General features: G+C 48.8%; 2 protein-coding genes and 1 long non-coding RNA gene across 28 annotated transcripts; 1 reads left to right on the forward strand and 2 right to left on the reverse strand.

Moving 5' to 3' along the window:
- The first annotated feature begins 12047 nt into the window (after positions 1–12047).
- TTLL11 (tubulin tyrosine ligase like 11) lies at positions 12048–252207 on the forward strand. 10 transcript variants are annotated; one of them, XM_081311494.1, is made up of 12 exons: positions 12084–12686; positions 55268–55364; positions 61748–61881; positions 101102–101677; positions 113759–113854; positions 114621–114736; positions 183614–183712; positions 203171–203410; positions 213519–213625; positions 243723–243980; positions 249917–250018; positions 251407–252207. In XM_081311494.1, exons 1-12 carry the CDS (start codon positions 12243–12245, stop codon positions 251529–251531), a joined length of 2394 nt encoding a protein of 797 aa, XP_081167620.1. In that variant the 5' UTR covers positions 12084–12242; the 3' UTR covers positions 251532–252207. The 10 variants fall into 10 exon arrangements, with proteins under 10 accessions (XP_081167617.1, XP_081167619.1, XP_081167620.1 ...); XM_081311491.1 differs by lacking the exon at positions 183614–183712 and having other exon boundaries at positions 12048–12686; XM_081311493.1 differs by lacking the exons at positions 183614–183712; positions 249917–250018 and having other exon boundaries at positions 12049–12686.
- On the reverse strand, positions 98668–123477 carry LOC308658750. Of its 2 annotated transcripts, none has more exons than XR_014024234.1 (5): positions 123342–123477; positions 122677–122726; positions 119625–119805; positions 114612–114713; positions 98668–98907 (listed from the first exon to the last, which is right to left on the reverse strand). It is a non-coding gene; the product is annotated as an uncharacterized lncRNA (long non-coding RNA). The 2 variants fall into 2 exon arrangements; XR_014024235.1 differs by having other exon boundaries at positions 123306–123477.
- On the reverse strand, positions 203838–454440 carry DAB2IP (DAB2 interacting protein). 16 transcript variants are annotated; one of them, XM_081311391.1, is made up of 17 exons: positions 388466–388730; positions 365799–365902; positions 347486–347631; positions 294201–294354; positions 292490–292588; positions 291147–291701; positions 288630–288774; positions 288397–288541; positions 285663–285899; positions 283881–284082; positions 281885–282063; positions 279090–279978; positions 278235–278387; positions 276427–276620; positions 271376–271463; positions 270513–270583; positions 203838–203856 (listed from the first exon to the last, which is right to left on the reverse strand). In XM_081311391.1, the coding sequence occupies exons 1-17, from the start codon at positions 388587–388589 to the stop codon at positions 203853–203855; spliced, it is 3489 nt and encodes a 1162-aa protein (XP_081167517.1). In that variant the 5' UTR covers positions 388590–388730; the 3' UTR covers positions 203838–203852. The 16 variants fall into 16 exon arrangements, with proteins under 16 accessions (XP_081167517.1, XP_081167514.1, XP_081167511.1 ...); XM_081311388.1 differs by lacking the exon at positions 203838–203856 and adding an exon at positions 252351–252384; XM_081311385.1 differs by lacking the exon at positions 203838–203856 and adding an exon at positions 267439–267864.
- Positions 454441–535043: the final 80603 nt, after the last annotated feature.

The following is a 535043-nucleotide window of genomic DNA, read 5'->3' on the forward strand; positions in this document are numbered from 1 at the left end:
GGACTTGTGATAAATGACCTTTAAGATTCCCTGAGTCCTAGGGCTCCCTTCCCCCTCCCCTTCTCCCTCCTCCCCCCTCGTCTCCTTCCTCTTCTTCCTCTTCTTCTCCTCCTCCTGCTTCTTCTTCTTGGGATCAACCCAGGGCTTCCTGTGCACTAAGCTCTCCCTTTATCTCTGAGCAACACCCGCTGCCCCCAAGTCTCTTTTCTTTTTTTTTTCAAAAATTTTCCTTTTTATTGTTTCTTTTTAGTTACACAGAACATTAGGATCATTGTGATGTAATTATAAAAGCTTGAAATATCATTTGCTCTAATTGAGTCCCGGGCACTTTCCGTTTCCCTCCCTCCTCCCACCCCTTCTTCCCTGTTCCCGTCCCTCTGCTGATCTCTCTGCTGTTTACTTTTTTTTTTTTTTTTTAGTTTGCATCTTGTACATGGAGGTGAGACTCACTGTGGTTATTCACATAGGAAAGTTCTGTCCGATTCATTCCACTGTCTTCCCTTCTCCCTCCCACTCAATCCCCTTCATCTAGTCCATAGATTTTCTTCTATTTTGATGGAATCCTCCCACCACATTCCTCTTGCTCCTTCCTCATTTTTTTTCTTATTTTGTATTAGCTTCCCTATATCAGGGAAAACATTTACCTTTTGATTTGGGGGGGATTGGCTTATTTCACTTAGCATGATAGTCTCCACTTCCATCCATTCGACAGCAAATGCCATGATTTTATTCTTCTTAATGGCTGAGTAATACTCCATTGTGTATATACACCACATTTTCTTTATCCATTTATCTGTTGAAGGGCACCTAGGTTGGTTTCATAGCTTAGTTATTGTGAATTGTGCTGCTATAAACATTGATGTGTCTGTGTCCCTGTAGTAGGCTAATATTTTGGATATACACCAAGGAGTTAATTGTTTTATATGGTGGTTTTTATTCCTAGTTTTTTTTTAATGGAAACTCCATACTGCTTTCTAGAGTGGTTGCACTAATTTGAAGTTCCACCAACAATGTACGATTGTACCTTTCCCCCGCATCCTTGCCAACACTTATTGTTGTTTGTATTCTTGATGGTTGCCATTTCGACTGGAGTGAGGTGAAATCTCAACGTAGTTTTGATTTTCATTTTCCTAATTGCTAGAGATGTTGGTCATTTGTATTTCTTCTTTTGAGAGTGTCCCATGTCTCTTTTTGTCATTGTCCTTTTGCAACACTGCCATGCTCTGCTCATTACACATTACAGGCACACACTGGCCGCTTGCCCCACCCTCGCTCTAGTTGTGAGTGGACGCTGCTCAGCTCTCTGAGTCCCGAGTTTGCTCCACATTTTAGGCTCGTCTCCTTCATCACATGGCAGGGTTGCCTGGCCTCTCTAACCGCGAGGTTCAGCTTGCTCTGGCCCTTCTAGTCATCACAACAGTTGTGCAGTGTTTCTGAATGAAGTTTGAAAAAGCCAGTATGTGGGGCTGGGCTGTGGCTCAGTGGTAGAGTGTTTGCTTAGCGTGCGAGAGGCCCTGGGTTCCATCCCCAGCAACACACACACACACACACAAAAAAAAAAAAAAAAAAAGAAAGAAAGAAAGAAAGAAAAGGAAAAAAGCCAGTGTGTGACTTGCCTTGATCCCTTTCTTAACACCCACCATGGTCAGGTTGAAATGGAGTCTCCATTAACCTCTTCTGACCCCAAGGGACTATTGTGTGCAGAGCCCCTGTCCTGAATGTGTAATGTAATGAGAAATACATGTCTGTTAATTCACTGAGATTTGGGAATGTTTGTCATTGCAGCTTAACGTTTTCCTGACTGACTCATTGAAGCTCAACAGAAGAGACTACAGGGCTGCTGGAACCACCCCATAGCAAGCCTTCCTGGGCTATTGAAAGACATTCTTCAAACTATCTCCAAATCCACTTGGTAAGTCCCAGTGGAAGCCAATAGAGGTTGTTATGGTTTAGATATGGTGTTCCCCAGAAGCTCTTGTGTGAGACAATGCAAGAAGATTTGGAGAAGAAATGATTGGGTTACAGCCTGAACCTAATCAGTGAATTAATCCCTGATGGAATTAACTGGAGGCAGGTAGAATGTGGCTAGAGGAAGTAGTTCATTAGGGGTGAGGCTTTTGGGTATATATATATATATATATATTTGGTCTGGCAAGTGGAGACCTTTTTCTCTGCTTACTGATCATCATGTGAGCTAGTTCCCTCTGCCACACTCTTCCACCATGATGTCCTGCCTCACCTTGAGCCCCGAGAAATGGAGCCTGCTGTCTATGGATTGAGACCTCTGAAACTGTGAGTCCCTAAATAAATCTTTCCTCCTCTATAATTGTTCTGGTTGGGTCTTATAATCATAGCAGCAAAAAATATGACTAAAACAGAGGTTTTGTGGCTAATTGGCTGTGGAAGGGTGTAGGGAAGGGTGTGGGGGATAAAAAAGGCAGGTGTCCAAAAGTAGAAAGAAATCCCCTCCTTCAATTCACCCCTTACACCAACAGGGGAGAGGATTTCTTCTCAAATTAGGCCACTTGGGAATACTTGGGATTTATTTTTCTTTATTTTTTTAAAACTTGATTTTCTCAAAGTTAGGCTAAAATTGAGCTCTCCATGTTTTCCTGTCCCCCCTTAGCACAACACCACTGATACATTTCAACAGCCCCCGCTTCTTGGCCTGGGGGGGCATCTCTCTTGATTGCCTACAGATGATTGCTTTGTAAAATATTTTTAAACCCTGACAGCTCTCCAAGAGAGAAACCAGTTGTTAGGAGAGTGCAGTGGCTTTCAATTTCTCTTGACCTTTTCGGAAAAGTAATTTGAAATTTGGTGTTTATTCTTTGCCTTCCCAGAGTGCTGGAGGAATCCAGGGTGGTATCATGTTGTCAGTTATTTTATTTCCGGCCCACTGCTCCCCAAGCCTGGCTGTTATTCTATTACCTGTAAGCGGAGTCTCCTGCATCTCCTCTCCTGTGTGCTGGCCCGCCAGTCTACAAAGGAAGGCTGGCAGTCAGTCCATCCTCTATGCTGAGGGCCATCGGAGCAAGGATGCACAGTCCTCAGGAACTGGCCAAAGGCCCAGCATTTCCATACCATGTCCTTCACTGATTTGTAAAATTTCAAAGCTGAAAGAGCTCTTAAGGGGCATTCAGAACAAACTCTCCACTTGACACAGGGGGAATGGGATTCCAGAGGGTGCAGGGATTCCTTTGTGTTAGGACAGTGAGGTAGAACGGTGGAATGCAAGAAATCCACGTGGCAAGATGGAACTTTGAACTTCAATTGTCACTCTGCACAACTCTGGACAAAAATTGTGCTTTCTCTCAGCCTCCGTTTCCTCATCTTAAAGTGAATATCATAGCAGTAACCAGCATTTAGAGAGCACTCATGTGCAGGCACGTTACATCGTTTAATTCATAGCGCTCTTGGATAGAATTCATATCCTCCACTCTTCAGATGAAAGTATCGACAGAGAAGTTCTTTTTTGTGCCCGGAGGTCACAAGAAACAGTGCAGATTTCAGCCCAGGACGTCTGACTACTCTAGTTCAGCAAACTATGGCCCACTGACTTTTTTGTTTAAACAGCTTTATTGGGATGTCACTCACATAACCTACATACCCTTCATATCTTTAGAGTATACAGTTTGTTGGGTTTTAGTATATTCAGAGTTCTGTGTATCCACCATCAAAATCAATTTTCATCGACCTACAAATAAAACCTGGTACCTCTTAGTTATCACCTTTCCCTCTCCTTGCTCCTCCCAGTCCTAGAAGGCCACAAACCAACTTTCTCCATATAGATTTGTCTATTGTGGACATTTTGTATGAACGGTTTTATGTGATTTGCAGTCTTGTATGTCTGACTTCTTTTGGTCTTCACTTAGTATAATGTTTCCAAGGCTCAGTTACAGTAGTTCATTTTTTTAAAACTAATTTCTGTGTTTGCTATAAACCTTAATTTCTGAATCTCATTTCTTTTTGTTCCTTATTTTGCTTCCTCAGTTAGGTAGAGCATATTATCAGTGGTTCTTCATGATGAAAATTTAGAATGCCTGAAAATATTCTAGCATCATACTAGATAGTTTAGTTGGGTATAGAATTCTCCATTACTTTGATTCATAACTTTGAAGGCAAGTTGCCTTTTAAGTGTTGTTATGGAGAAATCTTATACCATTCTTTTCCCCATTTCTTGTATTTTCCTACTTTCTTTCCAGAAATATTTAGGACCTTCTGTTTCTCAGTTTACTATAATTTAAAATGATGTGATTGGTATGCACATTTTTTGTTCATTAGGCTGGCTCTAAAATGGGCCCATTTAATCTAGAGATTAATGTCATTCTACATTGAGAAATTTTCTGTTTTGTCTATTATTTCATTTTTCTTATGGTTAAATAATAGTTTGTTGATTGGATATACTACATTTTTTTTTTACCTGTTTTTCAGTTTATATGTTTTGGGGTTGTTTTCACTTAGTGCTATTATGCACATCCCTGTACAAGTTTTTATGTGGAGATGTTTTCATTTCTGTTGGGTTTTATTCCATGTGGGAATAGAATTCCTGGTTCATGCAGTTAACCATGTGAGGAACTGCCAGACTATTTAACAAAGCAGTGCACCATTTTACATTTCCACTGGTAATGTATGAGCATTCCGATTTCTCCCCATCCTCCTTAATGCTTACCGTCTTTTTAATCATAGCCATGAGTCTTAGTCTGTATTATGTTGCTATTAGGTTGCTAACGCTGGGTAATTTATATTAAAAAAAGAGAGATTTATTTCTCCCAGTTCTGGATGCTGGGAAGTCCATGGCATCTTCTTGCTGTGTCATAGCCTGGCAGAAGGTATCCCGTGTGAGATAGAGCAAGAGCTAGCTCAGGTCTCTTCTTATAAAACCACCAATCTCATAATGAGTTTCCACCTCCATGACTTCATCTAGCCCTAATTTCTTTCCACAGGCTCACCCCAAAATACCATCACATATGAACTTGGGACTTGACAGTGAACTTTGGGGGATACAGTCTAACCATTGCACCATCCTAGTGATCATGAAGGAGTACCTCGTTGTGGTTTTGATATGCATTTCCCTAATGGCTAGTGACTTCATTATCTTTTTCTGCTTTTTTGTAATCAAGGTTTGGAGGCAGCATGCTATCTCGTTCATTTATATTGTCACCAATGACTGTTGTTATGGTTTGGATGTGAGGTGTCCCCTAAAAGCTCATGTGTGAAACAATGCAAGAACATTCAGAGGTAAAATAATTGGGTTGTGAGAGTCTTAACCCAGTCGGTGAAGTGATCCCCTGATAGGGTTAACTGAGTGGTAACTGAAGAGGGGTAGGGTGAGGCTGGAGGAGGTGGGACATTGGGGGCACACATTTGGGGTATATATTTGTATCTGGTGAGTGGGGTCTCTCTGCTTCTGATCATCATGTGAGCTGCTTCCCTCTGCCACACTCTTCTGCGGTGATGTTCTGCCTCATCTTGAGCCCTGAGAAATGGAGCCGGCCTTCTATGGACTGAGACTTCTGAAATCGTGAGCCCCCAAATAAGCTTTTCCTCCTCTAAAATTGTTCTTTTCAGGTCTTTTAATCACAGCAGTGAAAAAGCTGACTAAAACAGCTGTTTTCTCCCAATAATGGGAGAGTTGGGTGACTGTAACAGAACTTGCAAAGCTTAAAATCTTTACTATGTGGCTCTTGACAGGAAGCTTGCTGGCTCCTGCTGTAGATGATGGAGCCTTGTCACTTTGCTATGAACATCTGTTTAGGTCAGATTTCTAACATATTGGAAGTACTACGAAAATCTTACCTCCCTCCTTATTTCTCTACCACCATTCCCTCCTCCCTCTCTTCCCTCGCTGGAGCTCTTTCTTGGAGCAGACAAGATAAGGCTCCTTCTGCAGCTCAGCTTTCTCCTTAAGTGTCTTCACCTCTCTTCGCCTCTCTCAGCCATCCTCCTCCATTCTCCCACCCAGTGAAGCTGCCTACCTGGCACCTCTGTCTTCCAACAGCCTTCTCCAAGAGACTTCCTAGGACAGGAGTCAGGGGATCTGTGGGAGGGCCCTGCTGGTCTGGAGGTCTCTTGGTGGTCTCCTGAGACGATGAGGTGCCAGCTTCTAGGTGGATGGCAGCTTCATGCTCATCTCCCAGGCAGAGGGAGCCGTGGAGGAAGAGAAAGCTGCAGATGTCTAGGGATGATAACTAGAAGGAACCAGGGTCCAAGTAGCTTGCAGAGACCTTCTTACAGAGGGTCAGGAGTCTTAGGGCAGAGACCAGGTTTGTGGGACCCCAGACTCCCTGTGCTCTCCTCAGTGTCTTCCTTGGATGAGTGAAAGCATGAAAAAGACTTGTGTTTTGGGGACAGTAGGAAATGAGGAGGCTGGGAGCGTTGACTCAGGCTCATGAGAGGGGTGCCCAGGCTGAATCCCTGCTTCCAGGGAAAGGATAACACTGAGCCCAGGGGGCCAGATGCAGCCTGAGTATCAGGAAAGACCCTAGATCCCTCACACCTCACTCCCTCTCACAGCCCTCACCCCTGCCCCCCACTTTTCTGCCACTTAACTACAGAAGACTCCTCTCTGGTCTCCCTGCCCGTATCCTGCCCACCCCCCTCCTTCTAAAGCAGAATAAACCTAAAGCTCAGGCTCTGGCCCAGGGCTGCCACCTCAGCTCCACCCCTTCCTGCTGTGTGACCGTGGGCACACTCTCCTTGACTCTTTCCCAATCCATCAGAAGGGGAGTACCGACCGATGCTACCTACGTCCATGGCTGCTGCGAGCACTAAACTAGATGATCCACATACAGGGCTTAAGTAGTGTCCAGCTCAAGAAACAGTGACTTTCATTTCGTTTTTTCTTTTTTTCAGTGCTGGGGATTGAATGTTAACTTTCATTCCTCAGGGCTCGGAGCATTCTTTCTGAAATAGAAACCTGACCACATCAGTCCTCTGTTTAAAACCTTCCTGGGTTCTAAGCCCCTGGAAAGGGGCTTGCTTTAACACTGACCCTGCCAGCCTCACGTGTCCTGCCACCCACACCCCACCTACACCCCAACATTCTTACACTCCCCAGTTCAATACTCTGGGCCTTCCCTTAGCTTACTTCTCTGCCAGGCTCCTTGCTCTTGTCTCTGTCCCCTCCTCCAGGACTTGGTCCCCAACCCTACTCTCAGCATGTATAGATGGTGGGCAGGGGTGGGAAGGACACTCATTTTACAGCCATCACATGGCATTTTACAAGCTCCTTCCAACTGGCCCCTGAGGACTTTGTTGTGGGTCCCACTGTCCCTTGTGTGGGAAGCATCCCCATTCTGATGGCTCGTTACACCAGGCAGGTAATGTGCAGCAGCGTGGGTTCTTAAAAATTATTTTATCTTCGACAAAACCCATCCTGGAGGCTGGGAGCTCTGCCCTACTCTAAGAGAAGGAGACCTTGCATCTGGGTCTTGAAGGACAAACTGAGTAGACAGGGGGTCAAGTGGGGTATGGGGACAGTGCGCTAGGCAGAAGGAGCAACAATGGCAAAAAGCCCAGAGGAGCACAGGGGGCCAGGGGGGAGCTGTTGGGGCCAGACATTTACTGCAGCGGGAGCTTTGCGGCACCTCAGCCACCTTCAACTCTTCAAAACTGTTCTTTGGGCGCCACCTGGTGGCAGGTTTTGATCTGAACAGCGCAGAAACGACCTGCTAGAGTCAAGGGTGCCCATCCCTCTCCCTGGAACAGACCCTTCCTTCTTCGCGCCCCGCCCCAGAAATGGATTTGCTGTAAAAGTGACATAATAAGAGCCAAGGTGAATTTTTTACTTAAAATCTGATTTTCCAGTTAGCAAATCAGTGTCTTCTCACTGTAGAAAATGTCATACCTGAATGTTAGTGTGTGTGTGCATTTTTGTTCATATACATGTATGAGGGCTCCATTGTATTTAAACATACGTTGAGTCTTTTGTGGACAAAGGGTTGGTATGGGGTTGTGCAGTGCTTGGGAGCCGGGTGCTAATGTCAGATCATCCTGAGTTAGAATCCTGATGTTTCCTTTCCAGCTGTGTGCCTTGGGCGAGTGACTTGTCTTCTCTGAGTAGGAAGTTCCTTCATCTGTAAAATACGGGTCTTAATGGAACACATCCCAGAGCTGTAGTGGAGATATAAGACACAGTATATGCAAAAGGCTCAGGCCAGAGCCGGGCACAGAGGTGACTTGCCAATAGTAGGCCACTGCAAACCTTGTCTTTTTGATTCTTACCAAAAATCTGTAGAAAGGAGATGGATTCCTGGGTTCAAGGACATGAAGAACCTCAAGGCTGCTACAATTTCCTAAAATTGAGAGGAAAATTTCAAGCAAGAGCTGGAGTCTCCGGCGCCACAGCTGTTCTCATTTGTCTCTGTATTCTTCCAGGCCTTCCTCGTGCAGAGCAGTTTTTAGGCATTGTAATTACAATGCCTGCACCCGTTCCCTTCGTGCTATGACACTGACATTTTCCTTGGTGGCTGAAGCTGTCATTGACAGCCTTTGCCACAATTTCCTTAACCATTTCCTCAGTGTTGATTATCTAAGTAGTTTAATTTTTCATTCATTCATTTGAGAAATATTTCTTGAGTGCCTGCTCTCTGCCAGGCACTAGACTAGGCGTTGGGATATCGTGGCCCACAGAACAGTGAGCTCCTTACTTGTGGTTGGTGGGACACACAGGAAAGAGCCCACTGTAAGCCGCAGTGAGCTGTGAGGGACAGGGCACATCTGGAGAGACACTTCACACAGTTGCATATCTCGGGATGGTAATTCAGTCCTGCATCCTAACCTTCTCAGCAGCCACAGCTGATGCTTCTCTTGGAGTAATTGCATATGGGGTTGGATTTCCTGCCAACACATTTTGGGGGTTCCCGAGAAGTCACAGGGTACCACGGCGTCTAAAGCTCTGACAATCGAGCTCAAGTTGGCCTTGCTTCCTGTACCCCTTCCTCCAAGGCATGTGTTTCAACCAGTCCAGTCTGCTCCCTGTATCCCTGAAGAGGCTGCATCTTCCTCTCACATCTACTCCCTGTGCCCCCCCCCCCCCCCCCAGTACAGGAACTCCCTTAGCCCTGGAGCCTTTGAACCAATGGGCAAAATCACCCCACCTGGTGGACACAACCTGGATGGGCGAGCTGGTGGGCAGAGCCTTGGCAGATGCCCACCCCCAGACTGGAGCAGCCCTTCCCACAGCCTCTGCAATGCCCACCCCACCCCAGCCCGCCTAACTCCTATCTGCTTCATTCTTACTCCATCCTGAAGACTCAGCTTATGCCCAGTGTCTTATGTGGAGCCTGGTCTGGCAAATTCACAGTAAATTCTCTATTCCTTGAACTCCTAAATAACTTTTGCTTTTTGCTCTTTGCCTTGTTTGGCACTTAATTATATGCTGCATTGAGGTTCATTTGTTTATTTGTTTTTCTGTCTTATGTCATTATTTCATCAGAAGAGGTCTGATTTATATAGAGTAGAGGTATCTCTGCAGATATATAATATACACTGATCACGGAAGAAGAAGTGGGCAGAGTTGTAGGCAGGAATGTTCTGGGCAGAGGGAAGGACCATCTGCCAAAGGTCCCATGCAGAAGAGGTCTTGGGACATAGGCCAAAATATCTCTATGTGGGAGGCTTTTTCCAGAGTTGACAAGTAAAGTTGAAAGCAACTCATTAATTGGTACATTTATCCTTCTGAGGACCACTGTGTTGTAGCTCCAAGAGAGGGGGAATATAGAGATGAACCAGACCAGATTGGTCCCTGCCCAGACTAATGGAGGAGGCTGAGATGGTTTCTCTAGAGACCATGTGGAGGGTTACCAGCTATGTTGGCAGGGGAAAGAACTATTTTTGCCTGTGGGATTTGAGAAAAGCTTATGAAGAGGAAGGCATTCAAGCTGAGTCTGAATTTCCAGGTAGAGATAAAAGAAAGAGAGGTCCAGGCAGAGGCAACAGTTACATGAAGGCATGGAGGCAAAGAGAAGGGGGTTATTGCAGAAGTGGTAATTAGGAAGGGTCTTTTAGGGCAATTAGCATGATTGGGTTTTATTCCCCAAAGATGGGGCAGTTTCTTTGCAGGCAAGTTTCAGGTCTAGCTGAAGTGTGGAGGACACATCAGGGTTTGATGGAGACTGGAGACAAGGAGGCCCATGAGGAGGCTGGTGCAATGGTTCACCTAGTGACAGAAACCTGAATTGGGGCAGTGGTCAAAGGGAAGGGTAAGAGGAGAAAGATGGGAGTAAGATCTCAATACAAAACCTATGGGATTTGGTGACAGCCTGCTTCTAGGAAGTCAGGAGAGGGATGTTAAGATTCAGCAATATTCAAGGATGCCTGAATGAAGGTGGTACCATTTGCTGAAACCAGGGACACCAGGAGGAGGGTCAGGATTTGGGGGAATAGGGTGTGGATGCAGATAGGAGATTGTGAGGGCTCTTCCTTGGTACCACGGACAGCTCCAAGGGTCTCCAGAGGTCTTGAAGTAGACTCTATCCATGGCTCTTGACCTTGGCTGCCTTAGAATCAGCAAAGAAACTAATTTAACCTTCAGACTCACAGGCTCATCCAGATGCTCTGCATCAAAATCTCTGGGGGTGGGTTCAGAAGACTGAATTCTAAATAAGGACCCCAGGTCACTCAGTGCGGGTGGTCAGAGGAGAAAGCCATCGAGGCCTCCACAGGAAGAGAGAGGAGCACCTCCACAGGGGGGCTTGGGCCTTTTAAGGTTCTGATTGTACATTTCAAGGCATTTTATTCACCAAGTAAAATGCTAGACCAAAGTAAAAAAGGCTCCTGGAGAGATCAGCGAGGAAGAGGGCCTCCTTCCTCCACGACTTCTGTGTTCTTTCCATCCCAGTGCAGAATGTGGCAAAGTTCACTCCTGGATAGTCGTGGTCCTTCTGTTGTCATCCTGGTGTGTCGTTGCACCTTTCCAACCCCATTTCCTAAAAACCAAACCAAACTAAAGCAAATGTGGCTCTTTTCTTGGATTGGCTTTAAAAGTACATGCCAACCCAGGGACTCAAACCAAATTGTCCACCAATGATAATGACAGTATAATTCCCAATCGCTAACTAGTGGAAACAACACAAATGTCCATGTACAGATGAATGGATAAAAATAATATGGAATATGCATACAGTGGAATATTAGCCTTAAAATAGAATGAAATTCTGATGCATGCCACTACAAGAATAAATCTGGAGGACATTATGCTAAATGAAACAAGGCAATGTTTCTGCTTGGGTGAAGTACCTAGGGTAGTCAATTTGATCAAGAAAGAAAGTAGAATGGTGGTTGCCAGGGGCTGGGGTTGGGCGGAATGAGGAGTTATTATTTCATAGAGAAGGAGTTTCCCCCTGGGAAGAAGTAGTACTTCTAGTTGATTGATGGTGGTGATGGCTGTACAACCCTGGGAATCAACTGAAAGCCAACGAATTGCATATTTGAAATGGTTAAGAGGTAACTTTTGTTATCTATCTTTTACTACAATAAAAAGGGACATCACAAGTAAAAGGAGTTGTTAATGTCCTCAAGTGGGCTGAGGATCTGTAGGACTTTTCCACTCTGTTGGAAACTCCCTGAGAACAGAGCAAGGTATTTCTGCTGTCAGTCTGGGGGTGCTCACAGGACCAGAAAAGTGGAACTCTTGTGCTATATAACTTGATATACAAGTCCCTGGGGTCTGGACTTGTTATATCCATCACTAGATGAGATGTTCCCATGCTGGATTTCCCCCAGGACGGGCGGGAGGAGAAGGGGACCAGGAGTTACCCCAGTGAGTGTGAGTGTGCATGAGCGGGTGGGAAACTGAGGCTCTTGTTGGAATTAGATGTCTCTCCTTCCTAGTCCCGGGAGCCCCACGTGAGCTCGACGTTTTTCCACCCTCAGTTTCATTTCCAGCCTGTGCTCCGAACGCTCAAAAACCTAGAGAGTTTCCTGGGTGTGCCGGCCAGGGCAGCTAGTTGCCCTTTTCCAAGATGGCCGCCAGTGCCTCTGTGACAGGCCTGGTCACGTGTGCAACCTCGCCTATGAGGTCGCCGGGGCCTGGTCGGCGATTGTCCCTTCCCGGGTCCCGTCTGGAGGCGGTAAGTGCCCTTGTCAACCTGAGCCTGAGCGATCATGGCAACGGGCTTGGGCGGGGAGCGGTTGGCAGTGGCGGCAGCAGAGGCAGTGGCGGCAGCTGGGTCGCGGGCCGGGGCGGCAGAGCGGCGGCGGCGGCGGTGGCACTGGCACCGGCACCGACCCTGAGCGCCATGCGGCGAGGCAGTTCCAAGAGGGAGCTGGCGGCTCAGTCGGAGGTGGAGGCGGTAGCCGCGGCCAAAGCAGAGACAGAGGCCAACGCGGGGGTGACTGCCGGACAGACCGGCGTGGACTCGGGCGCGGCCGGGGAGCCCGAGAGCAAGGCCGGGGAGGAGCAGTCCCAGGCCCCGGCCCCGGTCCCGGAGCAACCCTGCGCGGAGGAGGGGGATGCCCGCGTCGCCCCGCGGCGGCCGCCCACGCTGCACGCGCACAAGCCGAAGCCGGCGCGGGACCTCTGCGCACACGGGAAGCCCAGGGTCAAGGGCTCAAGCTGCAGGCGGAGTGTCCGCCGTCCAGAGGAGCAGAGCTCACAGCGGCCAGTCACCGTGGACAGCTCCAAGGCCAGGACCTCCCTGGACGCCTTGAAGATCAGCATCCGCCAGCTCAAGTGGAAGGAGGTGAGGCCCGGCCCCGCTGCGTGGGCACAGGGGGGTGGACAGGACAACTGCAGAGGACCCGGCTTGGCCCAGGCCCGGTCGGCAGCCCAGGGCAGAGCGCCTGCCGTGTGCCACGCTGGGAACCCGCTTGTCAGCTGCAAAATGCTCATCCTCCAGGTCAAGTTAGCCACTCCCTCCTTTGGCTCCCCTACACCTCTTTATGTCTCCAGATCTCAGCCTTGGCCTCCTCATGCTTGTTTAGAAGTCTGGGACCAGGGCCTTCTCTGTTTCATTTGTTTAGTGCTCACTATGCAAGTATTGGGGATGGTAAACAGTTTGTAGTCTCCAGGCAGAAAGACCTAGGGTCTCACTACACCCTGCTACTTAGTTGTGCAATTGTGAGCAAGTGGACGCTCCTCTTTAGACCATTACCTTCTCTGTTAAGTGAGGACAATGCCAGCAATACCAATCTCATTGTTTTGTTAATATTAGAAGACTTAATATCTACTGTATAGCACATAAGTATCTTATAAATGATAACTTCTAACACCTTTTCTCTTCCTCTGCCACCATCATGATTATCACCACTGTCATCAGAGCAGGCCCTGTGTTTTATGATTCAGAACTTGCCATATGGCAGTTGTCAGTAAGTGGTGGATGAAAGGATGACTAAAGAGATGACTTACTCATCCTTGAACTCATTTTAGACCTGTTGGGGTCTGGGGTAAAGCACCACGACTTTCAGAGTATTCTATTGCAGTTGGCTGATTGAATTAAGCCATTTGCCTTTATTTGAGTCATATGGGCTATTTAATGTGTTTTCAGGAGTGTTAGTATTTTGGTTTAGGACAGTTGAGCCAGGAGACTTATACCAATCTATTTAACAGGTTAACAGGTTTGTAGTGGGCAACACAAAGTCTTATGTACTTAGCTTTGTGCCTTGGCTGTGGTAGACTTTCAGTAATGGTTTCATGAAGTTGGAGCCTGCAGAGAGATGGCCACAGAGAGGATCAATGTGATCCGAGGGTGGATGTCTCAGTAGGAAAGACTCATTTAATTTGGAAGAAAGTCAATTATCAGGCAGGGAAGTCTTTCAGGTAGGTAGGGGTCATCACTGGGCAGGTCTGGCTGCAGGTGTCTGGGCCCTAAACCTTGGGACATGCAATTTAGGAGAGGACTTTTATGCCCAGGACATCTAGGGGAAAGTAAGGACAGGCTCCTAGTTTGAGAATATCTGGGTTTCTAGACAAGGACCCAGGTCCAGGCCAGAGATAGGAGGGTCAGAAATGTAAAACTGAACTTGTCAGGATCACGGACCTACTAAAATCCAGGGACAGAAACCCAGCCACAGAATCAGGTTAGGCAGACTGGTCCTCGCAGGGCCTTTGCTTAGCTTAGCCCTGTGGGAGGGAGACACACAAAATGGGCTAGATCTGTTCATTAGGCCAGATGGGCTCAGCCAACCAGCCCGGGTTTATTTGTTCATTCTGTAAATGCCCACAACGCAGTGCTAAGCTCTGTGCTGGATCCTGGGAGTCACGCTTAACATAAAAACCTTGCCCTCAAGGACCCTAGAGTTCAGTGGGGATATAAAACACAAATAAGACATAATTGTAGTAACCACAGGGCCATTGTTGCTACTTCCTGAAATGCTGGTTTCCCGTTATTTGCACAGCTTACTCTGTCACTCTTTCAGACTTCTATCAAATTCCACCTCCTCCAGCCCTTGCTCTTGTTTATTTTTTCATAGCACCAAACCCTGCCTAACATTGTCTTATGTATTATTTGTTGATTGTCTTCCCTCACCAGAATGTAAGCTCCACGAGGGCAGGGGCTTTGTTTTGTTTGCTGCTGTACATGGAGGTGCTTGGCACATGGAAGTTGCTCAATAAATTTTTGTTGAATGGATGAATACATTATGTGACGAGTGTTTCTCTCTCTCTGTGTGTGAAGGTGTCAGTACTGTGAGAGGCAGAGGAGGCCACCTGTGAAAGGGCTTCCTGGACAAGGTTAACTGCCGCTGAGTCCTGAGAGCTGGAAACGAGCCAGAGTTATTTAGGGCAGTGGACTTGGGGTCCCTAGTAGAGAGAGTGGTACAGGCGAAGCAGAGGCACATTTGGGGCTTGGCATGTAGTTCCGTCTGGCTGGATCACCAGGTGGGAATTGGAATGGTGAAGATGAGACTGCAGAAGTAAGCAGGGGCCAGATGTATGGGATTTGGACTTTTTTCTTGGAAGGAAGCCGTGTAAACCACTGTAGGATTTTATTCCATCCACCAGCTTTGCTACTTCAGGCAAGTGAGTTAAACTCTTAAGGCCTCAATCTGTTTATTCTGTTCAATGCCGGTGGGGAGAGCAAGTTTAGTGGTTCCCAGCCTCTCCAGTGCTGAGGCTTCATAATGATAGTGTTACCCTACATGAGCTTGGTGAGCCCAGTAGGGGGCTGGTGGTTTCCAGAGCCTTAACTGTAACTGCCCCCTCCACCCAGGTCTATCTTCTCCCACTTGGAAAGATATTTTACATAGGTGGAGAAGCTCATTCTAGCACATTTGAACATGATTCACTCGCAGAAATGAATAGATTTGTGATTGCACACTTAAATGTCTCTCTTTCCCATTAATCTGTGAGGTCCTGAGGGGAGGGGAGGTGTCTGACTTGTGTCCCTAAAGCACAGCACATTGTAGGTGTTCAAAATGTTCATCAAATGAATGTGGAATACTTGCAGCAGAGCTCATGTGTCATCTGATTCCTTAGAATGGGGAGTTGAGAAGTGCCAGCTTAGATGAACTTTGAAACTCCTTCCAACTTTAAACAAACATTATAGTATTCTTAGTACCCATTAAAAAGTTGACCATATGGCAAGTAACGTAGTAGACCTGCTGCTAACAAAGTGGAAACACGCGACCTCCCTGGGCCACAGTTCCCCCATGTGTTGTGGGGTGATGTTGGGCAAGATTGGCTCCAACTCCCAGCACTAATGTTCTCGGAGCAAGAACTTCTACTTGGGGCTGGTGTGCAAGGAATGGAGCAGCAGTGTCCCCTACCTGTCTTGCTGTGCTGCAGCTGCAGGGCTGGGGAGTCTCTGCTGGCTGGCTTTGGTGGGGCTGGATGGTAGCCCAGGTAAGAAGTAAGATCGCAACCACTAACAGAGTGAAAGCTTCATCTCCTCTTGTGGGTGTGTAGTGAGAAGCCATACAACATGGTCCACTCAACAGGGCGACGCTGAGCCAGCATGTGAAACCAGAAGTCTGTTCAGTTGCTGGGCACAGCCTCCCTTCTGTTTTAAATTTTCTTTATTGTATACATGGAACAGCAATGACAAACACTATGGTGGGACCCTTTATTTACCTCTTACTCTATCAGCTGCTGTTCTTAGTGCTCTACATGCAGACAATTATTTGATTCTTCCATAACCCAATAAATTTAAGTGCCTTATTATGTCCATTTTACAGATGAGAAAATTGAGGTTCACAGAGGTTAACTTACCCAAGGTGTATGGCTAGTGAGGGCAGAGCCGACATTTGAAACAGCTATTACATTTGGACCCAGGCTTCAGCCCTGTGCTCTCCCCACTACTCCCTGATGGCTCTCTCTTTATCTGCAGAGCCCTAGTAAGGGGCTACAGATACAGGAGCTCCCAGTGTAGAGAGAGGGACAGACCTGCAAACATACAATGACAGTTCCTTCTGGAAGGTGAATGGACAAAGGGCTTCCCATGCAAAGCGGCAACAAAGGCAGGAGGGTGGATCTGGTTTTTGATGCAGAATGGGTGGCTTGGCGGTTTAGGGAGCACGTGGACAGTAGAGAGATGAAGAAGCAGCCAGATCAGATTCCAGAGCGCACTGGCAGCCGTGCCAAGGAGTCAGCAATGCTGCTGACTGCATTTGCTCACAGACTTCTTGCCATATATAGACCCGGCTTCTCTTGCCCACTCTCCTTCAGTCCCAAATGAACCATGCCACCCTCAGATGATTCATGCAGGACAGATCTAATTCAACTGTATTCACAGTGTTAAATTTGTTTCTCAAAGGGAAAATTTACAGATGCCAGACTTGTAGATAAGAATAAAGTTATTTTTAAATAGCAAAGTCCTGTGTGCAAAGTTACCACTGAAATTGCAATGAGAAAAAGAGTGACGGCTCCTGATTCCTAGTTCAGGCTGCTTGCTCCTGGAATTGCATGGTCCTCTTCCAGCCATGCCCGCCTCTCTCTCCGTGTCCTGCATAGACACCCTAGAGAATAGATGCCACTGTTGCTGTGAGCTGCCCTCCTTGGAGATTAGGTTGTGTGTGCACAATGGTGCCATGGACACCAGCTTATATGAATGAGAGCTCTGAGGGACTTGATAGTGGGTCCTTTGTTGACAGTTTGCATAAGCCCCTGTCCTGAGGTCTCTGACGGTATGAGTTCTTTGTTTCAGAGACTCCAAATCATATGTTGTATTCTGGAACTGACTCAGCCTTTCCTCTGACATTGCACAATTACTGTATCATCCCACTTACCAGTTATGCAATATTAGTTTATTAATAATATGTGCTCGGCATTGCACTAAGTGCTTAATGCTCACCAAAAATTGTGTTGAGCATCTATTATGGATTATGTTGTTTCATTTTTACAGCTGCCCTCTGAAGCAGATCCTATTATGTCCAATTTATAGATGAGGAAACTGATATTAGAGAGAGGCTGCTAAAGGGCTACCCAAGGACACACAGGTAGCAAGTGGCAGAGAGCTGTCTGGGGCCTGAGCTTGTAGCCAGTATATAATCTATAGCATCTTCTTTGATAATCCTTTGCTAAAAACCATCTTGCAAGGAGTTATGCTACATCATCATCATGAACATGATCATCACCATCATCATCATCTTCTTTCCCAGGTAATAATTGAAGCAGGTCCAGCAAGTAAGTGTGAGTGAAGGCTCAAGCCTCATACTCTTTTGCTCAAAAGACCTTTAATAATCCTCCACTTCTTAACCTCATCCATCATCTGACTCACACCTCTTAAATGACAGAGGAATGACACTCAGAGCCAGGAGAGCAGTATTGAAAATAGGGCTTAAAATATGTTGAAATAACCTTGCCCGGCAGAGGGAGCATGCGGTGCCAGTACCTCCTAAATCCTATCTTGCTGCCACCATGGAGGAAAAGCGACCCCTGTGCCATATGACCAGGTGAGTTGTATTACTCCTCTGTGGAACGCAAGCCAGTATTGAATCATCTCGGAATCCTCTGGAAGAAGGAAGAATATAAAATGAAAATTTGGGTGGTTTCACTTTCCTTCCGCTTCTAGTTGCAATGATAGTCATCTTTTTGAATGCCCAGTTTTTTGAAGACAGCATTTTATTTAAGAACGGTTCATACCCTACTCCATAAATATTCTCCTTCAACAGACAGGTTATTTCAATGTCTAATCCACCAGAATTTTTCCTTTGTGAGTCAAACTTGTCATAACACAAAAATCACAATTCACTACGGCTGTTATTTGAACAATACATGTAATAGTTTCCTGAATCCACGCTAAGTTCTTGAACAGTCTTTTAAAAGACAATAAATTCAAGGGCTGGTGTTCAAGGTCTATAAGTACCACAAATTAACTTGTCTTATCAAGTGTAGAAATTCCTAGAGCTATTTTCTGTGTTATAAATCATAAACTGTGTTGTGCTTCAATTTTGGTACTGTTTTAGATGCTGGTTTTGTATCAGCTAAAGTTGAATACAGAAATTCACTCATACATTTTATTTCTCTTTAAAATCTATTCCCTGAGAAGAACATACCGTAAAAATAATTGACCATTTTAAAGTGCCTTCTCTAAAGGGGAAGTGTTGTATCCTGGAGTTGGCACAGGCCTTGAAATCAGACAGTTGTGGGTTAAAGTTCTTACCACTAAGCTTGTGTGACCTCATTGGTTGTAGACTGAATGCAGCACCTTCTGAGCCCCAGCTTCTCCAGCTGTAACAATGGGCAGGAGAGAGTGACACTTACCTTGCAGAACGCTTGTGAGATTAAAGGAAGGAATGTAGCACCTTGCCTTAGCCCAGCAGTGGGCACACCACTGGTATTCAGTTAATGTTCTTTTCCTTCAACAGGGTAATCTCAGACATTGGTTATGGGATCTATTTTTCTTTAATGAGAAGAAAAAAGTATTATAGATTTAGAGTCTGCACATATAGGTTACTGTTTAACCTGAAGAGATGTGACCAGCTCATTTGACTCATTTAAAAAATACTTTGTGACCTACTCATTCCAGACTATATTTGGGCTCTTGGGTCCAAACCCAGAGCCTTCAGCATGCTCTCCCACTGCGCTACACCTGCTGCCCCACAGCAGATAACCAAACATGTAAAGATGGTTGTGGGAAGAGGGCCAGCTCCATTTTGGATGAATGTCAACTTGAAGGAGCCTAGGATTAAAAATTTGGAAAGTAGTGCTGATTTAACCTATTTTCTTTAAAATAAATTATGCTTTTAAAGTTCCATGAACCTAAAGGGATATATATTTTTTAAAGCTTCCTTTCTGGACCCAGGGCCTATTGCATGCTTTGGCATATCAATTATATTCATCACCATGGAAAACTCATTCCAGCTGTTTGAGTGACATCACATCTTAACTCAGGGTTCACAAAATTTAGGTGACTTCACAGGGAGAACTGAGGTGGTGGGACATGAAAGGAAGAGATGTGAATTTCCTGGGTTGATCTCTCCGCTCTTCCCTTCTCAATGATCCTGGAGAAAGCACAGTCACAAGCCAGTTTGAGTCTTGGCCCTGTGACCTACTGGCTTTGTGACCCTGGCTGAGTTGCGTTACCTCTGTGCACCACAGGTTCCTCATCTCTAGAAAGAACATAGAACACTTGTTAGGCTTGTTTTGAGAACCAAGTCACATGTCTTTGAAGCCCGGTACTTTTTTTTTTTTTGGTACCAGGGATTGACCTCAGGGGCACTCACCCACTGAGCCACATCCCCAGCTCTATTTTGTGTTTTATTCAGAGACAGCATCTCACTGAATTGCTTAGCGCCTTGCCGTTGCTGAAGCTGGCTTTGAACTCATGATCCTTCTGCCTCAGCCTCCCAAGCCACTGGGATTACTGGCGTGCGCCACTGCACGCAGTACCGTGCTTTAAAGTAAGAATATGTGTTGGTTTGGCTTTCCCTCCGATGAATTTCTGACAGATTAATTAAATTTTATACAGAAGAATTGATAATGGGAACAGGCAAATAGACTTGCTATTTCTTTAATTAGTTTAGAAGCGCCCCTTCCTTGTGGTTGCTCCTCTGAAGCTGAGTTATGTCCCTTGGATCCCTCCACAAAGGTGGTTATTTTGCTGGAGAGAACAATGGTCTTGTTTCTCTCTCCCAGGTGGAGCCACATCTCTCCTCCTGCCTCACGCTGAATCGTGCCTTGCCTTCGCAGCTGCCTCTGCTGCCATTTGTGCACGTGTTTCTTTCCCTGGGTGTCTGTGAACCATTACCTAGTAATTTTTATAAATGCTTTGTGAGTCCTAGCAGGCATTTCCGGCAGCTCCTTCTCTTCTCCCATCTGCTTCTCTGTCATCTGAATAAAACCTCTCATTCTTAATGAAGCTGGAAGAATAGGACTGTTTATCTCCTGTGCAGTTTGCCCTGGGTAGAGTTTACTAGTATGTAAATCCTAGAGTGTCTGCCTAGAACTCTGAGGCCAGGTTTTGTGCTTTGAACTCATTGAGTGATTCATTTCTCATTGTGTTTGGAATTACAGTGTATAGAAAATTTCAAAAGCAACAAACAGGCAGTTTTCTGAATGAGTCACAAGAAGCACAATATGGCTTAATGGTCTAATACGACAAAGTCTTTTTCCTGCTCATGCAGTGTGGGTTGGTGGGGTTGAGGACAGGGCCTGTTGTCATCTTGGCTTACAGGGGCACCTGCTTCCCTGAGTCATTGAGAGGAAGGGTACATGATGCATTGCATTCCCAGCCTGTCCCCGGGAGTGGCACACCACCTCTGCTCACATTTCATTTGCAAGTTCTGTGGCTAAGACTAGCTTCAGAGGAGCTGGCGATGTGCAGACCTACTATGAGACTGTAAACAGGAGATCCCGACTACTCAGTAAAGTGTGCTAATCACCACCACAATGCAGATCATAATTACAGACACAAGATACACAGTATATAAATGTAAATATAGACAATTTCACTTCCTTTATTAGATGCTGTAGTTACACAACATCTACAGTGTTTGGTAACGGCCTCTTAGCAGTACTTTGTGTACATCTTTCTGTTGGTATGTATAGATCCATTTCATTTTAATAACAAACCTAAGAGTCCATTTTATGGACATGCCACAATCTATTGATGCAAATAGTTTCCATATCTTTTCTTAGCTGTTACAAAGTGTGGCATAATAACATCACCGTTCATTTGAAGTATGTATTTGTGCAAATGCTTCTGCAGGCTAAATTCCTAGGAACGTTAGGTTGCAGGGAATAGGCACTTTGTATTCTGATAGTTCTTATAAAATTGCCAACCGCAGTGTTTGGGAGTGCCTGTCTTCTCATATCCTCTCTAATATGATATACCATTAACCTTCTAAATTTCTGCCAAACTGAGAGGCAAAATATGTTCTTTCCAGTTGTCAACAAGCTTGAGATTTTGCACAAGTTTATTAGTTATTTGTGCTCCTCCATCTGTGAAAAGATTTGTATTCTTTATTCATCTTTTGGGTTGTTTCATATTATGTTTTTTCTTATTGGTTTATGTCTATTATGGGTTCTTTTATATGTGTTGTAAAAAATGTTTATCCTCTGTTGGTAGTTCTAACTCTTCAACACTTCAGAGGTGTCAAGAGATGTACAGCTTCATACTAGAGGTCAGCTCTCTTGGCTCTTACGACAGGCATCATTCCAGGGGACTGTACCATCATCTTACCTGTTAAGTCCTTTCAGTTCTAGGAATATTTCAACAAAATTAATATATGTGCATTAAAATAAGCTGGGAATAATAATCTAGAGCTTATATATCCCTTATTATCATTAAAAGAATAAAAGTACAGATTGTGCTTTAAATTGAACCCTGTGGCAATGTAGTATCTTACATGTGTGTGTGTGTGTACGTGTGTATGTGTTTGTGTGTGTGTGTGCACCACCCTTCATATAGGACATTGGGCAGATATCATATCCTTTCATACATTATACAACACACAAAGAAGTCACTTTTGTGACCTGTTCAGCAATTAATTTTGGTGGGAAGGAGCAAAAACACTTCAAACAAAGGACTACATTTCATTTCTGATAATATGTTGCTAGTTTCACACCACATGACTTATTGCCATCATTGCTGTTCTTGCCACTTGAGACATGTGACTTCTTTTGACAAATCTGATATCTTGGATGGTAGGTAAAAGGTGCAGGAGTATTACACCGTCTTTCTTCTGATGGGTTCTCATTGCATCATTTTAGTTGTGCTTAGCAGATGTTTGAAATCCAACAAATTTATAAAATCTTTCTTGTCTTTGTTCATGAATTTATGATTGATCCATGCATTTATAGTACATGTATCAATTATGCAAATGAACAAAGGCAAATACCAATTTCTGCCACTGATAGAAGAGGAATATTTGCAGTCCAACCCCTGATGTTTATCCAATCACCATGGAACCTGTTATGGGCCCCACCATGTTGGTTAAGGTGCCTTGGCTGTACTCTTTTTTCCCCGTCCTTGAACTTTGCTGAGTACTTCTACTATACCATAGTTTATTCCAACAATGACACATTTACTATCTAACCATTTTACAGTGAGAGTTTCATTACTTGTAATCTGTGTTTAAACTGTGATCGTGTAACTCTCTTGTTGTTGAAGTTTTTTAATCAGTTGTCAGTTTCAGAGGACACTTGTTTAATTCACTTTCCCTCAGGGTGTATGTTTTGGACCAACAAGTACAGACAGGTCATAACCAATGAATAGATTGTCAAAAAAAAATCAAATATGGCATTATCACATCCAAGCAACATACTAGTTTTATACCTAAGAGAAATGAAAATATATGTTCACATAACATTAATTTTATAGCAGCTTTATTTATAATAGCTAAAGAAATAAATACAATCCATATTGGATAAATAAGATGTGGTATATTCAGACAGTGGAATATTATTTGGCCATAAAACAGAATGAAATACTCATACATGCTACAACATGGATGAACTTTGAAGACATGATGCTCTCTGAAAGAAGTCAGCCATGTGCCAGGCATAGTGGCACATGCTTGTCATCCAAGTGATTTGGGAGGCTAAGGCAGGAGGATCACAAGTTCAAGGCCAACCTGGGCAACTTAGCAAGACCCTATCTCAAAATAAAAATAAAATATAAAGGATTTGGGGGTGTGACTCAGTGGTAGAGCGTCCTCAGTTCAATCCCCAGTACTAAAAATAATAACAGAACAAAGAAAGGAAGTCAGCCACAAAAGACCACATATTGTATGATTCAGTTATATGAAATGTTCAGAATAGGGAAACCTATCTAGGCAGAATAAATTAGTGGTTCCAAGAGTTTGGGAGTCGGAGAGGATTTTGGTGAGGGAAGAGGGGAGTGACTGCTAGTAGATATAGGATTTCCTTTTGGCATAATAAAAATGTCCTACCATTGATTATGGTATTCCTAACACAGCTCTGAATATATTAGAAACCACTGAATTATATACTTTGAATGAGCAAATTGTATGACATGTGAATTATATTTCAATAAAGCTGTTAAAAATGTTGTATACTCATCCAGTTTTCATCATGTAATAGTACTTGTTTCCTTGGCAGTAACTGGAAATATGCTTCAGGGACTCAAGTTCAATGTCCTCCGCTGATCATTTTGCATTGCAGTGTTGTCTGGCATGATACACGGGCTCCTTGGACGTCTGTATCTAATGGAACCCTGGCATAAAGTGGCATAAAATAGTGACAGTGGTAAAAGCACTCCAGACTTTCTTCTTTAGAACGAGTTTCGTTTTCTTTTTTTTCCAAGGTGGGGCACATATTGTGAATATTTGCCTGAAAACTAAAGTTCAGACTCCTTATAAAGGCTCCATAAGAAGCTTTCCATACTGAGGCATATGGTGGTGGAAAGCATAGGCTTTGAATGTACACAGATAAGGGTTTGAAACAATCTGCTGTGTAACTGTTAGCATGTTGCTCTGAGCCTTGGTTTATTTATAAAATGGGCATAATACAATCATACTTCATGAAGTTGTTTGTTACCAGCATTAAAAGATAAAATCATGTCAAGTACTTATCCTCTAATGCCTGGTACATAGTGAAGACTCAAATGAAAGTTTTTAACATTCGACCCTAAGCTTCTCGAGACTCACCTCTCATATCCTCTGCATTGTGCTTTATGCATTACCAATACAGCGCTCTGAGTGGTTTTCTTGAGTTTTCATGCTGTGTCATTTCTCTTTACCTTTGTTTATGTTTTTTCTTTTCCTTAGATGCTCCTTCCCTTTCTTGACTAACTCTTACATATCCTCCAAGAATCAGCTCATGGCTTGTCTTTTTTACAAGTCTTCCCTGACTCTCACACACACAGCCCAGGCTTGATTAAGTATCCTTCCTTAATTACTTACAGCATTTTATAGTCATCTCAATTTCTTTACTTTTTTCTAAGAAGCAATTTTTGGCTTTATTTATCATCTCCATTATATCATTTATTCTATTTCATATATTTCTGCTCTTTTTATTTCCTTCTACTTTGGGGATTTATTTGGTTGTTCTTTCTCTGACATTGAGTTGGATGCTTTTCTAATAAAAGCATTCAAGACTACAAACTCGCCTCTATGTATTGCTTTAGCTAAACCATGAAATTTGATATGTAGTATTTTTCAAAATCTTTTAGTTCTATGTATCTTACATTTTCATGAAAATTCCTTCTTTGACTCATAGGTTATTTATGTTTTTTCCTTTAAAAAATCTAAACACATGAGATTGTTTCTACTTATCTTTTTGCTACTAATTTCTTAATTGCATTGCAGCCATTCCTTCCTTCCTTCCTTCCCTCCTTCTTGCCCCCTGTACTTTCTCTCTCTCTTGTTGTTGTTCCTCTTCTTCTTCTTTTGCTTAATGGCCTAATAAATGGTTAGTTTTTACAAATATTCCAAGAGTGCGTGAGAAGAGTGTACATTCTCTAGTAATTGAATGCAATATTTTACATGTATGCATTAGATTAACTTGTGCATTGCATTATATAAATTTTATACCTTTAGTTTTTTTCCTGATCTATTCAATAATTGAAGAGTGATGCTAACATTTCCCTCCATGATTGTGGGTTTCGTATCTCCTTTTCTTTTTTCTTTTTCCAGGACTAGTCTGGGAGTTATACATTCTATTTTTCTTCTAAAATTGTACCCTTAAAAATTTAATATATATGTATAATGTCACAAAGTTGAAAGTTTGTATTTTTATACTCTTCTTTTTTTTAAAGAGAGGGGGGGAGAGAGAGGGAGAGAGAGAGAGAGAGAGAGAGAGAGAGAATTTTTAAAAATATTTATTTTAGTTTTCGGCAGACACAACATCTTTGTATGTGGTGCTGAGGATCAAACCCAGGCCGCACGCATGCCAGGCGAGCGCACTACCGCTTGAGCCACATCCCCAGCCCCTTTATACTCTTCTTGAAAACACTAAGCTCTTAGGATGCTTTTCCATTGTGACCATATCTCACTTTCTTTCATTAGCCCATATTTTACTTCTGTATAATTTTATTCTTTTTCTCAACCACCAAAAATTAGACATTATTATTATTATTTTATCTCAGTATCTTTTAGATTCATCCATATCCACAATTTTCTTGGTTTATCATTTTATTTTACAACTCAGATTTTCCTTCAGGAATAATTTTCTTTCTTTTGGAAGTATTTTTTTTTTTTTTTAGAAATTCCTCTAGTAAAGCATTGTTTGTAATAAACTCTATCAGTTTTTACTTGTTAAAAATTACCAATATTTTGCCCTCATTTTTTGAGTAATAATGTTGCTGTGTATACAATTTGATTCAGTTTAATATACTTAGTTATATAATCTCAGCATCTTGAAGACATTCCACTATGTTCTCACTTCCATTTCTGCTGTTGCAAAGTCAGCTGTTAGTCTTTTGAAAGTTTGGAGTCTTTTGTCCCCCAGATGCTTGGAAAGTCTTTTCTTTGTCTTAGATGTCTTCAGTGGCACTAATACACTTCTAGAACAGGATTTATTTTTTTTTTCTGCTTGGGATTTGTGTTTCTGAGGTTTGGTATCCTATCACTTCTGGAAAGTTCTCACTCATGTCTTTTTTTCCTCTTCTCTCTTTTTGGAATTCTAATGTAGGTATCAGGCCTATTTTTATTGTAAACTCATGTAGCTTATAACTTTAATCTCTAGTAAGTCTTTGAGGCCTGGGTCTAAAATAAGGATCTTTATCTTGTGCAGAGGATCATACTAACTGGAACACTTAAAACTGAAAATTTTGGTGTTAGGCTTTTTTAGGTTATAGGCATGGTATGAATTCTGATTCTAGATTTGTGTCAAGAAGGAATTATGAATAGACATTCTGAGGGGGGATTTTCTTACCTTTTATTTCCCCTTGTCTGAGCCAAGGCCAAGATGAAGCAGGTTTTCTTCTTGCTCACCTACTGAGGATGTGACCTTTCAGAGGACCTGCCTTGATATGGGAATTTCCAGTCTGATTCTTCCCTTGCCAGCAGGCATTCAGGAGCCCAGACCACATTCAAAGCCTAGAACATTGCCTGAATGTACAGGAAACAAGATAATTACACTTGCCTTTTTAAGAAGATTACCCTGGTGCCCTGTGGAAAATGGATTACAGAGGGCTTTAAGAGTGGAGGCAGGGAGGCAAGTTAGGATAAAATCGTAAGTCTCAGAGAAAAGGTGAGGTCACCTGGGACAGGATGGTTGATGGATGGGGAAGGTTATTGATTGAGACAGTCTGTCTCTTTCCCTAGATTATAAGATATTTAGTAGCAGGGAGCTTGTCTTATTCATCTTTGAGTACTCTAGTGCCTGGCACAGAGAATGCATTCACAAATGCTAATTAAATTGAACTATGGCATCACTAATGGCTCTAATGATTTTTTTTAAAGTCTACCTTCAAAGTGACTATTTTCTTTAAAGGGAAATGATATAAAGAGATTCCAGGCAGTGAACTCATTCCTGTCTCTGGCATTGCAAAACTCAAGCCAGAAATAGAGAGCCAGCTGTTTGTAAGCCCCTGAAAGCCTTAGGTTTGGCAGGGTTTATTTTCCATGATGACATAGCTTTCTTTAGCCTGTGCACTTGTTTCTTTCTTAAGAAGTCTAGAGCCTTGCCTGAGACTACTTACACAAAGTCTTACCATCTTACTGGATTTTTATGACATCTTCTCAGAAATTACTAAACTTTATGACTCTCTAGGTACATTGCAAAGATGTTCCTCTAATGGTATATTATAGCTGTGAAATTTCCTTACTTCTAGGCATTCTTGTTAGAAAAAGTGGTCTGTATCTAGGGAACAAAGGGAGAGGCAATGGTTCCTGTTGTGTTGGCCAGGTATTAAGGACTGTTGTTCTAAGAGTTTATACAATACTGCTCCATTAAAATAAGCAGAAGTATTTCTAGAGAGTATGGGAAAATAAAGCATACATATACAATATTTAAGTTCTGAGGACTGGAAGATCTCCATTATTCTTCAACTAATATGTGTTGAATGTCTACGGTGCTCCAAGGCTTGTGCAAGGCACTGGGAATAAAGACACCATCAAACACCATTGTTGGGCCACTATTGGCCCTTTCTTATCCTTTGTATGAATTAGAAAAAGGTACACCCTCCTCCAAGAAAGAATATTAGGCAATAAACTACTTACATTGCATTAACAAATTTGTGACAACAATGGATTACTAGTGATAAATGAACATTAGTTTTTAAATAATATTTACATAGTGTCATAATGAAGTACTTGTTGATTTGAACTTGGAATTCAGAAATGTCATAGTGTAGCAAACAAAGAGGTAACTGAGTTGCAATATGAAACTTCAAATTTAGCCCTTGCACTAATATCAAGGAGGGATTTAAACAAATTTTTAATACTCCCCAGTTCTCCATCAGATGTAAAAGCAGATCTCTATTTAGAAACACAGGCTACCATTAGATCAACCAGGTCTTTTGATTATTAAGTTTGTCAAAGGGGAACAATGTACATGGCTTGTTAAAATAAGACACTCGACTGCCATCTGCCAGAAAATTCTCATTGTAAATATAAAATCCCTCAAATATAAAATAATTTGATATTCGTTTTCTGAAATAATATATTGCTGAACTCCTACTTTAAATTAACAAGTCACTTTATTATGGCAATATGTAAATATTGTGCAAGACTTGTTAGAGAGTTAAAAATGTAATTATTAAAGTATTCCAGTCTTGGTACAGTGGCTGAGGCCTGTAATCCCAACTATTTGGGAGGCTGAGGTAGGAGGATCACTTGGGTCCAGGAGTTCTAGTCCAGCCTGGGCAATTTATGGAGGTCTATTGGAAAAAAAAAAAAAAAGGTCCAAATGTCAAAAATGCCTGCATGGGAACAGCATGACCTAGGAAGCCACACAGTGTGGCCTCAGGGGTCCCAGCCTGGGGGCAGCAGACACAGAGGGTGACTGCAGTGTGGGATGCCAGATGTTCTGTTAGAAGTGTGTACAGAGGAAAGCGGTGGAAAGTGGACAGAGGAGGGCAAATTGTCAGCCTGGAGGCATTGACAAAGGATGGTGTGAAGGACAGGCTCCTAGATGAACCAGGTGTAAGCTTTTGACATATTTTGGCCATTAGTGGCTTTGAGCTTCTTTCTGGGTTCTGGCTATTTTCTGGATAAGTGAGATGGGCCAGTTCCAGACTGGAGAGGTGTTGCTATTTTTAGACAGAGTGTGTCAATCTTTCCTCCTGCCCACAACTTCCGCGTCTGCCTTGGGTGTCCTCCTAAACCTCACTTTCTCTGAGAAACCTTCCTGCTCCGCCCCCCCCCCCCGCCCCCACCACACACACTTCTTCCTTCTTCTTTTTCACAGCATGGATCAGCTTTGTCACTACTGCTTTAAAAAATTTTTCTTTCCCACTAGTTTTGATTCAGCCAGGGCAAGGGCCACATCTGTTGTGCATATTGTTTATTACTGGAACTTACTCCAGGGCACAATGCCTGACCTATTATAGAATCAGATTTTGATAAATATTGGCTGACATAATTTTGTTCGTTCATTCCTGAAACATTTCCTCAGCCCTTTTTTGCGCTAGGGACCCTGCCAAGCACTGGGCAAAGAAAGGACACCCTGTGGGGCCCTGCCATTAGGGAGCTCGAACCCGGTGGTTGTGGTGATGCAGCGGCAGTGGAGAAGAAGAGGGGCTGGCTGGCTGGGGTTCCAGGATGGGAGAGGGCCACCCAGCTGAGTCTCGGGGGCTGAGCCAGGTTTCAGGGGATGAGTTGGGCTCAGCAGGCATAGTAGCAGGGTGGCAAGCCAGGACAGGGGATGTGGGTGGCAGAGTGGGGCAGGGGTCAGGGGATGTGGGTGGCAGAGTGGGGCAGGGGTGCTGAAAACAGTTCCCTCCAGCTGGAGCACAGAATGTGGGGGGGGGGAGGATTGGGACTGAGCCCCAGATATATGGGGGCCAACTCAGAGGTCTGAGCTGTACGCTGAGAGCCACTGAAGAAAGGCTTGAAACAGGTGCGTGTGTGTGAGAGAGAGAGAAAGAGAGGGAGTTATCTGATTTATAGGTTGGAAAGCCATCTCTGGCTGTGGGGTGGAGGTGGATTTAGGGGTCCGATGGTGAGCTGGATGTGGGGAAGCTCTCCACAAGTTCAGAGAGAGCTGCCTCTTGTCTCTGACGTCTGGTACGCAACTGATGGAGAGTAAGCACTGAAATGATACTGGGTGACGGAGTCAATCTGCAGACGCCAGCCAAGCAGGATTTCCGAGCCCTCATTGTGGAATGACAGCAGAAGGCCTGGGTCACTTTACAAGCCTCCAGGCAACCCTCTGACCAGGTAACGGAGGCCTGGACTGACCAAAGCACTCATCTCCAGGCATGTGGTATAAAAGCGGCAAAGCTGGAACTCAAACCCAGGTCTTGGTTGGTCCAATATGTGCTCCTCCTTGTCACGCTGTACTTAGGGACACAACTGCCCACTGTTGTCCCTGCTCTCTGAGACCACTGGCTTCCTTTCTGCAGGGAGGGCCCCCAGGAGGCGTCTGAGCATCCAGCCATCTCCTGTGTCCCCTCCAGGTACTGGTGCCCCCTCTCCTGAGTCTCCTTTTGGGCAGAGAGACAGAGGCTGAGGGGGCAGCAGGGAGAGATTTGTGTGCTGCTGGCATCCTGGTCGCCTGGCATCACGCTGCTATTTAATAAAGGCCTCATTGCTTGAAGGGCCATTAAGCAACCAATGATATATTTCAACCTCATTGAGGAGGAAGACGCAGAGTTAAATCAAATTCAGACCATGCGGAAATAAAACAATAAAGCCGCTATTCACATGCACGGCCCTCTTCCTAAGGGAAAGGGAAGAGAAGAAAACCTTGGGGGTCTGCTCCGAGCCAGGGTCTGCTCCGAGCCAGGCCTGGCTATAAGCTCCCCCACTGGCCTCACTGAGCACTTCCAGCAACACTGGCCAGCAGGGACTGTATGACCCTGGACGCTGGCTCAGTGATTTGTGTCCTCCTCCAGCTCCCCCCACCCCCACCACCTTTTATCAGAAATTTCCTTCTTATTGTGTTTTCTGTTACTTTAGTAAAAGGAGATCACTTAAAAGCACTTTTTGAATTGCACGGCATTGTTAGAAATGTGGCCCCCACACTGCCCCCTCCCTGCTCCCCAGTGCTCCAGACGTTGAGCTGGAGTTGCCGCAATCTGAAGTCTGTTCTCATTTCTGGAACCTGGGTTCAGTTCTTGCAGCTCCCAGGGAATCTGTTTTCTATGAATAAAAACCAACTTGTTAAGAGCCCCCCCCCCAAACCTTTGCAGCCCTGTTTTGAAACCTCATATGCCATGAAGCCAATTGGAATTCAATCTCCTGCATACTGAGAAGGGTCTGTTTCTTTACAATACAGCATAGAATTAGTGCTTTGTGCCTGTGAATTTCTTTTTTAAAAACTTAATATATCTTTATTAACTATTGGCTCCATATAAGCCCAACCCCTCTCTGATGGTGCTATAAATTCACCCTTGTTTTATGATTTTTTGACAAACATTTGTTAAAGATCTCACAGTGTCAGCCCACCATCTCCATTATCTCTCATAGTCTTTTTTGTTTGTTTGTTTTTGTACCAGGGATTGAACTCAGGGGCCCTCAACCACTGAGCCACATCTCCAGCTCCATTTTGTATTTTATTTACAGACAGCGTCTCACTGAGTTGCTTAATACCTCGTTTTGGCTGAGGCTGGCAACTTTTTACAAGAGAATAAAAACATTGAACTGGACTCATGATCCTCCTGTCTCAGCCTCCTAAGCTGCTGAGATTACAGGTGTGTGCCATCACGCCCTGTCATTATCTCTCATGTTCTTTAGAGTAACTCGAAAAACGGGTATGATTTTGACCCTTTGCAACTGGGGCAAAGGACGGTTGGAGAGGTTCATTAACTTGTCCATGTTTTGTCCAGTAAGTGTTAGGTCTGGGATTTGAACCCAAGCTTCTCAGATTCTAAATCCATAACTTTCTCAGCTGAAAGCCAGAACTCATAGTTTCTTATCTTACTGTTTCCGTTACTCTTCTCAACTCCTTAATTAGGGATGATTCCAAATTATTAGCATGTTCCCGAGCCCTCTGGTATGGGAAGAGATCTTGTTCTGACAGCAGTCAGCTTGTACTTAATCCAGAATGGGTTAAAATCCACAGAGGAGAGAAGCTCTTTTGTTTAGGTGGCTGATGGAGCTCTGGAGAGTTCTTCTTTCTCTCCCATTCTTTTCTTCTTGGAAGATTAAATGACTTCAAGTTCTTTAAAATGGCCAGTAAGTAAACTCCAAACATATTGGGTTTTAGGTTTTCTGAAGTCATAATTCAGCATATAACAAACTTGTCTAAGAATCACCTGGGGTGTTTGTTAAAATTTGATTTCCCAGTAGGGGTGGGACCTGGGAATCTTTATTTTTTCCTAACAGGCCATGTTAGGTGATTCTTATGATCAGACCGGTTTGGGAAACACCAAGCATCATCACTGGGAATTGGGTGTCCTTTGGGGACTGTCCTTTGTCGATTTGAAACACAGCTGGTCACCTGTTGTAGAGAGGGAAATAGGAATCCTGGAGGCAGGAAGCACAGGCTTCAAACCCCCAATCTGACCACTTATAAACTGTGTTACCGAGGGTGCATAAGCTAATGCTCTTATCTCCAGACCTCCGTGTGCCATTGCTTCTGCCTAGAAACAGGAAATTGTTCTCCTTTCTCCCCCATCTTTCCTCTTTGTCTTCTGATTCTTCCCTGATTCCCTGCAAGCTGGCTCAGCCATCATTCTTTTTTTTTTTTAATATTTATTTTTTTAGGTGTAGATGAACACAACACAATGCCTTTATTTTTTTATGTGGTGCTGAGGATGGAACCCCGGTCCCACCCATGCTAGGCGAGCGCTCCACTGCTGAGCCACAATCCCAGCCCGCCATCATTCTTTTTGAAAGAGTTTTTGAGTGTCTGTCATTCCCCACTAGATTCCAGGCTCCATGAAAGCAGGTGCCACACCTCTTGGGTTTATGGTCACACACTCAGCACCTGGTACAGTAGAATGTGAATGAACTCTGAGTCTATTTTTCTCATCTGTAAATCTATGCCTTCTAAAAATAACTCATTTAAGATGTTGTGTGGAATAGACTAGATGAAGGCAGTTTTCTTGACCCACCATTCTAAAAAGCTCCGAGTGTTGTTAAAGTTTTATGTGGTAGTCTTCTCCCCCCACAACCTAAAAAACCCTCTCTTCCAATGGCCTTTGCATTTTGTCCTGGCCACCCAGTTTGAGGCTCCAATGATTTTACTTGATTTCCTGTGGATAGCATAACTTTAATATTTTTTTGTTCACTTTGGTGCTGAGAATGAAAATAATATGACTGTAGATTGAATGTAGTATTTTTTAAAAGATTATGAATTGTAGAATGGTTTTTCAAAGACAGCTTTATGAAATCTCTATTCCTGGAACTCTTTAGAAGAGAATAAAAACATTGACTTGTGAAGATTTCCTCTAATCCTTTGTGAAATCTGGGCTGATATGATTAGTGAACTGAATTTGAATTTTTTTTTTCTTTCCTTACCCAACTGAGAATAACTTCCAGATGTATGACTTCCATTCAGATTTAAGGCTTAGGAGGAGGACTTACCTATTGACAGGTCCCTCTTCCTGTACCTGGGCAGATAGAAGCTGCCCAAGGCTACAGTGACTGGCAGTCCTGGTTTGCTCAGAACTGAGGGGTTCCAGGACACGGGGCTTTCAGTTTTAAAACCAGGGGAATTCTTGTCAGACTGCTCAAGGTGATTGGAGCTCCTACCCAAGGCACAGAGTAGCTAACTGAGGTATGGGAGCAACAGTGAGGCAACATTAGCACACTTTTGTTTTGTAAAGAACCATAAGAGGTTTAAAAGTTGTCTTCTAAAAACATTTGGTCAAGGTTTTTGAAAATTAATTTTGCTTTTAAAGCACTAAACTATATGTATGCAGGTGGACTTATTTGTAATTGTGTTTGCACCATTTTTGAGCCGAATGACAATGATTTAGGAATGAATAATACTATTTTTTATATCCCATTTTTTCTGCAACTAAATGGCTACAACTAGTAAATTGATGTGACCCATTTTCTTGCATTAATTTCATTGATGTGGTATGAGTAGCTCATCTTTGAAGTATTTTTTTCCAGTTGAACATTAATGATAGAACTGATAATATTGTATGTGAATCTTGAAAATAGGTCAATGTTAGAGGAAGGGCCTCACATAAATTTTATATTATTATTTAATCCTCACAAGGTAGAATTTAAAATTAATATGTATTTATGCCTCTCTCATTTTCAAAAAGTATGTAAAGTGGTTTTCAAAAAGATATTCATGGGGGCTGGGGTTGTGGCTCAGCGGTAGAGCACTCGCCTAGCACATGTGAGGCCTGGGTTCAATCCTCAGCACCGCATAAAAATAAATAAAATAAAGGTTAAAAAAAAAGATACTGTTTAAAAAAAAAAGATATACATGGGGGCTGGGGTTGTGGCTCAGCGGTAGAGTGCTTGCCTAGCACATGTTAGGTGCTTGGTTCAATCCTTAGCCCCACATAAAAATAAATAAATAAAATAAAGGTATTGTGTCCAACTATAACATAGATATATGTTAAAAATATATACATGGGTTGGGGTTGTAGCTTAGTTGTACAGCACCTGCCTAAAATGTGCAAGGTCCTGTGTTCAATGCCTAGCACTCTTATAAGTTCTTTTTTTTTTTTTTTTTTTTTTAAGAATTTAGGTTAAACAATCAAGATAAAACAATAAAATATGTGAAAAAGCTAATAGCTAGAAATATGTCATAAAAATATCTTGTATAATTTTTATGAAGAACAAAGAGATTTCTGGTTACCAAGACACAACAGAAATGCTAAGTTGTACGTCATGATGTCCACAAGGGAAAATAAAAGCATATGAGAGGAGTCCAGCTTTTCCTAGCTGGAGGGAGAAGGGGCTGGGGGAAGTTTCCCCACACCTTCATAGATATGTAGCATCCTCCAACAGCATCCTGTAATTAATAATATAGTTTAAGGCTTTGTAGGAGATAAAGCCCTGTCATGTACTCTGAGAGTATAAAACAAAGTGCCAATAAGATTGGTTACTACAGCAATCGTCCCCTGTGGCCATGCCCTGCTCGCCTGTCCCGAGTTTCCTGGCAAGCTTTTTAGCATTCAGGTTCCTAGGTCCCACCCCAACTTGCACTAAATCAGCTTCTCAATTCTTTTCACAAGCTCCTAGATAGTCCTGGCAGACAGATAACGACTTATTTAGAATTTTAAGAAGATATTCAAGGAGAAAACTCAAATATGTAATACACATCTGAAAACATAATTCAATCTCACCAGTCTAATCATAAAGATGCAAATTAAATCAATAATAAGATGCCATTTTACATCCATTAGATTGGCAAAAATATTTAGCAATCTCGGGAGGCTGAAGCAAGAGGATGGCAAGTTCAAGGCTAGCCTGTGCCATTTATCAAGACCCCATCTCAAAATTAAAAAAAAAAAAAGTTTAAAAGGACCATGAATGTGGATCAGTGGTAGAGCTCATGTTTAGCATACACATAATACATACTTATTTAGCAACATTTGGTGGAGCTGAGAATGTGTATACTCTGTGATCCAGTTTTTACTTGTAGAGAAATTCTTATTCATGTACACAAGGAGATGCAATGAAAATATTTATTGTAGTGAGGAAAAATAGAAAAGTGCCTAAATTTCACCAATTATGGGATGCATAAATGAATTTACATATAAAGGTTAGATTGCGTTCCCCTCAAAGATACGCCCAAGTTCTAACTGGCATCTTTGACTATTTAGGAATAAGGCCTTTATAGATAATAAAAAATCTTGACATGGATGATCATAGATTTAGGGTGCATCATAAATCCACTGACAAGTGTCCTTATAAGAAAGAGAAAAAGAGAAGACAGAGACAGAGGTGAAGGTCATGTGAAGGTGGAGGCTGGCATTGGAGTAATGAATCTACAAGCCAAGGAACCCCTGTGTTTGCTGGCACCCCCTGAATCCAGAAGACAGGCATGGCCTAGACCCTCCTCAGGAAGAATTGGATGTCTGGCCACCAGACTTTGAGAGAGTGAATTTCTTTTTTTTTAAGACCCCTAGTTTGTGGCAATTTTTTCCGACAGCCCTGGAAAAATAATACAGTGAAGTTATTCTCCCAGACCCACTGGGATAGGAAGAGGAGGTAGTTACACTGTTCTCCTTCAACCAAGAGAATAGAAGCATGGGGCTAATAATGACCCAGAGTGCAGCTGCAATGGTTTTATCCTGATGTGAGAGGGAAAGAGCCCCTGGGAACCGGGCAGCCCAAAACTCCCCCCATCTTGCAGGTACAAATGCTGTCGGGGGAAGTGACTAGCCCAAGACTCTAGAACTAGTGAGAGGCAGAACTTGGATTTGAGACAAGATCTGTCTGCTTCCTGTGTTCCTTCCACTCTGATTGGGTACTGGGCACTAGAACGTGTCTGGTCCTCTCTGATGGATGCAGCAACATGGACGGGGGAGGGAGCTCACATGCTGGAAGTGGAAGACCTGAGTGAAAGTCTTTGCTCTCCCACACTTTTCCAGCATGGCAGGGGAAGGTTGTGCGACTTCTCTAGCCCTCAGATTCCTCTCCCAGTCAGTGCTCCCTTCTCCCAGTGCACCTGACTCTGGACGGCGAGGCTCTGATGAGACAGCATATGTGAAAATGTATTTATTAGTAGTGTTATCTCCATTTTACCTAGTCTAGTCTTGTTCCCAGGAAAGTAGAAACTCAGCAAGTGTGACCCCAAATGTTACTCACGCTTATATAATCCTCTACCACTTTGGGTGCAGTGGCACCTCAGGCTGAGATTGCTTCTGTGACTATGTTACATTAAATGCCAAAAGGGAGATTTCTGTGGGAGGGCCTGATCTAATCAGGAGAGCCCTTTAAAAGCAGAGTTTGCTCTGGCTAGTTGCAGAATACATGTGGAAGATACGCTCCAGCTAATCTTGGAGGAAGGCACACCCCACATTGTGAGCTGCCCAGGGGATCACTCTGGCAAGGAACTGTGGGTATTCGTCATGTGCTGAGTAGTTTCCCGACTGATATTCTCATAGGGAAATAAGGGTCTCAGTCCTACACGTGCAAGAAGAAGAATTCTGCAGCACAGATGACAACTCTGAGCCTATGTAAGAACTGCAGCCTGCCAACACCTCTGAATTCAGTCCTGTGAAAACCTGGCTATGAATAAGAGCACAGGAATTCCAATGGCGGACTTCTATTATGGCTTGGATATGAGGTGTCCCCCACAAGCTCACATGTGAGACAATGTGAGAAGGTTCAGAGGGGAAATGATCCAGTTATGAGAGCCTTAACCCAATCAGCAAATTAATCACCCATGGCTGGAGGAGGGTGGGCATTGGGGGTAAGTATTTGTATCTGGCAAGTGGAGATCTTTCTCTCTGCTTTCTGATCGTCATGTGAGCCATTTCCTTCCACCATACTCTTCCGCCCTGGTGTGCTGCCTCACCTTAGCCCTGGGGGAATGGAGCCAGCCTTCTATGGACTAAAACCTCTGAAGCTGTGAGCTCTCAAATAAACTTTTCCTCCTCTGCAATTGTGCTGATTGGGTTCTTTAGTCACAGAAGCATAAAATCTGGAACAACTTCGGACCTGAAAAATGCTGTGAGCCAATAAATAAGTGGTGTTTTAAGCCTCTAAGTTTGTATTAATTTTTGTGCAACAAAAGATAATTTGCACAGAAAGGTTAAACATTTTTCTCTGGGTCACAGAGCTATTAAATGCACATGTGTCCATGTCTGTATATTATTCTAAGAAACTGGGCTTTTGTAGGACTGAAGCTATGTCTTAATCATCTCTGGAGTCAGACTGACTGGGTTTGGATCCTGGCTCTACCACTTATGAGCTTGAAAACTGAGACAAGCTGTTTTACCTCTCAGTGCCTCAATTTCCTTGGATTTGACATCTTCCCCCCAGGTTGTTAGGAATGCTAAGTGACTTTAAAAACTGTAGTGCTTAGTAAGTACTCAATAAATGTGGAGGGTGATGGTTTTGTTTTATATCCAAGAATTTAGACAGTAGCTAGCACATGACAGACACTTGATTAATGTTTGTCAAGCGGATGAATTAATTAATTAGGACTAGAATCTTGGTATCTTGGTTCTTAATACTATACTGTGTCTGATAATAACTATTTGCAACATGACACAGGCTTTTCTTAAGGTTACTTTACTGGCCCAATTTCGTCAGTATACATGAAAGAAAGCATCAGATTTATTTTAGTATGGAAATATGGAGGTGTTTAAACAGGTACCAGAATACCTGCCTGTGGTAGAGACTAACCGAAAACCACATGTGGCTTGGCTTTGGCTTAATAGGCCATGTCCGTTGACTGGGGTGACACACACTTAATGCATTTGCCTCATTATCTGGTCATCAGGGAAGGGCCAGCTGTCATGGCCAACTGAGCTGGGCCATCCATCAGTTTGTTCTGAGTTCATTAAGCAAAGTGAAAGGTACTGTGTCGATTCTTAGCCGAGAAATAGCAATGCTCATCTCAAGGAGCCAGTGCAAGCTGGGTTTGGGCCACAGTATTGATTGGGTGAAGTTTTAAAGAAATGAAAATATTGGAAACTTGACAATGTAGCTCAACATCAGAAATAAAAGGAGACTCCAAACTCTGATGAAGATGCCCATACACTCGAAACTCCTCTCTCACCTCACTGAACAGTTATTGCTGATAATTCCTTCTAAAATTCTCAATAGTAGAGTGGGCTCTTTCCCAGCTGGGAATGAGTCTTTTCCTCTTCCTTTTCACTTGCACAGAGGTAGACATGTCAGTTATTATCAACCCGTGGCTGGAGAAATGAAGGCCAACTGTGTCCATGGCTGCTGTTCATGTGACAGCTCCAACATTATGATTTGGCGTTGGTCTTATGGATTCTGGGTCTACAGGTCCCTTCCATAGCAAGCCCTCACTGTCATGCTGTTCATCCCTCCAACATCTATTAAGAGCCCACTCCTTTCCTGGACTGGGCTAGGCACCAGCAATACAGAGATAACCTTGGAGAAACTTATAATCATAATCCCTCAGGCCTTTGCACATGGGGATTTGCTGCGCCAGACCACCCTCCTGCCTTCTGAGCTTGGCATATTCCAATGCACCTTTCAAGTTTCTACCCAACCACAGCCCGGGTCCCCCAAAACCCCAGCAGAATCACTCTCTCTCTCTGCTTCATGCTCCAGTAGCCCTTTGACAGCTGCTAGGATCTTTGCTGCTTTGCATCACACTTGGTTTACAAGTTCACCATTCTAAAGACAGGGACCGTGCCTCCTTCTTCATCAAATTACCTTGGTGCCTGACATTGAGCTGCTGCATAATAATGTTGCAGCTAAGTTTATAAAAAGGCGTGACTATGCTTACAGTATGCAGGAGGGTAGGAACGGAGGTGGGTATGGAGCCAGAGAATAATGCATTTTTCTAATCTCTTTCTCACCCCCTGGAGGAGAGGTGTGTATATAAATATTCCATTACAGAGACCTTTAGGTTCTATGGTCAGAAAAGCAAAAGAGAAGTTCAGAGCCTTTCCAAGTGACCTCTCAATGTTTTCAGTTCAAGTAACAGGGGTATGACTTGGACTAACTTGAATCAGGTCACCTAGGGCAGATCAATTTCTATTTTTCTCTCGAATATATTATCATTTGTTTCCTTTGGGGGCGGGGAATGGGTATCAGGAAGTGGTGATGGCTCTTTATTCAGACTCAAAGCTACAGGCAATCAAACGTTGTCTTCTCTGAACCCCCTGTACGCTGTTGGTGGGAATGTAAATTAGCATAGTACATTATAGAAAACAGTATGGGGTTTCCTCAAAATATTAAAAATAGAGCTACCACGTGATCCGGCAACCCCACTCCTGGGTATATGTTCAAAGGAAATGAAATCAGCATGTGGAAGAGACATCTGCTCTCTCTAGTTCACTGCAGAACTATTCACAATAGCCAAGAAGTGGAGACAACCCAAGGGCCCATTAACTGATGGATGGATAAAGAAAATGTGGTATATATACATAATAGAGTACTATTCAGCCACAAAGATTCAAATCCTGTCATTTGGGACAACAGGGATGGAACTAGAGATCATTGTGTGAAGGGAAATAAGCCAGACTCCGAAAGACCAATACCACATGGCCTCACTCACACAGAGAACCTAAAATAGCTGGTCTCATAGAAGTTAGGAGTAGAACCGTGTGACGGGGACCAGGGAAGTGCAGGGGGAGGGATGGGGGAAGTTAATCAGTGAGTACCGAGCTGCAGTTAGGAACAAGACCCTCTGGTGTGCTATTATTGCACAGTGAGATGACTTTAGTTAACAATCACGTACTGTATGTTTCAAAAGGCTTGAAAATGCAAAATGTTCGAGGTACAAATTTTCACCTCTTGTTCTGGTTTCTTTCTACTCCCATCCCCGTATTTCCAATCCCTCATAGGATAGCTGTAATTGGATGTCCTGTTGTCCTCTCAAGCTTAATACTTCTGAAAGTAACTTTCCTGCTAGATGCACTCCCTGCACAGAAACCAGGAGGTGAGGGTTGGGCCAGGCAGAGACCTGGGGAGAAGATGCGGGTGCCCAAGGCTTCGGTAGAGGCTCTTCAGCACTCTGGAGAGCTCCAAGTGGGCTCCATCAGGTCTCCCTCAAGTCCCTTCTGGTTTCCCCACAAAAACTGCCTAGGCACTCAGCATGAACCCACCCTGCCACGGTGGTTAAAGGAGCCTCATCCATTTCTCCTAGGCTTCGTTCTCTGGGGACTAAAGATTTGATGGGCCTGGTCCTCTTCCTTGCCCCATTGCTTCCTGGATGCTCTCACTACTAGAGACTAAGTTATCTAATTGCTCTCGGTGTGGGTTCTTTATCTGTAAAACAGAAATCATATGTCTACTTATTTCCCCTTGTTGTTGTGAAGGTGAACTGAGATAGCACAGAGAAGCACACGGCACAGAACACGGACGCAATAAACAGTAGCCACTATTGTATTATGGAAATTACTGGCATGACATAGGAGTGGGACTTTGGTTTTAGGGGACAGAAGTACAAATAAATTAGGGGAAGGGTAGAACCCATTTACCTTTATCTAGTTAATTCTCTGGGAAAATTCTTTTCTTTCCCTCAGGGACATTATTTTGACAGCACTGGGTACTTTAGGGTCATGCAGATTACCACGTGTAGATTACCAAGTGCCGGAAATGAAGAGCAAGCCTTTGCAGATTTGCAAATTGGGAAAAGCCCAGTACGTGGCAAGGGGCCAACAGGCCTGCGGAAGCCAGCAGCTGCCCCAGACAGCTCAGCAGGTTAGCAGCCAGACAGAGGAGGACTGGGTCTCCAGGCTCCTGGATGCTCTTTGCTTCCTCCTGTCAGGACTTTCCCTCGGGGTCTTTTTGGGAACTTCCCTTTCTCAGTGGAGTCAGCTCAAATGTCCTCCACCTCTCCAGGTCCCATTGCCTCTTTCGTGAAATGCAGAGATGATGGCTACAAGATTGTTTGGAGATTTGAGTGGCCTGGAGATTTGTCTGGGTAAGGAGCTCGGTTCAGAGGCAGGCATGCGTGCAGTAGCTGCTTTGTGAGACGGGGGCCACAGCATTACAGTGATCTGCCCATTGCACTATGAGCTCCTTGTAGGTGAGGAATGTTCCGTTCATCCTCCTGGCTTCGTTTCTCTCGATCTGTCTTCCACCACCAACCCTGTGCTGCCACGTTTGGAAATTCCTGGCGTTTCCTGAGTGTAGTGCCCGGCTCCAAGGCGCAAGAGCTTGCCTGTGTGTGGAATGAATGAATGCATGGATTGGTGGGGGGCCAGTTAAGTCATGCCGCATTGGGGGCTTCCACTGGGGAAAGCCCTGAATTGGCCCGGCTTCCTGGTTAACTGGGGGATGCGCTGCCCCAGGAGCTGTCTGGTGTGACTTCAGGTGAAGCTGTTTCCTGGGTGGGAGGAAATGCTGCAGAAATGGAAACCTGATTTGCTTTGTTTCCATTTCAGCTAATAAACACATTTGAAATTTTGATGTGGAAGAGCCCTAGGTAATTTGAGGCCGAATAGCAAAATGATATAATTCTCCACTGTGAGGGAGATTACTGTTCATAATTTTGCAGAGCATAATGGAGTTAATTTATAATGTATAATTGATATTGGAGCTCTTTTCCATAGGCCAAATTATGAGGGAATGGAGTAAGAGTCATTTAACACACATATTTTGTTGTTTGTGTCACCCTTATGAATTGGAAAGTGGGAAAAGAACATAGTGCTAAAATGGTATCTAATCTTTCCAGAGCTATTTGCTAAATAAACTGGAATTTTAATTAAAACTGCAAGCCAAGAGGTAAATCACGGTAGAACTTCGTGAAGTTTTTTTTTTCCTGTCTAATATAATTACTACTAATAAGGTTCTTTATGGGTGGGGAGACTGCAGTGTTGCACTGAGGTTATGAAGGGGGAGAGCTCTCTTCCCTCCTACTCATATGGCTTCCTCTGCCCCCTGTAGTTAAACTGTTTAGTGATAATTTTGGTATCACTAAGAGTCTTGCTATCAGGAGTGGAAACAAGGTAGACGACAGGCCTCAACACAGCTCCTGCAGCCGTAGTACATGCCAGTCAATGATAACAAGTGGACTTAATAAAAAATACAACATGCTTGGGCGATTAACTTCGTGAACAACGAATGGCGTGCTTGCCCGGAGTGTCATACTGTATCTGCGATAACGAAGGGGTGAATAGGAGGAGGAAACTTCATAGATCACAAGAATTGCTACTTTCCAGCAAAAGGCTGTTAATTACTTATCCTCTTGCTATATTTATTGGCTCTATTAGGGGATGAGTAATTATTGTGTTCCCGGGAAACCCACTGGAGCCAGACGGCGTCTTTATTAAATTGGAAGGCTCCTCCGAGCGAGCGCTAGTTAGCCCGGTGGGATCCTGTCCTTCGGAGTCCCAAAGACCAGGAACCTGGCAGAGTTGCCACAGGAGTGCCAGCTCATGGGCACACGAGAAGGAGCTGCTGAGAAGTGTGCGGTCCTTATGCAGGCCGGCTCTTACTCCTAGGTCCTCCCCAGCCTCTCCTTGTGACCCAGTCCTGGTGCCTGCGTCCTCCTCCTCCTCCTCCTCTCCCAGCCCTGCTCAGCTTCCCCTTGGGCGTGCTGCCCTCAGTCTCTGACTCCCATCTGCTCTTCTTTCTCTCTGGGTTGGCCACAGCCCTGCTGGAGCGCCTCCTGTGGCCGTCCTTCACCTGCAGAATCAAGGTCGAGCTTCCACCACTGGTGTGTCCGCGTGGACCTCTCCAGGGTTGTCCTCGCAGCTCCTGTGCTCTCCCAGAATCCTCCTCTCAACCGCTGCTCCCTGTGCCCTATTTCCTTTCATCTCTTCCTGGCAAGAGCCTCCTGCACACCCAGCTCCAGGGGCCCCTTTGCTCACACTTTCTTCACCTTGAACAGAAAGGATCCCTTTGCGTATCTGTCCCCACTTCTGCCTCTGCCCCCAGCCTGGCTCCTGAACCCCGGGCAGTCTGGACTCATGTTTGCTTCACTGTTGTTTCTCCCAGGAGGACTTGTGGAGGGCCAGCCTCTGCTTTCTCTGTCATCAGGCATGGCTGGGGACTCTTCCCCTCTGCCTTTCCATCAAGGGACCTAATTAGTGAAGAACAATCCGGGAGCCTGGCTCTCCATATTCTCTAATTGGACTTAGCTCCTACTCCCTTCCGGGCCCCTGGTTCATAGCTTCTTTGGCCTCTGTGGTTGTTTCCATCTCCGCAGCATCCCCTGCGAGGAGGCTCTGCTGCTCCTCTTCCTTGGATGATGAAATGAAGGCCTTTGAAGATGGTTGGGCCGAGATTGGAATCCAAATTGGAATTTGTTCTCACGGCAAGGGACTTTTCTGCAAGTCTGGCTCTCCTGAGAGGTTGAGTGCCTTCTCACCAAGACCTACATGGCTTTAATACTCCGGATGTACTGTGTACACACTCAGCCTTGGGGCCAGTCCCGGAGAACATCCCTGTCCCCAAGCAAGTCTGGGTAACAACAGAGGTAGACATGGGGGAGGTTTTCTTTTCTGTTCTTTCTTCTTTTTTTTTTTTTTAATATTAGCCAATAACTACAGGATGAAGAATTCTGGGGAAGAATGGAAAAGAAGGAAGCCAGCCTTGTTGAACACTTACTGTGGAACAGGCACTGAGGGCCAGGTGCAGAGCCCAATGGATCACACATTTATCCTTACAATAATCCAATCAAGTTGACATCATCAAAAGCAATGGGGCCAACTGACCATGAACTGAAACCTCCAAAACTGTAATCCAAAGAAATCCTTTTCCTCTTATAGTTGATTATTTCAGGTATTTGCTGCAGCAGCAGAAAGCTGATTAACATGGATAGATTCCCAGCAGTATTCACGTAGCTTACTTTCTTGATTGAAGAACAGTATTAGATTTTTAGTTCCTCCTTGAAGAGTAGTTGCTCAATCTTTTCCTTGTCTTAATTAGCCTCTGGATGTTTCTGCACTATATTCTTCTCTTATGATTTTTATTGTTATGGTTTCTTTCAAATTTGTTCTTGAGTTTACCCTGCTGAGACTGGCCCTGGGCCAAGATAGCTACTCTCTGGGACAGCCCTGACCTGGACAAGTTGGCTTTGGATATGAGTCAGATTAGGCACAATGAAGAAGTGAAACCAAAATGTATGGAAAAAAAGACATTTATTAGATTTCAGAGAGGTTAGAGATGCCACTGGGGGTCATTGGGAAGTCTGGAGGTCACAGGGAACCATGGGTGGGGAGAGAGAGAGAGAGAGGGAGGAGGCGGGTGAGGAAGGGAGAATCTACAGGGCTATGTTCTGGTTAAGGTCTATCTATGGGCATTTTCCTCTGGGCTTCTCCTTGGGGGTTGTAGATTGACTAGTTTAAAGAAAACAGTTGAGGAGGGGAACTTCTTTGCATATGACTCACTTATATGATGAAATAAATTTATTTGATCATTTGTATTTAAGATCAAATACAAATGTATTTATTTGATCATTTGATTTTATGATCAGTAGCTATAGAATGTGCTGGGTGTGAGTCAGAGGGATGAGCCACAGGCAGTCTGTATCACGTACAAGTCACATGGTAAGTTTTATTTAGGCCAAAGGTGACTGGTACAACTGGGTTTCAATAGCTAATGTCAGGCCTGAAAACAGCTGCTGAAGCAGCAACTGTATTAAACAAATTTATGACATCTTCCGTGAAGTGTTAGCCACAGCTGTCTGCTGTGCATGCTCAGTTTTCCATGGGTTAATTCATCCATCCATCCATCCATCTGTCCATCTAGCTCAGCAGAATTGAAAGAGCACAATCTCTGGAGATACACCAGCATGGCTTCAAATTCTCTCTGCCACTAATTAACAATGGGATTGCATTTTTTCATCTGCAAAATGCAGGGATGGAGATATATATATATATATAAATGATACCTGTTGCATAGTTACATGTGCCATAAATAGTAATTATTATATTATTTATATTATGTATTAGTTTTAAATCCCTTCACTCCCAGAATGCTTTCTTCCTCTTATGCTTTTGTTCTAAAACAGAAAAATGTTCATTCATTGTCTATCACTGTGTACAAAGTTCCCCAACACTTCAGGTTAAAACAACAAGCATTTACTATCTCACACAGTTTCTGAGGGCCAGGAATCTGAGGGTTTTGGGGTGGAGGGTGTTCTGCTTTGAGGCCTTACTGCTGAGACTGGCCCTAGGCCAAGATAGCCACTCTCTAGGACAGCCCTGACCAGAGGAAGTTAGCTTTAGATATGTGAGTCAGATTAGGCACAATGAAGAGGTGAAACCAAAATGTACGAAAAAAAGAAATTTATTAGGTTGAAGTGTCAGCCACAGCTAACACCTCCCTCATGAGGCTGCAGTCCGGCTGTTGGCCAGGGCCACAGACTCTGAAACTCAACTGGGGCTGTGGGGCCACTTTCCAGCTGGCTCAGCACTCCTCTATCCTCACGTGGCATTGGCTTAGGGCTTCTACTCCTCACAACTGGGCCTCTCCCTAGGTATTCCCAAAGGGAGTGGGGGAGACAGAGATACCAAGAGGGAGGAGGAGGAAGGGTGTGTGGTGGTGGTGGTGGGGAGGAGCAGAGACCCAACCAAAAGCCACAGTCTTTTTATAAAGATTTCCTAATTTTGGAAGTGACATTCCCTTCTGCTATATGCTGCTGGTCACTTAGACCAAGTCTGTGACTGTCACACAAGCTTATGGATTCCAGCAGGCAAGGTCCATCGAAGACTATCTTTAGAGGCCAGCAGCTCAGACATGCAGGTGGAGAAGTTGGAGAGAAGAGTGAAATGTCTCTACCCTGAAGCGCTCTGTGTGGCAGAGGCAGTAGTCTGGGAACATAAAGGCATCAACAGAGGACAGAGGGGCACTGAGAGGAACTACGGACTCCGCCTGGGTGGCAAAGAAGGTTCCCCGAGAGCAGGTGCACCGCTGCAGGCTGCTCTGGAGCTGTCCTGGGGCTGCTCTGCCCTGGTTGGCATTTTTTCAGATTGAATTTACCCATTGTGGTTATTTCCTTGGGCACTAGAAATAATAAACTGCCTGAATAACAGCAAGCCATCTATTTACAGAGTGCTGTCCTACGCATTGCCTGTGCCCACGTGGCAGCCCTGGGAGGGAGACCTTGCCAACGCTGAGCTGCTGAGCCTCAGGGCCTCAGGCTGGGGTGTGGTAGGTTGGGGCTTGACCCAGGATGGTCTTCATCCAGCCTGATGCTTTGGCCACCACACACTACTTGTGTCCCCCTTGAGTATCTTGGGCCGCTCACTTTAAAGCACCGGTTTGGATCAGTTCCCCTGCTGATGTGCTACACACGTACTCGCCCATATCAAAGCTTACTTGCCACTTTTATCTGCAATGACTTGAAAGATTTTCTGTTCAGAAAGCAGCTTTTTAAAGAAAGTCATTCACAAAGTACAGACATGTGAATTGTGCTTCTATCAGCATCCGCTATGGAATTTCATTCTGCACAATCCCCAGGGGGTGGGGGTTGAACTTGCTCTTTGGGCCATTAGGAGAGAGACCCAAACATCACTTCCTTAAGCAGAAATATACTCACAAGACATTTAATAGTGCCGGTTCTTGTTTGGGCCAGACCATTTTTCAAGTGTGTTTTTAGCCTTTTGGGCAACAGTAAAAGATTTGGGGTCCACCCTGGTGTCTGCTCTGAAGGAGGAACCTCTTGTGACAAAGCTGATAGTGTATAGAGTGAAGATAGGTTAGTTACATTTTATATGTGCCTAATAAATACAACTACAGTGATCCATTCAAAAAGTAGTGAGCAGTGAGTGGTACATTAGTCAGCTTTGTGTTACTATAGTGAAATACCTGAGGCAACCACTTGTAAAGTGAAAATGTTCATTTAGCTCATGCTTCTGGAGGTTCCAGCATAAGATCATGTGCTCCTTTGCTTTGTTACTCTGGTGGGACTACTGAATGGCAATAATAGAGAAAACTTTTCTGAACAAACTGGTCACTTTAGGAGCCAAGAAGCAGAGACAGAGGATTGGCCATGCTCTCACAATCCCCTTCAGGGGTATGCCCCCAAGGATCTAAGGACCTCCCACCAGGTCCCACCTCCCAAAGATTTCACCCCTTCCAACAGCGCATATCCTAGGGTATGTAAGTTTTGGGGGACACTCATCCAAACCCTAGCAAGTGGTCAAGTGAATGAGTCTTAGAATCAGGCCGACCTGGATTTGATCCAGATTCTGACCCTGGGTGTCCTCATCTATAAATAGGGTTAATTGTACTACCTTTCTCATAAGACTATTGGGAGAATTAAATAAGATAATATATTTACAGTGTTAGGCATCGCATAAATGCAAACTTTAGCAATGATGGCAATGATGGTGTGTTTGAGTAGCTGCTCCTTGTAAGTTCATTCTCTTTGTCAGTCTTCATTCAGGGAACATTAATGCCGATGTTGCTAACAATGGTGTGTGGGCAACAGGGGCTTGAAAAGGGGTCTTTTGATCTCCTAAAATCTAGGGAAAAACATCTGTGCATGGGTGTGCTTTTCTGGAGAAAGTTGCAAAGGGATTCATGATGCCCCCCCCCAAAATTGAAAGCAAAGTCCACAGTGTGCTGAAAACTTGGTGTTAGGGATACACAGAAGACTACAGGACTGTCCTTGTCCTCAGAGTTTGCAGAGTGGTGAGGTGGGCAGACTGACGAGACTTTGTGGAATGGCCTTCGATGGGTGTTGACAGGCCACACAGAAGGGAGGGCTGGTGGCACAGCGTCATGGAGTCAAGATCCCAGGCAGAAGTAGCAGTGCGTAGAAACCCCGGCCCCAGAACAGGACAGTGCTCTGTCCTCAAAGTATCAAAAGTCATCTGACTGTGACTGAGTCTGAGATGTCAGTGGCCAACTTGCAGTCGGCAGGTTGGTGGAGGGGGTTTTGAATTGTCTCTCAGGCCAGGCTTGGGGCTTGGACTCAATCTTGTGGTCCAAGGGAAGGTACTAAAGAGCCGTAATCATGGTCAGAACTGTGTTGAAAAATAAAAATCGCTCTGACTGTTGCACGATAGGGGGGCCCAGGAGAGCCCCTGGGGGAGGGAAGGGTGGAGGAAGCTGGTCTAGTCCTCATCAAGCTGGGAGAGGAGGCCTGAACTAAGGTGCAGTGATGGGAATTAAGGATGGGGGATGAGAAGACAAATTAGGAGATAAGCTGGAGGGTTTGATGACCAGTTGAGGAGGGAGGACGTTCCATACTTGTGTCTAAGAGTTAGGGCTTCTATTTTTTTTCTGTGGGCCTAGGACCCACCAGACAACTGGTTGGTAGCATCGGACACCTGAAACGCCCATGTCCAATTCGTTGTTATAAAGGAGAGAAAAGGTTTTTTTGTAAAAAATATATTTTTAGTTGTAGATGGACACAATGCCTTTGTTTATTTATTTTTATGCGGTACTGAGATTCGAACCCAGTGTCTCACAAGTGCTAGGCAAGTGCTCTACCACTGAGGTACAGCTCCTCAAGACAAGAGTCTTTTTACATGGAATAATTACAAAGCAGTACAGAGAAATTGTAAGCCTCGTAAGTGATGAGGGATCAGGAAGGAGATGGGTGTGGGCCCAGATGGTTCTGAAGCTCTCGGTGTCACTGTATCTAATGGGCAGGGTCGGGTTTTCATCTTGCTTGACCTCTCCTCCTCTCTCTCCTTCAAATGTGGTCCTCCTTGCCTTTTATGGCACGTATCTCTTGGTCCCTCTTTTTCTGATGACATGAAGTTCTTCCCAGGGTCTCCCGACGCTCTGCAGCCCTGTCTGGCTGACTTTGCTGAACCTTCACCTGACACTACTTTCTTGTCCTCCTCAGCCATCCCTGACTTTCCTTCCAGTTTCCTGGGTGCCAGGCCAAGGTCCTGCCTGTGGACTTCTACACATCTGTTGTTTCTGCATGACCACTCCTTCCCCCTCGTCTCCTGGAAACTCCTGTTCTTCTTCAGCTCGGGTAGCCCTTCCTCGGGAATAGGATGAACATGTGATCTAGGGGCCGAGCGAGGATGCATTTGGACATGAACAGGGTTGTTATGAATCGTGACAGCAGACAGCAAGCATAAACTAGAAGTGTCCTGGGCAAATGGACACATGCTTATCTGGTGCAGGCGCCCTTCTCAGACTCCCCAGAGGGGATCGGGTCCCCCTGTGCTCTCGTTACTGTTTGGACTTCCTTTCGTAGCCCTTAGTGGGGATCATATGTCATTTGAATGACTATTTGATACAACTTTTTCTCCCCAATGGATGGTATAGGCCATGAAGCAGACACATTTCCATGGTGTTACTGGCATCTGAGACACCCTGTGTCACAAAGTGGGCACTGAATCAGCATTTGAATAAACACATTAATGGTTGATCCAGTTTGTGCCCCTCCATGGTGTGTACAAGCACTTTCATTTCCCGGTCTTGGCCGGTTCCCATCACTGCCTGGCAGGTTTCCTGGTCTCCATGTACTAAGGGGACAGAGGTTTCATGAAGATCTCGAGTTTGCATGTTACAAAGGCATTTCCAGAACACTCACATCTACTGATCCCCCACTTAGTTCTTTTTCAAAAAGGGTGTGAAGAGAAAAGAAGACTCCCAGGTTTAGAGCCCTGGATGAACCTGGAAGGTTGGTGTGGGCCTGGAGAAGATGGGGCCGGGTCTGGGCACCACTTGTCAGAAGTCAGTTGCTCCCTGAAAACCTGAGCGGCATTCCACGCTACGGAGTGCAGAGGACAGCCAGGTGGCTCTCAGCCTCAGAGGGCTTCAGCAGACAGATTTTCATTTTGTTTTTATTGTGATAAAATTACATAATATAAAATTTACCATTTTAACTATCTTTAGTGTAGCATTTGGTGGCATTCAGCACATTCACAGTGCTGTGCCACCACCACCACCAACATCCATTTCCAGAACCTTCTCACCTTCCCCAAGGGAAACTCTACCTGTCAGACACTAACTCCCCACTCCACCCCACCCCCTTCCTGTCTACTGCCATTCTAGTTTCTGTCTCAATGAATATGACAATTGTAGGTACTTTGTATCGGTGAAATCAGACAATATTTGATCTTTTCGGTCTGGTTTGTTTCATTTAGCAGAATTTTTTCCAGGTTCATCCATGTTGTAGCACATGTCAGAATTTCCTTCCTTTTTAAGGCTGAATAATATTCTATCATGTTTATACACTACATCATGTTTATTTCTTTATTCATTGATAGGCAGGGGCTATTTCCAGTTATTGGTCTGTGAATAATATTTCTATAAACAGCATGTACAAATGTCTGTTCCAGTTCCTGCTCTCAGTTCTTTTGTGTATATGAAGTGGTATTGCTAGACCATTTAGTAATTTTGTTTTCTACAGCAGCTCTCTATATTCCCTGTGTATAAGAATCCCAATTTCTCTGTATTCTTGTCAACATTTGTTATTTCTCTGTGTGTGTGTGTGTGTGTGTGTGTGTGTGTGCACGTGTGTGTGTGCGTGTGTGCTTTGTACTGGGGATTGAACCTAGGAGTGCTTAACCACTAAGCCACATCGCCAGTCCTTGTTTGTATTTTATTTTAAGACAGAGTCTCACTAGGTTGCTCAGGGCCTCGCTAAGTTGCTGAGGTTGGTTTTGAATTCACCATCTCTCCTGCCTCAGCCTCCTGAGCTGCGGGTGCACCACCAAGCCAGCTTTGCTTTGTTTTTGATGACTGTCATCCTTATGGGTGTGAAGTAGAATCTAGTGGTTGTGATTTACATTTCCCTAATGATTAGTGATGCTGGGCATCTTTGTATGTGTTAATTGGCCATTAGTATATCATCTTTGAAGAATGTTTATTCAAGACTTTTTCCCAGTTAGTTATTGTTGTTGAACTGCAGGAGTTTGAAATGTATTCTAAATATGATATTTGATTTTCAAATATTTCCTACCATTTCATAGGATGCCTTTTAACTCTGTTCACAGTGTCTTTTGACACAAAAGTTTTATTTTATTTTTTTAGTTGTAGATGGACACAGCACCTTTATTTATTTTTATGTGGTGCTGAGGATCGAACCCCGTGCCTCACACATGCAAGGCGCATGCTCTACCAGTGAGCTACAACCCCAGCCCCCAGAAGTTTTGAATTTTGGGTTTAATTGACCTATTTTTCCTTTGTTTGCCTGTGCTTGTGGTGTCACATCTGAGGAATCATTGCTAAATCCAATATTATAAAGATTTCCCCCTATATTTTCTTCTAGTGGTTTTAGTATTTTTAGTTCTTATATTTTGGTATGTGACCCATTTTGATTCAATTTTTGTGTATGGTGTAAGGTAAAGATCCAAATTTGTTGTTTTTGCATGTGAATATCCATTTCCCTCCATACCAGTTATTGAAAGGACAGCCCTTTCCCCACTGAATTTTCTTGTCATACTTGGAAAAAATCATTTGACCATATATGCAGAAGTTAATTTCTGGGCTCTCCTATTCCCTTGGTCTATATGTCTGTCTATCACCAGTACCACACTGTTTTGTTTTCATTTTAATTATATTATTTTTCAGTACATTTTAAAGTTCACAGTAAAAGTTTGCAGGGAGTGCAAAGATTTCCCATATGCCCCTTTCCCTCCTCTGCACAACCTCCTTCAACATCAAAGTCCTGCATCAGAGCAGTGCATTTGTCACAACTATTGAACCCACATTGACATGTCATGATCACCCAAAGTCCGTTGTTTACATTAGGGTTCACTCTTTATTGTCTGTGGGTTTTGAAAAATGTATAATGACATGTGTCCATCATTTCAGTATCTCACAGATTCATTTCACCTCTCTGAACATCCTCTGTACTCTGCCTTTTCATCCCTCTTTCCTCCAGTCTCTGGCATCCATTGATCTGTTTACTGTCTCCATAGTGACATTTTCTAGAATGGCCTATGTTGGAACCATGCAGTATGATGGAGTCTTTTCCAGATTGGAGTCTTTAACTTAGTAATGCATTTATGACTCCTCCATGTCTTTTTGTGACTTGACAACTTCTTTCTCTTTGGCATTGAGCAATGTTTCATTGTCTGTATGCAACAGTATTTTATCCATTAACTTATAGAAGGACAGCTCCACTGCTTCTCAGTTTTGGCAATTATGAATACAGCTGCTACAAACATTCATGTGCAGTTTTTTGTATAGACGTGTTTTCAACTCACTCAAATAAATACCAAGGAGTACAACTGCTGATCATGGTAAAAGTGTTCGGTTTGGTTTGTAAGAAACTGCCCAACTGTCTTTCAAAAGGTGACAGTTTGCATTCCCACCAGGCAATGAATGAGAGTTCCTGTTGTTCCACATCCTTACCAGCATTTGGTGGTATTAGTGTTTTGGATTTTAGCCAGTTTAATAGGTGTGTAGGTGGTATCTCATTATTTTACAACAATATAGCTTTTTCTAAAGTTTGGATGTCAGGAAATATTAGACTTCCAACTTGGTTCTTTTTCAATTGTTTTGGACATTTTGTGATTGGATCTCATCCCCTCATAATTTGGGATTGGCTCTCATCCCCTCATACAATTTCACATGAATTTTAAGTTTTTTTTTTCTATTTCTGAAAAAAAAAGAAGTAGTCATAGGGATTTTGGTAGACATTATGTTGAATCTGTGGATCCCTTTGCAAAGTATTGGCATCTTAACAATATGAAGTCCTCCAATCTGTGAATACAGAAAGTCTTTCCATTTATTTGGGTCTTCTTCAATTTATTTCAGGAAGATTTTGTAGTTTTCAGTATATAAGTCTTTAACTTCCTTGAATAATTCCTAAGTATTTTATTCTTTTTGATGTTATTGTAGATAGAATGTTTTTTAAAATTTACTTTTGTATCATTCATTGTATCATTCACAATCCTCCTGCTCATTGGAGATGCTCATTGAGCTGTTTCCCTGCCCTTTCAGACCACGGAGCTGCTCATTGGGGGACTTTTTTGGCTCCGCCCACGTGACCCAGCCAATTGGCCTCAAGAGCAGGAGGATTGTGGGAGGTGGAGAGGCTGGTGGTTGTGAGAGGCTTGTGGGAAGCTGGTGGTGGCAGTTGGGATCTGAGGGTTTTTCCTGAGGAGCTGTTTTGTTTGGCCTGTGTGGTTCTAAAAATAAAGTTAGTTTCTTTTGACAAGTGGCTCCTGAATTGTGCCCAGCCAGACTGCGGCAAGCAGGCATCCTGATCTTGTTCCTGATCTTAGAGGAGAAGCTTTTAGTCTTTTACCATCGAGTATGACATTAGCCACGCAAGCAAAGCTTTAAACAGAGCTGACAGAGAGGCAGGATGATGAATACCTGGCACCTACTTAAAATTGTGGTCCTCTTTATTCCCAGGGCCTAGAACAGTGTCTGGCACATAATAATTATGGAAATAATGGGTAAATTTTAAAAATTGGTAGTTTCTCAAATGGAATGAGCCAAAATAAAGGTGCTTCCGAATGGAGAGCTGTATTCAGGAAGGCGGTAAGGATGAGGGGGATGATGAGGTGATAAAGTCTCATCAGATCGTCCACTGGCAAGGAGCAGGTGTTGGTCCCACATTTGGGGTGGCAAAGCACTTAGATCTTGATACACTTTTCCTGGATAACCTGCATTTTAGAGACATCTCTCTGGTAAAGTTATGTTCCCTTCTCTATATTAGCACAATAACATACGTTGTATCTCTTTGCATTTATGATGACTGAATAAATAACCTATAGCCCAATGGATGCAAAGAACATGAGTGAAATGCTGTAACTTACAGGTGGCAGTTGTTAATGCTAATAGAGTGTGTAACATATGCCTTATTTTGGCACAGCTTTGAAATAATGTAACTGTTTTCCTGTTTTAATTTGGGATGGTTAGAAAGCATCAAGTCCCCCTATTTCTTAGTCATGCCACATGTTTGCATTGGATCTCATCCCCTCAGTAGGATTAAAAATCCTCCTCAGCTGTAGTCTGAGAATGGGGAAATTTTCATTTAATGTGTTGGCATTTCTCTTCATTTGGACTTTCAACAAGTGAGTCCTAAATATGAACTAGCATGTCCTCACTTTTCCCCTCTATCAAGTCATCTGAGTTACATGTTTAAAGAACACATTCTGTAAATACAAAACTTGTTCATAATTTTAAGAAGCAGCAGAACATAGTGGAAAGAACAAGCCCTTTTGTGTCGGTGAGGGATTTTCTAGCCACAAATAATAGAAATCCTATAGCTTGTGCCAAAGAGGAATTTAGAATACCAAAAGGTATTCCAGGTGCAGGCTATCTTACAGGACCCAAGGGCGGAGGGCAGCCAGGCTCATGAGAGTCTGGGCCTAGGACCTGGAAGCCCAAGGAACTTACGTCACCCCTATTTTTCAGGCAACATGCTTTCATCTCTCCTTCTCTCTCTGAAACTGGCCCTTTCTTCTCTTCTCTGGGTGCACAGCCACACACAGCTGTCCGGCTCTGGCTCTTTATCGCTCCCATTTTAAGGACTGGCAGAGGCTGCCTGGAATCTCTGATTTCCAAATTCCTGGAAGATAGAATCTGATTATCTCATCTTGAGTCAGATGTCCACTCTTGGCTGGTTCATTTATTAGTTCCAAAAGTCTTTATTGAGTGCCAGGAACTGTTTTAGGCACCAAGGATGTATCCTGCTTGTAGAGTTTGTGTGTGTGTGTGTGTGTGTGTGTGTGTGTGTGTAAAAGAGAGAGAGAGAGACAGATAGACTTTGATTTGTGTGTGTGTGTGTGTGTGTGTGTGGTTGAACCTGAAATGCTCTTATTTATTTATTTATTTTGAGAGAGTCTCACTAAATTTTCCAGGCTGGCCTTGAACTTGGGATCCTTCTGCCTTGACCTCCAGAATAGCTGGAATTACAGGCATGTGCCACTACACCCAGCTTTACTGCTTAATACTTAGGGACAGGGTTGAGGGTTGCAAATTTTAGAGAAAGGGAAGGAATTGTGGACCTGTAACTTGCACAGACCTGGACTCAAATCCTGATTTCTCCCCTTGCCAGCTCTGTGACCCAGGGCATGTGAAATGGTTAAACTACCTCTATTAGCCCCAAGTTTTACTCAGTACAAAAGGAATAATCCTTTATAAGGTAGTTGTGAGGATTCCAGTGAAGAGTGCTGGGAAGGCTGGTAGTTTATATAGCATCTGCCACCTGTAGGCAGAACACGGCTGCTCTGCTACCTGTCGCAATCTGTTTCTCCATCATAAAACAGGAAAACATATCGCCTCCCTGCCATCCTTAGAAGAATTTAGTCATGTGATGCGTGCCCTGCTGTCAGGAATTTGTACATGACAGACACTCCAGTGTGGTCACCACTCCTCTTATTCTTACTATTAATCACATATATTTTTTTCTGTCTTCTAGTTCCCATTTGGCCGACGCTTGCCTTGTGACATCTACTGGCATGGAGTTTCATTTCATGACAATGACATATTATCCGGTCAAGTGAACAAGTTTCCAGGTATCTGCTGTTATTGTGTTTCTCAAGCCGAGTCCCAGAGTATGTTCTACAAAAACATGACAATGTTTTGAGATCAAACTTGAGGACTCTTAATTGGGACTCGCTGCCTGTGCTCTGCTGTATTGCTGTCACCTTGGGAGGGAAGTCAGCGCAGAGGTAATCAGGACTTAAGCCACTAGGGGTTTAAAGATTGCAGACTGGCTTGTGCAGGTTTAAAGCCAGACTTTCTTGGTCTAATCCTACTGGTGGAAGAACATGATTTTCACTTGTTGGGTTATAGATATAATATGGAGGTCAAATGAAGGGACTATATTCTCAAAATAAAGGAACAGAACATTTCTCTTGCAGGAAACTGAAATACTACACTTCTAAGAATGTATCACAGAAATGGTATATCACCCTCCACCCCTTTTTTCTTTGTTCCAGTGATTGAACCCAGGGGCACATAACTACTGAACCACATCCCCAGCCCTTTTTGTTTCATTTTGGGACAGGATCTCACCAAGTTGCTTAGGGCTCCCTAACTTGCTGAGGCTGTCTTTGAACTTGTAATCCTCCTGCCTCGGTCTCCCAAGTCACTAGGATTACAGATGTGCACCACCATGTTTGGCAACTTCCTCTTTTTTAGAATTGTATTTAGAAGTTCCATTTAAAAAAAAAACTGAATACACTAGTCCCCATGCTAAGTATTACAAGGCTAATGACATTGTCTCCATGGGACTTACCCTACAAGGAGGGTGGCCAGAAAAATGTCATAACCAGCATATTAAAAGCCTCCTCCACTCTATACCCAGATACCACTTATGCTTTTTATTTTGTTTTTCAATTTTTACCACCTTCTTCTGTGATTACTGCTGTTCATTATTTTTGATGGCTACATGAAGAGGGAGGCTAAGGGGAGAAGGGAACATTTAGTTAAGTTTCCAGCCATGGGGTCTTACAGTTGTTTTGATAATGTATTGCACAAACCATATTCTAGTACAATAATAAATAATTAAAAGAAGAAAATATCACCCTGAATCCCATTCCTCATTTAACAAATAACAATGTGAATGTTTCTGTATTTTCATCCAAATCTTAACCATGTTTATCGTTTTTATATGGCTGCAGTTATACTTGCCTAAATATAAGGTGTTTTTTTCTTAATATCATATTATTTGTACTTATATTAGAAGGAAATTCAATCCACTTTTTCTTTGGCAGTCCACCCTCTGCCTTGAAGAAAACACCTCTCAGGAAACAATTTTCTTACACTGACTACTTTTGCCCCATTCTCGAGGGGATTTTCAAGTTCAGCGTGCAGACTGACAAGGTCACTACCACAGGCCACACTTGGCTCGGATTCCCTTAGAAGGACGTAGGGCAGGAAGCATAGCTTGTCAGCCAGTCCATGTCCAGCATTTCTCTTCAATGAAATATTTTCTACAGTACTGGGAGCCGGCCTCTGGCTGAGTGAGTGAGAGGAGGTGTAAGGAGACCAGATCCACATCTGTCTTGGCTCAGATGCCCCAAGGAGTCAGTGTCTCTCCTAACTGCTTCATAGCATAGCTTCCAAGGTCCCTGTAAGAGTTATGTTAAGTTATTAAAATCACCACTAAGACAGCCTAGAGCTATGGCTTCCTACAGGTATTAAACAATTCAACAATCAGGGAACATCTTAACTGTGTGCTTTGTTGTCTACCAACACAGATAACAATCTCCCTTTTTTTTTTGGTTTCCAGGGATACTGAGACAGAAGGTTAACCCAAGGTCTGTTTGTCCTTAGAGAAGGAGAGAGAATTCTGTTAGGGAACAAGACTGATTTGCGAACAGGGTTCCTGCACACCCGTTTAATGGGATAGCTACTGTATTCTCCTGTCGGGCTGCTCAGGAAAAAAAAAAAAAAAAAAGATACTTTTCCATGTCAGTAAAAGGACTTTTTAAGGTTTGGGGAGAACCCAACCTGGAAGTGAAGGAGTCTTTAGAATGAATCACTAAGAAACGAATCATCAAATGAGGCTTCATCTACATTTTCTCCATTTGCTCATGCCCCAGCGAATGGCTGAGAGTGGGAGAGCTGTAGCTATGTTTGGGTCTATATTTGGAAAACAAATTAGAAATATAGGGGGAAAAAGTACTCCTGAAGGACTAGTTTTATTAAAGGTGATGAAAGTACATTCATTCCAAGAGGCAAGTTTGCCCATCCCGTACTCCACATACAAGTGACTGGAACTTGTAATTTTCCACTTTACTAACAATAATTAATTAGCTGTAATGACAAAGCAGGCTCTGGAGCCTCTGGGTGGAGCAGCAGCACTGCCCTGTGGAAGACAGAAATCCTCAGCCGTGGGCGATTCCAGAACATCCTGTCCTGTGGCTCCAATCGTGTCCACATTTATCTTGTCTCCCATACACCCATTATTCTAAAAATGCACTTCCTACGCCTGGTATGCTACTTAAGTTCTAGGCAGTGCTCCAGAGAGGTGTAGCTATTTCACATGCTGCACAAACGGAAAACTTTGGGATATGCATATGGAAGTAATTTATTTTGTTTGTATCAGCATTTTGGATTTCATTCGCTTTTCTCTGGGCAATTTCTTTATTCAAAATACACTATTATATCTTAACTGGGAAATTATGATTTTCTATAAAAAGTAATCTGAGTTAGATATGTCTTTGCTTCAACCCAAATTGTCAGTTCCCAGCTTACAAACAACAGGTTATTTATTTATTTATTTTTTCCTGAGTTTCAAGGTCTGAGATGTGCGGCAGCGCAGGGTGGGCAGTGCTTGAGAGATGACCACAAGGAGGGGGCTGCAGTGGGGAGTCTGCAGGGGTGGCCCAGCACTACTCTGGGCTCGGAGGACACTAAGATAATGAGAAAGACACGCAGGAGAGAGCAAAACACAACCCAAGTGCTGCGCCCGGGGAAGCTTGGAGCGCGTGGGCGTCAGGAGCAACCTGATCCAGATTTGCTTGAGGGAGTGAGAGATCCAGGAGGAGAGGATCGGCCTTCGAACTGAGCCTCCAGGAATGGACGGGCCTGGCCTGATACCAAACAGGAGGCAGAGGACAGGTGGCCCCTGATGACGGGAGCAGATCAAATGAGAGTGGGTGGAGAAGTGAGGGGCAGGGACTCCCGGGGATGGGGGGCTCCAAGACATTTCTAAACCAGAGAATGATGTGGGTCAAGCCTGTGTTTTAGAAAGACCAGCCAGAGAGTCACATTGGAGGTGGGTGGAAAGGCTGAGAGAGGGAACAGAGATACAGGGAAGGGGTCGCTGCAGCACCCGGGCAGGAGATAAGCTAATTAGTGGCAATGGGAATGCAGAAAGTATTTCTTTTTGGTGGCTATAATGTCAAGAATTTTTGGTTTCGATGCTACTTGGATTGAATAGTGCTCCAAATACAGCTCAGTTTGTTTGGTTTTTGTTGGGTTCGGTAGGGCTGCATGGGCAGGTCTGAGGATCCAGCTGTTACACTCTTGGTAACTCCAAAGGGATGAGACCCCCAGGCCCTGAGGCTGCAGCGCAGCAGACAGAAGAACCCACACCTCAGAAGGAGTGACAGGAGGCCAGCCCTTGTGTCAAAGCTGCAATCCACGGCTAGAGGGTTTTCCCAATTGATGGGAGAACTGCCACCATAGGGACATCTAGGGCAGACCTCATTGAGAGACTCTGGCGGTCAGCACAGGATCCCAGACGCTGGGCTAAGTCCAGCCTTTGCAGGGCACATATGGGGGCTGGGGAGGCATTGGAGAGAACAAGGAAAGGCCTGAGCTTTGTGCATAGTGATGGCCACTCAGCCACAGGAAGCAAAAGGTAAGGCTATGAAAATTTGGGAACAGGGACTGGGGATGTGGCTCAAGTGGTAGCGCGCTCACCTGGCGTGCATACGGCCCGGGTTCAATCCTCAGCACCACATACTAACAAAGATGTTGTGTCTGCTGATAACTAAAAAATAAATATTAAAAAATTCTCTCACTCTCTCTCTGTCTCTCTCTCTCTTTAAAAAAAAAAGAAAATTTGGGAACAAGCAATGGAGCCTCAGAAAAACACATAAAAGCCTCCTTATCTAATTGGGACAGAGAGTCAGGATCAAACTTGTAGCAGGGGACAGCTTAAGGTTAGACCTGGACTTTCCACCACATGTCATGATGAGTCTGGAGCCCAGGGAAGGGTCCCGGATGAGAAGCGGGGAAGGACTGTGGCTGCTTAGGGAAGGAAGGCAGGGTCTGGAGCCAGCAGGGCGGCAGTCACCTCCTTGTTACTCAGTTACTTGGGGAGCATGAGTCCACTCTTGTCAGGGTTGTAGTGTGAGAAGGCGCCACTTCCACACCTGTCTCTGGGCCACCTGCAGAGGCTGGATGTCAGCAACTTCTGTGAGGGTTTGTGAGGGCCTGAGACTCTTTCCCAGGCAGCACTGGATGGGACCATGGCTTAGATATGCAGAGGAACAAAGTCTTAGGTAGTAGGTGGGTGAGGAAGGGCTCATCCGGTGCCTCCTGGAGACAGGCATTCAGGCAGGGTTAGGGGTGAGCAGCTGCCCTCTGCAGGCAGGAGTACCAGGGCAAGTAGCCATTGGCCATAGAGGTGCTTCCTAAGTTGGCTGCCTGGAAGTACAAACCTGGAAACATCTGTCAGCTGGTGGGACTGAGGGTGCACATTACAGAAGGAGCCGTGCAGACTGAGAATGAGTGGTTCCTCCACTGGCTGGACACTGACATTCAGGAGACTTTTCTGGAGCTTTCCACTGCCCCCCTGCTATATTCACAGCACTTCTGTCTGTATTGTTCATTTCCTTCTGACCTGCTGAGGGGTTTCAGAAAGAGAACCTGTCACACTGCCATGAAGATGCAGAAATACCACAACACTGTTTGGTTAGGAGCCACCATTTCTACTGGGTGTGAGGACTTGTTACATTACAGTTAGCTTGGAAGATTTTTGATTTAATACTGTAACTAAAATGGTAGTCGAATATAAGTAGAAAGGTTCAATCAAACATGTTGAAATGTTGTTTTGTTCACCTGGCATTTAGCTGTGGTGTTTATAACTCAAAAATTCTACTGGGGCTGGGGATAAAAGGAAATAGCTATAATTTTCCAAACTCGTTTCTTGGAATCCTCAGGACAGCATTCTCGGTGAGTTTTCTTTAACATCGAAGAGTCCACATCAGAGCACAGTTAATTGGTACTTCCTAAGCTCTTTTATTCCTCCCTTAATCCTGCCCTATATCCTTCCAAACAGGAGCTAAGAACTTGGGCATTGACACCTTGAAGCTGCAATCTTTAGATTTATTGCTCTCTTTAATATGCAGAGGGAAGCAAGAAGTAGGTTATTAAGACCTGCCTTCTTAGAAGTTCATTTGCTTCCTGAATGTGGGTGTTGGGAGAAACCTCATTCATCCTGACGGAACCCATTGGGAATGTGCGGTAACTTGGGCATGCCAAGCGGACATGGAATTCTGGACTGTCTATTAAAAATAATTGTCCTAAGCAAATTTCTAGTTTCCATCATGGGACTGTTTAGTCTTTTTCAGGGTGAAGGTTATTTTTAGCCTCCATTTTTAGTAGTGACATTTGCCTTAAGAAATAAGGAGGCTAAAACTTAAAATAATTTTTTACCTATTTGCTTAAACTTTGCTAAGATTTATGCTCAGTTTCTTGTCAGAGTTACTAATGATGTTACAAGGGGGAAAAAATCCACCATTCTTTTAAAGTGTTTTTCAAGTGAGACATTTCAGTCCCCTCTGGGTAAATTAATGAGAGCTGATCAATGTCAATGCCAGTGCTTATAACTGAAGAACTCCTATGAATTCATTTTCCCTGTTAAACTATAAATTATGCTATGGTTTCCTTTCCACTTCCTGTCCTTGGTTCAAGGAGACAGATTTTATGCCGAAAGGTGTGTATTTTCCATTTTATGCTTTTAATACCCGTGAAAGATTAAAACAAAGCAACTTAATTAAACTTCTCACAATGTCACCAGAGTGCACTAGATAATATTCTCTAGGGTACAAGATAGAAGGAATCCCAGAATTATGTGTTCTGGCCCCAAATTAAAGAGGGTATTAAGTTTTAAGTGCAAGATAGAAATGCTTCTCTATTCATTACCCCCAGGGAGGACAAATAATAGAATAATAAACTAGGTGAAAATTCATCCTTTCGAACTGATGCTTCGTTTTTATAGGGAGAAAAAAAAATCATCCATTTTCATGAATTTGGTAGAGCTTTCCAAATCATGAGTCAGTGCTATGGGGAACAGTTCAAACCTGTTTTTAAATGCTGCTTGAAAAAAGTGATTATGGGGCGGGGGGTGGGGAGTGGTTTTAAAATCCCAGATAATGGCTGCTTTATAACTGGTGCCTCCCCGTTGCTCCAACCTCACAGCTTCTCTTCTCCCCAGGCATGACGGAGATGGTGCGCAAAGTGACCCTGAGCAGAGCGGTCAGAATGATGCAGAATCTCTTTCCTGAGGAGTACAACTTCTATCCTCGCTCATGGATTCTGCCTGAGGAGTTCCAGCTCTTTGTCACTCAGGTAGATGGCACTCCATCCCCGTGACCCTTGAATTTAGATCATGCTTGTGACTGTGTCCTGGCTCCTGTGTACTGGGAGCTGGGCCTCGGGCATCCCAGGAAGCTGATCCTGACAAGGTGTTGGTGACCATCAGGACAACTTGCAGAGTTGAATGGGTGGGGCGACAGGTCCTGACCCCAGGAGACAGGCCCAAGGCAGGTATTGGAGCTGGATCAGAGTCAGGGCACCAGCCAGCCAGTGGGATGGAGCAGGTGGTCAAGCCCGCAGCAGGGCCATTTGAGGGGATCCTAGAGGCCGAGCATCTCTGGCTCCCAGCGGTATGAAATGAGGGGGGTCAGGCTCCACTTAAAGCCCAGGCAGCAGGTCTGACGACCTGAGGGCAAAACCTTTTAAAAGTCCTGTTTTAAATGTGTTCCAGAATTGATTCTCAAATGGCCTCTTCTGTCTCGAAGCAAAATGTTTAAGCATGAAATACTTTGGTTCTGTCACCACTGAATGTGAAGTAGAAACAGCAGGGGAGCGGAACTCAGAACTGCCATTTGGGTTAGTCTTTCAACAGATTCATTTAGGACCATCTCAAAGCCTTTGGCAGGTTCCGCAGTTAATACTGTAACTAGGGACTACGGGATAACCATGCAACACGTGCCTATGTGGTCACGAAAAGGCCAGTACCATTTAGTGGTCCTACTATGTTCCAGGCATATTGCTAGAAGTTTAACATTATTTCTTTTAATCTTCACAACAATCTTGTGACATTGGTTTTAGTAATATTACCATTCTACGGATGAGAAAACTGAGACTTTTGAGAAATTAAGTGACCTGCTCTAGAAGTAGGATTTAAATCTAGAGCTGATTCCAAGGCCTATGTTTCATTGTCTAGTGCCTCAAAACTGTTTTGTTTTAATAAAATATGATTACTAAACATATAAACAGCTTGAAGTAATTTTTAAAAGGAAGCTTTCTATGAAAGGGTGGTCATATGGGTCCATGCACATTTCTAAAAATCCATCAACTTTTAACTTAAACTGGGTGCATCTTGCTGGATGCTAATTATGCCTCAATAAAGTTTATTAAAAACACCCACTAGCTGTTCCCCACTTTCACTCTAATTCCTCAGTTGGGTGGCTCTGCTCACCCTTTTGGCACTAGGTAGAATACCATACTGTTCCTTCCCATCTCTACCACTACTCTATATCTAACTGTTCTGCAAGGCCAAATTAAGACAAGATCAACTGTTTTCAAAATCTAAAAGTGAGAGGAGTTATGTTCATCATTTCCAAAGTCCCTTTGTACCTCTGCAGTGTACTCCATCAGTCCCACTCCCCAGGCGACTGATGGTCTGTGTTCTTGTTATAGATTAGTTTTGCCTGCTCAGGAAATTCATAAATGGAATCATTGTATGTACTCTTTTGTCTTTTTTTCCCTCCTAGAATTATGATTTTGAGATTCATCTGTGTTTGTTATATCAGTTGTTTGTATTTATATTGCTGGTTTTCCATTTTATGAATATACCACAGTTTATTTATCTGTTTAACAATGGATGGGCTTCATGGTTGTTTCCAGTTGGGAAATATTACAGATAAAGTTGTCATGATCACGTGTATAAGTCCTTTTATAGATATATGCTTTCTTTTGGGTGGGATTTTTGGATCATATGAATATGTATCTATTTTTAAGAAGTCACCAAACTTCTTATGAGAAATTCCACAGTGGTTGTAGTTTACATCCTGATGACAGTGTGTAAGACTTGTGGTTGTTCCACATCACTGCCAGTGCTGGGCAGTGTCGGTCTTTTTCATTTGAGATGTTCAGGTAGATGTGTAGTTGTATAGCTTTATGGTTTTAATTTATACCTCCTCAGTGACTAGACATTGGGTTCCTTTCCATGTGCTTTTTATACATTTGTATTTTTTCTAAACAAACTGTATTCAGCTTTCTTAAAGATACTTTTCATAAACAATTATGGTATTCCAGACAGGACATGGGCAGACAATTGTTAACATGTATAACAACTTTCAAACTCCCTTCTTGGATGGACTGTCCAAATCAGAAAGCCATTGTAACACCCAAAGAAGTCGTCATTTGATGCTCTGGACAGGGAAAGTTCAGAGTGAGGGTTGGCGTTTCACTTTTAGCATGTTGTTTAATCACTTTTCACAAGCCGACCCCGACTTACAGGAAATGAAATCAAAATGGCAGAATTACCAATCTGAACAGCCACAGTTTAGAAAAGGAACCGTTGCCCTTCTGAGGGACACTGTCTCAGTAATGTCCCTGGAAAGTCCTGATTGCCTGGCACACTGGCAAAACCAATTTCAGGCAGTCGGGTCCCAAGAGGTGTTTGTATTTGAGTGAGATGAATCTAGATCTGTGGCAGAGGGGGGGGGGGGCAGAAAGATGAACTTGAGCTTCCCCACACCACAATGCATCTGTGCTGAAGGTGGCCACATGTATCAATGTCAGGGAGTCCCTCCTCCTGGGAGCCAAGAACACATATCTCAAAACTAGCAGGGAAAAGTGTTTTTGCCCAGAGCAATCCAGTTTTGGAGACTTTTTATGGGTGAGATATGTACCTTCCTCAAAAAACAATTAAGTGTTCTGTGTGCTAACAATATGGCTTTAAAAATTCTGCATTTTTATAAAACTTGACAAAAATAATACTTCAAACTCTAGAGTCCCCAGAAGTACATTGTTACCAGAAATGTATACATTTGCCCTGGCATCTCCAGTGCCATCAGCTTCTGTGCCTGGCCTGTTTGGGCATCTGTTTTCTCCATTGGGCGATTTTCCCTTTGTCCCTCTGGGTATCTTCTCCCCCTTCTTTGCAGGGACCTTTTCAGGCTTTGGAGGAGCACGCTTAGCAGACAGCCTCTCAGGGCTTCTCTGTGCTTCATCTCTCATTGCGTCTTTATCTCCCATAGTGTCCCCTTCTGCCCTTCTCTTGGGCATGACGGCCACTTTGGCAGGATGGAGATGCTGAATGCAGGGATACAGGGGACAGCTTTGTTGGTCCAGGGGTGGCTCCTGCCTCCTCCTCACTAATCTCCTCTTTTGTTAGTAAAAGTGAACAAAGTTTTGAATATGTTCCTGTTATTTTGTTTTGAAATCACAAATTATTTATGTATTCTGGATGTAAGTCTTTTGTATATGTATTAGGATGTATAGGTATATATTGTGGATATTTCTTCCCACTTAACTTTTCAAGTATTTTCCTCCCCTGACTTTACATTTTTTTTAAAATTCTGTCTTATGAAAAGCAAGAGGTTTTAAACGTTGTACAGTCCAATTTTCTTTTACAGTTTGTGTTTTTTGGGGCAATGTATAAAAATTCTTTGCCTAAAAAAAGGTTATGAAAAATTCATACTTTGTTTTTGTCTAGGAAACTTTATAGTTTTATCTTTTACATTGAGGTCTATGGTCCATTTCTAGTTAGTTTTTGTATATAGCATGAAATTAAGCTCTAAATTATTTCTTTCTTATGAACAACCAGTTTTTTGTTTTGAAATAATTGTGTTTTTTTCCTCATTAAATTATCTTGGCATCTTTTTTGTTCTAATATTAACTCTCCACATTATTTTGATTACTGTCTAGTGAGTCTTTATAGTGAGTCTTGAAATCAGGTAGTGTAAGTCTTCTCACTTTATCTTTAGACTTGTCTTGGCTATTATAGGTTCTTTGTGTTTACAAATAAGTTTTGTAGTCAGTTTGCCAAGTTCCACAAGATGGGACGTTGGTTGGTATTGCATTGAATCTGTGGAGCAGTTTGGAGACAGAGGACATTGTAACAACACTGAATGGTCTAATCCATGACTTTGACCTCCACTTATTTAGGTCTTCCTTAATATGTCTCAGCACTGTTTTATGGTTTCCAAAGTAGACATTTTGTACATATTTTGTTAAATGTATCACTAAATAAATATTTGGTTTTTTTATGTTATTGCAAATGGTATTTTTTGAATGTTGTTTTCCAATTTGTTGCGAGTATATAGATCCAATTGACTTTTTAATCTTGGACTTGTATAAAGTGACCTTATTCAACTCCTTTTCCCCCCAGGATTTTCTATGTACACAGCCAATTCATCTGTGAATAAATACATTTTATTTATTTTTTAATAATCAATTTGCCTTTTATTTCTTTTTCTTGTTAAAGTGTACTGGGCTAGGAATAGAAGAGATTAAAGGGTACATGCTTGCTTTGTTCAACCTTAGGAGAAAATGTAGAACCTTTCATGATTACATATGATATTAACTAGAGGTTGTTCCCAGATACCCTTCTATAAGCTTCTACCTTCTATATCTTGCAAACTATTAACCACGAATGAATCGCTAATCTTGTCAAATATCTCTTCTGCATTTATTAAGACGAAGTTAGGATTTTTCTCTTTATTTTGGTAATGTGATGAATTTCATTGAGTGATATTTTAAAGAGTAAATAAACCTTGGAAACATTAGTTGTAACTTACATTCCTGTTGTAAACTTCACTTGTTATGATGTATTATCCTTTTTACATACCTTCTGAATGCTATCTAATTGCAATGTTTTGTTAAGAATGTATCTTGGGTCATGTGAGATTGGTATGTAATATCATTATTTGGTTTACTTTCAGGATAATGCAAACCATATTAAATGAGTTGGCAAATGTTTCTTCCTCTATATTTCTGAATTTTTTGCTAAAATTTTCTTTCTTTAAAGATTGATAGAATTCACTAACAAGGTGTTTAAGAATGGGGCTTTCTCCAGAGGAATATTTAAAGTTCTGAATTTATTTTTAGTAGATATAAGTAATTTGTGTCTTTCAATGAATTAGTTCATCTTACCTAAGTTGTCTAATCTAAGTTGTCTAATCTATTAGTAGTCCCTTTGCTGATATTGGTTTCCTCTCTTTTTTAATGATCAGTCTAGCTAAAAATATCAGTTTTATTGATATTTTCAACTTAGGATTTCATTGTCCATTTTATATATCATTTATGTATCATTTTATTAAAATTAAAATTTCCTTTTTTTAACTTCTTTTCAGTTTCTTTTCTTTCCCTAGTTTTAAAAGAAGAAACTAAAAAAAATCCTTGAGTTTTAAACCTTAAAGCAATAAATTTCCCTCTGACACTCTGTTTTGAATGCATCCCATAAATTCTCATGCATTATATTTTCATTATCATTCAGTTAAAAATGATAATTTCCCTTAGGATTTCTCCTTGTCCTTGGCTTATTTAGAACAGTTATTTAATTTTACAATAATTTTGAGATTTTCCAAGTATTTTTGTCATTGATTTCTAATTTAATTTTGTTAGTGTCAATGATATATTCTTTATTATCTCAATCCCTTTAAATTTACTGAGAATTTTCTTATGGCCCACATATTGCCCATCTTAGTGAATGTTTCCTATGCATTTGAAATAATTTGTATTCTGGAGTTGTTGGTATAGCACCCTATAAATATCAGTTAGGTCGAGTTGTTTCTTGGTAGCCTTCCATCTTCCTTACTAATTTGCTACTTACTTGTTCTGCCAGTTAATAAGTTAATGTTGAGATTTCCAATTCTGGTTGTGATCGTCTGCTTTTCCTTTAAGTTCTGTCAATTGTTTCCTCATGCATTTTGAAGCTGTTATTAGCGTGATGATTTGACTCTATGATAGGCTACCTTCCTTGTCCTGAAGACTTCTGCATCTGATGTGAATACAGCCCTCCTCCAGCTATCTTTGGCTTAGTGTTTGCATGATGCAACTTTTACCATTCTTTTACTTTCAACCTATCTGCATTTTTAGAGTGCTTCCTGTCGACAGCATGTTATTTACTGTCTTATCCAATTTGACAATCTCTTCCTTTTAACTAGTGCGTGTAGTCCATTTACACTTAATGTGTATTCGTAAGTGTTAGATTCATGTCTACCATCTTGTTGTTTTTTTTCTATTTATCCTGCTTGGATTAACTGAACATTTTAAAAGTTTTTATTCTAGCTCCTCTTTTAAATTTATTAGCTATATTTATTTTTTATTTTTTCTTCACATTTTTATGAGTGCATTACAGTTGTCCATAATGGTGGGATTTGGGTTCCATCTGGAACTATTAGCACATAACACACACACTATAACAACATAATTTGGCCCACTCCCCAACACTTCTGTACCCTTCCTCTTCCTACTCCCTGGTCTCTTTATTCTATTCTATTGACCTCCCTTAGCCTTTCATGCAAAAGCACCCCCTCCCCAGCTTTCTCTTCCTTTTTCCCTCTCTAGCTTCCACATATGAAAGAAAACATAACACTTGACCTTCTGAGTTTGGCTTATTTTGCTTAACATGATGGTCTCAAGTTCCATTCATTTTTCTGCAAATGATTTCATTTTTCTTTATGACTGAATAAAAACTTCATTATGTATACATACACCACATTTTCTTTATCCATTCATCTGTTAATGGACACCTAGGCTGGTTCTGTAGTTTGGCCACTGTGAATCGTGCTGCTATAAACATGGGTGTGCATGTATCACTGTAGGATGATGACTTAGTTCTTCAAGACAACCAGAGATATGAAAAAAAGTGCTCTTTATGTGTAATATGAACTGTAGTGCATTCTGCCAACATATGTAACAAATTAGAATTTTAAAAAAGAGAAATAAAAGGCTGAATATCCAGAAGAAGATGAATATCTGTTATGCCTGTTATATGTATTTCAAATATTTAAATATAAATACCAAGGAGCAGATTAGTAGAGTCATATTTGTATAGGTAAAACAGGTGTAACCTGTTTTAAACCTATTTTTAAAAAGTGTTTTAGGGCTGGGGATGTGGCTCAAGCGGTAGCGCGCTCGCCTCGCATGCGTGCGGCCCGGGTTCGATCCTCAGCACCACATACCAACAAAGATGTTGTGTCCGCCGAGAACTAAAAATAAATATTAAAAATTCTCTCTCTCTCTCTCTCTCTCTCTCTCTCTCCTCTCTCACTGTCTCTTTAAAAAAAAAGTGTTTTAGTTTTTGTCCTAGTCCTAGAGTTTAAGAATTTACAATAAATCCTTAACTCATCATACTTACCTTTAAGTATTTCATATTTATGCAAAATACAAATGCCTACCAATAGCAAAAAAAAAAAAAAAAAGGTGGGTGCTACCAGGGGTACAACCCCAGGGAATGCCCAGCCCCCTTTATTTTCTATTTTGAGACAGGGTCTCACTATTTGCTTAAGGCCTCACTATTTCCTGAGGCTGGCCTTGACCTGCTGTCCTCCTGTCTCAGCTTCCCCAGTTGCTGGGATTACAGGTGTGTGCTGCCACCACTCCTGGGAAGCAAAATTCTGTTTTTATCCCATCACAAGTACTCTTGCCATGTGTTTTCCTTGTAACTAACCCCACAATACATTGTTACTATTTGTGCTTTGAAAAGCTCATCATCTTAAAGAAACAAACAAACAAAAAAACAAGTTTATCTCTCTTTTATAGTCGCCATAAATTTAACATTTCCAGCATTTTTTCATCCTTTTGTGTATCTCTTGGCTTCCATCTGGTACTATTTTCTTTTAGCCAGAAGAATTTCCTTTAACACATTTTTCTTATTGCAGGTCTGCTGATGACAAGTTCCCTCAGCTTTTGTTTGCCTGAAAATGTCTTTATTTTGTCTTCAGTTTTTAAAGTGTTTTGAAATGATTTTAAACTTACAAAAAAGTTACAAAAATAGTCAAAGATTATTTTTCCTCCATACCCTTCAGGTAGCATCCCCGATGTTAACATTTTATATAATTACCCAAACTGGGAGATTAACATTGGTATTATGGTATTAAATAATCTACCCATCTTATTTAAATTTATCCTACTGTCCTGCCCAGTTCCTTTGCTGGTACAAGATCCACTCCACAATTCCTGATTGCATTTGGTCGTTATTTCTCCTCAATCTCTGCCGATCCCTTAAATTCCTCAGTCTGTCTATTGAAGAGGATTACCAGTTATTTTTCTTTTTTAAGGATTGCCTGCAATTTACTTTTCTCTGATTTTTCTCATGATTAGGTTTAGATCACACACTTTTTGGCAAAAATATCACAAAAGTGTTTTGGTGACCTCTGTGCAGCCTATCAGGAGGTACCTGGGGTCAATGCCATCTTCCTGGTGCTGATAACACTGGTGTTAAAGTAGAGTCTGCTAGATTTCTCTGCTATAAAGTTCCCATCGTTTGTACCTTTGTAATCATTATGTGTCTTACAGGGAGATATTTTTAGACTGCACAGATAGCCTGTCTCAAACCTTTTTAAAAAGGTTTTTAAAAGATAGTTCTATTGAGATATAAATGACATTCAATAAACTGAAGATGTTTAAAATAGGCAATTTGATACCTTCTGATATATGTGCTCACCATTGCAATCAAGATAGTGAGCCTCTCATCGCCCCAAATGTTTCCTCCCATTCTGTGTAACCCCTCCTTTCTTCCCCTTTCTTGCCTCTTCCCCACCATCATTAGGTAACCATGGATCTTCTTTCTGTCAATTTTACTTTACACTTTCTAGAATGCTATATAAATGGACTCATATGGCAGGTTTTTTTTTCCTCTCTCTTGATCTGTCTTCTTTCACTCAGTGTAATTATTTTGAGGTTCCTTCTTGTAGCATGCATCAATAATTCACTCTTGATTTCTGAGTAGTCAATCAAATGTTATACCATAGTTTGTTTATGTTTTTACCTACACCTGGACTTTTGGGTTGATTCTACTATTGGAATTGGCTGCTTGGCTATTTGTATTTGGCTGCCCAAATAAAAATACTGTGAACATCTGTGTATCAATATTTGCATGGACTTGTTTTCATTTCTTTGGGGGTAAATGCTTAGGAACAGAATGGCTAGATCATATAGTAGCTGAATATTTAATTTGAAAGAAAGTCTCTATTCTCTTCCAAAGTGGTTGTGCCATTTTATATGTGGTGATCTTTGATTGGTTTCAATTTGCTTTTTCCCTAATGACAAATGATGTTGAACATTTTTTCATGCATTTATTTGACATCCAAATCTATTATTTGTTCACACATTTGGCCTATTTTTAAAAAATTGGGTGAGTTTTTTATTTTTGAGTTTTGAGGTTTCTTAATATATTTTAAATACAGGTGCTTATTAGATATACTAATTATGAATATTTTCTTCCAATTCATGTTTTGTATTTGCATTCTCTAAACAGTACCTTTTGAAAAACATATTTGTGACTTTGATAAAGTCCAATTTATTGATTTTTTTCTTTTATGTATTACATTTCTTGTGTCACATACAGGAATCTTCATCTAACCTGAGCTCACAAATATATTCTCCTATATTTTTGTCCAGAAATTTTAGGGTTAAAATTTAGGTCTATTACTCATTTTGTGTTAATTTTTGTGTATGGTATGAGGTATGGGCTGAAGTCTACTTTTTTGCAAATAATATCTGTTTCAGAAATATTTGTTGAGTGAGAACATTAACCGTTGTCCTTAAAATTACCTTTGTACCTATCATGAAAATAATTGTCCAGGTATGTGAGGATTTATTTTGTAATTCTCTGTTATATTTCATAGATCTATTTGTCTATCTTCATGTCAAAGCTTTTCTCTGACTTAATTACTATAGATTTATAATAAAGTAGTCTAAGTCCAACTTTCTTCTTCTTCCAGGTGTTTTGGCTGTTACGGTTCTTTCACCTGCTGATTGAAAATTAAAATGAACTTTGCTAATTTCTAAAAAAGCCTGCTTGGATTCTGAATGGGAGTGTGTTGAATTGGTATATCAGTTTGAGTAGAACTGATATCTTAACCACCCTGAATCTTCTGTCCCGTGAATGTGCTGTATCTCCCCTTTTATGTAGGTCTTCTTTAGTTTTCTTGAGCAATTAATTTTAGTACATAGATCTTTCACATATTTTGTCAGATTTATTCCTATTTTAAATTAACATATTGGCAATGCTTTATTCTTAAACTTCAATTTCTACTTGTTCATTGTGAAGATATATAAATATAACTGAGTTTCTTTTTAAAATTTTGATCTTACATCCTGCAGTCTTGCTAAACTTACTTCATAGTTCTAGTAGCTTATTTTCTAGAACCTATGGATTTTATTTCTATATAGGCTATTATGTCTCTTGTGATGGTTTTATGCCTTACCTTCCTTCATTTCTTTTTCTTGTCTTATTTCATTGGCTAGAACCTCTATACAATGTTGAATAGAAATGTGGTAAGCAGACATCTGGACTTATTCCTGATCTTAGTGATTAAAGACTGAATCTGTTTTCCTAAGTGTGGGTATTGTAGTTTTCCTGCAGATGATTTTAGGTTGTTGAAATTTGTTCTGTTTCTTGTTTATATGGATTTTGTTTTGTTTTTAATTAGGAATGAAAGTTAGATTTTGTTATATACTTTTCCTGACTCTATTGAGATGACCGTAAGGCTCTTAATTTTTAGTTAGTTAATGTGCTGAATTATATTTATTCATTTTTAAATATTAAACCTTATTTCATAAGCTAAATGCCATTTGGGATAATTCCTTTTATATGTTGTTGGATTTGACTTACTACAAATTTCTTCACAATGTTTATATCTGTATTTATGAGGAATATTGGTTTAGAGTTTCTCTCTCTCTCTCTAAGTATCTTTGGTTCTGTTATTGGGGGTGATGCTGGTCACAGAGAATGAGTTGTGAAGTAGTCTCTACTTATAAATTTTCTTTCTTAAATGTTTGGTAAAATTTAATAGTAAAGTAATTTTGGCCTAGAGCTCTCTTTGTAGGAAGGTTTTAATTACAAACTGATTTCTTTTACAAATATATTCAATTATCTGTTTCTTCTTAAATGAGCTTTGGTAGTTTGTGTCTTTCAAGAAATTAGTCCCCCGGCCTTTTTTTTTTTTTTTTAAGTTGTTGCTTTCTTGGCATGAAACCATTCAGAGTATTACCTTTTATCCTTTTTGTTTGTTTGTTTGCAGTGCTAGGGATTAAACCCAGGGCCTTGTGCAAGCCAGACAAGCACTCTCCTGCTAAGCTATATGCTGGCCTTCATCTATCCTTTTAACATCTACACTCTTCTCTCTCACGTTTGTAATCTGTTCTTCTCTCACCCCCATCAGTATGGGTAGAAGTTTATCGATGTATTGATTTCCTTTTTTGGATTAATAGCTGTAATTCTTTTTGTTTAATTATCCTTTAGGATTTATAGTACCCATCTTTAACTTATCACAATCTGCCTTTCAGTAATATTATGCTGCTTCACTCATAGTAGAAGAATTTATACTACACCTTGCTTTAATGCTATTGTTTTTCATACACTTTATATTTACATGTGCTATAAAGCCTTCATTACATTGTTACTATTTTTAAACAAATCAATTGTATATTAAAGAAATGTAAATAACAGGAAGAAAAATATCTTGTATATTTCCTTATGTAGTTACCACTTCCAATGTTCTTTATTCTTTTGTATGGAAGCACATTCCTGTTTAGTCCAATTTCTCTTTTGTCCAAAGAACTTCCTTTGTCATTTCATGTAGGGAGAATCTTTTGGTGATGAATTCTTTCAATTTTTACATTTCATTTTTAAAATTGGTGCACTATGGTTGTAATAATGGTGGGATTTGTTGTCAAGTTAGTGCATGCACACAATAAAACAAGGTAATTTGGCCAGTGTCCCTCCTCAGCATTCCCACCCCCTTCCCCTCCTCCTACTCCCTTTCCTCTCCTGACCCCCCTTGGCTTTTCACACCATCACTCCATGCCTTTCTTTTCCTTTTTCCTCTCTAGCTTCTTCATATGAGAGAAAAATACAACCCTTGATCTGAGTTTGGCTTAACATGATGGTCTCAAGTTCCATCCATTTTCCTGCGAATGACATGATTTCATTTTCATTATGACTGAATAAAACTCTATTGTCTATATACAGCACATTTTCTTTATCTATTCATCTGTTGATGGACACCCATGCTGGTTCCATAGTTTGGCTGTTGTTATTGTGCTGCTATAAACATGGGTGTGCATGTATCACTGTAGTAAGTTGACTTTAATTCTTCAAGGTTATTACTGAGAAGTGGTATGGTTGGGTCATATGGTGGTTCCACACCTAGTCTTTTGAGGAACCTCCATACTGATTTCCATAGTGGTTATACCATACAATCCCACCAACAGTGTAAAAATGTTCCTTTTTCTCCACATCCTCTCCAGTATTTATTATTGTTTATATTCTTGATGACTGCCATTCTGACAAGTGTGAGGTGAAATCTTAGTGTAGTTTTGATTTGCATTTCCCTAATTGCTAATAATGTTGAACACTTTTTCATACATTAGTTGGCCATTTGTATTTCTTCTTTTGAGAGGTGTCTGTTTAATGCATTTGCCCATTTATTAACTGGGTTACTTGGGGGGGGGTGGAGTACGGTTTTTTGATTTCTTCATATATTTTAGACATTGATCCTCTGTCAGGAGAGTAGCTAGCACAGATTTCTCTCCCATTCTATGGGCTCTCTTGTCACATTCTTGGTTCCTTTGCTATGCAGAAGCTTTTTAATTTGGTGCCATCCTATTATTAACTCTTGGAATTATTTCCTGAGATTTAGGGGTCTATTGAGAAGGTCATTGCCTGTACCTATATGCTGAAATATTCATTTTTTTCTAGAAATTGCATAGTTTCTACATAATTCCTAGGTCTTGATCCATTTTGAGTTGATTTTTGTGCAGGGCAAAAGATATCAATCCAGTTTCATTCTTCTACATATGGATAATCAGTTTCCCCAGCACCATTTCTTTTTTTTAAATATTTTTTAGTTGTCAGTGGACTTTATTTATTCATATATGGTGCTGATATTCAAACCCCGTGCCTCACACATGCTAGGCAAGTGCTCTACCACTGAGCCAGGACCCCAGCCCTCCAGCACCATTTCTTAAAGTGACTATCTTTTTTCCAGTGTTCAACTTTTGTATTTTTCACAATTTATTCAACCTTTTATTTGAGTGCTACTTTCTCTAGGTACAGAATTCTAGGTTTGCATTTTTTTAAAAAATTCCTTTTTGTCTCCTTGTATATATTGCTTCTGACAAGAAATCTGCTTTCACCCTTATCTTTGATCTTCTGTGTAGAACATATGCCTTTTCTCTATCTGTTGTAATTTCTCTTTGCCATTGGTTTTGAACAACGTTGTTATAAACTGTCTCAGCATAATTCCCCCCCCGCCCCATATTTCTTGTGCTTGGAATTCATTGAGCTTTGGATCTTTTAGTTTTTTAATTTTCATAAAATTTGAAAAAATATCTGCCCATTATTTCTTCAGATATGTTTTCCTACATCTCTTCTCATTTGGGTACTTCGGTTACACACACACAAGGCCATTTGAAGTTGTCCAACAGTTTATTGATGCTCTGTTCATATTTTTTAAATTCTATCTCATTTGCCTTCAAGTTTGCTAATTTTTTATTTACTACATAATAAACTTCTTTCAATTTCATTCTATCTACTTTTGGATCTCACACATTGTAGTTTTTATTTCTAAAGGTTACATTTGGACCTTCTTGATATACTTCATACTTCTGCTTACCTTTCTGAACATATGGAGTGCCTTAAAAATCACTGTTTTAATGCCGTTGTCTATTGATTCTGGCTGTGCCCATTCTAAGTTGGTTTTAACTTTTTTCTTCATTTTGGCTCGTAGTACCATGCTCTTTTTCATCCCTGACATTTTTATCTGGATGGCAGACATAGAGAATTCTATCTTATTTGAGTGTTGGCTAATTCTGTATTCCCACACATATCCTTGAACTTAGTTATGGGATCCTGGTAGGTTACTTGGAAATAAATTTCAGGTCTCATTTCTGAGATTTGTTAGGCAGGGCTTCAGCAGTGCCCAGTGTAAGGCAAATTCTTCCTCACTGCTGTGGCAAGACTCTCTTGTGTAATGTACCCAACCTCCATGAATCATGACGTGCTCCAGTCCAGCTGGTGAGAACAGACACTATTCCTGGCCCTGTCTGGCCCCGGGCGCTGCTTTCTCTAGTCCTTTGGGTGGTTCTTTCTTTGACCTCAGATGGTTTCGGCACATGTGTGCGTGGATCTGTGCTTGGCACCTTGGTGAAGGTGCCAGCATGGTTGGGTTCTGGTGAGGGTTCTTTTCCTAGTCTACATGTGGTAGTTGTTATGGTTCGGATGTGAGGTGTCCCCGCAAAGCTCACATGTGAGACAATGCAAGGTTTGGAGGAGAAATGATTGGGTTATAACCTTAACCTAATCAGTGGATTAATCCCTGATGGGATTAACCGAGTGGTGACTGGAAGCAGGTAGGGCATGGCTGGGGGGAGGTGGTTCATTGGGGGCGTGGCTCTGGGGTATATGTTTTGTATCTGGAGAGTAGAGTCTCTCTCCCTCTCTGCTTCCTGAGCATCATGTGAGCTGCTCCCTTCTTCCACACTCTTCTGCCATGACGTTCAGCCTCACCTTGAGGCTTGAGGAATGGCGCCTGCCATCTACAGATTCAGACCTCTGAAACTGTGATCCCCTAAATAAACTTTTCCTCTTCTATAGTTGTTCTGGTTTTGGGTCCTTTTATTCACAGTGGCAAAAGAAAAAAAAACACAAAAAACTGACTAAGATAGTAGTTTTCTTATATACTCACATGGTGGGAAGAAGAAGGGCTAGCACTTCTCCTTAGGAGGACACGTCTCTTCATGGAAGCTCCATCTTCATTACCTTCCAAAGGTTCTACCTCCTAATACCACCCCACTAGGGGTTAAGGTTTCAATATATGAATTTGGGGGCAGGAGAACAAACATGCCGTCCATACCAATGGCCTACTTAAAATCTTTGGTGACCCTAGTAGCGTTCTTCATTTATTCTTAGAGAAGGAAACTGAGGCCTAGAGAGGTTAAGAAGTTTGGCTAAATAACACAGCTTGGAAGGCTGTCTGCAGAGCCAGTACTTTCACCTTCTGTGCAATGATATGGGAAGATATTTGAACAAATGTGCATACGGAGTACAGAAATCTTCCAGAGAAAGGAGTAAAGCTTTGCTGGTGATAAGGGAGCAGGGGTGGGGAGGCTGAGGGCATGTGGAGTAAAGGGAGAGAGAGGGCTTCCTGGGGTAGAGGTGACACTTGATCTGATTTTGAAGTAAGGTGATGAGTTTGGGTGACATACCAGCCTCAGAAGAGTATTCCAGTCCAAACCAATGTGTGTGCAAGGACATGTCATCATGAAATAGTATGGCATATTGGAGTGACGAGCTGTGTGGTACTACTGGGGTTTAAAAGAAGAGGATTTGACATTAGATGGAGAGCGAGGACTAGAGGCCAGGTCATGGAGGAGCTTAGCAAGGGCAAGCCATGGTAATCTGTTGGCAGAGAGTACAGTAGATGGGGGAGGGTAGAGGAGCAAGACCTATTAGAATGTTCTAGTCATCTAGGAAAAGTGCTGGAGGTTGTACAGAGGCATCAAAGCAGGGGTCTTATGCAGAGGAGGGCCAGATGTGTGGAATAGGAGGTGGGGACATATTGAGTTGGGGAATGAGGAAAAAGGCAGAATGGGAACTTCAGGAATCTGGAGGGATGCTATTTGCCAAGATGGGATGCCCAAGAGGAGCAGCAGGTTTAGTGCAGAAGATGAAAAGTTGTGCTGGTGGTCATCCTGTGGTCTGACGTGAACCACTGGGGGGCCTCTTTTGTCATCAGTAACAGGAGGAGAGTGGGTTAGGTGATCCTTCAGGCCGGTCTCCTCCCGTCTTAGCATACCAAAGTCCCTGTGATTGATGCGGAAAGTACTTAGGACTGAATAATTCTCAATACAAGGGAGAATTTCTTTGTTCATAAATGTATTGATTTGGAATCTGCTGACTTAAGGCCTGGCACTTGCAGAATGAGATGATAAAATCCCTACAGTTGTCATTTGCTAGAGAACCCTGGCTCAATCACTATTCCTTATGGGATCTTGGGCAAGTCCCTTCTTCCAGTCCCACCTCTTCATCTCCTAAATGGAAAATATTTGAACAAATGTGCATCAAAGTACAGAAATCTTCCAGAGAAAGGAGTAAAGCTTTGCTGGTGACAAGGGAGCAGGGGTGGGGAGGCTGAGGGCATGTGGAGTAAAGGGAGAGAGAGGGCTTCCTGGGGTAGAGGTGACACTTGATCTGATGGCACATAGGATACCATGGTATGAGCGTATTGTAACTTTTAGTGATTTTCTGGCTGATGGACACTTAGGGAGTTCTCATATTTTTTAACAGTTTTTTTAGCTGTACATGGACACAGTATCTTTGTTTTATTTATTTTTTTTAATGTGCTGAGGATTGAACCCAGTGCTTCACGCATGTGAGGCAAGCGCTCAACCTCTGAGCCACAACTCCAGCCAAGGGACACTCTCGTGGAGTGTTTTTATACACCTGTGCCCACTTTCCTTCAGATAGACACCTCAAAGTGGAATTGCTGTACTGCAGGATGGCGTTTACATTTTTGACAGGTAAAACACAAAGCTTTATGAGAGATATGCACTCAGGGGAGCAGACGGTGTCTTGACAAAGCCTTAGAAGTGAGCTCTGGCGGGGCGGTGGGGGGAGGTGGGCGGCAGGCTTTGCTTTGTGATTCCTGCAAGAACTCTTTGAGGTGGGAGTTGCTGTAAAAACAATCGAAAACCAACCCTTTGTAGGTTATTTTTCACACTAATTAGGACGAAACTTATTAAAGAAAGGGAGAGACCTACATTTGCTTGCTGTCCATTTGCAAAATCGGTACACAAATATGATCAGTAGGTGGCACCAGGCGGAAGCAAGTAGGATTCTCAGTGGAAATTTTTGTGAAGACTAGGGGAAGATGCAGGCTTTCTTTCCAATTTTAGCAGATGGCCAGTAAAAAAAAAATTCTTGGAGTTTATTTTGCATATGGTCTTCCATCTGGGTATTTGAGAAAAGTACAGTTTTGTTATCAAAACAGTATTTATTATGGTGAAAGAGTTTGTATTTCTCAGCAGAAGAATTTTTCAGCGAATAAAGCCAAAAAGCTGTTCAATACTGTTTTGTAGTTTCTTGGAGGGACCCAGAAAGCATGGGCTCTTCCATTTTCCTCTCCAGTTACCATCCTAAGTTAGCTTTTATCGATTCAGCTCCTCAAGGCTGAAGAAAGTGCATTATTTGCAAAACCCCCAGAGAACAATGTTCTCCACTGGGTTTGGGAACTGGGAAAATGTGGAGTTATAAGTGGGTCAGATTTAAAACAGAAAGAAAACCCACAATATGAAGTCCATGTTCTTTGTATTGATTCCGCATTTGCCAAATAACCTTCTAGTGAGTGGATCACTCCCTTTTATTTCTTTTCATGGAGACAGTGTGCAGATTTGGCTGACTGGGGCTCACTCAGTGATCGATCCCAAAGCAGCTGCTGAAACTCCTTCACGCACCTTCTAGAGGCACTTCTCATGTCCTTTGCCTTTGGGGTCCTTCCATGCTTGATTGACACCTTCATGACTTTGGGCATCAGCTGCACCATGGCCTCTGACTGCTCTGCCTGCCCCTTGGCTTGGAGCTCTCGCCCTCCTCCTGTGTGTCCACCTTCCCTCCCACCTCTTTCCCCAACCAATGGCGCCAGTTTCTCAGACCCCGGCTTAGCTTTACAGTCTCTATAAAGCCTGCTCCACCACCCATGTCTGGAGAGGTCCTCCTGTTGCTTTTCTCCCTTCCTGGTGCTCATCCTTATCCCACTATATCTAGAGACCCCACATCTAGTTCCCTTCTCTTCAACGGAGAGTTCCACAAAGGCAGTCACAGGATGGAGCTTATTCGCCAGTGCATCCCCAATGCCTTTTGCAGTGCCTGGCACATAGTAGGAACGCAGTATATTTGCCTCATTGAATTGCAAATTAGTATGCAGATGCTATGCTTTAAAATCTTTGTCTCCTGGGAGATTAGTCATCAAAGCGAGCTTCTCTGAAGCCAAGCAATCAGCATGACCCAGCCTGCCACTCTACAAAGTACCGGCCAGACTTGGGCCAGGAGAGGCTTACCAAAGTGATGCCGCCCAGGGAGAGCTCCAGGTGGTCGCCGGCCAACCTGTCCCTGTTGGCGCCCCTACCTCCTCCCAGACACAGGCTCACAATACATCAGCAGCAAGTCTGAGGGCTGGATCGGAGAGTGGGATGGCTTCTGCTTGGGGTGCACCTTATCCCTGGACGCCCAGGCCATGGCCCAGGGATCTGGTGCATGCCTAGTAAAAGATGGAGTAAGAGGAGTCTGGCTGTCACAAGGAGGCAGATGACTCAAAGCCTGGCAGAGGCACTCTAGGAGCTGTGGTTTCACCTCCCCATCTGCTTCAAGTTTTCTTTCCTTTGTTGCTAAAAATAAAACCTCACCTCCTGCTGAGATATAGCGTGCTGTTCTGTGCCCCTTGCTCACCAGCTGGTTCATTTCCTGGGAAGATGACATCATCTGAAACTCAAGTTACTGCTCCTCTCTAGAAAGGCACACTCAGGTCCTGAGCATTAGCCCAAGTGACAACTGGCTTCTGCGCAGTGCCTTGCAGCTTACCAAGTGCTTGTTGTGAGCTGGTCTCTCTTCGTCACTCAGTGTGGGCACTGTCTTCATCTATAATTTACAGATGGGGTCCAGAGTCACAGGCACTTGCCTAGGTGACTGCCAGTTTGGTGACATCCTCCTTTGGGGAGGGAAGTCATCTCCTGAGACTCACTGGGTGCCAAGTGCTAGGGATACCAAACAGGTTAGAAACGTCCTTGCCCTCCAGTTTCTGGGATGGAAGGGCAACCATTCATTCTTTCATTCACTATGGCATTGAGAGGCTCCAGATCCTGTATATTTCCCCTAAATCCCCATTCTTTTTTTAAATATTTATTTAGTTTTTTTAGTTTTAAGTGGACACAATATCTTTATTTTATTTTTACCTGGTGCTGAGAATCGAACCCAGTGCCTCACGCATGCTAGGTAAGTGTGCTATCACTTGAGCCACATCCCCAGCCCTACTAAATCCCATTCTTATTCTTCACCCTGTTGAAGAGGAAACTGAATTTCTGAAGGTTGAGTAACTTCCCAGAGTCCCATGGCTCATGGTCTCATGTCTCCAGGATTGGAACCCACACCTTCTGACTCTGGTACAATTTCCTTCAGCAGCATCAGACATTTACTGAGTGCTTTACAGGTCCGGCACTGGTAGGTTGGGGAATCAAAGACAAAGGAGAAAGTCTCTGCTTCCCAGGATGGTTACTGCCAAGCAGAGGAGAGAGAGGGTCCAGAGGAGATGAGGGTACAGACTGTGATGGAGTTAAGCACAGGTGCTGTGGGAGCCAGAGTCGCATCAAGGGGGAAGGTGGTGGGAAGATAGAGAAGTCGGGGAATGCTCCCATGCAGTCGTTTATTGTGGAATAAAACACTGAGCCAGAGTCAGGAGGCCAGGCTTCAAATCCTGGCTCACCTTTCCATGAACTGCTGGATACCAGCCACTCCACCCTCTCCCACTGCTCCCAGAGGCTTCAGGAGAGGATGGTAGAGCATCACTCAGGTGCCGGCCTTCTACTCTTCTGTAATTCTCTGGGTTTGGCTCTCTTGGACTTTCATAAAACTCCCCTCTGGAGTTGAAATTCTCTGCAAATTTCTGTTGTAAGTTTATGGTCAAGTTGGAGCACAAAAGGCCTTATGTAATCAATCATCCTTTTTTCTAACTCTGGGGTCACTGTGGCGTGGGGCTTAGTGCAGTGCTGGTAATGGAGGCTGCAGCCCAGCTCACCGGAAAGTGCACCCTGGCTGGCTGTGTGACCAGGGTCCACCCTTTTCACCTCTGTTCCACCCACTTCTGGGCGAGTAACCGACTCTGTGTCTGCACAGCTCTTGTTGTCATTTCTGCCATGTGATTGGCTGAAGCCAGCAGATACTGACTAAGCCAAGGCATTCTTCCTGTCGGTTCCTCCAAAGGCCGTTCAGGGTCACACCTTCTTGACAGGTATCCACACCACCATTTCCTTTCCTGGGGATACCTTCCTGCACCTCTCTGCCAGACAAATGCTTATTCAGTGTCTTCATATTGGAGTTGATGTCACCAAGTCGATAAAGGCTTTTATTTTGGGGAGTACTGGGACGGCACCTGGGGCCTCAGGCAAGCGTTCTGCCATTTAACTGGAGACCTTTTCTGACACCTCCCTCCCATACCACCTCCTACTCTCCTGACATCTTGGCCCTTGGACAGTGGACCACTCTGTTCTCTTGGTCTTCTTCAATTATAGTCCCTCCAAACATTGTATTTGCCATGTTCCACATTGAGAGTGAGCGAGCCAGGGATTGGGGTCAATGTACATGTAGGTTCAAATCTTTTCTTTATTACTTTCTAAGTGTGAACCTATATAACAGTTACTTAATTATACTGAGCCTTGATTTCCTCATCTGTAGCTCCATCGGGTTGCTATATGAATCAAAGTGTATCATTCCTGCCCCCAGTGAAGTACATTTACTTCTTTTCTCTGACAAATTAGGGACCCTGAGGAAGCTGTCTCCCAGTGACAAACAAAAAGGGGACCTCAGGCATGCGTATGAAATGCAAGAATACTGGAAAAAGGTTTTGCAGTATTAAATGGAAATTTAAGCTAGAGTTAAGAATGCTCAGCATTCTGGATATTTCTGGCTTTTTGAAGGTATGGAAAGGGATTTATTTGAATTTTTAATAAAAATATAATCTTGAGACTAATTATCTCATTATTTGATGACAGATCATTCAAGAGGGGAAAGGAGGGAAGACTTCATTTTGACCAAACTACATCCTGGTTAGGCTTAACTTGGTTTAGATTTTTCTCCTTGCAGTGATAGCCCTATACAATAATACAGCTAATAGCAAGAGCATTATTGTTTAATTTTCTAAACTTTGTTTTGCCCCCCAAATACATTTAGTGTTTTAAATCACAATTATTATAATTTTGCTTCTTTGCAGCATCGATTTATTATGTGGAATGCTGAGATAATTGTGATCATTAAAGTCCGCTGCCTCTCTCTCTCCCCTTCCCTTAATAGCAAGCTTTTAAAAAGAAAAAGTGAAAGCGGTAAACATTTTTTTCCGGGAGAGACTATTTTAAAGGTCAAGAAAACTCTGCTTCCCTAAAGCAAGTGAAAGGTCGTCTTCTACCCTTCAATTTTTGTCCTTTTCATTTCATTTTGCGAAAAGTCCTTAGTGATGTCGCCCGAGTCACTTGAGTAGAGACGTCTCATTTTCTACAAGATAATAGTGGAGCCAATCTTGACTTCAGTGCCTGTTTCAATGGGAAATTATGAAAATTGCTCCACTGGTACCTTCTTTCCTCTTCTCCAAGGAAATGAAGAAATCTCTCTGACTCTGTTTCTTGTTCAACTTCTTTTCTGCGTAATTGCGCCTTGGGGTTCTAATGAAAGGAGAAGCAGAGAGAGATTTGGATTTAGAAAAGTGGCATAATCAGAATTTCTGTCCTCGTTAATGACAGTCTTCTCCTGTCCTTTTCTCCCTCCCAAATGTGCACACCCTTCTCCTACCTCCTGAAGTAACCCCGTGCATTTTCTAGAAGCATTAGAAGAATAAGATAAAAGGATTTGTTTGGCTAGAATGGATTTATAACAGGGCTTCTCTAGGCTTTGGGGCCTAATAGCCCATTTCCATTTTCTTCTAACTTTTCATTTTGACATAATCTCAGAATTATTAAAAAATCCTAAGAGCAATACAAATAATTTCTACCTACCCTTCACTCAATGCTGAATGTTAACATTTAGCCACACTTGCCCTCTCTCTCCTAAACACTTCTATGAGTATTTTCATAACCACAGTGTAACTACCAAAATCATGAAATTAACACTAATCCAGTATCTAATCTAGTCATACTTGTAATTTATTCCATTTTTTAATGATTACTTTTATTGTCCATTTATTTTGATTATCAAAAAACACACACACTAATTATTGGAGCATATGTGTACACCATATGGTCTGGCCAGAACCTATGAATACACTGTATTCACTTTTTCTTATTTAATTCTTACATTAAACCTATAAAATAGATACTCTTATTATTTCCATTATTAAATGAAGAAAATAAGACTTGGAGAGTTCAGAGTTCCAGTCATTGCTCCAGCTTTTTTCCCTCTCTGGGTACTTTCTAGTTTTATGAAATAGACACCAAAATGTGCGTACATGCATACATATGTATACCTATATATATGTGTCCTCTATTTTCTGTATAGTATATATAGTGTATGTATTATATTTATGTGTGCACGACTTGCCTAATACCAAAAGCCATGTGCTTTTAGCACTCATGTAAACTGAAACCTCTGAAACTCAAAGAAATGACAATAAAACTCTGGTTTGGAGAACATTTTGGCAAGTTTTGGGTCTAGAGAGAATAATCTTGGAAACAAGATAAATTCAACAAGATAAAAGTAAACGTGTATTATATGGAATATTCAAATGCACACTGAAGTTGTCCCTCCATTGGATGCACTTATTAATCCAGCTAACAGTATTACATTGGCATGTTTGCTTTCATAGCAGCATAATTAATGCCACTGTGTGTCCATTCTGTGTGCAGAGTTTAGAAAACATGTTCTGTGATCAATATATAGCAACTATTCTCATTTGTACATTGTAGAATCAATCACAGTCAACTATTGTTGTATAAAAGCAGCCATAGATGATATGTAAGTAAGTACGGCTATGTTCCAATAAAACTTTATTTATAAAACGGCCACAGTAGACTTGGACCATGGTCTAAAGCTTGCCAACCCCTGTATTAGATGGCTAAAATAATCTCATTTATGGAGGAGACTTTAGAAGAGTGCTATGATTTCAAGGAAGGAAAAAATAATCATATTTAAATTTTTAGCAATATCTGAATCTCAGTTTTATACAAGGGGGAAGCTGCCACATTTTTAATATTCACTGTCAGTTGTATTAAATGATGATAAAGAGAAAAGGGACTTATGTTAAATGATAAAAGTAATTTAAAAGGAAGAATGTGTTAGCTATCAGGTTAACTAACCATTGGGAGGCACTTCACAGGCAATATTAGTACACAAACTAATGTTTTAAGAAAACCCAGAATAAAGCTTGGTTCTGATCTAGACACCTTTAATAACCACATGTTGTACAACTCTCAAAGGAGAACAGCAAAGATAAAAAGACTGGAAAGGAAAGAAGCACAGATTAGAGCACAGAATTTAGTTAGTCTATGGGGCATTATGTGACTATTTATGAAAATTATTTGTTTCTCTAGAGTAGCCACCTCTAGTGATAGCAAAGAAGAAATAGACGGATTTAGATTTTTAACCATCAGAATCACAGAATGTATACATACAACCTTTTAAAATTAGTCACAGTTCTGTTACTTTCTATGAATACATTGTATTCACTTTTCTTATTTAATTCTTACATTATGAAATAGACAGCAAAATGTGCGTACACATACATACATACATATGTATACCTATATATATATGTTCTCTATATTCTGTATCATATAAATAGTGTATGTATTACATATGTGTGCATGTATATGTGTTGTTCATGTATAATATATATAGGTCTATAGTGTTTATATGGTAAATGTAATGTTTATGTACACATTTGTATTATTTACATATTTTATTTATATGTATATAGTATATACATCAAGAAAATAGAGATCAATAATGTATAGTTAACCACCCGAAACTCACTATTTCCCCTTTTCTAATTAATCATTATCTTGTGGGAATATACATCATGTGATATCTTGTTACTTCCCAAGTTCCACCCTCTAGTTTTAGCCTCTTGTAATGAGTCTTGCCTGAGTCAGTTGTCATTATCATGGTTGCCAAGATGTCATTGTTGGACTCCATCACTCCTTTATGCTTCTCTGCTGAATTTCTGCAAGCAAGAACTTTGTTGTCTCGTTTATTTATCTCTGTATGTATGCATGCATCTCAATGTCCACTTGTGGACTGTGAATTTATTTCTGGGTTATGATTTTTTACTAATTCTCTACTATCATTATGTACTTTGATGCTCAGAGTATCCAAGGTTTGGCCAGTGGAACCCTGAACCCTTTTACCAGTCTCTATTATTCTTTGAGCATTCTCTTCCTATTCCACAACTAGATGTTTCAGGCTTTTCTTACACTTTGCCTGCCCCAGCCGTGGAGTCAGCTGATTCTCCCAGAGGCCCGAGTTTCTTTCCCTGGATGCTAGAGGTGCTCACTGCTACAGGGGTGCCTATAGCCTCTCCCCCCTCTCCTTTTAGTGAGATCATTTGTGACATTCTTTTTGCTATTCCAAATGAAGTATAATCGACCTACACACACAATTTTTTAAAACCTCACTTAAAATGCTTTGTAGAGTGGAAAAATAAGAAAACATTCTTTATAACAAAATACATTTCAATGAGTGAATACTTGGCCCTCTTACACCATGACATAAGGAAACAGTCAGATGCTGGCACCTAGCTATAATGAGTAACTTTCAATAAAAGAAAAGTAAGATGATATTGGACAGTCTCCTCTCTATTTAGTATTTCTCTATTTGACATTTTCAACTACTTTCATATATACTCACTGGGTGTTATACGGGTGACACAAATACCACGAGTCACTATGCCATCAATGATGTCTGAAATAAGACTTGATAAAATTCCAGGAAAAGGGCCACATGTCATTTTCCCTCTATTTACACAGTTCTAGCATCCCTGGAAAATTGTGGCACTCAATTTAACTCATGAAAAAAATACTTTGCATTTCCATGGAACATGAAGTTAGGTTCTGGGCCATCTTCATGTCTTCTATAAATATATCTTGCTCCTTCTCAAAGGCATGGCGGGACATTCTGTGAGGTGCAAGTCTGTCTGGCAGCCCAAGCCCCTGCTACTAACTGCCAGCGATACCCTTCACTCACTGTGACTATCACCAACACCCCCAGAAGTTTCCAAAACCCTCCCTAGGTGGCAGTGCCAGCCTCACTGAGACTGGATTGACCTAGATGAGCTGAAGGATTTTCATGTCTCTTCCTTAAGAAAGGCAAACTCTGGATATATTGCTTGAAGGCATTTAATTTTTTAACACATTCCAGAATATTATGTCTAATGCTGTGTGCCTGATTCCTGCTTTGCTTTATGACTCAGAATGGGCCTGGTCTATCTCCCTGCCTGGGTGGAGAAGGATCCCAAATTCACCACCTCAGGTGGCCCAAGCTCACACACAAAGAGTGTGTCACAAGAAGGTTTGTGGCCTCTCAGAACATGACTCCATCCTGTAGTCAGTTTTCTTACAACCCCTGACCAATGAAGAGCTTGTAGAGTATTAGAAGCCTTATGCAGAAGAATTCTCAGGGAGCTCATCAGACAAATGCCTCCATGGTACAGATGAGGAAGCTGAGACCCAGAGCAGGAAAGAGTCTTGGCCAAGTCACACTGAGAGTCAGAGATACTGACTGAGCCTAGAGTAAAAAATGTTGGTACCAAAAAAAGAAATCTTAGGACCAGAAAGGGCCTGACCATGTCCAGACCACTTCCCCCAGGGGTGGGATCCCCTCCATACCTGGACCCGTAGTCAGTGGATTAGTCAGTTTTTATTGCTGTGACCAAAGTACTTGACAAGTACAACTTAGAGGAAGAACAACTTGTTTTTGTTCACAGTTTCAGAAGATTCAGTCCATGGTTGGCCAGGCAGAAACATCACGGCAGGAGAGCATGGCAGAGGGAAGCTGCTCAACTCGGGGCAGCTGGGGAGCAGAGAGAGAGGAAAAGGGAGGGGGATAGAAACCCTCCAGGGCTTCCCCCAGCGCCTACTTATTCTAACCAGATCCCAGCTCCTGCTAGTCCATTTAGTAATCCACTGATGAGCCCACAGCCCTCAGGATCCAATTATCACCTAAAAGCCCACCTCTGAACCTTGCTGCCCTGGGGACCAGGTTTTTGACATGTGAGCTTTGGGGAAATATTCCAGATCCAAGCCATAACAGTCAGGCTCCAAGCCGACTCGCTCATCCTCAAACATGGGCAATTGAAGATTTCCAAGGCAATTCATCAGACAATGGAGTTTCCCTGACATTTAAAATATTCTCGAGTTGAGGCTCTTCTACCTGTGTTTCACCCACTTTTCACCATTGCTGTCTGGATGTGGTTTGGCCCTCTAGGTCCCACGGGACAACAGACCCTGTGACAACCCTTTAAAAATTTTTAAATGATACCATGCGTCTGGAGCTTTCTTAGCTACAGGCTCTGGCACTGTACTTGGCACTGAGATTATTGGGATGACCAAACCTGACGTGGTTCTTTTCTATGGGGAGCTATCGTTGTAGCAGGAAGACACACACCGTGCTACCAGGACCACGTGTGGGGAGGAGGACTCTGCCTCTGGAGCCGGTCAGATTTGCATCTGATACCGTCTTTAACGACAGGCGCGACTTGGTTATCGCCTCAGTCTCTGTAAAACTCAGTAATGGGCGTCTCGTGGCACTGGTGGGAGGATATCAAGAGACAGAATATTGAAGAAGAAGATGCTGTGAAGCAAGCATTCATCACCAGCACTGTGACGCCCTGTGAATGTTGGCTTCTTTCTCTTTCCTCACACCAGTGTGACACGCTCGAAGCAACTTCCAGAAACCCAGAAAGGGCTTAAAACTCAAGATAAAATGATTTATCTCTGCTGCTCTTGGACTTCCTCCTTTTTATAACGAGGAGTCATGCATATCTGGATTAAAGTCGAATGATCTCACAGACTAATTGTTGTAATATTATAATATATATTGACTAATGTCACCACGGACTAGTGTCACCTTCTTGTCATCTTCAGATATTGACATTATAATCGGTCCACATTATTAATCTGAATGGATGTGAGCTCCTATTGGTGTTCCCTAAGCACATTTTAATTTTAAAAGCATCTCCTTCCATGTCTGGGAAGTGCCGGAGCAGAAAGGTTTATCATAACCTCCATTTGACAGATGAAGATATTGGTGGCGTTGTGTGACAAATGCCCTACTATCACAATTGTATGTATGTCCTCTGTGACTGTTTCGTTTTGGAGTGTTATGTCCTGATGTCCTGAAATGCCCGTCCTGCTGGGGGTGCAGCACAGCTGCCCGCCCCTGTGGGCCACAGGTGAGGTGTGTTAAAGGGAGTGGGCTTTCCGGTGCCAATCGGCAGAGGATCTCGGGAGCCACGCCTCCAGGGAACGCAGGTGTGCCTGGGAAGACATCGTCCTCTGCCACATGGGGGCAAACTTAAGAGCCCTGCTGTGCTGAGACAGGAAACTCTTGAGAACAACACGCTGCTGCCTGCTCTTGTCTGCTTCCTTCCCCTCCGCTCTCCTGGAGTCGTTAATTGTCTTCTAAAAGCACAGACTGTGGTTATAGGCATTAAGAAAGAATTGGGGCCCAGGCGTGGTTCAGAGCCTTAAGGCATCTATACCCCCATCCACCCAGTCCTTGCCCGTGGTGGTGGTGAGTGGCTCATGAGAACCCCTCAAGGCGAGGTCAGTTTTAGGGAAGCAAGGCTGCCCTCGTGCAGGGAGACCCCCTCCACTGCCCTCTGGAATTTATTAAGGAAGATAAGCTGAGGGGCCGTGACCCTCGGGTTCAGGAAGTGGGTTCTGGGCTAAGGCTTCCTGCAAGTCTTTAGGAGGAGCGTAGCCCAGGTCTTGCTACCCAGGTCCAGCGGCTACCTATTCCTATGGAAAGGCAAGGGGAGGGGGAGACACAGATAGTGTTTGTTCAGGGAAAAGTGGCTTCTCTAGCTGGCCTTTGGTGGCACAGTGGGATTCCTTTTTACCCCTCTGCTCAGCCTGGCTTCCAACTGGCAGCCCCACAGAGCTGCAGAGCCTCAGGGGCTCACAGGAGACCCTGTTCTCATTCTGTTGAGTAAATCATCCCATCGGGCCAATGACAGCCCAGATCCTGAGCGGCGCTGAGAGGAGGTTGGCTGCCTTTCACACAGTCTTGGCTTGTCAGTTTCCATCCAGCACTTCTGCACATGGCTGTCCCTGTCCCCTACTCTGGGACAGGGAACAAGCAGACCCAACCACAAGCCATGCTGCCAGTGCTCAGGGCAACAAGGGACCAGTTCATGGCCCTGGTCCGTGAAGTCGTCTCACCTCTCCGCCTTCCTCCTCAGTACTTCCATCCTCCTTACCCTTTGGCATGTGGCTTGCAGATACCTTATTTCTAACATCATTAAAACCAAAATTACACACACACCATACAGAACAAAATGCAGCACGTGAAAGAAAATGCCAGTAGATTTCTCCTAACAAAGAACTTAAGACACACTGTAGATGCTCATAAACAGTCGGTTGCATATTTTTTTTTTAAAGACAGAGAGTGAGAGAGAGAGAGAATATTTTAATATTTATTTATTTATTTATTTAGTTTTCGGCGGATACAACATCTTTGTTTGTATGTGGTGCTGAGAATCAAACCCGGGCCTCATGCATGCCAGGAGAGCAAGCTACCCCTTGAGCCACATCCCCAGCCCCAGTTGGTTGCATATTATTATTGTATTTTAAAGTATCAGGCTGTGAGCATTCCTCTAGGAACTAGTTTACAGAGTCTGAAAGGTGATAAGATTTAGCAGAAAAAGTATGGCTTTTAGAGATTTGAACATACACCAGTTTCCAGATCCTGGCTTCCCAGTGCACAAACTGTGTAACCTTGAGGAAATAAATATCCTTTAAGCCCTTTCACAGTTTCCTTGACTGCAACAGGGGTAAACAGTAGTATTTGTGTGAATCATATGAAATTGTGTGTGTGTATATATACACATATACATAGGTATGTGTATACCTATATATGATAAAGTAGTACTGTACTAAGTACAAATTCTAGATATTTTATATATATATATATATATATATATATATATATATATATATATATATATGTGGTTGTGTTTGTCCTAAAAATTTGGCAGTCTCATGTGGCTCACCCTGTAGTGCCCACCTCCCAGAGCGGCTTGTTAGAACTGGTCCGTGGGAAACACCAACACAAACATGCAGATTTCAGTCCTTGGGATGACTTGGGAAACCACTGCAATAATACAGGAGAGAAATGCTAAGAGGACTCAGGGACCCTTAGGTGTGCTAAGAAGTAGAAATGTCAGAATGTGGTGACTGGGCGGGGTGGGGAATGAAGAAAAGGTAGAAGACAGGATGATCCCAGATCTCTGGCCTGGGGACATGGGTGGAGAGTGGTGACGGTTCACTGATAGTGGAAACACAAGAGGAGTAGATGTGACAATGAGTTTAGTGTTGGACATGTCACATGGGTAGTGATATGAGTCTGGAGTCCACGGGAGGTGTGCTCCAGAGTGGGGAGTTACCAGCATTCAGGACCCACTTTAACTGGAGTCCAGAGAGAGGCTGGAACCACCTAGCCTTAGCATTTGAAGTGACGTCACCTGTGATCCCAGGTGTGGTGTGACATTGAACCAGTAAGAGAATGGGCAGGCTCCAAGAAGCATTTGCCAGGAGCCACTCCATCTAAGCCCTTTCTGTGTTGGGCAGGGACAGAGCAGGCCAGGGACAGGGCAGGCCAGGGAATCCAGATCTGAGGGCGATGGTTTCCTGCCTTCAAGGAGGTAGCAGCCTCTCTCTGCAGGGTTTTGGAGTTCAGGGGAAACCTCTAGTACAACACATAGGAATGAAAGTGCTGTTCCCTACCTTGCAGGGTCAGATCTCAAGTGGACATGCCGACAGGCCCAGCCCATTGCCTGGCACTGATCAATACCCCAGAGGGTCAACACTGCCATTTTGTTCAAGAGAGTATTGGGAGGGTACTGACTTGAGTGCTCCGAAACATGACACTGATGTTCTTGTGATTCAGATGACACTGATGTTCTTGTGATTCACATGACACTGATGTTCTTGTGATTCACATGACACTGGTGTTCTTGTGATTCACATGACACTGATGTTCTTGTGATTCAGATGACACTGATGTTCTTGTGATTCACATGACACTGATGTTCTTGTGATTCACATGACACTGATGTTCTTGTGATTCAGATGACACTGATGTTCTTGTGATTCACATGACACTGATGTTCTTGTGATTCAGATGACACTGATGTTCTTGTGATTCAGATGACACTGATGTTCTTGTGATTCACATGACACTGGTGTTCTTGTGATTCACATGACACTGATGTTCTTGTGATTCAGATGACACTGATATTCTTGTGATTCACATGACACTGATGTTCTTGTGATTCACATGACACTGATGTTCTTGTGATTCACATGACACTGATGTTCTTGTGATTCACATGACACTGGTGTTCTTGTGATTCAGATGACACTGGTGTTCTTGTGATTCACATGACACTGATATTCTTGTGATTCAGATGACACTGATGTTCTTGTGATTCACATGACACTGATATTCTTGTGATTCTTGTGCTTTCTTTTTTTTAATGTTTAAGGTATAAATATGGCAGGAATGTGAGAGACAAGGGACTCTGTGATGTTGGGCAGGAGGAAGGGCCCAGCCCGTGATCTGAAGCGCTCTTGATGGTAATGGAGTCTTATACATTTGGAAGTCAGTTAAGATTAGTTAGTTCATTAGCAGGAAGTCCTCATTATTGGAAAAGGAATTTAGCTGGAGGGAGAGCTCTCTCAGCAGTGGGGTGTTCTGTTCTGGGTGGGCTCAGCCATGATGCCTTCCGGGCCTCTCAGCTGGAGCCTGAGAGGAAGCAGAAAGCCATCACAGACAGGAGGCCGGGAAGCTGCGGCTTGGGCTGGACTTGGCAGTGATGGCCCCAGGACCGTGGGAAACATGGTGTCGCTATCCATGGGGACCAGGAAGCAGTGGAGATGGGTCCCAGTACCAGGGGTGGAGAACTACAGGATAATGTAGAAAGGGGTTTAGGTTGGGATGAACCTCCATCAGGAATCTGTTGGACGATCAGACTAATAAAATTAAAATGATAAAGTGGTACCGTACTAAGTATGAATTCTAGATATTATTAAATACTGTTGGTCCTCCTGGAACCACAGGGACACTGACATGCAGAGACGGCCAGGCCTGACAGCCCGTGCTGAGGTTCGGATGTGGTTCAAGTGTGTCCCCGAAGGGTGCATGTGTTGGGGGCGTGGCCCTCAGTGCGGCAATGGTGGGAAAGTGGCACACCTTTACGACGAGGCAGGACTGATTGGAGGTCTTTATGTCATTAGGGCCCATTAGGGTCATGCTTCAAAGGGATTGAGGAGAAGAAGGGATTAAGGTAGTTTCTCTGGGACACTGAATTCTCACAAGGGCTAGATGTTACAGAGTGAGCCTGTCCCCTAAATCACTCTTTGGCTTCCTGTATGGCCATGTGATCTCTCCCTCTCACATGCGATCCCATTACTGTGATGCCATCTGCCATATAGCCTTCACCCTGGCCAAGTCAATGTCAATGCCATGCTATAAAACCTCCAAAACTATAAGCTAAAAAATAAACTCTTTTCTTTACAAATTACTCAGTCTCTGGTGTTTTGTTACAGTAACAGAAAATAGACTAATACAACTAGGAAGTGGCTATACTGAGATTTGAACCAAGGTCTCTCTGACACTCTACACTCTGTTGCTCCCCACAGACAATCAGACATCTGGACTGGGTGGATGTCAAGGGAAGCGTCAGCCTGGGGGGGGGGGTCTTCATGTGCTCAGGGATCACCCAAGGATCTTAGAATGCTGTGCTTCCAGCCTTTTGAGTTTGGCTTAGCACCATGTGTTAGGAGAACCAGGTAAGGATGGGCGGAGGGCTGGCTGGGACTGGACCTGTGGGGAAAGACAAAGGAGGCAATACAGGGCCAACTCACAGGACTGCTGTCGTTGGTCCCCTCAGCCCCAGCAAAAGAGGTCTGGTTGGGAAGAGATCTGAGAAGAAAAGGGACAGTTTCCCAGAATGACTTATTCCTTCTTGTTAAGCAGGTTTATAGTCCCAGATGTGCTCTGGAGTGGCTTTTTGATTGCTCATTAATGATGGATAGATTATGCCCCACATAAAGTGACCATTCCCCAAGGGTGGGACCCGTTTCGATGGCATTGAACACAGGCTGGATTTGAGGTGAAGCACGCGGAGGGCAGGCTCCTCCTTGCCTCTTGGTTTTCTTGAGGAGCCCGCATCATGCTGTGTCTGCCTCTCAGGCGAATTTCAGCGCCTCTTCCAAAGAGCATCGTGGGCCCAGGCCCGACACTTCCATTGCACCCTCCAGCTGGGTAACCACAGGCTCCTGCTTGATTCTCTGGGCTTCAGTTTCTTCATTCTCTACAAAATGGCAATTTGAAGGCTAAATAAAGTGATAACTCTGCAAAGTGTTGGATTCTGTAAGAGCACCCCCCCCACACACACACAAAATGTCATGCCATTGTTCAGAATGAGAAGAATGAATTCCAAGGTTTCTTTGGAAATGACCTCCTCAGATGCCCCAGTTCATGATGGTAGAAAGAACTCTGGGTTGGAAATCTGGAGATTTGGGGTTTCTGTTCTGGCTCTGCCACTAGCTGTGTGGCCTTCAGCACGTCTCCATGCCCCTTGGCCTCAGTTTGTTTATAAAGTGTGTGTGCACCTGCGTGTGTGCACGTGTGTGCCGCGATCATTCCTTCTTGGGCCTTCAAGAGCTGCTTGTGAAGATTGGGGGAGCTGAACATGGAGAAGGACTTGTGAAAGGAAAGGATCTAGTGGAGGGTGGCAGGCCAGGAAAGCGCTCTCAGAAGAAGTTTGGGCTGGGGTGTAGACGAGGGGTGGGAGCCCCGCAGGCAAAGGGGCGGCAGAGAGGCTGGCGGAGGCCCTGGGCAGGCGCGCATCACTGCACAGAGCCTGAAAGGGACGGCGGGACGGAGCAGGGGGTGAGTCTGGCAGGACGGGCTGGTGCTGCCTGCCAAGGAAGGGGCCCTTCAGCACGAGCCATGCCAAGGAGTCGCACATGAGTGGCCTGCTACACGACCTCAGAGAGCGAATGTGGTTTGTTTTAAACCATCTGAGTAAACATAATACTCATCAGTGACAAAACCCTTTTTTTTTTTTATTGAACTCAGGGGTACTTGACCACCAAGCCACCTCCCCATCCCTGTTTTGCATTTTATTTATGAACAGGGTCTTGCTGAGTGGCTTAGCGCCTCACTTTTGCTGAGGCTGGCTTTGAACTCGCCATCCTCCCGAGCTGCTGGGATTACAGGTGTGTGTCACTGTGCCTGGCATAGGCTTTTTTTTTTTTTTTTTTTTAACTTACCATTTAGGTTTTCTTAAGTAGAATCTTTCCAAAGCCAGGAGGTGGCAAGAATGTATGAGCTCACAGTGGCGGGTATTCCTTTCCACGTGGCCTGCATTCCCCCTGTCAAGAGGCTTATCAGGGTACTCTCCCTCCAGCTCAAGGTACCCCCCATCTGAGGTTAAAATCCGAGTCTTGCCAGACACCAGGTTTTTTTTTTTTTTCCTTCTAAGATTGGGAGAGTAATTGTGTCAAAGTTAATCATCTCCAGGAGATTCTGGACAACACAGTCTGATTCAAAATGCGATCGCAAAGGCCTGAGTTAGCTGCGTGGCCATAGCAGCTCAATTATACTCACTCAATGAAGGGAACTTCTGATCGCCCTCCCCACTTCCATCCAGTGAGACCTGCTCCTTTTCCTGCATGCGCTGAATCCCTGAATGGCACCATCACCCCCATAACTGATGAAGCCCCACATCCCAAGATGGTCTATGACTCCTTCCTCACTCCCTCCCCCTTCACATCCTTCCAGTTGCCAGGGGCCCCTGACCCGACTCCCTCTCTTTCATTCCTGTGTCTGACCCCATCATCCCTGCCCCAGCTCAGGCCTTGGGGACTTTCCTGTGTCCCCTCCAGGGCGTCTTCTACCAGCAGCAGATCTTGCCACAATACTTATCTAAACAAGTCGCTTCCTTCTCAAAACCTTTCAATAAGTCTCCCTCATTTCAGGACATTGTCCAAACTCCCTAAAATGACTCAAGGCCTTTCCTTAGGACCCTCCTTCATACCCAAACTTGATTTTCATTCTCCTTCCTCACACATATCCCTCATTCATTCTGGGCATGGAGTCTGGAATATGAGTGTCAATGTTCAAACCCTGGCTCATGATCCATTGGCTGTGTAACTTCTGGCAAGGTACTTAACATCTCTGGGCCTCCATTTCCCTATGTGTAACATAGGACTGTTGAGGGGATTCAATGACATAAAGTGCACAGAGCAGCGCCTGATCCACAATAGGAGATTGACAGGGTGTGAGTGGTGGTGGTGGTGTGACCTGGCCCCCGCTGAGCTCACTAGTGGGATCTCCTTCTTCACACCCGTGCTAACTCCTCTGTTTGCTGTGCCCTGGATGTCCTCTGCTCTCTCCTGCCTTCTATTATCTGTTCAAGCTCTTCCTCTCAGCCCCACCACTCCACCTCCTTCCTGCTCTGCCCCTTGACTGGCCCTTCTCGTCCTTCCTGTTTAGCTTTGGTAACCTGCCCACAGGCTGCCTTCAGTCTGAACCGGCCTCAGGAATTGCCTCGAGCATTGGGAGTAGGAACCTGCCCTGGGTACCAGGCGCAGGCTGCTGCAGCGGGTACCCCACCGTCCGCCTCCTGGCAGCATGCGCTTTGAGATACCTATTTTGTCTACAGAAGCTTGTCTTTGCTTAAGATCTGCAGCCTGTACCTGTGACACCAAGGGCCTGGGCGGCTGAGATTGAATGCAAATCATCCTGAATGACGAAGGGCTGCTCTAATTGGCTTTGACTTCCCTGGTATTGCAAGCCCCATGTTTCTTCAGAAACCGTCCTCTTCCCTGCCCCTCACTGCAAATAGCGTCTTGTGGCTTGGTATTCCAGCCGCCGCATTTCTCCCTCCAAATATTTTAGCTTGCTTCTCCCAGACGCCCAGCTGACTTCCTCAGATGCATCATAAATCTCCCACTCTTCTAGAGCATCCCAGCACGCTGATCACAACAGCACAGCGTGACCTCTCGGGGTGATTAATGCCACCTGCGTGTTCGTAACACAGCCTTCAACGGTGGAGATGTCAAGATAAATCACGGTTCAGCACTTGTTAGCTGGGCTGAAGCCAGGAACCTTAGTGTGGCCCCTGTATTTTATAGGTGAGTACAACGGAGCTCAGGAGGTTAGGCGACTTTCTCAAGGTCACACAGTCAGAAATCGCCCAAGAAAACTGGGACCCAAATCCAGATTTTCTGTTTTTCACCTCAACATTTTTTCTCCAACTCATCAAAAGCTATTTAAAACTTTTTAAAAATTTTAATTTAAAAATTGCGGTAAAATATACATAACAAAATTTATTGGCACAACCATTTTTAACTGAAGTTCAGGCCATTGAGTACAATCGTCCTGTGCAACCATGGCTGCCACCTATCTCCAGAACTTTTTTCATCTTGAAGAATGGAAACTCCATTCCCATTAAACACTAACACCCAATTCCCATAATCCCACCCCCTGGCCACCACCAGTCCTGTTTCTGTGTCTAGGAATTTGACTATCCGGTGGACCTCACATATGTGGAATCATAGTGTTGGTCTTTTTGTGTCTGGATTACTTCCCCGGCACTCTGTCTTCAAGGTCTGTCCTTGTCATGGTTAGAATTTCCTTCCTTCTTCGCGCTGAGTGCTATTCCATTTGCTGAGATGATGCTTTAACATCTCAGGGGAGTTGTAGTTTTAGAACAAGGCGACTTTCCCAGGCGCCTTTCCTAAATATCCACTAGGGGGCGGCAAAAGATGCAGAAATTCCTCAGTAAACCTGATGAGTGCTGAGTAATCTGGCCACCGCATCCTGGGTATCTCTTTGAGCCGTCCACCTATACGTTACAGAGATAATGGATTTCACATCCAGCAGCAGTTTTGGCGAAAACCAGAGATAGCATCAGCTGTAATCTCAGTGCAAGTCTTCCTCACACTCTTGCTGACACCCCGCCAGAGAACTTCATGCGAGATGATGGTTTCAGATTGTATTTTTATTTAACTCACATTAGCTTGATGATTCTTGCAGGGAGTACACATCACAATCACCTGTAGTGATTTTTCCTAAATACACATGCCCAGGTCTCAGCTAAGACCTAAGTCAGAATTTCTGGGGCTGGGACCCAGGTATAAGAACCAGTGCATTAGTTCTTAGCTTTAATAATTGGCAGTGGAGGGGGGGGGGTCTCCCTAGAATAAAAACCTCAGAGCATAATGGGTATAAATTCTGAAAAATCATTTCCTTTTCCCCAATAAGTGTCCAAAGGGTCTTGTGGCCATGGGAACCACATTCTGAGCAATATGAAGCTTTCCTATAGGTTGCACCTATATTTTAACCAGTTGGGAACCCAGGCAGGAGATTTGAAAACTGGAGAAAACTGGCCAGCTCAGGATCCACAGATACAGTTCCAAGGGGCCAAACTCTTTGGTGTGAGGCCAGTGCTCAGACACCACTACTGCCTGACATGTTGAGAGAGTCTCCCCTGTAATAATCAGAAGAGAATCTTATCTTACCAAAGGCAAAAGTGGATATAGTGAATCTGAGGTGGGATCAGGAAACCTCAGTTTTCAGCCCAACCATCCCGCTAGTCAGTTATGGGACCCAGGGCAAGTCATGTCACTTGTCTAAGCCTCAGCTTCCCCTTTGAATTATGAGAGGATTGGACGATGTTGATCTCCAAGGATACTTTCAAGTCTAAAAATTCAATGATTCTATTAGTATTAATAGTCTGGGTTTGTAGTCACTACTCAGGCAAAGAGCAGAAGAAATATTCAGTACTGCAATGAATGACAGAGACTATTGACCAGGCAGTTTAATTTATTTAAGGCATATACACTGAATTCAAAGGAGAAAATATCGCTCCTCATAATATATTGAGCTGTTAGTATCTTTGGCTCAGCAAACGCTTTCCAGAGGGAAAAATTAGCCATCAGCGCAAACTTGACATTTTTCACTTCCTGATCCATAACTGCCATTTGTCCGGGACTCTCATATTTACTGTAAAGCGCCACGTGTATGAATGCTTTGGATGAATATTAAATAACTACATAAGCGTCAAGGTCACAGTTGCACGAAGGGCTCCGTGGAAGGCCCTGGGAGGCTGGCATTGATCTCTTGTGAAGTCCCATTCTCGAATCCTGCTGACAAGGGGAAACAATTGATGTGGACCATTATTAAGGCTTTAAGTGTTTCTCCATTGTTAAAGATCTTTTACAAGCCCGGAATAACTGATAGTGCCCGAGGAATTGGCAAAAGCTTCACTTAGAAATATGGGCTGGACAAAGAGATAAGTATATCCCGAGTACAGATGTCCCGGGTCAGGCTTACACAGCCAAGGTGGGGGCCTCAGGGTGCAGCACCAGGGCAAGCCACCCACTCTGCCGGCCGGGGTTTGCTCTCAGCTACATGCCAGAAGCCACAAATTCTATGGCTTTCTCTTCCTCTCTGTTTCCACCTTTCCATTCTCTGACTCTACTCTCCTGGTGAAAACCTCCTCTCCTGCCATTTTGGTCCGTCCATTCTCCATAGTTGCCCGGAGCATTGCACAAAGTCTGGTGTCTTAGTCCATTTTTTCTGTTGCTATAGCTGAATACCTGAGACTAGGTAATTTATAAAGAAAAGAAATTTATTTCTTACAGTCACAGAGACTGGGAAGTCCAGCATCAAGTGCTGGTATCTGGTGAGGGCCTTCGCACTGCACCATAACATGGTGGAGAGTGAGACAAAGCAAGCAAGCATGCTAGCTTGGGTCTCTCTTCCTCTTCTTACAAAGCCACTAATGCTGTTATGGGTTCTACTTTCATGATGTTATAAAATTCTAATTATCCCTTAAAAGCTTGTTACAATTTAGACTGTCACTATCCTCTACAGGTCATCTGTTGAAAGCTTTTTGGCCAGCCTGTGGGAGGGGGTGGACCTCTAGGAGGCAGGGGCTGGTGGAAGGAAGTGAGGTCATTGAGGGCGCGTCTCTAAAGGGGATCCGGGACCCTAGTCTCTTCTTATTCTCTCTCTACTCCTGGTTGCAATGAGGTGAGCAGTGTTCTCTTTCACGGACTTCCACCCTGGTGTGCTGCCTCACACCAGGGCCCCCCAACAGCGTGAACAAGTGACCATGGACTGAAACCTCTGAAACCACAAACCAAAATTAAACTTTCCTCCTCTAAGTGGCTTTTCTCAGGTATTTTGTCACAGTGAAGTGAAGCTCACTCACGCAAGGCTCCATTTTCACATATGAGTTTGGGGATCAAGTTTTCAACACATGGATTTTGGGGAACACACTCAGTCCACAGCACTGGAGGGATCAGGAGTGTATAAATGAGGCCCAACTGCAGGTCAGGACCTGGGCTGCTCAAGGGCCTGGATAATTAATTACTGAGTGTCCTGCTGTCCCGGAGCTGGAAGGAAAGCAAATATTGTGGATGACAAAATCTAGTTTCAAAGAGATCTCAGCAGACTGAAGGACGGGCGAGTCTACTAGCTGAACTTAGGAATGGACGGAAGTGATAAAATGGGCACTTCCTGTGCGTCGGCTCTGCTTGGTGTTATGCTTGGCCCAGGTGAGGGTGCAATTTCACATCACTTTTGAAGTGAGGGGACAGGGACATGGTGGTACAGAGGAAGGTACAAGGGCTTTAGAGGCATTGATCTAGATTTCTGCCCTCCACCTCTGATTAGCAGAAAAATTTTATCTTTTAATAATAGTAGTCGGGGGGGGGGTTGGTCGTCTTTCACAGCCTGCTGCATGTATTTTCTCATTTAATCCTCAGCCAAGTCATATTTAGCAGATGACAAAGGCACAGATAACTTCTGTCAGGTGCTCAAGTCACATAGTTAAGTGGAAGGGCCAGGCAGTCTGACTGCAATACCCATTCTTAACAGTGGGGGCACCCTGTCTGTTTCCAATATTGTAAAAAGGGAGCAGCCATGTTCTTATGAGGTTAGATGAGATAACTTGCCTAGTGCAGTACCTGGCACATCCTGGGCATTCACAAAGGGCATTTGACCACCCTGAATATTCTCATAAACATCACTGTTTGGTATATGGCTTGCTCCAGGGAGGAGTAATAACCCGCAAAATGAGATTTGAACCCAGGTTTTGTGACTGCCAACCCCTGTACTCTCCTTCTCCCTCTGGAGCAGAAGATTGAGGACGGTTGTCACGCCACTGTCTCAGAACTTCCCTGAGCCATCCCTGTGGAAGATGCGTGGCGAGTACTCAGTAGGCGGGGATCATTTTGTTCCTTGTCCACCAAATGTTTTCCCCGAGGGCCTGCTGTGTTGGGGATCCAGAGAGGAAAAGAAAGTAATGCTAACCATTCTTTTTCCCCCTCCCAGATTCAAATGGTCAAAGATGACAACCCCTCCTGGAAGCCCACTTTCATTGTGAAACCTGATGGTGGTTGTCAGGGTGATGGAATCTACCTCATTAAAGACCCCAGTGACATCCGGCTGACTGGGACCCTCCAGACCAGGCCAGCAGTTGTCCAGGAGTACATCTGCAAACCTCTCCTTATCGACAAGCTCAAGTTTGACATTCGTCTGTATGTCCTGCTGAAATCCCTAGACCCCTTAGAGATTTATATAGCCAAAGATGGACTCTCTAGATTTTGTACAGAGCCATATCAGGAGCCCAGTTCCCAGAATCTGCACCGGGTCTTTATGCACTTAACCAACTATTCACTGAATATCCACAGCAGCAACTTCATCCACTCGGATAATGCCAGCACAGGCAGCAAAAGGACTTTTTCCAGCATTCTTTGTAAGTTGTCTTCCAAAGGTGTTGACATCAAGAAGGTCTGGTCTGACATCATCTCCTTGGTGATCAAGACTGTCATCGCCCTGACTCCAGAGCTCAAAGTTTTCTACCAGTCGGACATCCCCACAGGGAGGCCAGGGCCCACCTGCTTCCAGGTAACCACTGCCAGTTCCTGCTCTGAGTTCCCGGGCTTGACCAGGCCAGGCCTAGGGAGGGCTCCCTGGCTTGACCATGGGATGAGGGGTCAGGGGCTGGGGGGGATGATCACAGGTGGGGACAGGATGGTGGCCAGTGTGGGCTTTGGTGTTAAAACTTGGGCCTGACTTCTAGCTTTCTGTTCACTAGCTGTGTACTCTCGATAAGTAAGTCACTTCCTTTCTGTTGCCTATAAAACAAGACCAACAGTACCTGCTTTAAAGGATTCTTGTAAGAATTCAGCGGGACACCATACGGGAGGCAGGGTGCCATTTGTACCTTCATACCTTCATTTGACAATTTTTGCCGCCACTTAGCAGGGGTCAATGCATTGTCTTGGTACCAGTGAGACAGTAGGTCAGATTCCTGCTGGCTGACACAGAGTCTCAAAAGTGGGAGAAAAATACTTAGGCAATTATTATAGAGTGTTGCAAGTGCTAGACTCAAATCAGTCACATCCTGGGTCCCGGGTGCTGTGAGATGTGGTGCATCTGACATCTCCGGGTGGGGAGTGGTCACGGAAGGCTTCCCAGAGAAAATGGTAGTTGAACTGGGACCTGAAGGAGGAGATGAAGCAGGCAGGGCTGGAAGGAGTGGGGGTGGCAGAGTGTTCTGAGGGAGACCTGCTTTTGCCCTAGAGGGAAGAGGGAAGCGTGGTAAGTTGGGGCGCTGAGAGGGGTGGGGTCTAGTGGGGGGTTTCAGGCAGAGAGGTGGAGGGAGGTGAGGTGGCAGAAGTAGATAGGACAAGTAGTGGAGAGCCCGAGGCAGTGGGGGCCACCAGAGGACAGGCTGTACTCAGAAGTGCATGCTCCAAAGAACACAGCACCTGCAGGAATGGACGGAGGCCAGGCCCGGGGCAGGGAAGACACCAGGCAGTTGCTTTCCTACAGGCAAGGGAGGTGCTGGCTGGGTTGGGAAGTCTTGGTGGAGATGGAGAGGATCAATGGCAGTGCCATTTAAGGCGGTTGGATGGCTAGACTTGGTGACAGGATGGGATTGAGAGGAAGAAAAGAGTTGGTGGCAAAGAGGGACAGGAGAAACGGAGTCGGGCTCTCAAGTGGCTTGGGCACTTGGGTGGGTGGACAGAGGCCACCTGAGGGGACCAGGCTATTGGTGGGGGGCCAGGAGTTAGGCTTGAAGTGCCTGCGAGACACTCCAGTGAGAGGGTGGCTGGAACATTGGGTATTGGGGTGGAATTCAGGAGTGAGAGGTCTGGGCTGGAGAAAGAGAGAGGAATTCTTGAGAGTTGTGATGGGCACCACTGGGTAGAGACGGGGGAGCCAGCGAAGGAGGCCAGCAGTGGTGTGGAGATCTAGGAGGGGGTCAGGAGAGGAGATCCTGGAATGCTGAATTCAGAGAAGACACGGGAAGGGCCAGCTGCGTGGACGCTGCTGAGCTGCCCCTCATCGCCAGCAGGTGTACTGGGGACTCCCTGAGAATCGTTTTTAGCAATGAGCCGGTGCGTGGGAGGGGGGAAATGGAGAACGCAGAACACCTTCAGGTCACAGCTGCCAGGGTGGTGGGACAGGAACAAGGACCATAGGCCCTAGTAGGCACTCTCTTCTGCCAGCAGATAAGACAGAATGGGGAAGAGAAGACAAGAAGAGCCCCTCTGGGCCCCTCTCCATCTACGCTAACGTTGTTTTGTAGCAATTGATGTGTATATAAAAAGAATATATGGAACACATTTGTAAGCCATGAAGCCGAATGAAATGCTCATCCCCAGCCACCTCCCAACCCAAGAGCTTGGGTTAGTATGTCTCCCCCACCCCCTTTCCCCACCTACCCTCAAGGCAGCCACATCCTGGATTTTATGTTTAGCATTCCCATGCTTCTCAAAAATACTTTCATTATGCGCGAATGTATTCCTAACCACTATACTGTCTTGTTCGGATTGCTTTTAAGCTTTATAAAAACACTATTATAAAGCCTGGAGTCTTCTGCAACATTCCTGTCCACCACTTGCAATTTTTCAAAAGTCCATCCGTGTCAATGGGGCTGTTGGTCCTGCCTTGTTTGCACTGTCATACTGCCTGCCGGACATGCACGGTGTGTCTATGAGCCCTTCTGTCAGGGGACATTGGGTGTTTCCAGGCTATAGCAGGAGGAACCCAAAGTGAAGAGAGAAGGAATGGGGCAGTGTCTCCAATGGACGGGGTGCTCATTCACAGGCAATCATTGAGACTGGTCCTCAAGTGCAGCCCCATACCCAGAGAGGCTCCTCTAGGGGCTGGGCACCAGGCATCAGGGCTCCCAGGCAGGCTGGCAGAGGCCTTTGAGAGGAATTCAGGAAGTGACCAGTACCAGGCGAGGATAATCATCATCCAGAGATCTTGGACCTCAAGCCTTTGGGTCGCAGGCAGGATGCCAGACTCAGCCCTCAGGTGGATGGTTTAAGACATTAGGAAGGTTAAGCCAGCAGCACTTAGGGGCAGGGCCCGAGAAACAAGTCCTGACCCATGCCACCAAAAAGTGAGGGCATCGGGGAGCTTTGCAATGTGGACGCGTCCAGGGGTCATCCTGGGGGAATGTGTGGTCGCATCTGTTTGACGGTGGCAGCTATTCCAGGAGTATCATGTGGGCTCCGGCAAGCACAGCCAAGCCACAGAACCCTGGCATGGTCAGAGTGGCAGGGGGAAGGCCAGGATGGCTGTTTTGCTGCTTGTCTTGCTGTGGACAGGCCACAGTGGGCAGCCATCGGGGTGGAACCAGGGGCCCACACCGTGGGGGACTGCAAGGCAGACAGAGGGAGCCGCTGGTTTGGACAGATCATGTCTAGTAAACGGAACCACAGCCTTGTGACCATTTTCCACCACTTACCCACACTAAATGCTTCCAGGCCTGGGGAGAAAGGAGGAGCATGGGCCAGATGCAAAGCGCTCTCCAGCTGAATCTTTACCACCCTGTGTCCACCCCCCACGCCCCCTCTCTCTCTCTGTAAATCACCTTCACTCACTTCCCTGCCTGCCTTTTTAGAGGTATCGTAAAATAATGTAGGTGAAAACACTCTGCCTGTGTATAAAGTTTTAGATGTTTGGAATTTGTTTTACCCCGCATTTCAAGTACAGAGATTGAGAGAAAATATTATCATTTTCTCCTTGGAGTCCTCTCTTGCTTGCTTCATTTTTGTCACTCAGTAGAGCACTTGTTAGTAGAGGTTTAGAGACCCAAACTGACTTAGAACACAAAGGCTTAGTGGCATGGTGTGCTTCTGCCATCCATTACCATGTGATTTTGCATAAATCACTTGATTTCTCGGTGCCTGAGTTTCCTCACCCGTCTCATGACATTGTTGTCCATCTCAAAAGAGGTAAAGATCCCAAAGGGCTTTGCAAATTATAATGTTCTGCACAGACACAATAAATTATTTCTTTGCCAGGCAGTTCCTCTCACTTATAGCCTGGACCTGGCCCGGAATACAACATTCCAGAACATTCTCTCTAGACAACAAAATTACATTTATCTGAACCACGTGACCGTGACCCCTTTCCAATCATAGCCACAATAGCTACTTGGGAAACTGGGATGGCCCTGAGCAGCGGCTGGCACTGCTCAGGCTGTGGGCAGGGTTCCTGTAATCTGCTGCTTGGGAACACGGCTGCCCTGTCATTCCAGCCTGTCCTCTGTCATTGCCCAGGCAGCCCCAGCAACACGTCCTCACGCCTGTCTTCTGATGGCAGTGGTGCGGCGCTGGCTTAAAGAGCAAGGTCCATCTGGGTGTAGATGTTTCATGTGGCAGAAATATAGACACAGAGGGAGGGTTTCCAGATCAGCTTTCAAAAGCATTCTTTCCCATTCTGTGGCTTGTGCTGGATCTTCTTCCTGCCCCCGTGTCTAATTCTGTCCTGGGCCATGACCCTTTCCTTGGAGGGCTGGAGGAGACACCTTTTCTAGGTCCTAAGATATCCCTCCTCGACTTCTCTGCTCTCTGGGACCTCCTCCTAACCCTGCAGCCCAGACACCCCACAGGGAGGAGGCCAAGACATGGTACATTGGTCAAGGGCTAACGTTCTGTTCTCCGATGCCCCAGGGTTGAGCGAATCCCAGCCACCCCTTCCAGCAACTCCAGCTGGTAAGCTTGTCAAGTTAACCTCTCCTAGCCCAGGTTTCCTTATCTTCAAGTGGAGAGCGTATTTGTGTCACCTCCCAGAGCTCAAGTAAGAGCAATAAGCTCAAATAAGACAAAGCTGTACGGAACAGTTAGCACAGTACTAGCACAGAGTGGCCACTTAATAAATGACAGTTTGTGTGATTAGTATGTTGCTTATTATCTATTGCAAAAATGGTTCTCAAATTTGTCTATGAAGAAGTGCCTTGAAATTCTAGGAAACCATGAAATATTCACATTTTAAATATACCTGGAGCACTGGTGTTCCAAGGAGCATAGTTTCGATCCCAAGCCCCTGGCTTGGTATTTGTTACCCGCTAAGCCCAGCCCCATCCTAGCCTCCCTGTACCTGCCCCTGAGCCCTCAGTCTCTTGGCCGTCGTGGGTGTTAGTTCTGCCCTCCATGCTCTTCTCTCAGGGCCAACTTGTCCTGCTCACTCCTGTTTTGCTCACATCTTGCAAGGTGCTGCTCAGCATCCTGCCTTCCCTGTAACAGCTTCTGTGACCACTGTGATGACCTCACCTCCTGCCACCCTCCCTCTAGCTCACTCCTGTGGTCATTCAAAGGTGGCCTTTGTTCATCCTGTTTCTTCTGCCTGGAATGCCCATCCCCAGTTTGTCTTCCTCTGGACTCTGACATGTCCCCTGGGCACCTGCTGAGACAAGGCCTTGGCTGGTTGTGGGGCATGTGGCTGTGGATAAGGCGAGGCCCCTTCCCCTAAGGACTGCTCCATCAACTGAGGGAAACCAACCCATGAGAGACACAGCTCTTTGTAAGCTTGCTGTCAGAGTGCTGGGAGGCTTCTGGAGGCTTCTGAGGCAGAGGGGGAGATGTGCTATGTTGCTCAGGGAATGAAGAAGAGCTTACTGGGCAGGAGGTGAGAGTATCATGTTCTCCTGGTTTCCTTCCTACCTCATGGGCTGCTGCTTTTCAGCTTCTGCCTCTGGATTTGGCAAAGCTGGAGATCCCTGGGGCCTAGTCCTTGGAAATTTGTCTTCTTATCCACTGTCACTCACTAAATGAGCTCATGCAGACCTGGCTGTAAGAACCAGCTATACAACACTGGTCCTCAAGCCATACTTCCCAGTCTTGATCTCTCCTTGGTGTATCCCAATGGCCCACCTTAATTTTCCATTCTGATGGCTGGTGAGCACCCAAAACCATGTCCACAGCCAAGTTCTTGAGTTTCCTCCCAAAGCTACCATCCCTTCTCTTTCCTATTTCAGTAAATGAGCAGCATTTCTTCAGACCAAACTAGCGTCATCATTCTATTCCCCTCCTTCTCCATCCCATCCGTAAGCAACTCTGCAAATGCACTCTAAAATATTCCAGATGGAACCCCTTCTAACCAGCTCCTCTGCTACCACCCAGAGTCAGCCTTTGCCTTGCACTTGAAATACTAGGATAGCCTCCTAATTAACATTCTTCTTCCCACTCCCACTACCTATTGCTGATTTCCCACACTGTCGCCAAAGAGATTCTTTTAAAATGTAAGTTGAATCAAGTTCCTCCCTTTGCTGGATCCCCCAATGGCTTTTTCATTGCACTTAAAATCCCAGCTCCCTGCCATGAGCTACCAGCTGCTGTCTGCATCCATCTTGTGTTTCTGTCTGACCTCATCTGCTCTCCCCCTCCCTCTTGCTCACTTCTTGAAGTCATTCATAGGTGGCCTTTGTTTTTGCTGTTTCTTCTGCCCCAAATGCTCTTCCCCAGTTCTTCACAAAGGGCTTACTGTCTTGCTTCACTCAGGCCCTGTTCATATGTCACCTCCTGAGATGTTTGCTTCTGGTCAGGATAGAATAACAAAGACGGAACACTCTACCTCCTTCTGTAAACAACTAGGCCACCAGAAATATATATGAATGCGTACATGGAATAAGTGTCTTAGGCTTTGGACAATAGTTGATGACTCAGTACTGTGGTCCTCAAGAAAGGGCGAAAGCCAAGCTTTTCATCTGGAGGCAATGGCTGGAACATGGGACATAGTGGGGGACCTACATAGAACCTAGTGACCTTGATTGAGGAGATGGAGATCAAAGTTTGGGAAGGCTAAAGTGGATGGAAGTTGTGGGGTGGGTTTCTGGCTAAACAGAAAGAGAGCTCCAAGAATCATTATGATTCCCCTGTGAGTCTTTGTGGAGTCCTAGACCAGGGGCTTGTGGAGTGTTAATCCACAAAACTGGACAAAGAATGACCAGGGAACTCATAAACTGAACAACACCCAGAGTTCATGCAGGGGAGGGAGCGGTTCCCGGTTCTGAATGAATGGCTGGAGTAGAGAGGCTTTGTTGGTTTCTGCAAGCATTCAGTCAAGACTCCAAAAGAACTCTGCCTCAACCTTAAACAACAGGATGTGAAGGCGTCAGAATGATCTGTGAATAACTGAAAAACAAAGACTAGCACTTTAAAAGGTAGACAAAATCCAGATGCTTAGCATTGTAATACAACAATGTCCATTATCCAATTAAAAAATCACTAAACATTACCCAAACCAAGTAACCTATACCATGGGGGAAATCATTCAATAGATTCAAGATATTAGAAATGATGAAACTCTAGGCAAGAATGATAAAATAGTTATTTTAAATATGTACAAAATTCCTAAGAAGAATACTGACTTAATGGACTACAAATGGGAGCTATCAAAAATAACCAAGTGGAACTCTTAGAAAATAGACTCTCTGAAATGAAAATTTCAGTGGATGGATTAGCGAGCAAGACTCTGAAGAAGAAACCAAGAAACCAACATTGAACTTGAAGACACAAGCAACTGAATCCATCCACAACTAAACAGAAGAAAAAGACAGGAGGAAAGAACTGTGGTTCAATGTCAAGTGGTCTAATATTTCTGTAACTGGGGTCCTAGAAGAGAAGAGAGAAAGTAGAGAAAAATACTTGAAGATGTAATGGCTGAAATGTCTCAAATTTGATACAAACTATGAACTCAGAATCCAAAAAGCTAGAAAAGCCCAGAGCAGGACAGACAGACAGACGCGCGCGCGCGCGCACACACACACACACACACACCAAGCCTTATAATAAAATTGTGGGAAATCAGTGATAGGACAATCTTCCAAGCAGCCAGGAGGAAAAGATGCACTATGCTCAGAGGAACAAAGAATAACCATAATGTTCTTACCAGAAACTGTGCAAGCCAGAGGACAATGGAATGATAAAGGCCACCTCCTTAGAAAGACCTTGCCTGGTGTCCTACCTAGAACCCTAACCCTCCCCTCTATCCACTGTGTCACTGTGCATTCTTACCTGGCTCTAACTGTTAGTTGCCTGTGGACTCTCTACCCTCTAAAATATAAGCCCCAAGACAGCAGCAGCTTTACCTTGTACATGGCTTTAACCCAGTGCCTAGAACAGTGCCTGGTATTTAATGGTGTTCAGTAAATACTTGATAGATAAAGACATAACCCCATCCAGGCAGAGGAGTGGAGAGGCAGAGAGTGGTAGGTAAAGCATCCTGGAACCACTAGCAGTCAGCACAGTCAGAGCCCAAGGTGTGCAGCAGTGAGGGGAGGAGATAAAGCTGGAGAGTGACAGATTCCAGGTCCTGGAGGACACTGTAAGACGTGCCGTGCAACTTGAGCTTCATTCTGTGGGCAGAGATTTTAGGCAGAGGATTATTAATATTCTATTTGTGTTCTAGAAAAATTACTCTGGCATCGCCTTGTGCCAGATGATTTCAAGTGGGGAGTCCAAGAGCAGCGAAAAGGTGAGAGGTGGCATAGACCCGACAGAGTATGAGCAGTGGCGATGGCCATGTCTAGAAAGCTCTTAGGAGGAAGAGCGTACAGGAGTTGGGGACCAGCTGGTTGTAAGGGATGAAGAGAGAAGTTTGGATTTGTTGGACTGAGATGTTTGAGATGTGGATAAGGAATACAGGAAGCAAAGCTGATTTCGGATAAAGAAGATAGTGTATTAGTCACCTATTGCTGTATAACAAATTTGCAGCTTAAAACAGCAAACATCCACTATCCCACGGTTTCTGTGGATCAAGGATCTAGATATATATAGCTAATTGCCTCTGGCTCAAAGTCCCCCATGGGGCTGCAATACCTCAGGCTAGCCAGAGCTGCCACCATCCCAAAGTTGCTTGGGGATCCTCCTCCAAACTCACTCACAGGGCAGTTAGCAGGCCTCAGGTCCTCAGGTTGGCCAGAGAAATCAGTTCCTTGTCATCTGGGCTACTTCATAGGGCACCTTGTCACACAGCAGGTGACTTTCCTCAGAGTGAAAGAAAGCATCCCAAGATGTAAGCCACAGCTCTTTTATAACCTAATATTAAAAGCAACATCCCATCCTGCCTGCCCTGTTCTGTTTGTTAGAATGAGGTCACTAGATGCAGCCCACACTCAAGTGGGTGGAGGAATTGCACGAAGACACAAATACTAGGCGATATGGGACTCACTGGGACCATGATAGAGACTGCTGACTGCAGGTAGTGAGTTTGGATATGTCAAATGTGAGGAGTCTGGGAACTTCCAGCTGATTGGATAGCTCTGGGCCTCAGGAGAGAATTCTTTCTTATTGGACTGTGGCTTGGAGCCTATGCATAAATTTACAATTAACTGCTCAGGGCCCTTTCCAACTTGATTTGAAGCTCCTAGAGGTCAGTCAAGAAGGATAGCTATTTTTAAATCCCCCAGGAAACCCTTCTGGTAAAAGATGCTCAACACATAATTGCTGGAGGAATTTCTCAGGTTAGTAGAATTTCACATGGTTAAAAAGTTGTCTCTCAGGGTCCCAGTAATCCCAGTGACTTGGGAGGCTGAAACCAGAGGATCCCAATTTCTAGCCCAGCCTCAGCAATTTAGTGAGACCTTGTCTCAAACTAAAAACATAAAATAAAAAGGGCTGAGAATGTAGGTCAGTGGTAAAATACCTCTGGGTTCAATCCGCAGTACCAAAAAAAAAAAAAATTATTTCTCTATTTGATAATTCCTGCTCTGCCACTGTTAAAGAGACTTAGAGAGATGTCTTTCCCTTTATAAACTACAGGTGACTACATTAGTGGTTTCTCAAAAATAAAATTTGAAAGTATCCCCCTGGGAATCCTCGTATAGAAAAATAGGTAACCGTTGATCCTCCCTGCTTTCCCAGAAGAGAATCCCATTTTGAAAAAAAAAAAAAAAAAAAAAAAACTGGACCAAGTGAATTCCCAATTCTTTTTCCCAGCAGAGACTTTCTGGGATTATATGACAAGATCAAATATAAGCCCAGTTCTGTGATTCAGCTTACTGTGATCCATACCTATCCATGACTGGATATTTCGTTGATCTTTTGAAAGGAAAATAATTCATATTTCCTTGAACTTGTGAAAAAATATAATAAAGCTGTCCTTCATTAAACACATACTAGGTGTCAAGCACTGTGTAAAATGCTTTCCATTGCATCATCTTTATTTGATCCTGTCTTCCCTACTAGAGTGTAAACTCTAAGAGGCCAGGCACTTCTCCTAGTTCACTGTGATATTTCCAGCAGCTAGGAACACAGGAAGCTTTCTTGGGACATAGAAAGCATTTGGTAAATACTTGTCAAATGAATTAATGAAGATTAGTGAGTGCTATTCATATTCCTATTTTACAGATGAGGAAACTAAGGCTTATAGCTACCAACTATCTTGCCTGTAGTCACACAAGTTAAAGGCAGATCCAGAATATGGACAGCTCCTTATGATTTCAAAGGACAATAATCCCATTTCTTGGTGAAATTGGTAGGAAACTGGAAAGGGACTTAGCATATATTGAGTACCTTCTGGATGATGAGCATAGGCCTAGATGTTACTTTTCACCTCTGTTACCAATGACTCTGGGAGCCGTTTTTCAGATGAGATTGCTGAGGTTCAGAGAGACTAGCTATTAGTGTAAGAGACAGAGATGATGTGAGCCTGGGTCTTTCTAACTCCAAAGCATTCCTATACAAGACAAAACACATTAAAATATATACATCAAACTTCAGGTTCTGGGAAATATAATGTCGGTGGTTACAGGCTAATATGGCAGACAAGGGTACCACCACATCCTTCTCCAGCTCCCAGCATTTTTATGATTTGCATTTATGGATCCATTGGGGGATGGAGCTACAAAGAGTCCTCCAGGCTGAGAAAGCTCAGGCCCAGACTTCTAAGATGTAGCCCAAAGTAAGAGCTGATGACTGAAGATGATAAATGTTGGCACCACAGCCTGCTGCTCTCTGTAGCCTCATCACTGCCGCACGTCTCAGACCAGATCTGAAGTTGGACTGATGATGTCACCAAGGTCCCTTAAAGGCCTCATCACTCATACCCACTTGTCATATATTATTAAGCGGATCTATAATACATGGAACATTTTCTACTGAATTTCCATTCCTTCCTTTTCATGACCAGGGAAAGAAAAATAGAGTGAGGATGACTTTTCCCAACTTCTCATCCTTATTGCCCTTCATTGTAACATAATTTCATCTTGAATCATTCCCCGAAATGGTCATCCAGGCTTGGATTTCATTAATATAGATGAAGCTGCAGTTTAATAATTATCATTTAACTAATGCATATTCTATATAGACAAGTAAATGGATTCCCCTCATCTTTTCTTCTGGAGTCCACAGAGGAGGGGAGTCTACAACCGTATTGTTTTCTTTTTCCTCTTTTATTTTCCACCTTGTTTTTTAGGACTTCGGGGTTGTATAATTATGTTTAGAAACTTTCTACATTATCACTTCTCTAGAGATAATGAGAGTCCTTCTGAGAATCTGAAGTCCTTGTCGTTCGAGTCAGATTCCCATTAGGAGCAGGGATCTCAAAAATGAGGACTTATCCAGGTGAAGGGCTGTTTAAGGCAGAGAGATGAGGATGCACGTGGTGGCTGAGCCCCACCTACAGTAGGGCTCCTAAGGAATTAAAAGAAACCAGAGTGGCCGGTGGAAGATCTCTCCAAGGCAGGCAGGTGCTGAAGTCAAGGACAGGCATGCAACAAATGGGCTGCGCGGGGTCTGGGGTGCAGGGGCCACTTCAAGGGCTGGTGGTCTGTGGAGCTACCACACAGTGCCCCACATTCAGAAATGGCTTCAGTCCTGACTTTAGGCTGCTGTCCTCATCATGAAATTGTTAAGACTTTTCCAGCAAGGGGTCCATGTTTTTATCCTGTACTGGGTGGCAAATATTGTGTAATCAGTCTGCTTAGGCTGGAAAGCCAAGGCTATCCCTTACTAGGTAGGCAGGGTTGGGGGTACCCAGGGTCTTTCCTGAGGTTCAGTTTCTGCTTCTGTAAATTGGGGAGTACAGTCCCTCCTTCAAAGACGTCATCATGAAGATTCAATGAGATGACGGATGAGGCCTTGGTGCACTGCATAGTCACTGGTACCTAATCCACAGCCCCTTCCTTAACTATCAGGACACATCTGGATCACCGGAGGGGTTGATTGGACCCCCCTGAGCGAGTCTGATTCAGCAGGTGGGGGTGGGGAGTGTGCTGGATTTGAAAGGGTTCCTTGCATGACAGTGATGTGTACTCTAGGTTAAGAAAGGCAGCCTGAGGTTTTCGGAGATCTAGCTAAGAAGCGACTTAATCAAGGAGGGCAGAAGAAAAGGCAGAGGGAGAAATTGATGGACTACCACTAATCCTTAACATAATAAAAACCCTGTTAAAGAGGACGGAGGTCATCGCTTTACAGCACTCTGGACGACACAGATAGTGCTGAAATGCACGATGGGAACGCATCCCATTACCAAGGTTTCTATAAAATTTTCTGCTATCCATTTGGTCTGACAAGCACACCCAGAGGAGCAGGGACCGTGGACAAGAGCAGCCAGGGTCAAGGCCAAAGTTGGGGACCACGTTTGAATTTATTTTCCCCCTCAATGACTCGAAGACCATACTCAGTTCCTGCAAAGAAACTGGGGCTGGAGGGAGTGATTCTGAATCATGTTTATTCTGCCCAGATCTTAGGCTTTGACATTCTCCTGATGAAAAATCTGAAGCCCATCCTACTTGAAGTAAATGCAAATCCCAGCATGAGGATTGAACATGAGTGTGAAGTAAGTACTCTGAGCATCTCCTTGACTATATTGCGGTAAAACCAAGGGTTCTAACTCTCAAGGTGTCCACTTGGCTACAGAAGACTCAGCTCTCTCGAATTTTCACAGCAAAGTTCTATTCGAGTGAAATCATTTTCGTTCTGTTGAGCTCTGAACAGAGTCTATTAATATAAGACCTTTCCGACCTATGGTAATTTCCCAGCATGCCATTCTTCCCATTTTTAAGGTCTGGAAACTTAGAAGCAGCTGAGCCTTTCCATCAGTTTTGACATGAACTAATTAGTTAGCCTCAGGAGATGAACTAATTGAAATTCTATGAATATGATTTAGCCATGTCGACATGCTCAAATCACTAAGATAAATAGTACATTTAACAGTCATATTTTTCTCCGCCCCCCCAAAAAATGCATTAAAAAAACCGGAAGGAAATACTCCCAATATTAGTATTGGATCTTGGGGGAATTATCTGGATTCCTTTAATTTTCTTAACCCCTTTCTCTATTTCCAGCTTTTCCACAGTGAGTATGTATCATTTTGAACATCCGAAAAGCACAGTGCTCTTTCTTCTCTTGGTGTGTTATGTTAATTTACAAAACGGCATTGACATTCCTAAGGTAGTATAAAGGGAGCACTTTAAAAATTCTCCTCTATAGTTAGCACAAGCAAAACAGTACAACCCCACGGGCTAGCTGGAGGATGGCATACTGATAGCCGCTTGGCATTGAATCACGGTCCCACTGTAATGCGGAATCCTTACCCATTCAAGCTTTCTCCAGGGGTGTTCGAAAATGTCCCCAGCCTTGTGGATGAGGAGGTGAAAGTGGCTGTGATCAGAGACACGCTGCGCCTCATGGACCCACTTAAGAAGAAGAAAGAGAACCGGTAAGTATTTTCTGTCATTCGTTTCTGTCAACTCTGCTTCCTAACTGTTTTGTGTCCTAAGCAGGTGAGTTAAAGGAACCTGTTAACACATGAGATTTGCATAATAAACAATGGAATAAATCACCTTTTCATTTTATAAACATAATCCTCCAAGCAACCAGTGACTCAAAGTCAGGACTAATCTGACAATTGGGGTTCAGAATGAATTTCTAACTCTTATCTAAATCCGCAAAGCACTCACTTTCCCTCTGTGATAGGGGCATGCACACCACTGTTCCTGGGGTGCTTTTCTTTGAAATCCTCAAGCACAGAAAAGGTGGAATAAAAATGCAGAAGAGGCCACAAATAACTGGATGTAGTTAGTTACTTCCTTTTGATTTTCTTCACAGTATTGACGTTCTTGCCTGTAAGCTGCTTTAGTTTCAAAATTTGCCAAAAATGATGTGATGAACTTCTGACGCTTGTGTGGTACTTACTGGTTACAAGCCTCCATCCTCATCCACCCAGTGGGACGTTATGTGGGGACACTGGATGGGTTATGTTCCATGTCTCCCCGCCCCCCACCTGCCTTGGAAATGAATGACATTTCACTTGGGTATTTTGTTCATTCTGTTTTTGCCAAATTCCAGGTTGTCACAAGGTAGTTAAGTAAATATCATTATTCATGTTTTGGGCAGAAAGAACAAAGGCAGGCATTTCACAGAGCACATCCCATACCCCTGATATATCAGATCAACCCAAATGCTCCCAGACACATAAGCCATTCTCAGGTGTGCTTCAGGACCCGGGGGATCCCGGCTTCCCCAGGCAAGGGCTCTTTTGCAGGTTCCTCTACTGAGGAAACTCCAACTGGGCTCAAGCCCAAATATCGGCAGGGCCACCCTACAGCGGTGCTTCTCTCGGCTGCATATTGGAACCATCTGGGGAGCTTTCAAAATGCCAGTGTGGGGACCCCCCCCCCCCCCGCCATTTACAGAAGCTGGCCTGGGCTGGGGGCGGGTCACATATTTTTCTGTTCCCTAGATGATCCTACTGCGCAGCCCTGGGTGAGCAGCACTGCGCCTACAGGACATGCGCTCTGCAGGGTTCGCCCTGTTCTCGGTGCCTGTTCAGCTAAGGTCTTCCCAAGTGAGTTCTTCACTGAGTGAAGCACGGGTGACCCTCGCTGAAAAGGTTCCACGTGTGGTTAGTGTGGGCCAGTCCTGCCAGGTGTGGCTTCAAAGCAGTGGTGTGTCAGGGCTGCACAATCCTCTGAGCTGCTCAGACCTGAGGGCAGTGGAACAATGTGCCACCTATATGTACATGCCATCCCCTGGGGGAAGCAATGGTCGGTTGCAATTTGGTTAGATAGTTGTAAAGCTCATCTCTCAAAAAAGTATTGATCTTGGAGAGATTTGGGTGGCTTTCTATGCCAGTATAGCACGGTGGTGTGGTTTATTTTTAGGATGACCTTGACACATTCTCATTCTGATTCTTTGGGTGGGAATGAGAAGTTCAAAAACCAGATGTGGCCTGAGCCTTCTTAACCGCTCCACCAAACGTGAAGAGATGGGAGGTTTCCACTGTATTCCGCAATTAATGGTATTTAAACAAAATTAGCGTTCTTTTTCTCTTTTTTGGTTGTATTCCTTTACCTACACCTATATAATCTGTATGAGCAGCAGGTCTGCGGTGTAATAGCAGTGGGACACAGGACCATTGATTGGGAGGGATGAAAAAGGCATTTTACAATTTATCAAGTTATAAGTAGCAGCATCTCATTTTTAATTTAAAATGCATTGACTTTTTTATTGATAAGTAGGAACAGTTAGAACTTTAAGAACCTGACTTCAATTCTAATATAAAAAAAACCCCTTTCATCTCACCCTTTTCTTACTCACAATGTAAGGGTACATTTTAATAGCTAAATGCCATTTACTGGTATTTTTCCTTAATTTCACTTTATTTTATTTTTTACCCAGCAATGGTTATCTATAAAAGCACTTTGTAATCTGTAAAGTGCATTTATGCATAAGGGATTATTATTATTCATTTGAACTTTACCATGCAGAGTAAAGGGCTGAAATTATTCTCAACTCCTTTGTCTAGAAATGTTTTAAGAATAAATTGAAAAAGCACCAGGTTTATGCCCACAGAAAATGCAGTGTTGTAATGCTGAATACTAAGTCCTGTTCTGAGACCGTGTCACTCCACCTGCATTAAATGATGTCACATAGACTTCCAGGATGAAAGTTACCTTTAGTAGCAGTTTCTAGTGTTTGCATGGGATCTGACCTAAACCTTAAAACAAATGCAATCCTAGGTTTGCCTCCAGCTCTGTAGCAAAAGGGATCACAAATGTCCCTCATTAGTTCCTCCTTGGGGGGACTGTTTGTCATCCAGACTGTTAAAGTGGGTTTTCCCTTGCCCCATGCAAATTGAGAGAACATATAGATGCCCTGAACCCCCCAACTCCCAGCCCACTCTGGAAAGATTCAGAGACACATTCCGGGGGCACCAGACATGTATCCATGTGTTACATCTCTGCACACCTCCAGGTCTTATAGCCTGGGTCCTTTTCTTGGTGGGAATAAAAGTAGTCCCCAGGCATTCTAAGGGGAGAGGAATTGACCCTGCAAATACCCACCATGGCATGGTCAAAAGCACTTCCTCTTGGGCCAAATAGACTGAGATCTGAATCCTGACTCTGTCATCAACTGGTGGTGAGACCTTGGGGATATTGCATAGTTGTTTTGAGCCTCAGTTATGGGATAATGACATTAAATGAAACAATGAGGAAAAGTTTTAATATATAGTAAGCACTTTATAGTGTGCTCATTTTACTAATCAGTGTTACAATTATCTGCTAGACATGAAACAAACAGCAAAAATAATACTTATTCTCTTTCCTGATTTTCTTAATGTAGAATTTTAAATTTAGAACCACTGACATATCCTAAAACTGGAGCTGTAAGATCACTGGGGTCCAGAACTGACATTGGAGCTGGTTACCAATGGGAGGTTCTGTTCCCAGGGAACAAGACGTCACTGGGCCATATTTATTTGGTGGGTTAGGAGAAATCAGTTTGGGTTACTGAAGGACAAAGACAGCTGCCATGTGAAACTGTTTTGACTATGGTAACATTTAGCAATTATCTAGTGACTCTCTTGATTTCCATACTAGGGTTCTGTGCAGGCACTGTAGGAACGTGGGAAGGGGGCTGATGGGGCAGGATTCTGGAAACATCATCTATATGGAGGCCAAATTCATCCATTGTAAAATTGACCATTTTAAAGTGTACCATTTGGGGGCTAAGAGTGTAGCTCAGTGACAGAGCACTTGCCTAGCATGTGTGAGGCCCTGGGTTCAATCCTCAGTGCCCTACACACACAAAAAAAAGTACAACCCAGTGACATTTAGTACATTCATAATGTTCTGTAGCCATCTCTCCACGTGGCTCCAAAATGTTTGACACTCTGAAAGAAAACCCGTCCCATTAAGCACCCCATTCCCCCACCTCACCCTAGCTCCTGAGTCCTGGCAACTACCTATCTGCTATGGATTCCCTGTTCTGGATATTTCATGTAAATAGAATCGTGCACTGTGCAGCCGTTGGTGATTGGCTTCCGTCATTCAGCACAATGCTCTCAAGGGTCACCTGTGGTGCAGCAGGTGCCAGGACTTCAGTCCTCCTCATGGTAGACAGACCATATCTACTAGGCAGACAGACCAAATCTCGGCATCCATTTGTCAGTGTTGGACATTTGGGTGGAATGTCCCTTTTCCGCCAAAGGGTGCTGCAGTGATTATATTTTAGTTCTCTACTTAAGATTTCACTTAAGGGACAGGGTCTTCCCTGCTATAAGAAGGTATTAGAGCCTCTGATTTATTCCTCCATTTTCCTGAAAGAAGTGCAGATCTTAGATACCATCATGCCAGTTAGCTCCCTGGTTTGAAAAATCTCTTGGAAGCGGTCCTAAGGGAGGATCAGCCATGCTGAGGTGAAGGCTCTCATCTCTGACCACTGTGCTGTGGATGTGGCCAAGTTGCTTCATTCTCAGATCTTGTCTGTAAAATGGGAATATGGACTGTCATGGCCGTGGCATAAATGACGCACATCAGGGACTCATGACATCTGAGAGCCTTAGACAAGTGCTGGCTCTTGGAGTTCCCAAGTGGTCTATCCAGCTTTTCTTTAAGATCATGCTGATGGAGACAGGTAACGCACAGCTCCCGGGGCAGCCTATTTGAGATGTGAACACAGTGGCTCTGCCCCCCCTGAACCATGTGTAAGGAAGGTCACTAACTTGCCTCAAGTCGCAAAGCGTCTCACTGGCAGAGTAGGAGCTGGATCTGGACTCCATGCTTCTCCCCAGTGTTCACTCCGCCTGCCACGGGCTGCCCTGGCCTCAGTTCCTCCTGCACGTTCAAAGCTTTGCTTTGAGGATAAGGGGGAAAATATGGAAAATCAACAGATATTTGGATAGCCTGAGTCTGACTTTTCTTTAAAACCCAGCAGAAGCAGAGGTGAATAAATTGCATTCCCCAACTGTTTTTTTAAGGCAAGGTAATTATTCTATCAATTGATTAAATTTTGGAAGGTCAGTTTACCCCTGGGGAGTCATTTTTCTGGTACTGTGCTCCTTTTCCTGAACACAGGTATCTCTGGTAACTGGAGCCCCTTCTTAGGATCATAAAGCCCCAAAGTAACATAAATAAAGGCAGAGACAGGGTTGGCGAAATCCGAGGGGGTTTGTAGGCTTCACGCTGCTTCGCGGTGCCTGGGAGCTGGGTTGTCAACCGCTGGCCTCTTATTCAAAGGTATCTATTTAGAAAATGACTTATATAAGGCCCAGAAGCCCCCTTTCCTATGGTTACATTTCACAATCCCCTTCCTGTTTTACATACCTCCTGTCACCATAACAACCGGGTTTGTTGTAGAGGAAGAAGTCAGTCTGCCTGCGCGCCATTGGTCCCAGTCAGAGATGTTTGTCTACTGAAGGTTTTCCTGGGAGCTTCGGCTTCCCTTCTTACCTTGATTCTGAGCCATGTTTAGAACCAGTAGATGAATCCCCCAAATAGGTAGATTCTATATAACAAGGAGGAGAAGGGTGGAACATTCTAAGAGAATGCAGAGCAAGGAATGTTCAAGCAGTTGAGGTCCATGACTTGGCCTTATATGATGGAGGAATATGACTTCGTCCAATAATATAGAAGAATAGAAAAAGTATATTAATCAGAAAATTTCCAGACCCCGGCGCCTGCCCCTTAAGTCAGTGGTACTTCTTATTGAAATCCCCCCAATGATAGGGAAACTGCGTTCCCAACTATCTCCACTAAGCATGCCATCATAAATAAAGGACATTATCTTTCTTCCAGAAGAATCATCTAACTGTCCTGTCAGATGGCCCACCCATGTGTGCACAGCTGACCCTTGAAATTCTGGGGTTCATTTGATGCCAAGGATTCCTCTGTGGCCAGACCCTATAGATCAGCACACACTGACCCCAAGCACCTTTGAAGATTTCATATAAATTATAAGTCTGGGTCACAGAGAGGTGACTCCTTGCATATTCATTTGCATCTCATTTGCGCCATGTGTGGATCAGAGAAACAGGAGTTCATTTACTTTGAGTGTTTATTGAGCACTTACTGTGTGCCAAGGGGAGGACTATAGAAGTGAATGAACCCACAGGCCAGAAGGGGAGGCAAGACCCACACATGAATATTTATAAGGTGAAAGGTGCTAAGAACAGTTAATGCAAAGACAAATTGCCAAGGGAAGATTATTTCCTGATGGGAAGAATTTTTAAAAACAGAAGAAATGACCCTTGAGCTGAGGTTTACAGGGTGAGCAGGATTCAAAACACAAAAAGGAGAGGAAGGGCACTCTGTTGAAGGAGGCACAGGCACCGGGTTCTGTGGGGGGATTTGAAGAATTCAAGGTGCATGAGGCAGATGCTGGGGGGGGGGGGGCTTGATGGAAACCTGGAGACCAGAGGGGACATCTGAGAGCCTTGAGTGGCAAGAAAGAAGTCACAGCTTGTTTTGTCCCTGGGAATGCATGAAGACCATAAGAAGATCTGAGCCCAGAAACAGCACACCACTCTGTGTATATGTGCACTCTGCCTGGAGGAGGGTCCAGAAGTTTGTTTATTTAAGATCAAACTGTCCCATTGTCACCGAGGCTCCACACAACTTGCCTGAGGTTAGGACTTTGTGGCTTAGGGATACACTAGCTCCCTGCCTCAAGGACCTCGGGTCCAGGTGGCCGTCAGCAAACTAGAAAAATGTGCCTGTGTTTTCCAGGAAGGTTGGCGAGAAGATGACTAATGACAGGTGTATTGTTCTACGTGCAAGAAAGAAAACAAGATGAGTCTCTTCCGTTTGGAAATGTTGAAACATTAAGCCAGAAGTAACCACTAAAAGCCTCTTTTGCATGAAGTCTGTTGAGAGGGAACCATTTCCAAGACTTATAGGGAAGGTGGAATTTCCTGAGCTGATGTGAGAGTGTCATTTCAGAGGGCCATTAGGCAGAAACCCAGCCCCTCTCCCGGCAGGTAGGCACGTGCTCCCTCTTGCCTGTGTGAGCAGCAGATGGGAAACCAGACAAGCATATGGCCAGTCAGTCACCATTACTGGGGACATGGCAGTGCTGACTTCTGCATGGGCCCTCCCAGAGTCATTCCACACAGGGGTGGGATAGCTAATGTGTCTGGAAATGTCTTTCTGAGTTGCTCCTTATAAGCTTTGAACATTTGTGTGTTTCTAAAATCAGGAACTTTTAGCTTCTTGGAAGGACACGGTGTGGTCTGGGCTCAGGAGTCCAAGTTTTAGTACCCAGTTCTACTTGGCCAAAGCAGAAATATATATATATGAATAATAGTTCTTGCTTGGCCTGTTTCATAAGGAAGTGTTTCTGGGGTGCTTACTGTGGTCAGCATGGTGACAAATATTTGCATCTGTTTCTATTTTGTCCCATAACAGCTGTATGCAGCAGGGGCCATGAAGACTTCTGTTTGTCACATGAGAACTCTTAGGCTTGGAGCGGTTGAGGGACAGGCCCAAGATGACCCCACTTATGAGACAGGCTGAGATTCAAAGCATCCGTGCAGCTCTTACCCTGTGAGGATGGACCTGAAAGTACTTAGCACTCTCTCTGTCACCAGAGCTTCCTTGAAGCTTCAAGCAGGACCCACACATGGGACAAGAGGGAACAGCACCAGATAGAACACTGTTTGTGTGCAGTTGTGTGTCCCCCGCTGGGGGCGAGGTGGAAGTTTGGGAAGAAGGCAGGCCAGGCCAAGGATTAGGTGGAACCGTGTGAATCGTTGATATCAGACCTTTTTTGGGAATCCAAGCGTGGCAAGCCCATAGGAGGTTCCTTGGCAGACCAGATCCCAGTCCTGCTTCCCGAAAGGCATTTTAGTGTGAAAGGTGCTGCTTCTCTGCTGCCCATTTCTTAACTAATTTTTTTCTCATAAAAGTACGTGTAGAGGATAAAGTCTCCCTCCAATTCAGCCACTCAAAGTTAACCTTTGCTAATTTTTCAGTTAATAAAAATTTGTGTAATATTCATCTATATTTTATAGTGGAGGCCATCCATCTATATAATTTTTGTAGACTGCTTTTATTTTTCTCCACTGGATAGGACCATAATGTCGCCTTATTAACAACTCTTTGTAAATAACGTTTTCATTGACGGCTGGATTGGAGTTTGCCTTCCTATTGGAGAGGGTTTGGTTTATTTCTAGCATCTTGGGCTTCAAGCCTCTCTACAAGGAGCACACCGCCTTGGGAGAGAGCTGCTGGGGAAGGAGGGAGGGAGATCGGCTCCTGTTGTTCATACATAGGTGAGAGCAGGGTGGGGGGACAGGGCTGCAGTCAGATGCTGTGGGGTGAATCCTGGCTCTTCCGTTTATAGCCGTAAATGTACAGTCACCTCCCCCTTTCTACTTACTGTGGCTTCTTCATCCATAAAAGGGAGTTTTCAGTCTGATGTTTTTAAATCTGCAAAGCAATGAGGAAGTTCTTAATTTGGAGGGAGGGAAAGAAACTGTTGCTTATTCCTAAGAGACTACTTGTCATGGGAAGTGTCCAATCTGAATATATTTAAATAAATTGAACAATATACGTAACCTGGAGGTTTTTGTGGTGTGTGTGTGTGTGTGTGTGTGTGTGTGTGTGTGTGTGCGCGCGCGCGCGCGCGCACGCGCGCGCGCATGCGTGCGTCTATTACAAAAAAAGTGTGAGGAGGTGGTTAAGTAAGTGGGAAGACAGCTACAGCAGTGACAGGTTGATCTTTGGCTCTGGGGATGGATTTGATTTCCCTCTAATTATCTGCTAGATTAAAAGAAATGAAAAGATCAAAATGAAAGCTGGTTTCAGTAATCATCTGAAGCCCTGGGTTATCACACCAAATGGTTGGCAGTGTTCACCAGCTGCTTTCTTTCCCTTTCTTTTCATGCAATTTCCATTTCTGCCTTCGCTTTCAGTTGCTAAGAGCCCCTTGCTGCTCTCCTAGCAGAGGCTAACGGGAGGGGCGTGGGGGAGGGTGGAACCCCCGGGGTCAGGAGGAGTAGGATTCACCTGGAGCTCCTGCGCCCCTTGGCTGAGCATCATCACCTGGAGTCTGAGAGTCCACAGTGCTGTGTCCCTTGGTGCAGCTGGCTGTCCCAGGTGTGCGCTTCCTGTCTGGGCGGATGCCTTCTTCCTCCAGACTGCACCCTGACTCTGCAGCGCTAGAGGCCAGCCCCCAGAAGCTGCTAACACATGAATCAGTGAACGCATGAGTGAGTGTTGGCTTGTCATGTGTCATCCCTGTGACAAGGCTGGGTCCAGGATGCCCGTGAACCTCTCTCTGCGAGGTATGGGAGCATCAGGAGAATCAACAGCAAGGCGACCTGGGCCCAGGCACGAGGAGATGGGAGGCAGGGGAAACTGAGGGCCATGGGGCAGGACCAAACTTGGGGCTCCCCAGACACTGAAAGTACTCCAGAAGGGTTACAGCTGCCTCATTCCGAAAGCTCCAAGCTGGAAACAAACTAAGGTCTGCCCACAGCAGAATGCTCCAGTGTTGGGTACTTCTCACTGGAATACTACGCGTCCATGAAGATGCACCAACCATAGCCCCGCGCATCGGTATGGATGGAGGGCCAAAGAAGCAAGCCGTCAAAACTTATCTATGGTACAATTAAGCTAAATAAAATCCAGAGCAGGCAAAACTAAACTTTGTTTTATAGAGATGTAACTCTGAGTGTTAAAAATATAAAGAAAAGCGAGAAATAATGATCAGATGGTTACTCCTGGCCTCGAGGGGCAGAGGGAGGCGTGGTCTGAGAGGGACCCTGGTGGGAGGTTTAGATCTGGGCCCTGTTCTGTTTCTTAGCCCAGGCGGCGGCTGTGTGCATCTTATATGAGTGTGTATGAAACAAGGTCACACAAAACGCCAAATCAGAATGGCAGGATCACAGCGAGTGAGCAGGGAGGCGTCAGGAACCAGGGCCAGATGCTGCTGTGAGACCTGATGAGTCAGGCCAAGTATTTTGCTTTTTATCCTAAAAGCAAGGGACAAGTTTTAAGCTGGAAGGTGACACCATAAGGTGGTGTTTAAAGCAATCATTGTGGCTGCAGCGTGAAAGCCAAATTGGAGTGAGGCCAGGGTGGTCATGGGGGCAGCTGAGAGTTTTGAAAGAAGGTGGTCGGTTGGGTTAGGTGACCATGGTAGGGACCGCGAGAACTGTTTATGTTGTTGGGGAGGGGGAGGTGTCAAGGAGGAGGGGTGGGGAGGACTCCGCGATGATGGATGTGAGAGAAGAGCGCAGAGCCAGGAGGGGACTCAGCTGGGTGGCTGCTGGTGCCAGTTGTGAAGGTGGGCACCCTGGGAAAAGGGGCAGCTTTGGAGGAATGTGATGGAGGCTCATGAGACTTCCAGGTCTCATGCTGTGTGACAGTTGGCTGGGTGCGTGGGTCAGGGGTACAAAGGTGGGGGGGGGGTTCCCTAGAGGAAAGCAGGCAGCCCTTGTGGCAGATATTGCCTAGGACAGGTGACAGCATGGTGACGTGGGGTTTGCTTGGGGCAGAGGTCAGTGCTGACTCTGTTGCTCTTTCTGGCACATTCATAACCACATCGGTATGTTGAGAGACCTCGGCCTGTTGAGAGATCTCGGCCTGCTGCGGGCTCAGCTGCTGGGCATAGGACGCCCTGCCTTCAGGCTGTCTTGTGCTATAACCCTCCTGGTCTTAACCCACCTTTAGGCTCCTTGCAGATGCCTTGGTGTCTTCAGGGTCCCCAGTTGTAAGTTACTCCCGTGCCTGTCGGGGTGGGGTGTGTGACAGGGGAACTAAACTAGCGGAGCAGGGGAGGGGGTTTCTCTGCAGCACCTGCCTCCCCAGGCGTTCCCAGTCCGCTCTTCCTGGCCTCATTATCTTCCTGTGCCTCCGTCACCCACACACTGGACAGCGCCCTGCCACTTACAGCCATTTCAGACCAGTTATCGTAAATGACACCCACCCAAAATAAGCATGACGAGAGTCAACATTCCGTTCTCACAGGCAAGGAAAGCAAGGCTGGGAGCAGGGCATTCTGCAAGCTCTGGGTCTGGGGACTCTATCTCCTGAAGTACAGATTGCTGGTGGTGGGAGCGGTTACCTGCGTGCCAGATCTCCTACCTGAGGCCTCGGCGAGGCAGAGGCTCTGTACATGTGACCTCTGTGAGAGGCCGTAGCCGGCAGAGACTGGAATCTGTCCTCAGAGGCCTCATTAGGAAGGGGGACTGGAAAGCCTCTGCTAGGAGGGAAAGGGGAAGGTGCTGGGATATTCAGCTTGGAGGAATGAAAAGCCCTGGGCACAGGACGCCTCTGCCACTTTTAGCTTGAAAAGCTGCTAGTGGGAGACCAGATAAACTCTCTGCAAGTGCCAGTGGGCAGACAAGTAGCTGGGGCTAAAGTTTGCAGACAGATTTAAGTTTAGTGAAAGGAAAAAAAAAGATACTTTCTTTGCCTGAGATAAGAATTGACTCCAAAAAGTGTTAGGGGTATAACTCGGTGGTAGAGCCCTTGCCTAGCATGTGCAAGGTTCCGGGGTCAATCCTCAGAACTGCAAAACAAGAAAAAGAAAAGAAAAACTGACTCAAAGGAGTACTGGAGTAGTGAGTTCCACGAAGCTGAAAGTAATCAAGCCAAGAGCAAATAACCAAGTGTGGGAAAGGAACACCAGCCCTGGGATGTCCTTGGTTGTATGATCCTGGACAAGTCACCTAATCTGTCTGAGACCTAGTTTCTTCCTCTCTATAATGGGAATAATGGTGCCTCTGCAGGTTAGTTGTGAGTGTCAAAAAATGTAGCAAAGAAGATCTTGGGGTATGCTCATTCCAGAGGTATGTCCTGAATTCCGTCTAGGGGCACAGTGTATGATATCCTATTGATTTTTCATTATTCTGCATGTCGGGCTTCTCCCAATATCTGTGGGACCCAAGAAAGACTGGGACCCAAGAAGGCTGGTTGAGGCCCCAGCCTTCTGCCAGCCCCTCCGACTCTTCCTCTTCTGGTTCCATCCATTACTACAGGGATGGGGATGGCCACTGCAGTTCACATGCCCCAGCTCCGTCCACACTGCCCTCCACCTCTGTCCTAGCTCTGGGTGACTCTGGTCTTCCCTCGGGACTAGAGGAAAGGTACCTGTTATGGTTTGGACATGGAGTGTCCCCCAAAGGCTCATGTGTTGAAGGCTTGTTCCCCAGTGCAGCAACATTCAAAAGTCAAGATTTGAGGAAGGAATTGGACCACGAGGGCTCTGATCTTATCAGTGAATTAATCCACTGAGGGATTCATATTTGATGCCTTATTGGAAGGAAGTGGAGACTGTAGGCAGTCAGGCCTAGTTGGAGAAAGCGGGTCACTGGGGTGTGTCTGGAAAAGGTGTACCTTGTCCCTGGCCTCCCCTCCCTTGCTTGTACCCACTCCCCCTGCCCAGCTTCCCTGTTACCAGGAGCGAGCACCTTTCCCCCGCCACGCCCTTCCACCGTGATGGCCTCACTCAGGCCCAAAGCAAAGGAGTCAGCCAACTGTGGACTGAAACTAGGAGCCAAAATAAGTCTTTCCTCTAAATTATTTTCCTCAGGTATTTTTTTCCTTGATGAAAAGCTAACACAGCACCTAATGTGGCCTTTGCTCTTGGGAAGATAGACACCAACCTTGCAGGAAGGAGATTCCAGGTCCTGAGTACCCATAGCAAGTGTCTAGAGATCATGGGGCCTGGGCTCTGGGCGGGCAGTCTCTTTGGCCTCAGGGATGTCTTGCCCCTTAGGGGGAAAGGGGTGCCAGAATGGGGCTGGAGCAGGATACTCTTAAGTCCAGGGTCTGGGGCCATGCCCCATTGCTGGGGTCCAAGCCAGTTATTTCTGCTAGATTCCTAAGAGGTGGTAGCGACTTTGTAAGTGCCCAGCCACGTGCCATTCTAGGTGGCAATCTGAGGGCAAGGGTAGAGAGCCAGGAAAGCCAGGGGCAAGGGCAGGGGCTGGGGAGGGGTGGGATATCAGGACAGGGCCAGCGACTCTTTTAGTGAGAAATGGATGCAGTTTTCTTCTGGGTCAGCCTCTTACTTCCATAGTGGTGAAGGGAGTCTTTGGGCAGGCTGTCAGAGTCCCTGGGCAGAGGCAGAGGCAGAGGCAGAGGAAGAGGAACTTCTTGATGGTGGACCCTCTAGCCAGTGCGAGGAAGAATGGAGAACGCAAGTTCCTCTCCTGTGTTGGGGCTGGGGTGGCAGACAGTGGTAAGGACCAGGCCTCAGCCATCCTGCCTGGGGTAGAGGTTGGAACTGTAGCCCTATTAGAACAGCCAGCTGGGCCACCATGACAGCAGCGGGGTCACAGCTGGGCATCAGCCTCTTGGTCTGAGTCAGCAAGACCAACCTGAAATCTCCCTTCTACTGGTGCTTTGGAATCTCCTGACTTCCTGCTGTCAGCACAAGCTGTCCATTGGAGCCTAGTGGGGCCACAGGGTAGAGGCCACCTGGGCTGGAGGAGGGTGGTTCCTAAACTTCAGTGGGTGTCAGGATCACCTGGAGGGTTTGGGAAATCCCTGAGTGCTGAGCCCCACCTCCAGAGTTTCTGATCATTAGCACATCTAACCTGTGTCCAGGTGACACCCACACTGCAGGGCAGGTACAACACTTACCTCCCGGCCCCATCCTTGTGTCTGTCCCAAACCACCTGAAGACCCTTCAGCCCCAACGGGTTTGCACAGCAGGAGTGAGTGGGACTCATGCTGGTTCAGGAGAGGTAGACGGTGCCCTGGGGAAGGAGACCCCTGAAGAGAGTTCTCTGACCACCCAAGGAGCAAATGCCCTCGTTTAATGGAACTCTGCTCACGGGTGTCACTTGTATAGTGCTTGTGACCCCAACACTGAAAACAAGCCACATGGAGCCATCTCATCAATTCACATACATCTGTTTCCTGCCTCTGCCTTTCCATGCAGGTTTCTTAAGACAAGTGAAATATTAAATGATTGTGAAATCTAACCTGTAAGGCATAATCAGAGGCTTTTAAATGAGGGAAAAGGTTGCAGATTTTTCCCCCCTTTTCATTCTCTTCCAGCTGGTTTGCAGGCAAAGTCCTAGATACATTCTTAATTTCGACTCAGCCTTTCTCTACAGCAGAACAAGTGGTGGGGAAAATTTTTTCTCTAGGCAACAGCAACATTTCTGTCTCATTTGTTGGGTTTTGCACTGTAGCATGGCAGCTTGTGGGGCTGCTAATTTGAACTTGGGTCCTTCTAGGAATGCATCCTTCACGATCGGTAAATATATCAGGTTGCAGATTTTAGCCATTTAATTATTGAGTGTGGAAATGCTTCTTGGCCTCATGAATATTTCAAAATGGAACAGTAGACAAATTGTATTTTGCTCCCAAATCGAATTGTAGTTCTGAACCTCTTCACATTTCAGCATTATCTGATTATCCCAAAGTTGTGAGCTCTTTTCCCTTAGGGGATTTGGTTAGCAGAGTTACTTTGTTCCAAACCATGGAGAACGCCCAGACATTTACAGAGAATGGGTCGCAAGCGTTATCCTTATAACATTTAATTTGTCCTTGAATCTACAGATGTCCTTGTTGGAAATGGATCTTGAAGCAAAACTTTTATAAAGGATATAATCTCATGTAGTGCAAAAGACTCTGGAGTCCAGCAGGCTTGGATCTGAACTTGGCTCTTCCTCTTGCTTTCTTGTGAAATTTGAGGGCCTTAAACTTCTCCAAGTCTCTGTTTCTTCATTAGTAAAACATGAATAATAGTAATAGCTACTTAACAGGATTATTGTGATCATTAGATGAATTATAGTGCTTAACATACAGCTTACTGCCTGGACATGGTAAGCATTTAATAGTTGGTAGTTATTTTATAATTAATCCTTATTGTTTCTATTATAAAAAGTTCCTATCACAGAGCCAAGCACATAGAAACTCAATAAATGAAAATTATTAGTATTACTATCAGTAACATCATTACCATTCTTACAAAAGGACATATATTAAAATATAGTTGTCCCTTGCAATTTGTGTGGGATGTGGTTTCCCCACGGTACCAGAATCTGTGCATGCTTATGTCCTGAATGGTGAACCATTTGCACATAACATACAGACATCTTCCTGTATGTTTTAAATCACCGTAGAGTACGTATAGTATCTAGTACAATATAAATGTTATGTAAATATTTGTTATACTGTGTTGTTAAGGGGATAATGACCAAAAAGTATCTCTACAAATTCAGTACAGATGTAATCTATTTTTTTTTCTTGGTATAGAGAGCCAACCGGAAAGTTTTCTACCATGTAAATCATGTTTTTTTTTTTTTAATTTTAAACATAGGAACGTATATAAGTAAATGAAAAGTGTAATGAAGTTCAGCAAAATTGAAGTCAATCAACAGTGCTCATATAAAGAGTTTAATTAAGATAATCCCTGATGCAAAACACATGTTCAATTTGCACCTCAAATTGAAAATGGGTTCCATAGATTTCCATGAACTTCCCTTTGTTGTGCCACAGGGATGGGGACCTTAAATAAGAGCAGTCTTCCCATGGAAAATTAGCTCTGACCGCAGGAGGAGACTTGGCTGGGATGGAGGTCCTGAGATCAAGTCACTTCACACTTGATCTTGGGTGGGTCCCCACACTTCCCGGTCTGTGTTTAGTTCATCTATAGACACTGCTATGTTGTGAAAATGCTGCAATACTACAAGTGCTTGTGATTTATTCCTTTAAGAAAAAAGAGATAAACAAAATAAAAAGGAAGATTTTATCCTTTGGAAACCCCTAGGCTCTGCAAATTCTGCCCGTTGCTTTTAAACCACCAGGTATTCGTTGCCAGATATTTGAGAGCGGCTTAATTGGAAGTTGTATTTATCATCCAGAGTGTATGTGCTTTCGCTAAATGTGTTTTTGACAGTCTCTCACCATCCAGCCTCTTGCTTCCAACCGGAATGATTTGCTTCTCCATCGCATTCAGAGAAACACTTCAGTTCTGGTTGTAAACGTTAATTAGTTTGAAGAAGGGAAACAAGATTGTGTTTCTTAAAATAGTTCTGGATATAGCAGGCTGTCTTCGGGTGCTTTCATAATCTGGCCGCTTTGTAAGGGTGACATTTTGAGGCTCTGCGTTTATCCTCTGCCCGAGATCATTGTTAGCATCTTTGAAATTGGTGAACCAGGGCTTGCAATTAGGGGACAGATTGATGCATATCTCCATGTGGCCCAATGTCTCCATGCTTTGAATCTTAGCACTTCCTCTACCTCTTCCTTTCCTCGGTCATGGAAGCCTGTTGACTCAGCTATGACAGAATGACAGTATTGAAGACATGATATCCGTGAGGCTACATATCACCAAGGACCATGCATAAGAAAGGGTAAGAATGTTAGTGTGGGGAGACCCTGGTCCCAGCCCTGGCTCTATCACCAACTGGTTCCTTGGTCACATGCCGCGGGCAATATGCCCATTGGTGCCTGTGGATAATTCAGCATGACTCCCCTGCCCAGCTGTGGACTGTGGACTTTGTCTCTCTCTCCAGCAAGGGGCGTGGGCTCCTTTCTGCTGGGGACCCTTTCTGTTCTAACGTTCTCGGCTCAGTTACAGCAGAGGCCTCTGGCTGTTACACAGGGAGGATTTTAATAGAATTCAGCGGCAGATAAGTCCCCGAATGGTTCCAAAATTTAGAGGACTCCAAAAGAGGTGCTTAGGTTGTGAGTGTGATTATATCCCGCATAAGGTTATATTGCTTTTTGGTTTGGCTATTTAGGATGGGGTTTGAGAGGGACTGTGTGGCAGTCTGCGTAACCGGTTCTTGGCTCCTGTTTGGTGGTAGGGAAATGCCTTGGTTAAACTTCTATCTCAGGCACTTGTTGGCATTCAAATCACTTTATACCATGCCTTAGATTAAGATCTAAGAGTTGGTGGGAGCATGGCATCCTCTTTTACATTTTGATGTATTCATTTGAACTTGTGTTTTCTAGTTTGTTTTACATTTAAGTCGTTGTGAGTGATATCACTCCATTTCTTCTCTTCTCCTCCTTAAATTATGTGTACCCATCTGACCTAAAGGAATAACACTTCCGATAGCACAGCAGCATATTGGGCTGTTTGTCACACATTGCCCACATTTGAACTTCTTTTCTTCCTCTATAAAGTGAAGATCATAATAGGATCATGGATGGAGGCCCAATAAGGAGCCTTGTCTTCCGCCTGGGATCTGAGTAAGAATAAGGCAAAAGAATAAAGACGAGCTAAAATGTCACCTTCATTATGGAAAAGGTGAGGTTGGAGACTATGTCATGTCTGTGGCCAGATGTGCTTCCTGACACCGAATTCAGAGTGAGACTCAGGCAGCCAGCGGCTCCCCCTGCACCCCACCCGCAGGATCCAAGATGGTGGGAAACCAGGGCAGCCCTGTGAGCAGCAGAAATGAGGAGGAAGGAGGAGAAGGGGCTGAGCCACTGTGCCCAGGTTCTCCCTCCAGACACCAATCACAAAGGCATTCCAGCTCCTTGGGGAAAAGGGGCTTGTGACAGGCCAAAGATGTGCTGATCGTCTTCCTTCTGCAGGAGGCACAAAGGGTAGGACAGGGTGCCCACACCCAAAAGAGAAGCAGCGTAACTAGAGCTGAAGGTGATGCTTGGAGTCTAACAGACTCAGGTTCAAATCCTGGTGCTCCTCCTTAAGGCTGCGTGGTCCCAGAGGACTCTCTCCACCTTCACTTAACCCCCTGTGAAAGAGAGAGAATCATTGGTCCTTGTGAAAAATTAAGTGAGAAAATACATTAAAAATGTCAGGTACATCTCTAAGTGTTCAATGAGTAAGGGAGGTCAAATGAGATCGCATAAATAATTGTCCTCTGTAAATTTTATAGATTTATATAAATTGCATTATATAAATATAAAATATTATTTATGGAGGTGGCTTTAGCCTAATATCAAATTATACTTGCTATGCAGTTTTGTTAGAGCTCCTGATTTCAGTTTATTTAAATAGCTGAGGGTAGGCGGTGGCTTGTTATGTGTCTCTTTCCTATCAGCTCTTGCAAAGGCGATCCACAAACCAAAATGGAAAGAAAAAAAAAATAAATTAAATTAATGAGAAACTTGTGTGCATCAGAATGACCGTCCCTCTGATTCCAACTATTTTTTGTAGATCCTCCTGGAAGCTGTCATGTAATTCTGTAGCAGCCATTAGAAAGTGTTCACTCCATTTAATTTATGCTGCAAAATCATTAGCGGGAACTTGACATAGGCCTAGTGTGTTCATAAGCAGATATTCTGCCATCAGGCTTCAAGGGACAGTTCCCCTTGCCAGGGGCAGCTCCTGAAGTATACTCAAGAAAAAAAATGAAGGGGGTGGACCCTTTGCTCTGCCTCCTCTTGTCCTTCCTGTCATCATCATCATCACATTCACAGAGGACTTCCATGGCCAGAATCTTGACCACAGCCATCAGGGATTCATGTCTGCATTTCACTGTTTCAACGTTGGCTCCGAGGACTTGGACAGAGTCAGCACCTGAGCCAGGCTCGGCTCATCCCACAGTGCATCTTGTATTTGTTGGATGCCAAGGTGACAACCTTCTCAGTGCCTGGAGGAAGCTCTGAAAGACTCTCGAAGCTTTCATGGCATTGACATTTGGTATTAACGAGCAGAGCTGCCCTTTTCTTGGCAATTATTATTGCTAATGTCTAGTGGCAGCCCCCATTTTTTTTTATAGCATTTGTTTTCCTCCTGTGAGCACTTAAGCATTGCCTGAGAGGTGAGGTTCTCTGAAGGATCCCTACAGAGCACGTTCTGTTCTGATCCTACACAGGTCAGACTCCGCCTCTGCTCTGCCCAGAGAAACCATACTCTAGACGCCAGGTGTATTTGCCAGCACTCCACTGTTGTAACAAATAACCTGAGATAAATCAACTCAAAAGAGGAAAGGTTTATTTTGGCTCACAGTTTTGGAGGTTTCAGTCCATGGAAGTGAGATGCTGACCCAGAAGGACACTGAAATTCAGTTTCTCCTTCTAACTTAGCCACTGGCCCCAATGCTGTTGAGCTGGTAGTAGCACAGCTTGGTGGCAGTACCTGGTGGAGGAAGCTGGTCACCTTGTGGTGGCTGAGAAGCAAAGAGAGGAAAACGGGAGGGACTCAGGTCCTAATATCTCCTTCAATGGCACAATGACCTAACTTTCTCCTACTGGGTCCCCACCTTAAAGGTTTCACTATCTCCCAACAGCTCCAAGTTGGACAGCAAGCCTCTAACACACAGGCCTTTGAGGAACATTTCAGATCCAAACTATAGTACCAGGTTTTGAAGATATTAATACATTGGGATTTTATTGACTAATAAAAAAAATTTAGAACCCCCTACCCTCTGCCAGGTCCAGGAAGGGAGTATTAAATAATAGTACCTATCTTGCATGGTTGAGGTAATACATGCCCACAACAGCGCCTGGCTATGTGAGCACTGAGAGTGAATAGCAGTGGTTTAGTTGTCATTATTGACACTCTTGGCTGTCCAGTTGCTAGCGGTGACACACAGGCAGATTTCTGGGTTTCTGTTCTTGCAACTAAAAGACTCAGGTGTCACTCTAGTTGAACTGGGCTAACTGGGCTGCAGGAAATAACCACACAAGAGACACAAATACCTTTTTCTTTGGGGTCGCTGTGACGGCTCCTCTGACCTTAAGGGTCTGCAGGAAGAGAGAGCGAGAACACTCATTGACCCCTTTTATTGAGGAGAAGTTATTTAAATGAGGCAGGGGGTCAGGTTTCAGGGGGCTGAGTCTATCTTCATGATGTCCACTGTCAGCAGGTTGACTGACACCTGGGTAGGCCACACCCAAGTGCACAGTAAGAGAAGGGGACACACACAAGACACTTCCATGGAAGATTCTACCCTAAACAGGGCAAGGGGTTATATTACAAAGGAACAGGTGAGCGTAGCTCCATCCATGGGGCTGTAGGAAGACAAGCCTAAGCAGGAAGACACAAGTCACCCAAACCCTAGAAGAGCGGGGCAGTCTGGCAGCATGGGTGCCGGACGCCACATCGCCCAGCAGGGGAGTTAAGTCAGTCACCGTGCTAGGTTGGTCTCCCACAGCAGATGTTTCCTATTCAATGCCACTTTGTAAGTATGGCATTAGAGCTGCAGAGCACAGGGCAGGGAGAACCAAGTCTTTGGTGGAGTCACTGGGAAAGATTACCTCCAACAAGTCCTGAGCCACGAGGAGAGAGACGCCAGCTTAGACCAAGACAGAGTGGGCTGGGGACGATTGGCAGTAGGGGAAGGACCAAGGACACAGGGCACGTCACAGGGGGCAGAGAAGGCTGGGGAAGACTAGTGACCGTGTGAAGTTTCCCTCGGGGAGGAGGACACATATTCAAATGGCTCTGGAAGGAAGAGCTATTTACCAGAGGGCAGATTGGGGATAAATATTAGCAAAAGCTTTCTAATAATCTAATTTTTTTCTAAAAGTAGAATAGGGCTGCCTGGGGACATAGCAGGCTTGCTTCCTGGCACCAAAGGGGGCCAAGTAGAGCTGATAAGGCAGATGGTAGAGAGGGCCCAGAGTTTGGCACCAGAGACCCAGATTCAAAATGTCCCTTCTTTCTGCGTGACTCCAGACCAGTCACTCAGCTCATCTGAATCTCCATTTCTCACGGGGATCCAATTGCAAGTGTGGAAGTGCTTCGTAAACTATGAAACATCGCATCAAATGTTAATTATGATGCTCGTTGTTATTTCACCCTCGTTACTGGTGAACATGTCTTAGCTGTCCAATTAATTTGTCTTGGATTCCCTGGAGTTTTTAGCTTAATACCATCACATAATAGTAAATGTTTATTGAAGGAAATAATGAACAAATCAATGATTTTCCTCCAAAATTGGCCCTGAAGGTTGAACTTGGGTCTTATCCCAAGCCTGGTATATAATCGTCTCCATAATTCACTCAAATGCCCTGAGTGAATGAGGAAGGAATCAAATACATAATTACTACTATGTGACAGTCGTTGGTTGATAAGCCCTTTACTTATATTTCACTTAATCCTGTACACGGCCTTGTGAGATGATCCCAAAAGATGATCTCACTCTGGATTGTACAGGAGATGCCCGCACTGGATGAGAGGGAGGCCCAGCTGGCCTGTGAGCCATTTTCACCTCGAGGATCCCACATTTCTGGTGAAGTGGTTCTCAGGGTGGATACTCAGTGAAAATAGCTGCTATGTCGAGTTGCTATGACTTGCTAATTACAGAAACATACCTAAAATGTCTATTTTTTCCGCCATTATATATGGAGGCTCAGGTTTTGTTTTTTGTTTTTTTTTTTTTTTGGTAAATATTGAATAAATAAAGATCTGAGCTTCAGTCAGTGACAGTTTTCTCCCTACCAGAAGTATTTCTGTTTCTCAAGACAGAGAGCAGCCCTATCACTATGGTTCTGGCGCTGGAGCTGTGTTCTGGTTATTAATGTAGGAAGAGACTGCGGCTATCTCAGCCTCAACCTTCTCCTCTGTAAAATGGGGGAACTGTAGCTACTTTATAAAGGTATCAAGAGGATTAAATAAGATAATGCAACTCAGGGTCCCGGATGGGGCTCCATATGCAATTATTCAATAAGAGGCAGTTACACACGGTCTCTGGGAATATCTAGCTCAGTGCCTGGTCATAAAGTAGGCACCCAGTTGATGGAAGTTTCCTTTATTCTTTCTCAATTCACAACCTCCTTCCATCCTCTAAATACTCTGCACCAGCCATAACTGGACTTGATAGCTATGGGGCCAAGCTGATAGCGGAACCACGCTGGGAGGAGAAATGTCACCGTCCTTTGTTCAGTGAAGCTGAGCTCCGTGGTGGTACTGATCAGGGGGTGAGTGACTCCAGCGAGTGTCTCTGTCATTCCGTAACAGGAGGCTCCTGTGCTGCATTCCAATGTAGGAACTCAACGCAAGGAGGCAGCTGAGGCCGAGTCGGCTGCCAGGGGGCTCCTTTCCAAGAGCATCTCCTATTGTGCTCTCGTGGAGGAGACAGGGAGCCCCTCCGGAGATCTTGTTCACTCTTGCGTTTTCCCTTTTCCCTGTCACTAGGTAACTTTGAGTCAAATGCACGCAGCCAATAGCAGCAGCATGCAAAAAGCATCTGTACCCACGTGGCATCTTGATAAGAATCACAGACGTTCATTTTCCACACACTTGGGATGGAACTCTCTAAATTCCAAAACCCTTTCAATACTGTTTGGAGTTGAAATCTTCCTAGAGTACATTTTATACCTGCTTCCTGGGATTGAGGAAACATAATTTGACCTCCCCCCCCCCCGCCCCCGGCTTTTCTTGGCACCTTGGAATTAAGAGGTGTGCTGGTAACCTGGCTTCTGAAAAACAAAATGAAACACCCCAGGCTGGCTGTGGTGGATGGTTCCATGGTGCAAATATTGCTACCACAACCACTCCAAGCTCTCAGAGGTTTCTAACAGCAAATCTGGGAGGTTCCTGAATATTCCAAGCAGCTTGAAAGGAAGTATCATGGCCTCGCATTGCAGTGAACATAGCTGCAATGGACAGCTGGTGGACTGGGAGAGGATACTGAACCCCAGCTGCTTTTCATATACTGGGGTAAAAATCACCACACTAGGAGTGAGCAGGGACTAGATCCGGTGGCATACTATGTTAGGGGTCCCAAACTGGAGTGCTCTAGAGGCCAAGGAGGTGACATTAGTGAATGGGAAGCTGAACGGGGACTCCGGCAAACACCTGGATTGCCTCTAAAGCTGAGCTGCACCTTGGACCCAGGGGAGAAATTCACCTGTGCCCAGGTCCTTTCTCAGACCAATTAAACTGGAATTTCCAGGGGTGGAGGTGGAGTACATTTTAAGAAAAAAGCATCTCCCCAAGGTGCTTCAAATGTGTAGGCCAAATCTGAGAGCCTCGGTCCTAACAGGTGCCGACCTGTCTGTCATCCGTGAAATAAGTCAACGGCTTGGCTCTCCTGTAGAAGAGTCCTCCCTGCCCTGTCGTAGGGCACTGTGTGGTAACCTGGAAACCATTCTTTGTATAGGGACTTTATTTATCTTCCTAAATCCTGCAGGCTGGCCTTCAGGCACTATGCAGTCAAAATCCCTGCCTCGAAAGCGCCCCCTGGCTTTGTCCTGTGGTCTCCCATGGACTGTGAATGTATTTTGTACTGTTTTGTCTGTTCAGTGGGAACTGATAAGGGAGGCTTTGCTGAGTGCCCAGGAGCAAAGAACCCAGGGATTCCACCCCCACGGCCTCCCCCCCTTGCTCTCCGGCCATGGTGAACTTGTGGTGATTCCAAGTGTGTCAAACCCAGTGGTGTCCCTGTGCCTTTGCACACTGTCTCCCCCTGCCCAGGAGCCTTCTTACCCATTTTCCACCCATTTGACCTGGAAGTGAGTCCACCCTCTCAGTGGGCTCAGGCCCCCCATGCCCACTGCAGCATAGCGCTTCCAGTATATATTGTCATTCCTAGTTTGCACCTTTGTCTTAATTCAACAAATATTGGTTCTCATTTTGAAGCACAAATGAATTGTACTGGATTTATGGATGGCACATCCAGATCTCGAGATCTTCTAGGGTCAGAGCCACATCTTATTCACCTGTGCCCCCGGCACTCTGCACGGGGCCTGGCACACAGATATCTCATATACTCAAAAGGCGGATGGAAGGATCGGTGGGTGGGAGGCATTTCTAGCTTACTCATGCGCTCAGGGCTGTGACTTCAAGGGTTAAGTTTGCTGAAAAGCTGACTTTCCCAGTAAGGGGAAACGTTTTCATGATTTCCAGAAATTTCACAGGCAGATTCAATGCCTATGGCAGGACTTATTCATGGTGGTTAGATTATGGACCACTTTCTTTAAAGGACTTAGACACAGACTTTGAGAATAATTTTTCTCTCCATTAGTGTCCAGAATGGAAATATTAAAGTCAGGGTGAGTTTGGGGAACTGGAAGTAGTTTGGTATGGATGGAGAGGGGTGCAGTAGGGAGCAGAGGGAATGAGGACGAAAGGATTAGCAGCGGTCTGATTATAAAGGGCCTTAACTGCCAGGCGGGGGAGTTTGGATCTGCCCTGTGGGTGGAGGGGAGAACCTCGTGGACTCTTTAGGAGAGGGACCCATCCAAGATCAGTGGTTGGCACACTGAACAGATCAGTTCAAGTCACTCTTCTTTCAGAGGGGTGGCCCCCAGTCTTCTGTTCCCACCCTTTCTATTTGCATGATTTACCTTTCATTATCGTGTTCGTTATTTTCACAGCCCATCCTGGTAGGAATCAGACCTGATGCCGGGTGAAATTAAAACGTTAGGACCTCAGACGACCCCCTTTGTTTATATGATTAACTCCTGGGTGTGTCAGAGAAGATTTTATTACAAGAGATCATCTGGGGTTAGTTTTCAGCTCTTTTCCAGAGAGCCTCCTGGCCAGCCAGTCTCTTGCTCCTGACTCTGTGTGTGCATTTTTAAAAGCAGGTGTCACTCAGGGCTGAGGGGTGCCAGTTTCTAATTAGTTGCTTGTTAAACTGCGGGCCTCCAGATTGTGCTGCTAAAATTACCAGTTTATTCAATGAAGAAATCCTGACGGGGTTTTAGATTCCCCCTGAAAACAAACATCCGGCTCTTTGCCCATGTCACATTTTCTGAGCTGCTGGTTGTTACCTATTACTCTTACTGACTATGGTGCCAGAGGTGGTTTGAGTGCTGTGCACATATGGTTGTGTTGTTGAATTCTACAGGATCTTTGCAAATACCATTTTCTTTTCTTCTTTTTTTCCAGAAGAGGAAATCTGGGCTGAGAGGCAAGTTATTGCCTAAATTCACCTGGCCTGTGGGTCAGCTGGGTTCTCAACTCAGCCCAGCCCTAGGCGGGGCCCTCTCCCTGATTCTTCCCACACTCCTCACGGTGAGGGGCTTACTGCTCTCCATTTGCCTACACTTAATTGACTGGGCAACTTAAGAATTTGTATTTTCTTTCAACAGCATCCAGAAAACAGTGAAAATAATTTTAAAACATAGCATAAGTATGTTATAGATATATATTAAATGCCACTAATACTTTACTTGTCATTCCGTGTGAGTTCACTTAAAGAAAATAAATTCAATATTCCCTGCTCTGCTAGTGAAGCCCTACATTCTAAAATTACCCCAAGGGCAGGAGTTTAGTTCTCCAGTGATTATTCATGGTGTGGTGCAACCAGCCTTCCTGGGCTCTATTTATCATTTCATTAATTTGGTCATGGTTTGTTCTTCCTTCCAGGAAGGTGGTAATTGTATAGAATCAGTGTGATTAGGGATTTGTAAACGTCACATTAATTTAGTGTTTGACTCTCTCACTGTTAGCTATTTATGATACGAAGATTGATTTTTTATTCTCTATCCACACTTGAAGAAAGAGATGGGTAGGTTTCTGAAGTCATTCATTCATTGATTTAAGAATGTTTCCTGAACCTCTCCCCCGGGGTGGGCTGCCTTGTCCAGGGCAGGGATGGAGCTGTGGGGCTGACCTGTGAGGTCTGCTGTCATGGAGCCTGCCTTCCCAGGGAGGGAGGTGGGCCTTAAATAGACACACCAAGAAAGAAAAGATAGAGTAGAAGAAAAGTGCCCATAGGTATGAGGTGTGTATTGGTCAGTGCCATAGCTTGGCTCTGGAATGTTCCCCAGAGGCCCAAACATTAAAGGCTCAGTCCTCAGCTTGACACTACTAGGACCTTTAAGAGGCGGGGCCTGTGCATGGCTGCCGGCCACTGGGTCTAGCTCCTCAGAGGGAGTCATGGGATTTCAGGACCTTCCTTCTTGTTCACTTCCAGCTGCCATGAAGTGATCATCTTCCTTCACCATGTATTCTCGCCATGAGGTGCCGCCTCACCACAGTCCCCAAACTAATAGGTCTGCCTGACCATGGACTGAAACCACCAAAACTGTGAGCCAAAATCAACCTCTCCACTTTTTAAGCTGATCATCTCAAGTATTTGTTACAGTAATAGAAAGCTGACCAAACATAATCTGCTTTTTATTACTGTAACAAAATACCTAAGGCAGGCTGCTTATGAAGAAAACAGGTTTGATTGGCTCATAGTTTTGGAGGTTCAAGGGCATGGCCCTTGGCATTGGACTGAGGTAGGAGGCAAGGGTAGGGGTATAGATCTTTTCAGGGGCCCAGTGAGAACCCTCCTGACATGATCTGCTTTTGGGCCGCTCTGTGGAGACTGGCTGGTGGAAGGCAGGAGTGGCAGGGGCCTAGGGGAGGGAGGAGGGCAGTTAGCAGCAGCTCCTTGGAAGTGGAGACAGAGAAAGAGGTGCAAGGACTCAGCAGACACTTAGAGACAGAGTGGACAGGACTCCTGCTGGCTACCATGGGGAGCAATGGGGGCAAGAGGAGTCAAAGATGCCCCCAGGATTTTGGCCAGTGCAATATGGAAATGGGAAAGACAGAAGAGTTGCTGATCTGTGCCGCATAAATATTCTTGGGAGGACAATCCTCAGGATGGACAGGAGCAGTGAGAGCCGGAAGGCTGCAGGGCCAGTGGACAGGCATCAGTGAGCATTCTGATGAGAGGCACTGGGCAGTGGCACCAAGAGAATGGACGAAGAGGGTCCTTCCTGCTCGATTCAGCAGGCCATTGCCTGGCTGAATCAGAGATGTGAGACCATCGGAGGACCCAAGAGAGAAAGGTGGAGAAGGAAACGATTCATTCTGATGAGGAATGGAGCAGGAAGAATAGATTTCAGGGAAAGAAAAGAAGTCCACTTTCAGACAGGTCCTCTTTAAGGAACCTGTCAGTGCTCAGTCAATGTCAGCTGTTACCATCATCGTCATTATCGTCACTGATTTCCTCGCGGTCGGTGCATCCATCAGTGATTGTCAGGTCATTGCTGAAGGCTGGGTCTTCCAACTCGGAGAGTGCAGAGCTCAAGAGAAGAGGGTAAAGGAAGAAAGTGGCTTCACCTTTCCTTTTAGAAGGCAGCGCAGAAAGGCATTTCCTAGTCTCCAGTCTCACTTTCACAATGATATGAGTCGACTTGAAAGTTTCTTAAAATTAACTGCAATTTAGAAGGTAAGGAGTAAGCCACTGGTTGGATCTGACAATGCTGAGGTCCCCTTATGTGAAAGCTCTTCTACACACACCAAGAGGATGACAGGCAGCGCACAGTTAAATCGTTTTAATGGAGAAAAGTGGATGTGAATGGCAGAATCTTAAATGCATTAATTTTCAACATTGTGAAATTAATTGGCTCCCAAATATAGCCCTCTCCTGCTATAATTGCCCTGCTGAGGAGCCTCGAGCTTTCCTGTTACCTGTAGCCAACATTTCTGGGTTTGATGCTGAATAAAGGCCTCTTTGTTTAATTAGGGTTGAATCATGTTTTAAGAAGTTGGTAATCTAATTAAAACTATATTTCCAGTTTATACGAAATAGAAAAAGAAGAGGTCATCCCATGCTTTGTGGCACCTGCTCTATACCCTGCGGTGAGCTCGGGACAGGGTTTCAGAGTAGGGTAACAAATGGTCCGTGCCCTCCCACAGCTCCAGGCCTGCAACTGGAGGCAGAAGTGCAAACTGCGATGTCGACACAAGATGATAAATGGTGATAGTCCAAGGTGCTGGTTGTGGTTCACAATGTCCAGAGCAGGTGATGTTTGAAGTGGGCCTTGAAGGAGGGGGGAGAATGTCACCTAAAGAGGAGGCCAGTTAAGAGAACATAGCAATGACCCAAGGGAGGGCCGAGGAGACCTAAACTAAGGCACTGATGCTGGGGACAGTTTTGGGAAGTATTGTCCCTCTCCTGGTGGCTGATTGTGTGTGAGCAAGTAAAGGAGAGGGATAAATGAAGAAAGAGAAGAGGTCACAGATCACAAATGGTTGGACTCCAAGGGAGGGAGAGATGGAGAGGAAGGAAGGGGAAAGCCTGCAGGTTTCCCTTTAAGCATACAATTTTATATAATTTAGCAAGGGGATTCGTGACTATCAATCACACACATATTCAGAAAATACAAGCTTAGCTATTGTGAGTCCTTTGTTCATAAGCTGTGCTTTGAGAGGCTGGGTAGACGTCTGACCTGTGCCATTGCACAAGTACCTGAAATGAGCTGGGTTGTTAGGTTCAGTAATGAAGGAGGACCGGCCAGCCTGCTTGGAACGGTGGAACAGGAAGGTGTCTGTCCTTTGTCCACAAAGTCACCTTTTCAGGTAGTAACAAAAGATCCCTAGCCTCATTTCAGCCACCTTCCCCTCCGCCTTCTGCGGTCTTTGTCCTGTGTTGCTGGGCGGAAGTGGAGCCTGGCATACAGGCTGAAGCCTCGACTGGCGAGATGCTTTTCAGGGATGTCACCGCGTCCGCCAGGTGCCTAACCCACAGCACGCAGGCCGGGCCAGGCGCAGCAAGGGGTGTAGGTGGTCACCAGCCATGTCCGTACTCAAAGGGCTGAAGCTTTGTCTGGCTCTTGCTCTTATGAAAATTTAAAAATACTTATTGTTGATTGTGAAACATTTTAAAATTTCAGAAAACAATACAACACGCAATTATGCACTCCCTACCAAGACGCTGCAGATGAGAACGACTTTGCCTTATCTACTTCAGATCTCTCACTTTAAGAAAAAAGTAATAGTATTTATAAATAATGTGTGATTATTTCATATATCAATTTTACATAAATGATACAACACTGTCCAAATATCCTACTGCAACCAGCCTTTTTGCTTAATTTTGTTTTGATATTTATCAATGTTTAGGTCTATGCTGGCTCCTTGTTATTTATTCTACCTGCTGTATAATATTCATTTAGTGAACCATGATTTATTCATCTATTCCCTCTTATTAATTTACTCTCGGCAAGAAAAACAAAACAAAACGAAAAAAAAACAGGTTGTTCCTCAGCTTTGCTATTACAGTGTTGCCCTGAACACTCTGGTGGGTCCCTGGTGCACATGTGCGAGAGTTTCTTCGGGGTCAACCTAGAGTGGAAATTAGCTCTTTATTTATTTATGTACTGGTTATTTTCTCATATCAGACTTCATCTGTTTGGTTTGCTGCTATATACCTTGTACCTAAAATAATGCATTGCAAACACTCAATAAACATTTGCTCAACGTACGAATATATTCCTGTTAACCTCAGAGTGATTCCACTACCTTAGACTCCACCAACTTTGTGGGAGCACTTCCATTTCCGACGTTCCAGCCAACACCTGGTCATGGAGCGCATTGGAGGTTGCCAATCTGACGCATGGGGAACAATGTAGGCTTCTAAGCTGCATTCTTGCGATCACTAACGAGGTCGGCTGGCTTTAAATAGATGAATTGGCCATTTAGATTTTGTCCTCTGAATTACCTGTTTGTATTCTTTGCCATTTCTGTTTCCTTACTGATTTGTAGGAACGCTATATTTATCTTGCACAAAACCCCTTTGATGGTTACATGGGTCACACCCACGGTTGCCGAGGCTGTCCTTCACAGTTTGCCTTTTGATGGGCAGTAGTTTCCAATCTTATAGACTCTTATTATTTGTTTGCTAAAAATGAAAGTTTTATCTCTTCCTTTCTAATCTTTATGCCTTTAATTCCTTTTTTTTCTTACATCTTATTACCCTGATGATTATGAACATGCTCTTTTCCCTGATTTTAAAGAGAATGCTTCTAATATTTTATCACTGAGTATGAAGTTGGCTGATATCTTTTGTCAGGTTGTTTTATACCGTCCGGGTGATCCTAAGGTAAACCTTGGTAATGGTAGACTATTTTTTCATACTTGTTTTTGTTTCTAGATATTCTCTGTGATTTCTTTCTTAAAATATTTTTTCTTTCTTAATCATTTTCCCCCTTAGGATTTGGTTTCTTCTCTTTGAAATTTTAATTGTTTTAAATATTCTTATCTCAGGATTTTGTGGTTTGCCTTATCATTTTTTTAGGGAGTGATAGCTTCTCCTGCTTTTCATGCCAAGTTTCTCTCTTTTGCTTCTGTTGGTATACACAATCAAGTCACTAAACACTTCTTAAGCAACTACTGTATGCCAGTACAGGAGGGTGGGTGGGGAGATGGGGGAGTTTCTGGACTCCAAGAAATCATTTTTTTACAAATACTCATCACACAATCACTACTTACTGCCCGCAAAGCCCTGCACAGCAGGGTGATATGGGGAGTGGTGTAGAGCCCAGGACTGGGAGTAAGATGAACCTAGATTCAATTGCTGGTTCCATCAATTATTAACCATGTCAGATGAGCAAGTTAGCAAGCTACTTAATTTTTTTTAAGCCTCAATTAACCTCTTCTCTCAAAGCAGGATAATAAGTGTCTGCTTCACAGAGTATATCCCAACACATGTGCTATTAAATGCTTAGCACGGTGTCCAGCACACAGTGAGAATCGATCAAAATAGCTGCCATTATTTGCATCCATTTTTCCATTTGATCCTCACAATTGCTTTATGAGATAAATTATTGTTACCATTTGACAGATGTCCTAGGAGCATGTGGGAACATTTAGTAAAATATTACAAAAATGCTGAATTTTATTAATATATGTAAAAGGGCTTTGATCAGCGTTAAATACCACGCAGATGGAAGGAAATGTCGTTCTCCGGGATGGCTTAAACCCAAATTCTTGTCTGCATTTAGAAGGTGTCATGACAGGAATTTAAAATCATATTGCAAGACCCAGAGAAAAAGCCTAGCCATGTCTGAAAAAGAGGGAGCAGAGAAAGGATTGCAAATATCGTTTAACAGTAAAATCTAGGTGTTACTGCTGTGTTTAAGTCTATATGATGCTATAGCAAAATGTGTGAAAATAATTTGCATATAGCCCCAATTTTATTTAAAATTTATGGTTTATATGCATAGAATATATCAGAAGGAAACACACAAAAATCTCAAGTATGATGATCTCAGCCCATAAGATTATAGATCATTTTTAAGTCTTTTTTTCTTTAAGATTTTTTTTTTGTTTTTCTAGTTTCTTTCCTTTGTTTGTTTTTGTTTTTAAAGGGACACTTAATCACTGGAGCCACATCCCCAGCCCTTTTTGGTTTGAGATGGGGTCTCACTAAATTGCTTAGGGCCTCATTCAATTGCTGAGGCTAGCTTTGAACTTGCAATCCTCCTTCCTTAGCCTCTTGTCCCTGGGATTACAGGTGTGCACCACCACGCCTGACTATTTTCCTAGTTTCTACCATGAGCATATTCAGGTAAGGAAGGAGGGGAGCCAGGACCTCCCTTTTAAACCTGTGTGAGGTCAGCTGGGCACTGAGTCCCAGTAGACCAGGAGTGTGCTGGAGCTGGGGGCCTTAGAAAGAAGGTGCCCGGTCCTCAGAGAGCAGAGGAGAAGAACAATCTTGTCTCCTCTCTCCACAATCCAATCTGATGTAAGTGGGCTTAATTCTCTTCCTGTCTGCGTTTATTGATTGGGTTATTTTGGTGCAGCTTGCTGGGAAAGCACCCGCTTAGGTGTACTGGTCCTAAGAAGTGGGTGTTGGAGATTCTCTCCATGCTCATCACCCTGTCTTCCTCTCTCCATCCTCTCCACGCAGATCAGGTGGTAGTTAGCAATTCAGGCTCCTTTCTCAAAAATGGCCAGTAGGGGGCAGTGGACCTGGAGACCTTTTGAGACTCGGTGCCTTAGCTGGGCCTGGGCAGAGAGACACGGGACTCTGTACATTACATAGATTATTTCTCTGTGTTCTTCTCTCGTTCACTCAAGTACCTAAGCCAGAACATGGACTTTCCCACAAACTCCCAGTGAGTCATCTTGAGTTCGTGTCCTTGTTATGGTTTGGATATAAAGTGTCTCCCAAAGCTCTTGCTCCTGTAGGCATGTTCCAAGGTGCAGTGATTAATCAGTTCATCCTAATCTGAATAAATAAATGGACATTTGTAGGCAGGTGGGAGGTGGCTGGAGGAGTAGATCCCCTGGAGTGTGCCTTTGGGGTTTAATTCTGTCCCTGGCCTCTCCCTGACCCCACTGCTTCCTGACCACCACGAGGTGAGCAGCTTTCCTCCCGTGGCCTTCTGCCATGATCGTCCACCTCCCCTGAGGCCAGAGCACGGGAGTTGCCCCACCATGGACTTAGCCTCTAACCCATGGGCCCAAAGTCAACCTCTCCTCCTCTAAGTTGTTTTTGTCAGCTATTTTGGTCACAGTGACAAGAAGCTAACACCGCCGTCTAAAGAGCTCTTGAGTTTTTGTTCTCTCCCTCCTCATCGTCCTTACCTGGGCCTCCATCATCTCCGATCTGGATGGCTTTAGGAATTTCTCAACTTACCCTCCTCACCTGCTCTTACCTCTATCCATTTTACTCCCTTTCCAGCTGCCAGAGATCTTTTTAAAATTCAGTTCTTAACCGGGGCTTTTCATTTTCCCATGAAATGCCTCACAGAGTTTTGCATTATCTTGTGTAGAACAACAGTTTCAGACTATGTCCCCAGACCCTCAGCGTCCCCCAGGGTCTTGTCAGGTTATCCACAGGGTCAGATTATTTTCACCATCATCAAACTAAGACATGATTTCCCCTTCTCATTTGCACGGATGGTGCCAAAGCAGTAATAAGTAAAACTGCTGACTCCTTAGTTTACTTAAGAGAGTGACACCAGACTGTGCCAGCAATCTGTATATTCTTCACTCCCACACACTCACTCACAGTCCAAAACAAACAAAACCCTAGACTCACCTTGATGACACCAGACATGGTAGCGTACATTTGTAATCCTAGCATCTTGGGAGGCTGAGGCAGGAGGATCACAAGTTTGAGGCCATCCTCAGCAACTTAGTGAGACCCTGTTTCAAAATAAAAAATGAAAAGGGCTGGGTTGTAGCTCAGTGGTAGAGAGCTCCTGGGTTCAATCCCCAGCACTACAAAATAAATAAATCTCAGCCCTTGGGCTGAGGTTATAGCTCAGTGGTAGAGCATTTGCCCAGCATGCCCCTGGGTTCAATCTCCACTCCTGCAAATAAATAAATCTCAGCCCTTGCATATACTTCTTAATGTTCTGTGTGACAAATTGTCAACTAAGCTAAAGAACATTTGCTACTCAACTGAAGCATATTAAAGCTCTTGGGACTGTCTTGGTTGCAAGTTAAACTAGCTCTTTTTGGTCTTGGCAAAACTGAAAAGTTTTTTTCATGGTAAGAACAATTGACAAATGAATTATTTCTATTCCAATTTGAAAATAAAAGAGGTGAGCTTTACACATCAAGGAAAACAACCAACAGCATTGCCACTGATGATAAAATTTGAACTTTCAAGCAAAAACTGTAACTTCAGAAAATTTGTATCTGCCACCAGGAGCTTGACAGCTTCCCAATATTTAAAGACTTTTTTTTTTTTTTTTCGGCTGAGATCAGTGGTGACATTAAGGAATGTGATTTTCTGATATTGTATAATGAAATGCACAACATTTGGAAGATCCACATAAACTGGTATTTTCCAAATGTCCAGGCATGATGTTGCTAAGTTCTGCAGGGTAAAAGGTCCATTCAAATCAAGACAGACCAATGGATTTTAATGGGATAGAGCATGAAAAGTTTATTCGTATGACTTCAGTGCCTATGTGGCAACTCACCTTTGACAAAGCACCACTGAACAAGAATTGGCCCATACTAGGTTGTCTTCATGTACTTCACTTCCAAACATCTCAACAGACTGAAAGCAGAAACAGGCATGGGAATCCAACTGTCTTCTATTAAGCCAGTTATTAAAGAGATTTGCAAAAATGCAAAACAATGTTACCCTTTTCAGTAATTTTGTTTTGTTTTGTTTTAGGAGGAAAAAAAACCCATGTTTTCCACAAAAATGTATCATTTGCATTAACACTCTTATTTTTGTTACTGTTTGATTTATTGTTACTGATTTGTTATTGTTGGTTTTTAATGAATTAATATTTTTGAAAGTCTTCCTTTTTTGTGTTTTTTGGTTTTTCTTTTTTTATGCTAGGGATTGAGCCCAGGAGTGCTTAACCACTGAGCCACAACCCCAGCCTTATTTATGTATTTTTTTTTTTTTTATTTTGAGACAGGTTCTTGCTAAGTTTCCTAGGGCCTTGCTAAGTTGCTGAGGCTGGCTTTGAACTCTCAATTCTCCAGCCTCAGCATCCCGAGTCTCTGGGATTACAGGCATGCACTACTGTGCCCCACTCAAAAATCCTTTGTTTTTGTTTCTGTTAATGAGTGTGAAGGATTCCTGAAGACAAAACCTTTGAGAGCCACTGATGTAGCTACTAGACGTAGCAGTCCAGGTCTCTCTGAGTCTTCCTGGGCTCCCCGCCCTGCCTTCTTTCCATCACACCGTCACTCTCTCCAGCCTGACTACCTTCTGTGTCTGGGCCTTTGCATGTGCAATTTCTTCTGCCGAAAACACGGCGGCTCCCACTCCTGGGACTCCCTCGCCCACCTGGGTTGCCACTGCAGCCTGGGAAAGCGCCCTCTGCCTGTTCTTCTGTGCCCGCTCCCGTGCCCAGCCTCTGCAGGCTCCATGTTAATACATTTTATAATGATTTCTACCTTGGGATTTAAATCCTCATTATGTTCCTCCTTTATCATTTCCCCTCTATATCTATTTTACAAGTGCCACCTCCTCTGCTGTCTGTTGTATTATATGAATCACCACCTGTCTGATGCAAGAGAGAGGGAAAACTAACCGACGTTTTCAGGGCTGAGGCAGCCACTTGATCAATCTTTTCCCTGAGATTTCATACATTTTTAAGAGGGTCCTCACATCTCTCTTTACAGGCTCTGGCTTAATTTACTCTGTGTTTTTTTTTCTCTAGCCCAGGAAGAGAAGCATCTGCGTGTTGTCATTAATGAGGCTGCTTTTCCTGTCTCTTGTAGTTGGGAGTCCCTGAAGTGTGTGCTTGGATTTGTACCTGCCAAACTTCCTGTTTTCATGGTACATTATCTTCTCTCTGAGCTCCAACCCCTTGAAGTATAAACTCCCGACCTCACCCATCCTCAGGATCAATGGGAATTAGCCTTATTATTTGATTTTCCTTTGCAAAAAAAAAAAAAAAAAAGTGGGTTATCCAGATCTATCAGCCTGCTGTAGCATAGTGAAAGGTTTGACGGGATTTTCTTTTTGAACTGTTAAGAAAGCTTTGTGAGAGCGCAGGCTATTCCTGCTGTCGGTTGAGGAACTCTGGGACGGGGCCGCTAATGATCCCAGGCGGCCCCCGCTCCTTTCTACACCTGGTTTTCCCATTTGTGAGATGCGTGGGCTGGCTGTTTGCCAAAACATACCCTGCCCTAAGGCTCTATAATCCAAATGCATCCTGAGAGCCTCTTAAGTTATCAGGCTGTAGTTGGTACCGAGCACGGGGCAGAGGCAGGAGAAAACACGTCTCCAAAGAAGACAGTGTCCTTGGAAACAAAATATTCAACTATGAAAGCCTTAGGTGCCACACAGAGCATGACAACTGTCATATGAATATCTATCTCAAATGCCCACCTGTGCCGGGCCCCTTGCTATATCCCAGGACAGGGGCGTGGCAGCCAAGAAGAGTGTGTGAATAGCAACTCCCAAGAACTCGCAGGCTGTGACAGAGCAGCTAGACTCCACAGCCCCCTGAACTCCAAAGCCCCTTGCGCAGGACACCGGCTGGCAGTAAGGATAGAGCAAGATGCCCCAAGTCTTCGGGGCGAGTATTGGGGAGGGGGTGCAGGTTGGGAAGGCTCACAACATCCAAGTGAGGGACTCTGGGACGTCTTCCTTGAAAGAGACGATCTATTATGGAGTCCATATCATGTGGCTTAATGGTGAATCCTGGAACCAGAGAGGAGAGAAGCCAGAGTGTGCAGATACTGGGAGAAGCCACAGGGGAGGATAAAGAGAAGAACCTGGCTGGAAGCACAGCCTCTCTGCTGAGCGTGCAGTGGGACAGTGGTGTCCTCCAGAGCGCAGGCCCCTAAAAGGTGTCCAGTGTGGCGCTGTGTGATGATGGGTGAGACCCTCCAGCAGGGTCCTCGGTGAAGCTTTGCACAACACAGCAAGCTCCCGACATCCACCCAGTTGCTTAGATCTCCATCGTTCCTGGGAGGAAACAGGGGTCTGAGTATCTCATGTAGTTTAGAAAGGCAGGCAGGGATGGTCCCGGAAAAATACACCTGAGAACATCTCACTCCCCGCAAAAGAACTCGAGTCACAGAGCGGCCAATTTGAACTTTTTCAGCCGCGTAGCTTCCGCGGGTCTTCTATCTGGGACAGGTCTGCGTGCCCAGTAGGGGCTCGGGGGCTGCGGGGCAGCCTGGTACAGTTAGCGTGTGCTCTGTGCCCCAAGCGCAGAAGATCATTACCCAGCGCTCTCCTCGTTTGACAAATGGGACAGCGGCTGCTCAGGCAATTTCTCAGTGAATGGCTGAGCCAGGTGGAGTGGGAAGATAGCCGGCCTGACTGCACAGGGAAAGCTAATACTAATCATTAGGTCTTTGAACCTTGCCGTGTTCCCAATTAATGGCAGAATAAAGTGAAACGGTAATTAAATGGAATCCAACACCTGGACTGTGCTTCCCTGCTCCAGTGCCTCCTACCACCTCCTGGGTGAAGGACTGAGGACCAGCTCGGTCACAAGGGAGAAGGGCAGTGTGGGATTGGGGTACTTGTAACATTAACCACCTGCTACTGAGAACATTAAATGGGCATTTACTACGTGTGGATCTCAGTGCTGGGGAATTAGCCAGTTATCCTCACAACTCCCCTGCCAGGCACACGTGGTCTGTCACCTCCATATTAGAGATTCAGAGGTCAAGATGCAGAGAGGTCTGCAGGACTAGGTGATTTAGTGCAGACCTGGGACAGCGGCCACACTGCTATATAGGGAGTTAGGAGCTCTGGCCCTTTTAACCCTTAGCCTAGAATTAGCCTGAGTCCCCCTGACTTTGGGTGACCCATGCTTTGTCAGGTGACTTGTGTGGGCTGGCACTCTCTGGGGCTAATATGGGATTGAATTTAATTAATGTCACCAGCCAGTAAACCTTGTCATTTGATGGTGTGTTTTAAGATGCAAGACTTGGTTTTAGTAATTATGTAACAGAAAATGAACTGGCCAGATCTGTATTTTCCCCAAATAGATGATCACTTTGGGGGGCTCCCTTCAGGCCTCCAATTCTGCAAGTGAAGAGGGTCTTCCCGAGCCCAGTGCTTGGCGAATCTAGCGCTTCCCTCTCTGCCCTCGTGCCCAGCTCTGACTTTGCCTTCTCGCTGCTGTGACTAAAAGACTGACCAGAACAGCTGTAGAGGAAGAAAAGTTTCTTTGGGGGCTCACAGTTTCAGAGGTCTCAATCCACAGACCGCAGGCTCCAATCCTCGGGGGCTCAAGGTGAGGCTGAACATCATGGCGGAAGAGTGAAGTGTGGAGGGAAGCAGTTCACACGATGATCAGAAAGCTGAGAGAGGTCTCCACTTGCCAGATACAACATGTAGAGCCCAAAGGCACACCCCAATGTCCACCTCCTCCAGCACACCCAGCTGCCTTCCGTTACCACTCTGTTCATTCCATCAGGGGATTAATTCACTGACGGGTTAAGGCTCTCAACCCTTTCTCCTCTAAACCCTCTTGCATTGTCTCACACGTGAGCTTTTGGGGGACACTTCACATCCAGACAATACTTATTTGGGGCCAGAGTCTGCAAATCACAGTGGGAGTTTCCTTCTGGTTCTGCAGGGCATTGCTGACCTCGCTGCTGCCTCTGGTCAGACATGGTTTCCCGGCACCTGTTTCCTCCGAAGTGGAATTAGACTGAGTCGCCTTTGAAAGACTCTTCTGGCTTTCACGTCTGGTGACTTTTCTGTTTATCAGCATCCTGTTGCCACGTTCCCTGGGAATACTCTTCAGATGACAGGCACTTGCTCCACTTATCACCATAACTTAAAAGTTTAGTTACTTAAAATCGGAAATTATTTCAAAAGGGAGCATAGATTTGTTTTTCCTGACTACGGTAGTTATGTAATTGTCTTCTTGGTGAGTTAGAGTCTGCATTCTGTACATTGAACCATAAGACCTTAGTGCCAAAGGGATGGTGACCCACCCCTTACACTACAAATGCCCAGAGGAGCTCAGTGGCCTGTCTGGAGTCACACAGCTCAAGAGGGGCAGAGCGTACGCCCTCAAAGTCAGGCTCTTGCTTCCTTGTCCAGTGCGCCTTCTCCTGTGTGGTAGTGAGTATCTTGAAGTCCTCTCCTGTGTCATCTGAGCACTCTGCATAAGACCCTCATTTGGGGCTCAAAATTAACCAAAATATCTATCCTAAGAATGAATGATGTGCTCAGCTTCCCCACAGAGGCCCTGCTTTTTAGCACCAGTGTGTGATTTTAACTTGCCATCCATCCATTTTCCATACATATTCCTTGGCTGGGAGAGAAGCTGCCAGTACCCCTGGCTCTCCTAAAATAGGACACGTGGCTTTTATGGAAAACCTGTACCATTCTGAGGCGTCCAGGGCTCACTTCATGTTCAAAGGCCATGTTTGGGTACTCAAAGTTGTCTGAAACTGCATGTTCTACTTAACATCCCCAAGGTGGTCTCTGGGAGGTTATGGATTGCATTTTAACCAGATGAGAAGAAATGACTCATTCTATACTAGAGTGGCAAATGTATGTTGTATGTACGTAAAATTGAAGATGTCAAAATAATCTATCATGACTACAAATAAATAGCTTCTAAACAAACAAACAAAAAGCAACTAAAAAAGAAAGGGCAAGAGGAAACTTTTTTTATACTGGGAATTGAACCTAGGGTCACTTTACCTGAGCTACATCCCCAGCCCTTTATGTGTGTGTGTGTGTGTGTGTGTGTGTGTGTGTGTGTGTTTGTGTATGTGTGTGTGTATATATATATATATATATATATATATGTTAATATGAGACAGGGTCTTATAGAGTTGCTTAGGTCCTCAATAAGTTGCTGAGGCTGGATTTGAGCTTGTGATCCTCCTGCTTCAGCCTCCTGAGCCACTGGAATAATAAGCATGTGCCACTGCGCCCGGTGGAAGGAAACCTTTGGAGGTAACAATAAGTTTATTGTCTTGACCATTGTAGTGGTGGTCTTATGGGTGGGGACACACATTTAAACCCATCAAATCATACATTTTAAATATGTGCAGTTTTTAAAAATAGCAATGACACCCAAATAAAGCTGTATCAATCAATAAGTCAATCAAAATAGCATCCAGTTTTCTAAAAGAGTAGTGCCCCTTTGCCAAGGAGGGGCTGATCAAGAGGTGGTTCTGAAATAGAAATCCTGATCTGTGTCTCTCACCCATGTGCCCCTCATCCCCTCTGCCACCACCACCTCCCCATCATCTACTGTGATACTTTAAGTGGAGGTTTCTGGAGCACCCATCAAAGTCACATGGTTGCACATCCCAATCCTCTAATATCACAGTCTCTGGGCTCCAGCCTGGAACACACATTTTAGCGAGCTCTCTGACCAGTTCCTTAGGCGCACCAGGGTCTGGGGACTATTGGCTGCTATAGGAGGATCCACACCAGCACCAAGACCCTTCAGGACAGGTCTCGCCACCTCCCTAAAGCCACAGCTACTGGGGCCCGCCTGGCAGGTCCACTGGAACACCAGAGGAGGTCTGTAACTAATAACCCAGCACCACAGCTGCTCATCCTATTCTGAACGCCCTCCAGGCCCTTTCCCGGCCTGGCTATCTCCCATCAGCGTCCTGTGCAGGACAGCATCACCCGGAAGTCTCCCTGCCTTCTCCTCCCTTCAAAACACTGCCCATTTTCTGTGCTCTGTCATACTTACTATCTCATTTCAAAATCATCAGTTTACATATTCTTTTCACCTTCCTGGGAGCAAGGAAAATGACCTCCTACCGTTCTGTCTTCCTTCACCTGGGAGTGCCTGGCACTTAATAAGAACTCCATCAATGTATGTTTTCAGATTTACTGATCCAAAAAGCTGGATCATAGTTCAGGGAGCGGCCGTTTATAGAAGATCATGGTGCTGATATTTGTTGAACCAAAATAGTAACCATGAAGATTAAATTCCAGGGGAAAACAGAAGGGCGAGAGAGAATGCGGTGGTCATACAAAGTACCCGTCCATCCATTCACCATCTGCATAGGCAGACCCTGTGCGCTGTGAGTCAGACGCTGCACTAAGAGCTTTGTAAGCGCCATTTCAGTTCATTTTTATTTTCGCAGGAGAGCTGTGGGGTAAAGCTCTGTTGTTTTCTTCGTTTGTGTGGGTGAGGAGACAGAGACATGAAGAAGGGCTATAGGCTAAATGTCTGTAAGCCCCAAATTCCAGAATCCTAACCCCTCAAGTGATGGGTGAGGATGTGGGGCCTTTGAGATGTGATTAGGTCATGAGGGTGGAGCCCCGTGAGTGGAATTCCTGTCCTTAGAAAAGAGACCCCAGAGAGCTTTCTCATCCAAGAAGATGGTGCAACCTGGAAGACAGCCCTCCCTAGGACAGACTGTGCTGGCTGGTGACCCTAGACTTCAAGACTCCAGACCTGTGACGAATACATTTCCTGGTTCCTAAGCCGCCCAGCCTATGATTCCCTGTTACAGCAGCTCGAACTGTCTGGCCCAGCAGCCCTGCTCTGCCACCAGCCTGCCCTGAGACGTGCCACCTGCTGTCCCCTGCCTATGCTTAGACCCCCACCTGAGCCAAGGCACATAAGAGCTCCCCCTTGGGGGGCTGTGGGAGCCTTCTGGCTGTGGTATCCTTACCCAGCACCCATGCCCAGCTCTCGATCCCATCTTAGAATTGTTCTGAGAAAAAAAGGAATTGATGAATGTGAATAAATCCCAAGAGAACCATGTGGCAGGGAGCAAGACAAGGGGGGAGTCACCTTCAGATTCTAAGCAAAGTACTGGCCCAGAGAGCCCAGGAGGCCCAGGGGAGGGGGCGTGTGGCACCCTTTGCCCTGGTATCCTGCCTGCTGGGGGTGGAATGTGGGCAGTGCAGGGCCTCCCGGGGTTCCATCCTGGCCGTGGCCCCCAGACCTGGGCCCCCTGAAGCCAAGACTCCTCACATCTAAGCATCCTGGCTACTTCCTGGCAGGTGCCTGGGAAGGGGGACTTCAAGAGGATGTCAGTTTCGTCTTCTGGCTCCAAAGATTAAAAGACCCCTCGAGAGTCGAAATAACCTCAGAGCCCTCACATAGGTAAACTGGTGTCGTTTTGAGAGGAACCCAGCACCTGGAAGAGATTGATATGGCAGGATTTTCAGAGCTCCTGTGGCACAAGAAAAGTGGGAAGGGAAAAAGTGAGCGCTTTATGTTCTAAAGAGCGGGCCCGCGTCTTTCATCCTGAGATTAAGGCCCTGGATGCCAGGCTCGGTACCCCCCCCCTTGCTGCTCTTGATCAAAGGGTGGGGTGTGGGGGAGGGCAGCGGGAGGCGGCCAGCCATTCATTCATTCATTCCTCAAACCAGCTGAAGCAGACTGTCTGAGGCACTGGACTAGGCTCAGAGAGATTCAAGAGCCCAGTCCTGCCTCTGAGGGGACACGTAATGTGACCAGGCGAAGGCATGAGAGCCCAGGGAGGAGAGGGAAACCTGGGGAGAAGCCTCCTCTCAGACTGGGCATGTCCGAGAGCTTGGCTGAGGAGGGAGCCTGTGCACTGAAGAATGAGTAGGAGTTTGTGAGAGGAGAGTGGCGTCCCAGACAGAGGGGACAGCATGAGCTGTCCAGACCCATGAAACGGGGAGGAGGGTGGGCGGGTGGGGTGGGCAGGAGAAGCTGGCAGAGTCGGGAGACCAGGCAGCAGGAGGCCTCACGCACCCAGCCAGGGAGCCTGGGATCATCCTTGGGGCTCTGGGTGGCACCTGAGTGACATGGAGCCACCTCTGCTGGGGTTTTCCATTTTCCCCGTGAGTTTCTGCCTTAGGGAAGGGCACACACCCTCTGTTGGTGGTGCTCTTTGGCACGGTGCTCCCTTCAGAGGAGTGTCGGGAGGAGCTGAGATGCCGCAGGCAGGCGCCTGAGGTCTGTGAACAGAGCCTTCCAGGGGAGCAGGGAAGAGCCATTGCTGCGCCTGTTGCTCCCTCCTCCCGCCAGGGTGCCCTGCTCTCCTTGCCAGGATGAGAGAACATTCTTGTAATAAGACAATATAGTTGGATTAAAACGGGTTGAAAAGAAGCAAAAATCAATATTCTGCAATTTGGTTTATTATAGAGAGCCCCCAAACTTGCTTACAGACATTTTGGTGAGCTTCTAGCCCCTTGTGACAAATGACCATTTCAGGGAGAGTTAAGATGTCTCTCACGAGCTGGAGGAAATCTCCGGAACGAATTTTTTGATGATAAAAGTAGCTGGGCTTGACGATTTTTTTTTTTTTTTTTTTTTTTTTTTGCTCAGGTTAAAAAAAAAAAATGCTTGTTATCCCCACAGGTATTTCTGCAGGAAATTGCCTGGGCCTGTTTTCTCTCTCCTCTTTCTGGAAGTGCCCAATTTCACTCTGACCTCTGCCTTTTCATCAGGCTCCCTCACAGCTATTCTCTCCACCTGTCAGCTGTGGTTTCATTTCCTGACTTCTTCATCCACAGAACCCTCCAATGCCCCTACCCCCCGAATTTCCACTTTCCGCGGCGGCTTCTCAATATCTCCTAAGTCTTCATTAACATTATGATTAAAACAAACCAAGCAACAACTAACTCTGGGCAGCGTACAGATTACAGGAAGCAGGAGCAAACCTGGGTTGTGTTCTGTGCCCCTCTTTTCCTGCCCCGCTGCACACCATCACCGTCACAGTGCAGGGTGATATGGCATTTGGAAAGGAACGAGCATTCTGCCCTTAGATCCCATGGCGTCATTACTCCTATATGTGCCAGGCGCTGTGCATGAGAAAGGTGGAGGGACTCCAGTTGGGGCGTCTGGACCAGTTTTGTGGAAAGCCAGCTGCATCTCTTGCAGTTAGACGAGGAATCCTCTCAGCTGAGGATGAACACTGAGCGCCACCTCCCAGAGAGTGACAGAGAAGGGACTGTGATGTTGGAAAGAACTTGAGCTGCAGCCAGATAGATCCAGGTGGGTGCCTGTGTGACTTCGTGAGCCCCTGTGAGCAGAGTAGCCACACACACTGAACTGCATCTGTAAATGAGACATCTAACATCTAGAATTTTCAGGAAGTAAACACCCAGGACAGTGCCTGGCTCGGAGGATATCTTGATAGGATTTCACCTGCTTATAAAGTCTTCCCTTTACAGTTTGGGATCAAACAGCAGTAAGCATTAAAGAAATGATAATGAGCCGGGCGCCATGGTGCATGCCTGTAATCCCAACAACTCGACTCGGGAGGCTGAGGCAGGAGGATTGAGAGTTCAAAGCCAGCCTCAGCAATGGCAAGGCGCTAAGCAACTCAGTGAGACCCTATCTCTAAATAAAATATAAAATATAAAATAGGGCTGGGGATGTGGCTCAGGGGTTGAGTTGCCCCTGAATTCAATCCCTGGTATAAGAAAGGAAGGAAGGAAGGAAGGAAGGGAGGGAGGGAGGGAGGGAAGGAGGGAGGAAATTGACAATGGCCATGCTTAAGACAAAACTTCCTAAAATTGTGAAAGAATTCAACTTCCACCAATAACTTTAATGCTTCCCCAGCCCCTGTCTACCTGCAGATGTGGCTTAAACATTTCCTTGCAATAAACAAGCAATTTGAATTCTTCTGGCTTTAAAATGACTTTATGGCATAAACATCTCCCCACCTGGCTCTGCAGTCTTCCCTGTCATTCTTGGTGAATGGATGCAGTCGTATCAGAACTGGCCCCCATCGGTGGTCGTTTCTAGGGTGTTCAATTTTGTTCATCTTTAAATAAAACCCAGCTCTGGAATTACTGAGTTGAAAGGAATGAATATCTTTAAAAATCTTGATGCAAATTTCATTTTGCTTTTCCAAAGCATCGAGACTATTATTATCTCTGCCACTATTAATGCCCTCCCCCTCCCGGGTCTGTCCCCCACAAATCATTAGGTGATGCCTTACAAATAGTTGCTAATTGAAGGAGTATCCGGTGATTTGCAAGTGTGCATGTTCTTTGGTTGTTAATGAGGATGAACGTGCTCCCATGTATGTAAGCTTTTATATTTACTGTTTATATTTCATTTTGTAAGACTTGGAAAATCTATGCATCTGTCCCTTGTCCACTTAACTCCTAGGATTTTGAGATTTGAGACACACATTAACTGAGAATAGATATTGACGCTTTGCCCTAAAAAAATCTTATTTGGACATGATCAGGAAGGGGCCATAGCAGTGCCCACTTGACAAGCCCACACCCATAGTAAGAGGGGTGGTGACCTGTTCAGGCGCTAACCCCAGGGGCGGACCCTTCCTAGTCATTCTGCCCAGGAACCTTTCCTTAACGGTGGCAGGAGCAGCTAGAGGATTTCCAGAATTGGAGTCACTTTCCAGGAAGAAAAAAAAATCCATTTTAAGCTCAGTGAGTATCAAACTTGAGCTTATTAGCAAACAATGGCTTTCTACGACTCCAGGCAACTGGAGTGTCACCACATGCTTTTATATCCCCTCTGGCCCAGGGTCACCCTGCTCCTGAGGTACGTACCAGTCAAAGTAGCATTTCACAAACTCAAGAACTCCCAGGTCCCAAGAATCCCAAGAGAAATGTAATATGAAAAACTCAGCAGTGTCACTTGAGGTGATAACTAAGCACTGGGGCCAGTTGGCATAAATGCACACAGAGGCAAGGGAATCCTCGGATGGCGATGTTGGAAAAACAAAACCAGGAAAAATTTTCAGCAGGTAGAAACACCAGCCAGAAGACCCTCCCTAAGGGTTAGCAGTGAATTGTTCAGTATGGATACACAGTGGTCCCCGCTCTGTGGGTTCAACCTACAGGGTCCTATTGCTGAAATCTCCTTGCTCAAGAGCAGAGCTGAGGCTTAGAGCGGGCTGACTGCTTACCAGGTAGCTCCTGAAAGGTATCATCTCATCATCCTAGAAATGCTGTGAAAGGGACCTCGTCTGTGGCTGCGCTGGGCTCCCTGGGGTCCTCAGTGGGCTTAGAGAGAGGTTCAAGCAGAACATCAGCTTGATTTTTATACATTTCTCAGCTCTTCTTCCTCTTAGGTGAGGCGGTGCCGGGACAAGCTTTAGCTCAGGATTACTCCCCTTTATCTGGCACATGCTTCCTTGCAAGGCTGCTGGCCCCTTTCCACCATCTGCTTTACTTCTACCCTCTGTCTTCAACCCCCCCGTCCTCTCTTTGCCCAACTCTCCCCACCCAATTGGAGCGACTCATAAGTTGCCCGTTCCTAAAGCTGAATTTCTCAAGGTGCTGGAAAAGTACATAGAAATAAATCAGCAGGTGCCAGAATTTCTCCTAAGGGGGACTGAGCATTGGGGAGGGATTACTGAGGTTTAATTTACACAACAGCTGTGCTTCTAAAAGGGTGTGTAAATCAGTCCAGGGGTAATTGAAAGGCATGAGGAAGAAAAAAAAAACTGTTACTTAGAGGAATCCTATGGTGAGCTCTTTTGTAAAACAAATCTTAGGATCCTTCCAGGTCAGGGCTCTGATGTCACCCCTTCCTTGAAGTGCTCTCTGATTGTCCCCCCACTCCTGCCACCCACCGGATTAATAGCTCCTTCATCTAAGCCCCCTCAGGACCTTATGGTGCCTCTGCCTACCTGCCTGGTGCTATAAATAGCTCTTGGCACAAAAAAGGTGTGAAATTCATGTTTGTTGAATCAAGGACAGAAGGAACTAGTAAACCAGGAAACCAGGCTCAGCTCCCGAAGGAAAGCTCCCTCCTCGCCTGCCTCCAGCCAGGGGCTTCCACTAGGGTCTGCCTCCTTTACTGGTCAGTAAATATTAGAACGAGTGAGCCGCTAAGAAAACAAATTAACCCCTCTTAATTTATCCTCTGGTAAATCCCTTTGCTAACAAGGATTATCATTATTAATTAATTAAAATATTATTAGAAACATGTTGTTGATTTCAAAGCCCTTGAGAAACATAAGGATGTGAACCAGGTGTTGGCACATCGGCCAGATGTCCTTCTTCCCATCACTGTCCCCAGCGAGGAGTCAGGGCAAAGGGGGTGCTAGGCCCTGTGTCGTGGGGAAGGATGTCCCTCTCTGTTGGTGAACAAACCCTCTTCTGCGGTGGGGGACTGCTCCTATTCATATCACTCAGACTGAGACCATCATGGCATCCATCCAGGGCCATGACCTTACCTACGGGCCTTTGTGTTAGGGAAGATGCAGAAGTTTCCAGAGGGAAATCTTGGCCTCTTCACAGATCCTACTTGATTCCATCCCTGCAGACTTGGAGTACAAACCTTTGCAGGTGCTTCAGCTTCAGGAAAGGATGTCAGCTGTACCTTTGGTTTGCTTGACCATCAAAGAATATAGCTTAGGTCAACATTTGCCTCCCAGAGGTTTGCTCCCTCCTGGCCATCGTGTTTCCTGGAAGGACGTGCGGCTCCGCTGGTTTACCTCCATGGGGCCAGCCACACCATCAGGGAGATTTGCTCTTGTGTGCACCAATCCAGCTGCCCTTCCTGCCTCTGCTTTGGGGCTCCCCTGCAATGGGAGCCCTTGTAAGGAGCACTGATTTTAAATTCACTATCCCCTCCGTAAAGAACTTAAAGAGTACTTGGCAAGACATTAAGTCATATTAAAACGTGAGCTCTCGTTGTCGTCATTGTCACCGCCGTTAGCATCACTGTTAGGATGCTGTGGAGGACATCTTGCCCCCTGCCACTTGCTCTCACCCCCAGGGGACATTTCTCTTGGGCATCAGTTGCAGAGAAGCTAGACTTCTTCCAAGCAGCTGGTGTGTCTTCTGGGTTACGTCTGTGGACACCGTCTGTCCTCTTCCCTCTTTCCATTGGCTCCACACGAAGCCTGGAGCCAAGTTTGTGCCCCTGCCCCAGCAGCCTGTGGCCGTTGAATCTCGTGTCTCTTGTGTGCTTAGCTCAGCCTCAGCCTCCTCTCTTTATCCTTCCCCTGCTCTTCCTCTTCTCCTGTTTCCAGGAGGGTCCATTTTAAGTCACTTTGTCAATTCCTAATCAATCTGTCTACCTACCTATGTGTCATCTATTATCTGTCTATAGATATATTTATCTACCTATCATCTATCTTTTGTCAATCATCTCCCTGTTATCTATCACCTGCTTATATGCCTTCTGTCATCCCTCTCACCAATCACCTGTTGGTCTGTGACCCATATCACATACTTTTTCAAAAAAATGTGCATATTTCTTTTTAAAGTATTTGAGATGTATACTGCCATGTTTAAAGCTGTTTAATCTTGGTTTTATTAAAAATCACAAAAAATGGGCACTTTGAATTTATGAATAAATGAGCCCCTGTTTTCTCCATCAGTCTAACTTCAGGTCTTTATGAAATGTGACAATTTAATTGGATTTATGTTTTCATTGAACATACTGTTCATAGAGAAAAGTGTCTAATTTATAGGTACCACTCGGTGAGTGTCACAGAGCAAATACACTGGGATGACCAAATTCAGGACAAGCAGTGGAACGTTACCAGTCCCCCAGAATCCCGTAACACTCCTTTCTCCCTCCTCCCCCCAGGTAACCCCTTCCTGATTTCTGACACCATGTGTTATTTTTTGCCTGGTTGTGAACTTTACATTTAAACACCATTGTACAATAACACACAGTGTTCTCTTGAGCTGGCTTCTCTCACTCAACCTGTTGCTGTGATACTCATCTGTGTTGTTGAGTTTAGCAGGACGTCGTTCATTTCCACTGTTATACCAAATTATATCTTGTGAATGTACCACAATTTATTTCTACATTCTATGATTGATGGCTTCAGTTGTTTCCAAGTTTGGCTATTATTTGCTGTCTTTTTGAGAAACGAGATGAATAATATAAGTAAAACAAATAAAATGAACAAATGAATGAATTTTTAGATTATCCCCTAGTACCTCTCCATCCCAAGTGGCACAGCCATGGAGTCTCTGGAGCCAGATTCTTCCCTGATCTGGGATCCTTGGATGGCCCCTGCATTGTCCTTAATGCCAGCTGCCCTAGTCTCAGAGTGGGTGACCCCCTTTGTTCATTCACTCAACAAAGGAATATAAGACTTCTCCTATGCATATGGCATTGTTCTGGAATCTGGGAGAAACCCAGGAATGAAAACAGATGCCATTTGCTACTCACATGGAGCAACTCTTCTAGTGGCAAAGTCCCCCCACCCCACCCAGATATTTTGCATCACCCCTGATTTCCTGCATCTTTGATCAGTGCCCTGAAGCAGCTGCTCCTTCAGATTTCAGAGTCTCCCCAGCACCCCACCAAGGATGCGACTCATCCCTGCAGAGGTGCACCATCCCCAGAAACCTGCTTCACCCACCAGCCACCTCTACACCCTCATGCCCTTCTCTGCTTCCATAGCCCAGAGCTGGCTGCTCTTGTGTCTGCCCGTGGTCCAAAAGCCAGGCAAACAGGCTGACCTGATATTTCATTTTTTTTTTTTTTTGGTCGATCACAGACCTGCACTGCCTGTTGTCCAATGTTTAAAAACACTTTCCTCAAAATTGTGTCTAGCTTTATAGCTATTTAGGGCAGGAACATGTTTGTTATCATTCTCCTGATATTTCTTTTTTTTTTTTTTTTGGTCGATCACAGACCTGCACTGCCTGTTGTCCAATGTTTAAAAACACTTTCCTCAAAATTGTGTCTAGCTTTATAGCTATTTAGGGCAGGAACATGTTTGTTATCATTCTATCATGGCCCAGAGTGGACGTGAAGACTGGTCTTCTTAATGGCTTCATATTATTCCATTATGTGAGCTTAATTTAATTCTGGTGGATTTTTAAGTATAATTTATTTCCTATAAAGAAATGAGATTTAAATTTAGAGATATTAATTCTTCCCCCTAATTTATGCTCACTTCACTAGATGATGTGGGTTACCTTTCTCTCTCTCTCTCTCTCTCTCTCTCTCTCTCTCTCTCTCTCTCTCTCTTGTAAAATATATATAACATAAACTTTACCATTTTAATGATTTTGAAGTGTCACTTCAGTGTCATTAATACATTCACAGTGTTGTGAAAATATCACTTCTAGTAGATTTTAAATGTAGGCATATTTATTGAGGTTCGAGTTAACTTCTGGCACACAATAGAAAATATTTGTTTGAATAATCTTGTCACTGCAAAGAATATTCCTGAATTAGCTGGAATGCTTTGGGTTATAGGAAACTGAATACTTACTCAGCTTGATTTGGCATAAATAATAAGGAAAAGTATTATGTCCCATAAAAAGATATTGAAAGCAAAAGTAGTTCTAGAGTTGGTGAGTTTAGTGCCTGATGACATCAGGTGGCACCAGGTTCTTTCCACTCTCATTCTTCCATCCTCGGCATGGTTGCTTTGTCCTCAGGCTTGGTGTCCCCTTCTAGTCACAGACTGGCTGCATCAGTTTGGGTTGTCATTTGCCAAACAGTAATATCTCAAGGTGGGAGATGGGAACCATTGAAAGGGGGTCTTTCACAGCCACCTCAATATTTATAGCAGCACAATTCACAGTAGCTAAACTGTGGAACCAACCTAGATGCCTTTCAGTAGATGAACAGATTAAAAAATGTGGCATATATACTCAATGGAATATTACTCATCAATAAAAGAGAATAAAATCATGGAATTTGCAGGTAAATGGATGGAGTTAGAGAAGATAATGCTAAGTGAAGTTGGCTAATCCCCCCAAACCAAATGCCAAATGTTTTCTCTGATATAAGGAGGCTGATTCATAGTGGGGTAGGGAGAGGGAGCATGGGAGGAATGGACAAACTCTAGATAGGGCAGATGAATTGTGGGGGAAGGGAGGGAGCAGGGGGTTAGAAATGATGGTGGAATATGATGGACATTATTATCCAAAGTACATGTATGGAGACACAAATTGGTGTGAATTTACTTTGTATACAACCAGAAATATGAAAAATTGTGCTCTATATGAGCAATAAGAATTGTAATGCATTCCACTGCCATATATAAATTTAAAAATTTAATAAAAAAAAAAGAAAGGGTGTCTTTGGAGAGTGAAGACAATCCTAGTAGATGTCCTATCACATCACATCATCCACAACTGGGTCACAGTCCCAACCAGAAACCAGTATTGTCAGTATGAGCTGGACCACCAACCTTGGCTTAGACCAATCAGAAGTCACCACAGGACAGGGCCTTGGGCTGAGGTCAGCCTCCCCTGAAGCAGGTGGCCTTGATGAAGAACACAAGTAAGTGACTGGACAGAATTTGAGTTCTGTAGGCAAAGGAAAGGGACGGGGGCAGGACGTCACTCATGTCTGTGACACTTCCCAACCCTAAAACATATCTGCATGGTTTCCAGGCTGGACCCATGAGCCTGGTGAGGAATTAGTTTGTCTGAATGAAGTCACATGAATCTTAACTGGAGATGAGAGTTTTGTGGTGACTTTTCCAACCATCCAGCTGTCATCAGCTACAAATCAAACTCTAATGTGATCAGCCCTCTTCTGGTCACACGCACCCAGGGTCGCTTCAAGCGGAGATGCCACTCATTCCCTTCTTATTTCTGAGCATCTTTTCCATTTTCCATCTTTTTCTTTTTCTTAGTTGTAGTTGGACACAATATCTTTATTGATTTGTTTTATGTGGTGCTGAGGATCGAACACAGGGCCTCATATGTGTAAGGCAAGTGCTCTACTGCTGACCCGCAACTCCAGCCCTCTTTTCCATCTTTGAAGGCACAGCTCAGAAAGAACTTGCTCCGAAAGCCTTTTCTGAACCCCAGAACCGGAATGAAATTTTCTTTTTCCGTATTCTCATTTATTCTGCTTTGCATATAATAGTTACTGTACATTAAGGCTGTTTTCTCTTACCGCTCTGTTTAACAAATCGTAATGTAGTAATGTGTCCTCCTTGTAAATAAACCAAACAAGGTATAAAGTCTGTAAATGGAAAAGGCAAAGCTTCCCACTCAGGCAGCCCCTCGTATCCCAACCCCACTTCCCAGCCACAGCCACTGTCGACCGTTTGCTTTTCTCCTTCCCAATTTTCTTTTTTAATATTGAACCTGCAAAGGCAGGCAGACTTGTTTTGTTGCTGTTGTAAGTTTTGTAAGTGTGGGCTCCCACTCTGAACTCTAATGTGCATCTGTCACTTGGGGGCTTGTTCTTTTCACCTCTTGGTACAGTAAGGACATCGCTGAGTCAGAAGAGCTGGTCTTACTGTTTCCACAGGGGCTCTTGGTCCAGTTTGGAGTCTTACCATTCTTTTTATAACCAATCCCCCAATGATGGGGACTTAGGTTATTCCCACTTTTCTACCTTTTCTACATTTTGAACTCTCTGCCAGGAACCCCTTTGCTGTGTCTGTATGTAGGTGTGTTTGTCTACATATGCCAATATTTCCGCAGGACAGATTCCTAAAAATAAAATTGCTGGGCTAAAGAATAGGTGATTTTAAATTTTGATAGCTACTGCCAAATTTTATGAAGGTTTGGGGCCAGCTGCTACTTGTATAAGAGAAGTAATTTCCAGACTTGCAGACTTTATAAACCAATAAAATGTTTAAAAAAAATACACACATACAAATTGTGAAGATAAGATGAGGAAAATAGCCATCATATTATTTATCTGTGGGAAATAATGTTTTTTAAAAACATCAATTACCAATTATTATCAATTATTAAATGTGAAATTGGCATTTTATATATCCAAATAGTCTAATATCTACAGTTTTCATGGCTTAATGTCATCAATTTGATTTCACGAAGGAATGGACACACACCTTCACCTGTATGTCCACATAAACACACATGTGCACCTTTATTTCTGTCATTTCACCATGTTGGGTGAGCCTTGATCTCACGACAAGGGCCACCAGTACAGAATCATGGACCAGCTGGCCCCTCCCACCACCTGCTGCTGTCTGCTCTGTGACTACCAGAGGATTTGGACACAGGAAGAACAACATGTTCTGTCACGGTCCCCTGCACTGGTGTTAGCCACTGTGTAGAGGGGTTTAGGTCCAAAGCTGATAAATCCAGGCAAGAGGACCTGTTACTTGTGGCACACTTGGCCCAAGCAAGAACCCAGGGACCACAGTGGCACTGGCTCCCCACCCCCAGTCCTTGCGCCATCCCTCTGTGGAATCCCACCCATCCAAGGGCCACAGGCCCTCTTGCCATGGCATGACGATCACTGGACAGCCTGACCAGAAGCAAGGCTTCTCCTAGCAGCTGTAGGCCCTGGGAATGGGCCATGCGGGAGTCTGTATGGGAGACTGAGGACAGAAGGGTGCTATGTGACAATGACTGAGGTGCTGGTTGGTTGGGAAGCTCCAGGAAGGCCCAAGAAGCCTCCCACAGAGGGTAAGAGCACAGTGGAAGTCTGGTTCTGCACCTGGACAGTTGAAGGGCTGCTGAGCTAGTGAACGTCTGGACTTAGCATTTTGTTTAACAATTTCCTTTATTTTCCTCAACTTCAAGTCCATGCCCTGGCCCAACTCAGGTAATTTTCTTGTGACAGCATGGGCCCTGTACTTGGGGTTGGCAAACTTTTCTTGTAAACAGTCTGATAGAGAACATCTTGGACTCTGCTGGCCATACTGTCCCTGTCGCGTCTATTCAGTGCTGTCATTGCTATGTGAAATTAGCTGTAGATAATACAATAATGAATGGATATGGCCACATTCCAATAAAACTTGATTCACAAAAACAGATGGCAAATTGGTTTGACCCCAGGGCCAGGACTACACTAAGGGGGAATGAACAAGAGCAGATTGTCTTAGGATCAAACATTACCTTTGGTACTTAGAATCTACGTCACCAGGGCAAACTAGGAAACTATTTTGCCTTTTTGAGCCTTAGTTTCTCCTAATGGAAAGCAGGGATGATAATTGCAACCTTGGAACTCGTTGCGCGGGCTAATGAGATGATGTGTGGAGAGCATCCTGCAGAGGGCTGGCATGCAGATGTGACGGGGACGCGAGAAGGGCCAGTGTTGAGGCTGGATCCAGAGCCCCGCAGCCCCGCTACCTTTCCACAGCCCTGTCCAGGGACTAACAGGAAAGAGCAGGAGGCAGGATTTTTAAGGTCTGACAGAATGAAATGCTTGGGACTTTGATGTGATTTCAACACAAACACTGGGCAGAGACATAATGTCCCCGGTCCTCCTTACACAGCCTTCAGGTGTCAGTTCAGTAGCGTCCTGGCTTTATTACATCCATCACAAGAAGCTTAAGGCATCCAAAAACACAGCCCTAGACAGATGTTGAACCTGTCTGGGGATTAGAAATATCCTCTTCCATTAAGCATAAATTAACTTAATCATCAGGTATGAAAGATAAGCAACATAAACAGCATTCCCCGAAGCTTTCATTAAAATTAAAATTCTATTTAAAATTTAGCTTGTATTTTCTAGGACTTGAACCCCTTCAAAGAGATAATATCTGCCGTAAATTTTCATGCTGACAGAGTGGCAGAGATGAATGTGCAGGGGACAGTGACGGACTGTGTAATTTAACTCTGTCTCCTGGTCTTTTCGCCAACGGAGGGATCTGGACATTTTAAAGAAATAATTAGTCTCAGTAATACTAGGTCTTTGACCAATTTCGGAGCATTCAGACTGATTCGGAAAAAAATGAAATTTGAAGTCAAGATTACTAAGAGCAAGGTGCTGAAGGTCTTGTTGCTCAGATCCATGCTCTGGAAAGTGCTCTTAAGATCAAACAAACAAAAAAGGGAGGCCAGGACAGTCCATCATCGGGAGACTTCTAAACACAAGCCTCCTTTGCCTCTGCCTCTGTTTGTCTGGGTTGAAAGAGAGAGTGATCAGACTTCAGTGGATTCTTTATCACACTTTACAAGAGAAACACCTTGAAGGAAACTCAGTCAAGTCAATGTGGTGTAGTAGAAAGAACACTGAAGTCAGACAAACCTGCCTTGAATCCTAGTTTGTTCTTTCTTTCTGCCTCTGATCTTGGACAAACCTGGTAATTTCTGAGAACCACAGATTCCTAATCTATAATATCAGGAAAATAATGCCTTCCCCCTAGGATCATTATGATGGTTTGAAAGAATCTTAGAGAGGACCTAGAACTTATTACATCCTAGGTGCTTACTAAATGCTTAATGGTATCTACTTGTTTCAAGAGATAGTTGAATGAGTCTCAACCATGTATCAGATTGTACTGAAGATCTGTCTAGAAAGTTGCAAAATACATCCCCCATTCTTACGATGCTCATGGTTCCAGTGGCAATTGAGACCGACAGACAAGCAAATCACAGTTGAGGGTCCCAAGCTCTGCAGTGAAAGAGTGTACACAGTTCCAAAGTGACACAGAGAAGGGGTGGGGTACTTTTCATGGTTCCAGACAGTGAAGCTCATGCAGTCTCTGAGGCAGAGAAGGGTGTTCTGAGCAGAAGGGACAGCTTCGGCAAGGTCAGAGGAGCAGGCAAAGGTGTTTTGGATTAGGAGGACTGTATGCAGAGTGGTGTTGTCAGATGGAGGAGGACAGGGCAGGAGAATCACGGGGAAGAGCATCTCTTTATGTGCACGCTCAGCCTCAGAGGAACTGGATATGAAATGTTCCCAATGACCTCTTAGGTGGGCCACAGAGCCCCAGCTGGCTCCAGATGGCCTCCAGACCAGAAAGTGTCTCTTCCAAAAGGAAAATGCCATCATTGCCTTGACAGAGCTGCAGATTTTAGATGACTCTAGGGAAAGAATTGAAACTACAGTGGGCCAGGAGACCCAGGCAGCCGGGATCCCAGTCCCTGTTCAGGTATTCCTATCTGTCTCCTACCTAACTCGGGTACAAGCTCTCTGGGAGCCCAGGACCTGTCACATAGTGGGAAACGGAAACTGTTGACAAATTGCTCCAATGCCCCACTGTAAGGGGAGTTTTAGAGGAAACTTTTTCATCCTGCCTTCCTCCCAGTGCTAGTCTTGAGGACTAGGGACACAGAGGAACAAGAGAATTTTGCAGAATCTCAGAATTTGTTCAAATACAATATTTGATTATCATCATTATTATTTTAAAAAAATTCTTATGCCAGTTAGAACTTATACCAAGGTTGAAACACCTTCTTTTCTACCCATTAAAAAAATCTCTTTATGATGGCTACTTGTTCTCTCGTTTAACAAAATCCAGCACACACCCTTAAAAATACCAAGAAAGTCAAGCCGCATTGTTTTATTTGGTGATTTACCTTTATACAGTTGCAAAATTGATTTATTAGTCCAAACAGTAATTATACTCGAGACAAAGATTTCCAGGCTCTTTCCTATATAATCTTAAAAATGTTAATTTACCGGTGGGGGGGAGAGATTTTGAAATCCCACCTATTTACAAAGCAAGCATTATCTTTTAAAAAGGCAAGAAAGAAAGAAAAAAAATGTTTTCCCAAACATTTTTAACTGTCTTGACAGCTCACATGTCACTTTCCCCACAAATGCACAACCCTTTGTTTTAACGATAAACATGTTCTAAAGAAAATCGCTGCTGCAAAGGGCGAGAGTCGCTGTTTGATTTGAAGTTGGAGTGATATTGCACTGTTTTCCAAACTGTTAACTCAGCTGGCGGAGGGAGCATGAAGGAACTAGAAGTTTCTAAGGCTTTCACAAAATGCGGGGAGGTTTTCTGCAGGAGCAGAATGTTATGGAATTGTCGTCAGGAACAGTCTTTGAAATCAAACCATGCAGTAGGTAAGGAAGACACTGGCCCAAGAACCAGCTAAATGACACCAAATGGACCTCACAAGACAAAGTCAGGGTGTAAGAGATCTACCCAGGGTCATCTGCAAAAACCAAATAGATAGATGTCCTCCAGGATACCTGTTGCCAAACCAGCAATCAATAGCTATAAAAAGACCACAGTTCTGGCTCTGGCTTTGCACTTGAACTCTGTAGTGTGTGAACAAATTTGCTACCCGCTTCTGAGGCTCAGTTTCCTTGGGTGTTGCCAACAATCATCTGGCCTGGGGCTTGGCATGCCCCTTCCCCTCTTCTCTGCTGCCCCAGTGTCTCTACCATGTGAAGTCGTTTCAAGTCCTTCTTCTGCAGAGCCTCCCACAACCCTGCTCTCCTGAGAGCTTTCCCTCACCTCCAACAGTCCAGGAATGACCAAAGAGGACCTGGGTCCAGCTCTGGCTCTGGTCTTCTTGTTGGGTGGCTCTGGGCAAATCCCTTCCCCTCTCTGGCCTCCTTTACATAGACCTAAAATGAAGGCTTGGCCCAAGTGATTTCTATACTCTTCCAACAGGAAACTCTAGAAGTCCATTAGCACTTCAGCTGGGTTCAAGCTGGCTGTCAGCATGGCTGTGAATCTTTGCTTGTTGGGTTCTTCTGTTTTTAAATAGTCTTGTTTAGTTTAAGCAGCCAGTTTCTTAGATACATTTTAGTGAAGATGACTTTTTATTTGAAACCAGTTTTATTCTACAAACTGGTTTTAGATGGCAAAATGAGATGCAATGGTGCCTCTGAAGAGCCCTGAGGTTCTTGTTTGGGATTTGGAGAATTTCTCTACCTCCTCCACGGTTTTCAGGCTAGAAGCTGCCACTTCATGCTCTGAAGATCACGTGGCTGTGGCATCTCGTCTCCTCCCTTCTAATTTGTTGGTCATGCCTTGCAGTGTGTTGCTCTGGAAATCACACCATCAAGCTTGTTAGAAGTACAGGTAAAGCAGGAGTGTGCAGGTGTGGAGCAAGGCCCCAGGAGGTCCTCCTGTCACTTTGGTACTGTAAGCATCAAGACACGAGTTTTGAGATCTTGATTTTGGTCCCCTAACGACTTCTCCCCTGCTTCCCATCCTTAGTGAAGTCCAAAAGCAGTGGTGCAGGGTGTTGGCGCCTGGGTTCTGACCAGGATCTTTGTCCCTCCTACCTGACCCTTTTGCTCTTCCACACACCATAGGCTGCACCCACATTATTTGAGTTTCTAAAAGATGCCTTTCCTTCCACACTTCCATTGCTCTACACTTGCAGTTTCCTCTTCCTGGATCCAGGAACCCCTCCCTTCCCACCTGCCACCTACCCAGCTCTGCCCAGGTCTTTCACCTCTGGGCTCTGGGTCTAGCTCCTTATGGAAGCCTCTCAAACCTGCCCTGGATGTCCCTTGTGATTCAAGAGCCCCATCACCCCTGTGCCCTCCTCTGGATTTACACTTGCACTGCACTGAGTGATCTGTCCCTACGATGACACCTCCACTAGATGGGAAGTCTTCCATGGCTGTGGCCGACTTGTTCAGTTTTATCTTTTTAGTACCGAGCTCAGCGCCTGGAGTCCTGGTGTCAACTATAGTTGGAAGAATGAATGAACAAATGAATGAATGAATGAATAATTTGACTAACTTGAATCACATCCCCCATCCCCAAACTCAAATTTTGAAATCCTGACCCCCAATATCTCAGAATATGGCCTTATTTGGAGATGGGTTTTACAGAGGTAATTAAGTTAAGATGAGAGCATTCGAGTGGGCTCCAACCCAGTATGATCAGTGTCCTCATAAGGACAAAGACACATAGAAGATGATGTAAAGACAAGGGAGAAGGTGACCATCTACAAGCCGAGGACAAGGCCTGGAACACTTATTCCTAGAAGACAATCAACATGTCCGTTTTTCATAATAGATGAAGAAATCAGCTAGATGGACAAATAAATGAAGAGATATGTAGAAAAAACCACCTTGAATGGGAAAATGACTTTATTAGTTACTTCAATATTTAATGACTCCCTAGTGCAGCATTGTCAAAATGGGAGATGGATCTCTCTTCATTGCTCACAAGACACCAGCTCACAGCATAATCTTTCATAAGTACTAATTATTACCAAATTTTTCTAACCTGGAGTTGTGAAAGCCTGGACGGGTTGTATTAGATACCATGATGGCAACCCTCTTCACTGACTCTCTGTCCCCTGCCGCACTTGAAAAGAGCCAAAGAGTCTGGTAATATATTAGAACTGCAAGGGACCTGAGCCCTGTCCATGCCTGCAGACTCATTTTACAGATGGGGAAATCGAGTTTGTTGGAAGGGAATGGGAGTCCCTGGATCTCCCAGCTAGTTTGGGATGGCTCAGGGCTGGAATCCGATGCTTAGCTCGGATGCAGTCCCCACCCCAAGGAAGGTTTCTTCCCCCTTCTCTTATGCCATCCACATGACTTACGTTTGGGGGCTGGAAACCTGAGTCTTACATGAACGATCTTCTCTCTTCCTTGTTGTCCCACTTCTCTCCCTTCTTTAGGAAGTAGCTCTGGTCATCCCTATTTTACAGATGAGAATATCAAGTCTCAGGAAGGTTAAGGCTCGTATCAAGGCTATCATACCAGCAGAATGGAGATTTTTTATCCAGGCTGTGTTACTCCAAAATTCCCCACGACTCTGTGCTTTTACTTCATGGATCCTTATTCCTAGGTCTTAGTTAGTTAGAATCAATACAGGGCAAATTGGGTTTTCATGGAAAACCACCATAAATGTAAGAATCCCCTGAGAAATCTGCAGTAAGCCTTAATAGATTTCCAAGGTCTTATTATGCTTGAGAGGTGGCTATTAAATGGACAGGAGTAAGCGAATAACTTGGCAGACATCAGGAACAGACACCTGGGGATTTCCTGAAAGAATCTTGAAGGACTTACGGACAGTAGACTGAAGGCGGTGAGCTTTGGTGAGTGGAGGACCAGCCTCTGTCTCATCCCTCTGGCTTCACATGCTGATTTCCCTCATCCATGGAGAACCTTTGTAAGAGGACCATGAAACCTCTGTATTTTGTTGTTTCTCCATGAACTCAGAATGCCTGCTAGGTGGGATCCCGAGAGGAAGAGGAGTACCTAGAAGGTACTCCATAAATATCTGTGAAATAATGAATTCTTTCATTTTGGAATCACTGTAATTTTTTTTTAAAGTAACAGTTTGTTTACTGCCTAGCAGTTCAAATTTTGCAAGTATTTAAAGCAGTGTAAAAAACAGCTAGCACACTTAGTGATTTACTATGCTGAATAAAATAATTTAAGCCTATTAATTATAGAAGTGTTTCTATTGGGCTAGATATATTTTTAATCATAAACTACATTTCTTTAAAATGTGTATTGTGGTAATTGCTGGGTCTCTCTAAATCCCTAGAGAATATTTCATCTCTTTTTTCCTCCCAGGCAGGATGCAGAAAACCACTGAACCTTTAGAAGTAATATTCTCTTCTGATCATTGTTCTGTGTCCAGCCTCTGGGCTGCATCAAGCCCCCTTCAACTGCTCCCTTTCCTTTTCCTACACCCCAGATTCCCAACAAAGCACAATCCCTGTGCTTCCTAGGAAATTGAAAAGCAATCCCCATCCCATTTGTGCAGGCCTGTTATGCATTGATGGTTACGCCAAGTCTAGGGAACTTCACTACGTTCACCTTTCAGGAGCTTACAGCCTAGCAGGAGACTTGAACAAATAATTCAGATGCGATAAAGACCAAGTAAGTGTTAAATGAGGTGCTTGTGATGAGCTATGGAAGGAAGACTCGGGGGAGGATTCATGGAGAAGGCGGGTATTTTTTAAAATGTATTGCATAAATGGATTCTGAGCAGCTGACATCCCAAGTTCACATTCTACACCAGAAACTCAGTAATAGAGTTCAGTTTCCAATTCTGGCTGTTAGGCTGCTGACTCAGATTCAGATTCACAGCTTTGAGAAGAGTCCAAAAAATAATTAGAGATACAAATCTCAACAACTGTTTCTTATTATTAGGAGAGCGATCACAGGTCATTTGAAAATATTGCTTATTCTCATTACTTCTAGCTTCACATGCTCTTATGTGAAATATTTTTAAACCCTTATTTGTGTTGAAATCAATAGAAAAATTCACCTTGTTTTATTGTCATCTCAGTAGTAAATTTTGTGACAAACAAAAGATTACAGACAGAAAAGCTTTGAATTGATGACTACAGGTTTATTTCTTAGCAACTTACAAGGTTGTAGACTAAAGCCAGCCTTAAAGTGTTAATACCTATTGATTCAGAAATTTTGCTTCTGGAAATTTGCACCAAAAATGTAATCCAAAATTACCAGAAATATTTTCTGCATGAATGTATTCAGCCAAATATGAAAATTGGCAACAATCTAAATATCTGTCAGCTTAAGGGGTAGTCATTCTGACATTAAAGATAATATCTACAAATAATTTTGGTGATATGGCAAAATGCCTATGGTAAAATGTTTAAATAAACAAGTTACAAGATTTTATATACCATATAGTAAGGTTAGTATGGTTTCAGTTATGTAAACTTATTATGTGCATAGAAGAAGACAAGAAGAGCATTTACCATGACATAAAAGTGATTATTCCTGGATAGTGAAATTGCACTAGGGAGTTTTGTTCTTTTATCTGTTTGTATATTTTTCGTGTCTTCTACAAAGAGATATAATATTATGATATTAAAATCAGAGATATCAGAGAGAACCTCTGCAACTTTGACCATTACTCACAGCACAGACTGCCATATTCTGGGGCTTGAGGGCCCTGGGAAGACAGCACAGAGTTAGCAGAATTTCTCAAAACTAAAGAGTGTGATGGACCAAACTTGGATTCATTTGAATCTGTAACCTTGGGCCTAGAACAACAGGAGAGGCATGGAAGTCCAGGTGTAGGTCAACATGGGTGTGGTAGTCAGTTCTGCATTTCTGTGACACAACTTAAAGGAGGGAAAGTTCATTTGAGGTTCATAATTTCAGAGGTCTCGGTCCATAAATGGCTGAGTCCATTGATCTGGGCCCAAGATGAGTCAGGACCTGCTGCCCTGGTGGAAGAAGCAAGCAAGGAGTTGGCAGGGAGTCCAGTCCAAAGGGCAGAGTCGCTGGTCAGGTTGTCTCCCTCATGGGAAACCGAGTACCAAACAGACATGGCAGCAGAAGCCCAATTGGGTGGAATTGGCTCACCTCCATGTGGATGGGGTTGGTGGTAGCTACCAGAGTTGGATACTTCTCTTAGGCATGAGAATTCCGGGCTTAAGCCTTAACATCATCAGGGATAAGATGATTGAGATTCCATCTGTGGGGCCAGGGTCAGCTCAAATCTTGTCAGTGCTGAGTGGGTTAGAGGATGCCACAGGACTGAGGGACTCCAGCTGCAAGGGACTGGCTGGCCTTACTCTAGACGGGCAGCATACTAAGCCTGCAATAATGTATAATAGCCAAACAGTTGCAGATGTTCCTTGGATGATCATTATTCAATGTAGAAATATTTTTAGTTAGAACTTTCTCCAAGGAAAAAAATGCTGTTTCCTAAGAGAACTTCATCAGGAACATGGGAATTAAAGCAGTTGATGTTTCACAGTCAGATTTACTCCATATGTGCAGCTGAGTTGGTCTGAATCTCTAACCCACATTGTATTTGATATCCCTGAGCTGGCTGGGTAAGCTACAAAACCCTTGCTACAAAAATAAAGGGTAAATGTCATCCCATTCAAAGCACAGAAGGAAAATACACCTCAGTATCTTCTTTGATTACATTGACCTCATTCTTTTAATTGTACCATCAAACTTGCTCTCCCCGACACATTTATGAAGTATACACAGTCACCACAGAGGTTGGTGACTGTGCTACGTGAGCCACTGTTTGTGCCTAGGGAGGTTATGCATTACGTGTGTGTATATGCAGTGGTGTTTTTAAACATTTTATAAAAATAATGTGCATAAAAATAGCATGTATAAAAAGATGTAAGTATAGTCTCAGATTCATACATGCATATTCATATTTATATAAAATCTCAGGGCTGAAGTTGTAGCTCAGTGGTACATGCCTTGCAAGTGTGAGGCACTGGGTTTGATCCTAGCACCACATAAAAACAAATAAAGGTATTGAGTCCATATACAACTAAAAAATACATTTTTTAAAAAAATCTCAATACCCACAATGACCTTGCCAAGGAGACATCATCCCATTTTAAAGAGAATAAAACAGAGCATCAGAAGATTGACTTATCCAACGTAACCCACCACCCAAGTGGCAGAGTTAGAAGTGGCAGAGTTAGAATTTGAACTATGGTTTGTTTTACACCAAAGTTGTTTTCACTAACTATCCAGCTTTGTCATGTGTATGGAAGGTACTTTGCAGCCAAGTCACAGGGGCTGCATAGATTTAGCCAAATATTCTTCACATTCCCACAGTGTACTTCTGGGTTCTAAGACCCAAAGAAAGAAGTAGTGCGGAAAGAATGAGACAGACCTGGGTTCCCATCCTGACTCTGCCATCTGCTTGTCATGTGTTGTCAGGCAAGCGAATCTCCTTAATCCTTGGTTTCCTTGTCTATACAACAGAGAGCCTGTCACTTATGATCCAGACTGTCACAGGGCCAGGTGAGGATTAGACATCATGCATATGAAGATGATCAGTTTCAGATATGCAGGAGGCCCTCTGTATGTGGTTGCTCTTTATTACCTTTAGATAGAGGCCATTCTGTCTGAGCTTCTGCTCAGGGATGTGTGGTTTCAGTAGCCATAGGAAACCTCACACAGCTGGGCTCACCCTGGACAAAAAGAGCATGAACCAAGATGATGCAGGCAGTTCTACAGTAAAGAACCAATGGGCAGCCCCTGCTGGCAACCTTTGACCCTGAGAGGGAAATGCTAACTGGATGTCAGGGCAGAAGAGGCTCTGGATCTACCTGTAACAGAGAAGAAACCAAAGCCCAAATCATATGCCTAGCATGGCCAAGGCCATGCCACTGAGCAGCCTGGGCTTCAGGTCTGTGTGCAGCTCCCATCTGTGCCAGAGAAGCAGCACACAGGTTCAACTGAACTGCAGCACAAAGGGCTTGCTGATGACCTCCTCAGACTCAGAGCACAGGAACAAGAAAGGAGAGTGAGCCAAATCACCAGCATCCCACAAAGGACCTCTAAAAACAATGCAATAGAAACCCTAGGCTAAACTGAGGGAGCACAAACCCAGCTGAGCACAATTAATGACACAGTTGGTCTAGAGTGGGACATGGGGAATCAAAACAAACTGTGAGAGACGTTCCTTTCTCCAAGGTTCCTAACGACAATGCTTTAGCTAATGCTTAGTGGGAAACGCCTAGCATTAACAATGGGTAAAGTAAGATTTTGGAGTCAGGCTGACTCTTCCTCACAAGCTACCTCCTTCAGCGCACACCCTGGCCCACTCTGCAAACATGTTAGTCAGTTTTCCTTTACTATACCTGAGGTAATCAACTTATAAAGAGAAAGGTTTCTTTGGGCTTACAGTATTGGAGCTTTCAGTCCATGATTGATTGGCCTTGTGGCTTTGGGCCCAATGTGAGGCAGCACATTAGGGCAGAAAGAAAGCTGAAGAGAGAAAGGAAGAGACCAGGGTCCCATAGTCCTCTTTGAGGGCACATCCCCCAATGACCTAAAGACCTCCCATGAGGCCCTGCCTTTTAAAAGTCCCAACAGTACCAGCCTGGGACAAGCCTTTACCACATGGGCCTGTGGGCCACACTTAAGATCCAAACTGTAGCAGCGATATCCAGGAAAGCACATCACTGCAGTGGCAGTGAAGGATTGGTCTCAAAACAACAAATCCAGAGGACTTGTTTTATACACATAAAGAAGTTTATGCATCAAAATGTTAATTGGTTATTTCTGGGTGGGAGGCTAAGAAATGTAATTTTTTAATCTTATTGCTTATCCATGGTTTCATTTTTCCCCTATAGGGAATAGGTATTGTTTTTAAACAGCAAGAAAAGCAATAAAAGTAATTTTTGGTTTAATCACATAATAAATCTTCTGTCTCTAGCAACATAACAAAGTAGATATCTGATGCAATTCTCCTAGCCCATGCTGGATGATTTAATTTTTTTTTTTTTAATGTATGGATGAGCTGGTAGGAAAGTAAGGGGAATTCTCAGCGATCAGAAACAATGGGAAGGCACACTTTCAGAGGGGATAAGCAGGAGGCTGGGTTCTCCCTGCAGGCAGAGTCCCTGGTGGCCAGAGCTGGGGCCCAATATGTGGAGAGAGAAAACCTAGAGCCCCAACAGTGAGGGAAGTGTGACTGGAAGCTTCCATGTAAAGCAAGGACCACTAAAAGATCACCGCTTCTATGGGTGAGCTTCGGAACCCGTAAAGGGTGGTAGAGATACTCGCCGGGGTTGGCCTTGGGTCTGGGAGGAGAAGGGGTGACAGCCACTCCTCAAGAACTATGTGCCCACTCATGAAGTTTTGGGTTGGAATTCACATGTCTTGAAAAGCAGAAAACTTACAATTGAGTTTAAAGGTGTCCTAGGTCTTTGGCATATGGTAGAAGCAAACAGCTCTTCTCTGACAGAATGAACTTTAAATCCAGGACTCAAAAATTCCAACCAATTGGGCTGGGGTTGTGGCTCAGTGGTAGCGCACTTGCCTAGCACGTGTGAGGCACTGGGTTCAATTCTCAGCACCACATACAAATAAAATAAGGTTCACTGACAACTAAAAATTTTTTAAAAAAAAATTCCAACCAATAAAGATCCAAAGAACACAGGTTTATAGTGGGGGAACTAAACAAAAAAGAAAAAAAGGAAAATAAACCACACAAGTAAGAATAAGGAGAAAATGACAAAATTTAGAATCGGTTTCATAATGACTATGAATGTTCAAATTATTATTTATATGGCATAAAATAAATATGTTTAATTCTTTATAGAAATAAGAGTATCAAAAATAAAACCATTAGCAAAATTTGTATAAAAGAAAATGATCAGGCAGATTTTAAAAATAATTTAAATAGAAATTCAGTGGGATGGATTTAATAGCACAGTAGACCCAGCTATAAAGAAATTAGAGAACTGATAGACAACTGAAGATATATTTGAAGAAATGATCCAGAATTTAATGCAGATAATAAATAAGGAACAGAAAATAGAATGGAAGTGTTAAGATGTAGAAGATAGAGTAAGAGAGCTAACATACATTCTGTAGACGTTCCAGAAACTGGTAGTACAAAGAATTCAGAGAGCTGGATATGGTGGCACATGCCTGTAATCCCAGTGGTTGGGGAGGTGGAGGCAGGAGGATCACAGGTTCACAGCCAACCTCAGCAACTTAGGGAGGCTCTAAGCAACTTAGTGAGACTCTGTGTCTAAATAAAAATTAAAAAGGGCTGGGGTTGTGGCTCAGTGGTTGAGTGCCCTTGGGTTCAATCTCTGGTACCAAAAGAAAAAAAGAAAGAATGCAGAGAGGTGAGAGTCAAGCAAATTAAGGATGAGAATTTTCTCCTGAGAATTAGATATGGAAGACATCAATTACCAGATTCAGAAAGCCTACTGAATCCCATAAAAAATAAATGAGAAGAAACCCACAGGTGACACACCATTGTGAAGCTGCTAAATAGCAAGGACAAAAAAAGGATCATATAAGCAGACATCAGAAGACGGCCGTCCTCAGCACTGTGAGAGGTGGACTGGCGGCTGCTCTTCAGCAGCAGCAGCAACAGTATCCAGAAGCCAGAGCTTCAGGTCCCTGGAGGAAGCAACCGGGGTGGAGAATCTTCACCCCTGTGAACTGCATTCAAGAGAAGCAGAAAAAGATAGGCCCTGTAGACCCAGGAGGGACAGAGCCTTACTAAAGGCAAGTGCTCCAGTTAAATGCTAAATTTAGCACGAGAGGCTGTTCAGACCATTAGGAAGCACCTTCTGCCATGTGGGGAGCTTGATAAACACAGGCTTGAGAGGCAGGCTGTCCTGGGTTCAAATCCCACAGACTGGGTATAGGAACTTGGACTGCCCACAGTACTCATTGGCTTTCTTCCTCCATAGAGTAGGGGAAATAGTGTCTATCTCAATGGGTTATTGATGGGGTAAAAAAGTACACAACACCAAACTCTGAATAGATATTTATAAACAACCCCCCCCCTTTTTTTTTTTTTTTGGTACTGGGGATTGAACCCAGCGGTGCTGGACCACTAAGCCACATCCTCAGCCCTTTTGATTTGTTATTTTGAGACAGGGCTTCACTGTGTTGCTGAGGCTGGCCTCAGCAATCCTCCTGCCTCACCTTCCCCAGTGGCTGGGATTCCAGTCATGCACCTCTGCACCTGGATATAATCCAGATGTCTTAATTAATTCAACATATATTTATGGAGCAAATGATGTGCACTTGACACATTAGTTTCTGGGAATGTATCAGTGAACAGAATGGTCATAATCCCAAGTCTCATGGAACACTCTGGTAGTAGTGGAATATGGGGGAGGAGAAAAATGGAGAAAGAAAAATAATTAAAATATTCAGTGAGTTAGGAGGTAATAAGTACTGTGGTGGGAAAAGAAAGAAAGCGGGGAAGGGCATACAGAGTGTCGGGGTCAGGGAAGGCAGCATTGAGTAACGGCCCAGAGGAGAAGAGAGCAAGGCGAGGGAGGAGGAGCCTCAGGCAGAGGGACTGGCCAGTGCAGAGGCCTCGGGGAGACTGTGCCTGGCAAGTTCAAGGAGGGCTAGAGCAGGGGGCCTGCGATGCCAGTGTGTCCTCTGATGCCGACTCAGGTCTGACAGGCACGGGGGCTTGTGGAGCAGGAGAGGCACCCTTGCAATGACAAGACTGTCAGGGTGTTCAAGGCTTCCCAGACTAGGCAAAGAAAAGCACCCAGCAGAAAGAGCAGGCATGTGGACCCAGAGGAAAGGGGTACAGGGCTCCTTCCCTGCCTAGCAGCTCGCTGGACACACCTCTTACCAAGCTCCTCGAGGACACATGGGACACATTGGGTGAGGTTCAAACCTGTACCTGCCTCTCGCGTGGACTGACCTCTCCCACTATGGGCCCTGTCCAGGCAGCCTGCCATGCCCTACCCCTTGGAGGACACAGAGGACACTGGGAAGCTATGTGACAGGATGGATAAGACCCTTGCATACTTCAAATCCTACCACTGCAGAGGACAGGAGAAGGGAGAGGAGGGGGAAGGGAAAGAAAAAACAATCTGCATTTGGTAGGGAAGATGTGGTGAAAAGCATGACCACAGAGGCTATGCAGGGCACAGGGAGACTAGGAGGAAGCTAGAGTGCCCAGGGAGGGGACTGGAATGGGGACATGGCATATACCACCTCCCTGATGAAGCACCTTTATGAGCTTCTGAAGGGAGACCACCATGCAGGGGTAGCTGGAGACAGACTGCAAGTGTGTGTTTGGGAGCACAGTGGCAGGGGACTGTCCAAATTGTTGAAAGGGTTTGTAAATCGTGGGCTGAAAGCCTGGTGGAAGCTAGGAAAATCATTTGGGGCCATCACAGAGATGATGGTGATACTCTGAGAAGGCTGGGCCACTGGAGGAGAAAGAAAAATGACAGGACTGGGCCTGCGGAGTGACCACAGTTCAGGGTGGGTGAAAAACAGGCTCTGGCTGCTTAGCTTGAACCCCAGCTCTACCATGTGCTGGCTGTGTGACCTCAAGGAAGGTGGTTAAGCTGACTGGGCCTGTTTCCTTCCTGACAGGGTTAATTGTGAAGACCTGAAAATACTCAATGGATATCAGCTAAGTAGAAAACCAGTATGGGTTGTTTTTTTGCTGTTGCTTTGTTTTGTTTTCCATTCCTGGAGAAAACTCAAAGTACACTCACCTGTCCATGGTGGGTTAGTCAAACCCTGACTTTCAAGGAACTCCCTCTTTATATTTTCCTGTGTGTGCATGGCATTCTGACATTGTTAGTTATACAGGTTTCCTTAATAAGTCCATTCGCTTCTAGACTGTTGGGTGAAACTTGAATTATTACGGCCTGAATTAAATCTGTCGAATAGGTACTTGGTTGACATTTACTTTCCAAAGTTCTTTTGGTGCGGTAGGGTAAACAGAAGACCCAGCCGTGACTCCCAGCCAGCGGTTTGGAGCCTCTGATCCTCTGTACGTGCTTTTCCTTCAGCTTGGGCGCCCATCACACTCAGGCACTGTCCCATCCCTGGCCCAGCAGGAACACTGTCCCCCTGATGATCATCTCCAGGCCTCCTCCTCCATGGCCTCTTCAGCTGCGCAGTCATGCTCATCAGCCCCAAGCCCCTGGTGAAGGTCAGGTTTCCACAGATTTCCCTGTGCAGGCCTTTGTGAACCGTTTGGTAGGGAAGACGTGGGAAGAAGACGTAGGGAAGAACAGCATTTCTGTTCTCACATCCCCAATGTCACTCCTTTGGGGAATAATTAGAAAAAGAAGGACCTGAGTTTTGGGAAGAGAGGAGAGAAGCTGCAAAGGGCATGGCTGCGGAGGCTGGTCCTCAGGCTGCCAGGGAGGGGCGCTCAGCGCAGTTCAGGGCCTGGGCTTTGGAACTGACCCTCAGCCTGTCTGGAGAAGGGCAAATGATGGGGCAAGATAGGCAGATGGGCCGGGTTCCTGGGCCCAGAGTAAGAAATGTGGGGCCAAGGCCACCGGGCCGTGGTAAGGGGGCAGGTGAGTATGGTAGGCAGGGGAGGAAAACCATCTCTGTGCAGCACTGACAAGCAGGGGCACTCCCAGGATTCCCCGCTCCCCCTGCACTCCCAGCATGCCCCCCTCTCCCAGCATTCCCCGCTCCCCCTGCACTCCCAGCATTCCCCACTCCCCCTGCACTCCCAGCATTCCCCACTCCCCCTGCACTCCCAGCATTCCCCACTCCCCCTGCACTCCCAGCATTCCCTTCTCTCCCAGTATTCCCTGCCCTCTGGGTCTCTGATAAGGTCTGGAGCCAGATTTTAACAACCCCTGATCCTTCAGTGGAGATGTGTGGTGAAGCGCCCCGCACTCACACACATGCTTCCTTGTGCACATTATCTGCAACAGAGCAAAACATTTTCCAGACAGCTTGATCAAACTGCAAAAGAGAAAGGGCCTAAACACTGTCCAGGGAGCAAAGTGACCAACCTACTGTTACTAAACTTAAGAGTTATAAGCTGAAGATAAGTCATATCTTTATTTAGTCTTTCATCTTTATTACTTTGTTTCGATGAATGCAGGACCGTAGTAAAGACTTTAAACACTTTGTTCCTGACCTTGGTCTTCTACCTGGCCCTGCTCTTCTCAACCATGAATTCGTCCATCTTAAGGTTTTAGGGATCCAACCTCCTGGGGTTTGTTTTATTTTTTTAAGGTTTTGTGGCTGTCTCACCCCTCATTACATCCAATCCTATATAACTTCCCTTTTAGGAATCTCTCTGCTTTATTCCATAAGCTCCTTGCGATCAGGACACTGTCTTATTTCTTTTATATCCCTCGTGCCCAGTGCTTGTCATAGAGACAGTGTCACCTGTTGATCTGATTGGTGCCAATGTAAAGATGCTTAGTTCCTATGGCTTGTTCAAACATTGGACAAGTCTCTGACTCTGAGTCCTCTCTGCGCTCCCACAGGGGTGGTTCATTGTGCCCCAGCCCTTCCTAGATTTTGCAGGTCAGCCACAGGCAGTCAGTCTTCCAGCCGCCCTTCTGTAGAACTTAACTTGTATCTGTCTTGTACAAAACAGTTTGCAAAAAACAAACAAAAAAACAATGGTTCATTATGCTTTCTGATTTCAGCTTTCCAGATATCTATATGGACAGAAAATACAGATTCTCACCAGTTTCTGACAGAATATCTTCATTGAAGCTTAAGCTTTCGAGGCTTCCCATAGTCAGGTACTGGCCAGTACTGGAGTAGATGTAGCTGGGATAACCTTCCTCTCCTTTATGCATGGCTCAGCAGGGTGCAGGCCAGCAGGCCTGAGCAGAGGCACAGGGCAGCAGAAGTAGAGATGTAATCAAAACCTCTCCAGTTCATCCTTGCTGAACGGGAAGGAACATGGCACAGTGGGTAAAGGATGTGTCTCAACAGAAGGGCCTGACCTGAGACCCTGTCCAGCCATTCACCTGCTGTGTAACTTCGCCCTCTCTGAGCCTCAGGTTCCTTATCTGTAAAATGGAGATAATAATGCCCAACTCCTAGGGTCATTGTGAGAGTTTCATACAGGTGTGATCACAACTATGTTAAATCTCACTTACTACATGCACACACACTAACAAGGAGAGACAGGAAATTCTAGAAAGAAAATATCAATATGTTAATATTGGCTGTAACAATGTTTCCCTATGAACCAAATGGTGATTTTTGCTCCCCTTTCTGCCTTTTGGCACCTTTAAATATTTTTTTCATGAACACATATTGACTTTATGATTAGGAAAATAGAGAATAACCCTGTTCATGGATAGGCAGAACTAACATCATCAAAATGGCGATATTACCAAAAGTTCTCTATAGGTTTAATGCAATGCCAATCAAAATCCCAATGGCATTTCTTGTAGAAATAGAGAAAGCAATCATGAAATTCATATGGAAAAATAAAAGACCCAGAATAGCAAAAACAATGCTAAGCAGGAAGTGTGAATCAGGTGGTATAGCGATACCAGACTTCAAACTATACTACAGAGCAATAGTAACAAAAACAGCATGGTACTGGTACCAAAACAGGCGGGTGGACCAATGGTACAGAATAGAGGACACAGAAACCAACCCACAAAACTACAACTTTCTTATATTTGATAAAGGGGCTAAAAGCATGCAATGGAGGAAGGATAGCATCTTCAACAAATGGTGCTGGGAAAACTGGAAATCCATATGCAACAAAATGAAACTGAATCCCTTTCTCTCGCCATGCACAAGAGTTAACTCAAAATGGATCAAGGAGCTTGATATCAAATCAGAGACAAGGCATCTGATAGAAGAAAAAGTTGGCTACGACCTACATACTGTGGGGTCGGGCTCCAAATTCCTCAATAGGACACCCATAGCACAAGAATTAATATCTAGAATCAACAAATGGGACTTGCTCAAACTAAAAAGTTTTTTTCTCAGCAAAAGAAACAATAAGAGAGGTAAATAGGGAGCCTACATCATGGGAACAAATCTTTACTCCTCACACTTCAGATAGAGCCCTAATATCCAGAGTATATAAAGAACTTAAAAAATTAGACAATAAGATAACAAATAACCCAATCAACAAATGGGCCAAGGACCTAAACAGACACTTCTCAGAGGAGGACATACAATCAATCAACAAGTACATGAAAAAATGCTCACCATCTCTAGCAGTCAGAGAAATGCAAATCAAAACCACCCTAAGATACCATCTCACTCCAGTAAGATTGGCAGCCATTATGAAGTCAAACAACAACAAGTGCTGGCGAGGATGTGGGGAAAAGGGTACACTTGTACATTGTTGGTGGGACTGCAAATTGGTGCAGCCAATTTGGAAAGCAGTATGGAGATTTCTTGGAAAGCTGGGAATGGAACCACCATTTGACCCAGCTATTCCCCTTCTGGGTCTATTCCCTAAAGACCTAAAAACAGCATGCTACAAGGACACTGCTACATCCATGTTCATAGCAGCACAATTCACAATAGCAAGACTGTGGAAGCAACCTAGATGCCCTTCACTAGACGAATGGATAAAAAAAAAATGTGGCATTTATACACAATGGAGTATTACTCTGCATTAAAAAATGACAAAATTATAGAATTTGGAGGGAAATGGATGGCATTAGAGCAGATTATGCTAAGTGAAGCTAGCCAATCCCTAAAAAACAAATGCCAAATGTCTTCTTTGATATAAGGAGAGTAACTAAGAACAGAGTAGGGAAGAAGAGCATGAGAAGATGACTAACATTAAACAGGGATGAGAGGTGGGAGGGAAAGGGGGAGAGAAGGGAAATTGCTTGGAAATGGAAGGAGACCCTCAGGGTTATACAGAATTACATACAAGAGGAAGTGAGGGGAAAGGGAAAAATAATACAAGGGGGAGAAATGAATTACAGTAGAGGGGGTAGAGAGAGAAGAGGGGAGGGGAGGGGAGGGGAGGGGGGATAGTAGAGGATAGGAAAGGCAGCAGAATACAACAGACATGAGTATGTCAATATGTAAATCTGTGGAAGTGTAACCGATGTGATTCTGCAATCTGTATACGAGGTAAAAATGGGAGTTCATAACCCACTTGAATCAAAGTGTGAAATATGATGTATCAAGAACTATGTAATGTTTTGAACAACCAATAAAATAAATAAATAAATAAATAAATAAAAAAGAATAAGCTTTAGAGTGTAAAACAGGAAAAAAAGAAATAATATGCATTAAGAGGCAGACTTAAGTTGGCACTCAGTAAATGGTAGCTATTTTTACTAATTAGTCATTATGCCTAATAATAATAATTAGGAGTAATGATTTCCTCTGGGACCAGAGGTTGTGAATTAGTCTGCTGGAAGTGGCTGATGACTCACAACTCTCTTCCCAGTAGGAGCAAGTTCTGGGTCCCCTTCCAGCAAGGCCACCCCTCACTTGACTCCTTGGATCCCTCTACAGTTTCCCTGGGGTCCAGGCCCTGCATTGCTCCTGTACTGACTTCCGCACTCAGAGCAGCCCACAAAGACCCCTGTGCCCACAGCCAAGGGGACCCCACTTTAGGGCAGGCAGAAATATTCGCTCCTCTTCCATGGGGCATGGCAGTGGCTGTGGCGAGGCATGGCCACCCCCGGGCCGATAGCAGACTATTCATTCAGGTGTCAGTGAGAACAGGAGAATTGAGGGTCACATCTAGAAGGTGTCTCTCCATCTTCAACTATTTGTATGGTGATGCTAATGGTCAGGATTTAGCCCAAGAGAGTTTTAGACTAAACCCTGAAATCCTTTAGGGTCCAACAGGTTCAACCAGAGAGAATTGAAATTATGCATCAAGGAAAGACAAAGTGAAATTGCTAACTAGCTGTGTAACCTGAGCAAGTCAGTCAACCTCTGAACCTATGTCCTTAGGGATAAAATGAGGGATCAGGAAAGCTCATCCCCAAGGTCCCTGGATGTTCTCAATCCCATGACATGATGATTATAAATATAGTCAATTCTGGGAAGAGACTGGACTTGGATGTTTTTTGTAGGCAGTGGGCAGGCTGCCAAAAATGTGATGAATAAGACAGGAAAGGACAGGAAGTCTCTTTATTGCTGATGCTGACGGGCGTGGCCCCCAGAGTTGACTGATGACAGAAGGACTTCAGTCGATGGGTTTAGAACAAAGGAAACAGTTCCTCCGCCATCCCTCCATTGCACCTGAGTGCCAACACAGACCACTAGGTGTTGTGCCTGCGCTGAGCCGGGCACGGTGGCAGGGGTTACACATGCTGTGTGTTATCTCTAGTCTTCCTGCCACCCTGCAGGAGCAGCATTGCCATTGTTTTAAGGTAAAGCAGCTGAGACTCATAAAGTTCATTCATTTTTCCATAGAAATTTTCTGTGCATGTACAGTATGTTCAGTGCAGGCACCGAGGAGCTGAGATCCAGCAAGATCATCCTGCCCCGGTGGAGATGACAGCCAAGAAATGTCTAGAAAGGGGCATTTGTAATATAGTGTGAAAAAAAAAACTCAAAAGGGGCAAAAACAGGGTATCATGGGAGTCTAGCAAAGGAAGCCACCCAAACCAGCAGAAGGGAGGAGCATAGTGGGAGGAGTGGTATCCAGGCAGAGGCACAGCGTGTGCAGAGGCCCGGGGCAGTGAACTTGGCAATCCGAATAATCTGGTTGGAGCCTAAATGGGAATGTGGTAGAAGGTGAGGCTGGAGAAGGACCCAGAACCAGAGCAAGGGAAGGCCCAGCCAGGCCAGAGCTGAGGCTTTGTCCTACAGGCAGAGGAGCCAGTCATTGGTGCGCACATGAGCTCAACCCATATTTATTGAGTGCTCACTGTGTGCTAGGACTGGGGACCCCCAGGGAACACTTGTAAAATCCCTGCCTTGGGGAACTGACATTAGGGAGGGCATTGGAGGGTGAGAGGGCAGAAGATGGACATAAACAAAACAAATGCATAAAATCTATACAACCGCCCTATTCCCAGGGTCTGCATCCACAGACCACAGAACAAGCCACAGAACAAAACTACAGGGGGCAGGGTGCACATCTGTACTGCACGTGCACGTACTGGTTTTCTTGTCATTACTTCCTAACCTATCTGTATAGCAGCTATTTAGGTAGCGTTTGCATAAGTATTAGAGATGAGTTAAAGAACAAGGGAGGATTGTGCAGGTTGTATGCAAACATCATGCTGCTTTATGTAAGGGACTTGAGCTTCCAAGGACTTTGGCACCCATGGGGGGTCCTGGAACCAGTCCCTCACAGGTCCAGAGGGATGACTTTGCTATGATACATGGTAATGAGTGCTGCAGAGAAAACCGGAACAAGGAGTAGCCTCTGGAATTCGGGAGAGTGTGGTTTGCCACCATTGACAGAATGCTCAGGGGTGGCCTGACTGAGAACAGGACATCTGGACAAATACTTGAAAGAAATGAGGGAATGTGCCAGGGATAGGGGAGGCTGAGAGTGACAAGGTCAGATCTGCTCTTGGGTTGTGACATGCATGACGAGTTGGAAGGGGACATTGAAAGCCATGAGACTTGCAAAGGCTTTTGAAATGCAGTGAGGTGACAGGTGATGGAAGAGACCCAGGTGAACTAGGTAACAGGAGGAACAGAACCTGGTGACTCAGTCCCTGTGAGAGGAGAGAGAATGATCTCTTCGCTCTGGTTTCTGGCTTAGACACTGCAGGAGGCAAGGGAGATGGGGGCGTTGGCAAGTCCCTCCTTGGAATCAGAGGACAAGGCTGGAGGCTTAGGTTTTATGCTAAGTGGAGTGAGTCAGACAACAAAGACCAAACTCTGACTCCACCTGGGCATCTGGAGCAGCCAGGCCTGAGGGACAGAAGGGAGGATGATGGCTACAGGAACTGATGAAGGAACAGGAGTTAGTGTTAACAGGGGGAGGGGTTCCGTATGGGAAGATGGAAAAGTTCTGGGGCTGGTTGATGGTGATGGCCACACGACCACAAATGTACCCGATGCCCCTGAATTCCACTCTTCAAAAAGGTGAAATGATAGATTTTATGTTGTGCATGGTTTATCAGTTTTATTTTTACCTTGTGTTATTCTGTTTATTTTTTGTGGGTCTGGGATCAAACCCATGGCCTCATGGCTGCTAGACAAGTGCTCAACCACTGAGTTACAACCTCAGCCCCTGGATTATCAAAAATTTTTTGAAATTTCTAAGCAAGTGACCCAAGTCGGCCAGATGGCAAGTCCAGCCAGGCTCTAGAGCTCTCCCTGTGTTTTGCTCCTTCTTCTGGGCCCTCTCTGCCTCTACCTGGCTTTGGATCACCTAGGAAACTTACTAGGCCTATTTGCTTCACTGTGAAACCTCACAGGGCTGGAGAGGAGGAAAAGCATCCCTGTCCCTCCCATGCCTGGCACGAAGCAAACCCTTGAGACATGTTAGTTCTTTCTCCTCTCCTCACGCCAGAACAAGCGGCTCAGGCAAAGCACTTCAGACCCGAGGTGAAACCGAGACTGCAGCACCTTTGAACTATGTGAGCTTGGGCAAGCCCCTTCAGGCCTGTGCCTCAGTTTCCACCTACAAAGAAGGGCTGGTAAAGCCTGCCTGGTGGGGTTGAGGACCAAAATTGACAGAACCAATGTGCCAGGGCCCTAGGGCAGGGCCTGCATGCCACAGCGCCGGTAAATATCTGCTATTGTTTTGTGGACACAGGGTCTCGGTTATGCAAGGAGAAAATTAACACAGTGACAGGATATCCTCATCTACTTCCTTCTCTACTCGAGTCCATGCCATTTTACACGCAGAAACAGCACTTGCTGGTAGGTAAGCTGTTCGCAGAACCCTGAAATTAGACCCCTGTGCTGGCTTCAGTAATATGTCCATGTCTGACTTATTTTACAAAAGAGACTGATTCACTCAGGTCCACGTGATGTTTACTGAGCCACTGTCCTGGGCCAAGCCTGTGCTGCTGCCAGGGGTCAGAGATAAATCTAACCAGGCCCTCTCTGCAAAGAGCTGCTGTTGGCCTAGAACCAAACACCTCAAGATGTTTTCTCAACACACAGAAGTTGGGAATCCTGGGGTCTTCCTAAGTCCTAAAACTCAACTAGGACCCCTTGGACAAATCCCATCCCATCTCCAGAGCTCAGTTCTTGTCCACATACGAAATAAAGCCCTTGAAATTGCCAGTCTCTATAACCTGAAGCTGTTTTCTTTTTAAATGTGTGGATCCTCTGGTCCCATTGGTCTGTTTCTGGGAGCAGGTGTGGAGCATGGGAGAACTGGGACCATAGATGGACCATAGACACAGCCTGATGTACCCTGCAGACTTGGCCTCCAGAACTTCTCTATCAGCCAAGATGGGCTCGACCCCGTGGTCCACGGGGCCCTAGTGACAGACTGCTAGAGACAGTGAGGGTTCTGGGGCCAGAGTCCAGAACGCAAAGAATTCCAGGGGGGACTGAGGCAAGGGCTACAGGCCAGTGACCCCCTGGATGACACTCAGAATAAATGGCAGAGCCTCCCCACCAGGGCAGCTGCAGGCTAATGGGGAGCTAAGCTCCAGAAGCTATGACCCACTCAGACCCCCACTGCAGGGCCAGGGCTTCCTGGTGCCCCTGAACAGCTCAGGCCTGAGTCCCAAGGAGCAGGGCAGATAGCTGCACTAGAGCACAGAGTGCCCTGTGAAAGCAGACAGACCTGGGCTCCGTGTGGATGCCCAAGGGGCAGGAACCTTCAGCGTTTTTTCTTCAGGAGCTTCCTGATTCACTGGTTCAGGTGTCCCCTCCCCCCAGGACAGCGAGAGTACTATAAGGAAAGTGTCCCAGCTCTCTCCTCTGTTGGATCTGCCTTCTGGCTCTCTCTCTATCTCATGCCAAGGCACGGTCTGCTCATCTCACATGGGACAGTTCACTCGTGCTTTCTTATCTCAGACCGGAATTGAGTCAAATCCAGCACAAAGCTGTGTTTGGATCCTGGGGATCATTGGTATGTGCGCTAGCATAGCGTTTCCTAGTCAAATACTCAGTAGCCAACCAAAGTCGATTAACGTGGGGCAGAGAAATAGCAGGTTATCATTCAACCATGGCTGCCATCCATATGCATGAAGCCTGGGGACCTGACTTCCTTACAGAATTAAGCATAACCTTTAGAGGGACCGATTTCAGAGAAAGCGCTACCCCTACCCCCAGCCACCCCCGATGGCTCCCTGTAAGCTAGGGGGACTGTCACCTCAGGTCTGCAGCCACAAAGGAAACTGCTTGGGCCTCCCACCTACGATATGTGCTCTTGAAGAGTTTGATGGGCTTCCGCCACTTCAGAAATTGGTCCCATTTAGAAATGCCTGGCTTCTGTGAGCATGTCACAGCTGCGTACAGGAGAAGCTCATTGTTATCTCCAGAGCTTGCCTGAAACAACAGGCTTGTTCCTGAAACAGATGTTTTGTGAACCCTCCCCCGTGACGGGCTCATCATCTCGGGGCTGGAGATGGGCCAGCGTTTAGTGGCCAGCCTCGCAAGGCCACAAACGTCTCTGCTGGCCGCCCGCTCGTCCCTGCATCTGGGCTCAGAGGAGATACTCCCTGTGGCTCCTCCTTCTGGCACGCCAGTTCTGAAGTTAAACAGTCTTTGACAAGTCTGAGAGTACAGGCTGAGGCAGTCGGCCAGGTGTGCCCCAGGGAGAAACTTCAAGGAATCAACTCAGAATCTTTTAGTTCTGTCCAACTCTCTTTCTTTGAGGGCTTACTGTATACCCGGCTCTATCTAATGGCTTTCCCTTATGCTGTCTCAGAGCAAGGCCCAGAGGTTACCCATTTCAGAGATGAGGAAACTGAGACCTTGAATTAATTTCCTAAGGCTGCCATAACAAGTCATCAGGCATTTCTATGAAAGCCATAGAAATGTATTTTCTCACAGTTCTGGAGGCCAGAGTCTGAAATCAAGATAAGGGCAGGGCCACACTCCCCGCTGATCCTGTTGAGGAGAATCCTTCCTCCAGCTTTCAGTGGCTCCAATTTGTTCCTTGGCTTGTGGCAGCATCAGTCAACCCGTCTCTGTCTTCAGATGGCCCTTTTCTCTGTATGTCTACGTCAGATCTCCCTCTGGCTTTCTCTTCTATGAGGACACCTGTCACTGGATTTAGGGCCCTCTCTAAATCCAGGATGATCTCAAGATTCTTAACTTGATTACATCCACCAAGACCCTTTTCAGATAAGGTCACACTCACAGGTCTGGGGATTAACGCTTGCGTGGGCGGGGGCACTACTCAGCCCACTCCTAGCTGTTATCTAGTTGTTTCTCCGAGGTCACGCAGAGAGAAGGGTCTCAGGGGGTGAGGAATTCAGGCTGGCTGGCTCTAAGCTAACACTTCCCGTGACCAACTCTCCGTCCAGCCACTCTCTCATCAGACACCATGAGGCGGACCTGCTGTCGCTGTGCCGAGATACAAACAAGATGCAAGGGCCCCTGCTTTCAGCAAACTCAGGACTGGGTGGGAAGGAGCTCTGCGTCCTGGCTGGGAGCTCATGCTCTGTCTTTGCCATTTCTAATCTGGATGACCTTGGACAGAGCATGTCACCCCTCTTAGGTCTCATAAGGAAAGTGTCTTGTATGGAAGATGGGAATCACACTAGGAATAGTGATAACCTCGGGGGGGGGGGGGGGGGGCTGTCAGTATCCAGAGAGAGAATGCGCCAAGGAGGCAGGCATTGCCATCAGCAGGAGCCCAGGCCCCATGTCCTCACAGCCACTTGCTGGCCACTTCCCACTTGCTCAGACTCCCCAGAACACTTGAATCTGAGCCTCTGAGCGGACGAGGAACAGTGGAGGCTTCTGAGCAATCTCCAGAAACCAGAGGGAAGAAGGGGAAGAAGCCAGAGCTGACTTCAGGGTTTTGAGCTTGGCTGGCTAGAAGGATGACGTTGCCAAGAACAACATGGAAACAGCGAGAAGCAGGTTCCAGGGGACAAATTGTGTTCAACTTGGAATGTTGAGCTCACTGAGATGCAAGTGGGACATCTGGATGAATTTGTCTGGCAGGTGTTGGACTTAGAAGGTGACTTTTAAAAGCTACAGAGAGCCGAAGAGTGAAGGAAAGATGAGAACCTGTTGGAGAAAATTCCAGTGCTGTCCCAGGTGAAGGCCTTTGGGGACAGAGAGCACACTTGAAAATAACCGAAGTAAGCCTTCCATATTTATTGACTCCTCTCAGAGCACTCAAATTCTTCGCCTGCAAAATGGGAACACTGCCTTTTGCTTCTGCAGCTGCTGTTGGGAGGGCGACAGATGAGGGGTGGGAGGTTGCTCTGCAGTGTTCGCAGAGCCACAGCCAGTGGTGGGGATCCCATCAGCCAGGTCTCCCCAGATGCCAAGCACCCCTGGAGAGGCACAGTGGACCTCACCGGACTCTGAGTGTCATGGATGAGGAAGTAACTGCTCATTCTCTGGGTTGGAACTGGCCTTCACGATGGGCTGTGAATCTGTTCATCATCACCCGAACAATAAAAATGAATTCCTGCATCCCGTGCGGGGAGTCCTTTCACCAGTGGTGGTGGTGGTGTTTTGTAAACACAGGTGAGATGCTCCTCTCGGGAACCTGTGGAGCACCTGGCTGCCTCGTCCTGCGCTGCCACCTCCCACCGCCACGCCTTGCCCTCCCACGTGTGTCTGGCAGGATGGGGTAGGTCACTAGGCATTGCCATGACAACCAAGCAAGACGCAGCTCTGACTTGGCTCCTGCTTATTAGGGGGGAAACGGAGGGGTGGGCTCTTCTCCTTTCTCCTGTGGGGGGCAAGGTCCACCAGTCCCATTGGCATGGAAATCTGGACCAGGTAATTTGGTCAAATGTGGGTGTGAATTTATTTGACCCCTTGCTTATTTGAATGGATGCTAGGGAAGTTACTGTGGGGGAAGAAAGGAATCAAGGTACAGCAGATCTGGCCACTGTCACGCTGCTCCTTAAGGTGTCCCTCAGGAAGGGAGTGGTGAGGGCATGAGCCTCTTGCCCAGGTCTGTGTGTCTCTGCCTCTGTGAGACCCTAAAGAGCCAGTGCTGCATCTGGGTTCCTTTTAGTGCTTGCCAAAACCCTGTGGGTTGGACATCGGCACCACTTTGCCAATGAGGAAACTAATGCCCAGAGAGGTTAAGTACCTCCCCAAGGTCACTCAGATGGTAACTGACACTATGAAAACCAAAACCCAGGCCTGCTTGATTCGTAATCCCTCTAACCCTTGCTGCTCTGCCGCCCTGCCTTGACCTTGTACTTGAACTCACGAAATCCAGAGCCACCAGGGAGACATCATCTAAAAACATACCACAGTAACTAAACATTTAGTACTTCAGTGAGAAACACCACTGCACGCAGCTGGGATACCTGCTCGGGGACTCGTGCAGTGACAAGAGAAATTAAATACTGTAATGGATTTTGACAACAACTGTATGTTAGGGGAATTCAAATGACATAAAGGAAAAAGTTAGACTTTCTCCGCGGACCTGGTTGCTAATATGCATGCCTAATATATCAGCTAATATATATTTTTTTTAAACTAGTTTTTTTAGGACCTAAGTTCTTTGAGGAAAAAAAAATATGGGCTGTAGGGGACAGTGAATTCTTCCTGGAGGTAGTGGGCTACAGCTGCCCCTAATGTCAGAGTGGACCCTCAATGAATGTGTCCAGTGAGCAGTGACAGCTACCCTTTCTTTCACGGGTACTATGTTTTAGCCAGGAAGCTGACCCCTTGTTTATATCATCCTGTGAAATCCCTCTGTGAGGTGGATTCTATTGTCTATCTCCATTTCACAGAAGGGAAACTGAGGCTGAGCAATAAGGCTTCAGCCATGGCCATACAGTTAATAAGGGGTGGATCCAGGGTGACTATTATTCTTGTTCCCATGAATTATTATCACATAGAACATTGGGTACGTAGCCTACAAAAGAGAATTAGGATTACTATTAAAAAAATGAACTGGGTTTAGATGAAATTGGATGCCAAGAAGAAATTACAATCTAGGCCGAGGATAACTTCTGCCCTTGGCTCCCCGCCCCCATCGCCTGCACCGACGCAGCCCTATACTTTGGTGCAGAACTGTGTTTAAACACTGAAATGTTTTGTGTTGCAGACATGTGCTGAGTGTGTAATTAAAAGGATCCCTTCATTAGCAGAGCTTTACAAAGAGAGCTCAAGTTGGCCTTTTCTGCTAATTTTGGAGGTGGTAAAGCAGGCTAATACAACCGCTGATTACAATTGTCACGGAGCCTCTTGCTGTTGCCACTAGGAAAATCTTTGTTCTCCCAGAGTAGAAACAGGCTCTTCCCAGCCACTGAGAGAGAAAAAGAAGAAGAAAGATCCTGTCCTGTCAAGCAGAAGTGAAGGGACGTGTGGCAGTGTAGGGGTTAAAGAGGTGGCCTCTGGAAACAGGGCATCTGGTCCAAACCCAGCCTCCTGGTGGAGTTGCCTTCTCTGAGCTTGAGTTTTCCCAGATGTAAATGACTGTAAATGAATAATTGTGTCTAATTCTTTGGACTGTTGTGAGAGCTCGTAAAAACAATGACTCTTTTTCCTTGTCAGATATATTGACAAGGAAGCTGTGTTGAGGCTCCGGGTATAGTCTTAAATCAAGCAATAGTGGTGCCTGACCTTCTGGAACTTTCTATCTAATGAAAGAAACAGGCACTTCACAGACAGTTACACAAATAGCCATTTACGGACAAGTGTGATAACTACTATGAAGAAAATAATGTTTCCTACGGGCTTTGCATGGTGCAAGACATGGATCAAGTTCTTAGTTTCTTGACGATGATGATGGAGATGAAGATGCACAAGAGTGGGGGGCTGTACACAAAGGGGCCCTTGATTCTGCTCCAAAAAAGATAGGAAGCTCTTGGAAAAGGTGACACGAACTCCCAAGAGATTTGAAGGATGCACACTTTTCCTGTGGCATATTCGGGAAAGCGTGTTCACGGCAGGAGGGAGCGTGTGGAACACAGAGGAGGAGGCAGGTGGCCACCACAGCACGCCACACCGAGAGGCTGGAACCTCCTCCACTGTGCCCGGCAACAGGAGCAAGACGGCTGGTGGTTTGAAGAACCATTCTCTGTGTTCCAGTGAAAAACGAGACAGCAAGTAGCAGAGCTGGGATTCCAACCATGCCTTGATTCACCACTCCCGAGCCCGTGCACTGACCCACCTGGAGCTCCTGGATGGCAGTCGGGAGAAGCCACCGAGCAGGGTCCCTCCCTGGCCGGCAGGCACAGAATGTTCCTTGCTCTGCGCCACAGTGAGCAAAAGGGACAGCAGGAAAGACACTTGCTGTGTGCTAAGACGCTGGGCAGAGAGCGCCCTGTCGGAAAGAAGCGTACTGGGAGGTCTTTTAAAATGAACTGTCAGTTCCCTCATCCGTAAAATGAGAGGGCTGGGCCCCATGACCCCTCGAGGCCCCTCCAGCTCTGAAATGGCACTAGTTCTGGGTCTGTGGGAGCTGGGGCATTAGAATACGTCCTCGCGTTTGTCCTTTCACTACTTCATTGTCTGGCCTCACGGTAAGATGCTCACATAGCAACCCCAAGCCTGTATCCTGAAATCCCTCTCTGCGCAAGGACAGAGGCCCGCTCGGCTGCTGTTGCCATGGGGTCCTTGGCTAATTTGCATTCCACAAACATTCTGTGTCAGCGATTCATGTGAACCCCTCACTGTAAAGTAACAGATTGATTTTGTTTGGCAAACAAAACAGAACAGCCCATCCAGATGAGCACTGGACCCTCCCAGGAAGCCACAGTGAGGTCACTTACAAGCCCCCCTTGCCGGTGGAGCTTGGTACTCTATCAAAAGGCTGTATTTTTGATCCTAAAAATGCTACCACTTTGTGTTGGGCATAGGCTACAAGAGAACCCCTTCTTTCTCCCTCCCAGCTTGGTACCACCCCACAGAGTAAGAGACTTCTCTCCATGACTGTGAGGAAGGAGAAGATGAGTTCAGAGAAGTTGTAATTATGCAACTTGGGAGGCACAAAGTTGCAAGTTGAGGTAATAAAGTGGAAAGCACCAAGACTTTGAACTCAAAAGGATCTGGGTTCCAATTTAATAGCTGAGTGACCTTTGGAAAGTAGGTTAACCTCTCCGAAATAATTTTTCTCATCAGTAAAATGGGGTCATTTGCCCAGGTTGAATATTCCTTATGCAAAATACTTGAAAACCAGACACGTTTTGGGTTTCAAATTCTTTTTCAGATTTTGGAATATTTGCATATGCTTAATGAGATACTTGGGGATGGGACCCGAGTCTAAACAAAAAATCCATTTATGTTTCACGTACATCTTTCACACATAGCCTGAAGGAAATTTTATACGATATTTTAAGAAGTTTTGTGCATGAAATAGTTGCAAGGTTTGGAATTTTCCACTTGTAGCATTACATCCAAACACAAAAAGTTGTGGATTTTGGAACACTGCTTCTCATTTTGGATTTTTAGATTAGCAATGCTCAACCTATAATACCTCATTTGGCCAGGACCAAAATGAGATGTTACAAGTAACCTAGCTAACTCTCAAGGTACTCAGTGCCTGGGCTCCCTGTGTGAGGAATCTGCATCATGCAGTGGTTAGACACAAGGATCCTGGAGCCTACCTGCCTGGGTTTCTATCCTAGATCCACAACGTGTGGGTCTGTCTCCTTGTGCATTGGTTTCCTCATCTATGAAATGGAAATGCTACTAACCCCTCCTCCTCAGGGCTGTATCAGGATGCCACCTTAGCTGCAGTCCTGGCACACACTTAAGTGCCAGCCAACCTGCCCCCATTGGGCTATGTTGCCATTGTCATTATGCTGGGCTAAGGAAAAGTGGTCTAGTGAGGCCAGATGAGCATCCGGGGCAGGCAGGGCGACTGTGCGAAGGAATGGGTGGGAACACACCCAGAATCGTCTGGGGCTTTGAGGGAGGTGACTGTCAGACGGCAGTTCCTCTCAAGTCCTTCTCTCCCTGCTTTGGTAACTCCGGCCTCTCGTTTTGTAGTCTGTCACCTTTTCCTTAAATTGCAAAGCATCACCCATCAAGCAAATGGAGCCTCTGTCGCAGCAGAGATTTATCAAGTGACAGAGCTTGGCTACATGGTACTTACGTTTATTTTTAGTGACTTCATCCTCCAACTCTTTAAATTAGCTGCAGGCCTAATTTAAGGGACTTCTTTGGCACATGGTTAGCATTTTCTTTCAGGAATGCCAACAAGAAACATGCACATTCGAAATCGAGTGACAGAAGGACACATCTTGGCCACATAGCAGGGGAAGGGGCCTGCTTACCTTTCTCTGCCACGAGGCACCACTGCCCACCAGGCTGTGCTGCCCAGCCACAGAATTGCCAGGAGCACAATCCAGGGTGTTCTCTGCTTTTTCATCCCTGCATTCCAGCCCAGGCTGCCAAATCTGTATATGAAGTGTCTCCCGCGTCAGCTCCCTGGCTCTACGCCAGCGCAGGTGCCCTAGTTCAGGTGTCTTCTCCTTTCACCTAGACCAGCGATTCTTCGACTCCAGCCCGTGGCAGAGCTGCACGCAGGGCTTGCTGGAATAGGTTGCCCCGCCCACTCCCAGGTGCTAAGTCAGTAGGTCTGGGCTGATTCCCACTAGTTACATGTCCAACAGTGTCTCAGGAGGAGCTGATTCAGTTGGTCCAGCAACCACACCTTCTGAATGGTTGATCTAGACCAGCTTCCAAATGGCCCACTCTCCCACTCTCCTCTGGCATCTTCCCCACAGTTCAGATCTTGCCACTCCTCGAAATCTACCACATTCTCATCCCAGCACCGCCAAGCCAAGCTGCATTTCCCTGAAAGACGAGACTAAGAGCTGGCTGCCTGGTCGTGGCTCTACCAAGACTCTCTGAGTAGGTGCTCGTCCCCCTGTGCCTGGTCACATGCTTCTGGATGGTAGGTCTCTCTGAGTAGGTGCTCGTCCCCCTGTGCCTGGTCACATGCTTCTGGATGGTAGGGACTCTGTCCGCTTCACCCAGAGACCCTGGGGTGCTTGGGAGTGCTTGGGAATATTTTCATGCCTAGGTAAATGACTGATGGCACGGAGATGGACATTATTTCTGTTAAGAGAGAATTCAAGCAAACCCTCTGAAGCTAGAATTTGACCTCACCATATCCGTATCTACCTCCTGACTTTGTTAATTTCTGGGAAAGCATACGGTTCATACATAAGAAAGATTTGGTTTGATTTAAATCAAATAGTATAAGAATGATATGGTAAACTGATAGAGGGGCCTAAGAGGGGCATGGAGTCAGACAGTCCCAACCACAAATCCTGAGCCCGTGACTGGTCGTGTGAGTTTGGGCAAGTATTTACCCTTGTTTGGCCTCGGATTCCTAATCTGCAAAATGGGAATCATTTCCACCTATCTCATAGGACCATCATGAGAAGCCAATTAGCATAGAGGTAAATGGCTTGGCACAATATGTGTGACATATAGTAGGTCCCAATAAATGGTGGCAATTTTTAACAGTAAGCTTTCCAGGCAAAATAGAGATAGGTGGTTTTTCACAAGAGTTTTAATGAAAAAAAAGAATTCCATTTTATTTGAAAAATGATAACAGATAAAACATCCCAGGATTCTTTCCCCTATTTTAATGATTCAAGGATATACCAAATTCAATTTTTTAAAAAACGATCCCAAAGGACTAGTAAGCTTGATTTATATTTTCTTTACCAGTCATTTTTATTTCATAAGCCTGACATTTCCATTAAAATGCTATTAAGTAAAAACAGGATTTTCAGTATTTGTGATGGCTTGGATCTCAATGTGATAATTGCAATTATCTCCAGCAAAGAGACCATTTCTCATTGTTTTATTTCCTCTTATATATCAGCTATGTCTTTAGTGCATTCTTCCAGTTGAATAAAAACACTTCCCTGTGAATTGTGGTTTGGAATCCAGGAGCGTGACATCTGTGGCCATCTTTTTGTCCTGGGGTTATTAGTTGAGATTCAGGAAGGGTGGGGACTGGTAGCCCTCAGTAGACGCAGAAACCCTTGAAAGAAATGTGAAATGCTACAGGGTAGAAGGGGAAACAAACTCATTCTGTACAGCTCCAGGGCAGGATGGGACACAGGTGGACTCCTGAGGGGACGTCCTCTGGCATGCTGTCAGAAAAACCTGTTCAGCATGGAGGTGGGGGTCCCCATCATCAGGGCAGCCCATGCTAAGTCACCACCCCGGACCATGTGCTGATTAAATGACCACTGCTACGGGTGTCCCTGTCTACCTGGGTTTAAAGTTAAATGTCCTGGAACTGGATAGTGATGGTGGTTACACGATACTGTAAATCTACTAAACACCACTGAATTGGACACTTCAAAGTGGCTAAAACAGTGGATATTGTGTTGTCTATGTTTTACACGACAAAATGATATCACTGGCCAGAGTGATCTCCAAATCTAATGTAGCTGTGACATGTGACGCTTCGGAAAGAGCATATTACTCAGGGGACAGATGGCTAGACTGTATTTAATCAAACGACAGTCCATGTGAGCGGTAACTGAGCACAAATGGTTAATTACATTTTGGTCCAGGCTGAATACAAAATACTGCATGTTCAGGAGAAATATGCTCATGAAAACATGTTAATGCCATGGGAAGGTGCTTGTAATGTGCAAAAAGGATTTAACTTACACATAATGTTATCCCATCTATAAATATAGATAAGATATCAAAATATTGATAGTGTTAATCTCTGAGTTGTGGGATTAGAAATGATTTTGATTCCTTTATGCATTTCTCAACATGTCTACAAAAAGCATGAATTACTTTTACAATCTAAAAAGTAAAGCTCTTTAACATCGAAAATAAAAAAACATCATTTAAGGTTTTTGTAACCTGCAACATAAATCATGATGTGGCTTAAAACAAAGGGGTGATAAAATAGAAGGTGTGTTGGATTGGAGGAACTGATTTATAATCCTGGTTCAGACAGCTCCAAGAGGTGCTGCCCCTTTCCGAGCCTCAGTTTCCCCATCTGGAGCAGGAGTACAACCACAGTCTAACTCACAGAGTTGCAGGAAGACAAACGAGATCACAAATTTGGGACAGTCTGCAACTGGGTCCTCTGGGCCATTTTCATGGTTACACGGTGTATTCAAGCCGCACGTTTCCAAATCTTCCCTCAAACAAAAACTTCCCGTCACTGACTGCCACTGTCAGTGACTGCTTACCTGTCATTGACTGCCACTCACCCAGCAATTTAAGAGCTAATTTACAGTAAGAGTGTGATTTTTTTTTCTCATTTGTCTTCCGATAACCTTCGTGGAAAAAAACACTTCATTTCATCCAAAAAGTAACCACCTGACTTTTATGTACTGTCTGAAGTTCAAGGTGACAATGACAAAACCATTTTGCTGGAGGAAAATCTCTCACTGGTGGGCGTGTTAGCCTCCCAGGGAATCAGGCCCCTCCTCTGTGCAGTTTGTTTCCCCCAAACCCTCTACTCTGTTGGACTTTGAGGGGAGTTCCCTTCATGCCACTCTGGTTCTGTCCTCTGACCACCTGGAAGCAACTATGGACAGGACTTCTTGACTTTCTATTCACACGAGGGAGATCTCTTTCCCAGAGGCTGGCTTCTCAGACCGGTATGAGGAGAGGACCAGCTGGGCTGGGCTGTCAAGCAAGGTTTCTCTTCTGATCTTCTTTCCCATTTAAAAGGGCTCATAGGTTATGAAGCTTCACAACTTTGATATTTTCTTTGGGGCTCACATTGCTGTTAAAAGCAAACTTTCCCCATTCAACAAATTCAATAAAACATTCCCCCAAGCACCCAATATGTGCCAGGTCTTACGGAAATAAGAATGAGTTGTGGCCCAGGCCTTCCGTCAGCTCACAGAATAGAGAGGCAGGCACGGAAATCAGTGCAGGGCAGGATGGGGGATCACCCAAGGGCTGGGAGCTGGGCGGGGAAGGATGGCATCAGCATGGTTAGGGAGACACTTCGGTGGATTTTTAAGGTGTGCCAGAGAAGTGCCAGGCAGCCAGAGCTGGGGAAAGCAGGTACAAAGGAACCAAGATGGCCCGACCTGGGGACTGATGGTATGCTTGCTGGGAAGTGGAGCGCTGGGCATGAGGCCATTTCATGAAGAGAAGAAATGGTCTTGGCCAGGCCAATGGGCGGTGAGGCTGGAGGGGCAAGTTCAAGGAATAGTGTGCCTGGCCAGGAGGGAACTGGGAACAAGGAGGCCTGAGAAGACATCAGGAAGGGCTTTGAGCACTAGAATGAGGAACAGAGACTCAGGAATCCTGAAGAGAGTTAGCAAGGAAGGAGCCCTCCTAGGTGTGCTTCAAACACAGCAAGACAGGCGCCCACATGGAGGTTAGTGTAAGGAACAGGAAGGGCCCGAGGTAGGGGTCCTGGTGCCACCGTCCAGATGGGAGGTGGGAGGTGACGAGGTCTAGGCAGGGCAGAGCAAGAGTTGGCTTCAGGCCCACAGAGGTGGAACTGGCCACGGGGGCAGGGGAAGAGGAGGAGCTGCATCTACCTTGACTGTTCCCGCTTGGGTGACTGCAGACGGTGGTGACACTCGAGGAGATGTGGACGCAGAGTTGGGATGAGGGGAAATGAAATGTGGATCTAGAGGTGAGAAGAGCATCCGGAGCTGCAGGTGGATGTTTGAGAGTTATTAGCTGCTAATTTTCTTGACTATGTGAATAATTTCAGAATAAAACATGCAGACTAAGGAATCACGACGCTATGATCGGTTTTTGTATGAGTTCCAAATAAGAAAACAGTTAAGCCAGAAAATGTGATTGTTCCTATTCCTAGAATTGGGTAACTCAGGCATCCTTGCAAATTGTTCATTGAACTGTGCCTATGGCTTCTTGCCAGCTCTCAATGAGATTTTTATATTTCTTAATTATTCAATTACCACCCATAAGTAGGAGTTTGAAATCAAACACAGACTGCTCCCGAATGGAGCCTTCTCTTGAAGTATGAATACAGTAAAGGAGGTTTTCCATATTGGGAAACCAGGCTGGCAGAATGGAGGTGGTGTTAGGTCTCTGGTCCTGACTCTGCCCTGGGTTCAAACCCCAGTACACACAAGCTAGGTGAGCCTGGGCAGGTCACTTCTCAGAGGTCAGTTTTCTGGTCTGCAAAATAAAAATAGTGATAATACTTGTTTCCTGAGATCATTGTAGGTCTAAAGCCAAGGCGAACTTGCAGGGAGAGAGCTGTATATTTATCATGAATTCCTTGTGTACTTCAGGTATCAGCAGCTCCAAAAACCAGTGGCCGGAAAGGAAGACTCTCTGGACAGTGACCTGGCCCCAGACTCCAGTCCTGAAGCCCACCTGCCCTCCATTTGCCTCAAGCAGGTGTTCCCCAAGTACGCAAAGCAGTTCAACTACCTGCGCCTGGTGGACAGGATGGCAAATTTGTTTATCCGGTTCCTGGGAATCAGGGGGACAATGAAGTTGGGACCAACTGGCTTTCGTACCTTCATAAGGTCAGTGAGATGAGCTTCCTCTTGGGCTTTGAGTAGGGTGGAGTCTAGTCTCACATCTGGCTGGTCAAATCTCTCCCACTGCTCCTGGGAGACTGTGGTGCTGGATCAGTACCCCACTTGAGGTTGGATTGACCTACTGGCTAGCACTGAGCCTGGAACACAGTGACCTTTTATTTGTTGAATGAATTAACGAATGTTATGTGACAGCATTCACAACCTTGGGTTCCTGGTTAAAAACAATTGTGTTCTGTTATATTAGCCTGGTTTTCATTACTTAAACAAAATGCCTGATGCTGGGTAACTTTATAAAGAAAAGAGGTTTATTTAGCTTGTTTTAGAGGTGAAAAGGCCAAGATCAGGTAGGTGATCCCATTGGTGTGATCTCTGGTGAAGGCCTAACGGCAGATGGTGTCATGACAGGAGTCCAGGCAGGAGAAAGAGATCACCTGCAGACAGGAAGCCAGAGAGCAATTCATAGGTCAGGTTCATTCTTATAACAACTCTGCCAAGAACAAATTCAGGATCCCACAAGAGCTACCTTTGATGACAGCCCCCAATGACCTAAGGACCTCCCATTAGGCCCCACTTCTTAAAGGTCCCTCCACCTCAACACCATCACACAGAGGACCACACATCCCACACATGAACTCTTGGGGGGGGGGGACACACCAAAACCATATTAATAATTGCCCCTTGGAGTCAGGCAGACCTTGTGCATCTTAATCTGGGGTTCTCCCCAGGGTGCACGTCTGTGGGCTCAGTATTCACAAAGCCACAGCAGAGCAACAAAGCACAGCCTTCCAAAGTGTCAATTTCAGGATGGAAAAGCTGAATAATTCAGCCAATAAATAATTTAATACATTTGTTCTGGTATAAAAATAACATGGTTATATTATAGAGCATAATACAAAATTTGCATAAATTTTAAAGATAAAACATATGATAACAAAGAAGTATTCTTACTGCAGCCTGCCAAGTGAGAAATTGCCTCTCCTTTTCCCAAGATTACTCATGAATTGGCCTCTACCCCATGGGGCACTTTGGGGCAATATAGAAGCACTTTGGCTGTGTAACCCTAGGGCGGGTTCCAACCCTCCCTGAGCCTCCCAGGACTTTCTCCTGTATGTCCCGTAAAATGGGGATGAAGCTTCCTATGTCCTAAGATTGTGTGTGTGAGTGGGATTAGTTAAGGGTGCACAGAAACACGTTGTGTGTGGTCAGTGAGCAATAAGTATTGATTTCTTCCTACAATGTTCAAAGAATTCCATGAAAATTTATGTATATTTATGTAAATTCACACACACACACACACACACACGGGGTCCCGCACAGAGTCAGGTGCAAAGTAGGTTCCCACCATCAAGTGTGTGCCAAACATATAACCCTGGACCTGTCCAGTAGCCGGGCATTGGCTTCAACAGGAAATCGCTCATTGGCCACTAATTATAGCACATGCACCTCAAAAAATGTCTCTGAGGACCCTCAGTGTAGCTGCCATTCTCTTGTCATTGGTTTAATATTTCCAGCTTGTACCTCAGAGTCACACTTTTCACAGTTTATTCACTAAAGCAAAGAATTAGAAGCCTTGGGTCAGAAACGATTTTTGCCAGAGCTTTTCTCCAGATAAAGCTCACGATTCTAAGTAGCCCTTTCTGATATTCTTAATAGAGTGGTAAACACAGACACTGGCAGCGATCTTTGCCACTGAAGGAACCTGAAGCAGCGTTTGCAGGGTGATTTTGAGAAGGACTTTGTGTTCATCTGGGAGGTGGGAGATCTTAGGGGAAGGAAAGTCAAAGGACCCTGCCTGGATCTGGGGTCAGACAGTCTGAACCGAGCATGTTACTTAATAGCTGTGCGGCTTTGGGCGAATCCCTTGTTTTCTGAGTCTCAATTCCTCAGCTGCAAAATGGAGATGATCATTTCTGCCTTGCATAGTTGCCACAAGGTTGGGAGGTAATATACAGAGAGCACCCTACCCGATGCCTCGTTCATGGGAGCTGCTTGTTAAATGGGAGACTTAGGATTGTCTTAAGCTGTGGAAATTTTCAAAAAAGGCACATTAACTAATTGCCCTAAAAATGCTACTTAACATGATGCCCTCTGACTCATTTAGGAAATGCATTTGATTTTCACCAAAAGAGACCTATCAGGGTTGCCTTATGGTCACAGTATGGCTGCTCGAAGTCCAGTCATCATAGCGAATTCCAGGCAGAAAGAAGGGAGAAAGAGCAAAGGTCTCTGCCAGATGAATTAGACCCCTTTAAAATATTTCCTGGAAATTATATCCAGTGACTTCTACTGTCCATCTTATTGGCCAGTTGCATAGGAATCCAGGAAAATAGACCTTTTCTAACTGTGCATACTGTTATCCCATTACGAGAAAAAGAAGTAGACAGTCCCTCTCCTTCATGATTCTTGGGCCCTGGAACACAGAGAAACAGCTGAGAGACAAGGACACAGGTCATTAGCCTTTTGAGGCACTGTGGAAAGACACAGGGACCCAGGCAGACCATGAGGCTGGGCGGGCTAGGATTCTTCTCTTGCGTGATACCCCCGCTGCCCTTCTGGAGCCAAGGCAGGAACTTCCTGGCCCCTCCCTAGTCACTGCCCCATTGCCCAAAAGTCCCAGTTCAAAGCCAGAAAGAATGAAGAGGTAGCCTGACTTCGTGTGAAACCCTGGCCCTGCAAGATCTACCCTGTCTCCACCTCTCCTTGAGCACCTGAAAGCCACTGGGCATTCAGAGAGAGACGGAGAACCCTGCCTGTCCCCGAGGATCCCAGTCTAATAGAGGCCCATGACCAGTAAATAACTCAATGCAATCCTTTGACAGAGTCTGAGCAGGGTGTGAGGTCTCCCCAGCGGGGCTGTGATCAGAGGGTGAGGAGTGAGAAAGGGGAATTCTTGTCCACCTGGTGGAACCCAGGGGAGACAGAGTCTGGGCAGCTCTACAGGGGAGTCTTCCGGGCTGTGAGGGAGAGATGCACACAATGCAGGCAGGAGAAACAGCCGGAAAAAGGACTGCAGGTGTGACCCAGGTGTGGAAGTCAGAAGCTTATCATCCAGGCTAACCTGGTCAGGAGGGTACTCAGGCCCTGGGGAAGCATGCAGGGATCCACAGTAGGCCTGGAAAGCATCCTCTTCAATCCTAATAAAATTCTACTGCAGTATAGGACTGAAGGGAGAAAAAACAGCTTGCCCTGGGAATCGCAGCTGCCGGCAGGGGTAGCCAGAGTGAGTAGCCAAAAGCGGGCTACTTGTGAAAGGGTGGGGAGGGCAGGGCTGGGCAGCTGGGTGCAGGCCTAAGGGAAGGGCCATTATGCACAGGTCTACTGTCACCAGAACTTTGGGTTTTTCAAAAGAAGATGAACACACTAATTTTGATGTAAAATCTCAATATATATAAAGGTTAAAGTTGGCAATTCAAAAAATAATTTTAAATACTCTGTGGATTTAGTTAAGGCATGACTGCCCATAGAGCCATCAGTAGTTAACTTGCAGTCTGAGAGCCAAGGAGGACCTGTTAGGAGGGCTGCTTCGTTAGTACACAGCGTTGTAGAGAAAACAGAATTGAGACTGGTCCAAAGCAAAGAAGAGGCCTAACCAAACTGCTCTTGGAATGGAATGGGGGTGAGGTTGAAAATATCACTACAAATCTGCCTCTCTGTAATAGGCTTTCTGATTTCCTTCCCTTTGTTCTCCATAATTAAGAAAATCTGCACGAGAAACCGATTTGTGTGACGTTAGAGACTATTAGGTCCTGCAGCCGTCATTTGCAATCTGTGGCCAAGGCCATTAGTTGGAGCTGCATTGAACAGGAGAATGAAACAGGGTGTCTTCAGGTGGGGACAGGAGCCACCAGAACAGACGGACCCGGCAACGAGTCCCCCTCCCCGCCAGCTAGTGTCTGTCACAACCAAGGATGGGGGCAAGAAGTAGACAAAATAGCGCAAACTGATAAGAGACTTTTCTTTTTAAAATGTACCAAGAAATCCCAGCAGCAACTCAATGGTAAAAGGCGATAATCTCTACTCTCAGATTTATCTGGGCAGGTGCCGTCTTGCTGGTTAGACTTAACAACAAGCATCTTCTCCCCCTAACAACGATTCTCTTTTCTTCCCACTTTGGTTTAAACTCTGCCTCATTGTGAATTAATAGTATTTATGCTATATGTTAAGTCGAACCAGTACCCTTCTCGGGAGCACTTTGAAAAAGGCGTCTCCCCGGCCAGGTGCATGCTCCTGTCATAGCTCCCACACAAATGGCAGAAGCTGAACTTGGCTTTCATCTGGGCTACCCACTCTTTCTCCCCAAGTTGCTTGCAGACAGGAAAGCAAATAATAAACAGTCTGACTGAATTTATTTTCAGTGTCCGTCTCTCATAATGTGCTGCATAGATCAGCAGTTTTCAGAGTGAATTATGCTAATGCCAGCCTGGCCATATTCTATCTTTCTTTTTCACCAAGAAATGAGAAATAACGAACCGTCATTCCCTTGTCTAGACTTACGTCTGTCTAACCAGCTTTTCATGTCATTTCCTTGGGAGGAACTTAATAGGAGCACATATTAGCACAGATTTAGTGCCTCCTGTTCTAACTTTTTTCTGAAATTTACTTACTAATAATTCCTGGGGTGTGAAGGCTTCTCTTTCTCTGGGAAATGGAAATTATCTAATTGATTCTTCAACCTGACAGCTTTCTTTCAGAGAAATGTGTTTTTGTGACCCTCTTTCCATTGGAACACTGATTTGGAGGGGCATCCGATGTAATTCACAAAGGACATTTTTCCAAACGTTGGAAGCTGACATCAATTTGCAGATGCTGCATTTTCCGGTGAAGGCAGCCGGGGGATTCAAACCGTTTGCCCAAACCGGGTTTATTTCTAGGACATGTAGCAGCACCCCCTGCACCTGGAGCCTTCGCTTCACACGGGGCTGTTCAGCTTTGAAATCTCGCCTGTCACCCTGCGGGCTTCTGATCCTGGGTCTCCCTTTGAATTAGAGGATGTTTTTTTCTCTTTCCCTTTTCCCCTTCTACTCCCTTTTATCATAAGGAGACATTAACATGCTTCCTAATAGGTAGCTGTAAGGGGTTTTATTCTCTGAGAGGCAACATGGTGCATTAGAATGTTCTAGAATAGAAATGTAAGAGGCCTCGCTTCCCTCTGTCATTAACTCCTCTGTGACCTTGAAAATCTCCCCTTTACTGATGACCCCTTTCCAGCAATACCATGGGATTCTGAGCTTGGGGTAGCTATGGCTTTTAAAAAGGCGTACATTTTAAATGAGAGTTGTCTTATTCCCTCCCCCTCCCCCTTCCCCGTGTTTACATATGTGTTTTGTCTTGGCTTTTTAAAATAAATATTGACAATTTGTTAACTTTTCCCTTATAGAAACCTCTCCAGAAAACAAACAAACAAAAAGCTTCTTTTTTTTCCACAGAGAAAGATGAACACAAAAGAAATTCTATAAATAGGATTTTATGGAGTAAAAAAAGTTGGATCCTAAATTTCCCATGAGATGTCAGTACTTGTTAAGAGGAAATGGGGATGATCACTTCAAATCTTCCTATGCTTGGCTCCTAATGAACTTGAATGATTTGTGATTTTCTCCAATCATATGTACCCAGATTCTTTGGATTCTGAAAAATAAAACAGACCCCCAACCAGACAAAAATAAATCATTTCTTCAAACTGGTTCTAATCAAAGAGGAGGGAGGCAAACTGCCACTTCCTGGTGTGTACCAGGCCCTGAGTAGTCCTTAAAAGTGTCCGAAGTGGTGAGTCTCCTCACTGTACCTGCCAGGAAGGCTCCCCCCCATTCCTTGCTCAAGGTCACACAGCAAAGCCAAGATTCAAACTCACAGACCTTTGACTCTAAAGGTCGTGTTTTCCAACTTGATTTCTAGCCTATCCTTCCCAGGAATTTTTCTGGCTTCTCCTGCAACCATTTTTCCTGGGTTTCTCTTCCACTGAAGAATTTCTCCTTCTGTTCATGAGTCATTTAAAGAACTGCATCCCAGGACATAAGGGAAAACTGTTCTCCATGGTTAGGGGCTTCTCGGCCTTTGTGTTTTCAGCCTGCACTCTGAGATCACCTCTCCCTTCTGATGGTGGTATCCGTCCATCTCTGCCCTGCTCACTGGGCCCAGAATACTCACCTGTAGGTAGGAGCAAAGCCCAAATTCTGTAATTGAGCCAATGGGTGGATTGAAAAGTCATTCCAAAGTCTTGACATCTTTTCTCTTAAAGTCATTCCCTGTTTGAGTCCATTCTTTAGTGACCAGAGGGACTGTCTCTATGGGACTTTGGTTGTCTTCTCCCTACTACCCCCACCTCCTGTCTCAGAGCTCCCCAGCAGAAGTGCACTGGAGAGACTCCAGACCTCTGGTCCCTGGCCTGGGCTACCTCCCCGCAGCACCCAAACCTACTATTAGATCCTCTAAGGAAATCTCACCATCTTGGGCAGATTCTGTCCCTTCTCCTGTGCCTCAGCTTACCTTCACTGAGATGGGATCAGGAATACCCGCCTCATAGAATGAGTGTAAAGACTCCAAGAGCTCACAGGCAGGAAAGAGGCTGACACACAGACTGTGCCTCCAGAACCAAAATTCTCTTAACAGCATTCCCTGGCTACTGCAGCCAGCCTGGACCCCTCCTTCCGCGTCCTGGCTGCAATGTTGCAATCAACTGTGTTTGCAGGCATCCCTGAGGGTGGATGAGTTACCTTGGAAAGGGGATAAATGAAGAATTCTCTTTGGTAAATTACGGCTCCTGCTAAAGGTTTGACACTTCTATTTTCTTCCTGTCAGAAAAAAATAACTATATACAGTGGTCAGTTTAGTTTCCCTTTTTATACTCCATTAACCCACAGAGCAAGCCCGGCAGTCTCTGTTCCTGCGTCAGAGAGAGGAGCCCAGCGGACATGGATATGATAATTAGGGACGACCTGTGGCCCTTTCCTAATGAAGCTTTGGAAATTAGCAGAGCAGTTTGTTATATTACCCCGGGAGAGACTGGAACCTCCGCCCTTGCAGAACCCAATAGAGATAGCCATCTCGGTGACAGGTGACGTGAAAAGCTCCGCGTCCACTGACATGTTGTTACTGGGGCTCAATAACGGCGCTCTGATGTGCTTTGAAGTCTGCCGCGGTGACTTGTGATTGAAATACGGAGTGGGAGCCTGGGAGGAAGCAGGATGTGAATTGATGGCCTTGGAAATGTGACATGTGGGAAGAGAGGAAGGGACGAAGCAGGCAAGCGAGGGTGCCAGTGCATAGGAGCACAAGCCTCCCCCGGGCACTGTTCTGGGCATGCTCCCAGCCACCACTGTTGGAGGTGGGGTTGGTTTGGAGAGCAACCCCTGGATACCCAGTGCTGCTTGCCAGTCATCTCCCCCATGTAACTTCCTAAGGGAGCTGTTCACGCGGGGATGAAGACAAATGCGAGCTCAGAGGAGCACTTTATCATTAGCTGGAGCAACGGACAGGGATGCATTTGAAAAGTTGAAAGCAGCATTGACTGTGGCTCAGCCAACCCAACCAGAGCCCAGAATTTGGCTCCCAGGATCCTGGGCTAATCCAGCCTTCCTGGGGCATGATCCTGTCCAGCAGTGTGGTGCACTGGTCAAGCCAGGGGCTGCCTCTGGTCTGGACAGAGAACAAGGGCCCTCTGACCCAGATTCTTAGACCTGCAAGTTCCATTGCTCCAGAGTGGGCAGGGTCACCCCCTGAAAGGTCAGCCTCACGTGGCCTGCCGGGCCCAGGGGGTTCTGGCTCTGGGAGAGGAAAAGGAAAAGGGGGAGAGACATCAAGAAGGCAACTAACGGTGCTGTGGCCTGCTGGTGCCAGCCACTCCCTCCCTTAACAGCCACGTGGACAGGTATTACGATCTTTATTTTAGAGACCAGGAAACGAAGGTACCAGGGAGGGTTAGGGAAATTGCCCACAGTTAGGCAGCTAGAAGAGGCAGCAGAGCTAGGATTTAAATCCTGATCGCCTGATGCTCAAGCCGTGCTCCTTTCAGTAGGCCAAGCTGTGCCCCCCATTTCTAGATTCCCAAAAAGTTGGAGGAAGGAGGATCATAAACTCCCCTTCTGTGGCTGAGGCAGGGAGTACCACTGCTGACATCAGACAGAAACCTGGTTATACTCTGGCTCCCCTGAACCTGAACCAAGGAACAACTGGAGCATCAGGGGGGTCTGGCTTTGTCTGTGCTGCTTGGGCCCCCCACAGGGGCTATACCACTCTGCTCCATCAATCTGGGGCTCAGTGTGGCTGATTCAAGGCTTCTGTAAAATCTTCTGGGGACAGATTAAGATGGGTCAAGTACAGAAACGTTGAGCCCCTGTCTGGAGATTTGGCCTCAGGGACTCATCGGGTGAGGACCCAGCAGGGAACTGCTTCTGGACCACAGCGATGGCTTCAGCCTGTGCCAGTGATGTGCTGTCATCACTGGGTCATCTGAGCGTGACACAGGCAGCCGCCTGGACACCAGCAGGAGGGGGCAGTGACGCACGCCCAAGGACTAATCGATAGGAAGATGGAGACACATGCACAGAGCTATTTTTTGAAACGTGGCCTTCCGTTCCCCTTTCAGAGCAGCAGCAGCCTACGTGGCGTGTAAGGTCAGCATGACACGGTGATTGTAACAAAGCCTGCCCGTTTCAAAGGCGAGGGAGTTGAAATGGTTTACACAGGGCCGAATGTTTGCCAGTGGCAGAGCCCGGAGTCCCCTCGAGACTTGCCATCCTGATGTCCTTGCTCTTTCCAGCCCATTAGCCCCCAACTAACCCAGTGGCTGCACTTAGAGGAGCCCACAACCTCCAGCTCCAGCTTCCATTCCCATCTTCTCTGCCCCTGCCCCCCACCCTCTGTCACTGGCTCCAGACACAGAACACCCCTGAGCAAAGACATCATCAGCTCAGTCAGTTTGAGTAGCCATCAAAAAATAACTGTAGACTGGGTGGTGTGAACAACAAGAATTGACTTCTCACAGTCTGGAGGCTGAGCAGTCAAGGTCAGGGTGCTGGCAGACAGCAAGAATATATGAAAAATGTTCCACATATTTAGCAATCAGGGAAATGCAAATCCAAACATATTGAGATTTCATCTTGCTCCAATTAAAATGGCAGTCATCAAGAATACAAATAATTGATGCTGGTGAGGAGTCAGGGATGAAGGGACAACTACACTGTCAGGATTGGAAACTAGTGCAACCACTATGGAGATCAGAATGGAGGCTCCTCAAAAGACTAGGCAGGGAACCACCATATGATCCAGCCGTACCACCCCTCAGTATTTATGCAAAAGAACTTAAGTCAGCATACTGCAGCGATATGCGCCTAGCCGTGTTTATAGCAGCACAATTCACAGTAGCCAACTTAGGGAGCCAGCCTCAGTGCCCATCAACAGATGAATGGGTAAAGAATGTGTGGAATATATACACAGTGGAGTTTTGCTCAGCCATAAAGAATGAAAATGTGTCATTTGCAAGAAAATGGATGGAACTGGAGAATGCTAAATGAAATCAGAAAGTCGAGGGTCATGTTTTCTTTCACTTGTGGAACAGAGAGAGAAAAACGGGGATGAAAGGGGATCTCAAGACAATAGAAGGGAGATCAGTGTACTAGAAGAAGGGGCTCAGAGAAGGAAGGAGGGAGGGACAAGAAGGTACTGGAGAATGAAATTGACCAAATGACACTATGTGCGCGTACCAACGTTTCACAGTGAATCCCACTATTATGTAATAATAATTCACCAGTAGATTTTTTTAATGGTACCAGCAGATGGGGGTCTGGTGTGAGTCGGTTTCCAGCTTACAAATGGTTGCTTAAACACGGATCCTCACCCAGTGGAGAGCAGCAAGAGCAAGCAAGTTCTCTCAGGTCTCTTCTTACAGGGACACTAGTCTCATCCACAAGGCTCCACCCTTGTGACCTAATCAGCTCCCAAAGGTCCCACTTCCAAATACCACCATGCTGGATACTTAGGATTTCAACCTAAGTATCTTGGGGGGACACAAATATTCAGTCCACAACAAGCTTGGAGGAAACAAGGGCGGGTGGGTTTCAGTCTGGCGATAACGTGTCTGCCCTCCCGTCTCTGGCAGGAACTGCAAGCTCAGCAGCAGCAGCTTGTCCATGGCTGCCGTGGATATTCTGTACATTGACATCACGAGGAGGTGGAACTCCATGACCCTGGACCAGCGGGACTCAGGTACCTGATGATCCTTCACCCCCTCCCTGTGGAGTGCCCACAGGTACAGAGGGACATGCGCCTTCCGTCTCTTCTCATTAAGGGGGAAGGAGGAAGATGACCGATCCCCTCTAGATATCACTCCAGGAATGGAGCCAAATTTAAGTTCCTCGGGGAGCCTGGGCTGCCAGGCCCCGGGGAGACTGGAGTGGAGGGCAGTTGGTTCCTGCCAGGAAGGAGCTCACTGCAGAGGTGACAGGCTGATGAGAAAACGCAGCTGGCATATTGGACGTGGGCTGGGATGGAGAGAAGACCAGAGAGGCTATGAGGAAGCTCCTCATCCGGGAAGGGCCAAGGGAGGCCTCTTAGAGGCTGTGCAGGATGAGCCAGTGTGCGGGGTTGGGACGGACACTTTGGCAGGGGTGTTCTCCAGCCTGAGCACAGGAGAGGCCACTGAGCTCAGGCCACTCCAACCAGCTCAGATGGTTTGAAGCAAAAAGGAAAGAGAGAAGACGTGGGGATGAGGTGGTGGGAAACCTTGAATGCCACACCCAAGAATCCACCCCTGACCCTCTGTGCCATGTGGTAAAGGACTCTATAGGAGAATCCATCTTTCGGTGGACAAGCTTCTGATCTTTCCCTTCACAGAGGGTGTTCTTCTAAAAAGGTTCAGTGACCGTCATGATGTTTGTACAGCTCATCACAAAACTGCAAAGTCTTTTCCTGCACATTCCCTCATTAAGTGTCCCTGTGACCCAGTGCAGAAGGCATTATGAGCCTCATTTCACAGATGAGTAAACCACAGTTCAGGTGACCGAGATCACATGGTGACTATGAGCTAGCGGCCCCCTGGCACCATGCCCCTCCTCCACCCACTGGCCTCCCTGAGAAAGAGGGGCAGAGAGGAAGGTTGAGAGATCCAGATTGGATGTGACCATGCCATCTCCTGCCAACAAAGTCATTTTACCTCCTAGTTTCAAGCTCTTGTCTGCAAAATGGCACCAACAATGCCTGCCCTCGGGAGTTGCCCTGAGGTCTCACGTGACTAGGAAAGCATTGGGGGTTATCACTGACCAGGCAAAGCAGTTGATCTCATTAGTAGACACCACATGGAGAGAATCCTAGGAAAGAACTGTCCGGCAGCTGGTGCTGACCTACACCCATGTGGGCCGGAAACTTCCAGACCCCAGCAATGCAGCCCTCCCTTCGGGGTTCTGGTGCTCAGAAGTCATTTTCTGCTTGGCTTAGTGTTTGGTAATGATGCTACCAGTGCCAGTCATTGAGCATCTCCCACATGCCAAACACTGTCAGTTACTTTACATGGGTGGCCCGGGCAGAGTTCTCCTGAAGGTAGGTCTAATTGTGTCCATTGCACAGAGAAGGAAACTGAGGCTCAGGGGCATGGCTACTGGATAAAACTCAAACACCTGGTCACCTGGGCTTCCCTTGGGGTCACTTCTTCCGACTAATTTGTCCTTGAGTAAGATGACCTCAGAGTTCTCTGCTGCTCCCATTTCTTTAATTCAAAAGCAAAAGTCAGGGCATACCAAGAGTCATGGGTCCACAGGGTGAGTGCTCCCTCTGCATCTCTTCAGGTCATCCCCCTTGCAACCTCCCCTGGTAACCAGGAGAGGCGGGAGATGAGCAGCCTGCAGGAGAAGTAGGCAGATTGATTATCATTTCGAGGACCAAGTGGGCTCCTGTGACAGTAGAGCAGCGCCACTTTTTGCTGACGCCCTCAGAAAGTGAAGAAGTGTTGCTCTGTGAGCTGAATGCAGGGTGTCATCACACGATCCCATGGAGGGGGCCAGATGAGGGGGTGGGGTGGCATTGGAATTATTAAATATTGAAATTGATCAGGAGTAGCAGCAGGAAGCTATTTATCATGTTTTATTGCTTCAAACTAGCATTACCATCTGGCCCATTGTTAATTCCAAGTAGCTTTTCATGTTTTGTTTGCCTCTTAAACTGCTCCATGTACGTGGAATCCAAGGGACCTGGACTTCTGGGATCTGCCAGGGTCTCTCCACTCTGCTGACCAAGCTAAGGAAATGAGAAAAATTCTTATTTTTAGCAAGAGTGAATCCAGGGCTGGGATCTACCAGGCCTTTTGCCTCCCTTGGCCCCTGAATGTGTGAAGTGATAATCTTTGGTCATAATGGCACTTTTGAGATCACTGCATATGCATTTATATCGCTGCTAATCCTCACACCAGGCTCCGAGGTGAGTAATGGTACCCACTTGCAGATGAGGATCCCGAGTTTCCAAGAGCAAAAGTAGCTTGTCTACAATCTCGTAGCCAGTGAGTAGCAAAGGAAAGATTGGAACTCAAGCATCCTGCCTCCTGGTCTGGAGTGCTGTCCCCAATCTAGGGCCACAACAGGTAGTACTTGTTCGCCTGTGTGACTGGGGAGGGGACACAGGGACAAGGAGGCAAATTAACGATAATTCTTTGTATAATTTAAAGAGCAGGAAGAGAATTTTGAATGTTCTCACAACAAAGACACAGTGAATGTTTAAGGTGATGAATATGCTAATTGCCCTAATTTGATGATTACCCAGTGTATACATGTACGGAAACATCACAGTGTACCCCATAAATATGTGCAAATATTATTATGTGTCAATAGAATACTTTCTTTTAAAAGTCAGATCTCCCAGCACAGGGCCTGCCGGGAGGATGGAACTGGAGTGTGTGGGGTGCCTTGTCCACGCTCCTGTCTCCCTTTCCTTTGTCCTCAAAGCTTGCATCCTGTTTCTGTTGCTACTGAAAAGAAGAAATGGCGGGGTTGGGGTGGGGGGGTTAAGCAGTAGGTTGGCAATACAGCTGGACAGCAGACTCTCCATGTCCTCGGTCACAGGGACCCTGCTGTCTGGCAGCTGGTGCTGGCCAGGGTACTTTCTTTCTGCCTTCTCGAGGCTGCTCCACCTCCCCTGACCCTCAGGAAGAAGGAGCATCTGCAGCCAGTCACCATCCTGGGACCATTCAGGAAGCTCCTGGAGAGCAATAGAAATCTGTGGTTCAGTGGTGGCTCTTGTTTCTGGCAAGAGAACGATCATATGGGAGAGTGGAGGGCTCTTGCTTCCTTAGGCCCTCAGCTCCAGTTCAGTGCTAGCCAGAGGTGTGGGCTCAGAGCTCGGGAGACAGCCTTCCCAGCCCAGAGCTGCTTGGTTGACAAGAAAAGAAGTCTTTGGGGCTGGGGGTGCTGCTCAGTGGTAGAGTGTGCTTAGCATGCAGGAGGCCGTGGGTTCCATCCCCAACACCAGCGACAAAGGAAGGAAGTATTTGAAGAGCAGTGGAACATGGGTCTCATTCTTAAAGGGCATACATTCCTTCATTCATTCAAAAAACAGGTAATGAACATGTCAGCTGGTATTGGGCCCTGTGGAGACATAAATGACTTACAGATCCTAGTCTGTTAAGAAAATAATTATAATAGAGACCATTTACTGGACATTTACTATGGGACAGAAGTAAAAAATGTTTGTTATGAATTATCTCATTTAATTCTCACACAGTCTTCTAAGGATTGTTATCCCAATCAACAGATGAGAAACCTGAGGCTTACTGTAAGGCGAAATTAAAAAGACGTTTGCGACTTGTCAAAGCCTTATAGTGGGGACTCTGGGACTTGACACAAGGTCATTCTGACTGCAGAGCCCCTGTGCCCTTTACCTTATCCCCACTGTCTCTCAGTTACACAAGCCCCCTACACAGTTGATACTCATCCTGTGATATGACCGGAGCTATCAGGGGAAGCTGGGGGGTGGCAGGGTTGCTATACAAGCACACACAGAGTCCTTAGCCTGTGTGTCTATATCCTTGAGGGCCTGGCACTTGTCCTAGAATGGCAAAGACATCCCTCCCAATTGTGGGCAATTGCAATTGTTCAATGAATAGACAATGCCCAGATAAAAGATGCCCACATCCTCAAAGCAGAGAGTTCCAAGTGTGAGAATAGTGTCAGGGTGACCTTGATGACAGGGTCTCCCTTCCCACCCCAGTGTAAAATGCCAGCCCATTTGCTGAGGAGTGTCCCCTACTCCCAGTGCGCACACGTCTCCTTTTCCCTGAAGCAGGCCTGGATCTCCTCTGCCCTAATGAGACTGGTGCCCACCAAAGGGGTAAGCCTGTCCCTAACACTCGAGACCACCCTGAGCAAAGATGACCGGCATGAGGAGACTTGCTATTGACATGGAGAAGGGAAATGGTGCCTGGGAAAGATCAGTGAGGAAAAAACAGAGAAATCGTGCACGTGACGGAGTTTAACCCTCAGCCCATTGTTTGAAGCAGACTCATTTTTTATTGTTCGTTTTCCATTGGCCCTCCAGTGGCTAGAACTGCATTAATCATGATCCTTGGCTCCTGAGATACTTCCGGCATGGCCCATGCACAGCGTGCTCTTTTGTAGTTAGCTTTTTTAATGAGTTATTTTTAATAATGAAATAAATATCCACAAACTCACCGTGATTGACAATAACCTGCATCTGATACATGGCTCCCACCCCCACCCCAGCCCATCCCCCACTTCTCCCCACCCATGGAACCCTCATCTGCACCCATGCTCACCTTCCCTAAATAGATTGTCTTCATCCCTCCTAGAATCTTCATCCCTCCTAGACCACCCAGGAGCTTCGTGGACCTTAGTCATATGGTCTCACTCTCACTCACATGGCAACGCAATTGTCATTTTTTTTTAAATTAAGGATTTTAATTTCTAACTCTGGAATTTCCAGAAGAATGCAGAAATATAAATTTAAGGGTATTATCAGTAAAACTGGGGTGTTGTAGCCCTCTCCTGAGCCAAAACCAAATAAGGAAACAAATTTGATCGTGGAGACGCAGTTAGCTCATGTCAATGGCTCTCTCGAGTTCCTTCTTATCACGGAGGCCTCGCTCTTGACTCCTTCCAGAGTGGCATCGCACACCTCCAGAGGGAGAGATGAGATTGGCATCAAGATCAGGCAATAAAAGACACTGTCCCTGGTGCCAGCTAGGAGAGACGAGCAGTTCACCTGCAAAGGGAACATTCGAGCCCAGCCACTAGGCATCTTGTCCATCTAGCGCCTGGCGTCTGGAGACTCCTCAAGCTCTGTTCACTTTGCAGCCAGGCATTTTGCTGCTTTAAGAAAGAAGCTAGAGGTCTCTCTCTCCCAGGAACCAGTGAAAACATGATTGCAAAGGAAGAAAAAAATGGATTGGGGAGTCCCCCCACGCCCACACACCACCACTTCCCTTGAGAGGAGACAGGGCACATGCACACAGCTTGCTCAGGGAGGGAAAGCTAAGAAGGCATAGTTTAAGTCTGATATATGCTAAGGACCCTGTGACCAAAATAAGAAATGATTCTCCCACTGCTCCTGAAGCTCCTGAGCCACACCCCCCGCTATCCTAGGGCTGTCTTGGTTTGATAGGAATCTACTAGAAGCCACAGGCTCTGGATTCTAACAAACCTGGCTTTGAACCTAGGCCTGATAAGTTGGTAGATAGGTGAGCTCAAGGGAATTGCATAACTTCCCCGAACCCCCCTAGTCATCATCTGTGGAAATAATAATGGTGCCCACCTCACTAAAACCCTCCTGCAGAGGAACAGAAGCATGGGAATTGCTGAGAACAGAGCCCGCCCCTGTGCTGAGCACCCGGATCAGGGTTGTGCTCACGTGCTCTCCCTGCACACCTTTCTCAGGAATTGCTTCCTGGGCACCCACTACTGCCAGGTGCTGCGGACAGAGACAGGAAAGAGGAGCTGTCTTGCAGCCTAGCCAAGGGTGAGTGGTGGTTGCAGCAAACTCTGCTTTGGTGGACAAAGCACCCCCTGGCACCCATTAGCCTGGGAAGAGGAACCTGTGCACCAGTGGGTACTCCCTGCCTCTGCCTGGCTGTGGCAGTTGCCAGCCCTCTCCCTGAATCATCTTTCAATTCAGAGCTGACCACCAAACCCTTGCAGAAGCTGGATTCATTATTCCAACTCCAGGGGAGGACATCTGAGTGACTGAGGGGCCCACAGATTGGCCCCCTGACCTCTGCAGCCATCCATCCTGCCACTAGCCTCACAGTCCTTCCTCTAGCCAGAGTGACCAGCCACCTCAGTAATCCCCGGTCTGGGCCCTTGCCCCTGCTGGAAACCTCTCCTCTCGAGCACCAGGCACAGGACACCTTCCTCCAGGAGGTATCCTCAACCCCAGGCAGACCTTTCTCATCTGCACCAACAGCCCGGGCAGCCCCTTGGTCATGCTGCCCATCAAATATGGGGAGGAGTAGGTAGCATCTGCCCTCAGGTTGGACTAATCTCCGCCAGAGCTCTTCCTACTAACACCTAGCACTGTGCCTGGCACATAGTGGCTGCTCCACACGCCTATGACGGCCAGAGCAGGTGCCAGACCACAGCAGCCAGTGGATCCTGTCTGAGTCTCTGTACCATTTCTCGCCAAATTTCCTCAGTCGACTTATGCAAATCATCTGACGCCTGTACTTTCATCAGCTGGAATGAGCCCCAACTGAAAAGTATTTGGTTGCCGATGTACTGAAATATTTAAAAGTATTTTTACTTGGAATGCTTAGCGAAGCCTCCCTTATACATATACATGGATCCCCCGCCCCCTGGAAGATGGGGGCCCCGGGGAACTAGGCCGGCCTCACGCAGCGCCTGGTGGAGGTGTCTGGCACCAACGATGTTCTTGAGCCTTGAAATTATCTCGCAGTCAGATGGGCCTCTCTGGATGCGCGCCCTACACGCTCATAAAGTAGTCGGAGTCAGAATTATTTTTAATAAAAGCAACAGAAACGCCAGCTGCCCTGCCCCCTCCCAGAGGCTGGGCTTCAAACACAAGCCCTGTGAGATGTCCTGTCCCCAGGGTGCTGCCAGGGGATGTGAGTCCCCACCCCCGCCGCCCAGCAGCCAGCTGAGCACCTGTCCTTCCTCATCCTCAGTCACCTGGAGGGTGGAGAGAACAGGTCTCTGCCCACTGCCTGCGAATCCCCCAGGGAAGACAGCAGAGGGAAAGCTGAATTGTTTCCAGTTGCCTCGCCCCTCCTCGCACTGTCATCTGCCAGGAACAGCAGGGAGGCACTAGGCACCACTGATCAATACCTGCCCCCGACAGTGGGGGAGCCCTGAGAAGACGAGCCTCAGTGGCCTCCTCCAGGGTCCTGTGACATCCACCTTGGCTCCTTGTCAGGGTTTAGTAAGGAGGTATATGCCTGGCTCCAGGGGCGGCTCTTTTATTTTTTCAGCCACCGACGATAATCATGATGTGCGCAGCTTTGCAGATTATAGAACGGCCTCCAAGCCCTCCTGTCCACTGAACGCACCCACTCCTGTGAGCTCGGACTTGCTCATGACCCCATTCACAGTGGAGGAAACCGAGGAGCAGAGGGGTAAAGAAATCGCTCCCATAGGCTGCTAGGGACAGAACAGGAAGCAGCCCCGAGTCTCAATTCCAGGCTGCCTTGTGCAGTGACAGTACTCACAAGCTCATGAAGATGTGAGGATCGTGCCAGTCCCAAAATGTCCTGAGACCCAGGAGCTGGGCGTTTGGTGAGACAGCCCCAGGCCCTGTCTTGGCACAGGGCGACCTTAACAATGACGGATGTGGCTAAGAAGCTCCGATGTGAGTGCTCCCTCCCAAGCCCCGCCCATCCACTCCTCTGCCTGCTGAGAGTGACGAGTGCAACGTTTGCACCACTTTATGCTTCAAAGCACTCGCTTGGATGCTCCTAAGTAGGGAGGAAATCCCCTAATCCTCTATTTAAAGTTGAGGAAACAAGGACAAGACAGATGAGGGGCCACCTGCAATGGCACCCTGCTAGTATGTGGCATCGTTTGAACCAGGAACCAGATCTCCTAACTAAAATCTCCTCCAGCCTCCTAGCAGCTGCCAGTGTTGACACAGATGCGAACTACATTTATGGAGCACCTGACATGGTCCAGGTGCTCTATAAGTACTTTTTCAAATTAATAGACTTCATTTCATTAGAACATAGGGCAGACGGTCCAGAGAACACCCCTCCCTACTTCACCATTCTCATATTTCAGTTTCCCCTAAAATAACATCTTGGGTTATTGTGGTACCTTTGTCACAATGAGTGAGCAAAGACAGGTGTATTATGATTGACTAAAATTCATAAGGTTCACTCTTCAGTTTTATAGGTTTTGAGAAATGCACTATGCCATGTATCCACCAGGATCAGACAGAACACTTTCACTGCCTTAAAAATCCATGTGCTCTATCCCCAACCCCCTAGCCATCACTGATCATTTTACACTCCATAGTTTTGTCTTTTCCAGAATGTCACATGGTGGAATCAGTATCTAGCCTTTTCAGACTGGCTTCTTTCACTTAGTAATATGCATTTAAGTTCCTCTATGTCTTTTTATGGCTTCATAGTTCATTTCTTTTATCTCTGAGTAATAGTCCATTGAATGGGTATACCACAGTTTGTTAGTCTATTCACTTATTGAAGGGTATCTTGGTTGCTTACAGGTTTGGCAGTCATGAATAAAACTGCTTTAAATATTCATGCACAGGTTTTTTGTGGAACAGAAGTTTTCAACATGGTTAGGCAAATACCCAAGAATTTGACTGTTGGATCATATAGTGTGATGGTTACTTTTTAGGTGTCAGTTTAACTGAACTAAGTCATGCCTAGAAAACTGGCAAACCGTTATTTCTGGGTGTGTCTGTGAGGGTGTTTCCAGAGAAGGTTGGCATGTGAGTTGGTGGTCTGAGGGGGGAAGAACTGCCCTCAATGTGGGCAGGCACCATCCAGCCAGCAGGGGCCCCAGATGGAACAAAATAGGCAGAGGAAAGGCCTCTCTCTCTCAACAACCCGCCCTCCCATCCACCCAGGTGCTGGGACACTCTTCTCCTGCCCTTGGACATCAGAACTCCAGCTCCTGCTGGGAGTGGTGGTACATGTCTGTAAGACCCAGGAGGCTGAGGCAAGAGGATCTGTTCAAAGTTAGCCTCAACAACTTAACAAGGCCCCAAGCAAACTTAGCCAGATTCTGTCTCAAAATAGAAAAAAAAAATTAAGTGTAAGTGTGGGGTGGAGATGTGGCTCAGTGGCTAAATACCCCTGGGTTCAATCCCCAGTCCAAAAAAAAAACTTCCAGACTCTTTAGCCTTTGAATGCCAGAATTTACACCAGCAGCCCCACCTACTACTCCCTCCCCGCAGTTCTCAGGCCTTTGGCTTCAGACAGAGTTACCGCATCACTTCCCTGATTCTAAGGCTTTCAGACACGACCATGCTATTGTCATCCCAGGGTCTACATCTTTCCGACAGCCTGACATGGGACTTCTCAGCCTCCATAATTGCATGACCAATATCCCTAATATTTGTCTGTCTATCCATCTCCTAATGATTCTCTCTGGAGAATCCCAACAGAAACATATTATATGTAGTTTTGTGAGACACTGGCCAGCTGTGTTCCAAAGTTGGCAGTATCATTCTGCATTCCCCATAGTAAAGGAATATTTCTTTTTTTAATAGTCTGAAGTGAGCACATTATTTTGTTGTGTTTTGTTTTTTAACAAGGGATTGAATCTATCGGTGCTTAGCTGTTGAGCTACATCTCCAGCTCTTTATATAATTTTCAGTTTTGAGATAGTGTCTTGCTAAGTTGCTTCAGGCCTCACTAAATTGCTGAGGCTGGTCTTGAATTTATAATCCTCCTGCCTCAGCCTCCCAAGTCACTGAAATGACAGGCATATGCCACCATGCCCTGTTAAGGAGTGTTTTCGTGGCCCCACAGTCTTGCCAACACTTAGTTTAGAGCTTTTGGGTTTAGTCATTCTTATAGATATGTAGTCATATCTCACTGATTTAATTTGAAATTCCCTAAAGGCATTTGATATTGAACATATTTTCATAGGCTTATTTGCCATCTATATCTTTTCTTAGGTGAGGTGTCTATTCATATCTTGGGCCCATTTTTTAATTGGGTGGTTTGTTTTCTTACTGTTGAGTTTTAAGAGTTCTTTGTGTATTTTGGAGACAAGTTCTTCATAACATATATGCTTCACAGATTTTTCCCAGTCTGTCAGTCTATGGTTAATCTCTTCAATTTTCTCTTTCTTTTCTTTTGTGGTGCTGGGGATTAAACCCAGGGCCTCAGCATGGTAGACAAGCAATCTACTACTGAGCTACCCTGCTGAGCCCACATTCTTAACAATATCTTTCTCAGAGTAGGAGTTTTTAATTTTAATAAGGTTCAACTTAATTATTTTTTCTTTCATGGATCATGGATCATACTTTTGGTGTTTTATCTAAAATTGCATAGCCAAATCAACATCACTTAGGTTTTCTTTATTTTTCTATGAAGTGGCATAGTGTATTCTAAAATGGACTTATTACCTAGAAATATATGTTGTAAACTCTAGGATAACGACTAATTATTAAAAGGGGGGGGGGAGGAGGATAGACTAGATACAATGTTGTCCCAGCTACTCAGAAGGCTGAGGAAGGAAGATGGCCTGAGCCCAGGAGTTTGATATCAGCCTAGCAATGTAATGAGGCACTGTCTCTTGTAAAAGAGGTGGTAGAGTGCTTGCTTCACATGCACAAGGCCCTTGGTTCAATCCCAAGCAGAGAAAGAAAGAAAGAAAGAAAGAAAGAAAGAAAGAAAGAAAGAAAGAAAGAAAGAAAGAAAGAAAGAGAGAGAGAGAGAGGGAGGGAGGGAGGGAGGGAGGGAGGGAGGGAGGGAGGGAAGGAGGAAGGAAAAGGGGGTGGGAAGGAGGAGGAGAGGAGAAGAAGAACTGCTATGCTGAAACAGAAATTGTAATCATTTAAAATATTCTATTAAAACAAGAGAAGGCAGAAAAAAAGATTAAAAAAACAGAACAAGTGCAATGAATTGTAAGCAGTTTCAATCATGGTAGGTATTTATCCAATTAAATCAGTAATTACTTTAAATGTGAATGGTTTAAATATATCAATTAAAATAAGAGACTGTCAAGAGAATAAATAACAAGCGCTTCAAGCCAGGCACAGTGGTGCACACCTGTCATCCTAGCAGCTTGGGAGGCTAAGGCAGGAGGATCATGAGTTCAGAGCCAGCCTCAGCAACTTAGGGAGGCCCGAAGCAACTTAGTGAGATCCTCTCTAAATAAAAAGTTAAAAGGCCTAGGGATGTGTCTTGGTGGTAAAGTGCCTCTTGGTTCAATCCCTAGTACAAAAAAAAAAAAAAAAAAGAACACAAGGCTTGGTAGGCTGTGGCAGGAGATTTTAAGTTCAAGGTCAGCCTGGGCAACTTGATGAGACTCTTTCTCAAAAAAAAAAAAAAAAGAAAAGAAAAAGAAAAAAGAAAAAAAGAAAAAAAACTGAGCATATACCTCAGTGGTAAAGTTCCCTGTTTAATCCCCAGTACTACCTCCACAAGAAAGAAGGAAGGAAGGAAAGGGATCCAAATGCATGTTATTTTCAAGGAACCCATTTTAAACATAAAAGCTTAAATAATAAGAAGTAGATGAGTGGGTCTGGGGCTGAGGATCAGTAGTAGAGCACTTGCCTACAAGTTCAATCCTCAGCACCACGTAAAAATAAATATATAAAATAAAGTTATAAAAAAATGTAGAGGAGTAAAGAAAGATGAAACACACACTAACCAAACAAAATGGGATTAGCTATTTTAATTTCAGACAAAGCAATCTACAGAGCAAGGAATATTGTCAGAGACAAAGGTGGTTAGTGATGGTAAGGGGGTCAATGCTTCAAGGAGACATGACAATCCTTAACATATATGCACCTAATCACAGTGTCAAAATACGTGCTGCAAAACCAATAAAACCACAAAGAAAAATAGATTAATCTATCATTTGTAGTTGGAGAGTTGAACAGCCCCCATCAGTAATTGACAGACCTGGCAAGGTAGAAAATTTGTGAGGATATAGTTGAATTGAACAGCGCTATCAATCAACTGGATCTAATTGACATGTTTAAAATGCTTTATCCAACTAGAACAGAATGTCCATTCTCTTCACATGGAACAGTCACCAAGACAGAGAACATCCTAGGCCATAAACACATAGATATATAAATAATAGATATCATGCAAATGGCCAGGTACAGTGGCACACGCCTATAATCCCAGTAGCTTGGGAGGCTGAGGCAGGAGGATGGTGAGTTCAAAGCCAGCCTCAGCAACAGTGAGGCAATAAGCAACTCAGTGAGACCCTGTCTCTAATAAAATACAAAATTGGGCTGGGGATGTGGCTCAGTAGTTGAGTGCCCCTGAGTTCAATCCCTGGTATTCAAAAAAAAAAAAAAAAAAAAAACTATGCTCCCAGACCACAACTGAATTAAACTAAAAATAAATGACAAAAAGATAGCTCAGAAGTCCCCAAATAATTGCAGATTAAGTAGTACCTGTCTAAACAATATATGTCCCCTCTGCTTCTATATTCTGGAAGAGACTGAAAAGAATTGGTATCATTTCTTCCTCAAATATTTAGAGATTTCACCAGTGAACCCATCTGGGCCGGGTGCTTTCTTTTTGAGGGAGGTTCTTAATTATTCATTCAATCCTGCTCATAGATAGGAGGCCTATTCAGATGATCTGTTCTTTCTTGTGTGAGTTTTGGTAAATTTTGTCTCTCAGGGATTATTTGGGATTGGTCCATTTCATCTAAGTTACCAAATCTGTGGGTATAGACTCATTATATCCCTTTATTGGCCTTTTAATGATCCATACCGATGCCCCTCTACATTCCTATACTAGTCGTTTGTAACTGGTAATTAGTGCTATAGGGATCTTTTCTCTTTTTTCTCCATCAGCCTGGCTAGAGGTTTGTCCAGGTTACAGTTCTTTTCGAACAACCAGCTTTCAGTTTCATTGATTTTTTTCTACCGATTTCCTGTTTTTAATTTCGCTGGTTTGTTTTCTAATTTTCATTATTTCTTTTCTTTCACTTATTTTGGATTTAATTTGATCTTCTTTTTCTTATTTTCCTAAAATAAAAGCTGGAGTTACTGATTTTAGATCTTCCTTCTCATCTAATATACGCATTCAAAGCTACAAATGTCCCATTTACCTCCACTTTCACTATGTCCCACACATTTCCATAAGCTCCGTTTTCATTTTCATTTAGTTCAAAATAGTTCCAACTCTCTCTTGAGCCTTCTTTTCTGAGAGGTTTGCTATCTACCTTACTAGGAGCTGCACTGAATGTTTGCGTAGCTGTAGGTGCCAGAGGCGTGGGTTCCCTCTCATTTCCTCGGTCTCTTTCTCCCTCTGTTGTCTTAGGGTTTCCCTAAGAACCCCTTCTTCCGTGGAGCCCCGTCTTGCGCGTCTCCCGGCTGTAATCCTGCAGCCCTGTTCATGTGGTGAGATGCTGAGAGCGAAAGCACCTCAGATCTGAAGATTAAATCTCACCATCTTGGTGGGCCTGAGTCCATGAACAGTGACTCCCAGAGGGGTTTCTGACCTCCTTTTTCCTGCCCTTGCATGGGACAGGAAGACTGGAGACGCTGGTGCTGTCTAATGGCCCTTCTCCAGGGCACGTGGGCCTCTGGTGCAGTGGTCTCCCCTACCACAGGTCTTTGTTCTGGAGGAAGTCTAGGCATGCTTCAAAGACCGGAAGCCCTGGGATTTTTCTCCCATTTCCACCTTGAGAATACGGTGAGGGACTCCCTAAGAATCTATCTCCAGGAGTTTTCCCTGTCCACCTTTGGCACAGCCCCATCCAGCAACTTATTGTTCCCAGTTACTGGCTCCAGGATCTTCCACCCCTGGCAAGCCAGCTTGGCTGCTGAGCCTCTGTATTCACCTGTCTCTCCCGTTCTCAACTTGGCAGTCTGCCCTGTGACCTCAATTCTCTGATGGACCCTAGAGAAATCATTGATTTTCAGTTTGCTCAGCTTTTTTTTTTTTCCTTGTAGTGAAGATGGGAGTACCTGTGCATATTGGAGTTAAAACTGAGAAGCATGTTGCACGTTGCCCACCAGTCCTGAGGGCTGAGCTTCCTCCTCCAGGTCACAGAGAAGAAAGATGAGGCTCAGCGAGGTTAAGGGACATGCCCAAGGTCACCCAGCTCGTGGTGGAACCAAAATTCTTCCTTCAGAATCTAATGGTATTTGAGAAACCATCATGGCCACAAGCATTCCAGGAGGGCGTCCCATTGAGGCCCGTCAGAGACGTTTAACAGAATCCTTGGTCAAATCTGAGCTTAATCACTTAATCCAGGAGTGCAATACAAATCTCCTGAGCCATCTCATCAGCTCTCTGTCTGTAGTCAAGAAAACGCCGAGTTAGCAAGATAGAGCCTGTCCTTCCCTTCCTTCACCAGGAGCACACTGGTCACAATCCTCATCTTACTGCTGTAAGATGAATCACACTGTTTAAAACCAGTCCTCCCAGTGCCTCTGGGGACATGTGGTCATGTGTGGAGGCAGGTGGTAGGGAAGCTGCTGAAATGGCCCTCCGTGGGTAGAGGCCAGGGTGCTGCCATGCATCCTGTAATGCACAGGAGGTCCTCACGCAGAGTTACCTGGCTAAAACCTGAATAGTCACCACATTTCCCCTCGGGCTTCCCTAAAAGACAGCTCCTGGGGCTGTGATAAGCTCCAGGGACCCCACTTTGGACAAATGACCCAGCTGCAGCCCAATGAGGGCCAAAGGAAGCACCCTCAGCCCGGGAGGCCCAGGCGACGCCCCACCATACCTCATCTGCTCCGCGCGACCTGACTTAACTGAGACTCTGCTGAGCAGTGGTGGGTGTCTCTGCCCACGCTCCCCCTTCACGTCTGCAGAGGGAGGAGGAAGCCTTATGTAAGCGCAGCCTCATACAGCCTTCTGTCATGTTGGCTCCCTGGGCCGGGAAACCCCTCCCTTCTCAAATCTCGTGGCTCTGCCGGTCTGCTTGCCACCTGCAGGTGACATCCAGCTTGTTAGCCTCTGGGCTTGGCCTTGCCTCCACCCCCTGCACCCACCCCCATCCCAGCCCACTCTTCTGCCACACCTTGCTGGGCCAGGCCAGCGAATCTCTTCTGGGCACCTCTGCTCAGGTATTCCTCCCAGCCTGGATTGCCCATCCAACCTTGGCTGGCCATGTGTAAGGCCCTCTCCGAGAAGCTTCCAGACTCTCCCTGCCATGTTTTCCTGCTGTGTTTGGTGCTGTGTGGTTCTTGGCACACTGTAGGTCTAACCCTGTATCCCCTCTTCACCTGCTCCAGCTAGACGCTGGGTGCCTTCAAGCCAGGGCCTGATTCGGATTTGGGGCCCAGGGCCAAGCACAGGAAAGTTCACTGAATGAATGAGTGAATGACTCTAAGTACAAGTAGATTAATGGAACTTCCCCTGGGCTCCTTATTCCCAGAGTGGCTACTTCCAGGACCTCTAGCAGTTCACTGTCACTCACCTGGTTATCTAAGACACAGGAAGTGTGACTTAGCCCTATGGCTTTTCTGGCCATTGGAGCTGTACCATCTTGAACAAGTCACTCTCCCTCTCTGCCCTGCGTACCCCTAGGCAGCCGGGTGTTAACCGAGGTGTGGGTGCTTCCCACATCCAGGGAGACATGGGCCCACCTGGAGGAGGCTCAAAATCCCAACCAAGTTTAGGAGGCTCCCTGATTTTCCGTTTTTGGTGGCCCTAACTGGCCCCTAGACGGTGCTGCTCCTAGGCATGAGTACAGTGAAAGAAACGTTTTTTCTCGTGCACTAATAAAATTACCTTCTCTAAAGAAGGCAATTTGCATGTTAATGTTTTGGGTAATTCTGTGAAGCTCTAATGCCCTCGGGGCTGCAATTTCTCTCTGACAAAGTGACAAAAATAAACTCCCGCATAAAAGAGCATTTCTCTTCTCTCTCATTTGTGCTCTAATGTGACATCCTTAATGTGAGTCAAGTTGAAACCCACTGCTCCGTCTTATTTTTGACACTGATCTGCCTCATGTCATCTCTCCAAGTGACAGCCTAGTTCTGAAGAGTCTCTCAGAGGGGTCTCTCCTTGAGGACAGTCCCCTTAGGGATTGGGCTCCACCCTCGATCCCCACCCTCCACCCCTCCAAGGCTGATTCTTCCTCTATAAATCCAGAGGGCCCAGCTAGGTAACTGGAGGGTGGACAGAGGGAGCAGGGAAGAGCATGGCCTTTGGTGGGTGAGTTCAGGTAGCCAAACTGCCTAGCTCCAGGAAACAGGGCCACCAAAATGGCATGGCTTCTGAGCCACTGGCCTATAAGAGAGCTGACTGTTTACTCCACCAGGCTCGGACCTGCTCTAATGACTTAAGGACAGTTAAGAAAGAAGAGGTGGTCTTGAATGTCCCCATAGAGGTGGGAGGCCAATGAGAAGGCTGTGAGGGACACCAGGGGAGTGATGGACGCCCAGGCTGGGGGCTGGCAGATGGAAAGCAAGAGTTATGATGCTTGGAGTGCAGAGGTGTGGAGGGGTGGGCCGAGGGGCTGTGCATGAAAAGATTGACCCCCCAGTTCTTGCTCTGTTCTGGCAAATAAATGAGTTGGAGATGCCATTTATAGATGCGGTCAGACTCGAGGACAGGCAGAACTGTGAAGCCTCGACCAAGACATTCATTTTTAACAGGCTCCTTGAGATGCTAATGAGGTATCCAGGTGGCAAAAAAAAAAAAAAAAAGCAGTCTGGCCTGGAGATAACCACTGCGACCATTTTGAACCTCGTGAATTCATTGAAGATATTTAAAGCCCAGGGAATGAATGACAGGAAGAGAGAGCAGAGGAGCCTGGGGAGAGCACTGCAGGACCCAAGGCAAGGTGAAGCCAGAGGAGCCTGAAGAAGAAAGAAGAGCCTGAGCCAGCCCCAGTCAGCAGCAGGAAGCAGGAGGGTGGGGCCAGACTGCACCGGTGAGGCAGAGAGGCTTTCACATTGTCAAACTGCGGAGGGACGCTGAGAGCTCAGAAGGGGTGCAGGTGTCCTGCCACTTGCAAGAGCTGCTGGGTGGAGAGGCAGGGGAGGGAGGAAAGAACTCTCAGGAGCTGGAAGCTGGAGGGGAGGCTGTGCCTGCAAGACTGGGCCAGCATCCTCTGGGGGAGTTTGGTGAGCAGGGAGCAGAGAGAGGATATGTGGGGGAGAGGTACAATGCGGGCAGCCTTTCCACTATGCAAGATCCCAGGGCTGCTTGGCAGCTGATAGGCAGCTACAGGAGCAGGGGAGAAACTGACAAGCTGGGAGCACCAAAGGCACATCGCTAAACCACCCGCCTTTCCTCCCTTCACTGCTTGGTCCCCAAGATCCCCACCCCCAATCAGCCCAACAATACCTGCTCTGCTCCCCAACACCCAAAGAAAGCTGTTTTGTAGCACTAAGATCATGCACAACCTAGCTCCTCTGTTCCACATAGATCTCCCCCCAACCCTGCCAAACTCTGACCAGCAAAGTCCCCCTGACCCTTCAAGATCCCAACATCAAAACAGTTTGCAAGAGCTGTCAAAATGCACACGTCCTTTGACCCGGAAATTCCACTGGAAACGGTGATCTCTCCTTCCACTGCCGCACATACTGCTCTAGGCACAGAGGTGTTCACGGCAGCACTGTCCGTCACACCAAAAAGAGAAGAAAAGAAAGGAACAGAGCAAACATCTTACATGTCCATCACTGGGGAAGGATTTTTTAAAAATCATGGTTCGTGCACACCACGGAATTATACGCAGCCTATGAAAAATGGAGAACTACGTGTGCTGATCAGAAGAGGTGTCGAGACAGATGGTTAAAAAGTGCAGCAAAAATACATAAAATGTATGTGCGCACAGAATTATATGTATATGGATGCTGATGCACAGAGAGATGCATATGTTCCATTTTATACATACATGCCGGGGATGACAAAGAGTGCGCACTTCCGGAGCGCAGGAACTAGAGGAACAGGGCGGAGGAGGAGAGCAATTCTCGCTTCCCACTGCACACACGGGCTCCTCTGTCAGAGTTTTTCCACTTTCTTGCCTCTCCCAGGCAATGTTTGGCGTCTTCCTTTGTATTAGAACCCTATCTGCAACCCGACTCCATCTCACACCTCTCTCCCATCAGACTGTCCCCACTTCCCCCGTCCCCTTCCCTGTGGCTTGCTCCCCTCTGCGTCCACCCTGTGTGGATGGAATTGCATTGCAGCAGGTGCTGTCCTGGGGATCCTCTCCAAGCAAGGCTGTTGTGGGGAGGGAGGAGTCAGCTTTGCTCTGTGTTTTGTGGGACCCATGAGGAAGCATCTCACATTTCAGTCCAGGCTAAGAGCAGAGAGCAGAGAAGGGGGGTCCTGGGGCAGTAGAGAGTGAGCACTCCATCGCCGGAGACAGCCCAGGGGTGGATGGATGACCACAGATAGCGATGCCAAGGAGGGCAACCCATGGCCCAGAACCTCACAGGGCAGCTGCAGGAAGGCAGAGAGGGTGGGAAATCATGCTGCTCTGCTAACTTGCCTGAGTGAGCCTGATGCCTGGAAGCAGCACCCTGAGAGGTTCAAATCCCCACCACCAACTCCAGTCTGTGGGACTCCAGGCCAATAGCTCTACCTTCCTGCCCCCAACTTAAGGCCCCAAGGCAAAAGCAAAACTTCACATGCCATTAAACACCGGCAGACAAAGGGTGAAGGCGGCAGGGTGTGGGAAGGCAGGACACACACAAAAAGCATCTGCCACCCAAATTTTGTTTGAAGAGTAAATGAGAGGTGCCCGTGAAGTGAACATGGCAGAGCCTGACAGCACGTCACATGTGCTGGGTGTGACCACTCTCATTCATTCTGCTTACTGTGCTATTTGAGATGTTGTTATCCCACAAAGCCTGGGTCTGCTATCTCCGAAGTCCTTTTCAAGTTGGAGATTTCGACCATTTGCTGAGGAGTGAGCATCAAGACTCACTGGAACCATTAATCTCAAGAGAAAGGTCTGGAGTGGTGCGAAGCAGTCACAGGAAGAAGTGACGGTACTGTGGCCCTGTCTTCACAGAGAGTGACTCAGGAACTTGTCTGAGTTGTGGTAGAGCCAGGTGACATGGGATGGGACTGGACAGGGACCTTGAAAAGCCTCTTGACCTCCCTGGGCCTGTGTTCCTCTGTCACTGAACTAGCCAGTGACAGTCCTGTGATTAATGAGAGATGGAAGAGGTGCTTCCGCCTCTGATTATGTGCGTTGTTCAGGCGCTGTGGGCTTCTGGGGTAATGATTTTCCTGCAAGGTATATTTCTGGTTCCAGCCTGACACTTGCTCATTTTCCAACCAGCCAAGGACAAAAGTAGTATTACTGCTTGTTGCTACAGTGACACTTAGGGACAATGCCACAGGTGCAGCAGGGAGGGGCCAGGAGAAGGTGCCCTGTCTTTCTTACCTGGAAGATTGGGCCTTGAGGGGATTTCCCTGACCTGGAGAACAGGGCAGTGGTGGGAATCCCAGCCCCGACCCTCTGCAGCGGGATCTTGGGCGCGTGCCTCTCACAGTTCTGCACTCCTACATACACAATGTGAGGATCAGCAGCGCCAGCCTTTCAGGGTTGTGGCCATGGGAGTCCTGGAAGACAGAACGGCCTTAATAAATGCATCCTAGAATTTTAATTATTGCCATTTTAAAAATTCAGAAGCTACGGTCACTCCCAATACTTCTAGAATCTGGAGCCATCACACAGCCCAGCCCTCATTGTATAGAAGAAGGGGAATGTGAAGCCCACAAAGGGGAATTGACCAGCTCAAAGCCATGCAGAGCATAGGAACAGAGACCACCGAGAAGCTGGTCTCCTGACTCCTCACCTGGTGAACCTCAGCCTGGCAGGGAGACCAGCAATCAGCTAACAGCCATAAAAGAAGAAACTAGAACCAACTGGAGCACTGCAGGCAAGTGAGGGGAGCTGCAGAACCCAGGTGGAAAGATGAGAGAGGCTCTTGTGCCACTAGGTTTTAAGCACTGTATTGGACTTTTTCTGGGTAGTGCCTTGTTAAAGCCACTCAGGCTTTTGCTTTTATGATCCCATTTTACAGATGAAGAAAATGAGACTCAGGGGCTGGGGATGTGGCTCAAGCGGTAGCGCGCTCGCCTCGCATGCGTGCGGCCCAGGTTCGATCCTCAGCACCACATACCAACAAAGATGTTGTGTCCGCCGAGAACTAAAAAATAAATATTAAAAATTCTCTCTCTCTCCCCTCTCTCTCCTCTCTCACTCTCTCTTTAAAAAAAAAAAAAAAAAAGAAAAGAAAATGAGACTCAGAGACAGAGAACACCTGGACAGCTAATAAGTGGCAGGGCTGGGATCCAGGGCAGATCAAGTGTGTCTGTCACTGTTCAGAGCTCAATGCTATCCCATGGGAACTGCCCAGGTTTGATCTACCAGGTATAGAGTCCTCTGAGACCCCAGGCCCAGGCCGGGGGAGACCGTGGTAACAGCTGGGGGACCCATGCAACAGCAAGCATGGAGCGAGGCTGCTGGGGCCCTAGGAATGGAGAGGAAACTGAGAGTCTGGTGATTAACCACCTCGGCGCTTGCACAGCCCTCGCAGATAGCTCTTTTGGGGGCCGTTTCGCTGCACAGAGAGGGATCACTAAGCTAATTCTAATCCAGATCATTCAGCTTTATTTCCTAGCAATGATTCCAAATGGAAAACTTGTGTACGCATCCATTTAGGATTTCACTGTGAGACAGAAACATCTATTCTAGATGAGTAATAAGAAAGAGATTTAAAGGTTGGGGAGAGAGAAAGGATTGTAAGGTCGGACCTCACTCGCCAATACCTTGAAACAGAAAGGCTAGCCTAGGACATTGAGGCATTTTTGAGAGATTAAAAAAAAACTCTCATATTCAGTCTGGAATAATATTCCTGGCTGTCGACAATGATTTGGATTTAATTATATCATATATGCAAATGTGCTCTGTAAACTGTAAAATAATACATAAATGTCAGATGTTACGGAAGCCTAATAGTGTAGGGGAAGGAACGTGGGTTTGAACGGGAGATAGGCAGGGGCTGAAACACTGCCACGTCCACCCAGGGGGTGACCTTGACAAGCCTCTCGACCTCTCTGGGCCTGTGTTCCTCAACTGTAAATGGGGACTGCCTGTAATAACAGCCTTCTTCAAACACTGAGAAGCCAATGAGAAGATGGATATTCTCTGCACATATAAGGTATTATTCTTGTTTCAATCCTTAAGCCCCAGAATAGATGATGGGATTACTCGAGAGCAGCTGCCGTGCCTGCGTTAAGTCCTGTGTGCAAGGATGCCTCCCTGGGAGTGAGGGGAGAGAACTCTGCCCCCACCACCACCGGAGGAGCCAGTGGGCCCACCCTCACCCCAGTGATTGACAGAATGAGGCCGTGGCCTGTCAGGGGCCGCATCTCAATATCCCAGTGGCCGTCTCCAGTGAGAGGCATGTGTCTGGCTGCAACTGGAATATTTCAAAGGCCGCTTCCTCCAGCGACATCCATCAACCCAAATGAAGTTTTGAAAAAATACTCAACAGCTTCCCTTCAGGTGTGGGAGGCAGGAGGGGAAAGTCGGTTTGCAAAGACCAAAAGATCCAACTACACCTTCTTATGGACATTCAGCGGAGATGGATGAGGCCCATCCCCCCTTCACTGTGAGGCCAGTGTTGTTTTGGGGATTGTCTTTTCTTCTTTTAATCTTTGGGATGCGAGGGGCAACTTTGACTTGACTTATCTCTTTGAAGGCTCTCAAAATAGCAGTAGAGTTAAGAAGCTAAGAGAGGGGTCCTTGGGTCTGCCACCTACCAACTATGTGACTTTGGCATGTCTCCTGAATGTGAGATGGAATTGAAGCTGACACCTGCTGTGAATGGGTTGTGTATGAGGAAGATGAATAATGTACAGGCAGCCCTTAGCCCAGGATCTCCCATGAAATGGGGGCTCAACAACAAGGAATTATTACTATTTACTTTCATTACTGTTAAGAGGTCGGTAAAGCAGTATCACCACCAGATCCTCTGACTCCCACTCCCAGCTGTGAGGGAGTTTTGGTGGGGCTGGTGCAGATACAGGGAAGAAGGGTAGCCCTTCTCTGATTTTTTCCCAATGGCTTTGGTAATCTCGGGAACTTGGGTAGCCTACAAGAGTAGGGCACTTGGGCGCGACTGGGGGTTTAAGAGTGCGTGGACTGGGGGAGAAAACAAGGACCTGAATTTCTTATGAGGTCCCCAGATTATTTTATGCATAAAATGTTTGAAAACCATTGCCTTCAAGGGGGAGGCTAATCTCCTGGGCCTGATGTCACAGGCCTTCACGCACAAGGACTCCTGACCTGCCCTCACACCCACATCCGACCCAAGGGCAGATCCTAGATCTCACTGATGTTACCATCAGACTAAACCCAGAATCTAATCACCCATCACCACCCCTACCTTTACTGCAGTGGTCCAAGCCACCACTGCCAGTTCTTGTTTGGACTAGTGCGGTAGCCCTGTGAGGGATCTTCTTGCTTTCTTTCACATGCACCCCCTGATACTGGGTCTTCACATGGCAGCCACAGGGTCACTTTAAAGTCCCCAGTGGCTTCTGGTCTTCTTTAGCATAAAATTCAGTGTCCTGCCGTGGTTACAGGGCCGTCTGTGGTCTGGCCTTCTAGAACCTTCCCAGTCTACCTCAGTAAGACAGAGGAGAGCAGGGCCCAGGAGAGGGCTCTGGAGCTCTCCCCAACTTAGTGGTCCAACGAAGATGCTGGAAGAAACCAGGGGTGTGTGGTTTCCCAGAAACTAAAGGAGCGCTTAATGCACAGTTGGAACAACTTCATGGGTTTTCAGCCCCATCATTAGTCTTTTAAAAATAACTGGCGGGAGACTCGGAGGATGAAATGTTCATTCCTAGTCAAGGACTCTCCCCTGTAGCTGTTGGTTGCGGTTTCTCTCCATCAGTGTCTTTTTAAAAATGTAGACATTTTTAGCCCAAACCTAAGCTTCTCTCAGTTTACTGCAGGTCTTTTTGTAAATAGGCAGGTGGGCTTTCAGATACAGCCTTGACTCAGCATTCTCAAAGTGGGTCCCAGGTCCATGGGCCTCAGCATTACCTAGAAACTTGTTAGATGTGCAAATTCTCAGGCCCCACCTCAAGCTTCTGAATCAGAAACTCTGGAGGTGGAACCTCAGTGTGCATTTTTTTTGGGGGGGAGGGGTGGGGACAGGGCATTGAACCCAGGGGCGCTTTACCACTGAGCTGCATCCTGAGCCCTATTTATATTTTTCATTTTAAGACAGGGTCTCACTAAAATGCTTAGGGCTGGCTAAGTTGCTGAGGCTGGCCTTGAACGGATGATCCTCCTGCCTCAGCTTCCAGAGTCCCTGGGATTTCAGGTGTGCACCACCAAGTCCCAGCTCAGTCTGCATTTTAACACCATCGCCCAGGGGATTCTAAACTTCAGGGGCCTCTGCTCTGGATCATTTTGGTTTCTTAAGGCAGAAAATCTCAGAGAAGAGTTTTCCCATACACCAGGCTTACCTCAGTGTCCACAGCTATAAAGCTGTAAAATGGAAATAATAAGGCCTGCGTCAAAGGTTCATATCTGCTCGAGTGAGTTCAATGGATGTTTATTGGTACCTGTCGTGTGTCTGGCCATGCTGCATTCTGGGAATACAGAAATGATTGAGACATAGTCCCTGCCTCCAGGGGCACACAGTCTTACTAGGGAGACAGTCACATACTCAGGGTTCATCCCAATAGATGACAAGAATCCAGAGGAAGCACCAAAGAAGGGCTATTAACTCTACCTGGGGTGGACAGAGGTGAGTTTTCCACAACCAGTGACTTCAGAGGCTGGGTTGAAGGTGTTTTAAAAATAATATATTCATATGTGTGTACCAGGGATTGAACCCAGGGCCACTTAACCACTGAGCCACATCCCCCAGCCCTTTTTATATTTTTTATTTAGAGACAGGGTCTGGATAATTTGCTTAGGACCTCACTAAGTTGCTAAGGCTAGCTTTGAACTTGTGACCCACCTGCTTCATCCTCCTGAGCTGCTGGGATTACAAGCATGCACCATGGCATCCAGCTTAAAAATGATAAGTATTTTTCTAACTACTCTCAAAAATGAACATGCAAACCAGGCACATACCTGTAATCCCAATGGCTCAGGAGGCTGAGACAGGAGGATTGCAAGTTCAGTGCCAGCCTCAGCAAATGTGAGGCTGCTGAGCAACTCAGTGAGACCTTGTCTCTAAATAAAATACAAAACAGGGCTGGGGATGGTCCTGTTGGTGGCTCCGTGGTCAAGTTCCCCTGAGTTAAATCCCCAGCACCTCCCCCGCTCCCCACCAAATGAGCATGCATTATCTTATTTGGAAAATGCAGAAAAGTAGAAAGAAGGAATTTGTTTTTTTAATGCCCTAGAAGTCTAGTGTGACTCCCTGCCCCACTGTACTGTAAATAAGTTGGCAGTGAATGCCACTGTGCAGGCTGTGTTCCTCTGGATGGGAGATTTTGTCAGGGAAAATTCCTAGGATTATGATCACTGGGTTAATTGATAGAAACTCTCAAATGGCTCTTAAGCTTTTGCCAAATTGCTTTTTAAAAGTCCAGAGCAATTGCTGCCTTGCGGTTCCTATTCTTTTACACTTTTGTTGGTTCAGTGAGTGAGCAGTTGCCCCCCGGCTTCGGTGGGACGGGATGTTCTTGCTCCCACTTACCTGTCCATGTGCTTTGTCCATCATGGTGCTCCATAAGGTTTTAAGAATTTTTAACATGAAATTAATTATCAAACACATCTTTATTAAAGAAAAACAACAATCCAGATTCCTGGGGTTTTATTGTTAGGAAATAAATGAATTGGAAATAAAAACAATGACATACCAACTGTTCATTATAATATTCTCAATAAGAGAGAACAAATAGGAACAGCCTTAGTTCCTATAGGGAGAGGTGAAGAAATTATGTGCCTGGCAAAAAATTTGATAGCACATTTGTTTGTTTGAAATGAGTTCTTGCCACGTTGCCCAGGCTGGTCTCAGACTGCTGACCTCCAGCAGTTGTCTGCCTCAACCTCCCAAGAGGCTGGGATCACAGCCGATTGACACCCACCCAGCTCTGATGGAATATTATGCAATCGTTACAGTAATGGCTATTAAGCCTGCACAGAAACCCACAAAAATGTATACCGTTGTAAGCCAAATAAAATGCTCTGCGTGTGTTGTTACCACAATTGGGTGAAAGCGCATCCTCCAGTGGACAGAAAGTGGTAGAAGGGCAGTTGACTGGCACACCTGTGTTCTAGAGGGAGGCCAGCGACTGAGCTTCTCCACATACCCCACTAATATGCCCACTGTGTTCTGTAATAAGTAATGAGAAGGCAGGAGAAAGACCCGGATTCTCCTGATAGAATGTATTCACTATCTGGGAAGGCTCTAGAAAAGACTGAAACCCCAAGCCAGTAAGAATTGCCCCCTTGTCCCATCCTGACTCACTTCTTTGGTGGAAATCCCAGCAACCTGATCCTGAATCCAGACTTAGGTTTTTCTGCGTGTGCTGGCTCCCCTCTGTTCTCCTCCTCCTCCCTCCCACCTCCTCGGAGCCCTGGAAAGGCTCAGATCTCTGAAGCTCGCTGAAGGCTGGCCTGGGTCAGGCCACAGTTTTCCTGGGCCGCTGATGAAATGGGGATCAAAGCCAGTCTCAGAGGTGCAGCCTCTTGGAGGGGGCCCCTATGCTCAGCGTGTACAGTTTGTGTGGGACCCTCTTCCCAGCCCTCGTGGCCCTCGGCACCTGCTGGGACACACTCCACAGGGCTGGGCAAAGGGCACAGGGCTGCTGGGCAGTGGAGATGGCCTCTTTTCCCCAGCCCCTGGCCCCAGAAATGCGTGGGCCGATTTGATTTCTTTCACTTCTATGCTGGGGATGGGGTGTCGTGCAGGTTAAGGGTGCTGAGAGCTCATTGGCAGACCTGGGGCTTGGTCTTGTTTTTTGTCTATTACTTGGAATCTCATGTGTCACCAGCCCTTTGATAAGACAAAGATGCCTGGCACAGATTCCAAGATAATGACGGTGGCCTGGCTGGTTGGCCAGGTTCAAAGGTCCTGAGGGACAAATGGCCTGTGGGAAGGCTCTGAGCCACCACTGCCTGACTTAAACAGAGAGGGGTCCCTTCACCTAGCTGGCATATTGGGATGTGCTCTTAATAAGATTTCATTTGAGAAAAAAAATTAAAAAATAAAAAAAACACCCTTCACAGGTTTCTATCAGTGTAGAAGATATAGTTCAAGATCACGGGACAAGAAAATGTGATGGGGCCGTTGGAGGTGTGGGACTCCAGAGGCTGGCCCCGCTCACTTCCTCTGGCACTAACCCCAGCCCCTGAGTGGCTGCAGCCTCCAGGAGTCTGCTCCAGCCGGCCCCTCCCTGCCCTGCTGCAGGCGCCCCCAGTTGCTAAGGTGCTGCTACAGTGTCCTGCTGTGTCCTTGTCCTTCCCCCAGCACGCATCTGCCCATCCAGCTCCTCCCCACTCTTCAAGGCTCAACTTGATGTCTCTTCCCCACAAACCTCCCCTGACCCCCAACCCCAGACCTTCTCAGTCTTTGCTTGGGCTATGTCCATCTCGGCCTGTCTGTCCTCTATAACTGCGTTCTTCCCCCATTCTTGGTAAGGATGCTTGAGAAGGTCAATAAGGCAGAGAGTCAGCAATGCACAAGGCCTGGGTTCAAATACCTGTCTGTCTGTAAGTGGTAACTTACGGACCTGGGGCCTGAGGGCAAGTTGTTCATCACTCTGGGCCTCAGTTTCCTCATCTGCACATTCGGAGTTGTAGTCAGGCTCAGGGTACATCTGGCTCATGTAAGAATCATTCATGTTTATTACCCTTGGCTGCCTCTTTCTTCCCTTTACTGTGGTCCCCTCACCGCACCCAACTGCCTTATCCAAAGCTTTACTTTCTGGTTTCAGTTACTCACTGTCAATGTCAGTCTGAAAATAGCAAATGGAAAATTCCAGAAGTAAACAGTTCATAAAGTTGTAAATTGTGCACCTGAGGAGAATGATAAAACCCCAGGCTGCCCTGCTCCATCTCACCCGGGCAGGAGTCCTCTCTTTGTCCCGTGTATCCATGCCGCCATGCTACCTTCCCATTAGTCACCAGGCAGTCATCTCAGTTATCAGGCCAAGTGTCACAGTATTGCTGTGCTTGTGCCTGAGTGACTCTTGTTTACTTAATACTGGCCCCAGAGCACAAGCACGGTGATAACAAGGGGGTACCAGGGCATAAACAGGGAAGGACAGGGGGACAGTGGTGCTATGTGGCTGTGTTGAAACATATCCTCCAAGCATAAGGGGGACATGTGGGGAGTGTTATTTAAAACATCTTATCAAAGTTGAATATATTCACAGAAATTTGCATTGCATTTTTTTCAAAGTGTTACATGCACCTGCCTTCAAGTTCAGGTGGCCCAAAGGGTTCATGACTAAAGGTAGCTCCCACCACCCCCTGAAAGTATTTTCACAATTGCATGCATGTTTACTGAAGAAACTCAGAAAACAAAGAAAGCAAAAGACAATGGTGTCATACTTTCAATCCCATTTCCCTCCCTCCCACCCATCTCCTCCTTCCAGATAACCAAATTATGCTTTTTCCCCCCACATAAGTCCTCACTGTATTTCTTGCTGAGCATTATAGCTTTAATCACACTCTGCCTTCAATGAAGGGAACAAACCCACCCATCTCCTCCTTCCAGATAACCAAATTATGCTTTTTCCCCCCCACATAAGTCCTCACTGTATATCTTGCTGAGCATTATAGCTTTAATCACACTCTGCCTTCAATGAAGGGAACAAACGTAACATTTATTAAGTGAAAAGAAGCAGCAAATCCTTGACCCTTTTGCTAATCGGTGTGACCCAGAGACCAGCAGCCCCTGAGCCTTACAAAGCCAACAGCATGCAGTGTCTTTGGCCCCACCCCAGAATCCACATTTTAACAAGATTGTGGTGACTGGGATGCCCACAAAAAGCTGCTAAGACTTTTGTAGATCAGAGCTACTCAAAGTTGCAATCCATGAGCTGCTTGTCACAGTCCTGAACGCGGGTTTGAGCCAGAGTGTAAACAGCACGCTGCTTCCTTAATCCAGAAAGACTTGCTACAAAACACTGTCAGCTGCACTAAGCAATGTGATTGATGAGGAGGGTGATTTACATTCTGCACCGAGCTCCTTATCTTGTCAGGGACCAGGGACCAAGCAGTTCATGAACTTGGCACCTCAGCGGGCCACACTCTTCAGATCACACAGTTGGAAATACGGGATGGGGACTGAATTTTTTTGGCTTTAAATCCCAGTTTCTTCTGCTCCGTGTATCTGACCCTTTACCCAACCGTGTACACGCATATGCACACATGTATGGGTACACCACGTATACGTGCACGCAACACATATGTGCACATCCCAGGAGAGCCTAGCCCTGAGTTGGTAATTAGGAATCATCTCTTTCCTCTTCTTTCGTCAAAAGCGTTTTTCCACCAGGGTCACATGCTCATTATCAACTCTTCCTATCAGGGCCAAGCAGTGCAGGGACTTGCAGCACCTTTTGAATCAAGAGAAGCAGAGCCAAAAAGAGGTTTGGAAAGAAACAAAAACTAACCTGTTTACTCAGCTCACTCTCAAAGCAAAAAGCATTCTTGAATCCCAGGGGTATTATATATTCAGTATCTACAGATTCTGGGCTAGGCTGTGCCCTGTGGTGGCAGGCAGGTGCATAACGTGCTCTCCAGTGGGAAGGGAGAGATTAGGGGAGTCTGAGCCAGTCTCATATAAGTAATATGTTGGCCTTCAGTCTGGCCTGAGTGTCCCCTTCCCAGGGAGCCCAGGGAACCCCATAGATCTAGACGTCAGGGTTCATTTTCGCTAGGATGTAGGAAAGACTAAAACCCTTTCATGCTGCCCAACTAAGTTTAAAACTTTTGACTTTCCAAGAAGAGTGCAGTGGCACACATCTGTAATCCCAGCAACTCTGGAGACTGAGACAGGAGGATCACATGTTCAAGGCCAACCTCGGCAACTTTGCAAGGCCCTAAGCAATTTAGCAAGACCCTGTCTCAAAAAAAAAAAAAAAAAAAAAAAAAAATCAAAAGGGCTGGGGATGTGACTCAGTGATCAAGCACCCCTATGTTAAATCCCCAGTGCCTAAAAAATAAAAATTAAAAATTTTGAGTTTGCAGACAATTCTCTGACTGGGTAACCTTAAGAAGTTAGCTAATCTGTCAGTTTCCTCATCTGTAAGGTGGGTATAAAGATATTGGCCTCATGAGGATTGGTGGCAATGTCTGAAAATGCCTACCTTCAACTCACCCATTCAGTCATCATTCACCCATTACTCATGTACCCGGCATGTCTGTATTGAGCACCTTCAGGGTACCTGGTACTGGGGATAATTATGAATGCAGCTCACAGTTCTACAGAGCAGATGGAGAGAATCAAAGAATCACACACACCCCAAGCGAGCTGCAGTCATGCTGCAAATAAAAGTGCAAAAAGCCCTTCCTGGGGGCACAGCTCATCTGGACATAAGGAAGGTTTCACTGAACAGGGGATTTTGAGCTCAGATCCAAAGATGGGTAGAAGTTTATGAGGCAAAGCAGGGGAAGAACATTTCAGGAGTACAGTGGAGATCACACATCGTACGTTCCGGAATATAATTTTGACCAGACAGAAGGGGTGGTTGAACTTTACTTTTTGAGGTAAATTTTACATCTAGCACAATGTGTAAACCTTAAGGCACAACGGGGGTGCATTTGGACAAATGCCCGTGCCTGTCTAACCAGTGCCCCCTTGAACATACAGAATTTTGCTGTCGGATTGGGTTTATCTTAATAACTTTCCCCCTTAATTAGAAAAGTAAGGGAGCTGGATGTTAATGAGGACATTTAACTGTAGAGCCCAGGGACAAGGCCTTGGGCTAGGTTTAAATTCAAACCCTACTACTTTCTACCAAGGCCTCCCCTCCCCTCTGAGACTCGGTTTTTGTGACTGTATTCAATCTGCTGCATAGGGCTGGTTAAGGGGGGGATCTATAGATGGCTAAAGAACCCCGGCCAGTGCCTGGGCCCGGTAGGCACTGTGTTTGGAGCCCTGTGGAAGTTTCCAGAACGGCAGCTTGGTGGGGAGACAGGCTCTCTCTCACTAGCAGGTGTACGGGGTTGAGCTTTCCCAGGGTGTCTTCGGAGCACCCTAACACTGGTCTCTCTGTCCGCAGGGATGTGTCTGCAGGCGTTTGTAGAAGCTTTCTTTTTTCTGGCCCAGAGGAAGTTCAAGATGCTGCCGCTCCACGAACAGGTGGCCTCGCTGATCGACCTGTGCGAATACCACCTGTCTCTGCTGGACGAGAAGCGCCTGCTGTGCAGCCAGGGTGGCTCTGCAGGGAGCCGTCTCTCCCAAGGCAGCTCGCCCCAGGGCGCCTGCCCTGCAGCCCAGCCTGTGGTGGGCAACCCCCCACTCCGCACCAACGGTGCTAGTAAGTGCTCCTATCCCAGACACACTCTGTCCTGAAGGCCTCTTGTCTGCCCAGGAGAAGCGAGTACCCTTCAGGGCTGAAAGGAGCCCCTGGGCTCCTGCCTGTGGGGGACACAGGCCGTGGAGGATCCTACCGGAGGTTCCGGTTCCGTCCCCTGTTCTGCTGCACTCCTGCTTTGCAAGGCTGACTCTTGCCCGCCTTTCTCCCCACGCCTCTTGGAGACCCACCCTGTTTTGGAGCCATCAGTGGACATATGACATCTGAAATGTGACAGATGGCACCTTCTATTCTGGGCTCACAGGAAGCACCAACCAGGGCAAATCTGCCGTGCTTGGGGTGGGAGGGCACAGTCACTCCTGACACGGAGAGCCGCAGAGAGGAAGCTGAGACCTAGAGTGTGCGGGAGCCTCCGAGAGCCACCGGTGAAAGTCTGAGAACATCACGTTCATTTCCTACCACCCATTCTCCAAAAACGAAGTGGAGATACCAAGTAGGCCGACACGAACCTCCCACCCCAATCATGTGCTACACGGGTGTAGTTAACAGATTAGCCTCATTTATTTCATTAGCTTGCCTGTTGCTGCAATGTTTGCTTTGTTACTAATTAAGAAATAATTACGATGTAACTAAGTTAGACTCCTAGAGCCTATGAGCCAGCAGGAGACTCACAGGCCCTTTTGTTGAGTTTATTTGGCCTTGACCCCAAAGCAGGAATTCCATCTTTAGCCTCCCTGTCCAGATGGTCCTGTGGCCTCAGTGGACCCCTGCAAGGGTGAAGCTCTGGTCCCAAGGACAAGGGCCCCATGTACCCAACACTGTGCTGATAGTTATCAGGAAGGGTAGTGAGCTTCAGAGAAAAGACATGAGACCCAGGTGAGAACCAGGGGAAGCAGGATGTATGTGGAGGGAGGTACACTGTGAGGAACAGATTTTTCAAGACCCCCCACCCCGTGCCTGCTCTTCTGTACCCTTTGGACAGGACAAATGGAAAGTGAAAGGCCCCAGTAGAGTAGATAGATGTGTCAGGGCACCCTTGTCATCAGCTGGGGACTGCAAAGAGTCTTTTAAACAGAGCTCTAGCTTGACACGTCCCCAGGTGGGTCTTCAGAAAGTGCTAGCTTGCCAAAATGGAGAGCAATCTTCAAGCCTAAAACCAACCAAGTACACTGGATTGGGGTTGGGGTAGGAGACAATGAGGCTGAATTTCAGCCACCTGGTTTGGGATGATATAAAAATGTCAGCACTCAGGTGAGAGATGTCCTGTGCACCCCCACCTGCCCATCACATGCAAGCAGGTCACTGTCAGTTCTGGAGCCCCTAGTGCTGGAAGGAGGCCCCTCTTCTGTGGACAGGCCCCTGGGGAAGCCCCGTGTTCTGGAGGACGTGGAATCTTGCCTGTGACTCTTAGGGAAATGAGGTTGCCATCATGAGAGCCAGCGAGGCTGGGCAGGCTCAGAGACCCCTGAGTGCAGAGCGCAGGGTCCCCTGCACGGGGCTGCAGCCCATTCTTAGAAGGGCCCTGGGGATCCACCCCAGCTCTTCTCCCCCAGCCCTGCCTGCCCTTTGGCCCCCTCCTACTGCTGTCCATGAGCTGAGCTCCTGAAGGGCCAGGCTTCCAGGGGGTGTGGAAAGAAGGTGTAAGAAGATGGTCTCAGCCTGGGCTCCTTTAGGACAGGTACATCCAAGTCTAAGTCCGTGGAGTGTCCAGGGAGGACGACAACTTCCAGAGAACAGACTGGCCCAGTCCACGCCTTCCACAGGTGCCAGTCTTGCCCCTTTTGGTGTCCCTCTCCAGCTTCCTCATGTCTTGTGTGGTGACCTTGCCTGTGCCTGTCCTTCCAGCCCCCAGGGAAGTAGGCTCCGTTTCCTGTATTCAGGAAAGGAGTCTTGTCCCCAATGGCCTAGGCTGGAAGGAAGCCTACAGTGGGGGCTGCCAGATGCACGGGTTCAGGGCACTTGTTAGAAGTGCTGGGCCCTGTGGGCAGAGCAGGGCCTTCTGGAGAGCAGAGCCACAGGCCCCGAACAACCCTCTTTGGTTCCTCTTATTCCTCCTCATGAACTCTGTCTACTCTCCTAGCTCAACCCTCAACTCTTGCCTGGACTTCATTGGTGTCCAGGCTGCTCAGCCCCTCCCACCACCCTCCATCTCTATAGGCAAAGGGCACTGGAGAGCCACGGATGACAGAGCTGTCCCCAGGGAGGCCCTCCCTTCCTATTCACGCCTGGACACCAACCCTCCTGGCCAGGCTCTCCCAGGGCTCTTTGTATCTGTCATTGTCAGACAGGAAGAGAATGTACCATTTCCCACCCATGGAAAGGTGCCAGCAGGGACCTGCCCTTGTCCCCACCCTGCTGCTCCTGCTCCCTTGGTCCTCTGAACAATGGTGAATAATGGCTCCCTTCAAGGTCCAGCTCTAATACCCCACAGCAGTCCCCCATGCAGAAAGAACAGCTCCCACTGCATCCATCTGAGACCCTAGGAAGTCCCTCTGTTACCACGCCCACCCTGGGGGCACAGAGAGAGGCCCCTGGAGGTGCTTGTTGAAGTTACAGGATACTGAGCAGCCCAAGGGAGGAGGCTCCTTGCCGGTTCCTTCTCCCCATGGCCTGCAGATGCCCTCCAGAATCTTGGTTTTCTGCGCCTTGCCAAGCCTGTTTGCTGAACACCTCAACATTCCCAGCTGCCTGGTCTTCTCCCCGAGCATGGCAGCCATCCCATAAGCTCCCACCCCACCCTAGTTGACTTTTCTGGCCCTGGGAATCTCTCTGTGTGCCCCGGCTCAGATCTTGGCCCTGTCTCCCCGCCTTTCATCCCTGGAGATGGAGGATGGTGCTCACCATGGCTCCTCAGTCCAGCAGCCAGCCCGACACCAACGTGTTTTTGTGCGGGATGTTTATTTCAGAGAAGTTCATCCTGCTGGGAGAGCAGATAGTATGGGAGTGGGACCGGACAGGGCCAGGGAGGACTAGACATTTGGAATGGTGTCTGTGCCTTTCTGGAACCGACTCCCTTTCCTGCGTGAATTGAACAACATACGTTCAGGGCCTCTCCGTTCACAAAGTCCTTTCATATCCATCTTCTCATTTAATCCAATGACCCAGAGAAGGGTAAGGGTTATCCTCACTCTCTTTTCTGATGTCCAGGAGGTCACATGGCTTGTCCAAGGTCTCCAGCCTAGTGAAGGACGGAGCCAGGAATCATACCAAGGACCCTGGCCCCAGAGCCACGTTCTTTCCTCCACCCCATCACGGATCTTGGCCCCATTCAGCAGATGTGGAAAGCCACATTTCGGAGGACCTGACGTTTGCCCAGCAAATACACAGGCATTGTGAGGGCGAGGAGCTGTCTGACCTGCTCTTGACCTCCCGCGCCCTTCAGGAAGGCTCTGCGGGCCACACAGACCAGACAGGAAGAGCTCCAGGCCTTCAGCCACCAAACAGGGACACAATATCCTCTCTCACTTAATCTTGGGAACATTAGGTGAGATAATGGAAAGCATAATAAATGCGAGAGAGTTTTGTAAACCAAAGTGCTACTAAAATGCAATGTCACCTTCAGCCTGGCTTCTGGTTTCCTACAAAGTAGAGCGGGAGGAAGGTAAAAGCTTCCCTGAATGATGTCCGAAGACAGATGAAGCCAAAGTGGTCAGCTCCTCTCCCCTCCCTCCTCCCCCTCCTTGCATCCTCACATATTTAAAGATAGTCACAGCCTGAAACATGACGTCTGGAATTTTCTTTGTGATTGGCAAAGTGTTAACTCCAAAATAGCTTAATTTTTTTTTTCTCTTACATTTCTTGACTAATGTCCTAAGCCTCCTCGTCCCTGTAATTGAGACCTTCAGCCTTCAAGCACCTTTTCTCCAAGTTCAGAAGCAATGCACTCTCCCATCAGGGAGCTGGCACTCCCAGGGTCCGAGAGAGCTGTCCCGGCTCAGTGAGGGGGATTCACCACAGTGCGTTTTAACCTAAAATCCACCTCGATGAGATTGATATTTTTTGTCAGTCTCCTGTTTGGTTTGATGAATGCAAGAGAAATTTTCCCACATGGATTATAAATTTTTTCCTTACAAAATAAGCCCATTTTTGCAGAGACAAAGGAATTCCACAGAATAGTCAGCATGTTCAATTGCCTTCGTCTCTTGTAACCAACCGTCTTAAGTAACTAGAAAAACCATACAGCATCTCTCTCTCTCTCTCTCTCTCTCTCTCTCTCTCTCTCACACACACACACACACACACACACACACACACACACACACACACACACCCTATGAGTTTGGGTATAAAATGGTAAAATCACCCATGTTACCCTCATTTCTGGCGGTTTGCTCCTGAGTCTGATTTAAAGAACACAGGAAGAAGGGCTCTGTGCAGCCCCGGGCCGCTCAGCAAGAGGTTCCTGGGAGGAGGCACTTCCTCCCACATGAAGGGAAGTGTCTGCTGAGATTCCAACCAGGTTTATCGTCCTGGCCCCTGGACATGGCTCCTCACTCTGGCTCCCCCAGGACCCACCCAGACTTCAGGGATATTTTCCCTTCAGAACATCTTGCATCAGAAGGAAGAATCCCAGAGGAGGCTGCGAACTGTTCTAGAAGGATGGAGGGCTTTGGAGCCAGACCTGAGTCTGATTTTGCTCTGCCTGTTACCCTCTCCACGAGTGAATCATGGCCCCGTGACTTCCCCGTCCTGACCCCTGTTCCTTGCCTGTGCAGCGGAGATCATGTCATACGGATGCCAACAACCTGGTGGGGGACTTGGCACCTGGGAAGTGTCTTCTAAACGTCTGTTGAGAGAAGGCCTGGTCTGCATACGCTGAAGCCCAGGCATGTGGGGGACACTGCTGCTGCCCCATCAGCCCCTGCTCTGAGGAGGCTCCTGCGGGTCTGGCAAGACCCCATGGGCTCAAGCCCTCCTCCCCAGAGCCCAGCTCTGCCTCCAAGAAGCTGCTGCTCCTGCCTCTTAAAAGCCTTTAAAAATTCTTTATTAAATTTTCATGGCGCATGAAGTCAAGGTTCTGTTACTTGGCCTCAGTTGTCTTGGTAACTTTGTAAAATGCAATAATAAAACGAAGCTGAGTGTTGCTAACCACAGGCTCATTGTATAAATGGCTGCGGAGTATTGACAGTTTCTTCTGCATGATAATCTCTGACAGCAAATCCACCGGGGTGGACAGTGCTTGTTCATTTTGGGTCAATTGGTGAGAAAAGGGCACCTTTTAATTTTTTCTCCCCTCACAGTCAATGTTTGCCTGGGAAGCTAACTCTTGCCTCTAGGAGGAGACCTGGGGGAGCGAGAGGGAGGAGTTTGGGAAATCTTGCAACCTTTGATCTGCTGGGGAAGGGCCTGCCCCTAGAGTGAGGCCACATGTCAGAGACTGTGGCAGGGACACCTGTCCCCGGGAGAAAGGACAACCCTTGTGGCTCCACGTGTGTGGCAGTCACTGTGTGGACTTGGGCTAAGCAGGTGTGCTCTGTAAGTTTTAGTCCCGCTAGGACTGCACCACCGAGGCCCCTCCCGGTACTGCTGGTGCACCTGGGCTCTGTCCCCAGGAGCAGAGGCTTCACCCCCTCCCAACGCCTCCTCCCCCTCAGCCCTCTGGGAGCGACATATGTTCGCTCTGAATATTTCCCAGACTCTGGACCACCCGGTGGTAAGTGGAAAGCAGATGGCCTGGAGTTAAAAATAAAGTGAGACCCCAGCTCCCTGGAAAGCTCCACCCCCCTATGGCATCAGAGACATGCACGTTTCACACAGTCCTGCGTGGTGGGAAGCCACCTAGGCAGGCACCTCCTCGGGTTCCTCGTGGTTGTCATTTTATGAAATATTCAGATCCTATCCGGGCCTCTCCTCTGTGTGCCAGCCGTTCAGTCCTGGGTTCCTGTGTCAAGATCGTGGCTCTGCAGTGTGGTAGAGCTGTCATCCCCTGTCTGCTGCAGAAGCCTACATTTGCCTGCCAGAAGTCCCAGAGCCAGGCGGGGAGGAGGCAGCCACAGCAGCCTGCAAGTCCACCCTGCCTCAGCCCTCTGCCTCCAGCACAGGTGTGTCTTTGGGGATTGAGTGGAGATGGTTGAGTCCAGAAGGGCCCTTGCACTCTGATGCCGTCCACAGGAGCCCTGGGCATTAGGTGGTGGCCCCCAGGGTCCGGCCGCACCTCTGCCTTGAACCCAAGCAGCTCCAGCTCCCCCTCCAAGCGTGAAGGGCTTCAGGGTAAGGCAGGACTGCAGTGAGGCCTCTCCGTTTGACAAATGAGGCAAGGGAAGCCCAGAGGGCCCAAGGCCCTTGTCCCTGTGCCCAGCAAGGAAGGGACGGGAGTGAAGGCCTCTTCAGTGAAGGATTCTGTTTTTGATCACAGGAAGCAGCCAAAGTCAGCACCAGCCCTCAGCCATCGCTCCATCAAACACTCACTACAGAGGGAGCCCAGAGGCTCAGGCTCCCGGCTTCACAGCAGGATTCCGCTCTTACCTGATTTGTCTGTTTGGATTGCACTTAAGGCAGAAGTCTCAAATGCTATCTTCATCTTTCCAACTTTTTACCTGTGAGATAAATGACAGTTTTTTTTACAAAGCTGGGAGCCTAGGAAAATTTAATTCTCCAAGGTCATGACCACCAAGCACTTCTCCCAGCCACCTGAGCCCAGCCACGATCCTGGGCACTGCCTGAACCACTGTGGCTCCTAATGTTGGGTGTATCATGCTGGCCGTGGTGCAAGACTCTGGGCCAGTCCACTCCAGAGCTCAAGAGAGGAGCTGCCCCCCCCCCCGATTGTATTGGCATCAATCCATTTAGGCTGCCATAACAAAGTGCCATAAATTGGGTGGCTTATAAATAACAGAAATTTATTTCTCCCAGTTTGGGAAGATGGAAGTCCAAAATCAGTAAGCCAGCATGCTCAGGTTCCCATGAGGGCCCTCTTCTAGGCTGCAGACTGGCATCTTCTCGCTGTATCCTTCTCTGGCAGAAAGAGAGCTCTCGGGGGTCCCTATTATAAGGGCATGAATCTCCACCCCCTGACCTAATCACAGAGGCCCCACCTCCTAATCCCATCACTGGGGGTGAGGAGTTCATCAAATTAATGGGGAGGAGAGGCAAACATTTAGTCCATTGCAACTGGCTTTTCTCACTCCAGTGGGATGATTTGGGAGAACTTGGAGACCAGCGCTGAGCTTACCTCTTGCTTAACTCTGATCAAGAGACACTGGTTGTGCTGGCATAAAACAGGGCCCAGACTGATGGGCAGAAGCACGGGCATGGCCCAAATAGGCCAGCAGAAGCCCCCATGTATCTGAAGCCTCTGGCTTTAACTTCAATAGTCCTGTGAATAATGCATTCTACTCTGTATCATATCCTTATTTTAGTTAGGTAGGTTAAGCTCTACTGAGATAATAAATAAACTGAACCAGCAGAGGTTTGTTTCTTGTTCATGCAGATGTTGCCACAGGTCAAGTGGCCCTCCAGGATGATTCTCCTCCACTTGGCTCCAGCTGCTTCCAGCCCGTATTCTTCCATGTCCGTGGCCTCCAGTTGCCTCAGCAAAGAAAAGACAGAGGATGACAGGGTGCTTGCTCAGAGTGCAGCCAACTCCACCTCTATCCACACACCCTTGGCCAGAATGCTGCCACCTAGCCTGTACCAAGATGCTGGTACAGGGGTATGTGTCCTCCAGACCCCAAGAGAAAAGAATGAAATGAGACTGGGTGATCACAAAGATAATATTGTTTTGCCACTATACATATTTCTCTTTTTTTAACAATATCTTTATTTTTTTTTTATTTTATGTGGTGCGGAGGATCGAACCCAGTGCCTCATGCATGGTAGGCGAGCGTTCTACCTCTGAGACACAACCCCAGCCCCACATATTTCTTTTAATATAATTGTTTCTCTCCCTGTTAACCTTCAAGTAAAATGGCTGCTCCAAGAAAAGAGCTATGTTTATCATTTGGCTGCTCAGAGAACCAACACACAGCCATTCAGGGTATCCATCAGGGGCTGGTTCTAGGATTCCCTGAGGGTGCCAGAATCACCTACCACACCTCTTCCCAGACTAAAAATAGGACATGTGCTCACACATTTATACGACCCACAGCTGGAGAGAAACACAGAAGCGCACCCATAGATACCCCCTCGAGTCCCAAGGGGCAGCTGTACCCACCCACACCAACACATGGCACAACCCTCAGCCAGTACACTCTTCTCTTGGTATCCGCGTGGATTGGTTCCAAGCCCCTGCACTGATACCACAATTTGATATAACAGTGCGGTGCTGGGAATAGCTTCTACATATCCTCCTTATACCTTAAATGATCTCTAGCTGGGCGCGATGGTGCACACCTGTAATCCCAGTATCTCGGGAGTCTGAGGCAGGAGAATCCAGGTTTGAGGCCAATCTCAGCAATTTAGTGAGACCCTGTCTCAAAATAAAAAAATAAAAACTCTGGGGATGTGGCTCAGTAGTAAGGCACACATGGATTCCATCCCTAGTACTAGTATTATATATTATTATATATATATAATCTCTAGATCTCTTATAATAACTAATGTGACAAATGCTATGGAAATGGTTGTTACACTGTACTGTTTAGGGACTAAGAATGAGGAAAAAAAGGGGCGACTTGTTTGGTAAAGGATGCTGTTATGTGTGGGGATATTTTTGATCCTCTATTGGTTGATTCCTCAGAGGCAGAATCCACGCATCCTGAGAGCTAACTGTGTCCATCACCCAGTTTACAGAGGGAAGGAAGCACTCGACATTACTGCAGGTCAGAAAGTCCCTCCACTCCACATAAACATCAGGAGCACACAAACATCAGGACGTCCAGAGCATCTACCCCAAAGTTCAAGCTCCCAACCCCCAGTCAGGAAAGAGGCTGCCTACAGGGATGCAGGTTTCAATTCAGGGTCCCCAAATACCACTCTTCAATTCTTGGTCTGTGCTCACACACAGTATGAAGTGGTTCCTAACAGCAGGGGAGGGGACAAAAGTAGTGGTAAGAGAGGGGTCTAAGCACAGGGGCAAAAGCCCTCTTTCTCGTACCTGGTCCTGTACATGCTCTGGTTTTTCATTTCCGGTTATTTCTTGGACATTATTGCAGACACCATGGAAGTGGGCCTCAGATTTTGTTTTTGAGGCAGGTCTTGTTATGTTGCCCAGGTTGGTTCCAACTCCTGGGCTCAAGTGATCCTCTTGCCTCAGCTTCCCCAGTAGCTGTGACTCCAGGTGTGCACCACCACGCCCAGCCAGGGCCTCAGTTTTTAATGACACCTTAGTGTGCCACCGTACCATACACTGTGATTGCTTCGAATTGACTTTGCTGATGGAGTTAGATCATCTCCAGTTTCCTGTTACTATACAAAGCATCGCAGGGACAGTTGCTGCATATGCATCTTTATGTGTGTGAACCATGTTGTCCTGGAGGTTGAATTACTAGGTCAAAGTGTACACGCCTTTTATTTTATTTTTTTGTGTGGTGCTGGGGATTAAGCCTGGGGTCTCACACAGGCTAGGAGAATGCTCTACCACCACCGAGCGACAGCCCCACCCCTGTGCATTTTAAATTGGGGAGCTCAATTGTCCTCAAAGAGGTTGGACCTGTTTTCAGCTCCACCAGCAATGTAGTATGGGAGAGGGCCAGTTCCCCGTTTTCTCCTGCACGGCGTATTCTCAGAACGTTAACTTTTGCCAATTGATGGATGAAAAACATGGCATCATCTCATTATAGATTTAATTTTCACGTCTCATGTTGTGAATGCGGCCAAGACTCTTTTGTGTGTGCTTAAAAGCCATTAGTGTTTCCTTTCTCTGTGAACTGGCTGCTCATCCTCTTGCTCATTTTCCTCCTGATCTTCTTGTTGATTTGTAGCATCTCTTTGCAGATGAAAAGAATTGGACTTGTGTCGTAGTTTTGCAAAATCTGTATTCTGCATGGGCCTTTGTCTGGAGCCAACTGTCTCCCTGCCTCCTTCCCACTCTCCAAAAGCTGCAGTGGCCGTTCCGAACCACCAAGCTGATCACGTCCTGCCCCCCTGCCTCCACCAGGACCCAGCTCGACTCCTCACCCTGTTTGGGGTGCTTCTCACTTGGGTGGTGCTTCTCACTTCCCAGCTCCCCCACAGTCCACATAAAGGTTGTGCTCCTCACAGGAAGTCAGTGACACACTGGGAAGACTCTAAGTGGCGCCCCCTGCAGGGGAACCTGGGGCAGCCCTGCTGAGTTCCACAACCCTCAGCTCCCTGCTCCTCCCATGTTCCACCATTCCACAAATGCCCCTTGCTCCCCCATCTCTCCAGTGCTAGGTCTAGTCACATCCTTTGGCCCCTAATGTCCCTCTCTCCTGTGGGCCTGGTGGGTTTCTGACTCACCCAGCAGTCAATGGTCATTTCCTCTGCAGAGCCCACCCTGATCTCTCAGGCTGGCTTCCCCTGCCTTGGAACTGCCCCAGCCCTTGTGTGTTCCTTACTCACCTCATTGTGAATCTCTACATCCACTCTCCAGGGCTGCACTCCTTTCTGTCTGAATCCCAGGTACTAGGAAATGTGTGTGGAATGAATGAATGGATGAGTGGGTGAATGAGTGAATGGATGAGTGGGTGAATGAATGGATGAGTGGGGGAGTGAATGAAGGCAATTTCTGACTACAGAACTTAGTGGACACAGCCTAATATGAAGTTGTACACTTATTTACCAAACAAAAACAAAAACAAAACCACTTCGTAAAATGCAAATTTTAAAAAACACAAAGGATGATCCTTCCCAGGTAATCAAGGTCTGCTTTGCCGTGTGCAGTGAAGTCCTTTCAATCCACTAGGGCTGATGCCCTGCAGGTCGCAAATGAAGGCCTTACTAGAGAACAGCCCCTCTGCCTCCCCACCCACCCACCCACCCAGGGTCATAGGAGGACCCTTCCTGGTATGCAGGGTCCCTTGGGATGTAGAGCCTACACCAGACCCTCCTTTCCATAAGCAGGCTTCGTACCCTCAGCCTACCTCCTCAAGTGGAGAAGGAAGGTGTTTCCCGCTCTCCTTTCTGTCACCACGACCCCCGAGCACCAGCAGGGCCTTCTGCCACTCCACCCCTCTGCTGTCCCACCTGCCTCATGCCTCTGTCCCAGCGGTCAGTGTCTCCCCTGCATGCTGGGGGACCCTTGGCCATGTGGGTCAGACGAGGGCGTCCCTGCTCCACCTTCCTCTGCGGCTTCTGCTGCTATGAGGAATAAGGCCGAGTCCCCTCCTGGCCCCTCTGACCCACCGCAGGCTGGGGCCTGTGCCTCTGCGCCGCCCACCTCCTCCCCATTCAGTAAGTCCCGTGTGCCTCTGTGTGCCAGCACACGCCATCCCTGGTGGAGTGGATACCATAGATGTGGCCCCTGTGGGCCTGGAGCCGCAAGTTCAGGGAAGCTCTTGCTGGCAGACGGGTCAACTAAGGCATGGGGGTTCCTTTATACTAGAAAGGGTTCGAAGGATGGCACCATCAGGGCTGTGTTTGTTTGCTTAGTTTGGTTTTAATTTTTTTTTTCAATACAGAGGAGGGAACCCAGGGGTGCTCTGGCACTGAGCCACATCCCAGCCCTTTTTTTATTTTATCTTGGGACAGGGTCCTGCTAACTTGCAAGGCTGGCTTTGAAGGATCACTCCAGCTGGGCATCACTGTGTCCCACAGGGCTGTGTTTTTAAAGGTGACAGAGCTTACAATCTGTGAGGACCAAGAGTAGGCAAGTGCCATGTCTGGGCCAGAGGTGCCACAACGGCATCCTAGGTGTGGCTCTGGAGGTGAAGGGCACAGACTCCAGAGGTTTTAAGGAGGCAAAATGGACACATGTCTAGTGGCAGTCGCTCAACTGCCATCTGTCTCCCTGTTGGACCTCAGCTCAGTGAGCAGAGCCCAGTTCACCCTGTGGGAAGCTGCGTTCATAGCATCAGAATGTGGCCGGCCACACAGTGGGCGGAGTATTCCAGAAACGAATGGATGGTAAGGGAGAAAGGGAATAATAGATGAATGGATGGATTTAACAGATGGGGACACTGATGCTCAAAGCAGGGAGGGGGCAGTAGATCACCTGAGGCAAGGGACAGTGACCCAGCAACAGGACCCTGAGTAAGGCCAGGGGCTTCTGCCTGGCCCCCAGGGCAGTGTGAAATCCCGTCCCCTCCCACTTCACTCACAAATACCTGTTTTTGTTACTTGTCATTTCCACACACACCCACAGGCAGGAATACGCACTGTCCCAATAAATAAATCTGGGCCACTTTTCAGCCTCGTTTCACGTCCCCGGGAAGGCTGGGTCACGTGGCATCCAGCGGCAGCCCATTAGCCGACAGGCTGAAGCATATCATATTGAATTCCACGGCCCGAGGAGCCCGCGAGACCCCGTGCTGCTCTGAAATCTGCGCTGATTTATTAGAATGCAATTGTGCTGCTTAATGAACACATCGCCCCCTCCTCTTGCCACGACTGTTTTTTCCAAACCTTCACCAGGAAGACAGGAGCATAAGAATCTTGAACCCATCCCCTGCTGCAGTTCAAAGGCAGAGGGATGACACAGGAGGCGATCGTGACAGCAGAGGCTGAACTTGAGTATGAGTCGCAGAGAGATCATCTCAAGGCACTGCACTGTCTTCATGTCCCTACCCACGCCCCTCTGCCCGGACTGCTTGCCTCGACCCCTGCTGCAGCAGGACCTATGAACGGACAGGCGGGCGCTCAGGTCCTGTGGCCCATAGTCTGCCTCAGCCCACGGCAGCTCCTTGGGAACCACAGGCCTGGGCTTCTGCCTTCTGCTCACAACCCAACCCCCATCACACCTCCTCACACACTAAACAGGACCCCTGCTCACACTGGTATATCAACCACACTGGGACAGAAACATTCGTGGATTCCCACTTACATGAGGTAGGCCACACCTGCCCAAGTCAACACCTGGCACACCCACCTCCTAGGACAATGGCCCTCAGTGTCTAAGGAGGATTGATTCCAAAGCACCTGCGGATCTCCAAACTGGAGGATGCTCAGGTCTATTATATAAAACAGCACAGCAACTGCATGTAACCCACATCTTCCTGTCTCCTGGAAATCATTTCTAAATTACTCATGACACCTAATGCAATGCAAATACTATGGAAATAGTTATATTGTATATTTTAGGGAATGATGACAAAAAGAAAAAGTCTGCACATGTTCTGCACAGATGTAATTGTTTTTTCAAATAATTCTGATATATGGTGGTTAGATCCACATTGCCAAACCTTTAGATACACAGGGCAAACTGTGTAATCAATACTCACACACACACACACACACACACACACACACACACGTACAAGTATTTTGAACTTCCAAGCAATAGATAAGTTTTGGGTATTTCTAATTTTATTGCTTTGTGACTAAGAAATATGGACTTTCCCTTATTGAACCTACTATGTGCCAAACAGAATGTCTGAGTAAACACAAATCTGAATAATCATGGGCCCCTCGGCCTAATAAAAGAGAAGATAAAGACATTGACATTGACACTCTGATGTGACACTGCCATCACAGAAATCCCAGGGCCTACATTTTCTTTAACATATCTCATATATTTCTCTCTACTTAGGTTGATTCCTTTACTGTTTCTGTTACCCAAACATTGCTGAACAAATAAAAAAGAATTTTGGTCAGCTATCTTCATTTGGTTCTCTCGCATTATTCGTGTGGATGAGCGGACTCTCATTTATTTACTGGCCATTTGTATTTCTTCCCTTTCAATTCGCCATTTCTGCTTGCTTCTTCTGCTGGAACGATGGTCTCACTTTTCAAACTTGTGACTCTTTGTCTCTTGCATTCTTCTTGGGTGACCCTCAAGCTGTCCTTCCAGAATGGTTTCCTACTGTGCCTCTGCACATCAGCACTGGTGGGTGATGCTGTAGGCTGGTTCCTTCCTCTGAGCAGCACAGTCGAAAGAGCATCATTTGAACTGCTCCAGATTCCTTCAAGACCCAGGAAGGGGCCTCCCATCCCTGTCATGCTGCGAGTGACTCGGTGTGGCCTGAAAGCAAACGAGACTCACCACGGCCTGTGGAGAGGATGGTCCAAAGAGGAAGCTCCCTGCCAATCTTCCTTTCAGGCTGGCAGGCCATTTGCTCCTGGGTTGTGCCCTGCTTGGGGTGGAGCAGAGTGGGGAGCAGCCCACTCTCTCCTCCAGACCACAGTCCTCCTGAGCTTTGCCTTCCCCGACACACGAACCACCTGGAGGTGTCTGTTAAATCTCAGATCCATGGCACTGGAGCTGTAGGTGCAAATCATGATCTCTGGAGTGCACATGTGCACGGAGGTCCATTCATAGTGTGTGTGTGTGTGTGTGTGTGTGTGTGTGTGTAAACATACTGAGGAAGCTGAGGCAGGAGGATCTTGAAAATTCAGACTAGCCTGGACAACTTAGCAAGATCCCCAACAACTTGGCAAGGCCCTTCTTAACATTTTTTTAAAGGGTGTGGGATTTAGCTCAGTGGTAAAGCACTCTTGGGTTCAATCCCCAGTATCACAACAGCAACAATATAGAGCCTGTTAGGCCAGAAAGTAAGAAATGGTCAGAAACAATATTGGAGCATGTCAGCAGGACCTGGGCACCAGCCTGGGGGGCTCCCTGGGGCCAAACCTGGGACTGTTGGAGTGCCAAAATAATTAAGTAGAATAATGAATGATAAACTCTTAACAATGGGAATTTACAAGTACATGCTGGAGGTACCTAAATCAGCCCATGGGGGGAAGAGGCCCACTGCTGACAGTAGAATTATGAGGGTCAATTCTGTGGTGGAGGGTGTAAGGGGGGTGGGGGGACCAGCTTTTGCAATCATGGTAGTAAAGACAGGTTCAATTAAGAATCATTCATGGTTGCTAAATCCAAGGGGGCTTTTTGATGGGAACAGGATGAAACAAAGAAGCAGTAATTATGCAGCAGAGACGTTAGAGCCACGATCAGGTGACCAAAATTAACATCAGCAATGAAGGACAGATGGGCACCTCATGCCTCTGCGGTGTCACTCTGAGAAGGTCTCAATATGCTCTATGTGGTGTTTTGGCCAGGAATGAAAAACCAGAAACTAGTCACAAGGAAACCAGATAAATGCAACATTCTATTTCTATTAAAAAAGCAAAGGGCAAAGGTGCTGAGAATAGTTGGCTGCATCCTCCCTAAATGTCATTGTCATCAAAGACCTAAAAAAGCCACAGAAATGTTCCAGATTAAAAGAGGCTTAAGAGACATGACCACAAAATGTGCCCCGACCCTAGACTGAATCCTATACTGGAGGGAAAATGGACTGTCAAAGGACACTGTTGGTTCAGCTGCAAAAACCAGAATGCCAACATTAGATGAGCAGTGTTCCACATGAGCCACGCCGTGGTGGTGTAAGAGCATCCTTAATCTTCGTAAATGCATGCGACAGAAGTATTTAGGGGCAAAGGGCCATGACATATGTAAGTCATACACAAGTCCTCTTTTAAGGACTTCAGGAAAAAATTGCAAATAGACTAAAAATGTTAATAGGAGATTCTGGGTAAAAGACACATACATGAGTGTTCTCTACACTGCTGAGCTTAGTAACTTGGATGTAAACTTGAACTTGTTTTCTTTCTTCTTTTTTTTTAAGAGAGAGAGAGAGAGTTTTTAATATTTATTTATTTATTTAAGTTTTTTTTTGGTGGACACAACATCTTTGTATGTGGTGCTGAGGATCGAACCTGGGCCACATGCATGCCAGGCAAGCGCGCTACCGCTCGAGCCACATCCCCAGCCCAACTTGAACTTGTTTTCAAATCAAGAGTTAAGAAAAATGAAACTTTCAGATTCCCAAACTCAAAATGTATGTATGTATGTATGTATTTTATTAGTTGATAGACCTTTATTTATTTATATGTTGCTGAGGATTGAACCCAGTGCCTCACACATGCCAGGCAAGTGCACTAACACTGAACCACAAGCCCCAGCCCTTAACATTTATTTTTTTAAAAAAGTATAATCATTAAAAAGAAAAATAATGAAAGGACAATGGGAAAAAATTGTTAAATTCATAATAAATCATGTCCACAACCTACTATTAAGGGAAAAGCAACCTTCTTTTTTTGGGGGGGGGGGGTCCTGTGTAGTCTATTCTATTTTTGTCTTTAAAATATTAGTGTGTAGGGACAGGAACGAGTCTGTGAGAATCGTGATCAATGGTGAACAACGGGTATCTGAAGAGAAGGACTTGTCAGTAAGGGGCCCTATTTCACCTAATCTATTTCTGTGGCTTTTGCTATCGCTTCTTTTGTTTCGTTTTAGCAAGTTTCAGGAAAATTTGTGAATGACTTCAAAATAGGCAGAAAGGATTACTGTGTCTCTAGAATCCATAACCTGTCCTTGAGCTGCTTTATAGCCAAGTTGTGACCAATTGATCACAGTGCACATGATCTTCGTGCACAGAAAAGCCAACGAATTGTATCTGTGGCATATACTTGGCTACTGCCCCACGGATTCACTAACTTTGCATCTATTTGTCAAATTTTTTGACACTTCTGATTGCCTGCATGTGTGGCTCTTTGAATTCTCCTTTGAATTGGTTGTGACAACTGACTGGTTCCCTCGTTAATTAATGAGATTTAAAAAATGCTAAGCATATGTTCATTTTATATTTGTGTGTGAGTCTTGTTGTATCTGTTTTTTTTTTTTTTAATTTTTTCAATGCAGCTTTTCTCAAAAGCACTTGTTACCTTCTGTCATTGCAGGTAAAATTTGTAAACATTCTTTTAAAAAAGTGTTTCTGAGATTCTACAGAGGCTTTCTCAATCACCATTCTAGGGGAACTCCCCCCGCCACGGCACTGCCAGTCCCTGATGGGCACCGAGCCACACTTCCTACATCAGCAAAGCGCGGACACAGCCATGTGTAGGTCCCCAGGGGCTCCACGCCCACCTTCCACAGGGACCCCACGTTTCAGGCCAGTGGGGGCCCCAGCCCCTCAGAGCCACCGTATCAGAGTCATTTGGCTGGTGGGAAGGGCAGGGCCAAAGTCACATCACCTCCTGGGAGAGACTGTTTCTGGCCAGCAGCGGCCTCTCAGAGGGCTTGTTTGTTTTCTGGGTGTTTCAAGGATCAATCAAAAAAGTTTAAATGCCAAAAGAAAATCATGAAGTTGGCACCAAGTTTTAAACATTCATGTACCTGAATGTTCTAATCCAAATTTGGTGAACACCATGGCACAGCTGTGTGGTCTGTCAGGTAATGAGATTGGGATCCGTGCGCAGCGGAGTGCGCAGAGTCAGGGTCGTGTGACTGTGCAGGCTGAGCAGGGCTGTGACTCACTGGGCTGTCGGGGTTTTAGGCCCCCATATGCCTGCTTCTCCCAGGAGCAGCCGGCCACCTCCCACCACCTCCCACCACCTCCCACCCCTGGCCCACTGCTGTCTAGAAAAGCAGCCTCAATTTTGTGTATTTATTGCGTATTCAGGCACTTCACTGAATCAGGACTACTTTTCAGTTGATTTTTAGGGAAATTCTTAGAAGAGAGTATTATTTTTGCTCTCTTTCCCAACTATAATTACTTTCTTCCCTACCTTTCTGCCTTAAAATGTGGCAGACTACTGCATCCAAATCTTGCTTCATACCCCATCAAGAGGGTCTTGGGTTCACAATAGCTAAACTACGGAACCAACTTAGGTGCCTTTCAACAGATGAATGGATAAAGAAACTGTGGTATATAGACACGATGGAATATTACTCAGCCTTACAGAATGAAATTATGGCATTTGCCAGTAAATGGATGGAGCTGGAGAAGATCATGCTAAGTGAAATAAACCAATCCCAAAGAACCAAAGGCCGAATATTTTCTCTGACAACAAGGTGGGAGGCTAGGAAAGAATAGAGGTACTTCTGATTAGACAGAGGGGAGTGAAGAGAGAGGAGGGGGTATGGCACAGGAAGGATAGTAAAATGATCCTGACATTATTATCCTATGTACATATATGATTACATGACGGGTGTAACTCTACAACATGTACAACCAGAAGAATGAGAAGTTATACTCCATTTATGTACGATATGTCAAAATGTATTCTACTGTCATGTATAACTAATTAAAACAACAAAAAAAGAAATAATGACATGAAAGAAAACAACAAGTCTAATAAAGTTAACTGTCAAGATTAAAAAAAAGTGTCTCGTGTGCTTTGCTTTTAAGGGAGATGCTGCCTATTTTGTTGAATTTTGTTGTTGTTTGCAGTGCTGGGGGTCAAACCCAGGGCTAGGCAAGTCCTCTACCACTAAGCTACATCCGTAAAACTAGATAGTCTTTTTTTTTTTAAATGAGTTTTTATTACGAAAGCAAAAGTATGTTAAGGGGAAAAAACCTAGAAACAGGTAAGGAGAGAGAAATAAGAGCCATCCGTTCACTCGTTATCCCTAGGTTAACGCTGTGTTAACACTTTAGTATAGACCCTTAATAATAGTAATTATTTCCTTTAAGATTTTATTGCAGAATTATTATTACTCTCTTAGCAGGTAACATTTATTTATTTGTCAGTAACCGTGGTAAGTGGAGGAGTGAAAACATAATTTCAGTGAATCCTTACGGAATATCTCCTGTAATAGACGCTAGTATCTCCATTTTACAGTGGAGAAAACAGGCTGAGAGGCCCTTCCAAATTTACCTAAGATCTAATGCTAATCAACAGCCATTAAAACTCAAGCCCAGGTCTCCCTCATACCCAAACCCAAGCTCTTACCTAATACTCTGCGGTCTCCTAATCCAGACCTGTTTTTGCAAATATAATTTTAGAACTAAACTAGCACCCTCCTGGACATTTGATTCTGTTATCAGCTTTTACACCTAATATATTATTAACATACCTCAATGCCATTTATTATTATTCTACAAATTTCATAGTAGGCTGCATGGTGTTTCATTATATGGATATGTTTTATTTATCTTTAAATGGCTCCATATCAAAACAAGAAATAAAAACTGGTTGTAAAATATTCAAACACACATAATAAGAATCTAAAGTAGAAAGTGCAAGTCCTCCTTCCCCATCCTGCTGCGTCCCCCTCCCCAGAAGAAACCGCCATTAACAGTGTGATGTATTTCCCTCCACACAGTTGTTCTGTGCAATTTATTGTATGCAATGAAATTTATTTATTTTTCCTTAAAGAAATGAGGGCACACTGATTGACTGCTTGCTTTTCACCCACAGTGTAACATGAACATCATTCCAAATCTGTACATCCTTTTTAAAGCACAAGAAACCAGAAGTCACTTTTAGCTCTTGGCTTGAGCAAATGGGAGGCTGGTGGAATGGTGTTTGGGAGATTAGAAAATGAGAAGAGGAACAAGTCTGGGGTCATATCAGTCAAGAGTTCTGTTTCATACATGTCAGATTTGATGCCTGTGAAATATCCAAGTGGCAATTCCAAGTGGGTACTTAGCTGGGGACAGTGGTGCTGGGTATAGAAATATAGGAGTCAACAGAGAATGCATGATACGTAAACCCGGGCAACAGTCCCCTGCTGCCTTTAGAAAGGGCACATGCTCTTTAGTTTGCCCCAGTCCCCATTCCTCCCAGTTGATTCCCATTACTGGGTCTGCATGTCATCTGTAGTGGACCTGATTCAGTCACTCTTTCCTACGAGGTCACTAAGGCTTCAGGCTTTGTGACAGTGGTGTATTATCAAGGGGTATTATGAAAAATTATCCAAAACTTGGATTTAGGGCTAAAAGCAGGCAGCATGTCATTCCAGTGTCCCACTGGAGGGTTATTGAAGAGGCCCACCCAAGGGCTATGGCTTCATAGGGGAACGGATCTTCAGTTCACTTGCCATTGACTGTAGATTAAAAACCCAGGCTCTGTGCAGTTACACCCTAACTGTAGGTTTTGTCAGGTCAAGATGCACACCCCATCGGCTGTGGCTTGACTGCCCTGCAGTACATTAAGTGCCTTTGACCAGAGCCACAGAGAAGCACAATCCTGACTTCGTGATTTCTTACCAGCATCTTGCACAGAGACTCACCAGGGATTCTCAGGAACTTCAGTTCGGTCCCTCTGCACTTTCTGGGGCCATGGGGCTTCAACACCCCCTGGTCCCAAACCATGTCCTCAGCCCCCTCTTCCTTTCTCTGACCTCCTAGATAAGGTCATCCACCAGGGGTCAGCACAGCTCTGGCCATGTTTGGAAGTTTCCCAGGCTGGTGCCTTGGAGCTGGTCTTTTTTCATCTATTCTGCTGGGTTCTTTCAACCTGAATTCAGGGGTCCTTCTTTCACTCTGGAAGATGTGAGGCTATTGTTCCTTTGATAATTTTATGCCTGCCTTTTTCTCTTTCCTCTTTCAGGAATTCCTAGTAGTTGGCTGTTGGACAGACTGTACTGAGCCTCTAGATTCTGCCCCCTGGCCCATTCTCCTTTTCTCGTTTGTGTATTTTAATCTGTTTCTGGAAGAATGTATCCACTTTGTATTCTGTCTTTTCTATTGGATATTTTATTTTTATAAATAATAGAAAAGGAATGCTTTCTTGGTCTTGTTTCTTTTCATCGCATTCTGTTCTTGTTTTCTCTGTCCGAAGATATTACAGGTTTTTGTTGTTGTCCTTTAAGTTTTTGTGTCTTCTCCACAATATATGTTTCCTTTTTCAGGTTGGTTGACTTGAATAAATCCCTCTCATGTGGTAATGTTTTCTTCAACTGTCGGAGGTCCTCGGTTTATGCACTCTTTGGGGGCATCTGCGTACGTGTGTGCATGCACAGGCAGCATTAGCGGATGGTCGCCAGTCTGGGATGCTGGAACAGTGATTCAGGCTTTTCATTGAGGAAGCATCTGGAAATCTCTGGGATGCTAATTTTTCCAAAGAACTTTCCAGTCAGCTGCCTGGGGGATAGGTACCTGGCTTGAGAGGCTTGGGGAACAGCAAAGGGACTATGGGGAGAGGAAAGGGGGCATCCCTGGGGGCAGAGGCTCACTTGCCCCTCTCACCTGCCTTCAGCCCTGTACCTCATGGAGCCCCCTGCCTCGTTTGATGTTCCCAAGTCCAGAACACACCTGTTTCAGTTTCTCCAGGGAACAAATGGCCAGCCCCTTCCCAGCAGACATGGGAGTGCTAGTTTCCTGGTTGGACAGAGCAGCGGTTCAGGACGGGGATGGTCCCAGTTTCAGCCTGATGCCCTGACTGGCCCATGATGTGTGGGATGGGGGCTCCTCGGCTCATTCAGTTTCTGGAGGGATTTAATCCGCATTCCTTCATCAGCTACCATCTAACCATAGTTTCCCAATTCTCTTATCTCCTCCCACATTAATTTTGTCCTTACAGGTTATAACCCTTTTCTTTCTTTCCAACAGTACAGTGAGGTTTGGGGGAAGGAAAAGAGATAAATGCATGTAGCCAATATACTTTGTTCAGTGAGAAGACTCATTTCTTTTAATTCTACTAACTTGATTTTTTTTTAACTTCCTGGTGGTGTTGGCTTTTAAATCTTGTTTACCTCCAACCTCTAGTTTCACTGCCTCAGGGCCCAGGCTGTGGCCTGAACTTGTTCTCTGGGCAATTGGCTAGTCAGCTTGGGTGATGGTCCATGTTGTCATCAGAAGGAAAGTGTGTTAGGGCAAGGGCTTGCTGTATTCCTGCTTAGTGAACCTTATTATCAAAAGCCTCTAGGTTCTTATTTTTTCTTCCTTGATGTGTAATAACCTCACACTGGTGGTGATATTCTCAAGCAATTGTTTCTTGTCTTTTTCTTTGGGTTTCCAGAAGTCTTTTTTGTTTTGATTTCTCTCTTTTCTTCTTCTTCTCCTCCCAGCCCTTGTATCTTTGTTGTAAATGTCTTCTATCAACAGCAAGTGATTTCTCTTTGTCCTAGTCATTGCTATTTGGATGGTATCACCCCAGCAAAGGGATGCCAGTCCCTGGTCACCTGGACTGGGGACAGCAGTACAGGTACACTGAGGGGTCCATGGGCTTGGCAGTGGGGGGTGGATGTGGGAGGCGAGTTAGGCTTTCAAGGGCTGGGGACGAGGAGATGGAGATAAGACATCAGGTCCCTGTGGCAGGACACTCTGACAGGCCCAGATGAGGTGAGAGAGACAAAAGAGCTGAGAGCTGACCGGGCACTCTGGAAAGCTGTGGGCCAGGTGCAGAGACTGAAGGTCCACCAGCCAAAGAGCCAGCAGGAGGCAGGGCTGTGGGGATGGCCAGGGCTGCCTTGGGAGGGCACAGAGGGCCTTCGGGCCTGTGGCTGCAGAGGGAGGGCTGGTTTAGCTGGGTGGTGATGGGCCTGGGAAGGTGAGGGACTTGAGGGGCAGGGGGCCTGGCTCTAAGAATTAGCTGGCTGGCTGGGGCCAACCAGGCGTCCCCGGGGGCACAACGTGAACTGGAATGTGGTTCCTACTTTCTCCTGCAGCACTCAGCCACCTAGAGTGTGGCCACTGGGTCGACCCAGGACTGACGTGCTTGAACCCTGTTGCTGAGGGGCTGAGGAGGGACACAGGGCCTGATCTTGGTGGGAAAGGCCAGGGGACATGACAGAATCACCTGTGGACAGGGACTGCTGTAAGAGGAGGCGACAGAGGACAAGGCGTGGTAGCTGGCCCTTGGGAGCAGATCTACTTAGACAATGCTGTCCTAGGCTGGAGCTGCTGACTGGAGTAAAGGGGCAAGGGCAGTCCCCAGTCAGAGGACCTATGCAGGCAATGGACCAGACATAGGTCATATTCCTGCCCTGGCAGAGCCTCAGTCGCGTCTGTCCAGGTTTTGATGGTTTCGATCGGGCTTGGCCTTGCCCTCCTACAGCGGGATTCTCCATGCATTCACCCTAGGGGGTTACAACACACTGAAAGATGGGACCTTGAGCTGTTGCGGGTGGGCAGGGCCCAGGGCTGCAAGGGTCTCCCGTGCTGCAGGTGCAGCTGAAGGGGCTCAGGGGCTGGTTTATTCCCAATGAGGGAAGCTGGTTCCACCCTGCAGGTGGGTCTGGCTTGGGAGAGACTGCGTTGGCTTTTGTGGGTGTTGAAACCTTGGGAATAATTAGTCCAGCTCAGCCATACCTTGCTGGTGACCCTGGGTCAACCTCTTGTGTTCCCTGATCCCCTCTTTCCTAGAGCTAGATTTGATGGATGGGAAGTCATTTCATGCAGAGCCTGGCAGAAGCTGGGGTCTGCTGCAGGGAATGTGTAGTGGCCATTCTATCTCCTTGGAGGTAGGGGAACCCACAGACCCCCCACTGCCAAGTACAAGGGGTCTGGGGAGGGTCTTCGTGAGTCTTCAGAGACTCCACCCTGGAGGAGGAGGGGCAAGTCCAGGTCACCCAGTGAGCACTGCCAGGCTGGAGACTACAGGATTCAGGGGTCGTGCGGCCCCGGCCCCACCAGAGTGGACCAAGCGTGGGCCCCTTTCAAGTGGAGCAGCAGCCCAAGACTTGGCTCATTCCTATAAAATCACCCAAGACACAGATAAATGGAGAGGCGAGTCAGGATTAAAATAGCTAAATAAATCTTTAATATTTCTAATTGCAAATGTACAGAAATTGCACAGCCACACAGAGTCTTAGAACACCAACAACTTTCTCTGTACATTATTACATGGTTAAAAGTCACGGCTGGAAGGAGGAGCTCCAGCCAAACTCCAACATTTGCATTTTTTCCTTTTCACATACTTACAAAAGGGGGGAACTAGGACACGGTGGGGGGTGGGGGGGCGGCTTTATGGCCGAGTGTGTAGAAAAGAGGGGCTGTTTCCCTGGACGATCTGGCTCCTGCAGACGGACAGGTGTGAGAGAACAGTGTCCCTCAGGACAGGTGCTCTGGGGGAGGGGGTGTGTGTGGAGCTCTGGCCCTGGACCCCCCTTCCAGGCGGTCAGAAAAAGTCTTCATTTATAGGAAGTTTGGCAGTTTCCTTCACCCTGAACATATGAGTTGAGCAAAAAAAATGTCAGGTTTCTCTGTTGGCAGGGGAGGGGCAGCCTTTTCTAGCAATCTGGGGACTTTGTCTCCCCTGAGCAGGGACCATCCTTTCCTCAGGGACCTCTGGCAACCCTAGCCCGGGCTGCGGGCAGGGCCCAGCCCTGGGAACACAAGTTTCCTGTGGCCTTAGGTAGGAGTCCTCTTTACTGGACCCATCAGGGCCCGTGTCCCTATCAACCGCCACCCAGACAGCACGCCGCAAAGCCACAAGTAAATTCCAGAAGGAGGGAAAAGACAGAATCCCCTGGATCCCAAAGCGCTCTGTCCTGCCCAGCACTTCTCTCTAGATCACAAAATACAATACAAACCATCAGGAGAGCAGCAGTCCCGGCAGCCCTCGCAGCACCAGGACTAAAGGACTATGTACAACCTTGGGTGAAATAGTTACATTACAGTCAAACACCAAGAACATTTACAAAAATCGTCAGACTTGCAATTAAGATAAAAATCTGTGAAGAGTCTGTACAGTTTTACAGTTTTTGCACTAGGTAAGTAAGGCTCTCGGCCTGAGAGCTCACAACCCCCTCCAAGGGTAGCCAGCACCAGCCACAGCAGCTGGCCCCCGCACCCTCCTGTCCAGGCCCTGGGGACCTCCCTGTATTGCTAAGAGGTGCTCAGTTCGAGGTCACGCTACGAGGCATCTGCGGGAGGGGTGGGGTGGGTAGGGGAGGAGAGCAGGGCTCCCTGGCAGTGAAGATGACACTGGCCAGAGGAGGACACACCTGGAGCCAGGCCCTGCCTGTGTGGCCACCCTGGTCTGAAATGCACAGGTGCAGAGTTGTGGACAGGAATGGGGGCAGGAAGGGGTGGCAGCAGGACCTCAGCCCCACCTCCTTCCTTCCTGAGGTCTCTGGCCCTTGGCAGTGCAGCCCTCTCCACCAGCATGTCTCTAGCCTAACTCTCCCTCCCGAGAGCAGCCGCTGTCACCTGCCCATGGGCCCAGGAAGGGGTGCAGCATGGCTCTGGCCACCCCTCCAGCACTTCTGCCCTTCCTGGGAGACTCTGGCACTTTCCAGCCCCAGAGACAGAGGTGGCGGCTCCTGCAGCTCGCCCAGCCCTGGCTCTGCTGCCATGGGCCAAGGCCCCAGCTCCTGGCCTAGGTGACCCAGGGCCAGGGCTTGGAATCTGTAGGGCCTGGGAACAGATGGGGCCAAGAGACCCCAGCTCCTGCCCATCTATGTTCCGCAAAGGGGGGAGGGGCAGATATGCTACAGAACAGCCTGGAGCTGAGGGAAGCCAGCCCCAGCTGTGAGAGTGCCCCTCCCCTGTCTGCAGCGCCCGGGTCCTTGGCTGGGGCCGGGAGGGGTGAGGAGGGCGGCTGCGCCGGGCCCGGTGCAGGCTGCTGCTGTCTTGAGAGGGAGCAAGGCTAACATCCTCCAGGGCCGCTATTTCCCATGCAGTGCGCACGCTCAATTTAAAAGGCCCCTGTGTTCCAGCAAGCGAGCAAGCGGGCTTTTGTTTCTAATGCATACTGTGAAAGGAAAAAAAATCACAGTTATCCACCTTCTCAGGGCCTGCAGGGTTAGAATTTCTTCTTTTAAACCATCAGAGGAAAGATCACCTTTTCAGGGGCAGTACCAGCTGGCCACTCCCCTCAGGGCCACTGTGCCAGGAAGCACTGGGCCCTGGAGAAGGCAGCTGCAATGCACAGTGCCACTGGGCAGCTCTGCCCAGCTCTTTGGCTTCTGGGCGTCCCAGAGCAATAGCCCAGGCCCATGTGGCAAGTGTAGAAGGCTCTGGATCCTCCCCACGGGCATAAAGGCCCCAAAGAAAAAGCCATGATCCTCACAGGTCTACTTGGCAACATGACTAAAGAAGAGGTGATGGTGCGAGTCTGGGACAGGGGCAGGTGGGAGTGAATCCTCAGTTCCTCACAGCCAGGCAGGGTCCCTGATGGGCCGCATGCAGTGGCAAGTGGGGCAGAGATAGGCAGAGGACACGGAACCCCTGCCTTGGTGACTTTCCCCACATCTCTCTGCCTGCCAACCAGCCCATCAGTTTCCGGGCCCCACAAGGCAGAGGCCTGGCCGCCAGAGTTCTGGGCCCCCAGCAGGCTAGAGGAAGCCACAGGAGTGGCCCCTGGCCTTTAACTGCCCCCTCTCCAGCAGCTCCCTCCCTGGTGAGGTGGGGTACATGCACTTGGCCGGGTCAAGGAGGAGAAGGTGACACACATCAAATTCAGTAACCAACAGACATGTGTTTGGCAGCCTTGTCCCCACTCCCCCACGTGCAGTCTCTTCTGCCTGCACCCAGACACGCTCCTTGGAGGAAGAGAAGGGGCGAGGCTGGTGGCCCGCCTCGCGCGCTGTAGCAGTCTCTCGCGCTCCCTCTGCGGCCGCCTCCTGCACAGCGGGCAAGGGGAGGGGGCGCCTCGGCCTCCTGCCACCCGCACTGGGGCTGCAACTGTGGGGGCGCCTCCCCGGCCGAGACCCTGCCCTGGGCCACCATAGTCCCCCTCTCCTTAGGTAGGTTCCTCCCTCCTCGGGCAGGTTAACAATTGCTGCTGTTTCTGAACTCGCCGTTCTCAGTAATCTGCAATTTGGTGGGGTTGGTGGGGGAGATGCCGTTACGGGCTTGCATGCTGTACCTCTCTTTCAGCTGGGTCAGCGCGCTCATGAGGCGGGCGTTGGCAGCGTCCAGTGAGGCGATGCGCTTCTCCTGTGGGCAGGGAGGGCATTAGGGGGCCCAAGATGAGCTCAGGCCACAGGGAGAAGCATGCCCCTGTGAAGTGCCCTGGGGCCAGGGGTACCTAGAAGAGCTGGCTGGGCAGGCAGGGAGGGCCGGGGTGCCACAGGCAGAGCACAGGTCATGCACCAGGCTTCAGAGCAGCTGGCACAATGGGGCGATGGCTCTGTGCCACCATGGACTGAGCTCTCAGTGCCTGCTTCTTAAACCTGAGCGGCTCTCACAGCGGTGTGTATGGCCACCTGAGGCTTCATGGGCAGGCATCTCACTCTTGTGCACATGGACACCCACAGAGGTCACAGCTCCTCATCTTTGCAGTTTATAACCTGAACAAGACCTGGCCTACTGCTGGGCAACCGAGGGAGGTGTGCAGTCACAAGTTAGGGACTGAAGCCGGTGTCCCCTTCAAGTCTCCCCTCTCAATGCAGTTTGGAAGCCACAGCTTTAAACAAGAGACCCAGTGCTTCCTCTGCCCAGCCAGCCGTTAACTCCCTGCCTCTAGCCCTTCCAGTAGCGTCCACTCTTTAGTCAGCACCTTCCCTGGTGAAGGGTATACCCACAAAGTGCTCCATCAAGCAGGGAGCACCCCCCTCCACCCCAGCTTGTGCTACTGAGTTTGTGGCCCAAAGAGACCACAGGCTTCTCAGAGCAGAGATCCTCAGCTTCTGCCAAAGTAGACTGAGGATTTTGGAGAAACCAAGTAACCCGCTCCTCACGCCAAGTCTTCTATCACCTGTGGCTAACCAAAGGGCCAAAGCTCCCCACCTGTGCATCAATGATCTTCTGTTTGGAGTCTACAGCTGCTTGCATCTCTGCATGGTCCTTCTTCAACTCCTCCTCCACTGACATCAACCTGGGAGACACAGGGACAGTCAGATTGGCACTGGAGGGAGCAGGAAAGGGTAAGGCTTTGCGGGAAAGCCCACCACACCTGCATGGGGTGGGGACCATACATTAGGAGTCCCCCCTTGGGCCACAGACTTGCCACCCACACTTGCTGGAGCAGAGGCCCCCCAGTGGCTGCCACGTCCAGCTGTTCCTTCCTCTCAAATCCCCAGAAGGCCCTGGGGGCGTCCCTTTCTTGATGTTTTTCTAGGAACCAAGGTAGGTGGTGGGACAGGGTTGGATCTTCATAACTCTCAGAGCAAGGCATTTGGTGCTACACCACAGGACTCATGGTGCAGGGGGAAGATGAAGGGTCTGAAAGGCTCTGGAACATTCTCCACCCCCCATTCACCGAGGTCATGTGCTGCTGTGCTAGGCACTTGCGGTATGAAAATGAATGGGAAGCCGCGTGCAGTAGGGCAACTACACCCCACACTGGCACTGTGGGAAATTGGGGTCCATGGGATGCAGTGCAGGTAGCAGCTACCTGACCAGGACAGCAACTGTACCTCAGGCCCCTGAAGGACGGGCTGGGAGGGAGCACATGGAGAAGATGAGGAGAAGAACCCTCTGAAATGCTCTGGCCCGTCTATCTTTCCCAGAGCCCCTGGCCTCAACTCACTCCAATCTAGGTGCCATTGACACCAGTCACTGCTGCCTTCCAAGCCCCTGTGGCCTCTGCCTATCTCTGGCCACTGCTCTGCAGACCCCTGTCCTGCGTGCCCCAGGAAACGGAGTTCCATGGGCTCTGGCTCGCTCCACACGCTTCTCAGAGCAGCCACCTACTCCCAAGGCCACACTTCCAACTCCACCCACCCTCACAATTCCTCCAGCCCAGCTAGTCCACTCTTGGTGGTGCCCAGGGGATCAGCGGTGCTGAGGCAGGTGCCCCACATGGCTGCTGAGGGCCGAAGGACCATTGTTAGGAGTGTTGACCAGGCTGTGCCAAGGCAGATGCCTCTCCAGGGAGGCAGGACACTGAGAAGAGCTTGTGCGTATGGGGTGGGGGTGTTAGGTGGTATCGATTAAGGGAAATTATACTAGAAGAGCATTGGATTTATACCCCTGTCTTAAAAAGAAGCAAACAAACAAGAAAACTGAGCATAATATCTGAAACCAAGGTTTTCAGACACCAAACAGGCACCAGCACACGATTCCCAAGAGAAGGTGAGCCAAGGAGGCGACCCCTGCTCAGACTGCGACAGAGAAGGGGAAGCTGCAGCCTCGCTAGGCTGAGGACACATAGGAAGTTCAGAAAAGGTGAAGACAGGTTTTCCAGTGTGCAGAGTACTGTGCAGAGACAACTGCACAAGTTTCCTGAGGGGTCCCTTGGGTCTTTAGATGAATCAGGAATACTGGGGGCAGCATGCATGTGAGAAAATTTCTAGGCAAGAGCTACTGGAAAGAACTATACAAATCAATCTCAGGGACAGCCGGTACTGCTACCTGCTAGAGGAGGAAGAGACCCTGACAGGGATCCCCAAAAGGAAACTGCCTCAATGGCAGGGCCAAAACGGCCTAGTAGCAAGACCCACTCTTGCAAAGCTTGAAAGTGAACCCTGGAAGGGTAAAGCTGCTTCCCAGTCATCCAGAACAAACACAAAACATGTAGCACCAAACTATCAAATCCACAATGTTTGGCATTCAAACAAAAATTTTTTACTAATTTTTCTCCTGGTTATGGGTTTTATTTTCCCATAAATAAAATAAATAAATAAAATAAAACCCATAACCAGGAGAAAAATTAGTAAAAAGGCTTACATGTCACAGATGACAGAATTAGTAGGCAAGGACATCAAAACAACTATTTTACATATATCCTACATAGTCAAAAAAATAGAATTAAAAGGATGTCAAGATAAAAATCAACTTCTAGAGGTGAAAAATACAGTATCAGAAGTAAAGATTATTTCCAGGTGTGGTGGTACACACCTGTCATCCAGAGGCTTAGGAGGCTAAGACAAGAGGACCAGGAGTTCAGGTCAGCCTCATGAACTTTAGTAAGGTCCTAAGCAACTTAGAGAGACTGTCTCAAAATAAAAAATAAAAAGGACTTGGGATGTGGCTCAGGGTTAAGCGCCCTTGGGTTCAATCCCCGTACCCACATCCAAAATAAATAAAATAAAAATTATTAGATAAAGTTAACAGCAGATTTGACACTAAAAAGAAATAAGTAGCAAACTGGACAATGTAGAAATTATTTAAGAAAAAATACACAGACAATAGAGCATCAGTGCAATGAAGGATGATACAAAGCGGCTCAACCTCTGAGTGACGGGAGCCCCAGATAAGGTGGGGGAAGTAGGACCCCACATCTGCAAATCCACAGCATAATAAGCCCAAGAAACAAAGGAAGCCAGACCAAGTCTTCTTATAACAAACTGCTGTCCAAAAGCAATAAAGAAAAAACATTTTTTTTTTTCCTGAGGTGCTAAGGGTGGAACCCAGGGCCTTGTGTATATCAGGCAAGTGTTCTACTGTGGAGTTACCCCAGCCCAAGAATACTATCCTAGAACCAGCCAGAGAAAAGGCACATAAATATAGAGGAACAAAGATGATGATAAAGTCCCTGTCATTATAGCCTAAGGGAGGGGGCGCAACTGGGCCCAAAGTCTGTTGCTGTTAACAGCCCATACCACTGAAACAGGCGGCCACAACAGCAGAGTGGAAAAGTTGCAGTGAGACCACACAAAACAATGAACTGTCCTTTAGAGAAGGCTTGCCACCCCGGGGCTCAGAGCAGTAGGGAGGTAGAGCCAATAAGCCAACAATGGAGACAAAACAGAATTATTTAAAAATCCACCATTCAAAAGAAGGCAGAAAAAAGGTAAGAAAGGCTACAAATAGGAAACAAATAGCAAGACAAACAAAATCATGCTAATGATTACATTAAATGTAAACATCTCAACACTCTATTAAAGAGCAAAAAAGATTAGATAAAAAGAAGACCCAATAATAAAGTAATTTACACACATAGATGGTGTGATGGTCTAAACATCTGTTTTCTCCCAAATTCACAGGATGAAAGCTAACCTCCAGGGTGATGGCATTAATAGGTAGAGTGTCTGGGAGTGATTAAGTCAAGAGGTCTCCGTCCTCATGAACGGGTTCAGTGCCCTAAAGAAGCCAGAGGGAGCTTGTTTACCTTTCTGCCATGTAAGGACATACCCACAAGGCACTATCTGCAAAGGAGGGCCCTCGCCAGACACTAAATCTGCTGTACCTTGATTTTGAACATGCCAGCCTTCAGAACCATGAGCAAAAAACTTCTGTTGTTTATGAATTACCCAGTCTAACGTATTCTGTTGTAGTGGCTTAAATGATCTAAGACAATGGGCTGAAGGTACAAGGATAATGAAAGGGCACAAATCAAAAGAAAGTTGGTGTGGCTATATTTGACAACTCAAGTTTCAGAGTGAGACATATCATGAAAGATAAAGATGTGATTTTATAATGAAAATGAGGTCAGTTTACCAATAGCTCATAATGCTCAAAGTACAGGCACCTAAGAATAGAATTTCAGTGTAAATAAAGCAAAAGCAATAGAAACAAAAGAAGAACTATATGAATTATGATTGGCCACCTCAAAATCTTTTTCTCATGGACTGGCAGAACAGCAGTAAACAAGTGGATAGAAAAAGCAGGAAGAATACAGAAGACCCAAACAACACTATCAACCAAACTGACCTCGCTGACATTTACAATAGGGAGGAGATTAACCAGCATAATTTAGGAGAGATACACGTGTTAAGTAAGCCATTGCATTTAGAGCAGAAACCTCAGAGAACAGGTATAAAGAGGCGGAGGTGGGCAGGGTGAAAAATGTTTCCATTCTTGGAACCACATGAGGGGAGCCAAGAACAGAGCTGGAGGTCAAGTGAACACAGGTCTCTAGTCACCGGGTTCAGCTCACGTCAACCACTGCACAATGAATATAACCACAAGTTAGTGAAGCCACAGTAGTCAGGAAGAGAGAAGCAGGTGGTCTAAAAAGGAGGAATTTGGGAAGGGCCAACTGTGGACAAAGCATGGGGCCAGGTAAGGGAACTTCCTGGTTACTAAACATCTGTTTGATCTGTCCAGGTAACAGGGTCTTAGACTGTGCAAATAAATAGATATGAATCCAAATGTCTTTCCTCTTGTGCTATAAGAAAGTGTACTCCAAGATGGGACCTTGAGGGTTGGCCTGGATGCCACACCTACACTGTACCTCATCTGCCTACCTACCACAGGTGGAAAGAGAGGCACGGGGTCAACACAGGACCTGACAAGCCATCAACAAAGATGAGAGCCATCCTTAAAACCAACTGTACCCCAGGCAACTCGGGCATGCTGAAACTCAACATACCCCAAATCAGTCACTATCCCTTTCCCTCTCCCCCTGAACAGCAACTCTTCCCACCTGGCACCCTGACACACATACCCCCAGACCTCTCAATAGAAATCTGGGGGTGGAGTTGAAAAAATGATACAATTAAAAATAGATGTGTTTCTGAACTCTGTTATCAAGTAATTTTGCATAAGGTAAAAATACAGTTCATGGTGATTACCTAAATGAAAAAAAGAAACCTGGGGGTTATTGTGTCTGGCCCCTGCCTCCCACCCTCACTTACAGAACGTAACTGACATTCCTTTATACTGCTCTGAATGGGTCCTGCCTTTCCTAACACCCCAAGCCCAGCTTCCACACTCCTGCAGGACCCTCCAGGAGCTGGTCCACCCTCCCTCCTGCTTTCCCCAACTCTGCACTTGGCCATCAACAAGCCAGCACCAAGGGGGCTGTCTACATGCCAGGACTGGCGCACGGCCCCATGGCCTGGGATGCTGCCTTCCCCTTTCCCCCTTCAGCAAATCAGCAACTACCCAGGCCAGGGGCACTGACGCTCGCCCACAGACCGCGGCCTCGAGGGCAGTGGACAGGCTGCCCTCACCTGCTGATGATGCCTTTCATCTGGATGTCCTTATCTTCTTGCTGCCGCCGCAGCCGCTCTTCCCCCTCCTCCAGCCGCGCCTGGTACTCCAGCACCAGCTTCTGCGTCGTCTCCTCCTGGCACTTGAACAGGGTCTCATACTCCTCCAGCTTCTTGGTGGAGATCCGCAGCTTGTCCTGCAGCACTGCCAGGTCCTGCCAGGAGGGCAGAGTGCCACCGCACAGCACCCGGGACAGAGAGCACAGCCTCGTCAGCCTGAGTGGGGCACAGGTGGGAGGGAGCCGGGAGGGGAATGGCCCAGTAGCTGTGATGAGACTCAAGCCTGTCCCCACCCAGGAGTCTCTCCTCTCTAACCTCCCAATCTGACTAGTACAGCTACAAGGGAGAAGAAGACTCAAAAACTCAAATCTCAGGACTGACAGTGTAACTAGGACCTTGAGCTTTCTTTTAATGATAAACAAAGGTTTTAAAACCCTGAGATATACGAAGATATCCTAAGCACCTAGAAGTGGGGGCTCTGCAGGAGGGGAAGCTGAAGCCTAGATGACGTGACTGAATCATATGGTGACTGATCAGCAGGCTGAAAGCCTAAGGACAGGATCCTACAGACAGGATCTCAGGTGGTGGCACAGAGAGAAGTGAAAGGTAAAGGCAAGGTGGTTTGGGCTTTCTGTATTGGACTCAAAGGGAGGCACAAGGGGGCAAGAGATGCCTTCTGGAGGCTGTGTGGGCTACAGGAGGAGCAGCTGCCTCTGAACAAGAGGGAGGCAGGGGCAACCCCAGAAGCAAGAAGGGTTAGACATGTGAGGAAGCAGGTCTGAGGGGAGCAGGGAGCCTGGGGTGACGTCAGGTCGCCTCACTCCCTGCCAAACTCCGACTCTTGGAGCACTGTGTGCTGTGTTCCTGGGTCCCCTTTGCACAATTATGGTGAAAGCAGGTACATGCAGCAGACCAAGGGAGTGGTGGAGAGTGGCAAATGCAGCATGGAAATGGACCTCATCCACAGCCAGGGAGAGGAAGCGCTGCCACCCTGACCCCTGGGACCTTGCTTGATAGGCTGCCACAGGCTGTCCCAGGCCCTGAGGGGTAAGAGCACCCAAGCCTGATCTCCAGCAAGTGGGGAGGTAGCTGCACTGCCTCCTGTCTACCTGGGCTTTGGTTTCCAGGGCCGTTCAAGGACTACCCCCAGATCCAGGGCAGCTGCCACAACTGGAAGACCTGGCAGGATGGTCAAAGCACCCCATGGCCCATCAAATGTTAGAGGTGTGTGGTGGACGAGGGTTAGATTTGTTAGAATCATTTTTTTTTCTTTTGCTCTTGGAAGGAAGAAATCAGTGGTAAGCTGACCCCACCTTTCTTCCTGGTAACTGTTTTCCCCAGGCCCTGGTGGAGACTGGAACTAAGAAGAGCCAGGTCCTGGGAAGGCATAATCCTTGGAAGAAGGGGGCCTGGGTGGGGCAGCTCTTCTAGCTATCTTGGGGACAAGAGCCTGTTTCTGCCTCCTCAAGACTAAAGCTCCCCCCAATGGTCCCCAGGTACCTCTTGGGCACCTGGTTCTCCAGCTCCAGGGTCTCTCAGAGCTCCAGCCTCCAGGTCCCAGAGTCTGACCCAGTGCCATTCCTAGGTGATGCTGAAATGCAGCCTGTATTGGAAGCCTCAGGTCTAAGCTAAACCCCTCCTGCTGCTTTTCTCCCACTGACCCCTAGCCCCACGTGGGATAAGGGGACATGGAGACTTAGTCATTCTCAGATGAGCAGTACCCACTCAATGAGGGCCCACCCAGCCCGCCTGCCCGGGTCCAGCTTTACCTTTTCTGCTTGGCTGAGCTCCTCCTTACTCCTTAGCCTATCCCTGTGGGGGGGGTCTGGGCCCAGGCCCTCGTCTTCTAACAACTGCGAATTCATGGTCAAGAGCCAAGCGGCTGTGCGGTCCAGGGCATTGGGGCTCACGGGTGAAGGGCCCTACAATGAAACACAGCTGTGATGGGCTGCAGGAGGCAGAGGGAAGAGGAGAGGGCAGACACTAACCGCGGGCAAGCCACAAGGACAGTGGCTCAGAAGCATGACAGGAGGGGACTTCTAGCTGTCTATCTCCTGGATGGCAGCCAGAGATAGTCAATAGCCTGGGGGCTCCTGAGTACTGCACCTTGCTGCCACTGGGAGCACCACAGTAGGCTGAGCTGAGGGGCAGCTGGTGCTGGGCTGGGCAGTCACCCAAGCACACCAACCCATGGCTTGCAACCCTTAGGTGACAGGGATCGTCCACACTTCCGGCAGTTGCACCTGGTGGCCAACTCAGCCCATGTGAGCAGTTTGGGAAGAAAGTAGAGGCTAGAGAGGGGCCAGGCTGATTCCAGCACTAGGCATGGGCTTTAACAGGCCTGGAACTGGAAACAAATGGACCCCTCCCCACTTGCTCCCCGATCCAAGTCTTTATTTGGGGGAAATGGCAGAGGGCCCTGGTGTCCCTTGAGGCCACGGTGCCCCTGGTTCCAAGTGGAGTGAGCAGTGTGCATAGCAGGCCAGCGACGGGGCTGGATGAGGCATCACAGCATGAGATGGCAGCTAGGCGCTGGTGAGGTGAAATGACCGAGAAGGAGCATGACACGGTGCATGACACCCCCTGGACTGAGAGTCTGGCCTGCCCCGACCCACAGCACTGACCTGCTTGTGCACCACCCGTGGCTTCAGCTCTGGGCTGTCCCCCTTGGAGGATGAGGACTGCTGCCGCAGCCGGGCCCCAGGGCCAGCCCAATCTGGTGAGGCTGACGCCAGGGTTCCACTCGAGGGCCTCGGGTACTGCAGGGTGCTCAGCAGGGTGGGGGGCGTCCTGCCCCGGGGAGCAGGAGGTGGCGGTGGGGGCGGGGGCGGAGGCTGGTCAATCCTCCGCTGGGGACCAGCGCTGTTCTGCCGTGGCACCGTGGGCTGCCCACCCTTCTCAGTCAGTGACATCTGTCGCCGTGCCAGCTCACCAGGCCGCCGAGCCAGCTCCTCCGCGGTGGTGCCGAAACTTCCCAGCTTGGCGGCAGCCGCCAGCTCTTCACTGTTACTGTGGGAGCTCAGGGAACTATGGCCTTCAGAGCCTGAGTCACCAAGGCCACGGGGCGACAGCGGCAGGCCAGCCGCCATCTGGTACACAGGGTTCTGGAAGGAGAGTGGTGCCAACAGCTGGGGCCGGCCAGGTGCTCCCTCAGAGGTGCCCGGTGTGGTTGGTGTCTGGCCTGCCCGCCGCACGGTGGCCAGCCCTGCCAGGCTCACTGGTGCTGCCCGGGCTGGCCACCCAGCCACCAGCTGAGTTGTGGGTGCCTGCCCATCAGTGGGAAGGACGTCAGGGCCCGCTGGAGAGCCTGCTTCCCCGTCCAGTGTGCGGGAGTCTTGGAGGTCCACCATGGACAGGCTCTTGCCACCGTTGGCCATCTGGAGATCAGGCTCGTTGGCTTCCGAGTAGCTCGAGCTGCGGGCAGGTGAGGGCTGGACCCCGGAGGACCTTGTGACAAAAAACAAGTCCTTGTTTTCGGGGGTTGGAGACGGTAACCGGGTGAAATCTATCAGACTGCAGGGAGACAAGCACACACAGGGAAAGAAGGGGAAAAGAAGAACTGTGAGTGCAGCCACGCGGGTCCAAACCAACAGCACCCGCCAACCTGCTAGGACCTGGCAGTCAACGCCAGGGCCGGGGAGGAGAGAGCTGGGCCAGCAGAATGGGCAGTCCCAGGGAACAGCGGCTGAGATGACTGCTTCCACACAGAACCTCTGCTCTAGGGACCAGCTCTGCTAGTTCCAAGCTAGGCTGCCTGGCAAGCCCTTTACCCAATGGGTGCTGGGACCTGGCATGCTCTGGACAACCCCCTTAGCTAAGCCCCAGCCCACAGCTCAGTGGCACTCAGTTAATCTGCAAATCCTATGTTAAGAACTCCAATTTCAAAATCACGGGGCACCCTCTACCTTTTCCCTCTTGTTTCTAATCAGACTGATAACCCAAGTGTGGGCCTGGTGAAACCCTCCCCTGCCCAGCCTCCTGCTGCCACTCCCTATTTGAGTGGCAGGCGGGGGCTGTAAATCCTGGCAAAAACAGAATCAAAGGAAGATGCATCAAAGGCATAGCTCAGGCGATGAATCTGAACCTGGCAGCAGGCTCTACCTTCCCTCAGTCTACCACAGCCCTTGGTCGTCCTCATGCCACACCTGTCTGTAGCCTCTCCTGGACCTTCCCTAAAGGCCAAGCACAACTGAAGTGGGCCCAGGTGGGTTTTGGAGGAAAGAATGTAGGCACGAACAGGGCTCTATGAGTGGGTGAGAAGCAACAAGGATATGGGGAGCTTGACATGGGCTTAGAATAGGAAGACACTGTTAGCTTGGCCTCAGATGGAGCAGAAACCATGGCCCCAAGACAGGGCAGTGCCAGCACTTGGAGCCCCAGCACTCATGGACAGGGAAGAGCTGGACAAAGGTAGCAGAAAGAACAGGGACAAGCCAATATCAGCTGTGGGTCTGGGCTAACCATGCCACACCCCAGGTCATGTGTCCTTAATGATTTCCTCAACTCTTACATTGTCACTCTGCTCTGCTTCATTTAGCAGGTGAAGTGAACAGACCTCCAAACAAACATACAAACCAAAAAACAAATAAAACCCACTCAAGAGTGACCAGGACTGGTACCATGGCCTCTTCTGGGCACCACACCCTCCAGATCTAGCTCAACACCCTCCCCTGCTGCAAAACTATGCTGCCAACACCTGGGAAGGAAATCACACTCCCCACTCTGCTGTTCCAGCCTTGACCTCACCAGCAGGTCTAAAAGGGGCCCCTGCCAGGAGATGGAGGAACATATATGGTTCCATACAAATACTGAGTTTCTTAATGAAATGTCACACTGACATATTCAAAAGCACCTGCCTCCCACTGCACTGTGTGTTATTTATGTTGAACAGCCTGCACCCAGAGCTGAGGGCTCAGGGAGGCTGGATCTCAGCACCTCTGTTTTCTGGGGTCCTAGACTCAAAGCCCAGTAGAGCCACCTGGGCTCCTACTGAACATACTCTTAAGCACCACTTAAGGAGCTCCTGATACAGGTCCAAGAAATACCAGAATGAGTGCTTCAAACAAGCACAGGGGATCTGAAGGTGTTTGGGACCAGGAATTGTACCTGAACACAGATTGTTCTTCTCCAGGCCCTTGCTTGTGCTTGCCCCTTTACCTAGAAGGACTTTTCCACCAATGGAAATGCTACTTTTCCTGAAAAGGTAAAAAAATGACACCATCTCCTTCTCCAGGAAGACTTCCCTGGTTTTTCAAATGGAGGTTTACCACTTAGGGCCTGCATCAAACATTTAGAGTCTGACCAGGCTTGTTTCCTAAACAATCACATGGGCATCCTCTCCCCCATCAGAGACCACAGATGGGCTGTGCCTAGTCTGCATGCATGCCACACTACACCCAGCACACCTAGGAGCTCTTACCCAGAGAGATCGTTCTCAATCACCATCTTCTGCAGTCCAGCTGAGATGCTGCTGCTGCCAGAGCCCGGTGTGGAAGCCAGATCGTTGGTCCCAGGGAGTTGCCCGCTGCCTGGGGTGCTCAGTGCAGTGTGGACATCCCTCAGGATCCGAGGCAGAGGTCCCAATTTGGACACAATGCTCTGCAAAGACACAAAAAAGCCAGGTGTGACCTACTAAGGCCACTTGTTGAGGTTAGGTATGCCGCAGTCACTATGGTTCAAAACCACCAAGGAGCCTATAAGCAATGCAGATTCTGGACCCCACAGTCAGACCCAGAGGGCCTTGGAAAGGACAAGCCCAGCAATCTGTAAATCTGCATTTATTACCAGCTCCCTAGATTATTTCTGGGGTAGGAATGCAAAGCCCACAGGAAGAGATGCTGACCTAGTCCAAGTCTCATGTTAGTTTGTCCTGCTCTCGTACCCTCAAAGAAGAAATCCCAGAATTGGATTCCCATGCTTAGAATCCCAGAATTTCCCAGCCTATACCTCTCCACCTAAGAGGCTTCTAAGGAGTCCCTCTACTATCTGCTCCACAAAGTGGGCTGACCCAAACTCAGTGGAGATGGTCTAGGCACAGAGCAGGCATCAACTGGTGCTGGACCTCAGCCCTTCTAAACCTTGTCATGCTTCAGACATGGTGCAGAGGATTCTGGGCTATGGAGTTGAGCTAGAGGAGGAGGCCACTGCTTTTGCACAAAGTCCCTTGTGAAAATGCATGCATAAACAAGAGAAGAAAAGTGAATCTCATAGTCAACAGATTCGTGGAGGCCAACAGCTTGATTTCAAATCCTTGTTGTACCATATCACCTGGGTAACAATGCTGATTACCTTCCATACTTCCTACTTAGCTGTGAGATCCATGGGACAGTGACCAGCACAGGAGCTTGGCAAGTGGTGACAATGACTGTGACTGGTGTAGGCTGTAGCAGAGGGCTCAGAATTAGAGGAAGAGAGGGGCTTGGCCTTCATTTCCATATCTCCCTCATGTATCTCTCACAGACAAAGACAAAGGGATATAAATGAGAGAAACTGCGATTGCAACAGCAGCCGTTTCAGTGGAGAGCTGGGACTAACCCACAGATACGTCACTAGGAGACTGATGGAACAAACTGTTTATGGGACAGGGAAGTCTACACGTTTTTTAGCACAGTGGTGGTATAGGATGCACATGAGGACAGATGCCTATGATAGTGAGAAACATATCAGTGTACACTGGAAGTTTTCACTTGAAAACAAAAGGGAGGAGAACTGTAAATGTCTGCACCTGCATGTGTACAGCTACACATGCAAAGAACATGTTTAGAAGGTGGCATACCAGAGTGCTCTGAGTGTCACCTCAAATGGACTAGGAGGCAGGAAGGCCTTTCTACCTGGTTTCAGTATTAACTACTTTGTAAAATGGACCCTGGAGACCTGAAAAGCAACAGATATTTGAGAAGTGGTTTCTAGCAGGCCAATGCCAAGAAACTGCTCACTGTGAGGCCACTGGGGGTTTAGTGGAACTCCAGGCTGAGAAGAACTCAGTCCAAGTGACCAAAGCAATGTCAGAGGTGCTGAGGGAATTATCTTGCCAATTGACAGTCAAGGGTAATTCTAAAAAGGTTTTATTTTATTTTATTTTTTCCTATTCTGTTTTTGCAGTGCTGGGGATTGAGCCCAGGGCCTTGTGCATGCTTGGCAAGAGCTTCACCACTGAGCCATAGTCCCAGCCCTAGAAAGATTTGCCCCAATACTGAGTGCTCTGGCAGGTGCCAGAGAGCAAACGTGACACTTGTCCATAAAGGAAAACAGAGCCCAGAGACACCCAGTGTATTCTACAGGGCCTGGGCTGGAACCCAGGGCTACTGGCACCTTGGTGGGCTGTTTCATGCCACAGAGACAAACCCTCTGACCTCATGGCTGCCCTGGGGCTTACGGTGGCCTTAGGACCCACCCTCACCCACAGCTACAGGCACCTGCTCCAGCTGGCTGACGGCCTCCCAGAGCAGTGAGTGCAGGCTGGAGAGCTCGCGGCCCAGGTCAATGTAGCCCTCGAAGCCAGCTGTATTGGAGATGGTCTCGGGGTTGGAGATCTCCAGCAGGAAGCGCTGCATGTTGGTCCACTCATGCTCCAGGAACTGGTTCATGAATGACATATACTCCTCCTTGCTGCCAAATCTGGGAAGAGAGGGCAGCCAGGGTAAGGGCCCCTTCTCTGAGCCACTCCACTCCCTCAATTCCCATTCCCACTACCCACTGCAGCCAGCTCCCACCCACTGATGCTCCAAGTCAACTGAACCTGCCATGACCCAGGATATCAAGACCAAAAGTGGTGACCCTTTTTAAGACCTGTAACCACAAGACCTAAAATATTCTTTGACTCCCCATTTATCGCCCATTAGAGTCTCCTTCCTCTTTTCCTCCAATTTGCAACGCTAGGTGCACAGATGATTTTTTGATCCATGCTTGGCCCAGGTCTCTGCTCTTTCAGAACACCCCTCCCCACCCTGTAGTCTCTCCTGTTCAACCTGGCCAACTCTGGAGCTACTGATGGCTCCCCAAACTCATGCCTTCTTTCTGAACTTCCTATTCTAAGCATAGATGCCCGAGCCAGAAGCCTGGCATTTGCTGGGTCCTCCTTCCTCAACCCCAATGGCAAGGCCTGCTGTCTACCTTGACCACTTCACTTGCAGTCACTGTCTCCTATACCACCTTGCTTTTTGACAAAACATGGCTATGCTCTCCTCCCAGGTCTCTGGTCTCATCCCCCTGCTGACTGGGTGTTCTTTTCAGATCCAGAAGAGAGCTGAACCATCCTCCTGCTTATTTAAAATCCTTGGTGGCTCCCTCTACCTTGTGTGGCCCTCTGGTCCCTGCTGTCCTCTTGAATCTTGTCTTCTGCTTCTCCTGGCCTGGCACTTGATGCTCCACTTGGTGCACTTCTATAGCACCATGGCACTCCCTGATACACCAGTCTTTGCTCCTGCTTTCCCTCGAGCCAGGTGAATGCCTTACCCTCACATGCAGCTGGGAGAGCACATCATTTGAGGCCTTCCTGTCTTCTCTCCCCACAAACCCAGGGCGCCCTTGATATGTGACTTGGTCTCTGATATATGACTATATACTGCTTTTACTCCATGTCTCCCTGTTTAATGTGCTCAGCTTTGAGAGCTGGGACCAGGGCCGACTTATCTATGAAGATAGCCTGAAACAGGGCTCAACCCACACTTTGTGAATGAATGACAAAATGACCCAGCCCTTCCACTTCTATCCACTTGCTCTAAGAATGCAGCTGAAAACACCAGAAGTGCATTATAAGAAAAGACATCCTGACAGCATTAATCTGAGTCAGTCTGAAACAACCTGACTGTCCAAATGCCCAGGAAATGTGCTAGAGGCCCGGGCTGCTCTGCTTTGGAAGAACATTGGTCATTCATTTCAAAATGGAGCTTAGGAATGTTAAGGGACATGGCAGAATCCTCAGGATGGATAATATGTTAATTCAAAAGAGCAGAAGGAAAAATATCTCCTCTTTGAAATTTAAGGAAATGTACCAAAATGGCAAGTACTTTTACTAGGAGGATGAGGTGTGGAGGAGGTTTTATTTTGAAATAGGGGGAAGGGAAGAACTGAGGATGGCAGGGACAAAAGCAGGGCCTGTTACCCCAGCCCAGTTTGCGGGGGGCAGAAACACATAGGCCCTGTCTCTGTGGACTCCAACCTTGCTGTCTCTGCCCAACCCAGGCTAAGGCACTCACTTGGCGAAGTTGGCCAGGTTCTGGGTAACCTTGGCAATGAGGGTGAGGGTGCGGGCAGTGCGGTCATCAGGGTACTCCTGCAGCAGGTTGAAGAGTGAGGGTGACATGATGGCTGGGCAGAGGAAACGCAGAAAGAGGGAGGCGCTGATGAGACGCTCGCTGATGTCTGGCCGGCCACGACTACTGCACTCCTGCCGCCATGAGGCAAACACCTCTTTGAGCTCCCGTGGAAAGACACTGCATAGGGACAGACGATGGTGGTCCTGGTAATCAGACAGGGGCCCAGGACAGATCTGGGCTACATGGAACCCTGAGTTCTGACCCTTACATCTCCCCTGCAGGGGCATGAAATTGGAGCTCTGGGCATGTCACTCAGCCTGTCAGTTACCCAGCAGGCAGGGCTCCTGGGGAGCTGAGTCCACGCAGGAGAGTGCCCAGCCCAGGGCAGCAGAGCCAGTGCTCAGCAAGCAGGAGACCCAAGCTTCAGTTACGGTGGACTCTCATTGAAAGGGCCAACTGAACTGAGAGACAAGCTCAGTTGGGGAGTCGGCTCCGCCTCATCACCTCCCCCAAGCGGTAACACATCTTTCCATTGAAATGGCAGGCACTTGGTGGAGTAGCGAGGAAACCGACAGGGACACACCACTGTGTCTGTGTTCTCATCACTGGCTTTTGAGACACTCCCTTTGCCTGAACATTGTCATAGGAACGTAAGGTTTTATGCAGAGCTTGGAGTGATGGAGAGACCACCCTTAACCACAGGGGAGAACACAGCTTGCCATGCTCTAGATGGGATGGAAACAAAGGCAGCAACTTCTTCAGGGTGACACAGTCAGAGGACCAACACAGGGTTCCTGGCTCCACTGGGAATTCTGCCCAGCCACAGTCATGCTCACCTGGCCCATCTTTAAGTGACCTTCCCACCTTTCTACTCTGGGGCAGGCCAGGCCCAGTGATCCTTAAACCCTGTCTATGCCTGCTGTCATAAGCTCAGGGTGACCTGACCAAGACCCTGGCCCTGCCTGGGCTTTAGCATCCTGTCACCTAAACTGAAAACAAAGCCTACCCTGCCAAGCTCACAGAATCACCATCAGGCTGAGGTGCCAAGGCCACAGAGGGCTTGCTAGGCCTGAAATGCTCATTGGGGCAAGCCCAGCAGCCAACCCAGCAGGCTCGGTGGTAATGAATGTCAGTGGAATTGAGGGTGCCTAGGGAGAAAAGGAGGTGGAAGTGTCTTTAGCCCTGGGCCTCTCAAAGCACGTGGCATAGGACTGGGCAGGGACACCTAGGTACTGAGTGATGATATCTACTGATGACCTTGTCCCAAAAGAAAGAAGCATCTGACAGATGCCAGAAACAGAAAATGGAAAATCCTTGTCCACAGAAATGTTTTTCCTGTGACCCACACTTAGCTGCCCAGGAATGGGGGAAAGAGGGTGTCCCAGCCCAGTGGGGGAATAAAAAGAATGTTCCCAAATAGTTCAAGGCTCTCTGGTTGCCCCCAGGCTCCAAGGTGTCCCACTGGCCCCAGATGAGTACCTTGTGTAACAATGGCTAAGAGACTGGGCACATGGGCACCCAACATCCTGGCCCTGGCCATTCCCTTTAACCCCCTCCCCAGGAGGCTACTCACCTAGCAGGCCTGTCTTTGCCTGTTGTTTGGCTCTCTGCATGCCTAGCCCTGAGCTGGTGGACCCACCTGCCTCCAGAGTGCTCCCAGCCTGTGTAGGAAACTCATTCAGATGCAGACATGATCCCATTCCAAAGGGATCAGGGCTTCAACAGAAGGGACCCAGGAGGGATAAGCAGACCACATGTGGTCAGATGATGGGCCACAGAGGGACAGGTATAAAGCCTTAGGACAGGAGTGTGACAGATCAAGGTGGGTGGAGAGTAAAAGAACCAGAGGGCTAGGACAGGAGGGGACACCAGCCCTGAGCTGCAGCTGTGGCATAAGCTGAAGCCTAGGTGGCTCTTTTGGTGTGAGAGTTATCACTCAGGCTGGCAGGAAGCCCACCTACACACATGACACTTGTGTGCCACCACACAGCAAGGATGTACCTGACACCAGGTCAACAGATGTCTCACATGTGTCCAGGAACAAGAAGCTACCTTTGAAGTTAGCTTCCCTGTAAGGTCACCAGGACCAATCCAAGTTCTGATATGGTTCCATGTGAGCAGCCTACTCCCATGCGCACCTGCTCTGTTCTGGGGCTGGTGTGGCCTACAGACCCTGCTCTATTTAAAACCACCCCTTTCTTTTTGTTCTCTAGTCCTAGGCTGCCTGGTGCTCAGATACGCACCCATGTCCCTGCTGGGCCTGATCACAAGCCCATGACATGAGCACCATTACTACTAGGACGGGTGAGGAGTCATCTCTGGTGGGTGCTTGAACAGAGCTTGGCCAGCTCCATTCCATGCTGTAGCCTGGGCAACACACGCACACAGGTGCTCACCAGGCACTCGACTGCTGTGTCCAGGTTATTACAGTTTCAACTGTGTCTTGTTGACATTCTGGAATACTCTCCTATGCTCAAGAGAGCCCAAAAAAGACCAGGACAGGAGTCTGGCTACCCAGTAACTCAGTGAGTCAGGCAGCAGGTGGATTCTGACCTTGGGCCTAGCACACTGTGAGCACTCTGACAGCAGAGAAGACAGGCAAGACAACAGGGCAGGAAGACCTGGTCCAAAAGGGAATGCAATGTCCTCAAAGGGTCATGGGGTGAGCACTGACCAGTAGGAGTTGATGATCTTGCAGAAGGCTAGTTCGCAGCACATCTTGAGGTTGCCCTGGTGCTCAGGGAGGTCAGCGGCTGAGCACTTGCTTGGGTCCACTTCACAGTTCTCATCTGACTCGTACAGAGCTTTGATGAACTCACCTGTGGCCAGGTGGGCAGGGAGGAAGGAGTCAGGGTTGGGCAGACAACACCAATCCTCTGCCCACCTGACAGCCCACCCCCTCCCTACCTAGTGCATCCTGCAAGTACTTCTGGCCCACCAGTTTGAGGTACTCCTCAATGGCCTTCGTGGCCAGTGTATTCTCACGGAAGATGAGGTGCTCATTGTCTCCACAGCGGTCCACCTCTGACATCATCAGGTCCGTCAGAAAGTCCTGGGGAGGCAGGGGGTGAGCAAATGGAACCCAAGCTGGCCTGGTAGGCAGGACCTGAGGACTCTGGACCTGGACAGAGAAGTCCCTGCTTCTCAAGCTTGTTCCTTCACCACACCACTGGGGATCTAGAGAGGAACGCAGCACCCATCTTGGGGGCTGCTGAGTAGAGCAGGCAGGGTGGGAAGCCTAGTGAGGCTGAGCTTGGAGCTGATGACATCAGAGCTGGGCAGAAGGATAGGAGGCAGGGCTGGATGGTAACATGCCATATTGAGCCTCAAGCTCCACCATCACGTCCAGATTGGCTGCCATAGGAGAGGTCACCTGTCCTTCCACACCATGTGCCAAGTACAAACAGCTGCCGGGACCTATCAGAGTTTGGTGGGGGCTCCCCATATGACATGGTTTGTCCTCTGCAGCCCATGGGTAAGGATGCGAGAAGAAGGACTGAGTGATCCAGTTGCTCTATACTTAGAAGAATAAGGTCCACCTGGCAGGGCTCTGGCTGGGAGGCAGGCTGTGGCACCACTGCTTCTCATTGTTGTGGCCCCCAGATTGTACCTAGTAAGGCCCTCACCCAACAGGTCCTACACAGTGTCAAGGGAAGGTCCTGGCAGAGAAGCCTCAGCCACCCTTTCCTAACTGGACGGTAGCTCCCTTCCTCTGGAGACCTTGCCTCATCATGTCCAGAGCCAACCTATGACCTGGGGGAGAGGAAGAAGGGAGGCAGGCCGACTGAGGGGAGGGTAACAGCTGGGACAGGAGACCAGCTAGCTCAGAGCCTGCAAGGACTCAACATGGGCCAGGGAGTTTCCCACTCTGATGTGCCAATTGGGGAGCCTTTTGAAATAAAGAATTGAGATCTGGAGCCAGAGATCAAGGCTGGCCAACAAGACAGACAGGAGGGACCAAGGGGATGTTATCACTGGCCTCACTGGGATAATGTGCTCAAGGACTACTTCCTGATGTGCAGAAAACCTCTAGGCTCCCAACCTCTGAGTACACAGAGCAAAGGTTAAAAACCACATCTTCCCTGGAGCTCCGCCACAGCAGCCCTGGGGACCAGGGATTGAAAGATGAGAGACTCAGCAGCAAGAAAGGCTCAGGCCTCTGCTGTCTCCCTCATTCCATCTCTGGGCCACAGGCTTTTGCCAATCACTCTTTCCTAGCACCTTCAGCTCACCACTGACCAATAAATGAGGACAGTGCAGCCTGTGGTCCATCTGGCAGCCTCAACCAGCAAGTATAAAGGCCATGGGCAAGGGGAGGAGGTGGGCCAACATGGAGGAAGGCAGATCTCCCCACAGATGCGTGGTGAAGTCCCTCTTTCATATGGTGACAGTTCAACAGATAGTGGGAACTAGAAGGGCCTTTAGGGGCCATGGGCTTCTAGTCATAGCCTTCCCCTGCCAGGACCTTTAGAAACAGGTAAGAGGACAAAGGACCTCATGCAGTCAAGAATCTGGTGACACCCAAGCCTGGCTCCCTACCTGTACCTCTCCTGATTGAGAGCTCAGGACCTTGATCCAAGGCATCCCCTACCCATCACTCACATCATTATTCTCAAACCACGCCACAACCAGAGGGCTAAGGCCCAGTTCCCTAGCCTGGCATTTGGGGTCTATCCCTGTCACAGAAGGATAGTTCATTCAAAGTTTAGCCCTTCTTCTTCTACGGGCTCTGGGCAGCCAGGAGGCATGGCAAAAAGGGGAAGACTTCCCACAGGTGAGGCCGGGAGCCACGTTCCACTGAGCTGGACGGGTGTCCCCTCCGAGGGGCACCAGTCCAGAAGCCTACTTGTCCTCCAAACCAAGTGCGGGGGCTGCTGAGTGGGCCTATTTTCAGTGGCAGGAGAAAGGTAAGGGTAGGGTGAGGGGAGCTGGGATCCTCTAGCCAGGAAGTGGGGCCTGCCTACATGGCTCTTTGATCACCACTCCTAAGGGGCCCTGGGGCTGGGGCTGGATGATCATCTACCTGTGCATGTGAAATCTGTGTCTGGATGTGAAAGTGTTAGGAAAAGGCTAGGGCTGGTAACTGCCTGCTAGAGATGTCCCGAATGGTATATGTGTCTGTGTCACTGGGCTGGCGGATTGTGCGTCCCATGTGTTCCGGAAGAGCTCAACTACATAACCTCCTCAGGGTCAGCCCCCAGGGTTAATAGGGGAGGGCATCTGAAGGCACACCTACCCCCTCACTACCAGCCACCAACCCATCCACAGCTCCACAAGCCTTGGACTGCCCTGCCACGCAGGTTCAGGGAGACCATCTGGGTGTGACGCCTGTCCCCAAACCTCCACTAGAGCTGACCTGTACTTAACATGGACAAAGTAAAGGCAAAAAGCCCAATGCCCATCACCAGGCCTTCCCACACGCACCTTCACCTTGCCTGTGCTTTGCAAGATGTGCACCAGGGCAGACGCCATCTCTTCTTTGGTCTTGGCACTGAGGATGGGTTCAAGGGCTGCACAGAGCCCCAGGTAGTGATTGGTGATGTGCTCGGCAAACTCCTTGTACATCTCCATGGGCAGGATGGTAATGGTCTGGTAGCGTGCCTTGATGCGGATCATGGGTCCGGGGCCCTTGCCGCCCTTGGGGTTGGGCGTCACCACAGGGTACCACTTCTCTACGAACTGCCGCCCCGCCACAGAGGCAGCGGGAAGGCTCACCAGGCCCAGGTAGCTGTTGCGCTCCTTCTTCTTCTTCTTATCAGTCTCCCGGTAGAGGTGGACGGTGACTGTGCGCAGAGGTGGCAGGTTGTGAAACTCGAAGTGTTCTCCCCAGAAGACATTGTCCGTCTTGAGCTTGCCCGTAGTACGAGCATAGAGCACATCATCCAAGCACAGCTCACACAGGTACTTCTTCTTGGCTGGCAGGTCCTTGGCTTCAATCACCCACAGTTTCAAAATGTGCTCCACACGCCGGCTGTTATCCTGTAGGGGCCCTGGGTGTCAGCTGGGGCTGTCACCTGCCTACCCAGCCAGCCCAGAGCTGGGAACTCCTCTGAGATGTGGGAGGGGCTCCAAAGATGGTGGTGAAGGGGTTGGGTGTGGGGGATGGGTCAGCCGGACATGACATGGGCTGCCTCTCTTGTCTGCCTTGCACCAGCTTACTGACCTTGGGCAAATGACTTCATCTGGCCTCAGTTAGCTTTTGTATAAAATGGGAATAAAATAACCACCACATCGGAGTGAGACTGAGGAAAGAAGATAACACAATGCCTGCCACATCACTGATCATGGTACTATTGTTAGCACTTTCTCCGTTTGCTGAGAGGTGATACTTTAGTGATGTCATGGAGACCAGGATTCAGCCCAGGTCAACATGTCAGTGGGGAGGAACACACATAGGAGTTATCGTCCTGACCAGATGGAGGAGCCAATGTGGGCCAGGGTGCCTGCCTGGCGGAGGGGGCAGATGTCTAAGCTGGAATGGGATGGATGAGCTAGAGTTAGCCAGGGAACATGGGACAGGCACAAGGATTGTATCAAATGCCCAACTCCCTTTTCTCTGGCCCAGCTTCCCACATGTGTACCTCTGGGAACTGGCACATGGCAAGTATCTCAGACTGAATAACTCACACTCCTCTTCCAGAGTTTAACTGGGCTCTGCCTCCACCCCAGTCCCAGAGTGCACCACCAGCAATGCATCCCTCCTGCTCCCTCATGTTGGAGTCTCGCCTTAATCCCCCATGCTCCAGAGAAAGGAGGCCCAGACCTACCTTGTTGGGGTGCACTGCTCGCCGCAAATTCTCCATCCACTTATCCCGCTCGGCTGCTGACCGGCAGGAAAAGCACTTGCTTCCTGACGATGTTGTCACCTGTTGGGGGCAGGCAGGACGTGTTACAGGGGAAGGGACTATGGCAAGGCTGGGCAGTGATGGAAGGCCTCTGAGACCACCAGGTCTGCACATAGCCTCTGAATGGCAGTAGGACAAGGCTCACAACTGCCCTTATACCTCTCATTTCCCAGGTGGCACAGAGACCTGCTGTCCTAGAGCAGGTGGGCAGCAGTAGAGCAACCTGGCCTGAGCCATCTGGCTCTCAGGCCTGGCTCCTCATCTCTGCCGGCTCAGAGCCCTTCTTTTCAAAGAGGAAAATCACCTTTATGAGTCTTACAGGGCACTCTGCCCAGGTCAGAGGGCAATGCTCACCTCAAGTATAGCCATAAAGGTAGAAACCAAAGTCCCAAGAGGACAAGCAAGGACAGGCAGGAGATTCTTCTCCACCCTTAGCTGACACCTTCTGAGGGTTCTCTTTTGCCCAGCAACAGTGACAACAATGATGGCCACAAAAAGCCTAACACCTGTGTGTCAGGCCCTGGGGTCCTCCTGCCTGGAACCTTCACCATCCCCTGCCTGCCCGACTCCTGTTCATTCTCTAGTTGCAGCCTGGACATTTCCTCAAGGAGAGGGAGCCTGGCCTGAGCTGTTGCCACTCTGTCCCCACTGTCCCAGTGCCACGCTAAGGGTTCCACGGGGAAAACCAGATCTCTCATCCAGGCACTCAAGTGCCTATACATGAGTAGCAAACTGTGTTATGAACAAGCTGACAGGTACAGGCCATCTCAGTCTGTCCCAGGCAAGGAAGTCAGAGTCCAGATGCTGCCTGGCTTAGCTAGGAGTCTTAAACCAGAAACTGCACACAGGACACAGGTCATGGACAGAGGTTGGGAGGTTTTTACACTAGTCCCCAAAGGCAGCTTATTCATTCTGAGAGTTTCCTTAATTATGCATGATTGCTGGGGGTGGCAGTAGGGATAGGGTAGGAATCTTCCCAGAAACAGAAGTAGGAAGTCAATAGGAATAATGGGAGACGCCACTGGGAACTCCCAAGAACACCTGCAGCGTAATAACCTGATCCTGGCTTGGTCTCAAGCCTGGCTGCATGAACTTTGGCATCTTGCCTTCTCTAGTCCACTGACTCCCCACCTACCATGAGGGACTGTGCAGGGGATCCCAGCTAATGGCCCTTCCCAGGTTACATTTTGGCTTTATATTCTTAATTAAATCCTGGACCACAGAATGCTGGGCAGAAGAAGCTGGGGTCTCATTGAACAGATGGGAAAACAGGCACAGAAAAGTGGGGCGGGGGACTCTCCACAATCCCACAGTACACTAGGTGAGCAGGCTCCAACCATGGGCTCTGGCCTTGTGCAATTCTATAGCAGCTCTTTTTCCTTGACTCATTTTTACCCATTGGGGACCCAGAAGTGTCACCTGTTTTACAAAGAGAGCAGGCACTGGTCCATTCTTAGGAGCCCATCCCTGGGTCTCTCGTCTCCCAGGAGCCAAAAGCTATCAGCAGATGTGGCCACTGTCTCAAAGAGACTATCCACTGCCAAGGACACAGTATTCCAAAGGAGTCTGGAGGAGTCCGGCCTGGTCAGAGATAGACAAAGGTGCTGCTAACCTCTCCCCTGGTGAGACCTACCTCAAAACAGTAGTCCTGGCCCAAGATGCTGCTGTGCACAGGCTTGATGACCACCTCCTCCTCCATGCTGAGGTCCAGCGCCTCCACCGCACTGCTGGGGATGAGCAGGGACTCGTGGGAGCGAGACTCCTTCAGCCTTGGCATCAGATGGGACCTGAGGAGGTAGGCAGTTGATGTGTCAGGGCCAGGCCAAGAGGGGTGGCTGTGCCCCACCCACTTGTCTCGTCCCTGCACCACTGCCCTCCTCAGCGGCAGTCATTCCTCCTCCAACCCTTGCTGCCCTTTGTTTTCAGGCAGGCTTGGTGGGAGGAGTGTCCCCCAAACCCACCAGTTCCTCTTCCCCACTGTGGGGGTCTAGGTAAGAAGTTCAGCCCCTAAGACAGCAAGAAACTGAGGATTTCATGACCACTTGGGTTTAAACTGGGCTGCAGGGCAGGGTTGGACCTGGCTCTTTAGCAGCCCCAGAGACCCACCAAGAGAAGAGCTGCCCAGATTTAGGCAGCTTTTTGGGGTTCTGTAGCCTTTCCCACCTTCCCTGCGTCAGCCCTGTCCCCATCCAAGACCAAAGTAATCACCATCCCAACACTTGTCCAGAATGCCACTGCCAACAAAGCCCTTTCCCCCACACTGCCTCACTCCCAGCCCCACACACAGTAGCACAGGCCCAGGAACCTCCACTGCTCTATTTTATAGAAGCTCTGAGCAGAAGGGATGCCACAGTCTCCGCACAGTATCCAAAACATTGAGACTCAGTCGGGTCCATTAGCTGGCGCTCTGGGGCCTAGGCCAGAGTCAGTGGGCTTGACACAGGCCTTGGCATGAGGAACAAAGATGCCACCTGGTAACCAAATGGAGCTCAGATCTAAATTGGCCCTAACAAAATGGCCTTGAACCTAAGCCCACTGCTCACTTACTGTATGGCCTTGGGCAAGTTCATCCCTCTCTGTACCTACGGTTCTTCAGTGCATCACATGGAATACACCTCGGCATACCTGCTCCCAGTGCTTGGTAATGACCACCAAAGAGAAATGAAGGTCCAACTGGAGCCCCCAGAGGAAAAGCCCACAGTTTAGTCTGACATAAGGCTACCGTTGGTAAGGGAGACACCTGGTTTAGATGCACTAGGTGAGCAGGCTCCAGCCATGGGCTCTGGGCTTGTAATTCTATAGCAGCTTTTTTTCCTTAACTCACCTTTACCCAGGGGGGGCCCAGAAGTGTCACCTGTTTTACAAAGAGAGCAGGCACTGGTCCATTCTTAGGAGCTCAGTAAAGAGGAATGACATACCTCATCCCTGGGTCTCTTGTCTCCCAGCAGCCACATACTATAAGCAGACTTCCTTCCCACAACACCCTTTGCTTTTTGGCTCCTGACCAGTTCATCATCCTCTCCTTACCTTAGATCAGGCTAAGATCTGACCTTGACCTTGAAAGACTCAGAGCCTGATAGACATTTGCATGCAGAGCACACCCATTTCCATGACCACATGGAGTAAAGAAGGCTGAGGCCTATGATGTATGGGCTCAGGGATCCAGAAAATTTCCACATCTCCATGGCAACAACCCTATGTGCACACGAACTTTCATTCAGTACAAAGTCTAGGCACTCAAGGTGTCAGAGCTGGAAGTGAGACCCCAGGCCTTAGAAACCCCACATGGTGTGCTCCAGTAGACTCTTTCACTCATCTCTCAGGCCTCCTCATGACCACGGGAAGCTGGCTTCAGACCAGAGCAAAGCTGTGAGGTGGGCTGAAGTCAGCTCAGAAACCATCCAAATCCCCCTGGGTTCCCTCTGGGGCTTCTCAGTGTGGCCTAAGCCCAGGACCTTTTCCTGGGATGCCCATAATGCCATACCATCCTATGTATTCAGACAGGACTTATCCCTTGATGACCTCTCAGTCCTTGCTCAGATTGCTAGGCCTTCTCCCATTGCAACACTGACAAACACTGTGGGGAGGTCTGCCTTCCCCTTCTCACCTGGGGCCTGGGCTAGGCAGCCTCACCCTCAGACTCTAGGCCTCCCTCACAGAGAAAGCTTCATACTTCAGTGGAAGAGATGCACTGGCTCAGATGTTGGGGAGTCTGAGGAAGTTGGGCTTGTCTAGGAAGGCCTGGAACTCACAGAAGGGATCAGGCTACTCTTTGGCCCAGCCTGGCAAACCCTGCCAGGTTAGGATGCTGGAGTCAGAGTGGGTCAGGTAGTAGCCTGGGATGTACAAAGGGAGGCGCTGATGAGCTGGGCCACCTTCTGCCTGAGATGCCTGAACCAGTTGACTGGCTGGAGAGAAACAAGGGGCCTTTTACAGCTCACTGACCCTGCCCAGGGAGACCTAAGGGGTACCTTGTTCTGAAGCCCCAGGAGCCTAGATCAGACCCTCAACAGCCAGAGCCCACAGACTGTGACTGCAGACTGTGACTGCAGAACCCCTCCCCTCCTTCTTCACTGTCCTGTCCTGTAAATGTGCTCCAGCTGGCCTGGGCCTCACTGGGCTAGGAAGATTCCTGAGAAAGAGGGTTCAGTGTAGCTCAGGGCCCTTAAGGCATCCTGGAGCAGCCTAGCCCTTACTCTTCCTGCCTCCTCAGACTTCTCCATAGGGGGAAGGTGGAGCAGAGCTGCATCCAGCCCCACAGCCCAAGCTCACTGGAAGGAAGAGAAGCAGGGTTGCCTGGCTCCTCCCAGGCTTCCCAGGCTGCTCTGGGGCAGTGGAGGGCTGGTTGGTGGGGGCAGGATTGGTGGTGTTCTTACGTGTCTATATTTTCTTCCTGTTCGCCCTGGAGTCTACCTGCAACCCCCTCCATCCTCTAAATTCTGACACACAATAACCTTGGTCCTCATCTCATCTGGGCCCAGAAGTTGGTCAGCTGTGACCCACTGAGGTATGCCCAACTCTCTGGGTCCATTTCCTTATCTGAAAAAGCAGGAAGGATTCTTGCCTCAGATGGAAAGTAGTGGTACTGAGCACATGCTGCAGGAGTGCTGTAAAGATAAGCTCTGCAGGGGGAGGCATTTCCCAGGCCTTTCTGTTATGGTGGTAGGGGGCCTTATAAAGGCCAGCCCTGGACATGGCACCCTGGGCTGCTGGGTGGGGTCCACCTGCTGTTCCACCTGATCACAGAGGCCTATTTGCTGGGCAGCTCCCACCCGGAGACCCAGGTCCCTCAAGCAGGCCTCCAGGCACATGCCACTCCCTCTGCCAAGAAGCCCCCTTCCCCTATCCAACTTGAACTCCTAGCATCAGTGCATTTTCCTTCATTAAGGCTTCCTGGACTCCCAGGCTATGCTGGGAAAGTTTGTCAGAGTTGTCGCCTTGCCAGGAAGGGGGTTCCTCATGGGTAGGGCTAAGCCTGTCAGTTCTAGGATTCAGGTCCTCGGGGTTCTTGGACCAAAGCTCCCAAACCTCTGCAGCCAAGGTTAACTACTCCTGGAGTGAGGAGGAAATCAGCTGGGACAGACCTCCCTGAGCCACAGACCCTGATGACATGACTGTTCCCTGGAAGAAGGGACAAATTAGACCTGAGGGTTTGGCTGTCAGGTCAGCTGTCTATTCAAAGCCAATTCCCAAGAGCAGCATCCCAATGTTCACCTCAGAGTCTCCATGAAAGAGCCTTAGGGGGATCATCTTATCCTCTTAGCAGCACCCAGTTTCCCCATGGTCCTAACCCTTTCTGGGAACTCAAACATGGCAGAGTCTCTAAGGCCCACAATGGCCCTCGAGGACTAGAGCCCCTAGAGCTCTTGCACAGTCTTTCCCTGTATCCTCCATGGTATGGGACTCTCACACCTCCCAGAAATAAGTGTGGCACCAGGATTCCCAGGTCACTTGTGGGAAACAGGTCACAGGACAGTGAGATTTGCCCTGGATTCTACTGCTATTGAGAGCTGGTCTGGCCAGGGCCTAGGGCATGCAGGGATGGAGTATCCCAGTGGCCATCCCCAGCGGACCCCAGCAGTACCCCTCCACCAGGAGGGCCCCTCCACCTGGCATGGCCTCCCTCCCTCCCCTCACAGCCTAGAAGACAAGCAAGTCCCAGAGGCCTCAAGGTGGTATTCAAATCCAGTCCTCTATCACTATACCCTGGTTAGTGACCTAGCCATGGACTCTGCCTTCCAGTGCCTTGGCCCAGGCTCTTTCTTCAGCCTGTCCTACCCTTCCCTCCATCTTTCTGTTTAACAAAATCCTTCCATTTTCAAGGCCAGCCAATGCCACCATAATAATACTCTTCTGGTCTCTCCAGCCAGCCAGCCCACACCCATGCATTTGAGCCCCATCCATGCCTTAAATACTTGGTTCCTTGCTTAATTCTCATGATGACCCTCTCAGGTTTGAGGCACTGAGAGTCTGAAAGGCTTGACTTGAACAATGTCCTCCAGTAGCAAGACTGAGGAGGATGGCACCCCAGCTCGGTGGAGTCCAAAATTGACTCCATCAGTGTATACCACAGCCTCAGCCTGGCCTTTCAAGGCCCCACAGGTGGCCATGGGCAGAAGGGCAGAGAAGGTCCACAGGCAGGCTGATGACTCCCTGTGGCTGTGACCTGCTCACTCCAAGGGCAGCCTTGCCCAGGTCCCAGAAAATGTGGGCATAAGCATGGGGGAGTCACTGCTGGAGACAGAGCCAGTCCCAACAGCAGCTCATTGTAAGAACCCAGTAGTAGGAACAATGGGACATTGTCCCAGCTCCTAGGCCACAGCCTTATCTGATAGCCTTCCAGCCAAGCCACAAGCTGTTTTTCAACTCTGATCCTTTTTCTCTTAAAAGGTTAGTGACACAGAAATTCCACAAACTCTCCTTATTTCAAGCTCAGGGGGGACCTACAAACAAAAACAATGTTTGTGATAACTAAAAATAGCTCTGACACAGGATGCTTGCAGCTATGGGTGAGGTAAACTGAGAGTAGGGTATTTAGCTTGGGAAGTAAGAGGCTAAGGGTCACCCTCCAAATCTCAAAAGAACAGAGGACAGAGGGAGCTGCCCTTTACTTCCCCAAGGCAGGCCTGGGACTAGCTCATTGCCAGTTGTCCCCAAACAGACCAGGCTCATTTGCTTTTAGAGTGCGTGGACTTCTTGTCTCTGGAAAGACAAGAAGGTCTCTGGGAGACCCTTAAAGACACACTGTGGAGAGAACGCTTGCACAGCTGGAGTCACAGGTGGGCAATGCATGCACGCAGGCAGGCAGTGGGGTGAGCGCATGCTACAGAAATGCCACCAGAAGCTGGGGTAAGGTAGCAAGACAGAGGCCTTAGAATCCAGGGTGCCCAGCTGCAGGAGCTGTCAGTTTCTATTCCTGACAAAACACAGAACTGTAAGTGCCTTAAGCCATGCAAGTCTCCAGGCCTGTTTCCATCCACAAGTGGGGGTAATGGCACACCTTCCTCTCAGGTTTGCTCTAAGGATTAAATGAGAATGCAGATGCTCAGGAGGCAAAGATCAGTGTCAGGGACTACATCAGTCACTCATGACTGTCCTGTTCCTCTTTACCCACCTCATGGTCATGCACTGTTTAAGAATGGGACACAGCAATGAACAACACTGGTGAGCAATGGACACAGTGTTTACTGAGGCTGACAATTCTAGAGTAGCTGGTAATAGAGTGATGGGATAGGTGCTCCCGGGCTATCCCCTGTTCCTTCCCTGACCACTCAATTCCCTACTTGCTCCACCTGTAAAATGGGAATACTCCATCTGCTCAAATGCTCAGGATGCCTCAAGTTTTTAAAATGCCCTGAATTTCCATTAGTGAAATTAAGGAAGTGGGGAGGTCCCATAGCCTGTGACTCCTTGGCATGGTGCTTTCCAGCCCCAGGTGCTTGTGTGGTTCCATGCTACACCTACTGCCACAACCAGGCCTGGACTGGGAAGAAACTTTAGACAAGGTGGGTCTTCGCAGTCAGGACCCAGCCAGATCTCCAAGCCCCACCTGGTGGGACATACTCACTGAGCCTGTGCCTGTACCCTAGGCAGGCCCAGGCTGTGGTGCTAGAGATGTCTTCCTGCAGGGGGGTGGCACCCTTTCTGGACGCTGTCCTGGAGCATGTCAGGATAAGGGCACTGACCTCCTGGGAATTGAGCAGCAGAACATAAACAGGGCCATGCCCTTCTGGGAACATCCAGCAGACACATCTTTCCTCAGTCAGGCCCTGCTGCCCTGGGAACTGGCTGCTGAGAAAGCCAGTGCTCGCTCCTGGCCCAGCTGGGTTCCCAGGAGGGGAGAAAAATGTAGTCATCTGGTGGCCTTCAGGGCCCTGGGGATACAAAGACTGTCCTAATAAGGCAGGGAGGCCGGTCACTCAGCCTGGGAAGGCTTCCTAGGATGACAGGCAATGGAGGCATGGTCCCTTTCAGCCCTGGGTCCCCTCATTCTGAGGCAGGGGCAGGCTTCACAGAGTCAACCAGGAGCAAGTGTGACGCCCCCATGCACATACTGAGCCCTGCCTTTACCTTATCCCTGGGGTCACCACACCACAGGGCTGACCACTCAATTCCCTACTTCCTCTACCTGTAAAATGGGAATACTCCATCTTGAACTGACGAGGAGGAGGGCCTCACACCCTGGCAACCAAGAGAAGATAGGGGCCAGGAGGGGCAGAACATGTCTATAATTCTAGCTACTCAGGAGACTAAGGCAGGAGGATCACAAGTTCATGGGCAGCCTGGGCAACTTACTGAGATCTAAGATAAAAAGGGATGGGGATATAGCTCAGTGGAAGAGTGCTTGCCTAGCATGCACAAGGCACCCTGGGTACCATCCCCAGCACTGCAAACAACAAAACAGGGTGGCTCATCAATCGCTATGGCTACAACACAGCTGGAGGCGAGGCACCACAGTATCCAACAGACACTGATCAAATGAAGGACAATGTGGCAGGCTGAACCTAAAAGCCACCTACTGTGCACCTACTGGGTCCCCAGCAACATGACAGGTGATCTCACACACATGTATCAACTCACACTTTCCCCAAGAACCCTACTTTGAAGGTGGCATGGTCCCAGACGACAGGAAAGTAAGAACTCAATCTGAGGCCCTTGGAGACCTGGCTCAGGGATGACCCCTGCCACATTCACCCCTGGTGAATTCAGTTTCGATAAAGGACACTCTCAGACACATCTCCTTTGCTGAAGAGGAAATTGAAGCTTGGCGAGCAGAAGTGGCTCAGCAGATCATACAGTCCAGAGTGAAAGTTGGGATCATCATCCTTCTTTTGGGCAGTCCTGGTCCCTTTATCATGTGGAGCCAGGCCTGGGGGCCAAGCGTCCAATCAACCTAGTGTCCCAGCAAAGGCCCATCCCTCTTGCCATAAGGGAGGGGAAGAACCTTCCAGGGAGCCCTGGGTTCCTGCCTGTGACCCCAGACCCCCCCCCTTTCCCTTGGACCCACAGATTCTGAATAAGTTCTATCCCCCCTCTAGTCTGAGCTACTTCTGAGAGTCACAAAAGCCCTATGTCAACTTCCTATTTACCAAAGGGACTGTGACTACTTGAGTACTATGACCACCACCTGTAGTAACACAAGAGTGCCTCACTGCTGCCTGGTGACGACTTGGGCCACAGGCCTGGCGAGAGACCAGGGTTGTTAGAGGTGCTGGTCTGGTCCCCAAACAGCAGAGCAGACAGACTTCAGTATCCTGAGCAGACCCCAGCCCACCCTTTCCAGGATAACTGTGCAGATCGAGTGGAGTCTTGCAAAAGATATTTGGGATCACATTTACCTTTCCACATCTTACTTCCTTTGGGGTGGAGGGGTTGAGAGAGAGAAGAAACAAAAAACTTTCCATCTAATCCCCCAAGTCATCCTGCAACCTGAATAATTTCGAGTTTTTAATCAATAGCTGTCAGACTTGTCAAATTACTTTGGGGACCGCAAAGCAGTTTTTAAACATTCATAAACCTCAGTAGAACAGCGAGGTGCCCTGAATTTTAAGAGAAGAGAATCTAAGGAACACTCATTGAATAGGATGAGAGTTGAGCTAATCGAAAGTAAGCTGAGGGCAAACTGCCCCTCCTGCTTTCAGCTCTTGGCCCTTCCCAGGTCCCCAGGAGAAACCACCAGCTTGGCCTGTCACTCAGATCAGGGAGGAGGACACCCATAGTTCTAAACCCTGACTCAGTGAGCTAAGGAAAGCAGTGCCCCATCCCCCTACACTCAGCCCCAGGAAAGGAGCCAATTTCCTTACATGGCACTCAGGGTTCCAACCCCAGCCATATCTGAAGTGACCTCGACAGCAGGACTTCCATGCCAACTGCACATGAACTGACCCTCTGTCTGTTGTCCTGCCCCCGACTTGTCTAACTGGACCCTCTAGAGATGTTTCAAGGCCCAGATTGAGGTGTTCCCTCCCCTGTGAGTTCAACCTGTCCCTGACCTCTCAACACACTCAGGCACCCCCTTGGTCTGATGAATCACACCACTGAGGATGGGGCTAGTTTCAGACTGGTTCCCCAACTCCCACCAGAAACCCTAAATACCTCCAACAGCAGCCTCAGGTCTGGGAGATGCAGGACCCAGGAGAGAGTGATGATGATGTACAAAATAAGGAGTTAACTGAAAACCAGGGACTCCCATTCTCCAGAAAGCCTCTTCCTTTCTGGTTAATCTAAGTACTCTCAGCTTTCTACCTCCAGGAAGTCTCCTTTGGCTTGTGTTGGCCCCTCTGCAGAATGTGGGGGCACAACCATCTTCTCCCACCCCATTTCCTCTGCCCAAGACTCAGGGGCCATGCCACAAAGCCTCCTGGGACTGTGCAGGATGTTCAGATTAGGGTAACTGGTGATCTGAGGGTCTTCTTTCCTAACCCCTGGGTACCAGGCTTCTGCTTCAACCAAGGACCAGCCACTTGTCAACCTGCTCCAGGAACTATGCTGATTGAACACAAGAGGAGGCCTCCTTCTTTAAATCCACACAAACAATATTCTGTGATCTTGGTCAAATTAATAACTGTATCTCAGTTTTTCCATTCATAAAATGAGGACACCCCCACCTGTGGCCCCATTACTAGTGCAGAGATCACCTGATCTACAGTGATTTCTTCACATATGGCCCTGTGATTACCTGCCCAGGCTAGGCTGGGACATTTACCCTGGGCATTCTGTTCTCTCCCTAGTGTTTCTCTGATGCTCCTGGCTTCTCCCTGGCCCACTGACATTTCCAAGATGCCTTTCTCCACATAGTCAGCAGATCTTTCCTACCTGTCCAAGAAGCATGTCTGCCAACTGACCCCTTCCCACCTTACTGCTCTATCACCCACCCCCCAAGAACAGGCTCAAAGTACAGGCACTTCAAAGACCCTCTTTAAGGAGGGACATATCTGGGAATAGGCACTGGTACCCAAGATTGTTCGTCAGGCTGGTGCCTCTTCAATTCTAGCCACTATCTGGAATGGAGGGAGTTTTGTGGCCATACAGGGACCTCTCCTTATTGGTAGCTTGACCTCAGAGAACCAGCAAAAACATGATGGGAAAGGAGTACTGAGTAAAGAACCGTGGGCCTCCTCCTGCACTCAGCTCCCTCACCTGTCAACTGGGCTGTCTTCTTGCAGAGCTTACTTAAGATTCACTATGCTAATGCCCCATTTGGCCCCGGGCTGAGTTAACCCACCTGCCCAGTATATACTAACTGAGTACCTCTGACATTCCAACTCTGAGCCTAGGGTTTTGAGCTGGGGAATCCCACTGGGCAACAGAGCAGCAGCTTCTCAGACTGTAACAGAAGACATCCAGGAGTATTCAATGGCAGTAGAACAGCAGGAGAGAGCAGCTACTGGCAAGCCCCAGGCTCCTGGGCCACTGGCAAAGGTGGAAAAATTATGTCAAAGAAAATCTGGGGGGGGGGGAAGGGACAGTGGCACTTAAGTACCTACACACCCACCTCTCACCCTATGATCCCACATCCTAGGAAGTATGTGCAGCAGGCACTGGTTCCATACTCTGCAGATCCCATAACTCTGACTCTTGTGAAGCTAACTACTGTTAAGGAAACTGAGGCTTAGAGTCCTCAAGGCGCTTCCCCAAAGCCAGAGTGTCCAGTCTGGAGTCTTGTCCAGTCTTGTCCCTTGTCTCCCACATTCCACACTTGCTGACTCCAGGGTAAGTTAGTGCATCTGTCATTTAACATCTGGCCCAAGAGACTGCAGCCAATCAAGCCACAAAACATAGCTTCCAAGGTGTGTCCCAAAGCCAGTTGGGCCATCCCTGCTCAGCACATTGGGCTGCAGTCTCGCAGGGCTGCCTGCCTTTGCTCAAGGTGAGACACTCCCAGCAGCCAAGCCCTCCTTCTCTGTGCTTGGCTCAAAGGCCACTGCCTCTATGAGTCTCCCCAACACAGGTGACAAACTCCCTCCCGCCCCCAACAAGGAAGTGAGGTTTAGAGAGGCCAAGCAGTTTGCCCAACATCACAGCCCACAGGCACAGTGTGGGCCTAATTCTTCTTAACACCTTTCGATGCCTCAGGCCTTCACCAAACCAGCAGAAATCACATGATCAAATGTACATGAATGCAAGTAACTACAGGATCCTTGGGTCACCAAAATGGCACCAAACCTTGCCTTTGTTATCTGCTGGTGATCCTGTCTATAAAATGAGAAAACCATCTAGTTGGTTGGCAGTCTTATCTGCCCCCAGCACGGTAGTGAGTGAGGGTGTTGTTAGACACCAAGACTTGGCTGAGATAAGCCAAACCCCACTCTGACTTCTCCAGAAATGGGGCACTTCCCCAGTGAAGATTCAGCCACACCAAAGTGACCTGGCTTCTGACAACTGTTCCAAATATTTAAGCTGGAGCCAAAACATTCCAGGCCAACACAACCTTCTCAGTTTTCTGCCACCCCCTACCAGGGCCTGATGGAACAGGGCAGCACCAGCAGGGAGAATGTGAGACAAAGCTCGATGGGGGCTGGGGCAGAGTTAACATGGCCCCCAAGTCCCAGCACAGCCCCACAGACCAGCCTAGGGCTGAACTCAGCAAAGGCCAAGCTCCTCAGCTCAGAAACTTCCAGCAGTTCCTGGCATTTCCAGGTTCTCAGCAGAACCTCCTAGAGGTGGCTGCCTATGGAAAACAGCACTGACACTGGATCTCTCTCACTTTAAACAAACTCGGAACCACACTATTCTTGGTCCCAGAATGTGGGCAGACCTATCCTGATCATTTCCAAGTTCCAGGCTGAAGGTGGCTATCGGGGCAGAGGGGCAGAGATCCCAGGCTGGGGAACTCCTGAGTCTCCCCAGAGGGGGACCTGTGGCTACCACTCTCTGACTGGGTGCGCACTGCCACCTGGCTCATTCAGGTCCCCCTGGACTTGTGAGGCTGGCAATCTCACTCCTTCCCAGACTCCCTCCTTCATTCCAACTTGAAGCCACTCACCATCCCTCAGTGTGGCCACCAGGCTCACCAGGTAGGGGATGCCATGCAGTCAGACAGGTTACCCAGCAGCCCACTGTTCCCCAGGAGCCCCAGCCAGTCCAACCCTGCTCTGGTCCTAGACATACTTCTCCAGCCCTGTCCACTGGGACTAATCATAGCTAGTTAAACAAAGGCCATGTTCCAACTCTCTGTAATGTGCTTTTAAAGGGCCAGTGTCCCACTTGGCCTGCTGGGAAATTAAAGGTATAGCTCCCTTTTTTCCTTACAGGAAGCAGAAAAGCAACAAACAAACAAACAAACAAACAAAAATCCACAAAACAACACCAATACCGCTGCCACCACCACAACAAAACAAATTAAAAAACCAAAACCAAAACCAAAGCAAAAACAAAAACCACCCCAAAAAGTTGTGATCAGATTAGAGGTCTGGGGCTTCCAAGGCAGACTTCAGGCAAATGAGTAAGAGTTAAAAAACAAAGTTCAGCGATGGAGGTGTGGCTCACTGGTATAGCACCTGCCTGCCACAAGCAAAGCTCTGGGTTTGATCCCCAGCCAAAAAAGAAAAAAAGTCAAGTTTCACCCGAACATCTCAACCCCCAAACAAAAAGAACATGACTAATGCTCAAGAATAAAAGCAGGCATGGCAGCCATTTTGAATGCTCACTATGGGCCGGCACAGTGCTCGGCACTTGGTGGTAATGTATCCTCACAACCCATGACAGGCAGTGCCACTGCCACATCCTCCAGAGAAAAAAGCTGAGGTCAGCAGAGGGGTTTGCTAGGATTCCACAGAAGAACTGGGACACAACTCACAGGAGGTCGGCCAAAGGCAGCCTCTTCCTCCTTCCTGCTCCCCACAAAGAGACTTAGCTCTCCCTACCTCCACCCCATGCCCACCTGCTCCACATCTTCCATCATCTTTCCCTCTTAGGAGGAAAAGGCAGTAGTGAGAATGAGGAATCACTTGTTGCAGGTGTCCAACTTCTGGGCTTTCAGGCTGAGCCCCAAACCCTGTGAGGTCCATTCTGTCACTTCCTGCATCTTCTGAATGAGAAGACTGGGAATCATGAATTCTGACACAACATAAAAGGAGACACAAACGCCACGGAAAGGAGGAGGCAGAAAAGGAGGAGGGAGTTAGGAGCAGGGATGAGGGAGAAAAGAGGTACTTTACCCCCAGGCCCTCCCCAGTAGACTGTGTAGTCAGGTGGCAGGTGAGGGGAGCCAAGGCAGGTGCGAGAAACTGTCCTTCTGAACCCAAGGCTCAGACAGAGCCTGTCCACAGAAATGGAGGTTCTCTGGGCCCCTCGGCACTACAGGCATACGTGTCATCCTGTCCCATCCCCTACCCACTCCTGTTCAAGGGTAAAGGGCCAGTGCAGCTCACTCTGCCCACAGGGAGTACAATATCAGCCAAGCCACAAACACTGCTACACAATCAGGGAGCTCCAAAGCTGGGGCTCCCTTTGCAGGAGCACCCAGAGGTTTGACAAGGTTCAAGGCTCCCATTTCATCTTCTTGAACCCTGAATTATCTGGTGTGGATGTGGGCAAGGGGTGTCGAACATCAGAGGAAACAGGATAGGGGCAGGAGGAATGCCCTTTAACCCCAGCAGACCACACGTTGTCCAGGTGCCTTAAACCCCACCATTGCCAGCTCATCCATGGGGTTAACAGGGAGGCCTGGTATAGGGGTGTTATACCATTCTGGTTGTGTTATTTAGCAAGTGTGGACCACTGGGCAGGTGAGTCCTTTCACTCTCCAGAGGCTCAGTTTCCTCGGGTATAAAATGAAGTACTACACTAGCCCCTAATAACACATGGAAAAACACTCATTAGCCAGATGCAGAAAATGCATTTAGCAAAGCAAATAGGAAGCCTAAAGACTCAAATATCTGAATGTCACTCATTCGACAGGTATCAAGAACCCACTAGGGTTCCATCAGACCTTAGGTTATCCCCAACCTTGTGCTGCAAACCAAGATACTTTCCATACTCTCCCCCAAGCCAGCAAAGCCATGGGTCAGGTAAAAGTCCTGCCCACCAAAATATTCTATAAAGACTTCAAACTTCTCTCAAAGCCAAACACAAGTTTTCTAGAAATCGGCCACTATTGTAAAGAAGTCTACCTCTGCTCTAAGAAAGATGCTTGGAGTAACCCCAGCTTCAGGCATTCTGGTTTAGGGGACTTGGACCCCGTAAGAGATTGGAACAAGGAAAGGATCTGACAGAGGCTAGATAGGGTCAGCAAACTAAGCAGAAGTCAGAAAAAGTGAGACATACACAGGGCAGATAGCCAGTCCTCCAGAGCACGAGGCAGTAACGACTGAGAGAGCTGTTAAACACCATTCGGGGCCTATGTGGTCCTCCTGAACCAGTAACTCTGGGGATTCTGCAAGAATTGTGGTGCAGGTCCATGGGATGAGCCATAGCTCAGCCCGCAGCCAACCCCGCTCCCTGGTTCCACCCGGTTGCCTCCTCCTCTCTGCCTTTTTCTTTTCAACACACCTGTGTGTTTGGACCCCAATGGTTCTCGCCAGGTCACAAAGGCCTTTATGGTGCCAAAGCCAACTTAAGAGATAGCTGGCTGCTCCCCCCTGAAACCCAGACTGTTGCATTCTGGACTCCTCCCTCCTCACAGGCCATGGCTCCCTTCCCTCCTTTTCCCCGGGTGTTGGGGATCCTCGGTGCTCTCATTTTGGAGACACTCTTCTCAGCAAAACACATTCCTCTGGTGATGTCATCCACTCCTGGGGCTTTAAATATCTCCAGTGTGCTCACGACTCATATTTACATCTCTAGCCCTTCTCTCTGAGCTCCAGACTCTTATCTAAATGCTGGCCTGACATCTTTTGGGTGCCTGAAATGTCCCACCTGGAGCCTGTCTCAGAGGGAAGCCAGGAGTCTCCAGACAAGCATCTTCCCCTTCCCCGCATTCACAATCCAATCCATCAGCATATTCTTCTGCCACTCTCTGAATCTCCTCACCCCTGGTACACACTGAGCCTGCCAGCCTTCCCTGACATTAGGCTTCCTCCTTTTACTCTCTGTCAGGTAGTCAAAGGGACCCTTTAGAAATGCAAAGTACATTATTTTACTCTTTCAGCTAAAAACCCTTCAATTACTCCTGACAGCTCCAAATAACCCTCAACCCCCCACAGGTAGAAGTGCCTGCCCACCCTCTGACCTCATCAGCAACAAGCCCGTGAAGTCTCTGCTTCCCTGCCTCGGGACCAGGTACTTAATGCTCCCTGGGCTAGGAGTTCCCGCTCTACCCTGCTCTCCAGATCAGCCGCCTTCTGGCATCTTTTGGAACTCCCTGACTGCTTCCTCCACAATGGGTCCTGCCCCGCCCCCCACTCCTCCCCAGTGAAACACCTGCCTGGTTTCCTTCATAGCACCTTGCTCATGAAGTCAGCAAGTGTAAAGTGCAAACTATGTGCCAGGCACCATGTTGGGCACTGCGGCTACAGGTGCTAAACAAAGCAGACAGAAGTCTCCACCTTACGTTTCCATAGGAGAAGCTCACTCATTCTGGAAATATTTTGTTTCTCCACTTGTTCTCTCCCACCACCAGGTAAGCTCTATGTGGCCAAGGGCTGGGTCTGTTAAAAATTTGTATCCTAAGAGAGGGTCTGCCATGGTGAAAGCTCAGTGAGTGCTTATGAAATGAATATGCCCAAGGACCAGACAGCAAAGGAAACAAAACCAGAAAGACACAAGAAATCAAGAGTCAGCTCTTCACTGCTTCAGGACAGACACCTATTGTTATCCTAGGGCCCCAGGTAAGAAGGAAGGCTTCTGCCATGTCCTCATCTAGTAGCCCCAAGTCCTTTGGGAGGACAGACAGATGCACAAGATTTTCCTGTAACTACTGGAGAAGAGATGGGTGATGCAGGCCTGAGCACTTAGGAAGGGCTTCCTGAAGAGGTGAGGTCTGAACAAGGCCAACTCACACCCCCACCCTCCACCCCCTAGAAAAAGAGAAAAACAAATTTGTGTTTTAGGGCTACCATGTTCTTTGCTCTAGCAGGAGACAAGGAAAAAACCCTACTCCAAAAACACTTTACTTTTTATTAGTATCTGGATCAATAAAAGTTTTAGGAGTAAAGCTTCTCTCCCTGCAATACTAACCATGAGAGACAGACTTGGATTATTAAATCTGTCTGGGAGAGGCAGTGGCTGGGAGCTCTGCAGGGCACCCCAGTGCCAGCAACTTTACCTCCATCCACCTTTGTCCTCCTGTGTGCTGGGAGCACCAGCCTCAAGGCGCCTGGACTGAGGGTCCTTCCTGGCTGAGCAGTCTGGGGAATCAAGGCTCTCCTCAAGGACCCCCTTCCCAACCTGCCAGTTCCCTCGGCAGACATCAGGAGCCAGGCCAACTGATGCCCATCTTGCAGGTGCCCCACAGCCTTACCTGCTTTGGCCTACTCTGCTGCACTCTAGGGCTTCTCCCCAATCCCAAAGATAGCAGCTCCCCCTACCCAGGGCAGGTCTTGGCTGGGGGGGGGGGGGGCGGGGAACAGAGGAGTGAGTCTAATAACCCCACCCCCACCTTCTCTCTTCCTCCCCAGGCTCCAGGGGATCTGCAGGGTGGGGTGAAATCCGAATGCCTCAGGTGTTAACCATAACAAGGTACACACCAGTCCAGCAGGTTGGCATCCGGTCCTAGAGCCAAGCCTCCACCAAGGAACAGAAATAGCCCCTAACCCTTCGGCCCCAAACCACCCTCATCAAAGACCTGGGGACCTGCCACCAGGGAGGTCATTTCCCGGGCCCCCTCCCTCCTTCCTGGAGAGCCATGTACAGACCTTGGTGGAGGTAATGTAGACTTCTCCACTGACCTGGGTCTGAGCACCCGAGGTCTGGGAGCCAGATCAGACTTCCGAGGATGGCTGGATCTCCACAGAACAGTCCCTCCAGCCCAGCTCAGGATCTTGCCAAGGTTGTCACTGAGGAGTCCGGGACCACAGAGGCCCATTCCTGAGGGCTGTGCAGGCCCAGGTAGCTCTCACCGCCAGAATATGGGGCCTTGCAGCCAGGGCACTCATCTAAGAAGTGAGCCCAGGAAGGCTTCTTACCACAAATCACAGCCAAATCTGTGTCCTCCACGCTAAAATTTCAAAAATGACTTTAAAAAAACAGTGGTGACAACATCTAGAGATTTCCAGTTCTCCAGAGAACAAGTGGAAAATTACAGTCTTCCATACAGGTAACCACAAGGCACAACCTCCACGTCAAAGAAGTACAGAAGGACTCTCCAAAGCAAATAATTGCTTCTAGCCACAGGCAGATCTTTCCAAGACCTTGAACAGGGAGCAGGCCTAGCACAGAGCTCCACCAGGAAGCTAAGGAGGCTGAACCCAGAGGTCCCTTCCAGGCACCACCCCAGAGGGCTGGCTCCACCCAGTGTCAGATCCTGCCCCCTGGAGTCACGGTTTTGGTCTTTTGCACCAGCCATTTCCTCAGCTGGCTGGAAGCAAACTGCTTTCTTCTCATTCTGGTCTAAAATCAAAGTCCAGTGCTGGGAGTACCCCCTTACTAACTGGTAACTCCCACTCTCATCCCCATTATCATTCTGCTTCATTTTCTACATAGCACTGATGTGAGGTCATTGTGTTTGTTTCTCTTCTTTTCCCCACCAGGAGAACCTTACTGGCTTACCCGCCGCGAGCCCAGCACACTTTGAACCAAGGCCTAGTACAAAGTCGGCATAAGTAGGGGAAGAATGAACAGGATCTTCCTAGTTGGTCTGAACTGTGTTAGAACAAGTTTGGGGGTGAGCCAAGGTAGTAGGCTCGTCCCCCTGGGCCCCTGCCCAGCAGCTCACAGAGCATTCCAGACTTCCCTGGAGTGGTGCCACGCCCCAACTCTCTCCAGGCCGGAAGCAACTAGCCCCGCCCCAACCCTAGCAGCCACAGCAGCCCTTCCCTTTCCAGGCCAGGCAATGGGTGACATTCGCCTCCAGCTGCCACCAGCTGCAACCGCTTTCTGCTTTCTGCCAGCAACCAGCCACTGCCCTCCAGAGCACACTGAGTGGGAAGAACATTGAGCCAAGAATGAGGTGGGGCATGGGGGGTTGGGGGGGGTGGTCTTGGGTCCCTACCTCCAAGCCAGCCTGAGCCCTAACAGTGGGCTGCAGGGCTCCAGCAAGTACTCTGGTTCATGAAGGAGACAAAGCCCTACTCCTGAAGGGTCAGGCTCAAACCAGCTCAGCCAGAAGACCCACCAGTGCAAAGACCCTTCCTCCCGGGCATTTCCATTCAAACGTTTTTAAAAGCAACACAAAATGTGATCCAGACAGGCTTATCATGGTCACCAGGACAGAAGGACAAAGGGGATAGAAGGATAAAAAGGGAGCAGAACTCCTGACAAAGGTCCCCTAGCTGGAAGGAGCACAATGGGTCATAGCAGCAGTCCTAGATTCAAGTTCCTTTCCAGGGCTGTTTTCTCTTCTGCTGAAAGCTTATGGCTGGGACAGCAGGGCAGAAGGTGATGGTTATGGGCACAGAGGGAAGAGGTGACCTGATGAGATGCACAAGCTCAGGAATGTGCCTAGATGTCTAGGGGCAGACAGACACCTAGGACCAATGTCATCCCACCCACTGGCCATTCTGGAGATTCACCCCCAACTCCACCATGCACAGCTCTCACAGCAACACATTCCTCTGGGAAGGGCACACCCAGCCAACAAGATATTTTCCCACAGGGTCACTCTTTCCCATCCCACTAGAGAAGTCAAAGCTCTAGGTTTGCATTTACTGAGTCTCTACCACCTACAGGATCAAACCTCCTTCTCATACAGCCACCATGAAGTGGGATGGAACACAACGACTCTAACTGAGGCCAGGGACTGGAGGCTTCTGCTAGAGTGCTGCTCATGGCAGATGATGCCAGGAGTTTACGGAATCCGGGCCTTTGATGGAAACATCTGGCTGTGGGAGGAGGGCCCCCACCTGGCCTTTTCTAGCCATTGAGCTATCACAGGTCCTAGCTCACCATTGCTGAGCTCTCACGAGGCACCAGACTATGTCAAGCACCTACTGTGTGCAGAGAAGCAGGATCCTAATTGGGGAGGGGCTGATGAAGAGGTCTTACAGTGTGGCCCCAGCAGCAAATCCCAACCTGGAAGGTCCCAGATTTATTCCATCCCCAGCTGGACCCCAGGCTCCCAGCTCATCAGTGATCCTGATCCCAAGTGGCCCAACACCATCCCATCTTCCCATTCTCCAAAGCCCAGCGGGCACCTCCACCCCCATCCCTGTTCCCCTTAGGACCTGCTGGCCTCATGGGCAGAGGTGCACTCACAGTGGTTGCCTGCCTTTTGAGGCAAGGCTGACCTCCCAGCTTTCATCTCAGCTTACCCAGTGTTCTAATAACATTTCCTATCAGGAGAGAGGTGAGGATGTAGTCACTGAGAGGGCTAGAGAAGCCCCTTTGGCTCTAGAGCAATAGAGACACAGGAAAGGAGGAAGCAGGACCTTTGTAACAAGCCTCCTCCAGGGTGCAGGCTTCAAGTCAGGCTTCTCTAACTGATTCCATGATCATGGCAACAAACAGGCATGTCAGACTCTGTGGCCACCTTACACATGAAGTGAAATCCAGAGACGCTAAGTCACTTGTACAAGTGACCTAACTACATCTGAAAGTAGATGTGCCTTACTCCAGACAACTGTTTGTACCTAGACCTGTCCCTCTTATCTCCCTTCCCAATTCAAACACTCCTTCCTCCTGGAAGCCTTCCTACGGTTCCTCCAGGTAGGAAGTTGACCCACATAGTTCTAATATCTTGTTATAACAGAACAGGACCCTATGACAGTACCTGTTGCCCTGCATGACAGCTGTCACTGGAGGGGGTCACAAGCTAACAAGAAACAGCAGTCTGAAGACTGCTATCCCAAAGTGCGATTTCACACACACCAGCTGTCTGACCTTGAGTTACTTCTTCCATTCCCTCCTGGCCCCAGATGAAGGTCTGCACAACCTCTCACAAGCCAGTATGAGATACATAGTTATCATCCTTGGCTACCCACAGTGGGGGAATCTCAGAGATTGTCCTGTCCAGTCACTCCTATGTGTAGTACCTGTCATGACCCTGGCTATCCACAAACAGGCCCAGAGCTGTGGGCTTCCCTGAGCAGTAACTCCTGCATACCTCAGCACCCTCCACCTTTGTTCCACTGCCAGCCAGCCACAGGCCTTCTTTCTGTCCTACCCTTACCCAGGCACCCCCTGTGCTTTCTCATAGCTTTACCTACCTTACTTCCTCTGGGCTCACCTCCTACCCCTACTTCTAATTTTCATTCACCTTTGAAGGCCCAGTTCAACCACTCCCATCTAGAGGAACCCTTCCCCAATGTCCTCAGGCACAGGGATATGCCCAGTCTCTCCGTCTTCCTTCCCAAGCTCCCGGCCTGGGTACAGCTGCCTGCTCTTTAGAGTCCTTCTTGGGGTCTACTCATCTATAGTTCCTCAGGGCCTGAGGCACAAGAGAAGCACATACCCTGCACGTCGGTCTCCTCCTACAAGAGAAGCTAAGTCTTAGCTTCTTTCAGATCTGAAGATGTCCTTATCAATTGGACAAGGCCCTCTGGGGGACTCTAGAACTTCCCACCATGGGCTTCCCTTTCCAGGGGTAACAAAATAATAAGCCCCTAAATCGTCAAAGGACACTTCCAGGTGATCCTTATACGTCCTGGGGGGAGAGATGAGCTCCCACCCCAGGAAGGGGAGACCTTCCTTGTGACATTGACTCTCTTCTTTCCAGAGGCTGCAGAGCAAAGCAGGGTTAAGACTGGAGAGGGACCTTGAAAAGGAGTCGGCCCAAGGTCTGCTATTCAAAAACAAGGCTTCTGAAGTGACCCCTGCCACACTTAACTGAAGGAAATAAGCTTGGTATTAGACTGAGGGCCAACAATGGGAAGTAGTTTCACTGCACCCCCAGCTGTGAATTTATGTGAGCACATCCAAGTGTGTTTGGCTTTATCATCACAAACAACAAACATGTCCTAGCACCTGCTCTGCCAGGCCCAGTGTGAAGTATTTTACATACATTATCTCCTTTAATCCTCCTAGAGCCATAAGCTTGGTTATCCATACTGCATCTGACTAAAATTGCAGCTGACACACAGAGAGGGTGGGAAAGCTGCCCAAGGTCACACAGAGCTATTTACTGTGGGGGCGGGGGGGAGGGGGCTATGAACCAGGAACCCCAATGATCTGACTCCAGGCTGCTTTTCTGGTCCAAGAGGACAGTGCTGTTCACCATTCCAGAGCTCGAGCTGCCTGCTCCCCTTGTTGAGAGCTTGTGTGGGTGATTAAGGTACATCATTAGCCTACAGCCCCCAACTTCCTTCTTTCCACCTGCTCTGACCCCCCACCCACTGCAAGGCCAGCCAGCCTCCACCCTCTGACCACCTGTACCCACTACCAGCCTAGCTGCACCTGCCAGGTCCCCAGCCAGTGTCTTGTGGTAATGACTTCAGCGGCAGGGAAGGCCGAGGCCTTTTCCCCAAGCAACACTGACACTTGTTGGCTCCCAACATGTAATGTTTCCTTCAAACCATTCAGGGGAGTTAATTCCCACCCATGTGCCACCTTCTCTGAAAAATGCACAACAAATTTACTTAAACAAGCAATGAAACATGGGCTCTTCCTCGGTTGTAGCAGGGCCAAGTGCTGGACAACACCCAAAATGCCGCTGTCCCACCACTGGACAATCGGAGAGAACAATGAGGGCAGAGCAGTCCATTCCTGGGGGAAGGCCCAGCCCTCTGCAGCAAGAAGATGGAGGAGATTGGCGGGGGGGGGGGGGGGGGGGCGTGGATAGGCCACCACTCAGTCCCTGCTGCTGCATACAGCCAGATAGCAATTCTGCAACAAGGGGTTGGTATTTACAACCCTTTCCTGGACTCCCCAATCTCCAACCCCTTAGAAGACAGTCTTACTTCAGGAAGGTGGAGAGATGGCCTGTGGATTTGGTTTCCTCCCTGTGTTTCCCGATTCTATTCCACCCAGGCATCTTGCCCAGTGTGGCCAAGATGGATACTACTGACTTCCTTGCCATGACTTGTGTCAAAAGAGGGGATCATGACCCCCCACTCTACAGATGAGAAAACAGGCCCACCAGGGCAAACATCCAGACCAAGGCCTCATGGTTAGGATGGGAGAGATACAAGGATCCAAACAGGCACACCAGATGCGTGGTCTCTGCTCTTACCAAGTGAGTAGTTTAGTGGAGAGAGGAAGGCACACCAACGTTAGAGCCAAGAAACACTGCACACCACCAGCTGTGGGCCCAGAAGACGGGTTGGTTCCATGTCCAGTGCAGGGTCTGGCCCAATAGGAGGCCTATGACAACTGTGGGAACAACACTTTCAGTTTGGTCTCAGGGAACTGGGAAAGATCTCATGGAGGGATGGGTGTCACACATCCTTCATCTGCGACCACATACGTCTATCCTCCACCAAGCTCTTGCCTGGCACACAATACACTTCTTGCTGCCAGGGGTTAGCCCTGGGCTGGCACTGGCAACCTGCATACTGTTTATAGCAGGGCAGCCTAGTCCTGTGAGGGGTCTCAAGCTATGTCTCACTGACAGATGTGACATGGGTCCTGCCAGAGCTGTTGAGTTCTTTGCTCTAAGTCACACAGCTAGTAGGGCTCTGGTGTGTCTGACTCCAGGGTCTGCATCTCCACCTTACCTCTGAGCTTTAGTTTCCTCATCTGCAGAAATTGCTGCTGGAAGTATCTACCCTTCAGAGACTGGTGTTCAACTGGTGTTGGATATTAAATGCCTGAGATCTGAAGCCTGGGTCCTGGAGTTAGTGACCACATGTTTCCAGAGCCCAATGACTCTAACACAGAGGCCATCTCCTGGAGCTGGTGGGGAGAACAGGGGAGGGTAACAGGTTTCACTCACTACTCCTCTTTTCCTGAGTCAGGCTTGCTAAAGAGTAACCACCAATATGGAGTTATAATTGGTAAGCTTGGAAGCACAGAGCCCAGCAAAAGACCCGGTGGGTGGTAGTGTTACAGGAGAAACAGCTGAGCACAGCAAATATAGCCGTTGACCCAATTCAGTTCCGTTCTGTCTTCAAGAAAATAATTGGGTTTAAATGAATAGGTTTCCCATGTCCCCTCCAGCCTGGGGAGGGGTAGAAAGGGAAAGGGGGAAACAGGAACTGTTACCCAAGCTCACTGTTGGTTATTTTTGAGTCATGAGGCCTATGAAAGGTTACTTTCTGGGGCTGGGGATGTGGCTCAAGCGGTAGCGCGCTCGCCTGGCATGCGTGCAGCCCGGGTTCGATTCTCAGCACCACATACAAACAAAGATGTTGTGTCTGCCAATAACTAAAAAATAAATATTAAAATTCTCTCTCTCTCTCCCTCTCTCACTCTCTCTTTAAAAAAAAATTCATTTGCAAATATGAGTAATTGAACAAAATGATTCTGATCAATAAATTATTTTAAAAAAAAGGGTTACTTTCTTTCCTTGGTGACCAGAGGTGGGTCTCACCCCACCTCACTGTGTGGTTAGAAGGCAGTGAGGTGGGGTGAGACCCACACAGGATGCTGAGGATGGAGATTTAAGTCCTGATCTCACCAGCAGCTTTATAGAGTGGCCCAGTCAGTTCCCTCTAGGCCCTAGGCTCCTTGTCTGTAGAATGGGATATTACAACCCCCCAACACCACAGCCCAGGGGCATGGGCAGGAGCTGAGCTTCAAAGGTGCTCCAGGAGGAGAGGAGTCTGGGGTGAACTGCAGAGCCTACAGGAATACAGCCCCTAGGCTGCTGAATTTGTTTTCTCAAGAGAATCCTGAAACTCACATCTTTAGGCAAATGTTTAAAGTGAATGCTTTAGGGATGTTATAGTGTCAGAAACCAATTTAAAACAAACGAACAACAAAAACTTTCTACCTCATCAAACCAAATGAAACCTGTCTGTGGGCTATACACAAGTCAAGGTGGGCAACCTCAGATTTAATGACAGCATATGCAAATTAATTTACTATACATTAGTGTCCTGTTTACCACCTATGTTTTTCTTTAGCGGAGAAGCCAGGCCCATCCCTGTGTAGGGGAGGTCGCCTCTCCTTCCCTCAAGGTAGCCTTCTCCAAGACCTTAGGGGAGAATACACAGCTGGACTGCCACCACGCCCATCCTAACTACAGAAAGGAAGGGATATGTCCAGCCCATTTTGCTCTAGAAATTAGGGAGCTTGGGCTCCGCTCTGACAAATCCCTAACTCCTTCCTAGGGTCTTATCTTCCTCCTCTGAGAGGACCAAATGAGAAGCAAGCTTAGAGACAAAAGATGAAAACATGTGTCAAGTGTTCCCAGAGAAGCAGTGTGCAGAGCAGAAAGAGCCTATGAATTGACACTTCCTGGTGGGCCCTTGGCTGTGTGAGCACAAGAGGTTACCTAACCTCTCTGTACTTGAGTTTCATGCTCCGAAACACAGGAGATAAGAATCTCTGGGACACAGAGCTCTTTTGAGGATTTTTTAAATGAAATGACAACTGCCAAGTGCCTGGTGGGATGCCTGGCACATAGCAAGGGATCAAAACCTGAAAGGGGGCTGGGATTGTGGCTCAAGCGGTAGCACGCTCGCCTGGCATGAGTGCAGCCCAGGTTCAATCCTCAGCACCACATACAAACAAAGATATTGTGTCCGCCGATGACTAAAAAATAAATATTAAAAAAATTCTCTCTCTCCCTCTCTCTCTTCTCTCTCCCTCTCTCTTAAAAAAAAAAAAAAAACCTGAAAGGCATTATTATTATTGTTGTTGTTATTATCTTCAGTGAAAAGCATGCCAGAGAATTCTGAGAGGATGATTACAATAAAGTAGCACAACCAGGCAAACTTGTTAACAGACGAGGCCACCTATAATTAGCATAATCATTACGTATGCAAATAGTGCAGCTCAGATGCTAGAGAAGGCTGTTCTTTGAAGTATGTTGAAATAACCCTTTCCCCTCACTGCTGGCCTCCCCAAATCTTGTTTACATTATTAATTTCATTAGCAAGCATTTTCTTCATAAAGCAGGACAGAATTCTACACTGGGACACATTTGAGTCAAAGATTTTTAAATCATTTCAGCTGCTGCCTACCCTGTCTGGAGTTGTTTGAGGAGGTTCTGGGCTCCTTTGGCCAGCTCCTTTGGTCTGGGGCTGCCAGTTACTGCCACCAACCACTCTCCAGGTAGCTAGTGCAGGAAACCTCCACCAAGCAGCTCCCCTCTGATTCAAGGAGCTCTGTGGGCAGGGAAGAGTGGGGGCAAGGGGGGTGTTCCTGGCACATAACAGGCCTTGCATTTGAGAAGAGGATTTTAACAGCATTAATATGACCAGCAGTGGCAGGCACATCACAATGCCCACGCTATATCTGAGAAAACCCAGTCTCAAAGAGACTTTAGGAAGTCATTTCCAAAGTCACAAAACTATTAAGCTTCAGAACTGGATTTACACTTGGGACAGTCTTCCAAAGTCAGCTCTTCTGGTCTAACCTGACATGGGCACGATGGAAATCAATCCAAACCTGACCACAGGGCCTGTGCGAACTGAAAAGCATCAGAGACTGACCTGGGTTTGGAGTCAAAGAAGCTGAGGTTTGGGGAGGCCTATATTTTGCCCAAGGTCCCACATCAGGAAGGGGCAGGGAGGGGCCCTAGAAGCCAGGGCCTCACACCTCAGGACTCTGCTTTTGTTTTCAAATATTTTAAAACAATTCAACAGCCAGGCCTGGTGATGCACATCATCTGTTATCCCAGTGACTCAGGTGGCTGAGGCAGGAGGATTAAAATTTGAGGCAAGCCTGGGCAACTTATAAGACCCTGTGTCAAACCATAAAAAAGGGGTGGGGATGTAACTCAGTATAGAGAGCCCCTAGGTTCAATCCCCAGTAGAGGGACTGGGGATAGGGGGAGGGGGTCAATAACCTTCCTCCATGTTGATGGCTGAATCAGTCCCTTCACAGTCCCTGGATCCTTGCATCCAGCAGAGACCCAGGCAGGCAGAAAATGCTCAAGAAACGTTTGCTGAACTCAACTGTTTTCTTACCAAAATAGACAATGCTGAACAGCTGAGTAGGGGGGAAAAATGCAGGAAAAGACACTAGGGCTCAGGGATAAGGGGGAGTGCAGAAAGTGGAGAGCCCAGGCACCCCTAGCTTGAGAAGGGTCTTTCAAAGCATTTCTTTATTGGAGGGCTGCCCAAGAGGCAGGCAGGCAGCTGATTCTTTACTGTGAAGGAAAAGGAAACAGAAGTTCTAACGCACACGTCCTCACCTGCTCCCTACAGGCTCAGAACCTTCATTCCTTCTCTCACCCTGCCTCAGCCCCCACTTTGAGGCTCTCGGAAATGAGTGACTCACCAGGGTAGTTAAGTGGTGGAGATTAGAACCCAATCTTTGCTTCTCCAAATACCAGCACCCTTGCTCCCACCCCTTCACCACAGCCATCCACAGAGAATACCCTAAGCACAGACATTCTATCAAGTACCCCTTTTAAAAAGACATCCTCACAAATATGCTGGGCAGTGGGTGCATTTATTGTAGCCATTTTATAGGGATAGAAACTGAAAGTCAGACTGGGTAGGCGACCTGCCCAAGGCCAGACACTGGGACACTCAATGCAGGAATCAACACCCCTGTCAGCAGCTCTGTTCCAGCTGAGGCCCAGGCAATCCCCCAACAGGAACTAGGTGGGGGTAATGATTGCCCCCCACCATGGCACTGTATCTCTGCCATCTCTCTAATTCCAGGCAAAATTCTAAATAAACCTGGAGAAGGGGATGTACCTTCTTGGGACTGAGCCACCCTGGCCTCCTTCAGCTTCCCAAATCCTTTTTTTTTTTTTTCTTTTGAGACAGATTCTAAGTTGCCGAGGCTGGCCTTGAACTTGTGATCCTCCTACCTTAGTCTCCCGAGGAGCTGGGATTATAGGCTGGTACCACCAAACCCAGTCTGGCAAAATATTTTTAGGACACCCTAAATCTTCACCACCTCCTATCCCCAAGACCACCAGTATTTCAGGTATGGAGAACAGAGCTCCTGGCAACTGTCTGGGTTCAACTAGCATTGGCATCCATCCCTAAAAGTGCAATACAAGAGAGGGGTCAGGAAGAAGTGGCCCTTCCCCTCGAAGATAAGGAGAACCCACGGCTGGGCCCTCAATTACAAGCTTCCTCCTCCTCCTTGCAGACAGTCTCCCAAAGTAGCTTCGCACATAGCTAAGGAGCTGCTTCTAAACCACTACCTGCCCTAGCCCATCTCCTCTTCAAGCCCTTCATGACTACTTTCAGAATCAAGCCCCTTCCCTCCTCCTTCCACTACCCTACACTCTGTGTGCCACTCCCCAGGCCAACAACCACTGCTGCCAGTGACACAGGAGCACCTGTCCGCTGCCCAGCCAGCCCTCCTCTCCCCCAGAAACCTTCCACGAGCTTCTTCGCCTCACTCCATAGCCCAGACACAAACTCACAGGAGCTTTCCTTAAACCCTCTTCCTTCTTTGTTTACTCACAGACCTTCTAATGTGGGGTCTATGAACCCACGTCTCTCCAGCCAGCAACAGCTCTTGAGGGCACAGACTGAGTGACTGTCCACTGCCCCCAGAAGAGTGTGCACAGCAGACATGCAGCAAACCCTGGCTGCACTTGCTGCACCAGACTCACAGGGTCAATAAGGCCATATATAAGGGCGCCTGCTGGAAGAGGAGGGGTAGACCTGACAGTAAGTCCCGGAGCCAGGTCAGGCTAAGGCCACCAACTGGCTCACCCAACTCAGCTCATTAAAGGAATATGGACTGTGCCAGGCCCAATCTTTCCATGAATGCTTGACAATGGCTGGGTCGAGAATCACAGGAGATGAAGTCATTGCTCCCAGAAATAGGCTGATTAAGAAGATGTGACCACAAGGCCAACAGCAAGGCTGGACACACTCGCGCTCACTCACCATGTGTTCCTCCACCCTGGGAAGCACCACCAGGCCTGAGCTCCTCTGGGAAAGAGAAATGGTGCCAGGAACCAGAGCCAGCTCCAGGAACCTGGAGGCAGGCGACACAGCTGGTCTCTGGGAGTGGCTGGTACCCAGGGGTGCTCTCAGGGACCATTTTGCATAAGATTCCAGTTCTGACCCTGCCTGAAGTCCCTAACCTGTCCCAGTTTACCCAGACCCTCAAAGTTTCTTTTCTCACTTCCTCCTTGGCCCCACCCTTCATCTCTGTCCAAGGTGAAACCCCACAAACCTCTCTGTCCCCCTCACACTCCTATCCTTCCAGGAGGTTGACCAGCTGGGGAGGGGGAACAGCTTCTGATGGCTAAGACAGGGCTGTAGTCCAGAAACCAGGCTTAAATCCTACTGTCCCATTGCAGCTGTGTGACCTTGGGCTAGTCTATTCACCTCAGAGATCAGTTTCTTCATCTGTAAAATGTATATAGCAATGTGCCCATCTCATGGAGTAAGAAATAATGAACTATATTCATTCACCAACCTTGTGTCCAGCCTTATTCTAGGTACTAAAGACACACGAGGGAACAGAACACACAAGTCTTACTCTAAAGAGGCCCCCCAAGCATGGGAGAAGTACACAGACGCATGTGTAATAAGATCAGGTGGACTCTAGCTGAGCCTGGTGGAGCATAGCAGGAGGACTGCAAGTTCAAGGCCAGCCTGGGCAATCTGGTGAGATCCTGTTTCAAAATAAAAATAAAAAGGGCTGGGGATGCTGGGCATGGTCATGTACACCTGGAATCCCAGTAGCAATGGAGGCTGAAGCAGGAAGATTGCGAGTTCAAAGCCAGCCTCAGGAACTGAGTGAGGCCCTAAGCAACTCAGCAAGACCCTGTCTCTAAAAAAAATATAAGAAGGGTTTGGGGATGTGGCTCAGTGGTCAAGTGCCTCTGGGCTCAACCCCTGATATCCACCCCCACAAAAGAAAGGTGGGGAGCTGGGGATTTAGCTCAGTGGTAGAGGGGTGGAACACTCCTGGGTTCAACCCCAGTACCACAATTAAAAAAAAAAAAAAAAGATTAAGTGGACTCAGTGTTCCATCCAGGCTTGAGGTAGGAAGGAAGCTGTCTGGCAGGGAGGTCGGGATTAACACAGGAGTGAAGTGAACAAACAAGTCCCAGAGACATTTCGGCAGAATATTCCTGGAAGAGGAAACTACAAGGACAAAGATGAGGATGGAACACTGGAGGGGCAGAAGAAAGGAATAAGTGTGGGAAGTGGACACAGGGAGGCAACAGCTGCCCACACAGGGTCCCCAGGATGGCAACTGGAATAGAGCTGGAATTGGTGAACACCCTCCCCCAGGAGGGGGGCTTAATTTTTAAAGACTGTTGGAGCCCTGGGAGGAGAATAGATTGGAAAGGGACCAAGAGTAGAAGAAGAAAAAACCAGTGCAGGAGCCAGGTGGGAGAGGATGGTGGTGATGAGGCAGTGTAGGCGGGGCACATGAGCAGTGCCTGGCACAACGCAAACCTCCATAAACCTTCCTTCTTATTGTCCCTGTTGCTATCCATATCCTCATCACCCTGGCCCTGGCCTAGCTCCCCTAGTCCACAAGCTAAGACTTGTGAGCAGGCCCTGGAAAGAGCCCTGGGAGCACACCGTATTCTTTACCCATTTTACAGATGACAAAGCATGTGGCCCAAGGTCACTTCCAGCAGTGACAGGCAGGATCAGTGCCCAGGCAGGGTCACAGTGCCCTGGGCCAGCCCTCCACCCAGATGGAGCTATCAGGAGACAGGTCATCCTTCTGCCATCCAGGGCCTGATCCTCCACCAGCTGGGTCTTAATTCATTCAGGGCCAGGGAACAAACAGCATGGAGTGTCTGACCCTCACAGGCTTCTGAGTTCTTCCCCAAGCAGTTTCCCTCCTGCTGAGGGAGGGGCTGCCAGCTCCATGGAGTACAGCCAGGGCTGGGAAAGCTTCGGTGAACCTTGGCTTATGACCCTCTTCCCAGAGGCTGCCTCCCAGCCCCTGAAATACTCCCATAGGGCCAAGCTCCACAGCCTGACACAGCTTGCCTTCTGAGCACAGGAAGGAACCCAGTGAGCCCCAGGCAGAGACCAGTCTCAACAGGGTGGCAGGCACCTCTCCCACCCCAGGCTGGAAGCTTCTCCAGAGCTGACAGAGGCCACAGCTGATTCCTGTCCCCCAGGGCTGAGTACAGGTGAGCAAAACCAGAAATAACCCAATCACAAAGGTCCCCTGAGACAGTCCTGTCTGCACTAGAAACCAAAACAGGCGGCCTGCCTGCTCCTCCCTCCCTCTGTGGCCGACTGGGACAACTCCAGGTTTATAGGAAGCTACTAGCAGAAACCATTCCGTCTTCCCTCCCCCAGCATGAACTTGACTTCCTGGAGAGCCTCATGCACCCCACACCTACACAGCTATAGAGCTGAAGGGCAGGAGTGCTGGGACGGTGGGTGTACAACTATATCCCCCACCTCGGCACCTTCCCTCCCTCTTTCCAGGCCCAGGAGGGAGGGTGGCCTAGGCAATGTGGTCCAAGTACATGGACAGGTTTGTTTTTTTTTTAGAAGCCCAAAGAAAGGTCCCAACCAACAGACCACAGCGGTTCCGGGTGGTGGGAGATGCTATGGCGGCACGGTGTGGAAGTTGTTTCACGTTTTGCTTTATACAGACTGGAACTTGGTACTCTATGCTGTGATTTTAATTATCTTTACATTAAAAGAAGACTTAAAAGTGAAGGTAAGTCAATGAGAGGGCAACAACAAGGAATTTGAAGTATTGGCTACTATCCCTCCTGAGATCCCTGAGCTCCTGAATGCCAAGTGCTGCCTTACTTCTGCCCAGTCTCACTCAGGCTAGTGAACACCTACCACCCTGGGAAACCAGCCTGAGTCAGGGACACTGAGAAGGGCAGTCACTCCAGAGGCCACCCCAGCCCTCTCTGCCTCCCTTTCCTTCTCAGCCACTAAGTCTGTACTCCCTGCTGGCTGGCTGGGTCTCTCCAGCTGCCACGGGCTTCAGTTACCTCTCTGGCTCTGGCATACAGCAGGGACACAATGAAAGTTTCTTAGACAAACCTCCAGTACAGTATAGGTAATCATTTAGGAAAAAACTCAAACACAGATTATAGAGGAGGGAGTGGCAGACAGGGTGGAGAACAGGGGAAAAGGGCAAAGTGATGCCTGCAGGCCTGAACAGGAAGCAGCAGCCAGAGCCCAGCAAAAGCTCTCAAGAAGGCAGGACCCCCACCCTGCAGGGGTGAGGCAGGGAGGGGGAGACTGAGAGGTTCCTATGAAGGCTTTCCCACAGCCCCTGAAGGAACTGCCCGGCTGGCAGAACAAATGCCAATGGCAAGAGGAGGTCACGTACTTGCTCTGACACACAGGCTGGAGAGCCCCATTCCATACTGTGTGGTCACACCTTTGCTGAAGATCAGGATGTATGTGCCACTGGTGTGGGGTGGGGGTGGGGGGTCGTTGCTGGGGTTTCTCTTAATTACCACCTTTCCTGAGCTATTGCCTGGCCAAACCCTCTTGTTTATATGACAATGTTGGGCAGAAGCACCTGACTAGGAGCAGCAGACACAACTGGCTCTCAGAGCAGTTCCGCATACCAACTTGGACCAGCCCAGCCCTCAGCCAGGTGAGCAGGGCACAGGCCCTACAGGTTCTGATGTACCCCCCTTCCCTGTGCTCCAGGCACCTAGCTGTCCTTAAAGTGCTCCCTGGGATTCCATCACCACAGCTCTGTGTGGGGGCTCCCTCCTCAGGAAGGCCTTGCCTACTCCCCTCTGGTCATGTGGGCTTTATCCAACCTTTAGGATAATGAACTCTAACTCAGGAATAGGGCTGTATTGGGTCAACATTCTTGTTTTGTTTAGCCCACACAGCATTTGACATTTTTTAAGTTTTGAATCAATTGCCAACATTTAAAGATGTGAAATTTTCAAATGTCACAAACACAACTTAAGTTCTGCTTCTCTTGTAAACCCAAAGGCCTGCCACCAGAGGTCCAGTGCCTACAGCCCCCTCCTCAGCAACACACAACCTCTCCAGATTGTCAAGGTAGCTGCCACAGATATGAAGTGCCTCAGCCAGAGGATTCTGTCTCATGGGCATAGGCAATGTTCACAACACATCAAACTTCCTCCCAGGGTAGTTACACTAAGCTCTGGCACACAGTAGGGACTTGCTTCATGTTTGTGGGATAAAGAATAAATATGCAATGCTTCACCGTGCCCAGGATTCCCGATTGCTACATCACTTCCTTGCAAGACTCCCAGCAGGGGCAGACTTGTGGATCCCCTAACTTCCTGGGTACCCCTCCCACACTTGGGCATTCCTGCAGCAGCACATATAGGATAGTAAGCTGTGGGCTGTGTCCAGATCTCTCGAATCATCATTTGATCTTTGCTTCAAAAGTAAAACCTTTCAATGCCCAGCCAAAGTAAGAGCAGTGAGCCTGGTATCTCTGTGCCTTTTAAAAGAGGTGGTAGGATTCCTGGCCAGCCCAGACAGTGATCCCCAGGACTTTTGTTAAACTGAAAAGGAGAAATTCAGCAGCAAGAACTCACAGAGCCAAGGCCTCCTCCACACTGGCCTGCAGGAAGCCTGCCCCTCTTTGAAGTTGCTAACCAACTCTTCCTTCTTTCTTTCCAGTAAATGAAACCCCACAGGGTTTTCAAGGTCAGAGTCACATTAGCGGGAAGGGTTCTCTTTGTTCTCCAGCCTGGGACTTACCCCCAACACAGACAATTGTCCCTGACAACCAGGTCCTCACAGTAACAGAGGAAGCCTCAGCTCCTGCTGGGGCAGAGCTGGAGGAGCAGCCAGGTGCTTCCTGTGGCCCCTGAGGAACACTGTTCCCCAGCTTCCCTGGCAGCTTGGGAGCTCCATCTCAGAAAATGATTGGAAGAAAACAGTCATGAGCCCCCAGAGTGCACCCTTAGCCCAGACAGTGGGCAGGGCTCAGAGGATAGGCTTAGTCCCTCACTGGCTGGCTGAGGATGTGACCTCAAGGTATGCGCTGCCTCTCTCTGAGCTTCAGTTTCCTCATTTGGAAGATGGGGAAATAAATACCTGATCCCAGAGAATAAACCTCCTAAAGGAACCTAAAGGAGCTTTGAGAATCATAGAGTACTATGCCAAAGTTGTGTGGCATAGTGCATGACATGCAGTAGGTGCTCATTCATGGTACTATTCATAGTACAAACATTTACTGGATACCTGCACCTGCAAAAGGCTGTGTGCTAGGTGCTAGAGGCCAGGAGAGGAAGTCTGGGCCCTGGTCCATGCCCTTCAATGAGGCCAACTGTTATATCATGAAAACAACAAGAAGAAAGTACCACAATGCTGTGGGAACCAGAGAGGGATAGTGGGCATCCTCAGGTGGAGGTGAGAGATGCAGGTCTTTTAAGAACCCCCACCTCTTGGCTTCTGGTCCTCTGGCCACTTCCTAACAGGCCTAGTTAAAGAGCTGCCAGGCTCCGTGAGCAAGCCAGTTCACTGAAGGCATCCATGTGCATGTACATCTGGACATGTGGCCAGGGACCTAGCAATGCCATGGCACCTGCATGGGCTAGACCTGTGCCACGACTTTTATGGACACATTCTTAGCGGCCCCCACTCCTGGCTGGAAAGTGCACCACTGGGCCCACCCCCAAGGGCAAATGCTGACCTGTCTCGAATTGACTGTGACCAACAGCAGATTTGAGAGTCATGCTTCTTGCCATTCACATTCTGCTTCTTCCCCTTATGAGCCTGTGATACTTGGGTCCAGTCACCAACCTCTCTGCACCTGCCTTCCTCAGCTCTGAAACAAGCTCTACTCTCAGGCTGTTGTGAATACAAGACAAAGCACCTGGCACAGAGGGAACCTTTCCTTCCACCCAACTTCTACCTCAATCACTAGTACACACAAGTGCCTGGGCCCAAACTCTACCAGGTTCACCTCTCCACCTACTTTGGCTTCTCCTTACCTGCTGCTCCTACCCTTCTGAACTCCTTCCCCCTCTCCAATGCTCTGAGCCCTTTCTCACCTCCCACAGCTCTCACATCCCAAGAAGGCAGGAAGCTTCTAGTCCTCTGAGCAAGAAGTACTTGTTCATGGGGTCCCCTCTGCCCAAATGTCCTTCTCTTCCTCTTGTAACCTGATGAACTAATCTTCCTTCAAGTCTCCACTACGGTAATTTCTTCTGCAAAGCACCCCCTCCATTCCTGAGAGCTGGCCCAATTCCTGCCTATACCCCCTCCCCAGCAGAGAAGTGCAGAGAAGAGTGGGCCAGAGTGTCCATCTCCTATGTGCCCTCAGAGATCTCACTTCTGGCCTCAGCTTCCCTCCCTGTAAGGCAAGGACTCCCATGACGTCTTCTCACGCTAAGGCCCAGTTCATGAGTTTGGTTGGCCACAGCTCTCTCTGGCAGGAGGGAGACCACACCCAGGTTCAGGTGGAGAGCTCTTTGGAGGTCTAGGAAGGAGCTAGACTGCGTATTCTATCAGGGTGGGCAGGATAAATGTAGCTCAAGAAACCACACTACCACGCAGGGGAGTGGACCCAATAATGAGGCATGGGAAATGGGGAGCCAAGTGAAGTGATCAAGGTTTGCCTGGGGCTGGGCGGAGTAGGGGTCCTTAGCTTCAAGCAACAGAGCTAGGATATGAAGGATGGGGTAGGAGCAAGGGAAGAAGAGCAAGGAGGTACTTCAGAGGGCACAAGGCAGGGAAATGGAAGGCACGACAGTGGCTGGCCCTCAGGTGCTGCCATGCGCCAGGATTCTAAGCACCCAGCTCCAAGTCTCATTTATCCCTCCCATCAACCCTATGAGAAAGGAATTTCTGTTATCCCCATTTTAGTTAAGTGCATGCCCCAAAGTCACAGAGCTGGCGAGTAGTGAAGCTGGATCTGAAGCCAAGCTCTGGCCTGAAGTGTCTGTGAGAGTAAACAGGGGAGACCAGGGCACAGAGGGGTGGTGCAGCAAGGACTCGAGTCTGGAGGCTCCTGAGAGACTTGTTAAGACCTCGAAGTTGGCTATGCTGTCCCTGCAGACCAATCTTGAAAGGAACCCAACTAGCAAGCATCTGCATCCCAGAGGATGCGTGGGGTATGCAGAGGACAAGGACCCTGGCCCCTGTGGCTCCTCTCCCCACCTGCCTGAAGCATGCGGGAGCTGCAGCTAAGAGCATGAGAAGCACAGAGCGCTCCGAGGCAGCAGCGAACACAGCCAGTCAGGAGCTGTGCCGTCAGCGGCCACACCAGAGGCTGGCGGAGCTGTTGCCAGGGCGGCCAGAGTCTGCCTTCACAGACAGAGTGATTTAGACCCCTGGTTCTCTCTGGGATGCCAGCACAACCATCCAGGGCCCCCTGCCGAGTGCCTGGTCCTTCTAAAATCTCAACTCAAAATGCCAGGTCCCCACAAGGGGCCAGCAGCATGAAAGGCCTTTAAGACAGGCTCACCAGACAGGCTGGAAACAGCCTCTTGTCACAGAGCCCAAACAGGGACCCTGGCTGGGGCCTTGAGATTCTGAACCAAAAGTTCAGCAACCTGGACTCAATCCTGTGGGATGCCCTCCACCACAGGTGCCCACCCCTCCACTGGTGAACCTGGGGCATCAGGAAGCCCAGGGACTGAGTGGGGCTGAGAAGGGAAAGGTAGGAGGAAGAAAGCCCCTGACTGGACCCCCACTTGGGACTGGCATCTGGATTAACCTGGTGGGGAGAAGCCACCCTGGAAGAGGCAAGGGAGCTTCAGGCTTGACTGCCAGGGCAGCTGCTGAGGAGTATGTATGTGGTCCAGACCAAGACCCAGAAAGGAGAAGGGATTCCACAGTGTGATAATGTGTGTGTCCCTGAAGCCAACAGTAATGTAGTAAGGGCAGATTCCGGGACCTCCTAATCAGGAATCCACGTGCCAGGAGTAGCCACAGGAGGCCCATTAAATAATTTCTGTAAAACCTTACACAAAAGAATGAAATGCTTCCTCTCATATTTAGAAATGTGCTTCCACAAGTGCCATGGGTGGCTTCATACTGGCAGCACACAATGGCTTATGTGGGCATCACCATCCTGTCTGTGCCTGCCCTAGGACCTAGGCTAGCTCAGCAGGCTATCTCTTCAGAGAGGACCCAGAGTCCCATCACTTAACAGAAGATCCTAGACTGAGCCAGTGAGGAAGCAAGCTGGCTCTTCCATGAGAACACTGCAGCATCCTGGAAGTGCTTCTCAGAGGGCCTGAGAACAAAGGGAGGGCTGCCCGCCCCACCGGTTATAAGAGCAGGCATGGCAGAGTCTGCACAAGATGCCTTCACTGAAACCTCACCCTAAAAATCGCTGGGGACAAAGAAGGCCTATTTCCCACCCACAATAAGCTTAAGAGGCTACAGAGATTTACCAAAGAGCAGCTAAGGGGCCACCTTCACTCTGGAGGGAGAGAGTTCAGGGATGACCAGTCCCACACCTGCTGCTGAATGGCTCAAAAATGGTGGGAGTACAAGTTTCCCAGGAGGGCACCAAAGAAGCCACCTCTAAGAACAACCCCTATCTACCTGCAAATAACAGAGCACTCACACAAACAAACAAGCACAGCAGCCAAGGTGCTCAGCTGGAGTAGAAACTGAAGGATGTAAGACTCTGGAATTCTTTCATGGGCCAGGTGGGACAAGTCTTGACTTGGCACCTTCCACTTCACATCTGCGTGGGCACAGACTGGCCCAAGTCTATCACCGTGGAGAGACAGGAACTGCCTACTAGGAGACTCAAGGTTGGGTACCCAGAGTCAGGAGGAAGACCACAGGGAGATGGACACCATTTGCAGGCTACCACTGGGGCCTCCCTCTGGCAGCACACTGTGCTAGGGAAGTGCTCTGCTCTGGACAGTCCCAGACTTGCCCAGAACCCCACAGGAAATGCCCTACTGTTTATTCAAAGAACTAAGAATTCTTTTGGAAATGGAATCTGAGCAGGACAAAGAACCCTGGTTGAGCTCTTCAACCAACTCACAAACACTTAGCCTCTAGCCAGAGAGGGCAACAGTTTATATTTGGCAAGGAGTAGGGAACAGCCAATGAGAACTGAGTTTAGGCTGAAACTTGGCTTCTAGCCAGCAGCAACAGCAAAGTATCCTAGGCCAATTCCTTCCTTTTCAGGGTCTCAGGAGCCCACCTAACTCTGCCCTACCAGGATCCCTAGGGACATAGTAAGGTCTGACTCTTGGGGTGGCACTGGTATATCCAGTCCCAAATTTACTATGCAGCCTGATAACCCGAGAAGATCAAAGCTCAGCTCCCATCCTCCCCACCCCAACACATCATCCCTCAGAAGCATGAGACCTTCCCAGAGAGAGAATCCAGAGCTACTAGCTGGGAATATCAATATCTGAGTGGGTCCCAGGATCACCTAGGAGACTGTCATGAATACAGATTTCAGGGGCCAACCTAAGACCTGAGACTCTGACCCTTTCAGGTGGGACTCTAAAATCTTTTCACCAGCTTCCTATGGCACTGTAATGCTCAGCCATATCCAGACACAAAGGTGAAATGACCTCTGATGCCAATGCTTCCTTCCTAGACCCACAGGAAATGCTTGGCCCCTCCTGATCTGCTGCTGCCATTTCTGAAACTTTGGGGAGTCCCAAGTTCCCAAACATCATCAGCTGACCATGCCTCTGCCCACCTCTGCTAGCAGGAATTAATGACAGAGCATAAATCAACCCACTTGGGTGGGGGTGTCATTTACAGAGTTTTTTCAAAGAGGAGTCATTGGTTGACTTGGCATTTTGACTATGAGAAAGCTACCATTTTGATCATGAGAAAGTCATGCTGCCATTAAGAGGAAATAAGGACCTAATAAGGCAGATCTGGTTTTGTGGGTACAGGGGGTAGCCCCTTTCTGGAGTCTTTAGGCCCCCATCTCAGAAGATTCTCAGGCAGCCACCCTGCAGCCCCCTGCCCTGCAAGAGCAAAGTCCTTCCTGCAGGGAAGTAGGTGCCAAGGACAGCTCCCTGAAGCATATGTGCCCTTTGCTTAAGTTACACAGGCCCAGGTTCAAATCCAGGTTCTGCCATTTAAGGTCTACATGACCCTGGGCAAGACCATAACCATCTTCCGTCTTTGGCGTGTTCACTTGTAAAGCAAGTATCTATTTCCTAGGACTGTCTGAGGGGTAAGGCCACACAGGTCCTCTTTTAGCCCTTGGATGCCAGATCCACAAGGTCTACACAAGCTCTTTCACTGCCACCAAGGCTCTTCCCTAAGAGTTCAGCTGTCCAGTCTCCTCCTCAGAGAGGCCATCCTCACCACATCAAATCCTCCAAGTCTGGATTCTCACTGCCATCAGAATATATACTTCAATCATAATTGCACATTTACCTGTGGGACAATTTCATTCCAGCCTGTCTCCTCCACTTAGGAGGGGGTTTGGGACTGGCTTGCTCACCCACATACCCCCACCCTAGCCCATGCCTGAGAAGTGAGGGGCTCTAACTGAACAGTATCCCTTGACTCAAGACCAGACCTCCCATCCTGCCCTGGCTTCTCACTTGACTAATCCAGTCCCTATAACAGTCAAATGAATGCCCTGCCCTAACAGAGCTCTGTCAGACCTCCTGGCACCTCTGGAGCCTCACAGCCCAATAGCTGCCTCTCCCCTGCTGCCTGGGACTTGGCCTTCAACAGCTCTCCAGATTTCTCATAGTAACACCTTCTCAGAGTTTCAAAAGGAAACCAAAGTCATTTGCCAACTATTTTCTCCCATTAATCTCACAATGCATTTGCTATTTTCCTTCCATAATGACTCATTTAGCAGCAATGGAGTAATTAGGCAGACCAGAGAATATTGATTTTGTAAGTGGGAGAAATGTCAGCACAAACATCATTCCATGCCTGTCTTGGGTCATCACTTAATACATGATGAGGCAGACCCTGGGAGGGCTGGGATGGATTTAGATTTCTGTTGGCTTCAATCTGAAACAAGCACAAAAGCATGGCATATGCAAATGTGTGATATGAAGATAATACGATAAAATTCTAGGTGTCATGATCCCTTGCGGGTGGATCCAGGTGGTAGGGACCACGATCATGAGGAGACAGAGAGTCAGAGGTCAGGTGACCTGTCTCAGATCACACAGGAAGTTGGAGAGCCAGGCTTAGACCTAGGTCAGCAGAGCAGAATTCTGCTCTTCAGGGAGCCCCAATGTGGTTTGCTCTTTATGGGACCAGGCTGGAAGTGCCATGTGGGCAATGCAGTCCCTTTCATGAAATATGGTATGGAACCTATGGGGAAACCTGAGAAACAGCACTCCTCAGTCTCAGCCTAGCTAAGAACATATCCATCTCAGGCTTGGCCACTCACACTCAGGCCTGGAAAAAGACAAGCCAGCTGGACCCCATGTCCTCCTCCTCTTCCCCTCCCTCCCCATACCACCACCACTTCAGTCCCTACCTAGTTCTTGGGACACTTCAGACATCCCATTTTTGAAAAGAAAAGGGCTGGAGAAGGAAAAGGGTGAGAGAATCAGGAATGGTTTAACAAGCAGGGAAAGTAACAGTTTTATGCCCGTATCAAGGTACAGCTCCAATCCCTCACTGGGAAACTAGTAAACAGGGCTCTTGCTTACATCCTACCCTCAGACACTCCAAGCAGGTGGAAGGAGAACTGTAGAAGCAACAGGTCACCATGGCTCCACCCCAGACAACGTATTGACATTTATCCAGGAATAAATGGTTTCTTGGTGGCCAAGGAGAAAGAGCTGAAAGCCCAGTTGGCCAATATGGGTTTAAATGCCAACTCTATATGCCTCTGGGTGGAACAATTACCCTTCCTGGGCCTTAGTTAACTCATCTGTAAAATGGGATAATCCCTGCCCTGCCATGGTCTTATCTGGTGTGAGGGCCAAGAGGGAAATGATCAACTCCATATAAATGTTGGCCAGACACCAGACATAGCGGCACATGGCTGCAATTCCAGTGACTCAGGAGACTGAGGTAGGTGGATCCCAAGTTCAAGGACAGCCTCAGCAACTTAGCAAGACTCCATCTCAAGATAAAAAATAAAAAGGGCTGGGGATATAGAGCCACCCTGATTCAATCCCCAGTATTGCAAATAATAATAATAATAAGTGTTGGCTAAGGCAGCTCAACAAAAGGGAATGTGTCCAAGAGCTGATATGTGCAGCAATGGCAGGGGTTACTCCAGGTGGTAAGAGTTCCCCATCAATGAATCTGTGCAGACAGACTCGGCATGTCAGTATAGGTGGGAATCAGAGCATCCTGAACTCCCTTTTGTGGACTCAGAAGCACATTTCCAAGGAATTACACATCTAAGAAACTTCCTTCAAGGAGTCATGCATCTAAGAAACTTCCTTCCTTTGGTTCACTGGATGCTGTCCCAATCTTATTTGGACTAGGAAATATCCTCATCCCAAGCATAGATTAACATCTTAAAGAATGTGGTATCCTGTGGAACCCAGTGTGAGAAATACTCCTATGAGAGCTTTGGACAATGAATGAGGGAGGCAGAGAAGAAAACAAGGATATCCAAGTGCATCGCTGTCTCAGAGAGACTACAGCACTTTCCCCAAAGTCAACTAGATGCCAGGGGAAGACCTACTCCTCAACCTCCCTTTCTAGCATGGCTGGAGACAAGACACCATAAAACAGGATTTGGAAAATCTCAACTAGGAATCACTCCCATGCTACCCCTGACCTTAACAAGCCCAGAAACCTGGAAGGATTGGACGGGAAGGACTCCAAGGAAATATACCTCCCCCTTTCCCTGCCTAAAAATTCACCTCACTCTACCCTCAGGGTAAGCAATGTGCCTTCAGACTACCAGAAAAGGGACTACGTCCCTAAAACAGTAGACCACACTTCAAAGAAAAGTTTGCAGAATCACAGAAAGCAGAGAGAACAGGGAATCCCAATCCATCTGTGTGCTAGAAACCCCCTTTGTTGATCCTGAAGGAAGAAGCATGACCATCATCGCCACCTATTAGGACACTGGAGGGCCACTTGAACAAGACACCAGCACCTTTTCCCTCACAACCCAGTGCCCTCTCCTCCCTGGAGGGGGTTGGGGGGGTGTCCATGCCTGGAAAGACCAAGGAATCCAGGAACCACTGGCTCCCCTGGAAGAGCTCTGGCAAGCCCATCCATGGCAGACCCATCCATAATGGCGGAGACTTTGCTCCCAGCAAGGACAGAGCTTTATTAATTATTCAGGGAACAGCGCAATTATGCAAATCTGTGGGCAGCCACTGCCTGACTACAGCCTTCTTCAGAGGGAGCCTAGGGGGGATGGGGAGGCCCAGAGTCCAAGCTACTGGAGTTACCCAGCCTGTAAAAGGGCAATAAACCCAGGCCAGTCTCAGCCAGACCACCTCCCCACTAGAGCCAGCCCCACCCTTGCAGGAGAGCTGGTGGCTGCTTTAAGGAATGATTTTGAGGACCCAGGATGCCGTTTTCAAAAAAAACACACACTAGTTGAGCCAGCAGTGCCATCATTCCAGGCTTTCTTCTGAAGGTCCTGAAGGCAAGGAATGATTCCAAAGTTCCCTCTTAAAAAAAACATGTTTCCAAGGAAAAGGAATACCTCAAATCCAATGTTTACCAAATGTTCTGCAGAACATTCCTGCTGCAAGATATTGACAGCTGCTCTGGGATGGGACACAGGAAACCCAGAACTAAACAAAACTAGCTTCTTTACTGCAGGTCCTCTCAGGGCCTTTAACCTCCTAGAGTAAGGATGCAAAATGTATTTGAAGAGCAACATCAAATCTTACCCCCAGGAACCTCTGAAACTGATTTTGAGAAGATCTGAATAGACTGCTTCCCTAACCTATTGGAACTATGGAATTCCCACACCCCCGGTACCCATTAACATCTGCAAAATTATCATGCTTTGTGGAACTCAGTTCCCACGGGTGCACAGGACCCAATGAGTGGGAGAGGTAGGGAAGACAGCAAGACCTTCCAAATACAGTCCTGGCTTGGAGGGACTATAAGTCTCATCAAGTTCTCTGTCGGCAGTTAACCCTTGACTCTGAACTTCCTTGGAGTAGGTTCTCACTTCCTTAGAGTAGATTCTCTTCATAAACAGTCATCAACAAACCTGTGGATTTCTTGAGCCTACAGTGAGTGGACAAGCCCACCCCAGGCAGACTGGCTTAGGAACTAGTCAGAATGTCTGGCTAAGACACTGCCACTGCCCCACACCATATCCAAACACCTAGGGCGCATGGCCTGCAGCCAATCAACAACCCCCTCACAAATCTGCTGCAACAGCGCCCTGGGTGGGGATTCACCTACCTTCCCCACAGATCCAGAGCAAAGTTGGTCAGAGAGCCCATGCTCGCCATCACCACTCTATCAGCCTTCACACTCTCCTGGGCAAGGGAGGAAGCAGGTGCTATGGAAACCAATTACCCAGCACCATCCCTTCTCCCTCCCGTCCATCTTGCCCAGCATCATAAATCAACAGATCAAATGCAGCCACTACTCATCAGTTCTGCCAAGAGGAAAGGGTATGTGGAAACCCAGAAGCCAGGGGGAGCCCATGAGAAAGACACTTGAGAATAACTGCAAAGTTACAAATGGAAGAGCCAGTCAATAAGCCTGCCCTTCTGTTCCAGAGTCCCCTTCCACTTGAGGGCCCACCTCTACTGCTACTCCATCACCATCTTAGGGATTTCCATACCATAATAGCCTCTGCAGAGCCCCTGGTGACCCTGGACTCCCCCAAGTCTTCCTGGGAGCTGCCATGTTCTCTGAGAATGAAAACACTCTCCAGAGTGTGAAGACACTGGAGAAACCTGGGTGCAAATCCCATCTCTACCACTCATCTGCTTTCCACTCATGGAAAGTGACTCTTACCTTTCAGAATCTCAATTTGCTCATGTGTAGAACAGGGAGAGAGGGCAGCACTGTGCACTGGTTGAAGCACAGACAAGGGAGCCAGGCTGCTTGGGTTTGAATCCTAGCTCTGACAACATAGAACACACTACATGGGCTGTTGTGGGAGTGAAGCGAGTTTATCTGTGCAAAATGCTGGAGACAGGATCCAGCCCACAGGACGTGCTCAGTCACATTAGCCAGTATGTTAGAAAGGGCCCTGCCTTTGGGTCCAAAGAGATCTGGATTCTAAATCCATCATGAGGCAAGTCCTGAGTAAAAAAAATTTACTGTCTAGGCCAGTCTCCTCTCCTGTCAGACAGGGAAGGACAAAGTAAGAGTGGTCCAGAGGATTGGAAATCATGTATGTACATCACATAATGCCCAGTGCACAGGTGCTTCATAAATGGTAGGCAGTTTATTGAGGTGACTATTGACAGAACATGAAACACATGTTAACAGAGTTTGTGAGCAGAGACCACATAAAAGAGTGATGGGGGTTGGGGCAGGGGCTTCATGAATAAAGCTGGACTGTCTGCATTTCAATCTCAGCTCTACCACGTATGAGCTGCAGGACTTGGACAAGTTGCTCATATATCTGGGACTCCATTTTCTTTTCTGTAAAGTGGGGATAGTAACAGCACCTGTCCTTTATAGTGCCAACGTAGGGATGAAGTGAGGAAATGTATTCTGGGCACAGAGCCCAGCCCATCCTCAGTGGCCACTCAAGGGCAGTGGGTGGTGCCATAGCAGCACCAAGAGAAGCCTGCCTGAAGACAGCAAGATGGAAGACATCTGTGTCCCACCCCGCTACAATGGCTCCATTCTACAACAGCTCCAGGGGCTTCATGACCTGAATGCAGCAAACCAAACCCCAGGAAAGACTTCATGCACCCCTCTGTGTCAGCCTGCTTTCCTCCAGGAATCCTGCGCCTGCAATATTAGTTTCTGGTTTTGCTTTTTGAGACAGGGAATCTGAGGCTCAGAGGAAAGCTGCTGGCGAAGGTGGGCCTTGGACCAGACCTGGGAGATCAACTACTCATCAATGGGCAGTGCAGGAGACAGGGCTTTGGCTTTTCAAATTCCAGCTCCTGACTCACAGGTCCAGATCTCCCTGCACTTTCACCCATCCTCAATCCCCGGTCCTAGCAAATACTTGGCCCCACAGGGAAGGGAGGTGGGGCAGTGCACCCTACCTGGCCTGGCCTCTCCATAGACAGTCGCTCTCATCACTGAGCAAGACCCCTCCAGCTTTGCTGAAAGACCTCCACTCCCAAATGGGGGCAAATGGCAATTGGTTCAGTCCTGAAATACTGGCTTGTAGGGGCTTTGACTCCACATCTACTCACACATCCCATCCCAGGCTGGGCTTGAATTATATTACAGCTGTTTGTTTGATCCTGGGAAGTGACCTCATCTCTCTGAACCTCAGTTTCTCCACCCATAACCAGGGAACCGGCCAGAGGAGTAGGTCTTGGTCGCAGAGGTAGGCTCCTGGAAATTAGGAGCCAAGTTCCAAATTAAGCTCTGCCCCTTCACCTCTCTGAACCTCACTCACCTGCTGATCATCAGATCTCAACACCCTCAGCTGCTCCAAGCACCCCCAGGAAACCAGGGCACTGGTCAAAGGAGCTTTCCAAAGGGGGAGCCCCATGCAAGCACAAGAGAGGGCTCCTGCTACTGCTCTGAGGAGAGTTTATTTAAAAGCCTTCACAACCTTAAAAACAAATGGCAAGATGGACTAATGGTGGGACTCTTAGGCCCCATCCAGGGAATAAATTGCCTGGGCTGGGGGTTTTCCCCAAAGGGTGATTTTAGGCCATTCACATATTGGGTTTCAGTTTCTACATCTGTGAAATAGGAAATAAAAACCCTCCTGCCATGAGGAATCAATAAGAATACAGCTTGGGAAGTGCTTAGGCAAGCCAGTGGCACACACTGTGGCACAATTCTCACCCCTCTGCAAGAGTTCTCAAACTTTGGGAAAACACAGTTGCCCCACCCACTCAGAGAGTGTAATGCAGAAGGTCTAGGGTGGGGCTCAAGACCTGCATTTTGTTAGGTATTCCAGGCAATTCCTCCTTGTATGGGCCCCTCCCCTGTTGGTCTATGCATACAAGAGGGGAGTTTTTATCACAGTCCATTGTGAGCTAAGTTTCCTGATGCAATCTGAGGAGGCTGGAAAGAAGAAAGAAGGCATGAAGGGATAAGGAACAGAGGGGGTGGAGCTGGAAACAATCTATTAATCAATCTCCTCCCCTGCCAGAAACAGTAATTGTTGAGGCTCACACATCCTTCACGTGCTAACAATCTGCAGCTGCAATACAACGCTTTGATTATGAATGTCAAAAAGACAGAGCATGAAATTAACTTCCCCAACAATAAAAATAAATAAATAAATAAATAAAAAGAAATTAACTTCCCCTTAGTCAGTGGGCACAGGGAGATGTTACACTAATTCACTGCCCTCGGTATGAAAACTCCCCACGACAACGTCGCATCAAATTAGAGCCCATGCTACCCTGGTGCCATCCATATCTCTGCCCAATGTGCTCTTTTACCATCAGACTGAGCCTGTGAACAAGGTCTCTGCTTGTTGGAGAAAGGTCAAGGCGACAGGCAGAAGGTGCCAGCAGGGCCTAAATGGGGATGGGAGGGTGGCCTGAGCCAGGTGGGACAAAGGCAGGGCCCCTGAGTTCCCCCATGGGGGAGGGAAGGGGTCACTGTGCTCCTGAGTAACAAACCCTGCAAGGCACTGAACAGGGAAATAACTCCTGTGCTACTGGCCCTGAGAGGCAAAGCTAAACCCAAGAGCTCTGGGGGCTCTTCTAACACTGAGCTGGCAGTAGAACCAAGACTATAATCCCTGAACTCCCTCTCATCCAACCTGAGCCATACCCACAAGGGGTGGTGGGAGGGGCAGAAGATGGAGAGAGGGCTAAGGCCTGCTCGGCTGCCTCTGGGGGAAGGTTGAAGTAGCAGGGTCTTGAGGCGGCCCACTGGCCCATCCCTCTGGCAAACCCTGAACACCTCCTTTGTGCAGTCCACAAAGTGCTCTTTTAGTGCCTCCACCCAGCACACCAACCACCAAGGCACTGTCACTGGCCAAGGTCTACTAGGGGATGAGCCAAGAGTCGGGCATGCAGGCCTCCTGAGCGAACACAGAGCAAGAGCAGAGGCCCTATTATTCTTAGCATACTCCTAGGATTGAGTCTGACCTCCAGCCTGAGTTCACTTCTTACCCTCCCTCAGAAATGCCCAAGGAATTCCCAGGCAGAGTGCCAGGGACCCTTGCAAGAGGGATAAATCCTGCCTCCACCTCCCTCCTCTGGGACCTTATCTCACCACCCACCTGGCACAGATGGAGACATCTAATGCAAAACTGGTGACTTCCATGGGGACTTGCTTTTTAAGTGCCAAAGATGGGTCTCGTGTGTGCATGCAAGAGGGTATGTGGTGTGGCCTGTGCAAACAAGGATGGGCAGTCACATGCCCAAGGAAGACAGATACCCTGTAACTCAGAAGGGAATGGGAAAGCAGGCACACCTGGGTCCAGGAGGGAAACATCCATATCACCTGCATCACACTAGTCCCTTGAGTCCTGGTGTCAGCCTGAGTGAGGGATGAGCAGGTGTTCTGAGATAGGTGGCAGGCAGGATTATGATGGACAAAAAGGGGTGCAGAAAGGAACTGTGGCTTGTCCACAGTTGTAGAGAACAATAGGCAGGGCCTGACCAAAGCCCAGATAAGGGATGTACAAGCTGGGTCTCACTTCACACATGGGCCACAGGTGACTCCACCCTGAGCACTCGGGAGCTGAGAACAGGGAGCTGGGTCCTAGGCAGAGATTTGGTGGTGGCAGCTTCCTAGGGTGTGGTTGGAGCAGAGCCAGGGGTGAGTATCCTCTGCAGGACCCACAGAGTAAAAAAGGGGTTAAGCACAAGGCAGAGTGGACAGTGACTCTGGTCTTAGGCATGTCACCTGGCCACTCTGAAGCAGGGACAGCCTTAACTCAGTTCAGGCCTCCAGTCCACACCTACTCACACATCCCATCCCAGGCTGGGATTCTTTCCAAGGCCTTCCTTCTAGAAGGTTGGATAGTCTGATGGCCAGAAGATGAAAACCACCTGAGTTTCTTCATGCAAGGGGAGCTTGACCCATCACCAACAGCCAACCCCACAGGAGAGTGGGCTAATGGCCCAGAGCACAGGAGAAACTTGGCACCCCAAACCCGCCAAGCGCCGCCCCCCCCCCAAAGAGTCACCAAGCCACTGGGGGAGCCACATGCTTTTTCTTTTTGCCTATTCAGTCTCCTTATGATCTCCTCCAGTTTACTTCTGTGGCCTTCTAAAATAGCCATTAATTAGAGCCTGGTAATTAACTTTCTGGTTCAAATAATATTTTGCAAAGGAATTCCATTAAAGAGTTGATTTGCATATCCTCAGACGTGAGGCCTGGTAATAGGCAGGGCTACTTGGGGAAACTGGAGGAGATCCCACTGTACCCTCAGGCTGCCTGGCATCCAGTTAAGAGGATAGTCAGAGAACTTGGGATATTCTTCCCAAGAAAGTGGGCAGCTTGTTCATAAAACCAGCCAACAAAGGTTCACATGCCCAGACAGAAAATGCACCATGTACAAAGATATGCATGCATGGGGACCCAAAGAGATCACGCTGCACACTTGAGCACAGCTGGGCATATGTAAACACTCATGCACACACTGGTACACACAAATACAAGAAGAAAGCACACAATAATAATAATTGTAACCAACACTTAACTGAGCACTTACACTGAGTCATCTACCTATATTTAATCTACAAAAATAGCTACTTCATATGGCCCAATCTGACATGACGTCATATTGGTCTGTTCCAAAAGCTGTACATGTATTAACTCATTTAAAATGCAGACATGTACAAGAACATTTACATACCACATATAGACACCTTCACAAGGACAGGGGAATACTAGCAAAAATACAAAAACATGTACACACACTTGTTCAAAGAAAGGGTTCTCCAGCCTTTGAAACCCCAATCTGGAGCTGATCACATTCTCACCAGCTAATTTCCACCGTTCCTAAAAATACTGCCCAGTTCAGATCTCTGGAAGGTACACAAGGGAGCTGCAGATATAAAAGGAGGGCAATAAAAATGAGAAAGCAAAAATAAATTGGCTCTTCTATGTGTCCAAGTCGTGTTCTGTGGCTTTCCCTTTCCTCTCTGGAGTTGAGGCTCAGAATCAGGTGCTCACAATTATGGCTCTGGTCAACCCTGCCCCCACCCCCAAGGTGCCCATAAGGCTCCAAGTTAAAAGCTGCAGTCAGGAGGGGTTCTGGTTAAAGGGCCTGACTACTCTGAAGGTCCCACCTCCATGCCTTTGAGGGCATGCCTCAGTTTCCCTGGATCTAACAGTACCTTCACTGCCTATCTCCCTGTAGGGCAGAAGAGCTCTCACAGTGCTATATAAACACAAAGCCTCCTTAGAACAACTGCTGTATTAAGAATTAAATCTGATTCCCTTGTGGAGAGGCAGGGAGAAGAGAGCAGAGGGAGGGCAAGGCCCAGCAAGCAGTCCTTGCAGGTAATTAATGAACTCCCTGTCCTACCACTTATCTGTAGAGTTTAACAGGCAGGCTCCACCTACACTGGCCTCTGGGCGCTGAGGAAGTCCAAACAAGGCAACCAAGAGTTCTGCAAAGGACTTGTGGGAACATTCTGGAGGCAAAGGACAGGAAGAGACAAGTCTCAAAAGAAGCAGCACCATTGACCATTAAACTTGGGAAAGCAATATTCAATAACAAACAACTAAATGGAAAGATAACAGAGAAATACCATTTTTCTACCTATTCATGACAGTGACTACTTTAATGATAACATTCAATTATTTTAAAGAGTGTAAGGAAAGAGGTAGGCACTCTCAAAAATTAGGGGAGAGTAAATAATTACAGGCTTTTGGTGATAAGTATTTTTATCAAAAACCTCAAACTTCATATTCTTTGACTTAGTAATTCCATTTCTAAAACTTTATCCTTTGGGAAAAAGTCAGAGATAGACAAAAATTAATACCCAAGAATTTAATTCCCCACATTATTTTTAATAAAGAAAAACTGGACATAACTAAATGCCTAAATTATTAAAAGTAAGGGTGGCTCAAACATAAGATAGAACAATGAAACAGGGCATGGTGGTGCACACCTGTAATCCCAGTGACTTGGGAGACTAAGACAGGAGGACCACAAGTTAAAAGCCAGCCTCAGGGGGCTGGGGATGTGGCTCAAGCGGTAGCGCGCTCGCCTGGCATGCGTGCGGCCCGGGTTCGATCCTCAGCACCACATACCAACAAAGATGTTGTGTCCGCCGAGAACTAAAAAAATAAATATTAAAAAAAAAAAAAAAAAAAGCCAGCCTCAGCAATTCAGCAAGGCCCTGTCTCAAAATAAAACATAAAAAAGGCTGGGGAGGTAGCTCAGTGGTTAAGCACCTCTGGGTTCAATCCTTGGTGCCAAAAAACAAATAAAGATAAAGCAATGAACTTTTTTTTTTTTCTTGGTACTGGGGACTGAACCCAGGAGCTCTCTCCATTGTGCTACATCCTCAGCTCTTTGTACTTTTTGAGACAGGGTCTCACTAAGTTTCCAAGGCTGGTCTTAAATTTGGAATCCTCCTGCCTGATAGAGCATCCCTGCAGCAATGAACTTTTCAGATAGACTTTTAAAACACACAGAGGAGAGATTCACTTCCCCAGGTATAAAAAGGAAGAAGGTCACTTTGCCCAGCCACTTCTCGTGTTCAAGGTTAATAAAGATCTTCCTGGCTTAATTCACTTTACCAGCCACAGCAACATCGATTATCTCTCTTGAATTTTAGAATGACACTGCATGGTAACTTCTTATTATTCCCACATTGTAGATAAGAAAATTGAGGCTTACCAAGACAAAGTGACTTATCCCTAGCAATATTAACTAAGACTGAAAACACACAACACTTGACTCTTTCCCACGGAATTTTTTATTTAATAAAATTTTAGAAACATTTTAAGAAATGTGAGAGACCCAGTGCTAAATGCTAAAGAAACAGCACTGAATAGGACAGATACTTTCAAATAAGTATGTGCTGAATGTATTAATATTAATGTCTCCAAGGACATTTTCATCATTGTGCCCATTTTACAAGTGTATAACTGAGGCTCAGAAAGCCTAAGTGACTTGCCCCAGGAATATCTGGCTTCAAATCAAAGATCACATACTCCCATTACTTTTGGTGTGGTCTGAACCGCCCTACCATCTCACCATCTCCATGCTTCACAAACCAGCCCCAAGGGAAGGTGGAGAAGGACCAGACCCTCCCTGCCTACAGTAGGGGATGAAATGGGAACACATCCAGGCCAGGGTGCCCAGCCCCTTCTGAAGGACTGTACACAACCAAAGCAAGAGAACAACTTCTACCTTCCTTTCCCCCTGTTCCTTACCAAGCTTCCTCTCTCTCCTTCCTTCAGGGACTGCCTCACCCCCAAGGAACAGAATTGACCTCTGCCTACTCAGGGCCGTTGGGGAATCCCCAGAAGCCCCCACCACAACTTCCAAGTATCTCCCCTTCCTAGTCCTCCATCATCTGTAATCCCACCATTACTAACTTTTCCAACAGCCCACACATTCCCTGGAAGAGGCAATGCATCTCTGCAGAACCAGCCCTGCTCACCTGCACCAGGTTGCGTTTACGAGTAAAGTCTTGCACTAGGCCAACTGACAAGAAAGGGAATGGGGTACTGCCACTACAGGGATAGAGACCAGTGGAGAGCCAGAGGAGACACAATCTTAGCACAGTATCAGGAGGAAAAAGGGATGAGGAAAGAATAATAATGCCAGTTGACCCCCAGCCCCTACCCCGCCACTCCTCAGGAACATTAATAAATTAATGAGTCACTTAGAAATCATCATCTGGGAAGGCAGAACCACCACATCCTGTATCACTTTTACCAACATTAAAACAGCCCTGTAAATGAACCACATTTCCAGCTTGCAAAATGAAAATGCTTTTGCCAGCACACCTTTCACCTGGAAAGCGCTCTGAGCAGCATTCATTTCTGCTATCCATGAGAGAAATGATTACCTGTCCTTGGTGCTTATTGCCAAAGCCTCTAAAGGAGAAATGAGTGTCTAAGGAGCCCAGGGACTATGCAGACCAGCTGGGAACCTCCCCCAAAGCCAGATTTAGGAGAATAAGTACAAAGGCTCAAACCTGTCCTATGGCTCTTGAGTCCACCAAGCCCCAGCTAGCCTAACTCCAATCTCACAATCAGAGAGCAGCATTTCCACACCTTAGGTACATTCCTCTCCCAGGGAGTAGAAAGATCGCAGCACGGAACCAACTGGTTCCCAACCTCTGGATCAGAGAGTTCAGTGCAAAAAAAGAACCTCCCTAACACAGCAGTTTGCAGAGCACACAGGCAGCATGCCACAAAGCTTCTTCAGTTACCATATAAATCACAGATTCACCCCAAGGTGGATTCAAGTGGCCACCCAACAATGCCCCGGGCTGTTCATCTTCATGGGAGGGCCACGGGGAACAAGGCTCACACTTACCACCCTAGAAGCCCTCAGCCCCTTTCCCATCCCTGTCCCCATCCACTCTCTCAGCACTTACCCCAGCCCCCAAGGAGAGACATGGCAGCCAGTGGAGGTCCTGTGGAGACAGGATTCAACTCTTCCTTGCTGCTAAGCCAAACCAAAGGCAGCCTATTCTCTCCTCCAGCCTTCACTAACACAACCAACCCACTCGAAGAGTAGGAGTAGGTACCTCTCCACTAACCAGGTTTGACCATGAGCTGGGGAAGAGGGGTCACCATAGTTAGTTTTACTCACTCAACTCCAAATAGAAAGACTCCAGGGACTGCCCCAGAGAAATATCTGCCTGCCCACCCACCCCAGCAGCAGCCGGGCAAATCTATTCCTAAGCAAAGCAACAAATCAGGAGCCCTCGTCTTTCAGCTCCAAGGCTGGGTAAAAGGATTTCAAACCCAGTCTCTTTGCCTGTTCATGGGAAATCTAGATTCCCTTTCTGTGCCAGAGAAGCCACCAAGCCAGATTTTGTTTACAGAAAATTAGTAAGACAATTCCACCACTGCCAGTGACATTCAGCTCCCACCTCTACCATTTACCCTCAATTTCAAAACCAGGCTTGTAGTTTCACTCCCAACCCCCACTCTGCACCCCCTTAACATGTAGCAAGGCTGACCTAAAGCCAGGATGGGGAGGACCTGCACGAGGTCATCTTAGCCATGCCCTGACCTCCCTGCCAGGGTTGCCAACCAAGCGCTTGCCAGTTGGGTTTCTTAGCCGGCTTCCCGCTGGAGGGAGGTAAACACGACATGCATGCCGCCTGCTCCCAGGAGGGGAGACACACTCAGAGGCCGGATGCCTGCTGTCTCTTCTGCTCCCCAACAACCACCACATGCACACAAAACAGGTTACGTACACAAGCCCCCGCATGCGGGTGCAGAGGGTCCTGACCCCTGCCAAGGAAAGCGCAGAGAAGGGCATGTTCCTGGGGAAGACAGCTGGAGGTGGGGGCCGGGCGGAGGGAAGGAGGTAGCAAACCGGGTGGCCTGCCGCCCAGACAATAACAAAGATGGGAAGGCGAGATTTTCAAAGACGCAGTGGCTGCACCCAGCACTGAGCTCTGGCCTGGCTGCATCTTCCTGCCAGGGCACGCCTGGTCCCCTGGGGCACCACGGCCATCAGAGAAAGGCTGAGGGTCCTGCCCAGGGTTGGGCTTGGCAGCTGGGGCAGGGAGCCAGCTGCAGGCAGTGGTGGGGATGGAAAGAGCAGCTCTGGGCTGATGGAAATTAGAGGTCTGGCAATTCTACTGGGATGTGGAGGGGTACTCTCTGGTAAGATGCTAGGGTCAGTTAAAGAAGACACTCAACCTTGGGCAGGAGTTAGGCTATAACTTGCACTCCTTTGCCAGCTGGAACCAAGGAGGAGGGGAGAGACATTTTCATTCTACCTATGCTTCCCCTACAGGGAGTGCCAATCGTACACGCGGACACAGCCCAGTGAAGGCAGCTGCCAGTGGCCTGAGATGTTGGGGCTGAATGCTGAAAAGCTCCTTGGTGCACCCCACTCTTTCACCTCCACAGGCTAGGCAGGGACACGTTCTAACTGGTAGAAGAATCCAATGCTCTGCCTGAGCAGAGTGGAAAGGTGCCTGTGGTTGGCACCACTCAAGGAGGAGGACCCAGTCCCCAAGAGGCTGTGCCCGCCCAGTGCCCCAACGTGCGTGGCCAGGATGGCTTGCCCTTGCGAGCTGTAGCCTGCTCCACTGCCGGTGACTCCCCAGCAGGCTGAACCACCTTCTTCCTCTCCTCTGCCCCACGGGCCACCTCCCTCTGGAATTTCCACACCTGCTCCCTGCTTGCCAGGAGCAGGAGATACCCCTGGGAGTGTAGAGGTGAGGAGGGGAAGCAGCTGCCCAGGCTGGGAAGGCCCTTCTTCCTGGCCATGCCCCTGAACTCAGGGCCTGGGCACTGCTCGCCCCAGCCCCCAGCGGAGCACGTGCCCTACTTAGAGCAGATGTGCCCCCTAAGCGGCCCAGCCCCCTGCTCCTCCCCTCCAGATGTTCACCCTTTTCCTCACCACCGCGCGGCAGGGTCTCAGCAAAACCCAGACGAAAAATGTCTTTTGTATCGGACACCCGGGGGGCTCCCGAGGCCAGGGGATGGGTCCTAGGGGTGGAGGCGCCACTTCCGTCCCCAGCTCCGGCACTGCACGGCCCGGGAAACAATGCCCACCTCGACCAGGCGAGACCGGACTTCTCGGCTAGCGCACTTCCCGCCGGCCTCGCCCCGGGCCTCGGACACCCCCTCCTCACCTCACCCAGCGGGGGAAAGAAAGAGTCCTCGCCTCGGGCCCCGGTCCGAGGTGGTCCCCACAAGTTCCTGAGAGCGGCGTGGGGTCCCCCCCCCCAGGTAGCGCGCCTGAACCGGGGCTCAGGCTTTGTCCCCGCGCCCTCGGGGCGCATCCCGGGCGGCGGCGCGGGGAGGCCGGGCCGGGCGGCGGCAGGCTCACCTCTCATTGTCCGCGGCGGAGGCGGCGGCGGCGGCGGCTGCGCTCCGGAACCCCGGCAGGATGTGGCGGAAGCTGTGGTTGCGGTCCAGCTTGGGCTGGCTCTTGGTGCGCTTGATGGAGCCCTTGAGGCGGCGGCTGAGGAAGCCCTGCGCGCGGGGCGACAAGAGGGGGAAGGGGAGGCGGGGTTAGCGCGGCGGCGGCGGGCCGGGACCCGCGCGGGACCCGCACCCTGCTGGGTGGCCGCGCGGCCGAGGGCGGGCCGGGCTCGCGCTCGGCCCCAGCAGCTCGCGGCCAGCGCCGCCGCCCGCCCGCCGACCGAGCGCCGACGGTCCGGCCCGCGCAGCGCGGCCCAGCCCACCCCGCGCCGCCCGCCCGCCCGCCCAGCCTGCCACGTCGCCCCCGCCCCCTAAGCCGCTGTTGCCATGGCGACGCCGAGCCGAGCCAAGCCGACCGCGGCCGAGGCCGCCCGAGCCCCTCGGCGCCGGGGCGAGAGGGGCGGGGCCGAGGGGCGGGGACCCCCGGGGGCCTGGACAGACCGCCGCCTCTCACCGCCGCCTGGCCTCGCAGCCTGTGGCGGGGAAACGAGGTCACCTCCCTACCCACCTGGAGCAGTACACGCCCCCTGCCCCGTCGAGGAGTGATAAAGCGCTTTCTCCACCTGTGAGGCCGTGCTGTCAGCCCGCGGTTCACAGATGGGGCGAACTAAGGCTCAGAGAGCAGGCGCGTGGTCCTCTGAGGGGCCAGCCGACCGCCGCCTGGTACCCTGACCACCTAGACCTCTAACCCAAGTGGCAGCCTCTGACTGTGCAGGTGGAGTCTGAAACTACTGTACCCCAGCAGGGACAACCACCTTGGGGACAGGAGCCCTAACACTCAGTTTAGGGCGAGGAACAAGGGACTGAAGCGCAAGGTACCCCTATCGTGTTTTTCAAGATTGGGGACACCCCATTGGGACCATTCTTCCATTTACCAGGCTGCATTAGAACTCAGGTTACAGCTTGAAGCTGCCCCATTCCAAGTGCTCTGGACTAATGGAAGAGCTGCAGAGAAGAATGGGTTGCATCAGTGCTCCCTTTACAGGTGATGGGGACATAGGGACTCCAGAGGCTACCCACAGCCTGGGTTCTGCAGGGCTTGGAACATGAAGGCAGCTCAAGGCAGGAAAACTGCAGGGAGGAATCCCTGAGGGAAGAAGAGTTTTCTGGGAAGGGTTCTGGCACACACTGCCCCTACCTCCAAATCCAAGTGATTGAACAACACAAGTGAATGGAAGAATAGCTTATTTTAAAGTTGATGTTGTACACAATCTGAAAACTATATTTCATCCACCATGCAATACGGGTTGCCTTGGCAGTCCTCTCTGGGTCCAGGGAGTGGGTTGGACATTGGCTGTAGAGCTGAATTTGTCCAGCTCTAGGGCCAGAGAACCATAAACACAACAAGGTCAAACCTTAGCTGTATGAATTATCTCCTATCAGTCACACAAACAAAAAACAACAGCAAAACATTATCTGCACATGAAGCCTTGCTCAGAGAGGTAAAGTGATTTACCCAAGAACACCCAGCCTCCAGGTCTGCCTAATGCCAGAGATTTTTCCATAAGACATCCCTCTTTTGCCCACCCTCTTCAAGCTTTCCCATTTCCTATTTTTCTCTCCTTACTTATTCCTCCTCAACCTTTCACATCCATAGGAGACCTATCCCTGTGATCACTTGTCAGCATTCTGCACATCCTCTAACATCTGCCTGACATATCACCTCACCCAAAGGCCTTCCTGAATGGTGGAGTCCAAATGCATCTGACTCTGCAGCCCAGCATTACCTGTCAAGGTATTCAAATGAGCTGCAGCTCAGCAAAAATCTCTCAGTATCAGAGGTGGCAGAAGGAAGCCTCCTTCAGAAGGGTGACCCGCAGGCAAGGCACCGCAGACTTGGAGCACCAGACTCTGGAAGACAGCATGCAGGCAGCGATCTGCACCTCTGTGTAAACTCTGGGCTCTCCCCACCTCAGCCTCACCTGGATTGCCTGCATGGAACTGTCCCAGGTATTGTGTCAAGCAAGCTCCCCCAAAGGCCTTGTACCTTTTCCTTGGATTTTATTTTCTACCCTGATGAAAATGTCAGTTTTTACACTCTTGTGGTACAAAGAACCACAAAGCATGTTTCACAATTTATGGGGCTCATTCTGCAGCAATATTGACAGCTTGATCCTATTTCTGAGTTTTAAAAAAATAAAGTCCTCTCCTCTCCAGGAGGGTGGGTGAATGTGTGCCACTTCCTCTTCCCCACTCTTCCTCCTATGAGACACTTAATGCTTCTCTGACAGCAGCTTCCTCTTTAAAACCTACCGTGGATGGCATCTACCCCCCACTGGAAATAGCAATGACCTTGGGACTCAATGCTCTTTATAACATCCTCTCAGTCACCTTATTGAGAGCCTGGTGTGCATTAAACACAGTGACCCTGACAGTCAAGAACACTATGGAATAAGCAGTGTACACTAGGTCCAGGAGCTCAGATCATGGGGAGAGTGATTTCTCAGGAGAACAGGGAGGGTTCCCTTTGGCCCCACCACCATACCCCATATCTGCCCTACAGACCTTCTTTCCCACAGGGACCCAGCTCAGGTTCCTGCATATGACAATTATTCATCATCCTGAAAGGGGACTCAGTTCCAAAAGACTGCATTACTGAGGTGACTGAGGCCTAGAGACAGGGAGGGATTTTTCCAAGGTCACACAGCATGGTGAATCAAAGACCCCAGACTCTGGTCCCCTGTTCTGCCCAAACTCACAGCTTGCATTCTCTCCTTCACCAGGATAGAAGGCCTGGCGGGGGTTGGGGGGAGTCCTCACCCAGCTCTGGATGAAGGGAAACAAGGCTTTTCTCCTGTCCCTCGGAAGGCAGTAGCTACACCCCCGAACTCCAGAGGACAGGCTGACTGATCTTCAAGGGACTGGGGAGTGGCTCAGTGGTAAAGCACTTGCCTAGAATGCAAGAGGCCCTGGGTTCTATCACCAGTGCTGCAAAAATAAATAGATAGATAGATAGATAGATAGATAGATAGACAGACAGACCCAAGTCAACTTTTAACTAGTGGCAGTCGGGAAATCATGCACCCTTTCTTTCAGAGTTCTTGCTGTCCTCTTCCTGAGCTGTGCTGGAGCCTGCTGCCAGGCCAGTCAGTGGCTGAGAAGACTGGTATGCAGGGCTGCAACCCAGCGGCACAGACCCCTCACTAAGAAATGCCAGACAGGTCCCCTTGTCTCTGTGAAATGGGGGAGTAGGCTGCAGTGAGGACCAAGGAGGCTGATAAAGCTCTAGGCTCAGCGTGTAGCACACAGTAAGTGCTCTCAGGAAAAGCCAAATGTTATCTCACATCAAATTCCCACACGAATGCACAGGCTTGTTAAACTCATTGCTGTAACATATGCTATGTCCAGCTCATCTTGAGGGTGAGACACGGTTTCTACTATTACTCCCTAGCCCACCCAGCCCTACACGCACTCGGATCCTCTTAACCACAACGCTCAGGACCTGACTTTATCCCCACCTCTCCAGAAAGCTGCCCCCCAGTACGGGGGCTGGCCTTGCTGACCAACCCAGTTCTCCCACAGCACCTGGTTCAAATCTTAATTCAGACGACCTGTGTGGGGGCCCATTACTGGACCTTTCTGAGCCTCGGTATCCTCATCTGTAAAACAGGCTAATGATGATGCCTACTGTATGGGATTATAGGAAGGGTTAAATAAGGTCCTCTATCACCAGGAAAACGGTAAAGATCAAGCAAGTACAGAGTTGCTAGCTTTATTATCACTATTACTGATGTTGGTTCCAGTACAACCACCTCTTTGTGTCCCAAGGGGCACATGACCACCACAGGCAGGCGTCTATCCTGGCTCTCCCAGGAGCCTGAAGGCCACCTGGCAGTGAGGACAGAGACATGAATGAACATGCTTGCAAAATGATCCTGGAACCACAGAGTGACATCCAGTTTGGAAGTTCTGAACTCTTTGAACAAGCACGTTCTTCTAAAGCAACCTCAGAGACTCCCTGGGTGCACAGGGCACAGGGCGGGCACGACTGCTCAGGTGACGCCTCGGCTTTCATCCCGGGGAGCAGGGACTGATGTCTAAAGCGCAGCAAGCAGCCCCCAGAGTTCATGGGGACCACGCGGCTCTGTCCCCAGATGGGGCACTCCACCTCTGAGAGCACAGCCCTGTGACTATGCGCTAGTCAGGCAGCTGCGCTGGTTTCGGAAGGCCCCAGGGCTTTTGTGACAAGCTGCGCCCTCAGCCTGTCCCTGATGACTGGGTCTGGACAGCTGCGTGACCTCTGCCCTTCTCTGAGGATGGACACAGCCCCTTCCCAGCTGACCCACAAGCCCCCTGGACTTCCTTCCATATCACTGACCAAAGCACAGGGCAGACTCACATGGGAAACCAGGCCCGAGGACCGCTGGGTCCCCAAGCCGCTCCCCACGCCAGCTGCAGCCATGAGCCACTGTCCTGAAGTCTGGCTCAGGCCCCGCTCCTTCTCAGGAGCCTCTCCAGTCCTCCCGATTGCAGCCGCCTGGTTTCTTCATTCGTCCATTTCAATCAATTCCAAGTGATGATGATGATGATAAATGACCAGCTATCGAGCTCTGGTTCTGCCAAGTGGCTGTGTCCCATAGTAACTCACTGCATACCTCCCACTCCGGGGGCAGACCGCCCTGGAGGCCCAGGGCCTCTAAAAGGAGGAGTCCTTAAGAGGATGCAGGCTGCAGAATTGAGACTGTTTGGGGTTGTCAGGACAGGAAATGGGGGCTTGGAGAAGCAAAGGCACTAGCTGAGCTGACATGTGGTAGAGCTGGGACTCTAACCAGGAAAGTCCTGTTCCTGGGTGAACAGGGGAGAGACCCCTCCACACCATGTGAAACTACAGCTCAGATCATCCTCCATGCTCCGACCCAGGTAGAAGGGGAAGCACACAGGACCCACCTGGAAGCTCAGTCCTGTCCTCATGTGCACCTGGCCCTCAGCCCAGGCGGCAGCAGCTAGGAAACCACGGGCTTGCGTTCCAGCACCACCACCCACACACTGGGGAGCCCTGCATCGAGACACCAGTCTCTGCACCACTGTTCCTCCCTCTCCGTGGAGCGTGGAGCACGTGCCTGGCACACAGCAGCTATGCAAACAAGGCAAATTCCAGTTCCAGCATTTCCAACCCCTGATCTATTTGATCTTGCCTTTTCTGCCCAGGGCCTGCCTTCATCACCCTCTCCCCTTCCAACAAACTGACCATGAGGCACTGAAGATGGAGTAGGGGGGCTGACACAGCTTTGTCTCCCATTGGCTCCTCAACTGCCCACACTGGAACCCCAAGACAGTGCTCAGCAAGCCCAGAGACAGAACCCATGGTCCTCCTTCAACAGAGGCCCAGCATCTAAGGTCCATACTCAAACAGAGAGCCTTCAAGGAGGGAGGCTGTTTTGACAGACATCTCTCTTAATATCTTTCTGAGGCTTTGTTCAAATGCCAAGAATACATCTAAATCAAAAGGAAAGGCACAGGAAGATCCAGATACTGCCACCTCTCGGCCCCAGGCACACAGGCTGTAGGCAGACCTAAAACATCAGCAGGCTGCAGGGACACCAGGGCGGGGGGTAGTGGGGGTCCTGCCTCCTGGGTCACAGATTGAGAGCCAAGAGGGCCCAGAGACAGGCCAGTACCACATGAGGCCCCTCATGAAGCCCAGAGAACAATAGGACTTGCCCAGAATGCACAAGCTAGGCAGTGGCAGGACAGCAGAACCCAGGCCCCCTTGTTCCTCAAAACCCTAGCCACTGGCATTTCAAGAATCGACCAGGCTAGCCAGGTATGATAATGCACACCTGTAGTACAGTGACTCAGGAGGCTGAGGCAAGGATCACAAATTTGAGGTCCACCTGGGCAACTTAGAGACCTTGTCTGAAAACAAATTTTATAAAAAGGTGGCCTGGGGACAGTTCAGAAATAAAACTCTCCTGGTTTCAACCTTGGTGCTGAAAGGAAAGCGGGGTCTGAGGGGATCTCCCAGGTTCCCCCTTTTGCAGGCCTCCGCCTTCCCATCTGTAGCTAAGGGGCTGGGTTGGGTGATCATCCAGACCTTCTCAATACTGATATTTGAGGTTCTCTAGTCAGAGCAGCGGCTAGGGCCAGGCTGCCTGGCTTTCCCGAGCTTGACGCTAACAGTACACCAAGGAATTCTCTGGCTTGGCTCGTGTCCTCAGATGGGCCATGCTCCCACCCTTCTTCCCAGGTGCTGGGGCCCTGCCCTTAGCAAGCTGTCCATCCCTGGCCTCCTACCCCGGAAGGTATGTGCCATCAAAGAGGATCCCAACTGGGGGATGACTCACAGAGGACAGAATGTCAGACACTGTGACAGGTGAAGGAGGGAAGGCCTTTAAAGCTGGATTAAGTTGGTGCTTTCTGATGGCCATCCACTCACATGCCCCCCTAGGCCCTCAGAACCCTGCCCACCCCGTGCCAGCACTCCATCAAACACAAAAACCCCCACGCTCCACTTCGCCTTGAGAGGCAGCCGGACTACTTGGGTTCAACGAAGAGAACCAGTGAATAGACTATGAGGGCCAGGAAGGGGTTGGGACACTCGAGGGTCACTCTTCCCTGAAACACTGCCCAGAAAACCAAAACTAAACACCTTCACATGGAGAAACACATACGCCAGAAACACGCAAGTTCAAGAAGAGGCATCCACACAAATACACATGTGTGCCCACCTGCAGAGAAAGGCTCACGCAAGCATACGCGTCTCCCCAACACAACCGCGCCACAGACACGGAGACCCATGTGCACATGGGACAGCACACACACACACGTACAGACACACAGGTTAACAAGCACACTGAAACAAACCCACGTGTATACACCACGCTCAGCGTCAGCACGACACGGACACATGGGCCCATCACACCAGAGCAGAAAGGGAAGGTGGCCCAGAGGTCAAGGAGCTGGGAGCCCAGAGCCTTCAGGGTCCTGTGGCCTGGCAAGAACTGGAGACCCCTGCTCCAAACACGGCTCCTCCTGCCCATCAACACCCCGGAGATCGCACCCTGAGCACACCTGTGAGGTCCGAGGCACCTCCATGTCTAGGAATCCCCAGGTAAAAGGCAAATGCCTCCACTGCCCCCTGAAGAGGGGAGAGCACAGGGCTCCACTGCTCAGTGGCTCTGGGACCTTAGGCCAGTGGCTGAGTGTCCATGGCTGTCTTCTTCTGTAAAATGGGGACAAGAAGCAGTCCCAGCGGTGATGTGATGAGGCGACACATAGAAGGACCGAAGCCCGCTTCCTGGCACACACTCCATCCTGCCTGCTGACATGGTCACTTTGTCATTTCCCTGTGACCACCAGCCCCGCCACAAGCCAGAGAGCCCCTTGCACCACAGGCTTTGCTCACCCTTAGGTCCCTCCCCTGGCTGGGTCTCCCCAATATCCTTGGGCCAGGCCAGGTCTCTCTGCCAGCTCATCGTGGTTGTGATTATCCATGAATTTGTTTAGCGTCCCCACCCCCTCTGGGCTGTAAGAGCCCCAGAGAAGGACCATGGCAGCCCATGGCAGGGTGGCAGATATTTCCTAAATATTTCCCGAATGAATTAAGACGTGTTTATGACAAAAGAAAAAGGAGAAAGGGCTCGGAGAGGCCCTTTAAAGGATCCCACTTTGGAGCAATCTGAACGGGATGGTGGAGGCGGCAGCTCTGGAGGGCAGTTTAGAAACAGAGGGGGAGACAGCAGGTGCCCCTGCCAAGAGGAGCAGGGGCAGGACAGCCTCGCAGAGGGAACCCGAGCCCAGTCGCAGCTCAGGCACAGGCTTCGGGGAGGCAGGGCTGAGTCTGGCTGCCTGAGAGGCCCTGGAGTAATCGTAGGGCTTCCAAGTGACACGCAGCGTCCCAGCCTGGGCCCACCACCTCCTTCCCCAGGTGGGGCACACCCAAGGCAAGGGGGCCCTCAGGAACCCGGGAGTCTGGAGGGGAAGGAGAGTGGAGCCCAGTCACTCGAGGGGCGGAGGGTGTGAGGGGCAGGGGAGGACAGCAGAAAGCCCTCCCAGTGGCCTGCCAGGGCCCGGGATTGGGGGCGGGGGTGGGGGGGGTCAATGTATTCCTGAGGTCTCAGCCAGGAGCAGCCAGGGTGCGACTCACTGTTCCATAAATCAATCCTCCATCAGCTGGCACTTGCCTCGGGGTAATAAGCCCCTCAGAGGTTTGAGGGCCACAAGCACCTCATCAGCTCTGCAAGGTCTGGGCTAGCTGGCCTAGGGGTCAGTTGGGGACAGGGAAGCCCGCCCACTCCCTCAGGGGGACTCACCCCAGCAGCAGGGGCTCTCCTAGCTCTTTCTCTCTCTGCACTGGGCCAGGCCCTGTTGCTAAGGTCCCACCCCCAGGCCAGTCTTCCTGAGTGACTCACTGACTTCAGTGCTTGCTCCCTACCCTGTGCCCCTGATACCCAGTGGTTAGACCACGCCCAGGGTCAAGGACACAGGTCCAAACCCAGCACTGCTATTGATGACAGTGAGGGCTATTCCAACATCCTAACAAGAATGAGTCCATGTGAGTCCATGTTATCCTGACGCTTACTTCTGGCAATGTATTAGAGCTTTATGTGAATTTTCTTTTGTTGTTTAATTCTCAAAACCCAGTGTGCAAATGATCGAGCCAAGGCTCAGAAAGGGCAGGCAACTTGCACAGGGCCACACAGCCAGGAAGCAGCAGCTGGGTTCAATCCAGGTGGTCTGCTCCAGAGCCGTGCTTCCTACATGATTCCACTAGAGACCCCGAGGCCCTGGGCAGTACAGCGAGGAGATTGGTCTAGCTGACCTCTAAATCCTTTCTAGCTTGGGCATGCCTCCCTGATGACTCATTTGCAAGTGACAACAAATGACAGGGACCTTCTGGGGACAACAGCTTGCCCAATGGAGGTGTGCTAATGGTAGATGACCCTGCCTTGCCCTCCCAGGCATCCAGCAGCCCAGGCCAGCCCCAGGCCAGCAAAGCCGGAAGAGGTGTTATCTGAGTATCCCTGGATGAAGAGCCAATGGGAACAGCAGACCCCCAGGCGCTCCTGGCCTTGGGAAGAGGGTGGCGAAGGCCCCCGAAATCCCTGAGTGAGTGAGCCGTCCACACCAGGGACACCAGACCCACGTCAGGAGAGGCCCTTGCAGGCCACTGTCCTCCCATCGTCAGGCCAAGCTCCCAGGGGAAGTCCAGGCCTCCAAAGGCTCACGGGAACCCCCGGTGCAGGGTGAAGGTCAGTGTCCAGGCCTGGGCGGTGTCTCCCTGGGGTTCTGTGGTGGGGCGGTGACTTTTCCTGACCTCTCTTCCCTGCTCAGCCCACTCACTCCATTTAACCCATTAACTCCCACCAGCCCCTCCAGTGCCCACTAGGGTCAGGCCTTGCCCCAGTGCTAAGGGCTCAGATGAATCAGAAACAGCCTCTGCCCTCGAGAAGGTCACCACGGGCTGGGCTGATGGGAGAGGGACACGTGGTGGTGGATCGTTAAGTGACAGAGTCCTTGAGAGAGGTTGTGCAGGCAGAGTTGTTCTGGAGACTGGGGAGGGGACTCTTGCCCAGGTGAGGGCGTCACAGGGGAGGGAGGGAGGGAGCCCAGGATGGCCATGAGGGACCTTTGGCCGAAGGACCAGCCAGATCCAAGGCACAGGGGCTGGGAAAGACGGTGGGTCCTTGAATGCCAGGCTGGGGAACCAGATCCCCCCATTACTAGGGGCCGTCTCCGGCACTGGGGCAGAGAAGTAACAACCATGGCTCATTTTAAATGTTCTTTAAGCAATTCCACAGGAAAAGTCACTCATCCCGAAGTGAAGACTTGTGTCAAAACAGATGTCACCGCTGCCACCTCCACAGAGGGCTTCCTGGCTTTGGAAACAATTCCCACCGGAGAGCTCAGATATAATTATGTCTGCAATCCCAACCAAATGCCACTTGATCGCTTTATCTTCCTAGCGTGAGGAGGGACGAAGGCATCTGAGCCTTGCCCTCCAACATCCATGCTCCTGGTTCCAGGAAGGAGGGTGGAGAAGGGGGGAGGGACTGCAGGGCCACAGGGAAGGGGAAGAGAGGAGTATTTCTCTCTACCCCAGGGTGTCTGCCCAGCATAGATGCCTTCTAACCATCGAACCAGGCCTGTGGGACGCAGAACAGGACAAAGTAAGGCAGGGAGAAGGGAGGCCCATATTCAAACACCAGCTCTGTCTGCTCTCTGTGTGACCCGGAACCACACATCTCCCTCTCTGGGCTTCAGCGTCCTTGTCTGTAAGAAGGACAGGATAACAGCACTGGCTAGCAAAGACTGGGCAGGGGGCAGCTGCCAGGCTCTGTGAGGACTTCCACATCCGGGCTCCGAGCTGAGCAAGCCTCGGCCAGTTCTTCCCTCTCTGTCTCCCACCGTTCTGCCACCTTTGGGAAGTGGGGTGCCTGTGATCTGCCTCCCGTTGTAAGGATGAAATGAGACAAGATCTAGGAGTGCCCAGCGCCTGCCCTGGGCCTGGGCAAAACAGGCTTCAGGATCCCCCCTACGGAGAAGCAAAGAGTAGTAGAGACGGGTTCCAGCCGGGCCAGCAGGCCCAGGCTCTGACCACCACCCACCTCTCCCAGAATGTCCACCTGGCTCCCTCCCAAACCAGTAGTAAGGCTGGAACAAGCTGCCTGTCAATTGTCAAAGGGTGGCAGTGGCTGAGTATCCACTGGTGACCACAGCACTCGGGCCACCTCCGCCTGTGCCCTTCCTCATGGGAGGCTGTCTTCATCCCAAACCTTCCCCTCCAATGTCCCTGACCACAGTCTCCTTTCAACATTCCAGCTCTCTGGTCGACCCAGGCCTGGCTGGCTCGGCCACCCCTGCTGCCAGGCCCAGCAGTGGCCAGCTGATGGGGTGCTCCCTGACTGGAGCGGATCCCACCACCTAGCAGGTGGCTCCGCGGCTCTGCAGCTCTCAGGCTCCCTGGGCCGGCACACAAACCCCCAGGACATCACTGGGAGTAGCCACCCAGGCGGCCACTCGCTGCCCTCTGCTGCCCCCAACTGGCAGGAAAACACCCTGCACAGGCACCTCCAGTTCTGTCCATCAGGACTGGCCATCTGAGAACTCTGTGGTCTCTGGTCAGTGAGGCCCTCACTCCCCATCTCTCTCCACCTCCTGGAGCCACAGCTTAGCCTACAAGCTCTTGGGGGGGGGCATGGTGCTGAGGGGCAGTCGGTGAAGATCGGGGTGTTCAGGTTCCCTGGAGCTCCAGGGCAGTACTGGGCAGGGGTGCGCCCCTGTGCAAGCAAGGGGTTGTGCCTCCCCTGTGCCAGGTACTGAGCACTCATGGCTCCGGTGTTCGTTTATAGATGGGGATAGAGAGGTTCAGAGTCGGGGCAACTTGCCTGAATCACAGAGGGGACAGTAGCCAAGATTCGAATCCTGCTGGAGGAAGCTGGGGCCCAGAGAGCGAGTGAAGAGTGGAAGGCAGAGCCCCCACAGCCTCCCACCCGCTGCACTGAGCCTGCCTGGGCCCCGTTAGTGCAGAATAAAGTTGACAAGGATCCGATTATCTGAGCCCTTGAAGGGCAGGGCTGGGAAATGGAGGAAGGTCTAGGAGGTGCCCCCAAAGATCCCAGGGCAGAAGAGGAGGGTGCGGGCACTCCCTGTTCCCTCCCCTTTCCACACCCTCCTGGGCCAAGCTTGCACACCCAGGATGAGAAGAGAGATTCCAGGGTGCCTGGAAGTGGGCTCTCCCCCCCACGTCTGCCCTCAACCCCCCGCCCAGCAAGGACATTCTAAGCCCAGGTGTTGGGGTGGGGAGGGCTCCCAACAACCTGCTTGAACCTATCCTGAACCTGCCACCCCAGTTCCAGTCTCTGTCCACTGAAGGAGGTCCTGCTGGCTCGGTATATTCCTGGGTGAAGCACATTCTGCACCCCAGGTCTGCTCTGACGTACTCTGGTTTATCTCAACTCCTTCTTTGGGGACTCCATGCTTCTGTTAATACAGCCTCATATTCTGTTTACTCTGTTCACTGTCATGGGTCTCCTCTCACTTATATTCCAGCCATTTCTCCACACCTCAGCCCCCAAACTGCTCTCAGTTACTCCTGATGTTTCTCATCTCCTGACCTTCACAGGGGCTGTCGTGACGGCCTGGAATATCCTTTTCCTCTCCCTGCCTGGAAATTATAAACCCAGCCAACCCCTCTACATTTTTGCAGGGAGCAACTACATTTTTTTTTAAAGAGAGAGTGAGAGAGGAGAGTGTGTGTGTGAGAGAGAGAGAGAGAGAGAGAGAGAGAGAGAGAGAGAGAGAGAGAATTTTTTAATATTTATTTTTTAGTTCTCGGCGGACACAACATCTTTGTTGGTATGTGGTGCTGAGGATCGAACCCGGGCCGCACGCATGCCAGGCAAGCGCGCTACCGCTTGAGCCACATCCCCAGCCCGGAGCAACTACATTTTAATCCTACATGTATCCTCAGTGCCCAGCACAGGCTCTGACACAGTTGACACAGATTAAAAATTTATTGAAAGAAAGAAAGGAGGAAGGTGGAGAGGGCTGAGGGAAAGTGAGTGAGTTCACAGCCAGGAAGGACCCAGGGACTGGGGTGCTGTCTGAGGCCCCCGCTCTGCCACTGGCCAGTCTTATGACCTTGGGCCTGTCCCTCCTCCAAGAGCCTTGGGAGAGGAGCCTCGTACAGCAGAGCTAACAAAACCACTTTCCTGGTTATCAGAGGGGTGGGTAACCCCCTAACCCTGCCAAATGTCACAGTGCCACCTCTGTCCTGGCTCAGACTCTGGCCTGGCTCCAAATACGGAAGCTCCCATATCCCTGGCCCACACTCCTGCCCTGGCCACCCTGGACAGCTCCTGCATCTGGTGGCCTGTGACAACATCCCCACCCCCTACATTCCCCTACAGAAAGGGGCCTCTTCCCACAGAACACAGGCCCAGACGGACGACAGGGACTGTCCCTTCAGGTTTGAATAGCTTGCTAACAATTAAGTCCCAGGGAAGGCAGGGCTGGAGGGGCTGAGGGTGCTGGGACCCGTTCTCCCACCGACTCTCACCTGCTGACCTCTTGCCAGACACCAGGTCAGCAGAGTCCAGCTCCTAGCACAGAGCAGAGCAAGGGACATGAGTCTCGTGGGCAAATTCCTCATACTACAAAGTGGGTGCCGGGACCCCTCATGTGGGGCCTCAGCCTGGGACTCAGCACAGCTGCCCTGCCACAGGCTTCCATGTGTCCCAAGGGGTGGTGCATTTGAGATGCCAAGGGCAGTCCCGACTGGTGCAGGAAGCCCCCGAAGGGGACCTGGCACGCCTTCCCTCCCTGGGCCTCAGTTTCCCTGCGTGAGGGCAACCCAGAGCCGCCTTCATGGAGAAGGGGCATTGGTGGGGGAATGTGCCACAGAGAAAGCTGCTCTCCTGTCCCGGAGTCACCCCTCCTCTGACAGGCAGCCCCCGACAAGCTGTGGGTCCAGGGCCAGGAGATGGGGTTGTGCCGATGAGCAGGAGGAGACATCGGGGCCTCCTAGGGCACTGGGACCCGCAAAGGGCTATTCCAGGAAGCCCCCCACTGCCCGGAAGTGATGGGACCCGGGGGGAAGGCCCACTCGGAAGCAGGTGGCGGATGTCCAGTGAGGATGGGGTGTGGTGAGCCCTGGGCTCAGCTCCAGGCCCTGCCCCAGACAGGCCCTGTGACCTTGGGAAAGGACCTTCCCCTCTCTGAGCCTCATTGCCTCCTCGGCGTGAGGAGGGTTGGACAGATCGTTTCTGACCGCCTTTCCATGCTGGGCAGGGGTCACCCTTCAGTCTGCTAGCGGGACTTCACCGGGAGCCTTGTCCCTGTGGCTCCTGCATTCTGGAGAAGTGCAAAGGCTTTATTACCCACCCCAAAGCCCCTCACTTCTCTCCCCAGGCCTTCTCCCTTATGCCCCCAACCCATCCAACACCTCGATCACCATCACGCAGGTCCCTTGGCTTGCTCCTGCTCAGTTAGATATCCATCTAATTGAAATATTCTTCTCCTTTTGTTCCTGAAAAACTCCTACACATCCCTCAAAGTCCAGCCTCAAAGATTCCTCCTGCAGGAGTTCTTTTCCCTCCTCCCCAGGCAGAGACCCCTTGTTCTGGGTTCCTGCAGCACCCCAGGCACACCTGTCACGCCTCAGAAACAAGCACCTGGTAAAAGTGAGTTCTTGAAAAGAACCAAAGACCTGCTTGTGGAAGCACCTGCCATCGACCTGGTACTGAGTCCATCTGCAGCTCCTGACAGCCCCCTGGGCCTTCCCCTCTCTGACACTTTTCCTTCTCCATCTCGCAAAAAATAGCCCTGAGACCTAATTTCAGCTAAACCTTCAAACACGACTCTCTACTTTCAACTTCCCGAGAAGGGATCAATTGGCTGTCAAGTTTCCCGGAGCCTCTGCCACCTCCCCACCCAGACCAGACCTGCAGGAGCGCCTCAAGGTCCGGGGGAGGGGGCGGGGCAAGTGAAGGAAGGGAAAGGACTCCGCCCACAGCCCAGCTGGGAAGGTGGCAGGCGGAGGGACTCTCCAGAGACCAGAAGAGTCACCAGCTCCCCCCTCACCCCAGCAAACTGGGATCCCTGGGAGCACGCTGTTCAGGGACTCCAGGGCCCCAGAGGCACAGTCTCTGCAGATCCAGGGCCTCACTTGCCACCTGACCCCTGCCCTCCTCCCTCCCTCCCTCCCTCCCTCCCTCCCAGGAGAAGGCTCTGGTCCAGAGAAGACAGACTGGGAGGAATCTTTGCAGCCTCAGAGCTGAAGGTAGGAGGCCTCTCCCAGACCCTCCAGCATCCTCCCATTAACCCAAGGTCCCCTGCAGCTCTTGTGGGCACATGCCAGTCTCCTGGCCCTCTGTGGCCCTGGGGAAACACTGTCCCGTCCCCCAACCCCACCTGTAGGTAGGAGGAAGTTACACCAGATGGGCAGGAAGGGTCCACATCTGGTCCAAGTCACAATGAAGGTCTGAGGCCATGCAGGGGCCTCAAAGTCACATCAGCTGACCCTCAAGCCCTTTCTTTTATCGGCTGCACCAAAACATTTAAGCACCTACTGTATGCCTAAAGCACATGCTGCCTTACAAAGTCCATCCTCTTTAGTTCACAAAAGGGGAAATGAGGTTCTCCCTGGTCACAAAGTCTCTGGGGGCAGAGAGGGAGGATAAGCACCAGATCACCAATGCCCTTCAGAGGGGCTTGGGTCTGCACTGATGCACATGCGTGGGACAAGCCAGGCTTCCAGCACTTTCAGATGACCTCTGACCAGTCCAGGCCTTCCCTGCCTTGGTTTTCATGGTGCAGGGAACAGAAGGAGACCTAGAGACCTTAGCCTCTGAACTAAGGTCTCCCAACGGGGCACCTCCACAAGACATGGCAACATCCTCACTCCTGGGTTTAAAATGACAGCAGCAGCAACAGTGACTCAGGTACATGCTGTGGTGTCTCCTGCCTCCCCCAGGCAAGACCACGTTCCCCGGGCTCCCTCGGGGTCTACATAGAGCAGCTGCCGAGCTTGTGAGGATGGAGCCGGGGAACAAGCTCGGGGCTGGGCTGTGCTTCTGGCCCTGCCACAGGCTCTGTGTGCAGGTCTGTCCCCAGGACATGGGCCCGGCTCACCTGGCTTCCCCCAAAACACCATCCTCTGCCCCTGCCCCAGCCCTCCCCATATCTTCACTGGTCTAAAAGGGAAACGTGACTTGAATGAGAATGTTGGATTTCATCTGTCAAGCACCGCCATAGGATCAGGCCTGGTGGCACGCTCACAGTGAGTCTTCAGGACAGCTGGCCAGCTCCACATGTCACTGTTGAGGATACAAGGCTCAGGGAGGCCAAGTGCCTCAGGAGGCCACGCAGTTCATGAAAAGGCTCCCCAAACTCAAGCTCTCCAGTGCCCCCAGCTCCAAGCATCTGGCCCAGGATGGAGTCTCAGTTCACACCCCTTTCCTTAACGGCTGAACACAGAAAAAGGACCAAGGTCCCCAGAGATGCACACAAAGCTGAAATGTCCCACTGTTCCAGCATCTCTGCCTGCCTATCACTCAGGAGCTGTGTGACACCAGGAAAATGACTTCACCTCTGTGAACCTCAGTTTCCTCATCTGTGAAATGGTGATATTTATGATACCTACCAACAGGGTTGCCATGAGCAGTGGGCAAAAATGACCACCTTAAAGGCGCTCTGCAGACCCTCCCTGGGCAGGTGGGCTGTGGGTGCAGTCCTAGGGGCTAGAGGCTGGCAGGCTGTCTCTGACTCTGATCCACAGGTAGTTTCCACCTAGGAAACTGAGCAGAGACACCACGACGGGAAACCCGCCAAGCCCCGCTGGCAATTACAGGGCTGCAAATTCCAGCAACTCAGGTGTGCTGGCATGCTTATTAGAGCAGCAAAGAATGGGAAGCAGCAGAGAAAGGTTGCTGATGGGGCTCCTCCTCCTCAGCCCCAGGAGGCGCACTCTTTCCCAGTCACAGCTCTGCCTCTCACCTCTACTAGCACTTGGAGCTCGGACAAGTGCCTTAACCTAGCTGAGCCTCAGTTCCCTCGCCTGGAAGATGGGTAACCAAAGCATCAGCTGCAGGGCTGTCGGAGATCAGGGAGATCAGGAATGCAGGACAGAGCCACACGCAGCAGGTGAACAATCAGTGGAGTGGACTACTGGATTATTATCCATAGTGCCCTGAGGTCCTCTGAAGGCTCACCCTGCCCACTATGGCCTTGGAGACCAGAGAGGGTGGGATTTGGCTCTGCTCCAGTGGGTGGGAATGGGTGTCACCCTAGACAAGTTCCCAGGGACCTACTGGCCATATCCAGAGGCATGACCCTGAATGCTCTCAGCACAGGCTCCTCCTCCATGCCAGAGGCCCGGAACTCTGCACCACCTGTCAAGGGAGCTTGGTAAAATGCAGATGCCCGCAAGCTTGAAGGGGCCCCAGGACCCATCTTCAAAGCATTTTTCTGCCATATAGACAGGCAGAAGGGTCAGCGGTCCTGGGCAGGGCACCACCTGACCTGTCACAGCCTGCTCTCCAGCCTCACCTCGCACCCAGCCCTTCAGTCCCCTCACGCCAGACCCAGCCAGTGTCTCAGCATCCCTCAGCACGTCCATGTCACAAGTCCCCTCACAGCCTCTATCAACAGCCAGTTTCCACTGATCCTGCAGGACCCAGCTCAAAAGTCAGCTCCAGGGAGTCCCTCTCCCACCTACTGGGACAGTCAGCTACTCCAGCTCCCCTGCAGTCCCCGAGTCAGGGCACAGCCAAGTCTGCCACTCTCTTCCCTCTACCTCTGTCCTCTGCCAGCCACAGGGCTGGTTCCTCGGCCCGTAGGCCTCAGTTCAAACATCACCTCCCAACCACACCACCTCAAACAAGCTTCCTGTTTCCCTGGTCTACTCAAGAGTGGGCACGAGGGGGCTTTGTCCACCTTGCTCTCCTGACCTGCGCCTCCGCTCAGCCCACCACCGGAATGGGCCTGGCATGGGACAGGCATGCCACAACTCTCCAGTGAAAGAGGGGATGATCACACAGGCAAACAGAAGCTCAGACACAGACCTGGGCTCCCTGGGGAAGACCACGTGCCCGCCACAGCATCGGACAACAATGCTGTGCTTGCTGAATGAGGGAGGGAAGGGACCTCTGTCTGACTGTGTGGCAATACCAAGAGGCACGGAAGTCCAATGTCGGGGGTCCCTGGGTTCTGTCTCCACAAAGTCATTTAAGTTTGTAAAAAAGAAAAGAAATTATGTGTGCGAATGGCCTAAATTCCAAAGCTATAATATATAGGCTGTGATCTGTCAATTCTAAGGCATCATCGGTTGGAGAATACAGAATTATTTTATTTCCCACCAAGACAGAACTGAATTATGACCTGCCAGGGACTACCGCACGACAGACCTCAAGACACCCAAACGACACCCGCCCCGTCAGGGTGGGGAAGCAGCATGTGTGCGTGGAGTGTGGGGGACCTAGCTTAATCTCTTCTCTTCCTGGGCCAGGGCGCTCCATGTCTGGTGGTCTTCAGGGATGCCTGTCCTCCACCTGACCCCTCCCTTGAAGGATGGGACCCAAGTGGCCCCAGGGGCAGGGCTGAGCCACGGAGAAGGGAGCAGCCAAGGGATTGGATACCTAGAGCAAGGGAGGCTGGACGCTCTCCCGGTCCATGAGGCTCCAGGAAGGGGGACCACGGGGTCGCAGAGCAGCACCCCGGGGCCAGGTGGTGATGGTTGGTGGCAGTGTCGGTGGTGGTGGTGACGCAGAGATAGTTACCGTGACCCGGAACGGAGAGGCAGCTGAGGGCTCCATGCTGGGGCTCTTCTCTGAGAGGCTGCCGGGCAGGCTGCGCCGGGAGCCCGGCCTTTCTTGGGGTGACTCTGTCGAGAGAGGGAGAAAGGAGGTGAGTACATCCGATAGCTAAAGCACATCCACGGAGGCCTCCCTGCCACTCACATCCAGCCACGCACAACAAACAAACTGGTCCCTATAAAGTGGGGCAGCAGAAAAGTTCAGCAGAATTAAAGAGAGGATTACCATCCGAGGCAGCAGCTCCACTCCCGTGCAGACACCCCAAAGAAGGGAAAACAGGGACATGGACAAACACGTGCGTGCAAATGTTCAGAGCAGCTTTGTTCATGACAGCCAAATTGCAGACACGACTCAGTGTCCATCGACAGATGATTGGATAAACACAACGTTACAGACATGCAAGGGAATGCCGCCTGCCCAGAGGGATCAGGTTCAGAAGAGAGTCACAGCGTGGACAGACCTTGAAGGAGCATCATGCCAGGTGACGCACACCAGATACAGAAGGACAAATATGGATGGATTCCACCTCCGTGGGGAATATTTAGAATAGGCAAATGCACTGGGACAGAAAATAGATCAAAAGTTCCCAAAGTTTCTGTCTGGGAGAATGGAAAAGTCGTAAAAATTGATGGTGGCAATGGTTATACAGCATTGTAGATTTTTTTTTTTTTTTGGTGGTGGGGTACCAGGGATTGAACACAGGGGCACTCGCCCAATGAGCCACATCCCCAGCCCTGTTTTGTATTTTATTTAGAGACAGGGTCTCACCCAGTTACTTAGGGCCTCACTAAGTTGCTGAGGCTGGCTTTGAACTCATGACACTCCTGTCTCACTCAGCCTCCCAAGCCCCTGGGATTTCATGTGTGTGTCACGGTGCCCAGCTGTAGATGTTCTTAATGCCACTGAGTTGTATACTGAAAATGGTTAAAATGAGCTGGGCATGGAGGTGCACACATGTAATCCCAGCTGCTCAGGAGGCTGAGGCAACAGGATCGCAAGTTCAAGGCCAGCCTCTACAACTTAGTGAGCCTCTGTCTCAAAATAAAAGTAAAAAGGGTTGGGGATGTGGCTCAGTGGTACAGTGCTCCTGGGTTTAATCCCCAGTACCATCCTCCCCACCACTAAAAAAAAAAAAAAAAAAAAAAAAAAAGTTAAAATGTATTTTAAAACTATTTTTTAAAGTATTCCCCCAAAACCTCACGTCTTGGGAAGTACTGAGCTCCCTGTTCATGGAAGTATACAAGCAAATCAGGCCTCTCCTGGTCAGAAGTGTGGAAGACACCCGCTCCCCCAAGGCAAAGCCATCTACCCAGGCCTGGACCACTTCCTGCAGATCCCTTCTGTCAATGAGAATCGAGGATCTCTGACTTCCAATCCAGATCCTCTTTTGCTGAGGCTTTAAGCGTGGGAGGTCTGCAGAGGCCAGGCAGGTGAGGAAAGCAGCCTGGCTGATTACTGCTACTTCACAAGAGGGAAAATGTAACCAGAGCTTCCCACAGCTTCTGGCAAAGCCAGAAATCTGGGATTTTAAAAAACACGAAATATTCGGACTTTTACATGGTGACAGCTCAAGAGAATCTTCAGCCACCTTCTGATCATACCCACTTATGACCTCCTGGGCCGGCCCAGCCTGGCTGCTTCCCCACTGGTCCCCCACACCATGCTGGGCTGCCTCTTCTACTGCTCTGGAGTGGCTCCCACAGAGGACTCCCTTCCGGAGACCCTTGGTGACCCCCTCCACCCACCACTCTCAGCCCCCTCTGGCTCCTATAGCAACAGCCAGGCCTAGGCCTCTGGTCTAGCCCTCATTTGCACAGTGCACGCATGCGCACACGTGGGACTCCGGACTCCCACACCTAAGCCGGCTGCATCTCCACATCCCGGCACCCCGCTTGGAGCGTGGTGTGTGTGGGTGCTCGGGAAAGACCTGTTGACTCACAAGGAAGTCTGAAAAGGATGGGGCGGGGGTTTCCCTGGTCCCTGGGGACACGCAGGAGTGCAGAGTGAGAAACACCAGCAAGGTGAATGTACATATTCCTGTTCGTGGAGGTGCTGAGTGCACACCCCCAGCCCACCCCAAGAACACTGGAGGTGAGGATGGTGCCGTCACAGCAAAGCACAGGGTGCACACAGGGGCTGCCACAGGGTGCACACGGGGGCTGGCTTCTGGGGCCGGGGGCACCTGCTGCATTTCCTGCTCCGTTCTCTCCATGTAACCAAACAGGGGTCCCCAGAAGCCTGAAAGGACTTCAACTAGAACAGGCTCCGATCCCGAGCCCTGGACAGTGGCCAAGCAGGCGAAGCCATCGACCTAGGCCTGGACCACGTCCTGCAGAAGCCTGGGTCCCCACTGCTGCCCGTGCAGCCCTGGCTGCTTCCCCTGCTCCACACCATCCCCCCCTCCTCCACTGCCTCCGCCAGGCACACGCCAGACACCCACTCTTTCTAGAGGTTTCCCTAGGAAATCTCTGCCCACGCTCCCAGTCTGCCTTCTCTCTCCTCCCCCAGCCTGCCTCAGCACTGCCTGTGCTCTGAGACAGCAGGCATCACTGCCACCTGGGGCGTGTCCCCTGGTAATCTACCGCAGCTCTTGTCATCACCACCTGGAGGGGATCCACAAGTGCTCTGTGACAGTGCATGTCACCTCTACCTGGGAGATGTCCTCTTGTGCTCTGTAATAGCAGGCCACCTCCACCTCGGGGTCCCACCCACGCACAAGGCACTGTGGTAGCAAGCGAACATGACGCCCCTATTAGGACAGATGCAGAAGATGGGGGGCAGTCCCTAGCCCCAGGTGACACGCTAGGAGGTGGCCACAGGAATGAGGCCCAGGTTTCTGGACACTGAGTCCCTGGCTCCTTCAGTGCTGAGCCCCTCCATGTCCCAGTGCCCAACCAGGGGACTGACACACAGTAGGCATGCAGCTCATGGTGCAAGCCTCATCTGGAGCAGCCCCCTGGTCCAGCCACTCTCCAGGGCAAGGGCAAGGGACGGAGAGAGCAGGACGGGCCAGGCGCAGCCAGACCAAGTGCCCTCAGAGACAGCACACCCCTCATCTGGCACCCAGGGTCACTCCATGGCGGCCCTCTGGCGCTTCTCTTGCCAACCGACTTCTCCAGCCTTCCGTGAGGCAGGGCTGCCCTGTCACACCTTCACCACACGTCTCCCTAGCCGGCCTCCCTAGCCGGCCGAGTGGGAACACAGTCATCCTTCAACTCTGGGGCAATGTCCCCATCACTGCAGGCAGAATGACTCACCCCCTCTCCACATCAGAGCCTGGCAGACTTGCCACTTGTCTTCCTATCTCCAAGCCACCGTGAGGTCACCTCCACCTCTGGGTCCCCTCCACGTGCCAGGCTCTGTTTCCTGCACGCCTCCTAGGCCAGGCACCCAGCCGCGCTCAGTCAAGGTCTGATCACCTGCTCCTCATCCATCAGTAAATATCGGTCCCCACTGAAGTCAGTGGGCAGTCAGGCCTCGCCTAGAGGGTCCCTGGGGTCACCAGGACAGTCAGGGCCCCCAGAGCACCACGGGAGCCTTTAGAACCATCTTCCCTCTCCCAAGACGCTTGCACAGGCACGCATGCACGCACGCGAACACACACACACACACACACGTGCACACACACAAGTGCACACACACAAGTGCACACACCTGCACACACCTGGCTACAGTTTCACCTCCTCTTCATGGCAGGTGGACCTGATGGCTTTAGGCAAGAGGCACATGGTGTCACCTGGTAGGGCACAGGTGCCCAGCGATGCTGACTCACCCCTGGGACCCAGACTGATGATGACCAGAACCTGCCCAGAACCTGCCCCTTCCCTCCTGGGTCAGAGCCAGGAGCTCCTCAGAGGTTGCTTGGTCCAATCTCCCATTTTACAGATGATGAAGCTGAGGCCCGAGGGAAAGGAACCTGTTCATTATGTCCTGGAGCAAAGACCCTCTTGGGTGCTCCCCAAATAGCTTTAAGGTAGCCTGGAGTCCTGGGCCAGGGCAGGGGGATCTCAGAAAGAAAGAACCTTCGGGGCTCGGGCTGCAGCTCGGTGGTGGAGGGCCTGTCCCGAGTGTGCGAGTGTGCAAGGCCCATGTTCTACCCCGCCCTGCGGGTGAGAGAGAAGCCCACTCTCCCCCAGGCAAAGCAGCCAGCGCTCCTCCCTGCCTCTCGGCCTCCAGGCCCACACAAGAAACCTGAGGGGGGACCTTGATACCTCCGGGGTCACTTTGGTCTGGCCCCGGGGCCAATCTGCACCCTTCTCTGCCGGCCTCCTGCTCCAGCTGCTGACCGTATAGACTGAGTCCTGGACCCTCAGCTTCCGTGGGACTCGGCCAGTGGGGAGCCCTGGCAGGAGACCAGAGGAGGGACAAGATCGCCAGGGCTGGCTGCCCCCTCCATGGAAGGCCCCACCAAGACGGCCCTGCCTCCTAGGCACTCACCTCCTGGGACCCCCCTCGGCACCTCTGAGGACCTCGGTGGAGCAGCCCCCGCTGGGCACTGCCCCTAGGGGCTCCCAGCACCTGCCACCACCCAGGAAACAGTCCCCTGGTAAGCCCTCCTCCCATCTCACCCCAGGCACACCGACCTGGAGGGACCCTGGGGCAGCCAGAACGTGCCCAGAGTGCCACCACGGGCAGAGTCTGAGTCCACCTCCAGACAAGGAGACTGAGGTTTCAAGAGGCAAAAGTGACTTCCTCTGTGCGTCCTCCAGGCAGGGCGTGAGTCCCTCAAATGATCCCCCAAACCTTAGGGCTTCAGGGAAGGCAAAGGGGACCTGGAGCACGGAGTCCTGGGTGGGGGGACTGGAGTTAGCCCTGACTCTGCTGTGTGACCCCAGGCCAACCCTGCCATCTCTGAGTTTCTGATTGATCCTCAATCCAGTGAGTCAGGAGTAAGAGAGTGACCACTTCCACTCCCCAACACCAACCCCCAAATAGAAAAAAAGACTTCTATTTACACAGGAAGAGAAGGCAGGGGGCTGAAGCCCTGGGTCTTAACTGCTCTGTCTCTGCCTCTGAGGACTGAACCTCAGAGTCCTAGACCTTTCTCCTTTGACTTAGCAGCAAAGCTGATGCAAACAGAATCCCAGAGAGGTTAAGCGAATCTGCTAATATCACACAGCATGAAGGTGGCCTTTGTGCGAAAGGATCATGGGGAGGGAGACCCAGCACCTTCTCGTGAGGCTCCCTCAGACCTTGGAGCATGGTCCAGGAGTCTCTGCTGAACTCAGTCTCACTACATGACCTCTACATGACCTCCCAGGCACCCACCTGGCAAAACTGCCTCCTGGGATCAGCTGATGCTGGATCCCCTTTCTACTAGGTCAAAAAAGTCTCCACTCTACCAGCAAAACCAGGCTGCCTTCCTATTAGAAGCCACAGCCAGAGAGATGCATTTTAACCTTCATGTGTTTGCAAAAAAATAAATAAAATAAAATCGGTTTCATTCAAATGCTGCTGGCTTGGTTGCCATGGATACCAGCTAATCATGAAGGATGACTGTTACTTGTTCCCATGGAAACACGGAGGCCCAACGAACATCCTGTAATTTCAGACAAGACACCACATTTCAGTTGTCGGATTGCGCTGTCCAGACTTAATGCCTGAGAGCAGGTGGAAGCAGCAGGCGGCGATGCTGGGGTCAGGGCCGAAGGGGCCGGCGAAGGGGCCGTCGGGGTGAGCAAAGAGCAGGTGCTGGCCGGGGACCAGTGGCTGTGAACAGTGATCAGGAAAATGCAGATACCATCTCCCGCCTTTTGGCTGGGTCCTAGACCAGTCCAAGATTTAGAAAGAAATCAATTAAAAGAAATTAAGAAGAAACCAGTCCAGAAACGAAAAAGAACCTTTCTGACTCCCAACACTGGCAGAGATGTCATGACACTCTTTCATCTCGGCTGGTGGAGGGAAAGCTTCAGAGAACATTTAGATAATAGCTACTCAGAACCAAATAAACATACACTCGGACCTGAAATTTCCCTCCTATGGATCCAGACTAGAAAAATGCTCCTTCCTGAGTGCATGGATGCTCACTGCCATACTGTTCATAGGAGCAAAACAGTGGAGGCAGCCTAAATGTCCACCCACAGGAGAACAGACCTTGGAAGAGTCGCTTGGAGGAATACTATACAGCAAAGAAAAGGGTAAGCTCTCAGGGGCATCATTCTGTGGAGGAAGATGGCACAACAAAGGACCCAGATCTAAACAGGTCAATATGAATAAAACTCAGAAGTAAACAAAATCAATTGTAAAAGAGATAGAATGTGATCCACTTAGATACTGGGTTTTTTTATGCAAATGTTCACAGCAGCTTTATTTGTAGTAGCCAAAAACTGGAAATGATTGAACATTCTCCAACAGGTGAACCCTAAACAAACTGTGTAAGACAGAATAATGGCCCCCAAAGAAACCCACACCCTGATTCCCACAGCCTTTGAACATGCTACCTAACATGGCAAATAAAGGACTTTGCAGATGTGATTAGGAATAAAGATTTTGAGACGGAAGATGATCCTGGATTATCTAGGTAGGGACATCGAATCACATGTGTCCTTAAATGTGGAAGAGGAAGGCAAAAAAGTGAACCAGAGAAATATGACAAGACAGAGGACTTTGACAGCACAGGAGGATTCCCAGGTGGCTCTGTCAGTGGATCTAACCCTAACCCTAACCCACACACCAAGGAATGTGATCACCTCTGGTGGGGTCTGAAACATCCCTCAGCTGACAGCCGGCAGGGAAATGGGGACCTTGGTCCTCCACCATGTGGAACTGAGACCCACTAACAAGGAATGAGCAATGATGTGGATTTTACCCTAGAGCCTTTGGAAAGGATGACAGCCTACTGATATCTTGACTTTGGTCTGTGAGATAATACACCTGTGGTTTTTAAACTGTGAGTTTTAACTGTTACGGAAGCAAGGAAGACAACCCAGGCTGTGATTCAGGGGCAGAGTGCTTGCCTAGCATGCATGAAGCCCTGGGTTTGATTCCTAGTACCGCCAGAAATAAAAAAGAAAAGGATTGTGTGTGCCATGGAATACTACTCAGCAATGAAAACAGAATGCACCGTCCATCCACGCGACAACTTGGATGGATCCCAAGGGCGTCCTGCTGAATGAAGAATGCCAATTGGAAAAGGTCCTGAGGTATGTGGTTCCCTTTGTGTGACATTCTCAAAGCAGTAAAGTGATAGAGATAGAAAGCAGCTTAGGAGTTGCTAGAGGATGGGGAGGGCCAGAGGGCGGATGGCGTGACCATCAAGGGGCAACACAGGATCTAGATGGTCACACACATCTGGGAGGTCTTTGCTGTACCCTTATAGCAGGGTGGTTTTGAAGCTATGCATCTGACCAAATGACAGAGACGTGCACACACACAGAAAAGAAGGGGGGGGCAGTCCAGCACCCACCCACGGCTAAGCCACAATCTTCTCCTTCCGGACGTAAACAGTGTCAAAGGGCACTAGACAAGGGGACTCTGAGACTATGACAGTGAGACACAAACAAGGCCACTTCCCCATTGTGTCTAAGCAACCCACAAAGCCAAGGTCACAGTGCCACCCACAAAATACCAAGCCTCCTCCTCTCAGCTAACACGAGAGGCTGCCTGTCCACCAATGAGCTGCGGCTGCCCGCAGGTCTCCTCCCCCTGGAGACAGGATTCAGGACGCCCAATCCCGGCCCTGCCTCTGCTTTCCATCAGCAGCCAATCTGGAGGGAGGCCCACTGCCTTAGGCAGACCTCCCCAAACCACGCAGCCCAGGCCCAGGTCTCGGTAGCACACTCCGACGTGGATGCCCTGGGTGTCCTGTGTGTGCGTTCGCCCTGGGCACAGTGGCTGATAAACACCCCGGCCCAGTTGAGGAGTGTTCCTGGTGGGCTGCCGGCTGGAGGGCGCAGAAGCTGGAGGGCAGGTACCAGAGTTATGGAAGGTGCAACCACTGCGGGGGACCCAGTCCTCCAAGGACCTCTCTGTACCATTTGCACAGGGACCTGTCAATCTGTACTTATTCCAAAAGTCAAAAGCCAAGGCATACCATGGAAAGTAGGCTGAAATACATTTGATGTCTAGATGACTGAAAACTAATGTGACATTTTCTGTGTGCGTGTGTGCAGTCACATAGAAAAGCATCATAAACTTGCGGGGCGCAGTGATGAACACCTGTAATCCCAGCTACTAGGGAGGCCAAGGCAGGAGGATCACAAGTTGGAGGCCAGCCTGAGTCACTTAGAGGGATCCTGTCTCAAAATGTAAAATAAAGATGAGTCAGGTAACTCATACCTATAATCCCAGCGACTTGGGAGGCTGAGGCAGAAGGGTTGCCAGTTCAAAGCCAGCCTCTGCAACTTACTGAGGCTCTGAGCAACTTAGTGAGACCCTGTCTCTAAATAGAAAAAATAAAAATAAAAAGGGCTGGGACGTGGCTCAGTGGTATAAGTGTCCCTGGGTTCAATCCCTCATACCAACAAATAAATTATTAAATAAAAATGGCTGGGGGGCGGGCAAGGGGATGTGGCTAAGTAGTAGAGGGCCTCTGGGTTCAATTCCCAGTACTGAAAAAAAGAAAAGAAAAACATTATATGTTTGTTGTCAGGGCTTCTCTTTGGAGAACAGGATGGGCTCTGGGTGGGGACAGAGGCTACCCCACTTACTGAAGGAGAAGCGATTAAGACTTCCCCAAACTAGCAGTAAAACTGAAATGAGAACAGATGACACAGTGACTCGGTACCAGCTGTCCTCTCTGAATACATCGGAAGAGAAAGGAAAAGAAGCACGAGAAAGAAAAGCAATGCATCCAAATCAACGCCAGCCCAAGTGGCCGGCCAGAGAACACGGGTCAAGAAAATCAAGAAAGAGAGAGAGAGAGAGAGGAGAGAGAGACTTGGAAACAAATGTCTGGGTGAGGAAGCTCAGGTCCCACACCTGGCCACTGGACGGACTCCTGCTCCCTGAGGCAGTGGCCAGGTGATCCGAGCAGGGAGCCCCGGGTAAAACATGGCAGCATCGGGGAGTCATCGGATTGTTAGAACTTCCCAGTCGGAGGTCCTGGGGGGCACCTCTGTGAGTGGCTGCCTGCCTGTGTGTGTGTGCGCGCGCATGCGCTGCGGCAGAGAGGGCTGTGTGGACACGGTGAATGGAACACATCCACACTGCCATTATCTGCTTTGACTCCAAGTGAAGAGTGTCCGCAGAACAGATAAGCTGCCACGCTGCACGTCTCCCAGTCCAGCCTTTGTCCATCCATCTCCGGAACAGGTGCTGCTTAGAGGTTATTAAACGTTTCTCCTCTTCGACAGGCAGAAACATGGTCCAAAAGAGCCTACGTCCTAATTCCTGGAACCCGTAAATGTGCTTCTTTATATGGCAAAAGGGACTCTGCAGATGTGATTAAGGATCTTGAGATGGGAAGATGATTACCTGGGTGGACCCAATGTCATCACAATGATCAGAGAAGGCAGCCAAGACAGCGAAGGCTATGTCATCGTGGAACCAGAGGTGGGAAATGTGGGGCCAGGAGTCAAGGAATATAGGCAGGTTCTAGAAGCTGGAAAAAGCAAATGGATTCTGCCTTAGAGGCTCCAGAAGGAGCACAGCCCTGCAACGCCTTGACTTCTACTCAGCAAAATGGACTTCAGACTTCTGGCCTCCAGAACTGTAGAACACATTACTGTTGCTTTAAGACACCATGCTTGATACAGCAGCCACAGGTACCAGATTCCCACTGGTACCAGTAAAGGCTCAACAAGTTCTAGTTACGTCAAACTAAAGATGAAGGAATGGAGAACTGATCATTGGCCAGTTCAGATTGTGGATATCTGAGGATTCTCATGTCTCCTCTTCCAAATCTACAGCTGCCTTAAAAAAGAAGAGCTTAAGCTGGGCACAGTGGCTCACACCTGTAATACCAGCAGCTTGGGAGACTGAGGCAGAAGGATCACAAGTTCAAAGCGAGGCACTGAGCAAATCAGTGAGACCCTGTCTCTAGATAAAATACAAAATAGGGCTGGGGAAGTGACTCAGTGGTTGAGTGCCCCTGAGTTCAATCCCCAGTACCACCCCCAGGGATCCGGGATCGGATTTAGAAATATAATAATTATACCCATATTTAATGTAACCTTTCCTTCTTCACATGCTGTTGTTACTAAATGACATCTGAAAGGGCCTGAAACCCACAAAAATAGATAGTACCTTTGTTGATTATTTCAGAATATAGCTTGAAGATGTTTTCACATCTGTACGCAGAGAACATATCATCCGCACTGTGTACTTTATCCTTAGTGTAGAAACTAATTACATCAATAATACTTCTTGAAGGCATATAAATTCTAATTATAATGCCACAGAGGGAGCCAGGATTATCAAAACCTAAATATTCGGGTATATTATTAAATTCATCTTAATTCTCACTTCATTCAATAATCATAAACTATTTCTCTTTCCCAAGAATTCCAGCTTAGCACTTAATGTTCTGTGCTTCTGTATACAAACCATATTACCAAATTAGATCAACATGGCTAGACTATGTAGCAAGCTCATCTTTTCCAGCAAAGGAAGATAAGCATACAGTTTAAAGGGTATATAGGTACATTTTCTAATATAATTGTGTGTGTGTGTGTGTGTGTGTGTGTGTGTGTGTTTTGCTGGGGATTGAACCCAGGACCTTGTGCATTCAAGGCAAGCACCCTGCCAACTGAGCTATACCACCAGCCCTTTACCTTTCTGTATTTGACAGGTTGGAATTCAAAGTTTTAAATTTTCCCGAAATTCCTAATTTAATGATGTAATACTAAAGCAAAACTGAATTTCAGTTCTTTGTGTAATTTTTAGCCTAAGGAACAGTTGACTCATAGATTCTGGAAGGGACATGAGGTTATATTGGAAAAATAGCAGAGCAGAGCATGTTATGTCCTATCATAGATCACCATTTTAGTTTCTAGAATAGATCACTTTATGTTCTAGAATAGCCCCAGGACTCGGGAGAGAAGAGACTCAAGGCAGATGTGAAGCCCATGCTGCCTCCTAGGCCATGAGTCACAGTCCTTCATCTCTGATGCATGCAGGTATCTCCTGCCTTCTGCCAGCACCCATAAAATTCTACCAGGCTAACTCATTAGCCCACAAATTGGGTAAACATCTCAGACGCTTCACAGTGATCAACAAAGAGCATCAGATGAACACCTGTAATCCCAGCTATTCCCTACGATCCCAGCTACTCCAGCTATCCCAGCTACTCCCTACAATCGCAGCTACTTCAGTAATCCCAGCTATTCAGGGGCCTGAGGCAGGAGGATCACAAGTTTGTGGCCAGCCTGAGCAACTTAGTGAGACCCTGCCTCAAAGTAAAACTTTTTAAAGGGCTGGGGATGCAGCTCAGTGGCCGAATGCATAAATGCAAAGTCCTGAGCTCAATTCTCAACACCACCCATGCACAATCAATCGTGGAAAAATACTTAACAACTTTAACACGTACAAAACTAATAATTTTTTTAAAATGCTGCTAAAAGGTATTAACCAAGATCTAAATAAATGGACCATGTTCAAGGATTGGAAGACTCAGTACTGTTAAGACAGCCTGTCTCCCCAAACCGACCTACAGAGCCAATGCAATCCCAGTCAAAATCCTAACAAGCTTCTCAAAGACCCTGAAAAGCTCAATTTTAAATTTAGATATCAAAGCTAAGGACTTAGAATAGCCAATCAAGCTTGAGAAAGAAGAAAAAGGTTAAGGGACTTACATTAACTGGTTTCAAGTTGTACTTTACAGTTTCAAAATAGAGCTAATATAAAGAAGACAGTGAGGTATTAGCATAAGGATAAGTGCACAGATCAATGGAACAGCACAGAGAATCCAGAAGTAGACCCGCACACATGTGGTCAGTTGGCTTTTGAAAATAAGTAAAAGATGAGATTTTTTTTTTTTTTTAACAAATCACGGTAGAACAACTGGCTATCTGTATGTAATAAGGTGGAGAAACCAATTTAGAGACGCAGGGACTGTGCTGTGTGTGTTTCTATCTTACAACTGACTCCTGAGATAAGAAGCATCAGCCCCAACTTTAACAGGAGGAAGCTGACTTTGACATCGCAATCCAGGGAAGGAGCCCAGGGATCTCTGAATCTGGGGGTTGCCTCAAGGCAGGAAAGAAACCACGGTGCAGAGATGACTGAGAGGACCATGGGTCCCCAGTCACTCAGGACGCCAGATGTCCTCTCTGCCCTGGGCTCTTGACCACATTCCCCAGCCATCTCTGCCCCCAGCCCAGCCTCCAGTCACCCCAGCTACAAGGCAGAAAGGGGGGGGGGGGATCTCACATTTTGTTTTCACCGTGTTGGTTTGAGGCCTCCAAACTGTGACAGTTCATTGTCTCCTGCATGGAACTGGGACCAGAGTTCAACTTGTCTCCAACCCCAGAGTGTGGTTCACAGTCAGGGGGTGCAAACAACACGATCCCCTGCTTTTGGAGTGTGGGGGATGGACTCTGGTGGGAGAGAGGCACGGGGACCACATGGAGGGCTCGGTGTGCAGGACAGCCGTCCCCGTCCTGAAGATCCTCAGCCCTTGGTGAGAGGTGGGCACAGCATCTCCTCAGAGAGGACCTGGGGTCAGACTTAGAGCTGGTGCCCAGGAGGTGGGAAGGAGAAGACTCATTCTTTCCTGTTGTATCCCAGGATCCTGTGCAGAGCTTGTCAGAAAGGCCAGGGCAAGGCCTAGTACCTCGACTTCTGGTTGAAAACCACTAGTTCAGTGTAACGCCTGTGGATAGACCCTGTCACCAGCTCTACCCCGCTGCTTCAGCTACTAAGAGTCGCTCTCAACAACACATGCTCCCAACTCCTCATCCAGAGAAGCCTCTCATTTACAAAGAATTTCCACTCTTCTAGCCGGACACCGTGGTTCATGCCTATAATCCCAGCAACTTGGGAGGCTGAGATAGGAGAATCATGGGTTCAAAGCCAGCCTCAGCAACTTAGTGAGGCCCTAAGTAACTCAGTGAGACGCTGTCTCTAAATAAAATACAAAAAAAGGGGCTGGGGATGTGGCTCAGTGGTTAAGCACCCCTGAATTCACTCCCTGGTACCCACCCCCCAAATTCCCATTCTTTCAGAACCCTGAAATTCCTGGCACACCAAAGCACTGGCCTGAAGGCTTCTCTTTCCTACACTCTCTGAGGACTTCTAGGAATTTGAGTCTTCAGTGGGAGGACCCTCTCCATTTCATTCCTGTTTTCTCCTGTGCCCCTTTCTCTACAGCTGCAGGCCTCTTCCAGGACCAGCGGAGTTGACATTCATTGAGTTGCTGGAACTGGGGAAAATAAGGGCTCCTTAAGGTACCTGTGCGCTTCTCTCTGCTGTGTGTGATTTCTGTCTGTTTTTAAAACACAATGCAATACTACACATTTGGAAGCAAATGCACATGTAGTGAAATAAAAGCGCAGACAAGATACACACCGTCTTTAGGCAGCTGGCTTCACTCCTGAGGAAGGAGCCAGGCTACAGCTGCATCTCGGGGCCAGGGAACTTTCCCCTTAAAGGGCCAGACAGCAAATATTTCAGGCTTGAGAGGCCATCTTTTCAGCATGAAAAGCAGCTAGGGACAATTTATAAATGAATGAACAAGGTTATGTCCCAATAAAGCTTTAGTTATGAACACTTCAACTTGAATTTCACACGTTAAAAATATTATTCTTGCTGGGTGGCGCACACCTGTTAATCCCAGTGGCTTGGGAGGCTGAGGCGGGAGGATGGCAAGTTCAAAACCAGCCTCAGCAACTTAGCGAGGCCCTAAGCAACTTACTGAGACCCTGTCTCTAAATAAAAATTTAAAAGGGCTGAGGTGTGGCTCAGTGGTTAAGAACCACTGGGTTCTATCCCCAGTACCAAAAATCTTTTAAAGATCAATCTTCTTTTAATTTTCATTCCAATCATTTAAAAATGTCAAAAACTATTTCTAGCTCCCAAGCCATGTGAGAATAGGCGTGGAACAGGTCTGACCTGTGGGCCATTTAATGACTCCTGCTGTCTCTCAGTCATTTTGTGTCTAAGAAAGAGAAGGGGAGGGGAGGGGAGCGACGTCTGAGAGGTGATACCTGCAATGCCATTCACAATGATTTTCCCTGCTTTCCAAATATTTTAGGATTTTCAAAAACTTAAGGAAAGAAAGGGAAAGGCTGGAAATAATCCCCAAATGTTCCCAGAACTTCTCGGTGAGTGTTGGGATTAAAGACGATTTTTATTTGCTTCTTTTTCTATGACAGATAGCTATTATTTTTGTCCTTTTCAGAATTGGGGGGGGGTCCTTAAAAAGAGGGAAAAAAAAAGAGGAGATGCAGGAGTGTGGCCCATAACTGGGGGTCTGTCCCCCACACCACCACCAAGGACTTTCAGTAACACACAAGAGCCTCTTCTGGAATGTCCCTGTGAAGCTGTCCGGTCCCCTCCAGGCGAGGCACACTCAGGCCCTTCCTCTGCAGGCAGAGTCCTCTGAAGGTCAAGCTCCCTGAAGGCCTGGGAGCGGCTGCTGGTGGGGGGAGGTGCTGGGCCTCACCCTGTGTGCGGCTAAGCCTACAGCCCTGAGCAGGTCCTGATCCGAGGTGGGGGTGGCACATGGGACCCCCAAGCTCTTCCCAGACCCCCTCACCCGCCATCCAGGGCTGCATGTTGCCACCCCGCCCCAGCTGCTGGACCACCCCAGCTCCAGGACCTTCCACCTGCCACAGGCCGCAGCACCAGCATCCAGAGCAGGCCACTGGGCCCCCTCTCCCCCCCCACCCCACCCCACCCTCTCCGCCTTGACCCCTGACCTTTCCCTACACCTTTCCAAAAGCCTGATCCCACCAGCAGCTCCAAGCCCTCTGGCCTCAAAGGTGACCCCTGGCTTCTTAGGAGTGCCAGGCTCCTATCCTTTGGGAATCTCAGGAACCCGTTCATTTATTTATTATCAATAAAAACCATAGGGCAGGACTGGGCTGTGGCTAAGGGGTAGAGCGCTTGCCTGGCCCATGTGAGGCACTGGGTTCGATCCTTAGCTCCACATAAAAATAAATAAACAAAATTTCTTTTTTATTAAAAAAAAAAAAAAACAAACACGGGGCAACATGAGGCAGGAGTGGGCAACACGGGCCCTGAGCGTCTGTCCTGCCAAATACAAAGATGGCCGCCTAATACTTCATTTAAAAAATGTTCTGACTCCCAAGACCACCACCTCAGAATGAAGGGGAGGAACTGAAGCGGGTTACTGCAGTGAGGTGGGTGGCGCGGGAAGCTCACGGGGTGGCCTGGGGCTGTGATTCCGCTGCAGGCCAGGGACTATAGGCAGCAGGAATCCAGCACTAGTCCCCTGAGTTCACCCATCCAAACCTGTCAGCCTCTCTGCCCCACCCCATGTCTCTGCACATCCTTGAGGAGTGGAAAGACCTCTGGCCCCACCTCCAGGACACCTCCCCAGAGGCCATGGCCACGCCCACTCCAAACTGCTCCTGTCCCTCCCTCCCTGTGCCAGCTCGGACCACTGGGTGGCCGACAGTCGCGGTGGTTTCTGCTGCCCACCCTAGCCTCCACCCCACCCCAGGGAGGCTTGCTGGTTGCTAAGTCCTTTTTCCTAAGTACAGGGAGGGCTACCAACCGGACTCTGTCACTCGGCTGCTGGGTGATGGCAAGCAAGCCACTCGGCCACCCTGACCTGCAGTTTTCTCTTCCACACAAGGGAGCAGGTAACAGTGTCCACGAGGACTGTACGCCATGGTGCTTATAAAGGGCTCGGGAGAGCAGCCGGCACTGCGCAGGCACTCAAGGAACAGAGGTCACCATCATCGCGTTACTGCTACTTTCAAAGTCCTTCCTTGGTGGCGGGGGCCACGCCTCTTGGTCACCATTCAAGGCCCTGACTGTCTTCCCCATCACACCATCTGCTAACCTGATCACAGCACCTTCCCTGGGACTCTGAGCGCCACCAGGCAGGGGCTGGCTACATCGTCATATCATGGCAGCCCCTGGCCCAGAGCCTGCACACAGTAGGTGACTCACGAAAGCCCTGCTGCTCTCAATAGCAGTTATACTTGTAGCAGCCTCTGGGGATGCCGAGGAACCATCTGGATGGTTCTAATCCCCACAGGTGTCTTGTTGTACCTTTACATCAGTCCTAACAGATTTGTAACCAGCCCCTCAGACTTTGGATGGACAGATAAAAATGACAAGTCACTCAGTCCACAATGATATCTGACACTGTGCTGCATCTAGTTGTTAGGTATGCTTCTGAGCCCAGAGAGATTCAGTGACTTGTCTGAGGTCACACAGTACACCTGGCCCCATTCAGGACCCCTGCCTTGGCCACACTCCTGAACCAAAATCAGTGTCCCCAGAATAGATGTATAAGTGGAAAGAAAATCACTTTTTTTCCCCCTAAGATTATTCCAGATTGCCAGTTTATTGGTGTCCAGTCTCTAAACTCAAGCTCCACAACTCTCCATACCAAGGGGAGGACACCAGGAAGGAGCCCCATCTGCCTGCCAGCTCCTCAGCCAGCAGCTCTGGGGAGGGGCGCCAGGCTCACACCCCCACATCCTCCTGCCTGCACTCTGCCTTTTCCATTCACAGCCATGTCAGCCCATCACCTCCACGGGCCTCAAAAAAGAAATCACACAGCCCGGGTGCCGCCAATACTCTCCTGCCTGTCAGAGGGAAGAGAGAAATAAAAGCTAACAAGACTTGCAAAAGAAAAATCCCCCAAACCACCGTGCGGATACCCAGCAGCTGTCAAAGTCAACACAGGAATGGGGTGACGCTGGGAAACCCGCTTCCCATACACTCAGGCAGCTGTGAAGTCTGACTGCACAGACCCAGCGGCGCAGGGCCCACAGCCTCGTGGGCGCCCTCGTTCTGCTAGGTCCAGAGGGCACGTCTGGACCCTAAACCCAACACTGTCTGTTGCAAGTTACCGAGTCTACTTTTCCCCCATTATTATTTGGAAGGCCATTGACATCCCCCTTGCTTCCTTATTTATGCAATCAGAGGAAATCAGAGCACAGAGAGGCGCTTCCAAACCCAAGGCCACGTGGGCCAATTTCAGATGGATAATTAAATATTGAACAAACGCTGAAATGCCTCTACTGGATGGGGATGGCTAAAAATAACCACCCTGCCACTCCTAGAGCCGGCTCCCAAACACTACCAGCTCGCCTGCTCGTTCTCAGACCCCCCCTCCCGGCACCGTCAGGCCCAAACTTCCCGGGAATGGCGGGGGGGGGGGGGGGGGGGGGGGCGGGAGCCGACTCCCCAAATACCTACTTAACGGAAAACAAAACTTCAGCTCCCAGCAAGCTCTGAATGTTCCTGACCAGGAAATACTCTCCCTTTCCTGACATTTAACCAAGTGGCCCCGAGAGGAAGGTGCAAGGGAAATATCACAGCGTTGCTTTTCTTTTAAAAATAGTCAAAAGGCTGCATGTCATTTCCAAAGCAAAACACGTATGGAGTCCAGGATGTGAGCGTGTCCCTGTCCAGTTACACAGGAGCTCCACCCCCCAGCTGAGAAGACCCAACAACAACAAAGAAAACCCGGCTGCCTCAGTTTCCCTCTCTGTGCTAATCTTAGGAAAAAGGGACAAAGGGAACCAAGACTTGAAATAAGATGCAAAGGGGTCTGGGTTCCGGACCCCATCTTTCCTTAGCATCTTTAGGGAACTTCAGGCAAGCGGCCACGGCTTCTTTGGGCCTCAGTTTTCCCAGCTGTCAAAGGGACCCCCAGTATCAGCAGCAGAGCAAAGCAGGCTCCCTGTCCTTCTCTTTACCACCGGGTCTCAGTAAATACAGAAGCAGAATGAAAGCGGGCAGAGACCGAGCTCCCAGGAACCAGACCGCTGCACCTACTCTGCTGAGATCAAGAGCAAGCAACACCCCAGGTCCATCACACTCTGAGTCACACCGACCAAAGAAGGTGGTCTGCACTGAGATTCCCAGGGCGGCTCTGAGCACAGCCTTGCAGCCCAGTGGCCTCGGTTTTAACCTCACACCTAACCTATACCATCCTAAGCCATTTCCTCACCTACCAATGTAACCGTCCCAGGTTCAAGGAGGGTGGAGAGTTAACCTCTGATGCGAGATGGCGAGGTCCCCGGCACAGGGCTGGCCCACATGCAGCTTGATGAAAGGGAGCTATTGTTATTAGAGGGGATGAGGACAGTCCAGGAACACCAAGGCCAAGTGGCTGGCACTCCAGCAGGTTAACTGGCAACTCCAGCCTCCCTCAGGACCTAGAGAGCTCTGGGGAGTGGGCTTCACCCCAGGGGACCCTGAACATTCCACTCATCACTCAGGAACTTAGGGGAGAAATAGGGCTGAAGCCCTGGGACCTGTGAACAGCACAGGGAAATGGGCCGGTAGCAAAATATGAATGAGAACTAGGTACAGGGGCACAGGGGCTGGGCCTGGGAAAGGAGGGGTCCCTCCTGGGCTATTCCACATAGGTAGAGGAACCAACCAGGAGGAATGACTACCTACAGATGGCCCACCGAGTCCCTTCCCCTGCCTCCCCCCACAAGTGACAGCCAGGATTGTAGGAAGTGATGGCCATGAACAGCAGATGGAATTGCTGACTGTGCAAACCATATAGGAAGAGAGCAGGAGGCCTTACCAAAGCCAAGGTCTGACCTCAAGCTCTGCCTGCTCAGGATTTGGAGCTGGGCAGAGTGAGGCTCCATCAGTTCTGAGCTGTGCGACCGTAGGCAAGGATCTCACTCTCTGGGCTGCAGTTTCCTCATCTGTAAAATGAGGATAATACTGGTATCTACCTCATGGCATTGTTCTTGGCATTAAAGAGGTAAGACAAGTGCTGAGTTAATCTCACCAATGGGAGCTGAGTGACACTCGGCAAACAGGATGCACCATTTTAAACATTACCACAGCCCATGATAGGAGTGAGCTCCCCACATCCTAAGGTATGTAAGGGTGAGGATGGTCTGGAGAAGCTGGGTTCAAGTCCCAGAGGCAGGATTGTGTCCTAGCAGGAACAGAGGACCAGAGAGGTGGCAGAGGGTAGAAGGGTTTCAGCAGTCTCATCCAAGGCAAAGCCAAAACTCTGCATGGGCCTCCGGGGGACATTTGAGGGTTAAGGACCACAGGATACAACTAGTTCCCAACCTCGGGGCTTTCCCAGTCTTGCCCAGCTCAGGGGGTCCACGCTGCTGCCCCAGAGGCTCTCAGCAGGTCTCACTGAAGCCAGGACCCCCTGAAAAGGCCCCAGCCCCCTGTGCTTGCTGCGGTTGCTTAGGGGTCCTTCCCTGCCCAGGGCTCCCAGGTAGGAACCAGCTGCATCCAACAAGCTCCCCAACTCTGCCGCCATCTTAGAGGCCAGCAGCTGTGGGTTTCACACTCAGTTCCATGAAGGTGGCCGTGGACGAGCCATAGCCCCTCTGTGCCTCACTGCGTCTCCAGGCCATCCCCAGCAACCGGATCACCCGACTGCCATGTTCTGAGCCTTGGCGGGGGGCACCTCCTCAGGAGGTCGGGTTCCACTGTGTGGCCCCTGGCCTTCATTCTACAAAGTGTGTTGCAGGCTCCTGGGGCCCCCTCCTGAGGCCCACAGCCTCCAGCAGGCCCTAACAGGAAAGGCACACAGCTCCCCAGGCCCCGGGATGTACCAGAGCCAGAGGGGTCATGGCTGAGCTGGGAGGAGAGCCCGTATGTCTCCTATCACTGCTCAACTCCCCAGAAAGGGCCCCGTGCCCCAGTGCACCCCCAAAGCTGGCTTCCCCAACTAACAGGGGCTTGGAGAGGGCAATTCATCTCCATGTACCCTCAGCACCCAGGCAGAAGCCCAGCACACAGTAGGTATTCAAAAGGTATTTGCTGGCCAAATGAAGGGCCATGAATTTATCCAGGGTCAGGGGAAAGGACAGAGCTGTCCTTAACCCCAGTGCAGGTAGGTGGGCAGACACTGGTTGGTGACACTTTTCTAGGGACAAGACCCCTCAGATTCATGGGCCGTGCCCAGCCTTCAAGAGGACCCAGGGTCACAAGGTACAATGTGATATGGCCAGATGACCCTCACCATGCAAAGATCACCAGTTCTGGCCTCTTGTTATCATCAAGCTTTATAAACAACCACGGGGCTCGCTGTGCCCATTCTCATTCTTCAGACGAGGACACCAAGGCCCAGGGCAAGGGACAGCCTAGCTTGTCTGCCCCACACTGGTCAAGCCTGGGTGGCTGCAGCCCTGTCCCTCATTTGCAGTCCTGCCAGGGACAGTGTTCTGCTCTCAAGTGAGCAGTGTGCCCCCTCCCCTCCATTCAGAGAAGGAGTAGGGGACAGGGAGGGATAGGGAGCCTCCCTCTTCCGAGGTGCTGGCCTGGCCATCTGGAGGTCCCTGTCACCAACCACATCCCCTGAACTCTCCTACTTCAGAGCACACACAGCCTGAGTTCCTGGTTGGTTTCCTTCGGTGCTAGTGGCAGAGACCAGAGAGGGCCAGACCCAGGCTGAGGTGCTGTGTACCACCCTTCCTCTGGAGTCTGGTGCCACCACCATGGGGCCAAACCCCAAGGACCATGGGGAAAAGGGTATCCCTCAAGGCCAAGAGTGGTTTCCCAGCCTGAGCTATCACCTGGGCAGGGCTCTGTCTTCAAGATGGGGAGTGGCCCTGGAGCAGGGTCAAGTGCTGGGGTTTCATGGAAGGAGGGCTGTGGCGGCACTGGACACCTCTGCCAAGGTGGGCAGGAGCCCAGCCTCTGCCTCACACCCTGCCTGCAGCTCTCACCCAGCAGTGACTCCCCATCACTGAAGGTCCTTGATTAGGGCCAAACTCTGTCCCCTGCTATTCCCTCCTCTCCACTGCCCTCCCCCATCACAGGATGAATGAACTAGGTCCACACACAAGACACTGTCCTTTTCCTGACTTCCGCACACTGTTCCTTCTAGCAGGGAAAGGACAACAGTTCACACTCATGTGTGTCCCTAGCCAGGCACAGGCTTCCAGCTTTCTGCATTCAATTTATCACACGAGGTCACTGAGGCCTGGAGAAGTAACTAGCCAAAGGATAGTTTTCTGCAGAGGTGGGATTTGAACCCAGACCTGACTCATTCACTCCCCTGCCAAAGGAAATCCGATCCATCCGATGAGGCATGCTCCAAATGTCACCTCCTTTGTGAAGCACTCTGATTTCCCCAGATAGACTTCTGTTCCAGGACAGTCCCCTCCCACTCCCAGCAAGGCTGTGAGGAGGATGGGACACCAAGCAGAACTCAGGCACCCTTCGGGCCTTGGAGCTGGATCTCAGGTGACAGCCTGACACATAGATGGTCCCCTGCACCATCTGGTTGAACGGAAGGAGGAGTTTGGGTACTCCCTACACCTGCAGTCAAGGATGGAGCATCCCATAGAACAGGTCAGGGTGTGTGCAGGAGAGCTCCTGGTGGCCAGAACATGACCGGACATTTGTACAATTTCCATTTTTCACAGCATGAAACTGTCTCCTCCAGGAATCCTTCACCTACAGCTACTGCCATTTTATGGCTGAGAAAACTGAGGCACTGAAGTCACAAAGTCACAAAGCTTAAACCCAGATCTCTGGTCTCCCACACCAAATCTGGGGCCTGGGAGTAGCCTGAGGCCATTTCAGGAAAGGTAAAGGGCAGAGGAGAATCACTGGCTTTGAGAGACCCACAGGTATAGAACTCCCAGCACACACCTGTGCACACACCCAGCCTTGAACTTGAACTCTTGTGTGCATGGGAACTCACTACTTCCTGAAGAAGCCCTGTACATCGTTGTTCCCCGACTGAGGGAAAAGTCTTCCCCATTCTGGGGGGAAGTGACCAAATGTGAACTGCCTGTCTGCCTCATCTATCCTCACACTGACAAGAAAACTGAAGTTCAGGGACAAGGGGACCCAGGTCACAGGCCGGTGGGAATCTAAACCCCCTGGGCCTGCCAGACTGGGCATGGCCTTTGCTCAAACCCCTCTGCGGTCAGGCTAGACACAGAGCCAGCCTGCCCGCTCCCCAAGATAACCTGGCCCCCTCCTCCCTCCAACCTCAGGGACACCCCCATGGGGCTTTGCAGGGCTCTAGCCTTCCCAGGGCTCCTTGCCCTCCGCCTCCCAGGGGCCTCCCTCCCACCTAGCCAGGGAAGGAAGTCCCCAGGATCACAGCATTTCCAGCCGAGGATCCTGTTACTGGAAGAGAAAATGCGGGGCACACCTCCCCCTCCGCCTGGTCCTGCTGCTCAGAAGAGGAACCTTTGCAAGGACCCCTCAGGGGGGTCCTGGACAGAGGCTCCACTCCTTCACCTCACCTGTCCCTCCACCAAAGAGGTGGGGAGCTGTTAAGTCCCTGAGAAAGAGAGAAGTTCAGGGCCGGATGGTGGCTAAGCTTGGGGCTGGGCAGCGCAGCCTGGTGAGGGGAGCCCAGACCCTCTCCACTAAGGAGGTGCGGTCTGAAAGGCGGAGGAAAGAGGCCCCGGATCCCAGTGTCCCTTGTCCTCGCAGGGCCTCGACTTCCCCAAGAAGCAGGATAGGGGCAAGCTGGGGCCATGCACATCAGGCGGACTAGGGTCCCGGCGAGGAGCGGAGGGGGCCCTGGGTCCCTGGGCCCCAGGCCCTCGGTAGGGAGGACCCGGGGTCTGGGTCGGGGTGGCGCCTACCCCTGGCAGGCCGGGTCCGGCTGCGGGAGCGGCTCCTCTGTCGCTGCAGCCGGGGCCGCCGCAGCAGCCGGTAGTAGTAGGAGGACCTCCCGGTGCTCTTCCTGGCGTTGCCGCCCGCGGACATGCTGCCGCCCGCCGGGCACCGGGCCGGGCCTGGGCGCTCACTCGGGCCCCATCGGCCGCTCCGGACCGCCCGGCGGGCGCCCCGCACTCTCCCGCGCTGCGCTGCGCCGCGGCCGCCGCCGAGGCCCAGGCTGCCCCACAAAGTCGCCCAAACTCCTCCCTCGCCTCCCCGTCCCTCCCCCGAGCAGCCGGCCCCGCAGCGGGGGCTGGGGACCGGGAGGCCGGGCTGGCACCGGCCCGGAAAGTCAGTGCGGGAGAAATCCCGGCCTGGAGTCAGCCGGGCCAGGCGGCCCGGAGTGCCCCCGACCCCAGGCGGGACCCCTGGAGGGGTGCACCCCCCCCCCCGCGGAGCGCAAGGGGCACCCCAGCGCGCGGGCAGGTGTGAATGGTGCACACCCCGCGTGTGCGCGGCCCGGAAAGATGCCTGCTGGGAAGCCAGACGGGCACCGTGCTACGGGAACAGCCACCTTAAATTAGGGTCCCAAAGAGGCTGATGGCCCAGGCTGGTTCCTGTCCCAAGGGAAGGAACTGGGCTGAAAACCCTCCCGCAAACACACAGCTCCACAGGCCCGCGTCCCAGGCAAGTGGAAAGCCTTCCCTTTCTGCAGGATAGTTGTCTAATCTCTCCATTTTAAAGGCTGCCGTCCAACACAAACAGTATTCCTACATCATTAAGATGACAGTGTGTATCTCAAGCACACAAGAGTCCAGACTATCAGGAACTTCAGGGGGCTTTGCCAAAGCTGTACATTTTGTTCCTTTTGATCTGGACCCTTCCCCAAATAAACCATCACAGATCCCTAGTCGTCCTCCCACTGGGCATGCTCAGCAGCTCCGCAGGCCTGAGGGGAGGGCAAAATGATCCCCAGGCTACTCTGGGGACCATAAGCTGAGCTGAGAAGGGAAAGTGCCAACCCCACTCTCTGTATTGCTTTGCCTGAAAAACTTTCTCAAAGTCTCTCACTCTCTAGCTCAAGAACCTTCCTTGGCTCCCCAAAGTGTAAGGGAAACAAGTCCAAACTTCCTTCCTTGATATTTGGCCCCAACCAGACCACCCGTCAGCCTCATCTCCACCTGCTTCTCCCTTCTCTTTGCTCTACACCCACCAGGGACCCTCCTGCCTCCATTTCTCCATGGAGCCCAAGTCCACCCTTTTAGGTCCTGTAGCCCTCCCTGACCATCCGAGCCATCAGCAATCTCTCTCTCTCCCCTCAGCAACATTTATCTTTTAAATTATTAAAACAACTACCTATCTGAGCTCCTCCCTTCAAGGACAGAAGGGGAAACTGAGGCCGCGAAGGGAAGTCTGAGTTCCATCAGTCACTCATTAAGTGACAGAGGCAAGGGGCCTTGGCCTGGGGCTGTGGACATGCACACTCAGGGGTGGCAGGTCAGTGTCTGAGGCTGTCTGAGTGTCTCCCTCCAGAAAGGAAGGGAAGGTGGGGCCTGGAGGGGTGGGCAGCCTGGTGGGAATCCGGGCCAGGTTTTGCTCCTCACTGGGGAAGCCCCCTCCTTAGCTCCTCAGCGTGGAGGGAGGGCCCAGGTCAGGAGGAGCTGGGACCACAGCTGGAAGCCAGGCGCCTTCCCAGGACCAGGGGGGAGGGGCGGGAAGGGTAAGGCTCCTTCAAACCCAGTCTGGGGAGTCCAGAGCCATCAACTCCCCTGGCCCCTCTTCCCAGAATAATGGCCAATCCCACAGAAAGATGGAAAACCACAGTGTCCACGGGGACATCAGTAGCCTTCTTTGGGTTAAGCGTTGCTCCATCTCATTCCAACAGCAGAAACGCACAGGAACGGCTTTAGAGACCCCAGGTAGAGCCTGCACCCAGCTGCTAGGTGCCTCTCCAAGCTGTGGGCCTTCCTTGCAGGCGCCTCCTCCGGCCCAAGCACCAGAGCCCAGAGGAGCACCTCCCATGCAGGTGGGGCTCAGAAGCCACCCAGTTACACCCCGACACTTCCAGAGGACAAATAATCTCCACCAGTTTGCAGGATGAGGAGCCCCAGGAAGTCCAGCTCAGAGTGGGGACGACAATCTTGCTCCCAAGGCCGGAGCTCCTCTGGCCCAGTTCTAGCTCCTTTGAGGGAATGGAAGCTCGGAAGCTTGCTGCTAACTCTGACTAGTGCTGGGGACAAGTGGTCTTGGCCTGCCCCCCAACTGGCAGCCTCAGACCCTTGTGTGGCGGGGCGGGAGGGAGCAAGCCCATCTCAGGATCTCATCTGTAAACAGTAGGGTTCCAAAGGTCTGGCCCAGTCTCTGCTTCAGCATCTGCGGTCCTCTGTACCTCAGCTTCCCTGCCTACCTAGAGGCTTGGTACCCCTGACCTAGACCCCTGGTCTAGCTGCCTGGAGGGGAGTCAGCTAGTGAATTCCTGGCTTTGGGATAGCATGGCTATTTACCCTGGTGGCTGGGTGCTGTGTAGGAAGGGGGAAGGGCAGGATCTACAGGCCTGGCCTTCCTGGCCCAGGACCCTGTGGTGGGCAGGCAGACAAAGACAGCTCCCTGGAAGCCCCAGCAGAGCATCTGGAATGGATCCTGCTGGTGGAGCTAGCCACCCACCCCCTCGGCCACCCCCACCTCCTGCTGTGAACAGGAACCCCAGGCCTCCTCCCCCGAACAGCTCCCTATCCTGACACAGCCTAGGCTATGGGAGGGGCACCTGAAAAGCCTGGTCCATCCCTTCCACTGCTTCCTGTGGCTGACAGACAGACCTACAGACATCAGGCCAACACACACACCAGGGGCAGCCCCCTATGATTGCCTCAGGCAGAACAGGCTTCCCAGGCCCTGCCTGATCCAAGAGCCCCCGGCCTAAAAGTCCAGTTCTCCCACCTGGTCCACCTCCAGAGGGGCTCCTGAGTCGGTCCAGTTCCCCACTCCACAGCATGCTGCTCTGAGTGGGGGTCAAGACTGCAGCCCCCAAATCACCCCAGCTTATCCAACAGGCATATTCCTAGGTTTCCTCAAGATACTTGGTCTGGTAGGTCTGAATGGGGCCTAGAAATGTGTGCGTTCAATAAATCCCAGGCAGGGAACTAGGTCTCACTACTCAGTCACCCAACCCCAACACCGTCAGAGCACCTACCTCTGCCACAAAGCAGCCACCCCCTCTGCAGGTCCTGTCTCACTCCTCCATCCAGCCTCCAAGGCTCTTTCCAACCTCTGGTCTTTCCCCTTTTATAGGACAACTGCCACCAGGCTCTTGGGAAGGCCCAGGACTGATGGACACAAAGAATTCCCCTCTGGGCAGAAAACTCAACACCAAGTAGAATTACACCATTGGGAAGGAGATGGGGGTGCCTTAGAGCTGGGCTGAGAAGTCCGGATTCACCAGGGGCCAAGGAGGGGCAGGTCAGAAGGTGCTGCAGACGCAAGGGGGCTAGCGCTACCTCCCTGCGATGGCGCCTCTTCCTGAGATGTTAGGTTGAAAGTCAGAGAGCCAGGAGAAAAAAAAAATCATATGGCCAAATTTACCTTTGAAAAGCCTTAAATTGCCCATAAAGCAGTTTTTCCTTGAGCACTGGAACGGATCACCCATTCCTTCAGCAGAGCACAAGGCGAAAGGGCCTGGACTACATTGAGGGACCCTGTTGTATTGGGAAACACCACCATTGGCAACCAGGTATCTATCTTCAAAACCTAGATTCTCCAAAGGAGGAGAGATGGCCATGCATGGAGGGGATCACAGAAACCAAGACTTCCCAACAGCACAGAGGCCTGAGCTGGACCTCGAAGGGCTTGTCTGAGGGCAGAGTTTGGCTTTAATACTAGGTAGCTGGACTGCATTTAGCAGGTGCCTTGCCCCAGATCTTGCTCTTGGCATTCCACACACATTGTCTCACTTAATCTCACGGCAACCCCAGTGGACAGATGTTTTTTGTTTTGTTTTTGTAAAAAACAGTGGAGACACAAAGAGAGTAAGTTCCTTAAGGTCACACAAGGAGCCAGGATTTGAACCCAGGGAACTGGCAAAAGCAAAGGTCATTATAAAGTTGAGCAGGACTTAATGTGGAGGCAGGGGAAGGGCAACAGTGCAAAACTTCCCTGGTCAAGGGACAGCAGGGGGCTGGGGGGACGGGAGTCCTGACTGGGGAAACAACCCACACCAGGCTCCACACAATGGGTGTCTGGAGGGCTCAGACCTGTCAGGTTTCCTGTCGGGACAAGGGTGGGGGGCGGTAAGCAGGGAAGTCCCCAGCCAGGCGGTCCTGTAGACATCCGCCTTCCAGCCAGTCTCCACCTCTGTCCTCAGAGCCCTAGACAGGGGCATGGGGGGGGGTGCCTGGCACTGAGGGTTCAGGTCACAGCCGCTGCCCTCAGAGGCCGCCTTCCTGTACCCATCCTGCCTTCAGAATGAGGCTGGACCCGCAGGCGGACCTTCACTGGGGAGATGGGGAGGCTGGAGGCCAGTTCGCCCTGTGCAGGGGAGAGCAGAGAGGCCCCATGAGGCCAGACAGGGCACCCCCACCCCACCCCCACCTGCCTCCCCAAAACCACCAACAAATTTAATGACATCCTTTGCAGAAAATGGCCACAGCAGGGCCAAGATGACCCTGGGCTCGGAGGGCTCTGCCTCTCACCTCAGGCAGAACTGGGGACATTTGAACACACACAGACAGAGCCTCCGGAAATGTGCTTTTTCAAACAAGTCACCTCCTGCTGGGAGTGGAGCTGGGGAGAGGCCTGGGCTCTGACTGGGGTGGGGCTGGGAAGCAGCACAGGGGACTGGACCTAGGACCTTGTTCCCTCAGGTTCCCACAGGCCACCTCCCGAGAGTCTATCAGGATCCAGAACCCAAACTCTCTTCCAGAAGCCCGGAGAAAAGGAGCTTCTCCCTGGTGCCTACCAAGGGCCTATTTAAAATCCTGGGTCGCCAAATGTAGAAAGAACCTGAGGATAAACGATAGGGGCTGGGAAAGCGTGGCCCAGAGGGAAGGACAGCACCGTCCTGCGGGAAGGCCCTGCCTAACCCTGGGCACCCCCCAGTCACAGAGGGTGGATGGCCCTCTTACCCAGCGCCAGCACCGCGGGGGTGCTCAGCAGGGCTCCTTGAGGGTGAAGGGGCGGGGTCAAGGGAGGGCATGACCCTCCCAAGGTCACGTGTAGGGGAGAGGCTAAGCCAGGACTCCCCCTGGGGACCTAGATCCAGCTGCCCAGGCTGCCTGCCTGTGTCTGCCCTTCCGTCGCGCGCCCGTGCATTCTGCCCACAGGCCCCTTAGCTTCCCCTCCAAGCTGGCTGCCCCCAAGCCGAGGGTCCAATCCCGTGGCCCTGGGGAGGCTGGGATCCACTCTCCGGCCTGTCCTGGCCCTCCCTTGCCCACCCCCAGCAGCCGGTGTGTCTGCCCAGATGGCCAGGCCTGGAGCCACGCTCTCTCTGCACTTCCTCTCCCTGCCCTGACCCAGAAATTCTGCCAAGTTCCAGGTGGGCCCCGGGCCCCAGCCAGGCTCAAGGCCCCTCCTTCTCCCTGACCCAGCCTGGGGCTGAGGCTCAAGGTCTCTGGGCCTCTTCCCCTCCCCCTCACCCAGTGATGGGCCCAGATTGCTTCACCCCACTGGGTGGCCAGAGGGGGTGGCATATGGTCCCAATGTGAGGTCAGGGAGCCCCCTCCCTTTCACAGGCAGGCCTGCCTGGTTATCTTCAAACCATTTCATGGTTGGCACTGGCCTCGGCTCCAGGACCCAGGGCCTGGCTAGGTCTCTGCAGAGCTCATGAGGAGGTCAGCTGAACTGGCCCAGTAGCAGGCTCCTAGGAAGTTCTGGCATAGGCAGGGAGCTGGAAGGGCATGGGATTTGGAGTGAGGAGCTAATGCCTTTTAGCTGTGTGATCCCAGATCAGTGCCCTCACGTCTCTGTACCTCTATTCCCTGGAGCTCTATGAGCGCTCCATGAGCGCTTGGGAAGGTCAAAGAGCACAGCGGATTAAAGCCTTGGGGATACACTGGGCAGCACCTCCCGCTCTGGGCTATTTCTTTTGTCACTCATTTGTAGGTTCTTTAAGAGGACAGCCCAGAGCTGGTCGGATCAGTTCTTGACCCAGAGCAACTTAAGACTGACTGGGAGAGAAGGTGGCAGCATTAGAAAAGTGGTGACTGAGTCCATCGGTCTGGCATCAGCCCTGAGAGAACTGAGAGGAGGAGGAGGAAGTCCTGGAAGGCTGCCTGGAGGAAGAGGCACTGGCATTGCGCTGGAAGGCTGAGTACCAGTGACTGGGTAGAGAGCAGAGAAGGAGAGGGGAGAGAGTATGGCCAAAGGCCCAGAGGTGGGAGCCAGCAAAGTGTTTCACTAGGGACAGTGTGTACAGCTGTGAGACTGGAGCAAACATGGGGTGGGGACTTGCGGGCAGGCTACATGAGGGGTGAGATCAGGGGAAAGCCATGGAGAGAGATCCAAGTGGGGGCGAGGTCCAGGCAGCCCCTCCAGAAGGGCAAAGAAGAAGTGGTAAGGACAGAACCCTGAGAGGAGATCTGGGTTTGAGGCTTAGATCTGTCGCTGTGTGGCTGTGCACCTTCAAATAAGTCACAGCCCCTCTCTGATCCTCACTCTGCCATTATAAAAAGAGGGGCTAGCTCCTAAGACAGGCCTGAGGTGTGGGGCGGGGCTACATGCCCATGAACTACACTTGGAGCATTCAGAAACAGACGCCACCGGGCCCCACTCCCAGCATCCCTGAATCCAATCTTGGGGACAAGGCCCAAGGAATCTATATTCTTAAGAGAGCTTGCTAGCAGCTTTTTGGGGGAGCCACTGGCTAAGACGGTTCTGGACTCTGTGGTCCCACCCCAGGTTCTTTGCATTGCTGTCCCTTCCACCTCCTTCATGCTGACCAGGTCTTCAGATGGTCACCTCCTTCCCATTGTTCAGGCCTCAAATATGACTCCTTCAAGACCTTCCCGGCCCCCTTATCTCAGGCCCTAATCTCCCCCACATCTGCCCACAATGTCTCGTTGTTGCCTCATTGGGTTTTCTTCAGCTGACCACAGCCTCCTGAAACCATCTTATCTGTGTAACCTGTGTCCACCAATCATCTCCCCCAAACTCTAATGCAGACGGGCCCTTCTCAGCCCAATTCACGGCCACATCCCCAGAGCGCAGATCAGCACCTGACATTTGTTTGATGAGGGAGGTGAGTGGAGGGAAATGGGCTCAAAGTCCCCATTCTTTTTTGAAGACTGGCAGTCATGGGACCAGGGACAAGAGACTGCCTCTCTGGACCTGGGCTTTTCTCCCTGTGTCGCAGGCTGGAGGGTTTTCGTGCACATGGCAGTCCGGGGCCAGTCAGGAGGCTGGGGTGCAGTTCCTGGCTCTGTGCAGGAGCTGGCATGGGGGTGGCTCAGAGGACACACGAATGGATGAATAAATGCCCTGGCTCCGCTCTCTGCCTCTGGACAAGCCTCCTCCCATTCACGGCCTCAGCCTCCCCTCCTGTAAAATGGGCTTGGTCTGGTGGGTCTTTCAGAGACCTTGAACACTACTTGAACACTACGCTCACAGTCTCTGCGCTTAATCCAGAATACAAGTGGGGGCCACAGAAGGTGTCAGGGGAGGGGTAAGCATTGCCAGAGCCATGGGATCCCACCTAACCCACGGTGACATCCTAAGGCCACATAGGTGAGAAGCAAATACAGCTTCTGCCACCTTTTCCCCTCAGGTCCCCTTCTGAGTCAGAACAGTGAGACTCTGCCCCAACCCTGGGAACAGCACTTCGCCTGGAAATTCTCCGGGGGAGGAGGAAGGGCTGGGGACTACAGTTTCTGCACCTGCTCAAACAGGAAGTGGCTGAAAGTTTGGGGCCAAGGAAAACAAGTTCAGGGTCATCCTGGAAATCAGTCCCCATGGCTAGGGACTTGCCCATTCCCCAGATGAAGCTATCCTAGTGGTTAGTGATGAACACACACAGATGGAGCTCAAGGGGGAATGGCCCTGACCACGGGCAAAGGCCTAAGAGGAAGCCAAGTCTGCCCAGCCTGTTCCAGCACACCTTTGGCCATGGGGAACTCACTACCAAACCAGTTCCTTGCCCTTGGAAAGTCTGAAAGTGAAGCTGTGCTCCTATTAGAAACTGAAGAAGCCACGGGGTGTGACTATGCACACGTAGAATCCCAACTCCACGGAGGCGGAGGCAGGAGGATCACAAGTTCAAGTCCAGCCTGGGTGACTTAGCCAGATCTTGTCTCCAAAAGAAAAGGAGGAGGAGGAGCAGAAGGAGGAAAAAAGAAAGGAGGGGGAGGGGAGGAAGAGGAGAAGAAGAAGGGAAGGAGGATGGAAGTAGATTTCAGAGGCCGTGAGGGATCTAGTGGTCAGCTCCCTCTTGAATCAGCACTCAAGAGGCTCAGGACTTGCCCGGGGTCCCTCATGCACCCCAGGGTCCTGCCTCCTTTCCCAGCAGCAGCTGTGGGCACAGTGAGACGATGCCAGTAGGCGAGGGCTGGAGTCGGGGCTCCTGGCCCAGGTACCTACTCCTGACTATAATCCCGGGTTAGGTGTGGGGGTTGACTTCTGGCTAACCCTTATTTGAAATGCCAGAAGACACAGGCAAGGATCCCAAATTGTCCTCGTGCCCCTGAGAGCACCGGGGTGCAGCTGGGCTACAGAGGCCTCTACACCGCCCTTAGATGGATGGCCCTCTCCTCTCTCCTGTAGCCCAGGCCTGAGGAGGCTGGAAGGTGGTTTCAGAGCTTGCGGGGCCTGCTTTCCCTGACCTCGAGTTTGTGCGCTCCTGGTGCCCTCTCGCTCACACTCACCACCCTTACGCGGACTTCCATGCACACACACACTGACTCCCACTCAGGCCCATCCTCCGCCCCAATGCTGGGCTTGCCAGGCCCAGGCCCAGGCCCACACAGCCGCCTGGAGCCTCACCCGCAGCCAGGGCTGCCCCTGCCCGGCTGGGGCACCCTGGGACAAAGTCCTCGCCCCAAGCTCCACCATGGGGAGGGACAGACTGGGGAGCCCTTGCTCAGAACTTCTGTGTCTCTAGGACTGTGCCCAGGGTGAGCCCCTGAGTGGCACGGCTCAGGGCTCCAGTCTGCTGAGTGACTTGGCAAGGCTCCCCCCACCCATGGCCCTGTTCTCCATGGTGCAAAGAAAGCGACAGTCCAGAAGCACAATTCTCAGACTCTAAGACACTTCAGGGAGCCAGGCATGTTGACACACGCCTGTAATCCCAGCAGCTCCGGAGGCTGAGGCAGGAGGATCATGAGTTCAAAGCCAGCCTCAGCAAAAGTGAGGCACTAAGCAACTCAGTGAGACCCTGTCTCTAAATAAAACACAAAATAGGACTGGGGATGTGGCTCAGTGACTGAGTGCCCCTGGGTTCAATCCCTGGTACCAAAAAGAACAAAAGACCCTTCAGAGGCACGTGTTAAAATGCAGATGCTCAGGCTCACCTTAGAGAGTCAGGTTTAGCCAATCTGGGGCAGATTCCAGGAACCTGAATTTTCATGCAGCAGGAAGTGGGTACCCCGGGTATTTTTCTTTAGAAGTGGGGATTGAGCCCTGGGGTGCCCTGTCACTGGCCGACAGCCCCAGCTCTTTTTATCTTTTGAGACAGGTCTCAACCTGCCATGGGAGCCTCCCGTCTCTGCCTCCTGTTGTCACAGGAGTGAGCCAGCAGTTCCACCTGTGGGCTCTTAAGTTCCCCATGGAATCCTCAGCAGAGACAAAGGGGCCATGTCCAGACTCCAGCTTGCTCTCTTTCCCGGAACCCAGGGCCCACAGGCAGGCAGGGGTTATGAACCTCGTGGTGCAGAAGGGCCGACAGAGGCCCAGGCTGCAGCTTGCACACTCCCTGAGCCACCGTGCAGGCTCCAGCTCTGCCTGTCTCCCCAGATTCCCAAATGCAGTCTGCAGCCTGGGGCCCAAAGGGTCAGCTCAGGCCAGGCAGCAGCCCTGATTGGCACCTCTGTCCTGGTCTTGGAGCCCTCTGACTTCATCAGGTCTGAGCTGATTAAAAGATCCCCTTATGTCTCTGATAGGCATGGTGTCCCCTTACAGGACTGTGAGGGACATGGTCCCATTTGAGGCAACACGGCCTGCTTGGCCCTGTGCTCTGGCCAGCTTCAGAGTGGACGCCGCTGTCACAAGGGAGGCTTAGACACACGCACTGGGAGAAACGGAGGCACAGAGAGGAGAGAGCCTTGCCCACACTTGGCAGCACCCAGTGCTCGCTGTGTGCCAAGCAGCGTGAATGCAGCAAGTCTTCATTGCAACCTGAAAAGCGGACACTAGGACTGTCCCCACTTACAGACACAAGGGTTGAGGAGTGGAGGAGACTCAGCCCCGCGGCTGCCTCCATGGTAACTCCAGGCTGCTACAAACGGTCTCCCTCTCTCGTTTCCAACTAACTAACCTGCCAACAACCCCTTTCCAAAGGCCAAGAGGATGGAGCATTTGTAAAAAGGTGTCCCGGAGCAACAAGGCTGGGGGCCCTGGCTTCTGGTCCTAGCCCAGGAGCGCGGTCAACAGATGTCCCCCAGTAGCCCATGGTGCCTGTCTCCACTGCCTACGTCTACCCTTGCCCATGCCCCCTGGGTCTCTCCTCCATGCCTCTGCTCCTGCCATTACCCCTCTGGGACACAGGGCACAGTGTAGGCTTCCTAGACCCTGCATCTCGTGACCTCTGACCTCGTCGAGCTTGTGTCCCCTTCTCTTCATCTCTACTGACACGACCCAGGGCCAGGGCAGCACACCTCTGAGAAGCTCCGGGGACTCCCCACCTCCCAATTGCCCCCACTTCTTCTCCTCCCTCCAGAGTCTATTCTCCACTAAACACCCAGAGTGGACATTTGAGAAGCGGCCCTGTGTCCCAAGCCACCAGGAGCTGGCTGGCTCCTGGCTCCTCTTTCTGGCTCACCTCTCCCCAGCCACCTGGCCGACTCCCACCCACTCTTCCTTTCTAGAAGAGCTGCCCCTTCCTTCCCAAACTCACCACCAGCCCCCACACCTCCCTGCACCCTCTTCTCCAAGCTCCCTGCCCCTTTCCCGTCTCATTGTGCCGAGGAGGACATTTTTGGATGACTCATTTCATATCTGTCTCTCCTGGCACACCATGCACTCTCTGAGGCTCAGTCCCGTCGGCCTGGCTGGGGGTCCTACCTCCAGGGCCCATCCCAGCACAGTCACACGACAGCTGCCAATCAGGAGAGGGGGCGTCGCAGGTAGCATTCAGGAAAGCACCGTCTGGCGCACAGACTCTGGAACTCCCAGGGGCTCCAGGCACCATGCAGCTCCGGGGCTTTCAGGAGAACAGGACCAGAGGCCCCCAGCCCCACCCCGGCCACTGCTCAGGGCTTCTCATTCCCTCCTCTCAGGTTTCAGTGCTTCTCATTCCGTGATTTATAGCCCATCAGACGAATCCCCCGATTATCTCTCACACCCAGCGTGCTGCCTTTCTGCCGTTTAATAATGCCAGTGGCTCGCTGGGCCTCTCCCTGGAGAAATCTAAGGTTTGCCTGTGCTTCAGGAGCAGGCCCACAGGCCATTGTGGGATTCAAGGGCTCATCTCAGACCCCAACTGGAACAGCAGGTCAGCGCCTCGCACTCAGGGCTAACTGTGCGCGGGCCCCATTGCTCTTGCCTCCCTCCCTCCAATAGAGAGCATAGCAGCTGAGTGCCCATCCCAGTGACCTGAGCATCCTGGTCGATTTTAGGGCAAGGTTGGAGACTCTGGCACTCCTCCAATAAGCAAGGTCACCTCCAGCCCTGTCTACCTAGCGGGGGGGGGGGGGGGGGGGGGGCTTGCTGGGCTCAGACACCACGGTATCTTCTGTGCCAGGCTTGACTTGAATTATCTCAGCACATCCTCCCCACAACGTTCAGAGGCCAAAAGGACTGCTATGCCCATTTTACAGACGGGAAAATCAGTCCTCAGAGAAGCAACGTTGTGCCCCTTGGTGTGTCCGGGAAGCAGATGGCAGCTCCCCGGGGGGAAATCTTACTGGAGAGAAGGTCAGGAAGGGTCTAAGGCCATAGGGAGCTCATGGCTCCCTGCTCAGCTCCCCACACAAAAGCAGAGGATGCAGGAGGCAGTAAGAAGGCAGGGCCCTAGGGTCTGACAGCATGGGGGTTGCAGTTCCACCTCTGGGGGTCCTCAGCTGTGTGACAGGGGCAAGTCCCCTATCCTGAAGTGGCCCCTGTGCACACCTCCTGCCCAGGGCTATCCTGCGACTGGGCTGAGAGAATTCCTGGGAAGCTGCCTTGTAAACTGTCGGCCGGGCGTCACTTCTGCATGTCGGAACCGTGGAGTCAAGTCGTCATGCGAAGACCTGCAGGGGAGCCCTGCCCTCTGGGCGGAAGTGGGGCTGTGTGCTCAGAACCAGCTCAGAACTGTGCCAGGATCTGGGCAGAAGACGAGGCCCCTCCTCAGGCCACAAATGGCTCGCCTCGCTCTGGTACCAGCCCGCTCACCAGCCCAGGCTTGGGAGAAGCCGCACAGCCCTCCTGGGCCTGGGCCCCGAGAGCACAGGTTCCAGCAAGGCCCAGCCAGGGGGCTGGGTGGCAGGACGTTCCAGGTAGCTGGGGCCAGGCCTTCCCACTCATGCTCCCCTACTGGGTCTGCTCCCCTCCCCCTCCTGCTCCTGAAAGTTTCTGCTTCCACTTTATAGTTTCCGTGGCAACCACCTCTCTTCCTCCGATTGTTTTCTTCTTCTCAGTCACTTTGCCATCTTATGCTGAAGGGAGAATGAGAGTGGGTGGAGCAGGAGGTCTGGCCAGGAGACAGAGGACAGTGAGGGACACAGCTAAGAGCAGTGTGACCTCTGGGGTGCAGCCAGGGGGTTCTGCAGCCCTGGTGTGCCTCCCAAGGACTTCTGGAACAGGCACTGTCCTTTGAAGGGTTCTCGAATGCGCCCCCCAGGGCAGCACACCTGCCTGGCCCGGCAGGGGATGCCTGTGGCTGGGCACACCAGGCGTGGCAAGCTGGCTGGACCTAAACCCACTTCCCACTACCTTGTCTTCACCCACAGGACAGCATCTGACCCTGAGCCCTGCCTTCTCTATTCAAGACCTGCTTCCTTCTCAAGGCCTGGTTCCACAGTCCCCTGCCTGTCCCTTCTTCCAGGAACCTACCACCCCCACCCCTCTGAGAGCTCTTCTTCTGTGTGTCTACCTCTCCTGGTCCTGACCCTTCTCTCAGGTGGGCCTCTCCTCTGCAGGCAAAGCCAAGACCTTCCTGGTTCCACTTGCAGGTGCCCAGGGCTCTGCACAGCACCTACACACAGGAGGTCTGCAGGGGGCAGCACCGAGCCCACAGCCAGGCCGACCAGGGCTGCCGTCCAGTTCCACCACCAGCTAGCCTGGAACGCCTCAGAAATCTGTTCTAGAACTCAATGTTCCTGGTGGTAGAAGAAAGACAGAACTCACTTCCTCGCAGGGTATTGAAGACTGGAGGGAGTCTGTGGGTCTGAGAGAGCCTAGAAAATTCTGAAGTATTATACTGAGTCCAGGATTATTTTTAGACCCTGAATTGTGCCATCCAATGAATGGCCCCAGTGCCCCTTGATGCTCAGATCTCATGGCTCTCTTCCTCCACCTGCTGACCTCCCGAGGCACTGGCTGCTGGTGTCCAGCCAGCCCCACACCACAGCCACCCTCTACCAGCTCCTCCTGCACATGCACGCAGGCGCACGTGCACACTGTCCCACACTGTCCCACAGCTCTGCCAGCACACAGCAGCCCAGTTCATGAGGTGGAGCAACAGGGTCTTCCCAGGCCAGCCAGGGCTGGGCAGGACCACAGGGCTGTCCTCTGCTTTCCCTATTACCACTTCCCCTGAGGCTGGACCACCAGGACCCCTTCCCTTGAGGTCTGGGGTGACCCTGCCAGACAAAGGCTCCCCCTCCCAGCCCACCAGGATAGGTCCCCCTCTTTCCCCCACCCCCACTGCCTGCCCAGCCTCAGACCAGCCTCGGAGGCTTCCCTTCCCGACTGCTCACTGTGGCTGCACCTGCCCGGACTTGTGCTAGGATGGGGCTGGATTCCATGCAGGAGGGGATGCAAGGGCCACGTGGCCCAGGGTGGGGCTCCTGGGGATACTTGAGGGCCATCTCACCTCCTTCCAAAGACCTGCAGAATTAGACAGCTTAGCAGGAGAAAAAAGAATAAGCCCTCAAATATCAGAACCAAGAAAGTAAACGCAGGGCCAGCTGTGGCCAGGCAGGGTTTCTGCCTCCACACTCCCTCTTCTATCCCCACTCTACTCCTGCCTCAAGAGCCTAGGATTCCCACAGCTGTCACTGGGAAGTCAGGCCTTTCAGCACCCACCCTGGTGTGCATGAGGGACACTTCCCAGGGGCTCGCATTTGAAAACCACTGCAGTCCCTGAATGCAGAGAGTTGTCAGCTGGGCGAAACACATGGGCTCCCACAGGGACTCAGAGAGGCAGAGAAAGCCTAAGAGACAGGGCAGTTGAAACCAGGGGAGGCCGGGCCTTTGAATAGGATCCCTCAGGCAGAGGGTGTGGTGCCTGGAGCGAACCCACTGAGATTAGCAGCAGTCCAGGCCCACAGGAAAGACCTTACTTGACCTCTCTCTAGGCCATAGTGAGGGTTTGGGCTTAGAGGATGCTGGCCTGGTTCCAGGGCCTCTTAACCCAGGGCAGTGTTAAATCTCCCAAAATGGCCCAGAATGAGGCACTTTCCAGACTAGCCCCTGAAGCCAGATCTGCCCTGGTCACTGATCACAGGACAGTAGCCCAAGAGTGTCATGAAGCTATTGGGTGGTGGGCGCTTCCCAGGTCTTGCACCCTGCAGAAACAAGTCTCCTCGAGTTCCCTGAGCAGCCCATTCCAGGATTTCACACCACCCCACAGTCAGCCAGGAAGTTCTTCCCCCTATCTAACCTACATCTCTCTTGCTGAAATGTACACCCACCTCGCTTCGGAGACACAGGAATAACAAAGCACAGAAGCTGAAGCGCCTCATGAGGCACTGGGTTTGCAGCAGAGGTGGGAGCTGGGGAGGCTCGGGGGAGTCAGTGGGCAAAGACACAACCCCCAGCTCTGACAAGAGCGGACAAGGCCTCTTTGTGTGCATGATTAATTTATAGGCCTGGGGAGGGCGGCGGGAATGTCCTCTTGCTGGGCCTCGGAGGCTTCCCTGACCCAATTTAGAAGCTGTGTTTATTGTGTTGCTCGTGTCAAACCTTCCTGATGAGGTCTCTATTCCCAGCGTGCTCATGAATTTTCCGGGGGTTTAATCGTGCACAATCTGAGAACAATTTATTAAGAAGATTAAGCCCCCAAAATATGCTTCTGCATGCTCAACAAAACAGGGCATATTTATTCTCCGCCATCGGTAGGCTCCCCCTGCTCAGAGCAGCCCCATCTCTCAGTGGAGTTAACGCTTGACCCCCTTGACCTGGGCGGTAGGAAGCCATGTGGAGTGTCCAGCTGCTGGGAACCGTCTGGGTCGAGTGTGGGAAGGTACACATGGAAGTCCAGGATCCCAGGGTCCTGGCCAGGTGTGCCCAGGGCTGGGAGACCTGCTCCTGCAGAGTTTGGGGTTTCAGACCCTCCTTTGCTCATTTGCTCAGGACATGCCTGCTCAGCAAGGCTCCCTGGTTGACTCCAGAGAGAATGGTTTAGATGCTTCCTGCTCGGAGGCTTGGAAACCAAAGTGGAACTCCTGATGTCACTCTCTGAGCTCTCTCTCTCACGCCCCACACCTGCCAGAGCCTGGGGACTCCTGGATGGAGAGAACCTGGGAGGTGCTAGAAAGAGACAGAAGTCGTTTGGTTCTTTCTGGGGACGGGGGCTCAACTGGAGGGGTCAGAGGAGGGTCAAGCTGGGCAGGGGAGGTGAGACTAGGGAGGAGGTGTCCTGGGGGAGACAGCACCTGGACACCTGGTCTGTTCTCAGATGCCAGCTGCAGAGGCTCAGGCCCTGGTTCCAGTCTGAAACCTCAGGCTTGGTCCCCTCCTCCTGTCTGCTGGGTCACTGGGGCCATCTGTTTATTACTGGTCATAAGCAGAGTCGTGCTGTGGCGTGCCTGGGCTCACTCCATCCCAGGCCTGTGCTGAGCTTTCAACTCCTGTCTTCTTGCACACCGAGCACTGCGGACAGGTGCTGCTATCACCACTGAGTCTCAGAGGAGGGGATAAACCTGAGGAGCATCATCTATGTGCCCACAGCATACAGAGCCAGGATGCAGACCTGAGCACCTGAGGACTGAGCCTCCCGCGCCTCCACCTCATTCCACAGGTGGGACGACTCCGTCACAGGTCCCCAAGAGGACACTCGGTCTGGGCTTAGGTCAACTCTTAACACCCCCCCCATCAGATAACTGCCCACCTGACCTCAATCCCAATCTCTCCTGTCATCCCTTCGTACAGCAACCAGGTCTGTCCTTGAACCCAAAGCTGACCTTCCAAAAGCCATGCCGTGGTCCCTGGGCCACCAGCCCTGGCTTATCGGTTCCTGCCTGGCATCCTCCATCCGGCTCTACCTTCCAGTGAACCCGCCTCCTCCTGCAGCCCACTGGCACCCTGGCCTTTGGTGTCCACTCCTGGGCTCAGCCTTGTCCCCTCCCCTGGCATGCCCTCCTCCATGTCTTGGAAGTCCTCAAGGCCAAACCCAGCACCGGCTCTTCCACGAAGCCTTCCCAGGATCATCACACAGGCTGCGGCAGCGGAGGGGTCTTCCTCTGAATCCCCAGCAGTGCAGGGGCTCACTGTCCCCTCACATAGCCATTTGTGTTCAGGGCTCATGCCCCTTGCCCACAGCCCCTGGGGCTCCTGGATTACAGGGTCCTCTCCCTGCTTGTTCAGTGAGGACACCTGACAACAGGACACCTCGGTCCTCTTACTGCGCATGGCCAGAACAGCCTGCAAGCACCCTTCCCCTGGCCTCAGCACGACTCCTTTGCCTTTTCTGGTGCCCATGGACCCCTTGGGCCTCTGCTGGGGACTAAGAACCCCTTTCCAGAAAAAAAAACAAAAACTGTTTAATTGCATTAAATAAAATACTAAGGATTACCACTGAAAACAATTACACTGACATACAGTCATCAAGATATTTCTGAATGCCATGACAGTACTGCACCTCTTTATCAATGCCTTCAGTAGCGAGATCTGGGTCTGTTATTCTGAAGTATGATGAACAAAATCATCATTTCAAGAAGTCCACCATCCTATGTCATGAGAGCTTCTGAGATTTCTATAAATTTCAACCAAATCAGAACAGCCAAAACTATTGTAGGTTACCGCCTGCATTTGCAATTGAAGAAATTACAATGTGGCATTTAATTAGATGTTAGTGAAAATAAAGGTGGCATATGTATTCCACCCGGAGACTCTGTAGATCCCTACTCTGTAGATCCCGGGAGTTCTGGCCAGGCGCAGTGAGTGGTGCAGGCCTGTAATCCCAGCCACTCAGGAGGCTGAGGCAGGAGGATCGCAAGTTTGAGGCCAGCCTCAGCAACTTCGAAAGATTGTCTCAAAATGAAAACTAAGACCAGTGGGGGCTTAAGGGAAAAGGGCAGGATTTGTCCTGGAACTTAGATTCTGGCTGTGCTGGTGGCCAAGCTCTGACCTTCTGGAAGCCTCCATTCCCACCCTCCCACCTCAGTCCCAGCACAGAGGAAGGAAGCCTGTGCCCACAGTTTGGTTGTTGCAGCTGATTCCAAAGCTCCCGGGTGGCTCCAGCTTAACAGAAGCCCCAGAGAAGGATCCCATGGAGCTACGTGCCCCAGACTGGCCCTGCCACCTCCCAGGGAACTTGTTTTATGTCCTGAAAGAGCAGGGATGACAGAAGATAAATGGCCGAGGAAGGCTGGGGTGGGCTGCGACTGTCTGCACAGAGCCTGCCCGGCCGCCCCCTTAGGAGGAGGAAAGCACCATCAATTCCCCGGGAAGGACGGGTGCCATGAGGGCCACCCCCACGCAGCCACATTTCGACCCAAGCGCCAAGCCCTCCATCTGGCTGTCCACCCACCTCCCGCCGCGGTCAGCAGCCGGGCTCTCCTCCTCCCCGGCGTCCAGGGCCACATCCAGCCCAGTCCTGCCCCAAAGCCTCGTCGCCTGTCCACTGTTCCCAGCAGAGCTGCTCTTTGCAGACAGGTCTCCGGGTAGATTGAGGGGGTGCCCTGAGAGGGACCAGGACCCCTGTGTCACCCTGCCCCTCTGCCAGCAGCACCTGAGGCCCACTGCTGAGGCCTGAGGACTCCACTTGGGAAATCTCTCTGGCCTCACTCAGACCCCAGGGCCTACCCCTCATCAACTACCTGATACAGATCTGTCCCAACCACGGCTGCCACGAAACTCAGGCAACCTCGCACCTGACCTGAAGAGGCAGGAGCTATTATCATTCCATTTTAGCGACAGAGTAACTGAGGCTCCGAGAAGTTAGATGACTGCCCCAAGAAGGCACAGCTGGTAACTGATGGAGTCAGGGTTCGAGCCCAGTTGGTGGAGCTCCAAATCTCCCCATCAGTAGCCTCCGGCCCCGAGTGGTCACCCTGCAACCACAGCGGCCAGAGAGTTTCTCTAAAGGAAGTTTGCCAGGCCCTCTGCACTGGCTCCTCCTTCTTCCATCCTTTCCAGGGCTCCCTCCCAGCCATTCCTCCTCATCTGGAATCCTCCACTGCCCCACCCCCAGGAACCCCGCCTGACTCCTCCCTCTGTAGCAGAAAGCCTCCCAGTCCTTAGCGGAGGAGCAGTGGGGGGGGGGGGTCACCAGCACTTCTGGAGTCTTTTCCTCATCACCTCTCACCACCACCCTCCCCCAGGGAACCCCTGGGGCTCCTTCAAGCCTGGAGGAAGATCTTACTGGCAGACGAATGGGTGATGGCATGGCTTGATGCAGAGGCAGGTTCTGGGTCAACCAGAGCCCCCGAGGGGGCTGGAAACTGCAACGCAGCTGCTCCCTGAGCTAAAGGAACCCCAAGCCAGCACCTCCACCCAGCCGGAGGCACAAGTCAGTAGATCCTCTGCACTCACAGGGGGTGTGAGAAGGCCTCCGTGGCTCAAGTGCAAGGCCCAGGCACGACCTCTGCTCTAGGCTCACTTAAGAAGTAGCATCCCCACCAACGTCTATTTTCCTAATGAATGTGCTTATTCCTCTAGACAGAGGGACACTGGCACCTGGGCCCAATGAGGCCCAGAAAGGATTTTCCCTGAAACATGGGAAGAGCCTCAGAAAGCCTGTGGAGGGGCACTAGATCAACCTCAGCCTGCAGATGGCTCCAGGCAGCAGACAAAAAAAGCAAGGAAATAAACTAGGAAAAGATTCCAATCTACCTTACTGAGTCAAAGAAGCAAGCAGCAGGGTGATAGGCGACTTTTTTTAAAAAAAAATTAAACAGAAACACATACATTCTACAGAGCTGAGTGTGTGATTCAAGTGCAAGACAACACCATGAGAAAACACCCTCCAACGCCCTCCCCCTCAGGGCCACCCAAAGGCGACTGCACTCCCAGATCAGCCCCAGGCTTGAGACCCGAGGAGATCAGGACCTGCCAACTCTCAGCATCAGCAGGAGTGTGAATGGCCTCAGCCTTTGTGGAGGCCACGTAGGCAACGTGTAACGAAAGCCAAATCCATCAAATGTCCACTTTAAATCCACAAGGTCCCCTTCTCTGTGCTATCCCCCAGGATAAGCTCTCACAAGCGTGTGAGAACAGAAGCACGAGGGTGTTGGTGCAAATCTGCCGGCAGCGAGGGTACACACTGGAAGCAACACCCATTCCATGAGTGGAGGCCTGGCTGAATGCATTGGGGACCCTCCTGAATAGGAAACCCCAGAGAGACCCCTGTGCAGTGGAAGGTGGAGATGCCACAGACACGGTGCGCTGTGAGGGTACAAATGTGTGCGAGGCACTGCAGGACAGGTGGGATGATCTCCTGCACATGTAGGTCCCCAGAGAAGGAGATAAGAGACTCGGCTTGCAGTCTGTCATGGCTGATTCTTTCTTTCTTTCTTTTTTGAACCCAGGACCTTGTGCATGCGGGGCAAGCGCTCTATCATGAAGCTACATTCCCAGCCCCAGTCTAGAATGTGTGACTTCCCATTAAATAAATAAACGATGGAATACACTCTTATATATAGACATGATAAAGCAGAGCAGGGCGCGGGATGCTGGGGACAGGGGAGGCAGCTCGTGCGTGGTGCAGGGAATATATAGGAACTCTCTGTACTTTCTGCTCCGTTTTCCTGGGAACCTAAAATTGCTCTGGAAAGTAAAGTCTATTAAAAAAAAAAGGAAACAGATGGAAAGTCTTTAGAAATTAAAAGCAGAAGAAAACCCTGTCCCCCGAAGTCAGGCTCCTCCACGATGAGCCTCCCCAGGCTGTCACCGTTCTTGGGCAGCCTGGCTTCCACCAGCGGAGGAGCAGAAAGGTTTCCTAAAGCTCTGACCAGGGCTCTCCTCTCTGACACTTCCTTCACGCCATCTTGCCATCTCGTCTGCCTCGTTTTGACATTTTCATTTCGACTGGTTCAAATGTCCTTCCTGAAAGTCATTTGTTGCAGAAGCCCTTGTCCCCAAAATGCAGGTTCTCTGTGGACACTCTGTGCCCTAAGTAGCTCTTTGTAGCCTCCAGGGCTGGCCAGTGCCTGGCACAGGGCAAGGGCTCATTAAGCATGACAGGGCCAACGGATGCCCTCTGGAGCACATTAACATTTCTAAAAGCCCCAAAGCCCTGCCTGGCTAGACGGGGGCCACTCATCTGGCCTGGAATTATAATTCCACCCACTCTTGTTAGCAGCATTAGCTCCGGGGAGGTGGCTCCCAGGACCCACACCCTGATGTGTGCCCCAGGCCTGTGGCTCACACCACTCAGTAACCACCAAAGCCAATGCCAGCAGGAGCCAGGAAGGGAAGGAATGCAGTCGACAATCGTGGAGGGTGAACACCCAGCCCACCCCAGCCCACCGCAGTCCCATGGAGGGCCATCAACTGGACAGGTGAGACTATTTTAAGAAAAGCTGCCAGATTTTAACATCAAAGCCTCCTAATTGTCAATGTAGGCAATGAATCCACACTGAAGAAAAAACCAACAGGGCTGGGGTGTAGCTCCATGGCAGAGCACTTGCCCAGTATGTGTAAAACCCTGGGTTGTATCCACAGCACGAGAGAGAGAGAGAAATCAAACACACACACACACACACACACACACACACACACACACACACCATATAGGTCACATCAAATAGGGCTGCAGGCCAGAGTCAGCCCAGGCGCCCTGCTTCTGGTGGCCTCTGAGAACTGCAGCTCAGAATTCAGAGCAGATATCTATCTATCTATCTATCTATCTATCTATCTATCTATCTATCTATCTATCTATTGGTACCAGAGATTAAACTCTGGGGCACTTGACCACTGAGCCACATCCCCAGCCCTATTTTGTATTTTATTTAGAGACAAGGTCTCACTTAGTTGCTTAGTGCCTCACTGTTGCTGAGGCTGACTTTGAACTCGTGATCCTCCTGCCTGAGCCGCTGGAATTACAGGCATGCACCACTGCACTGGGCCAGATATAATTTTTTTTTTTAGGAAAAAAAAAAAAAGAATCCAGAGGCTGGGGGTATAGCTCAGTTGGTAGAGTGCTTGCCTTGCATGCACAGGGCCCTGGGTTCAATCCCCAACACCACCAAAAAGAAAAAACATTCTTTGGGGGCTGGGGTGTGGCTCAGGGGTAGAGTATTTGCCTAGCACTGGTGAGGCCCTGGGTTTGATCCTCAGCACCACATAAAAAACAACAAAACAACAAATAAAATAAAGGTTAAAATCAGAGCCCACATCCCAAGACCTACTCACCACAGAACTCAAACCTCACACCAAAAGGGACTCAAAGGTCAGCCATTCTGGGTCAGGGTGTGGGCTCTTCAGCTACCAGCTGTGTGTCCCAGGCAAATGGTTTCACCTCTCTGAACTTTGGCTTCCTCGTTTGTAAAGTGGGGGGTGAGGGAGGGGAATGCCAAAGCAGTACCTGTCCGGGGGAGTGCTGTGTGAACGCTTGGTAGTTATGAAGGGAACTCCTGGACAAGCTGCCACAGCCGGGCTTAGCAGGGTGGGGGGTGTAGACATGCCACAGAGGTACTGGACAGCAAAGCAGGGCCCTCCCTGCCGGTCTTCCATGCTCCAGGGGACAGGGGATAATTAGCCTCAGAGCTCTCACCCGGGAAGGTCTGTTTACAGCAGCACATACCTCTCCAGACTCCCAAATCACCACACAGCAGAAATGAACACTTATTGAGAAATATCACATCCCTGGCACTCTGCTAAATGCTTCTGAGAAGTCCCTGTCTTTTTGCCTTCTCAGCAATCCCAGCAGGTAGCAATTTTTACCTCCCTATTTTATTCATGTTTTTACTTGTTTATTTATTTATTTATTTATTCTTTTGTTTATTTATTTATTTTGCAGTACTGGGATTGAAAAACCAACTGCCTTTGGCAGGTGAGAGAATGGGTGGATGGTTTCTTCTTAAAAGCATTTGTAGATTAGAAGACAAAGAAGGAGAAAAACAGATGGTGGAGGTAAAGGAAACCTAAAGCCTTAAAGCTGGAAAGTTTAAAACTTGCCCTTGGGGTTCCCCAGTCACCAAGAAGAGGAGGCCTGTTGACATAGGTAAAGCCCTTTCTGGCCTGGCATCACCATCCTGGATGTTAAATCAGAAGGGGGTGTCACTAAGCTCCAGGGAGGAGCTGCCATGCTGTGTCATAGCAAGGACCCTGGCTTGGCAATCTGGAGCTGACCTTGGACATACCAAGCTGATGTCATCTGCAAAATGTGGGAGAGAAAGCTGGTTGCTGGCTTAGAAGGGACCATTCAAGGCAGATAGGACCCAGCACCCCTTGTGCACAACCCCAGGGACCCCCATACTCCTCAGGAATGTGTCTGCCCCTGACTTAAGGCTTTGAGCGTAAAATTGCATCAGGACCTGGGAAAACCCGGACTTCCAGGGAGGGTGAGCGAGGTGAGCAGACCTTCCTGACCTCCCTGCACATTGTTGGTTTTAAAACTCAAAGTCCCGCACCCCTCCATCCTGGGCAAACCAAGACAGCTGGTCACCTCAAGAGAGGCCAAGTCATCTGCTCTTTCATGAGTTCATCTGGCAAATATTTACAAAGAACCTGGGTCGGGGTTCATGGTGGAAGGTGTCCAGGGAGCTGCCCTCACGAGCTGTCAGTCCAGTGGGAAACACAGTGTTTTAATTTTAGAGGAGGATAAGTTTATTTGGGCTTATGGTTTCAGAGGTCTTAGTCCATGGAAGACTGACTCCATTCCTCGGGTCTCAGGTAAGACTGACCATCATGGTGGAAGAGTGTGGCAGAGGGAACACTCACATGATGCTCGGGAAGCAGACAGAGGTAGACTCCACTCAGCAGATACAAATATACCCGCCAAAGGCCTTCCCCCAGGGACCCACCTCCTCCAGCCAACCCTACCTGCCTAGACTTACCACTCAGCTAATCCCACCATGGGATTAATTTGCTGATTGGGTTAAGACTCCCATAATCCAATCTTTTCTCCTCTGAACCTTCTTGCATTGCCTCACACATGAGCTTCTGGGGGATACCTAACATCTAACCCATAATATCCACAAAAACAAACAAGGGTTAAAAAAGTATAAACTGTTTCCAGAACAGCCCCCCGTTTACCGTGTGGACAGACTCAGGCTCCAAAGCCCTGAGCCATGCTGTGGATGAGGATGAAGATGGTGCCATGGGTTTTATCATACTTCATTTCTCCCTTCCCCTTACTTTCCACCATTTCCGTTAAGTGAGGAAATGGTACTGAGGATTGAACCCGGGAGCCCTCCACCACTAAGCTACATCCCCAGCCCTTTCTATTTTTATTTTGAGAGAGGGTCTCACCAAATTGCCGAAGTTGGTCCCCCTCTGAACTTGCCATCCTCCTGCCTCAGCTTCCCAAGTTGCTGGGATTGAAAATATGTTAAAGTAATAAATAAATAATGTGTGTATACATGTAAATTAAAATGTGATACACATTATAATGAAAAAACACAAGTATTCAGGTGGAGACTAACTGTGGGGAGGTCAGTGTCTTTCAGACATACGGTCAGGAACAGCCTGACACTTGAGGTGCCAGCAGAAACAGGACATTCCCCGGAGGAGAGGGGCCAGGCCAAGGGGCAGCAGTGGAAAAGCCAGAGGCGCCTGTGGTCATGCAGCTCAGGACAGCTGCCTGGCCTGTATGGAGCAGGGCAGCAGGACCATGGACTGATTGGTGACATTCCCCAAATGCCAGCCACCTTCTCCTCAGCAGCCATCACCCTCACCCCAAGAAAACCCCCAGGGAATCAAGGTAAGTCAAAGCCAGAGGACCCGGAATGGCATGATCTCCACCCCATGCCCACACACCCATGGTACCTGTCACTGTCTTGGCCAAACCTGTCCCAAGTGGGCTGTGAAACAATCTCTTCCAAGGGGTCAAGTGACATTGGGTCTCTTCCCTCCTGTGGGGAGGGGGTGGGGTGGCCACAGTATTTTAAAGCTATGAACAACTGACATCTGTTAATTATTATCTGTCTGTTTCTGTTTTGCTTTCCCACACCCTTGCTCAATCTAGCCAGCAGCCCCAACCCTGAGAGGTGGAAATACTGCCTCCCAACAGAGAGAGAATTTGGGGGTACAGAGGCCTCTTATGTCGTAAGTGGAAGGCTCCTGGCCACATGGTCTTCCAGATAGTGAGTGGGGAAGAGTAGAACTCAGGCCTGCAGCAGGCGCTAGGGGTCCTCATCCCGGCCCCCCTCAATCCCACTTATCTGGAGGTACCCACTTCGTGCCTAAGAGGTGGCCATACCCATCAGGCCAGGCCTTCTGCTTGCAGAGCCCCGAGATTTCCTGGCTGACCTCCAGTCAATCAAACTGTAAATCCCACGGAGTCTACAGAATGAGCACCCCAAGGAGCCAAGGGCACGGGGAGACACACAGAGCCACGCTGTTGTGGTGGCAGGCAGGGGTGTGCGGCACGGGGCCTGCACCCGCTCTGGCTTTGTGAGGGGACTGTGTTCCAGGCAGGGGAACTCTGAGAACAAGGGCGTGGCCATGGGACAGGCGGGAGGACTCGGAGTGAGTATTCAGGGGGCTGAACCGGGGCTCACAGGAAGGAGCTGTGGGCAAGGGGTGTTGGGCCAGAGAAAATGGGGAGTGCCAGAGGATCAGGAGAGTGACCCCGTCACACCAAGGTTTAGAGAGCTCCCGCGGAACAGCACGAGAGGAGGTTGTGGCTGGGTCCCCCACCAGAAGTGAGGGCAGGGATCGGGCACAGGGATGACGCCCAAGGGGAATGTCCAGACTTGCATGTAGCAAGAGAGAAGGGACAGGAAGGGGGAAAGCCACCTGCCCAGGGTTCCCTGGTGGGGACAGGGTTCAGCAGCCTTCACCCACAAGGGGCAAGTTGTGGGCTGGGAGAGGGCCACTGTGAGGAAGGAAAGCGGGACCTGGGAAGAAAAGGACTCCACACTGGACAGGTGGATGGGCCTTTGAGCATCCAGTGACAATCACTTCTCTCCACCTGGAACGCAGGAGAGCAGGTCAGAGGCAGCAATTCCCACCGGGGACTGCAGTCCAGGTTCAGGAAGCCACGGACACCTGAGGCGTGAGCAGGGCTTCCAGGTGAGAACTGGCAGGTGAGGAGAGGACAGTACCCAAGACAGGACCTTGGAGAGTCAGGAGGCATGCACAGAGAAGATGTGTGCAAGGACACTAAGGGACAGTGATGGGGAAGGCCAGAAGTCCCCAGCTGGAGGAGAGTCAGCACTCAGCAGGGCGAGGCTGGCTGGTCTCAAGCAAGAGCATCACAGGATCAAAGTTCTGGTGCATTGAGCTTCTTCTGCATGCCAGGCCTTGAACTAGAGGCTGATTCGTATTAGCCACCCTGAGGGGACGCTGGGGTTAGCACTGCTATCCCATCCGACAGATGGGAAGGTCTGCAAAGAACAGCTCAGTTACTTGGCTGGCCAAGCCCAGTCCTAAACCCACACACCCCAGTGGCCACCATCTGGAGAGAGGTAGATGGTCAACATTTACTGATGGGTCAGAGGCCAGGATTTTCAGAGGGGAAGGAACTAGAAGGTGAACAGGTGGGGCAGACCGCCTTTCCTACAGCCCAGAGGAGCAGGAGCCAAGGGGTGTCTGGCCGGCGCTTCAGCAACTTCCTGCAGAGCCAGCCCAGGCAGGCAGAGAAGGAGCCGCCCATCAGAGCGGAAGGATCTGGAAGACTACAGCAGGGGGTCAGAGCCGGGAAGAACCTTCAGTTCTTGTTCTGCCTTTAGGATCCAAACTTGGAAAACAATGACCACTAAAAGCGATCTGATGACTAAAAATTTTAACTATTACTAAGTTTAGCGACCAGGGTGGAGCCCGCAGAGTGACGTGTAAGTGCAGACTTTGTCACCGCCAGCTCCAGGCTGTACCCTGCTCCCCTATTTAACTCCATCTATGACCACCCCCACCCCTAATAGGGGTCCTGTCTTCTAACAGCCTTGTCATGGGAGAGAAAAACAAATACTAACTTCCAACCCACGGAGGACTTGGGGATGATTGAGATCATCCTCATTCGGTGTCCTCTCAGAACCTAAGACGTAAGCTAGAAAGAGCCGGGTTTAATTCAAAGGAATCAGTCACTAATGGTGGAATTCCGGGCACCAGAGTTAATCTCAGGGAGCTTGTGAAATCATTACCAAGATCATACCACACTCTGCTCAAGTGTAACGGCATCTTCAATTCTCACCAAATCCTCACTAAAAAAAAAAAAAAAAAAAAGGAATCCTAAGATCTGCCTCCTCCTCCAACATCTCTTCTCTCACAAGCTTGGCCTTAAATAGTTCAGTGGGAGAATTTCTCAGTTTCATTAAAACAGTGCCTGGCGCATGGTAGATACTCCATATAGATGTGTTGACTCTGTCACTGCAGAGAACAGTTCAGTTTTGTCACAAAGCACTTGAAGTCCTCCTCAGATTCCTCAGAGTGCCAGGAGCCACACCTTCCAACAATCACCCTTCATCGTGTGCTTTTGCATTATAATTCTCTTGGTTCTAGAGGGTGCCTGGACAGAAAGGGCTGCCAAGCATGCACATTTGGCCTTTAAAGTTTGGAAGAAGCTGCCAACATTATTTAGGTTCAACCCAATTGTTTTCAACTTTTCTTTCTTTCTTTCTTTTTAATGGTACAGGGGATTGAACCCAGGGGTGTTCTACCACTGAGCTATATCCCCAGCCCTTTTTATTTTTTAATTTGACACAGGGTCTGTCAAGTTTCCCAGATTGGCTTTGAACTTGAGATCCTCCTGCCTTAGCCTCCCAAGTAGCTGGGATTACAGGCATGTGCCACAGTGCCTGGCTATGGTCAACCCTTAAAAGAACTTCTATAACACCCAAACTCACAGCAGCCAGGCATGTTAGATGCGCAGCACCCACTCTGCCACACCCTACCCTGCAGCCCGACACAAGGCTAGGGCACATCATTAACCAATCATGGGACTCTTTTCTGCTGAGCCAAGGAGCAGTTGTAGAACCCTTCTCAATGCACAGAGTTTGGTTGATAGGAGACGCAGTGCCTGGGTATTGGACCTACAAGGTAAATTCCCTCTTAAGGGGAAAAATGTTTACAAAAATCCATTGAGTCTGAAGCGGTGATGCACTCCTGTAATCCCAGCAGCTCAGGAGGCTGAGGCAGAAGAATCGCCAATTTCAAAGCCACCCTCAGCAATTTATCGAGGACTGGGATGCAGCCAGTTGGTACAGCACCCTGGGTTCAATCCCCAGTGCACATACACACACACACCCACACACACACACACACTATCCATTGAGTTTAACAACCATTCATAATACGCGCATTGCATGCTTATGGGTGGCTTGTTTGTTTATACCTGTGTTTGGTCCTGTGTGCCCAGTTTTCCTGGGGACTCTCCTTTCACCATTCCCAGTGCAGGGAAGAAGCAGAGCCTAGTAATGGGGGACAGGGGGCAGGGATAGGAGGAGAGAGACAGATATCATGTCTGATCATTTACTTGGGCCTCCTTGGGTTTTTTAAATACATGAACCCAGAAAATCCCTTCAGCTTTGGCCAGCTGGGTGGGGGCGGTTGTCTTTATACCTGGAAAAGCCCTGGCTGGTCCCCACAGAAGCACCGAGCTGGGCACTGAGCCCTGATCTCGAGGTGACAGAGTCCCTGTCCTGTGAGTGCTTCCCGGTCTGGCAGGTGATTAGACACAGACCCAAGTAACAATCACAGCACCAATTCCAGCTGCAAGCCATGACAGAACCAGAGATCAGGGGCCCTCCCCACGTGTGCCACCCCTTCTAACACTGGGCATCTGAAGACCCCAGCCCTGCATTCAGGCCCGAGACCAGCGCGAGGCCTCGCCCTCCACTGACCCCCTAAGTGAACAAACTTCTACTTCCTCATCGGAGAAGAAGGGGGAAATGCCATGTGGCACCCAGGTGGAGGGTGATGGCGGAGTCACAGTGTCTGGGGGACTGTGCTCACTGTGACAAGGGACAGGCCATCCTTGGGGCTAGACCAGAACTGTGCCCTGTGGGTCTGGAGGAGGGAGCGGGGAGGAAGGGAGAAGAGGAACCTCATGGAACCTATCCTCATAGGCCCCAACAGGACAGAGATGGGGGAGGCTTCCAGTCCAAGATTTTCCTTCCACACCCAGCGCATTTGTCTGGTTTGAAATCGGGACTGTTCCCGGGAGAACATTCATCCCCCTGCCCTGACACACTGGCTTTTATCCACTGAGCACAGTCACACGGGGCCACCCCCACCGAGGTCCGCCCTTCATGTCCTTCTCCACCCCGGTGCAGCCAGGTGCCCCAGCCTGCCCCCCACTCCCAGGGGGCAGGGGATGCCCTGGGTGGGGGACAGGACTGGGTCTGCCCAGGAGAAGGGTCAGGCCAATTCCCAGCAGCTCTTCTCCTCAAAGGTTCTCCAGGGAGTTCCCACCACCTCCAGGGCTCTCACAGAGACAGGGTCAAGGCCAAGGCCAGAGTCAGGGTGACCCAGCCCACAGGACCTGAGAGCCCGTGCTTCAGCTCCTCATTTCCCTCCGGCAAACCTGTCCCCATTCCAGGCAGAGCACACCCACACACCTTCCGAACAGAGGGAAAAACTCAAAGCTAAAAAAATGCATCATCTACAACCACCGACTCAGCCCCCACCACCTATCAGCAGCTGCTGGCCGCCAACGCCTTCCCAAAGGCCTTTGTGGGTATTCCCCTGCCTCTGCCCCAGCACCCACTCCTAAGGCAACATTCAGCAGCTCTGAGTTATTCAAATCAATTACTCCAAGGAAGAACCCAGGCAGACAGGCAGCAGAATAAAGACGGTAGATAATTCCCACCGGCAGGTAATTGCTCCCCTGAGAATTTCAGATAATAAAAGAGGAATCTAAAAGAAAGCGTTTTTCCCCAGAATGGCAGGGGAAATGTGCATCGATAAACAGAGGCTGCTCCCTTCCCTGCAGCTCCTGCCATCTCCACTGGGCTGCGTCCCTGCAGGGGACTCCAGAAGGGCCTTGGGAATCCACCCGCTGGGGGTGGGGGTCAGGCAGGGCCCAGTTCAGCCGTGTGGCCTGCTGGGCTCTCAGAGGAAAGGCGACTCCTAGGTCCTTCCTTGGGCAGGAATGAGGACTGAGGATGGGGCTTCGAGGGTCTCAGACACACGATTGGCAGTTAATCACCCGATTCCATATGTCCATCTCATCTCCACAAGGCCAAAGGCTCTTCAAGAGTGGGTCTTGGCTGTCACACCCTGCCCTACTTTGCCACCTGGCCCTCTACCCCCATGAAGGACCGGCCAGTGGATCCAGGTGGTGACAGAGGGGACAGACATTGGCTTATCTGGAGCCAGTTACTGGGTCCTCTGGGTCTTGGTTTCCTTCATGGTAAAGGGGGCCAGAGCATCCAACTGTTATATAGGTGCCTACAATGCCACATCTCCAAGAGCGTCACAAAGCCTGTCACCAGGCATTCCAAGAAGAACGTGTGCTACCATCAGAGGTTAGAGAGGGCTGGGGTAGACAAAGCTCCCCAGGTTTCTTTCAGCAGGCCCTCCCAGAGCCTTTACGACTGCATCCGTGTTTGGGAACTGCACAAGCAAACATGGAGCCGTTCTCAACTCCTCTCCTCGGAGCATCTGAACAGCCGAACATTCGACGGAGCACACGTGGGCCAGCCAGGCTGTAGATCCTCAGCATGAAAAGGCCACAAGGCACTTAAGACAGGGTTGGCCTCAGGAAAATGTCACGGAAAGCATGGTGCTTGGGATAAGTTCCAAAAGAAAGAGGAGGGAATCCGTGGGCAGGAACGGGGAGGGGACATGCCACACAGCAGGACCTGCCCATCAGGAGTGCAAAGGCGGAAAGCCAGGTCACCCGGGGCCCTGGGTGTTATCTTTGGAGAAGGAAGAAGGCAGGATGGGGAGGGCCATAGGGTAAAGAACATGGTGCAGTTTGTTTAAGGTCCTTGGGTAAAAATAATGGCCGACTTAGGAGTATTCAGCAAGTGCTAGGCCATTCTTTATGACGCCCAAGAGGCAGGTTCTCTGTGTCTCTTGCTTTGGAGCCACTTCAAGTGGCTGCTTCAATTCACTCAGCTACTAAGTGACAGGGCAGGGATTTGAAGGCCCAGCACATCCATCTCAGGCCCACTCGGCTCCCCCTCCACAGGGACAAGGGGCTGGGCAAAAGCCAGCGCCACCCACGTCCAAGTGCAGAGCAGAGTGGCTGGCTCCCTGTCACCCGAGCTTCTCCTGGTGCCTTAATTCTTTATTTATGTTCCATTGAATGCACTTCTCAGATCTGTTCATGGGTCACTTGTTCTAAATATTTAAAAGGAAGTCTTTTCCACTATCCATCCATGAGTGGGCCAGAAGGTGCCAAAACAGCAAGTTGGCACGGAAAGAAACACGTGGCCAAAGCCACCAACATCCTCAACAAGAATTATGTTTCTAAGCACGTGGCTGCAGCTTGATTGACGGGCCACAGAGCTGCTCTAAGTGGGAACAGGCCTCTCAGGAGAGGGAGGTATCACCACTGTCATCAAATACATCTCAATACTCATCTCGAAGAAGGCACCAGGCCACTTCCTGCCCTTGCACTGGAAAGGAAGTAAAACTGTGTGCCTTAATTCAATTAGGTAATTAACTAGACAATGCACAGAGGAATTCCAGCTAGGACACAAATGCTTAAAGTCCCTGCGCTGGTAGGTGCAGAGGATGTCAACAACAAACAGGAACTCGGGCAGGAGGGGGAGGCAGGGGCTGTCGAGGTGTGTCCCCCGCCAGGGCGGTTGATAATGACAAGCACTTACCCCATGCCAACTCCGAGATAAGCACTTCACAAGCATGACCTCACCTAAGTCTCAAAACAACCGGGTGACGGTGACGTGGGTGGTACTATTCTCCCCCTTGGGTGGAAACTGAGGCGCAAGCAGTGAAACGACCTGCCTGGGGGAGGGGGGCGGGTGCTGGGAGGTGACAAACCTAGCTCAGATACCAAATCCACAACTCCTTGCTCCTGGTCCTTCTTGTTCCCTCCCCAGGAGCATGTCCAACAGAGAAGGGGCTCTGGCAAGGTCTGGGCCCAATGGGGAAACTGAGGCAGGGTTCGACATCTCCTCGCCTCCCTGCAGGTCTTGCCCGCCGGGCCTGGGTGCTCCCAGCTGACTTAGCTACGTGGCCACCACGGACAACCAGGTGAGCTGGGGGAAAGTGGGTTTTGCAATGCTGTCTGCAGCCACCTGGAAGACTGTCCTCCTGGGCTGGCTCCAGGCCTGTTCCCCTGGGAAGCCCCCTGACCCTTCACCCTGTCCCTGCTGTCCACACAAGCATGTGGCCTCTCCCAAGGCAGGGCATGCTCTCCCTCTACGGGACTCTAGCTAGCGTGGACCCTTGGGAAGGAGGGAGGGAGGCAAGGAGCAGCCAGCCTCAGACTCCTGAGCCAGCAGGATGCTTCAGCTGACTCTCCTGGTGCCTTAAACCACAGAAACAGCCCGAGGGGCGGGGTGGGGGGGGCGCGAGGAGAAGGAACCCTCCCAGCACCTCCAAGAATCTTCTTCTCCGTTAACCCTTTTCTCTATCCATCAAAGCCGCTCCCTTAAAATCCCACACTCAGAAGCCTTTGGATTTGGCTGATCTGAGTCCCTGTCCAGGTTTACAAGAAAAGTGAGTAAATAATTCAGACCTCTCCCTACCGGAACTGCCTCTGCCAGAGGAAGGGAGTTCTGGAAAGCAGCGAGGGCCTGAGCATCCCAAGACCACAGCTAAAGCAGTCTTCTTAGAGACCCCTGTAATAATAGTGCAAATGATAAGCCATCACAAAAACAGGAACACCCCGTGCACTTGTCTGTGGGCCCAGCATCGTGCTCTCCTGGGTCTAAGTTACCTGACGCCCACCTCAGGAAATAGGTGTCATTGTCCCCAGTAATAAGTTAGGATGGAGAATGAGGTAGCTCTGCCTGAGGTCAAATGGCTGGTATCACGGACCCAGGTCTGTCTGAAGGACCCAGGCCACACACCCACCTTCAGCCTCTCCACCCTTCCAGGCTCCCTGCAGTGGAAACAGATGACTGGGCTCTTCTGCCACCTCCCATCCCAAGCCCCGGACTCAGCAGCCATCAGATCCTCTTCCAAATCTGAATCAATGCCTTGCTATTGGTCACTCCACTCAAAGAAAATTGCCCGGGCTGGGGATGTGGCTCAAGCGGTTGCGCGCCTATCTGGCATGCAGCACGGCCCGGGTTCGATCCTCAGCACCACATGCAAACAAAGATGTTGTGTCCGCCGATAACTAAAAAATAAATATTAAAAAAAATTCTCTCTCTCCCCTCACTCTCTCTTTAAAAAAAAAAAAATTGCCCCCAGCAGCCCCCCTGCCTTGAAGGTCCCTGCAGGGGAGGATGGGAAAGAAATGAACAACAATTTCAGAAAAGCCAACAAGGTATAGGGATGGAAAGAAATGGACTCAGGCGGTGAACCCGTGTCTTCTGATGTGCCTTTCCTTCCATGGCACCTGGATATAGCCATACCTGCTTCCCTCCGTTCCCTCTCCCTAGCTGCTCAATGATGGTGCTGAAGTGGGAGTTGGAGATGAAGCCAATGTAGCCAAGGACTTCTCGTTCATCCCCTTGCTACCCTCACCCGCTTCATCACACCTGGCCTGCCTCTCGGTAATGATACTTTCATGATTCCTCAGGAGGCATTCAAGCGGCTAGAGGGCAGAGCAGCAGTGCTTGATGCAGCAGGCTGTGGAGTCGGGAAGACCTGCACTTCAAACCCTGACTCTACCCCTTCCCAGCTGGGAGACCTTAGGGAGTCCGTCCTCCTCTCTGGACCTCAGTCTCCTCGTCTACAGAATGGGAATGATAACAGAACCTCACAGTCTGTTGTAAAAATGAAGCGGAGCCGGGTGCAGTGGCATATCCCTGTAATCCCAGCGGCTCAGGAGGCTGAGGCAGAAAGATGACAAGTTCAAAGCCAGCCTCAGCAAAAAGCAAGGCTCTAAGAAACTCAGTGAGACCCTGTCTCTAAATAAAATCCAAGAAAGGGCTGGGATGTGGCTCAGTAGTCGAGTGGCCCTGAGTTCAATCCCTGGTACTAAAAGAAGAATGAAGTGGGCTAGTTCTTAGAGAGCCTTAAACCTGATGCCTGGCCCAGGGGAAGTACTCAGAAAGCATGAGTTGCTAGGTATTTTTATTATAGCCCAGAGAGGTCATGCACCTTGGTCAGACTCACACAGCCAGTGTGAGACACAGTGAGAGCTGACATCAGGTTTGGGCTCTAGTCCAAGCTCTTCCCTGACTTACAGCCACTGTCCTGGGAAGCTGTCAGATGGCACAGCTCAAGCCCCAGTGGCTTCCCCAGGCCGACAGTTCATGGGCCAAGTACAAAGTCCCAACCGACAGGTCTGTTTTTCTTACACACACACACACACACACACACACACACACACACACACAAGTCAACAAGTGGCTCAGAGTGAGAGTTCCCCAACCTTGGCATCCTCCCCGATCCAGAGGTGAGGAGTGACCTCATCCCTGTGACTAAGCCAAGGCCGATGCCAGGAGCCCTCTCTGGGAACCCAAAAGGCCTGGCACCGCTGGCTCCCAGCTCCAGAAAGAGCCCAGCCTGAGAAAATGGGATCCTCACCGAGTGGGACTCCCTGGCCCTAGGGTGGGAGAAGCAGGGTGGCCCTGAGCACGGATGTAGCCGAGGACAGCAATGGTCCTGAAGGTGTGGGTGGACAGCCAGCTCCGCCATGAACGCTCCTGAAGGGTCAGGCAAACCCGGGCCTCTGACCACCCGGTCCTAAGACAGAAGGACTGCACCAGAGGGTTTCTAAGGGTCTGTCCAGCTCAGGTCTGGTCCAGCTCCTGTCCTGACCAGCCAGGACCTTGACCTCACTGGTGAAGGAGCACGGCTAATAAAGGCCCAGGGCTAGAGGCCAAGGGACACTCAGATGTTCAAAGGAGAGGATTCCGAACCAGCATCCCCCCAAAAAAGGAATACAGAAAAACCTGCCCTGTTGTCCCAGCAGCCCTCCCCTCCTGCAGACTGGACGTGAGCACAGATAGAGGGTCCTGGGGCGCAGACACAGGTGGTCATGCTGCTGAATTGTGGGCACCGTCCGCAGCCAGAAACTGGGCCCAGGCCTCCAAGCGCTCTCTAAAGCAGGCCCTGCCTACGTCAATGGCGGCCCAGCCACTCAAGTCAGATAATGGAGCCAGAGGGCTCTGCACAGCCTCAAGTGTGACATGATCCCCGAGGGATTATGGTGTCTATTTTTAACTCCCCACATCCTGGCCGAAAAACAAATCCCTCACACGCCCTGCAGATCCCTATCAGGGGGCTGACTGAGCCTTTTGGGAATTCTCTCCTCCCGGAAGCAGCGCCCTCTTTGATGGCTTCCCTCTGCCAGGAAAGGCCCCATGGTCTGTGCTCCGGCCACGGCCAGCTTCCATTATGTCTGGCCGGGTCCTCACGGCCCGGCCCCGGCAAACAGCCGTCTCCTGGTGGCCTCAGTCGTCACATATTCTCCAACGAGTGTCAGCCAGGTGGGTCTGGAGAGGCGGAGGGCCACTCTCTTGTTTCTGTATTCATTTACCCCATTTCGCCTCCCAGCCCGACTCTGACAAGGTGGGTCCTGCTCTGGGGTCACCTAGAGGGGACAGCCATGGGGCACCACGGTGGATGCTCAGTCTAGGTGGGGGACGAGGCAGGACAGGCAGGCTGATCAGGTGACAGGACAATGAGGGAAATATTCAGGCTGGCCTTGCCAGCCTCCATCTGGGCAAGAGATTTGTGGGGTCCGAACACAAAATCAGCCACCTGTCTCCTCTCTCTTTAGAATCCCCAGCACCCCTCAAAAATGCTCCAGATGCTTTTGAACAGATACCAGCCACCATGACCTATGAGGGGACGGGGACTTCCCCCCTTAGTCAGAGCTCTCCTGCCTGGCCACCTGGCCCACCTGTGTGGGTGTTGGTCAAATTCATAAACATGGCCCATTCCCCTGTCCCACCTCCCTGACATGCCGCTGCCTGGGTTTACCCACGTCTAATGACATCGCCCAGGAAATGACCCCAACATGGAACTCTCGGAGGAAAAATGCTCCCTGACTGGTAAGTCCTCCATACCGTCAGCCCCCTGGATGGCGGTGAGCACTGGACCGAGGGAGGGAGGAGCCTCCTTCCGCCTGGGGAGACTGGCCCAGAGCTCCCCCTCTCAGAGCCGGTTTCCTCCGCAGAAAGTCAGAGGAGCCTGGATTAAAAAGACCCCGCTGAGTGAGGGCACTCTACAGGCAGTAATGGCTTGTGTTGGAGGATGAATATCTGTCTTCCTTTTTGTTCCTTCCACTTGGGCCTATGTGGCTGTCAACCCTCTCTGAACACAGGGTAGAACAGTCATAATGACCCCTCTGTGCCCCTGGTGTCACATCCATGACCCCACAGGCCTTTCCTAAAGAACCAGGTGAGGGGCTGGGGATGTGGCTCAAGTGGTAGCGCACTCGTCTGGCATGCGTGCAGCCCGGGTTCGATCCTCAGCACCACATACAAACAAAGATGTTGTGTCCACCAAAAAAACTAAAAAATAAATAAAATTCTCTCTCTCTCTCTCTCTCTCTCTCTCTTTAAAAAAAAAAAAAAAAAAAAAAAAAGAACCAGGTGAGTTTTGACTGTTCCTATGTGAGACCTGAAGTTCAGCCTGCAGGAGGGGACTGACAGGTGGCTTTGCCACACCTGCTTCCAGGCCTGCCCATCTTTGAGGCCACAAAGTCAGAATAGGCTTCAAAAGCAAATCAGGGCTAGGGATGTGGCTGGTGGCAGAGCTCTTGCCTAGCATGCATGAGGCAGGACTTCCATCCTCAGAACCCACTACACACATAGAGCAGATCAAGAACGAACCAAAGGGCTGGGGATGTGGCTCAGGCGGTAGCGCACTCGTCTGGCATGCGTGCGACCCGGGTTCGATCCTCAGCACCACATACCAACAAAGATGTTGCGTCCGCCGAGAACTAAAAAATAAATATTAAAAATTCTCTCTCTCTCTCTCTCTCTCTCTCTCCCCCCTCTCTCACTCTCTCTTTAAAAAAAAAAAAAAAAAAAAAAAAAAAAAAAGAACGAACCAAAGATTGGGGCTGAGGTTGTGGCTCAGTGGTAGAGCTCTTGCCTAGCACATGCGGGGCCCTGGGTTCAATCCTCAGCACCACATAAAAATAAATAAACAAAATAAAGTTATTTTTTAAAAAGAGCCTAATATGCAAAAAAAAAAAAAAATTAACCAAAGAATACAGGGATGTCTTTCCGCAAAAACCCAAAGAAACCCTCTCTATCCCTCAGCTGGAGCCAGCCCAGTCCGAGGCATGAACTGAGAGTCAGACTCCCCACCTGATCATGCGGGGAGCTGGGTGCAGGGGAAAATGCCCTGAGTCAAAAGCAGCCTGGTTCAAAGCCAGTCCAAGGCCACAAAGCTGGATGAGCATTTACTAGACCAAGGAAGGCCCTTGCCAGGCCACACCCATTATGTGGGCACTGAGATGACACAAGGCCAGGTCCGCGGCCTCAAGAGGTTCAGAGCCCATCGTGGGAGACAGACAAGCCCACAGGGAAGTGTAAAGCAGGTCGGTTCATCAGAACTCGAGCCAGCACTGAGCAGAGGGAGCCCACCCTGAGTGGGAAGAAGAAACCCAATGGAGGTGGCATTTGTGCTAGACCCAGAGGGAAGTAATAATTTGGGTCTGAAGCAGTGGCAGAAGGGGCCTTCTGGGAGTCACAGGCAGAGACCAGGAAGCATGAAGTCTGAAATCTGAGGGAGACTGACGGGGAGGAAAGCCGGAGCCAGACATGAGGCCTTGCTGGCCAGGGCTCACGGGTCTCCTGCGGTGGGTGGGTGGCAGGGAGCCATTCTTGGAAGAAGACTCAGGTAGCTAACAAGGTCCAGCTATCAAAGGGCCTGCCTCAGGAGGCCAGGCTGCCAGGGTCTCCCCCCGACCCCCGCACGGGGAGAAGGCAGCTGGGTCACCTCAGCCAGCCGCTCCAGGGAGAGGTGAGGGCTGTCAGGGCTGGAGTCAGGGAAGGCTGAGGAAGCCCCAGGAGAGGCATCCGTAGCCTGGGAGGGAGACAAGGGGCCCTGCACAGCCCGCTGGTCTCTTGGCCCCAGCTACTCTAGACTGGAGGGGGACTCCAGCTGGGTTGTTCCCAGAACCCTGATCTCCCCACTTGGTTTCCGTCCAGGACCCCCACCATCACTCTCCGCGGTTCAGAGCCCAAGAGACTGTTTCCTTGGGAGGTGAGCAACCTCACCCCACCCTGGGCTTCTCTGGCTGCCGCTCCCTCTGCCCAGTGCTCCGGGCCCTTTGCACCCCAGGTCCATAAGAGCCTTTCTGGCTGAGTTCATCACTCCCAGTGTGGCACCCTGCTGGCTGACCCAACCTGTCCCTCATGCCCTGAGCCCATCAGACTCCCTCTCCCCAGAACTGCAGGCCAAAGTACAGCCCATGAAGGTCAAGGTTGCAAGAACCTTAGGGACCAAGCTGAATGACCTCAACTCCACCCCCTTCACAGCCAGGGATATGAAGAGAACACCAGCCCTGCCGGGGGTCACACGGGGGTCACACAGCCGCTCAAGGCGCAGGGCTTCCTGCTTCCAAACAGGGGCTCTGGCACCAAAGCCTCGAGAGGGGGAGCAGAAAACAGCGAGGTGTGGGATACAGCACAAAAAAGGCCAGCGCACATTGTCAGGGACCTGAGTTCCAGTCCCCACTCTGCCACCTCCCCAGCCCCTCCCACACACATTAGGGCTTTGGACATGTCACTGCAGCTTTCTGGACTCCAGCGACCTTTTCCATAAAATGGGTGTTTAATACTTCTGTGCCTTCCGCAGGATCAAAGAGGATAAAGCAGAACAAGCCCTCTCTGCAGAGCAGAGCTGGGAGCCGGAAGGCGACACTGCTGAGTTCTGTGCAGGGGAGCCCTTCACCCCACAGCCCTCCCAGCCAGCCCAGTCTAGCCCAGCCCAGCCCAGAGGTCCTCAGATGACACACTTCCCGAGAGCTACCCAGCAGAGCAGCCCTCCAAAGAGAGGGATTTCTTTCTACCAGATTCAAACTGCAGATGTGCGCATGGCAGAACCAGCCCATTCCCCTCCCCCAGAGATTCAGCCCAGCGCCTCATGGCATGGGAAGGTCAGAGGCCACCGTGGGAGGATGGAGGAGGAAGGTATGTAGGGGAAGGGAGTCCTGCCCTCCTCTCCAAGGTACCCCCTAACCTGACTGAGAAACCCAAGCACAAGGTGCACAAACCCAAGGTGTGCCAGACCTACCACAAAGCAGAAGCCAAGGTCCTGGGGTGGGGGTGGGGGTGGGGTAACAGGCCCATCCCCCTGTACATCCACTAGTAAAATTCCACCAGGCTCCTTTGTCCCCACGGCCTACCCCAGAGCCCCAGACATCCACCGGGGGACTCCCACAGACAGCAATCACCTTGCTGAGGGTGTAAGGGCATGCCCCTTCTGAAGTGGGAAGGAAGCCCCAGAAAGAAAAAGCAACCAGCTTAAAAGAATGATGCCAAGACTGGAGTTGAGACTTCTTGGGACCTGCATGCCATATTCTCTTCCTAAGAATTCCTTACTGTTATGGTTCTCAAACGGTGCTGTGCAAGAGAATGGCTTGGAGAATTTTTTTCAAGGCAGGTGCCCAAGTCTGGAGTAAAGATGAGGAATTTGCATTTTAATGGGTGCCCCCCCCCCATTCGTACGATGAAAGTACCTGACACACACCACAGGCACAGGAGCATGCGCATGAACTGTGTGCGCGCACACACACACACACACACACACACATGCATGCATGTGCTCACGTGCACACACATGGACATGCATGAAAGAGTGGGAGGAAATATCATGAGACGCATGGGTGCTAATCCAGAGGCTGGGTTTGGGGTACAGCCCAGACCTTACTGGCTGTATGACCTTGGCTAAGTCCCTTAGTCTCTGTTTCTTTATAGGCAAAATGAGGATAAAAAATGATCGGTCTCATGAGGTTGTCTTAAGGATGCAAGGAAATGTGTGTAAAGCCTCCAGCACAGGCCCTGGCATATAATAAACACTCAATAAATGGTGCTGTGATCATTGCCAAACTCAGTTCCAGTGTGCCGAATGCCTGAGGATAGGAACAGAATGCCAGGCACCAGGGGACCTCAGTGAATAATTGAGCCAGTAAGAGATGCCCGAAGGGTTGTGCTAGAATCAGGGGGTAGAAGTAACAGGGACACAGATTTCTGTTCTAAACAGGAAGAATTTTTTGATAGACTAGAGATGCCCAATCATGAAACCAGCTGCCTCGTGAGCTCACTGTTACTAGAGGATCCTAGAGGAAAAGACTAGATGTTCGCCAGGCAGGGGTGTGCACCAGGAAAAAAAAAATGAGGAGGGGGTGGCCTAGATGATCTTGAAGGTGACTTGGGGCCAGGTTCTGCAGGTCAGTCCCTCTCCCCATCATTCTGGTAATTGGTTCTTTTGCAGAAGCCAAGGTCCTGGGGTTGGGGGGTGGGGTGACAGGCCCTGATATTTCTAATAGTTACCCCCAAGGACCCAAAGGGAGCCGAGGCAAGGCCTGACACTCTTGGCATGGCTAATGGCAGGGAAGAAAATGGGTGGGGCATTCTTCAATAACGTGTGTCCCCAAGGGCGTGCGTGTGCATCCCTGCACTTTCCTCAAAGGGGCTGCTTAAGAGAGTCTGGGCTTTACTCATTCTGAAGAGAGGGGAAACTGAGGCAGGGGGTGCTTAATCCCTCAAGCAACAAGGTGGCTCAAGGTCCAGGGTGTAGACTGGATGCTCAAGCCTTCTGTATGAACCAGGTGCCTTCCACTTTTACCTCACAAATGTCTCGCTACATCCCACTGAGATGGGACTTTAGAACTCAGAGAGGTTAAGAATCCCACCCAAGGGCTCCCAGCTAGCAAGCAGAAGGGTCTGAGGTTTCAATCCAGATTCTCCCCCAAAACTGGGTGTTTGGTTTTACACTCTCAGATTTATAGTCTCAGATAAAGAAAACAAAAAAGGAGTTAATGTTTCAGGGGGGATAATGTTTGATTATGATCTTCATTAGTGATGAGCTATCTACTTACCCACCCATAATTAAAATTAAGATAGAATCCCATCTTCCCCCTCAGGGCAGAAAGGGCAGGTGTAGAGCCAGGTACACACCAGATAGTTCAAGTGTGAACCATCCAGCAACCAGAAAACCCAGATACCCTTGCCCCCAGGCTGGGAGCCGGAAGCTAGAAGGTTTTGGTCCGGGTTTTCGCTCTGTTTTGCTCAAGGCATTTTCATGGAGGGTGGGGTTCAAAGCAGACAGGAAACAGAAAAGAGACCTCACTTCAGCCACCTGCCCTCTCGTAACTGAAAACTGGCTAGGTAGAACAACAAAAATACCCCAAATTTGGGGTCCTCGGGTGCCTGGCTCTGGGCAGCGAGGGTTGCCTCGGTGGGGTGAGGTGAAAGGGTTTGAAGTTTTGGGAGACTCCTGGCCACCTCAACTTCTGCTGGTGCGGGCCCCAGTTGGGGTGCCTTCCTCGTGACACCCTCCTCTCCAGAGGACCCAGCGGCAGCCCTGAGCCCCGAGGTCAAAGATAGAGGGTAACGCTCAGCAAAGTTTAAAGGGTCAACATTTGGTACAGAAGTCCCCGCGGGAGAGGAGGCTGTTGGTGAAAGAGGGGTAAATAAAGCAAAGCTGCGGCCCACTCCTCAGTCCTGCACCCCAATACTTTGCATCCGAGCCCCCAGCTCCTCTCCAGCCCTGGACCCGGCTCGGATCCCTCAAGCCTGCAGAGCCCCCTCCGCCTGACCCGCGGTCGCCAGCTTTTACCTCTACGCGCCGGCCTGGCCGCCGGGCGCTGCCATCCCAAAGGCGCCGGAGCTGGAGCCACCCAGGGCCAGGCTGGCGAAGCCGCCGAGTCACTGGCACGCGGAGTCCCGGGGTCCCAGGGCGGCGGCAGGAAAGTTTCCGCGGCGCCAGCTGGGTCGAGCGAAGCAGGTCCGACAGGAGCGCGCGCCCGTCGGCTCCGCACCTCCCCTGGCGCCGCGGCTCTCCGGCTCCCGGACTCCTCGGCCACCGGGCCAGCCCGGCCCTGCCAATCCCAGGCCCAGCCGCCTGCAGCTCCGCCCGCCCGGCCGGGGGCCGAGCAGGGGCGTGGAGGGAAGGGGCGGGGGCGCACCTGTTTGGTCGATCGACCCCATTACCGCCGCCCCGCCCCGGCCGGACTGGGCAGGGCCGAGCCCTCTGCGCCCAGCCCGAGCCCCGGCCCCGGCGAGGGCCCGGGATCCAGGCGGAGCTACACGCCCCCTCCGCTCCCCGGGCCTGGCGCGATCGAGCGCGCCCGCGGCTCAGCTAGCCAGCCGGGGTCCTTCCCCTGGCTTTAGCTCCAGGGCTATAGGGGCAGGGCACCGAGCAGCGGGTCTCGACTTTGCTTACAAAACCACCCCTCTGCCAACCCACACTGCCCTCCCGCAAGGATTTTCGTATGTCTGCTGACCCCTTAAACTTTCCAGTGCTTTCTGCTTCCATCTGCAGCTTCTGGCCCTAAGGACCTAAGAGAGGACAAGAGCTTTGGAAAAGGACAGCACGCAGAGATGTCACCCGGAAGGCACCTCGACACTTGCACCAAGGCAAACTCCCGAGGACCCCAGCTGGCTCCGGCAAACGTCTCGCGCATTCTTGCGATCGGCTGTGGCGGGTCCCCCAACTTCTCTTGGAGACCGAGAAATATATTAAACCTTAACGATTTTATTGTCCCACTTTCCAGACAGGAACACTGAGGCCAGAAGGGGGCGAACCCTTTTCGGACCTGATGGCGGGACCGCCACCTTTTCAAACTAAAGGTGAGTTTGCAGAGTTCTCCTGGCTCCTCCCCCCCCCCCCCCAGCCCTGTACCGACGTCTGGGTCCGCCCCACCTGGGCCCTGGCAGTGGCCCCGGCGTCGGCGAGGCAGACGAGGCTCCCTGCGAGTGCGCCAGGCCTTACCTCTGCAGCAGAGCGTGTCCTCGCAGAGCGCGCTGGCTGGAGGCCCCAGCAGCGGCAGGGAGGCCCAGGCCAGGGCGCGGGAGGCCGTGCCGCCGGCTCCCATCCCGGACGGGCTCTGCCGCTCCGGGTCCCGCGGGCCTTCCACCCTCCGCGGCACCTGTGGGGCCAGCGCTGTGCCCGCGGTCTCGGCTTCGGGGGTCAGTCCCCGGCCAGGCCCGGATGGGCGCTGAGCAGGGCTCCCTCAATTCCTTGGTCTGCCCGGGCTCCGACTCCCACTGCGGCGGCCCAGGCAGGGCGCTATTTTTAGCGAGAGCTGCTCTCCCAGTCCAACAGACAGAACCAGTTAATTCGGCCGCTTGGGAAGGGCCTGCATAGGGAGCTCCCCGGAAAGCAGCCGCAGCTCTGCTGAAAGCTGATCCTTCGCATTCCTGCCTCTCGAGGCGGGAGGGCGGGAGGACGCCTCTAATTCCACAGGGAAGCTGGCGTCCTCTCTGAAGGCAGCCCTGGGCCCAAGTGCACGCCCAGGTTGGCTCTAAACTGGCTCTGAAATCTGGCCCGACCTCCTTACACCGACCTCAAGACCTCAAGCTTCCTATGATGTCCCACAACATGCACACCTGCAGTCCCACCCTTCTGGCTGATCTCCGGCACTAGGAAGTGCCCCTGAAAATGGGGTCTGGGCTCCAGCATCTGCTCACCATCACCACTCAGAAGCTACTTGATGAATGAAGAGGAAGAGGAGTGAACATCAGATACAGGATCTGTAGACCCTGGACAATAAGGAATTCATGGACAGGGTGGACAATATGGGGTGAATAGATGGGGGTGGCTTTGAAAGTTTGCAGAAGATTTTGAAATCTTACAGAACTCCAAATCCAACACTTTCTAGTTGTGTGACTTTGGCAAGCCACCCCACCTCTGTGCTTAAGTTTCCTCTTCTGCAAAAAGGAGTTTGGGGTCTCAAGACAGTCTATAGAATACCCTTTTGTAAGCAAAAGTATTACATCCATTACATGGATGTTCATGTAATGAGTGAAAATGCAAAGAATAAGACATGGATCTGCTCTCAAGAAGGCACTTGCTCTTTTAATTCAAAGTATAAGCCTAGAAAGGTACAAGACCAAGTGGTATTGGACTAAGGATAAATAGTCCAGTGAACTAGAATAAAGACTGCAAAAATAGACCCACACATATATGGAAGCAATATTTGGCAGAGGTGACACGGCAGATCTGTGGGGAAAAGGTTCATTCTCTATAAATGGTGCTGGAGCAGTTGTACATCTATGTTAGGGGAGGAAAAGGTCATGGGTGCTGGGCATGGTGGTGCACACCTGTAATCCCAGTGGCTCAGAGGCTGAGGCAGGAGGACTGCAGGTTCAAAGTCATTCCCAGCAACTGAGTGAGGCCCTAAGCAACTCAGACTCTGTCTTAAAATAGAATGCAGAAAATAGCTGGGGGTGTGGCTCAGTGGTTAAGTGCCCCTGGGTTCAATCCCCAGTTCTAAAAAAAAAAAAAAAAAAAAAAGTGACTTGGGATCCCTACCTCACACCACACATAAAATATCAATTCCAGATGTACTGAAGACTTAAACACACATGAACACAACATAAGAGGAAAGGATTTCTTGAAAAAGATATGAAAAGCACAAATCATCAAGAAAAGGATGGATACATTTAATTAAAATATGAAACTCCTTTTTTTTTTTAAACCCAGTGCCTCACACATGCCAAGTGAGCACTCTACACTGAGCCACAACCCCAGCCCCTGAAACTCCTTTTTATCAAGGGAAATATGTGCGACACAAGATCCAAAATATACAAAGCCCTTTCACAAATCAATTTTCAAAAGAAACATTAGAAAATTGGGGAAATATATGAACAGGCAATTTGCAGGAAAGGAACAATGAATGGCCAATAAACATATGCAAAGATCGTCAGCCTCATTTGTAATGGGGAAATGCAAAATAAAACCTCTGTAAAGTGTCACTTCGCACCTGTCAGACTGGCACAAAAACAAAGTGAGGCAGAAGGGACATGGAGCATGGAGAATTCTGGTACCCTGCTGGCTGGAGCAGGGGTGGGTACAGCCACTCAAGAATGATGTGGCAGCTTTGAAAATATTGAGGGTGCATGTACCCTGGTGACCCAGGCTTTCCTATGGAACATACCTGGAGAGCCTCTTGCTCATTGAAACAATATTTAGATTAAAGAAGACTCTGAAACAGCCTCAGTGTCTATTATCAGAAGAATGCATAAGCAAATTGTGAAGTGTTCAGAGAAATGCTATGCTGCCAAGAAATGAGTAACTAGAGATTCCTTATGAACCACCAGTGAAGGGGGGGGGGGGCAAGTTGCAGACAATCAAATTATATGATATCATTTACACCGATTTTTTAAAACATGCAAACCAAAATACTCTAAGTAACATAGAATTTCACAGATGTAGCAAATGCACAAAGACATTCAGAAGCATGATAAATATACCATTCAGCGAAGTATTTACCTCGAGGGGTAGAGGGAGATGTGATAAGGTGGTAGGAGGGGGCTTCTCCCATTTTGAGACTTTGTTTCTTGACTGGAATGGTAAATACACAGATTCTGTCTTATTTTTCAAACTTCTGCATATGTGTGTTTCTGGGGATCAAACCCAGAGCCTTATGTAATGTCAGGCAAGCACTCTACCACTGAGCTACATCCCCAGCCCCCAAACAATTTTAAAGTACAGAGCAAGCATGATGGGAATTTTGGAGTTCTGCTCCAAAACTCACTTTCCTCTTTCATTCTCCTTGCTCTCCCCCACCGTCCACCCAGGAACATTTTTCCACTGAGCTATATCTCCAACCCTTTTTATTTGCTTGAAACAGGATTTTGCTCACCTGCCCGGTCTGGCCTCCAAATTGGGACCCTCTTGCCTCAGCCTCCCGAGGCTCTGAGATTACAAGCGTGAGCAGCCATGCTCAAGATGACTTTCCTCATTTTGATAATACAGTCATAGTGTCTAAGTGCTCAACTCAAAGCCCAGACATGAACACCTCCATCCCCAATCTCCAATGGAGTCCTTTACACCCTAGTCCCAGTCAACTGGGACTCCTCCCACATACGCATCACTATCAATCAGGCCCTGAAACCTGGCACACTCTCTGAGGCCTTCCTGAATTCACAGACTGCTCACTCTTCCCAGGCCTGGTCCTCCCTATCTCTGCCCAGCCTTTGCCTATTTCTCCATTACAATCCAGCTCAGGCATTTCAGCTCCTGGGAAGCCCTGGAGGTATTCACTGACTCCTCCAGGTAGAGAGTTCCCACTTGCCCTCTTCGCTGTTTATTACAGTATGGATTGTTGCACCTGATTAGGAGTCTGTCTCTGGGAGGAGACTGTGAGCTCCTCCAGGCACCAGCCTTGTCTGAGCCACTGAGCAGCCCCGCTGTCTGGGTGGGGCTTGGCCTTAGGAAGATGTGTTTAATGAATGAAAGGGCTGAGTAGACCCAAGTGCTCAGAAACCCACAGGAGCCACGCCAAACTGAAAAGGAGAGCAACCCCACCACCTATTTGGTTGATTGCTTGGTCTTCACTGAACATTCTTCAAGATAGTGTGAACTTTAGGGTCAGAGAGAACTGTTCATACCTGGGCTGAACTGTGTTGCCCACTGTGTGAACTGACATGCTATTATATCCCTCTGAGCCTTAGCTTTGGGGTCTACACAATGAGGATGTGACTAGTTGTGGCTAGGGCTCATCACAGGAGTAAAAAAATTCAGTGAGATTACAGAAAGATTACAGACCCTTTTGCAGGGTCAGGTAGCAACCGTGTCAATATTGGCCAAGAGGAAGATATTTGCAGGGAAGACTGGAAGGAACCGCCTATGAAAAATGGAGGTCTAGTCAAGCATGGTGGCTTGGTTTCAACTACTTGGAAGCTGGGGCAGGAGGATCTCTTGAGTCTATGAGTTTGAGACCAGCCTGGGTGACATAGCAAGACTGTTTCCAAAAGGAAAAGGAAGGAAGGGAGATAAAACTATCAAAAGGCTGTTCACCGATTCTCAACAAAAGCATGCACCCGGAGGCTGGTTGGAGCTGGGATGGCCAGAAGCATGCTCCCAGTTCCTGCTCCTAGCACTGCTTCCTCCTGTCCTCTGCCCCTGGCCATCCCACCCCCTGCTCCAACACACACTTCGGAAGTGATTAGCTGCACAGCATTTCGGAATCCTAGGCCCTCCTCTCGGTCTCCCCTATCCACTCTGGCCCCCTCCAATCTGCTCTCACATATATCCCAGGGAGCCAATCTGGGCCCATCTTTTCCTTGCCGGCTTCCATCTGTAGGGGCAACAGAGCCTGTGGCACCTTCCCCAGGGATGCATCTGAAGTGATTTACCAAATGCACTATATATGCAAAATCTACATATGTCCACTTGTCGGGAGCTTCCATCAAAGCAACACAAAGGATTGCAAATTGCTTATGGTCCAGACTGTAGAAGATGAATTGGATGGCGTTACAGTCTGTACATGCAAACAAATATATAAAATTGACAGGGCCGTGTGGTCACTGCAAAAGAACAACACTGTGTGCTTCAAGGGTTCTGGCGACAGACTGTCTGAGCTAAGGAGCCAATTGTCTTTGATCTGGGTCTCCCTGGACCATATAATATTATCCTGGTGACATAGATATGAGCCACCCATGGCACTTTGTCCCATGCAAATGTCTGCCATCTTTCTTAGTGGCTCTCAGGAAGGCCATCAGTGACTTCCTTGTTGGGAACACCAAAGGATACTTTCCCCGTCTTCATCTAGCCCGACCTCTTGGCCAGACTTAACCCCATGGAAACTTCTGCTCTCTTCTTTCTCACCACACTCTCCCAGTTTTTCTCCTGGTTCTCTGGTTACTCCTTCCACTCTTTGGCTACCTCGTTTTACTCCACTGGGCCATAAGAGTTGGAGGGGAGACGGTCAGAGCCCCGTATCCTCGACCTTGCATGGAGCTCACAGCTTCAAACCACCCCCACCCCCCGCCCCCCGCCCCGCCTGGGCTCATGCCAGTAATTCCCACACAGTCCCTTCCAGCCCCGCCTGGGCACCCGTGGTCTCTTGCCAGGACTTCAGTAAGCGCTGAGCTGGTTCCCTGCCTCTGTCTACCTGTCTCCATCTTGGTTGTGTCCATTGATTCTCCCCAGGAGGTTTTCCAAGCATGAATACAACCACATCACCCCCACCCCTGCTAAAAGGTCTCAATGGCTTCTTACAGCTTCGTGTGGCCTACCAAGCACTGGGTCTGCCCCCCCATCCATCTCTCCAGCCCATTTCCTGACATCTCCCCCTCCCTCCCTCTCCACCCCAAGCCACTCCAGCCAACTTCCAGGTCCTCAAATATGCATCATTCCTGCCCATGACCTGCCTACCAGGTTCCCCTGTCCAGAACCTTTCTCTGTCCCCTCCCCTCCTGGACCCAGTTAACTCTTCCAACAGCAGCTTAATGTCACTTCCTCGGGGCAGTCTTCCCTGGCCTCCACGCTGTACCCCATAGCCCTGGGTGCCTTCCTTCCCGGTGCTGACCACCGTGTGTTATTATGTTATCACCTGATGAAACATCACCATCCTCCCCTGAGCATGTGGATCACGCTTGGTTTTGCTCATTGCTGCACCTGGTCCCACACCCAGCAAGGACCCCAGCACATAATAGGTGCTCTATGGATGTTGGCTGATGAATGGATGAATCGATGTTTGCTTGTACACCTCCCCTGATGGGCTCTACTTATCATGGATGGACACTGTTACCAGAGATTTCTACACCTAGGTCCACTGATATGTAAGCATACTTGGATGCTTTTCCAGTTGCTTTGTGTGTTCTATCATTTAATTCTCACAATCACCTTTGAGGATGTTCTGATATCGTCTATGTCCCTTTAATATGAGGAAACTGAGGCTCAGAGAATACAAGCAAATTGAGCAAGATCACACAGCCATGTAAATGGCAGAGCTGGTGCTCACATCCACATCTGTGGGATTCTAAACCCGGGGCTTGGTAACCACTGGGATGCACCACCCTTTTCTGCATACTATTCTGTAGTAGTCCAAGTTAATTCATAACTTAATCTCCCAAGGGGAAGGCAGGACCTTCCTGGATAGAAATAAGATTCAGAACCTCATCCACCAAAGCATCAGACCGTGTACACCAAAACCACCAGAATCCCCGGGCAAGGGGGGACATGAGTGGAGGCGAGGGAAGGATAGGGAAGCGCACTCACCCGGTGCCTGTGCACAGCGGTGATGGTCAGGAAGAACGAAGAGCAGAAATGGACAGAGCTCACTGCTGCCTCTGAGGAGTTTGAGAATTAAATACCAGGTGGAGGTTGGCTGTGTGAGACACGAGGCGTGGAGGAGGACCATGCGCTCCTGACAGAAAGGCCCCTATTCCAGGGCTGACCTGCTCGCAGCGGGCACAGCCCTGTCCAGGCCTCACCAGCCCCCGCTTTGAATCCACCCCCACCCCCAGGGTTTCTCCCATACCCACCCCTGCTGTTGACAGATTCCCCAAGTGCCTTTCAAGGTCAGCTCCCCTTCCCCCATGCCAGGCTCCAGTCTGGGTGCTGGGGATGCAGGTAAAGAGAAGAGTGAGGTGCTCCCAGATGCACGGGGCAGAGACAGTCAGCAGTGTCCCCAGGGACCACCTGTGTGCTGGCCCTGTGGCCCACATGTGATAGTCCCAGGTGGCTGCTAAGCATAAGACAGAGGTGGCTGTGGGGCCCTGAGGCCAACCTGGGCAGCACAGGTGGTTCAGGAAGGGCTCCTGAAGAGATGACCTGTGAGTGTGTCTTAAAGGAGAGAGATGACAGGCAGCCAAGAAGGAGCAGCCTTTGCAAAAGCATGAGCAGAGGGGAGCACGCGGGGGGCCGGGGGCAGTTTACAGTCAAGACCACTGGGCATCAGGGATGAGGGGCAGCCAAGGGAGAGGGGAAGGAAGAGAACAGTGTGGGTCACCAGGTCCCTGAGCACCGTGCCAGGGCTGGGACTTTGAGGAAGCCACTGGGAGACCCCAGGGCCAGGAGGGACATGGAGGATTCTTGAGTTTTACATGAATCTCTTCATCTGCAGGAGGAGGAGGGACGTAAAGGAAATAGACTGGGGACCAGCAAGAGAATGATCCAGGGAGTGGCCGGGAGGTGCAGCAGGAAGGACAGACAGCTTAGTAGTTTGGTCAGAAAGAAGACCCAGATTGGATGGTTGCTGGAGGGGAATTTTGGGGTGGGGATGGACCGTGGGCTACTCAGCACTAATCCCCCTTCTAGAAGGAAGGAACCATTCTTCCAGATGTGGAAGGCTATAGGAAGATGTCCTTCAGCTGTCAGCAGTTTGGGGTTGCCCCTGGTGAAGAAAGCCATCTCACTAAAGATGACACTCCCCGGGATGTCCCACATCCAGGAATTGACCAACCCAGGAGCATGATGACCTGGCCCCTCGGCACTACCCAGGACCACTCTGAAGGGCCATCCTGGGTCCAGACACAGGGTGAATGGGACCTCCATTGAGATTGCACACAGCTCAGCTTTGCCCTGCACCGCTGCTGCCCGTCCCCTGCCCGGGTCCACAGCCTGAGCGCAGACCCCAGCGAGCCTCCCGCACACAGAAACATCTCAGACCCGGCTTTCTGGGGTTGAAATGGTGCCGGTGAGGACAGAAAGCACTTGCTAGGTGTCCCCGTGAAAATGACCCAGTAGATAGTGTGGCTTCAAAGTTGCCAGGGAGAAAGGTGAGCAGTAGTCAAGAGAACAGGTAAGGTTCTGGGACAGGTGGAGAGGCCAGCTCTTCCTGAGACAGATGCAGAAATTGGAGGCAACTTTGGGTAGAGATGAGGTCAGGAAGTAGAGGGAGTCTGAGTCTTCACTTTTTTTCTTTTTTCCTCCTTTGCAGATGGAAGAAAGTAATGTTGGCTATTAGGGGGAGGGTAGATAGTAAAATAATTATGCAAGAAAATAATTACCAGGGGCACAGTATCTATTGCCACTGTCGTAGTAAGGAGTGCAGGGCCTCAGTGGGTGGGTGGGATTCTGCCAGCCTGTGTGCCCAGAGGGGCAGAGAGGACCCAGCCAGGGATGATGTGAGGGACTGGGAATAGGATTCCTAAATTATATACAAGAGGCCCAGTTAAATGTTACTTGTTTAGTATAAGGACATCTTTTGCAATATTTGGATATACTTATGCAAAAAATCATCCATTGTTTACCTCGTTCCTTTCTGACCCCTTCCTACACTGGATGGGCAACAGACTTCAGCCCAGGTAGTTCTCAGATTCTCCCCTTCCCCTCCCTTGCTCAAACACCTCCAGGCTCACCATTGTTCAAACCATCGATGGGTCATTTGAGGCCCTCTGTTTTCTGATCTTCAGCCACCCTCTCCACCCCATCCCGCATCCTTGGACACTTGGTCCAGGTCTCCTGCCTCTTAGTTTTTGGCTTTAGCCATTTCCTCTGCTTATAAAGGCCTCTCCCCAAGTCCACTCTGCCAGAAAGCCTCCTAGGTCTAGATCCCTCCTGGTGGGAGGAAGTAGTCAGAAGCACCTTGGGCGAGTCCTTTCACTCTGAACCTCCTCTATTTCCTTGACTCTAAATGGGCTGGATACTGCCTCTCTCATCCAGCTGCTGAAGGGATGAGAGATAGTGTTTAGAAAGGGTCAAGCACACCCTCAGATGTGGTACTCTCCCTGCCTCTGGCCAGATCCCTGCCTGGCACTCCAGGGTGTAAATGCACTTTTGCTGGATTGCATTGACTCAAAGGTTCTGAGCTTTTACATTTCAACTTGCTTCTCAGAATTACCAGGCCCAAGAGTGGAACTTAGACAAATTCAATTTCCTATATTAAGATGATCTGAAAAGAGATGAGTAATGAGGTCACTATAATTCTGATGGCATAACAGGTTTTTCCCTCAGTCCACAATGGGCCAAACCGGCTCCCCCTGAAGGGCCCCTTTTAGAATCAAACATGGCGCCTAGCTGCTCCAGCTGGAAGCAGGTAATATCTGCCACACACATTTCTGTCTCAAGCCCCCCCAATCCCAGACCACAAAAGGTGATTTCTTGGAACCATTAGCATAATTACCTGACTGCAATGCTATAGAGGAGCGATTAGATGAGCCTGTGATTTTTGCACAGTTATTTGTCTCAAGTAAGTCACCTGAAGTTCATCTGCCATGAGGATTCATGGCTGCATTCTGTAATCGTAGGGAATTATTTTGCTAATAACAGAGGTACCTTGATCTAATTTAGTTTTAATGCCAAGAGGTGCCCTCCCAGAATAATCAGCTTCAGGCCAATTCCAATTTCCAGGTTTGTTACACATTCTGGAGAGAAGATTCAATTCAAGGAGGCTGAAGTTACTTCTTTATCACCTAAAGTCATCTAGGGGCGAAATGCATCCTACCTCTATGTGTTTGCAGAAAAATGCAGGGAGAGGCCCAGCCGCAGGGAGCCAGGGTGGGCGCCCAGCCAAGAGGAACCACTGGGTCAGGTTCAATCCATTAGATATTCCTGGAAGAGCCCTACTTTTTCTTTCATTCATTCATTATCTCATTCATTCTTTTCTTCCATTTCTGGGGTCTCTCCTCAGCATGACCTGTTCTGTGCTGTTATTGGATGCAGCAATGACAAATACGGGTGCCAGTCTCTTCCAGAAGCATTAACACTTATCAAGCCATTATGTCCTGTGAGCCAGGTGGGAGCTGCTATTGTACCCATTCTGCAGGTGAGGAAACTGAGGAAGAGAGGTTAAGAAACTTGTCTCAGTTCAGACAGCAGTTAAGGACACAGCTGGGATTTAAATTTCCCCCAAGGTCACAGGCAAGGTAGAATCCACACAAGGCATGGTGCAAGCCCCCTGCTCTGTGCTCTCTTTCAGGCTTAACAACTACTCTGGGACAGGGGTGTCATTAGCTTCGTTTTATTGAGGAAGAAACAGAGTCTTGCGGAGATTTGACTTGGCCAAGGTCAATGCAGGGAGTACATGGAGGAGTTGGGACTTGAACCCTGAGATTCTGATTCTGAACCTGGGGCTGCCTTGGCCAAAGCTGGGAAATATGTGCAGTGTCTTTTGATATCTTTGTTAGAGGCTGGGTTTAAGGTAATCACCCAAGTGCCCGGTGACCTGCAGTCCAGCTCTGATCCCTTGGGGCAGTTCCTCTTCCCCACCCCCACCTCTCGCCCTAGAAACTCAGTCCTTTTGTTCCTGTTACCAAACAAACCCGATTGTCCGATTCCTGTTCCTTCATTCACATGTTTATGCTTTCAACAGAAGGCTGTCTGGTTCTGCAGGACAGCCAGGAGGTAGCTGTGACTCTGTCCCCACCCCCCAGTCCTCCCTGGGGGAGGGAATGGGGTGAATGGGGTCTTCCTCTATAGAGGTGGCTGGAAAACCACTGGGCTGGATCCTCTGTTGGCTCCTGTGGTTCCCAGAGCCAGGGACCTGGGCTCACTGATGACCGGTGACGTCTGCAGGGCTGGAAGGCTGCTAAATGCCCACCTGAGACCCCGCCCCACCTGCACCCAAGCTCAGGGTAGGGGTCAGCCAGCCCTGGCACTGGCTTCGGGACAGGCTACTTCCCCATTGGTTGCCCATTAGTCTTCTCCCCTGTCTTCTTCCTTTTTTGAAGTCGTAGTTGTTTATACTCCGTCCCTCCTCCCTCCAACAAGTGTCCCTGTTCACCACTTTCTGTTGAGGCTACAGGAGAATGAGACAAAACTCCCGTGTGACCTCAGGACAGAGCCTTCACAGATGGCTGCATCCCCAGGTGACGGGCGCCACCCACACCCTGGGCACGCAGTTGCTGGGGTTGGGAAGGCTTCCTGGAGGCAGTGGCCGCCAAAGGGGCACCAGCGTGTGAGTGGGAGCTGGCAGGTGGCAGGGAACCACAGGTGGGAGGGAGGCAGATGTTTTAAGCCTCAGGGAGAGGGGCAGGAAACTGGGGAGGCCGAGGAAGCCTGAGTGTTTAGGAGCCATCAGCCACTCTGTCTGGCTGAAGCATGGGCATTGGTGGCCATTTGCAGATGGAGTAAGGGAGGCCATCCAGGATGCAGCAGCAGGTCGCCAAAGGTCAAGAGCCTGGATATGGCCAGGTATGGTGATGCACACCTGTAATCCCAGCAACTGGGGGGGGGGGGCGGTGGTTAAAGCAAGAGGATCCTAAGTTCAAGGCCAGCCTCAGAAATTTATGGAGCTCCTGTCTCAAAATCAAAAGGACTGGGGATGTAGCTCTTCCCCAGTACTGGTACTGGTGTGGGGGGGGAGCTGGGGAATTGATCCTGAGGGTCATGGGCCAGTGGGGGTTTTCAGCAGGGGAGGGAGCAGGATCTGCGTTTAGAAGCTCATTTGAGTGCACAGGGAGGACTGAGGGGGGTGGCACTGTGAACATGCAGATTCCCCCCCTCCCCCTTCTCTCCTCCCCAGCCCCCACCCTCCCTGACACAGTGTGAGTGTGTCGTCCCCCCCCCACACACACACACACACAACACACGAATAGAAGGAAGGGGGATTTGGGCCTGCTGCTCATCTGCCCTGGCCACCCAAGCCTGGAAGGCAGCCCTGACCTCTCACCTCCTGGACCAGGGTCAAGAGGTCTTCAACACTCCATCTCCCGCCCCAGGCTTGATTTTGGTGCTCTCTGCAAAGCGCCTGCTTATGAACAGAGGCTCTGGCAAAAGGGCAGCTCCCAGCCCTTCTCCAGCCCCTTCAGTCTGAATCCTGCTTCTCACAAGCCCCTTCCCCAGCCCTGTAGCCCCTCTTGGCTCAGGGTGGTTGTGCCCACCCCACTCCCAAAGCCCCACGCTGTGGGGGAGGGGGAGGTCCTCTCCCCAAACACAAGCTCTTTTGTTCCAGCCCCGTGGCTTGGCCCTCAGCCCTGCGCCCGCTGCCCCGCACTTGTCTCCTGGTGGAGCTTGCCTTGCTCTTAATGAGCCCCGGGTCAGCAGAAGACGCTGGCATGCAGGGCTGGGGCTCAGGCTACTCCTGGCCCAAGCTAGGGACTCTGCCCCTGCCCTGCTCAAACCCCTTCCACAGCGCCCGCCTACTCCAGTTAGCTAGCACGCAGGCCTAGGGGTGCTGCTGGCTTTCCTGTAACACAGGCCAGCAGGATGATAAAGCCTGTCACCCCCCAGGGCCCCCCTGGAGCCTGGCCAGCTGTGTGGGCCATCAAGCAACGGGCTTCGCTCGGGCTGGGAAGTCCTGAAACTCATGTCCACCTCTGTTGGGGCTGCTTCCTTTGCTGGGGGGACCCTCCCTGCTGCACTGAACTAAATCTCAATTCTTTCCACCCCCTTTTCCCAGCAGGGACAGTCCCAGCAGCCCCTCCCAGAAGCCCCCTTAGACTCCCTGATTCCTTGATCAGCCCCACCAGCCTCACCCCCTGCTGGGTCCCCATTTGCCCTTCTACACCAGGTTCAGTGGAGGTGAGTGGAGACCCCAGGCCCCCTGCAGCTCAGCCCCTCCTACCTCCCCCTGGAGTGGGACAGTCCCATGGGGTGCTCAGTACAGACTCAGAGTAGCAGTGAACCGTGGGAAGCACATGGGCTTTGGAGCACGGGGACCAGAGTTGGAATCTGGACTCTGCCCCTCCTAGCAACGACTCCACTCGGGGCAATCTCCAGGCCTCTCTGCCTATAAATTGGGAGGGGGCTTCCAGTGAGAGCTGTGTGGGCCACGTGTCTCCTTTCCTCTGTTCTCTGGTTCAGCTTCTCAAGGTGCAAGAGGAGGAGGATCGGGTTGCCCTCCTAGATGCTGGGAGAGCCCTGGGCTGCTGAGGACACGGGGCAGTGGGGGGACTGAGACACCTCTAAAGCCACCACCCAGCAACACTGCTGCCCCCTGGACTCCTGGCTGCCTGGACTCTCTCCCTTCCAGCCTCCTCCTGCTGGGACTGGACCTCCCAGAAGTGGGCAGCCAACCCGGTTCCCCTGAGCGGCTCAGGGGAGGGGGCCAGGTGAAGGTGGGGTTGAGAGTCTTAGAGATTCTGGAAAGACTCATCAGAACACATTCCCTCCCTGTTTGAAACCATTCATGCAGAAGAGCCCAAGCTCTGGGCCTAGCACCCGAGGTCTCCCTCCTGGTCCTGCTGACCTCCCCAGGCTCCAGCCTCCTCTGCCCATCTGGACCTGGGTCCAGTCTACCGAACTGCCTGAGGTTCCCAGAGAGGCTACTGTGTGGCTCTCAACGCCTGCCCTTTCTCCTGCGGTTCCCTTTGCCTGCTCACCAGGCCGACACACCTCAGGCTCACCTTCCCTGCGCTGTCACTGGAACTGTGAACGCCTGTTCTGAGCTCCTCCCTGAGACCAGATCCAGCCCATCCAAGGCTCCCCAGGGCCTCTGGAACCAAGCAGAGAGACCGAGAGCTGTTGGGAGTGAATTAAGGAGGCTGGGAGTGGGACCCTGGGCTCCAGCCATCCTCCGTTCCAGCGTCTGCCCCTTAGAACTGAGCGGTCTGTGGGGTCCAGGGGAGGCAGGGGGGTGGAACATTCCAGTGCCTGGGCAGCCTCTAGACTAAATCTCAATCTCTAGAGCAAGGCTGGGTATCATCCCAAGGCCCAGCAAGGATTAGAATACTCTGGAAATTCTGGGGCAGCCCAGATCCCCTCCTGCCACCCAGATGAGGCTGCACCCTGCCAGAGGCTCCAGATGCTCTTTAATACCACTCTGTGTGCTGCACTGACCCAGCCCCCTCACTTAGCTTGCAAAGTACTTTTACTTGTATCAAATCACTCCACCATTCATTATTCATTCAACAAACATTCAGGGGAAAGTACTGGAGCTACAGAGTTGAAGCTCTGAGGTGTGTGCAGCAGGGACAGACATACACAAACAGGTTGACAGACAAGGCCATCAGGAGTGACAAGGCTGCCTCAGAGCCCTGAGTGGAATGGTGACTTACAGAGGTCCCTTGGTCTGGGATAGGGCCTGCATGGAGCAGGGGTGACGGAGGCCCCGGTGGGAGCTGGCAAAGGGCAGAGGTGCAAACACAGGAGGGGTGTGAAGGGTGCAGAGGTGTGGAGAGGTGGACGATGTTTGGTCAGCTGTGCTGGTGACCTCACTGAGGACCACACGGGCAGGGAAGAAGCAGAGACCAGAGGAGGAAGGAGCTGGATATGGTCAGGAGGAGCAAGGAAAGGGTGGGAGAGACTGGGAGAGCCCACGAAGACGCTGTAGGGTGGTCCTCAGGCGCAGGAGGGGACAGAGCCCAGTGGGCAGGACTGGCCTCCATGGGGGAGTTGAGTGAAGAGTGAGGCCTGCAGCGAAACACAGGCGGACTCAGAAGAGTCCACCTGGAGAGGCCGAGGTGGGTCGAGCTTGCTGCCCACTTACTGCTGCACACAGTAGGCCGTCACCAGGTGCCTGTGGGTGCAGCCAAGCCCTGAGGGAATGGGAGGAGGCAGAGAGACACAGAGATAGATGGCGAGACAGGCAGAGACTGAGACAGAGACGGGGAAGTCTCTGACAGGCTGCCCAGGCCCGCGGTGCTGTCAGAGGCCAGCCTGAAAGAAGAGCCCGGGAGGGGCAGACAGCCTGTTGAGGGCCACAGCCAGTCGGGATGACCATGGCATATTGCCAGAAGGGAGTAGTTGAGAGGTGACACCAGCCAGCCACTGAGATGATGATGGTCATGTTAAGCTGTGTATTCAATTGTATGCAGACCTTTACTGTCTGGCAATAGGGCGGCTCTTGCGGCCTTGGGCACCGGCTACTTTGGAGTTTCCGTGGAGTTCTCGCAGAGTTTTCACTGGGTTCGGAGAGAGTTGGGGCGGAGCCCAGGGAAGAGTGGGGTGAGTGGGGGTGTGTGTGCATGGAGTGCTGGTGGAGTTCGGGCAATAAAGCTTCCTGTTGGAACATACAGTGCTTTGTGGCAACTCGGTGATTTGTGCCCAGCCAGACTGTGGCAACAGCCACCGTCACCCGCCCTCCACAGAGCTGGCAAAGGAGAGACCAGAGGTCTCAGAGCAGGGTACCCAGCCAGGCCTGAGCCCTGACTCCTAGCTATGGAGCCGGCCGGGCCCCTTCCTCCATGTGGGGCTTCACCAGGAAGGAAGGGACCCTTGGCCCCAACCTGAAGGAAGATGCTGGGCTGGTGGCCACCTCCAGCTTCAGGGGCCAGGGGCCACCTCTTGCTCCCTCTGAGGCTCACCCCACTCCCTTCCAGGTCAGCCTCACACTGGGGCTCCAGGCCGCCCCCCACTGCTTCCGCTGACAGCCGCCCCCTCGCTCAGGACCCGGCTTCCTACATCAGCAAAGGGCAGCGTGAGGCCATCCACAGGGAGGGCGCTGGCAGGGGAGGGGCAGGCCTGGGGACAGGCAGCAGGCCACTTCAGGAACTGCAGTCCCTTGAACTGCTCTTTTGCTCACAGACTGAACCCAGGGAGCCCAGGGGATGGGGGACCCCGCGCTGTCACAGGCTCACGCAGGGACTTCTGTGGATGCAGAGACCAGGCACAGGCCCGGTCACCCTCCCGCAGGGCCCTGCTCTGCACGCTCGTCTGCCTGCACACGAGGCGCTGGGGGAATGTAGGTCACCGGCTGGAAGGCCCGTGGTTGTGGTGACCCAGCCATCCGGGCACAGCTTCAGATTGGACAGGAGTCCACCCCTCCCTCCACCTGCCTCTGCCCCTGCTCCCATGAGTTGGTCCAATTCCAGGCCCCTTGAGCTCCTGTCTTGTTGTCCCCAGGATCCCTGGGCGGGCTGAGACTGCCCAGCCCTGCTCTGCCGGGGTAGGGATCCTCTGTTTGTCCCTCTGCGGGGCAATGCAGAGTCCCCAAGGGATGGAGGGAAAGTGGCTCCCACCTTGGAGAGCTAGAAGGCATGGCCCATGAGATGTCCTAGGACTAGAGGTCACGACCCCACTGACAAGTGGGGACAGAGTGGCCTCAGCAAGGCTGATCAGGGCCAGCTTCCTGCGGCAGGGGAACCCTGGCTGGGCATCTGAGCTGAAGCTTCGGCCAGCCTTGGAAAGGAAGTGGTTCCGATACGTGGCTCCGGTCCCTCCACCCTGGAGTCAAGGTCACATCTGGAAGGACCGTCACAGACTCCCCTACAGAAGGCTGTCCCATGGCCCCCGCAAGCACAAGCCCAGGACCCCAGACTCCCTCCCGTCCAGAATCTGCTCTGCCACCTGCGTCCCGTCTCAGTGTGAACACCCACATTCCCACCACCAGGCCAGAGATCCAGGGTCCTCCGGGCTCTTTGCTTACTCACAGACTGAACCCAGGGAGCCCATGGGGATGGGGGACCCCCACGCAGGCACAGGCTCACGCAGGGGCTTCTGCAGATGCAGAGACCAGGCCCAGGCCCTCGGGCCCTGATCTTCATGCTCCTCTGCCTGTGCACACACATGGGCTCCATGGGGAGCCCAGGGCAGCTCACAACCCGGAGGAGGAGACAAGCAGAGAAGCCGGTGGACTTTGCCCATCGTGCGGTGGGAGGGAGTCCAGACCAGGCCGGCTTCCTGGAGGAGGGGGGCCTGACCTGCACCCCCAGGATGAGCAGGTTGCGAGGTTGGTGGGGAAGGGGAGGAGGGAGAGTGCTCCAGGACCGGAGAGGAGAGCAGGGCACAGGAGGGAGAGCAGAGGCCGCGGGCACCACAGGAGAAGGCAGAGCATGATGGTGGAGGGAGAGGAGGGGGTGCTGTGACCAGAAGAGGAGCATCTGCAGGTCAGACCCTGGTGGCCTGAGTCCTGTGGGTGAATTGACTTTGTCCTGCTGCAGCGGGGCAGGGCGGGGGACTGTGGGGATTTTAATACGGCCCCTTCTGGCTGGCCCTGGAGAGTGTGTTGGGGACAGGTGGAGATGGGGAGTCCCAGGGGGGAGCATGATGGCTGCCCAGGAGTGCGGGCAGGGCCGGGCCTGAGGTGGGGGCTGGGTGATGGAGTCAGGGCGGATCTCTCAGGAGGCAGGACGATTGAGTGAGTCCAGCTCCTCCCTCTCTGCCTCCATCTCCCCATCATGCCATGGTGACTGGTAGGAAGACCCTCGCAGACCCTTCCCCCGGGCCGTCCACTGCTCACCCAGGCCCCCCCCAGGGCTTCCAGAGGGGATTTCTGGGAGGAATCCCAGCTGGAAGGGGCATAGCTGTGGCTGGGTGGGCTCAGCAGCCTCGGGCATACCCACCAGAAGGAAGAAGATGGGCGTCCAGGGAGGCCAGGAACGCACTGTGCTGCTGGGGAGGGCCCCGGCCTTCTTGGAATAGAAAGGGGTGGGGCCATGGTCCAGCAGGGATGTGAGCAGGCCCCATCCCGGGCAGGACAAAGACTTGGGCCAGTGCCTCAGTTTCCTCATCTATAAAATGGGACTCAATGTGCTAAGAAATGCACTAGGCAGTAGAAAGGCTTGGGACACTGGGCCATGTCACTGAGCCATCTAACAAAGGTCTGCAGCTCCGTACCAGCCCCCACGACGAGGCAGCCACTGTCCTGGGCCGTGCAATGCTTCATCCACCCTCTGGTGGAAAGCCCAGGCCTCTGACCCTCAGGACAGAGCCTTCCAGAAGCCATAGAAAGCAACGTGGGTTTGCCTAAAGCTCACATAAGCCCCTGGACAAGTGGCTTCTTTCTATTCCCACCCAGAGCCCCGCCCTCTGCGGGACAGCCACGGCTCTTCCCTGGGCTTGTCCTGGCTCTGTCCTCCGGCTCCAGCACAGGAACCCCTCACCAGCCCTGCACCAGCCCCCAGATCCCGGCTCCTGCAGTGGCCGCCCGGGCTTGGGTGCCTACGAGATTCAAGCACCTCCCTGTCCAGTCTCATGGTTCTTGATTGACAGTTCTTCTAGATTGGGGTTCTTCTCCACTCTGTGGGGTGGGGGTGAGGAAAACGCCAAGTCCTCCACCTGCCCTCTGAAAAGTCCAGAGGCCCAGGAACGGCCAGCCAGCAGAAGCGAGGCTCCCTGGGCACGGGGAGGGTGCAGATTGGGGACCCAGCCCAGAGTGGTAGAAAGAGAACTGGCATCTGGGAGTCCTGGGTTTGAGTCCCAAGTACCCCTTGCTAGCTCTGTGGCTGGGGAGCTTTGGAGCCTGGATGGTGTCATTGGAGTAAAGGGGCTGCTCCTCCCTCTGGGAGGAGCTGAAGTCTCCATTCATGCAGAACCTTCAGCACAGGCCTGCACATAGTAAGTGCTCAGGAAATGGGACCCCAGAGTCCTAGAGCAAGTTGGAAGGAGTATGAATTCTGGCATCCCTTCCCTACCCAGGATAGGACACACTGGTGCAGGTACCTTACCACAGATGCGGGCCCAGGTCTTTGCCCAGGGCCTGTTGAGTTAGCTCAATAATAGAGCCAGGAGGGAGCCTGAGAGGCAGGGCAGGCCCAAGCACAGCTTCCAACATCCCATCTCATGGGCCACACCCTCAGGGAAGGGCCTAGGAGGCACTGGTTCAGAGAACAGGCTTCTTAGTGGGACAGACCTATGTGATTCTTGGCTTCACTAGCTGTGTGACTTCAGTCAAGTCACTCAGCCTCTCTGAGCTTCAGGGTCCTCATCTTCAGCAGGAGAATGATAATACCTCATCAGGTTGGTGGGGAGGGGACATGAGAGGACGGGTGAGCCACACCCCCAGCTCTGCAGCTGTGATTTTTAAGAGGAGCCTCTATTTGCTACCAGTTGAGGCCAATCCCTTGAAGGCATTTTAGCCTCCCTCTCTGCGGGAAGGGCCAGGGAGTGGTGACATCAGGCCTCCACAGCTTCCAGCCTAAAATAGCCCTTTCTTTAGACTGACTCCACTCCATCACAGCTGCCTCTGCCTCCTGCTGTCCCCAGCAGAGCCAGCACAGTCCCTGTCACGCAGTGCCCTTCACTGGTTCAGTAAACACTCCCTGGGAGTCATTTTCTCATGGGCAAATGGAAGGGCCCCCAGGTGGCAGCTCTGGTACAGCCACAGTGCTCAGACAGGCAGCAATACAGCACCCCAGGCCCCTTCAGGCATTGTCGATGGAGTGGCCTGGGTTCAGATCCCACTGCCCTGAACTCTGCTCTGGGACACTCAACTGCCCCGAGCCTCAGTTTCTTCATCTGGAAAATGGGCTAGCAGCAACCTGCCAGGTTATGAGGGCTCAAATAGAGGGTGCGCATCAAAGGCTTTTCCTGGAACCTGGCACGGAGCAGATGCTCAATAAGCAGCCTGGTTCTTACACCTGCAGCACTTGGAAGTTTACAAGCCACATCCCTCTGCCTCCCCACCGGGGCCTCCTGTGACCCTGGGGCTGATGTCCTTCCTGGGTTGTTGTCAGGAAGAAATTTGAAGGTTCTGAATTTCTGAGTGACCTCGTCCACCCCAGGATTTCCAAAGCATCCAGCCCCTCTGGAGCATTCAGCCACCTGTCTGCACCCCGCTGGCTCCTCCATGAATCACAGATCCTCCAACAGGCCTCACATGCGCCTCTGTCTCCTCTGAAGCACCAGGCGGGGTGCGGCTGGGTCTGCCCATTTGTCATACAAGGAAATTGAGCCTGAGTGAGGAATGGGGATGGCTCAAGGCCACCCAAGCCAAAGGGAGCTGGGGTGAGGCTCAGTCCACAAGAAGGGAAGAGGGTGCCAGGGGCTCAGTCAGATCTAGTCTTGATGATCAGAGCTGGAATATTTGGGGCTTGGAGCCCAGTACCCTCAACAGAAGCCCCGAGATGGAGAGGATGCCTGGGGACGAAGAGCAGGCCAAGGGCGGGTCCAGCTGGTGTCGAGCTCGTTCATTCATTCCTCATCCATTCATTCACTCATCCATTCACTCGCTCACTGTTCATTGATTCCCTTCATTCATTCCTCATTTCTAATTCACTCACCGTTGGTTCGTTCCTCATTCATTCACTCACTCGCTCACTCATTCATTTATCCAGCGAGTGTGTAGTGGGCCCTGCTCAGGTCAGGTGGTGTGAGGCCCTAAGAATACAGCAGCAAACCAGGCAGGGCTCTGCCCTGGAGCATCGCCAGGGAATAAAAACCCATCCTGACCCAGCAGACACCAAGAGCTTCAGCAGTGGGTGGGAGGTGCCATTGGTGCAGTGGGAGAAATGGTGGGACCCACGAGAACCCAAAGAGAAAGTCTTGCAGGCGAGACACTGGGCCCCTGTCAGGCTCCCCCTTGTCCCCTTCCTTGGCCATCAAAAGGCAGATGGGAAGGAGGTCCTTCTCTGAAAGACCAACAGAGCCCCACCCCATTTACAGCTCTGCTACACCCCTGAGCCCTCAGGGAGTTTAGCTGACCAGTGCCTGACCAAGAACATCACTCCAGTGGTAAGTACCAGAGCGCCCCCCAAAGGCTCTCCCCCCTCCATGCCTTGGCAGCTTCTGTTCCTTCTGTCTGGAATGCTTTTCTCTAAACCTGGGCTGACTGCATTCATTCACTCCCTCCCTCATTCAACCAGCATTTATTGGACGCTTACCACATGCCAGTCAGAGAGCTATGCCCCAGGCACACTGAGAGTTCAGAGGTGAAAGGTGGCCACGCAGGTTAAAGACATAGTAATGTGTAGTGCCAACAAGAACGGTTCCTATAGAGGACAAGGAGGACTAAGGCAGTGGAGTCTGATTTGATGGACGGGGGCAGGGGGAATATGGCCTAGGGAAGGCTTCTCTGAGGAGTTGGATTTCCATTTGATGTTGGGATAAAGAAGAAGAGTTAGTTCAGTGAAGAGTGAGAGGAAGAATACTCTATCCAGGTAGAAAAAGATAGCCTGTGCAAAGTCCCTGGGGTAGAAACTGGTTTGAAGAGGATAAAAAAGCTCAGATCTGTGTGGCTGGGACCTAGAGAGGGAGGAGGTGAAGGAGGGGGTGTCGGATGGAGCAGGCTGATCTGGATGGCACGGCCAGAGGGAGAGGCTATTGGAGATGAGGCCTCTGAGGGCCTCAATGAAGGTACAGAGAGGTAGTTCCTGAGCCAATAGGACCATGTGTTACAGGAGGACACCAGAGCAGTTGCTTTCCCTCTCCACACACGCAGGCCCAGGGAAGACCAAAAAAACTTAGCGGAAAGGTGGCCATTTTGGTTGGAATATGGATGTTGGACTTCAAGCCTCCAGAACTGTGGGGACATAATTTTGGCTTCTTAAATCTCTGTTGTTTAAACCCTCAATCTATGATAGTTTCTCATGAGCTGACAGAGGGAATCAGTGACTACTCCAAGTGTGGACTCAGAGGTTCCTCAGTGCCATAACTTCCCCCCATCGGGGCATCTGCCTCCTTCCCAGGCTGACTTGGGAATGTCACAAAGGCGGACATGAGGTCTGCCTTATTCTTGGACCCTGGCCAGTGCCTATTCTTGGACCCAAGAGTCCAGTCCAGGTCCTGAAAGGTTGAATGAATGAATGCAGAACCAGGGCCCAGAGACGGGGGTGACTTGCATCCTGTGTCGCCCTGGCCCACGATAGTCCCTTCAACTTGAGAACCAGGGCCTGTGGGGACAGACCAGACCTCTCTCCACGGAAGAGCCGGGTCCCTGTGCCCCACCGCCTGCCCTCATCCGAGTCCTCCTCTTCTCCTTGCCTTTTCCTCCCGTATCCCAGACACCTCACTCCCTGACCAGCGTCCAGGAGAGCCACAGCAGCTCGTGTGACAAAATAAGGGCTGACTGTGCACAGGGCTCTTGGGTTAAGGTGGAGCAGCCCCAGTTTCCAGGCTCATCCTGCCCAACCGTGCCCCTAGCAGAACTGGAGCACAGCAAGTTGGGGCTGTGGATTTCCGGAACATCACTGGACGGGGAGATGGAGATTTGAGGAATCTGGAAATCTGCCTGATTATGGATTGATCCCCCTGTAGCCCCCAGTGCTGGATCCTCAATGGGACAGCATCCCTGTGCCAAGCTTCAAGTGGAAAGTTCTGGGTGTAGGCAGGCCTGTCCCCACCCCCAGACTCTCTGCCCCCAGCCTTCCCCAGGATCTCATCCCTCGGGATCCGGAATCCATCCTTGGTTGTCTCCCAATCCAGGCTGGAGCGCTTCCAGGGCCAGAGCCCTTTCTCCTCCTTCCTCCTCTCCCTTCCCTTCCTCCGTCCCTGCCTCCAACCACTAAGCTAGTTCTGAGGACTGAGCTCCTATTCCTGCACCTCTGACCCCGACACAGGTTGGCACCTGGAGGTCACTCGAGGTGCACCCACCGGCCACCTGACTGCCTGGAAAAGCTAGGTGCTCACCCAGTCCTGGCCAAGCCCCCTCAGGGGTCTTAGGTCCACACGTGGCAAAGGACCTCTCCCTGGAGGGAGCTGGGCTGCTGCAGGGGGCAGGGAATGTGGCTTGACTCTGTGCCAGGCAGCCAGGGCTGGCTGGAGTAGGGAGTCGGTCCAGAGGGAAAAGAGCCCAGTTTTCGTAGAGGAGACTGAGCTCCCTGATTCCCTGAAAGGCTGACCTGAGCTGGGGGAGACTGCCCCTCAACTGCCCCTCCTCATGGAGCCTTCTCCCCAGTGAGCCCCAAACCTGCTGCCTTGGTCCCTCACCACAATCCTGCCCTCCCGCCTCCCTCCGTTGCCCAGAGACAGACACAGTGTGCTCAGCATCCTGGCAGCAGCAGGGCCAACTGAACGGTCCAGAGAGCTTGGGCAGCTCCCTCGCGGGGGCTCCCAGCCTCCAGAAACTGCCTCCACGGAAACCTGCGGCTTGCAGATCCCTCCCCCGGACCCTCAGCTGGCCCGTCCCAGGCAACTTTCCCCCAGTTCTCTGCCCAGGGCTGCCGGTGGGCCCGAAGGCTGGGCAGGGCCAGCTCCCCAGTGGCAGCCTGGGGAGCACTCTCAGCTTGAGCCCTGGCCTTTAATGACAGGGTGCACCCGTCGCCTGCTCCATCTCCGTTGACCCGCAGAATCTCACTAATTGGATCTGCCACGCAGCGCCGCTGGGGACCGGGGACCGTGGGGACGCAGCCAGGCGGGCAGAGGCGGCCGCAGGGGGCTGCAAACTTCCTCCCTCACCTCCTCAGCCAGGAGCAGAGCCTGGCGGCTCAGGAGCTCTCCTTCCCCGGCCCCCTGCCACTCGCTGCCCAGACACCCCCCTTGGGCACTGTGCCCCGTGACCCAGGGCACCATGCCCACCCAGAGTCCCCGGCCCAGGCAGTGCCAGCTGCCCGATCGCCTCCCCCCTTCAACTCAGATTCCTGAAGCAGAGAAAAGTCCCCCTGAGCAGCCAGGCTGAGGTCCCCAACTCTGCCACTTTGCCGGCCAGTGTCACCTACCGTAGGAGCCGTCTTGGTCCAGGAGGGCGTCGGGCTCCATGGCGAGCGCGCCCCCAGCCCCTGGCCCCCCCTGGTTTATGCCCCGGGGCCGTCTCCATGGGCGCCCGGGCTTCGCCTTTTGTATTCCATCTGGCGGCTTCTCCGGCGGGATGACGGGGTGTTCCTGCAGCAGGCCCCTCTCCAGCCCTCGCCTTCATACAGCACATTTAAAGTAGCAGTAACCTCTTTCTCCTCCCCCCGCAGCCTGGCTGGAAACATTAGAAGGGACTGAGGCGGCGAGATGTCTAAAATAGGAAGACGCCGGGGACGGCTGGCCTGGCTGCCCGCGACGCTGGCTGCGGGGATCTGGCCCGGCTGTGCAGATGGAAGGGCTCAGAGGTGAGGCAGACACGGGGCTCAATATCTGGAAGCCCGCTCTGGGGCCCCGGGGCCCTGTGGGAAGAGGGGGAGGTTGACCCGCTCTGGGAGGGGGTGGGGGTCCACTCTGCCGGCCACCCAGCACCCAAACCCCAGGGGCTTCTCCCAGGCCCCTGCTGGAACCTCCCACTCAAATCTGTTCTCAGACATTTCCTGCAGTGTGGGGGATGCAGTCATTGACTCAGCCATCCATTCAGTTAGTCACTAAATATTTTTTGAGCATCTAGTCCTCGCCAGACACTGGGCTGGTGCTGGGTCTGCAGGGGAGCCAGGCGAAGAGTCTGGCCCCCTGCAGGGAAAACAGCTCGCAGGGAACAGGTCACTGCAGGCGTCCGTCACCGGGGCACAGAGCAGGGGTCTCGCCTGGCTGGGGTGTGAGGTCAAGCCAGGCTCCCTGGAGGAAGGGGGACCTAAGTGGGGTCCCCACAGATGGGTAGCAGCCAGCCAGGGAAGGAAGAGGAGCAGTCACCTGTGCAGTTTTTAAAAGGGGTGGTGCTGAGGGCCCCAGGTCAGCTCTAGGTGGTTGGAGCAGAGGGGACGGGGTGGAGAGGGCCAGGGCTGAGGAACAAGGCCGGGCAGGTGGGGCAGGTCCATGGGAGTGGCCGGATCCCTGTTTCCTTGGGCAGGCATCTCTGAGTGCCACGTAAAAGAGGCAGGTGGCAGGACAGAGCTGGACTGGGGAGGCTGTGGCCTCGACAAGAAGAGCCATGGAAGCACTGGGTACCATTTGTGAAGCACCCACCAGAGGTGACCCGGGTTGGAGAGGTCACCGGCATTGCCTCTTGTGAGCCTCACAGTGGTCTCTTCTAGCAGACAGTGGTCATTGCTTGACCATGGTCATTGCAAGACCATGCAGGTTAGAGAGAAGGACGGACTCGTCCAGGCCATAAGTAGTGATTGACATCCAGGGCAGAATCACAGCCTTGGAGCTGGGGGTGAGGGGACCACGATGCAGTCATTCAGGCCACATCTCCGGGCCTCACAAGCACGCTCAGAAGACAGACAAGGCCCAAGGGCTTGCAGGGGAGAGAGTTGAGCCCAATCAGGGAAGGCTGCCTGGGAGAGGAGGCATCTGACCTGGCAGAGAGGGAACAGGCTGAGCAGGGAGGGAAGGCGTGCAGGCCAAGGGGTGGCAGGAGAAAGGCAGGGAGGGCAGAAGGGGACATTAAGTGGTTGGGAGAACGTCAGGGCTAAAGAGCAGGCAGGGAGCGCCAGCCTGGGGCTGTGGGCTTGTCCCGGGGGGCCACATGCCGTCCAGAAGACCTCTGTGTGGAGAATGACCTCCTTTCCAGTGGATGCCCGGACGTTCCTGCAAGTTGCCCCCCCCCCCCCAGCCTTCCGTCCGCACTGCGCTCAGAGCAGGAGAGAACGTTCTGCCCCCACAGAACGGCTGGACACAGGAGCCAAGCGCCAGTGACCTGCTTTTGGGAGACATGGCTCTGGTGTGGGTGGGGGACATCACGAGGAGGGAGGTGGAGACAGAGATGGGCAGGAGGCTGGCGAGACCTCATGGAGGGGAGTCCACACAAGTCCCTCCCAGCTACCCATGGCTGCCCAGCTGCCTCCAGAGGACCAGTGGCTGCTGACGTGGTTGGCCTGGCCACAAGGAAGCTCCTCCTGTCCCCCCAACCCGCCTCCCCCACCTTGGACCACATGGATTCCAGCTCCCAGCCTCCTGCTCCTTTAATTACAGGGAGGCCCGGCCCGACCCAGGCTGGCTGCAGGCTCCAGGCTCCCCGGCCCTCCTGATCAGGGGCTGTGGGGACAGGCCATGTGAGGTGGGAGGCGGCCTAGGAGTGGGGACTCTGCCCTGGGGACCACCTACCCATGGGTGGGTTCAGGTCCAGTATGCTCCAGCTCTCCAGGGCCCCCGGATCCTGGGAGTTCTGGAAACCAATTTTTCACGTAGACACATGGAGAACTTTCTAGAGTATGGAAGCTGAGAGGAGGAGGCTGAAGCCCTGGGCTTACATCTCAGCTCTACCACCAAAGTGGGTGACACCGGGTGTTAGTTACGAAAGCCCCGTGAGCGGCTAAAATGGGGCCACTCACAGCCCCAACCTCAGAGGGTTCTTGTGCGGATTAAAGAGGATCATGAGCCTCAAAGGGCTTTGTTCGTGGCTGGCTGGGTGTGTCTGAAGCACTCAGTACTGCTCATCCTTATATAAGCTTTTGTAATCACAAGCTTTTTCCCCTCACCACAGCCTAGTGAGGGCGGGGCTGGGGGCGGGAGAACACAGGCCCATTTTACAGACAAGGAAGCCGAGGCTCCAACTTGACTTAAACGACTCACGACTCAGGGTTAGGCTCAGGCTGCACCCTTCACTCAGCTGCGTCCCCAGAACCTGCTGAGAGCAGGAAGTGGGTCTTGGGGAAGGAAGACCTGGGCCCCCATCCTGGCTGTGCCTCCAAGTGGTGGCGTGACCTCCCTGGGCTTCACCACCTTCACCAGACAAGGAACAGTTGGATTAACCCAGCATCCTCCCACCCATTTCCCTCTTTTTATGACTCAGATATGTTTAGATATGCAAACAGAGCTCCTGCCCTCCAGGGATGCATTTACAATAAATGTATATTGCACATCAGGCACCAGGCTCCTTTTCTCTCCACTGGGGAAAACCACATCAGCACAATCAGACCCCTCTCCTCCTGTTTAGTGGCTACAAAACATTCCATCCTTTGGCTGTGCCATACCTGGATTGAGCCAATCCCCTCCTGATGGACACCTAGGTTGCTGCCCTTTCTTGGTGACAATAAGCAATGCTTCAATTATATATATATATATATATATATATATATATATATATATATATATATATGTAATACACACAAACACACACACACACACATATATATTTTGTACTGGGGATTGAACTCAGGGTTACATATCTTTAATCCTTTTTATTTTTTTATTTGGAAACAGGGTTTTGCTAAGTTGCTAAAGCTGGCCTCACACTTGGCATCCTCCTGCTTCGGCCTCCCCATGTCGTTGGGATTACAGTATGCACCACCACTCCTGGTTGCCGTGAGTATCTTGACTGCACCCTGTGCACACCTGTCTAATGATCTCCGTGTGGTAAAACTGTCAATACAAACTTGCTGGGTTTGTCAATACAAAGCACCTGCATTGGTACATCCCCAGCGTGGCTGCAGAAGGCACTCAGGCCCCATCTGGATCTTGTATTCATTTCACCAACAGTTAACAAGTGCTGATTTTGTGCCCAGTCCTGTCCTAGCACCTGGGATGGCCAGCGTCTCTTCTCACATGGATTTATATTCTATCTGGAGGGAGAGGAGCGCTATTTAGAAAATTAAATCTGGGCCCAGGAGAGTAAATTCTGAGCAGTAACTTGACAGGCAAGGTGAATCCAGGGGGCCAGCCTCCAGGGGTGGGCGGAGCCACTGCAAGGGCTCCACCCCAGTGAGGCTGGCAGGCCCGAGGTCACGTGTTGGCCAGAGTGGCTGGGGCTGGGGGATGGGTGGAAGAGTGGCCCAAGAGAAGAGATAAATTCTGGGGCTGCTCCGGGGAGGGCCTGTGGGCCAGGGAGGGTGGGGGCCATTGCGGGTAGAAGCAGGGGAGTGACCTGTGGGATCCCTGGCTGCTGTGTGGAGCGTGGACTCAGGGAGACCAGGTAGGGCACTGCTCCAGCCCTTTGAGGTGCAAGATATGGGAACCTCCAGCAGGGGCTGGGGCCAGGAGTGGAGAAAAGCACCCCAATTCTGGATGCGTGGGCAGAGCCAGTACAGCTGACCAGGCAGAACAGAAACAGGGAAAATAAATGTGCCCAGAATGGCCCCGAGGCTTCTGGACCGACCAATAGGCTGGTCTTCAGAGCTGAGGCTGCAGCATCAGAGCTCAGGGCAGCAGTAAGACGGGGGTCTGCTGCGTTCCCATCTCAGCGGCAGTGGCCTGTCACTCCATGTAATTGAAGGAGCTAAGTGGTCACCCATGGCCACGGGTGGGGGGACAGTAGCCCCACAGTGGGCATGCAGGAGGCAGGCACCTGCTGGCTGGCTTGCTCAGCGACTCCCTGCTGGGAAGGACATGGCCAGCCAAGTCCTGGGCCAGGCCAAGCCTAAGAGCCAGGCACATAAAGGAGGAACCAAAACCCAGAGATCTAAAACCGAGCAGAGGGCAAAGCCGGGGTGCGAAGCGGGAGCCCCCAGCTCAGCAAAGTCAAGAAAGCTTTTACAAAGGAAGGACCAGCTGCGTTGGACTGTGAGGGGTGAAGAGGAGTCCCCGCGGATGGCAGCAGAACAGGCACGTGACCCGACTGCATGTGTCCAACAACCCGGGCTGCATGTGCTTTCAAGCTATTTTCTGCTCTGGGTTCTGATTTTCTAGCTAAAGCCTCCTGTCCAATGCCAAATGGAGCCTCTGAGGAGCCCACAGCCTCCTGCTGCTCCCCACATTCTGAGCTGGGCAGAGGCTGATGTGGGCCGGCACCATGTCACCGCTCTGCAGGCTGTCACACAGGTGCTTCAGGCTGGCCCCTGCCCCACGCCTCTTGGTGAGTCTCGAGGGTCCTGGGGGGCTGCTGCCTCCCTGTCCTCTCCACTTCCTCTCTTATTATTATTCCCTACCTCTCCTAGCTTGACTCTAAGAGTTGGGTTTCTCCCAGGGAAGAAAGACATGGCAAGAGTTCAGCCATTTGGAGCTTAGGACCTGCCTGGGTCCAAATCCCCAGCTTCCAATTACCTGCTGGGCACATGGTTCCCCTTCTTGGTGCCTCGGTTTCCTCATCTGTAACTGGAGGATACAGATAGGCACCGGAAGGCTGAGAGAAGAATGGAGTCTCTGAGACAGGTAGAACGTAGACTAGGACCTGGGCCAGAGGAGGTGCCCAGTGCTTCTGAATCCGGAAGCCACAGCGTAGCCTGCAAGCCCGCGAGAGCTGCCCCCATCCCATCTCCTCCCACGACTTCCCTTCCCTCTTCCTCCCTCCCACCAGCCACATGCCTCCTGGATTCCCTTCTTTGTTTCCCCTTAGATACTGGGATTGAACCTGGGGGCTCTACCACTGAGCTACACCCCACCCCCCAGCCCTTTTTATTTTTTTTTATTTTAACACAGGGTCTCGCTCTCACTATTTTGCTCAGTCTGGCCTTGAACATGTGATCCTCCTGCCTCAGCCTCCTGAGTTGCTGGGATTAAAGGCCTGGGCCACCAGGCACCACCACACCATGCCCTGGTTCCTCCTTGTTTTCTTTTGAACTGTCCATGATCAGCACGCCCTCACCCCAGGGTTTCCCGATGTCCTCTGCTTGGAGTGAGGCCTCCCGGCAGCTCTCCCGAAAGCAGCTGCATCCCCAGAACCTAGCACAGTACTTAGCACAGGGGACCCCCCCAAAAACACTTAATGAGGGAAATATTTATGGAATGACTAAGGGTTAGTAATTGTCATCCCCACACATGCCAAGGAGTGCTTTGAAGGCTTCAGGACATCTCACATGAAGACACCCCCATCTGTCCCTGCATCTTAATGCTCCCCAACTGCACTAGATTGTCCCTTCTCATGAAGGGCTGGGACCCCAGGACCAGAAAGGGGCCATTAGGTCATGGGCCTGTTCAGCAAGCTTTCACAGAGGTTTGCGAAGCCCCATTTCACAGATGGGAGCCCTGAGTGGCTGAGAAGCCGCAGAGCTGGGTTTGGCCCTCTCCTCCCTAGTGGGTAACACCCACCCAGTCAAGGAGGCGAGGAGCATGTCAGGGTGCAGGTGATGGAGAGGTACACGGTGGAAAAGGACCTGTGAGAAGAGACGTCAAGAAGAGGTGTCTGCGCACCTGAGACCCTGCTTTACCTCCTGGGTCCCTCGGAGCCACTGTCCTCCTCCAGCCCCTGCATTTGAAGAGGGTCAGTGCTGCTTCCATGGATCCTTCAAAGGCCTCAAAACCCAGGGTTGGTACCTTCCAAGGAGTTCTGAGCCACTCCAGGTTTGCAGGGCGTGACACGAGGCAGGAGCCCCAGGGAGGCAAAGAGGAGCGGGGCCAGCCAGTTCCACATGCACGTGAGGGTAGGGACCTGCGTGCGAGGTCCAGCGTCCTCCAGGGGAATCCCAATCAGTTGTCCTGAGGAAACCAGAGGAGGAAGTGGCAGACCCGCATAACATGGGGGAGGAAGTGGTAGGAGAAGGGTCCCAAACCTGGGCCGCCAGACACCCTACTTTTGGGGCCAGATTAGAAATCTAATACCTCTGTGGTGCTGTCAGGAGCCTCCAGTAAGTGCCCCCCACCCCCACACAAGCTGATCCCAGGGCCAGCTCTCAACCACAAAGCCCTGTGGCTTCTCTGGCCACACAAAGTATCATTAAACAACCTCAAACCTTTCCGGAAAGTTGCGAGCTAGAAAGAAATGCCCGGTATTAGGGGATTTTTAGATTTTCAGGGCTGGAAGGATGGGGATGGTGGTCTGGAGTCCTCAAAGTTCCCCCCAATCATCAAACCATGATGCACTGGGGTGCTCGACTTGAGATGTCCCTGTTGCAAGGTTCAATGGTCCTGCCTTATGTTCCCAGAAGCCCTGGAGACATCCGTGTCCCCAGCCCCCTGCGTCCCTGCAGCAGGAGTCCGGTCAGGAGGTCGGGGCACGGGTGAGACAGGCAGGCGTGGAGGGAGGGTGTGTTCAGCAGCAGGTAGAGCAGCGCTCTCTGTCCCCTCGTCAAGCCCCCAGAGCTTGGCCTTGGTCATCACCCAAGAGAAGCCCTGGAGTCCTGAGTCCCGGGTTGGGAGCAACTGGAGAGTTCATCAGTGTCCTCTGACATCCTTGACCCCACTCTGCTCACTTACCTCCTGGGACAGGCCCCGGGAACTCCCTCCCTCCCAGGCAATCCTCCGGGAGACAAACCATGGAGTTGGGCGGGCCCTGGCTTTGTGGCCAGGCAGAGTGACTCTGCCCTGGGGAAGCCCCTGCAGTCATCAGATCCCCCGACATGAGCTCAGCTCTCTGCACTTCACCTGACCTCCTTGCTCCCCGGTTTCTTAGCTAGTGTTCAGGTTTGGCAAGTCCAGAAAAACCTCAAGGAGCCTGGAAATTGACATGGCAATGGCAGCAGCCCATGCAATCTGGGAAACTTTAGCCAGGGACCGTGCCAAGTGCAGGAGACCCAGAAACTAGTGAGCCAGAGAACAACCCATAATCATGTCCCTTCAGATTGGGGGTAGGGGACACGCGCCTGGGGGAGGGCTAATTTTCCAGCGGCAGCAGAGAGAGCATTCGGGTGGATGGACTCAAGAGAGCAAAGGCCCAGCTGGTCAGACCACAGAGCTGGCCCAGTGGCTCAGAACAGAGAGGCCGTAGAGTTGGCCAGCTTTCTGGAAAGGATCAGGGAGTAGACACTTTAGGCTTTGTGGGCCATGCCATCACGGTTGCAAGCACTCAGACACAGTTAGTGGAAAGCGCCATAGACAACCCACAAAGGAATGAGCACAGCTGCGTACCAATAAAACTTTATTTGTTGATGCCCAAATTGGAATTTCATAGTTTCTTCTTGTGTCACAAATAATATTCTTCTTTTGATCCCCCACCCCTAACCATTTAAAACTGTAAAAATCATTCTTAGCCCACAGGTGTCGCAAGAACAGGCAACAGAGCACAGCCCAGCTGGTTATGTGCCGGGATAATGGGAGATGGTGCTGGGGCACTGGAATTCTCAAGTAAGGTTTTCAGGGCGATATGGTCAGGGGCTGGCAGCAGGTGCCGTACTTACGGCCCAGGATGATGAGTCGCTTAATTCATCAACTTGTCTTCCTTCTAACCTGTCTGCCAATCACACCATTGCTAGCCATTAAGAAGCTAGGAAAATGTGTATTTAGATCAATGTCTTTCACATATATTGGGAAATTTTCTTTTAAAATGTAATTACAGAAGAGTATCAGCTTATCATTAAAGACAAGTCAATGAAGAAGTAAATAGATGAATCAGGGGAAATTTCTTTTCAAATCCAACTCCCCACCCTGGGGTGACCAAGGCCAGGGGTTGGGTGGATAAGGGTGAATCCAGGCCTTTCTAATGCCCATGGACATGAACTCCATCCAGAGGCTTCATTATTTACACTAACGGTGGCTCATCCTGTACGAGTGTTTAATGACATGATTTTCACTTAGCAACTTAACCGGTATCTTCCCTCTCGGCTAGTGGATCCATCCTCTGATTTTTTGTGTGGTCCATCGGGCTCTAGGCTGTGCCACATGCACCCAGTCGGCCGCCTATTGCTGGGCATCCAGGCTGGGTACTGTTTTATGTGATTACACACAAAGCCGTCACAACTCACCCTCAACCTGCACATAGCTCTATCTTTGTACGCCAGGGCTAGTCTTTTTTTTTTTTTTTTTTTTAATCAGAAAAGATTCTCTGAAGCATAATTGTTGAATCAAAGGGCAGGACAACTTGAAATCAGGGTCCATGTGGCATATGGGAGCAGTTTCCTGCGCTGCTAGGAACAGGCACTGCAAATCCCCTGGGGCCTGGGGAAATCCTACCCTGCCTGTCCACTCAGGAACCTTCGTGCCTGACTGTCCTGGATGACTCCGGGGCTCAGGCGTCTTCAGAGTGGACTGACCTGCCTCCCCCTGCAGATTCAGGCAGGATACCCACCAGGTGGAGACCCTTGGGGAGAATCAGTGCCTTGTCCATTTATCCAACCATCCATCCATGTCTTCAGCAAGTCTTTATTGAGCACCGATTTCGACTTGAGTCCTCAGGCTACATCCATGAGCCCATTCAGGCTCTTGCTGTTCCAGTCTCCGTCGTCTGGTGGAAGTGCAAGTATTTAGTGATTACTTACCGAGGGTCTATTACGCACTGCTGCAGGCACTGAGACTACAGCAGTGATCATAGAAGAAGAAAGTCCCTGTCCTTCCAGACTTACAGTCGAGTGGAGGACGCAGATATTGAACATATAAACAAATATGACAGACATGAGCCATCTAGTAAGGAAGGCAGGAAGTACTGCGGAGTCACTTTGTATGTAGATTGGCAGGAGAGACCTCTCTGGGCAGAGGTCAGAGGGCATGTGAGGGGGAGCTGTGCAGATGTAGAGAAAAGTATCAAAGGCAGATGGAACAGCCAGTGCAAAGGCCCAGAGGTCACCAGGGGCATGAGGGAGAGTGTGTCAGCTACCGAGGGTCTTGTAGGTAGAGAAGAGCTCAACTATTACTCCACGTGAGGTGGGGGCCTGCAGGAGGCCTGGGGCAGAGGAGAAGGTTGACTGTTTAATTGGGAATAGACTGCAGGGGACCAGGGTTGATTCGGGGAGACCAGTCGGGAGGAGGCTGCACTTGACCCCAACAAGAGATATTGGACCAGGTTGGACAGGCAGAGGCAGTGAGAAGGGATGGGAGTCTGGGAAGGCACTTTGAAGGTAGTCACAGGCTTTCCCGATGGGTGGGATGGGGTGGAAAAAAGGGAGGGAAGAACCACACTGCAGTTTTGGTTCATGGACCAAGAGGATGGAGTCTACGGAGAGGAAGTGGGGAGGGCTTGAATTGTGAGCCTGATTTGCACGTGGTAAGGTGGAGCCGCCCACTGGACAGCAAGTAGGGAGGCAGGTAGAGACTCCATCCTGCAGTTGGGGGCAGGTTAATGCTGGGGAGACTGGAATTCCAGGGCTGCCAGCAGACCTGGGCCACATGCCAGGAGGTCAGCACCAGGGGGGAGAGAGGATGGGAGGCTGATGTTAAAGGGCGGGAGGTGAGGCAGAACTGGCATTGAGAACTGAGGAGCCAAAGAGCAGGAAGACAGCGTACAGCACTGTGACCTGGAAGCCGGGGAAGAGGGATTTCAGCAAGGAGGCCATGACCAGCTGGGCCAAGAAGCTGAGCTGCCGCGGAGGGAGGACTAAACGCTGACCACTGGGTTTGCTGCAAGAAAACAGATGACACATGAGGGCCACACAGTGTGGCCAGGGCAGACAGGGAAGCCCAGCTCACCGCGGAGGCCTAAAGGAGGGGTGTCTCAGCAGAAACCTGAGGGGTGCATACCTGATTCCAGGGTGAAAAGGGGAGGCCCTGGGTGAGGGGACAGCTTAGACAAGTCAGCAGGGACGGCCACCACTGCTTATTTGGGAACTTAAAGTAGATGGTCTGGCATTACAGTGGGGAAGGGGCACAGGAGAGAGGAGGTGGGGTGGGAGGGGGTGGCATCCTTACCAGACCCTGGAGAGGTCAGCAGAGCAGATGGCTTTAGTGGTGGGTGTGTGGCGGGAAGAGGGATGGGGTGGGCCGTGACTTGCAGGATGGAAGAGCCAGTTCCTAGGTGGGCCACAAGGAGAAGCCATCTGGGGAAGGATGAATTCAGATGACTTAAGGATGCAGGAGGGCATTGTGAGGAGATGTCCACGGTCAGCTGGGCATACGGGCTTGACAGTGGGGTCTGGGAGTCCACTGCCTGTGCAGGGTGGAGGTCGGGCCAGGTTGGGTGGAGCCAACCCATGCACCCACCTTTCTCCTGGTGCTGCTTGAAGGCAGCTCGCTTGAGGCCCCACTGTGTGCTGAGGCAGGCAGGGGGTACCTGGCAGCCTCCTTCATCTTGGTTTATCTCGCCAGAGGCCCTGGGTTCCTCTAGGCAGGCTGCTGTACTGTGCTCCTTCCTGCCCAGCTGCACCCCTCCTGCTAGGGTCCCCACCATTCCATGCGCGCTCACAAGGCTTATACTTGGCACCGTGATTCTGGAGCACCTGCCAGGCAAGAAGAAGTGGGAGGGGGGATGGAAGAGCTGCCGAGTCAATGGGAACAGCACAGGGAAAGCTCAGAGATGAGAAAGAGCCTGATGGTGGAAGGCAACCAGAGGATTCAGGGTGACGGAGGATGGGGTGTTGGGAGGTGGCCCTAAAGGGCTTCAGGAGTCAAGCTTAGGAACTTGAACCTTCTGAGGATGAGAGCAGTCAAGGAGAATCCTAAGCAGAAACTGACATGCCCCGGTCACATGCAGGAGAATTCAGAGGGGGCAACACCCACTCTGAGACCACAGGGACCGGGGCTCATCTCAGCCACGACGCCCCTCCCCTTCTGTAGCTCCCTTAACAGGAGAGGTGGCTCATCATGGTTTGCACTCCTCCAGGGACCCAGAACCCTGGAGATGGCCCCAACCACATCTGAGCAGGCGTCGTGAGGGCCCCACGATCGCTCCCGCAACCCAGACTTAGCAATGGGGACCCCAGGCCCGTTAACTCAGGGCGGTGTGGACAACGGCCCGGCAGCTGGCCTGAAACCCTCCGGAGCCACCCGCGGGGACGATTGACTTGTTGCGAGCTAGCGTTCCGGATGCCACCTGGCAAGGCTGTCGGCGGGACGCTGAAGAAATAAATCTGGTCCTGAAGACACGCCACCCTCTCCCCGCCGCGACGGCCCGCTCAACCGGGAGCCCAGAGCAGCTGGGCCGCCCCGCAGCGCCACTGTGTGGTCGAGATGTGTCACGACAACAGGAGATCGGGTCGCTCGGGACACCTTTATGAAACAGCCTTTCCTTGTATATTTTAAAATTATTTTTTCAACATGGAAACATATTTTGGACTGTTGGTGATTTGCAATTATTAAGTAATACGAACATAATAAACAAAGTATTCAAGTTTTACACACGACATAAAACAGAAATGGACAGTTTTTCTCCAGAATTCCACACCCTTCCCTTTCTGCACCCCCCCCCACCTCCACACCCCCTAACTTTGAGAAAAAATCCTGATTGCATTTTGGCAAATAGGCTTGATTTTTTTTCTACAAAAATTTAGGTTATGCACACAAATGAGATCCTATTATATGTACCTAATGTTCTGCTGTTCACTTTGCTTTTTAATTTTTTTATTAACTGTGGAGTCTAAAGAATATTTATTTGATATATGTAAAGTATATGAGTCATGTTGAAGTGAATACTTTGTGCCAACCACCCAATTTAAGGACATTTTTATTAGCTGTTAGGTTTCTTTTATGCCTTGCTTTTTAAAAATGTTAAAAGATATCATGTTTATTTCCCCATTTTTAACTTTTTCTGGAATAATTTGGTTTCTTATTAATTCATGCCAGTGTTTAATTTGCCACTTTTTCTTTTTTTAGTGATCATTCTAAACATGGTAATATGTATCCTTGACTTTCTAAAGTCTAATATAAATTAATAATCTCATCACTTTTGTGACAAGGCAGAACCTTAAGCCACTTAAAACTCCATTTACCCCCTCCTGAGTTATATGCTGTTATCATCTGGTACCATCTGCTATTTGAATTTTTTAGATATTTCAAACTCCACAAGACATTATTATTATTGTTTTGTATAGACAATATTTGTTTAAATTAACCAAATATTTTTCTCTCCATTGGCCTTGATTTCTTCCTGCATCTCCAAGATTCCATCTGGGATTAATTTTCTCTTGCTTGAAAATCAAAATCACCCTTTACTAATTCCTCTGATGGGGGTATGCTAGTGATGAATTGTTTCAATTTTTATTTGTATGAAAAGTTTCTGTTTTGCCTTTCTATTTGAAGGGTATTTTTTTGTTGCATGTATTATTTCAGGTTGGAAAGACAAGGCAAGAAAGGAGAGAAAAGTAATGGAGAATAAGTGAAACAAACAGGAGACAAATAATAAGAAGGAAGGGAATAAATACTCCAATTTAAAGACAATTGGATGCTTTTTAAAAAAAAAACAAACAAACATATGTGGGCTGGGGTTGTGGCTCAGTGGTAGAGCGCTTGCCTAACGTGCGTTTGATCCCCAGCACCACATAAAAATAAACAAATATAATAAAGATATTGTGAAAAAAAAACATGTGTGGCTTGTAAGAGAGACATATCAATTATAAGGATTAAAGAAAGTGAGGAAAGTAAAAAGATGCAAAATATCAAACAAACACTAGCCAGAAGTAAGTGGGCAAAGCTACATTATTCTCAGCAAAAGCAGAGTTTAAGGGGGGAAAACAGCCACGTTAAAGATAAACAGAGATATTCACGGTGGAAAAAAATAGATTTATGAAGCAGATACAAATCTAATTTTGCATGCAACTAATAACATAGCCTCAAAATACATAAAACAAAAATCAAGAGAACTAAAAGAGAAAAGAGAAAGTGCACAGTTTTTTTTCAGTAACTGATAGTTTAAAAAATGATTAAAAACTCACACATCTGCAGGGACATCACAGAAGTATGCTAACTTCTCATTATTGCACTCTATCAGATACCTCAGGATTTTTATTTGTCTTTTTATTGATGGCTTAATTAAGTCTAGGCTTCTCCACAAAAAAATAACTCTTTCCATTTGGACTTTTTTTTTATTGTTGGTCGTTCAAAACATTACATAGTTCTTAATATATCATATTTCACAGTTTGATTCAAGTGGGTTATGAACTCCCATTTTTACCCCGTATACAGATTGCTGTATCACATCAGTTACACTTCCATTGATTTACATATTGCCATTCTAGTGTCTGATGTATTCTGCTGTCTATCCTATTCTCTACTATCCCCCCTCCCCTTCCCTCCCCTCCCCTCCCCATTTCTCTCTCTACCCACTCTACTGTAAATCATTTCTTCCACTTGTATTATTCTTCTCTTACCCCTCATTTCCTCTTATATGTAATTTTGTAAAACCCTGAGGATCACCTTCCATTTCCATGCGATTTCCCTTCTCACTCCCTTTCCCTCCCACCTCTCATCGCTGTTTAATGTTAATCTTCTTCTCAAGCTCTTTGTCCCTACCCTGTCCTTGGTTACTCCCCTTATATCAAAGCAGTCATTTGGCATTTGTTTTTTAAGGATTGGCTAGCTTCACTTAGCATAATCTGCTCTAATGCCATCCATTTCCCTCCAAATTCTATGATTTTGTCATTTTTTAATGCAGAGTAATACTCCATTGTGTATAAATGCCACGTTTTTTTATCCATTCATCTATTGAAGGGCATCTAGGTTGGTTCCACAATCTTGCTATCGTGAATTGTGCTGCTATGAACATCGATGTAGCAGTGTCCCTGTAGCATGCTCTTATTAGGTCTTTAGGGAATAGACCGAGAAGGGGAATAGCTGGGTCAAATGGTGGTTCCATTCCCAGCTTTCCAAGAAATCTCCATACTGCTTTCCAAATTGGCTGCACCAATTTGCAGTCCCACCAACAATGAACAAGTGTACCCTTTTCCCTGCATCCTCTCCAGCACTTGTTGTTGTTGGACTTCATAATGGCTGCCAATCTTACTGGAGTGAGATGGTATCTTAGGGTGGTTTTGATTTGCATTTCTCTGACTGCTAGCGATGGTGAGCATTTTTTCATGTACTTATTAATTGATTGTATGTCCTCCTCTGAGAAGTGTCTGTTCAGGTCCTTGGCCCATTTGTTGATTGGGTTATTTGTTATCTTATTGTCTAATTTTTTGAGTTCTTTGTATACTCTGGATATTAGGGCTCTATCTGAAGTGTGTGGAGTAAAGATTTGTTCCCAGGATGTAGGCTCCCTGTTTACCTCTCTTATTGTTTCTTTTGCTGAGAAAAAACTTTTTAGTTTGAGTAAGTCCCATTTGTTGATTCTAGTTGTTAACTCTTGTGCTATGGGTGTCCTATTGAGGAATTTGGAGCCCGATCCCACAGTATGTAGATCATAGCCAACTTTTTCTTCTATCAGACGCCATGTCTCTGATTTAATATCAAGCTCCTTGATCCATTTTGAGTTAACTTTTGTGCATGGCGAGAGAAAGGGATTCAGTTTCATTTTGATGCAAATGGATTTCCAGTTTTCCCAGCACCATTTGGACTTAATGAATATTTGGAGGGAGGCACTTTGAAATGCATCAATAGGCAACACTTCATCAAGCTTTCAATAAATGACTTGTTTCTATTGGTGTGGACTCATGGGCTTCTGTTTTATTCAGTGGATTAAAATTTGTCATTAGCATTATTTGCTGTGATGCTTGACTTTTTTCAGATTTGGCCAGAGGAGCTCCTTTTGACACATCCCCTATTTACACACGATCTTACTTTCTGGCAAGTAAGATTGTTTCAGGCTCATCTTGCTTTCATTGTTCCTGCTCTGCACACAGCCATTTCTCTGGGGAGCCGTGGTTCTTTTTAACAGAGAATGATACTTAGATACCAAGTTCTGGGCAATAGGTGTGCTCACTGCACTTGGAATTCTCAGTGGATAGAGCTGGGAATATGTGTGTTTATTCCTGCTATACACATTCCTTGGCTCATATTTATGTCTATATTTATTTCTGCATCCATCTTTAGATATTGAAAACCATGAGCTCTAGGTTCTGTCCAACATGGAGTTCATTCTAATTTTCTACCTTTTCTAATTTTCTACCTTTGCGTATTTGAAATCCCCTTCTCCAATACTGAGAAATCCAGAATAGTTTTTCAGATATGCTTACTTCTCCTCAGGTATTTGATCAATCTAGGTATCATTATATTAGCCACCTCTTGCTGCATAACAAATCACCCCAAAGCTTTGTGGCCCACAACAACAAAGATATTGATTATTTCCTAGTTTTGGCAGGTCAGGCATTTGGGAGCAGCTTAGCTCGGGGATTCTGGCTTGGGACCTTTCATCTCTCATGGTTCAGGCTGTAATTAGTTGAATGAAAGCTTATTTGGGGCTGGAGGATTTGTTTTCAAAATGGCTCCTCAAACCACAACCCCTCTCTTACTAATGGATAGAATTGAAGATGTAAAATTAGAAACTTCAAGTTGGTGTAGTTAAAGACTAAGGACATAACCTGACCATCTGCTTCCCCAGAGAAAGTACTCCAAGAGACAAGGTGGAGGAGGCAGGGTCTTTAATGATCCAATCTCAAATCACACATTATCCTTCTGCTGGATCTTTTTGGTCACCCCTACAAACCCTGACATAGGTGGGAGGGAACTGCCAACTCTATCAAAGCAGAGAGTGACAACCACGGGAGGCCACCTTGCAGGGAGCCCAAGCACAATAACCAATGGGCATGGGGAACATCTCCCAAGTCATGGCCCGCTCTGGGTATGCTCTCCTCCTTCTGCTAGGGTCCCAACATCCCATTATGATTCCTATTTCACAATTATACTAGCCAAGATTGAATCAGTCCTTCTGTCCTACCAGAGACCCTCCCTAGGAGAAAGCTACAAGCGCTGGGCACAGTGGTGCATACCTATAGTCCCAGCGGCTTGGGAGGCTGGGCAGATGGCAAATTCAAAGTCAGCCTCAGCAATTTAGTGAGACTCCGTCTCAAAATAAAAAATAAGAAAGGCTGGGAATGTGGCTCAGTGGTTAAGTGTCCCTGGGTTCAATCCCTGGTACCAAAAAATAAAAAAATAAAAAAGGAAAAGAAAGAAAGCCACAGGGCAAAGACAGTCCCACTACACCGACTGGGGTGAGGTGACGGTGCTTCCCTGGGACGCTGGTTGAGGATTAAAGAAAATGAATTTTGCAAAGAAAATGCTCAGCACAGCTCTGGGCACAGGGTAGGTGCTCTGGCCCAAGTCCTCCCTCACCCACTTGCACTTTCCTGCTGGGCAGGGACAGAGGTGGCCCATTGACCCATGGCTGCGGGGTGGCCCAGTGACCCCCATTGCTGCATCCCAAGGGTGTCCTTCTAGGGGCGCTGTCTACCTGGAGCCCCTGGCCCTGGGGGAGAAGGCTCCCTACCCAGTCTGCATTTAGTACCTAAAAGGGAAAGAGAGAGGTGCCGCAGGCTACTCCAGGTAATCTGTTGCACCTGCCTTCAGGTAAGAGATGAAGGTCTAAAAGTCGGAACATGTTCAGGCAGAGTCCAGAGCCTGGGGTGGGTGTGTGTGTGCACATGCATGGGTATGCAATGGTGGCCCTGGGGGTCCATAGGGGAAACTGGGACCCTGGCTGGGGGCTGGTTTCTAATCTCAGCTCTACAACTAAATGGCCTGGGGCAAGTCCCTTTCTTGTCCAGACCCTCTCTTCTTCTTTGTGAAAGGAGCCCAGGCCATCTAAGGGATCCTCAAATTGTGGGGTTGGGTGTCTCCTCCCAGGCCTGGTCTGAGTCCTCAGTTCTCTGCCTCAGGACACACAGCCCTCTTGTCTCCTGGTGCTGGGATACCACAGGCCTGTGAACACCCACAGGATGTTCAAAGTTCATCTGCACCAGGCTGTGAGCTGCTGGGCCTAGCCATTGTCCCTGGGCCTAGCGTGGGGCCAGGTGAATGGAAATGTTTAGGAACTTTGAAGGGATGGGATGGATGACTGAATGCCTTGTGGTGTGGCCAGGCCAGGGGTGGACCTTGACATTTTGGAGACTGTATCATCGTCCCCCTCCCCCGGGGGAAAGAGCTGGAACCCAGAGTCAGGCTGAGGTGAATGTCCACCTGTGTCTAAGTTTCAGTGCCCTCCAAATGGGGCGATGGAGAGCTGCCTCCCAGAGTTTCTGGGGGGAGAGCAAGAGGACAAAGGTGGAGAAGAGCAGGCAGAGTATGGGGTAGATGGGGGGAGGGGGTTGTGTGGGGGGAGGAGAAGATGGCTGGGGTGGGGTGGACTCTGTACCTTGGAGCCTGGGGAAGCCTCCGCTGTGCAGCTGAAGGAAGTTGTCCTTGCCGTCTCTGGGGAGGACAGCAGGGGGTGCCATGGAAACCATCCCACAACACCCCACTCCAACAGGAGCTCAGGGAAGTTCCCCAAATAAGAATTCTCGGATTCCAACATGGTGGCGGGCGCAGAGAGATCAAGTCCCTGACCTCTTCAGCTGTGCAGGCATAGGGAGTCGTAAACAACCTAAATCTGTTTGCTCAGGATCACTAGGCAATGCTGAGCTGACGTGGATCTGGGGCGAACAGTCTGGGCCTCTCAGAACACACACTGAGCCCGGATCGGCTGAATTCAAGCTCCCGTTCACCTGCTTCCCGCAGACAAACAGCTGTGACTCAGCACTAATCCATCCGGCTGAAACAACTGGTCAGCCCTTCTGATCCTACGGAGGTAAATGCCTACCGAGCCTTCATAGGTAGTGGCCACAGGTTTGAAACGGGGCTTGGGAGAGACAGTAAGGACCCACCCATTGCATTGGTCACCCGGCAAAGGGAAACGAACTGTTGCCATTTGCAAGAGACACCACCATGGCAGAGAACTGACGTCATCAGACTGCGGCGGAGGAGATAACTTCATTGAAACCTGCGGCTACAGGTGTGTAATTCCCTAGCCTTCCCTCTCCACACATCGGGGAAACCTTAAGGGCCCCTCCCAGCTCTCCCGTAAGGGACCCTCCCAGCTCTCCCGTGAGCGTGATAGCCAGCCTGAGGGAATCAGAGATGGCGCGGGACCCGCGGCGGGGAACTACCGCTCCCACCAGTGCTGACAGCTGAGGTCTCTTGCACCAGCTACCGGGGGCGTGGCTACCGGAGGGCAAGTAAAATTCGCTGAGGATTCTCAGCCCCAAGCTCTACAAACTTAAGGTCTGAGGGAATGGCAAACTGGAAGAGTGTGCCCAGTCGTTCATGAAAACAGGGCTCCCGGGAGCAACAGACCTGGCGTGTAGCCAGTATTGTGGTGAGCGGCACCCGTGAGAGGGGCCTGGCTAGAGGAAAAGTGGGAAGTGACTAGACACAAGAGGAGGCCCTAGGCACTCAGGATTGGAGACTCGCCCAGTCTGGGAGGAGCTGCTGCACAGTGATTGGTTCCCGCGTATTGACAGGAGAAACTTGGCCTGGTGGGCACAGCGCCACCTACTGGAAGAGAAGTTAATCAAACTCTAAGACTGCATTTATTAGTTTTTTTTTTTCTTTTTTTCTTTTCTCTTTTTTTTGATTTGGGTTTTTCTTTCATTTTCATTTTTCTTTCTTGTTGTTTTTTTTTAATTTTTTTGTACAATTTTTTTTAATTTTTTTTCTTCTAATTTTAATTTTAATTTTTTTTATTATTTTTTTAAATTTTTTTTTCTTTTTTTATTTCCTATTTTTTTCTTCTTTTGTCTTTTCATTTCTTTTCAATTATCTTATCCCCCCTTCCTTGAATTCTACCTGCTTACTCTCATTCTATTTAGTGACTTCTTCCCTTCCCTTCTAATACCTTTCCTCCCAAGCATCAAATAAATTTATAGGAGTAAACAGTAACTCAGCAGTCAAACAGAACAAGAAGTAACATGAGCAGCTTCAAAAAGCAAGGAAGAAAAGGAGTACAAACAATGCAGGACAGACTAAATATTCAGGAGGACCTAGAGTCATCAGAAAAATGGTCATATAAAGAACTCAAGGAACACCTTAGACAGATGGAATGAAACCTTAAAGAGGATACAAGACAGCAAATTCAAGCAGCAAAAGAACACATTGAGAATGAATTACATAAACAGATAAAAGAAGAAGTTAAGCATCTTTATCAGGAGATACAGATTATAAAAAATAATCAAACAATAATTCTAGAAATGAAGGAAATGATAAACCAAATTAAAAACTCAATTGAGAGTATCACTAACAGAGTGGACCAAGTAGAAGCCAGAACGTCAGATAATGAAGACAAAATATATCATCTTGAAAAGAGTCTAGCCAACTCAGAAAGGCTGGTAAAAAATCACGAGAAAAACATCCAAGAGTTATGGGATAACATAAAAAAACCAAACTTACAAGTCATCGGGATAGAAGAAGGTACAGAGATTCAAACCAAGGGAATGAGTAACCTGCTGAATGAAATAATTACAGAAAACTTTCCAGAAATAAAAAAGGAAACAGATATACAAATTGAAGATGCATACAGGACACCGAGCACACAAAATCACAGTAGACCAACGCCAAGACACATTGTTATGAAGATATCCAATATACAGAACAAAGAGAAAATATTAGAAGCTACAAGAGAAAGGAGACAGATTACATTCAGGGGTAAACCAATAAGGTTAATAACGGATTTTTCATCACAGACACTGAAAGCAAGAAGGTCATGGAACAATGTATTTCAAAAACTGAAAGACAATGGATGCCAACCAAGAATTCTGTATCCAGCAAAATTAAGCTTCAGGTATGACAATGAAATAAAAATCTTTCATGATAAACAAAAGTTAAAAGAATTTGCAGCCAGAAAACCAGCATTGCAAAGCATTTTGAGCAAAACACTACACGAGGAAGAAATGAAAAACAATAACCAAAACCATCAGTAGGAAGTGCCTCGGTAAAGACAGAGGGCGAGGGGAAAGATAATCATGGAGAAACAAGCTAAATTTTTTTTTTAAAAAAGGATAAATAATCAAACATGGATGGAAGTACAAACCATATATCAATAGTAACTCTGAATGTTAATGGCTTAAACTCTCCAATAAAGCGACATAGGCTGGTATCATGGATTAAAAAAACAAATCCAACAATATGCTGCCTCCAGGAGACACATCTGATTGGAAAAGACATACACAGGCTGAAGGTGAAAGGATGGGAAAAAATATACCACGCACACGGTCCTCATAAGCAAGCAGGGTGGCCATCCTCATATCGAATAAAATCGACTTCAAGACTAAGTTAATCAAAAGGGATAAAGAAGGACATTATATACTGTTAAAAGGAACCATTCACCAACAAGACATAACAATTATCAATATTTATGCACCAAATAATGGTGCTGCGACATTCATAAAACAAATTCTCCTCAAGTTCAAGAATCAAATAGACCACAACACAATAATTATGGGTGACTTCAACACACCTCTCTCACCATTGGACAGATCCTCCAAACAAAAGTTGAATAAAGAAACTATAGAACTCAATATCACAATCAATAACCTAGACTTAACTGACATATATAGAATATATCAACCATCATCAAATGGATATACTTTTTTCTCAGCAGCACATGGATCCTTCTCAAAAATAGACCATATATTATGCCATAGGGCAACCCTCAGTAAATATAAAGGGGTGGAGATAATACCATGCATTTTATCTGATCATAATGGAATGAAACTGGAAATCAATGATAAAAGAAGGAAGGAAAAATCCTACATCACATGGAAAATGAACAATATGTTACTGAATGATCAATGGGTTACAGAAGACATAAAGGAGGAAATCAAAAAATTCTTAGAGATAAATGAAAATACAGACACAACATATCAGAATCTATGGGACACAATGAAAGCAGTTTTAAGAGGAAAATTCATCGCCTGGTGGTCATTCTTCAAAAAAAGAAAAAACCAACAAATAAATGAGCTCACACTTCATCTCAAAGCCCTAGAAAAGGAAGAGCAAAACAACAGCAAATGTAGCAGAAAGCAAGAAATAATTAAAATCAGAGCGGAAATCAATGAAATTGAAACAAAAGAAACTATTGAAAAAATTAACAAAACTAAAAGTTGGTTCTTTGAAAAAATAAATAAGATCGACAGACCTTTAGCCATGCTAACGAAGAGAAGAAGAGAGAGAACTCAAATTACTAACATACGGGATGAAAAAGGCAATATCACAACAGATGCTACAGAAATACAGAAGACAATTAGAAATTATTTTGAAAACCTATATTCCAATAAAATAGAAGATAGTGAAGACATCGATAAATTTCTTAAGTCATATGATTTGCCCAGACTGAGTCAGGAGGATACACACAATTTGAACAGACCAATATTAAAGGATGAAATTGAAGAAGCCGTCAAAAGACTACCAACCAAGAAAAGCCCAGGACCGGATGGGTATACAGCGGAGTTTTACAAAACCTTTAAAGAAGAATTAATACCAATACTTTTCAAGTTATTTCAGGAAATAGAAAAAGAGGGAGCTCTTCCAAATTCATTCTATGAGGCCAACATCACCCTGATTCCGAAACCAGACAAAGACACCTCAAAGAAAGAAAACTACAGACCAATATCTCTAATGAACCTAGATGCAAAAATCCTCAATAAAATTCTGGCGAATCGAATACAAAAACACATCAAAAAATTTGTGCACCATGATCAAGTAGGATTCATCCCTGGGATGCAAGGATGGTTCAATATACGGAAATCAATAAATGTTATTCACCACATCAATAGACTTAAAGATAAGAACCATATGATCATCTCGATAGACACAGAGAAAGCATTCGACAAAGTACAGCATCCCTTTATGTTCAAAACATTAGAAAAACTAGGGATAACAGGAACTTACCTCGACATTGTAAAAGCTATCTATGCTAAGCCTCAGGCTAGCATCATTCTGAATGGATAAAAGTTAAAGGCATTCCCTCTAAAATCTGGAACAAGACAGGGATGCCCTCTATCACCACTTCTATTCAATATAGTTCTCGAAACACTGGCCAGAGCAATTAGACAGACGAAAGAAATTAAAGGCATAAAAATAGGAAAAGAAGAATTTAAATTATCGCTATTTGCAGATGACATGATTCTATACCTAGAAGACCCAAAAGGGTCTACAAAGAAACTACTAGAACTAATAAATGAATTCAGCAAAGTGGCAGGATATAAAATCAACACGCATGAATCAAAGGCATTTCTGTATATCAGCGACAAAACTTCTGAAACGGAAATGAGGAAAAACACTCCATTCACAATATCCTCAAAAAAATAAAATACTTGGGAATCAACCTAACAAAAGAGGTGAAAGATTTATACAATGAAAACTACAGAACCCTAAAGAGAGAAGTAGAAGAAGATCTTAGAAGATGGAAAAATATACCCTGTTCATGGATAGGCAGAACTAACATTATCAAAATGGCGATATTACCAAAAGTTCTCTATAGGTTTAATGCAATGCCAATCAAAATCCCAACGGCATTTCTTGTAGAAATAGATAAAGCAATCATGAAATTCATATGGAAAAATAAAAGACCCAGAATAGCAAAAGCAATTCTAAGCAGGAAGTGTGAATCAGGCGGTATAGCGATACCAGATTTCAAACTATACTACAGAGCAATAGTGACAAAAACAGCATGGTACTGGTACCAAAACAGGCGGGTGGACCAATGGTATAGAATAGAGGACACAGAGACTAATCCACAAAGTTACAACTATCTTATATTTGATAAAGGGGCTAAAAGCATGCAATGGAGGAAGGATAGCATCTTCAACAAATGGTGTTGGGAAAACTGGAAATCCATATGCAACAAAATGAAACTAAATCCCTTTCTCTCGCCATGCACAAAAGTTAACTCAAATGGATCAAGGAGCTTGATATCAAATCAGAGACTCTGCGTCTGATAGAAGAAAAAGTTGGCTCCGATCTACATATTGTGGGGTCGGGCTCCAAATTCCTTAATAGGACACCCATAGCACAAGAGTTAATAACAAGAATCAACAAATGGGACTTACTTAAACTAAAAAGTTTTTTCTCAGCAAGAGAAACAATAAGAGAGGTAAATAGGGAGCCTACATCCGGGGAACAAATTTTTACTCCTCACACTTCAGATAGAGCCCTAATATCCAGAGTATACAAAGAACTCAAAATATTAGACAATAAGATAACAAATAACCCAATCAACAAATGGGCCAAGGACCTGAACAGACACTTCTCAGAGGAGGACATACAATCAATCAACAAGTACATGAAAAAATGCTCACCATCTCTAGCAGTCAGAGAAATGCAAATCAAAACCACCCTAAGATACCATCTCACTCCAGTAAGATTGGCAGCCACTATGAAGTCAAACAACAACAAGTGCTGGCGAGGATGTGGGGAAAAGGGTACACTTGTACATTGCTGGTGGGTCTGCAAATTGGTGCGGCCAATTTGGAAAGCAGTTTGGAGATTCCTGGGAAAGCTGGGAATGGAATCACCATTTGACCCTGCTATTGCCCTTCTCGGACTATTCCCTGAAGACCTTAAAAGAGCATGCTACAGGGATACTGCCACATCGATGTTCATAGCAGCACAATTCACAATAGCTAGACTGTGGAACCAACCCAGATGCCCCTCAATAGATGAATGGATAAAAAAAATGTGGCATCTATACACAATGGAGTACTATGCAGTAATAAAAAATGACAAAATCACAGAATTTGCAGGGAAATGGATGGCACTAGAGCAGATTATGCTTAGTGAAGCTAGCCAATCCCTAAAAAACAAATACCAAATGTCTTCTTTGATATAATGAGAGCAAGTATGAACAGAGCAGGGAGGAAGAGCAGGAAGAAAAGATTAACATTAAACAGAGACATGAGATGGGAGGGAAAGGGAGAGAAAAGGGAAATTGCATGGAAATGAAGGGAGACCCTCATTGCTATACAAAATGACATATAAGAGGTTGTGAGGGGAATGGGAAAATAAACAAAGAGAGAAATGAATTACAGTAGATGGGGTAGAGAGAGAAGATGGGAGGGGAGGGGAGGGGGGATAGTAGGGGATAGGAAAGGTAGCAGAATACAACAGTTACTAATAGCACATTATGTAAAAATGTGGATGTGTAACCCATGTGATTCTGCAATCTGCATTTGGGGTAAAATTGGGAGTTCATAACCCACTTCAGTCTAATGTATGAAATGTGATATGTCAAGAGCTTTGTAATGTTGTGAACAACCAATAAAAAAAAAAAAAAAAAGAATTCTCAGCTCCTGGAGGATGCGGCTTCTCCCCACACCCACGCTGGGAGGCGGGTGTGTGTGTGGATGTGGTGGTGTGGGGCCCAGCTCCCTCTGCCTGGACCAGCCCTGTCCCCTCCCCAGTCTCCCCTGTGCCTGGCGCCCTCTTGCTCACTGCTCAGGAGAAGGTGGAAGGTCCCCTCCCCTGGGAGGCCCACTCCCCCCTTCCTCACGGCTGCCTGCCTGCCCCGGGCTCACACCCCCCCCACCGCCACAGGTGTGTTTGAGCCCAGTTCAGCGTCTCCATGTCCCCAGCCTGCGGCACAGAGAGAGGCACAACAGATGCCTCTGATGAATGAGGGAGTGAGCTTTTGAACCCTTGACGGGCCACCTCTGCAGGGAAGTGGAGGACGCGAGTCTTCCCTGCTCAACGGACACGGACCGGGTGCTCACTGGAATTGCGGTGTCCCAGGACCCACCCAGACCCACTGAAGCCCAATCTACCTTTAAAAAGATTCTCAGGCGGGTCACGGGGGCGTTAAGAGGTGGAGAGGCCCAGAGGCCCTGCTCTAGCAAGCCCCACCTTCCATTTCTTCTTCTTTTTTTAAAAATTTTTTTTGTAGTTGTAGATGGACAGAAAGCCTTTATTTTATTTGTTAATTTTCATGTGGTGCTGAGGATCGAACCCAGTGCCTCCTGCATGCTAGGCCAGCACTTTGCCACTGAGCTACAGCCCCAGCCCCCCACCTTCCATTTCATACACAGGAAACTGAAGCCCCGAGAGGGGAGGGCACTTGAAGCAGTGTCAGGGCCACCAAGCCAGACCTCCCAGGTCTGGGCAGGCTCCTGTCCCTCCCCACCTGAAGCCCACACCCTGCTTTTCCACCTTTCTGACTGCGGGGCCTCAGATCCCAGACCCTTCCCTCTGAGCCCCTGGAGGTCTTTGCAAGGATCTCGCACGCCCCCTAGTGGATCAGGAAGACACGGCCTGGCCGGAGTCTGGCCCAGGAGACTTGGCTCGGGGATCAGTGCTAAGGGGCGGGGTCAGGGGCTGGGGATGTGGCTCAAGCGCTGGCCTGGCATGCGTGCGGCCCGGGTTCGATCCTCAGCACCACATACAAACAAAGATGTTGAAATATTAAAAAATTATCTCTTAAAAAAAAAAAAGAGGCAGGGTCAGAGGACAAGGGAGAGTGAAAGTCCTGAAGGGACAGAGCCTACAGAGAGGGAGCAGGGACACTCAGAGGCCTTGCTTTGGAGAAGCCTGGCTGTGGCATGATGGTCTCACCACATGCTCCTGTGAGCCTCCGTTGTCTCAGTTGAAAAGTGAAAGGGTGGAGAATGGTGCTCAGCTCCTGGGCTTTGTGAGGACTCCCCAGGATGATGCTTGGAAATCCTAGCACAGAGGTGAAGAGGTGTCTGGGTGGGAAAGCCACCCTGGCGTAGAACACCTGGCCCAGGCCCCCCCCCCCCATGCTCAGCACCCCAGCCCCTCTCCCCTCCCTCCCTACGGGCCACTCCTGGTGACCCATAGCCCCTTCTCTCTCAGAAGGGATGGAGGCCCAGAGAGGCGGGCTCTGGAGATGCCAGCTCCTTAGTGGTGGTGGAGAAGGAGGAAGGTGCCTGTCCCCTGTCCTGGGAATCCAGAGTCTGGACTTCTAGAGGGAGGGGCTCTGGAGGGCAGGATGTTGGGAAAACCACACACTGTGCAGACAGACAGCAGGTTCAGACCAGCACAGCACCCACCAGCTGGGTGAACAGGCCTCGGCTTCCTCCCTGTGAGCATCCAGCCAGGGCTGCTGGGAGGTTTGTGAAACAGTGTTAAGCACCCAGCCCCAGCAGGCCTGGGGTCACTGCTGTCACCAACATGGTCCAATGGAGGCCAGAGGCTGGGGTGAGTGCGGTGGTCAGAAGAAGCCCAGTTGCACCACAGCAGCTGCCACGCCTGAGCACAAGGTGGTGGGGTGTCTGGGCCCCTCCTGAAACTTTTATTTTTTCAGTGCTGGGGATTGAACCTGGGGCCTCGTGCACGACAGGCAAGCACTCTACCATCTAGTTACAACCCCCAGCTGTCTGGGTCCTTTCTGAAAAGTCAGGATGTCATGGTGACATGATGAGGACCAGATTGGAGATTTCTTGGGCCAAACAAATGTGCCCTACTGGGGTCTGCTCCCCACTCCTCCATGGCTGGGGATTGAATCCAGGGCCTTGCACATGCCAGGCAAGTGCTCTACCACCAAGCTATACCTCCAGCCCTCTATGTGATTTTTAAAAAATATTTATTTTTTAATTGTAGTTGGACACAATACCTTTATTTTATTTATTTATTTTTATGTGGTACTGAGGATCGAACCCAGGGCCTCGCACGTGATAGGCAAGCGCTCTATCACTGAGCCACAGCCCCCCTCTCTATGTGATTTTGGGTCGGGGTCTCATCAAGTTGCCCAGGATGATCTCGAACTTTCCATCCTCCTGCCTCAGCCTCCTGAATAGCTGGCGTTATAGGCATGCTTGATTTTTGCACTGAAAATCCTGCCTCCCAGGATTTGAGGACAGTTGGAGCAAATGCTAAACCAATCTAAGCAAAGCTGTGAATACTTATCACTGCTGTTGTATGGAGTTTTAAATAAGTTTTATGTGACCCAAGAACCTTCATAAGGAAATAAGGACCTGAAAAAGAGCTGTGCTGGGTGTCTTTATTCAAGTTTGATTGGAGGGGGGAGTTGTGGAAGGATGTGATGGAATGCAGAGCTAGGTGGGATAAGCTGGGAACACTTAGCCAGGCCTGTCCACTCAGGTTCCTCTTGCAGTCCCCTCCCCTCCTGAGAGAGGAAAACTTCTTTCCTCCAAATATAGGGAGAGCCCTTCTCCCATGAGGGTTTTGTGACCTACTTCAGGAGAAGGTCAGAAAGTCCTTCCAGCTCATGCAATTCCTAAATTCCTCTGGCTTAAAATACTCATGGGCCACATCTGGGGTAGTATGTCCCGAACCCCGGCAGTGTGACACGTTTTGTTTATCCATTCACCTGTTGATGGACACTCGAGCTGTTCCACATTTTGGCGGCAGCCACGGGTGTCTGGATATCTACAGATTCCGAGCCAATGGTCTTGGAACACACCTCCAGTAGGACTCGGAATCCCAGGTGGTTCTGTTTAACTTTTTGAGGAGCTTCCAAACTGGGTTCCACAGCGGCCATGCTGAGTATTCTGGTGTCTTCCCTCGGGACACTGGCAGCTTCCACCCAGCAGGCTGGCCCTGCTATTGGCCCTGATTCGCAGGCAGGGAAAGACAATGAAGTCCACTCATCCCTTCAGCTAATAAGTGTAGAATTGAGATTCAAACACATGTGGACTGACCCATGAGCCCATGTCACCTGGCTCCAGGTGGCCTGGGACTCCATATCTGCAGACCAGTGGTGGGAGGGGAATGAACCTAGGAAGGAAAGTCAAGGGGCTATCAAAGGAAGGCCAGGGACGACACAGGAGAGGAACAGAGCCCCACAGCTCTGCAGGGCCCACCTCAGCCCCTGGCTACCCCCAGGCTCTGGCTCCTGAGAGGCAGAGAGGACATCCTTGTCTTTGCCTAGCACCCTGGAGTTGGACACTGACCCTTGTTTTCCTTAGGGGCTTCTGAAACTTCTGTTAAGGTGATTGGGTTGCCTAGAAGTGGGCAGAGAACCAGACCTAGCCAATCAGTGTGTAATTCTTTGCCCTTGGCCATGGTGACTGGTTCAGAGAAGGGCGTGTGTCCTAAGCCTGCCCAATGAGACTTGACCTTAGCTGGGACCATGAGGGAACTAATGGGAAGAGAGCAGCTGTTCTCTGGCATGAAGAGAGGGTGGAAAGTTCGAGATCATCCTGGGCAACTTAACGAGACCCTGTCTTAAAATCACAGAGGGCTGGAGGTGTAGCTTGGTGGTCGAGCATGTGCCTGGCATGTGCAAGGCCCTGGATTCAATCCCCAGCCATGGAGGAGTGGGGAGCAGACCCCAGCCCAGGGCACATTTGCTTGGCTCAAGACATGCTCCAATCTGGTCCTTTCCCCACATTTCCTCACCATGTCACCATGACATCACGACTTTTCAGAAAGGACCCAGACAGTGGGGGTTGTAACTAGATGGTAGAGTGCTTGCCTGGCATGCACGAGGCCCAGGAGGGGCTAAGACACCCCACCACCTTGTGCTCAGGCGTGGCAGCTGCTGTGGTGCAACTGGGCTTCTTCTGACCACCACACTCACCCCAGCCTCTGGCCTCCATTGGACCATGTTGGTGACAGCAGTGACCCCAGGCCTGCTGGGGCTGGGTGCTTAACACTGTTTCACAAACCTCCCAGCAGCCCTGGCTGGATGCTCACAGGGAGGAAGCCGAGGCCTGTTCACCCAGCTGGTGGGTGCTGTGCTGGTCTGAACCTGCTGTCTGTCTGCACAGTGTGTGGTTTTCCCAACATCCTGCCCTCCAGAGCCATATGGGTCCCTCAGGGGTACCTGCAGGAGAACTGAACAAGCAGGAGGAAGCAGATGAGGGAAGCAAATGAAGCAAGACTGAGCCCTGGGGGCAGTGTTGGAGCCTCTGGATCAAGATGCACCTGAAGCCAGATCTAAGCCAATACTTCCTGTCTTCCTTCTTTTCCTGGGGTTGACTTAAGGCTTTTGCCAATTTGGAAGTCTAGGATCGGCCAATTTGGAAGTCTAGGATCGTCCAGCTTCCTGGCTGCCTGGCCTGTGCTCCTGCCATACCCTTCTCGGTAAGCTTGTCTGAGCAGGTCTCTTAACCAATTTAGCCAGCCCCAGCGGAAGCCTTGGTGCAGCCTACACAGAACCAGGACCGAGACACTGACTCAGTGATGGTAGGTCTGGGGCCCTCAGGGAGACTGGTGGTATCCAGGGGGCCACCCAGGTAGGATCCCAGAGGCGTCTATTGGGGAGAGAAGCCCTGGAGCCCGGGATGCTGCAAGGCAGGCGAGTAAGACTGCTAACCCCAGCAGCTCAGTGCTCCGGAGGCCTGGGGAGTAGATCAGGCTCCTGCAGGACACGCAAGCCAGTGTATGCACAGCCCCCTGCAGACCCAACCACCGAGGGGAACGGGTCTTCTTGATGGTCTGAACAGCTTCCGGGAGGTGGTGAGTGCAGCGGAGGGGGCCATGCAGCCCGCCTGATCCGAACCCCATTAACAGATTAACACTGTCTTTGGTTCACAAGATGTCCCTGAAGTGGCTCATGGGAGGCTGTCACTAAGGACATGGCTCATTGTTACAGTGTAGATGTGAGGTGTTCTCCGAACGCTTACGTGGGAGACAATGCAAGAAAGCTTAGAGGTGAAACGCGTGGGTTATGAGAGCCTTACCTACCGGGTGCCGTGATCCTCTGACAGGGATTAACTGGAGGGTAACTGTAGGCAGGTGTGTGTGGCTGGAGGAAGTGGGTCGCTGGGGCGTGCCTTTGGGGTATGTATTTTTTTTAACTTTTTTTTTTTTAAAGAGAGAGAGAGAGAGAGAGAGAATTTTTAATATTTATTTTTTAGTTCTCGGCAGACACAACATCTTTGTTGGTATGTGGTGCTGAGGATCGAACCCGGGCCGCACGCATGCCAGGAGAGCGCGCTACCGCTTGAGCCACATCCCCAGCCCCTGGGGTATGTATTTTGTCCTTGTTATAAAGAGCTCTCTCTCTGTGCTTCCCAATCGATCGTCTTGTCCTGGGCTGCTTTCTTCTGCCTCAATGTCCTGCCTCACCTCAAGCCCTGAGGAATGGAGCCAGCCACCTACGAACGAGACCTCTGAAACCACGAGCCCCAGATAAACTTTTTCTCCTCTAATTGATCTTGTCAGGTCTTTTGATCACAGCAGGGAAAAAGCCGGCTACAATAGAAGTTGGTACCGAGGAGTCACCGGACCATGTGGGTTAGAAGTTTTCAGGGCTCCGGCAGAAGAAATTTCTAGACAGCATAGCATTTGGGTGGTGGCATGGGTGTTGCTAGTAACTTTTAGCCAAGTTTATTGTGATAATCAGGAGCAGAAAGCTGAGCAGAAAGAGTTGAAAAACTTGCAGTTTGGCCAGAAAACTGCAAGTAAAACTGGAGCCAAGGAAAATGTGGTGGTTAGAGACAAAACAGCCACTAAAGAAACACTAAAAACTGTGCCCAGAGACAACAGGAAATACGGATGAGTGGAGGGCATCTCAGGAATTGGCGAGACCACACCCGCCTCAGGCTCCAGGGTGTAAAAGTAAAAATCCCCTTGAGAAGAGACAGTGGGGCATCCTGATTGCTTGTGGGGGTGCCTAGGAGGGTTTTTCAATGTGCTCAGCCACCCAGGCACACAGAGGCTGCTGCAGCCTTGGTCCCTGAAAGATTGGTCACTCCTCAAGATGGTGGCAGACCTTGGTGATGACCACGGGTGTTGGTTCTGCAGGAATGTGGGATGCTGGAGTTAGGGGGTCATGGAGCGCTTCACTGAGACTTCAGAGGAAGGTCTGGAAGGTCAGGCAGTGTGCAGCAGGGTTGGGGTCTCTGCAGCAGCCCCCCAAGAGGGTGATGCGTGGAGATGTGAGGAGGAAATTGAAAATGCAGCGGAGACCCCTGAGATTAAGAAATGCCAGTACTGCTGAGGAAAGCTGCAGGAGTCAAGCAAAGACGAGCCAAGAGGGAAGCCATGCGGGTGGCGACCAGCAAGGCTGTAGGGTGGGAGCGGCACAGCCCTTTGAAGAGAACATCGTGCCGCCATGTGCCCAGATGCAGATTTGTTTGCCCAGCTGGGTTTCACTTCTGCTTTGGCCCCATCCCTTCTTTCTATGCCCCGATTTCTTCCTTTGGGAATAGAAATGGGAAATGTTTATTCTCCACCTTTATGTTTTGGACATGTGTAACTTGCTTTTGATCTTTATGAGAGCTCACGCTGAGAGTTTGCCTTGAGTCTCAGAGGAGATTTTGGACTGGGACTTTTGGGCAATCCTTGAATTGTTGAGACTACGGGGGACTCTTGGAAATGGATTTTGCTTTGTGAAATGGGAATGAGCTTTGGGGGGGGGGGTCAAGGGTGGAATGTTATGGTTTCAACATGAGGTGTCTCCCGAAAGCTCATATGTGAGTCAATGCAAGAAGGTTTAGAAATGCAGTGATTGTGTTATGAGAGCCTTAACCTAATCGGTGCATGAACCCCCTGATAGGATTAGTGAGTGGTGGCTGTGGACAGGCAGGGTGGGTCTGGAAGATGTGGGTCAGTGGGGGGTCAGATTTGGGGGTATATATTTCATCCCTGGCAAATGAATTCAGTGTTGCCCCCTTTCTCCTGGTGGCCATGTCCTGACATTCTTTCCTCTGCCACACTATTCTACCATGAGTCCTCCCTCACCTCAAGCCCTGAGGAATGGAGCCAACTGTCTATGGACTGAGACCTCTAAAATCAGGAGCCCCTAAATAAACTTTTCCTCCTGAAATTGTTCTTACAAGTATTTTGTTCACATCAGCGAAAAAGCTGACTAAATCACCCATCTTCTCCCACCCCGTCTGTGTCCCCTGCCACCCTCTCCCATCTCTGAAGCATCTTTTCCCTTTCTTAGTACCAGCTTCTCTTAAGCAATTGGTTTATCCTCCTTCGTAGACTTTGGGGATGGTGTAGTGACTATGTTTCCCTTTGTGTGTCACCCACCAGGAAGTTCAGAGTTCCATGTGGCCTCCCACTGAGGGAAGCCAGCCCCCTCATGTCAAATGAACCTCATGTCGCAGATTCCAAAAGTTTTAACCACTCAACAGGAACATCCTTAATGTTTTTCTCCTTCCAAACTATATTCCCCTTGTTCCTCAGAATGAAAACTGTCTTTTGAGTGTGTATCTGAATCTTTTTTCACTTGAACACTTACCTCATTTTGCTTAGAGTGAGCTGTGGTTTGGATATGATAGAGGGTGTCCCCCAAGGCTTCATAGATTGAAATTTAGTCCCCACGTGAGGTGTTGAGAGGGTACTAACTCCGTCTGACTCTGCTGTTTGGAGGTAGTCTTTGGAAGGCAGGTGGACTAGATAAGGTCAGCAGAGTGGGACTCCTGTCACTGAATCCTGGTGGCTTTACAAAAGAGGTCAGGAGAACAGACACACATGTGCTTCCCGTCTCTTTTCACATGATGCCCTGTGCCACCTTGAGACTTTGCCAGCAAGAAGGCCACCACCAGATATGGCCCCTCAACTTGGCATCCCCAGAACCATTAGCCAAAATAAATACCCAGCCTTGAGTATTTCCATATAGTAACGAAAAACAGACTAATACACTGCCTCTCTGTGTTTTCAAAATCACTTATGAATTTGATGTGCATCACTTTCCAAATCTACATCTTTAGGGTTTCCCTCCTCTGTCCATCCCAATGTGGTTTCCCAAAGGAGGTGGTGAATGTATGTGTGTGGGGGGGTGTGTTTTGGGCCTTGCACCTGTGTACAGTTGACCATGCAGAACTGATGGGTTGAGAATAAGAATCATCACCCCGCCAGGCCTGGTGAGTGCTCCCCTCATTCCGATATGCCTTCAGTAGAGAAGAAAAGTCATCTCCAAGATTTTCAGAGTCTGTGGTCTCGGAAGCAGCAGATCCTTCTGGTCTGCACTTTACCTTCTTCCGGCCTCCCTCACACTCCCCTTCCTGTTTCCCTCACGTGTATTTCATGACTGTAGGTTTTGCATCCTTGGAAGCTTCCTGAGACCCTTTCGGTGGGGCAGGGAGCAAGCCAACCAGGTGACCAACCCACAACTGGGTTGCTGGGCTCTGCAGCCTGCATCAGGTGGGCAAGGCCAAGACCTGGGCCCTTGTCCTTCTAGCACCAGCCAGAAGGTGGCAGTAGGGCAGCTTCCAAATGTCCTGCCAGGGCCACCTGAGGTATTGGGTGGGACAGTGGCTGCAGAGGGGCCTTGAAGGTTGTGGAGGGCAGGGCCTGGGATAGAAGAGAGCTGGGTACAGCAGTGACCTGCAGGCTGGAGTGAACCTCAGACCTCCTGGGCTAATAACGTCAGAGGAGCTTTCTAGGTCACTGTCAAGGGTGGATGGGAGAGTAGTGCCCGACACCCAGGAGCTCAGGAATGCTGGAGTCCTCCCAGAGTTTTCCAGGAGAGGGTCCTTGAAGGACCAGGGCCAGGCCCCCTTCCATGTCCACGTTGGGGTTGGCACTACTCCCCCGGCATTTGAGCTGCACTCTCCTAGGACACACCTAGGGACAGACACCTGCTAGACAAGACCTTTGGTTCTCTGATGTAGCTGCTTGTTCAGGGGTGAAGTTCAGGGACTGGGAAGAGACCGTTGGAATAGCTACAGCTTGTCCCACCTTCCCGTGGCCTTGACTCTTCCCTCCCAGCACAGGAAGCCAGAGGGAGGGCTCTTGGCCAGGAGCCTGAGCTGTGTGATGTGAGCCTCAACAGGAAGAACAACGGACAGAACCTGAAAACCTGGGTCTGTGTCTGCGGCCCTGGTGAAGAGCTGGACTTTGGTGTCAGGCAGATCTTGGACTAGGTTAGTGTCTGAATGCTGCTGCCTGCTGACCCTCTGAACCTGGGCAAATCACTGAATCTCCCAAGCCTCGGTTTCCTCATCTGTCTGATGGGGAGAGTAATACCTACCTCACAGAACAGTCGTGCGTGAGGATTCAGTGCAGTAACATAAATAAGGTGTTCGACGTAGCCAGTTCAGATCGAGGTTGCCTGTCACTAGTGCCACCGACAGTGGAGTGACATGGGGCTCTGATCCTACAGAGCCTTGACTTCTTTCTCTGCACAGGGTTGTCATGGAGAATTCCCTCCTTGGGTTATTGGGGGATTCAGTGAGCCAGCCTGTGTGTGGCTCTTGGACAGTGGCCAGGACCGGAAGACAACCTGTTACCTGGGGCTGGATCTGAATTCTAAGCATCTAGGGATAGAAAGATGCGCTTGTTCTTGTCCCTCGTTCAGCTCCCCCCTCAAGTGGGTGTCCTGGGTCTGTGTGAATGCTACAGGATGGTGGGCTCACCACATCTCAGGGAACCCCGCCCTTCCATCCCTGCTCAGCTCTGTCCATGACCTATGCCCTTTTTTATGCAGGGACATAACTCATGAGCCAGAAGTTTTCCAGTCAGCAGCTGAACATATTCCCAGGGGCCATCAATAAGGCCTCACCTCGATCGCTCACCGCGATGAGGAGCTACTGCTAAATGGACCAGTCCTCCAGGCTTTGCACAATTACATTCTGGATCTGGCGAGCAGGTGAGGGGGAAGGGTACAGCTGAGTGTCCCTGCATGCAGGTGGGCAACTCACTGCTTCCATGACAGCTCAGGATTCTCCTGGAAAGATCAGTGTGAGAGATTGATTCTGCTGGGACCAGTGCCATCCACAGGGAGTGGCTTGTGGAGCCGCTGGACAGGTTGCCATCATGCCTGACACTCAGAGCACACCCACTGGCTGCAGATGGTGAAATGAGGCTCAGAGGGTGAGTGAGTGAGCCGAGCTTTGCCTGCAGATGAGTTTCCTTGTTCTGAGCCTTTACTCCATGCCAGGCCATGGGCTGGTGCTGGGGCTGCTGCGATGAGTGAGATAAGAATCTGACCTGGTGCTAGGATAATGGGAAAGTAAACAGAGGGCATGCATGCCTCTAGTCCCAGCTATGTGGGAGGCCAGACTAGGAAGCATAGAAAGACCCTGTCTTGAAACAAAAAAAGAAAAGTGCTGGGGGTGTGGCTCATGGTAGAGCAACCCTGGGTTCCATCCTCAGTGCCTAATAATAATAATAATAATTTTAAAAGAGTAAATGCAGGGGACCCAGTGAATAATCTCCCCAGAAGCCAGAAAGATGGCTTTGTCCATCCATCTATCTATCCTACAAACAAACAAAAAAAAAAGTATCTAGAATCAGGGGTCCCCAGGATTCAGGGGTTCCCAGAATCAGGACCCCATGTCAGTCCTAGACATTAGTTACTTTAGCAGCTCAGCATCCACTCTCCCTTCCTGGGGCAATAGCACCCTGATTTTAGGGGGACCTCGCTTAGGGGGACCCTTCCCCCAGCCCTTGTGTTTCATAAATAGCACAAGGGCGGCTAAACCAATCAGGGCTTGCCATGATTCTGTGGTGATGATTAATTCAGGGATGGGCCCGTGACCATCAGACTAATCAGGATGAAAGCGTCAACCCCAGGACATTGGCTTAAGGTATGGAGGATGAGTGCTGCCCTTTCCACTGGACTTGGTGGTGATAGGAGTTTATGAGGTCACCCCCTTGAGAGCTGGAAGATGGAACCAGGTGAAACAGACAGGACCAGTGACCTGTGACATTGTTTTTTGGGTCTTGAATCCATTTATGCCTGAAGCCAGATTTATCCACTTTGTGAGTCATTTTGTGGTTGAAGCCAGTCTGGGCTCCTGTCATTTGCAACAGAAGGAGGCCATCTGGCTCAGGCACCATCATCCTGAGAGCTGGCCCTGGGCCAACACAGGTCCTCAGTGTCTGCTGCCATGTCCCCACCTCCTGCCTCCACCATGACCCCAGCTCTGCCTCCCTCAGCCCTCCCTCAGCCAGCCTTGGGTGTCAGCTTCTCATCCAAGGTCAGCAATTCCTGGGGCCCTCAGGGAAGCTCAGCTCCAGGTGCTGGTCTCATCCACCCCAGAACTTGGAACAAGCTCCCTGCCACTCAGAGATCCTCCCTGGGACAGTTCCCTAAGGTTTCTGCCTCCTGCAGAAGCTTCCTGTGTTGTGAGATGCCCTAAGTCCCTCTTCCTAGGAGTCAGTGCGCCCCCTTAACTCCCCCAAATAACACCTGATCCCCCTTCTCTTCTGCAGCAGCTGCACTGGTCTCAGCCCCATGCCCTTCCCCCTGGGCTCCCTGCACCAGCCTCCTCCTCATAGCATCCTGGCCTCCAGTCCTGCCTCCAAACCTTCCCATATACCAGCCCAGCAGGAGCTTCCTAAGTGCAAATAAAGTCCTCCTCAAACCCAGGAAGGTCTCCTTCAGCCACCAGGGGTTTCCAAAGTGGGTTCCGAGAAGCACAATCCTGCAAGGAGCCCTGAAAAAGGGAACTGTGTGGTCAAAGAAATCCTGGAGTTGCCACACACCCATCTCCCTCCAGAGAGCTGAGGAGCATTTAGCAAACTGAAAACTCGGAGAAGTCCTGCAGCCAAGAACCCCACACAACCGAGATGCTCAGCGTTTGCCATTTTATTTGATCATAGATCATAACATCCAGCAGGGGCTCTGAGGACACGCCAGAGAACCCTGGTCCACAAACAAGCGCAGACTCCTTTTTGAGCCTTGAAGGTGCCTCACGGCTGCTGCCCACTTCCCCTCTCCGCTTTCTGTCTTGCTTTTTTTCTCTACCTCTGCTCAGCCACCAGCCCGAGGAACTTCTTTCTGTTTCTTGCACAAGGTTCCTTTTGTTTTGTTTTGTTTTGGGTTTGCTTTCAATGACGTTGTTGGGTATAATCAATTTACCAAAAAAACTGCACAAATTTAATGTGTGCAATTTAATAAGCTTGGATATGTGCAAGCACCTATGAAACCATCACTATAATCAAGGTGACAAACATATTCATCACTTCCAAAAGTTTCCCGTGCCCTTTTGGTTTGTTTTCATTTTTGTGGTAAGAACACTTAATGTGAGTCTAACTTCCTAGATTTCTCATTAGTGCACAGTATGGTATTGTGCCCTATGCTGTACAGCAGTGCTCTAGAATTTATTCACCTTGTATAACTGCAATTGAACAACTCTCACCATTTCCTCTTCCTTTAACCACTGGCAAAACCATTCTCATCTCTGCTTCTGAGTTTGACTATTTTAGGTTTCTTATATAAGTGGAATTGGGCAGTATTTGCCTGGGCAGGTCTTACTCTTTCTGGAGACTTATATATTTTCTGATACCATCCTCTCTTTCTTTCCTGCACTAAAGGCCCAAAGGCTAAAGAGAACTCATAGAGTCATTTCAATCATTCGATGGTGATTATTCTTTGAATCTTCAATGGGCTTTCCATGTGGCTGCTTGAGCTTCCTCATAGCATGGCTGGATGTCCACATTTAAAGTGAGGCTTAGCTGGGTATGGTGGTGCATGCCTATAATCCCAGCTTCTCAGAACACGGAAGCAGGAGAATCACAAGTTTGAGGCTAGGCTGGGAAACTTAGCTGGACCCTGTCTCAAAATTTTTAAAAAATCTATTAAAGAAAAGATATTAAATGTAAGGTTTTAAAAAGGTGGTTGGAAGCTCCAGTGAACAGATACTGAAGGGTATGTGAAACTATCAGCAACGGCATCACCATCATCACCATCATCATCACCATCATCATTACCATCACCATCATCATCACCATCACCATCATCACATCATCACTATCACCGTCATCATCACCATCATTATCATCATCACCATCACCATCATCACATCATCACCATCACCATCATCATCACCATCACCATCATCATCACCTTCATCATCATCATCATCACCATCATCATCACCATCATCATCATCACCACCATCACCATCATTAGTGGAGGTCCATCCTTTGGGACTTGAAGAAAAGTCCTCCGATCTTGTAGTGGTGGCATGGTGGGTACACTTCTTGCTGAGCTTCTGGAAGCAGTCCAGGGAGAAAGCTGAAGGTCTCGTCATTCAGCCTTAATCCCTGCCTGCAGTCCTGTTCTCTGCTCAGCCCTGTCTGTGCAGAGATGAGGAATTTTGGCTTAATCACTCCAAGAAACTGAAGTTCTGACCCCTGTGGGTATAGTCATCTGGTGACGTGGGATGGGGAGAAGACCTGCAGGACAACTGCTCTGAAGGAAGTCTTCAGACTTCTACCTACCTCTGGTTTCTCTAAGTCACGAGCCTCCCGGGGAGTTCTCAGTACACATTGGCACTGATTTCTCCTCCGTGGGCACTTCGGGTTGTAGCCGCATGGCTCTATTAGCATCCCCTCTTGCCAGGTTTGTTGGAGTCTTTCTTCTGCGGATGCCTCCTCTCCTGGCTTCTTTGCTCTTGTGGGTTGGTTTAGACCTTTACTGCCAGTTGGTCTGGGAGGGAAAGGAGTGGCTCAGAGTTGTCTCTGCCCCACTCACCCTCCACCCTCCCTGGCTCACTGCAGTGTCTCTTCCCAGGTCTCCAGCAGCCATGTGCACTGGCTCTGCTGTCCTGGTATTTCTCCATGTCTTGTAGCCTTGACGCTGGAATTCGCTCTCCTTCCAACTCTCCTGTTTCAGCTTCCAGAGGAAAACGGTGTCACTAAGACCTTCGTGTAATTCTCTGCATCTCCGAGGCCTCTGGGTCTGATCTGCTGGCTTCTCTTCCTCTGCTTCTTCAAAACGGTTCCTGTTTCTCAGGGTCCCCCTCTTCACCCCCCACCCCGGCCCACAGCTCCCCCTGCATGTGCTCATCCATTCCCATGGTTTCAATTTTACTCCATAGGCTGATCTTTTCCAAATGTCGCCCTCCAGCGCTGGCCTTGAGCCTGCATTCCAGACCCAGGACTCTCGCAGTCTTCCACCTCTTTGAAAGGCCTCGGGCCAGTCAGTACTGAGTCCATCCTGCTGGAACTGGACTCAGCTCTTTCCTCCTCCCAAACCTGCACCCCCACTTCTCCCCCAGCTCAGGAAAGGTCTCTGCCATCTGTCTTGCTGCCCAGAAACTTGGATGCCATCCTCAGCTGACCCATTTTCTCAATGTCCACACCTAATGAATCGCCAAGGCCCATTGACTTGACCTCTTTTAATCAACCCTACCTTCCCACCCACTCACCCTCCCCTCAGCTCAGCCTTAGCCTCCCAGTGGACACCCCTTGGTCCACACTGCTGTCCATCTCCTGTCCATGTGCAAATCTGATCACATTATTTCTGCCTAAACTGTCATGATGGTATAGGGATCACATCCAAATTGCCCCCAAAGCTGAAGCTGTCAGATTTAGCAAATAGAAACACAGGATTTGAATCTCAGATAAACAATAAATTTAATTTTTTTTTTTTTTTTTTTTTTTTTTTTTTTTAGTATGAGTATGTCTCATGCAATATTTGGCATCAGGCCTGCTGTGCCCTGGACACTCTCCACATCCCCAGCCTTGTTTCTTGTTATACTGTATTTCACATCAGAAATGTGGGACAGACTGAAGCCCTTGAAACCCCTCCAAGTGGGATGGACATTTGCCCCCCCAGTAGCTCCCACCTGCTGTCTGTCCCACCGTGCCACCTAAACCATCCCCTTTCTGGCACTTCCCAACTTCTGTTCTTCTTTTGGGTCTAGGAATAGGGGGGTCTCTTTCTCCAAAAAACTCTCTTCTCTCTCAAGATGGGTCAGCCTCTTTCCTGGGTGACCAGAGGCACCCAGGTATGCCTACATGGTGGTGCCTCCCCCTTAGGACTGTCCCGAAAACTTATTCATCATCTCTCTCCCCCAAAGATGAGGAGTCAGAGTCCTTGGTAACTATGTGACTCACCATGCCCCCCCCCCCCAAACATCTGGCCCAGCCCACATGGCCCTGTGCAGCTGGATGCTCCCAGGGGCCCAGAGCTTGGCGGAGCCCCAGCTTTCTTCTTGCTCTCCTGGCCTGGGTCCCAGTCTGAGGGTTCATACTCCCTCCTCGCCTGAGTTCCCATGAAAAGTGGCCTCCACCCCAGCCCTCTGCCCAGGACCAGATTACAAAATGCTGAGACAATGGAGGCTCCCAGCCAACTTTCCAGCAGGCCTGCTGCTAACTCACCCATAGCATCTGCTTGTACATCTGGGACAGGCGCCGGCAGCTGAGGCCATGGAGAACATAGCTTTGTCACACTGGGGCAGCCTGGTCCTTGGTGGAGCGGGAGGGAGCTTGGACCTAAACTGTGGGTTCAATCCCAGCCCTGCACCTTTCCAGCTGCCAGGTGCTGGGCAAATGCACAACCTTCTCATTGAGCCTCAGTTTTCTTCTCCAAAAAATGTGGAGAGCAATGCTTCTCTCCCAGGGTGTGTGATAAAAGGGAGAACTAACACTTACCAGGACCCAGCAGCAATCGGGACGCTATTTGGCCTTCTCTTCCTTTCCCCAGGCCTCTGCTAGCAGGGCCTGGAGACCAGAGCTTTCCTTACAGGTTTCTTCTTCCAGAATGACCTTCCAGATGCCATCTGTCACCCCAGCACAGGCTCCAGACAGCACCTGCTTGGAAAAAATGGCTTCAACTTAATTGCCCAGGTGGACACAGAGTTCTTCCATCAAGCCAAGGGTGACAATGGCTGAATAAGGAGAGGGGCGGGGGGGGGGGCAGCTCTGGGCCAGAACCAGCTAGGGCCTCCTGCTTCTCCTGCTGTCCCCTCCCCTCTGCCTGAGCCCCCTGCAGAAACTTGTGGTTGCTGCAGGGACCTCTGGGCTGACCTTTTGGACTTTTGTTCACTTTCTCAGCCTCAGCACCACTATCAGCATTTATCTCCCAATGGATTATGCATTCCCTCTCTACCCTGCCCTCCAGACCTTTGGTGCCTCGCCGGAATCTGTCAGTTTACAAATAACAGCAACTAAAATCGTTTTCTAAAAACGAATCTGTATATATTCCGATTATTATTATTTGCATATAAATACTTCTCATCTCCTTGAGTATTTGAAGTCATCTCTAGATGATTTATCATACCTAATTCAATGGAAGTGCTGTGCAAGAAGTTGTTATACTGTATTGTTCAGGAAATAATGACAAGAAGAAAATGTGTACATTATGTTCAGTTTATGAAATTTTTTTCCTGAATACTTTTGATCCTCTATTGGTTGAATCCACAAATTTGGAACTTGAAGATATGGAGAACTGACTGTATATATACACATGTGCGCGCACACACACACACACACACACACACACACACCTTCCAGTTTCACTCCAGCACCATCTAAAGAGCTCATCGCTTCCATTCTCATATTAAGAATAGGCTGAACCAGCTGTGGTGGTACATGCTAATGCCAGTGGCTGGGGAGGCTGAGGCAGGAGGATCACAAATTCAAAGCCAGCCTGAGCAAAAGCGAGGCGCTAAGCAACTCAGTGAGACCCTGTCTCTAAATAAAATACAAAATAGGGCTGGGGATGTGGCTCAGTGGTTGAGTCTCCCTGAGTTCAATCCCTGGTACCAAAAAAAAAAAACAAAAACAAAAACAAAAAAAACCAAGCTGAACAAATTAAAAATCAAGAATTTGTCTTAAATCCCGGGGCACAACACCATCCTTAAAGCAGGAGGAAGAAGAGGGAATCCCAACCAAGACGGGAACACCCGTGGAGCCCATGACTGGAAGCGCAAGCTGCAAGCTTCGTGTGGACAAGGTTGAAAGCTAAAAACCTGAGATGGGACCCCCCAGATTGGTGTGGGTTTTATGTCCAGGAGCCTACCTCATGGTGAAGATTAGAGATACACACACCTTGCTTCCCCAGGCACAGGAGGAAAGGGACATTCTGAAATATCTACAGACCATTGTGTGCCACAAAGCCCTGTCCCCTAGGTAAGCTACTTGCTGAGTCTTATCTGATCTGGAGAAAAGGCAAGCACAGAACTCTACCCTCTATTAGCCTCCCTGACAGAGTAAGGGAAGGAAGAACAATTATAAATCCTAAGAAACCCTTCTGAGGGGCCTACTAAAAATAAATCAACCAACCATAATTGAGCCATAAGAGTACAGCACCTTCCCCTGCCCAGATCCTCGCCACCACACCAGCAGGTGGATTGCCATTCAGAGCCATGCAAGACAAAGACTGGTTAAGAGAGAATTCTTGGGAGAACCAAAAGAGCAGAAGGAGGAGGGCAGGGGCGGGGGAAGAGGAGACCAAGCACCACAAGGAACTAGAGGAATTTATTTGACCCCTCTGATCCGAGGTAACAGCAAATCTTCAAGGCTGCCCAGTGTCTGTTCAGATGAAGGTAAAACCTCACTAAAAGCTATTCTCGGCCACATCATGGGTGGCTTTCAACAACAAAAAAAGAAAAATCAGAAAATGGGCTCAAAGTCAAGAAAGATCACTCAAAACAAGTGGTAGAACAAGACCAATTAGATACAAATTTAGGAATGATCATATAAAGGATTTAAAGTAACTATGACAAATATGTTGAAAAAAGACTCTCTCCTTGGATTAAAACTTCAGTGAGTCTCCTCCAAGACTTCTCCCCGACTGGCCTGACCTTCCCTGTGTTCTTCTAGAGTTCAATTAGATCAGGGATCCTATTAGGTCAACTGGTGAAAATCCCCCACCTCTGCTATCTGACCCCCCTCAACATCTTCTCATCCTGATCTGCCTGATAAATTCTCAAGGCAGTTGGGGCAGAACACACTCGTCCTGATGTTGCCTCTTAATTATTTTCCACTCACTGATCTCTCTCCTCCCCACCCCCTTGGTGTAAATCTCCACTTGTCCTGGTTGGAGTCGGGTTGGGTCCAACCTCTTCTGCACAGCAAGACCCTGTTGCAATGTTCTCTTTACCTATAGCCATGTCCTTCCTTGAAGAAAATCAACCTTACCATCTTTAAGGAGTGTTTGGATACATTTTTTTTCTTCAACAGTGTTAAAGGTTGCAATGGAAAGAGAAGTCAAGGCACAAGAAAGAATGGATAATATCAACTGGGAAGTAGGAATCTAAGGAGAATCAAAAGAAAACGCCAGAAATAAAAAACGCCGAAGCAGAAATGAAGAGTGACTTTGAGACTGGATGTGGCTGAAGAAAGAATCAGTGACTTTGAAGGCATATCCATAGAAAAATTCCAAACTGAAATACAAAGAGGAAATAAATAAAGAAAATTAGGAACAGAATATACATATATGTAATGGGAATAAAAGGAAAAAGAAGGGGAAAAAAAGGAAAATAAGAAATATTTGAAATAATAATGGCTGAGAATTTCCCAAAATTAATGAAAGACACCAAAACCACAGGCCCAGAAAGCTCAGAGAATACCAGAAAGGACAAATACCAAACAAATCTACTTCAAGGCATAGATCCTCCATTCAAACTGCACAAAGACCAAGAAATAATTTTAAGAGAAACCCAAGAAGGAAAATACCTTGTCTATAGAAGAACAAGGAGAAGAATTACATCCAACTTGTTAGAAACCACATAAGCAAGAAGAAAGAAAAGGGAAATATTCTAAGTATTAACAGAAAATAAAAACAAAACCCCTCTCTAACCTAGAATTCTGTTTCCAGTGAAGGCAGCATTTTTTTTTCACAAAGTTTTGCAATAGGATTACTCATTCAGTAAAATCTATGCAAATATTCCAAAATCCAAAAAACTCTGGAATTTGAAACACTTCTGATCCAAGCCTTTGGCATAAGGGCTGCTCACCCTTATCCCCAGTTCTCCTCTCCTGTCTTTCACTTCACTGATCGCTAAGCTATAGCCATCCAATACATGTGGCTATCATGACTTCAAATAAAAAGTTATCCACTCCTGGGGGTGGTGGTGGACTCCTGTAATCCCAGCAACTCAGGAGGCTGAGGCAGGAGGATCACAAGTTCAAAGCCAGCTTTAGCAACTCAGTGAAGCCCTGAGCAACTTAGTGAGTCCCTGTCTCAAAATAAACAATAAAAAGGGTTGAGGATGTGGTTCAGTGGTTAAGCACCCATGGGTTCGATCCTGGTACCAAAAGAAAAAGAAAAGTTTAAAAAGTACTTCTATGTATTATTTTTCCAGGACTCTTGTCTTTATCTAGATCTGAGTTTCTGACCTGTACCATTTCCCTTCCTCTGAAGAGGTTTTTTTTTTTTTTTTTTTTTTTTTTTTTTTAGCATTTCTTGTAAAACAGTTCTGGGGACAAAAAACAAAACAAACAAACAAAAAAAAAACCCTTCCATTTGTTTTTCCTGAGTCCTCGTTTCTTAGAACTGCTTGGCCATTGTGACATGGACAGACACTTTTGGTGGCTGTTACAGTAAACTGACAGGTTCCTGCCTATGTAGCCCTTGCAGTCTGGGGGGAGAGGTAGAGGGTTAACACATCTTTCCTCAGTAAATAGATGCTACTAAGAGACTTGTATCTGGATCCCAATAACTGTTTCCAAAGTCGCTTAGTCCTCTCCTTCCTCACCCTCTCAGGGCAGGGATGCCGTTCATCTAGAACACTGAGGGGTTCATTCAGCCACTGCTTTGTATCCCATTTGAGGTTTCCCCTGTAGCTTGGTTTTTGTCTATTCATTCTGGGGTGATGTGAAATGTTGCTGAGGGGCTACGAATTGGAGTTACACAAAAGTTACGCTCAGAGAAGCTCCACTGCCCCATCCCTTCTCCCCTATTCCTGCTGCCCCTCCGCCCCCCACCTAGCCACTGTAGATAGCTGACCTCCTTATTGCCTGCTTATCACTGTATTTCTTTGACTCAAATGAGTAAAGACAATTTGCATTATTTATATCCCTTTAAAGAATATGTTTTTCTTGAAAACCCTCAGCCAAAGTGTCTATGTGGCAAATTCCAAGCCTGAGATTCTGGTGTAGACTGTGTATGCTTCTTAGATAATTCATGGTAGAGTCGGTGCCCAGTAAATGGTTTACGGAATGAATGAATGGATTGTTGACTTGAGACAAACTCACTCTATGATTTGGAAAAAGGCTCTTCATCTGTCTGAGCCTCAGTTGTCCTGATCTCATAGCAAGGAAAGTTCCTCCCACTCTGACATTACCGGGTGTGCCAAGTCACAGAGATGTCTATCGGGCCTTCCCCCTCCTTCCCTCCAAACCTCACCCACTTCTTGCTACCCACCCTCCCTATTCTTCCTTCATAAACATCCTTGAAACAATAACAAAAACCAGTAACAACAACAATAATAATGATACTACTAGAGCCACCCCAGTGGTATCCATGGGGGATGGTTCCAGGACTCCTGTGAATACCCAACTCCATGAATGCTCAAGTCCCTTGTGTATAACCTGTGTACCCTCCCATATATTTTATTATTTATTGATTTTATTTGTCTATTATTTGTTGTTCTAAAGATTGAATCCAGGGGTATTCTACTACTGAGCTAAACCCCCAGCCCTTTTTAGATTTTATTTTGAGACAGGGTCTTGTTACGTTGCCCAGGCTGCCTTGACCATGTGATCCTCCTGCCTTGGCCTCCCAAGTTGCTGGGATGATAGGGGCTGTGCCATTGGGCAAGATCTTCTCATATACTCCAAGTCATTTCTAGATGATGTATAACCAAATACAATGCAAATGCCAGGTAAATAATTTTTTATTCTTATTGTTCAAGTAATAGTGAAAGAAAAAACCATCCGTATGTGCTCAGTCAGATACACAGGCCTATCAGCATAGGATACAACATTTTTTTCAAAAAGCTTTTCTTGAAGAGGGTGCTGGGGATGTGGCTCAATGATAGAGCGCTTGCTTAACACGTGTGAGGCCCTGGGTTCAATCGCAGCACTGCCCCTCCCCCACCAAAAAAATTTGAAGAGTCTCTTTATCAAGATAAATCCAGTAAAACTTTGTGCATACACATATAGTCAAAACTGACCTACTGAAATAAACATTTGTATTTTTTTAAAAAAATACAGGATTGCAACTTTATATTTTCCCCAAGCTAATAATAAAGTCATATTTGGCAGAGAGAATTCTAACTTCTAGCATGACATGAAAACAGTTTCCTTACTCTATAAAAGCAACTTAGGGAATCACAAGAATGTTGGATGAAACTCTTCTTTTGGAATCCTCCTGCTCTGTGAAATTATCATATATATATAGAGAGAGAAATAAAATATTTAATAGACAACTTACACAAAATAGGATTCATTGACAAAGTTGAAAGCAAGTTATTTTAGACATTCCACTACTGTAATCACCAAATCGATGGGCATAGACTTCCTGTCAGGCATTTTGTGACTAATAATTGGTGTGAAGATGTTCTGAAATTAAACGATGCTAGAGAAAAGCAGTATTTATGAAATACCTGGTAAAATATTTATCATCACCACCAAATGAAGGTACATGTTACCAAATTATTCAACTGTGTCGGGCGGTTCTAAACAGCACCTAGACTCCTCTTTTCCTCCATCTTCTTTCTCAACATCTTTTCTATCTTCGGGTTCTTTTCATCTCTGCCATCCTTCCCATCTCCGCGTCCAGCTTCTTCTCTTCCCTCTCCCTGTTTGTCTCCTTCTTCCTCTTCTTTCTCCTTTCCATCTTCTTCCTCATTTCCACCTTCATCTTTCTTTCCACCCGCCTCTTTTTTTTTTAATACTTTTTAGTTGTCGATGGACCTTTATTTTATTTATTTAGATATGGTGCTGAGATTTTTTTTTTTAAAGAGAGAGAGAGAGAGAGAGAGAGAGAGAGAGAGAGAGAGAGAGAGAGAGAGAGAGAGGAGAGAGAGAGAGAATTTTTTTTTTAATATTTATTTTTAGTTCTCGGCGGACACAACATCTTTGTTGGTATGTGGTGCTGAGGATGGAACCTGGGCCGCACGCATGCCAGGCGAGCGCGCTACCGCTTGAGCCACATCCCCAGCCCTGGTGCTGAGATTTGAACCCAGGGCCTCACCCATGCTAGGCAAGCACTCTACCACTGAGCCACGACCCCAGCCCACCCTCCTCTTTTTCATCTTTCTCTTCTATCATTCTGCTCCAAGTTTTTCTGAACCAGACAGACACAGAATTTGTGAATAGAGGGCCACTGGATAATAAGGCATTTGTCTCATTTAATATCTCATTTAATCCTTCCCCAAAACTGGATGTAGAAGGAACTTTTGCTATTCTTTTATGGATGAGGAATTTTGAAGTCAGGAAGCTTCAGTAACTTGCCCCCGACTGCACAGTTCTAAATTGTGGTAGCAAGACTTGAACTTGTGCCTCTCTGACATCTGAGTCTGCATGGTCATGTATCTGCAAAACACGCTTCCTGCCCCTGAGGTCTATTTCTGCGAGCCTGATTCTTAGTGGGTTGTTGACTGAATGTCCCATACCCAGCATTTCCCATGCTTGGTGGATATAAATAGCTGTTCTATGCGTAAGTAAGTCAGAGTTTCTATCCCTCTGGGCCTCTCAGCCCTTCGGCGCACTGTGACTCTCCACGGAGGGCCTGCAGGATGCAGAGCTGCCTGAACTAACGCAAGCATGGAGCCATTTTTTTCTTGTAACACTTAACAGCCCGTGCATTAGTTTTTGGGGGCCATACCTTAACTAATGTCACCCTTGGGCTTTCAGGGATGATGTGATCCAAGAAGGCCTGCTTTCTGGTGTAATTTTCCTACGAGGACTTGCAGCCTGGAAACCGTCCGCAGGCCAAAACAGGACCTGGAAGAGCTGGCAAGGATCGGGGCGGATCAGGCACCACTGAATGTCAAACTCAGCCAGCAGCTGCTTCCTCTGCTTCCTGAGGATAGTTGTAGAAGCAACATGATGCTCTTTCCCCTTTTACGTAGGGAGGGAGGTTAGCCTCAGCTGTATTTCCTCTGGCTCAAGAGGAAACTTGCTAAATACGGTTTCACTGCTCCCTATATTAAAAAATGTCACCTGCACTGGGCATCACTGCACCTGTAATCCCAGTGACTTGGGAGGCTGAGGCAGGAGGATCACAAGTTCAAGGCCAACCTTGGCAACTTAGCGAGACCTGTTTGAAAATTAAAAATAAATAAATAAATAAAGGACTGGGGATGTAGCTCAGATGTACAATTGTCAGAATAATAATAATAATAATAATAAAGTGCCACCTGTAGGGCTTAATAGGAAGTATGGAAAAGGCCCCGGAGATAAGCAGGCCTGTCAGAGCACCTCTGTCTGGTGACGACTGGTGCCAAGGGCTGCCACCTCGCACAGCTCCAGGTGGCACTGTTCCTATAAAGTGTCTCTCTGGGTCCCTTCTAGTGGTGTCCCCTGGAACCGAGAGGTGTGGTGGTCCTTCTTCATGTGCTGACCCTAAATCATGGTTTCATTCTACCAAAAATAGGGAAAAGGGAGAATTTCCATAAACAGTATGCCTCTAAATTCTTGCAATTCCAGCATTTTCCAGAACATCCTAATGAGGTCTACTACCCTCAAAATAAAATAAAATCACTGGATGAGAGAGAAGGTCATGGCCAGATAATTTAACTTTCAGGTTAAATAAAATGTAGCCATTTTTTTCTGCTCCGCAACTTGTCAACATACTGAAGACTCTATGTCAATCAAGGGCGAGATGGGCGATGGTATTTCTCAAACTTATTTAACTGTATAATTTCCTTCCCCCCACTTTTGGAAACCAATGTTTCAGGAAAAATACTTTAGGGATCTCTGGCATAGATGAACATTTTCCTGAAAAAGTTGACTTTCTCCAAGGATGTATAGAAAACACCATTTTCCCCTGACTGTCCCTCCCAGCTTGAGTCATTGGGCTATCCCTCAGACTGTGGGGACCCTGAGGCAGCCCAGCCCAGCAACCCATGGGCCCTGGAATGACTGTGTCCTTAGATAGATGCTTGCCAAGGGCCTTGAGTTCTAAAGTCCCAGGATGTAGGATTGCAGGGCTGAGCTCATCTGAGTAGCCAAGCTGCCCCAGGTCCCCACCCAGTGCTGCATGTCCTGGCAGGGATTGGACAGTTTTTGCAAACTTCAGCATATTTGACCCACTTATTCACTGTTAGTTGTGACTTCTGGGACCTGGATTCTGCCTCCTGCCCCTGCCTTTTGATTGGGGGAAGTGCTATAAAGGGTGCGGCCACCAGGAATGCAGTTCTCTGCAGGGCCTTGAGCTTCCCCACCCCCAATGCCTATGACCATTATTGCTCAGGGTCTAACATCCAGGGAAAGTGAATTCTCATTCCCACTCTGCCACTCTCCCCAGCAATGTGAATCTGTGTGTTGTGATGACTCATTTGGGGCTGATTATGGCCCTATCATAAGGAAGCTATAAGGCTTTCACTAGATAAAGGGTATAATGTGCCTAACCAAACACTAGGCACATAGTAGATTCCAGTAAGTCCTCTGTGGTTCAGTGACTCTCAGCTGTGCCACATACTGGCTCTACGTCCTTATGCAATGTACTTCTTGACCCTGAACTTCCATTTCTAATCCCTAAAGTAAGAATAATCATGTCTTTATTTCAGCAAGTCATTGGGACATTGGAGGAGATAATGCATGAAAATGTTCTTTGGAAGCTATGAAGCACTATGTAGTTATAGTAACCATGGCAACAGTGAGGCACGAGTGACATGTGAAGTTGCTGTACCAACCACCAGTAGCACATTCCAAATCCCGGAGGAATTCTTTGTGCGTGCAGCAGTTCTTATGGATTGACAACCATTCATCTCATAAATGTTTTTGGCTGCCAACTCTAGGCCAGGGTATAAGCTTAGGCTGGGGGCAACCAATCAAGAACTGGAAAGGGGGACGGGGAAGCAGCAGTTCAGTGGTAGAGCACTTGCCTAGCATGCTCAAGACCCTGGTTCAATTCCCAGTACCATGAAGAAGAGAAATAGAGATAAAGACAGGAAGAGAGAGAGAGAGAACTAAGAACTTAAAAGGGTATGAAATTTGACCCTACTTAGGAGTTAACTTGGATGATGGCAGAAGACTTGAGCCTTCTGGGTCAGACACAAAGAACGTTATTACTCACAGCATAACAAATGGCACAAACATCAGCATTGGTTCCTCTTGCTCCCAGATCCCCTGGGGGTAGGGTCATCATACTTAGAAAATAAAAAATATGAGGCATCAAGCTGCACTTGAACTTCAGATTCACAAGTAAATTTTTTAGTACGTCTCAAATATTGCATGATACATTCCTATACTAAAGAAGCATTCATTGCTTATCTGAAATTCAAGTTTAACTGGGTATCTAGTATTTTAACAGTCAAACCTGCACAGGGGCAGCATCCTAGGTCCAGCTGAATGACTGTTCATAGTTGGTTGCATTATCGGAGATGAACCTTGAGATTAGAGAACTCAACTCTGTACATTGCTACTCTTTTATTATGAGCTATAAGCTTGTCTGCCCTTTGCTTCAGAGAATGACAGTCTGTTTTCCAAGGCTGTTTGCTATATAGTGTCCTTGAAACAATAGTCCAGAACAAAGGGAAGTCAGTGGATCTGCTTGCAAGACTTGGGAGCCCTTGACGTCTCCCAATAGCACCCCAGTGCACGTATATGGGGAGGGGGGGGTATTTGTGTCCTTAGATAGATGCTTGCCAAGGGCCTTGAGTTTCTCTCATATCCCTCCCCTAAGGTTTAACCCAACTCCTGATACAGACTGCCCCCTTTTCAAGGGGAAAGGTGGTTGTAGGATAACACAGTTGTAAACCTGGCAAAAATAAGAGATGGCTGAGACTGTGATACATGCCCTCCAGCTCCATTCATTCAGCAAAAGCTTGTCTGTGTCCCCTGTGGTCCAGGCACTGGGCTGGGCAGTCCTTGCCTTCACAGAACTTGCAGTCTGATGGATTCGTCAAGGGACCTGGGAGAAAATGATAGCTCCTTTTTGGTTTTGTTTGTTTTTGTGTTTTGGGAACTAGGGATTAAACTCAGACCAGCTTAACCACTGAGCCAATCCCAGCCCTTTTCATTTTTTATTTTGAGATAGGGTCTCACCAAGGTGCTTAGAGCCTTGCTAAGTTGTTGAGGCTGGCCTCGAACTTGTGATCCTCCTGCCTCAACCTCCCAAGTCTTTGGGATCACAGATATGCACACCACACCAGGCAACAATTCCTTTTTGTAAAGAAGTAGATCCACGTGTGAAGGCCCTGCTCCGTCAGCTACTGTGGAGGCCTTGGCTGTAGCCATGTGGCTGTAGCACCAGCTGCTCCCCAACCTGCCTCACGTGTGTTTACTTCCCAGACTTCACTCCGACTGCAGCTGCTACCTCCCCTCCCTCTCTCTCCTTGGAAAGATTCAGCTCAAACTCTGGCCCCTCCGAGAACCTTTCTCAGAATGATGCTTCCTTTCCGTACATGGCTACTGTGGATTTCAACCTCACCTGGAGCATGGATCACAACCTTCCTTGGCTGAGAAGCACAGGGGGGAGACCCGGAGCCCAATGCTGGGGTCCAACTGCTGGGTTTCAGGTCAGGCTGTGCCACTTTTCGGCTGCCTCTCTGGGCCTCAGCTCCCTCATCCGTCAAATAGGATCCCAATGAGGACTAAATGAGATTATACAGGAAAAGGGCTGCACGGATCACAGACTCACTCTCTGAGTCATAACGAGGTAGTTTGTAATAAATGACTATCATGCTTTATTTCTTTTGATTCCCCACAACAACCCTTCCTGGCAACTATTATAATCCCCATTTTACAGATGGGAAAACTGAGGCTCAGAAACCTAAAGTAATTTGTCCCAACAGTACTAGCAAGTGATGGAGCAGGGATGTAAAGCCTGGCTGGCAGACTCCAGCTCCTATGTCCTTCCCAGACAGGAAACCTGTGGGCCTGAGAGCTGAGCTCACCTTAAATGCAGGTGTGGCTTCTGGAAGGTGGGGGACCATGAACCAAAAGGGATGGTTTTCCCCTTTAAACTTCTCTGTACAGAACGCTAGTTGGCTCCCCGAAGCCCTCGCTTGCTATTGCTCATCTCCAATGTGGGGAGAAACAGGTTGTCTACCTGAGGCGTGGAATTTGGACATCCAAGTCTCTGGGAGCCTGGGCGACGCTGCCCACTCTCCCACCCTGCCCCCACCAACGGCTTCCCTGAACAGGCCATCTCGGCCCCACAGAAGGCCAGCAGCCGGCGTCCTCCCTGCCTCCTGGCTCCCGTCCCTCGGCCTCCCCTGCTCTGGAACCAGGACACACACTTCAGGGAAGCTGTGCCCTGGTCCCTGGCCTACCGCTAACCCCACTCTGGTGTGCCCCTGGAGGAGCCTGCGATGACAAGAGCCAGCGAGAGCTGGCAGGAAAAGGGACCCGGGCTTGGGTTGGCGGGCACAACCTGCCCCTGCTCTCCCAGGTGTCACCGGGCACCAGCAGCCCTCTCTTTAAGTCGCACAGACACACGCAGACTCATTCACTCCTGCCGGCAGCAGATCATATCCCATCCCCATCCTTCAGGCTAAATGAAAACCAGCTGTCCCGGAAGTCCTGTATCAGGCTCTCGGATTGGGAAAGGCCTGGAGCAGACGTCCTAGAGGGAGGCTGCAGCCACGGTCCCTCTGCCAGTGCCGTGCTGCTCGCTGCTGGATGGCGCTGCTCTGGTGACAGTCCTCGATGTCTGTCCCCTGCACCTGCCTCATGGCCCAGTTTCTGGATCAGGCCACCATGACCCTTCCGAGGAGGGGCCTCAACTAGAAATTTCATCTCCACTTTGCTGAGCTTGGCCACTGGTACCCTGAGGCTTGGCAGTGTCCACACCCCATAAGGCTTTAGCACCCACAACCCAGGCCCTGGTCCCCAGAGGCCCCACCCCCACCCCCAGAAGCAGGACATTGTCCTTTCCAACTTCCAGAGACACTCAAGGCATGTTCTACCCTGTTCTGATGCAGGCTTCAGGATTTATCAGGAAGCCTGGGACTTAAACACAAAAGGCTCAGATTCCCTCCTTGGTAAAGGAGTCCTCCGGCCTCCCCCAGGGTGACAGTGTCTTCCTTTCCTTCCTGAGCTAAGTAATCTCCCTTCCCTGCACTGTACAAAGCTCAGCTCAGAAAAGGAGGCCTCTTTCCCCAACAGCAAGAGACAGGATTGAAGTCAAGCTGTCTAAGGGGTGGCTCTCGCGCCAATGACAGCATCCACAGCTGTGGGGCTCGTGAGCCTAAGAATCCTTTTCAGAGGCCGACAAGCTCTTCCCAGGGAATCGACGTCATCACAGTGGTTATTTATTGCTGAGTGCTGGCAAAACACTCCCCAGGCCGAGCCCCACGTTTGATGATGCTTCCCATCCTGTGGGTCTGCTGATGGGCATCCAACACCCCCCGGCCCCTTTACCCCCCTGATTTCATAGTCCCTCAAAGTCCCAAGCCATCCCCAAGTGCATCATTTGTGGGCTAAGCTTCTTCAACATTAGACTCAGAATATAGGGCTGACCATTTTCTCTTGTGGTAAGGTCCTGGGGGTTCCGGGTGGGTGGGTATGGGGGCACCCAGGCTGGCAGTAATTTGCAGTTGTCAGCGCAGGACTATCAAGGCCATCCATCCCAGGCACAGGGAGAGGCTGGTGTGGGACATTTCCTGGTCAGGCCCAAGGCGGCCCTCATTACACATTCCACTGCCTCCAACCCTGTCACTTGGCCACACCTCATGGCAAGGGAGGCTGGAGAGTGGAGCCAAGCTGTGGGCCCAGGAAGGGCCAGAGAATGACAGTCTGGGCCAAGCCAAGCTTTCTCAGGTCCCTGGCATCTTCTTCCTCACGTGGGATCTCTGTTTTATACTGCCTCAGCCGAATGGGCATTGTACCTATCTTTGAATGAGACGCGTGCACACACACACACACACACACACACACACAGACACACAGACACACACACATACTTTTCACTTGCATAAAGTTCTTGGAAGGACTGTCAGCTGCTATTGATGACTTGGGAGCAGTCAGAGAACAGAGGGGCTGTTACAAACAACTTCTAGAGAAAAGTGACATTATCATTATCATTCTAGAATTTTCCTTCAGCCACCCCACTGCTTGACTGGGATTGTCCTCCGATCTAGGGCTGGGCCCTCTCCCCTCCCTCGTCTCACTGGCTCTTCTTGGCCCTTCCTCTGCCTCCCCACCTTGTCCCTAATGCTCTTTCTCAAGAGGCCTCTGCTCTCAGAAAAGCCTTCTCTCTGCCCTGCTGGCCTGTCCACATCCAACCTGGGGCGGGGCAGGGGGGGGGGTGTCTCACCAAGAAGCTGAGCAGAGTGTCGTCCCCAAATAAAAGCAGTTCATTGCTGCTGTGGTGAAAGATGCCAGCTGTGAAGATGACTTTATCTGTGCCTTTGTTCACATTCCCAGGGACCCCAGGACAAGGCACTGGCACCTCACTTTACTTGGGAGAAAACTGACACTAGGTAGGAAGGACTGGCACAGGTCTAATCCCAGCTCTTTGGGAGGCTGAAGCAGAATTGCCAGGCTGAGCTACATCCTGAGACCCTGTCTCAAAATAAATGTTTTTTAAAAGGGCTGGGAACACAGCTCAGGGGTGGAGCTTTCCTGGGTTCAATTCTCAGTACTTAATTGCAGGTGGAAGTGGGGGGCAAAGAACTCATTTGATGAAACAGCTGCTCAAGGATGGAGTTGGCCTGGCCTTGGAACCCAAGGCTGGGCTGTGACTAGGGATGGGTACTGGCTTTCTTAGGTGATCTGCATGATTCCAGAGCTTCACATGTTTTATTTTTACCCTGAGGTTCTCATTTTACAGACCAAGAAATCATACAACACAAATCGAGAAGCAGGTTGCCCGAAGTTGGCAGGGTGCGGGCACTCTCTCCTGCCTGGGGACTCCAGTCTGCCCAGAGCCTCGAGACCTGGATTTTAGCTGCTGCTCCATCTTCTTTCCCCAGTTTCCGTAGCAGCCAGTAACCACAGAACTGTGGTTGCCCAGGATTGCTTTCTTATAGATCAACAGGGTTGGTGCCTGAGAGAGAAGAAATTGCAGAACAAATAAGCCAGTTACAAAACTCCCTTCTCACACCAAGTGCACAAGTCCAATTCCTCAAGACGGGTGGAGCCCTGGACCCTCCCTGGTTCCCAGCTCCCCTTCCTGCCTTTGAGCACTCACAGCACTTGCTCTTGGAGTGATCCACTTGTCCAATTTAAAACTGAAGATCTCACCTTCCAAGAACACCCTCAGACTTCAGCATTTCGGGGGGCAGGGAGTGACTCCACTTCCAACACACTTCTAATATTTTCTTCCTGAAGAATTGTTTGGCGATTAAGAATTTGGGTTTGGGCTGGGTGTGGTGCACATGCCTGTAATCCCGGTGGCTCAAGGCTAAGGCTGGAGGATCTCAAGTTCAAGGCCAGCCTCAGCAATTTAGCAAGGCCCTAAGCAACTTAGTGAGACCCAGTCTCAAAAATAAAAAATAAAAAGGCCTGGGGATGTGGCTCAGTGGTTAAGCGCTCCTGGGTTCAATCCCTACTACCAAAAACAAAACAAAACAAAACAGAATTTGCGTTCTAGAGTCAGAGAGGCCTTATCAGCTGGGCAAGTACTGGAGCCTTCGTTTCTTTGACTGTAAAATGAGGAAAATAAAACCGTTTTGCTTCTAGATGAAGACTGACTACAGTGCTGTTTAGTAGTATCTGGTCCTGAGGTCACACAGAGGCACAGACCCAGCCCCCACATTTGAGAACTGAATACAGACGTTAGACAGTTATCTGGAACACGTGATACGGTAATATGGCAGGTGGGTGCTGAGTGTCCTAGGGACACATGGAGGGGGTCAGGGAGGACAGGAGAGGCTGTGTGTGTGTGTGTGGGGGGTGATGGAAGAGTGGGAGTCATTCAGGAAAAGAATGGGGAAGATTATTCTGGGCAAGGGAAACGGCTGGGGAAGTGTGTGTCTGGGCAAATTTGGCTGAGTGGTGAGTATGCTTCCTGGAATTTCCTCTGAGTTAGGGTTGGCCCTAAGAAACTCTGCATGAGGTCTGGAAAGTAGAAGTGAAGCTCAGATCGAGCTGCTGTATTGCTATACGGAAGGTCAGCGCAGAGCCAGCAAGGACGCTTGAACGCGCTGCCACCAACCTGCCAGGCCCCATACTGGGCTGATGTAGCAGCGGGGTCTCCATGTGATCTGACCTCACTGGGCCCTCTCCTTTAGTGTCTTCATCTTTGGGGTCAATTTCTTTGATAACAACTCTAATTTCTCCTGCAGGTCAACCCCGCCATAGGAGGTTTAGGCTCAGGCACAATGGGACACCAGAGAGGGTTCCAGCTTGTCCTTGCTCTCACGACTTGTGTGTTTTTCTCCCAGTCACCTTCCCTGCTGGCCTCCTACAGAGCACTGGATGCAGAAGGCACAGCTGTCACAGACCGAGAATGCGGCAAGTATGTGCAAGTTCCCAGAACTGCATGGAGTTGGCTCCTTCCAATACTTCTCTGTTCGTGATCTCACAAGTAGTTCTGCCTCTCCCAGTGAACCCTGGCTTATGCACTGCGGACATGGGGGAGCTTGATGGGAATGACGATAGAGAGATGGGGCTGGCCTGGGGCCCAAAATGTCATGAACGTCTGATGGCCGGGCTTGCAATTTATCCTACAGCTAAGAGCCGTTGACGGTTTGGGAGCAGAGAGCCACATGATAGGGTCCCAGATATTTCTTTCCCTCTAACATTCTTGGTTCCTGTGATCATGAATTTGGTGTGAGCCAAGCACTAATCTGGGTCCTAGGAGAGTTCCGTCAAGGTTCAGGCATGGATTCTGTCCCAGTGGGCTCTTACACAAAGAAATTCCAAGGCAGAGGGTGGTCTCAGCCACAGAAGGAGAGCTAGCAACACTGTGCATTTTCTCAGCTAGATGAGAACTTTCTGTACCTCCCCAGGGCTAAGCCATAGCAGTTTCTCATTGAGTGGACCCCAATACGCTGCATCCCTCCTCTAGAGGACACAAATCTCCAGGAGGCTTAGAACTAAGCAGGTAGAAGTTTCAAAACCCGTCTTTTCTTCTCTTGCCTTTATTTACACAAAAGTGCAGGTGGGTGTGGTTGTCAGTAGGAGGCGGCCAGGGAGGCCATCATCTCTGCAGCCCGTGGGTCCTGGCTTGTCAGAGGTGGGATGAGACACCTTCGTACGCGTGTTCAGTGAGGAGATCCTGTCCTCAGTTCCATGCTCGTTACACCTATTGATCTGCTTGGAGGCTGAGGATCCCATGAGGGAGACACACTCTGAATGGCAGAGTGGGGACCAAGCCAGCTGGCAAGGCACTCAAGGGCTTCTTCCAGGGGACAGGGATTCCATCTGCTGGAGCAGGCTCAGCTGCGGGCAGGGGAGAGGGATACAGGGGACACCAGAAGCTGCTGTTGGAACCGGCCTCATCCTCATAACCCTGTGGAAACTGTAGGAGCTGTCTCACTAAACTCTAACCCAGGAGGGCTTGGCCGTTGGGCTGGGGGACAGAGAACATGTAGCCCAGCACTGTGGCATCTGTGAGTGTAGGTGGCAGCGCCACAGGCTGAATCTTGGTGACAGACCTTGGAGGGGCACCGAGGATGGCTTTATCAGATGACGTGTCTCCTGCTCAGCTAGCAGCAGAGTCAGCAGCACTGGTCACCTTCCACCTCCAAGAGCCCCAGCCCCAGCTGCGACATGGAGCAGCAACCAGGACTGAGCTGGGAGGGATCCTTTCGGAAGGCTTCCGACTTGTGGGACTGAGGGTTACCTGTTAGTGTGACGTTATCCAGACCCGCCACGGGGACACTGAGTTACACCCACGTGGGTGGAGCAGGGAAGCAGGGCCATCCGAGGGCTGGAGAGCTGGAAATCTTGTCTTGCCCGTGGAGTGGGGTACAGGATCTGGGGAGGTGGTGGGGAGAGGAGGCCACTCTGTGTGTTAGGAGTAGGAGGGACCCACTATCTTCTCCCAAAGGAGGTTCTCCCTCAACTCAAGGTAGCCAGACCCTTGCAGGAAAGAGTGAGCACCCGGCCCCACGGAATAGCTGGAGGAGAATGGAGAGCTGGCAGAGGTGGGGGGCTAACTGGTAGGATTGCTGAACACCTTGGGGGGACTCCAGGCTCTGGGTCTCACCAACTAAAAACAAACAAGTTATTCTGGGTATCGACACAAGTTTAACACCAAACAAAAGAAGAATATACTCACAGAATTTCCCAAGAAGAATTTGTCAATTATATGCCAAGAATTTGTCAATTATATGCAAACCCCCCAAAAATCACAATTTAAGTTCCCAGTTCCGCTTCACACAAGTGACTATGATATAGCCGCAATAATGAAGGAACTGAAACCAGGAACAGAGCACTGTTAACCTGAGACACAGAGTGTCGAGGGGAAAAGAGAAATCCCAGGAGATATGCAACATGGTGCTCTGGGTGTAAAAGCTTCAAGATGATGCTAAACCAAATAATGGTGTTTAGGAGTGGCCACATCTGGGTGTAACCATCTCAGAAAAGCAAGGCAAATCAAGAGCACAACTTAGGTAATGGTGACAGCTGGGGATCAGGGGACAGGGTGGAGGATACATAGATGGCTTTGACAGTACTAACCGTGTCCCAGCACAGAGGCAGGTGTTTTTTGCATTATAATGTCTCGTGACTTCATACATGCAACATGTATTTTCTCACTCTGGGTCTTTCAGTCCTCTTTCAAGATGGCGGCACCCATCAAGCTAAGTGGTGGCCCTCGTTACCACTGTCCCACCTCCATCCCAAAGGACTGTTTCACGAGTAACTACTGGATGGCAGTGGAGGCAGCCTCTGTGGTGGCGCCCAACCAGTCCCATGAATATCCCTGTCCTAGGGTCTTTTCCTGAAAGTGAACTGGAACTGGTGGCCGGTTTCTAACAGTAGTATCCCAAATTAGTGATGGATGTCGCTTTTGCCATTAGGTTACAGAGACTGTCTTCAGTCTCTTGCTCTGTCTCACTTGTTTCCACTGAGGGAAGCCAGTGCCATATTGAGAAATTAAGCAAGAACTCTGGCCAAGGAAGACCTGCAGTCCAGGAACCCACAAGGAAGTAAATCCCACAGGTGAATGAAGCAAGAAGGGAATGCCCCTGTTTCAGTCAGTTGTTGTTGGTTTTTGTTGTTGTTGTTGTTGCTGTGACACAAAGACCTGACAAGAACAATTAGAAGAGGAAAAGTTTATTTGGGGGCTTGTGGCTTCAGAGGTCTTAGTCCATAGAGAGCCAATTCCATTCTTTGGGACCCGAGATGAGGCAGGACATCACGGCAGAAGATTGTGGTATAGGAGTGGGGCTCAGGACATCACCCCAGGAAGCAGAATGAGTCTCCACTTTCCAGATACAAAAGCAGGCCCCCAGTGCCTTCTCCAGCCACACCCTACCCACCCTCAGTCACCACTCAGTTAATCCCTCTCAGGGAATAAATTCACTGATTGGATGAAGGCTCTCATAGCCCACTCATTTCTCCTCTAAACCTGTCTCACACGAGCTTTGGGGGACACCCAATGTTTAAACCCTAACAGCCCCACCCCCACCACTCCACCCCAGGAACGTCTTCTGCTGAGATTACAGCCCCGGCCAACACCTAAGTGACGCTGAGCTAGAGGCACCCAGCTAAATGGAACCAGATTTCTGACCCCAGAAACTAAGATCATTAATGTTTGTTGTATCAAGCCATTAAGCTTTGGAGTAATTTGATACAGAGGAGGGGGGTAACTAACAATGGCTCTGTTATTTCTTTCACCAACTCTGAAGGCCCCTGGGAGTAGCACTGCCCTCCCTGGGCTCCTGTTTCCTATTTGCCAATAGGCATGTTCTCCAGCCACCTGCCCCTCTGTGTTCTGGAATATTCTGGTGCAAGGGTAGAACCTGTCTGTCCCATGAGATGGCCCAGCTTCTCTCTGTGTCAAACTCTGAGTCTAGAGCATTCCACCTGAGTAGAGGCTAACAACCGAGCTGGACCTGGGTCCTGATTTTAAAAACTTCTGCAGGTTTGCTGGGCGACTCTGGGTGGACACCAACCTCCCTCGTGTTCCCTCCCTCTGGGTGGCAGGATTATCAGAGTTCTCTCTAGTGACCATTGCTACAGAGAGGACTCAGGTGTGTCTATAAACTTCTTCCTGCAAAGGGGCTTTGGGTTGCTGCTCTCCGAGGCCAGCTGCACCCAATGTCACTGGGGAAAACAAAGGTTGTCAAGGGAAACTAAGTCCTAGGGGTAAGAGGGCTGGGCCCCAGACTCCTCCTCTAGTCTTGCTCATGACCTCAGAGTCAAGCCTGTTCCTCATCTGTGGAAGGATCCTCTGAGGCCCGCCTGTGTCTCGTTTCTCTGTCCCTTCACTATGCATCAGAATGGGGTCGGGGCGGGGGAGGTACCCTGGATTTAGAGCCAAACATAGGTTCAAATGCCAACTCCTCTATTCTCTGCTATAAGCTGTTGGGCAAGTCAGTGTATCTCTTTAAGCCTCTGTTTCTTCATCTATAAAATGGATGAATCATTTCTGCTTTAAAGCATTTTTTTAAATTATGGTAAAATATAACTAACACAAAATTTACCATTCTCACTTTTTTTAATTATACGATGTAGCAACATCCCCGTAAATTTAGATTCTTATGTGACCATCACCAGCAGAACCTTTTCATCATCCCTAAATGAAATTTGCACCCATAGGACACCAATTCCCCAGTCCCCCCCCCATCCCACCCACCCCCTGGCACCTACTGTGCCCTTTTCTGTCTATGAATTCTCCTCTTCCAAGTACTCGTCATAAAGGAAATCATAAGATAGCTGTTCTCCATGTCTGGCTTCTTTCACTGAATTGCTTTAGAGTGTTTTAAGGAATCACTAAAAAATACATGTGTGACCCTCCAGCTGAGTCCAGCAAGTGTAGGCGGTCAGAGACCTCTGAGGACAACTGACTGACGGCAGGCCCATCCCTCTTCCCTTCTCTGGCTCAGCATCAGAAGGAGAAAGACTGAAAAGAGGAAGGTGCCGTGTTCCACAGCAGGAGCCTGGGCCCCAGGAAGGAAGCAGCTGCTGGGTCACATAGCTTCCTAGGGCTGGGGACAGGTGCCGGGTCATCTTGTTCCAAGGCAGACTGTGTAGCTTGGGACGAAGCCAGGGGAGGCTCCTGCGCCATCCGTGCCACTTCCCAATACTCCGTCATTGGGACTTAATTACTCTGAGTCTTAATGGCTTAATTATTCTGAGTCTTAATGGCTTTTGATTCCAACTTGTTCCCATGCCTGTTTCTCCTTCTGCCCATAAGCTTCCCAGAAGCTGGGACTTGGGTTTGGTTGCCACGGTATTTCTCGAATCTTCAGGGCAACTCCTTGATCAGTGTCTCCAGTAGTAGCTGGTATGGACAGTGCCCTAATGGAAGGCAAGCAATCCTAGGAAGAGTCTGTGTCCACCCAGGGCCCCCGAAAGCTGTTTTAAAGCCAGAGGCTCTGTTCCCAGTGCCTGCCTCCATTTGGCAAGGGAGGCCCATTCCCACAGCAGAGACTGGCTGGCTGGAGGAGCCCAGGGGTCCCAGGCCTCTGCACCAGCATGACTGGTGCTGTGTGCCTGTCTCTTACCACTGCCATGACAGTCGCCACGGGGTGCTTAAAACACACTCATTCATGACCTCGTGGTTCTGGGGTCAGAAGTCGGACTCGGGTCTCTCTGGGCTAACATCAAGGTGTCCCAGGGCTGTGTTCCTTCCAGGGCTCCAGCGGAGAAACTGTTTCCTTGCTTTTCTCAACTTCTGAAGGCTTCCAGCCTCCCTTGGTGTGTGGACTCCTTCCATCTTCAAAGTCAGTAACCAAGACCGAGTCCTGGCCTGGCCCCACTCCAGCCTCTGCTGCCTGCTCAGACTCAAACTCCTTCTGCCTCCTTCTTTTGCTTTTAGACATTTGTCTTGGGCTCACCCAGTACCTTAGCACATCAGGGCTGCTACAGCAATGTACCATGGATGGGTGGGCTTATAAGCAACAGAAATGTATTTCTTCCAGTTCTGGATGCTATAATTCCAAGGTCAGGGTACCAGCTTGGTGGGTTCTGGTGAGGGTCCTCTTCCAGGTTACAGACTGCCATCTGCCCATGCTATCCTCACACAATGGATAGATTTGAGAGCTCTTGTAGTTCCTATTCCTCCTCCTCCTCCCCCTCCTCCTCCTCCTCCTCCTCCTCTTCTTCTTCTTCTTCTTATTTTACTGAGAATTGAACCTGTGGGGGGGACCTTTTTTGGTATTAGAGATTGAACTCAGTGGTACTTAACCATTGAGCCACATCCCCAGCTCTTTTTATATTTTTATTTTGAGACAGGGTCTTGCTAAGTTGCTGAGACTGGTCTTAAACTTACGATCCTTCGTCCTCAGCCTCTCAAGTCTCTGGGTTACAGGGGTGCACCACCACCCCTGACTCTGGGGTCACTTTTATAAAGGTACTACTCCCATTTATAAAGGGTTCCACCCTCATGACCTAATTACTTTCAAAGCCCCCACCTCCTCATACCATCACACTGGGGCTTAAGGTTTAATTGTATAAATATTATAGGGACCCAGACATTCAGTCCATTGTACCCAGATAATCCAGCATTTCAACATTTTGTTTAAAAGTCAGCCAACAAGCAGACTCAATTCCATCCACTCCTTCAATTGCCCTTTGGCATGTAATGTTACATTTTGATAGGTTCTGGGGATTAAGGTGTGAACATCTTTGGGCAGCCATTAATCTCCTTCCACACCTTGTTACGGGGCAGGTTCCTGGGCCTCCCTGAGGACATGAGCTGAACTGATATTTGTGGCCAGGGACAGGCTCCTCTGATAATCCTGACGATTATGTTTGATCAGGCTTGGGTTGGCATCATGCGTGCATGCCTGGGTGTTTGTGGCACATTTGAATATGCACACAGCTGGTGTCTCTGGGTGGGCATCTAGAGGTGTGTGCACATATAAAATGTTTGAAATAGAACTTACAATCACCTATGTTGAAACACCCTTAGTCATCAGTCCAAAACCTCATTATTCAGCAGGTTTTGCTGCAAGGCATGCTGGGAGCTCAGGGGCCCAGGAGAGGAAGTGGGGACTGGGGAAAAGGCTGGGTTGGGGGAGCTGAGGCAGAGGTTTCCTGGTCAGCGCTTTACAGACCCATCTGTTTCCAAGGGGCCTTCTTCTTCCTCTGCCTCCAGAGCTACATCCTCCCCTCCCTCCTCCTGCTCAGACAAACCAGAACCCCAGAGCACCCCACGGCCGTGGGTTTCCACTCAGGCCTGAAGTGCACGTATGTGGCCGGGGGTGGGGTGGAGGACCCACGGAGACAGTGAGGGGGCCCCAGAGGAGAACCCCAAGGGTTCTTCTGACTCCCAGAAACGTGCCTTTCTGTTCCTGGTGCCACCTCGTCACCTTCATGCTGTTGATACTTATTACTGATACAGCTTGAGGTGGCAGCAGTCACTTCTAGGTGTGTCTGAGATCCTCAGATGCCTGCGTTCTGAGTCACCTGGGGTGAGCAGTGTGCAGAGGGGACCTGCTGGAGCCTGCACAGGAATCCTGGTGGGAATGGGAATGCGGAGAACAGGCAGAGTGGTCATTTTGTCCTGAGAACAGTTGGAAGACGAGGCCCTGAGGATCTGACAGGGCCTCTGCTGCGCTCAGGTGGTAGCTGGTTTGGGGCATGCCCTCCTCCCAGCCATCCCCCTCCAGCCCGTGCTCTGAGCCCTCTCTCTGGTTCCTTAAGTGCTACATTCAGGTCACTCTCTGGGCCTGCCTGCCACAGCCCTTGGCACATGCCATTCCTGCTGTCTTGGACAGTTTTCCTTGTTTCACCCCCTCATTACTCCCCACTCATCCTCAGATACCAGCTCAGCCATCTGGTCCTCAGCAAAGCCTCCTGACCTCCTTAAGTGAGGCTAGATTTTCGGCATCAGAAGCCCTCCAGGCACCTGACCCCTTCCTTCAACTTGACTCAAGGTCACATTTTTTATTTCTGTGCCTGTTTCTCATTGGTCCTCTCTCTTCACCAGCCCTGCACCCTCTGAGCTTTGTATAAGGGCTGGCACATGGTAGGTGCTTAAAAAACACTTGCTGAATGAATGAATGAAAGGCAGAGTTAACCTGCCTACAAGTAGAGGATGCTTCATTGAAGAGAGTGAGGCTCCAATCCCCGAGAAGCATTAAAATACAGACTGAACCCTTGCCTGAAGTGGGCGGTGTCTAGAGGGGAGACTGGCATTGGTGGGTGTGCCTGATGAGCTTCAGGTTTCCCTTCAATCTCAAGAACCCGGAGGGCTGGGGAACATAAGAAATTGCTGATGGGCTATTTGTGGCCTGCCAGGCCCAGTTCTTGGGCTTCTCAATGCATTCTAAGCACTTTCTTCTCCATTAGTTCATTTAATCCTCCTCTGACCTCCATTTTTCATCATGAAATGGAATGATAACAGCTGACTCATAGCAAGCTCCTGGGGTTCTGTGTGTATAGATAAGATGAGACAAGGCCAGGGAGGTGCTTGCTGTTGACTCTGGGGTTCCCTGGAGGGAGGGCGTGCTCTCCTGATCAGGGGACCGAGGATGCAGGGCAGAGGCAGGGAAAGACCTAGGGAAGGCTGGGATCTTGGTTGCTGTTATCAGTCCCGACGACACCACGACACCACGGGTGAGCTCTCTAAAGTGTGAATTTTATCTTGAGATAAGAGGTACTCAGTGTCCTGAGGCAGACTTGACCTCTAAGGCAAAGCAACTTCCAGTCAACCCAGAACAATTCCCTAAAGAACAGGGCAGCTGTGACCTTGGAAGCCAGATCTCCTAGAGTCTGGCACCAGGTGCCCAGGCAGAGAGGACTGCAGGAGAGGGCCCTGGCAGCACCTGTTACATGCCTTCAAGGATATGGGTCAGGCTCACTGAAACCTGGGTATCAAGAGTCTCATTCATTTAGCAACTTGTCCAAAGCCTAGTAGTCACCCCAGGGTGGAAGCAGTACCTGGACTCAGGTGGTGCCTCCTTGTCTCTTGCCCCATCCATTCCTCCTGCAGGTACTGCAGCTCACCTGCCTGGGGCATGGACCCTTCCCCACTGCACACCAGGAGAACTAGGAGTACAGAAAGAGGGGACACAACAGGGACTCCCTCCTTGGAACCAGAGTCGTGGTCTTTGCCTCCAGGCCCAGAGTCAGGGAACACAGACCAGCTCATGCAAATATGTGCCCTTTCCTTCCCACAAAAGAAACAGAAATAACCAGAGTGGGTGAGAACCAGTAAAGGCTGCCAGAAACCCTTACTCCTCCCACGTAGTGAAGTGGGAACTGACCATCTAGATAAACCACAGGCAGTTGCTGACTCAGGGCAGGGAAAACCAACCCAAGACCACCAGCTCCCTGCACATGCAGGTGCTCAGGCACCCCCCACCTAGCACACATGCATGCACACACATGCACACAGCCACACCTGCCATCACTCAAGGGCCTGCTCCCTCACTCAGCCATTCAGGGCACACAGGAGACCCGCATTCACATTCCAAATGCACCAGCCCGCCTGCTGCACAGGGACACATACCCAGGGACACACAGTCCACACACCACCCCCACAGAGCACAGAGAGGTACATCCAGGTGAACACACAGAAATGCACACAGCCACGTATGTGCATCAATATGCAAATTCCCACAAGTACACACCTACACTCCTGCACACATTCACGGGGTTACCAAACATTGATTGAGCATCTAGCCAGCCACCATCCACGAATGTGGGAAACACGGTACACAGGGACACATTCAACACGCCCCCACACAGGAAGACACATACTCAAGCCCACACAGTCACAAGCACTCAGATATATACAAACACAGATGACAAGTGGGTAGGGAAGAGTGTCCTGAAGGTACACACTTATCTGATTTCTCAGTAACCAGAGACAATGCTTCTCTAGTAAGAGAGGCAAACCTTAGGGACCTCTTCCCTTTACCTTCTCCACATCCTCTCTGCCTTTCCTGCTCTGGCCTCGCCTTCCTCCTCCTCCCTCCTCTGTCCTCCCCTCCCCTCCTTTCCTTCCCCCCAGTGTGTCTCCTGTCTACCTCGGGGGATGGGTGGTTACAAAGTTGGGCTACATTGGTAAGAAATTCAACCTGAGAACCTTGTGGGTCCAGATTTCTCTCTTGCCCTTCCTTGTTTTGAACCTTCTTTTTTGATTCAGATCAACCAGACTGCCTTTGACTGAGGACATGACCTCATGGAAGAAAAGAGTGAAATCTGACCTGGAGTCCAACATTTGAAGAATATGTTTGAAAATCCACAGAGCCAAAGGTTCCATCTGTACCCAGAGAAGGGTCTAGTCTCTGACCACGAGATACATCCCTTGCACCAACCATCAGGACAGATCCCTCCATGTTTGGAATGAGGATTATTAAGGTTGGGGAAGAGGCAGGAACTGGCTTAAGCAAGGGCTTGTACCCGGGTGTCAAGCTGTCGTGTTCTGGGCAGATTTTCCCATACCAGTGTCATCCACCAGCAACCTAATGGGGTTAGATGATGAGGATGGTGGTAACTATGGTTGTGGTGGTGATGGTGGTCATGACTGTAATGATGGTGTTGATGATGGTGGTGATTATGATGGTGGTCATGATTATAATGATGCTGGTGGTAGTGATGATGATGGGCAATGACTATGATGATGGTGGTATGGTGGTTATGGTAGTGGTGATGATGGTGGAGGTGATGATGGTGATGATGGTGGTGGTAGTGATGATGATATGGTAATAATGACTGTGGTGGTCATGCTGCTGCTGTCGTTGCTGATGGTGGTGGTAATGATGGTATGGATAATGATGGTGGTAGTGGTGATGATGATGGTTGAGATAATGGTGGCGGTGATAGCAGTGGTGATGATGATGGTGGTGGAAATGAGGATAAGTGCCTTACATATAGTGCCTACTTCACTCCAGGCAGTATAAGGTTGTTCTCAACTCCAGTAAATTATCACACTCATTTTGCCAAGAAGGCAAAGAAAGGTGAAGTCACTTGGTCACTGTCACATAAGTAGTAATATTCTGTTAAACCCAGAGAACACTGTGCTGACAGAGATGCCCATGGGCCAGCAGAGACTCCCCCCCCCCGACTGGGTCTTTGTACAAATGGGGCATCTGGGGCCCATGGAAGGGTACTTTGTCTACAAAGCAAGATGATGGTGGAGCATCTTCTCAGGAGAGCTGGGACTCCAGCCAGGAACAGGGCAGAAGGAGTCTTGCTGTGGTTGGGCTAAGTAGAGTCAGTCAGCGCCTGAGATAAATGTCATTTGTCAAGCTTGTAGAAACAAAGGTGGGCACTCAGCTGTCCCCCTCCTGTCCCTGGAAAGAGACAGGGCCGAGGGTCCACAGAAAAGGGTCAAAATGCTGTCATCATGCAGATTGAACTTATATCACAGGTCTTGGATTTGGCTTCAGGGGAGGGAAATGATGGCCAGCGTCTCAATAAGGGGTCCTTCTTTCTACCCAGTAATCCAAGCCATCCTAAAACTTACAAACTCAGATAATTAATAAGTAACAAAACACAGATACTCAGGAATATGTTTACATAATGTGAAGCTCCTAATAGATCTAATCCACATGGGTTCTGGAGCTAGACAAAGGGAAAATGGCTACAGTGGTTTATTTAAAGGGTACCTCAAAGGCAGGGATAAGGTTTCAAGGGCAGAGTCTTGCTTCCTGATGTCTTACAGTCAGCAGGCTGATTGACATTTTGGTAGCTCACACCTATGTCAGGTGCAGTGTGGGCCACAGCAGAGCGGGAAAGAGATTCACATTGTCCCTGGACAATTGGCCAGAGGAAATGTCCACTGGTTATTCCCGGACACCAGATGTCTCTATCCACAAGGCTTCCATGCGCAGTGACCCACATGCAACCCATGAACGACTTGTGAACAGTTTGGCACATAGTTGACGCTCAATAAATATCTTACATGGATTGCACTCCCTTTACAAAGGAAAGGAGCCACAGTTAGAGTCAACTGCAAGGCAGATAAAAACAATGACATCTCCAGAAATAATCCATGATTAAGGCAACAATTCAGTTTTGTCCAGGACCCCAGCATGTACCATGCGTGGGATGGAGGGAAACCAGCCATGCGGCAAGCATTCGAAATAGAAATCATCTCCGCCACACACCTTTCTTTGCAAACAGAGACGGGCTGGATTCTTGGGTTTGAGAAGATGGCTGTTGCTGAGGGCCATTACCAAGTAGGAAATTTCCTTGCCAGCGTACCCCATGTTAATTTCGCTGTTGACATTGCATGTTAGGTGACCCTGCCCAAGGACGAGGGTGGATCCAGGATTAGGGTGTATCCTGCAGTTTGAGGAAGTATCCCAATCCTTGGGTTTAGGGCGTTCCCGGTTTAAGGCGTTCCCAGTTTAAGACCTTGGATTTTAGGGAAGTTCGATGTTGAGGATTATTGCTGCTGGAATTAGGGCGTTCCTGCTGCCTAAGCTCCTGTTGAACTCTCGTGAGATTCAGAGGGCATTTTGGGAAATAAGCCTCGTGGAGTAGGTGAATTGGGCGGCAGCAGAACTGGGATTGCCCCAGAGCGTGTGTGGAGGCCGGTGTGAGTTCGGGAATAAAGAATTGCTGTTTGAATCTACAAAGCTGTGTGGTGGCTCGTGATTCTGTGCCCAGCCAAGACTGCGGCATTTGGTGGCCCGTACGGGGAACGTCTGAAACTTGGAGGTAAGTGAAATTCCTCGCCCCTGAGGGAAGGCGAGAGAATGGGTGACTATTTTAAAAAACAATGTGTTCTTGTTTTGATTTATTTCGTTTTTGTTTCAAGCTGCCTGTCCCTAGAAATTTCTCAGGCAAACTGGGAAAAATGGATGGCTGAAGGTTTGAAGTTTGTCAGCCCAGAGAAAGAGAAAATTGATACAGCGAATTTTTATTCAGTTTTTGTTGCATTCAGTTGCGGTTTTGTTCTGTGTTATCTTATTGGGTTGCGTTATCTTTATAGAAGATTAGAAATTAGTAAAAAAGAAACCGAAAAGGTGTTAAGTAAATTGTTAGAGATTCAGACCATGGAGAAAGACATTTTAGATCAAGCAAAAGAGAAGGTCTCTCGAGCTAGTCAGACAGAGGAAGAAAATTTAAAGGAAAAGGGGTTATTAGGAAAAAGGCCACAACAAGAGGCTGTTACTAACTCCGTTTTATTACCAGAGGGCGTAATTCAACCAACAGCCCCACCGATGGAAACAGCTGAGTGGCCCTCAAACCCCGTAGTTGATAAGTGGGATCCTGAGACAGGACCTCAAAGATTAGCATGCCCTGTACTTGAACAGGTAGGAGGGCAGCGAATTCACCGTGCTTTAGATTTTAAAACAGTGAAGCAGTTAAAGGAGGCTGTAACAACCTACGGTCCCCAAGCTCCCTTCACGGTAAGCATGGTCGAATCCATTATTAACTTGGACATGACGCCAGCAGATTGGGCTAGCATGTGTAAATCTGTGCTAAATGGAGGACAATATTTGTTATGGAAAGTTGCCAATGAGGAATTTTGCACGGAGACAGCTAGGCGAAATGCAGCAGCCGGTTACCCTCAAAGAAATCTAGAAATGCTTTTAGGAAAAGGACCTTATGAGGGTCAACGGCAACAAATTGAATATGATCCTGCTGTATATGCACAAATTGCTGTAGACGCAGTTAGGGCATGGAAGACTTTACAAGGACATGGAGATTCACAAGGTCAGCTATCTAAGGTAATACAGAGACCTAATGAACCTTACGCTGACTTTGTAGATAGGCTTATTCAAACAGCCGCCAAAATTTTTGGGGATACAGATCAAGCAATGCCATTAATAAAACAACTTGCTTATGACCAAGCGAATCGTTGCTGCAGAGAGGTTATTAGACCATGGAGACATGAAGACTTAAATACATATATTAAACTATGTAGAGATATTAATGAACAAGGGCAAGTCTTGGCAGCTGCAGTACAACAGGCTTTAGATGCCAGGCCAGAAACATGCTATAATTGCGAACAAACAGGACATTTTAAAAGGAGTTGCCCTATAAGAGGAGGTTTTAACAAAACTAGAAATCAAAGGAATAGAATACCGGGTATTTGCCCACGATGCCGTAGAGGGAGACATTGGGCTAATGAATGCCGTTCTCAAACCACCATAGAAGGTACTCCGTTATCAAAAAACAGACAAGGATCAGGTATTTACCCACAATATCGTGGAGAAAGGCATCAGGCTTCATTGCCAAAAAACGGAGTGAGGGGCCCAATGCTCCGGGGCCCAAAACCACAAATATACGGGGCAGTGGAGGAACCCAGCAACACCATCAGGGTGGTGCCCAGGACACATTGTCCATTAAATCCCTCATCAGACAAACCCGAGGGAGCGCAGGGTTGGACATCTGCGCCTCTGCCAGAGCAGTATTAACTCCAGAGATGGGAGTTCAAATCATTCCCACAGGAGTAAAAGGACCTCTTCCCCAAGGAACAGTAGGCTTATTATTGGGACGTAGTTCATCTACATTAAAAGGACTTATGATAAGTCCTGGGGTAATTGATCCCGATTATGTAGGTGAAATAAAAATTATAGCTAGTTCTCCAGGAGGTATATCAGTAATTTCACCTGGAGATAGAATAGCACAGTTGTTAATAATACCCAGCCTACATAATAAGTTCTCTAGTCATAATGTAGAAAGAGGTTCTAAGGGATTAGGCTCCACAGGGGTAGATTGGGCTATGTTGTCTTTAAATTTAGATTCTCGCCCGATGCTAAAACTAAATATTCAAGGGCACGAGTTTAATGGGCTACTGGACACAGGTGCTGACCTTAGCATTATATCTCGTCGAGAATGGCCAAAACATTGGCCATTACAACAAGCCACTCAAACGCTTCGAGGCCTAGGAGTGGCTACTAATCCCCATAGAAGTTCTATGGTATTAGATTGGAAGGATCCTGAAGGATGTGAAGGAACTATACAACCATATGTTTTGGATCACCTTCCTATTAATCTATGGGGACGAGATGTCCTGGATCAACTAGGTTTGATGTTAACAAATAACATCAATTCTAATGCGCCCACTACTAGGGCTAGACAAGGTGTTAAGAAAGAAAAAAGATTAGGAAAACAAGAACAAGGTTTAGCAGCACCAATTCAATTAGATCAAGGAACAGACAGACATGGGTTGGATTTTCAGAAAGGGCCACTGAGACAATCAAAATTACTTGGAAATCAGAAAGACCAGTGTGGGTTCCTCAGTGGCCCTTGACTAAAGAAAAGATACAAGTAGCCCATGATCTGGTCAAACAACAATTAGCGGAAGGACATTTACAACCTTCCGTATCTCCCCATAATACTCCCATTTTTGTCATCAAAAAGAAATCGGGTAAATGGAGATTATTGCAAGATTTAAGAGCCATTAATAATGAGATGGTTATTATGGGACCTGCTCAATCAGGGATTCCTCAATTGTCTGCTTTACCAAAAACGTGGCATGTTTTATCTATAGATATTAAAGATTGTTTTTTTTCGATTCCAATTCATCCCGAGGATAGTCCACGTTTTGCATTTACTATCCCTGCATTAAATCATGAAGGTCCTGATGAGAGATATGAGTGGAAAGTACTCCCTCAAGGTATGGCTAACAGTCCAACTATGTGTCAAATCTATGTAAATAAAGCAATCCAGCCACTTAGAAATCAAAATCCTGAACTAAAAATATTTCACTATATGGATGATGTATTATTAGCACATAAAGATAAAAACATATTGCTGGAATGTTATGCCACACTTACGAACTTATTAAAAAATTATAATCTAGAGATAGGAATAGATAAAGTACAATTAAATTTTCCAATTAATTATTTAGGGGTTCTATTATCCTCAACCATGGTCCGTCCGCCGAAAATTCAAATACGAGTAGATCAACTCAAATCACTCAACGATTTTCAAAAGTTATTGGGAGACATAAATTGGATAAGACCTTATCTAGGCATACCAACAGGAGAGTTGGGACCTTTATTTGATATTCTAAAGGGTCCATCAGATCCTAATTCACCCCGAATGTTAACTCCTAAAGCTAGAAAGGCATTAAAAATTATTGAAACTTATATGGAAAATATGCATTTAGATAGAATTGATATAAGTTTGCCTTTATTATTTATTGTACTACCAACAAAAAATATTCCTACAGGAGTATTTTGGCAAGAAGGTCCATTATTGTGGATACATTTATCTTATTCTCCTAACACTATTCTTACTAGGTATCCTGAGGCTGTAGGACAATTAATACTCAAAGGAATAAGAGCTGCAAAGGGAGTGTTTGGAATTTCTCCCAATAAAATTATTACTCCATATACTATGGATCAAATTGATGAGTTAGCTAATGAGCTAAATACTTGGGCAATAATCATGTGTAAATCTAATGTTTCATTTGATAATCATTTGCCATCGAATCCTTTGTTGTCTTTTTGGTCTAGGCATCCTGTAATTTTTCCTAAAATGACAAGGAAAACACCTATCATGAATGCTCCAAATATATTCACTGATGGGTCTAATAATGGTACAGCAGCCGTAGTTACCCCTGATCAAACTTTTACATTTTTAGTACCCAAACAATCAGCTCAAAAGGTAGAGCTTAATGCAGTTTTACAAGCTTTTGTGATGTTCAAAGATTCTGTATTTAATTTATTTTCTGATAGTCAATATATAGTTAATGCTATTAATTCCCTTGAAGATGCTGGTAGGATTTCCCCTTCCTCTACTGTTTTTTCTTTGTTTTCCACTATACAAAGTCTAATATGGGACAGAAAAGATCCATTCTTTATAGGACATATTAGGGCACATACAGGATTGCCTGGAGCCCTTAGTTTGGGCAATGATTTAGCAGATAAAACTACACATGATGTACATATTTTCTCTACATTAGAAGAAGCTACAAATTTTCATAAAAGGTTTCATGTTAATGCTAATACTTTACAAAAGCATTTTAAAATAACTAAGGAACAAGCCAGGCATATAATAAAACAATGTCAAAATTGTGTGACCTTTCTACCACAAGTTAATCTTGGAGTCAATCCTAGAGGACTGATACCTAACCATATTTGGCAGATGGACGTCACACACTTGCCAGAATTTGGAAAATTAAAATATTTACATGTTACAGTTGATACTTCTTCTGGATTTTTGATGGGCTCCCTTCATGCCGGAGAAAAAACTAAAGATGTTATAGCTCATTGCTTACAAAATTTTGCCACTGTGGGTGTTCCTAAACAGTTAAAAACTGATAACGGTCCTGGTTATACATCTGCCTCTTTTAAACAATTTTGCTCATCATTCGGTATTACTCATATAACAGGAATCCCATACAATCCACAGGGACAAGGCATAGTTGAAAGAGCTCATCAAACTATTAAAACGTACCTATTAAAGCAAAAAGAGGGAATTGGTAAGGGGTATATATCCCCCAAAGATAAACTTAAAATAACCCTTTTTACTCTAAACTTTTTAAATTTGGATTCATCAGGACTTAGTGCTGCGGAAAGACATATGTATCCGAAAAATGTACATAAGCCTAAGGTACTTTGGAAAGATGTTCTAACAGGACAATGGAAAGGTCCTGATCCAGTTATTGTCTGGAATCGGGGTTCCGTCTGTGTTTTTCCGCAGGGAGAACAGCAGCCGATTTGGATTCCAGAGAGATTAACTAAAGCAATTTCTACAGAAAAAGAAGATGATTTGACTCAAATCCATAACAGCTGATATCCAGAGCTCCAGTTTGGCTATTCTTACATCTGCGACAGTGTTTAACCATGGTGCTTTTTTCAATATCTATTTTATTATTGCATTTTTCCCACATCGTAAAGTTCTATTTTATTTTTGAGCTCATACAAACCTAGGTTAATGTTTTTCTGATCAGTTTTATTTTTTGACTGTTTTATTTTTTGACTGTGGAGTTTTTAAACATTGCAATGGAGATTTCACCTAGGTAAAACTACAAGGCCTTTATTGTCTTATGTGTTGTATGTTATGTGTGCACATTTCTGTTTTGTGTTGTATGTCTGTATGTGTGTATGTCCATATTTCATATATAAGGAGCGCTCATGAAAAAATGGATCCGAATTTTTTTTTTTATTCACGTGATTTAAATGCTTTAATTTTAATTAGGTAAACAGCTGTTAAGGATTGTTTTTAAAGGTGGTTAACAGATCTGTTTGCTTACTAATTTAAATTAGGTAAACAGCTGTTAAGGATTGTTTTTTAGGAGGTTAACAGATCTGTTTGTTTACTTTCACCTTTCCTTTTCATTATATTTAATAATTCTGTTCAGGATAATGTCTCTTTAGCATCATTGCCAGAATTTCCATCTCCATCCCAGTGCCGGTGAAGACTAAGATAAAACCAAACTACAGCTTCTATGATAGCCATCACAGTAAACTGCATAAACTGATGCATCAATGAAATTAACTCAACAAGTAATGCTCAATCAAGGACTTGATTTACTTTGGGAGGAAATGGACATATTGATAGACTCCTCCGATTTGAACTGCCTGCAGAACTTGCCTGGACTATATATCAGTTGCATGCATTGTGAAATATCATCTGATGCAGCGAATTGTGGTACTGCTGGCATATCTTTGCTGATGGTGTCACCAGTGATGCAATTTCCTTGCCAAGCTCACCCCATGTTAATTGTGGTAATGCTGGCATATCTTTGCTGATGGTGTCACCAGTGACGCAATTTTTCCAAAGGAGCTGTCAATTGGCTTGGTGTCGTGGCATTTCTGTATCCTCCTCCCTTCTACTAGTGATGGTCTAAAATTTGGGGGCCAACAGAGGTGAGGCAAGAACCTCACCCCCCCACTGGCACCAAGGATATTTGGGGGCCAACAGAGGTGAGGCAAGAAACCTCACCCCCCCACTGGTGCATAGGCCTTTCCACAAGCATGGCTGAATGCTGGACCGGTAGTCAGTGACGGGTTGATCTGATTACAGTGGATTCAACCTAAGACAGGAGGCTGACGCCTAAAGGTCAGTTTTCCCATGACGGGTAAGAACCATATGTTGAATTGGACAACCTACCAGGCACGGTCCTTAAGCCACATTGCTTGTTGTTTAATTAATCAGAAGGGGGGAGATGCTGAGGGCCATTACCAAGTAGGAAATTTCCTTGCCAGCGTACCCCATGTTAATTTCGCTGTTGACATTGCATGTTAGGTGACCCTGCCCAAGGACGAGGGTGGATCCAGGATTAGGGTGTATCCTGCAGTTTGAGGAAGTATCCCAATCCTTGGGTTTAGGGCGTTCCCGGTTTAAGGCGTTCCCAGTTTAAGACCTTGGATTTTAGGGAAGTTCGATGTTGAGGATTATTGCTGCTGGAATTAGGGCGTTCCTGCTGCCTAAGCTCCTGTTGAACTCTCGTGAGATTCAGAGGGCATTTTGGGAAATAAGCCTCGTGGAGTAGGTGAATTGGGCGGCAGCAGAACTGGGATTGCCCCAGAGCGTGTGTGGAGGCCGGTGTGAGTTCGGGAATAAAGAATTGCTGTTTGAATCTACAAAGCTGTGTGGTGGCTCGTGATTCTGTGCCCAGCCAAGACTGCGGCAGGCTGTGGCCCACAGCTGTGAAATGAGATGGTCCAAAAGTGCACCACCCACCCGGCCCTGTACCTTCCCAGTTGCCCGTTACAGTTCTTGACATTCCACCTCTTGCGGCTCATCCTCATTCACTGATTACCCTGACATATCATCACAGGAGTCACATACTGTCATGTGTCCCAGCCATTGAATCCTGAGAGGCAGGATTCCTTGCTTTACAAGTAAAGACACTGAGCTTCTCGGAGGAACAGCGTATTTCCCAAAGAGCCCAGCTGGGAGAGACAGGCGGGGGGGGAGCATCTCTGCAGGGGCTTCCACTGACAGCTCCAGGGTTCTCAGGGCTGCAGTGACTTCTGCTCTGAAAATGAGATGACCTCTAGGAGCCAGGTGTAAACCTGGGGACATAGATGGAGAGATAGAAGGCACAGAATGTGGGGAGCCATGGGGTCACCCCATGCGGGATACAGACCTGGGCACAGGGCCTCTGCTCAGGGACCTCCTAACAACGTTACAAAGCAGAAAACCAACCAGGGCTCCAGGCCTGGGGCTTTACCACAGCCCCAGAGATCAAAAGCCAGGATCAATGGGGACAGAGTTTATTTGTTTGTTTTTGGTACCAGGGATTGAACTCAGGGACACTCAACCACTGAGCCACATCCTCAGCCCTATTTTGTATTTTATTTAGAGACAGGGTCTCACTGAGTTGCTTAGTGCCTCGCTTTTGCCGAGGCTGGCTTTGAACTCACGACCCTCCTGCCTCAGCCTCCCAAGATGCTAGGATTACAGGTGTGGGCCACCGCACCCAGCTGGAGACAGAGCTTTTTGTTTTGTTTTCAATAAATAGCATTTAAGAAGTACCTGCTAACATGTAGAGAAATGGTTAAAGTGAAACTGTTTCCCTACCAATTATTTTCTGCCTTTCTCTAGGAATCTAATTTTAAAATGAGACTCTCTGCCTCTTCCTGGGTATTTTCCCTCTTTTCACTTAATAGTACATCACAAAAGGCTTTTCCCCTCAGTCATGTAAATCATCCTCATTCTTTCCACTGATTGTATTATATTCTATTAAATAGATGTGGCAACACCTGTTTGGTCCCTTCCTGACTGACCTTGAGGTTGTGTCCAGATATTTCAAACACGGAAGCAATGAGCATATTTGTAGATATGTCCATGTGCATGGATGGAGCTACCGGACAGAGCAGTTCAAGTGGAGGGGTGGAGACAAAGACCAGGAGCACTTGAAGTTTTAACAGAGGCCGCCCGATTGTACTTCCAACAATATTTGATTGAGTTACTAAGAATGTGTGAGACTAAGGAAGGGCTTGCAATGAGTCAGAGCTGCCTGGGATGGGCAGACCCTCTGAGGGGTGGTGGTAAGTGTGTTCGCTGCGTAAATGGTTATAGGTGCCATTTTCTGGGAGTGTCATAGGGAGGACTGACAGAGTGCACTTGCCCCAAACTCAGTGGCATAGCCTACTGCAAGCCCAGGCTGTGTGGATGGCCACCAGCACACATTCTGTCCTTTGTTGACCAAGATGTCATTACGTGGCATATGACTCATCAAATCGGGGAGAGCAGAGGTGATATACTAAGGTCACCAACATCATCCCAAATCTGTTGGCATCCACTTTGCCCAGGCTGCACCCTCACCTAACCAGCAGGGCTGGAGGCTATCAGAGAGTGTGTTCAGATGAAAAGTAGCCCCAGCCTGGGCCCAGACCACCACGGCTCCCATGACCACCCAGAGAGGAGTCTCCAACACACCTGCCCCTGACCTGAGGGGCCTGGCAGAGTGGGCCACGGCATGAGGCCAGCTACCACCTGCTTCCTGGTGGCAGATTGAAGCTTTCATCCTTGTGTGGCTCTGGGATCCTCCCGGCCTGAGCGAAGCCTGCACTGGCACTTAGGGCTACGGTTTGGTAATCACTCCTCTGAGGCTTAAGTTTCCTGTTCCGCAAGGTAATAATTCCACCCTGCTCCCAGGGCGGGTCCTGAGAACTCTAACGTATGTGTGGTGGGTACGAATTTGCTCTCAGGAGCAAGAAACTTGATTTTCCTCCATTTGAACATGAAAGGGAAACCCGACATGAGGAAGGAGCCCAGCACACAGTAGGAGATCACATTGACTGTGCCGAAGAGGAAAAAAGACCCAAACAGATGAACCTAACGTAATGGGCCACTTTCGAGTCAGACAGAGCTCAGCTCAAGTCCCAACCCTCACTGTCAGGAGTGCACATACCCAGGGCATGTTGACCTGAGCCTCCGCTTCGTTATGGGGATAAAATGAAGACAATAACAGTGACTTCCTGACATTGTTGTCTGTCGTGAGGATTCATCGGTGTTGCAGAGCCCTGGCTTTGAGTTCCAGCCACGACATTCAGGAGCCGTGGGACCTGGGCTTCCCCCTGCCAAGGCCCCATGTCTACCTGTAAAATGGGGGAGATTCATGCCCGTGGTGGCTCCGTCCTCTGCCACCCAGGCACATCACCCAGCTTTCCCTAAGGCTGATGGGAACTCTCAGCTGTTATTGGACGAAGTCAGGGCAGTGGTTGCTGGGCTGAGACTGGGGACCTCTGTTACCAATTATTTTTTAACCCCAAACCGGGTCTGTTATCCCTCCTGAAATTATGGAACTAATAACAAGACCAAGTGCTCACTGAACAATGAAGGAAGTTTTGTTTGGGGGCAAGAACAGGAAAGTGGGGGGATAAACTCACAAATCAACTTCTCCATCCTTGGGGGGTCAGGAGGTCATAGATATATGGAAAAAGAAATGAGGGGGAGCCTGGCATAGTGGCACACACCTGTAATCCCAGGTGGCCCAGGAGGCTGAGGCAGGAGGATTGTAAGTTCAAAGCCAGCCTCAGCAAAAGTGAGGTGCTAAGCAAGTCAGTGAATCCTGTCCCTAAATAAAATACAAAATAGGGCTGGGGATGTGGCTCAGTGGCCAAGTGCCCCTGAGTATAATCCCTGGTACCAAAAAAAGAAAAAGAAAAGGGGGAGGGATTAGTTAATAAAGGGGAGGAACGTTCATGTATTTTCTGAGAATGGGCAGAGATTTGGGGATTGAATTCAGGCACCCCCCTTTTATGCTCCTTTTATGATTCTTTCTAGTCCTCAAATGGCAATTGGCCCCTGTCATGGCACCGGAGTGTGTCATTTACCATACAGATGGAACTCTATGAAGTCAGAGGTTGTCTGGTGGTCAGTCTGGTGGCCAGCTTAGATCCCATTGGCTCGGCTAGCCCACCTGAAGAACTTTCTGACTTTTCGTCATCCTGTTATCAAAGATAAGTGAGATTGGCCTGGCATGGTGGCACACATCTGTAATCCCAGTTAACTCAGGAGGCTAAGGCAGGAGGATTGCAAGTTTATTTGAGGCCAACCTCAACATTTAGCAAGACCCTCCCTCCAAATAAAATTAAAAGGACCAGGGATGTGGCTCAGTGTTAGAACACCTGCCTACCCTGTGGGAGGCTCTGGGTTTAATCCCCAGGACCACAAATAAAATGGCCTCTTCTCCACCCCTTCCCACTTCTTCACCCTGGCTCCAAAGTAACAGCCTGTCACCTCCTGGCATAATTGCCTTTGGCAGAGTCAGGCTTTTGAAAACAAAAGTAAGAGCCCAGTGTGGGAGGAGTGGTATTCAGCGACTTCTATTATGGCAGTGACCTGAGGGCCCTTCAGAAACTGGCTAACCTCAGAGGTGAATTACCTGGAGCCAGCTCCAAGTGAGTGCTTGGATAATGGGAGCTTGTTACTAAGGAAGCAGAGCCCAGGGCCCGGCAAACAGCATCAGCTACCGGAACTCAGGTCCAAGGCGGCCAGACAGGGGCCATGTTTCTGACCAGATTAAAGGTGTCTATTAGGAGCTCAACAGCTTCAAGGAATCAAAGTCCTGTTTCAAAATGACTTAGGTGGGCTGCTTCACAGGTGGTTATTCTGTGGCTGGAAATCTCACCCAGGGCCCAGGGGTTTGTCTTTCTGTCTGTCATCCTCATTGTCACAGGAGGGCCTTACCTTTTCCTTCATTCACTCATTTGTTCACGGATGCTCCAAGGTGCATAATAGGAGATTGCCCCAGGCCTGGCTGCGCAGGGAGCGGGTGGCTTGTGCATCAACCATCACCTTCACTAAGACACGTTGAGAGCCAGGAGCTGAGGAATCGCTGTCCTCCCGAGGAGCCCCTCCCAGCCACCTCCATCTAGAGCAGAATGTCGTGACCCTAAGTGCCACAGGGAAGGAGAAAGCAGGGTGGGGAGTGTGGCGGGGGCGGCATGTCACTTATAGGGGTGGCAGAGGAGGCCAAGTGCTCTAACGTGGCTTCTGCAGGGATCTGAACACAGGGAGTGGGAAAGCCCAGGGATGAGGGGGCAGGGGGTCCCAGGCGGAGGAGGGGCAGGCGCAAGGGCCAGGTGTGGCTGGGCTTGACCTGTTGGAGAGCATGCCCAGTAGGGAAGAGTGGTAGCAGGGGACCACCAGACAGCGGGGTGGTATCTGAGCTGAGACCTGCGTGAGAGATTAACTTGGCAAAGAGAGAACAGCAGGATGGGGAACCCCGTTCCCACAGGGTTTGATGGCTAAAGAACTTGTTTTAAAAATCTGTTTAGATAACGAATAAGAGGACCTCACATTTTTTTGGTGACTTGTATTTAGAGTCCCTTTTGCAAGAACATACACAGACATTGTGTCATTTTTTTTTTTTTAATCTTTACAAATCCCTGGGGAAGGAAGATGATTATTCCAATTGTATAGATAAGAGTTTTGAGGCCCAGAGAGGTTTTTTTCCTCTGAAAGTTGTACAGCTTATGGAATTGTGGTGATGGAATTAGGACCCATACTGATCCCAGGCTCGTCCTACTAGATTCACCTTTTACTTCTAAAGAAGACACTCTTCAAAATCTTGAGAAGATCCAATACATTAACTTTTTATATTTGTGCTTTCACATATTGTTTATGTACTTAATTTTAAAAAACAGGTAATACATTGTCATGGAAAAATAATCCAGAAATAAAAAATATAAAATGGTTTACTGCAAAAAGTTCCTCTCA

Source organism: Spermophilus citellus (assembly GCF_964194105.1).
Source record: "Spermophilus citellus genome assembly, chromosome: 2".
In the NCBI taxonomy this organism is placed as follows: Eukaryota; Metazoa; Chordata; class Mammalia; order Rodentia; family Sciuridae; genus Spermophilus; species Spermophilus citellus.

Bases quoted from the DNA above. Each gene is read 5' to 3' on its own strand.
- TTLL11 (XM_081311494.1), top strand. From the start codon at position 12,243: ATGCGGCGAGGCAGTTCCAAGAGGGAGCTGGCGGCTCAGTCGGAGGTG. The intron at 55,365-61,747 runs GTATCTGCTGTT...TCTTCTCCCCAG, and splicing joins TCAAGTGAACAAGTTTCCAG to GCATGACGGAGATGGTGCGC. The intron at 183,713-203,170 runs GTACTGGCCAGT...TGTGTACTTCAG, and splicing joins TCGAGGCTTCCCATAGTCAG to GTATCAGCAGCTCCAAAAAC.
- DAB2IP (XM_081311376.1), bottom strand. From the start codon at position 388,589: ATGTCCGCGGGCGGCAACGCCAGGAAGAGCACCGGGAGGTCCTCCTAC. The intron at 347,632-365,798 runs GTAACTATCTCT...CCCCGCGCGCAG, and splicing joins CCTCTCCGTTCCGGGTCACG to GGCTTCCTCAGCCGCCGCCT. The intron at 270,584-271,375 runs GTGGGGAGCTTT...CCCTGCCCACAG, and splicing joins AGAAGATCATTGATGCACAG to GAGAAGCGCATCGCCTCACT.